At 35.9% G+C, this 490,531-nt stretch overlaps 2 protein-coding genes and 1 pseudogene across 4 annotated transcripts; all 3 read right to left on the bottom strand.

The window, feature by feature from the left end:
• Positions 1-18,325: 18,325 nt before the first annotated feature.
• Positions 18,326-487,027, bottom strand: LRRC7 (leucine rich repeat containing 7). 3 transcript variants are annotated; one of them, XM_030913316.1, is made up of 26 exons: positions 486,931-487,027; positions 404,640-404,842; positions 373,567-373,684; positions 330,560-330,638; positions 320,768-320,857; positions 317,308-317,364; positions 238,295-238,358; positions 172,447-172,521; positions 166,492-166,636; positions 158,173-158,245; positions 143,549-143,678; positions 142,375-142,490; positions 138,961-139,030; positions 136,665-136,764; positions 134,357-134,481; positions 131,769-132,017; positions 126,790-126,990; positions 118,941-119,052; positions 118,549-118,729; positions 115,752-117,432; positions 111,127-111,267; positions 102,037-102,156; positions 76,936-77,157; positions 63,218-63,310; positions 35,214-35,288; positions 18,326-20,029 (listed from the first exon to the last, which is right to left on the bottom strand). In XM_030913316.1, the coding sequence occupies exons 1-26, from the start codon at positions 487,025-487,027 to the stop codon at positions 19,922-19,924; spliced, it is 4,725 nt and encodes a 1,574-aa protein (XP_030769176.1). In that variant the 3' UTR covers positions 18,326-19,921. The 3 variants fall into 3 exon arrangements, with proteins under 3 accessions (XP_030769176.1, XP_030769177.1, XP_030769178.1); XM_030913317.1 differs by lacking the exon at positions 111,127-111,267 and having other exon boundaries at positions 19,790-20,029; XM_030913318.1 differs by lacking the exons at positions 18,326-20,029; positions 35,214-35,288; positions 63,218-63,310; ... (15 more) ...; positions 172,447-172,521; positions 238,295-238,358 and adding an exon at positions 282,812-284,807.
• Positions 243,821-244,299, bottom strand: LOC104682129 (annotated as a pseudogene).
• Positions 270,559-271,576, bottom strand: LOC104682130 (39S ribosomal protein L50, mitochondrial). Its single transcript, XM_030913319.1, has one exon. It carries the CDS (start codon positions 271,551-271,553, stop codon positions 271,077-271,079), a length of 477 nt encoding a protein of 158 aa, XP_030769179.1. The 5' UTR covers positions 271,554-271,576; the 3' UTR covers positions 270,559-271,076.
• Positions 487,028-490,531: the final 3,504 nt, after the last annotated feature.

Consider the following 490,531-nt stretch of genomic DNA (forward strand, 5'->3'; position numbering starts at 1 on the left):
ATTTTCAAGGATGAAAGTGTACTTGAGGATGTTCAAGAGAAATGCCCAAACATTATAAAGCCGAAGTATTAAACATTCATTGCATTCCACTGATGCTAGGTGTCATCAAAGCTAAAACCAAATTTTCTAGAGTAAAACTTAACATACAACAGTCCTTACTGACCTGAACCAGATGCCTTTTCCACATTCAAGACAAATAAAGAGCCCTCTGAGTGGAAAGACTATAAGTATTGAAAATAAAAATTATTTCAACAATATATTCTGAAAATCAATGACCTTTCTAGCAGATATGGGAGCTGGTTTATGTTGTCTGCCTGAGAGTTTCATCTTGCTTTTCCTATGGACTTTCCAAAAAATTACATAAGATTTCCTGACTAAATAAGACACATTCTTTAGTAGAGGGTTGGGGAAGGGTAAGAGGAATGGAGAGATATAAAGAAATACAATGTGATTTATTTTGTCCATTTGTCAAATGCTTTCCTTAAGCTATTAAAAAGGTCAATTGACCTGCATACCTGGGCTTTATTTAACCTCATTATTTTAGCTGTGCAAAACAAATGTGCAAAGAAAAACACCTCCTATGTATGTGTGCCTATACATAGACACAAAACCTGAGTCACAATAAAAGTTTTTAATATAAGAAAGCTTTTCTTAATATAGGAAAATAACCTTTAAAGAGCCAAAAATATCTTTGTATAATATAAGCCGCTAACTTTAAAACTTCCATGTACTTAAGTATCACATATTTTATAAGATCTAGCAAAAAAGGATCACTTATATTTGATAATTTTCTTAAGTATAGCTGAGATAACCACATTTTTATTTCTAACATGTATTTTCATTCCCCTGAATTCATTGATTTTTTTTTTAAAAGCACATTCAAATAAGTCCTGTTTAATTTCTGACAAACAGTTCCTGCTTGTTTCTAGATATTGAGGACATAGGAGATTTAGGATTGCTAGGCCTATAATTTAGTGCCAAGTCGCAATGGAATTCCAAAGTTCAAAACAAAATATGTCATTTTATTAAGAGAAACATTATTTGCAAAAATATTTGTAGACAGAGTTGGGCCAAAGTCTGCATGAAGCTTTTCTTCTCTCATTTGCAGGCTCCCTTTCTACTGACTGTTAACTCTCAAAAACCCTTTCTTTCTCCATGCGCCATTTCTTTATTTTTCCGTAGGCTTCATACCTTTTTCATACTTGAACCCTGAATGGTCCCAACTGAATGAAGCTCCCTTGCTCATATGCAGCTACCAGTTACAGTGTCCTCTTTTCTTACCTACATCTTTGTTATCTCTTCCTCTTTATGAGCTTAGAACTCTGGGATGACTCCTTGGCCTCTCCTCCTCTGCCACTTAACTACTCATTAGGGGAAAATCTGCTTGAATGTTCCATTGCCTTATTAGACACTGATTTAAGGCTCAATTCAGGACATACTTATTCCCTGGGCTACACCTTAGATGCTAACTGAGGAAAGTTAATAGAAAAATGACTGAAAGTTGCTTCCCGATGCTGCTCCCAGTGGTCCGTGTCATTAATTATGCATTTATGTCAGTTAAGTCGCTGATACTTAGGGAGAAGGGAAAGCCGTCTGAACCAAAATATTCAGTCTTTGCAGCTGTGATTGGATAGGAGGGCCTTTGAATACTTGGATCAGTAGTTAAAGAGATACTGGGCAGGGCCCTTGAATACTTTTTTTCTCAAGCCTAGTTTGGGAATAAGGTGGAAAATGCATGTGAGAGAGTAAAGGATTAGAGGCATTAGCCAAGGGAACTGTAGTCAATTCCTGACTTTTTATATGATACTTGCCTGAGGATCACCAGAAGGATTTTGTCCTGTGCAGAAGACTAGAAGCAGAGTCATACTTTCTCTGCCAACAGACTTGTTGCCATGGGAACCAGTGCAGAAAAATGAAAATATGACAAGAAGCCCAGGATTAAATGTAGAAAATTGATAGGGAGTTGATTTCTACATGGCAATTTAAGCATTGAGGATTTAAAGAAACAGGATGTTCCTTATGTGGCCAGATCAATGAAAATGGACAAAATGACTTACCAGTAGCTGGCCCTAGGAGGCTGAGGTGTGAAAAATGCAGGGAGAAGGTAGTAAGCATGCTGTAGTTTGGATAAGGGGAACTTTGTAAAATCTAACTCCACTCCTGATGAGGTTAAGCTTCCAGTCCAAATGTTAAAATTAACCGTAGGATCAAATATACCCTTTGGAAAGGCATGCCCATGCTTAGCTTGATAAAAGCAGCCTGATATAACAATTCTCTTTTCACCTTTCCAAAACCAGCACATACTACTCGACAAGATTATTGCATATCTAGTTTATTATTGCTTGACGCATCTTTTCAAATATTCAAAAACAAAAAAACCTACCATTTGCTAATCTATGCCTCCCTTCCCCCAATAAGGCAGCTATTGTAAGTAACCTAGAATTAAGTTTCTCATTAAGGAAATAATTATTTTACTTCACGTGATACAAGTCCTCCTTGTGTACTTTTCTCTGTCATTCAGTCAGTACTTAATAATAAACTGATCAGTTTATTACAGGATTCCAGGAAAACCTTTAACAAGGATTTGGAGTTTCAGCCTAATCTAAGAAGGACTTAACATGTTGTATTTTCAAAGGCTCTAGGACAATGTACCTGCTGTGTCCCCGAAGCTTTCCTGAAAACCTACAATTAATGTCTCATTCCTGTGACTTCAGCTTTGGCCTATTTTGAAATGCAGTTGCTCTAAGGAGATACAGGAAGGTCACCCTGTAAAGGATTTGATTTAACCCTTCCTGCAGAGCTAGTTTTCAAATAGTAATGGCACGCTTCACCTGATGTCCTCTTCTTCCCTCACCCACAAAGGAAAAACGAAAAACATAACGTCCACCTAGGCAATGGGTAGGGCTAGAGGCCAGGAAGTAGGAGACAAGCCTTTATAGCATAGTAGTCTTTGGGGTACATCTGAATGCAAATGGTCTGAATAAAATATGCTTTTTGCGCAGTGTTAAGTACACTGGACAGGTTTCACTAGACATGCTTGTTTTCTTTCTCACTTGGGACTTTCTGATCTATTTGTCAGAGTTCCTTATTGAAGCCTTTGACAATCTCAAGGGGTTATTGAAATGTCAAAAGCTCATTAATTTCCTTTATCCCAAGAGTACTTAATTCTGAATTTGAATTCTGAAATCCAATAAAACACCTGAATTTTCTATCACTTGCTGTTTGGAGGCCAATTTGATAATACATGCAGGACCCTAAACAGAGGTTTGAATACTGTGATATTGCTGACACTTACAGAATTCCTTATATCGATATTCTAGTGACTTTCAGGATTGGAGACTTATGTGCTTGGTTTTTGCAGCAGGAGGCATTAGAATAACCTGATGTAGGACTAATTGAAGCTACATAAAACATTGCTTTTTCCTAAAGACAGGTAGGCAGATCTCTTTCTTAGATCAGCAAATAAAGCATAATAGGGTCTTCACAAGCAGCTAGGCCTTTGAATTTAACATATGATAGAGACTGCTGCTTTTCATTTCCAACATGATCTCTTTAAAATCAGGTAGCTGATGTCTGGAGGAAGACTAGCTGGTCAGGATTAAACTAAGAATGATTAGCTTTTGTTGTGCCTTGGCACTGATCCTCTCACTGGTAGATCATACCTTGGACAAACGAGCTCCTCCCCACAGAAAGGCCACCAGATACTACTGTATTTAATGGTTTTACTATATCTATGCATTCTTCAGATAAAAATCTAAAATAGTTACAAAAAATCTCATAGGGTATTGAGAATTTAAATTTGGCTCCTTGAAAATTTTTAAACAATTTGATTAATCCTCTCAACTTTCTGTGAGGTTGTATAAGTGATTATTTGCTATATCATGTACCTTAAAGAGTTATAACTTACGTAGTTTCCCTTAGTTTATCATATAGCTCAGTCACAAAAGGACCAATATCCCTCATTTTAGAATATTTATTGCTTTCTACTACCACAAGTATTTGGAATTTAAAAAAAAGACTTTTAAGTAGAATAATGATGTCTGTGTAGTAGGCATTGTGCTTTACAGAACTGATATTTTTTAAAAGGTGGCTTCTCCATGTTGACAACTGAATATACAAAGATACAGAGCTTTTTTTTTCAATACCTTTTAACCTGGATCTCCAGTAATATGCCCAAACTGGTACTTGAAGGTCAGGAGTCCTTTGATTAAGTATTTAAAGGCACAATCTCCATTTTCAAATGTAAGCATGCTGCACAATCCATCGCATATTTTAAATAAATTCACATTTTCTAAGTTGATGCGCCATGACACTAAGTTTCTACAAGGAAAAACCAAACACTTCATCACAAAATGGCAGCTAATTTTCCAGACCATAACTGAACTCATACACTTTTTGAACTCAACTTTATTATACAGTTGCTGTTCTACATCTAGGCTAATCCTGAGTGAAAAATCTTTGACTTTAACCTCTAAGAGCAAGCAAAAAGTCTGGGATTTTGTTGGAAATAAAGCCATATGGGCTATTAATGTTCTCTTGCTGGTGTAATGTAATCTCTAAAGAGATTCTTCCCTTAGAATAAGTTGTAAGGATTTAGAGGCTACACTACTTAGTGCTTAGAGAGGCTGCTAGGGCAGCTGTAATTGTCAACATTGGAGAACTCTTAAGTGAAGGCTGTGGCTGCATAGGCCATGTCAGCATTTCAGGTGCCTGTCTAAATGACATGCATGAGACTTGATCTGTGTCTGCATAATTCCAGGCATTCTTTAGTTTTTTTACTTCCTAGAAAACTTTATCTTATGGGTTGTTCAAGTTGCATTTCTTACTGAACTCTAGTGGGTCCTATCAGGTACTTAAACACAAAGCAACCCCCAGTAGTGAAGTGTTTGCTAACAGTAAAGAGTGTAATGTTTTCCTTGTATGTGTTATGACAAGAGTTAAAGATATGCAAGTCACCAGATGTATGTACATTTTTCTTAGGTGTTTAAAACACAAACGCATTATTTTAAAGCTTTCAAGGGACACTAACGGTTAACTTCTCTTCTTTCCTCAGATTGACCCCTTTAGGTGGAACAGTAAGCCTTTGTTATCAAGTCTTAAGATGAAGTTCCTTCCTCCAGAAAGGAGGAGGTGCCCTTGATTCCTGCAAGCCCCCTCTGACTTTGACCCAAAAAGGCCACTCCTCAGAAAGACAGAGTCAAGGAAAGTGGAAAGCTCGAACTTAGCTAGTCTGTTACTATCTCTCCATGATATGATTTATTCAGGATGATATTGCAGTTATTTATGTCCCCACTGTCACCTGAGCCTTGTCCTTTTTGACAAGATAAATATATATACAAGGGACAAGAACTTTCCTTCCTGAGATAACAGAAAAACGTTCCTTAGGTCATATTATAAAAGCAATAGAGCCGAGGATGGTGGCTCATGCCTATCATCCCAGCACTTTGGGAGGCTGAGGTGGGAGGATCACTTGAGCTTAGGAGTCCGAGACCAGCCTGGGCAACATAGCAAGACTCTGTCTCTGCAAAAAATAAAAAACTAGCTAGGAGTGGTGGTGCATGCCTGTAGTCCCAGCTACTCAGGAGACTGAGGCTGGAGGATCACTTGAGCCCAGGTGGTCAATGCTGCAGTGGGCCATGATCATGCCACTGCACTCCAACCTGGGTGACAGAGCAAGACCCGGTCTCAGAAAAAAAAAAAAAAAAAAAAAAAAAAAAAAAAAAAGGCATTAAAAAGCAATAAAGCAGAAAGGAAGCATTTGCCATTTTACTAAACTGTGAGAGAAAGCGAGAATACAGTGTTCTCACCTCATATTTTGTACCTACACGATAGCATTTATTAGACTTTGTGTGTGTCTCCCCGCTAGACTGTTTCTTGAGGGGCAGGAACATGGCTTATTTATATTTGCATCTTCCATTGTTCTTATAATAGAATTTTGAACATAACCTTTTGTTCATTAACAATTGTTGATTAAATTGAATGCACAGTGAGAAAAAGACAAATTGTTTTAACAGTTTAATAATTTTTTTTAAAAAAGGATAAACATATAGATTGGCTAGAGGACAAACCTTAGAATGGTCCAGAGGCAGACTTACAAGAGAATTACTTAAACATCCCTGTATTCAAACCTACAGGTCTGGATGAATATTCAAAATATGAGTATATATTTTGGGGTATAGGTGAACCTGCTGGGCATATTTATGGCAAGACCAAGCAAAAGAAGAAAATATAGTCCCTTCACTTTGAGTAGTTTATGATGACCTAGGGCCCTAGGTGACAGGGATAGTAACTATCATTTTTTGGGAAATATGTGGAAATGCAAAAAAAAAAAAAAAAGTACTTGATGAGATATATAGACATACACATGTACACACACACACACACACAGACACACACACAGATATTAATTCCCAAGTTTGAATTTCTCTGGGAAACAGCCACAAATGCCTGAACTGTTTGCTGGCAACATTCATAGTTTTATAGCAGTGATGTTCTGCTGGAATATCCATCTTGATCATAATGAGACTGTGAGAGCCTATCAAGTGCAAGACACCTGTTGCTTAGTTGAATGATTCTACAAGTACGGCTGAAGATTTATGTCCCAAAACTGACTATCAAAGATGGCTGGTTGAAAACAATCAAGACAGACAGTGAACAAGTCCCATTCTCTAAAAGTGATTTTTTTCTCCAGGATATCATCATCCAAACTATTCTTGCCTTGTAATATTTGTCTATACTGTCTGTCTTGATTGTTTTAACAATCTAACAACTTTCTCTTTTACAGATTTCTAACAACTTTCTCTTTTTCTCTTTTACAGATTCTAGCTTAATGATCATCACTAAAAGCGAAGTCTTGAATATGACAGTTATTCACTTATTTGTCAGGGTGGTGACAGAATTGGACAAGCAGCATCCTTGGGTTGGGGGAGGGGAGGAGTGCATGAAATATTTCAAAAGGATCTCAGTGCATTTTAAGTGACAGCTTCTCCTGCTTTCTTCTCTTCACGCAGCTGCTGGGGGTCCTGCACCCCAACCCAGCCTAGATGATATTTCCATTTGTTATACCTAAAAGGAGAGCTTCTCAACCTCTTTACATCATGACAGAACTAAGAAATGATGTTTGTTCTACAGTATGGCACGGAGATGAGTAAAAAGTGAAAAGAAGAAGCCACAAGCCCCTGTGCTTTGAGGAGATAATCATAGCCTGCTCCTGGGGAACTATGCTAGTGGCTGGATAGCAAGCACTGAGCTAGAGGTTGCTCCTAGGAATAAAAAATTAAGATTATCTGTAGAAGACAAAGAAAAAAATACTTTGATAATAGTTGATATCAAAAATCTGAGGTAGTGCAAAAGAAAGGAACAAAGAAACAAAAAGCACAATTGGAATACATAGAAACTTTCAAGACATTTTCTCTTATACTCTTCAGTAAAATTCTAATTTTTATTCTAGTATTTAAATAGTTCTGGATTTTACAACTAAACCTATCATGAAAAGGTTATGGAAAATAGAAGGAATAAAAAAGATGAAATAGAAAACCAGGCAAATCAAAAACTCAAAAGCTCAATGATGGACACCTGCTGAGATTTGCTTTAAAATGGGTGACACTGTCGTGTACAATTTAAATTTGTTAAGGAGATATTTAACTTCTCTGAAAAGAGAGGAAGAACACTTGGTAAACAACCCTGAAATGGTGCATTAAAATTGGCAGGCTTGAGGTCAGAAAGAACTTATAAAATATGAACCCCCAAAGAAGGTTAAATGGAATTTGCTAAGGAAGAGTACTCTGTACTAGTATCTGGTGATCATGTGGCCAGAAGGAAATTGTTTTTTTTGGAGGAAAACAGCAGAGGATATAAATGGCTTCACATAAACTTTGGGAAAGAACACCTTGTCTTCCCTCTACCTTTGCTCCGGGGTTGGAAGAAAAAGATTAAATGCTCGGCAGGGGAGCACCTGAAACCCATAAATAAGTAGGGCTTTGATGGAATTAGCAAAGGAGAAGCCCAGACCAGGAGGCTGGCTAAGTTGTGAGGATGAGGATATAATTAGCTTAGAAGAAGTGAACAAAAACATTTGGCCTTTTAAGCAATGGTCCAGCCATCAGAGGCCCTGGAATTTCAAATGACTAAGAAGAATCAAAATAGTTTGAGGACACATGTCACCAAGGCTGCCAGGGTTCTCTGCTTTCAACACCCAGATATTCTTACTGAACGGAGAGAGGCTGGGGAGATTGCAAACTACTTTGGGAATCCAATGATCACTTTGTGAGAGACATTTTGAAATACATTTCTTATTCACTTCATAATAAAATCTGTCATATTATGCTGATAACAAAATGAAAAATTAGGAGTTTATTGTCGATGCCTAGTTATTGCCAGATGGAAATAAAGCTATACCCAGATACACACATATTCAGATTGGACTAGTTTTAGGATTACATAAGGAAGGCTAGGAAAATTAACCGCAGTTCCTGATGTTTAAGTTTTGGAAAGTCAACTTTAAAAATAAATTTTGATAACTCGAGGCAAATCTATACCCACATACTTGCAATGGGCATACCTGAAGGAAGTGTGGCTAAAATAATGGGAGATGGAGCAAAATATTTGGAAAACACAAGTTAGAGAAGAACTATTAAACTGGTGGGCATAATAATTAAACTGAACACTTAAAGAACATCAAAACTTTAAACACTCAAGACTTACTGAGAGAGTGGTTTCCGTCTCATTAGGTTTTGGGTGATTGGTACAACCTGAGAGGTTTAGTAAAAAAACATAAACTGCTTAGAATAAGCTCAAAGCTGTTTTTTCTTCTTCTTCTTAAATTGTGTAAATTTAGAGCACTGTTTCAAATTTTCTCAGAAGAGAAAAGTGGTGGTGGTAGCGTCGATAGTGCCCAGGAGTTCAAGACCAGCCTAGGCAACATGGAGAAAATCTGTCTTTACTAAAAATACAAAAATTAGCCGGGCATGGGGGTGCACGCCTGTAGTGGCAGCTACTCGGGAGGCTGAGGCAGGAGAATCGTTTGAACCCAGGAGGTGGAGATTGCAGTGAGCCGAGATCGCGCCACTGCGCTCCAGCCTCGGCGACAGAGAGACACTGTCTGAATATAAGCAAACAAAAAACGCCCACGACAACAAAAATCGGACTGTGTAGAGCCTGTGCTCACCCAAGCTAGAGAATTGCCAAGGCTGCGATTTAACATGTAGATATGAGGTCTCCATCTAGTGGTGGCTCTTCTGAACTGCAGACACATGTTTAAAATAAAAGTATGTGGATGTGTACAACTAAATATGAGGTATTTGTCAGACTTGAACGCAGTAATTTAAACTGCAGGATTTTATTGAGATGAAACACAATTTGTTGCTTTATAAGGGTAGGTTACAGAGGGAAGTGTTCACCCCTTCTCTGGAGGAATTTAAGAATAGCATGAATCCTTCCCTGTAGACAGATGAACCAGATCCTCTCAAGGTCCCTTTCTGTCTTTTGACAGGACACTACCTTTGCTCCTTTCTCCACAGAGCTTTTGCCTACAGCCACACTGTCTGACATTAGCCTTTATTTAAGTACTCTGGTAATTTTTTAAAATGAGATAACTTTTTTTCCTTGTTCTGAGAAGTTGTATGACTAAAGCATTACCTATGACATTAGAACAAATAGTTTCTAGAAATGAATAGCAATTAAACTAAATATATTTCTAGTATGCACCTTATTTTACACTGTAAATTCTTCTTTTGACACCTGGAAGAGCAGGAGGGAAGTTAGAAATCAAGACGGGCGGAACGATTACCCTTCTGGCCAAGAGAGCAGAGAGAGAGGAAGGGAATTCGGGGCTGGCATGGTCACCAGAACCAAGAGACTGGACGATATATGCCTGAATCTGATTTCTTTTATCCAGTTCCTCTCTCATTGTCTGTATCAGTCCTCTATCACCCTTCTTTTGTCTTTTTCATTCTTTCTTCCTTAATAACTTATTAATTTCCCTCTTTCCTAACCCTAGTCTGTTCTTGTTCCTACTCACTCATTATTCCAAAATGCTCTTAAAAATATTTCATTAAAGTGCTCTTACTATTCTAAAATATTCTTACTATCCTAAGATAATGTCACTCTCGCCGGGCGCGGTGGCTCAAGCCTGTAATCCCAGCACTTTGGGAGGCCGAGACGGGCGGATCACGAGGTCAGGAGATCGAGACCATCCTGGCTAACACGGTGAAACCCCGTCTCTACTAAAAAATACAAAAAACCAGCCGGGCGAGGTGGCGGGCGCCTGTAGTCCCAGCTACTCGGAGGCTGAGGCAGGAGAATGGCGTAAACCCGGGAGGCGGAGCTTGCAGTGAGCTGAGATCTGGCCACTGCACTCCAGCCTGGGCGACAGAGCGAGACTCCGTCTCAAAAAAAAAAAAAAAAAAAAAAAAAAAAAGATACCAAAGAGTAGCCCCCTGGGCAGCATGCTATCAAAGACAGCAATGGTGGCCATTGCCTTCAAGGCATACTCATGTCTTTATCTAAATCTTTCTAAATCACAAATTTTGTGAAAAGAAGACATAATTAACTTGATAGTTATCAAGTTCTCTTTATACAAAGAAATTAAAAAGCAGAGGTAGAATGGGGTAATTAATATTAATAGTATAAGTAAAATAGTCAATGACAAAACATTTGATGTTTGGGAATATTTCACTCAATTCTGGAGTCACTTTGCTATGAAACCCAAATAGAAAAACATGGGAAATATTTTTGCGGGAAAGCTAGGACAGAAATGTTTTTACTTGAAAGGAAATGAAGGTCCCATGAGGTAATAAAGGGATTGTGGTTAGGAGCTTACCAACCTGGGGCTCTTAGATATCATTGGATTCCCACTTAGATATCATTTTTCTTTCAAGGGACTGGATTCCATTTTTTGTCCCTTCAAGGGAAGGATCTAATGAAGCCAATGCTCATGGCAGTATAAATAGCATGCTCTCTTTCTACTTTGAGATCAACAGGCCAGATTCTATCTCTATAAAAGTTTGGGAGGGGGAATATGGTTTTGTCAAGGTAACCCTGATTTTTTTCTGTGCTCTATCTAAATAGTTAATCATATCAGTTATATAGCTTTGACAGTGGCTTGAGAATTGTGGCTGAACTATATGACATCTTCACTTTAGGGATATAGGGGGTGGGATCTATTAATGAAATGATGCCAAAATGCAGTGTGTAAACATTGTCATGCTCCACGGTGGCCAAAGGCCTGTGGACAGATGATTCAGATTATCTACTTACAGGACGGGCAGCATTTGGCAGCAGTTTAATTAAAATTTAGAGCTAAACTGGGGGGTGGAAACCCCTTTCTCCCAACTACACTTCCATAGCCCCGTCTCTCTCATGACATCTTTTATTCTTTCTTCCACCTCCAAATTGTAAAAATTGCTTAGGTAATGTAATCTACCAAGTCACAATGTGCTTGACTTCTTCTCAAAGAGAAATAAATCCCAAGCAAATCAAAAGGATAGATACAATGTGCTCCAATTAAATAAAAGCCACTTCTTAAACTTTTTGAATGGTGTGACTTTTTGGGTAGCGTTAAGGTCCTTAGAACACATAAAAGGAAAATTAAATGTAACTGCTGAAACACTGCAGAAAAGATGAAGAATGTCTTAGAAAAATGCTGAAGATAAGAGGAAAACTGATTTAAAAAGGAAAAAATTTTTTTAACTGGGAATTGTGAGTCAACTGAGAAGATGAAAGGTTGGTAGTTTACGGTTACACAAATTGAACATCAACTTGCTGTTTAGTTCAATATTTATAAAGTGCTCTATGCGCCAGGCCTGTCATCCACTTTATAATTACACAAATATTTATTGAGAACCTATACTGTGCTTCTGATACTATGACAGGCATTAAGGATATATGGTAAACAAAACATCTGGTCATTTTACCTCTCCTGAGGCTGTTCTGTCTAGAAGGCCTTTGTTAAGTATTGTCTGATCCTCTTTCTCAAAAAGCTTAAAGTTCATAGGAAAAACAAACCCCAAATAGCTATGATCTCAGGCAGAATGGGAAAGATACTAAAAAATATAAGAAAAAATTAATATGGTAGTGCTCAGTACAGAAAGTTTTTTCCGTGAAGATTAGGGAGGGTTTCGTGGTTCTAGTGCTATTTGAGCCGGGCTCTGAAGGCTGCATATGATTTTAATAATTTAGAAAGGGAATAGGGAGAGGAAGGCATTCCAGTAGCAGGATAGTGTGGGCAAAAGCTGAAATACAAAACACAGTGAATACTCAGAAAAGTAAGGATTTATATGTGTCTAAAACACTGAGCATGCATAGGGTGAAGAAAAGAAAACAATTCCCAGATTCAGAGGATCAGAATTCCTTAGAAGAGCAGATGTTGATGATATATGGATATGTGTGATCCAATCTCATGCAAACAGTATTTTCAGGGGATCACTTGAGCAGTGTGCAGTGAAAATGTTCTCCACCCAAAAAGTGGAGTAAAGAAACATGAAATGCAGCCAGCTGATTGCTCAACTCCTTGCATTTCTGAGTGGGTCACTCTAATATTGGACAGCAAGGACTCTCACACTCCCTGATGGTGGTCATAGGAGGGACTTTTTGGGGCTGCAGAATCTAGAAGACTCTTTTCAAGCAAACCCCCCATGCTTTTTAAAGTGTCGAATTCCATCTCCTTCTCCTATGTCAGGGGCATACAGAGGCGGTGCTGGACCAAGTTGAGGGACACCATTCTTCATTTCCTTTCCTCTTTAGAACAAACAAATTTGCAAAATTCTCACTCCTCTCTCAGAGATTCAAGAGATTTTGGTTGCTATTTATCTTGTCTAGTAAGGCATTCACACTTGCCACGTTTAGACTATCAAATGTTGCCCTAAATCCTGGCAAATATTCATCCAGCTCACACTTTTGGTGACACTTTTTTTTTTTTTTGAGATGGAGTCTCACTCTGTTACCCAGGCTGGAGAGCTGTGATGCGATCTCAGTTCACTGCAACCTCCGTCTCCTGAGTTCAAGCAATTCTCCTGCCTCAACCTTCTCAGTAACTAGAATTACAGGTGCGCGCCACCATGCCCGGCTAATTTTTTATATTTTTAGTGGAGATAGGGTTTCACCATGTTGGTCAGGATGGTCTCCAATTCCTGACCTCAAGTGATCCACCTTCCTCGGCCTCCCTAAGTGCTGGGATTACAGGCATAAGTCACCGTGCCCGGCCTCGTGACACTCTTTATGTTAGCTGTATGAAGGTCACAGGAACCAGTAGAAGACCTATCTGTAGCTCCAAATGGAACAAACCATGCTCAGACTGAAACAGATTTGACTAGATAAAGACTCTATTTCCTTTTGCAATAGGATGGTTGAGGGCAGGAACAAAGGGACTCACCACATTGCCTTGTACTCTCTTTGATCTGCAACATCTCTCGTCTTTCCTTTTGATTGTGAGATTCTGTGCTGAGGGGACCACATTATATCCCTTGTAGTACCTGATATGTAGCTGATGCCCAACACATATTTATTTTAATATTTATAATCATAATATTTAATGTTTTTGTTATATTCTTCAATGAAATGTCTCCAAATGTTTTGAGTTCATGAATAATATACTTTAGGCCTCGAAGATTCAGCTACAGTAAATGTTTTCCTGTGGAGGAAATACAAGAGTTTGCTATGAAAATAAAAGTCTCTGTACTAAGATATTTCACTCTGGATGTAAAGATACTTGGCTATTTGTTAGGCTGCTTATTTAACCTGTTATTTTAAAGAAGAAAAAATAAGCACAAACAATACACTTGTGCAACAGTGATATAAAAAAATACACTTTCAAAACTAGAGAAAGATTGGGTGATTCATTTAACTTTCTTTCGACACCAATTTCTACACCCAGTGAAATTTACGCTAGCTTAAAGAATGAAAAAAATGCTGGGCACAGTGGCTCATGCCTGTAATCCCAGCACTTCGGGAGGTCGAGGCAGGTGGATCATTTGAGGCCAGGTGTTCGAGACCAGCCTGGCCAACATGGTGAAACCCCGTCTCTACTAAAAATACAAAAATTAGCCCAGTGTGGCAGCTCGCACTTATAATCCCAGCTACTCAGGAGGCTGAGGCATGAGAATTGCCTGAACTCGGGAGGTGGAGGTTACAGTGAGCCAAAATAGCACCACTATACTCCAGCCTGGGTGACAGAGCAAGACTCTGTATTAAAAAAAAAAAAAAAAAAAAAGAAAAGAAAAAGCCACGAGAAAATTATGCTAGTTTTGCAAATCTCACCTGTGGAAATTTGACCCAGATCTTGTCTTTCGGCAGGACTATATAGTGATTCCAACTGTAGACTAACAAGAGTCATGGAATTTTTACATAAATGCTGCCTGAATTTCACAACCTTCCACTTTTTGAGGTGCTGCCATAACAAAATTAGGCACAAAAGGGGTGTTTTGCAGACAATTTGTGGAAGTATTGACAGAGCTGCAGAGGTATCCTTCTCATTTCTGCATGCCTTAATCCAGGCCCATTTCTTACATTGCTTAGTAGCAGTGTGTTGTTACAAAGAGCATGAGCTCAGAACCCAACTGGGAAGACTCTACCAGCTGAGGAAATGCCTCTGAAGTTAACCAGTAAATTTTCTCCTCTCTCAGGTGTTTTCTCCTTACTTCCCATAGAACTGTTCTTAGGGAAGGTTGACATAACCACATGGCTAAAATCCCAAGGGATTTAATATTTCTATACTTTAACTGTATGTTTTTTAAATAAAAACTTACAGTAGACTTTCCCCCTCAATTTTTCAAAAATCTCTGAATTCTCCAAAGTAGAAGCTGTGCAATTTATATCCTTACCAGAGAGTGTTCCCAAACCATTCTCTTTCAGGCAGTGTTGAAAGTAAGGAAGATTGGAACCTGTCCCAGTAAAAAGAAGCCGAGAAGCTTAGAGCAAGTCCCTCAATCCAACAAAATCCAGCATTTTAAAAACAGAAGTGGAAACAGTTTTATAAAGGCATTGCCACCCACACCATTGCACACAAGCTTTGTTTGTTGTTGTCAGTAACATTATAAGCACTCCATCTTTGGGCCTTGGTTAATGCTACTACTCCAGGTTCCAGGATCACCCAAGAAAGTTCCTCCCAAATTGGGAGCTGTAACCATCTGTTGATACTCAAGGCTCGCCGAACAGCTATCACTCTAAAGGGGCCTCTTATCTTTTTTTCAGCAGGATAGAAGCAGACATCCACTGCCTTTGGAAAAGCATGGGGAGGTGGAGGGATGGATCTACAGTAGCAACTGCAGCAATGAAGACAGGTCAGTTTTACACGCTAGAAACAGAAATGCCCCCAGAAGGTTCAGGATATGACTAGAAAACTTGACTGCATCTACCTTAGTTTGTACAAGTGGTGCGTCTTGGAAAATACATTTCCTGAATAGTTTAGATCAAAATGGAGCTGACACTCAGGATCTCCTGTAATAGTGACCCACATGCTTTCCATACATAGTGCACATCGATTTGTCCACAGCCCACATTCTGTTTTCTTGCTATAATGTATTCTTTGGATATGGTCATGGTGGGTGATAGGAAATATTCTGAGCCAAGGCAAGATGCTTTTCTTAACAGAAGGTGGTTGTACTGCTAAGGAAAAATGTTCATGCAAGTGATCACCAATCTGGAGATTCCCTCCAAGTCCCAGATTATCAGGTAGCTACAAGTGTGAAGAGAGGACACATTACCAACCCAGAGTTTGAACATTTAATTAAGCTCAGTAAGATTTAGCATTTCTGTGAAAGGAACTACAGTGGAACTTCAACCCTGTTTCTTTATATTAGATAAAGGACCCAACTTCTTAACCTATTGGATTTCATTATTTGCATAACATTTTACTGACCCAGTGTGCCAGTAAACTTGCTGTTTAGTCGGCATATCAGGAATTAGTCAAATGTGTTGTCTGATCGAATTTATCAAAGACTTTGAGTAGCAGTCCTACATCAGTATGGCTTTTGACCTGGTTATGTTGCATTCTTGCCTCTTGATAAGAATGTATTCATCAGACATATTTGATCGGTGTGCCAACGAGCGGTAGAAATTAGTTAAGGACAGCGTCAAGAGACAATGGAAAGACAAGGTGGCAAGTACACGATATTTTCCAAAGCTTTACATTGGAAAGCTTAAATATTAAGAGATATTAAATATATATTAAATAGATTTTATGATTAAAAATAAAGTGGTTTTTTTTGGTTTCTTTAATCTAATCATTTTGGCAAATTCAGATACTTTTCACTTAATATTTGAATATATAAATCAAATTTCTTCCATGTTTTCTCCCCTCTGAATTTTTTCTCTCTTTAGCTTACCAGTTGAAAGATATGTCAGTCCTATATTTAAATAAACAATTACATTAGTGATATGTGTGCAATCATTTTTAAGATTAAGAGCAAATTAACATTGGCTTGTCAGTCTCTCCTTAAAGCTGTTTTCCATCTCAAAGGTCATGATCTAAGGTAAGGTCCAGAAACAATTGAGATTGTTTTACATCTATGTATTAGGTTGGAACAAAAGTAATTGTGGTTTCTGCCCTTACTTTTAATGGTAAACACCGCAATTACTTTTTCAGCAACCTAATAATTACAATTCTAAGTAATGGAAATACATATCTTTTATAGGTTTCAATGGGCAATGCATTAGCATAATGTAAATATTTGTATTTCATACTGACTTTGAATATTCTTTGTCAAAAGTGCACTTATACTTTTAAGTTATTATGTGTGTTTACATTATTGTTTTGTCAGAAGGCTGGAGTTATCATAGCAGAGCTTTTATGGTAAAATATTATGAGCCTTGTAAATAGTTTTAAAAATTATCCACTAATGTCTATTTGTCTTGCAAAATTTGCACTTTTACTAGTAATTTTCATCACTTGCTCTTTCTACCTCTAATGTTTCTCAGTGTTCTCTATTACATCTTACTGACTCATCACATATAAACAGCTTCCTCAGAAAGAGTCCAATAAAAATTAAAGACCAAGAGGTAGAGTCTATTGGAGCCATCATGAATTCCAGTCTTTTATGTTGTTATCGATTTATCTTTTTTTTTTAAAGGCACACCCTTGACTTTTTTTATTGTTAAAATAACCAGATTCTAATTTCAGGCAGCAAAATCAATTACTGCAAAAAGTCAATAATCAAAAATCAATGTATAATTGGTTTTCATCACCTATAGAATTAGTTAGGTTTACACCCCTCAAGTGTTTAGTGATTCTATTCAGTCAACCTAAAAAAACTGCCTCTTTTCTACTTAAAAATATTATGTATTTATTTTTTTTGAGACAGAGTTTTGGTCTGTCGCCCAGGCCGGAGTGCAGTGGCACAATCTCAGCTCATTGCAACCTCTGCCTCCCGGGTCAAGCAATTGATTCTCATGCCTCAGCCTCCCAAATAGCTGGGATTATAGGTGTCCACCACCATGCTCAGCTAATTTTTGTATTTTTAGTAGAGATGGTGTTTCACCATGTTGGCCAGGTTGGTCTTGAACTGACCTCAAGTGATCCGCCCACCTTGGCCTCCCAAAGTGTGGGGATCACTAGTGTGAGTCACCATGCCTGGCCTGTCTGTTTTCATTATTACCTGCCTGTTCTCAGTATGCAACATGGAAGTACTATTGACAATGAGGTACTTTGGCATATCAGATCACTTTTCCATTTGGTCAAAGATCCCTTTTCTCTTTTCATCATTTCTGAACTGCAGAACAGGAAGTACTAAAGCAGTGGCTCAGGACAATGTTGTCACATCAGGAGTGGCAGAGGTGTTTATTAGGATTATGATCCTTTCAGCTGTGTGTCTCAGAAGGATCTTCTGAAGCCCTGGGTTTGATATAGAAACCATAAGAAAAAGACTTGGGGCAGTTCTATATCTGGCTCTTCTCCCACTTCTTCCATAAAAGATTAAGAAAAACTGATGGGATGATTTCAGATGTTTCATTGCCACCAAACTACAGCCATGAGTTTTTTTTTTCTTTAAGTGATCTTATGATGCCAGTAAAGGCCTCTATCTTGATTAACGATGATCATCCTATAATATCTGGACATGGTGGCTTGACATGAGTTTTCAACAAAGAAAATTAGTCTCTGAAAGACATTTCTCATCTGAAACTCTCAATATATTAAAATACACTTAAAAGTTACTTCTGGGAAACATACTAAATAGGCCAATCATTTAATCATTAGCTAATTGTCAAACCCTATAAAATCATGGTATAATGTCACCCTGACATAAAGCAACATCAAAATTAGTGCATCATCTATAAAGTGAAGTATTATTTGCTTCCAAGTGACAAATTCTATTGCCAAAAAATACCACTGTACTTCTAATAAGTGACACTCATTTTAATAGACCCTACAAAAATACAATATTTTCAATGTCCCCATAAAACAGTTAACTTACAAATATTATTCTCAGAGCTTTGGTGACATCAATCAGTGATACTACTGTGAAAATCCTCATACAATACTTGAAACACTAGCATGTAAATTCATTATATAACAAAAGAACTATGTAAAATTATGAAAGAGAATGCATGCAACCAACTCTGAGAAATTATCCTAGAATTTCAAATTAATATTGTAATTAAATTAATGACTAATATGAAAGACAAATATTTTGAAGGATTATAAAATAAATTTTGATCATTTATACAGGAAAATGGTTTCAATAGAAAAGTAAGTAATTCTACATTAACCATGCTTGTCTTTCTCTCCGGTGAGAAAGCATTCAGGATTGTACATACCTTGAAACTGTTTTTGGAAAAAAAAGCATTTTATCTATTTCTGCCTAGAAAATCAGCCATTGAAATTAATGATACAGGTAGACCACAGCTCTGAGAAATTATATTTGAAGTTTCATATTTAAATACCAAGGATTTAAAATCACCCACCATAACTTTCTAACAGCAGTCTTTCGTAATGATAAATTTTATCAATTTCCAAAACTCATTTTAAATAATTAAAAAAGTAGCAAATTAGATTAAGCAACACACAAATAAATTCCACATTTACAAGTAAAGAAATCACAGGGGCTACAGTTTATAATCAACAGGAACTTGAAAGAAATAAAGCAATACCTTTCCTGCCACCCATCATCCACTGCTTAAATTTGTGGTGAAAAAGACTTAACTACAATGACCGTTAGTCTGTTTCTAAACTCTGCATGTATTGTAATTAGCTAAAGGCATTCAACAAATTAGTTCATCCTATTTTTATTCGGGTCCCAGAAATAAATGGCTAATTTATGAAATATTTCACTCTGTGTCATGAGAATTTAGCAAATGAATATGGAACCAAATATAAACACTTTATACCATATGTACAGTTACTTTCATAAGGCATTATCATGTAATTTTTATTGAAAAAGATTCAATATAGTAAAGTCTTATTTTAAGATATATTTTTTCTCTATCCGAGACGTTTAGTTTATGAAAATATTGTTTTTCTCTATATTCTTTTTGTATATATGCCAACATATACCTTGTGCTAGAAATATTTTATGGGAATTACAATTCTTTATATTTGTAGTTTCTATATAAAGGCATAGACAACTTTGAGGCAGTGTTTCTGATGGAGAGCAGAATTCATAAAGAGCTTGTGTGTGCTTCCGTGCTCCGAAATTATATGAAATCCACTTTGAGAAGAAACTTATTTGATTAAAAACAAAAACAAAAACAGAAACAAAACTGCACCAATGCACAGCCAGAGGCTGACAATTAAAACTAATACATAACCACATGAACATCATATTTATAGAGTTAACATTTTTAAGGATGGTCAGTGCTAACATATAGTATTATACATTTGGCACTAATGTTTGCCATTGGTCCAGCAATTGGCAAAATTTGTTTCTATGTATAAATTTATTTTTGAACATTAGGTCTGGCTAGACGTATCTTCACTATTTATAAAAAATATTTAGACAGTAAGCTCACGTTGAATAACTAGGTCTACTGTGTTCTGGAAACTCTTCAGTAGTAATACAGCTTTTTCATGTTCCATATGTACAAAACTGTGTCCATTTGCCTGTAAATAAACAAATAAAACAGGGCAATCAATGCAAACTATTATCACTGTATCATTGTTTCTATTCATAAAATTCATGGGAGCACTGAGCAACAAAAAGTTATCAGTTTTTATAATTCACAATGGAATCGCAATTATGGAAGTAACTAATTTTATCCAGATTCAACCAAATTTATCAATTCAACAAATATTTATTAAGTACCCAGTATGTCTTTGCCACTGTGCTAATCATCAAGATGCCCTGGTAAATAACAGATAGATGTACTGGTGTCACAGTAGTTCAGTTCCATTGTTGTTGCCCTGATTTTTTTTTGCAGGGGCTGATTGGGGTGGTCGGGAAATGGGCATATGGCCATTACCTTAGTGTTATATAAATGCTAATATAAACTCATCAACAAGACCAAATATTTCAATCATGCCAAACATGACTGGATGCTTATAGTACATTTAAATCTTATTTTGACTCACTGGAAAGTTCTTGGTTTATACACTTTTATATTAGAGAAATATTTTTTATTTCCCTTATTGCTAAATGCAAGTATACTTATTTTCTATAGTAGTGGTTCTCAATCAATCCACTATACCTAAGGAATGTGTCCCTTGGGGATAAAACACACTGACATTAGTAACAGAGGACATGTCTGCTGTCTTCTGTTTAAGAATCATTGATATAAGCAATTGATATTCAGTTTAAACATAGCCTAAGGTTACAGTTTCAGAGTTCCCTCTGTCTATTATATGAATTTTATGTCACAAAATGTATATTGTTCTCTGTATTGAGTGCCATGGGTCTTCGATTTTCTCCACATTAAGTTGCAGATGGTCTTGATTGGAATGATTTTTATTATTAATACAGAAAGAAGTGTATCCCATAAGCCTTCACTGCCATAAAGGTAAAATTAAATACAACCTTATTGAAACTTGATAGAAATAAATCTTGGCAACTTAATGACTGATGGTTATGTAATTGTTTTCTTTGCGGTTTGAGACTCAGTTGATTCAGAAAAGAGTCGATCACGTTGACAGCTTGGCTGAGTAGAGGTAATAGAGCCAGTTCACTGGATGACTTTTTCAATTTTCAATGGACTGATACTTATTTTGGTTACACATTGCTTTTTTTATTTTACTTACTGTTTTTATGCTTTCTTAAAATATGATTAATATTTCAAATAACCAATCACTTAATAATTAGACTCTTTCATTGACTTTAGCTTTTTCAAATTTAAAGCAGCATTATATCTCTAGAAATATCATACAACCTTTAAAACTTAGATGAAAGTTATATGATACATTAGATCTCATCACTAGTTCATTAAAATTGACTGACTAATGATGTGGTAAAGAAGATTCCAAAATACTACATTTGTAAACCATAGTACATCTGCCAGTAAAAAAATACTAGGTAACAGAATATAAATTCTTGGAAATTCATGTAATTAGAAGTAAAAATTTGCTTTTAATTAAAGAAACCTTAAAGGCATTCCTTAACGATATTTAATAAATGAAAATGCCCATAGAAGTTGGCATTGGTCTCAAAAAAAAAAAAAAAAAAAAAGAAGTTGGCATTGGCTGTTTCAGTGTCAGGAAACAGTAGTTGAGTAGTTTGGGCATGTTACACAGCCCAAATTTCTTGCTCTGCGTTATACTAAAAATCAGACAATGAGGTTATATTTGGTGTCATTTCTGATCAGTTTTGATGGAGAGTAAGGAATACAGCATATGGTCCATTCTTTTTTCAGACATCAGGAACATAGTGAACTTGCATGAAATAAATATTTATTCCATTGTAGCTTTGAGGGATGTACTGACTACCTTAACGCCTTCAATTTGACCAAAATACTTTAATGCCTTCGATTTGACCAAAAGTTATAACTTAATTGTGAAATTAAAATTGAACTTTAATAATGGAGTTCTTGAATGTCAAACCGTAATAATGACTTTGTGAGTGCTCAGATTTCTCTATCTGCAGACTCAAACCTGGAATTGCAATGAATTAAAAATACACTGAGAATTTTCAGGGCATTGTTCAAAATGTAAATATCTCACAGTTACAGAAATAAAAAATTTTCTAGGATTTGGAGGCCATGAATGGTACGTTGTTCATCATCATACTTGACATAGTATCAATGTTAAAAATATCAGTGTTAAGGGCAAAAGTGGTATAAAACTTAGCAAATTAATCATAGCTGTTAATTTAGAGTGGTACTTTCAATATGAAGGATCTTCAAAGAAGGTTAGTCTGCTCTCAGTGTGATTACTTTAGCATTTTTTTCAAGCAAAGAATGTGTGTCTTGTACTTACTTCTGTAGGCGTTTTGCTAGGCACTGGGATGGGAAGAAAGAAAGAGATGAAACAAGAAGCCTCCAATGGAAGCAGCAGCCATTCAGGAGGGGAAATAAGTCATGCACGTAACTAAAAATAACATAAAATGCTGCATGTAGAATGAGCCCTCAGTACACATATGCTGAATTGAATTAATATCTGAAGAGGGAAATAAAGTGCTAGAGTAGCTCAGAGGAGGGCAAAGAAGAGAGGGACATCTTCTCTTTGCCGTTTCTCTGAGGCACAGAACGAGTGTGATTCCCAAAGGACTACAGTCCTTGTCTTGTCTCATTCCTAGAGTCTCCTCGAGCCCTCAGTATGTTAACAGTTGTTTTTTTTCAGGTAAATTCTGTAGCAGTGTGTGCAGAATAAAGCGTTCTAAAATGGTTCATGTGTGGAATCATTTTTCTAAGAAATAAAAAACAAAAAAAGCACCAAATCCAAAACCTGTGAATTTAGACCATAGGCTTTAAGCATGAGAAGCAACCATAAAAATAAACTTATGTAGAGCGGCTTTTTCTTTTTTTTTTTTTTAAACAAGGCATTAGTTCAAAAAACCTCTTCTTTAAAAGGAAGAGAGATAGCCCAATATGTAAAACATTTAAACAGATCTTTTTAGAGACAGAGAAAGGGAGAGAGGTGGAAGACAGATTGGACCCAGTGAACCAGCTTACTTGCCAATACCTTCCCACCCCTACAGGGCTCATGAAAGCCCAGTGTGAAAACTGTTAGTTTAGACTAATCCTGTCATTTTATAAATGAAAAGCCTTCATTTTAAGGAGACCAAACAAATTCTCTGAGGTCAAACAACGAGGGAAAGGGCTCAGGCTGAATCACCTGATACCGTAATAGTCCTTCTTCTTGTTTCTTTCATTACTTCACTGAAATAAGACCACAATCATGTCAAGTAATTTGAGCTGACATTTCACTGGCCATGATAAAATAATGAACATTTTTCCCTTAAAAAATTGTTGCTATATCACCTCCAAAGATAATTCTTTTTTTTTTTTTTTTTTTTTTTTTTTTTTTTTTTTTTTTGAGACGGAGTCCCGCTCTGTCGCCCAGGCTGGAGTGCAGTGGCCGGATCTCAGCTCACTGCAAGCTCCGCCTCCCGGGTTTACGCCATTCTCCTGCCTCAGCCTCCCCAGTAGCTGGGACCACAGGCGCCCGCCACCTCGCCCGGCTAGTTTTTTTTTTTGTATTTTTTTTAGTAGAGACGGGGTTTCACCGTGTTAGCCAGGATGGTCTCGATCTCCTGACCTCGCAATCCGCCCGTCTCGGCCTCCCAAAGTGCTGGGATTACAGGCTTGAGCCACCGGGCCCAGGCGGTAATTCTGTTCTTTACAGTGGTTGCCAAACTGTGATTCCCATTCAGATTTCTATCAGGTTTAATTTAACTTATTTAAAAAATACTGGTAGAAGTAACATTTAGTCCTAAATTAAATATCTACAGAAATGCTGAATCTCCAATTTTTTTTTGAGTAGAAGAAGATAATAATAAATCTCAGTTCCAGAGAAACTTCTTTCATTCTTAGGACAGAAGAGCAAAATGAATTGACATTGTATTTGTTAACATGAATGTGGTTATCAGGCTTACATCTTGGATAGTTCAGACAGGGAATCACACAAGTATGTTACTATATTTGTGTAGGGCTTCTCCAGTTAAAATAAAGACCAGAAGAATCACAATATTCCAACTAATGGAGTTTTGCATTTGTGTGTGTGTGTGTGTGTGTGCACAGAAGAAGAGGCTGAGGAAATAAAGGCTGGTACTATGCAATGTTCATTGCAGGGTATAAACCCAACGATGCTTTGAAAAAATAAATGCATATGATTTACATGTATATTATATTACATGTATTAATATAATATAATTTATTATATTAATAAATATATGCATACTATGAAAAAGATGATATGAAGAACAAATGCTAAATTAATAAAAAATTTAAACTATATTGCCACATTTGGCTGCCTATATGTTTTATATAGATACATTATCATAGATTTGAATAAAATGTGTACCATTTTGAGGAAATTGCAACCTAATGAAAAATGAGAAATCACTTATTAAGTTGAAATGAAGTTACCAAGAAAACAATCTAAAAAGGGAAAAGATATTCTGAAAATTTAATCCTTAAAAAATATGTAATTAATGGGTTTCTAGCTTTAGCTGATTTGAAAGTATGGAGAACATTTTAATATAATTGTTACATTTTTCCAGAAGACATCTCTTGTTATTTTAATTTTATTTGATATCTTCTGTGCCACAAAATATTTTTTAATTGTCCCTTTTCATGATTTAGACACGAAAAGACTGAAGGTTAATGAAAATAATATTTGCAATTCCAACAAAAAGTAGAGCTTTGCAAACAGAGCTCATCAATCTATTGTAAAACACACTTGGTTTCTGAATTTCCTCTCTTATTCTCTCCTGGATTTATGTTTGATTACCTTCTGGTAAATGTTTTGTTAAATGGATAAATTATGGATGTTCATATTGCAGAAACAGTCCAGATGATGTTGTAATTCTCCTAGAAATTCTGTTGCATTCTTACTATTCAAGGCTCTAAGCTTAAAAACTAGCCTCAGAGAAGGCCAGACCACAGGGTTGGTGGGATTATCCAACAGAGAGGACAGCACAGATCTTTTTAAACTCCAAAAAAAGAAATCAGTTTGGAGATATGGGCATGTGATTTCTGGTTGATTTAAATTCACCCTCCAAGGGATAAGCCTTTTTAAAGGGCCAGTACACATAAATTTTGTATGTTAGATAAATATTAATACATTGATATATTGCACTTTGAATGCCTACAGCTCTTAGAATGAGGGAAAATGAAATAATGCAGCAACCAAATTAGTGCCATAAGAGCAAGGCTTCATGGTGTTCAATTCTGATTGCCAGGTATTATGAGAAAGAGTAGGAATCTCAGATAATCCTCATTGTGCTTCACATTAACCAGAATTAATTCTCATTTCAAATTTTAATCTGGTAAGAGTACTCTCATTAAGTATTAGGATATATTTAGGGCTGAGTATACTCATAATCAATACTACATTGATTCTATGTCAAGCTATTTAAAAAACTTTCCTTTCTATCGAAAACCTGAATTACAGACTTTCAGTTCTTAGAGAGTTCATATGAAAAATTTACATTGCTTTTGTAAATGTGAGAAAGTTTGAAGTTTTAATGAGTTTTATTCTAGTATTTTAAAAAACCTTTGCAGAACAAAACATAAATAAGAATTTCTCTCTCTTTTTTTTTTGAGACGGAGTCTTGCTCTGTCGCCCAGGCTGGAGTGCAGTGGCGCTATCTCGGCTCACTGTAAGCTCCGCCTCCCAGGTTCACGCCATTCTCCTGCCTCGGCCTCCTGAGTAGCTGGGACTACAGGTGCCCACCACCACGACAGGCTAATTTTTTGTATTTTTAGTAGAGAGGGGGTTTCACCGTGTTAGCCAGGATGGTCTCAACCTCCTGACCTCATGATCCGCCCACTTTGGCCTCTCAAAGTGCTGGGATTACAGACGTGAGCCACCGCACCCGGCAAGAATTTCTCTTCTGTGTTAAGTACACACATGTACTGCAGCTTGAATTTCTCATGAATTAAGGCTCATAAAAGATATGGCAACGTAGAATATACTCAACTGAAGACTGAATTATTTGAATAGAAACTCAGGTGTGGAACTGATAATAAATAGTAAATCTGAATAAATTTATTTATCTGCTCTGATTTTTAAATGCTTGTTTTCTTTTTATCAAACATATCAAATGATCATCTCCAACAAATGAATTTTCTACCTTGATTTGCAAGCCAATTTCCCAACAAGTCACAATCCTTTTACTTTTCACAAAAAGAATAACTGCAAAATCAACCCCAAATTTTCGGGGGGCTCTTTGTAGCCAGGCTGCTTTCCACTTTGATGAAGAGCTTGCTCTTAAATGACAGGCTGGCGTTCATTTTATCAAATGTTTGATACTCAGCTCTTTTTGTCTCTCTTCCTGCTTTGTTTCCTGCTCTGTATAATTTGGGTATGTCTATTTCCAGGACTAGGTTGTGGAAGGCAGGAACTTGGTTACATTCATTTAACATTGTTTACATTTCTTGGCACAATACTTTGTACACAGTGGGCATTTGATGCACATTTTCCAAATAAATAAATAAATTAGAAAATGTAATAAATATGATACCATCAGCAAAATTTGCTCCATAGAATCAGTATTGTGTAATGGTGTGAAAGTTGTCAGAATCAAATGGAGTGACTAGTGTTAAACAAAACAAAACAAAACAAAAAACCTGGCAAATAGAGTGGGGAAGGCCATGAAGAGAGGGTTCTCATACTTATATACCTGATAACAAAAACTATCACAAAAGACTGCAAAAACACAACCTTACACAAAAGCCATTGCAACCTTACACAACAAATACTTCTGCAGGGACATTGCCCAGCAATTGGTTGTCCAATCTTGGACTGGCATCATCCTTGCTATTGATCTTTGTAGCCAAGGATAATTATTTAAAAGTAGTTACATAATCCTTATTTTTTCCTTTAAAAACTGCTGTCTTTCTTCAACGTCCTGAATACATGCATAGTTTACTATGGCATATGTATTCCCATTTCAATGCTCTATTCCCAAATAAACATCACTTTCTTTTAAAGAGTCTCTCTGTTTGTTATTTTGTTGACAATGGAAGAACTCAAATAAGTTATCGAACATCTGTCAACAATAGATGTCTTGCAGGGTTGTTGTATGATTTAAATGACACAATAGAGACACTTAATGGATGTTACTTTTCTACTAGCTAAACTACGAAGGATAGAGTCAACTTAAAAAACCTAATTTGTTTTATTGGTTTTCATGTTTTACTAAATACTCAAAATATGTTTTGATTTTCAAAAAGTATTTCCTCAATATTTTTATTGGTTTTCTGTGCAAGAATGTTGTATATTATGAAAAAAACTAAATGTATAATAATATGCAGTCAAAATCTGGCATATAAAAGCATACTTTAAAAGACAGTTTAACGATGGGTTCTCATTCTGTAACCTAGGCTGGAGTGCAGTGACTCTATCATAGCTCACTGCAGCCTCAACCTCCTGGGCTGGAAGGATCCTCCTACCTCAGCCTCTTTAGTAGCTGGAACTACATGTGCGTGCCATCACGCCTGGCTAATTTTTAATTTTTTTTGTAGAGATGGGATCTGCTATGTTGTCAAGGCTGGTCTTGAACTCCTGGCCTCAAGCAATCCTCCTGCCTCTGCCTCCCAAAGCATTGGGATTACAGGTGTGAGCCACTGTGCCTAAACAACACAGTTTTCAAACCTATTTCTGGTTCCTTTCTAATCTAATTGTATTAAACGAAATCTTACTCTTCAATGTATTATATCATTATAAGCAATTATTTACCTAAACATTAAAAGTTATGTGATTATTCCTCCATAGTCCCCCACCCCCAATGTCTCTGGTGCTTTTGATTTTCAACCACAAATAAGATAAACTATAGAAATGTGGAACTTACTTGGCCTTGTTGGGAAATGCTTTAGTACAATTTTCAAATACTTTATTTCTTCAAGGGTTCAACACTTCATTTTAACCATAAACAATTTCTCATTCTTTAGGGGTTTTATTTTTGGAGGTTTTTTTATTTTTGAGAAATTTTTAAAAACTCAGAAACTGAACATTAACCCTTTCTTCATGATTTATGGTAATAATTGTGAACATCAACACTCTCTTGGACACAGCCATGGCCCCGTTAGTTTGTTTCTATAACAAACATTTCCCCAAGTGTGTTGTGTGGAAGTGGTTAATTGACACTTTGGTAAAGAGGACTGTAGAGTTAAACATGTTGAAACATATATCTGTAAGATTTCTTAGAGTTCTTAGCCTATTTAGTACAGTGTAAAGTCCTGAAACAAGGGATAGAGTATGAAGTGATTACGAAACTTAGTTCACCATGAACTCTTTTTTTTTCAAAGATAGGTCAAAAAATGTCATTGAGAAAAACTGTTCCATACTGAAAGTACAAAACGTTCTTTTAAAAGCCAGAAACAAGATTTTAGAAGTACAATCTGCTATACTTCTAAAATCTTGTTTCTGGCTTTTAAAAGAAGTTGTTCTCTTCTATTTCTGGCTTTTAAAAGAAGTTTCTCTCTTACTGCAGAGTGAAGCTGTTGGCTATGACTTCTTGCTTCTGGCAATGAGCCTGGAGCCAAAGACTTTCACTTTGGTGGTCTGGACAACTAGATAAAAGACTCCCAGGTATGATATAAATCCTCTCTTATGAGTAAAAGGAACGAAATGTAGTGCATGGACTTTGTGACATTAATTATGGCTCCTCAGAAGCACTTTGTTTTCTAGCTTACGTTTTGGTTTCTTATAGCTCTGGCTGTTGAATAAGTGAGCTTTACCTAAGTAAGAAAATTCTCTCAGCAAGCTGATCACACCTACTGGTCATTAACAGAGCCATCGAATTTCCATTCAGACAAGGAAGCATTGATTCTGTGTTTGTATATATATCTGTGTACAACAGATCCACCCATACACAGACATTTCATTTAGACTTCTCTTTGGGGAGTCTGAACTTACCTCTCCCATTCTGAGCTTTGAATACCATATCTTGCTTGCTGTCTCTCCCTACCGCCATCCTGAGCCTCACTCCAACTCATCGCCATGCTTGAAATTCTCCCAGTCCATGAAAAACTTATTAAAATCCCAGGGTTTCCTTCCTTCATGACTCTAACACGAGTCTGGGGTCTTCTTCCCCAATATTCTCTCCTTTATACTCCATACTCACCCTTTCTAGCATAAAACTCTTACCCCTGCTCCTGAAAACTCATGTCAGTCTAGCCCACAGGTATTCCTCCTCCTCCTTCTTTTCTCTCTGTTAAGCCTGGAGGAACTTCTGCTCCACCAGGAATAAACTCCCTTCTTTCGACTCCCCCCACAACCAGAGATCTCCATGATCCCCAGTGCACCCAGCCACAAAGGTCTCCTCTCCTACTCCCTCACTGATTCACTGGAGGAGCTAAGAAGAGGAGGGTCTTACATCTTGTATTTTTGTCTGTGAGTGGCCATCCTCTCTGCATCCCAGGATACACACTTTTATATTAATTACTCCATTCCGTGAACACAGCTACAATATTTATTAGATACATCACAAAATCAAGTACTTTATTAGTTTCCTAATGAGTGCATACATTCACTTTGTCTCCCCAGCTATTAGTTCCCTTAGGACACATGAATTCCCTTCTACCTATTAAGGGGCTTCTAATGATATTTCCTTGTAAGACACTAATCAGGATGTGGAGTGGAGTTGTCAGTGGGTATAGAACAGAGCAATGATAATAGGTCTAACGAGCATCAAACCCCATGATTTTGGCCAAGATAAGATGCCCTGAGCCAAACAACTTACCATAAACTAACTTTAAAAAAGTAAAAAAAGCGCAATAATGACTTTGCTAATAGTCCAAGTATTTGTTGATAGACATTGTTGACAGTAGTTTCTTGAACTGTCTATATGAATTGTAGGGCCAAGGTTCTTTCAAAGATGAGAAAAAAGGAAAAATATCTAGCTTGTTTGAATTATTATCTCATTGATTATTCTCTTTTAGCATCTTGAAATAGAGCTGTAGACAAAGAGTTTGGATTGCAAATTTCAAAACCCTTAAAATGATGACAAGGTAAAAGAGACTATAAAATTATCTTCAATTAAGTACCTTATTTATATACCTCATATTAGAAAAATCTGTTTTGGTTATTGGCAAAATCTGGATGTCGTTAACTAATTCTCTATAAATTATTTCACTTCTCTTGCCAAAATTAGGCTTATGTATGGAGATGGGGGTGGGTAAATGAAGAGGAGAGGGTTTGACTTCCCTGATAGAACAGGACACACTTGCAAGTGAGTTTTAGGTTACAACTGTGAATCATGTTGTTAACTATCAGGTACAGTATATATATATTTTCCAGTCTATTCATCTTTTCAACAGAGTAACTATAATTACTAGATTTTCTGTATTCATATATATTTTGAATTATAAAATGTATAATGAATTAGAGTGAATTTTTTAGTTGAAAAGAACATTAGAAAAAAGAAACTATGATGATAAATTGACAAAACGGTCATTTCAAATATTGGCAAATTCAAAAGGCTCATTCTGACATATTTTTATATTCCATACGCTTTCAGTTTTTTCTCTTACTATTATATAATTGAACTTAGCAGAAGGTGAGTCTATGAAGGGTCAGTTGCTCTTTCCATACGCCACACTGTCTTAGGGTAATTACAATGTGTCTATTCTGGGAAAATGAATAGTACAACAGAAAAATGATGCGAATATGTTTTAATTAACATCATCCCTTATTGCACACATCTTCATGTAATTCAAATAACATCCTCATAATATCACAGCAGAATAAGAAAAGAGTGGACGGTATAAAGAGTTATAGAGAAAGAAAGAGATCTAATAAATTCTGGGTTTGGGAAGAGGGATTAGGAAAGGTGTATCTCTTATGCTCTCTCATATATCTTTTGCTATTTGCTATTGGGTTAGATTAAACCCCAAAAGTACTGACACTTAGGGAGGGCCATTCTTTTCTTTTTTCCTTTCTTTTACTTCGATTCTCTAGGTTGAACATTGCCATTAAGCTTTGTAAATAAATTCGCTCCATTGAAAACACATGATTCTGACCTTTTAAGTGACAGATAACCCAATGTTATGAAACAATTTTTCCCCAGCATTCTTTAAGCTAAGAGACAATAGTTTTATAAATAGATAAATATATAGCTTGCCTTCTTAGCATCTGATGTTGCAAACAATTTCATTTTAGAATTAGTCATTCTCGTTTCTTTCTTTCAGAAAGTACAATTGGCCATGTGTACTTTTTAACTAGTATGAATGAAACTGTAAATACATAATTTGATTAAAGCCCATGTACTTTTTTCTTTATTGAAAATGGGCTTTGATTTTATTGGTCTAGGTACAAGTGAGTTCTATGGCAAAAATAAAATGTCACATCCTTGATAGTCATTTGTGGAGAGAAGAGACATCTTGGGTGCAGCTTTTCTGCAGTATTCTTGGCTAAAAATTTCTTGCTACTTCTTGCATGAGGAATCCATTTCCTTGCATTTTGCTGTATTTTTACCTCTCCGGGATTAGAAATACTGAACCCTCATAACCCTCATGTCCCCACATATAATTCTAGAATTTCACAGCCAGAAAAGAGCATTCTAATACCTTGCAAGTAGACACTAATGTTTTTATTTTTATTTTTTATTTTTTTGAGACAGATTCTCACTCTGTCACTAAGCCTGGAGTACAGTGGCATAATCACAGCTCACTGCAGCCTCCAACTCCTGGGCTCAAGTACTTCTCCCACATCAGCCTCCCGAGTAGCTGGTATTACAGGTGCTTGCCACTGCACCTGTTTAATTTTTAATTTTCTGTAGAGACGAAGTCTCTCTGTGCTGCCAAGCCTGGTCTTAAACTTCTGGCTTCAAGCCATCCTACTGCCTCTGCCTCTCAAAGTGGTGGGGTTACAGTCATGAGCCATCATGTCTGGCCCGACACTAACCTATGTTTCCATCTGCAAGATATACTGTGTATAATTTTGTTATAATACTTACATATACATTTCTGAATTCTAGCAGAAAGGAAAAATCTTTATTTTGCTTCTGTCATGGAGGAAGGAACTCTGTAACACTGGCTCAAGCTATAGCATACTTCTCTACCCAGCCTCACATTCTAGTAGGTAAGAGATTCGAGATTAATTGGCTATATTTTTTTCCAGACTCTAAGATTTAAAAAAATTTCTTTGAAAATCAGTGGAGAAAAAAATTAGCCATTTCCTTTGCTAATGAGCAGCATTTACCAAATGTTAAGAGAGTTACATTGTTAGTTTAAGTTTATTCTCAGCTGTTTTTCACTGCAATTCATACAATTTTCAAAGAGTTGAATTTGTGAGCTAGGAGGGACTTCAGACATATAAACAGCAGTTCATTTTACACATAATGAATTTGAGGCCCATAGACATGATGTAAAATATCTAAGATCAAAGAAAAATATAGAACTTCCATAATAAAGTGGTAAAGGAAAATTTTAGATTATTATATGTGTGGTTGTTATTGTTTCTCAGCTCTAGCTCAAAAGACCAACTGCTGCTTGCATCTTCTGCCTGCATAGAATGGACTCAGGCCTGCTGGGTGGTATTTCTATTGTGACATTGGCACAGGTTGAAGTAGCTTAAACTCTTTTCAGAGAACTATCATTTTTGAAAACTTGAGTAGCTGATCGTGATCTTGTTAGTTTAAAACATTTCCGAGAGGCCAGGTGCAGTGGTTCATGCCTATAATCCCAGCACTTTGGGAGGCCAAGGTGGGCAGATCACCTGAGGTTGGGAGTTCGAGACCAGCCTGACCAACATGGAGAAACCCTGTCTCTACTAAAAATACAAAAATTAGCTGGGCGTGGTGGTGCGTGCCTGTAATCCCAGCTACTCGGGAGGCTGAGGCAGGAGAATCGCTTGAAACCGGGAAGCGGAGGTTGTGGTGAGCCAAGATCGTGCCATTGCACTCCAGCCTGGGCAATAAGAGTGAAATGCCATCTCAAAAAACAAACAACAATAACAAAACAAAACAAAAAACAACAACAAACAACAACAACAAAAATTTCTGAGAATGAAATGTTAAAGCAATCTTAGGATTTCTACTTTTCTAGGACTTTCTGAGAGAACGTAGTACATTGGAGTAGAAGATCTCCTTGGAGCTGACTTGAGGGGATCCTTGCATTCTTTAACTGTGTTTGTATGGTTGATCTAAGGTTTCTTTTTTACATATCTGTTGCGGGAAGTCAGGGACCCTGAATGGAGGGACCGGCTGAAGTCATGCCAGAAGAACATAAATTGTGAAGATTTCATGGACATTTATTAGTTCCCCAAATTAATACTTTTATAATTTCTTATGCCTGTCTTTACTGCAATCTCTGAACATAAACTGTGAAGGGTTCGTGGACACTTATCACTTCCCAAATCAATATCCTTGTGATTTCCTATGCCTGTCTTTACTTTAATCTCTTAATCCCGTCATTTTGGTAAGCTGAGGAGGATGTATGTCGCCTCAGGACCCTGTGATGATTGCGTTAACTGCACAAATTGTTTGTAGAGCATGTGTGTTTGAACAATATGAAATCTGGGCACCTTGAAAAAAGAACAGGATAAAGCAATCTTCAGGGAACAAGGGAGATAAGACTTGGAGTCTGACTGCTGGTGAGCCAGATGGAACAGAGCCATATTTCTCTTCTTTCAAAGGCAAATAGGAGAAATATCGCTGAATTCTTTTTCTCAGCAAGGAACATCCCTGAGAAAGAGAATGTGCCCCTGAGGGTAGGCCTATGAACGGCCCCCATGGGGGCAGAATCTTTTATCTTTTATGGTCGAAGCCAAAGGGATGAAATAAGCCCTGGTCTCCTGTAGCACTCCTAGGCTTATTAGGACGAGGAAATTCCCGCCTAATAAATTTTGGTCAGACAGGTTGTCTGCTCTCAAACCCTGTCTCCTGATAAGATGTTATCAAGGACAATGCATGCCCGAAACTTCATTAGCAATTTTAATTTCACCCCGTCTTGTGATCTCTGTGACCCACACCCTATGCGTTCACTCCCTCCCCTTTTGAAAATCGCTAATAAAAACTTGCTGGTTTTACGGCTCAGAGAGCATCACAGAACCTGCTGACATGTGATGTCTCCCCCAGACACCCAGCTTTAAAGTTTCTGTGTCTTGTACTCTTTTCCTTTATTTCTCAAACCAGTCGCGATGCTTAGGGAAATATAAAAGAACCCACATTAAATATCGGGGGTGGGGTTTGCTTCCAATATGTTGATGTGAGGTTCCTTTTTCACGTGTCAACTGTGTTTGTATAACTGATCTAAGGTTTCTTTTTCACATGTCCTGTCTTCTCAGTGAATCTAAATCTTCAGTATATTATGTTGAGACATTTCATAATTGTTGCACATGGTCAAATATCAGCAGTATCAAGTAGTTCCACCTATTTATATAATGGGAAATTTCTGGGGTTCTGAGTCAAAATACTGAATCTTAAATACGTCGATAATGCTTAAGAGCTTTTCCTTGGAATGTAGAAAATGATTATGTACCTCTTATATAGGAAGTGAATTAATGAGCTGCAAATCACTGATAAGAAACAAAGCAAAAAAATTAAAGACAATGAATTCAGAGACAAGGACAAAAAAAGCCAAATAAATGAGGTTATGTAAAGTATTTGCTTAACTGTTTATTGGGGTGAACCTTTTCTGATATGCAGAGCTTTAAGTGAGTGAAAGTCATTTTCCATCACACAATGCATTTTAAAAAGTCACCTTATATACAGCTAAACTTTTGTTTATCTAAGCAGGGGGAGTAGAATGATGTATTATGTATTTCATAGCATTCAAACAGTAATAAGCCTGTGGCTGAGAAGTTAAATATGGACCAGTTCCTTCTCCCTCATGAAAGTCACACACATACTGTGTTTGGGCATTTACTCTTACTTGATAACTATGCATAGATTCACATATATACATATATTATATATATATATTTCTTATATTATCAAGTAATTCCATTCAGTTCAACAAAAATATGCAAAACATCTGTCATGTGCCAAGTACTGTGTAAGGTGCTAGGGATATAGGATTTGTCAGACTGAATTGTTTTTGACTTGACTTTCAGCCCCAAAACAATAAAGGCAAATAAGCAATGTGAGAAGGACTTATTTTCAGTCATGTAATTCAAATCATTTAACGTGGTAACATGGTTACATATCTGTTTCAGTATTGGCATTTGCATGCATTTCTTTTATCTGCCTTACCTGAAGGATCTTATCACCAGGCTGCAGTAGGTTTGATGCTGGCCCATCAGGCTGAACCCTAGTAACAAAGATACCCTATAAGTCAGAAGTAACAGAGGTTAGGATTCTATTACCAAGAACCAGGCCTACTTAAACAAATCTTCATGTACATAGAAAACAGTGAAACAGATTCAGAAACAGTTTATGCGTGTAGGCTTCAAAGATTATTATAGTATTTTAAGCAAGGCAGCACTCTCCAAGCCAAGTTTAAGAAAAGCAACATTTTTGCTTGCAAAAAGAAGCTTATCTTGTTTTGAAAGTGCAATTATGATTTATAAATTGATCTCATGGCATATTCTTAATGACTTTTTTCTTAAATCATTTGAAATGTGATGCTGAACCATTTTTTGTATAAATTCTGAATTTGTCTTAAGTTATTCTTCTTAAATATGTTTCCATTAAAGGCAGTTGAAGGTATTTGAAAAAGTATCTTCTATTTGATAGTTCATTGTATACTTTAAAAGTTTTACCAGAATTATATATACATTCGGGTTTATTTTAATGCATATTGTTTCATATGTTACTGAGAATTTTAATATAAAATGCATATGAACAAATTAAATATAAGCAAACTGGAACATGCATTTTAAATAAAGTTTATGACTATATTGTTATAAAATCCCTAAATTGATTAATGCAGTTTATAAGAAAGTAAAATTAATTTTGTTGACGATGTATAGAAATAAAACATATATTGAATGTCTACCACATGCTAGGCCTGGATGGTTCATGATATAGACATAGACAGAATATAGTTTCTGACTTTAATGAGCTCACAGTCTAGTGGAGGAGAAGTCAATAAAACCAATAATTATAAACATTGTGACAAGTGTTATAATAGACGTATAACAGATTGTAAAAACATGTTGCACCTAGCTTATATTTGTGTGTTAGGTCTTCCAAGAGGAGAAGATACCTGATAGCTGAATGACAAAGAACATGCAAAAGTCATCCACACAGGTAAGGGGAAGAAGGATATTGCAGAGAGAAGGGACAGCACATAAGTGAGTGTGCCTGTTATATCTGGGAAATTGCAAGTGGTTCTGCTATGGCTGGAGTGCTGATGGAAGGGTGGTAGTGGATGGGGCTGGATGGGGCTGGGAGTGCAGCAGAGGATCAGGCCAAAAAGTAGGTTAGGGCAAGATTAAGATGGCTTTTCATAAACCTTCTTACCAATTTCAGGTGCTACTGAAAGATTTTAAACATGATGGTGATAAGATTTCAATTGACATCCAAAGAACGAACTGATGAATGGATAAACAAAATGTGGTATATATCTATATAATGAAATATTATTTGGCAATAAAATGGAATAAAGTATGGAAACGTGCTACAACATAGAAGAAAGCATTATGAAAACATTATGCTCAGTGAAAGAAACAAGTCACAAAAGGCCAACTATTATATAATTCCATTTATGCGAAATGTCAAGAATAGGCAAATGCATAGAAACAGAGAGCAGATTAGCATTTGCCAGTAGCTGGGGAGTAACTGTTAACATGTACAGAGTTTCTTTTTGTACATAACAAAAATGTTCTGAAATTAGATAATCATGATGGTTGCACAACTCTGAACACATAAAAATCACTTAATTGTACACTTTAAAAGGGTGAATTTTGTAGTATATCAATTATATTTCAATATAGCTGTTAATAGTTTTCTATTCCTAAGCATTATTAATAAAATAGAAGACAATATTTTGATATTCTTGCCTGTTATTTAGAAAAGCATGTTGTTTGCTGATCTGTAAACATAATGACTCACTTAAACGCATAACTTTGTGTGTGTGTGTATAAATGGTTTAACAGACAGACCCAAACTAAAATATTTCTACTTGTGTTTTCACTTGGTTTTTCAGAAGTTTGTGAAACCTATTAATGTAAGACTTTTGAATGATTTTTATCTTTCATATTTTAATCTGTTTTTCTTCTTATTTAGAGATGAAACTACAGATAGGCATCAAAATTTCTAGAACACTGTATAACTTTTAACCAAGTAATTAGCCTTCTAGGACTTAGAAGGATATAACTGGACAACTATGCAATATACATGTGCTAATATGTCCATAATAGTATTATTTGTGATAACAAAAATTACAAACCATACCTAACAGTCTAATAACAGGGTATTGATTAAAGAAATTATAGTAAATCCATACAGTAGAATGATATGTGGTCACTAAAAGTGGAGTCCTAAATGGCTGAGGTAGAAGTACACAAATGTTTAATGAAACAAGCAAGTTATAAAACATTGTGTGTGGTGGGATGCTATTTTTGCTGAAATGTGTTTATATATATATTTGTGTGGACAAATATCTGCAAGGATATCTTCTAAACATTAACAGTGGTAATAAAGGGTAATGGGACATCAGGGTTTTTTTTCTTTTTTCTTATTTGTGTTTTCCTATTTTTCTACAATGGTTACGCACTACTTATAAGATTAAGAAAATAAAACAAACTTAAAAAATTTGGGTTAATGGTGGCACTCTTAGGAGTGATGCTTTAACAGCGTTGGCCAACTCAGTTGTACAAATGGTCAATTCAAAAGAAAAAAGAAAACTATTTGTTTGAAAAAAAAGAGTTCAATAAGGCTCAATGATTCATCCACCAGGCCAGTGAATAGCACTAGTTGTGACAACAAATATAATACATGGTTCTTTCCACACTGGGCAAATAGCTCTCATGTTCCATCATTTGAAGAGACTATATATACACAATCAGTTCCCCTGGTATCCCCTCCTTTACTACTGGGGTCTCTGTACAATAGGCAGAATGACTCTGTTGCCCAAAATAAGCCACTACATCTCTGATTGCTGGAAGTGAAGTTGTTTTGACTATTATTTTATCTCAGCAGTCAAAATGTCTGCTACCCAGTTAATTTTGATTGCCTTTCTTTAGCTCATTGTACAGGAACAGTTTTAATAATGTTTGTATGAATCCAGTTCATAGAAGTTGAATTATGGCCATCATATCTGCAATGCTGGGAGGAACTAGCAACAGTCCACACCTGAACTACTGAAAGAATACAAATGTGGTGTCTGTGGCAGGTTTAATTTCACTGATCACATAGTTCTGGAGGATTCAACCTCTGTTCTGAAGACTTGCTTTGCTTACTCTTATGGTGGCCTGAGCCTTCCAAAGCATGTATTGCTTTTTTCCGAAAGCTTTATTACTTCCCTTTATTATGTCTTTTTAATCAATAAACTTTATCAACTAAGAAATTGGTCCTGCCCATTGGTATAGTTTCCTTTTTTCCATATGTATCCTATCAGCCAGCATACTGCCACATTAATCCAAACAGAAAGCAATGACTGCTCCATTTGATCATGGTTTTTGGCATTCACTATTTGTGGAGGTGGAATGTTTCCCAAGACTGCCTGCAAAGGTCAGTGCCTTAATTTTTAACTGCATTTAGGCATATAAACGTTGCTATATGAAAGAGACCAGATAAATCTAAACCCATTTTGTGGTCTCTTTTATGATGAATATTGATGAGAAATGTGAAAATGCTGACCCTGCTTTGAAAAAGCTCATTGTAGCAACGTGTCATCCTTTTAACAACTCATTTTATCTTGAGATTTTAAAGAATACTTTGGCACTGTTGACAGAGTTTGGTGGGAAATAATCAGTCTGTTTGTATTCTAAAAATTAGAAACAATAACTTCCTACTGTTTGGTGAAAAGCTATCTCCTAACTTCCAAACAATAAGAAGCCAACTTGTGTGTATCAAATATCCAAATAATGGCATCTTATAAATCTTTCAACTCTGCCAGCAAGATCTTAAATGCGTTGTTTCTTATAACATTTGGCAGAATGCTAAATGAAGGACAAATTATGATGCAATACATTTAAAACTAGCTATGTAATATACTAATGTAAGTCAAAATGAAAAATTATAATAGCTTATTATTGCATAGCTTTATCATAAAACTTTATCATAAAACTGCTGTTATATAATAACCCATAAAACCAGGAGCTAAAAGCAGCAGCAACTTTAATTTCAAGTTTAATTTACATACCATGAAGACTCTCTGCTTCTGTCAAGTCCCAGAGGAAGGGAATCAATAACCCTCTTTTTCAAAGAGGCAATATGTATTAGTTTTCTACTGTTGCTGTAACAAAGTACCATAAACCTAGTGACTTAAAACTTCACCAATTTATTATTTTACTGTTCTGTAGGTTAGAAGTTCAACATAGGTCTCACTGGGCTAAAATAAAAGTTTTGGTATGGCTGCATTCTTTTCTGGAAACTTCAGAGGGAGAATCTATTTCTCTGCCTTATGTAGCTTCTAGGAAATGTCCACATTCCTTGGTTCACGATCCCATTCTTCCATCTTCAAAGCCAGCAGTGGTAAATCTCTCTGACCATTTTTCTGCTGTCACATCTCCCTCTGACTGCAGCTAGGAAAGATTCTCCATTTTTAAGGCCTATGTGATTACACTGGGCCCATCTGAATAATTCAGGGTAATCTTCTCATTTTAAGGTCCTTAACTTCATCACATCTGCAAAGTCCTGTCGGCCGTGTAATGTAACATATTCACAGTTCTGATAATTAGAGAATTAGGATTTTTTTTTTTTTTTTTTTTTTTGAGACAGGGTTTCACTCTGTCACCCAAGTTGGAGTACAGTGGCATGATCGTGGCTCAATGCAGCCTTTGCCTCCTGGGTTCAGGTGATCCTCCCACCTCAGCCTCCTGAGTAGCTGCGACTACAGGCATGTGCCACCACACCTGGCTAATTTTTATATTTTTAGTAGAGACAGGGTTTTGCCATGTTGCCCAGGCTGGTCTTGAACTCCTAAACACCTTGGCCTCCCAAAGTCCTGGAATTACAGGCATGAGCCATTGTGTCCAGCCTAGAATGTTTTTGAGAAGCCATTTTTTCTATCTACCACACTGCAAGTAGTGGTCAAGAGCATAGCTCTTGAGTTTACCTGTCTGTGTTCACCATTTACAATTAGTGACCTTGGCCAAGTTAATATCTATGGACTTAACTTTTCCTCATCAGTACAATGGGTTAATAAATGGTACATACTTTACAGAATTGTTAGATGAAGTGACTGCGTACTTCAGATAAAATAGAACAATGGATGACACTCAGTATAGCATCAATAAATGTTACTTTAATTATCAAGTGTCTGAAACTCTGCCAGGCATGGTGGCTCACTCCCTTAGACCCAGCACTTTGGAAGGCTGTGGTAGGCATATTGCTTGAGCCCAGGAATTTGAGACCACCCTGGGCAAAATGGTGCGACCCCATCTCTATTATTACTTTTTTAAAAAAGTCTGAAACTCAATCTACAACTCAAAGTCTTTAATCCAGCAAAGCCCACATTGAGAGTTTCTGAGTCTCCAACTATACCAGATTTATTGGCAGAAAAAATTATTTTCCTCTCTGTTTAGAGTATATTGAAAGGCCAATATTTGCCATCTTTCCTTTGAATTCGTAACAAATAAGGGGACATTGGCATCTCTTATTTAGGGAAGGGGATGAGAAGGGGCTGGAAATTTCCTCCTGCCTCATCTATGGCTTCCTGGTTGTGACTCACAGTGATAATGGCTCCAGTTACTGTTCACTCCTAGTGGTGGACATGGGTCCCATCTGGAGGGCTTTCTAAACGATTTTTTATTAACTTTCAGGGACCACTTTCTTTAGTAGCTCCAAGTTAGGAGTCTCAACCCTTTATAGTAATGGCTAATAGAATCCACTATAGTTAGTGGCTTGTGGCATCTTTAAGTCGGTTTTTCTTATGTCTCTCACTTCAGGTTCTTTACTGACTTGAAAGCACAATGGCTTTCCCTCAGGACCACCTCTAGAGGGTAACTCACAACAGAGCAACATGGTAGGTACTGCAAGCTCCTTTCAAAAGAATGGAAATCTTTGCTTTTCTCAGACACCAGCATTCGGACGTGTTTGAGACAGGCACAGATCCTGTGGATTCACACATCACAGAGGGACTCCTCTAGGTTTGAACCAAAGTTAATCTAGAGAGAGCTAGCTGGATGTGCCACATAGGCATGATCTGTTGCCATTTCCTATTTCCACCTCATTTTAAAACTATCAATAGTCTTGCCGGGCGCGGTGGCTCAAGCCTGTAATCCCAGCACTTTGGGAGGCCGAGACGGGCGGATCACGAGGTCAGGAGATCGAGACCATCCTGGCTAACACGGTGAAACCCCTTCTCTACTAAAAAAAATACCAAAAACACCCCCACAAAAAACAAAAAACGAGCCGGCAAGGTGGCGGGCGCTTGTAGTCCCAGCTACTTGGGAGGCTGAGGCCGGAGAATGGCGTAAACCCAGGGGGCGGAGCTTGCAGTGAGCTGAGATCTGACCACTGCACTCCAGCCTGGGTGACAGAGCTAGACTCCATTTCAAAAAAAAAAAAAAAAAAAAAAAAAAAAACTATCAATAGTCTTTATACAAGTCATAATGACTATTCCAGAAGTACTCATAATGGGCTTATAAAACGTTTTGCTTTTCACAAGTAATTTTGGAAAAGGATAAGTTTGGGAGGCTTCTTGCATTGTTAAGATCTGACCTTGCCTTACTGGTTACCTAGCCTCTACATCTCTGGACATAAACCTTAAAGGACTTAGAAAGCTAGTTTACAAGGCCAACATTTAACATTCTAAGTTTAGAGGAGAAAGGAACTTTATACGGCTTTTTAATGATGAAGGTGAACGATTGTGACAGTCCAGCTATTGTAAACGTAGACACCAAAATAGAACTTGTCTTAAGGGACCTACGACTTCAACATATGAAATATGTTTTCCTTAAAATTCTGAAAAGTCTTGGCTCTAGCTGATGCTGAGAAATTGGTTTCTAGAAGACCATATCTCAAGTAAAAATTATATACAACTACAATTCAGAACATATTAGTTAAAAATAGCATATAGTATTTCATGCTTTCATATAACTATGGAAGTTCAAAGAGTGTTTCTAGAGGCAAAACTGACTCATGAAAACAGCAAACAGAGCCATAGATTCAATAGCCATAGATTCAATTTTTAGGGGGAAACTTTTTTTTTCTAAAAAAGTAGCAAATATTAATTTTCTTTCATAATGTGGGCAGTGTTAATATTGAAGCTATATTGTGGCTTGTAGAAGCAACATTAGATATACATCAGAGCCTATATTTACTTACTCCCTATGATTATTAGAACACTTGACATATCAAGGATAAAGGTATTATCAATAGTGCTCCTCTCCATGAATCAAAAGTGTGATGACAAAGTATTTTAAGGTTAATTGCTATGCATCAAGTTTTAGGCTTTGAATAATTTGCTACCTTAGCAACTGATAAATTCATATGCATCAAGAGATTTATCCTATGGCCATTAGAAGCTAAGAGAGAGGAGAAGTGAGGGAAGAAGACAGAAAGAGGGAGAGAGAAACAAAAGGAGACTGACAGCTAAATATGATGCTTCCATGAAGGGCTGCATTTAGCTCACAAAACAGTTAAGTGTAAAATCCATAAAAGATGAACAGAAAGGAGTACTGCTTTAGAAACAGAAAATTTGAGGCAGAGATACAAGTAAAAATTCTGCAACTGATTAAAGTCTTCTAAAAATTTAACAAAAATTTTATGCATAGAAAGGAATTTCAGTTTCATTAATTTGTAAAAAAGTAAATATTACAATGGAAATCACTTGGTTGCATTTGTAAAAAAATTTATTAATAATGCATTGGAGCAACAAAGAGACTAGTGCAACCCAAAGAAATGGACTATGGGATCACAAATCTCTTAGTGGCAAGATTATGAAATGTAATATTCTAGCAAAATAAATACACGTCGTTTGCTCTTTGGACTTGCATCATTCTTTTAGGTCATTCTAAAAGTTTGTTTAGTAGCATATATATATATACACATATATACACATATATACACATATATACACATAAATATATATGCTACTAAACAAAGAGCGTCAAGATGACACTCTTCAGACCTGTTAAAAGCAACCAGAAATAAGCAATTTATTCCTGTTTCTCTGAGATTGCTTTTAGAAATGATATATTAGTACTAGAATATTTTTTAATACTTTGATACTGATTGTGGGCTGTTCTTTTTTAGAGAATTTGAACGTAAGTGCTAAAATTGTGTTTGGTTTTGGTCACTTTACAATTATGTTTTAACTTTTATTAATTGCTTAGTATTTCTACTATTGTTTAACAATTAAACATATCGGGGATGTCTGTCTATTGTGACTGAAAGTGCATTTGCATCCTGTTTATTTCTTAGTGAAACTGTTAAATTTTCTTTTACTTGCTTGTCATATGTTCTTTTAAAAGTCAATAATCATATTCATTCACTTACAACCCTTCTGGATTTCTGGACTCTTAGGAAAAAATAAAAGAACTATTTACCATTTATTTTATTTTATAAATCCTTTACAGCCTGTATTTAATTTGGGACCCCAACTTGTGGTGAATATTTGAATTGCTAAGATTTGTACAGTTTACTGATCCAGTCAGAGCCCCTACTGGCTTTTCCTCTCAGCGTCACAAATAACATAAAATAGTAAAAATGATTAAAAACAGGAGTGGGAACTGTAAAAGGCTGTGAATTCTTCTTTTTAGCTATTCTTAAAATAGTATTGACAATCAGGTTTCTGACGATAATTTCTGAAGGCTCCCTCAAAGCCCCTCTGTTTGTATAATTTTTTGACACTATCTGCACTATTTTAAAATCATGAATTGAGGCCGGGCGCGGTGGGTCAAGCCTGTAATCCCAGCACTTTGGGAGGCCGAGACGGGCGGATCACGAGGTCAGGAGATCGAGACCATCCTGGCTAACATGGTGAAACCCCGTCTCTACTAAAAAAATACAAAAACTAGCCGGGCGAGGTGGTGGGTGCCTGTAGTCCCAGCTACTCGGGAGGCTGAGGCAGGAGAATGGCGTAAACCCGGGAGGCGGAGCTTGCAGCGAGCTGAGATCCGGCCACTGCACTCCAGCCTGGGCGACAGAGCGAGACTCCGTCTCAAAAAAAAAAAAAAAAAAAAAAAAAAAAAAAAAAAAAAAAAAAAAAAATTCATGAATTGAAAAGTGAATAATTCAGTGAAACTTTCTTTAACTAATTCTGCTAAAATAAGGTTTTTGAAGTGAAAAATTGTTTTGTTGTAAGCTATATTCAGTCAAACTGATTCTTACGGGTTTAATATGGTTTTATTCAATGGTTAATGCATCATTTTATGGTCAGAACATGCTAGAACATTTCTTAGAGATGGCTCAGGAAGTCAAAAAGGCTGGGGGCAAGTGCCAGAAGACACTACAGTTGTGAATTCTTGATATGATGACTAATAAAGTGGCTGTTAGGTCAAGGCCGTGCATAGGTGGTGTAGAGTAGAACGAAAGGGGTGGGGGAATCATATTTAGTCTCGATATTTATATAATTATTTAAAATTTTACAGTGCTGATATTTTCATTCATTACCTATGTATTTTTAAAAAGGTGTAGGTTAAAGAAAAAGGATACTGTAGTTGTACACATCTGAGACTAAGAGTGCATTTAAAGGAGGATAATTATGCCACACAGAGGAAAAGCATTGAGACTGCCTGTGGCTGATGGATGAAGCGGTAGCAGTTCACACTCAGCAGAACCAGTAAAGATTTAGAAGTAAAAGTCATTCTTGATTCTCTCTTTGTCTGTCTGGCCACTCTCATTTTATGGTCCAGAGATGAACACCTTCAGGGAACTGAAGCCACCTCAGTTAATGCCACCACCTCAGCTGAAGCTACTCCAGCTAGTGCAAGTTATACAAAACTTGAACATATCATGGGTCTTTTTCTTCAGTGTAGGAATAAGGAAAGTTTCCAAAGTTAGTCATTCTGAGTCAAGGTAGAAACATTCGTTGACAGAGAGGACAAAGGGAACATCTGATTTTTTTTTCCTCTTTCAACAGAGAACTCAGTATACCTCAATAAACAAAAAATGACAAATAAATACATATGACTTTTCTTTAATCATTTTAATGTTTAATTCTACCCTAGAGAGGTTGCTTGTTTTCTATTAATGAATGTCCTCAGGGGTTAAGTGATAGTCCCTTTTAATGGAAATGTGGTTTGTGCATGGCGATGGGTTTATTCAACACGATTTTTTAATATAGGAAGCAGTTTTCTTTTCCATTGTACTTAGAATCAGATACTTAGACTATGTATAACTATACTATTTATATTGTAAAGCTAATGAATAATTAAATAAATGCATAGTCCAAGTGCGGTGGCTCATGCCTGTAATCTCAGCACTTTGGAGGCCGAGGTGGGCGGATCGCCTGAGGTCAGGAGTTCGAGACCAGCCTGCCCAACATGGTGAAACGCTGTCTCTATTAAAATACAAAAATTAGCTGGTGTGGTGGCGGGCACCTGTAGTCCCAGCTACTCGGGAGGCTGAGGCGGGAGAATCGCTTGAACCCTGGAGGCAGAGGTTGCAGTGAGCTGAGATCATGTCACTGCACTCCAGCCCGGGCGACAAGAGCGAGACTCCATCTCAAAAAAAAAAAAGAAAAAAGAAAAAAAAAGCGTATATGTGTACTTTGGTACCTATTCAGTAATCCTAAACTACTATTACTTACTCTTTAACTCTGGATTTATTGGTTATTCTTTTTAGTAATTATGTAAGATCTTACTGATAAGCTAATTTTAAGTGCTTTCATATTTTGATTAAAAATGTTTAGGTTTCCAAAGTACACATACATGCATTTATTTAATTGTTCATTAGCTTTACATTGATACTTTTAAATGACCTTACTTTTTCACATTTATACCCCAGTGAACGTTTCCTGAAGAATTAATGATATTTATTTGCTTTCATAAGCTGAAATTCATGTCTCCTTTCTATTATAATGTCTAGATACTGACATTTTTCCAATTGGCTAAAACACGCTACCATGCCTTTTTAAAAAAGCTTGATATAAGTCGTCACACCTGTAGGAATACTATTTGTAGGAGATTGTGAAGACTACATTTCATTTCTATCAATGTTTCTGAATAGATCTTGGACTTTTTACTCCAACATTAAGACAATGAACTGAAAGGTGAAAATTCATTTTTTATTAAAGAAAGAATTCATCTCACTTTTAACGTCCTCAAACAACCTAGTGGCATTCTGAACCTTAAATTGCAATGTGACTAAGATGCAGCTGAAGTAATCAGTTATGTTTATAAAATAATTTATGCTTGAAATTTATTTTTAAAAATCATTTTATATATAAAATAAAATCGGTTTCAGCCCCTTCCTAAATTTAGTCTGAAGTACTAAAACAATTTGATCTCTGTCCCTTGCTCCTGAATTTTATTTTCATATAATGCATAAATTTTTTGAAATTACTTTGCCTTACATAATCACTTGAAGTAGAATTAAGGATGTGACACATATATAAATTATATTACCTACAAAATGAATTTAGAAACATATACAAAAAATTGTATTTGTCTAGTAGCTGCACAAAGTTAAGGAAATGTGCTAAAAGTAGTTTAATATTTATGTAGTAAATATACATCTTGCACTATATGGAGTTTTTTTTTTTTTTTTTTTTTTTTTTTTGAGACGGAGTCTCGCTCTGTTGCCCGGGCTGGAGTGCTGTGGCCGGATCTCAGCTTACTGCAAGCTCCGCCTCCCGGGTTTATGCCATTCTCCTGCCTCAGCCTCCCGAGTAGCTGGGACTACAGGCGCCCGCCACCTCGCCCGGCTAGTTTTTTGTATTTTTTAGTAGAGACGGGGTTTCACCGGGTTAGCCAGGATGGTCTCGATCTCCTGACCTCGTGATCCGCCCGTCTCGGCCTCCCAAAGTGCTGGGATTACAGGCTTGAGCCACCGCGCCCGGCCTATATGGAGTTTTAAACAAATATGTTTGCTATTCTCGTTTTTTATATCCATGGAGAAAACCTGACAGGAAATAGGCATATGGTATGTACCTTTTTTTATGAGTTAAAAACATATCTTTAGCAAGCTTTTGTTTATGGATGATCCAATGTCATGAAGTTGAGCAAAACTGGAACATCATTCTTGTCCATTTTCGAACTTGCCATTGCCCCACATGCCTCTGAGTATTGTTATCCTTGGGTAAAAGTATTAAATAAAAGCTTCAATTCTGCATGTCTGAGGGTCCTCCTTTTCTTAATATTAATCATGTAAAAACTTTTATTTGATGTAATATCCCTATCCACACAAAAAAGATGGAGTGAAAAGAGGAGGGGCTTAAGTCCTGTTGCAGGCTGTTTGGGCATCTGGAGGCAATAATTTAAATGTAATGTAAATAATTTATAGCAATTTAATCTGAAATTGTAGGACATTTACTTAGAGTTTATTGGTGATAATAGTTTACATTTTCTATGCTCCTAATATTCTTTTGATGTCTTGGAATTTGACCTGTACCATAAGCAAATTAAGGCATTTAAGAAAAAACATGAATTTGTTCTATTCCATCATTTCTATGGCTACATTTAGATGGCCCAACTTAGTGGAAATATGGATGAGCTCTCTGGCATCTGTTGAGCTTAGGCACTTATGACTATTCTCCACATAAACAGTGGACCGTGGAGGATAACTGATTCTCTGGCCCCAATGCCCCAGTATGTATATTTGCTGCTGTCAGGTCCTTTGAGGATGGGCTGAATCCAAAAAACAGCTTTCATTTTGATACTATGAGTAGATAATCGTTCATGCGACTGTTCAGTGCAACACCTTTACACCATATAGGGAAAGGGGCTATGAGTCTTTTTTAATGTCTTTAAGATCCAGGAGCTTAGTTCTTCCCGCAGATGGAGCAAGGAAGAATATGAATCCCTGAATGATGAGTTTTGTGAATGCATCATTAAAAATTATTTCATTTGCAGAGTTCTGGGTTGCCTTATAAAATACTACAACAGCATGGCATCAGTTATCTATTAATGCAGTTTCCTCTTTCTAACAACATCCTGTGGAAATTATACTGGTAAATTCCTTAAATTTTGCAATGCAAAATTATTATTTTATGAGTGCTTACATACAAGCAAAGAATATTGTGGCTTGCTCCATTGGCAGAATCACCACTGTAATGATACCTTAGTCCACAAGTTATATAATTGCTTAGCAATCTTCTCTGTACAATATGCTCCTAATTATCTAGGTTCAATAGAGAATACATGCTGACTCCCAAGGACTTGTTGAAGCAAATATCTAGACTATGACTAATTAGAGGGTTCTGTAATACTCTCAATATTAGAATATCATATTAGTCTCAACTCTACAGGGTATAAATTTGTCATGTGGCTCTTCTGCTAAGTGACATTTGCAGATAGAGGCATGTATTATAATGCTTATTAAGGAAAGCATTTGGAGTCAGCTCAATTTTGTTTCAAATCTTGTCTGCCACAGATCAGCTAAATCACCTTGGGCAAGTTAATTAACCCCTCTGGGCCTCAGTAAATGGGGAATAATAATACTACTCAATTAACAGAAACTGTTATGGAGATCACATAAATTCATCAATTCATATATATAAAGAGATTGGGGGCGGAGCAAGATGGCAAAATAGGAACAGCTCCAGTCTCCAGCTCCCAGTGCGAGCGACACAGAAGACAGGTGATTTCTGCATTTTCTTTTTTTTTTCTTTTTTTTTTTTTTTTTTTTTTTAATTATACTTTAAGTTCTAGGGTACATGGGCATAACGTGCAGGTTTGTTACATATGTATATTTGTGCCATGTTGGTGTGCTGCACCCATCAACTCGTCAGCACCCATCAAGTCATCCTTTATATCATGTATAACTCCCCAATGCAATCCCTCCCCCCTCCCCGCTCCCCATGATAGGCCCCGGTGTGTGATGTTCCCCTTCCCGAGTCCAAGTGATCTCATTGTTCAGTTCCCACCTATGAGTGAGAACATGCGGTGTTTGGTTTTCTCTTCTTGTGATACTTTGCTAAGAATGATGGTTTCCAGCTGCATCCATGTCCCTACAAAGGACGCAAACTCATCATTTTTTATGGCTGCATAGTATTCCATGGTGTATATGTGCCACATTTTCTTAATCCAGTCTGTCACAGATGGACATTTGGGTTGATTCCAAGTCTTTGCTGTTGTGAATAGTGCCGCAATAAACATACGTGTGCATGTGTCTTTGTAGTAGAATAATTTATAATCCTTTGGGTATATACCCAGTAGTGGGATGGCTGGGTCATATGGTACATCTAGTTCTAGATCCTTGAGGAATCGCCATACTGTTTTCCATAATGGTTGAACTAGTTTACAATCCCACCAACAGTGTAAAAGTGTTCCTATTTCTCCACATCCTCTCCAACAACTGTTGTTTCCTGATTTTTTAATGATTGCCATTCTAGCTGGTGTGAGATGGTATCTCATTGTGGTTTTGATTTGCATTTCTCTGATGGCGAGTGATGATGAGCATTTTTTCATGTGTCTGTTGGCTGTATGAATGTCTTCTTTTGAGAAATGTCTGTTCATATCCTTTGCCCACTTTTTGATGGGGTTGTTTTTTTCTTGTATATTTGTTTGAGTTCGTTGCAGACTCTGGATATTAGCCCTTTGTCATATGAGTAGATTGCAAAAATTTTCGCCCATTCTGTAGGTTGCCTGTTCACTCTGATGGTAGTTTCTTTTGCTGTGCAGAAGCTCTTTAGTTTAATTAGATCCCATTTGTCAATTTTGGCTTTTGCTGCCATTGCTTTTGGTGTTTTAGACATGAAGTTCTTGCCCGTGCCGATGTCCTGAATGGTACTACCTAGGTTTTCTTCTAGGGTTTTTATGGTATTAGGTCTAACATTTAAGTCTCTAATCCATCTTGAATTAATCTTCGTATAAGGAGTAAGGAAAGGATCCAGTTTCAGCTTTCTACTTATGGCTAGCCAATTTTCCCAGCACCATTTATTAAATAGGGAATCCTTTCCCCATTTCTTGTTTCTCTCAGGTTTGTCAAAGATCAGATGGCTGTAGATGTGTGGTATTATTTCTGAGGACTCTGTTCTGTTCCATTGGTCTATAGCTCTGTTTTGGTACCAGTACCATGCTGTTTTGGTTACTGTAGCCTTGTAGTATAGTTTGAAGTCAGGTAGCGTGACGCCTCCGGCTTTGTCCTTTTGACTTAGGATTGTCTGGGCAATGCAGGCTCTTTTTTGGTTCCATATGAACTTTAAAGCAGTTTTTTCCAATTCTGTGAAGAAACTCATTGGTAGCTTGATGGGGATGGCATTGAATCTATAAATTACCTTGGGCAGTATGGCCATTTTCACAATATTGATTCTTCCTATCCATGAGCATGGTATGTTCTTCCATTTGTTTGTGTCCTCTTTGATTTCACTGAGCAGTGGTTTGTAGTTCTCCTTGAAGAGGTCCTTTACATCCCTTGTAAGTTGGATTCCTAGGTATTTTATTCTCTTTGAAGCTATTGTGAATGGAAGTTCATTCCTGACTTGGCTCTCGGCTTGTCTGTTACTGGTGTATAAGAATGCTTGTGATTTTTGCACATTAATTTTGTATCCTGAGACTTTGCTGAAGTTGCTTATCAGCTTAAGGAGATTTTGGGCTGAGACGATGGGGTTTTCTAAATATACAATCATGTCATCTGCAAACAGGGACAATTTTACTTCTTCTTTTCCTAACTGAATACCCTTGATTTCTTTCTCTTGCCTGATTGCCCTAGCCAGAACTTCCAACACTATGTTGAATAGGACTGGTGAGAGAGGGCATCCCTGTCTTGTACCAGTTTTCAAAGGGAATTTTTCCAGTTTTTGCCCATTCAGTATGATATTAGCTGTGGGTTTGTCATAAATAGCTCTTATTATTTTGAGGTACGTTCCATCAATACCGAATTTATTGAGCGTTTTTAGCATGAAGGGCTGTTGAATTTTGTCAAAAGCCTTTTCTGCATCTATTGAGATAATCATGTGGTTCTTGACTTTGGTTCGGTTTATATGCTAGATTATGTTTATTGATTTGCGAATGTTGAACCAGCCTTGCATCCCAGGGATGAAGCCCACTTGATCATGGTGGATAAGCTTTTTGATGTGCTGCTGCATCCGGTTTGCCAGTATTTTATTGAGGATTTTTGCATCGATGTTCATCAGGGATATTGGTCTAAAATTCTCTTTTTTTGTTGTGTCTCTGCCAGGCTTTGGTATCAGGATGATGTTGGCCTCATAAAATGAGTTAGGGAGGATTCCTTCTTTTTCTATTGATTGGAATAGATTCAGAAGGAATGGTACCAGCTCCTCCTTGTACCTCTGGTAGAATTCAGCTGTGAATCCATCTGGTCCTGGACTTTTTTTGGTGGGTAGGCTATTAATTGTTGCCTCAATTTCAGAGCCTGCTATTGGTCTATTCAGGGATTCAACTTCTTCCTGGTTTAGTCTTGGGAGAGTGTAAGTGTCCAGGAAATTATCCATTTCTTCTAGATTTTCTAGTTGATTTGCGTAGAGGTGTTTATAGTATTCTCTGATGGTAGTTTGTATTTCTGTGGTGTCGGTGGTGATATCCCCGTTATTATTTTTTATTGCATCTATTTGATTCCTCTCTCTTTTCTTCTTTATTAGTCTTGCTAGCGGTCTGTCAATTTTGTTGATCTTTTCAAAAAACCAACTCCTGGATTCATTGACTTTTTGGAGGGTTTTTTGTGTCTCTATCTCCTTCAGTTCTGCTCTGATCTGAGTTATTTCTTGCCTTCTGCTAGCTTTTGAATGTGTTTGCTCTTGCCTCTCTAGTTCTTTTAATTGTGATGTTAGAGTGTCAATTTTAGATCTTTCCTGCTTTCTCTTGTGGGCATTTAGTGCTATAAATTTCCCTCTACACATGGCTTTAAATGTGTTCCAGAGATTCTGGTATGGTGTATCTTTGTTCTCATTGGTTTCAAAGAACATCTTTATTTCTGCCTTCATTTCATTATGTACCCAGTAGTCATTCAGGAGCAGGTTGTTCAGTTTCCATGTAGTTGAGCGGTTTTGATTGAGTTTCTTAGTCCTGAGTTCTAGTTTGATTGCACTGTGGTCTGAGAGACAGTTTGTTATAATTTCTGTTCTTTTACATTTGCTGAGGAGTGCTTTACTTCTAATTATGTGGTCAATTTTGGAATAAGTGCAATGTGGTGCTGAGAAGAATGTCTATTCTGTTGATTTGGGGTGGAGAGTTCTATAGATGTCTATTAGGTCCGCTTGGTGCAGAGATGAGTTCAATTCCTGGATATCCTTGCTAACTTTCTGTCTCGTAGATCTGTCTAATGTTGACAGTGGGGTGTTGAAGTCTCCCATTATTATTGTATGGGAGTCTAAGTCTCTTTGTAAGTCTCTAAGGACTTGCTTTATGAATCTGGGTGCTCCTGTATTGGGTGCATATATATTTAGGATAGTTAGCTCTTCCTGTTGAATTGATCCCTTTACCATTATGTAATGGCCTTCTTTGTCTCTTTTGATCTTTGATGGTTTAAAGTCTGTTTTATCAGAGACTAGGATTGCAACCCCTGCTTTTTTTTGTTCTCCATTTGCTTGGTAGATCTTCCTCCATCCCTTTATTTTGAGCCTATGTATGTCTCTGCATGTGAGATGGGTCTCCTGAATACAGCAGACTGATGGGTCTTGACTCTTTATCCAGTTTGCCAGTCTGTGTCTTTTAATTGGAGCATTTAGTCCATTTACATTTAAGGTTAATATTGTTATGTGTGAACTTGATCCTGCCATTATGATATTAACTGGTTATTTTGCTCGTTAGTTGATGCAGTTTCTTCCTAGCCTCGATGGTCTTTACATTTTGGCATGTTTTTGCAATGGCTGGTACCAGTTGTTCCTTTCCATGTTTAGGGCTTCCTTCAGGGTCTCTTGTAAGGCAGGCCTGGTGGTGACAAAATCTCTAAGCATTTGCTTATCTGTAAAAGCTTTTATTTCTCCTTCACTTATGAAACTTAGTTTGGCTGGATATGAAATTCTGGGTTGAAATTTCTTTTCTTTAAGAACGTTGAATATTGGCCCCCACTCTCTTCTGGCTTGTAGAGTTTCTGCCGAGAGATCTGCTGTTAGTCTGATGGGCTTCCCTTTGTGGGTAACCCGACCTTTCTCTCTGGCTGCCCTTAAGATTTTTTCCTTCATTTCAACTTTGGTGAATCTGGCAATTATGTGTCTTGGAGTTGCTCTTCTCGAGGAGTATCTTTGTGGCGTTCCCTGTATTTCCTAATTTGAATGTTGGCCTGCCCTACTAGGTCGGGGAAGTTCTCCTGGATGATATCCTGAAGAGTGTTTTCCAACTTGGTTCCATTTTCCCCCTCACTTTCAGGCACCCCAATCAGATGTAGATTTGGTCTTTTTACATAATCCCATACTTCTTGCAGGCTTTGTTCATTTCTTTTTCTTCTTTTTTCTTTTGGTTTCTCTTCTCGCTTCATTTCATTCATTTGATCCTCAATCGCTGATACTCTTTCTTCCAGTTGATCGAGTCGGTTACTGAAGCTTGTGCATTTGTCACATATTTCTCGTGTCATGGTTTTCATCTCTGTCATTTCGTTTATGACCTTCTCTGCATTAATTAGTCTGGCTGTCAATTCTTCCACTCTTTTTTCAAGATTTTTAGTTTCTTTGCGCTGGGTACGTAATTCCTCCTTCAGCTCTGAGAAGTTTGATGGACTGAAGCCTTCTTCTCTCATCTCGTCAAAGTCATTCTCTGACCAGCTTTGATCCGTTGCTGGCGATGGGCTGCACTCCTTTGCAGGGGGAGATGCGCTCTTATTTTTTGAATTTCCAGCTTTTCTGCCCTGCTTTTTCCCCATCTTTGTGGTTTTATCTGTCTCTGGTCTTTGATGATGGTGACGTACTGATGGGGTTTTGGTATAGGTGTCCTTCCTGTTTGATAGTTTTCCTTCTGACAGTCAGGACCCTCAGCTATAGGTCTGTTGGAGATTGCTTGAGGTCCCCTCCAGACCCTGTTTGCCTGGGTATCAGTAGCAGAGGTTGCAGAAGATAGAATATTGCTGAACAGCGAGTGTACCTGTCTGATTCTTACTTTGGAAGCTTCCTCTCAGGGGTGTACTCCACCCTGTGAGGTGTGGGGTGTCAGACTGCCCCTAGTGGGGGATGTCTCCCAGTGAGGCTACTCAGGGGTCAGTGACCCACTTGAGCAGGCAGTCTGTCCGTTCTCAGATCTCAACCTCCATGTTGGGAGATCCACTGCTCTCTTCAAAGCTGCCAGACAGAGTCGTTCGCATCTGCTCAGGCCTCTGCTGCTTCCCCTGTTGTTTTCTTAGCTGAGCCCTGCCCCCAGAGGTGGAGTCTGTAGAGACAGGCAGGTTTCCTTGAGCTGCTGTGAGCTCCACCCAGTTCGAGCTTCCCAGCAGCTTTGTTTACCTACGCCTCAGCAATGGCGGGCGCCCCTCCCCCAGCCTCGCTGCTGCCTTGCGGATAGATCGCCGCAGACTGCTGTGTTAACAATGAGGGAGGCTCCGTGGGCGTGAGATCCTCCCAGCCAGGTGAGGGATATATTCTTCTGGTGTGTCCGTTTGCTTAGAGCGCGGTATTGGGGTGGGAGTTACCCGATTTTCCAGGTGTTGTGTGTCTCAGTTCCCCTGGCTAGGAAAAGGGATACCCTTCCCCCTTGCGCTTCCCAGGTGAGGCGATGCCTCGCCCTGCTTCAGCTCTCGCTGGTCAGGCTAGAGCAGCTGACCAGCACCGATTGTCTGGCATTCCCTAGTGAGATGACCCCAGTACCTCAGTTGAAGATGCAGAAATCACCGGTCTTCTGTGTCGCTCGTGCTGGGAGTTGGAGACTGGAGCTGTTCCTATTCGGCCATCTTGCTCCGCCCCACCCGATTTCTGCATTTTCAACTGAGGTACTGGGTTTATCTCACTAGGGAGTGCCGGACAATCGGTGCTGGTCAGCTGTTGCAGCCCGACCAGCGAGAGCTGAAGCAAGGCGAGGCATCGCCTCATCTGGAAAGCGCAAGGGGGAAGGGAATCCCTTTTCCTAGCCAGGGGAACTGAAACACACAATACCTGGAAAATCCAGTAACTCCCACCCCAATACTGCGCTTTAAGCAAATGGGCACACCAGGAGATTATATCCCACACCTGGCCGGGAGTGTCCCACGCCCACGGAGCCTCCCTCATTGCTAACACAGCAGTCTGGGAAGCCCATCAGGCTAACAGCAGATCTCTCGGCAGAAACTCTACAAGCCAGAAGAGAGTGGGGGCCAATATTCAACATTCTTAAAGAAAGGAATTTTAATCCCAGAATTTCATATCCAGCCAAACTAAGTTTCATAAGTGAAGGAGAAATAAAAGCTTTTACAGATAAGCAAATGCTTAGAGATTTTGTCACCACCAGGCCTGCCTTACAAGAGACCCTGAAGGAAGCCCTAAACATGGAAAGGAACAACCGGTACCAGCCATTGCAAAAACATGCCAAAATGTAAAGACCATCGAGGCTAGGAAGAAACTGCATCAACTAATGAGCAAAATAACCAGTTAATATCATAATGGCAGGATCAAGTTCACACATAACAATATTAACCTTAAATGTAAATGGACTAAATGCTCCAATTAAAAGACACAGACTGGCAAACTGGATAAAGAGTCAAGACCCATCAGTCTGCTGTATTCAGGAGACCCATCTCACATGTAGAGACATACATAGGCTCAAAGTAAAGGGATGGAGGAAGATCTACCAAGCAAATGGAGAACAAAAAAAAGCAGGGGTTGCAATACTAAGTCTCTGAAAAAACAGACTTTAAACCATCAAAGATCAAAAGAGACAAAGAAGGCCATTACATAATGGTAAAGGGATCAATTCAACAGGAAGAGCTAACTATCCTAAATATATATGCACCCAATACAGGAGCACCCAGATTCATAAAGCAAGTCCTTAGAGACTTACAAAGGGACTTAGACTCCCATACAATAATAATGGGAGACTTCAACACCCCACTGTCAACATTAGACAGATCAACAAGACAGAATGTTAACAAGGATATCCAGGAATTGAACTCATCTCTGCAGCAAGTGGACCTAATAGACATCTATAGAACTCTCCACCCCAAATCAACAGAATAGACATTCTTCTCAGCACCACACTGCACTTTTTCCAAAATTGACCACATAATTGGAAGTAAAGCACTCCTCAGCAAATGTACAAAAACAGAAATTATAACAAACTGTCTCTCAGACCACAGTGCAATCAAACTAGAACTCAGGACTAAGAAACTCAATCAAAACCGCTCAACTACATGGAAACTGAACAACCTGCTCCTGAATGACTACTGGGTACATAATGAAATGAAGGCAGAAATAAAGATGTTCTTTGAAACCAATGAGAACAAAGATACACCATACCAGAATCTCTGGGACACATTTAAAGCAGTGTGTAGAGGAAAATTTATAGCACTAAATGCCCACAAGAGGAAGCAGGAAAGATCTAAAATTGATACTCTAACATCACATTTAAAAGAACTAGAGAAGCAAGAGCAAACACATTCAAAAGCTAGCAGAAGGGAAGAAATAACTAAGATCAGAGCAGAACTGAAGGAGATAGAGACACAAAAAACCCTCCAAAAAATCAATGAATCCAGGATTTGGGTTTTTGAAAAGATCAACAAAATTGATAGACCGCTAGCAAGACTAATAAAGAAGAAAAGTGAGAAGAATCAAACAGATGCAATAAAAAATGATAAAGGGGATATCACCACCGACCCCACAGAAATACAAACTACCATCAGAGAATACTATAAACACCTCTACGCAAATCAACTAGAAAATCTAGAAGAAATGGATAATTTCCTGGACACTTACACTCTCCCAAGACTAAACCAGGAAGAAGCTGAATCCCTGAATAGACCAATAGCAGGTTCTGAAATTGAGGCAACAATTAATAGCCTACCAACCAAAAAAGGTCCAGGACCAGATGGATTCACAGCTGAATTCTACCAGAGGTACAAGGAGGAGCTGGTACCATTCCTTCTGAAAATATTCCAATCAATAGAAAAAGAAGGAATCCTCCCTAACTCATTTTATGAGGCCAACATCATCTTGATACCAAAGCCTGGCAGAGACACAACAAAAAAAGAGAATTTTAGACCAATATCCCTGATGAACATCGATGCAAAAATCCTCAATAAAATACTGGCAAACCGGATGCAGCAGCACATCAAAAAGCTTATCCACCATGATCAAGTGGGCTTCATCCCTGGGATGCAAGGCTGGTTCAACATATGCAAATCAATAAACGTAATCCCGCATATAAACAGAACCAAAGACAAAAACCACATGATTATCTCAATAGATGCAGAAAAGGCCTTGAGAAAATTCAACAGCCCTTCATGCTAAAAACGCTCAATAAATTCAGTATTGATGGAACGTACCTCAAAATAATAAGAGCTATTTATGATAAACCCACAGCCAATATCATACTGAATGGGCAAAAACTGGAAAAATTCCCTTTGAAAACTGGCACAAGACAGGGACACCCTCTCTCACCAGTCCTATTCAACATAGTGTTGGAAGTTCTGGCTAGGGCAATCAGGCAAGAGAAAGAAATAAAGGGTATTCAATTAGGAAAAGAAGAAGTAAAATTGTCCCTGTTTGCAGATGACATGATTGTATATTTAGAAAACCCCATTGTCTCAGCCCAAAATCTCCTTAAGCTGATAAGAAACTTCAGCAAAGTCTCAGGATACAAAATTAATGTGCAAAAATCACAAGTATTCTTATACACCAGTAACAGACAAACAGAGGGCCAAATCAGGAATGAACTTTCATTCACAATTGCTTCAAAGAGAATAAAATACCTAGGAATCCAACTTACAAGGGATGTAAAGGACCTCTTCAAGGAGAACTACAAACCACTGCTCAGTGAAATCAAAGAGGACACAAACAAATGGAGGAACATACCATGCTCATGGATAGGAAGAATCAATATCATGAAAATGGCCATACTGTCCAAGGTAATTTATAGATTCAATGCCATCCCCATCAAGCTACCAATGAGTTTCTTCACAGAATTGGAAAAAACTGCTTTAAAGTTCACATGGAACCAAAAAAGAGCTCACATTTCCAAGACAATCCTACGTCAAAAGAACAAAGCTGGAGGCATCACGATACCTGACTTCAAACTATACTACAAGGCTACAGTAACCAAAACAGCATGGTACTGGTACCAAAACAGAGCTATAGACCAATGGAACAGAACAGAGTCCTCAGAAATAATACCACACATCTACAGCCATCTGATCTTTGACAAACCTGAGAAAAACAAGAAATGAGGAAAGGATTCCCTATTTAATAAATGGTGCTGGGAAAATTGGCTAGCCATAAGTAGAAAGCTGAAACTGGATCCTTTCCTTACTCCTTATACGAAAATTAATTCAAGATGGATTAGAGACTTAAATGTTAGACCTAATACCATAAAAACCCTAGAAGAAAACCTAGGTAGTACCATTCAGGACATAGGCATGGGCAAGGACTTCATGTCTGAAACACCAAAAGCAATGGCAGCAAAAGCCAAAATTGACAAATGGGATCTAATTAAACTAAAGAGCTTCTGCACAGCAAAAGAAGCTACCATCAGAGTGAACAGGCAACCTACAGAATGGGAGAAAATTTTTGCAATCTACTCACCTGACAAAGGGCTAATATCCAGAACATACAAAGAACTCAAACAAATTTACAAGAAAAAAACAAACAACCCCATCAAAAAGTGGGCAAAGGATATGAACAGACATTTCTCAAAAGAAGACATTCATACAGCCAACAGACACATGAAAAAATGCTCATCATCACTGGCCATCAGAGAAATGCAAATGGAGGTATCATCTCACACCAGTTAGAATGGCAATCATTAAAAAGTCAGGAAACAACAGGTTCTGGAGAGGATGTGGAGAAATAGGAACACTTTTACACTGTTGGTGGGATTGTAAACTAGTTCAACCATTATGGAAAACAGTATGGCGATTCCTCAAGGATCTAGAACTAGAAGTACCATATGACCCAGCCATCCCATTACTGGGTATATATCCAAAGGATTACAAATCATGCTGCTATAAAGACACATGCACATGTATGTTTATTGCGGCACTATTCACAACAGCAAAGACTTGGAATCAACCCAAATGTCCATCTGTGACAGACTGGATTAAGAAAATGTGGCACATATACACCATGGAATACTATGCAGCCATAAAAAAGGATGAGTTTGTGTCCTTTGTAGGGACATGGATGCAGCTGGAAACCATCATTCTCAGCAAACTATGGCAAGAAGAGAAAACCAAACACCGCATGTTCTCACTCATAGGTGGGAACTGAACAATGAGATCACTTGGACTCGGGAAGGGGAACACCACACACTGGGGCCTATCACGGGGGGGGAGGTAGGGATTGCATTGGGAGTTATACCTGATGTAAATGACGAGTTGATGGATGCTGACGAGTTGATGGGTGCAGCACACCAACATGGCACAAGTATACATATGTAACAAACCTGCACGTTATGCACATGTACCCTAGAACTTAAAGTATAATAATAAAAAAAAAGAGCCTAATACAGTGCCCAGCATGTTGTATATACTCAATAAAAGGCTATTATTTTTATTGCTTTACTATCAGATTTATTGGCTCAAAATCTTTCATCTTTCTGCACATCTTGACAATTTGACAGTGATGTTTCCTTATTGTAATAAAACAGATAATGGCTATCATACACTTCTTTGAGAGGACAGAGGCAACTAATTTCCATCCAGTGTTCTACTGCTTTCTCTTTCCAAGTATGTAAAAGCAGTTGCTGCTTGACAGTGAACACTGACATAATGAGTTCTATGGTGACTGGACTGGTGTTTTTAACTACTAAACATTGTTTTGACAATATCAACTGCAGGGCTAATTGTGCTCTACCCCTTTAACTGGAGGAGAAAATATTTGATCAAGACTACCTTGGATCTTGAAGGGCAGTTAAGTTTGCTAGATGAGATGCTGTTCTAAATGCTCAAAGTCTGGTAAAAATATTCCCTCATATTTGGCTTAATCCTGATTCCTCCATAAATCCCCAGTTAACTTTTGGGCTGCCTTAAGTGTTTTTCTGCAATAATCTCACACTACCCCAGAACTTAGATCAGAACATCTGCCAGACCGAACAATACAGTTCCCTTTTGCCTCAGCTGCGGCTCTCAGCTTTTTGAGATGACTGTTTCCGTCTTTCTCTGTCTGGCTATAATCATTTTGGATGCTGTCTCACATTGGTCCTTGACATTTCCCTGAAACTAATTTCCATCAACAATAATGAAGAGAACGGAACAAATGTATTAATTAACTTCAGTACAGAAAGTCCTCAGTACCTCTAAGACATTCAGACGTTCTTGGATACTTTTTTGAGCAGCAAAACATTCAAACATCCATGAGCAGTAAGGAAAGTAATATAGTGTATTTCTGAGAATATTCCTAATCAATGACTTATTTATTTGAAGAGAGTATGTATCATATTAAAGTTTAAACTTTTGCATGAGTAGACTCCTTACAAGTCTACCTCAGACTCAGGCAGTATTTATTGAATTTAAACATCTGTTTAACTTGGCTCCTCTTACTTCCAGCTGTAAATCAGCCATTTCATGAAAAACCAATTTGTTTCTCTACATTTTCATTTTCTTACTGTTTAATATTTTTGGGTAGGTTCAGGCACTAGGTTTTTTTAATGCAACACTTTCAGAATAGGGCACTAGGGCTTAAAAAACACACACACACACACACAACTGAATTTCCAACAGATTAATTCCTTTCCTTGTGAGTGGACTAAATTCTTACGTAAATTGTCAGTCAGTGTCTTTGGATCCTCTGAACAGTTAACCAAAGTGTACCCATATGTTTGGCATGCCACCAAAACTGGTCAATAAATGAAAGGCAGTACTGAGATTCTTCTGTAGATTTGGAACTCCTAGTTGCTCCCACCTATTTTATAATAATAGAGATTTACTTTTCAGATTATGAATGATTTTAGAGTGTAATCAGCCAAAGAAAAGTGCTTTTGAGGGGAAATCTTTCAATGGAAACATTATACAATTCAAGTGCTTTATCTGTTACATTTAACCAAAAGAGCAAATTATAAGATCATAGAAATAGTTCAGTCTCACTAGAGTCATCAGAATCTTACAAATGAGAAATTAAATGAATAGCTATGAAGTGTTCATATTCATCATAGTGGAAGAATTGCAGGCAATGATTTGAAAGCCTCAGATCTAGTCTCTTTCAGTTGCAAAGAGCAGAAATGCAACAGTATTCTGACATTTTGACTATTTAACAATCTATTCATCCTTAATTTAAAAATATTTTTTACCCTGTACCTTCCAAAAATATAGTGAAAAGATTTATATGCTGGTGAGAAAGAACAGAAAAATATGTCTTGAATTTCAACTATCTTAAGTATCATAAGGTTATTAACTTTTCATTGAAAGAATTTATGAAAGAGATGTAAAATGAAAGACAAAAATAGGAGTCAAGATAAATAAGACATAATGATTTGAGGTTTTAAAAAATGCTATCATGTTTCTGATAATTTTGAACTTTTATGCTTAAGATATATTAAAATTTATTAAAATTAAGCAGTTGGTCTAAGCCATGAATATTTTAATTGTAATAAATCAATGGTATCCTCAACATCATTTCAAAATGGAAACATAGTAGTTACTTAGGAACAGATGTTTCCAACTGGCATTCTCCTAATTATAAGATTGCCTCATATACATTCCTTTTATATGAGTAGCTGCTCCAGCCTGTTGACCAAAGGAGCTCTCATCCATGGTCACTGGAGATTTTCATCTGGTCTCTTCCTTCCTAATGTATATAATCGTGCGAACAATTCTTCCTTTTGGACCATCCTCTTCTCCTGACCTTCTCCAAAAACGAAAGAAGAAGGGTAGGAAGCGTGTAAGAAACAAGATCACTGGGAACAAGAGGAGGAAAATGTGGTGTTAAAGGCTCTGTTTCAGGCTACAGAAAGCTCCAGAGTAACAGCATCTTGGTTTTTCAGAAGTAGGTCTCATAATCAGAAATTAATCTGTAGGTTTTTATAATTGTGATGAGTTGACAGGGTGTGGACTAGCTTGTGACTCAAAGGTAAGTACAGAGCGTATGGAGGTTTTATTGATATTTAATTTTTGTCTCTTTTCATCATCCTAAAGTTTTATGGGGTCACTTAATGCAATTTGATGAGGGCAAAAGTAGATAGCTTCAATTATCATTGAATAATTACTAATTGATTCAAAGCTGAGAGTATTAAACACTGATGGTAGCAGGGCAGGTTCTATAGCTCCAGGTAAACATTTAAAAAATAAAAAAATCAGATGGCTCACATCAGTGTCAGGCAGGTCACATGTGAGCAAGGGCAACATCTTGAATGTCCAGGAAATGGCTGAGGTTAGAGTTGGCGTGCCTTAATTCCACAGTTTGACAAGCAGGGGTAAGTATGAGAGGAGGACCTAATTCTTCTGCTAATGCTAACTGATTTTCTCATAGAAAATTTGTTTTCTGTGGTTTCTCAATTCTACAGTTCTATTAGCAAAATTCTTTATATGCTTGATGAATTGAAGAGATGGCAGTCAGCTTGCCTTTGCATTGAATTACTATGTAATCATTCCGCTATTGTGAGAAAACAGTTTCCTAAGTAAGTGACTTACAAGTTAACCTTTGGAAACAACTTGTAAGAAACTGCCTATATACCTTTCTTTACAAATATAGACAACTGTGAAGCCAAAAATAAAAACAAAACACAAAGCCTTCCTACAAAAATACAAAAATACTCTGCCTTTTAAATAGAATGTTTAGAGACTTTTCCCTTTATTCTTAGTATGTGTCAAGTGCTACAGTAAATTCTTTTATCCCTGTGCTGAAAAAATTTCTAATTGGCTTCAGAGTTAGCTAGCTCATGAAAACACAGCAAAAACCCTTGAATTTTTTTCTAACCTTTGTTACTGTAGTAGATAGTATTTTTCCAATTAAAATTGTCAACAAGATACTCATTTCTTACCTTGTCAGAAGGTTTGAATGGATTTCCTTGTCCACTAATTCCACCACTGATACTAAATCCAAGGCCAGGATTCTTTTCTATTCTCACACAAAACTGTGTAAAAAAGATATAAAAAGGTAAGTAAATAGCTATCAAAACTAAATATTTTCAAAAACTGTATTTCAGTAGAAAATATTCACATTTCACTTGATTTCTTAGGGTTAGCCTATGTTGACTTGATACACAAAAGACAATATAAACTTTGACAAAAGATTTAATGCTTCTATATGCATCAGTTATGATGAAAACTAGCTTGAAATTACCTGGGCAAGAATATATTAGCAAGTACTTATTTGTTACCACGTACAGGACTAAATTTTGATTAGCCATTTTTAAAAATTAAAAGTCTTATAAACACTTAAAATACTATGCATTATCTTAGCTATAGACCAGAAATGCACATGTATTCAGGTTGATTAGAAAGGACTGTCTGAATAAGTGAAACAAAATTTTAAAATGTAGAGTGAGAGAAAATACTGCTATTTAAATAAATCGTGCCTGCTTTGTAGTGGAGTAGAACAATTCATCTCCTTGTTAGATAATTCTTCGTTTAGGAATATTAGATCTTTTAGTTTGAGAAAGTAGCTACAGCTTGTGTGAGGGTGAAAAAATGGAAAAATGAAATGCTCAGTGGAAAGCTTCAGGTCTAGCAGGAGCTCCTGAAGTAGGAGTTAGGAACCTTAGAAGAAAGAGGAGAACAGTGTGATGAGGTCTAGTTAAAGAAAGAAGTCAACAATTATGGAGACATTGCTAGGGAAAGAGAATGGCCAATATGCAACACAAGGGCAAACATTCTAATGTTCTGTGTTATATTCCCTCCCCAACATCACAAATCATCAATAAAAGTCTATTAAACATGAAAGTCTTTTGCTTTATAGTAGTATGGGGGAATGACGGCATTAGGAGTAGGGTCTGCCTTGGGATAAGGCTGTAGTAAAAATGATAGCAATAACAGAAGTTAATAAAAAGAGTGTAGATTAAGAACTCAGCAGAAATGACATCAGTGCCAGGGATGACCTAGAGAAACTCTAACAAACCTAAGAATTCCTGGAGACCCTGAGCAGGAGATGTGTGTGTGGGCTATGGTAAAAATGTTAGTTCTCCAGGTAAAGTGGGACAGAGTGATCCCAGATAATTGAAAGATTTTGGACCAAGAGGCAGTATACATTGGTTACATAAAGAAAAAACACTTTGTAACTTTATTATGTATTATTTCTTTATTTATTTTAGTGACAAGGTCTTACTCTGTCACCCAGGCTGTAGTGCAGTGTTGCAATCAGTTCACTGCAGCCTTGAACTCCTGGGCTCAAAGGATCCTCCTGCCTCAGCCTCCCAACTAGCTGAGACTTACAGGTGTATGCCACCATGCCTGAATAATTTTAGTTTGCTTCTTTTTCTAGAAATAGAGTCTTGCTGTGTTGCCCAGGCTAGTCTCGAACTCCTGTCCTCAAGTGATTCTCCCACCTTGGCCTCCCAAAGCACTGGGATCACAGGTGTGAGCCACTGTGCCCAGCTCTTTTGCAACTTTTAAGTACAGAGTAAGTATTAGGTGAACCAAGTGTTACCAAAGGTTAGCAGGCAAAAGATTAATAAAGAGTTAAGAAAAAAATAAGATGACATACTTTGGCATATATTTTGTATTTACGTAACTACATACTGGAAAAGTTCTTAAACATGATTGTAAACATTTGCTTCTTAAGTAGCACATTTTTACCCCCAGCATTCTTGCTTAGCCTATTAATTTGCTTATGGCAAATGTAAATGTCCAGAACACTCTTTACATTTTGATTGTGAAGCTATCTTCAATCCCTACCTCTTAGTTCAAGGCAAACTGAGTCCTATTTCTGACTTAATTAGCACATACTGTCACTGGAACCTGGATAAATTAGGTTTGTCTCTTTAATAATCCTATACTTAATTCATTGTCATATTTCATAATAGTAAATATAATGTTTAACTATTAGATAGTTCACTTGCAATACAAGATGAAAAACTTGGATGAAAACCTATGCACTAATGTGATCTTTATGTAGTCATTAATGAATAGTTTCTAAATTATGGGTAAAACTATAAGTACTGTCCCTTATTTTAAAGATGTTTAATTATAACTTTTCCTTCAATTCAGCTAGATTTGTTAAAACTAGTTATCATAGGTACTAGAATTTACAGTTTATAATACTTTGTATTTTTATGTTGATCATAGTTTATGAATAGTTTATGAATATAAACTTACAATAGCCTGATGTAGCTGAAATATTTTAGCTTTATTCAGTATGCTAGTTGATCTCTTTGTTATTATTTATTAATTAGAAAATGAGAAGAAAGCAACCAATATGATGAAATCATTTTTCTTTTGTGTTTTTCCATGTTTTCATGCATTTCCAATTACATTATTTAAAATTGAGGTTGTATCTTTCTAGTGTGAATATTTCATATTGCCACAACATAATATGTAGAAGGTAAATGCACTTCTGGCTTTCTCCAGGCCACTATAAAACTCAAAGGAAACAAATATAACAGGTTTAATTTACAAAGTAAATTGCTGAGAGTAGTTTCCAGTTGTTCTCTTTCAAGGTAGTGACTATATCTATTTTATATTATTGTAAATCTTGAAGGCACTAAAAATCTAAGAGAGACAAATTTTACATGTGCCAACTGTATGAAGAACTGCCTTAATATACTTTTTATTAATAGAAATAATAAAGATGACAGTGGAGTTTTATAAATGTGACAAACATAAATTCTGATCTGAAGCTAGACTGCTCTTGGGCATGGTAAGATATGCCTAATACGTTGTATTGTGACCAGTGGGTCTCATAAAGCATGTCAGAGAGAGTATTCCTCTCACATATAAGTAGTTGCACCTGCCTGCTAAGGCCCAAAGAAGCCATAAAATGTAAGAGGACAGAATACCTTACATCCAAGAAACAGTCTGAAAGTAAAGAGGATCAGCAAAGAGGAAATGCAGTGTTCTAGTAAAAGATTAGGTCTAGGAAGCTAATAAATAGCTTATTTAATGAGAACCAGTATTTTAATTTTCTTTTTATTTATTTTTTATTTTTTTGAGATAGGGTCTTGCTGTTTCTCAGGTTGGAATGTGGTGGCATAATTTTGGCTCACTGCAGCCTCTGCCTCCCACGTTCAAGTGATCCTCACATCTCAATCTTTGGAGCAGCTGGGACTACAGTTACGTGTCACCATGCTCGGCTAATTTTAAAATTTTCTTTGTAGAGATGAGGTCTTGAACTCCTGTGCTCAAGTAATTCTCCCACCTCAGCCTTCCAAAGAGCTTGGATTATAGTTGTGAGCCACCATGCCAGCCTCAGTTTTCTTTTAAGAGACTGGTTTTAAAGAATGAATGTTTTGGCTGAAAACACATGCAGTAGTAGTGCAATCAATGGTCTTTCAGAGTCTGCTTCCGTAATTCTACTTTACTTGATACTTCCAGTCTGTGTTAATCTTACTCTAATTACAATACTGGGTCTTATTTTGGAAGGGCTTTTTTGATAAAATGGATTGTTACAAAAATTAGCTTGGCATGGTGGTGCACACCTGTAGTCCTAGATACTCAGGAGGCTGAGGCAGGAGGATCACTTGAGACCAGGAGTTTGATGCTGCTGTGAGCTATGATTGTGCCACTGCATTCCAGCCTGGGTGAGCCCTCTCACTAAAATAAATAAGTAAATAAATAAATAAATAAATAAGTAAATAAATAAATAAAGAATAAAGGCTAAAATTCTCCCTGCTTTTCTCAATAAAAAGGATATGATGACTCCTTGTTAAAATACATAAAGAGTTTTAGAAAGAAAGAATGTCAGTTATTCAAAGAGTGCCTCAATTGTCAATGACTTTGAAATAAACTACTCTGGAAAACTGTCGTAGCTTTGACAATAAAAACTGTTGCAGAAATAATGATTTATGACTTTATTCCACAAATATTTATTGATTCCCTACTAAGTACCAGGCAGATAAAAACATCCTTGACCTCAAAGAACTTACATTCTAATGAGGAAGATAGGTAGCAAACATAAACAACAAATAAGTAATTTCAGATAGTGGGATGAGCTGTGGAAAACAGCAGGAAAGGTAGTAGAGAGTAAGTGAAACGGAGTCAGGAGTTGTTCTACTTGTTTATTTATTTTAAGCTTATTCTTGCCTCAGGAAAGAGCTATTTTCGATAGAGTAGGTAAAAAAGCCCTCTCTGAGTATGTCACATTTGAGCAGAAATGTGAATGATGTCAAAGATCAAACAATGAACAATAAGAAAAATGAAACACTATCCCAAGCAAAGGGGATAGCAATTGTAAATGCCCTGAAGATGGATTGGTCTTTACAAAGTCAAGAAACAACAAGATGACATAAGGATGAACATATAGATCAATTTAATAGAATAAGAGCCCAGAAATAAATCCTAACATTTATAGTCAGATGATTTTGACAAAGGGTTGAAGGTAATTCACTGGGAAAAAGAAAAGTCTTTCAACAAATGGTGCTGGGACAAGATACCCACGTGCAGAAGAATAAATCTGTACTCATATCTCACACCATACATAAAAGTTACGTAAAGTAGACCAGAGGCTGAAACATAAGACCTAGATTATAAAACTCTTTGATGAAAATACAAAAGGAGTAAAGTTCATCACCTTAGATTAGGCAATGATTCTTAAATATGAAACCAAAGATGATATAAGAGATTGATATGTTGGACTTCATAAAACCTAAAACCTTTTGTGCTTCAAAGAAGACAATCAAAAAGTGAAAAGAAAACCCACAGAATGAGAGAAAATATTTGCAAATGATTTATCTGATTAGGTTGTATATCCAGAATATATAGATAACTTTTACAATCCAATAATAAAAAGACATCCAAATGTAAAAATAGGCAAAATATTTTTTAAAGACATTTCTCCAAAGAAGATATATAAACATTCAAAAAGTATATGAAAATATACCCAATATCATTAGTGATTAGAGACAGGTAAATTAAAATGACAATGAGATACTAATGAACAGGATGGCTATAATACAAAAGACAAACAATAATAAGTATTGGTAAGGATGTGGAAAAAGTGGAACCCACATTCATTGCTGTTCAGAATTAATATGTTGTAACTACTTTTAGAAAAGAATTTGGCAGTTCCTCAAAATGCTAAATATAATTACCATATGACTCAGCAATTTCACCTCTATGTCTCTACCCAAGAAAAACGAAAACATGTATCTCCACACAAATTTGTACATTAATGTTCAGAGCAGCATTATTCTTAATAGCCAAAAAGTAGAAACAACCCAAATGTTCATCAACCATCAACTGATAAATGCATAAGCAAAATGTGGTATATCCATACAATGGAGTATCATTTAGCAATGACAAACAATGAAATACTGATACATGCTACATTCAGTTCCTTATGCTAAGTGAAAGGAGCAAATCACAAATCACAAAAATACATGTATTGTATGATCCCATTCATATTAATTGTACAGAATAGGCAAATATATAGAGACAGAAAGTAGATGAGTGGTTGTCTAGGGCTGGAGGGAGTATGGAAAGTGACTGCTCAAGGATGCAAAGTTTCTTTTTGAATGATGAAAATGTTGTAAAGTTAGATTATAGTGATAGTTACACAACTGTACAAATGTAATGATAACGATAAATTATACACTTTAAGCAGGTGAAATTTATTGTATATAAATTATATCAATAAAGCCGTTAAAAAACAAGGTCATCATGACAGAGCTAAGGGAAGAATAGAAGGAGAGGAAGGTGGGGCCAGATCTGCAGGGACACTATGCCATAGTAAGTATTTACAATTTATTCAGAAATTTTGAAAGCCACTAGAGTGTTTTAAGAGGAAGAATGGTGTAATATAATTTATGTTTTTTAAAAAGGATCACTTTAGTAGTGGATAATAGACAAAAGGGAGGTAAACTGGAAGAAGAGAAAGCAATATGGAGCCATTTGAAGTAGTCAGGAGTGAGGTTACGGCCAACTAAGATGGTAGCTGTGCGGGTGGTGAGAAGTGGTAGGTTCAAGGCATATCTTGATAAAATTGCTGTGGATTGAGTGTAGGCTGTGAGGAAGGGGAATCAAGGATGTTTGGTCATATCAAAAGGGTGATAGGCCATTAACTCAAATGGGGAAGTCTAGGAGGGAAGTAGGTTTGGTAGAGTTAGCAGCAGGAAGCGGTTTTTTAAAACCATGCTAAGTTTAAGAAACTCATCAGACATCCAGGATGAGATGTCAACAAGTAGCTAATTGCATATAAACATCTGGAGTAAAGGAGAGAGAACAAGGCTGGGGATACAAATTTTGGAGTCACTCAGCCCAGAACTGAATTCAGGGAAGAGTATGGATAGACAAGAGTCAAGTCCCAAGCACTGGATCACTCCAACATTTAGAGGTCAAGGACAGAAGAGGAATTGACAAAGAAACCAGGAAATAATGGCTGGTGTAGTAAGAGGAAAATCAATAGAATTACGGCAGCCAAGTGAAGAAAATGTTTCAAGAAAAAGGTCAAACCACATGGCTGAGAGGTCAAATGAGATGAGGATGGAGATTTGACTGTAAGACTTGACAGAAGCAGAAAGAATGCTTCATGGTATGTAAATTAAGCTTGAAATTAAAGTTACTGCTACTTTTAGCTCCTTGTTTTATGGGTTATTATATAACAGCAGTTTTATGATAAAGAGTGCTATGCAGTAATAAGCTATTATAACTTTTCATTTTGACTTACATTATGTGCATTACTTAGCCAAACAAAATACACATAAAACTTCTCTGCATTTTCCAAAATTTCTAATAAGCCCATGAAATAGGCTCAAAAAGGAAACAGTGATTATAAAAATGTATACATGTTAATATTCAAGGATAATTAATATTTTTTGAAATACAAATTCTTCTATTTTCAAATCTTTTTCTGTTGTGAATGAAAGATTCAAATCCAGCTGAAATTCCTAGTTAAATCTTTCAAAAAGATGTACTGGTCAGCTGCGTGCGATGGCTCACGCCGATAATCCCAGCAATTTGGGAGGCTGGCATGGGTGGATCACTTGAGCCCAGGAGTTCGAGACCAGCCTGGCCAACATGGCGAAACTCCATCTCTACTAAAAATACCAAAATTAGCTGGGTGTGGTGGAGCATGCTGTAATCCCAGCTACTCAGGAGGCTGAGGCAGGAGAATTGCTTGAATCCAGGAGGTGGAGGCTGTGGTGAGATTGCCTCACTGCACACCAGCCTGGGTGACAGAGGCACTGTCTCAAAAAAAAAAAAGAAGATGTACTGGTATCAAGATTGACTAATAAAATCCCCTGATGTAGCATTTTCTAGGTCTTTCAGAAAAAATTAGCTGATTCTGTATGTATCTAGGAAACAGAAACTCAAATGCAGTTTTAGTCTGGAAATAAATTTTAAAGATTAGTCATTTCATTTCCTTCATTTTGGACTTAAGGAAACCAATAAGATAATATGTATTTAGTGCAACATTGAAATAAATCTTTTTATTCCCACTGCAATGTTTACTGCATTCTACCATGTGACTGCACACAATTTATAAAGTCGATTGACAGACTTTCTGATGTTGAGTTACACATTCTCTGTTTCAAACTATGAATTACGAATTCAGAGCTGAAGCATTATTTTGATGACTGGAGAATAAAATTCTATGGGGGAAATATTCACAAATAGCAATTCTTTAACTGGCACAGGATAAGGTATAGGATGTCCCTGAAATAATTTGAGTAAATAACATAGATTAAAACCACATTAACACCTATTTTACAACACCTTTATTGAACTATTCCCTTTTAATTAAAAAATTTATAATTTAAATAAAACAAATCTCTCCAAATGTTTCTTCTTACATCACTCAGCAGAATGTAGTTTTCTTCATCTGCACACAATAAATGAAGTCCTCACCTGGAACTCTTGAGTGCTCTTTGGGCAGCTGACCACAGCATCTAATCTAAAGAAATGTCTGAAATCCTGTCTCTCAGCTGTTTTATGTATTCCACATAATATTAAGTATTAAAATGATTTCTTCCAGGATAGACTACAGCATCTCCTTGTGAGTACGTTTTGGAACTTTTTTCCCTTAAATATGATGGATGCATATCATTTTTTATAACTTTCTGAGGCTGATTCTAATGTGAGCTTACAAGTTCTCTTTCAGGCGCAAACTTTAGTTCACATGTATACTTGCAGGCACTGGCAGGAGACAGCCGTGGAGCTCCTGCTATCCTGATGTGTTAGGTTGGTTGGGCTCCTGCCATTTTGATATGTTAGGGAGGTCCTCTTGTCCAGGGCAGACATGGAATGAAGGGTGTATTTTTCCATCGTTTCACTCTTCCAATGTGAATTTACTCTTGACTTGTGTGCTTGGCTATAGTGCAGCAGGCTGCAGCATGTAATGTGGTAGACTCATGGGACTCGGTTCTCATCCCAGCCCAGCTTCTAAATTGTGTGACCACAGGCAAGACATTAACTTCTCTTAGTCTCAGTTTTGTAGTCTATAAAATGGAAACGACTCTACCTATATCACAGCATTATCAATTAAATCAGTGAATATATAAAAGGGTTTTGAAAGGTTTGAAGCATCATGCTGATGTTTGTCCTTCTTATTTCCGCTTTGGCATCTATATTATCTACTTATTTAAATATACTCTGTCTTGTATTACACGTTTGCAAAAGGGAAAAACAAAGCTGATGTTAGTTTCTTTTAAAAATATCCAACAGTTTATGGGCAACTTATGTATGCTTTTAAATAGTGATATTGTAATATATTATTCAGCTGATAAATTGTTGAGCTACAGAATATCTAAAGCAGTGCTCCTCAACCTTGGCTACACAATAGAATCACCTTGGGGAATTTTCAAAAGTCTCACTGCCCAGGTCACATGCAGACTACTAAAATCAGTGTATTTGGGGATGAGAGCAAGACATCAGGATTTTTTAAAGCCCCTCAACAGATTCTGCAGCTGTGGTTAAGAATAACTTATATAAAGCATTACCATACTGTGAAGGGGAGGATAAGGTGGATGGGATCTTTAAGCTTCTTCAGTTCCGCTGGGACATAAAGGAAAGATCTAATAGGATGAATATTCTGATGAAGAGTTTTCCATGTGGAATAGAAGTCAAACCTTCACTTTCTGGCTGTTTTATTCAGTTCACTACTTAATACAACTCTGACTCTTACCCTCTATTATGTTTGTAAGTAATCTAAATGGTTTATGCATTAAAATCTCCTTTTCAAGTAAAATCCCTTGAAAATGAACTTCAGGTGACATGCATATGGTTTTTGCTGCAGATATTATTTGAAGTCAGATTTATAGTTTACAGAAATTAACACATTGAATCTGGTAACATTTTATAGTTGAAATATAACTTCCATATATTTAATTTAAACCTAGAGTTGAGAACAGACTTGATACTTGTTATTTCTGAAAAATAAACATGAAAATAAGTGCATTAAACTAGAAGTTTAGGTTTCTAGAGTTCTTGAATATTTTGTCCGTTTTATTGTGATGGCTGGTTTGAAAGTTTAGATGGTTTTATCACTGAAGGGGAGCCTCAAAGCGTACTAAATGCTTTTTTATGGCTAAACAAAGTTCAATACTCCGCTTACATAACAAATGACACTCATTCTAATTCTTTCAATGTCGTCAGTTTTGGCATTGATTATATATGTTCATTTCCACATGGAACTTATTTTAATCAGGTTAAAAATACACTAGTTCTTTGGGTGACATTAAGGGATACAGAAGTACGTTTTCATTAATAATAAAATTTCCATTTGTTTAGTAGCTTTTTCTTTTCTAAGCAATTGGAATTATTCATGAGTTCACTTGAACACTCCATAAGGCAGTTCTCTAATTCTGAGTTATAGTTCAGGCAGCTTTAATTAATATCATTTGACAGAGAGGGCATTGAGATCATGTGGTGAATTTTACAGTAAGATTAGGACACAGGACTCAGATTTGGGTCAGAAAAAACCTGACTTAAAATTCCAGCTGGCCAATTACACTTTCCATAAATTATTTTCTCTCTGCCTTGGTTTCTTCACTTGTAAAAAGAAAATAAGATTATTATGAGGATTAAATAAAATAGTATATGTAAGCAGGCCCAGTTATATAATTAGTTGGACCTGATGCAAAATGAAAACGTGGGCTCCTTGATCAAAAATTATTAAGAATTACAAGATGGTGACAGCAGGGCATTAATCCAAACGTGGGGCCCTTTTAAGTGCAGGACCTTATGCAACTCTATAGGTCACAAGCCTCTGCTGCCATACCTGTGTGTGAGAAATAAGAGTGTAAAACACATAGCAGGTGCTTAATATATGGTAACTGCTGTCCCTTTCTTTGCTATTTTCATTCAGATTTCCTTTCCCTGAATCAAAAAATGTGTATTCACTGTAATCAGATTTTGTTTTACCTGTAGCATTTCAATAAGTGACTACTGTTTAACTAAAGTTTCCAAGGTTTACTTTAACAGAAATTATTGTGTTTTATTATACTGAGTAGACTTTCTTTGCACCACATTTATTGTGTCTTCTTGCTCTTAAAAATGTTGAATAATTTAGGTTTTTCCATATTGTACCTGGCCAAATTTACCACTGTTGTTAGATAATTTAAATTGAACTTTGCTTTTCTCTTTATGGCTCTTTTATAGCACCACTAGAAATGTCTTATTAAAATAGAATGTTTTGATTTATATGCCCCAAATGTACATTAGAAATTTTATGTTACATCACTGCTCTTTACACTTAAATCACCACTCTATAATTTTCATGTGAAGCTCCATAAAGTCTTTACATGTTTTAAATGTTTTTCTCCATTTTTTTCCTTGTTAAATTTGGAATAAAAGTCTTCTTTTAAAACACACAGCCACATATACTTACTAAAAAGGTCTGAATTTTCAAAAGAAATATAACTTAGGAAAGTAAAAAACACATGAAATAGTTTCATTATGAGAGTGAAATATATAATCTTTCAGCCTCTTTTAATGTTTTTTGGTTTGTCTTTCTATCTTTAGATGAAGGAGGTTGGGACTGATAATCATTAAGTTTCTTCAAATATTTGAATTCTTAAAATATTCTATTTCTTCTGTTTTCTGTTTCTATACCCTCAGTGCCAAGCTTACAGAGTGTGTGTGTGTGTGTGTGTGTGTGTGTGTGTGTAGAAGTTTATTATCTGACTCTCACAAATTCTTTTTGAATGTTGTTAGTGGGTAGCAATGCTCTCATTTTATCAGGAGAGAAACTGACTCTCAGGAAGAGTTAATAACTTGGCCAAGGACAAGTGGACAAGTGGTTAATAAACGTAAACATGAAATTAGAACTCCAAATTCTGAGACCTAGTCCTAGTATCTTGAACACTAAGCTAAATGAAGAAGTGGAGAGGTTAGAGAAAGAAAAAGATGAAAGAAATCAGGGTAGTAGTCAGTAGTGTGCTGGAAAATATTTAATAAACAACTGGTTGGGGTTGGGGGAGTGCCCTAATTCGCAGTGTTTGCTGATGTTCCTGGTATAATTTTTCCCACAACTTCAACCTATTAATATGATGTCACTGAAGGTGTGATTGGGAAGAGGAGCACATGGCAATGTGCCAATATGAGCTGGCCAACTGCGAAAACAGCTTTAAGAAACTGACTCAAGATTTATAACGGGATGAGAGGTAGCATAGTTTGGGGACCAGAACTGTTTGTTTAAATGCCTTTAGGCTTTCTTTCACTCCAAAATCTTTTTTATTGAAACATAATGATATTTGTATATATATTCATGGGGTGCATGTGATATTTTGTCACATGCACAGAATGTGTAATCAAGTCAAGGTGTTTAGGATATTCATCACCATGAGGACTTATCATTTCTCTATGTCAAGAACATTCCAAATCCTCACTTCTAGCTATTTTGAAATGTACAATACATTCAAAACCATTTCAGCCTGAAACCAAGGCAGAAAAAACTGGGACACCAAAAGGTGTTATATTTAAGTCCCTTCCTTAACATATAGGCAGTTCTACAATTCTGAGTTATAGTTCAGACAGGTTTAAGCATTCAATTGAATGTTTCAATTTTATCTCTCAGTTTGAAAGGCACTTGATGTTATCAAGCTGGGAATGAAAACATTTGAGAGCTACTATAAATACATTTTTCTGAAATAATCATAATGTTCTAAACTCAATACATGTGTAAACTTTAAAACTTAGTAATTCTCTTACTAGTCAAACTTTATATAATTTACATATTTTTCAGAAATAGTATTAAAATAGCCTTTAAATTTGGGGTGTTCAGAATAACTGCATGCTAACACTAAACCTACTTTTCAATGTAGGTGAGAACAGATAGCATTAATCTCAGTGGATTTTCAAATGCATTGATTCTGGGAGGAAAAAACCATGTAGCTTTTAATAAGAATAACTAAATCAGAGAACTGGCTTGAGTTATGATACTTGTGGGCAAGTAATATCTATGAACATTTTTTTTTAACCTCCTAAGATGCCTTTGGTAAAGCATAATTTAAAATTATATTAACTTTTAAGAGTATCTGGAGAATTAAAAACCCCATATCATTATCTGATTAAAGGCACCTGTCTGGTTTATAATAGCTTAAATTCAACACTTGACCTAGATTAAGGCAGGAGAGGGAGAAAATTATCTTTAAAAAGTACCTATGATTCTGAGAATGATTAGTACGTAATCTAGGCTTCAAGAAGGATATTAAGAAATAGAGGAGATGTTTAAAGCCCCTGGAATCCAAATGATAAATGGCTCTTAACAATATAAAGGTAAAATCTGGAGAATGAAGTTAATTTTGATATGTTTAGAAAGTCAGGTGAGGAGATACGTAAAACTTTGATAAGTAATAATAAAATGAAGCTTTTATAGACCATATTAAAAGTTAGAAAAGTCAGTAGGAATGTAGCCTATCTATCTGAATAATAAAATAAGAGAAAGTAATTTTAATAGTGTATAAAGATCTAAATGTTTTACTTTCTAAGATTAATATAGCTCAATAGATGCAATCCCATTCAGTTTTCCAGTCCTAAGGAACTAAAACAGATTCTACAATGGAAAAGCAAACCCTAATTTTAGGTAGGTTTGAAGAATGCAATTGTTTTCGCTACATGGCATTTATCAGTAACTTGAAGCATGTCAGAAACATTTCCCTTCTAACTGTTCTTTATAGTTATCTTCACATCTTCACAGCAAAGCTTTATCTCTGCACCATTCAACAATCCGAAGATAGGACTTTTAAAAGATATCTTCCGACAGATGGGGGAAATAAAACAGTTTACTTTCACACCGTAGGTTTCACCAGAGGACTTGGTAAATGTACCTAATCCATTGAAGTCCTTTATAACATTCAAAATCTGTACTGTAGAGCTAAATTGGAGTCAGGAGTGGGTAGGACAGGGTGTAGGATAGTACTGGAAAAATTATTCTGCCCCATCAATTTTTCCTTTTGTAAAACGGGTATTTTACCAACTATAAATCCCTATATGTTGTAGTACTTAACCACTGGAAAGAAGGATAAAAATCCCCACAAAGAGGACCCTACCCCATTCAACGTGGTGATGGCATTGTGTCCTGGACCACATTAATGAGGGAAGGCAAACCATGGATTGTTTGGACTTTTCTTTCCTGAAAATTCATCAGTAATAAAGAAACACTTCTCACCTGCTCTGGATATCCATCCATACTCCTTTGCCCTTTCGTTTGAATTAAGCACCGTCCAGGTTGAGGTCCCCGGGTGGCCTGTGAAGAGGGGATCTGAATAGGCAATGGTGACTGAAATTGCTGGATGGTCACTTTGTTTATATTTCCTTCATATGGCTGCTGCTCCCGGCTGCGATGCTGAAGGCTTTGGGACCCCATCAACGTCTGGATATGGCTGCCTGCCTGTGGAGAAGATAATCTGTCAGGCAAAGATTCATGGTGCTGAAAGGATGTGATTAAAGTAGAAAGCATGTACAGAATACTTCTCTGGTAAAGCGGCACCATTTGGGCTCTCAGTCATGGTCGGAAGGGATAATGAAGAAACAGTAAGGGTCTGCCTACTGTGGTTTGTGAAAATGTTAATATTGGAGCAAGATCACATTAAATACATTCATAGTCATCTGCTGGCTTGCCAGAGATAATTTTAACCCCACTTTACAGGAACAAAATTCAGTTTGAAAAATCTCAGGAAGAAAATTAAGTCACAACTTAAAGGGAAGCTGTATTTGGTATTTCATCTTGAAATATACCAGAGAGAGACAGAGAGATGTTAATATATGTAACACCAGGGGGGAAATGCTGGAAACAGTTTTCTGATTTGGAAGCAACTAAGTTTGTTCAGATGAGTATAACCAATATTTATCAATTATCACCATTCAAATACAGCCTTTGAAATCTCTAAGTTACATTAAAAATTAATCATGTGATAAATTCCTGTGGGGGCACTAGCTATGGAAACGTCTTCAAAATGAGCTCTCCCTGCAGAAGATCATCTGGTCATGAGCTTCCAGATGGATTAATCAGTACCCCTTATTTAAACGGATAATGATAATTTCTAAATTCTTAAAGGTGGAGGAGAGAGGGTATGCTTGCTGCGGTCTCTCATCTTTAAATGATATGATCATACCCCTACTTCTTTGTTGATTCCTGTTTTCTCACCTTCATTTTAGCACCAGCTCCTTGCGTCATTCTATCTGATGTCTTTTCTACCAACCAAGCAAGCAAGCAGTTTTGTGTGTGAGCTGGTAAGCCAGAATATGCCTTTCTAAACTGAGAATGGCTTAACATGGGAGTCTAACATGGAAAATGAATGCTGATCATGAATAATTTTAAACATGTATTTTAGTGCTGTGCTTAGTACTTCACCCATTACTATTGAAAGACATTGGGATTTATTTCCTAAATTCATTTTCTTTCCTATTGATCTTTTAAGGATAGGTGACATGAATTCAAAAGTGAATTTCGTCTTTGAATTCATTAGCTAAGAAAGCTTGTGAAATTTCCTGACTAACCAAGATTTTTGATTACTGTGAAAAAGTTAGGTTGGAGTAATAAAAAGATAATTATTAAATAAGTATTCATGGAAGAGATTAAATTTAATTATTTTAAAGTTTTTAAAGAAAAGCAACATAAAAAACACTACAGTGATAATGAAAAATCATTTGCAGAGGAAAAATATACTACTGGATTCCAAACAAGAGACAATTTCAAAAGAAAATATTCAAAATTATAATTTGGCAATATGTAAGGCAAAGTAAACAACCATTTGATTATATTTTAGATGTCCAATTGACTGTCTTGGTATCATTTACAATTGTTTACATTCAAAAACAGTAAAGATATCTCAGACATGAGAAACTGGAGGAAAAGATGCAAAAAAGAGCTTCAGACTATACCAGCACAATGTGAAATCAATTATCAATCCAAATCTGTCCAACACATATCCAGTGATTACAGATCTATAACCTCATAAATACAACTAAGATAACCTCATAAAGGGCAAATCTGTATTTCTTCATTATATCTATTCCCTTCTCAGAAATCTTAATGAAAGAAGATATTGCAGCCTTTTCAGTCATTCTAGAACATTGAACACCCTTGTGGTCAAGTTTTTCCTTATTGCAAATTCAATTCTTGCTTGCTGCCATGGAATATCTTTTCTTTTTTTTCCAGGGGGTGTAAGTTGCATTGTGTTTTTGTTTGGAGGAGAGGGCAGCCATGATAAGCTCAGTATCACATTTTGATCTGCTGTATTTTTTTTTTTCTTGGCAATGGAGTCTTTTTTCTGTTGCCCAGGCTGGAGTGCAGTGGCACGATCTTGGCGCACTGCATCCTCCGTCCCCCAGGTCCAAGTGATTCTTCTGCCTCAGCCTCCCAAGTAGCTGGGATTACAGGCCTGCATCACCATGTCCAGCTAATTGCATTTTTAGTAAAGACAGGGTTTTACCATGTTGGCCAGACTGGTCTCGAACTCCTGACCTTAAGTGATCCACCGGCCTCAGCCTCCCAAAGTGCTGGGATTAAAGGCTTGAGCCACAGTGCTTGGCCTGTGCTGCTGTATTCTGAATGAACTCACTGGCATGCCCAGTTACATAGCTAGAGAAAATGATTTCAGGAGTCAGAGGAGCTGGGGGTGGAACTATCTGACTGAGGGTGACTGGCCTGGCTACTGAGAAATCAACTGATTTTTAAGTTTATATCTGCTTCCACTGGCAGAATATTCATGGGTCTTCAGTCAGTGCTTGAACCAGTGCAAGTGACAACTGGCAGTTTAATTGAAAGTGATCATATAGATAAGCAAAGCATTTTTCCACCCAGACAAACTTAGAAGGATCCAGAACATAGCTTGGTTCCATGAAATATAATCTACATGAGAAAATGAATAACTGCTTATGGATTACTTTGTTGACTAGAGTATTATAGTACTAGTCTATTCAAGGGTGAAAAGTGAATGCTATATATTGGAGAACTATAATAGACTTTGTTATTTGAATTTAGTTTTAATTTTTATTTGTAGACACAGAGGCTTACTCTGTCGCCCGGGCTGGAGTACAGTGGTGTGATCATAGCTCACTGCAGCCTTGAACTCCCGGTGTAATAGCCTTCAGACTTACTTTTCGGGTGTATTTTTTCTTCTAATAGGACAGGATGTGAGCTCAAGATTATGCTGATTTTGAACTCTTTGAGAGCAAGCATCATATTCTACTTACAGTTTTTAATGACTGACACAATAACTGGCATTTAATAAATAATAGCTACCACCCAAACACTCAGTGCAAATGTGCTAAAACACCATATACATATTACCTCTTTAAACTTTACAATAGTGTTAAGAGGTAATTTTTATTATCCAATTTTACTGAGGACAAAACTAAGGGTGGAAGAGGTTAAGTAAATTTCCCAAGTAATACAACTGGTAACCTGACAGCACCATCATTTGAACCAAGTCTGTGTATCAAAGGTCGTCCTTTTAAACACTACATTATACTGCAACCCTTTCCCCGCAAATTGACACCCACCTCGATTAGTTGAACCATGAATTGAAAAGGAACCATGAAAAGGAACAAAAGGATCAAGTTGTTGAGAGAGAGCATATATTATTCAATTTCTTTAGCAGCTCTTTAATTTGCCAAAAGGCAATTTCCTACTTAGTGGATTAGGTCTATCATCTGTTTTAGATGTTGCACATGTGACTTTGAGCGTTATTAGTTAAGCAAATAGGATGTGCTTTTGTATTTAGTAATCTATTACTATGAAGTAATTAAGCTTATGCTCTTAGATGGCTTGGCAAAACAAACAATAGGCATGAAAGGAACATGCTGTAAAGTCATTCTGTTTGCAGCAGCAGCAGCAGCAGCAGTAGCAGCAGCAGTTTTTTTGTCTCTCTTGGGCTATAGGCTGTGATGAATGATGTTGGGGAATGAGAGCTGTAGAAAGCAAAGAATTAACAGAATTTTTTGTAAAGTTAAACAAACGTAAATGACAAGACATCTAGAGGGACAATAATGGTTCAGAAGGACTATAAAGAGGAAGTTGTTTTTTACTAACACAAAGGCTTGAGAAAAGTAATAAGGATGTTCATGATGAAGTTCAAAGAACTGATGAAAATGTAGAAAATGTAAGAGATTAGACTTATTCATGCAGAGGGTTAGCTGTGAGAACACTGACTCATACTGAAGGGAAATTTGAACATGAAGGTTTCTGTAAAGCTTGTGCTACACATTTTGAATAGTAAAAAGAAATAGAGAAGATTTGACATTTGTTTGGAACTTTCAAGGGGAGGTTGGTTGTAAAAAATAACATGTATTTGAGGAGAATAGTGATGGAATATGTTGTTTTGAAGTTGACCCCCTAAAAACTGTCAAAATTTACAGGGAAAACTCCAATATCTATAGGACCCAAGAAAATATTTATGTCAAAAACCACAGAAAAGAATTGTTGATTTGATAGCAAATGGCACTGTTCATGCAAAATTCATCCCACAGTGAATCAGGCTTATTATGTGAAAGTTGCAAGTATTTGGGAGGTATTGTACAATATAAAAGACATGGCTTTATCACTGTAAAAATGATTTGGTTTACGCTGTTCTTTTAAAAAAGAGTGTTAGACTAAGAAGTGTATTATGTTACCCAATTTGGTCATCTGTTTTATTACCCATCTTGGCTCTTGAACCACCTGGGCTTGCTTCCAAAAATCAAACACTGCCTTAAAAGATTACAATTTACGCCACTGAGAATGTTCAAAAGAACACAATTCATTCTCTGAAATTAAATCCAAAAGAGTTCTTATAATGTTTGGAAGCAGAATCATCTCCAAAGCATATTTTACTTACTGATTTCAAGGAATTAGCACTCGTATAAATAAGTCAATATCAGTAATTTTATAAAACAACAATAACAACAAAACCCAGGCCTATTACTTTCTATTCACATCACGTTTTCCGTGGCACCCCCACTTTTTTTTAAATGCAGGTTAGTTGTTAAAAATTAGGCCAGTAGGACATCTGCTTCCAGGTAGATGGGGTAGATGTACTTTGCCCTATTTCTTCCATTAAGTACAACTAAAAAACCTTGGACATTACACATAAATGTAAGAAGACTACAAATTAAATAAAGAGAAGGCAGACTAGCTAGGGACCTGGGGAACAAGTCACAGCATGGTGGTAAGTTCTCTGAGCTTATTTTTGTGTCACATATCACTGACTTGGAGCTGAAGAAGCAGACAATCTGAAAATGCCAATAGGTATAAACAATGCTCCAACAAAAGTCTACTCTCTCTAACCAATGAATAGGAAAGATGCAGTCTAACAAGACAGAATGCTTTTAGACAATAACTCCTCCACTGAACACCATAGAAAAAAACTATAGCCCCACCCCGAACAATGCCAGCAAAAGTCAAGTGTTGAACCTAGACTTCTACCCTTGTGAGGATGTCACAAGGCACACAAACACTTCTGCTAGAGTGGTGTTAGAAAAGGCAGGTAGGTGCACAGCATTCATTCCCATCAACTAGTAATAAGCCCCTCTTCTTCAGTGGTGTCAGTTGTGACCACACAAGGAGCTTGGACTTCCACTCTCACCCAGCAGTAATGAAGCACCCTTTACCTTACTAATGAGGTAGTGTCAGAGAAGGCCTAGTAGAGAGTCAAGACTTTCTCCATCATCCAGTGGTAATGATGCTACCCCTACTAAATGGAGACCATGTGAGGAGATGAAACTTCCATCCTCACTTACCAATGATGAGGAGCCTTTGACTCAACTGTCACTGGAAGCTGATTTGGAAAACTGGACTTCTACCTTCACCTGGCCATAACAAGGCAGCACCACACCCTTCCCCAACTGGAGTGGTATCAGAGAAAGGCAGCTAAAACAGAAGCTTTAAGTAAGATACAGAGTTTTATAACATAATATAAAAGTGCCCAGGTTTTAATTAAAAAATCACTCATCATACCAAGAATCAGGAAGATCTCAAACCAAATAAAAAAAGACAATCGATAGATGCTCATACTGAGAGGACAAAGATGTTAGAATTATCTTATTTTTAAGACAGCCACTTAAAAATGCTTCCATGATCAATTACACACACACACTTGAAACCAAAGGAAAACTAGAAACCTTCAGCAAAGAAATATAAAGTCTCAGCAAAGATCTCGGGCATTGTAGCTCAACCCTATAACCCCAGCACTTTGGAAAGCCGAGGCAGGTGTATCAGTTGAGGTCAGGAGTTCAAGATCAGCCTGGACAACATGGCGAAACCCTGTCTTTTAAGAAATACAAAAAATTAGCCAGGTGTGGTGATGTGTGCCAGCTACTCGGGAGGCTGAGGTGGGAGGATCACCTGAGCTCAGAAGGTCCAGGCTGCAATGAGCTCTGATCACATCACTGCACTCTAGCCTGGGAGACAGAGTAAGACCATGTCAGTAAAAAATATATAAAAATTAAAAAGAGTCTCAGCAAAGAAACAGAAGATATAAAGAAGAAACAAATGGAGATTTTAGAGCTGAAAATAAATAACAAATCAAAAACTCAGTCAGTGAATAGGTTTAACAGCAGATTGTAGAAAACAGAGGAGAGAAACAGTGAACTGGTAGACAGGACAATATAAATTATTCAATCTGAATAACAGAGATAGTGTTTTCTCTGTTTTAATATATAAATATATAAATATTTAAGACAATTATTCACAGAGGAGGATGAACATAATGGGTTTCTATACTTCACTTGAACTGGTAAACAATGACATCAGTAGACTCTTGTAAAATATGTATATATAATGTAATACCAGGAGCACCCACTAAAAGAAGCTATAGAAAGAGACATACTAAAAATGCTATAAATATAAAATACTCAAAACTAAATATATAACACTAAAAACAGTATAAATAAAAATGGAATTCTGAAAAATGTTCAGCTGGCCTGCAGGAAGGAATAAAAAGAAAACAGAAAAGCTAAAAAAAAAATAAGCACAAACAGAAAACAAAAGATTAAGTTGAGACTTAAATCTTAATATATCAATTCTTACTTTAAACATAAGAAATCTACATACACGAATTCAACTGATAGATTTTGGCATAGCAGATTAAAGAACATTACTTAACTATATGCAGATTATAAGAAATCACTTCAAATATAATGATTTGGGCAGGTAGAAAGTAGAAGAATCTAAAAAGATACATCATGCAAATATTAATGAAAGAAAAGGAAAATGGCTATATTAATACCAGATAAAGTAGACTTCAGTGCAAACAAACCTTTATGAGAGACAGAGAGGGATTTTATATAATGAAAAACGATTCAATTCACCAAGAAAACGTAGCAATCCTAAATGTGTACACATTAAACAACAGAGCTGCAAATATTTTAAGCAAAATTGATAGAACTGAAAGAGAAATAGAAAAATCTAAATGTTAGTCAAATTTAACACCCTTCTCTCAATAGCTGATGGAAAAACTAGGCTGAAAATTATAAAAAATGTAGAATTCAACAATACCATTAACTAATCATATCCAATTATCACTTATAGAATACAGATTCTCTTCAAGTTCCTATAGAATATTTATGAAGATAGATCATATCCCGAAACAGACAACAAAACTCAACAAATTTAAAATAATTGAAATAATATAGAATGTGTTCTTTATTGGAACACATTGGAACCTTAATGGAATCAAACTAAAAATTAGTAACATAAAAAACAAAAATCTTCAAACAGTTGAAAACTAAATACACACTTCTGAATAATCCACAGTTCAAAGAGGACATCTCAAGGGAAATAAATTAATATTTTAAACTCTAAGTAGGTGAAAGTACAATATATCAAAATTCATGGAATAGCTAGAGCAGTGCTGAAGAAAATTAATAGCAGTAAATTGCATGTATTAGAAAAAAAGATGTATCAAGTTAATCACTAAGCTCCCATGTCAAGAGCCTAGAAAAAAGAAAAGCAAAATAAACCCAAAGTAAATGAAAGGAAGGAAATTAATAAACAGAAGAGTAAAAATCAATGAAATTGAAAATGAATAACAACTGACAAATTAATGAAACAAAGAGTGGTTTCTTTGAAAAAATCAATAAAATCAACACACTTCTAGCAAGACTGAAAAGAAGAAAAGAAGGAAGATACAAATGAACCAAAATTAGGAATGAAGAGAGGATATCACTAAAGACCCTTTAGACATAATAAAAAAAAAGGTAATACTATAAACAACTCTACATACATACATTTGACAACTCTAATAAAATGGACTACTTCCTTGAAAAAAACAAACTACCACAGCTCACCCAATATAAAATATAGATAATTTGAACAGCCCTACAACTATCAAGAAATAAAATCTGTAATTTAAAACTCCCAGGAAAAAAATATCCAGACCCAGATGGTTTCACTGGACATTTCTACCAAATATTTAATTAAGAATTCTCCAGCTTGGGCAAAATAGTAAGACTCCATCTCTAAAATTTTTAAATAAAATATTAGCCAGTGTGGTGGTGCAGACCTGCCATCTTAGCTACTCGAGAGGTGGAAGTAGGAGGATCACTGAGCCTAGGAGTTCAAGGGTACAGTGAGCTATGATTGTACCACTGCAATCCAGCCTAGGCAACAGAATGAGACTGTTTCAAAAAAGAAAAAAGAAAAATTCATACCAATTCTACATAAACTATTTCAGAAAACAGAAGAGAGAACACTTCTTTATTTTATGAAACAAACATGACCCTGATACCAAAAACAAAAACAAAAACAAAAACAAAACCAAAACAAAGAAATAAAGGAAGAAACAAAGGAAGGAAGTAGGGAAGAAAAAACCACTATAAACCAGTCTCCATCTTGAATATAGATGCACAAATCCTTAATAAAATATTGGCAATGAAAATTTAGCAATATATAAAAAGAATTATATACCATGACCAAGAGATGTTTATTCTAGTGATACAAAACCTGTTCAATATTTGAAAATCAACCAGTGTAATGCACCATATTAATGGGCTACAGAAGAAAAATCATGATCATATCAATGGAAGCAGAAAAAGTATTTGACAAAATTTAACATCCATTCATGATGAAAGTGTTCAGAGAAATAGGAATAGAGGGGGATCTTCCTCTACTCAATAAAGAGCATCTACCAAAATGTATAGCTAATATACTTAATGGCAAAAAACCAAATGCTTTACCACTAAGATAGGGAGCAGGCATAAATGTACACTGTCACTACTCTTATTCAGCATAGTGCTGAAAGTTGTAGCTGGTGAAATAATGGAAGAAAAGGAAGTAAAACACATGAAGATTGAAAAGAAAGAAAGAAGCTGCTCTTATTTACAGATGACATTGTCTAGATAGAAAACTCAAAAGAATCAACAACCAAAAAATCTAAAACTAATGAGTGAGTTTAGCAAGGTCATGGGATACAAGATAAACATACACAAATCAAGTGTATTTATGTATGCTAGCAATGAACACATGGACACCAAAATTTAAAATGCAATACCATATACAATCATTCAAAAATGCAATACTTAGGTATAAATTAAGCAAAGCTTGTATAAAACTTAGAAGCTTAAAACTGCACTTACATGCTGATGAAGATATCCAAGGAGATTTAAATAAGTGGAGAGACAGACTATACTTATGGAATGAAAGACTTAAAAACTAAAGATTCTCTCCAAATTGATATACCAGTTTAATTCTTATCAAAATTCTAGCAAGATTTATATCTAAATACATATGATTATCCTAAAATTCAGAAAGGCATTGAATCTAGAATAGCTAAAAAAACTTTGAAAAAGAAGTATAGAGTGAGAGGAATCAGTCTATCTATTTTGAAGTTTATTAGAGTTGTAATCAAGAAAGATCATGTGTTACTGTATTTGCAGAGGAATAGACACATAGACTAATGAAATAGAGCAGAGAACGGATAAATAGATCAACAAAAAAATGTCCAAATGATTTGAGACAAAGATGCTAAAGCAATTTAATGTAGGAAAGAATCTTTGCAACAGATGATGCTGGCCCAGTTTGACAGCCACAAGCACAATAAATGAACTTTGACTTATGTCTTATATCTTATATCAAAATTAACCCAAAATAGATCACAGACTTAAATGTTAAATGCTAAGAGAATGAAAAAAAGTCAAGCTACAGAGTTGGAGAAAATATTTGTAAATCATGTATCTGATAAAGGATAGTACCTAGAATATATGAAGAACTCTCAAGCTCAACAGTAAAAAGCTAAACAATCCATTTAGAACATGGACAAAAGATACGAAGAGACATTTTACCAAACAGGATATTCAGATGGAGGCAAATAAGTACATAAAAAGATGTTCAACATTATTTGTCATTACGGAAATTCAAATTAAAACCCAATATTTGCATAATTCACCTCATAATCTGAGTGAATTTTCATTAAGTGTATATATCACTACATATCTAACAGAATGACTAAGACAAAACACAGTGCCAACACCAAATGCAGGAGATGATGAGGAAAAACTGAGTTACTCACATATTGCTGCTGGCAATGTCAAATGGTAGAGCCACTCTGGAAAAATGTTTGGTAGTTTCTTTACAAACTGAACATGCAAGTACCATATGATCCAGCAGTTGTATTCCTGGGCATTCATCCCAGAGACTTATGAAGACAGTTTCACACAAAAAGGTGCACACAGATGTTTATAGCAACTTTCTTCATAGTAGCCAAAGATGGAAAATAACCCAGATATCCTTCCATGGGTAAATGATAGACAAACTGTGATATATCCATACCATGGAATACTACTTGGCAATAAAAAGGAAAGAACTATTGACACATACAACAACCTGACTAAATCTCCAGAGAAGTATGCTGGAAAAGCCAATCCCAAAACGTTACATACATACAGACCCCATTTATACAGCATTCTTGAAATGGCAAAATTAAAGAAATGAAGGGGATTACAGAAATGCCAGGAGTTAATTAAAAACTAATTATACACACAGTACAGATAACATAGTCTTTGGAGTCAAATGAACCTGAGTTTTATTCCTTGCTTTATCACTTATTAGTTATGCAATCTTATGCAAGGTATCTAAGATTTCTGCTTATCAGATGAAAATGCAGATATAATAATTAGTGCTTAAGAGAATATTGTGAAGATTAAAGAAGATAATGTAATACACTGAGTGTATTGCTTGGGATATAGCACTCTAATGGCAATGAGAACAAAAAGTTCTTATCTGCAGTGCAAAGAGTGAAGGTCTAACTGTCTGGCTACAGCAATAAATAACCACTGGAAAAAACTGATTTTAAACCTGTTGTAATTAATCAATAACAACTTGCTTTAGAAACTGCACTTGGAAGTCAACCAGTCAGCAACAGTCTGACTCAAGTAACCACGCTTCTCCCAGTGAAAGTTTTGCCAACTATTCTTAAATATTCTAACTTCTGAAAATCCACCAATCACTGAACTCCTTGCTTCCTCAAATCCTATTTAGCTCAGAGAGGTTGTACCTTCCAAGTTATTTGTATGCAAGCAGTAAATTATGCATTTTGTTTCAGATGTTGAGACGTGGCCTCTTTTATGGATGGGGACAGAATATATAATAACTACCTAAATACATTCTGCCATAAGTCAAGATGATACTACTTACTCTGCACTATTAACATGACTAATATTTTAGGTTGCTGTGATTCATCTTTGTTTTTTCACCCCTAGATATCTCCATCCCCATCATTGTAGATGTTTTTAATACAACCATCTAGGTAAAGAGAGGAGTCGGTATTCATGGATAACTAATTCAAAGAGATGATAACTCATGACTTTGGTCTCATTAACAACGTATTGTTAGGAACAAAGCTAAATGAAAGTTAGCTTATCCATAATTCACATAGATTTATATCCAAAATAATAAATATTATAATAGCTACCATTAATTAAACACTTACATAACAGGCACTGTGGTAAGTATTTTACATCATAATCATGATAATTTTCAAAGCCACTTGATAAGATAAGCATCATTGTCTTTTCTTCTTAGATGGGAAAACTGAGAAGCAAAGTTTAATATGCTCAAGGGCCAATAAAGACAAAGTTAAGGTGAACATTTCTCCTGAACTTTTGCTTAAAAGAAAACAGAAGACAAGATCTTAGTAAGAACTAAGAAAAAAAGCTGAGTTTTTTTTTTTTTATTACAGTTTACTACATAGTTTAGTGTATCACCTATGCAAGGTATCCTGTATTAGTGTAATTATCATTTTGCTGGATGTGTCAATATTCAGTGCAGTTGTATCACTTTCACAGGTAGTTTTGGTGACAGGAGTCAGGTTATTTTGTGGAAAACGGTGACAGCATCAACCAAGAAGCATTGACAGAAATCACAGGGAATATACTCAAGAAGTCTGATGTACTATGTTATTGAGAAACAAAATTAACAAAATGAACTAAATTCAATATGAAGAAGAGGCCTCTAGTGCTTTTTAAAGTTTAAATTGTGCTTAGTCCTCCTGATTCTTTTTGTTCTGAGATTCACAAAGGTCAATAAAGAACTTGTAAATGTCTCAGATTAAAGAACATGAAGGTTTGGAAAACAGATGCATTTCAAAATCTCTAAATATTCTGATTTGCGTAGACCAATAAAAACAAATTGAAGATGACTCAAAAATTATTTTAAAAAATGTGACTAGCGCTTGAGTTTCTCTCTTTTGAAAATGTAACAACAAAAAAATACCAAGCTATGCCAAAAAGTACTAGTTACATATCAAATATATTCCTGGTGTTGAGGTTATTTAATATTTCAATGGGCTATGCTATAATGTTTTTAAATTTTTTTTTGTTGGGTGGGATGTGTGGGATAAAATATATGAGGGGAATAATTAGTGGGTAGAGTAGGCTGTATACCCAGACAACACTGGATTCCAATCCTTATCTCTCAGTTTCATACACCTAACTCCGCACCCCATAAAGTTGTGAAGATGATATGAGAGTGTTATGCATGTTAAGCATCTTAGTACAGTGCCTACTGTATGTACTGTAGATATTCTTTTTCTGATTATAACAACCTATTAAGATGAATCTTTTCATCCTGTTTTACTTGTATTTAGGCCAGCTCGATGCCAAAATCTATGTTCTTCCATGTCAGTGTCAGAAGACAAACTTGCACAAATATATGGAAGGAAGCTCTGCAGCTTAAAATAAAGGGGGCAGGAAGATGTTCCTTCTCCTGTCCTGGGGTTTTGGTGACATTTCATTCTGGTGGCACACTGCAGTAATTTTAGAGGGCATTCAAAATACTTGCTTATCTTGAATTTTTTTGGAGTCAGATACTGGTAATATAAGTGTCTCCAATGACAGATAAAAAATGAGGTGGTAGCACCTTTCACTTCAGTATAAGTGTCTTAGCATAGCAGCTGGCTGATATACAAAGGCTGTCATCTTTGGCATATTGAATCTCTATAAGTACATTCTCCTGTGATTAAATGTCAACCAACAAAACATAGCTATGGATTTAGGAAATTATTAACCAAAATTAAAAAACAATGGAGCAACCTTAGTAGCTGAATGATGAAACTGAGGATGAGTCTACACTTTTCAACCTATGGTTTGTTTTGCGATGATGCTGACGTATATTCCCAAAATGGAAGATGTTAACAATAAAGATAAAAGTTTGACAACAATTTATTTCACCCTTAAGATTTCTAAGAACCTACAGCTAGTAGAGTAAGTCAGATAAAGACCAAGTGGCAAGAAATGGAATCTTATAATTTTGACATCTCTGTCTGGCAACTATCCTTGATCTCTGCCAGTTGTCATGTTATGTAGAACTTCAAGTTCTACATAACATTCAACCAGGAACATTTTTATGGCACTGGATTAATTCCACATTTTTGCTTTTAGATTTCTCCCCAAAGACAGCTTAAATGCTATTGAGTTATCTCAATTTTCTGGAGAACAGTCATTTGTTTTAAGGAACATCTATGTTAAATATTGATGGAGGAAGTACTTTAATCTGCCAGTTTTTCTATTGCTTTAATCTGTGGCAAGTTTATCTTCTACCTCTGACTTAACAGCTTTTTGACAGACATTTTTGGGGTTTACACTTTTATTAAGGAAATAATTTAGAGTGAGACTGGGTGAGAACAATCCCCAATTTTGTGACGGTGATGTCCTTCAATACTGCAGACAGCTGTATTGTTGCACTGGTATTAGGAAATAAAGGTATGCTTTGTGAGTTAAAGAATAATGTTGTCTTGAGAAAAATCCAATACAAAAGTGACTGTAAATTAAACAATATTTTATTCAGCTGTCATTTTTGCTTTCAGTTAGAGATTTTTTTCCATTCACATTTTCACAACCTCCTATCCCCACTATTTCTGAGAACAAGTCTAATAACAATAGAAATAGAATGAGCTTTAAAAACACCCATCAATTAAATAATACTAAAATCAATCAATTAGAAATATATTATCCTAGCTCTTCAGATTAACAAAATAAATAATTGAAGTGGATCGTTAAATAAATTGTTTCACTAATTTCTTCAAATCCTTTTTCCTGATTCAACTGCTATTATTAAGTCATGGAGCTGCCTCTGAAAGGTCTCATTTTCATGGAATTTTTGATTTCCTCCAGGTCATGTACTTTGGTTTATTTGGCATTGGCTAATAATTATTAACAAGCAAGTCTACAAATGTATATACCATCTCTATCTTATATCAATAATTTGCAGTTGCGGGGACAGTGACTCTAATTGGACACGTTTAGTCTTATTTTCCCAAGTATAGCAAAAGGCATGGCTCTACTGATTTTCTGGAAAAAAATAACATGGTAATATATAAATTAAGATATGTTTTAAAAGAGTACCTGGAATTCATCTGAATGAGATTACTGGCAAAGTTATGTAAAAGGAGTGCAACTTGATTTGAGCCTGCAGATATTCATATAATTGTTCTTTGGATTGTTCTGCACAATGTAATTTTTACAACCTCAACAGTGCATTTTTATTTTGTTCCAGAGCAATAACTAATGTTACCGCCATAAAGACCATACTGAATTTAGTAGGGATGCAGGCATACATTTGATAGGCAGGGGAAGTAAAAGGGTGTCTTAATATATTACTAATATATCATTAATATAAGCATCAGAAATCTCAAAAGCCTCCTATTGGTGTTTGGTGGGTGCCTAACAATGCTGTCAATAACTGACCACTAATCAAAAGTTCTATAAGGTATAATTTTCATCTACCTACCTCTCCTTCTCCTAACCTGTCCTAACTTGGAGGATATTTGTGTGATAGTGGTTGACTGCCTCTCAGGTGACCGGTATGATTATAACTACTACTTAAAAGTTCCTTTTCAACCAGAGGTGAAATTAAAGAGTAGGTACTTATTAGCCACACAAATAATTCAGTTCTAGGTTATTTCTAGACACCAAAACTCCAAGGAAAGTAGGGTTGCATTTCTGTACATCTAAAGAGTCATTTTCAAAGCTTCACTGGAGATGAAGGCTCTTTTTATTTGGATACATTTGGTATCTTCCCACTTTTCCACTTTTTTATGTCCTGAAAAAAATGGCTTTTGGTCAGGAGAAAAACTGCATAATTTCTGTTTAAGAAATGTCTCTCCAGGGGCTACAGATTGTGCTAAACATTTTTTAAATTAAAAATTATAATTACATGATTTAATCAATCTGGCCTTTCACTGAACTCATTTCTTTTTCTGGGCAGAGCTTACCGATAGTGAATGCATTTGGCCGCTGTCTCTTGAAGCTACTTTTCCTCAGCACCCTCAGCAGAATATGTTGTTACCACAGGTACCAATGCAGTCTTTACACTGCTTGACACAAAGTTCTAAGTGACCTCACCAAAAGGAGGGTAGGGGAAGAAGATGAGGGAAAAGAGAATCTCCACCTACCTACTGACTCAAAAGATCCCTTTTCCTAGCATTTAGAAAGCTGTTTGGAATTGAGAATGACTCTCTGTAAGGAACTCCAATTTGTTTCTGAGTTTTAGTGACTGCCTAGTCTACCAGAAACAACATTTACTCTGATCAGTGAAAAATGTGTTACCGTCGGAGGAGAAAAATGAGGCTTGGGAAAGAGAACCAGGAAAGAGAAGTCTCGTGATTGAGACTGGTATTACTCCCAGTGATGGAGAAGATTGTTCTCATTTGCTTATGGACCAATGAAGTAAAGACATTACTCCTGGGGGTTCTTCACTGTTAACAACATGCATTTCTTTGGGAGGGAAAAAATACAAAGCCTAAGGCAAAAAACAATTCTATTTGACATATTTGCTTCTGTACAAAAGGAGAATTTAGTTACAGCATTGACAATCACTCAGGTTTTAGAATCATTTTTCAGTTTCAATTTTACTCTAAACCAGAACAGATATTCTTGACTTTGAGGTTAACGGAAATAAGAAACAATTCTATTTCCGCATCTCTTATATGTAATGTTTACCTGGGTGATTTTTGTATCTGCTTCTTCCACATCTTGACTTGCTTGCTTGCTTGCTTACAGCCTCATGATCTACTCTACTTTCTGCCATCTATTTTTTCCCCAATATTTAAATCCTCATCTCTCTCTCTCATCTATTTCAGACTTTTTTCTATTTCTATGTAAATAAGCTACATTCTCCCCAACTTTTGACGTAAGGGACCTCAACAGCACAATGCCTAGTCTCAGTTAAATTACAAAAGCCAAAAATTATAGTTACTTTTATTCCAGTTCTACATACACAGAGTACTGATAACAATATTTCTTTTCAGTGGAAAACAATTTCAATAAATTTACTTTTCAGTGACTGTAATTTAACAATTAGCTTTTTTTTGGGGGGAGGGAGGAATGCAGTTTTGCTCTTGTCACCCAGGCTGGAGTGCAGTGGTATGATCTCAGCTCACTGCAACCTCCCCTTTCTGGGTTCAAGTGATTCTCATGCCTCATCCTCCCCAGTAGCTGGGACTACAGATGTATACCACCATACCTGGCTAATTTTCTGACATTTTTAAAGTAGAGATGGAGTTTTGCCATGTTGGCCAGGCTGGTCTCAAACTCCTGGCCTCAAGTGATCCGCCTGCCTCGGCCTCCCAAAGTGCTAAGTGCTGGGAATACAGGTGTGAGCCACCAAAACTGGTCATGATTATCTATTTTAGATATTTATAAAATAATAAAATGCATTTCTTTAAATTTCTAGATATATAGGTTAAGGTGATTTTTCTTAAGTTGTACTTTTAAATATCTTTTAAATAAGTTGTACTTATTTTAAATTACATTGGTTTATTCTGGTCTTCTGAAAAGTTTTTATAATAGACTGACTTATATTACCAAGTAAAATCCCAGTAGAAATTTGATCCAGTTTGGGGAGAATCAATATTGTGAAAATTGCCATACTGCCCAAGGTAATTTATAGATTCAATGCCATCCCCATTAAGCTACCAATGAGTTTCTTCACAGAATTGGAAAAAACTGCTTTAAAGTTCATATGGAACCAAAAAGACCCCGCATTGCCAAGATAATCCTAAGCCAAAAGAACAAAGCTGGAGGCATCACGATACCTGACTTCAAACTATACTATAAGGCTACAGTAACCAAAACAGCATGGTACTGGTACCAAAATAGAGATATAGACCAATGGAACAGAACAGAGTCCTCAGAAATAATATCACACATCTACAGCCATCTAATCTTTGACAACCTGACAAAAACAAGAAATAGGGAAAGGATTCCCTATTTAATAAATGGTGCTGGGAAAATTGGCTAGCCGTAAGTAGAATGCTGAAACCGGATCCTTTCCTTACTCCTTATATAAAAATTAATTCAAGATGGATTAGAGACTTAAATGTTAGGCCTAAAACCATAAAAACCCTAGAAGAAAACTTAGGTAATACCATTCAGGACATAGGCATGGGCAAGGACTTCATGTCTAAAACACCAAAAGCAAAGGCAACAGAAGCCAAAATTGACCAATGGGATCTAATTAAACTAAAGAGCTTCTGCACAGCAAAAGAAACTACCATCAGAGTGAACAGGCAACCTACAGAATGGGAGAAAATTTTTGCAATCTACTCATCTGACAAAGGGCTAATATCCAGAACCTATAAAGAACTCAAACAAATTTACAAGAAAAAAAACAACCCCATCAAAAAGTGGGCAAAGGATATGAACAGACATTTCTCAAAACAAGACATGCATACAGCCAACAGACACATGAAAAAATGCTCATCATTACTGGCCATCAGAGAAATGCAAATCAAAACCACAATGAGATACCATCTCACACCAGTTGGAATGACAATCATTAAAAAGTCAGGAAACAACAGGTGCTGGAGAGGATTTGGAGAAATAGCAACAGTTTTACACTGTTGGTGAGATTGTAAACTAGTTCACCCATTGTGGAAAACAGTGTGGCGATTCCTCAAGGATATAGAACTAGAAATACCATTTGACCCAGCCATCCCATTACTGGGTATATACCCAAAGGATTATAAATCATGATGCTATAAAGACACATGCACACGTATGTTTACTGCGGCACTATTCACAACAGCAAAGACTTGGAATCAACCCAAATGTCCATCAGTGACAGACTGGATTAAGAAAATGTGGCACATATACACCATGGAATACTATGTAGCCATAAAAAAGGATGAGTTCGTGTCCTTTGTAGGGACATGGATGCAGCTGGATACCATCATTCTCAGCAAACTATCGCAAGAAGAGAAAACCAAACACCTCATGTTCTCACTCATAGGTGGGAATTGAACAATGAGATCACTTGGACTCTGGAAGGGGAACATCACACACCGGGGCCTATTGTTGGGAGAGGGGAGGGGGGAGGGATAGCATTAGGAGATATACCTAATGTAAATGTCGAGTTGATGGGTGCAGCACACCAACATGACACATGTATACATATGTAACAAACCTGCACGTTGTGCACATGTACCCTAGAACTTAAATAAAAAAAAAAAAAAGAAATTTGATCCAGTTATTTTAAAGCACAAATGATGATTTGGCCACATGGTTGACAGAAAAACAATTTATGATTTTCAAAAGGTATTTTAGATCTTACCTTTCTAAATTTTTATAGAAAGAAACATTGAAATGTATTACATTAAAAAACATGACAAATGACACAATTAAAATAAGAAATGAATATTCCTCCTGATAAGCCTAATTAAAAAATCTTAAAAAACGTATTTTAGAAAAAGCAAAAATTACAATTTGGGGGTAGGGTGGGGTAAAGGAAGAATAAGAAGAACATGAAAATGACCACACACACACACACACACACACACACACACACACACACACACACACTTCTAGTTTCTTCTTCTTCTGATAAATTCCTAGATATGTCTCAGAGATGACAATCCTGGCAATCCTGAAGTGCTTAATATCTGAATTGATGTTGTAGATGTGAGAAAATCACAGGCAAGTTCAGCATAAGAGGTAAGTTTGTGAGCCAAGACTAATCAGCAAATTTTTAAAGCCTTCCTCTTCCTCTGAGTCCACTCTGATATTGACCCTTGTTAGCCATCTTTATTTTTCCAACTGCCAAGTCATTATGCACTTAACCTAGAACACTCAGGGAGGGAACAGACACTCAGGGTGGAAAGAGTCACTGATGCTAAAGGAGACCTTTGAATGCCTAGTCTTTTGTTACTAAAGAATTTTCAGATTTTAAAATGCTAGGATTTTATAGTTTCTTGGTTATCCATTCTAGAAGCGAAGTGTTTGGTTTCAATGGTTTTAATATGTCACTGTAGCCTTTTAGCTGCAATGTTTTTCTGCTCCATCATTCTAACATACCCTTGCAGATATTATTCTTTAATTTTACATTTTACAGATATTCAACGTGTTTAAGACTCCTAATCCTTTTAAAAGCGTATCATTTTAGAATTAGGGCAAAACAGCCTTGTCATCCCTATAGAGGATTTGACCAAATCAGAGTGCAATATCTGAATTTAAAATAACGTGTTTTTGCATTTATCTTTTATAATATCACTTTCATATTATTTTCTGTTACATATTGGAGGGAAATATAAAATGATAAGTTACCCATGTGAGCTTGGCAAGTAACCTAATCTCTGAGTATGAGTTTCTTCTTTAACAAAATAAATAGTGCTTACTTCATATAGTTGCTGTGAAAGTTAGATAAAGAAATATGTTAAAGCATTTAACACACTGCCTTATGTAAAAATTTAACACATGGAACCAAATATTGTGACTATAGTGACTGTGGCATAATCTGATAGACTGTAGGAGTAACAGAAGTGATGTAATAGGACTCTGAAATACAAACTCTCCTTCTGAAACCATGGTTGTTTTCAGCAACTGCAAAATTTTTAAACAGCAGTTCTTAAAGTATTCATATAATACTGCCTGGAATTTTGGGTGGGGGATTTACATAGCTATAAAATGTTCTTCTAGCAGTGAATCCTAAACTTTTAATACTAACAGACATCAAAATTTGAGATTTTGGGCCAGACACGGTGGCTTTCGCCTGTAATCCCAGCACTTTGGGAAGCTAAGGTAGGCAGATCACTTGAGGTCAGGACTAGGCTGGCCAACATGGCAAAATTCTGTCTCTACTAAAAATACAAAAATTAGCCAGGCATGGTGGTGAATGCCTGCAATCTCAGCTACTTGGGAGGGTGAGGCATGATAATCACTTGAACCCAGGACGGGGAGGCTGCAGTGAGCTGAGATCATGCCACTGCACTCCAGCGTGGGCGACAGAGCGAGATTATGCAAAAAAAAAAAAAAAGAAAAAAAAATTGTGAGTCTGGGTCTGGGACTGCATAGCAAGAAAGGAATAACATCTACCACCTAATTTTACTCCATTAAAAAAAAAAAAGACAGCATTCAACACTCTTGGCATTTTTCCATCACTTTATAACTCTCAGGTGCATAGGACAGAAGCAAAATTCTGAGAAATAAACACTTTTTGTCCAATTACTTTATGTGTCTAAGTTTTGGATCCACAGCTTGGAAGATACCCATATTTGTTCTCTATAGTGCTTGAAGTGCTGGCTGGCATGGCCATGAGTAACCAAAAATCTATGATAGCCATAACAGAGAGCCACAAGTTCAGTCAAAGACTTTCCATAATTCCCCCCAAATCCCTACAGTATTACTGTGTTTTCTGATGGCTTAGTTGGAGAGACAAGATTAAAAAAAAAATCTACAGAGGCTTGGAGAAATAGACTCAAATCAGACACTGGCTAAGAATTCTTCACCACTTATTCTCCTTTGATTCCCCATTCAATTTATAGTTCATTTTCTATCTTTCCATTCCCATTATGTCTAGCCTAACTACTTATTCCATAACAACTGCAAAAATAATATTAACTTTTAAAAATGTCATTGTAGAGTCAAAAAGAAACCCAATAACTAATAGTACAATTATCACATCTATTTCAGCAAATTTTGCAGCCCAGGCTAATACTCCCATGACCATTTTTCTTTCCTTAGGTTGATTCTCACTGAATATTAACTTGACTATTCAACTAATATATAATATATAATATAAACTAAATTTGAATATTTAAGGTGGTCCTTATTCTCTCTACTCTGAGAGGTGATAGGTGGACATATCTATTTATAGGTTCAGGAATCTCAGATTTTAGGCAAAATTGCTATAATATGGGATAATCAGAACCTGCTTATCATAATAGTAGGAAGAAGACACATTACTTCTTTCTTGAGTTTTATAGGTACATTACTTCTTTCTTGAGTTTTATAGGTTTCTTTACTTACCCTTTAATGTAGATTCCTATGGATTCCACCCCATCATTTAAGCAAACTGCTTTTGCTGATATCACCAATGACCTCTTTGTTGCTAAATCCAAGGAGCCTTTAGTCATACTTATCTTGCTTGACTTTTTTGTGCATCATTTGACAGTTGACCACTCCCTCCTTAAAACATTTTTTCCCTCACTGTTTCCAAGGTGCCACTTTCCCTTGATTTTCCTTTTACATGTTTCTTAGAGGTCATTGAAATTGAGAGCCCTGTCTACTCTACTCCAACTGATCAGCCAAAGCCAATCATAAAACTCCATTTCTTTTTCTAGGATGGGAAGTCCTTAGCTATTTTGGGTCAGTGAGATGTAAGATGAGGCTTGTTGAAAGACTCAAGGAAGAAAGGTTTTGCACATAAGAGACAGCTACTGGAAGCTTGCTTCTCTCTCTGGATTTGAAAGAGGAAGCTCATATTACCAATCGTCATTGGTAGTAATCTTATAATTATGAGAGAAACCAATTTTAGGATAGAGCCAACAGTGTGGTGGCAGAGCGGAATGGGAAAATAAATCCCTAAGTATTTAATAAGGGAGAATAAAGTACTAAAGTTGAGGCATAGTGCAAATGTCAACTACTTCTCATGTTTAGTGAAGTGCTTCCTTGAAGTTCAACAATGTTTCCCTTGAATTTTCTACAGCTTGCAGTAAAATCACTGTATTGATCCAATCTTTGATTATTTCTTTTCTGCCTATTTTTCCTATGTACTGTACATCTCTTAAATGTTGGTGTTCCATGGAGTTCTGTGTCACCCTTCTGCCTCATTCATGGCTCAATAACACATATTCTGATGATTCCTAAATTTGTATCTCCAGCTAAGATTTCTCTAATGAACTTAGGATAAATATATCCAAACATCCACTGAACATTTCCACTTGGATGCCTTAAAACTACCTTAGATCAACATGTAAAAACCTAAACTCTTCTCTCTTCCTCCACTTCCACCTATTACTCTTTCTGTATTTCCCATCTTAGTGCATGGAACATCATCACTCGCCTGACCAAATTAGAAGCTTGGGTATCAACCTTGGAACTTTTATCTATCTCTATGCCCTATGTCCAATCACAAGATTGTTTTGACTCTAACATTTATCATGATATTGGATCTATGAATTTGTTATGGTTTGGCTCTGTGTCCCCACCCAAATGTCATGTCGAATTGTAATCCGCATGTGTTGAAGGAGGGACCTGATGGGAGGTGTTTGAATCATGGCAGTGGACTTTCCTCTTGCTCTTCTTGTGATGGAGTTCTTATGAGATCTGTTTGTTTAAAGGTATATAGCACTTCCCCCTTCTCACTTTCTGTCCTACAATCATATGAACACATGCTTGCTTCCCCTTTGCCTTCCACTATGATTGTGTTTCCTGAGGCCTTCCTAGCTATGCCTCCTATACAGCCTGAGGAACTGTGAGTCAATTAAATCTCTTTTCTGTATAAATTACCCAGTCTCAGGTAGTTCTTTATAGCAATGTGAGAATGGACTAGTAGAGCATTTCTTTCCATCACCCATTGTTTCCATTTACTTTCACCTGAATTACTATAGAATCTTAACTAGTTCTATTGCCTCCAGTCTTTCTCCTCGCTAATTCATTCTCTGAAAAGCTGTCAGAGGGCTCTTTAAATAAAAATTTGATCATGTCCTTTCTCTGTTTAAAACACTTTATATTCCTGTTCTCATTTCCCACAGGATAAATCCCAGCATCATCTGGCTTCTGCGTATCCCTCTAGCCTTATTTGACACCACTGCTCTTAGTTTCCTCACTAAACAGGTACCCTTTCCAGGTGCTGTCATAGCCCTGTATCTCATCTCCTTAGCATTAACCACATCATATTATATTTACCTATGGTGCTGAATATTACCCAATAGTCAAATTAATAACATGCATAAAATAAATGCCTGTAAATCAGTGGCATTACCAAATATTTTGGATAAAATAAAATTTGATATTTAATGCATTTTTTGAAAGCACTGAAGTAGTCATCAAGGGAAAAATCACTTAGGTTACAAAGAATGTAAGTACGTAATGCATATGTAGGTTACAAAGCACAATTATAAAATGAACACTCATGAGCTTAAAAAGTAGAGTGTAAAGAACCATAATTCAATTTCAGAATTAGAATAGTTCCAACGATAATACCCACTTTCTCCCTGATTCCATCCCCTACCTTACCTTTAGAGATAACTACAGTTCTAAATACTATATTTACCATTTACTTATAACAATAGGTTTCTTATGTACTTATGCCTAAATAATATATTTTGAGTTTTGCTTGTTTTGGGATTTGTAAATATGGTATTACATATTTATGCCATCTCCTGAAACATTTTTCCATTCAAATTATGTTTCTAAAGTTAACACACATTATTGTAATTATAGTTTACTAATTTTCATTGCTTTGAAATATTCCTTTGTGTGATTAACATAATTTATTTACATACTCTCCTGGTAGTAAACATTTGTTTTTTTCCAGTTTTCTGGTATTGGAAACATTTCATGTACCCTGAATGACATGTATGATAATTTTTCCACTTTAATACCTTAAGAGGAGAATTGATAGAATGTAGGGTATGTGCATATTCAGCTTTGCAGGAAAATTTGTAACCAAGGTGATGGTGTTTCATATTCCCATAAGAAGTGTAAAAGAGTTTCCACTGCTCTTATACCTACAAACAACTGTATTTTTCAGATTTTTAAATTTTTGCCAGTCTAGTAAATGTAAATGGCATCTCTTTTGCATTTTCCTGATTGATAAAAAGGTTCAGTTTTGTTTTAGTATTTATTTACCCACCTGATTCCCCTTGTATTTTGCCAGTTTAAAAAACTGTGTTGTATGTCTTCATTACTGATTTGTAAGAGCTTTAAAAAATATATTTTAAAATACAAATTCTCTCTTCTCTCATATATGTAGCAAGTATCTTATCCCAAGTTGTGGCTTTCTTTTCACTCCTGCTGTGGTAATCTGTTATGTAATATTATAATTACCTCCTTATCACTCAGCACACCTTACTAGATAAAAAGGCTCTTGAGGTAAGAAACTGTGTTTTTTTCATTTTTGTTTCCTCAATATCTAGCAAGTACTCCACACATAGCAATGTACATATAGTTGTTCACTAAACATTTGCTGAATCAATTGTCATAACTTTAGAAATAGTGAATCAAATTTTGTTTTAAGCAAACTGGTTACAACACACTGTTAAAGCCAAGAGAGTCAAAAGTATATCACATATCATTCTATATGTGCACTTCAAAGGTGAGTGGTAAGAGGTAAGAGTATCTGTAGAGAGGTTGCAGGACCTTGTTTATAAACTTTTCTTACCAACTTTGAACAGTTGGCAGTGTTCATTTTCCATTCTTTTCAGCTTACTTACAGTCAACCAAACTCCTGTAGTAGGATATTATTTACCTTAAAGTTATCACAAACTTAGAAATGATGATAAGACACGAAATATTGATTATATATTGCAGTAGATTGTGCAAGGTTCATGGTTTGTATCATTAATTAAAAATTGGTTACCTTTTTAGTAATGGTGTCTGGAGGTACATCCCGCCTCCCAAGTGGATAAGGATTCCATTGGCCACTAGGAGATACATCTTCTTGTCCATTGTCTAAAATGTTGCTTTGCTGGGACGGGGTCTATTGTAAAAATGGTATGGCATTCTTTAGTGATGTAGTAGAAGTTTACCATAGTTTTCTGAAAAGAGTCCCTAATGATCATGGTAAAATTAATTTTGTTTAATTGCAGAAAAACATACATCCTGAACTGGAAATATTATATACTATCTACTGGGTGAGAACTGTAAATGGAAAGCTTTTTGGAAGCAATTAAAAATGCAATTAAATAACCATCTTAGAGTTGTTCACTGAATTTTAAGGAAAAATTTAGATTATTTACAGTACCTGAATAAAAATAATCAGAATAAAATTAACCAATTGTTACAATTGTTAAAAACCACAGCACTTAAAACTTGCTTAATTTTAGTATAATCTCACCATTTAAAATAGAAATTGAAACCATATAATATATAGAATGTAAGTTCTAATATTCCTAGTCATAACCTAAAATAAATTTTATAAGGTTGTATTAATTCTGGGAGAATATGCCTTGCACTAAACCCAAATAGTGCTAACACTGGCATAGTGCAAGATTTATGGTACTATGGCCTTATCAACAAATAGCTTTGGGGAGGCATCAAAAATATGCTATTAAAAATGTGCTATTAGAATCGTAGTGTAAGTAAATCATGACTGTTTGGATTACCAAATTTATTTATTTACATAAATGATATATATTAAAGTTTAAACTCTTCATAAATATTTCATTTTGGCTGATTTCTTGCTTATTAACAAATACTAATACCTGCCCGTCTTTATTTTGGGTGATTTCATATTCTAACCTGAGTAACAGCAAGCAATCATATACCATCAGAAAGCCTCCAGTTGAGGGAGTATAATGGTATATTTACATATATTTTCATAAAGGTTCCTTCCTTCCCTAGTGTGTAGGATACACAAGTACTGCTTGGTTTCCTGAGAGAATTCTTCTGTGGTTGAGCTATGATACTCCAGTGTTTCCTATGCCATTTTCTGCACATGTTCTAAAGGATCCCTATTGATAAAGCTCAGCTAGAGAGTGTGCAGCTACACTTTGTGTAAGGAATTGTCCTCCTACCCTAGAAAGGGAGAACTGGGCTATTCTCATCATAACATGTTAAAAATGGGCTGTTTGCTAAGCTTCATCTGGTTACATTTAGTGGTCTTAGTTTGTTCTCTGGAAAACAATGACAGAACCTCCTTACCTGCATTCTGACCACAAGTATTTTTTTAAAAGCATTGCTTGGAAAAATTCTAAAATAGGATTTATTATGACATTAGATGAAGTCTTCCTAGTATCTAATAGATTTAATGAAAATTAACTCAGTTTTCTTCTTGTTCTTTGGTTATGTGAATTCTTTTTTCATAATCCTATCAAAAAGTATGAAAAAAAAAAAAAGAGAGAAAAAAGGGACTGAATTTGAGCTCCTGAGTTAGGAATGAATTGATGTGTGTTTATTTGAAAAATTCAATCTAGACAACACGTTTAAAGTATGTGTTACTTCAAAATAAGCAGGTGGCTATTCAATGACTATCTGTTTTCCAGCATTGCTTTTCTAGTTTTACCTTTTCCAGATTAATATGTTTGCATGTGCCCATACACATTTTTTTCTAGATATGAAAATATGGTAAATAAAAATTAAAATTAAGATTTAAAACATAATTATTCAGGTTAAGCATTACTGGCCAGTGTTTTCTTTTCGAATTTTTAGTATTTGTCTTTTCTGACATAGTTTGTTTGCTAGTGAAGTGGGATAATTAATATGTTCATTTGGCCAGGTCTGTGCAATGTAGATTTTTAAGAAGTGGCCAGAATTTAACATAGGTTTCCTTTTTCTCCATATCCTCTCCATCTCTATCTGTGTTTCCTCCACCACACTTGCTTTGACTGCCCAGACATGGCTCCTAGTCACTGTTACAGAGAAACAGAATTACAAAATTCTTTTTGGTGTTAAAAAATGTGAAATCCTTTTAGTCAAAATTCTAACATAATGGTGTAGGTGCTTCACTAGTTTATAAATTAATCTATTTCTTTTTAAAATTAGAATTAAAAATCACACCAAGTCTTTATTACAGGGGCCAAAAGGAACACAAACATGCAGACACATTAAAAAGAACTTTCACTACGTAATAAAATTAAAGGAACTTCCTGAAAGCAACTTCCTTTTAAGAATGCTCTGGCCTTTTTGTTTTTCTTATAGGAGACATTTTAGGGATGACTTAAGTCTGCAGAAATAGAAAGACCATTAAAAACAATTTATTGACATTTGGTGGTGGTGGTGGTGGTGATGGTGGTGCAGACCAAAAAGAGAATTATGTAGTATGTGCACATTCTTTCCCAAAGGAGTATAGCTATTGTATATAAATTGAGTAGCTTAGCAGTTAAAATTCTATTAAAGGTTAAAAAAGCTACTGAAAAAATGTTACAAAAATGAAGCTATCACTGTTGAAATTTATTATTCCAGAGAAAATAATTGAACTGAGGTTCAGCTATTAATTCAATTATTTTTTGTACCACATTCTTTATATTTTCTTTGGATATTTTAAGGAGTAAGAATGAGTTTTATTTTCCTTATCATCTATAACTAAAGATAATAACATGGAAAATCATCACAATGCACTATTTCCTTAGCTTCTAAATTCTGCATGTCTTTAAATATTTCAAAATAATACAGAAAATAGCTGGTGTGATTTTGTGAAAAACCAGAAATTGTATTTGATAAGACATGCAATAATGCTGAGTAGAAGTCTTGCTGAACAGATGCTATGCCCAGAGATGAGTGTAGGTATTTGTGGATTTAACATTTATAATTCTGACTGCTATGAATGATCACCAAGTGTCTACTTGATCAAGTAATTTCTAATTTTGCTGAGACATAAATGTGCATGCGTATGTATGCCTCTTTCTCTATATCTATATATGTCTGCACATTTGTATGAGTATGTGCATGCATGTGTGCTCCTATCTATATATATGTGTATAAACATATATGTGTGTGCAGTAGTCACATAACTGAGTTAAATAAGCTTACGTGGTACAGCAGCTTTGCTAACTGATGGGTGTACAGTATGCTTGTGAAATTATACTTATTATTACAATTACATGAGAGTCGTATTAGAACTTGGCAATTTTCAAAGGTCTCAGGGCATATCCCTTAAGAATACAAGGATTTCTTTTGCTAAGTAATTGGCACATGGTTCATTAAGGACACTACCACAGATTCAAAACATCTGCAGTAAAAATTGTTAAAAACAGTCATCCCCAAAGTTTTTCCAGTGAAATTATTGTTATATTATTCATTTTCATAATATCTTTTGGAAGAAATAGGTATTACGAAAGTAAAAATATGCCAAACTTGGATCTAAATGATAGTGATATCATGGGCTTCAATCTGAAGGTGGTAATATAATGCCCAAGTAATTTTTAAACCAGAATTCCATTATAACGAAATTCCACATAAGTACTAAATTATTATTTTGGTAAATTTAGTCACTGTCTGTAAGAATTTATTTGGATTTATAGGCTGAAAGCTTTTTTCATAATTAGAAAGGTAAGTGAATCTTTCCTGAGGGACAGGTAGCCAATAATAAATGCAGCAGAATCAATAGAAATTACAGGCATGAGCTGCCCTGAGGTGCAGCATAAATCTTGCTTTGCTTTCAGCAGAAAAAATGGCATTAAATAAGCCAATAAGCCTTGGCACTAGGGTGAATAAATGCATACCAAATGTTGGTACTATCTGATACTGAGTCATTTGCATATATACAGAAAGAAAGGACAGTAGACATTTAAAAATAGTTTAGGTGCAAATATTGCTATCTAAATTTCTCTAACTCAAAATCTAGTGAGGCAAGTATCAACTAAGTAATTTCAATCAACTTTAGTAAAACAGATAGTGAGGCTAATTTCTTCCAGGCAAAATTCTATGATAAGATAATTTATTACATGTATTTCTATTATTTTAGCCTTCCCTCACCTGAAATTATAATTGATTTATATTAATGTCTAATTCAATAAGCCAATACACAGTGGGTGCTATGGTATACTGTTATGGTGGTAGAAATTAAAAAATGAACAAGAGAAAATTATCAATGTCTCCATTATAGAAGAGACCACACTATTTATATTAGCAGCTGGCCACTTGTGGACATGGGAAGTACAAAAGGCCAATGATTTCCTCCCCAGCCCTGCTTGTGTCTAGGGCTGCAGTAGCCTGGATGATTAATAAGTTATTTTCTTGGGTCCATAACCTTTAGCTTTTCATTGCTACCAAAAATAATTCTTGGTGATACTGAGTGCTCAGGAAATGTAAGTGGATCTGAAAGAGCACAAGGTAATTACTAGCATTCATTAAGCTCAGTTAACTAAGAAAGCACTAACCTGTAGCACACAGGGTATGATTGGGGTCATGATATGTTTTGGATTAGTCAATATATTCTACTTGTGTATTCTTTTCTCCATCCTATAATATCTACTTCTCTAGTTTGTTTTGAAGGTGATGTGAGGTAATAATACATATGTAAGAGGTTTTTAATCTGTGAGTCATGTTCTATGAAAATGTTAGGTTTTACAAACATTTGAGAAGGCATCATCATAGAGTAGAAAGAGTATGTATGTAGGCACCAGGCAGAAGCAGATTTAAATTCTACCTACTACTTGCTAAGTGCAGGAGTTACAACAGTGAAACAGTGACAATACAGGTGAGTTATTTTGTGTGACACATGAGCCTCAATTTCCTCATCTACACAATTGAGACATGTCCTTTAAGTGTTTTATGGGTTGCAAGACAAAATATAGTTAAAGTACCTCATAGCACCAGGTACATAGTAGATTCTCAATAAATCTTTGTCTTTATTTTTCTCCCAGTGGAACTATGTATCCATTCTACCATTAATTTTAACGTTAAAAATGGTAGTTTGAACTGACATTTTACAATTTGTATTTCTCTATGATAACATAAAATTTCAAGGCAATAGCTAAGCTTAATTACAAATAAAATACATCCAAAGAAGCACATGGAACCATTAATAACATCATAGAAAGTTGCCTTATATGCTTTTTGGAAAGGCAGTAAATAAATGATAAATGAATAAATGAATGACTGAATGAATGAATAAAAAATAAATAGAATACTAATAATTCTGTAATTTAATAAAAGATTTATATGTTCTAAATGTTCTGGTTCCTAAGTATTACTAAATTTTCTGGGAAATTAGCATAAGCATCTAAACAAATGAATATATTAAGGACATTAAATTTATTAAACTAATTTTGTTATATTTGTTGGCATTGTCTTAATATCTTAAAGAGTTCTATAAAATTATAGAAGATGTAATTTACTCTTTATAGTATAGAAAGCCTATATGTAGCTTGTAATCCATAAAAAATGTACCATACTTGATCTGACATGTAATAAATATGAAAAAATGGAAAATATTTAAAATACATTGCAAAATCTTGAAGAGGGTTCCCTTTTTGTTCATATAAATATTCACAATGTAAATAGTTTATCAAGTGTAGAGTTCTTCAAGCTTCATTCATAAATAATTATATCCTTTAATTAGTTTATTACAAATTTGTTTAAAGATTGCCTTGGTGCAGAACAGGAAATATAAAAAAGTTTATTCTTTCTCCTAGTTGCAAGAGGCAAGCCTTGGCAAACAGACAGGGTGGGGATACATGTTTCCTTCAGAGAGCAGCACCTGCACAATGGATACTACAACTCCATTTCCAGTGCTTAACTTCCAACAGGTGAAAACATTAATTTAGATTCCTTAGGAAACTTCCTTCATTCTTTCTAGGACACCCCAGAGTCATTTGCCACAGCATCTAACTAGAGATAGCTAGTATTATCATTCAAGAATTTTATGAATAAAAGAGACAGCTCCAGAATTTCCACAGGAGAAGAAATAGTTATGTCAATTTTATTTAATGAAAATGTTTGTTTATAAATTGGTCTTACCCTACATTTTAGTGAAATTCTTATGGTTAATGAGTATTTAGGGGCTGCAAAGAAGTCTTAAGGATCTGAGACGGTAATTTTTATTATCTTAAGTAGAAAGACAAACACGTTATAACAGATTTTTATGCATTTCTAAATCAAAGTTAAGTAATTTTTGCCTATCTCCTCTCCTGGGGAGAAGGGTTCAGGGAGATTGAACCTCAATGATGGGACCTGTTAGCAATGGTCAGTGGAGCCCAGGAGGAATAATTGGAGAGACTGAATTTTAAAGAGAGGCTGATTCTACAGAGTGTGGCAGAAAAACCTAACAAATTTTCAAATGAAAGCTCTGTACAAGAGACGTATGAGGGTACAAAAGCGAAGTGACAGAGGCTTAGACTGGAATTCATGGGAGGAAGCAGAGCCCAGAGCTATTATTGCAGCCCATTAACTATCCAGTGCCTGATAAGGTTCCTGCATTGGTGACAGGTTGGGAAAGTTGTCCCATTCCTAAATGCTTGAAGTTTATAGGACTTAAAGTGGTAAGTTTTGGATCATAAAATCTTTTGGAGTAATGCATTACTCGCCCTGCCTATGTATCTTTTTCCTCCCTTGCCTTCTCTATTTTTCTTCTTTTTTTGGTGCAGATAATAAAATATTGATGATAATTTATTTTGAGGTGGAGACTTTTAATACTTGAGTGATTCTTGATTTGCAATTAATGTGGCTTCCAAAGAAAATTCATTTTGGTCACCTATGTGCTCAACTGAGGATTATTGAAAATCCCCAAATATAACTCTGCATTATTTCTTCTTAGATCTCGCATGAGTCCATTCTCTAGGATACCCCAAATGACATCAGAAAATTAATATGCTAACACAGTGATACCTAATTTATATCTGGAGAGTAATTTAGATGTTAGGAAACACTGTTTCAAGTGTATTGGCATTTTTCAGACACTGTATATATCTATATTGTCATACAGATTGATAAGTAAATATGGTCAAAAATTAAGCAAAACAGGGGCATCTTCATATGATATAACTTCAGGGGGGTTCAGGCAATAGCTTCCATCCTACCAAGATCTCTTTAATTTGTTTACTGAATTTTAAAATTCCATTTTTTTTAGTTTAAAGGTTTGATATGGTTTGGCTGTATTCCCACCCAACTATCACCTTGAATTGTAATAATCCATATGTGTCAAGGGTGGGGCCAGGTGGAGATAACTGAATCATGGGGGCAGTTTCCTCCATACTGTTCTTGTGGTAGTGAAGAAGTCTCATGAGATCTGATGGTTTTATAAATGGGAGTTCCCCTGCACAAGCTCTCTTGCCTGCTGCCATGTAAGATGTGACTTTGCTCCTCCTTTGCTTTCCACCATGATAGTGAGGCCTCCTAGCCATGTGGAACTGTAAGTCAATTAAACCTCTTTCCTTTGTAAATTACCCAGTCTTGGGTATGTCTTTATTAGCAGTGTGACAGCAGACTAATACAAGGTTTGATATCTATTTAATTGGCAAGCCCTATAAGAAAGGTGTGATATCTCATCGATTCCTTAATGCCATTAAGTTTCAAGGTCTTTTTGAAAACTGGTTTTGTTAGGGAAGAGGATGAGAGTCTTGGGCCTCTGAGAGGACATGAAAAATAGGTTCCATTAAAGTAGGAAATGAAGCAAAAATAGTCATGCTGATGGTGTATTGGAGCCAATTTGTACTGGCTCACGAGAGCCAACTGCATGTGAATCTTCCCAATTCTAAGTTCAGTGACATTAAGTTGGTACCTTGAAATTTGCCATAGAGACAGTATTTATATTGCTGACATTGGCAGATACCACAAATCAAGGCCTTGTCTTTGACTTGTTACCAGCTCTCCACTGGTCCAGCAGTATAGACCAGGCACAGCAAAAACAGCATTCAAAAGTTTTAAATTTAGTGGTTTTTTTTTTTTTTTTTTTTTTTTTTTTTTTTTTTTTTTAAGTTATGGTGAGTGATAAAAAAGCTGTGGCTATAAATGTCTTCTTGATTTTGTTATTCTACTCACAGTATGAACCAAACTATCCACAGTTTGGGAATGTTATTAAAAAACTAGATTAACAATAGAACAGGAATTTGAGGTCTTATGACCCTCATTTTGATGGGGTGAGTCATAATGTTCATTCATTTTATTAAGAGAGAAGTGTTTAGAAGTTACTATCACTCTGTTATCCCTACTTTGCATTGCTTTTTTCATAAAAACTTACTAAGCTAATGACTATATAAATATATAGGCATAATGACATACTGTGAAAATGACTCATTGGTTTCCACTAAAATGTAACTAAGACAGAAGGCATTAATTGATCTACATGTAAAATGTGCATTCTCAGTTTTGGCTGAATTAAACAAACAGAAATGTTCCTTTAACAATGGAAATGTTTCCTCTTTCAGTATATTCCCTTTCGGTGTTCCTACATTTTCATCTAATACCATGTAAACTTGCTACTTTTCCACTAACCTAGTTTCCTAAGCTACAAACTTGTTTCTCACATTTTTCTTCTGTGTTATATTTCCTGCAAAAGAAAATGGGCTGTAGAAGCACTTATAAGTACCAGCTACTTAATTCTCCTCCTAATTTAGGATTCTATGTCTTTTCCAAAAGAATCAATTGAAATCCAATAATAATTTTGAGCTCTGTTCTCAGAATGCATCACCAGGAGACGATAGGACTATCTCCAAAAAAGTAAAAAACATATATATATATATATATAAACACAAAATAAAGAAAAACAAAGGAGGAAAAAAGGAAATGAATAAGAAGAAAAATGAACCTTGAAGCAACACAAAAAGCCATGTACCTGCTCAATCCAAAAAGCAAAGCTCAATCCAAAAAGCGGGAACCTGATAATCAGTCCAGCTACAAATATTCATTTAGCAGCTAAGAGTTCAGGCTCTACATTATTTGCCCTTGTGCTTTTTGGACTCATAGGAGCCTATAGTAAGCAGGGTTGTATGTACAGCCTAAACACATTAAGTGAACAAACAACATTAATTGGCTTTGGTATGCTGACACATGTAGGGCAGTCCATACTTACTTTCTGAAGAGGTAGTTCTTGATGATCAAATTTAGACTTAGTCTGCAAGTTTAAAGTCATGCTTCTGCCTGCATGCATTGCTGAAATACCTCCATAGGGCAGCATGCCAAGGTTAACTGTATTGTGTTTGTAAGCAGCATTCTGAGTAGAGGAAATAATCATGTGACAGGGTGTGAACACATGCTCAACAAACTGATAAATTACATGAACAGGTTTCAATTTATAACATTTAACTTTAGGCAGGCAAACAGTAACTTTTTAAAAAAACATGCACTTGATCAGACAGAAGCATACGGTAAACAGTGTTAGTTATGCACATAATGAGTACCATCCAGAACTACAGAAAAGACAAAAAGCAAAGAAGATACATTCTGTTTTACATCTGCTGCTAACTCAGCGTCATAAATTCTGTCTCTTATACATCGTGATAGTAGTGACTTTGGACAAGTATTATTCATCTGTGGTAATCTATCCATTTAAAAATTCGAACAGTGAGATCTTAAATTTTACCAGCTGCAGATCTTTGTTCTCTTTCACATTGTGAGATCATCACTTGTGAAAGACAAATATTAGTTTCTAATTCTGTCTTAAGCTAATGCATTGCAATGTTAAAGCCAAAATCAGTCTCCTTTATTGCTCAGTCTGTAGGCATAATTACAGCAACTCAGAAAAAACAGCTGGTCAAAATGTCATTTGAGCTGACCATAGGCTTGATTGAACTTACTTATTAATTCAGTTAAATCAAATACATTTTATGTGGATCCAAATATTCTATTTTTTGTTTCTTAAAAATTATATTTTAAACTAAAGAAATTTCATAGTAATATTGAAGCAATTATAATTTATTGATTTATTAATGCTAATTATCTAATATATCCAAATACCTACAGAACACTCTGGTGGCATTTGCATTTAAGTGACTGATAGATAATTTTTTTCCTATAAAACTTTATTTAAAAATTAAATGTAAAATTTTAGATACCCTCTCATCAAATTGTTTCCACCTGTACAATCTCCTTCTTCAGTCTACAGTGGAAATGTAATCATTGACAGCATTTGGCCCCTTTAAGTAATTTTCTCATTTTGGTATAAAAAGATCACAGAAGTTAACTTAGCACACTTTTTCTAAGCCAAATATTACTGAACATTAACAGCAGGCAGCTATTCTATTCTGAGGGCAATATTATCAAAGTAATGAGTTTTAGCATCAAAGTTTCATTGCCTGAAGCTGAAAGATGATTATACTCCTGATGGTGTGCTTGTCTACCAATCATATTTGTTATGGATCCATTATTATTTCATGTAGAGATTTTCCATTGTCACCATGCCAAAACTGAAAAAGACACTAAACATCTCAATCTAGCACTTGGAAAATTCCCTAACGTTTAAAATTCCTCCAGTCTAGTGCTCTCTCAGCTTCTATAGAACAGAAGCAGTCTCAGATATATGGGTTCATGTTTTAAATTCCCTGTCATAGTGTGGCTCTGCAGTGAAAGCATGGGCCTTGTGGTTAAACTAAAAGAGGAAACAAGCATCTTTTATCTAGGGTAGTTCTTAGAGCTGCCTCTTCAAGGTCAACACTTAGATGTTTCACCAACATTATGTTGAACTGTTAAGCTTATCCAACGTCCAAGTCTCTAGGCAATTGTCTTTTATGTGGAATGGACAGAGATCTCATAATTTCTTGTGTAACTATTTGATTTTCAGGGTTCAAATGACTCAATTAAATTTCACTGGGAAAGAAGCACATTATTTCTCTGGTGCAGTCTGCCTTTGGACAGAATGTTAAGTAGCACAGCTATGTCGAAACTGGTTTCACATAATAAGTCTGTGCTTCAGTACCCCGAATTCACCTTGTTGGGTAGCTGGGAAGTTTTATGAAAGATATAGCCTGAATAGCTCAGTAACTCAGCTGAATGAAAGAAATGCGACTTGGAGAAAACAAAAGAAAGAGCTTCTAGGATCTGATGACTCAAAGCAATACTCTAAGGTAATTTAATTTCTTGGAATTAAATGAGAAGCTATTGAACGTACATTGAAATTGCTTTGAAAAATGAAAGACACCTAGGGAACTGTACACAAACAGAGGTTGTATGACGATCAACTAAGAAGCGAAGTGTCATAGCAATGAAAAATACACGAGTTCGCTTTTTGTTATCTGGGATAGGAAGGGCCTTCAAACATTTGCTGATTCAAATCTCTCTCCCCTAACCCTATATGCCTGCTTAAAATTCTTGCTTCATCTAGAGGAGTCGCCTACTTTCCAGAAGCTGGGGTCAAAGGAGAGGAACCATTGATCTGGGATACCAGTAACTAAGTGATGGAACCAAATGCTTAGAATTTTATCTTTTCCTTTTCATTAGTTGTTTCCACTCATTCCTCTGTTGCCTCAAATTACTAGTCATTGTACATATGCTCCAAAAAGCTTCTTATAACCTTTCTTGACTAGTTCATCTTACCCTGTTATGTATGGTCGTGTCTACACGAGGCCAGAGTTCCCAAACTGTACTGTATTATTTGGCCCCAAATATTTTCGCCCTCCAAGTTATCTGTCTACATGGAGGGTATACTTGAGGTAAGGCATGGTGACAACCGACCAGGTGTCTCCCACTGACAGCCAGTCATGAGGCTTTGATGAGGCTCCCTTCAATGGGACTGAGCAAACCTATTTGAAACAGACATTCTGATGAAATATTTTGCAAAGCAGAACCAATTTCCACATTGAGAAACTAACACCCACACCCACATTTATTAGTTCACTCTTTCCCTAAAAAAAATTGTTTTCTTTTTTTTTATTTTTATTTTTATTTTTTTTTGAGACAGAGTCTAGCTCTGTCGCCCAGGCTGGAGTGCAGTGGCGCGATCTCGGCTCACTGCAAGCTCCGCCTCCCGGGTTTACGCCATTCTCCTGCCTCAGCCTCCCGAGTAGCTGGGACTACAGGCGCCCGCCTCGTCGCCCGGCTAGTTTTTTGTATTTTTTAGTAGAGACGGGGTTTCACCGTGTAGACCAGGATGGTCTCGATCTCCTGACCTCGTGATCCACCCGTCTCGGCCTCCCAAAGTGCTGGGATTACAGGCTTGAGCCACCGTGCCCGGCCAAAAAAATTGTTTTCTTGTCATGTAGACACGACCTACAAGCAATATAATTATTTCGAAAGTGTAAACCTGTAAACATAAAATTCAGTATTAAAGAAATACATAATAAATGCAGTGACCTGTGCTTTTAGCAGAACACCAAATAAAATAATAAAAGTATTGAGTGAGACAATGCAATAGTATATTATTACCCAGATCCCCAATTTGCACTCAGCATTCAGCCCTAGAAAATGAGAACAAAAAGCCCCATTTTCACAAAAAGGATCTTTAAGATTCTAATGTCAATGCAGAGCACATCAAGCCCTCTACACTAAAAGCCACAAAGTACACTGAATGATGATGGTCAATTGAAAATAGTTCTAGAAAACGAGTACCAGGTTTCTCTTAGAGAGATTTGAACAGGCAACAAAATGTAATTCTAGGCATCATATGATTTTTTTTTCTTTCCACTGTCTCTGATCCCTGTATATGTGGACTCTTTTTTTTTTTTCCCAAGATGGAGTCTCACACTGTCGCTCAGGCTGGAGGGCAGTGGCGTGATCTTGGCTCACTGCGACCTCCACCTCCTGGGTTCAAACAATTCTCCTGTCTCAGCCTCCCGAGCAGCTGGGATTACAGGCGTGCACCACCATGCCTGGCCAATTTTTCTTTTTTTGTATTTTAAGTAGAGATGGGGTTTCACCATGTTTGGTCAGGCTGGTCTTGAACGCCTGACCTCGTGATCCACCTGCCTCGGCCTCCCAAAGTGCTGGGATTACAGGCGTGAACCACCATGCCTCACCTATTGTGACCCAATTTTTAACTGAACTAGAATTAATTTTCTTTTTTGCTGCAATATACATACTAATTTGTACGTTTGTTGTCTTCATAAAGACATCATCTATTTTTGTTGTCTGTACTATAATTTGAGTTTAAACATTTCTTTCCATATAAAAACCAACATTCTAAATGGCAGGATTTTTATTAAATAAAATAATGTGTAGGAGGGCTTTTAATTTCTGCTTATTTGTCTGTTTCTTGCTGGGAAAATTATTGCTCATTAGAAATAATAACTAGTAGTTCCATAGCATTAACTATCTGCAAATTTCATAAACAAATTACGCCTGACTTTAATATAAGTGAGTCCATTCAGAAACGGGGGAAATATCCACTTTTTATAGGTTCAATAAAAATCATACTCTTTAGGTCACTAGAGAACAGTTCTGTGTCCTAGGAGAGGCATTTTGCCTTAATGACTAGAAAACAGTTGAAGCACCATCCCCTCTAATGGAGTCAAATTCTTTCTTACTAACAATATTTGGGTTAGATTTGATGAATAATTCACCTGCAGGTTATGAACTCTCAGAGACCATTTAGCCACATCCATGAAAAACTATTATGATCCATTTCCCCCACAATATAAAGATAAATAAAATACTGATCATCTAATTCATTCACGTAGTTCATGCTTCACTACATGTGCTTAGAAATGCCAAAAAAGTAACACTAAAGGCAGGAGGGATATTCTTACAGAGAAATGCCAGACATACCCTGTCTAACCGTCTAGCTTCTATATGTCTAAGCAGCTGTTGTCTCCAGTCTGCAGGCATTTTACCACAGCTCTCCTCTCCCTTCACAGGAGTAGGCCTCGTCTTTAAATCACTGTTATCTGATGGCTTGTCACCATAGTTACCCAAGTTATAGTCAGATGGTATTTTTTCCAAAAGAGCTGCCATAGTAGGCCTAGCTGAAACTGGCCTGGTTTGGGAGGCACCATAACTCTCTGTACTGTAGCTTCTCGCAGACAATGGCCTCCTTTGGGTAAGGTTTTTAACCGGAAAACTTCCCGCCTGAGCTTTCACTTCTTGATATGAAGGGTGTTCATCTTCATACCTGCCATTCCTTTTCAGGAACTGGGACTCAGTCACTGTAACGCTGCTTTGGCGATCCAGCCCTCCCCTATATGGAGGTCTGCCATACCTATCAGTTGGGGGCAGCTCGTGAGGCTCATTGACCCTTCTAAACATGGCCATTTCTGTGGCGCTCACCAGGGAGTCGGCCCTTCTCAGGAAGCCTGCCCTGGCCCCTTGACTTGCGAACTGGGCATTCACCACAGCATCCTCATTCACAGATGGCTGAGAAAATGAAAACATTTGCTCCATTGGTGGGTATCCTCTGTAAGCTCTAGGACTAATCAAATCCTTGGCGATGTTTTTGCTGGCCTGTTGCATGTATTCGGGATTGTGTTGAAAAGGGGGTGGTATCCTCTTTTCGGCTTTCACTTCCACTGATCCTTGAGGATTGAAGCTTTGGTCAAACTGATAGACTTTTTTTGTCATAGAAGCTTTTTGTTGTTGTGGCCCTTTACTACTTCCGTAGGTGAGCATCTCGTCATCCAGCATCGGGACTGACTGGCTTCGAGACATACTGGACATACCATGCTCTGGTCCCAGCATCTTATCTGGTCGTTCGTGGCTTCCTAAGTGATCACTCCCAGAAGCATAGTTTTCTAATGGTATGTTATACACCTTATATGTACCAATGTCAATCTCATCGATACTCTGTGACTTTTTGAATTTATTAGACTTGATATCTTTCATTAGAGGGGAAAGCCTCTCTGTGCTTTTGCTAATTGAAATAACACCTTTAGAAGATTCTGGGCGGCAGTGGATTTGAGAAAAGACATTACTAAGACTCCTGTTGGGATTGGAATCATGATACTCCCATGGTACGCCTGGAGAAAAAGGACTAGGTATTTCAGTAGATTCCTTTATATGTTCTTTCCTTTCAGGCAATGGGCTGGTAGTAGGGGTTGTCTCTAATTTGGAAGGAAAAGCGGTCCTGTCTTCAAACGGACTAGGGGTTCTGGTCCAATTCTGCCAAGGATTGGAAGGAGGCACTTCTGTTTCTGGTGTGTGTCTGTGTGTAGACTGCTCGAGTTCCAGGGGAACACCAACAATCCTGTCTTGCCTGATCAAAGGCCTGCGTCCGTGCGAAGATGTGCTTCTAGATTTCGAACTTAAGAGAGGATTACTGTTGGCATTCTCGGCTGTGGTTTCCTCAGCAACAAACCCTGTGTTGTCATAATGTGAGCCATCAGTCCAGTTGTCAGTGAAAGTATCACTCATGGGCAGCCGGTCAGGACGCTGTGGTATACTGCCTGGGGGAACAGCCTCCCGCTGGCTGAGTAATGGCTTTGAATCAAGAGGCTGTGGGAAAGATGGTGCAATCCTGTGAACACAATGGGAAGAAGAAATTGAAAAGGATGAAGAGTTGGGTCTAATTAGAATCATGATTCCTGATATCCATTCCTGGAGATTCTGATTTGGTACATTTCAAACTATTGACTGAAAGTACCTTTCTTACAAATGCTTGGTGTATGTAATGAATCTAAATTGTCTTCTGATAACTTTTATTTGAAGGTCAGGTTTTGAAGACACTAAATGCTATTTTATAGGGAGCGTATTCAGGTATGTTTTTGTAGAATGTAAATTATATTATGACTTTAGATCACTGACATGTTTTTATCATTGACCATGTTATTTCTAGCAGATACTGAAATAATGTAGATAATGAATTTACAAACTGAAAGAGTTAAGATTTTTATTATGAGCATCAATGAATAGGAAAAGTTACTCAGGAATTACTAAAGAAGACATTGCCAATAGTGGCAATATTATCAGTAAAATATGAGTAAAAGTTATTGACTACCTATATCATATAACAATTTTAATTTGCTATTTGTAGTGTAAAACAGTAACAAGTTACAAAATGGAATTAGAACTGGAAAACACTGCCTTATTGAGTCACTTTATTGTGCTCTGTGTGTGGTTTTTTTCATCTGTAAAATTAGAGTAATATAGAGGAGGAGGCATTTTGGAAAGATTAAGTACTTTAAAATACATCCTAACTTTTCCAGGTGGTGATAAAATTATGATGATGATGATAGTAATGAAAATTTATTGAACACTTACTCTGGACCAGACACATTAAGTGTTTTACTGGCATTTTATTTTAATTCATTATGCCATTTTGTGTGGTAAAACATCCATGTCTCATCAATAAATATCAGTGGGCTAACACTTTTTTTTAATTTTTTAAATTTTTTGTTCTACCATCTCATCCTGTTAACTCCTACCATGTCTTCCTTAACCAATGGCCTCTCCCTGTAAGATGGATTCATCTGTTCTTGGCAGTCCCAGGCGAACAACATTTGCTTACCTGCCCCTTCTGTCTTCTGTGCCACTTGTGTGCCGAATACAATTCCAAAATTAAGAAGATTCCATTTTTTTTAAAAGTTGCTGAAAATAAACATTTGGGAACAAAAGGAGGGAATTCTAAACACACCTGTTACCCCACAAAGAATTATGTACTGCATCTTTAGCTGTTGTCTGCAAGGACCCCACTTTAACCCGGGTATTAGAGGATCCTGAGGAAGCCTGGGAAGGCGAGTAGTCTGAGTAAGTGCCTGAGGAAACACTGTTATTCAGACAGTGAGTTTTGTCAACTTCAGACTCATCAGTTGATTCTGAAATTTAAAGGGGAAAATGTTATAATGCTATGACACTGACAATTACACAGAAAAGCAAGTATGAAAAATGGAAACCATACCGATGAAGGTTAGAAATGCATATTTGTAAAACATTTGTATAGACTATGGTGTATCATAATTTACAACTGGCGATTCATCATGCACATGCATTTGTAGCATATTTTCCACATTGGGTTCACAATGTTACCTTTTTTGTCCTTCCCTAGCAGAACAAGTTTGGGTGGGTACAGAGGGGTCTCAGCTAATGAAGGGTGAAGTTCCCCAATCCTCATTTCATTAGCTGGATGAACAAAAGAATCCTGAGAGATATAATAATACAGGACAAGGAAAGTAAACATTTAAACAATGGTTAACCGAAGTGGCAGTATCTTTATTTGGCTCAGATTCAAAAATGTGACTCTAGAATTCAGTTCACTGTGGGGCACTGGGAGAAATAAACCATATGTATCTCTGAGTTAAGCATTACAAAATTTTTTTCTAACGTGAGTCCATTTATTCATCCTTTTTTTTGCATGTTGTTTATATGCCTGGCACTGTGCAATGAACTGTGGAGGTTTCAAAGAAAGACAAAATGTCGCTGGTACCCTCTGGGAGTTTATAATCTAGTTGGAGAGATGAGATATAACTCATTAGAACACCAGACTGAATTATGATAAGCCATTAATGAGCAGTATGATTCACACAAATATGACATATACGCATGTAACTGTTCTAAGTGGTGAACTCTCTAAGAGTTTTAAGAGGAAAGTATGTCACTGACCAATTAAGATTGTGTGTGTGTGTGTGTGTGTGTGTGTGTGTGTGTGTGTGCATCCCTAGCCACATTAATTCACTGTCGGGTCCTATAAATCCTGCTTTTCCCACCACTTTCCTCCTCACTTTCTACTGTATCTCAAGTGATCATCTCCTCAATTTCTCAAGTTCCATCATGTCTTCTTCCAAAGGTTCCTGGTTTTCTCACACCTAATCTAGCGTGCTAAATCTTCATTCTATACCCCTTCCAGTGTAACGAGCAACATCGATACACGACTATAACTTCATAATGACAAATAAACATGTAGAAAACCCAAGAATTTTAAACTTCCACAATTCAAATTACTGTTCTCAGCTGACCAGGGAGTGTGGAGAGCATTCGGGGGAAGGTAAAATACCAAATTCTCACTTTCTTCTAGATATAAAAATGCCTTATCTATGCCCATAAGTAGTGAGATATATTTATGCATAGCAGCTATTGTTATGTCTTCTTTTCCCTTAAGATTAATTTTAATTCAAATAAGAATTTTTCAGCTTTTTAATTCATTAGTATCTTGTGAGTTTGGAGCACTAATGTAAAATACTTAGAAATATTTTGTTAAATCAGAGAAAAAAATATACTTGAGGACAAAAATATTGTAAATTTAAAAAGTCCTGTCTTAAAACTAATCGGTTGGTATAATGAACAGGCAGAAACTCTTACTATAAATTTTATATATTGCCAAGGACCCCCATAGTGAGACATGCTCAGGTCTTTGGTTATTGCAGAGAAGCACGTCCATTTCTTTAACTTTTGGTTTAAGTTCTATCTTTTGGGATTCTTTTGGGTTAGGTTTGTATGGAAATATTTGCCTGAAAAACCTGGTTGTATCTGTTACTTGTTAATTTTTTAAATAGAATATTTCAATAAAAGAAAATGGCAAGATCTTTTAGTCCAACACTTTTGTTTTCTAGAGGCGGTTTCTGAGACTTGGCTTAGGCCTAGGGCACACAGATCCAGCACTGCAGCAGGATTCTCTTGGGCTCCATTCCAGTGATCTTTCCTTACCTTGTGCTACCTCCTGGTGAGCTCAGCTGTGAGCACACAAGGAATTTAAAATGAGGTATCAAATTGCAAAGAGGAACAGGAAAAGGAGTAGAATGGAAAATTCAGCAGTTGAAGAGGCTATATTTGCTATTCAAAGGTGTTCTATGTGATACTGTGTATGCCATATTGCCTATCCTAAGAAAAGTTCATTTTTCATATGGGCTTCACAGAACAAAGATAACTACCCAACAAAAGAAATTAATCACTGACTTTGTTTTTTATAAATTCTTTTATAGAGGCCATATTTTCTTTATTTTGATTGATTTTAAAAATTATTTCAGAGGGTACATATTCTTCATTTTGATTGATTTTGAAAGTTAGTTCAAAGATTTAGCATAAGAAATGTATGACAAAGTTTTAAGGTGACAGAATGGAGGATAAAAGTCTTTATATACCTTTGGAGAAATTTATAAGAAGATATGAGTTTGAGAAAGAGTACCATGAAAGGCATAAAATACGCTGACTTGCCAAAAAATTTGTTACAAGGTGTCATATTTTCATCCTATTTCTATTTTTGTATTTTGTTAGTCACCTTGGGCAAGTCAGTGTACTTCTCTGGGCATTATCATCATTAAAATAAAGGTAATCAGTAACAGGAATTAGTGCCAATTCCTGTCTAGTACTAACAATCTATGAATCTAAAGGTAAGTTATTTGTTGAAATAATAATCTAAAAATATTCCTATGATACCTAATTACAAGAATGGGAATTTTGTTTTATCCAAAAGAAAAACAAAAATAGAATAGAAACACAAACAAGCAAACCAAATAGTTGTACAAGTACAGAATGTTAAAATAACTATGGGTTTTGCTTTTTTTCCCCTTATGTTCTACACATTCAGTACTCAGGTCATCTTGTTTGTATTGATTAGACTTTCAAACTTGTATACCAAAATTATGACTGGAACTCTGCATGGTAGCTCTGGTTTGACTCAGGTTCAAGCTTCTGATCCTGTTCAAGAATTTCTATTGAGAATCAAAAACAGTCTTAGTGACCAGGAAGAGAGGATGATTATCAGCTAATTATGAACTTGTATTTCTTCTTAGAAGGACATTATTGAAACAAGAATGATGAATTTGCGGTGATCCAAGTAGATTCTCTTATCCTTATGAACAAAGTGATGATGATGATGATGACAATGATGATAATGGCCATAAATTACATGGCACTAATTACATCTGCTGTGGTGCTACTATGCTAAACCCTCTCTATTATCCTTGTTAATTATTTAAAAGACAACCTTATTTTTTTATCATTATGTGGCATTCGAATTATTTATCATCTTTTTTTTTTTTTTTTGTTCTGCAGATAAGGAAATGAAGGCTCAGTGAGGTAAAATCATAATTCTAAGTCACAAACCTAATAAGTGGCAGGGCCAGGATTTGAACTGGGATCTGTGCTACTCAAAGATCTATGTGATACTGTGTATGCAGTATTGTCTATCCTAAGAACAGCTCATTTCTCACATGGGTTTCACAAAGTAAAGTTAACTATCCAACAAAGGAAATAAATCACTAATTTTGTTTCTATAAATTCTTTTATAGAGGCTAGAGAAGTAGAGTTCCTTTTGAAAAAGTGGGCAAAGTTTTGGGGACTGCTTCTATGGGCAATGACAGAGGAAGTTTTTGGTAGAAAATAGAATTTAGTGGGGATTCCATTGCAAGTAGATTGAACCATATTTTCTTTCTGGTGAGGAGACAGAAGTGGGAGAGAAAGAAAAGGTAAAATGTCCTTTTTCACACAATTGCCCTTCCATTGTTCAAACTACATCTTGGCTGCTACTGTCATAAAGAAAAGAAGCCTCAGGAAGAAGTCAAAGGAAAGAAAGCAAGCTTATTTCTGAGCTTTTGAGAGTCTAGGCCTAGCATGAATAAAAGTAATTTAAGGAAAATTTTGAGGGTAATTGACAATTCTCTGTTACTGGAAGAAAGATGTTCCTCTATAGAAAAAAATTGGGCTGAGTCTCCCAACAAAGAGAAAAATGGAGAACATTTTTGGATGGTGAACAGGTATCTTGGTAGTTACTTGCAGAAGGATTAAAGGAGGATGAGGAAGGAATTGGCATATGATTCTCTTGAGAAAGAAGAGAGAATGATTTACTGTAGGCTTCTTCTGTGTCAATAACTGTGCTTGGAGCTGTACATAAACAGCTGTTATATTTTCTGTTTTGTGTTTTTTTTTAAGATAAAGAAACCAAGGATCGGAAAGGTTTTAGGGACTTGTTAAGGTCACAAGGTGGAGCCAAGATTTCAATTCATGTGTGCTAGATTTAAAAGCCCTACCCCTTGATTCTTAAACTGTACTCTGAGGCACCCATGGGTGTTGTTGCAATTAACAGGGACACTGTGAGTTATATTAAATGTTTGAGGGAAACAAAGCAATACTTGACATTAGACAGACACTGTGCAAATGGCTAGCTTGAGATAGCTCTCAGTTACAACATTAGATTGCACATTCTTTCTGATGAAAATCCTTGGCCAGGCATGCTGACTCATGCCTGTAATCCCATCACTTTGGGAGGCCAAGGTGGGTGGATTATGATGTTAGGAGATCGAGATCATCCTGGCCAACATGGTGAAACCCCATCTCTACTAAAAATACAAAAATTAGCTGGCTGTGCTGGCACGTGCCTGTAATCCCAGCTACTCAGGAGGCTGAGGCAGGAGAATCGTTAGAACCAGGGAGTCGGAGGTTGCAGTGAGCTGAGATCGCACCACTGCACTCCAGCCTGGCAACAGAGCGAGACTCTATCTCAAAAACAAAAACAAAAACAAAAACCCAAAATCCTTGTGAGGCTGGGTTTTTGGTGGTGGTTGTGATCAAAAACCAAGAGGCATTTGAAAATCAATGAGAAACAGAAATTAAAATTGTGGTGTCTACTATGATTCCTAGCTGTGAGAAGATAGGTGGTGTTTAACAGGTGCATGTATGCCATTAATATTTTGGCTTTGATTTGGTAAGACTAAGGTAAAAATTTTCTCTTTCAATTTAATTGCATTGATTTTTTCAAATGACCACAAAGTGGGGCATAAATATTTACTAAGCTGTTTGGGAATAACAACTTAAATGAAACTCCTAGGTATTTATTTTTGTCTAGGATCACTGAGACGCTATGGGCATTTATATACCAAGAGTGTATTGAACACACAGGTGATGAAGTGTGGATAGGTATCAATTAATTAAATTATTAATTCAAAAAAAAAAAACTCAGAACTTGTCCTTGATTTCAATGAATATCTAATTGAATGGAGAGACAGACATGTTACCAGAGTCATTATACTAGACTATATCAATCATTCATTTATTCAACAAATATTTATTTTGCTCCTGCTCTATCCTAGGCACTGTGCTAGACTCAGGCAATACAAGGATGGGCAAGAAAGAAAGCATCCCTGCCTTCATGAAACTCACAGTCTGAAGTCAATAAACAAAGTAATCATAACTGTTCATCATATTTAATGTGATAATGTGACGTGACAGAGAATATCAGAGGGTCCAACTGATCAGGGTGACCAGGGAAGGCCTTCCTGCTGAGGTGACCTTTAAGCTGAAACTTGAAGGATGAGGAAGTGCTAGCCATATAAAGAGATCTGGGGAAAAGGCAAATGCAAACTGTACAAGGCATTATAAAGGAAAATCTCCCTGTCCTCCTTCTTCTTATGGCTCTACCAACCCTGTTCTTTGTCTGGCATAATGTATGTTAAAACTATTGGCATATAGTTGGCAAAATGAAAGTGAGCAATAAATATTTACCTTTCCTTTTTCCCCTTAGTTGCATGTGTAATCTTTCTACCTTATTTATTTTTTCTGTTTTCCACTTCTGGTCTTGCCTACCTTTATTCTTTTTTGGGGGTTTTTCTATATTTAATCACATGAATAAATATATCATGCAGTATATAATACCCTCTTCCATATCCTTGGCAGTGTGAACTAATAACAATGACCCAAAAAATGTCATACAAGTGCAAAATATAAATGTTTAGTATGCATTGATCAGCTAAATGCTTGATTATCTCCATTTATTAAATCTGGACATTGAAAAATAAGAGTGTGAACCTTTACTTTGGCTGCAGTTATTTTGAGACAGGAGGATAATACAGAAAGCAACAGTTCCTCCTTGCTCTAGGATGGTTAAAACTTAGAGAGAGAAGATCTAGAATCTCAATTTTACATAAAGTATTGCAATTACCAGTGAAATTTCTGTTCAAGAGGAAAAGACTAGTAGAAGAAAGCTAAGAAAGGGGTGGTGCAAATCACACAGACAAATTTAAAGCCGAAAGTTGAGCTTTAATCTTAGCCTTGAGCAATAAGAAGTCACTGTAGTGTTTTTAAGGAGGGCAAGGAAATGATTAGAATTCTGTTTTAGAAAGACGATTGACAAGGCAATAAGGAGGCTGGTGACAAGGGAAGCCAAAAAACCCGGGTATTTTTTATAGTAATGCAGGACAGAGTGAGGGCCTGAAGAGGCAGAAATGATACACTTAGGTGAGAATGCACAGGCTTTGGTAATTATTTGGAAGACACAGGAAGTGGAGAGAAAGAAGGAAGAAGAAATAGGACATCTCTCAAATTTCTAGCTAGAGTGAAATGCAAGATAATGGTGCCAGTGAGATCAAGATCAGGAACACGAAAGCAAAAGCAAGTTTACAAAGGAAACATTAAATCTAATTTTGGATTTGTCATGCTTGACCTGACTGGGACAGTTTTAAGATGTATTATTAAATTAATGACCGAAGCCTCATCTATCCCATCCCTGCATGAAGACATTTTAGACTCTTATTTTATAGTAAAATTATCCAGTTTATAGATTTTCATGACCACCAGTTATTTTGATGTCAAACTGTGATTACAGGATATTTAAATATAAAATGTATATATATGTATTTAATGTGTATCTGCTAAATGTTGGTTTCCTTCCCCCTTTATATTGCAGCAATATCTTTGAGATAAAAGAACAGTCTGTTGCTTTACTATAATATGTGCATAATATTTTGGAAAGGAAAACGTATAGTGATACTGATTTTATAAGCAAAAAACAATGAAAATGAATGTTAATATTTTTTTCCCTTAGAAATCTAGGTGTATTCCCCTCCTCTAAGGTAGTTTGGTACCTCTGCTGGCAGATATGCACACTATGCTTATTTTTGCTCAAGCTCTTCCCTTTGCTTGGAATGCCCTCCTCCCTTTTCCTCTTTAACAGAATCACCCTACCTTTAATACACAGTCTAAACTAAACTTAGAGCATTATATTCGCCATCACTCAACTAACCATGTGATCATATTTTAAATAATATGCTCTTTAATTGTTTCATGTGTCTTAAGTGTATCTGGGTCAGCTTTAAATTACTGGGGGATTACAGACACATTTTATATTTCTTTTTTCTCTCTCACAGTGTTTGGCACAGTGTTACATATGCAGTTGGTGTTTAATAAATGCAACAAAATGATGCTCTGAAATGCAGATTTGTAAAAGAGTTTTGCCAATCTAGATTTTGGAGAAGTAGTTACGTGAACTTACAGATGTACTCAGATCGATTATGTTTCTAATGAAGATAAAAATATGATAACCAAATTAGCTGAAGAGGTGATGAAATAGTAGAGGTGGCGTTAGTGTAGTTGAATTCTTTTCAGACCACAAAATCAATAAGGATGGATTTCTAACTCATTCTAAAATATAGGAATTAAGCTTCACATGACTAGATTCCATAAATCTAAATTTCAAAGTTATATCCTTTTTTTTATTGTTAATCAGTGTTTCCTAGAAAAGTTGTGAGCCAAAGATAAAAACATTTTAAAAATTGTGCTCTAGATCTAATTAGGAATTTTATGAGATTTGCATAATAGAAAATCTTGGATTAGTCTTTCTTAATGATTAATACAATAAAAGTTTGGGGTAGCCAAAATAATGTCACTAATATGATATAATGCACTCACTGGCCAGGCCTTGCTGGGTGATGAACTTATTCATTCTGTGTGTATTGGAACTTTTGGAGCTATGTTAATGATTTTAGGCCATGAGGGTATCATTTTTCTATGATTGATTAAATGCAACCCTCATAGTTTGAAAAAGTAGAGAGATCATTTATATTTTAGGGGAAAAATGCACTTATCAAGGAAGATCTATTCAGTTAAAAAACATATTTAAAATTCCAAAAAATCCAAACCACACTGGCAATTACCAATAACCTTCAAGTACCTCCACTGTAATCTCCTTTGGGGCTACCGGCCACTTGTGTTCATATTTTTCTTTCACAGTTTGCTCCGTGTTAGCAGTTGGATTTGAATTCTCAACACGCACTCCATGGCTTGGCTTACCCACCAAATTTTGAACAGATTTTACCATATTCTTTAAATCCTCTGGGTAAGGAGTTGGATATCGTTTTAGGTTTATTTCAACCTAGAAGTTTACAAAAAGAAATTTAACATAAAAATAACTTCAGCAAGCATGTTCACAAAACTACCCCATTTTATATTCAGTAGTATAATCAAATGCAATACAGTGAGTGTTGAGCTGGCTGAGAAACTGTTATAGAGTAGGATGCATAGTGTTTTCATATTTAGCCCTATGGGACTTCCCACCCCTTCCCATTCTTCTAGATTATAAACTAATTTTGAATCATATTCTGTCTTTAGACCTACCCTATAGATGGCTGAAATAGCAGTAGGTCAAAACACTTAAGTGATTGGTAATTTGAAAAATTTAATCAAGTTATACCAGCTGCTTTCTTACTTTAGATACTGTTCTCTTCCTTATTTTAATATTTATAAGTAATTATGTTGATATTAAGAGTATCTTTTGAGTATCAATGCAGGTGATGGGAGGAGACCCAACAAGCTTTACAAGTAGAGTTGCATATTAAAAAATGGGGAGTTGACAATATCTGCTGCCCAAATATGCATTAGCCTTTGTTAGTTGGTGTGTTATATCAAAAGGTAGGATCGCTAATTCTCATTAATCCCTAAGGGAAAAAAATGCTTCAGGGTGGTTTTTATATTTACTTTTTACCCTAAGAAAGTGACATGCTTCTTGAGTAATATAATGAAGAGAAATTAAAAATTGGGACCACTTTCTAATATATTTTAGGTACATGTGTAAATTTTGGCTTTTATCGATCCAGCTACTTATTTCCATTCTTCAATTCATTTTAGGGTATCAATCTAACTTTTGGGAACACATGTTAATGACTATTCTTAGCATTAAATTTAGAGGGTGAAAATATGAGACATTCCATATAGAATATTTCATCATCAGGGTACTTGCTATAATATATTTAAAACAGAATAAGTACAAGTTGTACATGCTAATTTGCTAATTAAAAGAGACTGGGAATAAAAGAATTTACTTGGCCTGGCTTGTTCCAACAATCATGTTTTGCATCTGAGTAGAATCAACTTTACAAAATGAAATGATTTATGTGATTGTGGTAGGTATGTATCTGTGGAAAGTGTGTGTGGGGGTGAGAGGGTAAGAGAAGAGAAGGTGAAAGAGAAGCAGTGAAAGGAAGAGGAAGAGTGGAAAAGGGGGAGAAAAAAAGAGTGAGGGGCACATCCGCACCCACCCCCACACACCCATGTAATTCATGGGATGTAAGTAACTATGATGGTGATATAGATCTGAAAATTATGAATATGAATTCAAACACTTTTGCCCATCTGCAGTTTTAGCAAATCCACCAACTGTGTTATTCTTCTCAGTATTTTGTCTTCCTTGTGGCTCATTTTTCTCATCAAATACTGGAATTGGACTTCACTAGATGACTTCTAACATTCCTTTTAATATTAAAGATATAAAATTATTATTCCAGTAAATATTTGGAAAACAAATGAAAAACCAGATAATTTTGTTAATGTACGTGCTATTTAAATGTAGTTTAATCTCTTTAAACTCTCAAATAAATAAGGATGACATTGATAATATATAGAAATATAGCTACAAAAATATAACCCAAAACAAAGTTAGAATTGACAGAAAAAAAAATGTAAGTTGTTAGATTGTAATATAAATAAACCCCAGGGTACTTAATTTGTAATGTATTCTTAAATAAACATAAAAGGAATGATATGACTACTAGACAAAGTCCATTGGGATACATGCATTCTTAGATCTGTTGTTTAAATTGGTATTAGAAATGTTAATCACAAATTAAGTATAATTTTAAAATTATATCATTGAACTTGTTTAAAAGTACTTGACATCAAAGTGCTAGAAGTAAAAAAAAAATTACATTAAAAATATAAGTTGTAGAATGCTATGACTATCATGCCAATTAAGAACATTTTACTTTTTAATAACCAGCTGTATGTGAATAAAAAATAAGCTAAAGTAGGGCATTAAGTTAAAATTCTATGCAACTTAAAAAACCCCTAACACTAAAACTACACTTATAAATTGAATGGAAGGCAAAAGAAAAGTGAAGTGTTCTTCCTTAATTGAATTAAATACTTCACTGAATAATGTAATGTATTTTTTGTTAGATGCTATGTCCCATCTGACACAATTAGATCACTATTTGACATGGTACTAATATTTTCTGGTTATTTTATAAGCAAGTACATGTGATATTTTGGTCACATCACCAGAAGACGTTTGGATATTCCTGTGACAACAATTAAATCTAGAAATAGATTTACTATGCATTAATACAGCTTAAGCTACACACCTCTTCGAAAGTCTTGTGAGGGGCCCTATTATTTATAGAGTCATTTTATATTCTTTTCCTGAAAGAGGACCCCCCTTAAATTGAGGAAGTTCCAGGTCTTATAAAGCTTGGATTTGTTTCACCTAAAAAGTAAGCTCCTTGCTTCTCACTTACTAGCCTACTAGCAGAATTGACTGGCCTTGGAGTCAGAAGATTTAAATTTAAGTCATCGATTTATTCCCAACTAGCTATCATCCACTAATCTTTCTGTTGTTTCTACTCATGTAAAATGGAAATGATAATATATTTCCTACACATTTGAGTTAATCTGGAGCTAAAATGTGAAAAATGTGAAAGTTCTTGGAAAATCTGTAAGTTCTATGAAGAGATGAGATACTATTTCTAAGGTCACATTTTACCTAATGTATTTTAAAAATCTGGATTCCTTTTGGTGATTTTGACTCTACTCTGTATATGTCTAAACATAATATCTGTAACTGTCTGGATCTTTTTTTCAATTATACGTAGCAACAGTTATTTAATTCAGTATCTCCCATGTTCCAGTCACCATGATAAATGTTTTATAGGGATATTTAATTTATTATTAATTATTTACATAAACATTATTATAAATTCTACAGGTTTAAATATAAATTAATATTTATACACTAAATAATAAATGATTATTAAAAATTATATAATTAATCATTATATAAAATCTCACTTAAGTTTCACAACCCATTGCAGCAGCTGTTGCCACTTTACAGAAAAAAAGTGTAGCTCAGACCATGTAAGTAACTTGCCTAAGATTACATAGCTAGTAGATGCAATATGCAAACTTAGGTCTTTTGACTCCAATGCTTATGCTAGCTCAGAGTATGGGTGCAGCACATATTTGTATAATATTGTGGAAGAAATACTGTAAGTTTAAAATGTGAATTTCTCTGAGTTAAATGGCAAAATAATTTCTATTTTTTAAATAAAGCTAAGTAACACAATATTTTATAATTTTTAAAGATAAAACTATATTTTATCATTGTATTATGTTTGGAAGCTCTACGCAAGCATATTTTATGCCCATTTATAGATTGTTTTGCTTTATTTTTCAGTGGATATATGCAGTGCATCAGAAGTGAATATGATCATAAACCCAGTTATACTAAAAGTTAAGTAATACCCAAATACAAGAGCAATTTTTCTATATATCTAAATATATAGACTATAAATGTTTTCTTATTCCAATATGAAATAAAAGATATAAATTCATTTATTATACACATTGGTAGGAAAATCAATTATATTCTTGCAAAAGTGTGTTGTGTTAATCACTCACTATAAAGTATTTGCTCAGTTCACATATACATTTGATTAAAATGCGAGATTTTTACTAAAATATTACTTTAATTTTGAAAAACAGAAATGTTTCACAACATTCTTTGTATCTTAGATGTAAATAAAGTGCAGTAAATGCAAATAGCAGCTGCAAGATGTTGGAGACCCCCAAAAATTTAGCAATAAAGAATCACCTAAGGTTAATAGCTAGGGCATTTAGGGCATTTAGAAATGATATCTTGAATTCACACAGAACTGTTTTTTTATATATTATATTATGTAATATAATATATTATATTTCACATCATGATCAAATTCTAATTTGATTTGATTGCAAATTCCAGTAAGAGAAATATTAGTTAATACTTTGATCATTGATAGTTAAATATTATATTACTTTGAGAATTAGTTGGAATGATATACAAAGAAAAGAAACTTATAGCAGTTTTAGTTAGGAAAATGCATTCTCAGCTTGCCTTATATTATAGCAAAAATATAAGACAATGGATAAGTATCTAGTCCATTACATGTGGATAGTAAAGTTTACAAGACATGCAGTGTTCTTTCATATTCCAGTAAAGCATGTTTTTCCCCCCATTAACCTCTTAAAACACCCAACCACAAAGATAAGGAAGCCCTACTTGCCACAACTCCCAATTCAATCTTCTCTTATAGGAATTCATATGATCTGTGTCTTCAAATTAAAGGAAATTGATGCTTTTCAACAGATGTCTATCTTTGTGCTTAAAGGCCACTCTCAGCAAATCTCAATTTAATCTGATGCTATTTTAAGAATTAAGTTTTAGCTATTTAATCTCCCCAGAATTCACATTATAAAAAATGTGCATATATGTGGAGGGGATAATTTAGAATGTATCAATAGTGTCATCAACATTCTGCCCAACTATTGGTATTCCCACACTTTAAATTAAAGAAAAAAAAAGCACTCAACTCAAAAACCATGCCAGATATCCCACCAATAGGCACCTCACATTGATTTTCCCTCCCCTCTGGCTCAGTCCTCCCCACCCCATTGCCAATGTCAATAAACAAAATGTTAAATTGAGACAAAACACTGGCAATTTGAAGGTTTCTATGTGATCAACATTTCTTACCCCAAATCATGCAGAACATACCCCATAAACCACTGTTCCAAGGTTGCCTCTACATGGGTGATTCTCCTACCCCAGACACCTAGGCCTACCTGTCTGCCACTTAGAGAGGGAAGAGTGGTGGATTGTGCTGCAACTGGCAATGGAGTACACATGCTCCTGTCCTGCTGGAGGCCACTTATACAACCCCATGCCAGCTGTGGGTCATTCTGGGGGACGGGCATATCTTGGATCTGCTGATCACACCTGGCCCATGGTGTGCAGCAATCGCCAGACAGTCTGGCAGGTTGGAGAGTAATCCCACGCTGGCCCCTTTCCCAGGGGGCTTGGCAGGAGAGATCCTGTGGGAGAAGGAATCTCCATTTTCTGGGAGAAAGAGGAGCACTGTAGCAATACTTTCACTTTATCATTTTTCTACTCTCTTTTTCTTTCACTCTGAGTTATGCGTTTAAAACAATGATCATAAAATTAGTTTTAAATCCACATATAAAACAGTACTAATTTTATATGATGCTAAAGGGTCACAATTTCTTCACACAATGCAGCATTCATACTACACTATACAGACTACAAGTAGGGCATTATACTCTAGTCCATTTGAAAGTTGAAAGCATAGGTCAACGATTCCTTTTTAAATTTCACGTAAATTAAAGGTAAAATGGTGCTGAATTTAATGTACATGTAATGAACCAGAAAAGTGTGATTAATTCAGTGTAAGATTACAATATATTCTATTCATCATACTTCCATGATGATTTATTTAGAAGTTTGTTTGTGCTCTAATTTGTCCAATAGCCAATGGCATTGGAAATATTCAAATTAGTCAAAACTGAGTAGTTTGAGATTTTGAAACACACGCTGTTTCGTTAATACATAAATAAACCAAATGTAAATAAACACAGAGTAAAAACACTCTAAAGTATAATGAACCTACTCTGATTATAAACAAAGTTGAACACATAACACACAAACAGGGCTTCTAAATAACCGTAGGCATTTACTATATTTTATGTTTTCATTGACACATATACCAGGGTATATTAAATGCACTTTCTTCTTGCATTCTTTGAATATAGAATTTCAGGAAGAATCATGTAATTTTTGGTAATTCAATGAAATATAAAGATGAATCAGAAGTCTGGTATAGAATGCATCATCCATTGGTTCTGGATTTAACATAAGAAATCCGTAAAAAACTGAAATGTTCTGAAGGTTTGTTTTCAGTTTAGCATTATTTTTTCCAGGAATTCACAAGTTCAAAAATATGTCTCTTTGGCTGTTAGACAGCACTAATCAACTATCCAGAGACATTTTTTTATTTTTTTATTTTTATTTTATTTTATTTTATTTTTTTTTGAGGAGTCTCGCTCTGTCGCCCAGGCTGGAGTGCAGTGGCGTGATCTCGGCTCACTGCAAGCTCCGCCTCCCGGGTTCCCGCCATTCTCCCGCCTCAGCCTCCGAGTAGCTGGGACTACAGGCGCCCGCCACCTCGCCCGGCTAGTTTTTTGTATTTTTAGTAGGGACGGGGTTTCACCGTGTTAGCCAGGATGGTCTCGATCTCCTGACCTCGTGATCCACCCGCCTTGGCCTCCCAAAGTGCTGGGATTACAGGCTTGAGCCACCGCGCCCGGCCCCAGAGACATTTTTTTAAACCCAAATCTTTAACAAAATTGTTATTTTGGATTTGGGAATCCATTTTGGGTTCTCCATAACAATATTGGTAGGCTTGCCAGTAAGTGCTCATGTGCTGATTTAAGAAATAAAGTTTAGAAAATGTGGAAAGGAGAGGACGGAGACAAACATAACACACAATCTAGCTTTATTAATAGAACATATATGCAATTATAGAGGTAATTAGTCACTAAGAGTAAGAGCTGTTAGTAGTCATGATAGAAAAAGTACACATACAATGTTATAAAAAGTAAATGAGAGATTCAAGATGTTGCCATGACAATGTGAAAATGTGATGCTGATAAAATCTAAATCAATTCTGATGATAATTAAAATTTTAAGTAATGGAGAAATACAGATTTTAAAATTCAATCTTGTTACTTGACTTAGTAGTCCCTATAAAAGACCTTTTAAAATATACTTTGAGGTGAAAAAAAAATTGAAGTTATGTTCCCTAAGGAACATCACCTGCCATTAGGCACTAATCTTCCTTAAAATTTGTCCTCACATTTAAGGAAACTCATAAATTCTTCTTGAATACCCCAAGGACACAGAACCTTTCAGAGATTTTAATGTCAATGCAACATGTTAATCTGTTGGCCCTTCCAGTAATGTTTATTTTGGCCTCATTCAGTCTGCATGATGCTTTGCTCAGTGATTAAAAAAAAAAATCATTGTAGTGTGTGTAGCGTGTCAACAATGAAATAAGGTTCTTAGATGAAGTCTATCATACAGATTTTTTTTTCTACTTTCTCTCAGCTTGAATCTCTCTCATGCAGTTATTCTGTTGGATGAGGTGGCATTTCAAATTTGCTCACTCAGATTTGGGACATTAGTCTCATTCTGAAGCACACCAATGCTTCCAGAACTACCAGCATGCTGTAATGAAAGGTACCGCCATGAGACTTGAAGAGCTGTCTGACTTTGTCCCTAAATCTGTCTGAGTAAGAACAATGGGCAAACAAAAAGATAAGGAGAAGAAAGAGGAAACAAAAGCTAAAAGGTTCACCTTAACTTTCCCGGCATTTTCGTCATCTTCTTTTTTGTCTTCAAATTCAAAGGCAACAGTCATGCGTTGTTGTCTCTGCTCTTCCCACAGTGTAGGGTTAAAGCTGTCACTGTCTGACTGGAAATCTACAGTTAGATTCCAAAGTATTATTGCTTTTTTAAAAAACAATTTTATACAAAGTATTTAATACAGTATGCAAAAATGGTGATAGATACTACAAACAAATACAAAAATAAAGAAGAAAGAAAGAAAGAAAGACAAAGAAGGAAAGAGAAACAAAAGAATAAAATTCCCTTGATATTTATTACATGGCCTTTCGTAATCTTAACTCAAATTCAGTACTCCTAAAATACTCAGGATTGGGAAATTTTCTAGTGTAGGAAATGGGCTCCCCATAGGACAATATAATAATATAGAGAGTTGGCGCGAGCATTTTAAAGCGTTATCTTTTTCAATCCTCACAACAACACAATGGTAATACTAATCTCATCCTTATTTTACTAATGAGTTTTAAGACTTGCTCAAAGTGTTAGGAGACTTCTCAGTGGCTAGTGCAGGACTCTGTTCCTGTCTAAATAGAATCCTTATTTGTAACTGCTAAACTCTATAAAAATTTCTTTTATAAAAGTTACCACATAACATTATAACACTTACTTTGCAATAAGGTATCTAAGATTGCAACCTTTTCCTTTTATTGTGGGGTCAATGAGGGGGGTTTGTTTTTATGGTAGAGAATGTGGAAAATATAGTCTGTTTCAATTAGTTTAAATATGTCAAATTAACAGGGAAATGGCTTATAAATCTTTAATTTACATAAAATGTTGGTTAATGATAATATTTTCTTTGCAACATTATGGCAAAGATCACATGAAAATGCAATGAAAGTACTTAGTTAAGGCTAAATTCTTTTCCAAAGGAGGTCCTTTATCATACATGTTCTTCCTTTGTTACAGGGGATTCTGAAAACTCATTTATTACACTCCTGCCTGGAAAACCAAAGGATGACTTGCTTTAAATTCAAGGAAACTTTTCAATTACCAACCTTTCTTTTCTCAAAGAAAAAAACAGAAACAAAAGCAAACTCAGCTAGGCTAACTCTTTAACACTACACCTTACCTAACTGAATCTACGTTGGGACAAATTAGGGATTCAATCTGTGAGATCACATCTCAGAAATGACCAGTGAATATGAGATACTTTTCATTGTTTCCCCTATATTCTTTTGAAGTTAAATATTTTGATAATGTAGAGCTATTAAAATGAAAACATAAGTAAAACTGTATGAATATAACATAATCCTTACTTAAGATGTCTCTTATAAAATATGTAAACATGGTGGCTTTTCTTTTATCAATTCAAAAGATTAATTTTATTGACTTATAAAAATGCATATTAAAACAATCTTTTCCTACTTCTATAGATAAAATTTAAAGAAAAAATCCTAAAAAATTCCGAAATGATTAACTTACATTTGGAGGTCAAAGACCAAAGTAATTTATTATAATTATCCCTGGAAATAAGAAATACATAAACAAATGGTTTCTTTTACAAGTTGGCCTCATTCACATGGATTGGGTAGATTTAATCCATGGCTGGATTGAAATGAGTTTACTCTTCCAAGAATTATTTTTACTCTATAACTGTAGAAAATGTGCATATCAGCTTGTGTTGGCTTGGGCTAAGGAGCCTACGCTAAGTTTCAAATACCAAAGGACAAAGCTCTTGTAACCTTTTTAAATGAATAATGTGATCATAGAAGAGAAGATTTAATTATTGAAAAAGGATTTGGGGTTTGATCTGGGGTTTTGGTTAGGGAAACTCAACTTGAAAAATAAAGAATGGTCTTATTTGCAAGTATCTATTTATGGTTAACTTAGACCATGAAATAATTTGAGTCCAGAGATCATTGGACTAGTCATGCAATAAGTGAACACAGCAACTAAACCAGTTCATTGAAACTTCCTTAGGATCTGACTGCTCTTAGCTCATTTCAATTAACTGAGTACCAGATTTGCTTTACTAGTCATGTGTCTTGCAATCCATAAAGAGACATAGTTGCTCCTAAAAATCAACAATACTTTTATGTAAGATATAAAGATGAAGAGTTTTGTTTTGGAAGCTTACCTAAAATAGAGTAGAAAACAAGACTTATGCTTAAAGTATATCCCCAAATGATATTTGTGTGTCATGTAATTATCTTTATAGGCTTGTCCATGTGCCAATACTCCTGGCCAGAGATCTGAATAAAATTAGTCATTTCTATCCATAATCATTATATGTAGAGAAGAAATTTCTACTGACAATTTACCTTCATCACCACGAGGCTGCTGGGGAAACATGTAGTTAGTCAATACTCTTTGCTTTGTTTCTGGATGGGCTTCTGTTTGTAAAGGGATAAGGGCTTTGGACTAGAAGCAAAGAACATACAACTTAGATGAATACAATTGCAAATATATAACAGTCAATAGTCTGGTCTCACCCAGATAAACATTGGGGAAAAAAAAGTGAAAAAAAAAAGGAAATAAAATAAGAAATTACAACATGAAATAACACTATTACTGAGGAATATTTTCATATCCTAAGATTTTCATAATAAAGTTTTCTTCTTCTTTAGTATACCCTTTTACAAAACTTACCAAAACCTATTCAACTGAGCAATGTCAGATTTAATCCTGAAGAGTTCAAAATGTGTTAAATTGTTTCAACTAAGTAAGGTTTTGGTATGGTTCTATATGCCTATTCATTTTCATGGATTGTTGCCCTAGAAAGACAAATGGAATTTGCTATCAAATTTATGCTATGCAAGATTATCTATGAATTTAATTAGGTTAAAACAGCATTCATTTATTTGAGATATTTTTATAGCCAAAGACAGAGTCCACTTTATAGATAAGCAACTGTACTTGTACCTAATATATATCATAATATATTGACCTCTGTGCATATTTCATTCTGTTATTAATTTGATTTCAGAAATATTCATTTTGAAGGGGTATTCTAGAACTCTTACATTCCATGTCAGAAATATATCGGAAATGATATTATCTAATATACTAAAAATCTGCTTATTTAATGACATTAATAGGAGTGAAACACAAAGGGGATTTTTGATATCAGTTTGTCTTATGAAACTGAATCATAACCACATTACATTAATGTTCTAAATAAAAGTTAAATGATGCAGTCACTGCTCTGTTCATTCTCCCATAAGAATAATAAATCATATTGTTTTTTTCCCACAATGCAATATTGTGGAATACACTATTACATTACCATAGTTCACATTGATTCCAGAAATTATTTATGATGATATATTGATGCCTTGAAAAATCTATAGTTTATTGATAAGATTTGAATTTGAATTACTAATTTTTGACTCAGTAGATGGAAGCAAATGTTGTAATTACTGTAGGAACACAAGCAATATTCTTATATTTACATTTTATAATTTGTAAAGGTTATTTTAAATTTTCCACAAAAGTGTCCAATGACTGTAAGTATGAATAATTCACGTACCAGTAATGCTACTTTTATGGTCAGAAAATGATGAACTAAATCCAAGATGAATTGTTTTCATTTAGCCATTCATAGTTGAGGATAGGTGTATCAAAATTTAAGGATCACAAGAAAAAAGAGGACCAATAAACTGTATAAAAATTGTCTATCATTAGTTCTTCTGTAGGTAAATCAGATACCTTCAATGGCTTCTTGTTATTTTCCAGTAAATAAAATTATTTGCTAATGCAATATTACTGATTCAATTAAAATATATGTTTTCAAGAGGATAAAAAATAATATCAAAACAATTTTACAGAAAATACTAATAGCTGCCAAAAAGATATTGCAAATTCCTTTTTTTTTTTTCTGAGACAGAGTCTCACTCTGTCTCCCAGGCTGGAGTGCAGTGGTGTGATTTAGGCTCACTGCAACCTGTGCCCCCCGGGTTCAAGTGATTCTCCTGCCTCAGCCTCCCAAGTAGCTGAGATTACAGGCATGCACCACCGTGTCCGGCTAGTTTGGTATTTTTAGTAGAGACTGGGTTTCACCACGTTGGTCAGGCTGGTCTTGAACTCCTAACCTCAAGTGATCTGTGTGCCTCAGCCTCCCAAAGTGTTGAGATTACAGCATGAGCCACTGCGCCCAGTCTGATATTTCAAATTTCTTGAATGAAGTTTTTGAATTAAGTTAATTATAATTAAAAAGATAAGAAGAAAAAGGAACATAGAGGATAATAATTCCCTGTTATGGGGATTGTGGTAACAATTTCTTATACTTTACCTTCAGAGATATAATTAAAGTACATCCTCTAAGGACATACGTGTACCACCTAGAGGTTAAAAAGCTATAAAAATGATCATTTTGTGTATTAGATCTCAGAGAATGAAGTAGATGTTAAATAGAAGTATTTAAGGAGGGTGAGGCTTACAGTAGTGTTTTGACTTCAGCAATGTTTGAATTGCTATCTTTACAAAAATCTTTCAGGGGACAAAAACAACCTACATTTTGTAGTGGATGTCAAAGGTATCTATTGGGAATAAATTAGTAATTCAAACTTTCAATTATAGTTCATCTTAATAAACAAATCAGGCAATAAAACCTTTTACCTGATTGTCAGAAAGCCACAAAGCTGCAAGCTCTTTAAGTTTGGTAAATGAGAATGGTAAATTCTTCAATCTGCAAAAACACAAGAAGTCTAATAGCATGGGTAAAGGTGGATAAAAGTTCATTTCTAAGAATTATTTAACACACTCTAATTCGTTGGTTTCATTCTTTTCTCGAATCCGTTTTCCACTGAGCAGCCTGAACAATATTTTAAAAAATGAAAATATCCTATTTACAACCCTTCAAATACTTCCATTATATCTGAATAAAAATAAAAAATAGTTAACATGTATGGTTAGAGCTTAAAAGGTCTGGCCCCTAAAAACCCCTCCAGAAATTTATCTGCAACTCTTTTCCTGACTCAGTCCCATCAGGACAACTGGCTCTATCAGCCTGCTTTTTTCTCTGGAATACTCTCTCCCATACTTCACTTTACTGAACCCCACATATCCATTCATTCTTAGCTTAAATACCGGCTTCTCAAAGAGGCTTCTCTTGACTCATTTAAATTACTTCCCTCAGTCTGGTTTCAAAGCACCTTGTATTTTCCTTCATGGAACATATTGCAGTTTTAAATTACACATTTAGTTTTGTGATAATTTGCTTACTCTTTGCTATCCCTCCAAAACTGTAGGCTCCATGAGGGCAAAGGGCCATGCTTGTTTTACTACCAAAGGAACGTACAGCTCCTAATAGGATGTTGACCTTCAGCAAGAATGTTCTTTTGACCTTCAGGCAATGTGTAGTAGATATTCAAAGGGGGTAATCTTTAAAAAATTAGCACTTCTAAGATGTATAGTTTGATATTAGCCTTGGTATTCAATCAAAATTATATATTTAGCTTTGGCTTCAGCCTTTGGAGGGCCAAAATACTTCACACTATCTGATATCCTTCAAATTGTGCATGATCAACACATTGTGATCACATGGGTTACCATCAAAGCTAGCTAGCAAAGCAAGTAGTACAAACAAGGCATGCCAATGAGACTTATTACTAACTTCTGGATATTCACTTTTGAATACAGATAAACATTTTAGATACAATATAGAAGGACAATTTTCTTGTCTTTAATGTATTAGAATTCTGTCAGCCAATAGACAAATAAATTTATTTTGATAATGGAAGTGGGCAATCTTACAGTAATTAAAATTTAATTTTATAGTTAATTTTATGTGCAAAAGTCGTTAAACACTTCTTAAAAATCTAATAAATATGAAAGATTGAAAGGCAATATAAATATTAAAACTGTGCATTATATAACTTTAGAAAAAATATAATAACCTTTCTGAGCTAATATTTATAAAATATAAACATGAATGTGAAGAATAACTGATATTAAATTATATCACAAGTCTTTTTTATATAATTGTTACAGTAACATTTATAACTTTAAGTCAAATTACCCATAAAAGTTATTCCTAACTAAAAGTTATTTCAATTCACTCAAGCCAGAAATTGTGAAGTAAGATCTTATTGGGAGAGTTTCTTACATTGTATGGGGTATATTAAAAGCAGAATGTCAATTCTGCTCCATGGATATTACATGAGTTCAAAACTATCCAGAATCATGTAAACAATATCCATAATATCATCATCAACCCAGTCATAAATGTAGAATATGAAGGAACTGCTAGAAAAGGACAAGGCACCCTTGTTTTTCTTTCCTTTTCCGGTGATCTCTATTTCAAGTGAGCTCCTATTTGGTAACATAAATGTGCAGTACACTGACAACAGGAGCAATCTTGCAGCTGACAAGGCAGAGGAATCATTGTTCCTAACTACAATGTCAAACTTTAAAAATCTATTACATTTTAAATATGAAATTATAATAATCATTACTTTTGGATGACATTTCTTATTTAATCTTTTCTTCAAACAGTTCCTTCTCTGGTGGTAATATTTAACTTCGGCCTTAACTTTAGCTGAATATTGATTTTCACCTCTGCTTGATTTACTGATTGATTTATTAATTTAAAAATATTAATTTGGCTCCAGAGTATGTTCCAGCAACTGTACTAGGACATAACTTAAGCTTATATTTCTGTCCTGATGAAGTTATTTTAAAGTTCTGATATTGTGAGCTCCTCTACGTATTATTCATAAATTTTGCCCCAGCACCTAGCAGTGTGTCTGGCTCATTGTAGGTGAACTCAAGTCTGCTACAGTTGTTGAGTAAGTATCTTCAAAGTATTAATAGAACTTCTAATTATTGATCATTGATAATATTTGCTAAGTATATTTTGCATATTATGAATGAATTATTTTCATTCATAATACTAAGAATTTCCTAATCTTATTTATAAGAATATAATTAGAGATTCTTAAAAATGTCTTGCCAAAAGTCAGAAACAACTTTCAATGCATTTTCCTCATTTTTCCAGGATAGTAACACAGTCAGAAGAGGAGGCAAGGTTGGTATGACGTGACTTGCTCTTGATGCATAAAGCTTTGGTGCTTCCTTGTCCCCGATACTATAAATAAAATTCCAAACTTTTTAATAAAATGTTTTATTCTCTTATGTGGGAATATTATTAACTAGTAAGTGAAGCTTTGAAATTCACATTTTTCCTTAAACTAAGAAAAAAAATGAGAATTCCAATGCTTATCATGAAACTTCCAAAATCTGATTATTCTTGTGATTCCATAAAAGCTAATCTTTGATCATTTCATTGCAAGTTCTCTCAGTCCCTTGTATTATCAATTGTCTGGTTGAAACTTATTGAAAACATAGTGATCATTTTATTTTCTTAGCAATTATCTCTAGTCAATATTTGTTTTTATCCTTTCCTATTTGAGGATAATTATCTTTTAGAGAGGAGGTGGAAACAAAGACGAATTGAGGTTTGCACTTTTTCTTTTTACTCATCTATCAATATAATGCCATTATTAGAAGTAAAAGACCTATCCTTTCCTTGTTCATCCTGCTCTAAACATGACTAAATAGCCATTTCATTGTCAGTATTCTTACTAGCACTTTGATGGAACTGAAAATATACACATTGCCCAGTTAATTTGTTGGAAACCAAAATATAGACATGAAAACACATATGTGTGCATACATACATACATATGCACGTTTTTATTAATATATTTTATATATTTTTATTATAGTTATTTTCCATCTCTTCATATTATTATGCTTTCTGCATATGGGAAGGCTTTTGTGTATAAATTTGTGTGCTTCATATTTATATAATTTTAATACATTACATATGCTTTTGATATAATCAAATAACATAATTTAGAAACACCTGGTTTAAAAAATAATTTACCTTCTGCTATTTTAAAGAAAGTATAGTATTTGCATTCCGTATACTATGAAAGGCAGAAAATGTTATCAAAACTATAGGCAAAAAAACTATAATTTGCTTTCAGCAAATAACTAATATATGATTGTGAAATGTTGTAAAAATACCTGTTGTCACTCAAATTTAAGACTCTTAGTTTCTGCATCTGTCCAATCTCTTCAGGAAGAAATTCTAATTTGTTGGAGCGTAGGGACATGACTGTTACATTCTTACAACTTCCAATCTGTAGGTAACAAAAGAAAATAGATTTAAAAAATCAGAGCACAATACTATTTTTAATATTAAAATTTCTAATTTTTAAAACAATTTAAGTAATAGATTTTCTTATTTTTAACTTTCTTTTAATATGTGTATTGCTTTATTTTTATAATGTATCTCTTTAAAATATATGTATATTATATATATTCTTTTAGATATTAAGGCAATTTATATTAGATTTTCTTTTACATATTAAAAATAAAGAATTTTCTTTATAATTTTATGCTTAAAATACTTGCTAACATTAGTGTTTTCATATATCATATAATTTTGTCTGTCGAAGTGAGTACTAATATATCTTTGTTTACAACAGAAGATCATACACACTCAAAAAATACAATATTGTTGACATTTCCTAGGCAAACTTAGTTTTACTTCACATTACAGTGTTTTTTTGTCATTTTTAATAATATATTTTGGCTTTAAAATAATTATGTATTGTTTATTGTTGTATCATTATAAGAGTGTTTAATAGAAAATGCTCAATTGAAAATGTACTTCACATACAGCAAACTTGAGCACAAAGTAAATTAAAAAAAATACTTCATAGTTTTTTGATATTAGTAAGTTAAAATACCACTTAGATGAAAAAATTAACAGAATCTCTTGGTGGATTTGGAAGTTAAACTAATGTTATAATGCAACATGATACCTTAAAAAGCATATGTACATTTAAAAAGTTTGCTACAGAAATAAAAATGTAATTACTCCAAAATATTATTTATAAGTATTCTGAAAACCAAAAGATACAAATTAAGTGACTTTAAATGATATTTCTTAGCATGAATTGACTTATATTTTCTTACTTTTATTTGTATGTGAGATTTAAGTCAAACGCATTTTCTGGGTCAAATATAAGAACTTGTCATTTAAAATAGAATAATTAGCAAATATATATGTAGATAATTCCAATATTATTCACAGCTCAACTCATGAATCTACATTGCTATTCTACCCATTAAGATTTTATTACAAAACAGATTAATTAAAAGTTAATAAATAGAAAACAAGTATATTTCTCACTTCTCTGGGTAATTCTGGAAGGAAATTCTCATCAACTGCTAATGTCCGAAGACTATGAAGGTAGCCAATAGTAGAAGGTAGCGACTCCAGTTCATTACAGCTACAGTCAAATTCTTCTAATAAAGATAAACTGAAAAGTTAAATACATTAGTTAGACATTTTAAAAGTTTAGATGGCAAAACATTCTGAAAAAGCCACATATCCCAAATTCACCAAAATAAAAATTATTCATGTGGTGACAACATAATATTATATAAATTAATTTACCAGTTCAAATGATTTAATACCATCAAATAAGTGGTTTAACTTGGTAAAATAAATATAGTTTATTTTTTCCCTTTCTAAATTTACCTGTTATTTAATAGCCATTGCAAACAACAAAATAATTTTTCATTTGTTTACAACTTAGGTGTTCTTTGTAGCCAGATGTTCAGAATGTGTATCCTTGGAACAAGTGAATATAACTGTCATGGGGTAAGGAGAAGGGTGGAGAAGGCAGGACCAGGGGATGATTGAGTTGGGAGAAACAATAAAAAGGAAAACATTGATAAGATGTTAGGTATTTTATTAAGCATTTTAGAGAGTAAAGAAAAAAAAATTCTCTTCCTCATAAAAACTCTTTAAGATGTGTAATATTTTAAAGCCCATTCTACACATAAGAAAGCTGAAGCTTAAAGGGGCTAACTTCTTCAAGGTCACACAAAACAACAACCCTGGGAATTAAATGCAGACAGTAGAGATTCACTGTATTATCCTGCCTCTTAGCAGGTGCTATGGACAGGGCTCATTTCAGCCTGCAGATGTGCTTTGTTTGATTTATACAGTAGTATTTTAGAAAGTGTTAAATTATTTAAGTATTTAAAATTTTACATAATGACCCAGATTTTTGATGCCTCTTGAAAAAGAGAAAGATCTGTCAATACTGGGTCTGTATTCTTCCATGACAAGTAATGGAAGTGGATTAATAGTTGCTGCCTTCAAATGGGCACAGTTCTTCAGTTTGCCTCCAGTTTGTCACAATCCCGACCAGTCCATATGTAGCTGGCTTTACTCCAGATCTATAGAAAGGAATCGTATGGATATACATTGAAGTTATCACAAGGCAATAAGACACTTCAATGCCCGGTTTGAGATAGCTGGGAAAAAAGGGCCTGGCACAGAGTAAGCACCAGATACATTGCAGCTGGTGTTGGTGTTGTTGAAATTATTATTACACTGTTCTTACTTTTCCTATTATATTATTATAATAGGAAGGAACCCCCAGGGGTGAAGATTCTACCAATGTAAAGGGAAAATGAATTTGAGTTAGGTGGAGTAAGTTTGTAGAATTAGCATCCTTTTTTTTGGTTGTTGTTGAGAAAGATTCTTGTTGTTGTTGAGACAGATTCCAGATTCCAGGCTGGAATGCAGTGGCACAATCTCAGCTCACTGCAACCCTCACTTCCTGGGTTCAAGCGATGCTCCTGTCTCAGCCTCCCGAGTAACTGGGATTACAGGCTCCCACCACCACACCAGGCTAATTTATGTATTTTTAGTAGAGATGGGGTTTCACCATGTTAGCCAGGCTGGTCTCAAACTCCTGACCTCAAGTAATCCTCAGCCTCCCAAAGTGCTGGCATTACAGGCGTGAGCCACTGTACCTGGTCAGCATCCTTTTTTTATGTTAAAACTAGTTAGCTTGAATGCACTTTCCTTCTATTATTTATCTAACAGTTGAACACAGAAATTAAGCATATGGGTTGAAGTCAGTTAGAATGGATTCGTGTTCCAGCTTTGTAACTTACTAACTGTATTATCTTGGGTATCAATAAATTAAACACAGACCACCACAGCTCAAAAAACAAAGCAGATTTTATTTATCTGACAGGCAAGGGAATACATGAGGGAAGAAATTCACTGAGTAGCACGCTGAGGGGAAAATAATCAGTGACAAAAGGGGGGCTGGTGATAGTGGGTCATGATGATTATACTCACTAAGGGTTGAAAATTTGCATTATGGAGAAGGTGGGATGAGTGCACAAGTCTGTGTGCAGCTATGCAAATCAAGTACCATTGCCCATGGGTCAGGAAAAAATCTAATGCAATCAGGACCAGTCTGATTCTGACCAGGGTCATTCAAACTTCATCACCTTAACAGATTCAGCTGGTTAGAACCAGTTGTGGTGAAACACAGCATTCAATTTTGAGTAACAGCTCTTAGGAAAGTGTTGCTTAAGTAAAAATTTTTCCTTTTATATTGACAAATCATAGAAATTCTCTCTAAGCCAGTGATTCTTTATATTTACAGTGAGGATACTAATAATGCCTGCCTTGTGCAGTTGCTCTAAAATGAAATGTTAAGAACGTAGCACAGCACCTGTCATAAAATACATGTTCCGTACATTTTCCTCTTATTATCAGTAAACTGGTTAAATTTGTTTCAACATCCTTTGAGGCCCCTCGTATGCAGGAATGGTTATGTTGCTGGGATGCCAAGTGTACACAACTGTGTTACTCTGTGGATGTGTGTTTGTGGGGGCAGGAATCCATATATGTGAGAGATCTAGTAACAGAGTTTGTTTCTCAAAAAAAAAAAAAAAAAAAAAAAAAAAGAAATCTAGTATTGGGTCTTACATATATAATGCAGTCAATAAATTTTTTAGAATTGCATAAAAGTCTCTATCAATAGTTTGGGGTTGTGTACTCAGCAGGGAGTCATAAATACTAGGAATTTCTTAAAATAAAAATTACAGATTTATGTTCAGAGGCAGAAGTTAGAGAAGGTATTTAATGAAAACTATATAATTAAGGTTTCTCTCTCTCTCTCTCTCTTTTTTTTTTTTTTATAAAAACATGTATTGAAGTTAGTCTTGGTCATAGTAAGGTGGTTGTCACCTTGCACAATTCCAATGTGTGCACATTTCAGTTGTCATGTTTTATTAAACAACATTAGTCTCCCAACAACCTGGCTCAAATTTCAGTTACCTTAACTGAGTAACTGCATCTCAGTTTCTTCAGTCCACATATCACAATGTGAATAATGGATGCACATTGTGATCAGTGACTGGTCACATCACTTCCTTCAAAGTCTGTCAAGGATTGGTCATTGCCCATCTGTTATCTGGCAACACAGACAGCAAAATATGTGTTGCCTTCCTGTCTCTCAGCAGTAGACAGATACTATACATCAAATAATTTAACCATTAAAGCACTACAACTATTGGATAATGCTCTTGGTCACCCTAATTCTCTTGGAGATTGAAATGAAAATGTGAAAATTTGTTTTATATAACCAAGGACAATGTCATTAATCCAGCCTATAGACCAAGGAGTTATTTCAACTTTTAAAGTGTATTATCTTACACAGACTTTTGAATAGGCTATTTATGCTACAACTGGTGATCATGCAGTTTCTTTACCTGTGTTCTAGATGAAATATGACATGAAATATACAGTTTAAAACATTCAAGCATCATGGCAGAAAGTAACAATAGGTAATATGCATACAGCATAGAATAAACTTTTAGTACTGTGATGGTTAATACTGAATGTGAACTTGATTGGACTGAGGGATACAAAGTATAAATCCTGGGTGTGTCTGTGTGGGTGTTGCCAAAAGAAATTAACATTTGAGTCAGTGGGCTGGGGAAGGCAGACCCACCCTTAATCTGGTGGGAAAAATCTGATCAGCTTCCAGCGAATGTAAAGCAGGCAGAAAAATGTGAAAAGGTGAGATGGGCCTAGCCTCCCAGCCTACATCTTTCTCCAGTGCTGGATGCTTCCTGCCCTCAAACATCAAACTCCAAGTTCTTCAGTTTGGGGACTAGGACTGGCTTCTTTGCTCCTCAGCTTGCTGACAGCCTATTGTGGGACCTTGTGATCGTGTTAATACTTAATAAGCTTATATATATATATGTATATACACACACACATATATATATATATCTCCTATTAGTTCTGTTCCCCTATGAGAACCCTGACTAATACAAGCACATTGTACAAAATAAATTTGAATCTAATGTAAATGGAATAATAGAAAAAATAGCTGCCCATGGGAATGCTGACACTGCTACTACTAGAAAGACTCTAGATAAGCTTCCAGAGGACTTAGTGAAGGCAAAATTATATACATAAATGAGGAAAGTGTGATGAAAAGAACGAAGATGTCCCAGAGGAAGTTGCTGGCAATAAACATCACGTTAAAGGAACTTTCAGAGATATCTCATGACACTGAAAGCACAAAAGATAAAATTTGGAAGTGGATCTAAACTTAAAAGGAAAATGACAATTCACTAATGCACAGAAAAGATGTTCACACTGTTTAACAACATATCATGAAAAGAAGGCAAGCATTGTTCAACCTAACCTTGATATGTTTTTTTAAATTAAAATAAGCCTTAATTCTCAATGTTTCTAATGTTTAATATTACCATATACAAAAATAACTATTAGTTTTACCAGTGTTTTCATTTTCCTATACATTTGTAACCTACATTAACAGTATTTAATGCTTGGACAAAAGGTTTAAAAGACCTTTTGTAAGAACAATCATAATGTTTCCCATTGATTATTAAGACTGTTTTGCACAGTTTCAGATTGCATGGTAATTTTTACTATCCCTGTGAAATATTGTGATTTATAATAAGAAATACATATTTGACCTTCATCTAGTTCTTGGCACAGAACTCCTAAAACCCTTGGAATTGCCAAAGTGATAAGCGTCTTTCTGTATATTAATGAAATGACTTATGGCTAAGGGCTCTGGGATAGCCTGAGAATGGGGGCTGGTTACCAAGGGAACCACTTTGTGATTAGAGGGTTGGAACTTTCAGTCTCACCCCCTGACCTCTGGGGAGGGGAGAGAGGCTGAAGGTTGAGTAGATCAGCAATGGACAATGATGTGATCCATCAGCCCAATATAATGAAGACTCCATAAAAACCCAAAAGATCAAGGCTGGAAAGCTTTCATGTTGCCAAACACATGGAAGTGCTGGGCAGGTGGCACACCCAGCAAGGACATGGAAACATCCCTTCTCACACACCTTTCCTTTTGTACCTGTTCATGTGGCTGCTCATTTGTATCCTTTGTAATATCCTTTATAATGAACTGGTTAATGTGTTTTCCTGATTTCTGTGAGCCATTCTAGCAAGTGATTGAGCCTCAAGAGGGAGTGATAGGAAGCCCCAATTTGTAGGTGGTCAGTCAGAAGTACAGGAGGCCTGGACTTGTGGTTGGCATCTGAAGAGGGGGGATAGTTTTGTAGGACTGAGCCCTGAACCTGTGGGATCTGATTCTAACTTCAGGTAGATGTGTCAAAATTGAGCTAAATTGTAGGGCACCCAGCTAGTGTCCACAGAGAACTGGAGAATTGCTTGGTGTGGGAAATGCCATACACATCAGTGATCAAAACTAGTCTGTGTTGAGTGTTGATAATTCAGTAGGAAAAATACAGATTCCTTCCTTCCCTTCCTGCCTTCCCTCCCTTCGTCTTTCTCTCTCTCTCTTTCTTCTTCTTTTTTTTTTTTTTTTTTTTTTTGACTAAGTCTTGCTCTGTGCCCAGGTTGGAGTGCAGTGTCATGATCTCGGCTCACTGCAACCTCCGCCTCCTGGGTTCAAGTGATTCTCCTTCCTCAGCCTTCCAAGTAGCTGAGATTACAGGTGCCCAAAAATTATTTGGTGATTTCTATACAGTCCCACACTACTCTGCAGAGCAAAGAATTTCCATATTAAAAAGACATTTTGACTGCACCATGGACAATAAGGAATGAATAATTTAGAGCCTGAAAGTATTTTACATCTTTGTGTTGCAACGAAGAGGTTTCAGGTGCAAAACACATATTCCTCAATGATCTCTGAAATTCCAAAGATTCAAACTCATAACCTACAATTCCACCTGACTTTATTGGTGACTATTTTGTTAAAAATCATTTAAGATGTTTTAATACAAAATCCTGTATTAAAACAGTTATCACACTTAATCAGATTACCACTGACATTTCATAATGAAGTCAAAAAATAGACCAAAGGTTACCATTATTTTTTTAAATGTTTTATTTTTATAATTGTGGAAATTAAAAATAAGTTGCAAAGAATGTATGAAGTACTTTAAAGCAGTGTTTCCCCAACTTCAGTGTGCATGCCAGTCACAAGGAGAACTTAATAAAATGCAGATTATGATTCTGTGGTTTGGGGTGAGGCCCAGGTCCTGCATTCATAACCAGCTCCTAGATAATGAGATGCTGCCAGTGCAGGGGCCACACAATAAGTTGCAAGGATTTAAATAAAACCTTTCCAAATCTATCAAGAGTATCATTTAAGCACATAAAATAGACATGTCAATAAATACTAAATGCCATACAAATATTACAATAGTTGTTTAGGTTACATATGCTTCAGAATGAATGATGCTACTGGGAATAATAATGTTTGAAATCAACAGCATTGACTTGAGTTTCTAAAAATATTCTGTACAGTTTTCTCTAGTTTCATGTTCATGAGTTGCTCTTGGATGGGAAAAATATTACTGCATCATTAACCCTCAATTACCTAGCTAATACGGAAGAAAGATTGTGAATATACTACATAGATAACTTATAATTTCACTTTAACATCAGTGGTGACCATTAGATATAATTAATCTATGATCAATGTAGATGATAATAAATATAAAAATAATTGGCTTTGGGCTTCACCTTCTTAATTCACTTTTAATTCTTAACAGAAGTAATGTAATTCAGTGGAAAATATTCAGACAGGCATGAGTTCCAATTCTAGTGTAGATACTTAATAGTTGAGTGACCTTTATCTACTATTAACCCCTGTTTTCTCACCTATAAAATTGGTTGATAACATCTAACATATAGAGCTTCCATGAAGATTAAATATATGCTAAACCCCTGAATGCTAAATGGAATAGATATCACATTCCATTAAAGTGGCCTGTTACGAGGTAGAGTACCCTGAAAAACAAAAACACATCTTGAACAATCTATTTCTGAAACATGTAAAAGTTGTCCTGTGATATTCCCTTGTTAAAATCAGTTGTTTCATAAAATAAAACTGCCTTCTATTCAACAGAATGTAAAATTGTTTAGTAAGATGTGGGGGAGGTAAATTTCAGATGACTCTGAAGAACTGTTATTGTATTAAAGATTTAGTAGAGAAGTAGAGAGTAATATAGAAGAGAGAAGGAGGGTGGTAGAGGCAGGGAGGAAGGGAAGGAGGAAGAGAGAGAGAGAGAGAGAGAGAGAGAGAGAGACTGACTTGTTTGGCAAAGATGAGCTGCTTAAATATTCACTGCCTAAAATGCCAGTATAGCCCAAAGTAGACACCCAGCTGCAGCCAGGCAGCTGGGATTGGAGTCTAGACCCTAATAATTACTAGTTACTTAATCACTGTGTACCTCAGTTTCATTACTGAGCAAAAGCGGGTGACAGCAGTACTTAATCATGTGTCATAATGCCTAAATACACATAAAAGAATTAATACATGTAAAACACTTAGAATGGGCACACAGTAAATATTAAGTAACTTTTGCTTTTATACTCATTTTCAGAGATTCTACAATCAATTTCATTTAATTTAGGCTAGGAATCAAGTTTTAGGTTCCATTCTTAATTTTCTTTTTAACATTAGGTAAGTTGCTTGGGCTGCTTCTAAATAATGGTAGGAAATTTGCAAACTTTAGTCAGACTAATTCTTTTCTATACTGTTTTCCAAATAAAACACACCCCGTTTTAGTACTAAATCTCACAGCCTATGCTGAATCCAGTAGAAGTATGACAAAAACAGCATTCATTAGAAATGTAAAATCTAGATTTTACCTCTGAGTGATTTTAAGCAGCTATCATTATCATACAGATAATAAACTTTTCATTTGAACCAAATTTTCCTATCTATCTAAAATAACTAGAAACCTTTGCTTTCCTTTTCACTATTTAGAAAGTTGATTAGATGCTTGAAAATAAAATTTGCAAAAAAATTACATTAGATTATTGGAGAAAAATATCACCCAAATGTGAAATATTGTTTAAAGTATTTTTTAGTCAACAGATCTGCAACCCATGAGTAGAGAATAGCTTCATTCATTAGCAAAGACTATTTTTTAAAAAAGATACTATACGTTCCACATTGGGAGACTGATAAGATTTCTTAACTAATGAAAAATATGGAAACATTTCATGCACGCAGGAGTAAGTACTGCAGTTAATATTTGTTCACAGCACATAAACAGTCACAATTCTGAAATGCTGTGGAAGGAAGTAGAGGAGGAAGTAGGCAGTGAAGGAGGATGGCTCTTAAATTGATATCATTAGTGGTTTTGTGCTTTAACTGAAATCTTATACGATCATCAATGAAATTCCATTTGATCATTTCTTTGTACTTTTCTCAATAACTTTGTGTGTGCAGATGTGAAGATGCCTTTATTACTCTGGCAAATGCATTACTTGTTTTTCTTTTCTTTTTTAAACTACTCTAAGTTATTTGACTTGAAAACCAACTACTATGATTCAAAACAGTTTATTCTTCAGGACTCTGTCACAAAGCACGGAAACAATTTCAAACACCTCATTTCCTAAGAATAGGTGTTGTAAGTTTAAAAGATATATGTTATGGACTGAACACTTCCCTCCAAAATTCATATGTTGAAGTGTTAACCTCCAATGTGATGGTATTTGGAGATGGGGCCTTAGGGAGATAATTTAGAGTTGGATAAAGTTATAATGGTGGGGCCCTCATGATGGGATTAATGCCTTTGCAAGAAGAGAAACTGGGGCCTGTTCTTCCCTCTGACAACCAACCCATGCAAAGAGGAGGTCATGTAAACTCACAGCGACATGGTGGCCACCTACAAGCCAAGAGAAGAGGGCTCAGAATAGAACCTACCTTGCTGGTGCCTTGGACTTGGACTCCCCAGCTTCCACAACTGTGAGAAGTAAACATCTATTGTTTAAGCCACCCCATCCATGATATTTTGTTATGTTAGCCCGAGCAAACAAAGACATTGTACTATTACTACATTTGCAAATACTTATAAAATAGTTTTCTTTTTTAGAACCAGATATTTCATTCATATAATATAACTAAACCTCATATAGATGAACATAAGCAATGATCAATAAATAAATATCTTTTTGGATTTTACTATTAATAAAATAATGACTGTAATAATTTATTGAAGGCTATCTAGTTCTAAGTGCCACAACAATTTCTGACAATTATTATTTCCATTTTACAGATGAGAAAAATGTGGCTCAGAGACATGAAATGACTTGCTTCATGGTCAGTTAGCGAATGGGTGGAGGAGCCAGGATCAAAACCGAAGTCTAGTTCCAAGGCTTGCAAACAATCCACCGTGCCATACTGTCTTGGCACAATGAAGGAGATGACCAATGTTCAAGGCACGATCCAGCCCTCAAGGAGCCTATATTCTAGTTCAGAAAACATGGCAAAATAAGCAAAAAGTTAAATGATGATACAAAAGATAAACATGAGACTGATATTACATCTGGAAAAAGAAATGATAAGTTAGTAGTGCTTCTTTAACTTGTATACAGAGTCCCCCAAAATTATTTGTCCATGAAGCTTGCTTTTATGTCATAGCTATTAATGACCCTTGGCAAGTCACCTCACATCTCAAAGCCACATGTTACCCTTCAGGCCTCTGAAGCCCATAGGGAGGAAGGGATTTATTTAGCTTTGCATAGACACTTAGATTTCTTGATTCCTAGTCCAGCAATCTTTCTGTTTGACCATACTCTATGAAGGAATAGCTTTTAAAAATACCCATTCAGATTTCTAAGTTTTCATTGCTTTTATACAAGACACAAAGCTAAGAAGATAAGGCTCAGTGTGCGGTAGTACCTCCTTTGCAGTGTACCTCCTTTGCAGGTAGACTTATGGGACCCATTGAATGACCAAATATGAAGTTATTTACAAAATGGGTGACTCAACTATCATATATATAAAGAGGCATCACATATAGTTCAGTTAACAGCTTGGCATTGAAGTCTGGTGACTTCTCTCTGCCTCTGTTTCTGTATCTGTTGATAGTGACATAATACATATCATATAGTGCTAATGAGGCCTTTAAGTAAATAAGATAATACCTGTAAAGAAAGCACCAAACATGAGATCTGGAACACTGTGAGTACAAAAAAAGTCATTCATTATCATTTTTATTTGATATCCAACTCTTAGAGCTGCTGAAACTCCTAGGCACGTAGTAAAGTTCAGCAACAACAAAATAACTAATTTTACAAGCCATTTGGCACAAAAGTCATGGAATCCATTTTAACTGTGAAAAATGAATTCTTCCAGGAGTTTTTAAGATAAGTCTGAAATATTGAAATATTCCGTGTGCAGAATGAGAATATTTTTGGTCACTGTGTCTGGTCTTCACATTTCTAGGCTTTCATTGCCCCAAGTTACAGGTAGAATGTTTCATTAAAAACATAAATCATTTGGCCATTTATGAAACTTTTATTTTTGATAAAACTTTTCAATACTTTTAAGATAATTATCCATTAAAAACTAAAATGAAAATAAAATGAATTATGTGAATAACCTAGCATCCATATTCACTTGCATAATTTCTCTATTTCTTATTTTGCATTTTAACTCTGAATCAAGGCATTCAGTAGGAAAGTAGGTGCATGACAGTTCTAAATATGAAGCCATACTCATTACAAACATCATTAATGTTTGATATTTTCATCCTCTTACATTGATTTCGATTTCTATATAGTTGTTCTGATTACTATACAACAACTATAATGGAATCAAAAACGAAAGTAGGTTAGGATCTGGTGTTAATAATTTTCAGAAACTATAGCATTCTGGAGCTGGGAAACAAAAAACAATCTTAATTGAGGTGAGATATATACATTATGAGACAGAATAAAATAATGAGATGACATAAAATAAAATTATAAGTTGTGAAAAGTAGCATGAAAGAAACAGCAGGAACAGGGACAGGAAATTTGCTGGTGATTATATTGGTGGAAGGTCATTTAGGGACGGCCTCACTGTGGAAGAGATATTTAAATCTAGATCTATAGTCTTGTTATTCACAATGTTTCCCATGAATCTGCAGCATTTTTTTACATCACCTGGGAGCTTGTGACAAGGGCAGAACCCAGGCCCTTCAGGTCCCAGACCTACTAGATCAGAACCTGCCTTTTAAACAAAATTCTCACATAATTTGAATGCTTACTGAAGTTTAAGAGTACGGACCTAGAAGATGTGAAGTAGTCAGCCTCATGAAGAGTGGGGAAAGAATATTTCAGGTAGAGGTAACAACAAATCAGAAAGCCCTGAGACAGGGAAAAGCCCGGCTTACTGGAGGCACAGGAGAAGGGCCAGTGTGGCTGAAGCCTAGTGAACAAGAAGAGTGGTACGATTATTGAATGGTAGATGTGACTACAGTCATGTGTCACTTAATGACTGGGATGAATTCTGATAAATATATCATTAGGTGATTTCATCACTGTGTGACCATTATAGATGTACGTACACAAACCTAGATGGTGTAATCTATTACACACCTACATTATATGATATAGCCTATTGTTTCTAGTCTACAAAACTATACAACATGTGATTGTACTGAATACAGTAAGCAATTGTAACACAATGGTATCTACTTGTGTGTCTAAACATATAAAAGGTACAGTAAAAATACAGTATTATAATCTTATGGGAGCACAGTCGTATATGATCCACTATTGGCATAACCATACTATCACTATCATCAGGCCCGTATAGGCTGTTTATACATTTTATAATAAAATTTCCTAACTTTGTAGCATGAATGTTTTGTTATATTCTGGCAATGTTTCCCCAGTAATTAGTAGGAAAGCCCTATAGCAAAGACCCCTAGACATCTGTGTCCTCGAAGGCAAGTAGGGTGGGAATTGAAAGTACTCCCCTACTCTGAGGCCATCATTGAGGAAAGAGTCCAGAACTAGAGTGGGTGGCAGCAGCAGCTTTCTGGGCTCCTGGTGCCTACAGTGAGGAAGAGCACAGTGTGCCAATAAGTCTGGAAGTGGAACGGGAGCTGTACAGAAGAAGAGCTGGGCCTATGGTCCCACACTTTTGGATACTCTATTTCTCAAGTAGTTACATCCCTACTTCAGATGGTTTCAAAAAAAAATTTCTGGAAGATGTACATCCCAAATTTCTTCTACTTTTTTCCTATAAATCACAGTTCCACATCTCTCATGCTGGTTGCCCTCTTGTCAATTGATATAGATGAAGTCCAGAACTGACAGAATCAGAAGTGTCAGAGAACACCTGAACTATTAGTACCTGTTACTTTTGAGTGGATAACTCTGTCTACCCAGCTAATGCTTCAGTGGTTTTCTGGACAGTTCCATTATTATATTGGCTATACTGATTATGGCCAATCAAAGCACTGATTTCTCCCTACTTCTCCAAGAATCTCTATTAAGTTCTATTGGGTCTTTCAACAAAGCACTCACTCTGTTCAGCTCTTTCGAAATATTGCTTCTGTCATTGAACGTAAGTATTTTTTCTGGCTTAGTGGCATCTGAAAATTTAATAAGAATGAGAAGCTTTCAATAAGAAGCTTCACTATTCTGCCTTCTCAGTGTTCATAGATGCTCTAATTCTCAGTCACTCACCCTGCTTTTTCTGGAATAAGCCTTTTGTCCAAGCAAGTGAAAGCTGCTGACAGCCAACTGATGTTTCCATATCTGTTCCTTTTGAATATAGTAGTTTAAAAGCTTATACCAAGTTACTATTTAAACAGTTCAGTTTTCTCCACATTTATAATTCAACTACCAGGAAGATTTCAAAGGACATGACTAAATTCTGGTGGTAGCATAAAAACTAAGACTGACTGTAGTTTAGGCTGTGTGTACAGAGCCAGGCTGCAAGCCCCGCTTGGCTGCTGGGGAGGAGACAGAGTTAGAGCTTCAGGTTGCCTGTTCCTGAGGCAAAGTCTGGCTTGAGGTACTGCTGGTGAATGTCAGAGGCAGGAACTCGCTTTGGGGTGTGATGGGAGCTCAAGGCACACATGTATCCAGTGTTGGTCATGGGCTGAAACCAGACTCCAGAAAAAGCTGGGAGGTCCTCACCTGGGAGGTCAAGAGGCCAAAATTCTGGCTAAAAATTACCAACAAATCTAGTTTTCAAGATGACCAAAATCAGGGTTCTACTTTCTACTGAAAAAGCTACCTTTCTTTGTCTATTTTTAGGCTATTGACGCTTTTTAATTTGTCTTCAAAGAGCCAGGGTAGTTTTATAAGAAATATGAACATAAGTGGCAAATACCAATCATGATGTAAGCAGGCATAAAAGAAGTTGAATTCAGTTTCCCCTGAGTATTGACCCAAAGAAGAAAGATTAGTGCCTATCTTAGTGCCTGCTTTTAAAAAACACCAGGGTGATAAAGATAATTAGTTTTGTGTATCCTTAAAGTTAAGTTCTCTCTGCTCTATACTGGAGAAAATGCAAGTAACTGTAGAGAGAAACACATTGTAGAGTGAGGGCATTAAAATAAAATAAAATAAATGGTTGAGAATTTTACTACTCTTCAAAGTCTGAACATCTGAGTTTGAATTGTAGCAAGTTGTTCCACTCTATAAAAGTGAAACTTTCTAGGTCAGGGGCTATATGCTGACTTGGCGGGTGATGAGGGAGTGATGGGGAGGAGGATTGGGGGAGAGGTGACAGACATTTTCGCTGTCTTCATTGCGGTGGTGATAGTTTTAAGGCTTCTTAGCAATGTCAAAGCTTATCAAATTGTAGACTTTAAATGTGCAGTTTTGTGTATGTCAATTATGCTTAATAAAAAGCTATTTAAAAAATAAGGCTTTCCCTTCTTGAGAATACCAAATTTGTTAAATTAAGAATTTATATGATTCTTCACATTAAGATGTAGGGCAAGATCTCAATAAAATGCCCTTACATAATTTCAGAATGAAGACAGCCTCTATTGATTTCTCACTTTACACAGATTGTAAACAATAGCACTTCAGTGGAACACTGATAATATATATAGTTCTTAAAGAATTGTAAATGAAATGTTAATGACAATATAAAATTAGAAATAAATTATTATCAAATAAATGGAGTACATTTTATCTTTAAAAGGCAATGTTGGACTTTCATCTTGAAATTTTAAAAAATGCTAGTTAAGCAGATGCTTTTCTCTTTAGCTTCTAAAAATACATTAAGAGTCTATGAATATCAAATGTTACTAACAGTGTAATGGTAACATATACATATTGCAGAGTCTTATAAAAATTGGTTTAATTTTGCAAGAAATAGTAAAGTGAATTCAGAGCTGCTACACAGTCAAAAACATCAAACAAATAATATCTGAAAAATACCAGCAAGAGTATAATTGAAGGTCTGGGTAATCATTTTGCTTGTGAAAGTTTCATGGGTAAACATTTCTCATGATATTATAAAGTTGGATGGCAAATGCAATGTTTAGATATAAAATTAAATTAAGATACATACAAACACATACAAATAAAATATAGTTTAAAATAAGCTGACAGATGAACAGGATTATTGGTATCTTTAGTAGAAAACGTTTTGAAGTAGAAAACTCAATATATCCTTTAGTTTCTGGCTTTAGAGAGGCTGACTGGTATGAAAAGTTGGCACTTACTTTCCGATTGTATTGGGTAGCATTGTAAGTTGATTGTCATCTACTTTTAGAGTAGTTAGTTTTTTCAAAAGTCCTAAAACAGAGAAGAAGGTTGATTAATACATAAAAGCAGATTTATGACAGAAAATGTTATATAAAAGAAATCAAATGAATCACTTGTGTTGAATGCTTGGCATGCTAATTGGCCACACTCTGCTAATACACACTCATAAAACTGACATTGTGTAGTATAATTTTGACCTTCTAGTTGCAAAAAAATGCATACATCAATGACAGTTCAAGAATAAAAATGCAGAGAAATAAAACATACAGCTCCGCATACACCCCAGTTGACACTAATACTACTACATTTCCCTTTTGTATTCTACAGCAAATGGACCAGTTGAAATTTTTCAAGCCAGCTGTGATTTAATATTTAATTAACTCCTAAGCAGTAATAACTAACATCCCTGTTGTGATACAAATTGAAAACAAATCTGAATTAAGCCCAGTGATCAACAAAAATGAATACTGAAGTATTGCAATGCAGTGGTTATAATTATGTTCTTGGAAATTTACAACGTATGACCTCATATTCTTTTTGGCACCATAAATCCTGCCTTGGATCAGCAATAAGCACAAAAACTTAGAAGTGGCCAAGAATTTACGTTACAACTCTTTATCTTTCACTATCTGATTTACGGCCTCCATACCCTTAACGGCTTGCTCTGTTCCCAGGGTTTTAATGAGCAATAGCCACACAGTAATTGAAGAACAGTTGCATTTGGCATAATCAACTTCCTTATCCAACCATAAAATGACCTACAATATTGATATGGCTTAAATAGTCCAAATCCAAGGGCAAAGCATTAACACTTAACAAATTTCGTTTTACATTGGAACTACATACGTACACTATAGAATGCTCCATTCTGCAAAAAAAAAAAAAAATTGTTCTAATTGACATAGTAAGTTTCATGGTCAAATATGTTTTGAGAGACGCCAAATTAAACAAAATAAACAAAAAAAAAACCCAAAATTTAATTTTGTTTAATTTAATCCTAGTTTTTCTAGGAGCTTTTAATATACTAATGTGACTCTCCAGAGTTATTATGGAATTCGTGTGTGTGTGTGTGTGTGTGTGTGTGTGTGTGTGTGTGGTGCACAATATGTTGTCAAGCTAGTTTTTGGGAACATGTTTTGAGAAACTGGCTATAAATCATGCCCATATTTCTCAAGTGTTTTGAGGGTTCCTCAAAGGCATAGAGTAAGTCACAAAAAGTCTGAAATAAAGCTGTGGCTGCACTTCACATTTCAGTATGTTCTATTACGTATTCTTCAGAAGCACTCAGAATCTCTACTGCACTAGAGAGAAATGTTATCACTATCAGACTGTTGTAAGTAAATACCTGGGAGCTGAATACATCAGCTTGAAAACAGCATCACCTGGGAAAGGAACAATTCACACAGTGGCAATTTATCATTGAAGTCTGAACATCCACTGCCATATCCATCTATGTTCAAAAGGTGATTGAATCATTTTAGCTTCTCTAGAGCGTATATTAAAATATCAGCCTTGGAAGTATAAAAGAACACCTGAGCTTGTTTTTCAGTTATGGAAAGAAAACAGGAAAGTATGAATTATAGCTAAGTTTTTTGTGATTTGGTAGCCTGGATCAGACAAGCGCCCTGCCTGCCAGTGGAGCTGGAGGTGGGTTGATGGTCTCAACATCACTCAATTGGGTCACAAGAAGCTTGGGAGTGGGTTACAGATGGCTGAGCAAACATCACAAAGTCAGGGTGCAAAGTACTTTCAGAGGATCATGGTCTCAAGGTCAGAAGTAATGCAGAGAAAACCTTGAGGCAGGTTAGGGCCTAAGGCTAAATGCTGATATGACAGATTTTCCTGAAGATTGGAGTAGTGGCTCTCACAAGAAGCTTCTGTTAAGTGCATCTTTTTCAATATTTTTAAAGGTTGAAGCAATTTAGTTCCTGCTCAGCTCCAAGTCTGTCGGTTTAAAGGAATTTCACTTGTCTGTGGTGTGGCTATTTTGCCAACACTCATATTCCATCAAAGAGGATACTCTTTGGACAGAGTCTGGAGCTTCTGTAGAATCATGACTGCTCCTGAGATGAAATTAGGCTGCAAGCCTCACCCTTGTTGCTCATGTCTTCCTCTGGCAGATAATATATTTATTGCATTTCTATATCATATGTGCTTGGACTCTTTTCTCTAGAGTAATCAAAGGTATTTTATCCTATTCCTTCTCTCTCCTTGTGCCCTTCTCCAAGTCTCCATCTCTTCATCCTATACTCTCAACTAAGAAATACTAGAGATAGAAAAAGAAGGCCTTTTCCTATAATTTTTACTATACACACATATATATGATCAGCATCAATATATTAAACATTAATTTACTAATATTTACATTTACGGATATACAATAGAACTTTGAAAGCAAATAGTTGTGCACTCATCAAATCTAAGATTATAATAAATATTACATTATTACAATAGTTGTTTACTATATGTCAGATACTGTTACTACTATCACTTAATAGATGATAAAACTGAGGCAAGAAAAGCCAGAATCAGATCTCTAAGTAACCTAACTATAAAGCCCATGCCCTTAACCTGTAAAGGAGTAAGATAAATTATTAAACAAATTTTTTTCTTTATTTTTATTTGTCTTTATTGAGTTTCTCTGCTATCCAAAGAAGCTGATTATTAAAACTCTCCATCTAGAAGAGGAAAATGGTCCCTTTCATTTGCCCTGGAACCAGTACAGGAAAAGTGACTCAGCATACAGGGCTTGTTGAGGATATCACTCCATTCAAATACCCTATAGCTGCAGAGGAACTAAAAAAGGCATGAAGAAAGTAAAGATTTTATTTTAGTTGCTATATCCCTCTGTTAATACTATGAAGATTCTTATCTTTTATTCTTTTAAATGTTGGTAGTCCAATAGATAATCCATGCTCCAAATAAGGAGTACACAATGCAATTCGCCATGCAATTATCACCAATGAACCATTCTAGGGCCTCAGAACAGAGTTCTCAGTTTCCTATTCCAGATATTTATTTTGACCAAGAAAGGGAATTCTCTGAGGAGAGTCAGTTACTCTACATCTATAATCAGGGACTGTGGCAACTCTGCAGATGTAAAAACACAAATTTCCCTGACAGGTCAATAAGGTCCAAAGATAGTTCAAGGAGTAAGCTACTACAAGTTACTTTGAGAAGCATTCAGGTCATAAATGAAGGTGTAAAATATATAATACCACCTACCTATCCTAGTGTGTCATATGCCAATCCAGTGTCTAGCTTGATATTCTGTTACCCATTACATGCTGACTTCTTCAGACCAGAAGGCTAATTTCCTAGTTTGCTTTCTTAAAGGAAACTATTTTATACAAACAATGATATCATGTTAAAAATAATGCTTCATTTTCTACCAGCTTTTTTTTTTTTTTTTTTTTTTTTTTTTGAGACAAGGTCCCATTCTGTCACCCAGTTTGGAGTGCAATGGTGCTATTATAGCTCTCTGCAACCTCTGAACTCCTGGGCTCAAGCAATCCTACTGCGTCAGCTTCCCTAGTAGTTACGACTGCAAGTGTGTGCCACTGTGCCTGGTTAATTTTTAATTTTTTTTGTAGAATTGGGGACTTGCTATGTTGCCCAGTCTGGTAACGAACTCTATTGCCTTTGTAAAAGCAAACTTTCTGTGTTCTGTTTTAGATGTGTCTCATAACTATAATATAGCTGAAGTTGAAATTCTGAATCTTTTAACAGAATAAGTTTAATCCATTAAATCTATTACATTTGTTGTGACTTACGACAATTTGAATTTATTTTTACCATCTTATTTTATAACTTCTATTTTATCATTTTTTTACATTTTATTTTTCTTTCTTCCACCATATGAATATTTTCTTCAGAACTCTTCCCCTCCTCTCCTGGTTTGGAAGTATCAGTTTCATTTCTATTAAGTAGAAACATTTACATTTTTAACATGTCTATTTAACTGAATATTTCATGCAAAGTTATGCAGTATTTCTAGCCTTTGCTTGAATAAGATAAGGTCCTTCACATTCCTTAATCCTGTCTAATATTGCTCTACCCTGTTCTTTATTTCAACATTTTAAATATAAAAGATTCATCTTTTACAGGCACTAATTATTTAGATATAACAATGTCATTTACCAAATTGAGTAATTTAATTAATTTAATTAACCAACTTAAAGTTAGTAAATTTGGTAAAGCTTGCCATTGCTTTATGCATTCACTTCCTTCCTTCTGAGTTTTTTTGTTTTCTGAGTAAAGTACATCTTTTAAGAGCAGATTCTCTTATTCTTGGTATATGTTCAAATATATTTGTTGTGTGCTCACTCTTGAATGAATGTTTAGTTGGGTATAGAAATCCAGTCTACCTGTAATTAACCTTCAGTACTCTGGAGATATTACACCACTGTCCAGAAGATATTGTCACTGATGACAATGATGACTTCTCTAATTATTATTTTGTAGATAAGCTCTTTTTGTTCTATGGCAGCTTTAAACAATATTTTTCTTTGTCCTTGCAGTTTCAGAACAATGAGCCAGTGCAAATTTATTATATTTATCTCTTTTAGCACTATGCATTTAGTATATTAGTTGTGTATTTAATGCTGAAAAATAGTATCAACTGTTTTCTCTTTGAATAGTTCCTCTTTTCCATTTATTCTGTTCTGTATTTCTGGAATTCTGTATTTATTCCCGGAGAATGTAATTTTTTTTTGCTTTTTTTCATTTTTAGAATGCAATTTCTATTCTATTCCCTGTGTCTCTTAAGTCATCTTTAATATTTCCTATTAACAAATTTCTATGTGCCTGTTCTGTTCCTCAGCACTGTCTTCCAACTTACAAATTTTTTATCTGACTATACATATTTTCTTCATTATAGCTGTTGTATTTTAAAATTTCCCTATGTGGTATTTCATACCTAATGTGGTATTTTAATTTCCAGGATTTATTTTTCAAAATTTATGTTTGAAAACTTTTTGGCAAATTAAAATTGTAAATAATTATCAGGTACATAGTAATGCAGTGGTATCACTTTAGAATGATTGAATCAAGCTAATTAACATATCTGTACATTTAATCATTTATTCCTCTTGTCTAACTGCAACTTGGTACCCTTTGACCAATATCTTCCTTTTCATTTTCAGGATTTTTTTTTTTTTTTTTTTTTTTTTTTGAGGCGGAGTCTCGCTCTGTTGCCCGGACTGGAGTGCAGTGGCCAGATCTCAGCTCACTGCAAGCTCCGCCTCCCGGGTTTACGCCATTCTCCTGCCTCAGCCTCCCGAGTAGCTGGGACTACAGGTGCCCGCCACCTCGCCCGGCTAGTTTTTGTATTTTTAGTAGAGATGGGGTTTCACCGTGTTAGCCAGGATGGTCTCGATCCCCTGACCTTGTGATCCGCCCGTCTCGGCCTCCCAAAGTGCTGGGATTACAGGCTTGAGCCACCGCGCCCGGCCGCAGGATTTTTAATTGATTCTTTTTCTTAACCATCTATTTTTAGTCATAGCTCATATTTTTGTTTGATAAGTCATATTATTTGTATTCAAGCATTTTATATAAAAGAATCCTTTTTTACTGGCACTAATTATTTGGATATAACAACTAATTGTTATTCTTTTATCTATTTGAGGTTCTATACATACTTAAAATAATTTTTATATTGGTTGATAACTTTTATTTCCCTTAGGGTAAATTCTCCTATTTGGTTGAATTTTTGGTTGTCAAAGCAACATTAGTTTCCTTCAACATTTTTGTTTGCAAGCTCATTTGTGAGGGTGAATGTTTCCCCCTTCACTATGCTCACTTCTCCCTGTTTGGCAGTTTTCTGGTTACCTCCACCTGACCCCCAGGTTTCTGGAGTTCAGAACCAGTCTTATATTAGCAATGTTGGTGGTCTTATCCTTTGTGGATGCTGCAGATTCAGTCCAAGCCAGTTTGTGACTTGCCATAGTTTTCCGCAGTGAATTTTCTGTTGTTTCCCTTTTCTCTAGCTCCACATACTAGTTGTAAATTTTTTCAGTCCCTTTTCACAGAAAAGAAGTCCCACCTCAATCTTCTGTAAGTTCTGATTCCTCTGTTGTGCTTAAGGTCCTTCTATTTCTTATTTCACTGTAAGAACCGAACTTACAGCTGCTGTTTGTGGTTTGTAGCCCATCAGGCCTGGGGATATTGCTGGCTTTCCATTCTATCACAGGTTCAGGTTGATGTTCATTCTTCTTAAGCAGAGATAATTTTTTTTTTTTTTTTAAATCAGAATTTTTTTTTTCGGAGATGGAGTCTTGCTATGTTGCCTAGGGTGGACTTGAACTCCTGGGCTCAAGCAATCCTCTTGTCTCAACCTTTTGAGTAACTGGGACTGTTGGCACATGCCATCATGCCTGGGTGAGTGTGGTTAAATTATTTTATTTACTAAATGTTCAAACAGCACACAGAATATGCCAGGCACAGTTTTGGCACTGAGGAGTCAGTAATGAAGAAAAATATGTTCTTTGAATACATATAGTTTTCATATTTTCATGATATATTTAAAATGGTATAGGATGGTGGTTGAGTAGGGGTATAAGGTTATGCATTAAGTTGCTCTGTAATCTTGACCAGTGGATGTTCTCTATAATCATACTTCCTTACCTGTTACAACATAAACCAGTATTTCCTAAATTTGTCTGATCACAAGTCTCATCTATGATGTTTAATAAAAATACAGATCAGGGAGCTTGTCTCATTTACTGAATCAGAATCTTAAGAGACAAAGCCTAGAAATGTGGAAGTGTTTAATAAAACTCTGATTTTTATGACTGAGCAAGTTAGAGAAATACCATTATAAAATATGTGATTTTGTAAATAAAAAGTCAACAATTCTAGAAAGAAAGAAAAGATAGACCATAATTTTGCTAAAACTAATGTTCTTTATCAGCCTCAAAGAATGGCTAAATAGAAGTAATAATACATTGAAGAAAAATGTGGGAAATTGCCTCATCTTCAACTGGATTATCTAGGATATGGCTTAATTTTTAAAAGTTACATGTTCTGGAACTTAATAATGATTAAAAATTTACAACTAGTATGTGGAGCTAGGGAAAAGGGGAACAGAAAATTCACTGTGGAAAACTATGGCAAGTCACAAGCTGGCTTGGACTGGATCTGCAGCATCCACAAAGGATAAGAGCACCACATTGCTAATATAAGACTGATTCTGAACTTCAGTCAGTCTTAATAATGATTAAGTTCCAGAACATATAACACATCTGTTTCAAAGAGGCTAAAATCTATGTTACAAAGTTAAGTAATTTAATGATTACTCTTTTCGTAGAGTTCTCTTATAAATACTAACAGCAAGATACCTATACAAAAAAGCTTACTCCTTATTTAAATTAGTCTGTCACGATTTTACTCATATAAATTTTTTTGTTTGTTTGTTTTCGAGATGGAGTCTCCCTCTATTGCCCAGGCTGGAGTGCAGTGCTGTAATCTTGGCTCGCTGCAACCACTGCCTCCTGGGTTAAAGTGATTCTCCTGCCTCAGCCTCCCTCCTGAATAGCTGGGACTACAGGCATGTACCACCATGCTAGGCTACTTTTTGTATTTTTAGTGGAGACAGGGTTTCACCATATTGGCCAGGCTGGTCTGAAACTCCTGACCTTGTGACCCACCAGCCTCGGCCTCCCATAGTGCTGGGATGACAGGCATGAGCCACTGTGCCCGGGCCATATAAACATTCTTAAACGAAAATGTATGAGTGCTTTTTATATACTAACAGGCAAATTATCTGATCTAATGAATCTTAACATGTTAAGGACATGTGACTTTTTAAAAATAATAGAACTAAGAAGACATTTTATGTTTATACTTTTTATATGTTACTCATATTATACCAATGTTACAACAATATTACAAATAGAATATAGCAACATCTTGTGGATGGAAGCTATTGTAATTCTATCATAATATAAGGATACATACATGATTATTAAATTACTCTAAAGAAAACACACATATTCCTTATAATAACATTTTGCAACTTAGGAGATATAACAATTTGTAAACAAGATCAATTTGGTAGGATCATTTTAACAGGAGAGCCTTCTTGAATTTGGTGACTAGAGCTAATATTTCACTTAAGATATTTGTTAGATACTATTTTATGATTTCCATAGCACATTTTAAAATTTATTAACATTAGGCTAACAGTATATTACCTATATCTACAGACAAACTATACTTCCAAAAAAGAAAATGGTATATTTGACATAAATATTTGTGACAAAATATTGTATCCTCACCTATAGAGTCAGGCAATTGTTGCAACATATTGGATGACAATAAGAGGTCCTCAAGGGCTTCACATCCAGAAATGTCCATGTCAACTGTTTCTATTCTGTTTTTTGACATATCCAGGTATACCAACATCTTTAACTTCCCTATAGACTTGATGACATTGCATAAACTCAGGGTTAGTTGAGAAACTTTCACAAGACATTTTAAAGTTGTAAGAACCACTACACCGTAAAGTTTATTTTAAAAGCAACCACAACAATAACAAGTGTTGGCAAGAATGAGGAATTGTCAACTTCAAACATTGCTAGTAGGAATGTAAAATGGTATAGCCACTTTGCAAAACTGTTTGGCAGTTTCTCAAAATGACTCAACAATAAATAGGCTTATACCAGTATAGGTACACACCACTGATAATAAAAACATATGTACATAAAAAAACTTACACAAATGGTCACAGATGCATTATTCACAATGCCAAAAATTGGTGACAACCCTAATGTCCATCAGTTGATGAACACATAAATCAAATGTGGCATATACATATAATGAAGCATTATGTGGTAATATAAAGGAATAAAGTATGGATACATGTTACACAATGTATGAACCTTGAAAATACATTCAGAGTAACAGATGCTAGTCACAAAAGATCACATATTGTATGATTCCATTTATATGATATGTCCAGAATATGCCAATCCATAGAGATAGAAAGTTGAGTAGGGTTGCTGGGAGCTGGGTGGATGGGGAGTATGGGAGTTACGGCTAATAGGTTCAGGGTTTCTTTTAGGGGTCATGAAAATGTTCTAAAATTAGATTGTGGTGATGGTTGCAAAACTATGTGAGTAGTCCAAAAACCAAGGAACTGCATATGGTATGTGAATTACATCTCAGTGCAGCAGTTAGAAAACACACAATAACCTTGAAGTTGGCACTGAATAAAATAAACAACTCCCAACTAAATAAGCTGCCATTGAAACAATGACATTGGCATGTTGATCCTTAAAACTTCAAATGCATAAGAAAGGTTTTAAATTACAATTTTGGAGATGACCCTATTAATCATAGTCAATGTTTTGCTCATTCAATGGCCCTTTTTGAAGGATCTACTATGTATCAGGATCTGTGTTATGTATTGAAGAACAATCAAGAATAAGACAGCTAAGTATGGGGACAGACTTGCCACGATGAAGACAAAGTTTTTATTATCAATAAGGAGTTCTCAGTAATGAAGGAAACTTTTAAGTAAGAAATAATTATAATACCCTGTGACAAGTGCAATAAAAAAGCATGTAGTGAATGCCATAAAACAGGGAAGGACCGCAAATGGCCTGGAAGATGCTGCTTGTCAAAAGAAGAGAACCTGTACCTGGAAGGGAGAACAGCATGTACATTTATAAAGTGTGACAAAGCATGCTATGTTTGAGGAAGAGTGGGACATTCAAGGTGGCTGAGTAGAGTGATGAAGTAGAGATTACAGGGAGAAGCCAGCTGCTGAAAGGGTGTCTAAGTCATGTGAAGAAATGCGAACTCTATTTTATAGGCAAGGAAAGCAAAAGGATTGTACGATGGGGAATGACACGAACAGACTTATGCTTAGAAGAAATAACTTCAGGGAACTTTCAAAAGCTGGAGTCAAGGAGATCTGTTAGAAGGATATAGAAGTATTTTAGCTGTTAAGGCAGCAGAAGTGAGGACTCCAGAGTAAGTTAGAAGTGGAACGACTCGATTAGTAACTGATTTCTGAGGAGAAACCCGTATCTTGGGCAAGGAGTGAACATGTGGGTGGGACATGATTAGAGGAGTTAGGGCAGGGCAAAGGTCTTCATTTTCCTTTTCCTTTAGGGCATGTTTTATAAATAAATGTTCCACACATTTCAGTTATTCAATGAATGGTTCTTCTGTTTATCTGGTCTACCTGTGCATACTTTACCATCTCTAATTACTTGACAGAGTATAAATAAACAAATACACAATAAGCACATACATTTATTACATACACACAAGCTTGCACTTGGCACTATGCTATATATATATTATTTGATTCAATATTTTATATTTTTGCTACCCAAAATGTGTTCGGCAGACCAGTACATTGACACCATCTGGGAGCTTGCTAGAAATGTATAATCTCTGCCAGGCACAGTGGCTCACACCTGTAATCCCAGCACTTTGGGAGGCTGAGGTGGGCAGATCATGAGATCAGGAGTTTGAGACCAGCCTGACCAAAAAGGTGAAACCCTGTCTCTACTAAAAATACAAAAATTGGCTGACTATGGTGGTCGGTGCCTGTAATCCCAGCTACTCAGGAGGCTGAGGCAGGAGAATCCATTGAACCCAGCAGGCGGAGGTTGTAGTGAGCTGAGATCACACCACTGAACTCCAGCCTGGGCAACAGAGTGAGACTCTACCAAAAAAAAAAAAAAAAAACAAACAAACAAACAAAAAAGAAGTATAATGTCAGACTCACCCCAGACCTGCTGAATCAGAATCTGCATTTTAACACATATTAAAGATTGGAGATTAAGTTATGTCACATGTTGGATTGCTTGGGAAGCAGAGGCAAAGACAGAAGTTTTTGAGAGTGTTTAGGATCAACGCCAGTAGAAAGGAAGAGACAGGAAAGAAAGGGAGCAGGATTAGGTAGACAAAGAAGTTGGGCTGTGATGAAGTCTTAAGAAAGTCCTTGGCTGGCACTTCCAAGATCACTGAACTTGGGATTGCCCTGAAGTTGTTCTGAGTAGAGGATGAAGGGCTGAGCCTTTATATACTTGCATTGATTGATCACTGGATGGAGGTCTCTGGGAATGGGGTTATGACCGTGGGTGAAGATATTCTCTTTAGGTGAGACAATTTCTGAAGAAGGCTGGAGAGCTGCAAGCAGCATTTCCAGAAGCTGGGGGAATAGAGTAAATTCTTCAGCCCTGAAGAAGGATGCATGAGAGCATCTACCACAAGTAACACTCCAAAGTTATCCCATTAATATGGGGTGGAGCTGATTTCAAACTCAATTTTATCAGACTACAGGCTACAAAGCCCATTTGGAGGGCACCCAAATGGTTGATTAACCCCGTGCAAATCTCTAGCTCTGCTCCCTCAGCTTCCCATGTGGGTGCAGAGTGTGAGCACAGGCTTGGAGTGACTGAATATTTGCTAGCTAGAATGAGAGTACTTTGGATGAGACAGAGTTTCTCCTCATGCTTGGAAATGTGTCACTTGGAAAAATATTGAACTTTACTCATAGCTTTCCATCCCAAGGAACTATCATGTTACCTAAGTTCACTCTTCTTTTCCATTGAGCAATAAAAGAATGATGTGTGTGTGTTTCTTTTTTGTTCCTTGATCATGAGATATCATGAGAAAACTTATTTTCTCCTTGAAGCTTCCTTCATTGCTATCTTCAGCATAATTTAATATTGTGGTGTGCAGTTCCTAAACATTCTTTTTGGAATAACATTTTGATGTTGAAAACACTATATCAAGGCAATCATAGCCTGAGGACTGTAAAGGCATAAATTCTTACAGTCCTTGAGGATACTGAATGTTGATCCCACATCCTCTGGGCATAGAAGCGTCTACAGGTGAGCAGTGGACAGCAGATGAAAAGAGTAGAAACCACAAGTAAAAGAAGATACTGGAGTTTGTTTAAAATAAATGTGAATTCAATACATGGTTTAGTCATATTTTGGTTGATTAACCTTAGATTGATGGTCACAAGATAGAACTATGTAAAAGACTAAATATTTGATCATTATCTATTTGCTTCTCTGATTTGTGAAAAACACAGTGGAAAATAATAGCCCAGACTATTCAAAAGTATTCACAAAGTATATTAACTTTATTATGACACATGAACTAAGAAAAAAGTGAATGTGTTTCTTTTCCCCGTGGCTAATGATATTAAATGTTTTAATTATTCTGTGAAACTGACAGACATAGGCTGGAGACCGCACTCAAGATGAACCATTCAAAGTCAAGTATTTTAGCGTAACTGAAAAGCAATTCTTTGCCAGCACCAACATCCAGAAAGCCATGGCTATTTCAGGCAGGGAGGTGTAGAGTATTCCCACACAGCGTATAACAAAATACCAAGTGCAAGTACACAAAATAAAGTAGGGTATCTATATAAAGCTAGCAGTACATATGAAAAATCTACTCTCGAGACAGACAAATTAGGCAGCATTATATGCTTTATGGAAGATTTCATCCTTGCCTTTTCACTTAAATAACAAACTTATTGAGAAATTTGGCATGTGAGTTGATTTGCACAGTGGATTTTGGGAATGTAAACATTGTGAAAAGTAAAATTCTCATTTGTACCTTCTATTGGTTCCATAGAGAGCCTTTGGGAGCTTTACAGTCAACAGCAGCCTCTGGCGCTGGTTTGAATTTACAGCTCCACCATTTACTGGCTGTGTTATCTTGGGTCAGTTACTTTTTTGTGTTTTAGTTTCCTCATCTATAAAATGGGGATGGTAGTAGAACTTACTTCATAGGGTTGTTGTAGGGATTCAATGAATCAATAGTTGTAAAACAGAGAGAGAATGCCTAACCCGTGGTAAATGCTATGTAATTTTTAACAAATAAATATATTGAAGAAGAGGTATAAACTTTCAGGTAGGCATACATTCTGATTCTTCAATCTTTGCACAGGGATTGGTAAGTGTCTTACCTGTGTTGCCTCAGGATTTGTACATACCTTGACTATAGCACAAATCAGGCTCTGCTATGAGTAGTGAAATCCAGATCAGTTTATCCTGCCATGCGTGAGCTTCTCAAACAAATATATTCAAGGTCATTGAATATATTATCTTTGTAACCCTGACATTAGCATAGTTTCTGTTTCATAGAGCTTTATTGGTACATGATTTTTAAATAAATCAGTGAATAATAGATGTGCATATTTTTCTGTTTTGTGTCTGTGATGGTATAAATGTATCTTTTCATAAGAGCATTAATTATTTTTCCATAATCTTTGTTTCAGATTTTCTCCTTTATGTGGTCTTATGCTTGTTCAAAGATAGAATAAATGTCTTGTTCTTGTTGGTTTTGCTGTCATTTTAAGTAATTTTTAATGTCAATTCAAAAAAGAAAGAAAACTGGTTTTGAGAATACACATCTAAACCTCTGTGTTGGCTGAAGATTTGTTACATATTCACCTGCTATGCCTACTTAGACCAATGCCAGGAGTTTGGAGTTGTACAAAACAATAGGGAGACTTGTGTTTGCGCTCTCTCTCTCTCTCTCTCTCTCTCTCTCTCTCTCTCTCTCTCTCTCTCTCAGTGTGTGTGTGTATGCAAGTGGCAAGGGACAGTGTTTTATGAGAACATTCTTTTGTTAGATGGAAAAAGTAGGAATAATCACACTCAATGAGTTGACTGGTAAACCTATACTCAGGAGATACTACTGGGCTGGCCTTTAGTCGGGGAAAAAATTTGTCTTTGGTTTAACTTTCTGTTTTTAATACTGTATGATCCTTGCCATTTTCAAAAATTCACATGGGTTCTATTGAAAATCACCTGAACTGAGAGAGATTTTTGTTTTGTAAAAGAGCTCTAATAAAATGAATAAAAATCATTGTCTAGTTACCTGTAAGAATAAAGTTGATTTTGTAAAAATAAAACTTGGTATTATATATAGTATTTTGCTTTTTAAAAATATAACTATAAATTATTTCGGCTTTTAAAGAACAGTAAATGTGGGAACAGATGACAAATATACTCCAAAGGGAATAAGAAAAATCTTTCTTATATTTCGTACACCTATAACACTCACAAAAAGATACATAAAATACTAAAAAAAAAAAAAAAGATGAAAATACTGGGTGACTGAACACTCCTAATGAGTGTTATTTTAGTTTGAAATACAAACACTGACATTTAAGAGTTGAGATTATGATCAAATACAACAAATGTATAACATAAATATTAGACAACATGGTAGAATAAAAACTTACATACCCCAGGTAACACTTGTAATGCATTATTATCCATCCATAACTCCCTCAAATTTTGTATTTGATCCAGAACTTCAGGCTGGGAGAGAGGCAGGAGGAAGGAGAGAGGAAAAGAAAATTAAATTAGTTTTTACTTATCACAAATATAAGATGTAATTTCTTGGATCTTGAGCTTTTACTTGAGAATCTAGTGTTAATCATCTAAGAAATTCCACCTTTAATTGACCTCTAGCCAAACTGGTATTCCCTGACATAGCCAATTCGGAATTGATCTGGAATCGGTTAGAACAATAATAATAAAATTGAAGATCTATTACTCACATACATTCTGCCTGAATACCTTATAATTATTCTTTGGAGCATTGATTATACTCTATTTGATAAGCATCTGTCTTTGTCACTAGAGTATAAACTTTTGAAGACCTGGGGAATGTTTGTTTTGTAATCACTATATCCTCATATCCTGTTGCTTACCATGGGCACATAGTAGCTTCTTACTGTGTGTCTATTAGTACCTCACATACAAACATCCATGCACACACAGGAGTTACAGAACTGTGATGAGATAATATTGGGCTGGTGCAAATGTAATTGCAGTTTTGCCATTACTTTCAATGACAAAAAAACTGCAATTATGTTTGCACCAACCTAATACTATGAGTAAGATGAGTAAGACCCAGCGACTTTTAAAAAAGCGGTCCCCAAGCTACCACCTGAAGACCCATGGACTTTTAATCCTTTCATTTTGTCAATGAATAATTATTTGTTGAATAGTCGGGGATACCTACTACATGTAATGCACAATGCAGAATGCACGGTCATATAAACCCCAGTACTTGCCTTGAAATAGCTGATGATTTAGATCTAGATCTAGGGGAGAGAAATATTTATAAATAACTAAAACACAAGGCAGCATATAGGAAAATACTTTAGAATATGTTTTTTAAAAAGTTCAGAGAAGGGACAGAGAGAATATGATCAAAGTGTAACATGTAGTATATAAAGAAACACTTTTTTTTTCTCTAACTAGATGCTGTCTCTAAATTCTAACTCCAGGCAGCAGACTGTATAGAAAGAATAGAGGTTGCTATTGCTGCCAACATCATAACCTTCCTTCTGGTAGCCTAATTTCTCTCCAGAAATTATTCCCTTCCCTATTCTTAGGCCTTGTGCTTCCTTTGAAGCCCATTCCTTTTTTGTTTGTTTGTTTGTTTACCACTTCGGGAGATGATTAAGGCCTCAGCTAACTACTGCATTGTATCTACCTGGCCACAAAGATTGGTCCAGGGATGGGAACATGGCCCATTCAGAACACAAACAAAGCAATGAATCTTTGTGACTTCTGGGGAAAACACTTTTGCTTTTCTCTGCTGGATATGAAACTGAAAGGGTGCGGCTCTGTGAACTTCACGCATGACAAAAAGAGAGCCTGTATGAGGATGGAGCATTTCTACAGAAAGTAGAGCTAAAGGATAGATCCTGGTAAGATTATATAAGCCTGGAAGGCAGATTTTCTGTTTTTTTGTTTTTTTTTTTCTAACTGAAAGAATTATTACTGAAACAACAAAATATAAATCTGTTCAATGAAATTTGGAACCTAATTAGGTTCCAAATACAAAAGCAGTGCATTTTGTAGAATACTTGTAGAAAAGAATGGAATTATATCAAAGTTACCATGAGAATATTAGTAATTGTAGGTCAGTGGAGGTTACCTATACATCCTTAACAAATTAGGAGGGCTTAAGACTTCCAGATCTACTTTGGAGATAGCTCTGATTCCTTTAGCCTGTGCTTGCAATAGAACATGGTACGATTCTTGGGAGAAGTTTCCTTAATAACAAGGTTTGAAATTTAGAGACATGGCATTCTGCTGCGAAATCAAAGGCATCCATGAGGTAGTACGGAGGATGTGTGTGTGTGTGAGCATGTAGAAAAATACTTCTACTCTCACTTAGATCACAGGGAATAGGCAATGAACTGCTCTGCCTATATGTCAGGCTGGGGAAGGATGGAAAATATAAGTCATGTGCAGGGAGCACACTCTGATATTCAGAGGTTTTGAGGCAGAGGGCTGGCTAGCAACAGGCAGGTGAGTTGGAAAATATCAGTTATGTGTGGCTCCCCTCCCCTCCCCTCTCTTCCCCTTTTTTTCCCTCCCCTCCCCTTCCTTCCCCTCCTCTCCTCTCTAATACAGTCTCACTCTGTCACCCAGGCTGAACTGCAATGGTGTGATCTCAGCTCACTGCAACCTCCACCTCCTGGGTTCAAGTGATTCTCCTGCCTCAGCCTCCCGAGTAGCTGGGACTACAGGCACAGGCCACCACGCCTGGCTAATTTTTGTATTTTTAGTAGAGACAGGGTTTTACCATGTTGGCCAGGCTGTTCTCAAACTCTTGACTTCAGGTGATCCACCTGCCTCAGCCTCCCAGTTTTTTTTTTTTTTTTTTTTTTTACCTGTGCATTATACACATGTAAGGAGAAGAAAAAGAGCTGCCCACTGGGCAAGGTTCAATAAAAGCTCATATGTATACAGTAAGACAGAGACTGATGTATAAACTTGTAACAGTAAACATTATTATTATTCAGGATGGATTAGATTATGCTGTTTTAACAAATTAACACTGAAATCTCAGTGATTTAACACAAAAGGCTTACTTTCCACTATCCCTACTACTGTATGTTCAGCATGCCTTTCTGCCCCATGATGTTGTGACACCATCTCAAGATTGTCAGGAGAGCCAAAGAAAGGGAATAGAGAGTGTGGAAAAATCACCACTGCTCTTAAAGATATTGGGCTGCAAGTGACATGCAGCCTTTAGGCTTATAGCTCATTGTCTAGAACTACTTATGTGGCCTCACCCTAAGTGCAAGGTAGGCTGGGAAATATAGAGGGAGGATGTGGATTATTTGGCAAATAGTATTGTCCCTGCCACACAGTGACACTGTATGAAAAAAAGAATAAGAAGAATGGATACACAGCACTTCTATAATTTACTCATCCCTTCATTAAGTAAGATCTAATTAAATATTTTCTAAGTGCTAGGCATTACACTAGTCACAGTACATGGTATAGTCTCTGCCCTCAAGAAACTCAAAGCTTGTTTTTTTTTTTTAAAGGAGATAGACTTTGTTGCATAAGTGAAGGAGCATAATTAAAATATTTTTAATGGAAAGTGATTTTGGCAGATTGGTGTTCTGTATATATACTCTATCCTTTTTGAAAAAAGAAAAACAAAAACAGGAAACTTAACAGGGCTGGTAATGAAAGAAGTAATGAGGAATAAAAAGCAGCTGCTTCAGGAAACATTTAAAAGATAAAAATGGTAGGACTTGGTGACAGGATATGGGGGCGAGGGAGTGAGTCATGCACAAACATGTCTTCCAGTTTCCCAGCATGTGGTGATGTCACCAATGGAGATGCAGAGTATTGGGGTGGAAACAGATAAATGGGAGAGACTGAAATCAGTTTTGATCATAATTAACTTCAGGTTCCTGGAGGACATAGGTGGAGATTACCAGGAATCAGCTGGCTATCAAAAACTGAAGCTTAGAGAATAGGTTTCAGCTGGAGATACAACTTAGCAGTATCACGGAAGTAGAGACTCACGTGAATGAGCTCTCCATGGGGAATGTGAGAGGAACTAGAGTGCAGTTGACTGAGGACAGTACCTTAAGGGACACTAACACTTGAGGGCTGAAAACAGAGCAACAAGAAGGAATGGTGTCCAGAAGTGTAAGGGTGACTAGAGTCCAATGAATAGAGTTGTGTTAGGAAAAAGGAAGTGAACAAGAGCATCCTACTCAGGAAAGGTGTCCAGTGAAATAAGAGATCGAGGATATCCACTCCATTTTAAAAACAGTAGGTCACTAGTAACCTCGGTGATAGACATTGTGATGGTTAATAGTGTGAACTTGACTGTATTAAAAGATGCAAAGTGTTGATGTTGGAGGTGTCTGTGAGGGTGTTGCCAAAGGAGATTAATATTTGAGTCAGTGGGCTGGAGAGGGCAGACCCACCCTTAATCTGGGTGGGCACCATCTAATTAGCTGCCAGCGAATATAAAGCTGGCAGAAAAACATGAAAAGGGTAGACTGGCTTAGCCTCCCAGCCTACATCTTTTTCCCACGCTGGATGCTTCCTGCCCTTGAACATTGGACTCCAAGTTCTTCAGCTTTGAGACTTGAACTGGCTTCCTTGTGCCTCAGCTTGCAGAGAGCCTATTTTGGGGCCTTGTGATTGTGTGAGTTAATACTACTTAATAAACTCCCCTTTATATATCTATCTATCCTACTAATTCTGTCCCTCTAGAGAACCCTGACTAATATAGACATTTCAGGTGATAACTATCTTACAGTGGGTGGAAGATAAATAAGAAGAAAATAGATACAATACAGGTAGAAATTCTTTATAAAGCCTGAACGAAAGGAGAGGAGAAAAGTTAAGGGGCTATGAAAAAACTGAGGGGTCAAGGGAAAGGAAAGCTGACATGAAGACACTGGCAAAGAGGAGCAGGTTAAAGATAGATAAGATGGTACCAAAAAAAAAAAAAAAAAAAAAAATGGAGTAAATTCCAAGAGGGGCCAATGAAGAGAGATTGACAGCACAAGGGGAGGGGCTGACACTGAATCAAAGTGAGGCACCTCATTCGTTCAGACTGGAGGGAAGACTGCAGGGATGGTATGGGTGTAAGTTGGCATGGTGGAAGGAGGGCTGGTAGTTGAGGGAGGCATTTCCGAAAATCTCAAATTTTCTTGATGAAGTAGGAAATGAGGTAATCTGTTAACATAAGGGAACAAGAATTTTGTATACATCAGCAGTTGGGGAGAATGGTCCATACTGAAGAAGTTTGAGAGGAATCACTGAGAGCAATCAAAAGATTGTATCAAATCAATGATAACAATTATAACTTTTTTTCTGGGCCAGGAAGGGAATTGACAGTCTAGGAGAAAATAGAAGAAACAAAAGACTTCAGGTTTCCATAGGTCAGAGAGGAGCGTAGCAGGAGTGAGGGGACAGACCAAAGTGGAAGAAGGAAAAATTAGAATTTATGGTAGAATTTAGGGATTTGAGATTTCTAAAGTCGTTCTGGAAAATGGCAAAATTCAAACTTTAACTCTGGGGAGAGTTGGCTAAGGTACAAAGTATAAAATCTTGGTGCGTAGGTTGGGGAGGACGCTGCGGGAACATAAGGCCTTTCATGATTTCCAAGGATTTGGGCAACCTGTGATGCGCTGCATAAATTACTCTCTTGGCTGTGTCAGGCAAGGTGGCAGAGAAAGATGATCAATCATACCTCTGAAATTTCTCGAATTCTGGGTTCTACTGGGGAATTTAGTCATCTATGGCTACTTGGAAAGAGATCACTGATTCTAATCTATATTTCTACTTTATTTTAAAGGATCTCATTTAATCTATTTAAGAACATAATAAGGTGATAATAATTCCACTTTATGGATATAGAATCTGATAACAATTTCCTGGGGAAAATGAGAATAATTTGATGAAGGTTGCATAACTGCAGATGATATAGTTGCTCAGGTCTTCTGGCTACAAAGATGACATCATCTTAGAGCTTAAAATTGAAATTCCAAAATAATGAAGAGAGTTGGTGATCACAAATACCCAATAAAGAAAGTAAAGCATATGCTGGATTTCTAAAAAAAGATATTTTTATTACTGGATGTTATAATAAAATGTACTACAGAGGAAACTTCAATAACCTCCTAATAGCACAGATAAAGCATAGCAGATCCATATGTAGCCTTTCTGGAAAGAAGAAAAAATCACAACATAAAATGATACAATAGCATTTCATAATCAATAGATGATTTTAAAGTGGATCTTGGAACTTAACTAAATGGCTTACATCCAACCAACACATTGATCACATTTTTCTATGCTACTTAATTTAATCACAAAGTCAATTGTTTCCATTAAAAATGAGCGAATTAACTCCAGAATAACTTGGAATATTCAATGCTGGTATAAGATGAGCACTCTCATAAATGGGTTTTGAGATTATAAACTGTAGTTTTTCTGGAAAAATTTTCAAATATGAATCTCACACCTCAAAAACTTTAATATCTACTTGTAAGCAACTATCCTACCTAAATAATCTAAAATATAGAAAAATCAATATAAAAATATTAATTACAGAATAATTAATATTAAAAATTTGGTCACAACCTGAATAAACAACAGTATAAGGTAAATTATGAAGAAGTAATATGTTGGTAAAATGAACAGCAATGAAAATGAATTATCTATATTTTTATGTATGAAATATGATGAATAGATCTTGCAAACAACATTGTGTGAGTAAGCAAGTACAGAAAATTTATACAGCACAAATCAATTTACACAAGTCAAAAAAACTGCTATATACTGAAGAATACACATACACACATTTTAAAATAGAAATATGGAATATATGTACGCCAAATTCAAAGAAGTAATTTCCTTGGTGAAGGAGGGCTTGGAATAGGACTCGGAGGGGGAACATAGAAGATGTCTGCTTTACAACTGCAGTGTTTTTTCTCTTTAAAACAGAGAACAAAATCAAACACAAAATGGCTGGGCACGGAGGTTCATGCCTGTAATCCAAACACTTTGGGAGGCCGAGGCAGGTGGATCACCTGAGGTCAGAAGTTTGAGAGCAACCTGGCCAACATGGCGAAACCCTGTCTCTGCTAAAAATATAAAAATTAGCCAGGTGTGGTGTTACATGCCTGTAATCTCAGCTACTGGGGAGGCTGAGGCAGCAGGATCGCTTGAACCCATGAGGCAGTGAGCCAAGATGGTGCCACTGCACTCCAGCCTGGGCGACAGAGTATATCCTTTTCAAGGTGATTTTACCATGATTGATCAAAATGAGCTACGAAAATGGTTACACCAATATTAACAAAAGAAAATAAATATTTTGTATGACTGCAACAAATTCCAATAACTCCTGCCATGTATATGCAATTTTAGGCTGTTCCATTACTTTGCTTTTTATTTTATTTTTTTATTAAAAATTTTTATTTCCATAGGTTATTGGGGAACAGGTAGTGTTTGGTTACATGAGTAAGTTCTTTAGTGGTGATCTGTGAGGTTTTGGTGCACCCATCACCCAAGCAGTATACACTGCACCTAATTTGTGGTCTTTTATCTCTCACCCATTTCCTACCCTTTCCCTGAGTCCCCAAAGTCCATTGTGTTATTCTTATGCCTTTGCATTGTCATAGCTTAGCTCCCACATATGGGTGACAACATATGATGTTTGGTTTTTCCATTCCTGAGTTACTTCGTTTAGAATAATAGTATCCAGTCTCATCCAGGTTGCTGTGAATGCCATTAATTCATTCCTTTTTATGGCTGAGTAGTATTCACAGTTTCCCTATCTACTCATTGATGGGCATGCAGATTGGTTCCACGTTTTTGCAATTGCAAATTGTGCTGCTATAAACATGCATGTGCAAGTATCTTTTTCATATGACTTCTTTTCTTCTGGGTAGATACCCAGTAGTGGGATTGCTGGATCAAATGGCAGTTCTACTTTTAGCTCTAAGGAATCACCACACTGTTTTCCATAGTGGTTGTACTAGTTTACATTCCTACCAGCGGTGTAAAAGTGTTTCCCTTCACTGTATCCAGGCCAACATCTAATAGTTTTTGATTTTTTGATTACGGACATTCTTGCAGGAGTAAGGTGGTATCACATTCTGGTTTTGATTTACATTTCCCTGATCATTAGTGATGTTGAGCATTTTTTTCATGTTTGTTGGCCATTTGTATATCTTCTTTTACAATTGTCTATTCATTTGGAAAAAACTGCTTTAAAGTTCATATGGAACCAAAAAAGACCCCGCATTGCCAAGACAATCCTAAACCAAAAGAACAAAGCTGGAGGCATCATGCTACCTGACTTCAAACTATAATACAAGGCTACAGTAACCAAAACAGCATGGTACTGGTACCAAAACAGAGACATAGACCAATGGAACAGAACAGAGCCCTCAGAAATAATACCACACATCTACAGCCATCTGATCTTTGACAAACCTGACAAAAACAAGAAATGGGGAAAGGATTCCCTATTTAATAAATGGTGCTGGGGGCACCCAAGATGGCCGAATAGGAACAGCCCCAGCCTCCAGCTCCCAGCATGAGCGACACAGAAGACGGATGATTTCTGCATTTTCACTGAGGTACCGGGTTCATCTCACTGGGGCATGTCAGACAGTTGGCGCTGGTCTGCGGGTGCAACCCAACCAGCAAGAGCTGAAGCTGGGCGAGGCATCCCCTCACCTGGGAAACACAAGGGGGAAGGGAATTCCTTTTCCTAGCCAAAGGAAATTGAGACACATAACACCTGGAAAATTGGGTAACTCCCACCCTAATACTGCACTTTACCAAGAGTCTTAGCAAATGGCACACCAGGAGATTATATCCCACACCTGGCCCAGAAGGTCCCATGCCCACCGAGCCTCCCTCATTGCTAGCACAACAGTCTGAGATCTAACTGCAAGGCGGCAACGAGGCTGGGGAGGGGCGCCTGCCATTACTGAGGCTTAAGTAGGTAAACAAAGCCGCCAGGAACCTCGAATTGGGTGGAGCCCACCACAGCTCAAGGAGGCCGGCCTGCCTCTGTAGACTCCTCCTGTGGGGACAGGGCATAGCTAAACAAAAAGCAGCAGAAACCTCGGCAGAGGTAAATGCCCCTGTCTGACAGCTTTGAAGAGAGCAGTGGATCTCCCAGCACAGAGGCTGAGATCTGAGAATGGACAGACTGCCTGCTCAGGTGGGTCCGTGACCCCTGAGTAGCCTAACTGGGAGACATCCCCCACTAGGTGCAGACCGACACCTCACACCTCACACAGTGGGGTATACCCCTGAGGCAAAGCTTCCAGAGCAAGAATCAGATACCAACACTCGCTGTTCAGCAATATTTTATCTTCTGCAGCCTCTGCTGCTGATACCCAGGCAAACAGGGTATGGAGTGGACCTCAAGCAAACTCCAACAGACCTACACTGAGGGTCCTGACTGTTAGAAGGAAAACTAACAAACAGAAAGGACACCCACACCAAAACCCCATCAGTACGTCACCATCATCAAAGACCAAAGGCAGATAAAACCACAAAGATGGGGAAAAAGCAGTGCAGAAATACTGGAAATTCAAAAAATCAGAGCACATCTCCCCCTCCAAAGGAATGCAGCTCATTGCCAGCAACAGAACAAAGCTGGATGGAGAATGACTTTGACGAGTTGAGAGAAGAAGCCTTCAGTCGATCAAACTTCTCAGAGCTAAAGGAGGAACTATGTAACCAGTGCAAAGGAACTAAAAACCTTGAAAAAAGAATGGATGTGAAGGAGAAATAAAATCCTTTACAGACAAGCAAATGCTTAGAGATTTTGTCACCACCAGGCCTGCCCTACAAGAGATCCTGAAGGAAGCACTAAACATGACAAGGAACAACAGGTACCAGCCATTGCCAAAACATGTCAAAATGTAAAGTCCATCGATGATAGGAAGAAACTGCATCAACTAGTTAGCAAAATAACCAGCTAATATCATAATGGCAGGATCAAGTTCACACATAACAATATGAACCTTAAATGTCAATGGACTAAATGGTCCAATTAAAAGACACAGACTGGCAAATTTGATAGAGTCAAAACCCATCAGTTTGCTGTATTCAGGAGACCCATCTTACATGCAGAGACACACATAGGCTCAAAATAAAGGGATGGAGGAAGATCTACCAAGCAAATGGAAAACAATAAAAAGCAGGGGTTGCAATCCTAGTCTCTGACAAAACAGACTATAAACCATCAAAAATCAAAAGAGACAAAGAAGGCCTTTACATAATGATAAAGGTGTCAATTCATCAGGAAGAGTTAACTATACTAAATATATATGCACCCAATACAGGAGCACCCAGATTCAAAAAGCAAGTCCTTAGAGACTTACAAAGAGACTTAGACTCCCATACAATAATAATGGGAGACTTTAACACCCCACTGTCAACATTAGACAGATCAACGACACAGAAAGTTAACAAGGATATCCAGAAATTGAACTCAACTCTGCACCAAGCGGACCTAATAGACATCTACAGAACTCTCCACCCCAAATCAACAGAATAGACATTCTTCTCAGCACCACATCGCACTTATTCCAAAATTGACCACATAGTTGGAAGTAAAGCACTCTTCAGCAAATGTAAAAGAACAGAAATTATAACAAACTGTCTCTCAGACCACAGAGCAATCAAACTAGAACTCAGGACTAAGAAACTCTATCAAAACTGCTCAACTACATGGAAACTGAACAACCTGCTCCTGAATGACTTGGGTACATAATGAAATGAAAGCAGAAATAAAGATGCTCTTTGAAACCAATGAGAACAACGATACAACATACCAGAATCTCTGGGACACATTTAAAGCAGTGTGTAGAGGGAAATTTATAGCACTAAATGCCCACAAGAGAAAGCTGGAAAGATCTAAAATTGACACCCTAACATCACAAATAAAAGAACTAGAGAAGCAAGAGCAAACACATTGAAAAGCTAGCAGAAGGCAAGAAATAACTAAGATCAGAGCAGAACTGAAGGAGATGGAGACACAAAAAACCCTCCAAAAAAATCAATGAATCCAGGAGCTGGATTTTTAAAAAGATCAACAAAATTGATACACCGCTAGCAAGACTAATAAGGAAGAAAAGAGAGAAGAATCAAATAGACGCAATAAAAAATGATAAAGGGGATATCACCACCGACCCCACAGAAATACAAACTACCATCAGAGAATACTATGAACACCTCTACACAAATAAACTAGAAAACCTAGAAGAAATGGATAATTTCCTGGACACTTACACTCTCTCAAGACTAAACCAGGAAGAAGTTGAACCCCTGAATAGACCAATAGCTGGCTCTGAAATTGAGGCAATAATTAATAGCCTACCAAACAAAAAAAGTCCGGGACCAGACAGATTCATAGCCGAATTCTACCAGAGGTACAAGGAGGAGTTGGTACCATTCCTTCTGAAACTATTCAAATCAATAGAAAAAGAGAGAATCCTCCCTAACTCATTTTACGAGGCCAACATCATGCTGATACCAAAGCCTGACAGAGATACAACAACAAAGAGAATTTTAGACCAATATCCCTGATGAACATCGATGCAAATACTGGCAAACTGAATCCAGCAGCACATCAAAACGCTTATCCACCATGATCAAGTGGGCTTCATCCCTGGGATGCAAGGCTGGTTCAACATACGCAAATCAATAAATGTAATCCAGGATATAAACAGAACCAAAGACAAAAAACACATGATTATCTGAATAGATGCAGAAAAGGCCTGTGACAAAATTCAACAGCCCTTCATGCTAAAAACGCTCAATAAATTCGGTATTGATGGAATGTATCTCAAAATAATAAGAGCTATTTATGACAAACCCACAGCCAATATCATACTGAATGGACAAAAACTGGAAAAATTCCCTTTGAAAACTGGCACAAGACAGGGATGCCCTCTCTCACCACTCCTATTCAACATAGTGTTGGAAGTTCTCACTAGGGCAATCAGGCAAGAGAAAGAAATCAAGGGTATCCAGTTAGGAAAAGAAGAAGTCAAATTGTCCCTGTTTGCAGATGACATGATTGTATATTTAGAAAACCCCATCGTCTCAGCCCAAAATCTCCTTAGGCTGATAAGCAACTTCAGTAAAATCTCAGGATACAAAATCAATGTGCAAAAATCACAAGCATTCTTCTACACCAGTAACAGACAAACAGAGAGCCAAATCATGAATGAACTTCCATTCACAATTGCTTCGAAGAGAATAAAATACCTAGGAATCCAACTTACAAGGGATGTAAAGGACCTCTTCAAGGAGAACTACAAACCACTGCTCAGTGAAATCAAAGAGGACACAAACAAATGGAAGAACATACCATGCTCATGGATAGGAAGAATCAATATTGTGAAAATGGCCATACTGCCCAAGGTAATTTATAGATTCAATGCCATCCCCATTAAGCTACCAATGACTTTCTTCACAGAATTGGAAAAAACGGCTTTAAAGTTCATATGGAACCAAAAAAGAGCCCGCATTGCCAAGACAATCCTAACTAAAAGAACAAAGCTGGAGGCATCATGCTACCTGACTTCAAACTATAATTCAAGGCTACAGTAACCAAAACAGCACGTTACTGGTACTAAAACAGAGGTATAGACCAATGGAACAGAACAGAGCCCTCAGAAATAATACCACACATCTACAGCCATCTGATCTTTGATAAACCTGACAAAAACAAGAAATGGGGAAAGGATTCCCTATTTAATAAATGGTGCTGGGAAAATTGGCTAGCCATAAGTAGAAAGCTGAAACTGGGTCCTTTCCTTACTCCTTATATGAAAATTAATTCACGATGGATTAGAGACTTAAATGTGAGACCTAAAAACCATAAAAACCCTAGAAGAAAAGCTAGGTAATACCATTCAGAAGATAGGCATGGGCAAGGACTTCATGTCTAAAACACCAAAAGCAACGGCAACAAAAGCCAAAATTGACAAATGGGATCTTATTAAACTAAAGAGCTTCTGCACAGGAAAAGAAACTACCATCAGAGTGAACAGGCAACCTACAGAATGGAAGAACATTTTTGCAATCTACTCATCTGACAAAGGGCTAATATCCAGAACCTATAAAGAACTCAAACAAATTTACAAGAAAAAAACAAACAACCCCATCAAAAAGTGGGCAAAGGATATGAACAGACACTTCTCAAAAGAAGACATGCATACAGCCAACAGGCACATGAAAAAATGCTCATCATCACTGCCCATCAGAGAAATGCAAATCAAAACCACAATGAGATACCATCTCACACGAGTTAGAATGACAATCATTACAAAGTCAGGAAACAACAGGTGCTGGAGAGGATGTGGAGAAATAGGAACACTTTTACACTGTTGGTGGGATTGTAAACTGGTTCAACCATTGTGGAAAACAGTACGGCAATTCCTCAAGGATCTAGAACTAGAAATACCATATGACCCAGCCATCCCATTACTGGGTATATACCCAAAGGATTATAAATCATGATGCTATAAAGACACATGCACACGTATGTTTATTGCAGCACTATTCACAATAGCAAAGACTTGGAATCAACCCAAATGTCCATCAGTGACAGACTGGATTAAGAAAATGTGGCACATATACACCATGAAATACTATGCAGCCATAAAAAAGGATGCGTTTGTGTCCTTTGTAGGGACATGGATGCAGCTGGAAACCATCATTCTCAGCAAACTATCACAAGAACAGAAAACCAAACACTGCATGTTCTCACTCATAGGTGGGAATTGAACAATGAGATCACTTGGACTCTGGAAGGGGAACATCACACACTGGGGCCTATTATGGGGAGGGGGGAGCAGGGAGGGAAGGCATTGGGAGTTATACCTGATGTAAATGACGAGTTGATGGGTGCAGCACACCAACATGGCAAAAGTATACATATGTAACAAATCTGCACATTTTGCACATGTACCCTAGAACTTAAAGTATAATTAAAAAAAAAAAAAAAAAGGATGAGTTCGTGTCCTTTGTAGGGACACGGATGCAGCTGGAAACCATCATTCTCAGCAAAGTATCACAAGAACAGAAAACCAAATACGGCATGTTCTCACTCATAGGTGGGAATTGAACAATGAGATCACTTGGACACAGGAAGGGGATCATCACACACCGGGTCCTATTGTGGGAAGGGAGGGGAGAGGGATAGCATTAGGAGATATACCTAATGTAAATGACCAGTTAATGGGTGCAGCACACCAATAAGGCACATGTATGCATATGTAACAAACGTGCACATTGTGCACATGTACCCTAGAACTTAAAATAATAAAAAAAAAAATTGTCTATTCATGTCCTTAGCCCACTTTTTTGATGGGATTGTTTGTGTTCTTACTAATTAGTTTGAGTTAATTGTAGATTTGGCATATTAGTCCTCTTTCAGATGTACAGACTGTGAAGATCTTCTCCCACTTCGTGGGTTGTCTGTTTACTCTGCTGTTTCTTTTGCTGTGCAAAAGCTCTTTAAGTTTAATTTAGTCCCAGCTATTTATCTTTGTTTTTATTGCATTTGCTTTTGGGTTCTTGGTTACGAAATAATTGCCTAAGCCAATATCTAGAAGGGTTTTTCCAACATTGTCTTCTAGAATTCCTAGTTTCAGGTCTTAGATTTAAGTCCTTGATCCCTCTTGAGTTGATTTTTGTATAAGGTGAGAGATGAGGATCCAGTTTCATTCTCCTACATGTGGCTTGCCAATTATCCCAGCACTATTTTTTGAATAAAGTGTCCTTTCTCCACTTTATCTTTTTGTTTGCTTGGTCAAAGATCAGTTGGCTGTAAGTATCAGGGTTTATTTCTGAGTTCTCTATTCTGTTCCATCGGTCTATGTGCCTATTTTTATGCCAGTACCATTCTGTTTTGGTGACTATGGCCTTATACTATAGTTTGAAATCAGGTAATATGATGGCTCCAGATTTATTCTTTCTGCTTAGTCTTGCTTTGGCTACGTGAGCTCTTTCTTGTTGCCATATGAATTTAGGATTTTTTTTCTAATTCTGTGAAGAATGATAGTGATATTTTGATGGGAATTACTTTAAATTTGTAGATTGCTCTTGGCAGTACGGTCATTTTCACAATATGATTCTACCCATCAATGAGCATGGAATGTGTTTCCATTAGTTGGTATCGTCTATGATTTCTTTCAGCAGTGTTTTGTAGTTTTCCTTTTAGAGGTCTTTCACCTCCTTGGTTAGGTATATTCCTAAGTATTCTATTTGTTTGCAGCTATTGTAAAAGGGGTTAAGTTCTTGATGTGATTCTCCATGTGGTCTCTGTGGGTGTATAGAAGAGCTACTGATTTGTGTACATTAATTTTGTATCTGGAAACTTTGCTGAATTCTTTTATCAGTTCTAGGAGCTTTCTGGAGGAGTCTTTAGGGTTTTCTAGGTAAACACTCATATCATCAGCAAGCAGCAACAGTTGACTTCCTCTTTTTTTTTTTTTTAATTTATTTATTTATTTTTTTTATTATACTTTAAGTTCTAGGGTACATGTGCATAACGTGCAGGTTTGTTACATATGTATACTTATGCCATGTTGGTGTGCTGCACCCATCAACTCGTCAGCACCCATCAATTCATCATTTATATCTTGTATAACTCCCCAATGCAAGCCCTCCCTCCTCCCCCCTCCCCCCTCCCCATGATAGGCCCCAGTGCGTGATGTTCCCCTTCCCGAGTCCAAGTGATCTCATTGTTCAGTTCCCACCTATGAGTGAGAACATGTGGTGTTTGGTTTTCTGTTCTTGTGATAGTTTGCTAAGAATGATGGTTTCCAGCTGCATCCATGTCCCTACAAAGGACGCAAACTCATCCTTTTTTATGGCTGCATAGTATTCCATGGTGTATATGTGCCACATTTTCTTAATCCAGTCTGTCACAGATGGACATTTGGGTTGATTCCAAGTCTTTGCTATTGTGAATAGTGCCGCAATAAACATACGTGTACATGTGTCTTTGTAGTAGAATAATTTATAATCCTTTGGGTATATACCCAGTAGTGGGATGGCTGGGTCATATGGTACATCTAGTTCTAGATCCTTGAGGAATTGCCATACTGTTTTCCATAATGGTTGAACTAGTTTACAATCCCACCAACAGTGTAAAAGTGTTCCTATTTCTCCACATCCTCTCCAACACCTGTTGTTTCCTGACTTCTTAATGATTGCCATTCTAAATGGTGTGAGATGGTATCTCATTGTGCTTTTGATTTGCATTTCTCTGATGGCGAGTGATGATGAGCATTTTTTCATGTGTCTGTTGGCTGTATGAATATCTTCTTTTGAGAAATGTCTGTTCATATCCTTTCCCCACTTTTTGATGGGGTTGTTTGTTTTTTTCTCGTATATTTGTTTGAGTTCTTTGTAGATTCTGGATATTAGCCCTTTGTCAGATGAGTAGGTTGCAAAAATTTTCTCCCATTCTGTAGGTTGCCTGTTCACTCTGATGGTAGTTTCTTTTGCTGTGCAAAAGCTCTTTAGTTTAATTAGATCCCATTTGTCAATTTTTGCTTTTGCTGCCGTTGCTTTTGGTGTTTTAGACATGAAGTCCTTGCCCATGCCTATGTCCTGAATGGTACTACCTAGATTTTCTTCTAGGGTTTTTATGGTATTAGGTCTAACATTTAAGTCTCTAATCCATCTTGAATTAATCTTCGTATAAGGGGTAAGGAAAGGATCCAGTTTCAGCTTTCTACTTATGGCTAGCCAATTTTCCCAGCACCATTTATTAAATAGGGAATCCTTTCCCCATTTCTTGTTTCTCTCAGGTTTGTCAAAGATCAGATGGCTGTAGATGTGTGGTATTATTTCTGAGGACTCTGTTCTGTTCCATTGATCTATATCTCTGTTTTGGTACCAGTACCATGCTGTTTTGGTGACTGTAGCCTTGTAGTATAGTTTGAAGTCAGGTACCGTGATGCCTCCAGCGTTGTTCTTTTGACTTAGGATTGTCTTGGCGATGCAGGCTCTTTTTTGGTTCCATATGAACTTTAAAGCAGTTTTTCCCAATTCTGTGAAGAAACTCATTGGTAGCTTGATGAGGATGGCATTGAATCTATAAATAACCTTGGGGAGTATGGCCATTTTCACGATATTGATTCTTCCTATCCATGAGCATGGTATGTTCTTCCATTTGTTTGTGTCCTCTTTTATTTCACTGAGCAGTGGTTTGTAGTTCTCCTTGAAGAGGTCCTTTACATCCCTTGTAAGCTGGATTCCTAGATATTTTATTCTCTTTGAAGCAATTGTGAATGGAAGTTCATTCCTGATTTGGCTCTCTGCTTGTCTGTTACTGGTGTATAAGAATGCTTGTGATTTTTGCACATTAATTTTGTATCCTGAGACTTTGCTGAAGTTGCTTATCAGCTTAAGGAGATTTTGGGCTGAGACGATGGGGTTTTCTAAATATACAATCATGTCATCTGCAAACAGGGACAATTTGACTTCTTCTTTTCCTAACTGGATACCCTTGATTTCTTTCTCTTGCCTGATTGCCCTAGCCAGAACTTCCAACACTACGTTGAATAGGACTGGTGAGAGAGGGCATCCCTGTCTTGTGCCAGTTTTCAAAGGGAATTTTTCCAGTTTTTGCCCATTCAGTATGATATTAGCTGTGGGTTTGTCATAAATAGCTCTTATTATTTTGAGGTACGTTCCATCAATACCGAATTTATTGAGTGTTTTTAGCATGAAGGGCTGTTGAATTTTGTCAAAAGCCTTTTCTGCATCTATTGAGATGATCATGTGGTTCTTGTCTTTGGTTCTGTTTATATGCTGGATTACGTTTATTGATTTGCGAATGTTGAACCAGCCTTGCATCCCAGGGATGAAGCCCACTTGATCATGGTGGATAAGCTTTTTGATGTGCTGCTGAATCCGGTTTGCCAGTATTTTATTGAGAATTTTTGCATCAATGTTCATCAGGGATATTGGTCTAAAATTCTCTTTTTTTGATGTGTCTCTGCCAGGCTTTGGTATCAGGATGATGTTGGCCTCATAAAATGAGTTAGGGAGGATTCCCTCTTTTTCTATTGATTGGAATAGTTTCAGAAGGAATGGTACCAGCTCCTCCTTGTACCTCTGGTAGAATTCAGCTGTGAATCCATCTGGTCCTGGACTTTTTTTGTTTGGTAGGCTATTAATTGTTGCCTCAATTTCAGAGCCTGCTATTGGTCTATTCAGGGATTCAACTTCTTCCTGGTTTAGTCTTGGGAGAGTGTAAGTGTCCAGGAATTTATCCATTTCTTCTAGATTTTCTAGTTGATTTGCGTAGAGGCGTTTATAGTATTCTCTGATGGTAGTTTGTATTTCTGTGGGGTCAGTGGTGATATCCCCTTTATCATTTTTTATTGCATCTATTTGATTCCTCTCTCTTTTCTTCTTTATTAGCCTTGCTAGCGGTCTGTCAATTTTGTTGATCTTTTCAAAAAACCAACTCCTGGATTCATTGATTTTTTGGAGGGTTTTTTGTGTCTCTATCTCCTTCAGTTCTGCTCTGATCTTAGTTATTTCTTGCCTTCTGCTAGCTTTTGAATGTGTTTGCTCTTGCCTCTCTAGTTCTTTTAATTGTGATGTTAGAGTGTCAATTTTAGATCTTTCCAGCTTTCTCTTGTGGGCATTTAGTGCTATAAATTTCCCTCTACACACTGCTTTAAATGTGTCCCAGAGATTCTGGTATGTTGTATCTTTGTTCTCATTGGTTTCAAAGAACATCTTTATTTCCGCTTTCATTTCGTTATGTACCCAGTAGTCATTCAGGAGCAGGTTGTTCAGTTTCCATGTAGTTGAGCGGTTTTGATTGAGTTTCTTAGTCCTGAGTTCTAGTTTGATTGCACTGTGGTCTGAGAGACAGTTTGTTATAATTTCTGTTCTTTTACATTTGCTGAGGAGTGCTTTACTTCCAATTATGTGGTCAATTTTGGAATAAGTGCGATGTGGTGCTGAGAAGAATGTATATTCTGTTGATTTGGGGTGGAGGGTTCTATAGATGTCTATTAGGTCCGCTTGGTGCAGAGATGAGTTCAATTCCTGGATATCCTTGTTAACTTTCTGTCTCGTTGATCTGTCTAATGTTGACAGTGGAGTGTTGAAGTCTCCCATTATTATTGTATGGGAGTCTAAGTCTCTTTGTAAGTCTCTAAGGACTTGCTTTATGAATCTGGGTGCTCCTGTATTGGGTGCATATATATTAGGAGAGTTAGCTCTTCCTGTTGAATTGATCCCTTTACCATTATGTAATGGCCTTCTTTGTCTCTTTTGATCTTTGATGGTTTAAAGTCTGTTTTATCAGAGACTAGGATTGCAACCCCTGCTTTTTTTTGTTCTCCATTTGCTTGGTAGATCTTCCTCCATCCCTTTATTTTGAGCCTATGTATGTCTCTGCATGTGAGATGGGTCTCCTGAATACAGCAGACTGATGGGTCTTGACTCTTTATCCAGTTTGCCAGTCTGTGTCTTTTAATTGGAGCATTTAGTCCATTGACATTTAAGGTTAATATTGTTATGTGTGAACTTGATCCTGCCATTATGATATTAACTGGTTATTTTGCTCGTTATTTGATGCAGTTTCTTCCTAGCCTCGATGGTCTTTACATTTTGGCATGTTTTTGTGATGGCTGGTACCGGTTGTTCCTTTCCATGTTTAGGGCTTCCTTCAGGGTCTCTTGTAAGGCAGGCCTGGTGGTGACAAAATCTCTAAGCATTTGCTTATCTGTAAAGGATTTTATTTCTCCTTCACTTATGAAACTTAGTTTGGCTGGATATGAAATTCTGGGTTTAAAATTCTTTTCTTTAAGAACGTTGAATATTGGCCCCCACTCTCTTCTGGCTTGTAGAGTTTCTGCCGAGAGATCTGCTGTTAGTCTGATGGGCTTCCCTTTGTGGGTAACCCGACCTTTCTCTCTGGCTGCCCTTAAGATTTTTTCCTTCATTTCAACTTTGGTGAATCTGGCAATGATGTGTCTTGGAGTTGCTCTTCTCGAGGAGTATCTTTGTGGCGTTCTCTGTATTTCCTGAATTTGAATGTTGTCCTGCCCTACTAGGTTGGGGAAGTTCTCCTGGATGATATCCTGAAGAGTGTTTTCCAACTTGGTTCCATTTTCCCCCTCACTTTCAGGCACCCCAATCAGACGTAGATTTGGTCTTTTTACGTAATCCCATACTTCTTGCAGGCTTTGCTCATTTCTTTTTCTTCTTTTTTCTTTTGGTTTCTCTTCTCACTTCATTTCATTCATTTGATCTTCAATCGCTGATACTCTTTCTTCCAGTTGATCGAGTCGGTTACTGAAGCTTGTGCATTTGTCACGTATTTCTCGTGTCATGGTTTTCATCTCTGTCATTTCGTTTATGATCTTCTCTGCATTAATTAGTCTAGCTGTCAATTCTTCCACTCTTTTTTCAAGATTTTTAGTTTCTTTGCGCTGGGTACGTAATTCCTCCTTTAGCTCTGATAAGTTTGATGGACTGAAGCCTTCTTCTCTCCTCTCGTCCAAGTCATTCTCTGACCAGCTTTGATCCGTTGCTGGCGATGGGCTGCGCTCCTTCGCAGGGGGAGATGCGCTCTTATTTTTTGAATTTCCAGCTTTTCTGCCCTGCTTCTTCCCCATCTTTGTGGTTTTATCTGTCTCTGGTCTTTGATGGTGGTGACGTACTGATGGGGTTTTGGTATAGGTGTCCTTCCTGTTTGATAGTTTTCCTTCTGACAGTCAGAAGGACTGTCTGTTGGTCTGTTGGAGATTGCTTGAGGTCCACTCCAGACCCTGTTTGCCTGGGTATCAGCAGCAGAGGTTGCCGAAGATAGAATATTGCTGAACAGCGAGTGTACCTGTCTGATTCTTCCTTTGGAAGTTTCCTCTCAGGGGTGTCCTCCACCCTGTGAGGTGTGGGGTGTCAGACTGCCCCTAGTGGGGGATTTCTCCCAGCTAGGCTACTCAGGGGTCAGAGACACACCTGAGCAGGCAGTCTGTCCGTTCTCAGATCTCAACCTCCGCGTTGGGAGATCCACGGCTCTCCCCAAAGCTGTCAGACAGAGTCGTTCGCGTCTGCACCGGCTCCCGCTACTTCCCCTGTTGGTCTTCAGCTGTGCGCTGTCCCCAGAGGTGGAGACTACAGAGACAGGCAGGCTTCCTTGAGCTGCTATGAGCTCCACCCAATTCGAGCTTCCCAGCGGCTTTGTTTACCTACTTAAGCCTCAGCAATGGCGGGCGCCCCTCCCCCAGCCTCGCTGCTGCCTTGCGGATAGATCGCGGCAGACTGCTGTGTTAGCAGTGAGGGAGGCTTCGTGGGCGTGGGACCCTCCCGGCCAGGATTGGGATATATTCTCCTGGTGTGCCTGTATGCTTACAGCGCAGTATTGGGGTGGGAGTTACCCGATTTTCCAGGTGTTGTGTGTCTCAGTTCCCCTGGCTAGGAAAACGGATCCCCTTCCCCCTTGCGCTTCCAGGTGAGGCGATGCCTCGCCCTGCTTCAGCTCTCGCTGGTCAGGCTGCAGCAGCTGACCAGCATCGATTGTCCGGCACTCCCTAGTGAGATGACCCCAGTACCTCAGTTGAAAATGCAGAAATCACCGGTCTTCTGTGTCGCTCGCGCTGGGAGTTGGAGACTGGAGCTGTTCCTATTCGGCCATCTTGCTCCGCCCTCCTCGACTTCCTCTTTACCAATCTGGATGCCGTTTATTTCTTTCTCTTGTTTGATTGTTCTGGCTAAGTCTTCCAATACTATGTTGAAGAGGAATGGTGAGAGTGGGCATCCTTGTCTTGTTTCAGTTGTCAGAAGGAATGCTTTCAACTTTTCCCCATTCAGTGTTATGCTAGCTATGGGTTTGTCACAGATGGTTTTTATTACATTGAGGTATGTCCTTGTATGCCAATTTTGCTGAGAGTTTTAATCATAAAGGGATGCTAGATTTTGTCGAATGCTTTTTCAACATCTGTTAAGATGATATGTGATTTTTGTTTTTTATTGTGTTTATGTGTTGTATCACATTTGTTGACTTGCGTATGTTAAACCATTCCTCCATCCCTGGTATAAAACCCCCTTGATGATGGTGGATTTTCTTTTTGATATGTTGTTGGATTCAATTAGCTAGTATTATGTTAAGGATTTTAGCATCTATGTTCATCAGGGATATTGATTTGTAGTTTTCCTTTTTGGTTATGTCCTTTCCTGGTTTTGGTATTAGGGTGATTCTGGCTTCATACAATGGTTTAGGGAGGGTTCCCTCTTTCTCTATCTAGTGGAATAGTGTCAAAAGGACTGATACCAATTCTTCTTTGAATGTCTGGTAGAATTCTGCTGTGAGTCTGTCTGGTCCTGGACTTTTTTTTTTTGTGGATAATTCTTTTATTATCATTTCAATCTTACTGCTTGTTATTGGCCTGTTCAGAGTATGTAATTCTTCCTGATTTAAGCTAGGAAGGTTGTATCTTCCCAAGATTTTATCCATCTCCTCTAGGTGTTCTAGTTTATGTACATAAAGGTGTTCATAGTAGCCTTGAATGATCTTTTGTATTTTTGTGATGTCAGTTGTAATATCTCTCGTTTCATATCTAATTGAGCTTATTTGGATTTTCTCTCTCCTTTTCTTGGTTAATCTTGCCAATGGTCTATCAATTTTATTTATCTTTTCAAAGAACCAGCTTTTTGTTATATTTGTGTTTTGTATTTTTTTGGTTTCAATTTTATTTAGTTCTGCTCTGATCTTGGGTATTTCCTTTCTTCTTCTGGGTTTGGGTTTGGTTTGTTCTTGTTTCTCTAGTTCCTTGAGATGTTACCTTAGATTGTCTGTTTGTGCTCTTTCAGACTTTTTGATGAAAGTGTTTAGGGCTATGAATTTTCCTCTTAGCACCAACTTTGCTGGATACTAGAGGTTTTGATAGGTTGTGTCACTACTGTTGTTCAGTTTGAAGAATTTTTAAATTTCCATCTTGATTTTATTTTTGACCCAATGATCATTCAGGAGCAAGTTATTTAATTTCCATGTATTTGCATGGTTTTGAAGGTTCCTTTTACAGTTGATTTCCAGTTTAATTCCACTGTGGTCTGAGAGAGTGCTTGATATAATTTAAATTTTCTTGAATTTACTGAGGCTCATTTTGTGGCCTATCATGTGGTCTCTCCTGGAGAAAGTTCCATGTGCTGTTGAATAGAATATATATTCTGTGGTTGTTGGGTAGAATGTCATGTAAGTATCTGTTAAGTCTATTTGTTCTGGGGTATAGTTTAAATCCATTGTTTCTTTGTTGACTTTCTGTCTTGATGACCTGTCTGTTGCTGTGAGTGGAATATCAAAATCCCCCACTATTATTGTGTTGCTGTCTATCTCATTTCTTAGATCTAGTAGTAGTTGTTTTATAAGTTTGGGAGCTCCAGTGTTAGGTGCGTATATATTTAGGATTGTGATATTTTCGTGTTGGACAAGGCCTTTTACCATTATATAATGACCCTCTTTGTCTTTTTTAACACTGTTGCTTTAAATTTTGTTTTGTCTGATATAAGAATAGCTACTGCTGCTCGCATTTGGTGTCCATTTGCATGGAGTGTCTTTTGCCATCCCTTTACCTTAAGTTTATGTGAGTCCTTATGTGTTAGGTGTATCTCTTGAAGGCAGCAAACAGTTGGTTGGTGAATTCTTATCCATTCTACAATTATGTATCTTTTAAGTGGAACATTGAGACCATTTGCATTTAATGTTAGTATTGAGATGTGAGGTACCATTCCATTAATCATGCTATTTATTGCCTGTATACCTTGGTTTCGTGTTTTAAATTGTATTTTTGTTTTATAAGTCCTGTGTGATTTATGCTTTGAAGAGGTTCTGTTTTGATGTGTTTCCAGGATTTGTTTCAAGATTTAGAGCTCCTTTTAGCAGCTGTTTTATTGCTGGCTTGATAGTGGCAAATTCTCTCAGCATTTGCTTGTCTGGAAAAGACTGTATCTTTGCTTCATTTATGAAGCTTAGTTTTGCTGGGTACGAAACTCTTGGCTGATAATTGTGTTGTGTGAGGAGGCTGAAGATAGGGCCCCAGTCCCTTTTAGCTTGTAGGGTTTCTGCTGAGAAACCTGCTGTTAATCTGATGAATTTTCCTTTATAGGTTACCTGGTATTTTTGCCTCACAGCTCTTAAGATTCTTTCCGGCCGGGCGTGGTGGCTCAAGCCTGTAATCCCAGCACTTTGGGAGGCTGAGACGGCCAGATCACGAGGTCAGGAGATCGAGACCATCCTGGCGAACACAGTGAAACCTCGTCTCTACTAAAAAAATACAAAAACTAGCCGGGTGAGGTGGCGGGTGCCTGTAGTCCCAGCTACTCTGGAGGCTGAGGCAGGAAAATGGCATAAGTCGGGAGGTGGAGCTTGCAGTGAGCTGAGATCCGGCCACTGCACTCCAGCCTGGTTGACAGAGTGAGACTCCGTCTCAAAAAAAAAAAAAAAAAAAAAAAAAGAAAAGAAAAGAAAAGAAAAGAAAAGAAAAGATTTTTTCCTTTGTCTTAACTTTAGATAATCTGATGACAATGTGCCTGGTTGATGATCTTTTTGCAATGACTTTCCCTGATGTTCTTTGAGCTTCTTGTATTCAGATGTCTAGTTCTCTAGCAAGGCTGGGGAAGTTTTCCTCAATTATTCCCCAAAATATATTTTCCAAACTTAGATTTCTCTTCTTCCTCAGGAACACTGATTATTCTTAGGTTTGGTCATTTAACATAATCCCAGACTTCTTGTAGTCTTTGTTCATATTTTCTTATTCTTTTTCCTTTGTCTTTGTTGGATTGGGTTAACTTGGAAACCTTGTCTTTGAACTCTGAAGTTCTTTCTTCTGCTTGTTCAATTCTATTGCTGAGACTTCCCAGAGCATTTTGCATTTCTATAAGTGCATCCATTGTTTCCTGAAGTTTTGATTATTTTTTATTTATGCTATCTATTTCATTGAATATGTCTCCCCTCACTTCTTGTATCATATTTTTGATTTCCTTACATCGGGCTTCATATTTCTCTGGTGACTCCCTGATTAGCTTAATAACTAACCTTCTGAATTATTTTTCAGGTAAGTCAGGGATTTCATCTTGGTTTGGATCCATTGTTGGTGAGCTACTGAGATTTTTTTGGAGTGTTAAAAAACCTTGTTTGTCATATTACCAGAGTTGGTTTCCTGGTTCCTTTTCATTTGGGTAGGCTCTGTTGAAGGGAAAAGTCTAAGGCTCAAGGCTGTTGTTCAGTTCCTTCTGACCCATGGGTGTTTCCTTTATGCAGTACTCTCCTCCTTTCTCTAGGGATGTGGCTTCCTGAGAGCTGAGCTGTAGGATTGTTATCTCTCTTCTGCTTTTAGCCACCCAGCAAGTCTACCAGGCTCTGGGCTGGGACTGGGGGTTATCTGTACAGAGTCCTATGATGTGAACCATCTGTGAGTCTCTCAGCTGTGGATACTGGCACCTGCTCCAGTGCAGGTGGGGTGGGGGGTGTGAAATGGACTCTGTGAGGGTCCTTAGCTTTGGTGGTTAATTAGTGCACTATTTTTGTGCTATCTGGCATCCTGCTGAGAGGTGGCGCTTTCAAGAAAGTATCAGCTGTGGCAGTATGGGCAGAAACAGGTGGTGGGTGGGGCCCTAGAACTCCCAAGAGTATATTGCCCTTTGTCTTCAGTTACCAGAGTGTGTAGGGAAGGAGCATTGGGTGGGAGCAGGGCTAGGCATGTCTGAGCTCAGACTTTACTTTGGCAGGTCTTGCTGTGGCTGCTGTGGAGGATGTGGGTGAGGGTCCCAGGTCCCATGGAGTTACGTTCCCAGGAGCATTATGGCTGTCTATGGTGTGTCATGCAGGTTGTCAGGGAAGTAGGGGAAGGTGGCAGTCAGAGGCCTCACCCACCTCCCATGCAATTCAAAGCGCTAGTCTCACTCCCACTGTGCCCCTTCCAACAGCACAGAGTCTGTTTCTAGGCAGTGGGCAAGCAGGGCTGAGAACTTGCCCCAGGCTACCTGCCTCCCAGCTGTGAAAGTAGGGCTTTCTTTCTTCCCCAACTTGTGGAGTCTGCACACCATATTCACACCCTCCCCTGAGTACTGGCCAGGAGACTTCTTGGATCAGTTCAAATTGTTATAAAGTTCAACTGGAGGTTTCCTTCTCCCTGTGGCCTTTGCCCAGTGCCTCTGGCAGCCCTGCTCAAGGACTCCTGTGAGGCCAGGCAGAAATGGCTTAGGGATTTTCCCACTGTTTCCTCTACCTCTGTATTTTGCTCGGCTCTCCAAATTGACTCAGCTCCAGGTAAAGTCAGAATTTTCTTCTGTAATCTAGACCTTCAAGTTCCCTGGTGGGTGTACGTGCTCATGGGTGGATGATCTCCCTTTCCCATTTCACGGTTTGGGCACTCACAGTATTTGGGGTGTCTCCCAGGTCCTGCAGGAACAATTCACTTCCTTCAAAGGGTCTGTGGGTTCTCCTGGCTTTCCTAATGTATTCCTGCCCATTTATTTGACTATATGAATTACTATTATTCTACTAATTTGGATGATAGAGTTTGATTGTATTTATTTTTATACCTATGGGGTTAAGATGAAATGAGGTTAAGAGAAATGTTACTAATGAAAAACATAATCTGCCATTTATCTAATTTTGTCAAAGTAAAACTAGTAAAATACAACAGAACTTTAAATTTTAAAATTGTATGAGATTACATGGTAGATACTGCAATTAAAAAAACTGGTTATTCCCAGAAGCAATATACAACTGGAAGGCAACAGAATGAAACCTGTTTTAAAATTAAAATTTTAATCTGAATTAATGACGGTGAAGGTGTTTACTCAAATTAATAAATGCAAATTGGCCAATAAAATTTTTAAAGCTATATTCTCTAACCAAAGTGACCTAATTATGATATTTCATTGAGATATTCCAGTTATTACATTTTTTTCTAAATTTTGAGATAATCAATATTTCAGAGTATAACTTTTTATTTCTTTTTAATTTTACTATTTTTGTTTAATAACATTTAGATTTTGAAATCCATCAAGGAAGCATGACTTCATTTTAAGAAACTTTCTTCCATTTTTATTTAAATCTTTTATTTAACAATATACTTGGTTTATTACTAGCTCTTTAGTTCTCACAAGTGGGAAATCTTTTATTCATGAATTTCATAGTACCTGGTTGAAATTCTTTCTGATACGCAAAATTAGATGACTAAAATTGTTCGCCTTTTGATAACAACCCTACTTGTACCTTCTCCCAAAAGTAATGTATTACATGCCTTGAGACTGTTTAGCTTCTTCAGTTAATTTCTTTGGTGATGACAAGGTTAGCACCATAAGGTCTGACCCTATTTTCAGTTTACATTAAATTCATGTTTTTCAAATTTATTTCAGAAGCCCATCACACTAAAATGTTCACAAATTTTTGAAATTAAAAAAAATTAATTACTCAAATTTGGGTGATATTTTGGAAAAAATGTTTAAATTTCTATAATTATTGAATGAATAAATAAGTAGATATTCTTAATGACAATTCATGATAAAATGTACTGCTAAGAAGATGTGATTGATTTATAATTAATTAAAACACTTTAGGCCATAAGCCCTTATGAATATTTTAATAGAATATGAGCATAATATATTCCATTTAAATACTCAGAGGATTGTATTAATGGCCCAGAGGAGAAAGCTACAGATGACATGATGTTTGGAGGGAATGACAATACATGAAATGACAAAATTAGTATCCAAGATGATCTGAAATGTTGGAAGACTGGATAGCTCAAACAAAATGAAGTTTAATAGGGACTAATATGATGTCCTACCATATGTTTCCCAAACCAATCACAGAAGTACAGCACCAGAAGCAGAAGCACATGTGAACAAGAATGTGGATTTAAGTCAAGAGTAAGCTCAGGGTTCAGTAACACATTTGTTTATAAGTGAATTCATTCAGTCAAGAATTACTACCTACTCCATGCAAGGAAGGCACCATAACTGTCTCTGAGAATATAATTCAGACTGACAGGATTATCCTCAAATCTTTTCTCTTAATGTCCTGTTTTATATACAGCAATTACTCCACACATGAGCTATAATATTTTGTTCTCATCTAGATGCCCAGGTATAAGGGTGTCTGCATCAAACCAGAATATCTGGAAACCATGCCATAAGAGAACTAGCAAGTGATTCAAACTGTTTAAACTAAAGAATGGACTATGTAGGTGTCAAAAACATTCTTCTTTGAATATCTGAGGGCTGTTGTAAGAAAGTGGGGCTAGGCTTGTCTCTCTTTATCCCCAGTTCAGAACTAGAAACGATGAGGAAAGTCACAGGAAGTTAAGTGTAAGTGAGCAATAAACAATAACATTTTCCCAATTAGATCTGTCTAAAATGAAATAATCTAATTTCCTTTGAGAAATAGTGACTCATCTATCAATGAACATGTAAGATCCTAGAAACTATAAATAGAATAAAACAATAACGACAAAAAAATCTAACTTCTATTGGGTACTTACTACAGTAAGGCACTTTTCTAAGTGTTTTTATGTAGATTGTTCTCACTGAATCTTCACGACTGTCCAGCGAGGGGGACAGCATCCCTGGACAGACAGTATGCATAATAGTTAAGAGCATGGTCTCAAGCTGGACTGAGTTCAGGTCCAGGCTTTGTGACTTACTTGCTGTGTGACTTATCTTGGTAATAGGTGAATGACAGTAGTATAGCCCACATAGGAGGATACTGAGGATTAACTGTGTTAAGGCATTTAAAGTTCTTAGGACAGTGACTGGTTCTAAGTGTTAGTGCTCAGTGCTCAATGGGCATTAGCTACTATCTCTATTTTACAGAGATTTAGGCATAAAAAACCAAATGAATGTGCCCAAAGTCATACAGCTAATATATAGTGAGGGCAAGAGCCTGGTCTTGGTTTTGTAAAATATGATGAGTAAGGTTCAAAAGTAGAGGAGTCGTTCACACCTAGCATGATGTTACTTAGGCAGGAGGCCTTAGAATGAAGGTAGCATAGGAGATCAGATACTAAAGACAGACTTTAATTCCTTCAATGATTTTATTCAGTTAATCTTTATTAAGGGCCTATCATGTACCGAGTAGTGGAGAAACAGCGAACAAAATAGACAAACCCTCATGGATGTTACATTCGGTATTTTATGTTTCCTGGGCTGGGTTCTACAAAATGTTAACAACTGGACAAAAGAAGTAATTCAGGTTTCATGATCTGCACTTTAATGCATTACCCTCCACCTATACCACAAGCTTTGGTGACTTCGTTTGAATCTAAATTTAAGAGTAAAGACGGTGTAACACATGTACTCTCATCTTATAATTCAAACTTGTCTTATTTTTTTCTCCAAAAAAAAAAAAAAAAAAAAAAAACCAAACACTGTGGCTACTACCTTCCTCCATCTTGTATCTACACTGCAGCCTGTGGGCCATTTCAGTATAATTACTCCTGCCTGAAACAGTCTTCCCGTTATCCAAAGAATACAAAGCCCCCACTAGGCCTTTGCCATATCATACAAAAAGTCTCTTATTTGACCCCTGTTTACTTCTTGGGCTCTCCTTTCACTATACTCTCTAGTCTTAAGGAAAACTCAACTGTCTGCAGTTCATAAAGGCATCATGCTTGATCTTGCAATCTGGTCTTTGCAAATGTATTCTTTTTCTTTCTTTTCTTTTCTTTTTTTTTTTTTTTTTTTTTTTTTTTTTTTGAGATGGAGTCTCACTCTGTCACCCAGGCTGGAGTACAGTGGCCAGATCTCAGCTCACTGCAACTTCTGCCTCCTGGGTTCAGGCGATTCTGCTGAGTCAGCCTCCTGAGTAGCTGGGATTACAGGCATGTACCACCATGCCCGGCTAATTTTTTGTATTTTTAGTAGAGATGGGCTTTCACCAGGCTGGCCAGGCTGGTCTCCAACTCCTGACCTGGTGATCCACCTGCCTCAGCCTCCCAAAGTGCTGGGATTACGGGCATGAGCCACCGCGCCCGGCCCTTCTTCTTCTTCTTCTTTAACTTTTAAGTTCAGGGGTATGTGTGCAGGATGTGCAGGATTGTTACATAGGTAAATATGAGCATTTGTTGTACAGATTATTTCATTCCCCAGGTATTAAGCCTAGTATCCATTAGTCATTTTTCCTGATCCTCTCCGACGTCCCACCCTCTGTCCTCTAGTAGGCCCCAGTGTGTGTTGTTTCCCTCTATCTGTCCATGTGTTCTCATCATTTAGCTACCACTTATAAGTGAGAATATGTGGTATTTGGTTTTCTGTTCCTGTGTTAGTTTGCTAATGATAATGGCCTCCAGCTCCATCCATGTTCCTGCAGAGATGATCTTGTTCTTTTTTCTTTTTTATGGCTGCATAGTATTCCTTGGTGTATATGTACTACATTTTCTTTATCTAATCTGTCATTGATGGGCATATAGGTGGATACCATGTCTTTGATATTGTGAACAGTGCTGCAATGAACATACGTGTGTATCCATCTTTATAACAGAACAATTTACATTCCTTTGGGTATATACCTAGTAACAGGATTGCTGGGTCAAGTTGTAGTTCTTTCTTTAGGTCTTTGAGGAATTGTCACACTATCTTCCACAATGGTTGAACTAATTTACACTTCCACCCACAGTGTATAAGTGATCCTTTTTCTCCACAATCTCACCAGAATCTGTTGTTTTTTGACTTTTAAATAATAACCATTCTGACTGGTGTGAAGTGGTCTTGCATTGTGGTTTTGATTTGCATTTCTTTAATGATCAGTGATGTTGTGTTGTTTATTCATGTAATTGTTGGATGCATGTATGTCTTCTTTTGAGAAGTGTCTGTTCATGTCCTTTGCCCACCTTTTAGTGTTTTTTTGTTTTTGTTTTTTTGTAAATTTTAGTTCCTTATAGATGCTAGATATTAGACTTTTGACAGATGCATAATTTGCAAAATTTTTCTCCCATTCTGTAGGTTGTCTGTTTACTCTGTTGATAGTTTCTTTTGCTGTGCAGAAGCTCTTTAGTTTAATTAGATCCCATTTGTTAATTTTTGCTTTTTTTTTGCAGTTGGTTTTCATATCTTAGTCATGAAATCTTTGCTCATGCCTATGTCCTGAATGGTACTGTAGCCTACGTTTTCTTCTAGGGTTTTAATGGTTTTGGGTTTTACATTTAAGTCTTTAATCCATCTGGAGTTGATTTTTGTATACGGTATAAGGAAGGGCTCTGGTTTCAACTTTCTGCATATGGCTAGCCAGTTATCCCAGCATCATTTATTAAACAGGGAATCCCTTTCCTATTGCTTGTTTTTGTCAGGTTTGTTGAAGATTGGATAATTGTAGGTGTGTAGTCTTATTTCTGAGTTTTCTATTCTGTTCCATTGGTCTATGTGTCTGCTCTTGTACTAGTACCATGCTGTTTTGGTTACTGTAGCAGCCCTGTAGTATAGTTTATGGTCATGTAGCATGATGCCTCCAGGTTTGTTCTTTCTGCCTAGGGTGGCCTTGGCTATTTGGGCTCTTTTTCAGTTCCATATGAATTTAAAATAGTTTTTTCTAGTTCTGCGAAGAATGTCAATGGCAATTTAATGCGAAGAGCATTGAATCTATACGTTGCTTCGGGCAGTGTGGCCATTTTAGTGATATTGACTCTTCTTATCCATGAGCATGGAATGTTTTTCAATTTGTTTGTTTCATGTCTGATTTCTTTGAGCAGTGGTTTGTAGTTCTCCTTGTAGAGATCATTCACTTCTCTTGTTAGCTGTATTCCTAGGTATTTTATTCTTTTTTATGTCAGTTGTGAATGGGACCTCATTTGTAATTTGATTCTCAACTTGACTATTGCTGGTGTATAGAAGAGTTAGTGAGTTTTGCACATTGATTTTATATCCTGAGACTTTGCTGAAGTTGCTTATCAGCTTAAGAAGTTTTTGGGCTGAGATAATGGAGTTTTCTAGATATAGGATCATGTCATCTGAAAACAGGGATAGTTTGACTTCCTATTTAAATGCCCTTTATTTCTTTCTCTTGCCTGATTGACCCGGCCAGAACTTCCAACACTATGTTGAATAGTAGTGGTAAGAGAGGATATTCTTGTCTTGTGCCAGTTTTCAAGGGGAATGCTTCCAGTTTTTGCCCATTCAGTATGATATTGGCTGTGGTTTTGTCATATATGGCTCTTATTATTTTAAGGTATGTTCCTTGAATACCTAGTTTATTGAGAGTTTTTTTTTTAACATAAAGAGATGCTGAATTTTATTGAAGGCCTTTTCTGCATTGATCGAGATAACCATATGGTTTTTGTCTTTAGCTCTGTTTATGTGACGAATCACATTTATTGATTTGCATACCAGAAACTCTGGGACACAGCCAAAGCAGTGTTAAAAGGGTAATTTATAGCACTGAATGCTCACATAAAGAAAAACTACAAAGATTTCAATTTAACAATCCAACATCAGAACTAAAAGAACTAGATAACCAAGAGCAAACAAACCCCAAAGCTAGCAGAAGAAATAATGAAAATCAGAGTCAAGCTGAAGGAAATAAAGAAAGGACAAACCATTAGAAAGATCAACAAATCCAGGAGCTGGCTTTTTGAAAAACTTAATAAAACAGATAGCTCTCTCGCTACACTAATAAAGAAGAAAAGAGAGAAGAATCAAATAGACACAATAAAAAATGATACGGGGGTATTACCACTGGCCCCACAGAAATACAAACAATCATCATAAATTATAAACACCTCTAAGCACATAACCTAAAAATCTAGAAGAAATGGATAACTTCTTGGACTCACACACCCTCCCCTAAGACTGAACCAGGAAGAAATTGAATTCCTGAACAGACCAATAATGAGTTCTGAAATTGAGACAATAATAAATAGCCTCCAACCCCCAAAACCCAGGACCAGACGGATTAGCAGCTGAATTCTACCAGATGTACGAAGAAGAGCTGGCATCATTTCTACTAAAACTATTCCAAACAATCAAAAAGGAGAGACTCCTCCTTAACTCATTCTATGAGGCCAGCATTTTCCTGATACCAAAACCTGGCAATGAACAACAACAACAAAAGCTTCAGGCCAATATCCTTGATGAATATCAATGCAAAAATCCTCAACAAAATACTGACAAACTGAATCCAGCAGCACATCCAGCAGTGTACTTGTCCACTACAGTCAAGTAGCCTTCATCCTCAGGATGCAAGGTTGGTTCAACATACACAAATGTTGTTTTCTAAGCCCATTCACCTGATCCCTGATTGGGTTAGGTTTCCTTCCTTCTGTGTTAGTATCCCTACAGTAGCAATTTGCATATATATGCTGAGCTCCTTGAAGCAGGGGACTGAATCTTGTTCATCTCTGTGTCTCCAATTCCTTCCAAGATAACTCGTGCATGCTACTACTCCAAGAATTCCATCTAAATTGAAAAAAATAAACAATCTATGTTCATAACCAATCTATTCTTCTTCTCCACCTCAGTAACCTATTCCAAAGATAACACTTAGATTTACCATCACAATGATCTATATTACCTTTGAAATCTCAATTACAAATATACCACTGGCTGATCATCACCTCCTATACTTTCAGTTCACTTATTACAGTATCCTAGAATTCCTCTGCCACAGTTATTGATATATCACTGATATGCTAAATTTACCTTCTCTCTATTTACCTATCTTTCCTTCCTTCCTAAGCTGAGATTCTTTAACAGTCCATTGTTATGAACAATTTCTTGCAAATATCACTTAGCAACCTGTTTCTTTTGTTACATTTCCCTAGTTGAACTTAACATTGGTTGAATCCAGCATTCTGTCTTTTCTGCAAATGCATGAAGACTTGTTGGAGAAAATCACGGTTTGGTTGACTGCTTTAACTTTAAATTCCCAACAAATACCTGAAACGGGGATTGAATAATGCTTGCAACTTTGCTACTTTTTCCCAACTTGCTTTTCAACTCTCTGAGACTATTTCATAATTCTTCAGTCTTGTCAAAAGTATCCTCTTTTTACCACAGCTCATCACTTACCTTATTATTTACTGAAACAAACACAAACAATAATAGGTAGATTTACTCCAAAGGTAATAAAGCTTGAGCTTCAGGCTCCTCACATGCATAGTTAGAGAATTTGCAAAGGAATATATTTTAAGACAATTGGTTAAGACTGCTGTATTCTGCTACATTCACTTTCTCTTCATCATACTTCCTCTGGCATAATGTGGCATATTTAGGATCTGGCTTAGTTGAAGTTGAATTGGGGATACAATTAGTCTGAATTTAGTGCAATACATTTATGTGTTTTGCAGTCACTTCAGTAGTGTTCTCTCACTAACTACCTCTGGCTCTCCCAAATTTGCGTTTCCTTCCTGTCCATCTGAGATCTAAATCTCTTCTTGTCTTTACAGGAACTCTAGATCTGGACTTACTTCCTACACACTTTCAACCTCTGCCTCTACCAGGTCACCTTCAGCAGCACACAAAACATGCTTTAGTTACTTCCATGATTAAAAAAATACTGTTTTTATAGATGCTACAGCTCCTTCCATCTACTTCCCTATTTGTTTGCTGTTTTTCACAGGATCATTGTAGAAATAATGTGTCCAACTCTTTGCCTTTGCTTCCTTATCTCCCATTCACACTTCAACCCACTCTGATAGGGCACTGAAAAACTGCTCTTGTGGAAGTCTTTACGATCTCCATTTTGGAGCTAGGATCCATAAAATACAGCTACATAAGTCAGACTAAATATTTAGCTAGTGAAGTCAGCCAATAAAGGGCATATAGCAAATTAGAGAAGAAAACACAATTTTAAATGTCTAAATGCAAAACTTACATTAAAGTCCAGTTGATTAAAGGAAGTTTTATGGCTGTAAATATTTTTAAGATATAGAGAAAATTTGAAGTTGCCAATGCAATATTTCATTTTAGAATCATTAGATGACATATAGGTGTTCACTAACATAAATTATAATTATAGTAAATTATATAGTTTCTACAGTATATCATTTTCTCTCTTATTAATATTTGGAATATTGGAAATACATATATATATATATATATATATTTTACATGCATCACATTCTATCATTATGCATTCCTATGAGCTAACCTCTGAAAATATCCAAAAATGTTTCATTTCTTCTGGAGTAAATATTTTTTCCAATTTAGATAGCTCACAGAATGGAAAACAAATAAGGTCATTATTTTTTATTGGCAAACCAGTAACCTGAAATTTCTTTTTACTGATAATTCTAGAACTACTGTGAGCTTTTAAAGTAGAACTTGCATCTCTGAATCTCTGGTACTCAGCAGTGTGCTTGTTGCAAAAAATGTTGGCAATAACATTTGAGGGTCATAAAGATGTACTGCAAAACTGAAACACCTTCTGAAGCAGAAAAGACTACCTCTGTTCAGTATGATTTCAATCTATTTCAAAATTTGAATTATTTGAAAGTTGGTAATCAATATCCAGTATAGGATCATTCATTCTCTACTAAACTACATAATACTCAATTACCTGAACAGAAAATAAGAAAAAAATTGTATCACCAATCTGTTAAACAGTCAGCATTTTATCAAATGAGAAGTTAAGCTGTCAAGTGTGCATGCATTATCTTTTCTGCCTGAAAGTCAGCAAATGATAAGGTAGATAGTCTGCTTTTTATGTCACTACCTTACGTTTGTTCAATGGAAGTGAGAATCTATATGAAAAAAATATAAGCCTTTCCAGGTAAAGACCATTTGGTTGTGTGCTTGGTAAAAAAAATACCTCATTAGAGGCAGGCAAGAACCGAGTCATAACAAAAACCCATTCATATATCAGTTCCAAAGTTATCCTGCTTTCAATTTGTGGTAGATAGAAAATGCTAAACTGAGTCATCACCTAGCTTCTACCTAGTGGATACCCAGTGAATGCTTCATAAATTTATGTTAAATGAAAAAAGAAGATTAGTGTCATCAGCAGAAACCTTTAATTTTGCTGTGCTTTAATTTACCCATTAGAGAAGCAGGAATGCTTATACTTATCTTACTTGACTTCACTGCATAGTAATGTTATGTAGAGCAATAAAATCTCGTGTGTTACATATCATGGGCTTTTAAACTGAATTTTGAAAAAAATGCAATTTTTTAAAACACTATTAGAGTTAGATGGATTATTTTAAGTGGAAAGCGAGTTATTCATTTTTCATATTTGTTTTATTTTATTATTCCTAAATATATTATAGTTAGTTTTATTACCCTGAATGTGTTATATCCTATTTTTATAATACATTCTAATTTTTATTCTTCAGTTTTATACTTTTTCAATTAGGTATCAGGTTAGAATAGAAATGATGTAACTATTGCTGGATATTTATTATATTTATTTTCCATATCCTACATAAATAATATAAACTGGTAAGAGACAATTTATAACATTCTTCAACAACTATTCCCAAACCTGACTACTCAAATATTAATAACATTAATAAACTAAACTTAGTCAGAACTTAAAATACTTCTCATTATTACTGTTAAAACATGTAATATTTATCCATAAGTATTCTAATTGTCCACTCCTGAAAATTTAACAAGTACTTACCAAGCACCAATCCCATATCCAGCTCTGTGTCATGGGATATATGAGTGTGGGCATGGAGAAGAGGGAAACTCAATATTACTATAATATTATCTCAGACAAAATGTTGATATAGATTAATGGACAGAGATATGTAATCCAGAGTTAAATACTGTGGTAAAAATTATACTAGGAAACAGCCAAAAGGAAAAACTAAAGAAATTGTATAAAATAATATTAGCCTATCTGACCAAATACTTTATAATAACTAGTGAGAGAGTAAAGTCAGCTACTTCTTTGGTCATATTTTAATGTCATTGTTTCCACATTCCACAACTGCTCTTTAAGAGTCTCAGCTTTACTTTTCTCTGCATAAATTCTATCATGTGAACTACATCAATAAATTAGGTATTTCTTATTAGTCTTACACAAAAGTTGAATGAACTGTTTGTCAGGGTATATTAATTTGTCAATGTAGTTCTACATCAGTACACCTAAATTATTTTTTATGATACTGTGTTGATTTTGTTATTAACCCTCATTTGAGGGCTAATTGCTGCTGTGTAATTTAGTAAATTATAATATTTATTGGCTCAATGTACAAGGTCCAAGGTTATGTAATTTGGAATTAGATGCTCAATTGTTTTGCTTGTCACTGAAAAAAAAATTGCTTAGTTTCATCAGACAAAATTTTCATTTATATTACAGATGAGCAATGAGTTTTAAGGTTTTAATTTTAACCAAATGTCTTTTGTAAACACACCAATTTCATCAAACTGATTTGGATTTTACCAACTTTAAACAATATATTTCCTTATCTATATAATCTTCCCTAATATTTATAAACTTGGAAGTCCCAAAGAGTTGTCTTTTCACACTTTCACCCTAGCCACCTGCCCTTCCATTCCCATTTTTGTGACTCCCTCTCAATCTGCATGGCAGCCACAGTGGACTCATCATGCTCTTTCCTGCTTCCTCTTCTGCCTAAAGCACTCTTCCTCCTTCTCTTAGCCTGGTTAATTTCCACTTGTTCTCTAGATTTCATTGCAAAATCATTTCTTCAGAAGTCTTTGTATGTTAGGCCAAATCTGATAGAGGCTCCTCAACACTTGGCATAGCTGAAATTTTACATTCCTGAATACACATAATTAATATTTGTCTTCCTCACTAGACTATGAACTCACTAAGGGCAGGGACATCTCTGGTTTTACTTTACTCTTGTAAATTGAGAACCTGAAAAAGTGATCAATACAAGTATTCATCCAACAAATGTTTATTGAGTACTTATTATATATCAAGTGCTACGCTCAGTGTGTGGCATATAACAGAGAACAAAGCAAAGTCCTGGGCTGTATTCATTCATCTAAGAGTTGTTGAATGAATGAAGAAATGAATAATAATTTGATCTTAATTATTCTAATCAATCTTTCTTCTCTCTTCCATGTAAGAATGATCTTCAATTTGTATCATGCACATAGTGCTTTGCCATGAACATCTTGTGTACAGCTTTGCAAGTAGTAGATTGCCAATAACTATTTATCAGATCAGTGAATGAGTAAATGTCCAAGTGAATTAATTATAAATGTATAGGTTGGTGCTGGCAATGTCATAAGACAGAAGGAATATATTTTAACTATAAATTTACTGTCTTTTTTGTAACAAGTTAATATTTTTTTCATATGTGAACAGAATGCTTTTCTTAAAAAAAGGTTTCTTTATAATTATTGTGGTTATCTTATATTTGAATTCACATTACCCAGTCAGTAAGAGATTTTGCTAAAAATGTCAATTCCTATCAACATGATATGAAAAAGAAGTTGTTGAGACTTTAGCTTATAACATATGCTTTGGTCTATTTTTTCTTTTTCATATGGATTTGTGAACATGCTTGGGCAAGTTAATTCTATACTAAATCTTGTGTTTCTACATGTGCCATGAAGGTGGATACTTGCCAAATCAGCACCGTGGACCCCTTGTCTGTCATTAATCACATCAAAACCACTTATTTTTGCTTTTATTAAATTAAAACAAAAATGAGAGCTCTGCTAACAAATGTTTGTTTTATACAGTGGGGAGGCAGCCTCATCTTTCATTCCTCTGCCACAATAATCTCTTGCTCTTGTTAAACTAATTTAATCATCAGTCCACAGAATGCTTGTGTTTCCTAAACTCCTTTCCTTTGATTATGTCAATCTCCTGATCAAGATGCTCTCTCCCCTCCCCACCTATCCAAATCCAACTCATTTTTCAAGGCTCAGAAAATTCTGTGCCTTAGGGAAAGCTTTACTTAATTATCCATTCATAACCCCATTAACACAGACCAATTCCACAGTGTTTGAGAAACTACTATGTTCAAATGGCTGGGCCAGGTACTTAGTGGAAATACATGTCCTTCCTTTAAGATGCTTATAGTTTAAGAGAGAGAGAGAGAGAGAAAAGTAAGCATGCATTCAACAAATTCTATACTTATTAACTGGTGACCATTTTCAAATTTATCAGATAAGAGTCATCTAGAAAATTCGATAAAATGCAGGTTCCTGAACTCTGCGCAAAACTCACTGAAACTTTTCCTGAAGGTATGGGCAGGCTTCACATTTCTTTATAAGCCCTTCAGAATGTAGTGCAATGCCTGGCAAATAGTAGGAGTTCAAAAAATTTCTGTTGACTGATTAATGAAGGTCTTGTTCTCGAAAGGAGGGCTCCCACAGCATGTAGGAGGACCATGCACCACTAGGGTTTTCTCTACTTTGTTGGCACTAGACTAGAAGATTGTCACTGTTCACAGTCTTCTAATCATTGTGTGAAGACACTGGAGGTGTTTGAACATGAAGAATGCAGTTCTAGTTCACTGGGAAGCTTACTATAGATGTATGTTTCTTTTTCATTTTCTCCACATTAACTGTAAATATTTTCTTAAATTTGTACTTCTGTCTTATGAACATAAGACAAAAATGTGTACTTGGAATGGAAAAAATAATAATTACCCTGCAAAGTCAACTGTTTGAAAATTTAGAGTCAGAGCTGAAGATGGCCAAATAGGAACAGCTCCAGTCTCCAACTCCCAGCACGAGCGACACAGAAGACCGGTGATTTCTGCATTTTCAACTGAGGTACAGGGGTCATCTCACTAGGGAGTGCCGGACAATCGGTGCTGGTCAGCTGCTGCAGCCTGACCAGCGAGAGCTGAAGCAGGGCGAGGCATCACCTCACCTGGGAAGCACAAGGGGGAAGGGAATCCCTTTTCCTAGCCAGGGGAACTGAGACACACAACACCTGGAAAATCGGGTAACTCCCACCCCAATACTGCGCTGTAAGCATACAGGCACACCAGGAGAATATATCCCACACCTGGCCGGGAGGGTCCCATGCCCACAGAGCCTCCCTCATTGTTAACACAGCAGTCTGCAGCGATCTATCCGCAAGGCAGCAGCGAGGCTGGGGGAGGGGCGCCCGCCATTGCTGAGGCTTAAGTAGGTAAACAAAGCCACTGGGAAGCTCGAACTGGGTGGAGCTCATAGCAGCTCAAGGAAACCTGCCTGTCTCTGTAGACTCCACCTCTGGGGACAGGGCACAGCTAAAAAAACAATAGGGGAAGCAGCAGAGGCCTGTGCAGACGCGAACGACTCTGTCTGACAGCTTTGAAGAGAGCAGTGGATCTCCCAACACGGAGGTTGAGATCTGAGAACGGACAGACTGCCAGCTCAAGTGGGTCCCTGACCCCTGAGTAGCCTAACTGGGAGACATCCCCCACTAGGGGCAGTCTGACACCCCACACCTCACAGGGTGGAGTACACCCCGAGAGGAAGCTTCCAAAGTAAGAATCAGACAGGTACACTCGCTGTTCAGCAATATTCTATCTTCTGCAACCTCTACTGCTGATACCCAGGCAAACAGGGTATGGAGGGGACCTCAAGCAATCTCCAACAGACCTATAGCTGAGGGTCCTGTCAGAAGGAAAACTATCAAACAGGAAGGACACCTATACCAAAACCCCATCAGTATGTCACCATCATCAAAGATCAGAGACAGATAAAACCACAAAGATGGGGAAAAAGCAGGGCAGAAAAGCTGGACATTCAAAAAATAAGAGCGCATCTCCCCCTGCAAAGGAGCGCAGCCCATCGCCAGCAACGGATCAAAGCTGGTCAGAGAATGACTTTGATGAGATGAGAGAAGAAGGCTTCAGTCCATCAACCTTCTCAGAGCTAAAGGAGGAATTACGTACCCAGCGCAAAGAAATTAAAAATCTTGAAAAAAGAGTGGAAGAATTGACAGCCAGACTAATTAATGCAGAGAAGGTCATAAACGAAATGACAGAGATGAAAACCATGACACGAGAAATACGTGACAAATGCACAAGCTTCAGTAACCGACTCGATCAACTGGAAGAAAGAGTATCAGCGATTGAGGATCAAATGAATGAAATGAAGCGAGAAGAGAAACCAAAAGAAAAAAGAAGAAAAAGGAATGAACAAAGCCTGCAAGAAGTATGGGATTATGTAAAAAGACCAAATCTACGTCTGATTGGGGTGCCTGAAAGTGAGGGGGAAAATGGAACCAAGTTGGAAAACACTCTTCAGGATATCATCCAGGAGAACTTCCCCAACCTAGTAGGGCAGGCCAACATACAAATTCAGGAAATACAGAGAACGCCACAAAGATACTCCTCGAGAAGAGCAACTCCAAGACACATAATTGCCAGATTCACCAAAGTTGAAATGAAGGAAAAAATCTTAAGGGCAGCCAGAGAGAAAGGTCAGGTTACCCACAAAGGGAAGCCCAGCAGATCTCTCGGCAGAAACTCTACAAGCCAGAAGAGAGTGGGGGCCAATATTCAACGTTCTTAAAGAAAAGAAATTTCAACCCAGAATTTCATATCCAGGCAAACTAAGTTTCATAAGTGAAGGAGAAATAAAATCCTTTACAGATAAGCAAATGCTTAGAGATTTTGTCACCACCAGGCCTGCCTTACAAGAGACCCTGAAGGAAGCCCTAAACATGGAAAGGAACAACCGGTACCAGCCATTGCAAAAACATGCCAAAATGTAAAGACCATTGAGGCTAGGAAGAAACTGCATCAACTAACGAGCAAAATAACCAGTTAATATCATAATGGCAGGCTCAAGTTCACACATAACAATATTAACCTTAAATGTCAATGGACTAAATGCTCCAATTAAAAGACACAGACTGGCAAACTGGATAAAGAGTCAAGACCCATCAGTCTGCTGTATTCAGGAGACCCATCTCACATGCAGAGACATACATAGGCTCAAAATAAAGGGATGGAGGAAGATCTACCAAGCAAATGGAGAACAAAAAAAAGCAGGGGTTGCAATCCTAGTCTCTGATAAAACAGACTTTAAACCATCAAAGATCAAAAGAGACAAAGAAGGCCATTACATAATGGTAAAGGGATCAATTCAACAGGAAGAGCTAACTATCCTAAATATATATGCACCCAATACAGGAGCACCCAGATTCATAAAGCAAGTCCTTAGAGACTTACAAAGAGACTTAGACTCCCATACAATAATAATGGGAGACTTCAACACTCCACTGTCAACATTAGACAGATCAACGAGACAGAAAGTTAACAAGGATATCCAGGAATTGAACTCATCTCTGCACCAAGCGGACCTAATAGACATCTATAGAACTCTCCACCCCAAATCAACAGAATATACATTCTTCTCAGCACCACATCGCACTTATTCCAAAATTGACCACATAATTGGAAGTAAAGCACTCTTCAGCAAATGTAAAAGAACAGAAATTATAACAAACTGTTTCTCAGACCACAGTACAATCAAACTAGAACTCAGGACTAAGAAACTCAATCAAAACCGCTCAACTACATGGAAACTGAACAACCTGCTCCTGAATGACTACTGGGTACATAACGAAATGAAAGCAGAAATAAAGATGTTCTTTGAAACCAATGAGAACAAAGATACAACATACCAGAATCTCTGGGACACATTTAAAGCAGTGTGTAGAGGCAAATTTATAGCACTAAATGCCCACAAGAGAAAGCAGGAAAGATCTAAAATTGACACTCTAACATCACAATTAAAAGAACTAGAGAGGCAAGAGCAAACACATTCAAAAGCTAGCAGAAGGCAAGAAATAACTAAGATCAGAGCAGAACTGAAGGAGATAGAGACACAAAAAACCCTCCAAAAAGTCAATGAATCCAGGAGCTGGTTTTTTGAAAAGATCAACAAAATTGACTGACCGCTAGCAAGACTAATAAAGAAGAAAAGAGAGAGGAATCAAATAGACGCAATAAAAAATGACGAAGGGGATATCACCACCGACCCCACAGAAATACAAACTACCATCAGAGAATACTATAAACACCTCTATGCAAATCAACTAGAAAATCTAGAAGAAATGGATAATTTCCTGGACACTTACACTCTCCCAAGACTAAACCAGGAAGAAGTTGAATTCCTGAATAGGCCAATAGCAGGCTCTGAAATTGAGGCAATAATTAATAGCCTACCCACCAAAAAAAGTCCAGGACCAGATGGATTCACAGCTGAATTCTACCACAGGTACAAGGAGGAGCTGGTACCATTCCTTCTGAAACTATTCCAATCAATTGAAAAAGAGGGAATCCTCCCTAACTCTTTTTATGAGGCCAACATCATCCTGATACTAAAGCCTGGCAGAGACACAACAAAAAAAGAGAATTTTAGACCAATATCCCTGATGAACATTGATGCAAAAATTCTCAATAAAATACTGGCAAACCGGATTCAGCAGCACATCAAAAAGCTTATCCACCATGATCAAGTGGGCTTCATCCCTGGGATGCAAGGCTGGTTCAACATTCGCAAATCAATAAATGTAATCCAGCATATAAACAGAACCAAAGACAAGAACCACATGATTATCTCAATAGATGCAGAAAAGGCTTTTGACAAAATTCAACAGCCCTTCATGCTAAAAACGCTCAATAAATTCGGTATTGATGGAACGTACCTCAAAATAATAAGAGCTATTTATGACAAACCCACAGCTAATATCATACTGAATGGGCAAAAACTGGAAAAATTCCCTTTGAAAACTGGCACAAGACAGGGATGCCCTCTCTCACCAGTCCTATTCAACATAGTGTTGGAAGTTCTGGCTAGGGCAATCAGGCAAGAGAAAGAAATCAAGGGTATCCAGTTAGGAAAAGAAGAAGTCAAATTGTCCCTGTTTGCAGATGACATGATTGTATATTTAGAAAACCCCATCGTCTCAGCCCAAAATCTCCTTAAGCTGATAAGCAACTTCAGCAAAGTCTCAGGATACAAAATTAATGTGCAAAAATCACAAGCATTCTTATACACCAGTAACAGACAAGCAGAGAGCCAAATCAGGAATGAACTTCCATTCACAATAGCTTCAAAGAGAATAAAATACCTAGGAATCCAACTTACAAGGGATGTAAAGGACCTCTTCAAGGAGAACTACAAACCACTGCTCAGTGAAATCAAAGAGGACACAAACAAATGGAAGAACATACCATGCTCATGGATAGGAAGAATCAATATCGTGAAAATGGCCATACTGCCCAAGGTTATTTATAGATTCAATGCCATCCCCATCAAGCTACCAATAAGTTTCTTCACAGAATTGGAAAAAACGGCTTTAAAGTTCATATGGAACCAAAAAAGAGCCCGCATTGCCAAGACAATCCTAAGTCAAAAGGACAAAGCTGGAGGCGTCACGCTACCTGACTTCAAACTATACTACAAGGCTACAGTAACCAAAACAGCATGGTACTGGTACCAAAATAGAGCTATAGACCAATGGAACAGAACAGAGTCCTCAGAAATAATACCACACATCTACAGCCATCTGATCTTTGACAAACCTGAGAAAAACAAGAAATGGGGAAAGGATTCCCTATTTAATAAATGGTGCTGGGAAAATTGGCTAGCCATAAGTAGAAAGCTGAAACTGGATCCTTTCCTTACTCCTTATACGAAGATTAATTCAAGATGGATTAGAGACTTAAATGTTAGACCTAATACCATAAAAACCCTAGAAGAAAATCTAGGTAGTACCATTCAGGACATAGGCACGGGCAAGGACTTCATGTCTAAAACACCAAAAGCAACGGCAGCAAAAGCCAAAATTGACAAATGGGATCTAATTAAACTAAAGAGCTTCTGCACAGCAAAAGAAACTACCATCAGAGTGAACAGGCAACCTACAGAATGGGAGAAAATTTTTGCAACCTACTTATCTGACAAAGGGCTAATATCCAGAATCTACAAAGAACTCAAACAAATATACAAGAAAAATACAAACAACCCCATCAAAAAGTGGGGAAAGGATATGAACAGACATTTCTCAAAAGAAGACATTCATACAGCCAACAGACACATGAAAAAAAATGCTCATCATCACTCGCCATCAGAGAAATGCAAATCAAAACCACAATGAGATACCATCTCACACCTGTTAGAATGGCAATCATTAAAAAATCAGGAAACAACAGTTGTTGGAGAGGATGTGGAGAAATAGGGACACTTTTACACTATTGGTGGGATTGTAAACTAGTTCAACCATTATGGAAAACAGGATGGCAATTCCTCAAGGATCTAGAACTAGATGTACCATATGACCCAGCCATCCCACTACTGGGTATATACCCAAAGGATTATAAATTATTCTACTACAAAGACACATGCACACGTATGTTTATTGCGGCACTATTCACAATAGCAAAGACTTGGAATCAACCCAAATGTCCATCTGTGACAGACTGGATTAAGAAAATGTGGCACACATACACCATGGAATACTATGCAGCCATAAAAAAGGATGAGTTTGTGTCCTTTGTAGGGACATGGATGCAGCTGGAAACCATCATTCTTAGCAAACTATCACAAGAAGAGAAAACCAAACACCGCATGTTCTCACTCATAGGTGGGAACTGAACAATGAGGAAACTTGGACTCGGGAATGGGAACATCACACACTGGGGCCTATCATGGGGAGGGGGGAGTGGGGAGGGATTGCATTGGGGAGTTATACATGATATAAATGATGACTTGATGGGTGCTGACGAGTTGATGGGTGCAGCACACCAACATGGCACAAGTATACATATGTAACAAACCTGCACGTTATGCACATGTACCCTAGAACTTAAAGTATAATAAAAGAATAAAATAAAATAAATAAATAAAAAAAGAAAATTTAAGAAGTAACGACTGATTTCTGTAGTTTTAATTGGGCTATAAATTTAAGGAAGACTTTTTTTCAGATTTAATGATCTGGCTTTACAAATTCAACAGTGTGGCTGTGGAATAGAATTGTTAGAGCTCTCATGGAGAATGTCATGACTCCTAATCCACCCGTATAATAAATACATATGTCTAAGGCATTCAACAAATGCATTTGAACAAGGAATAAATATTTACTAAAAACATCACATATTTGACAATATTCTATAAGTTCTGGAATATACTGGTGAACCAGGGAGATAAACTGATTGATTTTGTGGAACTTAAATTAGATCTAGTAGTTTGGTTCAATTGTTCAGAAACAGCAATGATAATTAGTTATAGTATATAACATCTTAAAATTTGTAAAACTTTTATGTATTTGTTATGTTATTTTCCAGAACCCCTTTTTCTTCTGATTCTGTATATTTTATTTTCTGTTTTTATCCATTTTCATAGGGTCAGTTTCATCAGTGATTCTCAAATATTTATCTAGCTCAGACACATTTAATAAGTTTCAAATAGATATTTCTAATTATCTTTTATTATTATTAATTTATGTTTTATTTTAGATTAGGGGGTACACTTGAAGGTAAATTCATGTCATGGGGGTTTGTTGCACAGATTATTTCATCACCAAGGTATTAGGCCTAGTACCCAATAGTTATCTTTTCTGTTCTCCCTTCTCCCACCCTCTTTCCTCAAGTAGACTCCAGTGTTTGTTGTTTCCTTCTTTGTGTTCATAAGTTCTCAGTATTTAGCTCCCACTTTTAAGTGAGAAAATGCAGTATTTGGTTTCCTGTTCCTGCATTAGTTTTCTAAGGATAATAGCCTCCAGCTCCATCCATGTTCCTGCAAAATACATGATCTTATTCTTTTTTATGGATGCATAGTTTTCCATGGTCTATATATACTACATTTTATTTATCCAGTCTGTCATGGATGGGCATTTAGGTTGATTCCATGACTTTGCTATTGTGAATAGTGCTGCAATGAACATTTTCATGCATGTGACTTCATGGTAGAATGATTCATATTCCTCTGGGTATATACCCAGTAGTGGGATTGCTGGATTGAATGGTAGTTCTGCTTTTAGCTCTTTGAGGACTTGTGATACTGCTTTCTACAGTGGTTGAACTAATTTACACTTTCACCAACAGTGTATAAGTGTTCTTTTTTTCTGCAACTTTGCCAGTATCTTGTTATTTTTTGACTTTTTAATAATAGCCATTCTGATTGATGTGAGATGGTATCTCATTGTGGTTCTGATTTGCATTTCTCTAGTGATCAGTGATATTGTGGGTTTTTTTCATATCTTTGTTGGCCGCATGTATGTCTTCTTTTGAAAAGTATGTTCATGTCCTTTATACTCTTTTTAATTTTTTTTTTGTAAATTTGTTTAAGTTCCTTATAGATGCTGGATATTAGACCTTTGTCAGATGCATAGTTTGAAAATATTTTCTCCCATTCTCTATGTTGTTTGTTTACTTTCTATCTTTTAGACATTTCCACCTGTGTGTTCCAAAGGCAGTGTGTTCAGAACTGTTTCATCTTTTTCTAATTTCTTTGTCCTCCTATATTTCAATTCTAACATTATGCCCAAAGCATCCCGATTACAACTAAAAGCAACATAGCAGATTATTTCTCTCTTTTATCCATCTCCCCTGTGTTCTTTCAGTTCTTTATTTTTTGATTCTATCATTTTCCTCCTCTGTTTCCACCTCAGTTCTGGCTATATCATATTTCCAAAACTATTATAATAATTTTCAATTATCATTGGTTTCCGTCTGTTTCTATTAAAATTTTAGCACTTACCACAATTTCTGACACTTAGTTTACAATAAAAATGCTGATTGATTAACTCATCTTTCACGTCAGAGCAAATTTTAAAATGTAGACCCTAACATATTATTTACCTGCTTCTAATTTTTGAGACTATTTGTCATTCATAGGATAAATACCAAATTCTTAGCATGGCATTCAAAGACTCTGGTAGTCTTACTTCAGTTTAATTTTCTAATCTTTTCTCCCTTTATTCTACAAAATGATCTGTAACTCCAGCCTATCTAATTTTGTCAAGCTTTCCAAGCCTGGTCTTCTGTTGTCACTCCTAATGTCTATGAGTTGTTCTCTCTTCCCTATTTACCTTTCATTTATTTCTTTACCCTGGACCTCTCCGCCTTTCCCCTCAAAAGTCACTATTCAGTTCTCCTATATTATCAACCATCCATCCATCCATCCATCCATCCATCCATCCATCCATCCATCCATGTGTCTATCTGTCTATTAATTGTGGTACGTTCATTTTCATTACTATTATTAGGCTTGGATTTCTGAACGGCAAAATTTGTGTTTTATTAAGTTTTGTATTCTCAATTCTTGAGAATAGCTACATAAACATGTGGTGAATGGACAAACAGCAAGTTGATTCAGATTTTCTTCCACTGAAAACAAGTGAAAGAAAAAAAAATGCTGCTGCTAGTGGACAGAAAAGAAAAAAACTAAAGAGGCCATAAACACATAGAATTTTGTAGAAGAAACTAAGTAGATTCAATTAGATTAAAAAAATATCAGGGTCAATTGCCTGTGATAACACAAACCAAAACGAGTCCCTCTGGGATGTCAGAACTGCTTGGCTTTTTAAATGAGTTCCAACAGTTTATATAAATTAGTAATGCTTTTGGAAGGAAAAATTTACTATCTATTAAAGTAAAATATGCACACCCAATGATCCAGTAGTTCTACCTGTAAGAATCCATTCTTTGAAAGTATATGCGTATATACATAAAAAAGTTGTTTATGGCATTGTTAAAATACCAAAATATCGGAAACAACAAAGATGCCCATCAATAGGTTATAGATTAAATAAAAGAATACAACTAATAAAAGATGTACAATATTTAAATTCTCTCCCTCTCTTTTATTTTTCTTTGGGACTGGGTCTTGCTCTATCACCCAGACTGGAGTGCAGCCACACAATCACCGCTCACTGCAACCTCTGCCTCCCGGGGTCAAGTGATCCTCCCACCTCAGCCCCTGGAGTAGCTGGGACCACAGCTGGCTAACTTTTTGTATTTTTAGTCGAGACAGGATTTCGTCATGTTGGTCAGGCTGGTCTCAAACTCCTGAGCTTGAGTGATCTGCCTGTCTAGGCCTCCCAAAGTGTTGGGATTACCCGTGTGAGCCACTGTGCCCAGCCTAATATATTTTTTAAGTGAAAAAGATGCACATACATGTAAATGTAAATGTATAGAGAAAGAAGTGGCATGGTAGACATTAAACTGTGCCTACCTCTGGGGAGTGGGACTGGGAGACTGGTGAAGGGACCATTCTTTTTCCTTTTTTTTTTCTGTATTACAACTACTTTTGTAACTAAAGAGCAACATAATCAGCTTAACAATTTAAACAAAATCTCCAGACTTGAAACAGCAGGGGCTGAGAGCAAAACAGGCCATAGTTAGTCCATAAGGAGAGACTGAAAGATTTCTAGACAGCTATGGCTTAGTACTTAGAGTTATCTCACTAGCTGAGAATTCTCATTAAATGTCTGCTCCCACTGACTTCTAATATGAGTAATAAGAGTCAGATATAGAAGGAGGCAGTGTTCTACCTAACTTCAGGTCAGCACAATCAAAACAACACTGAAAGTCTATAATGTGCTTGTCCCCATCAGTAATTCTTCATCCATGTCTTGCTGTCAAGTAAAGCTTTAGGCCTTAAGAATCCTGTATCAATGGCTGGAGGAGATGGTGGGTTGGGGAGCTCTCTTCATTTGGAACTCAGCTAGAGTGCCTCGTAAAAGTAGCTGGCACATCAATCACAACATTGATTACTTAGTCATGCAGAGGAGGCTATGAATTGGGAATTGGTCACATAAAGAAGGGCCTTCTACTGCCATCCACATTTCTTGAAGGACCCAAATGATATGTGCTTGTTTGTAAATCTGCTTGCTCACTCACCATAGACAATATCTAGCACCTGCTTGAGTACCTAGGAAAAGTAGGGTAGGGGAAAATCCACCAGATTTAGAAAATCCACCGGAAATAGAACTGTGTAAAACGTAATTACTTTACAGTTGGAGTGGTTCAGCTAAGGGAGTTTACCACTAGACTTGCCTTACAAGAAATGCTACAGAGAGTCCTTCAAGTTGAAACAAAAGGACACTAAACAGTGACACAAAAGCATATGAAAGTATAAAGCCTACTGTTAAAGGTAAACATACTAACAAATACATAGTATGTATTTCTGTAAAAATCTCCTGCTTATCCACAGTTTCATTTTCCATAGTTTTAGTTACCAGTGTTCAACCATAATCTGAAAATATTAAATGGAAAATTCAAGAAACAAACTACTTATAAGTTTTAAATTGTGCACTGTTCTGAGTAGCATGATGAAATCTCACACTGTCCTGCTCTGTCTCTCCTGGGATGTGAGTCATCCCTTCGTCCAATGTATTCATGCTGTACACACTACCCACCTGATTAGTCACCTAGTAACCTTCTCAGTTATCAGGTTGACAGATCACAAGAAGAGTTAGTATGCCACAATAAGGTATTTTGAGAGAGAGAAATAGGGAGAGGGAGGGAGGGAGGGAGAGAGGGAGAGAGGGAGAGAGGGGGAGGGTGGGGGGGGAGAGAGAGAGAGAGAGAGAGAGAGAGAGAGAGAGAGAGAGAGAGAGAGAGGATATTTGCATAACTTTTTTTTACAGTGTATTGTTTTAATTGTTCTATTTTATTAATGGTTATTGCTGTTAGTCTTTTACTGTGCCTAATTTATAAAGTAAACTTTATCATAGGTATGTATATAAAAAAATAGTATATATAGGTTTGGTACTATCCACAGTTTCAGGCATCTGTTGTGGGTTTTGAAGCATATCCTCTGCAGATAAAAGGGGGAATATTATAGTAGTGCATAAACCATTGTTAAGTCTGGTACAGAAATGAAAAGGTAACAGTATATAAATATTTATTTACTGTTGCCTGGCCTATTCACTTTAGATTTAAAGACAAACATAGGATAAAAGTGAATGGGTGAAAAAAGATATTCCATGCAAATGGTAATGAGAAGACAGCAAGACTGCTAATATTTATATCAGACAAATTAGACTTTAAAAACTGTCAAAATAGATAAAGAACATTATATAATGATAAAGGGGTCCATTCACCAAGAAGCTATAACAATTATAAATACATGCAAACTCGATATCAGAACATCTAAATATATGATGCAAATGTTGACAGAATTGATGGGGGAAATAGAAAGCAACACAATATGAGTAAGGGACATCAATATTCTACTTTCGACAATGGCTAGAACATTCCAGATCAATAAAAAAAAAACCCAAAAACAGGACTTGAAAAAACCTGTATACCAATGGACTTAACAGATATGTACAGAATATTCCACCCAAAAATTTTTTCTCAAGGGCACACAGAACATTTGTAAGTGGGATTTATCTCTGGAATAAAGGGATGGTTCAACATGTACAAATCAATATTTGAAATGCACCACATTAACAGAATGAAGGATAAAAATAATATGATCATCTTATTAGATGCAGAAAAAGTATTTGACAAAATTCAACATCTTTTCATGATTAAAAACTCTTAACAAATTAAGTATAGAAAAAATGTACCTCAACATGCTAAAGGTCATATATGACAAGCCCATAGCTAACATCATGCTTGACACTGAAAGACGATAATCTTTTCTTATAACATCAGGAACAAGGCAAGAATGCACACTATTACCACTTTTGTTCAACAGAGTACTGGAAATCTTAGCCAGAGAAATTAGGCAAGAAAAAGAAATAGTAAGGCATGCAAATAGAAAAGAGATGTAAAATGTCTCTGCTTATGGATGACATGCTCTTACATATGGAAAGCCCCAAAGGTTCCACCAAAATTAGAACTAATAAACAAATTCAGTAAAGTTGCAGGATACGAAATCAACATAAAATTCATAGAGTTTTTATACAGAAAAATGAACTGTCCAAAAATAAATCAGGAAAATACCATTTATGATAGCATAAAAAATACTTAGAAATAAATTTAACCAAAGAAGTGAAAAATGTGTACATTGAAACTATAAAATGTTGATGAAATAAATTGAAGAAGATAGAAATAAGTGGAAAGATATCCTGTATTCATGGATTGGAAGAATTAATATTGTTATAATGCCCATACTACCCAAAGTGATCTGCATATTTAATGCAATCCCCATACAAATTCTGACATTTTCCACAGAATTAGAAAAAACAATTCTAAAACAAGCATGAAATCACAAAAGTTCACAAATAGACAAAGCAATCTTGAGCAAAAAGAACAAAGCTAGAGGCATCATACTACCTGATCTCAAAATCTACTAAAAAGTTATGGTAATTGAAACAGCATGGTACAGGCACAGAGAACAGACATACAGACCAATGAAACAAAACAGAAAGCCCAGAAATAAAACCACATTTATACTAATGAACTGCTCTTCACAACAATGGGGAAAGGATAGTCTCTGATAAATAATGTTGGGAAAGTTCAACATGCTAAAGTATGAAATTGGACCCTTATTCCACCCCATATACAAATATCAACTCAAAATGGGTTGAAGACTTAAGTAATGTATGTACTGAAACTGTAAAACTTCTAGAAGAAAATACAGAGAAAAGTTTCTTGGTATTGTTCTTGGCAAAGACTCTTTGGCTACAACCCAAAAGCAGAGACAAAAGAAGTAAAAATAGACAAGTGGGATTACAGCAAACTAAATCTTCTGCAAGTCAAAGGAAACAATCAACAGAGTGAACAGACAACATATGGAAGGGGATAAAGTATTTGCAAACTACCTATCTGATAATGGATCAATATCTAAAATATGTGAGGAATTAAAAAGACTCAATAATAGTAAAACAACCTGGTTAAAAAACAGGAAAGAACCTAGAGTCATTTCTTAGAAAAAGACATACAAATAACAAACAGGTATATGAAAAAATGCACGTCAGTAATAATCAGGAAAATGCAAATCAAAAACACAATGAGAAATCACCTCACACCTGTTAGAACGAACACTATCGAGAAAAAAATAATAAGTTTGGCAAGGATGTGGGGAAATTGGAACTCTTATATACTGTTGGTGGGAATGTAAAATGGTTTTGCCATTATGGAAAACAATATGAAGTTTCTTCAAAAAATTAAAAATAAAACTACTATATGATCCAGCAATCATGCTTTTGGATTCTTATCCAAAAGAACTGAAATAGAGACTTCAAAGAAGTTTGTCCTTATGTATTCATTGGAGCATTATTAACAAGAGCTGGGATGTGTAAGTGACCCAAATGTCCATTGATGGATGAATAAATAAATGTCCTACATGTCCACTGATGAATGAGTGGATCAACTGATGAGTAACATATATATGTAATGAAATATGATTTGGCCTCAAGAAAGAAGAAATTCCTATCATGTAGAAACATGGATGAACCTTGGAGATATTTTGGAAAGTGAAATAAGCCAGTCACAGAAAGGTAAATACTGCATGATTCTGGTGAAACGACGTATCTGAAAAAGTCAAACCCACAGAAGCAGAAAGCAGAATGGTGGTTCCAGGGGCTGGGGAGAGGAAAACGGCGAGTTGCAGTTCAATGGGCAAAAGTTTCATTTATGCAAGATAGAAAAGTTCTAGAGATCTGCTGCACAACATTGTGCTTATTAGTTCACAATAATGTAATGGCTATTGAAAAATTTGAGAAGAGGGTAAATCTCACATTGTGTGTGTGTGTGTGTGTGTGTGTGTATGTATGTGTTTACTATGATAAAAAAAAAGAATTGAAAAAAACCCTTCATTTTTTATTGTTTGCTACTTGGAATTAGAAATTTCATTTTTTAAGCTGCTTAGGTCTCAAATCTTGAAGTTACACTTAACTACTCTCCCTCTTATTCCTGATATGTGATCTGTCAAGAAATCCTGTTGCTTCTACCTAGAGGCAGGTTTACCTTGAAGTTAACAAAACTTAAGCTTTAAAGCCCTTATTTGCATGAATTCCTTTCTAGATCCTGGGAGGCAGCCTGGAAAAGTGTTCACTTGGCCGTATGTTTTTGGAATATTTGCAAAAGTAAGATTGTTTTATTTTTTAAGATTTAAAACATTGAAATATAATTCATATATCATAAAATTCACCCTTTTAGAGCATAAAATTAAGTGGTTTTTAGCATATTCACAGAGTTGTGAACCATCACCACTATCTAATTCCAGTATATTTTCATCATTTCCCAAAAAACCCATACTCATTCTCCCCATTCTCCTCTCCCTCTGGACCCCGGAAAGCACCAATCTACTGTTTGTCATTGTGGATTTGTCTACTCTGGACATTTCATATAAGTAAAATCATATAATACATGCCTTTTGTTTCTGGCTTCTTTTAGTTGGCATAATGTTTTCAAGGTTTAACCAAGTTGTAGCACATATCGAACCTTTAATCATTTTTTTTTGTTGCTGAATACTATTTCATTTTATGGATATACCACATTATGCTCATCCATTCAACAGGTGATGGACATTTCTATTGTTTCAACTTCTTGCCTATTATCAATAATGCTGGTTTGCATATTCATGTATGAGTTTTGTGTGAACACAGCGTTTTCAATTTTCTTGGGTATTGTACTACACTAGGGCTGTCCAATCTTCTGGCTTCCCTGGGCCACACTGGAAGAAAAACAATTGTCTTGGGCCACATATAAAATATAGTAACACTAATGATAGCTGATAAGCTAAAAAAAAAAATCACACAAAAATCTCATAACGCTTTAAGATAGTTTACAAATTTGTGTTGGTCTGCATTCAAAGCTGTCCTGGGCCACATGTGGTTCACAGGCCAAGGGTTGGACAAGCTTGGAGCAGACTGAATAATGACACCCCAAAGATGTTCACATCCTAATTCCAAGAGCCTATAAATATGCTACCTTACATAGTAAAAGAAATTACATATGTGATTAATTTAAGCATCTTGAGATGGAGAGATTATCCTGGATTATCTGAAAGGGCCCATTGTAATTATAAATGTCCTTATAAGAGAGAGGCAAGGGGGTCAGAGAGGGTAGAGAAAATGTGATGATAGAGGCAGAGACCAAGGCGATGTGAGGAAGGGGCCATGTAAGGAATGCAAGTGGCCTCTAGAAGCTGGGAAAAGAGAAGAAATGGATTCTCCTCTAGCACCTTTAGAAGGAGTGCAGCCCTGATGAGACCTCGATTTTAGGACTTCTGACCTCCAGAACTGTAAGATAATAATTTTGTATTGCCTTTATACACTGAATTTGTGGTAATTTGTTACCATTCAGAAATAGAAAAGTAACACAGGTATATATGTAGGCCTGGAATTCTGGATAAAAGTAAGATATTTTAACTAGAATTTCTGTTTTGCTTCCCCTCTGTTGCAATTTCTCTCATGTCCTGTGGTGACTGAATGGCCCCAGGCACTTTGAAAAGCTTGCTAAAAGAAAGTTGTATAGGGATACCCTTAATACAGGTTTTGTGGAATATGTTTATATGATTTGCAATAATTTCTGTGTATACTTAACTTGTGCGAGCAAGCCAGCCATTTTATTTAGAAATGGCTTCTAGAAATCCTCCTACTGCCCATTGTGCCCACTCACCTGACCATCAAGACATGAAGGTGCAGGGCCAGGGGATGTATTGAGACATAAACCTGTTCTTTGGTTCCTGGCACCATAAGTACATAGGTGGTGGAGGAAAAAGAAGGTTTGAAACATATGGAGGCATATGTTTTCCCAAATTTGACAACAATCCTAAAATTTTGCAAGGCATATCAATGAAATTTATCAATGAAAATTATAAGCATTTCCAAACTATCAATATTAAAAATCATGTTAGAGGAAAGACTGGATTGTTTTTCTATTATCTCCAAAGAAAATACTACATGATGTTTCTCATGTGGAAAGGCTGTCAAAGAGCATGAAACCAAAATGTAAGGGGGTGGGAAGCATTATAGATGTGTGCTATTATGTTATTTTCCTGGATTTTATGATGTCAGCATTTTGTCACCTTTCAAAATTATATTTTATGATTTTTATTTGTAATTTAAAATGTGTAGTCTCTTTTTTTCAAATTCTGAATAACATTCCCTTTTGTATCTAATTATGTATTTCTAATTTTGTATTAATTTTTGATAGAAGGTGTTCCTAATTTACAAAATTCAGATCCTACCATATCTTCTTCTAGCTACACTTTAAAAATGTACCCAGAAATCAGTTTCTTACCACCTCCATTGCTAGTACCCTAATCCAGCATACTAATATTTCCTGCCTAGATTACTGCAATGACTTCCTAACTGGTTTCCCTGACTCTACCTTGACACTGCCTCCTCCATCTATTCTCAACATAGTAAAGTTGTCCTGATAATGTAATTAATTAACATGACCTAATGTAATATAAAGTAACATAATCTGATGTGAGTCAGATCGAGGTTCTACTTGCTCAACCCCCTTCCACAGAGCTTCCCATTTTACTCAGAATAAAATCCTAAATCCTTAAAATGTCTTACAGGGTTCTCTCCCACTCCACAAATTAACTTATCTCTCACTACTTTTCTCACTTGGTCTACTGCATCCTTCTGGGCTTCTTGCTGTCCACAGCAAGAAGTCTTGGTCTCATATCAGGTGTTGGTACTTGTTCCCTCTGCATAGAACTATCTTCCAGCCAGATATTCGCATGGGCTCACTCCCTCACCTCCTTTCAGTTTTTACTAAAATGCTACCTTCTGAGAATGAAGCTTACCCAGCCAGACTAACCAATGACATCTCCCCACCTCATGTCATCTTTTCCTTTCTTTATATTTCTCCTCAGTGTTTTTACTTTTAGTTTTGGTTTGTTGTGAAACTTGAAATCAAATAATGTTTGTTTTCTATTAATTCAATTTTAGGCAATACATCAAGATATTTCAATTTCAGCAAATAAATGAAGATTTTAGTTTGAATTACTTTAAATATAATTTTTCTTAGTTTTTTTTGGGGTGATTTACAACTCCTATTCACAACTCAAGGATGTTTTTGAGTTGTGAATAGGAGTCATATATATGGTTTATTCCTTGGTTACAGAATACTTTTATTTTCTTTGTAAAGTCTGACTTTTTTTTTTATTTTTGCAGGGGGCAATTCTTTGTAAAGTCTTGATTATACATTTGAACTCCTATTTAATATGCTTTACTCTGGTTCCATTGGGGAGCTTTTAATTAATTTACATATTATTCCCCCTTCACTTTCTCTGGTAGAAACTGTTGACAGAATCACCAGGGTATTTGACTACATGGAGATACATGCCGTTCTCAGAAAAATCCATTTATGGAAACGCAAACTGAGCTAATTAACTTCATTCATAGTGCCCAGTCATGATATTTTGGTAATGAGAAATGGCAATGAGGGAAAATCTGCTTCCTTAGAAAACAGAAGCAAAGATGATTTATTTTACTGCTAGCAAAGGGAAAATTCAAGAGCAAGAAAAGGAGTTTCTTTACTTCTATGTATGACAGTGGAGTCTGCTTATTAAAGCCATAGGTCAAGAGATGTTGCATTGATAAAAGTGGAGACCCCAATTTGATCCTCCTCTGAAAGAAGTATCTCTGTAATTAGTTTCAGTCAGAAAGTTCATTTTAATTGAATGATTCTTCAAAAATTCCTTTCAAATTTCAGTTAGTGGGACTGCAGATTTATTTATTTATGTACACATATGCATATTTGCATATGTGTATGTATTTATTGGTCACAATTTCAAATTTTGTACTTTAAAGTTTCATCAAGAAACTCATTTGGAATTATGTCTCAAAGTAAATTGGGATTGATACTTCAAAAGACAGCTAATTATGGAATGACTGCTTTTCAGATAAATGAAAGCATTTTCTCTATCTCTACTATTGTTTAGAGTTAAAAATCTGTATTTATATAGGCACGATTCTGATGATGAGAATTGACTAATCTGTTTGTTTTTAAAATCAAATGATTTGTCTATAAATCTCAAGTACCAGTTGAGAGTTGGGTACTCGGCTAGGTGCAAGGAAAACTTTCTGGAGAAAATGATGTCAAAATTGAGTCACAAAAATCAACACTTCTCTTGTCTATTGTTTTCAGGACACAGTACTGACTTGCTGTTTATTAAACAGTGGCTTTTCAGCTGTGAGCTAACTCTTCTAATTTCTACTTCGTAATTCTGGGGTTAGCCACACTGCCGTTTTGACAAGGTGGCTCCATGTTAGGCTCTAACAATTGAGTGTCCTGGGGAGAAGCTGCAGGAGGAAGAGGGACTTGCTGTTTTTATTTATGTTCGGCTTCTCTTTGCACTTCCTCAGCAAGACTTCACTGTGGTGACACTAGAATTCAGTAACAGCAAGTGTTTCCAGTGTGCATGTAGTTTTCTACGTAACTAGAATCAGCCTCTTCATGTCAGAGACACCAGCACTAGCCTGTGGGTGCCCCTCCTTAGAGATCGAAGACCCAACCTTCTCATAATTCCTTTTTCAGTGTCTCCACTTTGCTCCTTCAGTTCTCTCATACACGATAAACCATCTTATGTTAAATTTTCTTTGTTAAATAATCAGTATAGTTTTCACCTGCTGACTGGACTCTCATTGATACAGAAATTGACATGCCCCCAATAACTTCAAAAATAAGTTTCATTTTTCAAGTTTCTTTTGATGTATTAATAACTTCTGGCAATGTCTGTGATATATCTATATAATCTATGGCCTTAGTGGCTTTACAAATGCAGAAAAATGGAGGAGTAAATTAGCATGTTTCAAGTGTTTTCCTTAAAATTGGGTGACCAGTTATATGATGACAAATGGTATTTTATTATTTGGCTCTTTTTTAAAAGTGAGTACAACTTGAAGAATAAATCACACAATTTGATTAGTAGGTGTGGCAAACCTATGCTGTAATTGCTTATAAGGAAATTACTGGCTATGTAAATACAGTGCTTGCCTCAGGTATATATGCATTTTAGGTAATTAAAAATGAGCACAGCTTGGGTGAACTAGGGAGGTGAGACTATTGGCTGCCATGCTTTTAGTAAAATGAGTTTAATTTAATTCCAGTCAATTTTAGTTATAATGAAAACATTACCATAAGTATTCAACTGTCTCAAATTTCTATGAAAACACATTCATATCACTTATTTAGCCCAAAGCATCTATTTCTTGTCAACTGTATCATTCAGAATATCTTTATTCTAGGAATTTTTATTTAATTCATTTCTTTGAAATTTTTGTTTGACTCTTTGAAACAAAGTGAGTAAAGCCAACAGAAACAAATTCCATTTAAACAATGAGATGAACAATTCTCACTTACTATAATCTGTAGCCTTACTAAGCATTTAAAATGGTGATTTGTAGGGTGCAGAATATTTTTTTTAAAGCTTTTCTACAAAGAAATTTTATAGAATACAAGTCTTCTAATATAGTCCGTGGATGATTGAATTTATGAAATGGTTTTATAAAGACTGCCTGATTTACTGTTTCAAATGTTAGTTAAATTGATACTACTTATTTCCTGCTCAATTTTTGAACTTTTAAATTCAGTCCAACTTTACATTGTGTTTAAAAAATTAAATATTGGGCCAGGTGTGGTGGCTTATGCCTGTAATCCCAGCACTTTGGGAGGCCGAGGCGGGCGGATCACGAGGTCAGGAGATCGAGACCATCCTGGCTAACATGGTGAAACTCCGTCTCTACTAAAAAAAATGCAAAAAACTAGCTGGGCGTGGTGGCGGGTGCCTGTAGGAGGCTGAGGCAGCAGAATGGCATGAACCTGGGAGGCAGAGCTTGTAGTGAGCCGAGATTGCACCACTGCGCTCCAGCCTGGGCGGCAGAGCAAGACTCCATCTCAACAAACAAACAAACAAACAAATAAATAAATAAATAAATAAATAAATAAATAAATAAATATTGTTTTCTTTTTCACATAGAGTAACTTATCTTGCTCTTCAAATGTTTTTGCTGCTATCATTTAGATGTTGTGTTTTTAAAATCATATTTCCTTCTTTAATCCAGAAATTGAGTAGCCTATAGTTTAGAAATATCTTTGTGAGTAACGAGTATATTAAGTAGTTAAAAAACATTAAAAACACTCTCAAAATAACCTCATCATCAAGTCTCCAAATTCTGGGGGGATTAACACTGTATAATTTTATGTAAAAAGATAAAAAAGCCTCTCTTTAAGGATATGAAAGAAATATTTTAAAATTTCCCCTTCTCTGATTGATTCCTTTTTCAGGAAAAAATAAATAAAATAATTAATAAAATTAGCTAGTGATTCCTAAGCACTTATGGTTTTATATTCATATTTAATCCAAATTCCAGCAGGAGAGACAGAGCAAATAAGTAAAAGGAAACATTTAAAGGGACAGGGCTGATAATTTTCCAAAATGGATGAGTAATATGAACCTACAGATAAAGTATGCAAGAATAATGTATACAAATCTCATAATGAGTACAGATTTTTACAAATTCCGAGCAGGAATGAACCAAATAGTTTATATGGAAGGTCATGATCATGATTAGATCATGATCATGTATGTATTTCAGAAATGCAAAAGTGGTTTTACACTAGAAATTTTGTATTAACAGAACAAAAGAGAAAATATGGAATATCAATAAATACAGACAAAGCATTCCACAGAGTTTAGTACTTGTTCATGCTAAATTCTCTTAGTAATCTAGAAGCAAGAAGGGATGTTATGAAGCCGATATAGAATATCTATACAAAGCTAATGGTAAAGAGATTATTAATGACAAAACATTATAGGTGTTCCCATTAAAATCAGGAATCAGACAATGATAGTTGCTTCACTTCAACATAGTACTAGTCACATATAAAGCAAGAAAAAGAAATCATGTTTAAAATTTGAGGTTCAAGAAAACAAACTGTGATTATTTATAGACTATTTGATTAGTTACATAGAAATCCCCAAATAACTTATAAACAAATTATTCATTTTATTAAGAGGGTTTAGCAGATAGCCAGATATAAGTGAAAAAAACCTGCAATAACTTTTCATGATAGCCAAGCTCGATGCCTATCAGTGGTGGCCTTGATAAAGAAAACATGGTATATATTCACCATGGAATACTATGCAGTGTTAAAAAAGAATGAAATCATTTCCTTTGCAACAACATGGATGCAGCTGGAGGCCATTAACTTAAGCAAATTAATGCAGGAACAGAAAACCAAAATACCACATGTTCTCACTTATAAGAGGGGTCTAAACATTGAGCACACATGGACACAAAGAGGTAAATACTGGGACCCTACCTGAAGATGGAGGGTAGGAGGAGGGTGAAGATTGAAAAACTACCTGTCAGGTACTACACTCACTACCTGGGTGATGAAATCATTTGTACACCAAACCCCAGTGACATGCAATTTATCCATGTAACAAACCTGCACGTGTACCACCTGAACCTAAAATAAATTTGGAAGAAAAAATAAAAACCTGCAACAAGCAACTGGAAACTATAATTTTTGAAGAAACACATTTATAACTACAATTTTAAAATAACGTACTTAGGAATAAATTAATTAAAAATGTGTGAAATCTTTTTCTGAAGAAAATTATAAAACTTACACATTAAAATAGAAAATAAATGAAGATTATGTCATGTTGATGCCTAAAAAAATTTGATATGATAGAAATGTCAACTCTTTATTATCATTCCAATAAATAATTGAGTTATAGGATCAATGCCATTGTAATCAAGTCCTAACATTTTTTCTTTTTGAGAAACTTGATAAACTAATTCTAAATTTATACAAAAAGTAAATGTCCAGATGCCTAAGTTTGAGATACTTTCCCTATCCACTGTCAAAACTTATTGTTTGTGCTAATTACAATCATGTAGTTTTTGTACCTAGAAAATGAGGAAAGTAACTCATGAATGTATAGAAATCATATTTTGTTAAGAGGTGATACTCATGTCCACATGGAAAGGAAGTGCTACTTAATAAATGGTGCTTGGAAAGCTGAGTCTCTGGAAAAAAATACACAGTACACAGTATAAATAATGAAGCCCCCCACAGAAACCAATTAGGTTATGAAAAAATTAAACTTTCAAATGTTTAGAAGAAAACGTATGAAAAAATGTTTTGGCTTTGAGGAAGGAAGGACTTCCTAAGCAAAACAAAATGTGCTATACACCAAAAAGTATACATTTTCTTATTTTACAAATAAGACCTTCTATCCATCAAAATATACCACGTAGAAAATAAAAAGACTCTCCAGAGACTGTAAAGAAATAACTGTAGTACCTACAGCCAACAAAGGATTAGTATGTGAAATATATCAAAGATCTCCATAAATCAACAAGAACGTGACTACCAATAGAAAAATGGGCAAAAACACATAAACTGGCATTTTACAAAAGAGGAAATGCAAATTGCCACAAATATATGAAAAAATCATCAATCTCATTAGAAATCAGGAATAGACAGTTTAGTGTTTATTTTGTATCCATTACTTGGCAATCTTTCTAGTTTAGCTACAAAGAAAGGTTATATATTACAACACCTGTAATGAATCTAGATTTTGAATTTGATAACCATGATTTAAAATAAAATAGAATGCACACTATAATTCCAATTTGGTAGGTAGAAATATCTGTGCAGACACGTATAACCAGTATGTATTATGCCACACTTATAGTAAAATTTTAAATCTATTCAAGCACTCACTGCTTGAATAGCTCAGGATAAGGAAATTGGGTCCTTCTTGAAATAGTCCTGCCCAGTTATTCTTTTTAGGAGTCCTTTGTGGGGCTTTGGTGGGGGCAAAGGGGAGATGCTGCTCCAATAACCATTGTACTCCCTGCCTTCCTTCCCTGCTACCCATTGCCACTCTGTGGTCAGTGGGTCCCTGGGTCCCTGCCCATGCTGCTTTCTTTGAATTCCCAAACTCTAAACCACATATAGACTACTTCTCACTTAGTTTGTTAGTCTCCTCTGGGCTGGGCTCTTCTTTCTTTCTGGCTTACAAAAAAGCACATTTTGCTTCTTATCACTGACTCTTCTTGATGAAGGCTCCCATGGAAGAGTTGTTGGGGCCTTCAGTGACACTCTCCTTTATAGAACAGCCCTCTTCTTTCCAGCACAGGGAGGGTAGGAGAGTGGCAGTGAAGTGAAGGAGGCTTGCAGCTGTAAGCTGGGTCTAGATTAGGGGGAGGGTTGGCCATGGTCAGCAAAGAGGATGATCCTAAGGGTTGATGTTATCTGGTTCCATGCATCAGCCTAATAGTATTCCATCTCTGACCTGACCCCAAATAATACTTGTTTGACTTCATTAAAGAAAATGAGAGTAAAGGGAAGAATATACCAAAAAATATTCATAATGGTTATATATAGGATGAGATCATGAATTATCCTTACTCTCATTTTTTCACTTTTTAACTTTCTATTTTTTAAAATCGAACATTTATTCATTTTATGTTGAGCAAAACAATTCATGAAAGAAACAACAAAAAACTCCCCCAAAATATCTATTATGTTCTCAGAACTTTGCCCAATATCTTCTGGGGATAATTGCTGTTAAAAATATAAAATAATTCCTTTTGTTTAGAATTTTTCATTATTACAAATGCTTCCATAAGTAGATATTTCTACTCTGAATCTTATTTGGGACATTTACACTGCTTCTCAAGCAAGCCAACTTCTGTTCTCATTAGGCCTTCACGTTTTATTTTTAAAATTATAGTCATCTACTCTCCACATTGTCTCTTTACCATGTCATGCAAAAATAAATCATCTAATGATAATCTCGTATGGTGTCAATATCTAGCTACAGAATAGAATTCGATCTCCTCTCCTTCACATGACATTGTTTCTAGAGGTCACTTATCAGAGCAAAGTCTCTTATTTTCTCATTAAAAATTGTTACTGTTACAACAGCAGCCAGTTCCATGCATATGACTAGTAAGATAAAACTATGATTAAAAGTGAGTAACATCAGAAACGTAAAGTTTCACAGTTATACTCTTCAAATACCTAAGCACTATCAAATAAAACCTCCTAGAACAAAGGCAAAAGTAAGAAAAAAATAGAAAACAAAATAGAAAAAGAGACTTATTTTGTGCCTAGCATGAAATACTGGCATATCACAAAATAAAAGTTTTCTGCTCATAGGATTTCTTAGATACCATAAATCATACATTACTGAAATAATTTAAAATTTACTTTTAGTACATCTAGTTTTGAAAAATAAACCCACTTTTTTCATCATTGTTGACCCAAATCTTTACAGTAAAATACTGATTCACACATATTCATATGAAACACTTGCAGAATAATATACCCGACAGAATTGAAACTCATTTAACATACTGAATGTTTGTTGTAGATTATCTAGCATGAAATTCTCTCACAAAGCCTTTAAGATAGAGGAGATTGGTGCCCTTACTATATTGATAAGGAAGTTGGAGAGTGAGCTATAGACCCAAAGGTACCCAGTTAGCTAGTGATGAAGTTGAAACAAACCTCAGTTTGTCTGAATCCACTGTCCATGTTTTTCAATTATTAGACTGACCTACATGTCTTAATAAAAGTGTGAGCAGATCTTAGGTCCTTAACAACTTACATAAAACTACTAGTTTTGCCACTATCTGTTATTTACCACCCTCACCAATCTCTCTACCTACATTAATAAATATCTCCTTTAAAAATTCCTGAGGTACATTAGGCTATATATTTACGAGGTACTTTTGCCTCAATATCTGTGTGAGGCCACCCTGCAAACTGCTTTGTAACAACACTGGGTGCATACAAAGCAGAGCAAACTTGACAGTGTAATCTGATAGGCAAAGAAGTCTCTGGAGTTCAGCTTTACTTGGCGTCTCTCAGTTTGTATGTTATGTGGACTCTCAGAGCCAGTAGACAGGCCATGGGGCCACTACTGGGGTCATGGCTGGTGAGGGCCCTTCACAACACAAACTGGGGATGGACTGCTTATCCTGTGCTGGAGGGAGGACAGGGCACAGTCTCATTCATTTATAGCAGTGAGAGCTGAGTATAGCAAGGCCCAAAGAGTAAGATAGCCAATGCTCCTAGAGAGTTCTGTCTGAGCCCGAAGACCTGACTGCAGATTCAGAACAGAAGATTTAACACAGGAGGCAGTATCAGCTGCAGACAGCAGCCCAGAGACCAGCATGTGCTGCCAGCCTACTTCTGAAAACTAGCTTGAGGCCAGAGAGTCCTTACTACCCAGGTCACGAAGAAATTTAGCCTCCTCTGCACATACCCAAATTCCATCTTAGGGAGGAAAGCAGGGGATGGAGAGAGGAACATGAGAGACTAGGAACTTTTATGCAAGAAAAATGAAAACAACCTTAAAGGACTATCTAACTTCTTAAATCAGATTAAACGTAATCACAGAAGAATAAAACTCAGTTTTTATCGTTAATAAACAACTGACGGAGGCTGGGGTAATGATCATATTAGCTATGGTTGAAGTAAAACAAATTAATTTTCTTTGTGCATTCAAAATACAGTGTGAGTTAAACCCTTTCACCCTTGCACACTGGCATTTATTAGAATAACTTTTGCCAGGTCCTGTACCTACATTATCTCATTTAATTCTCACACAAGCCCTGTGTGAGGGAGAACATTATAATCCCCATTTTATACATGAAGAAAATAAGGCTAAAAGAGGTTATGCAACTTGCACAAAGTCACATAGCTAGTAACAGACCTGGGACAGGGAATGGATTGCTTACTTAAATGTTTTAAGTTTAAAATAGTTAAAATACACTTTAGATGAATTGAATTTTTTGAAATTTGAAGATATTCAAGTGGAAGACTTCTGGATAGAGAAAGCTAAGTCATCTTGTAAAGAAGTATATGCTTTCTGATCTGCATTTGAGATTCTGGTCTTCAGGCAAATTTTAAATAAAATGGATGCTTAAAAGGAGGAGGCAGAATTCTGCCAGTCTTGCCAGCAGTAAGGTAGTTCACTGGAAAGACGCTTTAAGTACAGTAAGAACCAGCACGCCACTGGTGAGACTTACTTCTCTCATGCGATGGCACCAAGAAGCCTCCAAAGCAGGTTTTCAAGGTATGGTCTTTGCAGTTAATCAAGTCTGGGTTTAATCCCTGTTCAGCCACATAATAGCTATGTATGACGGTGACCATTTTAAGCTCATTTCCATAAGGTTAAAATGGCAACATGTCTAATCAGGATTAGAAGAGATAACATAGGTAACATACTAAGCATGGGACCTGCCACATAGTTGGTGCTCAAAACTATCAATCTGTTTCTGGCTCGATTCCATTTTCTTTTCCAAAAAGTGAAAGCTAATAGTAACTTCCACTTTTTTATTTTTACATTTAGCAAATACAAATGTGCAATCGAGTTAATACCTTGGTTTACAAAGACAGAGCAAAAGAAATAATCTCCTGGAGTGTAATTATCAAGTTTAGAAAATGCATTTGCTTACCAGCTCACCGAATTCATTATTGCCTAGGTCAAGTCTTTCCAACTGGGCCAGTTTGTGCATTGACCTACAACAGACGGAGGAAAACACTATTGTGAGGCAGCGTATGATACATTGCTCTAAAAGACATTCCAACCACTTTCCTGTCAGATTTACCTGATTGTGCAGTGCACAAAACTGGGGGTACTCTTCAGCAAGAAGTAAATCTCAAATACACAAAACCTATGCAAACTGCCATCTGAAAAGCTTTAGTAATTTACATAATCTACAGCATCTGTTCACAAATGCCAATATGGTTGGCATGCAGGGCTGGCTGCTTAACAAAAATCCAAGAAGCTTATTAAATATCTACACCAGTGGGAGGTGTAGGGTGGGGCCCCACTTCAATATTTTTAAGAGTCACTACAGGTTTGGGAATCAATGGTTGAAACCAATTCTCAGCAAACCATTCTAAAACCTTATAATATGGCACCATTTCATCATCAGTCTTATTATTTTCTACTTCCTTAAATAAACTTCTGTTATAGACAAATTGTAGTAATTGTCTCCCAAATATATTGACTTGAAAGCTGCTATAGCTATTAATAGTTGTTAAACTGACATGGTTTTGGTCTGTGTCCTGACCCAAGTCTCATCTTGAATTTATAATCTTCATAATCCCTATATTGAGAAAGGGACCTGGTGGGAGGGTGGGAGGTGATTGGATCATGGAGGCGGTTTCTCCCATGTTGTTCTCTTGAAAGTGAGTGAGTTCTCATAAGATCCAAAGGTTTTTTAAGTGTTTGACAGTTCCTCCTTCACATGCTCTCTCTCGCCTGCCGCCATGTAAGATGTATCTGCTTCCCCTTCCGCCATGATTTTAAGTTTCCTGAAGCCTGCCCAGCCATCTGGAACTGTGAGTCAATTAAACCTCTTTTCTTTATAAAGTATCCAGTCTGGAGCAGTTCTTTATAACAGTGTGAAAACAGACTAATACAGAAACCCTGGGCAAGAGTTGGTATCAAAGGTTCAGGGAATCCAAGTACACTCCACATGCAGTCAGCATTTCTCAAAGCACTCTCAAGTAAACGTATACTATGAGAAAATATAAAATTTCTGAAAGTTTTTTTTTAATGTCCCCACTAATCAGAATTCTGTCCTTAAGTCCTGCCTATACAGGAATTCTTGAGACACCATTGACTGAAATCTTATAAATTTTAGTTTTATTACATTTAAAATGGATGTAGAAATTACTTTACAGGGCTTTTATGAATCTTAAATGAAATATTACTGCAATCTGGACACTATCAGATACTCAGAAATGCAAAAAAAAAAAAAGTGTATACTCCTTCTTCACTCAGCAACTATTATTGAGAGTATCATGTGCTGATCTGGGGTATGGCAGAGAACAAAACAGATAAAAATTCCTCCTTCAAAGAACTTTACATCCAGTGGGGAAGAATGAGAGCAAACAAAATAATAAAATAAAATAAAATAATGTATTAAAAGGTTACAAGTGCTACAGAGAAAGTTAAGCAGAGGAGGTAGATAGGGATAATTCATATAAGGATTTAATTTTTAGTAGGGTGATCAGGTAAGGCCTCAACGAGAATACGAAATTGGAGCCAAGGCTGAAAGGAAAAGAAAAGGCATGCTAATATGGAGATTCTAAAGCAGGGACATTTTACTTGCTTGAAGACATCCTAGGAGGCCAGTATGGCTAAAGAAGAGAGAGGGAGAAGTAATGAGATGATGTAATGGGGAGATGCATAATATGGGATCTTACAGCACAACGTAGAGACTTTGGCTTTGATTCTGAGTAGGATGGGGGGTCACTGAAAGGTTTTTATGAAAGATGTTTCTGAATTGAGTATCTGTGATTGCAGCTTATAAACAGACTGAGGGGAACAACAGTAGAAGCAGGAAGATCAAATAGGAGCCTAATGTAATAAATCAAATAAGAGGTGATGGTGGCTTGGACCAAATCCATTTTTTTCTTATTTCTTATAATAAGAAATTGATGGCCAGAGTAGTGGCCATCAATAAAGCAATGGCAAAAGTGTTGAGATGTGGTTGGGTTCTGGATATAGTTAAGATGAGAAATAAATGTCTTGATGAGTCAGCTGTGGGGAATGAGAGTTGAATGTGACTAAAGGTGTGTTTTGGTCTGAACAACTAGAAGGATGGAGTTGCAAGTGACTGATGAGGAAGACCAGGTGGAGCAGGGTTTTGGGTAGACTGGAAGTTCAGTTTTAGGTATTCAGTTGGAGATTTCTACTCTAGAGTCAACTAGAGATGTTAATCATGCAGTTGCATAAACAAGCCTAGACATCAAGAAAAAAAGTCTAGGAAAGACATAATTTGAGCATGGTAGCATAGAGTTGGCTTACCAGCTCACTAAATTCATTATTGCCTAGGTCAAGTCTTTCCAACTGGGCCAGTTTGCGCATTTACCTATAACAGTTGAAGAAAAAATACTATTGTGAGGTCTTGAGAATATGAGATCATCAAGGGCATAAATGTAGATGAAAAGAGAACAAGTCTCAATGGATATGAAGAATAAATAAATAAAACTGAAAAGTGACTAGGGACATAGGAGAAAAAATAAGAAGAGTGTAAAGTCCTGGAAGCCAAGTAAGAATAGCATTTCAAGGTGGATGCTATGACCAATTGTGACAAAAACTGCTGATAGATCTGAGAACTGACCACTTAATTTGACAACATGGAGATGAGTGGTAATTTTGAGATGATTAGTTTTAGAAGTTTTAATCTTTTGCTAATGCTCTTTCTTCTGTTCAATATGCTTTTACCCATTTATCACTCAAAATCATTTATTCAATAACAAAAATATATTGATTTTCTATTTTCTTTCAAGTTTCAGAGTTTTAAAGATGAAAGGTGTTGTCCCCAATATTAAGTAATTCATAATCAAGATAAATTATAAATGGAATGAATAATTTCTACCTAATATGGTATTTGCCATAAAAATCATACATGTAGGTTGCTAAAGAACAAAAAGGAGAGGTACTTTTTCAGTAGGGAGGTAGGAATAGAAAATGGAAGGCTTTACTGAAGCTTTACTTTGGAGGAGCTGATGAGGTTACAGAGTCAGGGGAGATGGTCATTTCAGGAGAAAACGTCAAAGAGGTGAGATGGAAGAGATCACGGTCCATTCAAGGAATTGCAGGTTAGTAGGAATAGTAAGAAATAATGTGCCGGGTGTGTTGGCTCACACCCGTAATCCCAGCACTTTGGAAAGCTGAGGCAGGCGGATCACCTGAGGTTAGCAGTTCAAGAGCAGCCTGGCCAACATGATGAAACCCTGTCTCTACTAAAAATACAAAAATTAGCCGGGCCTGGTGGCAGGTGCCTGTAATCCCAGCTACTCGGGAGTCTGAGGCAGGAGAATTGCTTGAACCTGGGAGGCGAAGGTTGCAGTGAGTCGTGATAGCACCATCGCACTCCAGCCTGGGGGACAAGAGCAAGACTTCGTCTCAAAAAAAAAAAAAAGAAAGAAAGAATGTAAAAATTGGTAAGAAATAAGAAAAATGATAGGAAGTAAGAAATAATATGTAATTAAGCGCTAGATCATGAGGTTATCTCCTGTGTCAAGCCAAGGAATTTGAGTTTTAGCTTGAAGGCAATGGAAGGCTTTAAGGTTCAGGTAGGAAAAATATACCAGGTTTTTATTTTAGAAAGCTCAATCAGCAGCTTGGAATGACGTGGGGAATGTGGAGAGGATATGCTAGCCATAAGGTCAAATAACAGACTCTCTTGAAATTCATGTGGGATATAATTGGGGTCAGAAATAAAGCAATGGCAATATGAATAATGTGGTGGCTGATAGGAGAGATGCTTTGGAAAAAGACATGACTTGATTAATGCTGATGACTGATTGGATGTCAGATGTAAAGGAGAGGAAAAAATTAAAGATAGGCTCTCAGTTGAATAGGAGTGAGAGAATATTAGAATGGAATAAATCTAAGGTGGAGATAGGTTGAATGTAATGGATTGTATTTTAAATACTATATTGGCTTTGAGGTGAATGCAAGACACTTATATTAGGAAAAAGTGTGTGTGTGTGCGTGTGTGTGTGTGTGTCTCTGGAGCTCAGGCAAAAAGTCTTCACTGGAAATAAAGACTCCAGGAATAAAATCTTATCTACTCTACCTGAAAACGAACCCTCCTTTTTAATCCACATTCCATTTCCTTCCTTTTGCATCATTTACTTGGAGTTTACCACACACTTTCTTGAATTGTTAGTTTTTTCAAATCTATCAGTCTCCTTTCTCCCCCCAGATCTTAAAATATGTTTCAAGATGCCCAGAACGTCCTGTGTGGGACCACCAGCAGTCCAAAGATAGTTGTGAAACCTTGGCCAATGTTGTAAGAACATCTGCTACACCTCTCACTAAATCTATACCACTGAATAGGTGCTTCTAGGGAAAGAGGGTTGGGTAATAGTTAGGGCCCAGGAGGAGAGAATTAGATCGTCTTCTGAGCCTGGGAATATGGAGTGGCAAACAAACAATAAGCACCAAAGTATTGCAGGCCCAGGGGAAGGACCAAGTAGCCAAGTGTGGCAAGTGAATAAGAAATGCTCATAGGAAGAGTAGGTCACCTGCTTTTGACTTGACTGTATAGTTCTAGGCAACATGTATTCTAGTGAGAACCATAATGAGCTAAAGACCAGAGGTCCTTTGGCAATTTCCGGGATTCTATGAATTCTGTAGTTCTCACTGATGTCCGAGGAGGGTATGATATAAAGCTGAGAGTAGATTTTTTGCCAGTCCAGTGGTTGAGGCCCAAGACAAAACTAATTTCATTAAAAGAAGAAATGAGTTATATCTTATGCTTCAGTGTCTTAAGGAATATTTTATTAGTAATAGGACTTATCTTTTTATAGGTTAAATATTAATGATCTCTTAAATCCCTTGTATAATAGTGTTTCCAGACTCCTAAACACACCGATTATTCAATTTAGATCTACTAAAATTTGCCAGTGTTTACTTTCCAAAACAGAGCAGGCCCAAATCTATCTGGCACTCTTGGTGTTTTTTTTAGTGATTCCGGATTTAATTGGGGGTGAAAGGGTGCTGCACAGTGGCTCAGAGGGCCCACAGCTGGGCCCACAAGTGTTTCCTTTTGCTACTGAACAGAGAAGCGTGGCTTAACTAGAAACAACTCTGGGCCCTTGCATCTGCCTCCAGGACCTGGTGGGACATGGGGCGGCTCTGCTGACCACATCTTCTCTTTGGAACACCCCTCCCACCACACTGCCCTGGGTCTGCGAGCCTCCCACCCATGCTGAAGTCAACTCCTTAAGGGAGACTCTGGCGGTCGCAGCCCCAACTGGGGATGGACAGGGAGTGGGGAACCCCAGGGGCCCCAATCTAGAAGTCTCCCTCCCAGCCATTTTGGGAACAATAAATACTGTGTGACGGTGGCAGGGAGTGGAGGGTTTGGCCACTGGCCAGCAAGCAGCGGGGAAGCCGGCGGCGGGCCCAGCCGCCCTGCCCCGCCCCGAGGCCAGGCCTTGGGCCCCAACCCTCACTCTGTGTGGACAATGACGTGGGTGCCAGAATCCGTGAACACTCCCGCTCATCTCCCCCGTCCACCGCGCAAACCAGGCGTCTTCAAATGGCTTCTGCATCTGACCTTTGCTGAAGGCACCCAGGTCTCCCCCGACCTTGGACGAGCTGCAGTCGCTGAACTGTGAGTCTAGAGACTCAAAGTCCTCCTCTCCTGCCTTGATCTTCTGAATGTAGCCGCTGATCAGCTCCAGGGCCGCCTCCTTGGTCTGGGTGATCTCCTGCCGCCAGGTCGAGGGACGCCTTGACTGGCTTTGCCAGCAGGTTCGATCAACGGACGCTGGCGGGCTCCCACCGCCAGATTTTGCCGCCACTGCTGCTGTTCCCGCTGGGCTGCTCCCACTGGCTGGCGTTAGTGATACGGTTGAAGTAGTACATTCAGCTGAGGGGGCGGCTCATGCGCTTCTCCCAGCCAGGCAGCAGCTTCTCGTCCGCCATCTTCCCTCCTCATGCTCTTGTTTTTGTAAATAAAGTTTTATTGGAACACAGTCATATTTATTTTCTAACGTGTCTAGCAGATACATTTGGCTGCTTGTGTACTACAACCACAGAACTGAATAGTTGAGACTGACACGCTATACAGAGCCTGAAACATTTCCTATCTCTGAGGGCCGGGTGGCACTTAAGACAATGTATAAAAAAAATTATTTCTTACTTTTATGTTAGTGTAGTTTAAATTTGATCGATTCTTATTCCACCTCTAAGTCTTTTTCTATTGCTTTTGAAACTTTTGGTTCATAACTTCATGCCCAGGAAACTATATTTTAAAATTTATAATGTAGCTTTCTACTATTCCTTTGACATTCTTTTGAATGGGCAACAATTCTTTTCTTTTGCTTGTTCTGGGGGAAAGAAAAGCTGTCCCATAGGGTTTTATGACCCATTTCCTGAAGCTTATTTATTTTATTTAAAATACCATTTCTTCCATTTTAATTTTATCTCATTTTATTTATATGACCCTAGTTTCCATCAGTTTTTAATTATTATCACTATAGTTTCATTCTGTCATTACATTTTCTACTTTTGAAGTTGTGTTTCCGCTGTTTCCCTACATTTTGTACCTTTAAAAATTTATATTCTTATTTATGTTTTTAGAAATGGCATTCAGTATTATTTGCTATATTTCACTCTTCTAAGTTTGACTGTCTTCACTTACCCACAAGATTTTAGACAGTCCATAACACAGTCTATTACTTTTCTTGTTCATGTGCCAGTTGCTAAACTATAATCATTCTGTCGAATTGTCCAAAAAAAGTTCCTTTAGATGAACATATGTAATATGGTTTTAATTTAATGAGCATACAAACAAGTAAGATTTTCTCAAAAAAATAAAATAGAACTCATGGTGATTTTATGTTAGTAGTGTTCTTTGTGAGCAATCATTCATTCATTCATTCCTGTAATGTGCTTCTTTGTGGCAGGTGCCCTGTGGGTACTGGAGTTACAAAGATTCCAGAGACGCAGGGTTTCTCCACCTCAGCACTACTGACATTTTGGACAGGTTAATTCTTTGACATAGGGGACTATCGTGTGCATTGTGCATCCTACACAGCCTCTACTCTGAAGGGCTTATTTTCTAAATGGGAATAACCTTTAAATGAATAATTACTTCATAGAATGATAAGTGCCATGATAAAAGTGTGTATAGATTGCTATAGGAAGAGAGAAGAAGGAATAACGAACAGTTCAGTAATTAGGAATAATTTTAAGAAGTGACATTTGAGCTGGTTTTTAGAGAAACTTGTTATAAAAATCACATGTACTTGCAAATGTAAAGAGAAATAATGAAAATACTGAAAGAGTAATTGTAAAGTTGAGATATAATCAACAGATTTTTTTGAGATTGTAGCTCGAGATAGTGTTAGGCACATAATCTTATATATGTAATACATCCTCAAAGGATGTAAAAGATTTTGGTCTAAAGTGAAGAAGCTCTAAAAATTCCCATTAGAGTATGTTGCAGGAAAGTCTATTGTCCTACTCTCATGAATGGAAAAGGAAATTTCTGGGATGTAGTGTTTCTCAACCTTGGCATGACTGACATTTTGTATGGGATGATTGTTTGTTGTGGGGGATTATCTTGCACACTGTAAGATGTTTAGCAGCATACAAAGTACCCACTAGATATAAGCAGCACTCTTTACAGTTGTTACCATCAGAATGTCTCCAGACATTGTCAAATGTCTCCTCTCTTTACTGATTGTCAGAAAAGTAAGCATCTTACCTCCATTTGTTACCTTCTTATGCTACTAGGTGGGTTCCCACGTGGCTTTCCCTTAGCTATTCAAATTAGCTTACTTGAGGAATGCCCTCATTGGCTCTACTCCTTCTTCGTGAAAGTAAGCACGGGTGGGTCTGGGGCCTACCTCCCTTTCCCCACATGGAAGTCCATGGGTGTGATTTCCCTATACAAATAGCTGAACTTGGAGATATGATCACTACTGTAGGTCAGGGAGCAAATATTAGGACTTGATCACAAGTTTGGCACACATTCTCCATCAGTAATGCTAACTATTTGAACTTCATACCTCTGAACCAAATATCTTGCTGATTATTTAGACTCATTTGCATATTAACTCAGTTATCTTAAGGAGAAAAGCTCTAATAAAAATGGTTGTATTAAATATTTACCAATCTGTAGTCACATTATACATGTAAAATGGTTGAAATGTGTAAAATTTCTAAATCATTACTTTTATTATTGCTGTTGCTCCTGCCTCTATGTTCTTCCTGTAAATCTTCTCATAGCCAGTCCCTTTTCCTCATCTCAGCTCATATATTAGTCCATTTTTCACCAACCAAAATAAACTATCCTTTCTGCCTTCATTTTATATATTACCCTATTTTATTTTCTTATTAACGACCACTGAAAATATCTTAGTTTTTATTTGTTTACTTGTTGTTTTCCCCCCTCCGTTAGATTTAAAGTCCATTAGAGCAGGAACTTGCCAATGTTATTCACAACATAAATAGCTTCTCAACCAATGACAGTTAAATGAAGACATTTACACAGGCATGAATGAATGATTCTTTACCAGTAAGAAGCTGGAATTCTAGAATATTTACAAAGAGAAACCACTCAATTTCTATCAAGCATCTATAATTAATTGATAGTTGCCAAGGGGGCAGCTACAATTAATTAACAGTGGTCAATGAGAAATCCTGATAGGCCTATTTTAATGAATAGTATAATGAGGATACATTAGTTCACTTATCATGGAATATGCATGGAGCTAAAGGCAGATAAAGCCAAAGTGCCCAATCTCTGTATGTTCAAATCTTGTGTTAACTTCCTGACATTTCCAATAATAGGTTTTTAAAAAATTCAAATAATAAAAGAAATACTAGGTGAGATGTTTAGGTAGTTTTTACTTCTCTGAATATCTGAAGTGCAACAACAAAACTATATATATATAGTAGCTAAGACAACGGACCCTGGACTCAAACTACCTGGGTCTGAATCCTGGTTCCACCACTCACTAGCTGTTTGACTTTGAACAAGCTAAATAAAATCTTTGAACCTCAGTTTTGTCATCTATAAGAATGATAATAAGAATCCCTATGTTATAGGGTTATTGTTATGATTAAAATAGTTAATATAGGTAAACCATGTAAATAGTGCTTGACACATGATAAATACTCTCTGTGTTAGACATTAAAATACTTAGTGAAAGTTTTCAGAGTTTGAAAAAGCTTTAGAGATTGTCTAAGAAAGTGTTGTCTACAGTTTTTCCAAGGATTTATAGGTGTTGCATGATTTTTAAAAAATTTCAGATGGCCAGTACATTTTGGCAAAGCTTGTTGAAAAAAATGTTAAGCTTCTTATTGGCAGGACTTCTCAGACAAAATATACAAATGTTCGTTGTGAATTTCTAACAGATGGAAATCGTTTAGACTATTTCCTGTTTATTAACCAAGGAATTTTTTCTTTTTTTCTTTCCTGCAGGACATTTCTTAGACCAGAAGCACACTTTGCCAGAAGTTTTGTACCACAACTTCATTTCACAGAAGATGAAACTGTTCTTATGTATCTCAGTCTGTGAAATCATTTACATACTTAATTTATGAAAACACAGGCCTGGGTATATTTAAGTAGGTTATTATGAGTATTTAAATTAGATTGGATCATCCTCATTTGTCTGCTTGAAACTCTGACCTGTTAGGCTCTACACCTGCGCTCCCAATATTCACTTCAGGCTCTCCTTGCATTTATGATTATTTTGGACATAGTTCTCTGGCTTAGTGTCACATTCCCCTTAAAGACGATGTGGTTTTGCCATTTGGCCTTATGCACTGTAACCTCAGCAAAGGGAGACACTCCCTTCTCACTAGAGGAGAATTGGTGACTTGCTCCATATCACACAGAAAATTAGTGACAGTGCTGACACAGGATCTTCATCTCTTTTTCCAGCGCCGGCCAGTCATCTGAATCTGGCCTGTTTGTCTGGCTTGACCATTGTTTAAATATGAATGTTTTTATGAAAAATATGTGCTCTACAGTTCACTATATTCTATGCCAGGAGTCAGCAAACATTCTCTGTAAAGGGCCACATTGCAAATGTTTCAGGCTCTGCAGTCCATATGGTCTCTGGCTCTACTCAATTCTACCATTGTTATGTTACATGATATGTTAACAAATAGACATGGTTTTGTTCCAACAAATCTTTTTTTTTTTTTTTTTTTTTTTTTTTTTTTTTTTTGAGACGGAGTCTTGCTCTGCCGCCCAGGCTGGAGTGCTGTGGCCGGCTCTCAGCTCACTGCAAGCTCCGCCTCCCGGGTTCACGCCATTCTCCTGTCTCAGCCTCCCGAGTAGCTGGGACTACAGGTGCCCGCCTCGTCGCCCGGCTAGTTTTTTTGTATTTTTTAGTAGAGACGGGGTTTCAGCGTATTAGCCAGGATGGTCTCGATCTCCTGACCTCGTGATCCGCCAGTCTCGGCCTCCCAAAGTGCTGGGATTACAGGCTTGAGCCACCGCGCCCGGCTCCAACAAATCTTTATTTACAAAAGCTGACTTGCCAGATTTGGATAAGACATAGTCTATCAACCCTATTCTATGCCTGTTCTTAAAGTCTAATATTTAAGTTCCAGACCTTGAATAAAGATATAACAGATAAATTAAGGATTGAGAATATTTATTATTATAAAATTGCCACTAGATAACTATTTATATGTGTGTATTATTTGAAATCCTTAACAATTTATATGTATGTATTATTTCAAATAATGAGGAATACTGCTGGAATCTAGAGACATTTGCTCTCAATATTGTCGTTTTGGTTGCATTTATTAAAATTAAGTCCTTCCTATTATGCTATCACTTTACAGCATTTATCCAATTGCAAAGTTGGAAAATACTCCAGTTGAAGCAGTGATGGAATTTATGCAATATTTTGGTACATCTGTCACTTTGATAAAATTGTACAATCCATAATTTTCTTTCTATCAGATTCAGAGATTTTATCCATTTAAATGTATGATTACCTCTGAAGCCACATAAATTTGGCTGGAATGTTGTTTTCCCATAAATTTCCAGTGCAGTAACTTGGATTTGCTGACTCAGGATTCTGCAAATTTTTGGCATGGACTTAAGCATTCCAGTTTTTAGCTTGTTTTTCAAATGTGCTCACTCTTTCCAATTACTGGCTATTCATGGCACAAGGACAGGAAAACTTCTCCCAGTTATTGCTGTCTGATGTCTCTCTCTTAATGAAACTTAAAAAAAGAATTTTTTCACTTTGCTTAGTCTGTGTCCTATGTTTAATGGACATTTAGATTTTATGATTTAGACCTGTCAATTTTATCACATAATCATGTTCTTCTCTTGTTATTAATCTCTTTGAATAAACTGCACATTATAAAATTTTAGAAATAAATTGCTCTTTACAGCACGGTTACTGAAGACTGCAAGGCCCAGGATTTTATATTCTTCAAAAATGCAAACTCAGGACGGGCACAGTGGCACACACTGGTAATCCCAGCGCTTTGGGAGGCCAAGGTGGGTGGATCACCTGAGGTTAAGAGTTCGAGACCAGCCTGGCCAACATGATAAAGCCTCGTTTCTACTAAAAATACAAAATATTAGCCGGGCGTGGTGGTGGGTGCCTGTAATCCCAGCTACTTGGCAGGCTAAGGCAGGAGAATTGCTTGAACCCGGTAGGTGGAGGTTGCAGTGAGCTGAGATCATACCATTGCACTCCAGCTTAGGCAACAAGAGTGAAACTGCCGTCTCACACACACACACAAATAAATAAATAAATCAATAAATAAAGGAAACTTGTGGAACACTTCATTATGAGAAAATGTAATTTATTGTTGTTATAAACCAGGAAACATTAAATACCTAATGTCTGATGGCAGATAAAACATGATTTCTATGATCAAATGTTTCTTTTAGTTAATACTATATCTTAAACCAATGTCACAGCTGTGATTGCTATGTGCTTTTCAGCATTTCAACTCAGCTTCCCTCAAGAACAACAAAAAGCCAAACTGGCTTCTGGCATCTTCCAAAAGGATATGTGACCAAATTAAACATTTATTATTTTGTAAAAGAATATTGGGAAGACCTAATTTTTAAAACCACTTTGTTAATATTTATCAGTTAAGGTATTCCTCCTTGCAGTATTTAAATTATTAGGATAAACATTGAAAATATATAATTCGCATTAAGCTGTCATGTATTTTGAGGATTTCCTTAGGAAATATTTTTTCCTTTTAGATATTCAACAGTGAACAGTTTATGTTAATATTGTGATGTCTTATTGAAAAAAATTTCTTCCCTCTGATTGTCTCTAGTTTAATGCACAATACAAAAAAAGGATTCTGTACAAAGAAATAACTTCATTAGTAACCTTTTAAGAATACATCTTATTTATACAGTAAGGAATATTTGTTAATAAAACAGAAAGATTAAATTGTAAAATTGTACCTTAACAGCAACTGGCTATAGGACAAATACTGCACTACTGCTTTTAATGAAGGATTTAATTAGACTGAGGAGAAGTCTGAATTTCATTACTTTCTATATAGTCTTCTTGAATTTATAACCAGAACCAATTATTCATTCATGCTGTACATGAATTTTACACTGACAGAAAATTATTGTGCAATCCTAACTCATGATTACATAGCAAAGATATAATCATGCTTGATAGACCTTTTGAGCTCTTTGTGGGGGAAAAGGTGCCCTATAAGCAAGAACAATGACATTATTTCTGGGGGCAGGGGGCTACTCTGTCAGAGCTGAAGGTCCTAGAATGCATGTAGTAGCAGTTCAATCAAAAGGTTATGAGAAACATAATCAGTTACTAATATGCCCATTTTCATCACAACATATTGCAACCTACATTATATGCTCATGAAGAGATGTTGAATGCTACTGAAAAAATAGTTAAGCCAAGTTAAGCTGTTTTAAAACTCTTATAGATAACTGGGCAAGGACCATCACCACCATCACAAAGTTTCTTTTCTAAAAGACCCTTTTAACACATACATATGTATGTGTGCATACACAAGGACACACAGACAATGTGTCAGGCTCATTGTTTTCTGGCTAAATTTCATTGAAAAAGTTATTACTTGTTATATTGGGCTTTCTGAGTGTTAATATTTGTGTATAATCATTGCTCAGTATCCTTGGGGGAATTGGTTCCATGACCTTCATGGATATAAAAAAATCCACTGATACTCTAATTTCTGCAAAATAGCATAGTAGTTGCACCTAACATACACACATCCTCCTGTATGCTTTAAATACCTAATACAATGTAAATACATAATACAATGTAAATGCTTTGTAAAGAGTTGTTATACTGTATTGTTTTCTTACTTGTATTTTTTTTCTTACTTGTATTTTTACAATTGTTGTAATGATCATTATTTTTCAAATATTTTCCATCTGCAGAGGTCTAACTGTGCTTTTACATAGTTTGGTCTTAGATTGTTGATATCCTGATGGGTGTATTATACAGGCATAACTCCGTGACGAAGCTGTCAGAGAATTTGAACTTTAGAGGCTAAGGACCTTTACAAGTAATCTGCCAAAGTAGCCGTGGCTATTTCCCATGCAACTACCTTTTTTACTTGTCAGCAGAACCTGCCCTGCATCAGACGAGAAATGTCATATAGTCACTCTCCAAATTTCTTTTGCAACTAGGACATGAACTTATGACCCAGTTCTGGCCACTGGAATAGGAAGAGGACTCTGTTGGAGGAGATTCTAAGAAAGATTTTCCTCCATGATTTAAGAGGGAGAGAAGCATGCAAATCAAAACAATAATAAGATACCATCTCACACCAGTCAGAATGGCTATTATGACAAGTCAAAAAATCACAGATGTTGATGAGGTTGTGGAGAAAAGGGAACACTTAAACACTGTTGATGGGGAGGTAACTTAGTTTAGTCATTGTGGAAAGCAGTTTGGCAACTTCTCAAAGAACTTACAACAAAATGATGATTTGATCCAACAATCCCATTATTGGATATATACCCAAAGGAATATAAATCATTCTATCATAAAGGCATATGCATATGTATTTTCATCACAGCACTATTCACAAAAGCAAAGACTTGGAATCAGACATGGAATCGACCTAAATGCCCATCAATGGTAGACAGAATAAAGTCTACCATTGAGGACATAACTGAGTTCTTTTTTATGACTGTGTAGTATTCTATGATCTAAATGTAGAATATTACATATGTAATTATACATAATGGAGGGCATTATCTTAAGTGAATTAATGCAGGCACAGAAAACCAAATACCGCATATTCTCACTTATAAGTGGGAGCTAAATATTGAGTATATATGGATGAAAAAAAAGGAAACAGACACCAGGGCCTACTCAAGCGTTGTGGGTGGGAGGAGGGTGAGGATAGAAAAACCGCTTATTGAGTATGATGCTCATTACCTGGGTGACAAAATAATCTGCACCTCAAACCCCTGTGACATGCCATTTACTTATATAACAAACCTGCATATGTACCCCTGAACCTAAAATAAAATTTTAAAGATGTAAAAAAAAAAAAAAGATCAGGAGAAAGTGCATTTAAGTAAGTTTAAAAGAAATAGAAAAAAATATAGCAATATATTTGCATAATTTTTATGTTACTCAAAAGACTAGCAAAAGAAATTTTTATAAATCATTTAAGATTTGGAGTATCCTTTATGGTTTTTCCTTCCCACATTTAACTTTCCAATATCCTAGGTTTCCATTTTCATGGTTTTGCATCAATTATTCTGTGGATATCAGAGTGATTTCCAATGTTTATAATTTCTGCTTTTTCAGAAACCATGTCTATGATTCTATATGCATTGTTTCTTTTACTTTTAATTACTTCAGAATTAAATATGTTAACATTTTTCAAATTAGTATTCCTCTTTTTTAATATTTACTATATCTTCCAGAAATTACTCAAAAATTCTTTTTCTGTAAGTTGTTTCTTCTTAAAATAATATAGCATCAGACTCAACTTGTTTCTGACTCAACACAGTTATTCCTTCTATGTAAGATATTCCTAGAGATTCTTCTCTTACCACTTGAATGCTAAAACCTGTACTGCTGGTGTATTTGTGAATAGTGTCTACAAATACGGAAGGAATACTACCAGTTCCTCTTTATACCTCTGGTAGAATTCGGCTGTGAATCTGTCTAGTCCTGAACTTTTTTTGGTTGGTAGGCGATTAATTGCTGCCTCAATTTCAGAGCTTGTTAGTGGTTTATTCAGGGATTTGACTTCTTCCTGGTTTAGTCTTGGGAGGACGTATGTATCTAGGAATTTATCCATTTCTTCTAGATTTTCTAGTTTATTGGTGTAGAGGTGTTTATAGTATTATCTGATGGTAGTTTGTATTTCTGTGGGATCAGTGGTGATCTCCCCTTTATCACTTTTTATTGTTTCATTTGATTCTTCTCTCTTTTCTTCTTTATTAGTCTGGCTAGAGATCTATTTTGTTAATCTTCAAAAAACCAGCTCCTGGATTCACTGATTTTTTGAAGGGTTTTTTGTGTCCCTATCTCCTTCAGTTCTGCTCTTAATTATTTCTTGTCTTTTGCTAGCTTTTAAATCTGTTTGCTCTTGCTTCTCTAGTTCTTTTAATTGTGATGTTAGGGTGTCAATTTTAGATTTGTCTTGTGGCCATTTAGTGCTATAAATTTTCCTCTAAACACTGCCTTAGCTGTGTTTCAGAGGTTCTGGCATGTTATGTCTTTGTTTTCATTGGTTTCAAATAACTCATTTATTTCTGCTTTAATTTCATTATTTACCCAGTAGTCATTCAGGAGCAGGCTGTTCAGTTTCCATGTAGCTGTGCAGTTTTGAGTGAGCTTCTTTTTTTTTTTTTTTTTTTTTTTTTTTTTGAGACGGAGTCTCCCTCTTTCACCCAGGCTGGAGTGTAGTGGCGTGATCTCAGCTTGAGTGAGCTTCTTAATCCTGAGTTCTAATTTGATTGCACTGTGATCTGAGAGAGTGTTTGTTATGATTTCCATTCTGTTTCATTTGCTGAGTGTTTTGCTTCCAATTATATTGTCGATTTTAGAATAAGTGCTATGTGGTGCTGAGAAGAATGTATATTCTTTTGATTTGGGGTGGAGAGTTCTATAGATGTCTATTAGGTCTGCTTGGTCCAGAGCTGAGTTCAAGTTCTGATTATCCTTGTTAATTCTCTGTATTGTTGATCTGTCTAATGTTGACAGTGGGGTGTTAAAAGTCTCCCGCTATTATTTGTGTGGGAGTCTAAGTCTCTTTGTAGGCCTCTAAGAACTTGCTTTATGAATCTGGGCGCTCCTGTATTGGATGCATATATATTTAGGATAGTTAGCTCTTCTTGTTACATCTATCCCTTTACCATTATGTAATGCATTTCCTTGTCTCTTTTGATCTTTGTTGGTTTAAAGTCTGTTTTATCACAGACTAGGACTGCAACCCCCGTTTTATTCTGCTTTCCGTTTGCTTGGTAAATCTTCCTCTTTTCCTTTATTTTGAGCCTATGTGTCTTTGCATGTGAGATGGGTCTCCTGAATACAGCACATCGATGTGTTTTAACTCTTTATCCAGTTTGCCAGTCTGTGCCTTTTAATTGAGGCATTTAGCCCATTTATGTTCAAGGTTAATATTGTTATGTGTGAATTTGATCCTGTCATTATGATGCTAGCTGGCTATTTTGCCCATTAGTCGATGCAGTTTCCTCATAGTATCAATGATCTTTACATTTTGGTTTGTTTTTGCAGTGGCTGGTACTGGTTTTTCCTTTCCATATTTAGTGCTTCCTTTAGGAGCTCTTGTAAGACAGGCCTGGTGGTGACAAAATCCCTCAGCATTTGCTTGTCTGTAAAGAATTTTCTCCTTCACTTATGAAGCTTAGTTTGGCTGGATATGAAATTCTGGGTTGAAAATTCTTTTATTTAAGAACGTTGAATATTGGCCCCCACTCTCTTCTGGCTTGTACAGTTTCTGCAGAGAGATCTGCTGTATGTCTGATGGGCTTCCCTTTGTGGGTAACCCGACCTTTCTCTCTGGCTGCCCTTAACATTTTTTCCTTCTTTTCAACTTTGGTGAATCTGATGATTATGTGTCTTGGGTTGCTCTTCTCAAGGAGTACCTTTGTGGTGTTCTCTGTATTTCCTGAATTTGAATGTTGGCCTGTCTTGCTAGGTTGGAGAAGTTCTCCTGGATAATATCCTGAAGCATGTTTTCCAACTTGGTTCCAATCTCCCTGTAACTTTCAGGTATACCAATCAAATGTAGGTTTGGTCTTTTCACATAGTCCCATATTTCTTGGAGGCTTTGTTCATTTCTTTTCATTCTTTTTTCTCTAATCTTGTCTTCATGCTTTATTTTATTAATTTGATCTTCAATCTCTGATATCCTTTCTCTTGATTAAATTGGCTATTGAAGATTGTGTATACTTCACGAAGTTATTGTACTGTGTTTTTCAGCTCCAACAGGTCATTTATGTTCTTCTCTAACCTGGGTTATTCTATTTAGCAATTCCATAAACCTTTTATCAAGGTTCTTAGCTTCCTTGCATTGGGTTAGAACATGCTCCTTTAGCCCAGAGGAGTTTATTATTACCCACCTTCTGAAGCCTACTTCTGTCAGTTCATCAAACTCATTCTCCATGCAGTTTTGTTCCCTTGCTGACAAAGGGTTGGGATACTTTGGAGAGAAGACACATTCTGTTTTTTGGAATTTTTAGCCTTTTTGCACTGTTTTTTTCTCATCTTCGTGGATTTATCTACCTTTGGTCTTTACTGTTGGTGGCCTTCAGATGGAGTTTATGGAGTTTTTGCATGGTCATCCTTTTTGTTGATGTGATGCTATTGCTTTCTGTTTGTTAATTTTCCTTCTAACAGTCAGGCCCCTCTTCTGCAGGTCTACTGGAGTTTGCTGGGGTAAACTCCAGACCCTGTTTGCCTGGGTATCACCAGCGGAGGCTGTAGAAGAGTAAAGATTGCTGCCTGCTCCTTCCTCTGGAATTTTCATCCCAGAGGGGCATATGCCAGAAGCCAGCCAGAGCTCTCCTGTATGGGGTGTCTGTTGACCCCTTCTGGGAGGTGTCTCTCAGTCAGGAGGCACAGGGGTCAGGGACCCACTTGAGAAGGCAGTCTGTCCCTTAGCAGAGCTTGTGTACTCTGCTGGGAGATCCACTGCTCTCTTCAGAACTGGCAGGCAGGAATGTTTAAGACTGCTGAAGCTGCACCCACAGCCACCCCTTCCCCCAGGTGCTCTGTCCCAGGGAGATGAGAGTTTTATCTATAAGCCCCTGACAAGGCTGCTGCCTTTATTTCAGAGATGCCTTGCCCAGAGGGAAGGAATCTAGAGAGGCAGTCTGGCTACAGTGGCTTTGCAGCACTGAGGTGGGCTCCACAAAGTCTGAACTTCCAGGTGGCTTTGTTTACACTGTGAGGGGAAAACTGCCTACTCAAACCTCAGTAATGGCAGACACCCCTCCCCACATCAAGCTCAAGCATCCTAGGTCGACTTCAGACTGCTGTTCTGGCAGTGAGAATTTCAAGCCAGTGGATCTTAGCTTCCTGGGCTCTGTGGGACTGGGATCTGCTGAGCTAGACCACTTGGCTCCCTGGCTTCAGCCCCCTTTCCAGGGGAGAGAATGGTTGTGTCTCGCTGGTGTTCCAGGTGCCACTGGGGTATGAAAAAAACTACAACTAGCTCAGTGTCTGCCCAAACGGCTGTGCAGTTTGTGCTTGAAACCCAGGGCCCATGTGGTATAGGCACCTGATGGAATCTACTGGTCTGTGGGTTATGAAGACCATGGGAAAAGTGTAGTATCTGGGCCATAGTACACCGTCCCTCATGGCACAGTCCCACATGGCTTCCCCTGGCTAGGGGAGGGAGTCCGCTGACCCCCTCCGCTTCCCAGGTGAGGCGGTGCCCCACCCTGCTTCCGCTCACCCTCTGTGGGCTGCAACAACTGTCTAACCAGTCCCAGTGAGATGAACCGGGTACCTCAGTTGGGAATGCAGAAATCACCCACCTTCTGTGTTGGTCTCGCTGGGAGCTGCAGACTGGAGCTGTTCCTATTCAACCACCTTGCCCAGCTCTCTGGTGCAATAGCAACTTAAGAACAAATTTCACTTAGGATAACTTTCTGATTGGCCCTGACCAAGAATAATTTTTTCCCACGGATATAATTTATCATAAAGATTATAATGCCAAAAAAATGACTATTATCAATCAGCACTTGGAAGTTGTGAAATAAAATATAATAGGACAGCTATCAGAAATAATGGACTATACAATAAAAATAACAATGGGTGAGAAATCTACTCTAAACGAAACCATTGTGAAATGTGTCTCATAATGAAAACTCACTTCAATCACAGAACTGTAAAAGACATGAAGTCTAATTGCATTATTTCTTATCGGTAATTATAGTTACATAAAGCAAATCTTGCATCAACCATTGCTTTTCAACATACTGTCATAAAACATTATGTTTCTGAACTTGAGTTTTATTGAAGAAAGATTAATTTTTTTTGTCAATGTGATAACACTTGGCTGATTGCTCAAAGAGCAAGAAAAATCTGATTCTTCAAATTATTTTTATCATGTGGACAAAACAAGTTGATTATGCAGTCTCTTTACTTTTATACTATACTGATACTTCACTTTATAACGTCTCTGAAAATTAAAGCTTTTTTTCATTTGTTTTGTTTTGAAACTGGCTCTGTTGCCCAGGCTGGAGTACAATGGCGATCTTAGCTCACTGCAATCTCTGCCTCCTGGGTTCAAGCAATTCCTGTGCCTCAGTCTCTCGAGTAGCTGGGGCTACAGATACATGCCACCATACCTGGCTAATTTTTGTGTTTTTGTTGCAGAGACAAGGTTTCACCATGTTGCCCAGGCTGGTCTCAAACTCCTGGAATCAAGTGATCTGCCCACCTCAGCCTCCCAAAGTGCTGGGATTATAGGTGTGAGCCATCACACCTGGTCCCAATTAAAGCTTTTTAATTTCATCAACTAGATAACTAATTTTTAAAATCAATTTGGCAAACATCTTTTGAGTGTGTATTAGATTCTAGGCACTGGGCTAAGGATGAGGATTAACACATGGCTGTCACCTTCAGGTCCTTGCAACCTAATGGAGTAGTTATAAAAGCTTCCAATTAGTAATAATAATGGCTACTATGAAGTCTTATTATGTGTGTCATAGCAATTCAAGGATTAACAAAGCAGACGCAGTTCCTGCCCTGATGGAACATACATTCTATCATACAATTTAGATGTTAAATTATTATGAAATTAATATATTAATTTATTATAGCTGGGATTCATGATACGCAGAAGTCAGAGTACTATGAGAGCTTGTAATCAGAGCTTGACCTACAGATGGCTTTATATAAGATAACACTGGAATTAGGACTTAAGAGATAATGAGTTCACCAGATGGAGAAGGTAGAATGGGAATCCCAAGCAAAGTAAATGACACTACCATCAGCATTCAGTTAGGTGTAAAAGCATTTTGCATGCTCTAGAAGTAGTAATGTGTTTTTTTCAATAAAGTTCTCTGAAACATGAAGGAGATCAAAGATGATTTTGTTTTCTTAACATTAACGGCCAAGGAAGAGATAGACAGTTATTTCTCAAGAGCAATTCACTCTTGGAGAAGGCTGGTTCAGAAAATTATTTCCCTGTCAGGCGACAGTAGGTCATGTTGCCAGGGTAAAACTGTACTGACACTTTACTCTGTGAGCAGGGCTTCATTCTTAGGAATGGAGAACAACCATTAGCACCAAAACTAGATGAGGAAGCCCACTTCCCCCGTAAGAAAAGGAATGAGTTCAAATGAAACAAGGAGAAATAACTTGCCTCTTGTCTATTTGCTATTTTAATGAGTATTACTACTATGCTCCCAGTAGCCTTAAATAATAGAAACATGGAAGCTGTTCTAAACTTTTTTCTCTATCATTCTCCAATTAGTTACAAATACCTGTGTATTCTATCTCCATTATTATCTCTTGAATGTATACTCTCTTTTTATCCCCTCTGCCACTTAGTTTTGCCCTTCTTACTTCTTGGATGATAGCAACCCAGGCATTTGTACCAGCCTCTTCACTAGTCTTCCTGCCTCCACTTTCAGCTGCTTCCAGTCTATACATTATCACCAGAGTAAACCCTAAAATAATTTGATCATATAATTTCTGGGCTCAGAAATACAATTATTTAAACAAAAGGTCTAAATTCCTTAATATTGCATTCAAGGAACCTTATAATTTGACACCAGCTTACACCTTTCTGGTTTTATTGCCTGCAAAACCACTGTATACGTTGTAATTTACAGGCATACTGAACTATTTATAGTGGCTAAATGAATTCGGCTCTCTCATGGGAGTCATTCTCTGGTAGATTTACTTTTGGAGGTCATGAAACTAAAGCTAGCCATTTTAAATACATCTCAGAGGACTCCTCAGATGAAAAACACACAATTGAGAATACAGGTTGAATATCCCTAGTGCGAAAATCCAAAACCTACGATGCTTTAAAATCTGAAATATTTTGCGTGCCAACATGATGCTCAAAGGAAGTGCTCATTGGAGCATTTCAGAATTTGGATTTTGAATTTTCATATTAGTGATGCTCAACCAGTAATTGCTTTTTAAGGTAGAATCATTGGGGAGAATATTTATTATGATTTGGCACCTTAGAAGAATATTGTATGCTACAATAAAACTCATAATTTTTATAGATCAAAAACAAGAAAGCAATATCAACATTCTTGATTTGTATGCAACCAACTGAGAGCTCTCCTCTAAAGCTGACCAATAAATAATACTTTTTAAAGACGTATGGGAAGAAGTTTATCCTCGAATGCAATGAAGAAAAATAAAGTGTTAGATAGTTTATCACTATTTCTTAATTTGAAAGCTATTAAAATAGATGTAGATTCTGAGTTTTCTGATAAGGACCAAAACTAAATGGAACCTCTATTATAGTGACTTCTTTTCCAAATCCACACGATGTGTTCTTGTGATCCCATAAAAACTATTGACTCTCTTTCCATATCTGTCTCACAGGCAACAGACTCCTATCAGTAATATTGTTTATTAGTTGAAGCAAGGGTTTGCAGCTGATAGCCTGCAGGCCAAATCTGGTCCACTGTTCTTTTTATACAGCCTACAAATTTGGAATGGTTTTTACATTTTAAACAGTTGGAAAAAATGAAAAAAATAATATTTTATTATATATGAAAAGGATATACATTTCAAATTTCAGTGTTCATAAAATAAATTTTATTACAGCAAAGCTATTTAGTCTGTTTGTGCTACTATAACAGAATACCATGGACTGGGTCATTTATAAAGAACAGAAGTTTATTTTCTCACAGTTCTGGAGGTTGGGGAGTCCAAGATCAAGGCACTGTCATCTGGTGAGGGACTTCTTGTTGCACACTCCAAGAAGGGAGGAAGGCTAAGTCCTCATATGGCCAAAGAGCTGCACGAAGCCTCTTTTAAAACAGCCTTAATCCTATTAAGGAGGGAGCAGTCCTTACAGCCTAATCACATCTTAAAGGCCCCACCTGTTAAAACTACCACATTGGCAACACCTGAATTTTGGAGGGGCCACTTTGAAACCATAGCAATAGTTTTATTGGAACACAGCCATGATCATTTGTTTACATATTGTCTATGGCTGCATTTGGGCTTACAGTGGCAGAACTGAATAGTTACAGTGGATACCTGATGGCTCACAAAGGGGAAAATATTTACTATCTGACCCAGTTTGCTGACTCCTGAGTTAAAATGATAGCGAATAGTTGGAAATTGTAGGCTTTAGTAATTTTTCTTTTTATTGACTCCCTGGCATCTAGCATTTTGGCAATTCTCTACTTCAGGAGACTTTGTAGGAGGCAAAGTTTCCTCTCAAGAAAGGTAAAAGCATCCCTGACAGCAAACAGCTAGTGGCTGGTCTGGTTACTAGCACCTATGCTATGGTATTTCCCTGCTGATCATAAACAATCCCATGAAACATCATCGATTGATGATTCTTTGTGACCACAATGATACAAAATAAAAACAAGACAACTTCATAATGATGCCTGAACAGAGATAAAAACAAAGACTTTGTGCTTCTGCTAATATGAGAGACTACTGTTGCTTCTCCAATAACTCTTAACTCCTTTCCATTCCTTCTGCTCACAGATAAAAAAATACGAAAATCTCCAATAGCCAAATGTCCCATTTTCAGAGAATGCCCAATCCCAAAGTAATAGTCCCCATTTTTTGAACCCTTTCAAAATAATCTATAGGTCCCTTCTAACTCCCTCTTACTGAGATGCTGCATGGTTCTTCATCATATATGATCTCTGTTGCAGCAGCAATGAATAAACCTAATGTTGTTAACTAAGTATATTTGGTGGTATCTTCTTGGTGGGTCTCAACTTTTAACCCTCTTAGAAACCAGATATTTGGATTTTAAGCCTTTCTGGTATCAGTAAATTGGGCACTCAGGCTATACAAGTCAGACACATGCTCCTTACCCTCCACAGATACTGTCTACAGAAGTTCCTGACCACTTAGAATTGATTATCATTTGAGCAGCAGCAGCAGCAGCAGCAGCAGCAGCAACAGTGATGATAGCAACAGAAACTGCGAGCTGATAATGCAGTAGCAGTGGCCAGTGCTCAGCGCTGGCAGAGTACCAGTGCAAACTGTGGCATTCAGTGTTCAGTGCTGGTGCAATGGAATTACACTGTAGTGTTCTTTTAAACTTGCTTTTGCTTAGTTTCTAAGTTTGACCTGTCTTGCCATCAATTATTTCATTTATTCAAGGTCCTCCCAGTAAAGTCTTTTTCAGTTACAATCACAGAGTTGGTTATTGTGTGATACATATGAATCCAATGGAATAATATTCTTCCTAATCTCCCAATGCAACTTGGGGCATTTGATGACTTTGAAATATAGCTCTCCAGCCACAGGTGCTAAGTTCCAGGTCTAAATTTCTGATTGTCTACTGACTGGTTCCACTTGAATATACTACATGCATTTCCAATTTATTATGTTGAAGACAAAATTCATCATCTTCCCAGACCTTCCTTATTTTCTGTCTATGTAGTTGATAGTCCCTAAAACAGAAACCTGGGAGGTATTCCTTACCCCATGATGAATTATTCACCAAGCCCTACGAATTCTACTCTCTCTGAAATCCATCCTTTCTCATCTACATAGCTGCTTTATAGTTCTAGTTCAAGGCTTCAGTTAATTCTCTCATGGATTAACTCTACGACTTCGTTAACTGCTTACCATGTCTTCCATTGTGCCCACTATAATCCACTCTGCACGGAGCAGCCATAGAAATCTTTCCAAAATGCAAGTGACAAAATGCAGTAATATAAAAACTCTCTTTCAGTTCCCCTTTGCCAGAAGAAAGTTTCCCCAGAATAAAAACTCACTTGACAGTGTATCTTCAAAGAATCTTAAAAAATGGCCTTGCGTTAAGATTGACAGGGCATGTTCAATTGTGCTACATGGAATTTGTATTGGTATCCATGTTTCTGTCTAATAAAGATCCATTTTGGTTTATAAGCAGAAAATGATTCTGCTAGAAGATTTTTTTTACAAACCTTTGCTGTCCCTTTGTACTTAGCACCACGATGCCATAGCATAGATTGATTCTATGAACCGTTCATGCATTCATTCAACAAATATTTATTAAACACCTATTATGTCCCAGGCCTTATTCTATGAGATAGGAATAAAGTCAAAAGCAAAACAGATTAAGTCTCTGCTCTCATGGAAATACCGTTCTTGTGGGGAGAAATGTACAAGAAGAAAATAGAATTAAATATACAACATATAGAGTGGCGGTAGTGCTGTGAAAAAAAAAAAGCAGGGTAAGAATTATAGACAGTATTGTAAGGGATGCTGTTTCATGTAAAGTGCCCAAAGAAAGCCACTCTGAAAAGCTAACATTTTATTGAAGTTCTGAAGGAAGTGAGGAAACATAATGATATAATATAGCATATATGCACATAAAAGACTAAACTGAATAAAAGCGTGAGTTCTGAAGCCAGATTGTCTGGAATCAAATTTGAGTTCTGTCACTTACTAACAATGTGATATGACATTCTACTTCTTTGTACCTCAGTTTTCCTGTTTATAAAATGGGAATATTGTTGGGTTGTGCATCTTCAAAGAGTTAGCAGATGTAAAGTGCTTAAACAGAGTACGTGGTAAGTACTCAATAACACAAATTATTATCATTGGAAAAATGATGCTAAAACAAAGCATTTCATTTGGAAGAAAATCTCTCAATATCACACAACCTAGTCAATAATTTGTAGACAGGACAGGAGGAAAACTGAAGGTTCTAGAAGAAGTCAAATAATGAAGACTCAGGGGCTAACCTTTGAGCATAAGCATAAGCAAACAACAAAGAAGGCTTTATAGTATTCATCTAAGGGTCCACTGAATATCTGCTCTGTACCAAGCACCATGCTGCAGAATAAAAACAAAGGTGAAAAGTTAGACATTATCTTTTTTTGTTATTGCAGAAAATTTATAGTGTAACAAGAAAGACCTAAACTAAAATAAATAATTACAGTACAGGCTATAAAGGCAATGGTATAGGAAGAACAGAGAGGATACTGGGAGTTTATGAGTGGAATAGTAATAGGCTATGAAATAAGAAACAGACATACCAGTCAGGCAATGTATACAGAACCATCTAGATCTAACCACAACCATTTCAGCAGCCTCACTTTTAATCCAAGTATAAGATACCTATAAAATAATAAATATCTAAAATATGCTCACTGAATTTTCATATACTGACTGATTATGTAATCAACATCAAGATGAAGAAACAGGTTGATTAATGGGTACAAATATATAGTTTGACAGAAGAAATAAGATATAGTGTTTGATAGATCAGGAGGGTGAGTATAATTTATAATCATCTATTGCATATTTCAAATAACTACAAAAGAATAATTTGAATGTTTCCAGTGTAGATAAAATAAAAATATTTATGGTTATAAATATCCCAATTATACTGATCTGATCTTTACAAATTATATGAATATATGAAATTATCACATGTACCCTGAAAATATGTATATCTATTATGCATCTATATAAAATAAAATTTTAAAAAAAGAAGCACACTACTACCAGAGTCCAAAAGCAACCCCCTTCAGGCACCCTTTTAGTCACTATCATACTCCCCAGAGGATAACTACTATTGTAATATCTAATACCATAGAATATAATTTTGCCTCATTTTCTATTCTATATAAATGAAGACATATATTTTCGTTGTGGCTTCCTTTCCTCAACATTCATACAAAGACTTGTACATAAATATCATAAATATTCATAGCAGCCTATTTGTAATAATCCGAATCTGAAAGGAAGCAACACAAATATTCATCACTAGGTGAAAGAATAAACAGCCATGGACTATTTCTACAATGGAATATTATTCATCAATAAAAACTGATAAACATTACAGCATGGATCAATCCCAAAATAATTATGCTCAGTGAAAGAATCCAGACAGAAAAAGAGAATACACTGTATAATTACACTTACATAAAACTCCAGAAAAGTCAGTCTCATCGATAGTGATAGAAAGCAGAACAATGTTTGTCTGGGTGGGGAGTGAGGTGAACAGTGCCTTGGGGACACCATTGGGGCTGACAAATTTTGTTCATTATCTCAATTACAGTGATGCTTTCACTGGTGTGTATGTATTTCAAAACTTGTAAAATTCTACACATTTTTTCTGTTTTATTTAGAGTTTATTAGTATACAAAAATTTCATATTATTAATATACACAGTTTGGTGAGTTTGTATATGTTATAAATTCAAGTTACTATCGCCACCAACCAGATAGGAGGTTTACATCACCTCCAAAAGTTTGCTTGTGTACCTTTGCTTTTTTGTTTTCTGGGGTTTTTGTGTGTGTTCATTTTTTATTTTTATTTTTTTATTTTTTGAGACAGAGTCTTGCTCTGTCACCCAAGCTAGAGTGCAGTGGCGCGATCTCGGCTCACTGCAAGCTCCGCCTCCAGGATTCATGCCATTCTCCTGCCTCAGCCTCCCCATAGCTGGGACTTCAGGAGCCCGCCACCAAGCCGGGCTAATTTTTTGTATTTTTAGTAGAGGCGGGATTTCACCGTGCTATCCGGGATGGTCTCGATCTCCTGACCTTGTGATCTGCCCGCCTTGGCCTCCCAAAGTGCTGGGATTAAAGGTGTGAGCCACCGCTCTCGGCGGCTCATTTATTTTTGTAGTAAGAACACTTATCATGAGATTACCTTCTTAATACTTTTTTTTTTTTTTTTTTTTTTTTTTTTTTTTTTTAAGATGGAGTTTTGCTCTTATTGCCCAGGCTGGAGTGCAATGGCACGATCTTGGCTCAGCGCAACCTCTGCCGCCCGGGTTCAAGCGATTCTCCTGCCTCAGCCTCCCGAGTAGCTGGGATTACAGGCAAGCACCACCACGCCCAGCTAATTTTGTATTTTTAGTAGAGACGTTGTATTTTAGCAGAGATGTTGGTCAGGCTGCTCTTGAGCTCCTGACCTCAGGTGATCTGCCGGCCTCCGCCTCCCAAAGTGCTGGGATTACAGGCGTGAGCCACCACACCCGGCCTAAATTTTTATGTACACAATACCTTATTGTTGATTATGACCACTGTTTGTTGTGCGGCAGATCTCTGGAACTTACTCATATTGTGTACCTGTAACTTTATACCCCTGACATCTTCTGGTAACCATCATTCTACTATTTACTTCTATACCATTGATTATTTTAAGTGACTTATATAAGAGATATCATGCAGCATTTGTCCTACAACTGACTGATTTTAGTTAACAAAATGTCTTCCAGGTCCATCCATGTTTTTAAAATGGTAGCATTTTTATCTTTTTAAAGGCTGATTAATATTTCATTGTGTGTAATGTGTACAAAGGCCACACATTTTTTATTCATCTGTCCATAGACATTTATGTTGCTTTTCTTTCTTGAATATTGTGAATTTGTACATGTTAAGTGTGTCAGTTTATTAGATGGTGACTGTACTTCAATAAAACTTTTCAAAACCAAAAAGGAGGCTAGTATATTTTACTAACAAATGTGAGGAAATGAATTCAATATGTATTCAAACCTCTAACAAACTCATCACATATCCTCATATCCTCAATTTGGTTTGGGTGATCTCTATTCAGCTGTGCCACAGTAATGAAGAACAAGGTGAGAGTCATGCTGCCAGGGTTCAAATCCTTCCCCCACACCTTACCAGCTTCCTGACCTTGGGAAAGTTATTTTTTTGTGTTTTAGTTTCCTTATTTGTAAAATGGGGATAATAATAATACCTACTTCAAGGTACTATGAGGACTACGTGAATTCATACATGTAAAGAATTTAGAACTCAATAAATATTAGGAACTATATCACCTATTAGATTCTGGTCCCTAGATTAGGTAAAATAAAATGATCAATATTTCTTGAAAAAATCAATGCAATGAGGTTTATTTCTCTTTGTTGATCTAACCATTATACTGGAATATAAAATCACTCTTGAATAGGCTCTGTTCTATTGCTCAAACCTCATGTCTTGACATTCAGTAGCCAATGCCTCCCACACCAATGAATCTCCTGGTATTTTGCACAGTTCATCAGTTTCTCATTCATCTCCCTGCTTTTGCACATGACTTTCTTTGGCCTAGAATATCTCTTCCACAAAACCAAGAGCTCATTGAGAGGACTAAAAAAAAGTTTGGTTTTCAAGTATGAGAAATTTTATATTAAAAATTAAATTTAAAAATCTCTTAAAATAGCAAATGCCTTGACATTATTAGAAGCTACATGGTTCCCATATCTACTTATGTCAAGGAATACTGAAAGTACTCAGTGGTTACATATAGAAACATTCTGAGCTATTTACCCATATTTATGGTAATTACTGTAGGAAATAATTCACATTTCAAAGTTTTACCAGTTTGTATAAAATCCTTCTACAAAGCTTCTACTTATAATAAAAATTACAATTCCAAACATTTTTTTCAAGAAAAAAATAGAATGTATTTCAATACATAGCATAAGCTGAAACAAAAAAGTAGTGTATTATCCTTACCAAATAACATTAAAGTTCTTATTAGCTGAATTGGAAATACTTTTTATGCTCCTCTTACCAGGTTAATGTGTAGATCAAAAAACACATTCTTGAAAGTACTGTTTCATGTGCTTTCAAAAGTTTAATACATATTAGCTGTCTGATATTTTGTTACATTTTCAATCTTGAATCTTAGGAAATGCAAAAGAAACCACTTTGATTTTAAAAGGTTGGAAAAATAAAATTGATAGCTAAAGACATTGAGTCGTAAATTAAGGACAGTATTACATTATTGCAAAGAAACTGACACTCTTTTAACTGTATGAAACCCATTGATTATCTCTTCAATCTCGCATTATGAGAACTGAATGGTTAATCTGCGATTCAAGAACTCAAAATGTACCAGGATGTATTTTTAAAAATGAAAAACACCTCAAGAGAATAATCAATTCTTGTAACGTGTAATGAATATCTATCATCCACAAGAAGCATTAACATAATTTGATTCTTAATCAAGTGCTTGGAGGTAAATCAAATAAGCGACACCAACATAAATAATTTGGTTTCTTAAACAGAATTTAAGCAAAACTATAATCTGTAGGCAAAACAATCAAGTTGATACAAGATCGAGTACTGGAGAGAAGTGGGTTTGAATCCAGTTTCTGCCACTTCCTATCAAAGCGATCTTGAGTAAATTGTTTAATTTCTCTGAGACTCAATTTTCTCATGTGTAACAGAGTGACAACACATACCTCACTCAGTTGTTACAAGGGTCAGTGAAATAATGCATGTAGGTAAAGAGCTTGGCATGTCCAGTAAATAAATATTATTTACCCCTCATTATTGTGGCCAAGGGATCACTTAGGGGCTAAATCAGTTTTGTCTAGCTTATTGTTTTGTTAGAGGGATGACAGTTTGAGTCGTAATTCATACGACTTCATATATCTTCAGGTCAATTAGAGTACCAGAAGGAATTTTAAAAATGTGTATTGTATTGTATCATATTTAAATACATCATTGGCTTTATCTGCGTGATGTTGCTCCAACATTTTTTTTCTCATTTGAGGTTTTAACTCATGCCTTGAGTACCAACTGTGTCCTTGCTACTCACATAGGTAATCTTTAAGAGTTACCACTTAGTGAGGTCCAAACTCCTCACCCTACCTTTCCACTTTTATTTTCTACGACTGTTTTAACTTACTTCCCTGATCAGAAACCCAGGTCAGTCCTCATTCCATAAATATATATTAGACTTTCCTACATCCACTATTTTCTCTGCCTGATATGCCACTGCTATCCTTCCAATAGTTGAAATATAACTTTTCCCCTTTTACAATATTTTGAAATTTTAAATTTATTCAGTTTTATTGAGTTATAATTGACATATAAAGTAGTATATATTCAGTATACAGAGTGATGTTTCAATATATGTATACATTGTGAAATTATTACCACAATCAAGTGAATTATGATACCTATCACTTCACATGTTTATTTATTTTTTCTTTTTTGTGATTAGAATACAGGCACCTGTCATTTTATTGCACTTCACTTTACTTTATTGTGCTTCACAGATAGTGCATGTTTTACACATTAAAGGTTTGTGGCAACCCTGTGTTGAGCAAGTCTATTGGCACCATTCTTTCAACAGCATATGCTCACTCATGTCTTTGTGTCACTTTTGGTAATATTTCAGACTCTTCCTTTATTGTTGTAACTATTATGTTTATTTATAATCAGTGGGGTTTTTTTCTTTTTTGAGACAGAGTCTTACTCTGTTGCCCAGGCTGTAGTACAGTGGCACGATCTCGGCTCACTGCAACCTCCACCTCCTGGGTTCAAGTGATTCTGCTGCCTCAGTCTCATGAGTAGCTGGGACTACAGATGTACACCAGCACACCTGGCTAAGTTTTGTATTTAGTAGAGGTGGGGTTTCACCATGTTGGCCAGGCTGGTCTTGAACTCTTGGCCTCCCAACGTGCTTGGATTACAGGTGTGATCCACCATGCTCAGCCAATGATCAATGATATTCGATGTTACTACTATTGTAATTGTTTTGGGGAGCCATTAACCATGCCCATATAAGATGGAAAAGTTAATTTGATAAATATTGTGTATATTCTGCCTGTTCCTCCAAAAGACCATTCCCCTCTCTCCCCCTCCTTGGGATCTCTATTCCCTGAGGCACAACAATATTGAAATTATGCCAGTTAATAAGCCTACAATGGTCTCTAAGTGTTCAAGTGAAAGAAAGATTTGTGGGTCTTCCACTTTAAATCGAAAGCTAGAAATGGTTAAGCTTAGTGAGGAAGGCATGTCAGAAGCTGGAGTCACCAAAAGCTATGCCTCTTATACCAGTTAGCCAAGTTATAAATTCAAAGGAACATTTCTTGAAGGAAATAAAAAATGCCACTTCAGTGAATACATGAATGATAAGAAAGTGAAACAGCCTTACTGCTGATATGGAGAAAGTGGTAGTGGTCTGGACAGAAGATCAAACCAGTCACAACACTCTCTTAAGCCAGAGACTAATCCAGAGCAAGACGCTAACTCTCTTCAATCCTATGAAGACTGAGAAAAGTAAGGAGGCTGCAGAAGAAAAGTTTGAAGCTAGCAGAGGTTGGTTTATGAAGTTTAAGGAAATAAGTCATCTCTATGACATAAAAGTGCAAGGTGAAGTGACAAGTGCTGATGTAGAAGCTGCAGTGAGTTATCCAGAAGATCTAGCTAAGATAATTAATGAAGGTGGCTACATTAAAAAACAGGTTCTTGGCCGGGCCCAGTGACTTACGCCTGTAATCCCAGCACTTTGGGAGGCCGAGGTGGGAGGATCACGAGGTCAGGAGATCAAGACCATCCTGGCTAACACGGTGAAACCCTGTCTCTACTACACACACACACACACACACACACACACACACACACACACACACAAACAAATTAGCCAGTCGTGGTGGTGGGCGCCTGTAGTCCCAGTTACTCGGAAAGCTGAGGCAGGAGAATGGCATGAACCCGGCAGGTGGAGCCGAGATCGTGCCACTGCACTCCAGCCTGGGCGACAGAATGAGAATCCATCTCAAAAAAAAAAAAAAAAAAAACCAAACAAAAAACCGATTTTCTTTTTTTTTTTTCACTTTAACAAATCTACTTTAATTCTAAAAGAAATTAATCTAGAACTGTCAGTAATACATAACATACTTTTATGTTTCTTTTATAGGTATCTCTCTAATAAAAGTTTATTTGTATGTGTGCAATGCATAACTCTATCTTAAATATGAATCCTAACAGGATGAAAATATTTTCTTGCAACTACTTTATGCCTATGAAGGGTGTGAACTTGCAATGTCCTCCTGTCTTAAACCCAAGTTAATGACAGTGCCCTCTCAAAACTTTTCATAAAATAATAATTACCTAATTTCATTTAAAAAATGGTTTCAGCAAATATGAAAATAGAAAGTCCGTTATTTGTCCATTCATAATATAAGAAAAAAAGAGATGATACATTCCTCTACAGAAAAAGTGGGTTTAGAGGACAGTTCTGGTAGTATTTCACATGGTAAAGTATCAAAAGGTCTAATGAGCAGCCCCCTTGCTCAGGGAAAAACAATGATTTTGATGTGTTTCTCTTCCAAATTGCTTAGTAACTCCAAGTGATTTTCAAATTTGGAGGCAGATTACTGGCAATGAGTTCATCAAATTTAGATCTATCTTGAATAGGGACATTATAGAAATCAAGAACATCTCTAACCCTGCACATCTGGTGGAGTCTGGAGTTAGGGACTACATGACCCAAGTCATCAGCTAAATGTGCCAAAAGATTGAACTTTAGACGACTATCTTCCAGGGAGATGTCTTGCCAATTACTAGGAAGAGATGAACCAAAAACTTCTTTAACGTAAGATTCCAAACGACTCTGGAGATCTTCAGGTGGTGTGTATGCTTGGCTTCGTAAGGGTGGACACACTAGGATAGGTTCCTTTTTCTCTTCTACTGTCTCAGCAACCACTGGCTCTTTCTCTTTTCTGAATCGAGACCAAAATTCTCTACGTGGTGTCTCTGGGACTGTCCACATGAAGACTCGCCTGGTAATACCGGACAGATACCGTGCCGCCATCTTCGATGAGATCCACGAGGCTGAGCGCCCAAAAAACCGATTTTCAATGTAGATGAAATAGCCTTCTATTGGAAGAAAATGCCATCTGGGACATTCAAAGCTAAAGAGGAAAAGTCAATGCCTGGCATCAAAGCTTCAAAGGACAGTCTGACTCTTTTATTAGGGGCTAATGCAGTTGGTAAATTAAAGTTAAAGCCAATGCTCATTTACCATTCTGAAAATCTTAGGAGCCTTAAGAATTATGGTAAATCTATTCTGCCTGTGCTTTAGAAATGGAGCAACAAAGTCTGGATGACACTTCCTCTGTTTACGACATGATTTACTGAATATTTTAAGACTACTGTTGAGGCCTACTGCTCAGAAACAAAGATTCCTTTCAAAATATTATTGTTCATTGACAATGCACCTAGTCACTCAAAAGCTCCCATGGAGATGTACAAGATTAGTGTTGTCTTTATGCCTGTGAATACAATATCCATTCTGCTGTTAATGGGTCAAGGAGTAATTTTGACTTCCAAGCCTTATCATTTAAGAAATACATTTTGTATATAGCCAGATAGTGATTCCTCACATGGACCTGGGCAAAGTAAATTGAAAACATTCTGGAGAGGATTCACCATTCTAGATGCCATTAACAGCAATCATAATTTATGAGAGGAGATCATACTATCAACATTAACAGAAGTTTGGAAGAAATTGATTCCAGCCCTCATGGATTACTTTGAGGGGTTTAACACTTCAGTGTAGAAAGTAATTTCAGTGTGGTAGAAAGAGATCTAAAATTAGAAGTGGAGCCTGGAGATGTGACTGAATTGTTGCAATCTCATACAACTTTAACAGACAAGAAATTGCTTCTTATTGATGATCTAAGAAACTGATTTCCTTCTCCTCCTTCTCCTTCTTTTTCCCCTCCTCCTCCTCCTCCTCCTCCTCCTCCTGTTCTTCTTCTTCTTCTTCTTCTTCTTCTTCTTCTTCTTCTTCTTCTTCTTCTTCTTCTTCTTCTTCTTCTTCTTCTTCTTCTTCTTCTTCTTCCTCTTCCTCCTCCTCCTCCCCCTCCTCCTCCTCCTCCTCCTCTCCTTATTCTTCTCCATATCCTTACTCTTCTTTTGGACAGGGTCTCATTCTGTCATCCAGGCTGGAGTGAGTGGCACAGTCTTGGCTCACTGAAGCCTCAACCACCCAGGCTCAAGTGATCCTCCCACCTCAGCCTCCTGAGTAGCTGGGACTACAGGTGCATGCCACCACACCCAGCTAATTTTGTATATTTTTGTAGAGACAGAACTTTGGCGTGTTGCCCAGGTTGATAGCAAACTTCTGGGCTGAAGTAATCCAACTGCTTTAGCCTCCCAAAGTGCTGGGATTACAGGAGTGAGTCACTGCACCTGGCGAAAGTGGTTTCTTGAGATAGTAAAGATGCCATGAACATTGTTGAAATGACAAGAAATAATTCAGAATATTACATAAACTTATTAATAAAGTAACCACAAATGTTTGAGAGGATCGACTCAAATTTTGAAAGAAGTTCCACTGTAGGTAAAATGCTATCAAATAGCATCACATGCTACAGAGAAATCAACATTTAAAGAGAAAGATGTTCTAGAGAAATCTTTCATGAAAGGAAGAGTCAATTGATGCAGCAAACTTCATTGTTGTTTTATTTTAAGAAATTGCCAGAGCCACCATAACCTTAATCAACCACCACCCTGATCAGTCAGCAGTCATTAACATCAAGGAAAGACCCTCTACCAAAATAAAGATTACTACTTGTTGAAGCATCAGAAGATTGTTAGAATTTTTAGCAACAAAGTATTTTTTCATTAGGATATGTATATTGTTTTTAAAGACATAATGCTATTGCTCACTTAATAGACTACAGTATGTTGTAAACGTAATGCTTATATTCAGTGGAAAACAATAGTTTTTTCGTAATATTTGCTTTATTGTGGTGGTGTGAAACTGGGCCTGCAATATCTCTGAGGTATGATTGTACTTAAGATCCACTCTCTTGGCATATTTCAAGTACTCAATATATTCTTATGCTGTATATTAGGTCTCCAACAAGTATCCATTTTACAACTGCAAGTTTGTATCCTTTGGGCTACATCTCCCCATCTTCCCTACCCCCAGCCAGCTGGTAACTGCTGTTCTACTCTCAGCTTCTGTCTGTGTTTTTTTAGATTCCACCTGTAAATGATATCATGTAGTATTTTTCTTTCTGTGTTTTGCTTATTTCACTCAGAAAAGTGTCCTCTAGACACAAACAAATGGAAGAACATACCATGCTCATGGATAGGAAGAATCAATATCATGAAAATAGCCATACTGCCCAAGGTAATTTATAGATTCAATGCCATCCCCATCAAGCTACCAATGAGTTTCTTCACAGAATTGGAAAAAACTGCTTTAAAGTTCACATGGAACCAAAAAGGAGCCCGCATCGCCAAGACAATCCTAAGTCAAAAGAACAAAGCTGGAGGCATCACGCTACCTGACTTCAAACTATACTACAAGGCTACAGTAACCAAAACAGCATGGTACTGGTACCAAAACAGAGATATAGACCAATGGAACAGAACAGAGTCCTCAGAAATAATACCACACATCTACAGCCATCTGATCTTTGACAAACCTGACAAGTGGGTTTGGGGAAAGGATTCCCTATTTAATAAATGGTGCTGGGAAAATTGGCTAGCCATAAGCAGAAAGCTGAAACTGGATCCTTTCCTTACTTCTTATACGAAAATTAATTCAAGATGGATTAGAGACTTAAATGTTAGACCTAATACCATAAAAACCCTACAAGAAAAGCTAGGTAATACCATTCAGGACATAGGCATGAGCAAGGACTTCATGTCTAAAACACCAAAAGCAATGGCAACAAAAGCCAAAATTGACAAATGGGATCTAATTAAACTAAAGAGCTTCTGCACAGCAAAAGAAACTACCATCAGAGTGAACAGGCAACCTACAGAATGGGAGAAAAATTTTGCAATCTACTGATCTGACAAAGGGCTAATATCCAGAAACTACAAAGAACTCAAACAAATTTATAAGAAAAAAACAAACAACCCCATCAAAAAGTGGGCAAAGGATATGAACAGACATTTCTCAAAAGAAGACATGCATACAGCCAACAGACACATGAAAAAATGCTCGCCATCACTGGCCATCAGAGAAATGCAAATCAAAACTACAATGAGATACCATCTCACACCAGTTAGAATGACAATCATTAAAAAGTCAGGAAACAACAGGTGCTGGAGAGGATGTGGAGAAACAGGAACACTTTTACACTATTGGTGGGATTGTAAACTAGTTCAACCATTATGGAAAACAGTATGGTGATTCCTCAAGGATCTAGAACTAGAAGTACCATATGATCCAGCCATCCCATTACTGGGTATATACCCAAAGGATTATAAATCATGCTGCTATAAAGACACATGCACATGTATGTTCATTGTGGCACTATTCACAATAGCAAAGACTTGGAATCAACCCAAATGTCCATCAGTGACAGACTGGATTAAGAAAATGTGGCACATATATACCATGGAATACTATGCAGCCATAAAAAAAGGCGAGTTTGTGTCCTCTGTAGGAACATGGATGCAGCTGGAATCCATCATTCTCAGCAAACTATCACAAGAACAGAAAACCAAACACCGCATGTTCTCACTCATAGGTGGGAATTGAACAATGAGATCACTTGGACTCGGGAAGGGGAACATCACACACCAGGGCCTATTATGGGGAGGGGGTAGGGGGGAGGGATTGCATTGGGAGTTATACCTTATGTAAATGATGAGTTGATGGGTGCTGACGAGTTGATGGGTGCAGCACACCAACATGGCACAAGTATACATACGTAACAAACCTGCACGTTATGCACGTGTACCCTAGAACTTAAAGTATAATAAAAATAAATAAATAAATAAATACATACATACATACATACATACATAAAAGTGTCCTCTAGTTTCATCCTTGTTGTTACAAATGACAGGATCTCTGTTTTTAAGGTTAAATGATATTTATATAGTGTTTATATTTGTGTGCATGTAGGTATGTACATATATGATGCAATTTATCCATTCAGCAGTCAATGGACATTTAAATTATTTCCATATTTTGGCTACTGTGAATAATCCTGCAATGAACATGGGACTGCAAATCTCCCTTTGAGGTACATGTTTTATTTCCTTTGGGTATAATATATACAGAAGTGGAATTGCTGGGTCATATGGTAGTTTTAACTTTTTAAGGAAACTTTGTACTGTTTTCCGTAATGGCTGTACCAATTTACATTCTCAGCAATTTACCTTTTCTCTACTCCCTTTCCAATACTTTTTATCTCTAGTCTTCTTGATAATACCCATCCTAACTGATATACAGTGATAACTCATGGCTTCGATTTGCATTTTCCTGATGATCAGTGATGTTGAACACCTTTTCATATACTTGTTGTCATTCATAATTCTTCTTCGGAAAAATGTTTATTTACATACTTTATCAATTCTATTTTGTAAACTGGGTTATTGTTTGCTTTTTTTTGTTATTCAGTTGTATGAGCTTTTAAAATATATTTTAGATATTAACTTCTTATTAGATATATAGTTTGCAAATATTTTCTCACCATCTATAGGGTGCCTTGTATTTGTTCTTTTTTTTTTTTTTCAATCTGGAGACAGGGTCTCACTCTGTTACCCAGGCTGGAGTGCAGTGGTGTGATCATGGCTCACTGCAGTCTTGACCTCCTTGGTTTCAGTGATCCTCTCACCTCAGCCTCCCAAGTAGTTGGGACCACAAGCATGCACTACCACTCCTGGTTAATTTTATTTTATTTTTTTTGTAGAGATAGGGGTCTTACTATGTTGCCCACACTAGTCTTGAACTCTGGCCTCAAGTGATCCTCCTGCCTTGGTCTCCTAAAGTTCTGAGATTATAGGTGTGAGCCACCAGGCACAGCCTGCTTTTTTATTTTGTTGACTATTTCCTTTGCTGTGTAAAAACCTTTCAGTTTGAGTTAGTCTCATTTGTTTTTCTTTTTTTGCCTGAGCTTTTGGTGTCATAATAATCCAAATGGAAGTGACAGCTGTACACATATTAGTTGCATGATGCTAATAATTTCAAACTCAACAATGTTCTAGTAGCACGATTAGAACTAATAGCACATACAAGTACTGGTTTCATTGGAAATTTTAATAGGAATAATATTGGAAATAGTTTCATATTTTTATGATGATAGATACAGGGACTGATTTTAGACATTTTAATTTTGTTGTTATTGCATATAATAGTACTTCTGACACTCAGCAGAAGATTGCATTTCCTCTGATTGCCACATCTCTTCTATTCATTTAACAAATCTAACTTTGGACAAAGCACTTTTCTATCCAGTGGAGATATAATGATGAATAAGACATAGACCTGCTTTCAAAGAGCTCAAGAAAGCAGACTTTCAAACAACTAATTAAAATATGATGTGATAACATTTTAGAAATTTTATATCCAAAGTCCCATGTGCACATATTTGGGGATCCAGGGAAATCTTCAAAGAGGCACTGACATTTGGACTGGATCTTAGTCAACCTAACAAAGGCAAGTAGATTTATAAGTCAATATAAAACAGTTATAAATGCAAGATGCATTATTCTGGTTTTGCGATTTGTTGTTAGTTGCTTTGAACATGGCTGTGTCTTCTTTCTTCTGGAAAATCCTTTTCAAATTAAATCATAAAGCCACACAGTAAAGCCCTGATTTAAGGAACAATCTAGAAGCAGTTTTTGTCAAACTTTTTCCTTTTTTCCTTATATGTGACAAGAATAAGCTACACTCTGATGAGAGTCCTTTGAATTTGACTTCCAAAAATGTCTCCCAATTCTGTTTACTTTTTCTTCCCTATTATTATACTCTCCTTCTTTTGTCATGATTACAGCAACTGGTCTCCCTGTCCTTCATATTCACTCCTATGATACTTTCATAAAGGCTACTTAGAGAAACATAGACCCCAAATGGCAATTTCTGTCCTGAGGTTATTGTCAACATTTGAGGGGATCTAAGAACTTGACTCACAGCACTTCTTACTGATATTTTCTATCCTACTGCATAGCACACCAAAACTCCTAGGAAAACCTTACCATCCTACCCAAAGAACTCTCTTTCCTGACGTCACGTTTACCCCATCTTTTGCCCTGATCATCCCCTTGCTCAGTGCTAAAGTCCTACAGAGTGAGCTCCTGATGTCCCCTCACCTCCAGCTCCCACACAGAGTCCACGAGGGAGAATAATTCTCCTTTGGCTTTTATTTGAGAGCATCTTGCAGTGACTGTTGTCTTTTCTTCTTTCAGGAAGTGGAGACAGAGAACAAAGCTAAGTGGGCAAGGAGGAAGGGAAAATACAAAAGTCTCCATTTTGTCCCATCCCATTTTAATTTGCCTTTTTTTCTGCCCTACCCAGAGTATGCAAACATTTCTCCAGTGTCTCGGAGCATTTCCTGGACAAATATCAACTTCTTGTAATTAAAACACATTCCTATTAGTAGTTAACTTCCTCTCTTTTAAAGAGTAGAGTCTTAGTTTTACGGGTGGTAAAATAGCTCCTTGTTACTTTAACAGCAGCAAACAAGACCAACCTTCAGAGTTCCGGGTTTGTCCTGTTCACCCTGAACAAGGCAAGGGACCCTGACTCCGTGGCTTAGGAAATGAATCTGCAGTCCTTAACCTGGGATTGCTCCTGAGAATTTCTGTTCAGCATGGGAATTTTGACCTGCTCCGTTTTTGACCTGAGCTGGTTCACCCCTCCTTAGAAAACCTAGTGGGCCCCTGCTCCAGGAAGGTCACCATATTGATGCCCAACTTACTGTTACCACCCGATCAGCATAACACACTACATCCTAGAACTCCTGGGCTCAAGAAATCCTCCTACCTCAGTCTCCTGAGTAGCTGGGACTACAGGCGTGTGCCACCCCGCCTGCAGTGCTGCAGTATTTCTAATCAGTGTTGAGAGATCTCTCATCCCTACTGAGGCCACAGCAGACCACTTAGCGCCTCTAGGAACCGTGCTTGGCAGGACCACTTCCCACTCCTAGGGGTCTGGAGATGTGGTTTCTGGAGAGATGGTCCTTTCAGTAGCCTCTCAGAAACCATCTTTGGTGCTGTCTTCTGAGGCTCCAATTTCATTCATCAGAGTTCTTGGCCTGAGGTCAGTTGTAACATTCGGCCGGGAGATTTTTGTCAGATTTCCTACTTAGTGGGTTCTTTGTTTTTGAGTTTGTCCCTTCCTGGTAACAACTAAGTGGCAGGCATATTCTGGCCAGTGCGCAGTCTTTTTTTTTTCTTTCTTTCTTTCTTTTCTTTCTTTCTTTCTTTTTTTTTTTTTTTAACAGTTTTAGGTTTACAGCAAAATTGAGATGAAAACACAGAGATTTCTCATATGCTCCCCACCTCAACACATGCATAGCTTTCCCTAATATTCACATCCCCAGCCTGAGTGATACATTGTTTCAACTGATAAACTACATCTACACATCATAGTCACCCAAAGTCCAGAGTTTACATTAGGGTTCACTCTTGGTGTACATTTGATGGGTTTGGACAAATGTATCCATCCTGGATAATACATGTCATTATACACTGGTCCAAACCCATCAAATGTACACCAAATATATAAATATATGCATATATACATTTTATAATATATATTTATATATAAATATTATACATAGCAGAGTAAATATATATCACACACAGCATGTTCTTTTATATATATACATTTATTTATATATATAGTATTATTATTCATCATGCAGAGTGTCTTCACTGCCCTAAAATCAGTGTCTGTTTATCTCACTAGCTGTGCTATAAACCTGTGATTTTTCTAGTTAACAGTGGATCACACAAAAAACTCCAAAATTTGCTTTATCTTCAGGCCTACGGTAACAGTCAAATCAGCAAGGCAGCCATTCTCAGATAGTGGGGTGGATCTTGAATAGAGACTCAGAAAATCTGCCAGTAGCCTTGTCTTCTCCTGCAGAAAGAATTTTTTAATTTTTCTGATTTGAGTGGCCTCATGATGCCACCTAAGTCTGTTTCTTCATCTGAACAAGCATTCTTGAATCAATCGTGCATTCTCTAAAAACACTGTAACTCCAATCTCAGTGTGACTATCAAAATGTCCCATTGGCTCCACAGTGGTTTTTCAAAGATAACACAGCTTGTTCTAGATGCACTTTTGCCCCATTATGTTTTAACTGCAGATGTCAGTCTGTCACTATTTAAATGCATTCTTGTTTTTTTGCCTAAGGTAAGCATTCTTTGGAGATGTGACTTTACTTCTCCAAGAAACTAACGAAGTTTTTGATACCTCTAGTATCTAGAATCTAGTAGTAATGACAATCAGGAAGTCCAATCTTTACAAATACTTATTTTAAATCTTTAAGGTAGGGAGGCAATACAGTTCAAATCTTTAGTCTTCAGCAAATCATATTAAAATATCTTGACATGTTTTCTTCTACCTTCACATAACTGTGCACTTCTGATTGTTCTACTACAACTGATTCTTTTTTCCTGCCATCCTGCCCTCACTATCTTGGTCCCTCAATCTCTTGTCTCCTCTACACCTTTGAGAGTCTCACACCACATCTTTCTCACACGTCTTGTTTTCCCAGTGTTCATAGTCTCTTTAGGAGTAAAATATGTTTATTCTGTTTGTCTAATAATAATCTGGCAGAAACCTCAAAAGCATTATGCTAAGTGAAAGGAACCAGACACAAAAGATGTCTACTTGAATAATTCTACTTACATGAAATGCTCAGAAAAGGAAAATTTATAAAGACAGAAAGCAGTTTAGTAGTTACCTGGGGCTAGGGTAGGAAAGGAGATTAGAATGGGGATTAATTGTGAATAAGCAGGAGGGACTTGGGCATTGAGTAACAGAAATGGCCCAAATTAAATTGTGGTGATAATTGCACTTCTCTATAAATTTACTAAAAATATTGAGTTGTACACTTAAAATGAGTTAGTTTTATATTATGTATTTCACACACCTCAATAAAGCTGGTTTTAAAAAAAGAATTGTCTAAGTAGCTTTAGAGACAGGGTCTTGTTCTGTTGCCCAGGCTGGAGTGTAGTGGTGTGATCATAGCTCATTGTAGCCTCAAACTCTTGACCTCAAGTGATCCTCCTGCCTTGACCTCTCAAAGCACTGGGATTATAGGTGTACACCACTACACTTGACCCAGAGTGGCTTTTGTTCTTTGCTTGCTTAGCAAGGAGAGTGTGAATTCTTACTTAGCCAGTTTTATCTCATCACTCACAAATCTAACTTGCCATTCCGCTGCTTAAAACCATTTCATCAAAACCTCTCTATTGCCCAGAAAATAAAGACCATCTATGGTGTAAGAGCCCCTTCACAGTTTCTCCTCTGTCTACCTCATGGTTACTCCTTCCTCATGCTTTCTCTTTTACATATTCAACCCCTTGTGACATGGAGTTTACTCTATGAGCAACACTCATTCTCCTTTTGCCCATTTTTAAATTCCAATTTATGGTGTGAAAGACTCCTCAGGCTTCACCTGGACTTTACGGATAGGACTAAGAAATAGAACTTTTCTTTACTATTTCTGGGCCTTCATCATATCTCCATAATCCTGTGTACTATGCTGTACTGCATATAAGGCTTCACTTGTCTCTATTCCTTATCAGACCTTAAGCTTCTGAACAGCAGGGGCTCTTTGTACATGGTGTCTCTAGTGTTAATCCTTGTGGTTGACACAAAGTCAGTCCTCAACAAATGATTATTGAATTGGATTTAATTAAAGGTTTGTATTTCTCTAAAATTTGCCCAAGCACCAGAGGCGATGAAGAGTTTGGATTTCCGATGTTTATCTATATGTTAAATACAGCTGAAATCAAAGCAAGTTGTACCTGTGTGAGGGTTGGAAGAATTACTGGTTTGATACAAGATGTCTACCTCATTGAGATTTTAGCAAGATGTAGTTTCCACATTCTCATGCTGTTCTAAACCCATCTGTTCTGAAATTATTATTTTTACTCTACTAGACCTCCAGATGCTGTATTTTTGCCCTGGTAATAGTGTTTTTTATGCCAATGAATAAATACAGACTATCCGTCTTTATTCAACTTACATTGATTGGTAGTGGCAGAAACAAGTGACACAAAATAAAACTGACTACGCCTAACACGCCTTCCTTTTAAAATTTGACAAAATAATCATAATTTTTGGTGATAAAATTTAGATCTGCCAGTTTTGGCTCAAGAAGAGTTGATTTGATTAAAAAGATAAGACAAAACAGGAGGAACCTTAACTGGCAAAGTTTGATATAGACAAAAAATATGGCTGGTAGAGTACATTTATGAAATTCCTGAAGTTCCAGAAAACTGTAACTTCTGAGAAACATATTGGAATACGTATTCTGTTCTCTGAGGCACTCCTAAAAGGCATAACAACTGGCTTCTCTTCATGAGATGCCAATAAAATGATGAAAGGCAATACAGTGTACACCACTACACTTGGCCCAGAGTGGCTTTTGTTCTTTGCTTGCTTAGCAAGGAGAGTGTGAATTCTTACTTAGCCAGTTTTATCTCATCACTCACAAATCTAACTTGTCATTCTGCTGCTTAAAACCATTTCATCAAAACCTCTCTATTGCCCAGAAAATAAAGCCCAACTATGGCATAAGAGCCCCTTCACAGTTGTTGTTCACAGCATGCCTGAGAGTAGTCTAATATTATGAAGAGGGAAAGGGCTGTATGGTATTTGTATCTTGGAGAATGGGTAACCACATACTGTACTGCCTTTTTCTTAAGGGGTCGTCTTTGTTGTTGTTTTTCTTTATTGAATATGTTTAGCCAAATTCTGGCATAATATGCATATCCTACTACTCTTGAATGTAAAATCAATAGCATATATTTATAAAAGAGTTCAATACAATTATTTCAATAAGAATAAATGCATATAAAAACATCTCATCTTATTACCATTTTATCTGTTTTTTAAAAAAGTATATATTGAGGCTGAAATTATATGAAACTTCACAGATAAACACAGTTAGTATTTTGTTAAGCTGATATGCATGATTCCTCTTGGAATAAAAGATTAGAGTCACACAAATATTGTGAATGAATTTACAATCACTTATGATCGCTGGAACACTAACCAGAACATATAACATGGACGGTGGGCAAAATAAATCATGTATTATATTCAATTGTATTTATTTTAACCTTTTACTTTTATAATCACTTCTGCTGATTAAGTTTTAAAGAACTTTAGCTTTGATAACAGTTATTCAATTTACTTGTTAATTTCTTTTCATTAAGAAAAATTTCCTTTATGCTACACATACAAGTTTTCAATTGTTATATATTGTCAAGACCAGAAAGACAACATGGTATACTGCAGTAAAGTTAATTATTCAACAGTCTGCACACTGATGTGGACTTTCATTGCCGCTGCATAAAATTTTTAAGCTTTAATAATGAAAGGTCCAGTTTCTTACTTAGACCATCATAAAGTCAAAACAGCAATGTTTCTTTAATCTTTAAAGCTACTTTCACACAGAATGTTTTAAGTAATCTCTCTTTAAGTAATCTCTAAAATAAATTTCGGAAAGCTAAATAAATTGATGGCATTTGAAGGGCACTGAGAATTCATAAGAACACATTATAAAACTACACTAAGATAGTGCAACTTATTCTAAAGCAGTGTCAGGAATTTACAATTTTGTTTTTAGAATAGCAATATACCTTTTAATTTTTCAGTGATATATGCAATATATGTGACAATGACAGAAGTCAATTAGCATATACACAGCTAAAAACAGATGGTACAAACACAGTAGACTCAAAATTTTTACATATAGATCTTCATAAGTACTCATGGAAAAATCAGCATTTACACAATTTTAACAAAAAATCAAAATCTACTTTCAGATATATGTTTTATACACAGAGTGGTGCATTCTAAGACAATTTTATATTTATATATTTCACATAATTGAAATTCATAAAACAGAATAGAAATATTCAAGAAAGTACATTTCAGCTCCTTAGCATAGGTTTTGCAAAAAAAGTGTTTCTTTCCTAGGCAGTAAAATGAAATAGAAACTAAACAATAGAAAAAGCCCGTAAGCTCAGTGTGTCCTGCTCATACCTGTTTTATAAAAAGAACCTTTGAATTGTATTCAATCAAGCAATAGCTCCAACACAATCATTGTAAATTATTTGTATTTGCCTTGTTCCAAAAAGGAGTTAATATAGGATGAAGAGTGAATTTGCTGTACTGCATTAGGCATCAGCAAGATGGTGACCCTTGCATGTTGAATTTCAAGCTTTTCGAAATTTCAATATGAAATACATCCTACTTCTAAATTATATGTATAAAATGTTAAAAGCAAATGAACCCATTATGTCGATTGTTATTTATTTAGAAAAAGTACCATTACAGAGACTCATTTTGTATGCAAATTGAAATGCTATAAGTCATTGAACTGCACGAAAAGCCAATATGGTTAATTAACAAATGTATTTTAGAGCTAGAAAATAACTGTTTCACATTAAATTACTTAAGATGAAAGGATACATAAAATCAATCAATCACCAGCATTTCATATTTTGACTTATGCCATCTGGGAACTTTGCAAAATAAGTCCACAATGGAACATCATCAGGGAGTATGACAGAAAAACGAGGCAACTATATTCAGTCTCTGAAGAATTTAACAAACTAGAGAAATTATCTTATTTACTGCATTAGGATGACTTTTAAAAGATGGCTTAGTTTGATCCATATAAAAAATATACAAATTATACACAACAGCACCTTAACATAACAAATAGTGAAATCAATTAGATTAAAATATAGGTATTAATGTTTTTTTGAGATTGATAAAATTTCATATTCATTGAAAATTATGGCAACTGAACACACTTGGAAAAAAATCAGGTCTCTCTATATTAGTCAGAAATGTCATTGTTAAACTTTAACAAAGACCAAACATTTTGTAGATACTAGGCAGTAAGAAGGCAGCCCCCATCAGCAGGTAGCGCACCAAAAATGTTTGGTTTCGTAATATAGTTTGGGAGAACTACCTCTACAAAGTCTATTCGTGCTGATGCTCCTGATGCTGCCATTTCTGGTGCCCGAAAAGCTGCTCCCTCCACATCCTCTGTTGTAGGTGTCACTGTATAGTCTCAGGCGATTGGGCAAGGGGCACACTCTGGATCTTCAGATGCTAAGATGAAAAAAATCAATTTCAATGCCCAAAAGATGGAACTCCTAATGCAGAAGGTGACTAAAATAATTACCAATTGGTTTACAGTACAGGGTGGTAGAAAGTTTACTTGTTTTAATGTAATTCCATAGAAATAGGTTTTAAGTAATATTTTTGTAAAGAGGCACAGTTCTAGGATTAGGAAAAATGTTAGATAAAATAAAAACAGAAAATTAAACTCAGAGTGGAATTGGACCAGATGACGAAAAACATGCATACCCCCTGAAAGGAGCAAGCAAAACTTTCATATGATGATCATCAGGTGATAAGCCATTGTCATGAAAATAACTTGCTTACTCTATCACTTCCAAGCTTCTACTCATTTCCAATAACTCTCTGCGACAACAAGCATGATTAATGCATACTGTTTAAGGCATAATAGAAATGGACACATTGATATTTTACTATGAATTTTAATGTCCCCTACACTCTCTGAAAATGACAGAATTTATGAATTTCCCTTCTATGAAATTTTCTTCTCCAGTATAGTGGTTCAAATCATATTAAGATAATTCAGTTTAATCTCCATAGTGTTTGAAAAAGATCTCATATGAGAAAACATCACTGAAAGACACCAATGAGAGAAGTATATGTAAATGAATATACTGTAGAAGAACACATTTTATTATATTAAAATAATTTTGATTGAAATAATGTTTTGGGTTGTAAACAAATAATTATTTTTCCAATATATTTTTCTGTTAAATATTTAAATGCAACTTTTGCCAGGCATCTCCATGTTTTAATAAAAATATGTGTAATTTGGACCTTGAGAGGAAATTTTAAAAACCATTGACTTGAATGCAGAATGATAAATGTATATATGAGAACAAAATCATTTATAAAAATATTTAACATCTCTAGATACAGCAATAGCTCAAATTAATAAAGTATGGCTATTTGGAATTAAATCATTTAAGTAACCACCTTTTCAATTCAAGAAATTGGCATTTTTATAACAGTCGCTTTTACAGCTTGTGCACCTGACTCCATTATATTTGATATACTGTAGAGTAACAAATGATCAAAAGTCATGACAGATTCTTATTGAACATAATTTTTCAGTAGGAACCATCCTGAATCAATTAATCATGCTATTACTCTACTTTAATTTTCTCCCCATTTCTTCCAGAAAATCCACCAATCACATTTCAATTAATGACTCACACATATTTTGTTTACAATTTTTTGTGTACTACATTTTATTCAAACTAATTAAATGCTACAATTTTACCAACTTGTACTAATTTAAACGTTGGATATGCTCAGACAAATGCAATTATGACTACACAGAATATTAAACGATGATTGAATACATTAGCTGCATTAGAAATTTCTTTTTGCTCCATCTAAAGAGACTTTTATATTTTACATTAAAAAATGAAAATATAATGTTTCATTACAGTATGTTTGCAAACAACTGAAATTAGTGCACATGAATCTTAAAATATTTTCACAATAGAATGTAAGAAGTATAGTTCTCAAATCCATATAATTTTTACTTACATTAGAAAAATTTGGCAAATACTCTAAAGGTTGAACAATTTCATGTATATAATAGGTACACTGGGAATATACACAGATTATTTGAACAAAAATTACTTATCTTCATGTTTAATTGACAGGCAATACATAAACAGATTCTTTGTGAGAATATTTTGTCTCATGGATTTTGCTATACGTTGGGTTTTATATTTATTTTTGGATGGAATATTAAATAGTCATTTAAAAGAGGTGTTTACAGATTGATATAGCCATTTCACATGATTATCTTAACTCTCTCGATGTATGTTTATAAAGTTCACATTCTTATTTTGCTGATATAAGGAAAATAGCAGCATGTGTAAAATGTTACAAAGAATATTATATTTTTATATTTTAAATACTCGACTATATTTTATAAATTACACATGGATCATGCTACATAGCTCGAATTCAAACTCAAATTGAATATAATTATGCATTCTGTGCATTTTTGAATCATTCTGAAATGTGAAACTTGATCCTGCTGAACTTAAAACAATTAAATATTAGTATTTTGTCTCAGATCTCTCTGCCATATCATTTGATCTTCTCATAGTGCATACAGATTGTTCAAAAATAAAATTGTCTACCAGAACAGTAATATAGCAATCAATATTCTCAGCCCACTATCGAACCAGCCAAAATTTAACACCAGCTGAAAACTTAAGGTATTACAGCGTGCAATTTGGTTTTGAAGATAGGGCATAAGTATATATCATTTTCTTTAAACATCAAGGTGATCAATACATACATCTTTATAATGGCAAGTAACATTTTATTCTTTAAATACATTGTATAAATTTTCCCAATTTATGCATCATTTGTGGTATAACATTATTAAAAGTCAATGAATTAAGAGTATATTTTTATTACAAAATGTAGTCATCTGCTAGAGTAGTGTTTAGCTAACCATTAAGAAAATTTACATCATTTAATTTTTGGCATATAAAAGTTTGAGCTAAATACATGCAATTGTGTTCAAGTTAAGTCATGCTTGCTTTAAGATATACCTTATAACATTTTCAAATATTTTGTTGATATGTTAAAGTGTTTCAAAAAACGTAACAAAAAATGAAAGCATAATATGGATTCCAAGACTCTGCAGAGGAGGGAGTGAGTGCTGTAAGAGGTGGAAAAGGGAGGGAGTGATAAAATCTGTTTGGAGAATTCAAGAAATAATTTTGAGAGCTAACTTATAATTTGGGTCTTTATTTCTCCATAAGCATTTACTATACAAAAAAAAAAAAAAAAAAAAAAAAAAGAGAGCGAGAGAGAGAAGTAGTTCTAGGCATTGGGAATTGCATGTATACATTTATTAAAACTTTAAAGCAAATAACTTATTAGGGATGGTGAAATTTTTTTCATAAAGGAGTTAATATGGAGGGGATTGTTGGGAGATGAAACAATTTGCCTTTTGTCCCTTTAAACCTATTTCTATACCTCACTCTTTTGTGTTCAATCTCAAAGAAAGAGTTCATCTACGCGGGTAAAATTCTTACTTGTATACTTGATACCAGGCTCAATCAACCTCTTCTACAAAGGACCTGGCTTGCTAAATGTTCCCCTTTCTTCTTTGGCGTTATTCTCTTTACTGGCTCCCTAATCTTGGGCTGTGTGTACTCGACGCCTCTGATACCTCCTGTTCCACACCTAACATGTAAACCTGATAACTAGCACAAGTTGACAGTTATTTCTTCTTCACTGAACTAAAATTTATTGAATATCCACTGTGTGAAGGCAATGTACTAAACCTTCTCCCCTGCTGAAAAGGGCAGTCTATCTTACTTCCTCACCAACCATTCATTCATTGCCCCACTGCTCTCTGAATTTTGAGCCCCTCCACTTATCATATCTGCTTTGGTAACGTAAGATGGAAGCTAGAACTGACTCCCACATCTGCTGTTCTCAGACTGAACTTAGGCAAGGTATTTGACTGTCTTGAGCTATAATCTTTGCAATCTGTACAATGGACATAATGACACTTTCCTCAATCTATTATAATGAATCTCAAAATGAAATATCATACACATGCCATGCTTTATCCATTGTCTAGCACATGAAAGCCTAAGGAATTGTTATTAGGCATAAATGTCCAAAAATCCTTCCGATTTCAAATCCAGCTAACATTTATCAATTTTTACCTTTGGGATCTCTTTGCTGTCTTTCACTATTGATTATTCCCTATATCAAAGCTCTCTACTCTCTTGGAGTCTATGACAGGTGCCTTTCCTGCTTCACATCGCACTTTACTGTCTCTTTCAGGGCTTGTTCTTTGCCTGTCCCATAAATATTGGTTTTCTTTTTTTTTTAAGTGTATTGTTCTTATCATTCAGTATGTGAGGATGTACTCCCATAGTTTCATATAACATATGAGAATAATAAAGACAAAATATAGACTTCCAGCCCAATTATCTGTCTTTGTGCTTCAGAGTCTTCCATCTAACTGTATTTCAGGTAACTCTAATTGGGTTACTCAAACTGAATTCATCATTTCCTCTCTGAACAAGCTTCTTACTTTGGATTTTTTTTAACCTTCATTGCTGATGTCACAATCTACTGGGTCATTCAAATCAGAAATCCAGAGACCTAGATTAAGCTTCTCCCTCTCATTTCTAACATCCAAGTAAACTTAATCCTGTGCCAATTTTGTTTCCTAAATATTTCAGTAATTTGTCCCTTTCCCTCCATCTCTCTTAACAAAGTTCTATAGAATAATCTGAGTTTTGCCTTGATTATTACAATAACCTGTTAATTTATCTCTTCTTCCTCAAAACTCCACATGATTACCAAATGAAATTTAACCACGTCATTCCCTGTTGTGGACTGAGTTGTGTTCCCTCAAAATTCATATGTTTAAATTTCAATTCCCAGTCCCTCAGAATAAGACTACATTGAAGATAAGGTATTTAAAGCAGTGTTTAAGTTAAAATGAGGTCACTAGGGTGGACCATAATCCAATGAGTGATATCTTTATAAAAACAGGAGATATACACACAGAAGATATACACACACACACACACACACACACACACACACACACACACACACATACAGAGAAAAAACCATGTAAAGACATAGGGAGAAGATGGCCATTCACAAGCCGAGGAGAGCACCTTCAGAAGAAACTAACCTTGCTGACACCTTGATATTGGACTTCTGGCCTCCAGAACTATAAGAAGATAAATTTCTATTGTTTAGGCCAACAAGTCTGTGGCACTTTGTTATGGCAGTACAAATGAATACATGCCTCTACGTATATTTCTTCAAGAGTTTCCCAGAGCACATAGGATATAATTTTAATGTAGCAAACTTCCACAGTGTGACCATATCTCCCTATTCAGCTTCCTCTTTGATGACTCTCTGCCATCATGCTGTACTTCACCAACTCTTAACTGCTTACAGTTTCAAGTACACACTATGTTCCTCACCTTTGTACCTCTGCTAACACCAACCTCTTCATCTGGCTCAACTCTATCAGTTCTTTAGACTCAGTTTAATCAATATCTTTCCAGGAGCATATCCTTACCCTCAAATGACTTTTAAGAAATGCACATAGAAAACTTGTAAAATATTGATACATAGGAAAAAAAAGAAAAATTACCGTAAACTCTTAGCCCTAATGTGAGCATTATAACTGTTTAATGATTTTTGTTCCAGCTTTTAAAGGCCTATTTTATTTAAACAATAGAGATTTTATTGTATAAAAGTTTGCATTCTGTTTTATATTTGATTTGATATTTTCTTTTGAGCATTGTCCCATCATTAAAAAACAATTTTAATGGCTTCATAATATATTCCACCATGTTGGCTGACTTCAATAAATCTAATTATTCTTCTATAACCAGAAATTCAGAAGATGTTTTTGATTGTTCTGGGGTAAAATAATAAATGGTATGGTATGTTTTTCATATCTCTAACTCTAGACTTCTCTCTGGTCTCTGGATCTGTGTATCTCTTGGACCTCTTCACCAGGTAATTTCACAAAAACTTCATATATTCAAAATGAAACTCATTATTTTCATCTAGTACCTTCCCCATCCTCTAATTTTCTTCAAACTTTTTGTATTTTATAGCATAATAATTCACCCAAGCACCAAGCACCAAGTCTTTGAAGTTAACAACCAGTGAGTTATCCTTGACTTCTCTTTTCCTGCCACCTTTCCCGATTCAAACTCAGTCATTTACTAAAGTGTTTTGGCTCTATCTCCTAAGCATACCTTGTATCTTTCCCTTCTATTCCACATTCCACTGCCATTGATTTAAATTGGTTCTCATAATTTTCAGGCTATTGAAATGGTCTCTAAACTCATCCTTTTGTCTTTATACTCCTCAATTCCACCTTCCTCAGATATTCTTCATAACTGTTTGTTACCCTTGAAAAATACAAACCTGATCATGGCACTCCTAGCTTAATGTTCTTCAGTGGATCATTGGATCCTTCAAAACCGAGTTCCAATCCTTTGGTATGATTCTGTACTAGCTACCTGATATATAATGTCATTCAGTCTTTCTCACAGACATCTGAGGGAATCAGCCTGAGTTTTCTATTTTACATCAGTGCTTCTCAGAAAACGATATTGTGATTATTACTTATGAGTCTGTGCACCTGATTCCATCCCAAGATAGGAAATTTGAAAGAAGAATCTATAAAAACTAAAAATATATAACATGTCTAAATATCTATGTTGTCAATATCCTCACTATAGGTTCAAGGTAGGAAGAATATTAAAAGAGAGGAGACTACAGAATAAAGAACTTGTAATAAAATCATAATCAGAATGAAAATAAAACTATTTTTCCCATTTCTAAATTCCTTTGACATTGAGGTGTATGATAATTTTATAAATTTCTCTATGTAATAGAGACTTTGCTAGTTTATTTATTCCAGTGTCTCACAGAGTCTGAAAAATAAATGACATTTTACTCCTGCTGTGAGCTTAATATATATAAACTTTTCAAGGGTTAGTTGATTAAGAAATGTTGGAAAAACAATAGATACATTGCTAAAAATATTATTATTCTAAAAATAACTCATAAAATCACAATCAGTGATAAATAGAGGTACACATTCATCATTTCTAACTGGAAATTTAATGGAGCCTTGGCAGTGAGTAATCATTACCAAAGGAGCACTAATGCAGAATTGACATTCAGTGCTAATGAATTAATTTTGAGTCTAATTGAGAGGAAACTTTGCTTTGAATGACATAACTACGAGGCATGCTTATTGCTATGATTTTTTGCTATTACGATGCTTAAGAATGTTCTGATGCTTTCATTTTATAAGATGTAAAGATCCTTTTATTTAGGGCACAATTATAGCAAGAAGATTTAGGAATAGAAAATGATAAATAACCCTTGGAATCAGGAGGTCCATGCTTGCAAACTCTGAATGTCATCAGAGTCTAACTTCCAAAATTTATTTAAGTTCACTTTGGGAGGGTAAAAGTATGTACCCTTTCATCACCAAGCCTGCTGCTTAGTTAACACTTTGCTGGTTCTCCACTTTCCCTCCAGTTTGATGCTCCATTTGCAGACCCTACGCCTCTTCCACCTCTGACACAACAACTCTGTCTCCTTTCAAAGCCCAAGCTCCCATAAGGAGCTCTTAGCCTTAGTGGAGATAAAGTAAGTAGAAGATTCCACTTTCTCTCACTTTCACTATCTAGTATTGTTTTCTTTTCAGGTGTAGTGATTTTAAAATAGACAAACACAACAAACCTTTGTCATTAGAAGACTCACCCTCCCGGGCTCTTCCTTTCCAAAATTTGAGTGTTAGAAATAATAATATACGAAAGCAAGAGCATTGTGTTGAATTTATCTTGGGCTTCATTCTTTTGCCATTTGAGACTGTGTCATCTTGCCAAATGGTAACTGATCCACTACTGAAAGTTACGGGTACCTTCAGACATAGTTAACTATTTCTTTCCAAACTTTCTATCTGCCACAAAATGTTATTTTCCATTTGGCAGAGGCACCTAGGGAGCTTTGTTTTCACACATTACTGCTGGTGAATCTGAGGTAATCCTGGCCACAGGCTGGTTGCCAGGTCACTCCTGAGGTGACTGGTATTTGTTCGATAGCACTATTTCTCTTTATCACTTATGTAAAAGGAACTGTCTTCAGTGGCTTGCTTATTCTGATGCTCTCAAGGTCCTTAATTCCTTAGCTGTAGGAATCTGGTGCCTATTAGTGTTGGCACTTCAAAAGTTCACCATAGTTGTATTCTCATTGGTTACCCTTAGCTCTTTTTTTCTGATAGTTAGGCATCATGCAACCAAGTGCTTGAAACAAAGTACATTTTAAACAAATACCGACTGCATGTTGTGCAGATGTTGTATTGACCATCTGGTCAACTGAAGCCTCTATTGCAACCATCGCTGATATATAAGCACCTTCCCTGGTGCTTAAGTTACCCTTTTAAAACAAGGAAAGTTGTTTTCTCTAGGTTCATTGGGGGTAGGGTGGAAGTAGCTCCCCTCTACTGGGATGTTCTCAGGTGAAATAATCAGAGTCACCTTATTTTTATGCTTTTGTTATATACTCATTCTGTCCCTAATGGCTAATGGCAACAGACAACTTTCTGATGGCAAACAGATGCTGAGACTTTTTCAAGGACCAGCAATCTTTGTGCCCTCATGCACCTCTTCCCTAGAAATAATTTTCATTGTTTTCCTAGGACAGCAATGGTTGTCATATATTCCCAGTTGCCACAGTAAGTCCTACCCAGCATTATACTTTATTTATTGGCCTAAATATTCAGCATTCCTTAACACATGACAGGGTATTGCCTCTATGTGTTAGAAATTCCTTATAACCAGTGACAAATAAATTGTAGCCATGTATTTTCTTCTTCAGTTACAAAGTTCCTCATGGAAGACTAGAGAATGTGGATACTCTTTGTTTTAATCAGTGTGCCATCACTAGTAGAAATATGGCAAATTGTCTTTTAGTCTGCTGATGTAATTGCCATGTTGCCCTATCTTCTGACACTTCAAACACAGGGCTATAGATAGTTGATGTTCTCTTCCTAACATTAAAAAACATGAAATAAATTTAGTGATCAAATTACTGAGTGCTGACTGTCACAGTATTTGAAACATCCAAATGGGCTTCACTAGCCTTCTGTTCTGGCCAATATGCTTTTTCACACACATTTTAATGATACATGTTTGAAGCTGTGTTGCTGAATATCATTATAGACTTTTGTTTTTAGTTTTATCAAGCAAATTCCTCCATCCATCTATTCATCCAACTATTCTTCCAACTATTTTATTCTACATACTTGCTACTGCTCTAGGCAATGGAGATAGAAATATAAAAGACATTCATATTTCTATCTATGAGTCCCCATAAGGGAACTCATAGACCTGCAAGGGAAAAAAGCAACTAAACAAACAATTCTAGCACAATGAAATTATTATTTTTTTATTTTTTATTTTTTTGCTAAGAGAGCACATAGGAGGGATGGCAGAACCAGTGTGAGTGGGTCCGGAAAAGGCTTTCTGAAAGAGCTTTTCTTCATTGAGCCATAAAGGATAAGTAAGCTAATCAAAGAGTAGAAAAAGATGTATCAGGCAGAGGGAACGATATATACAAAGGCCCCAAGATAAGAGTGTAATTTAGGGTGACTGAAGCATGCAGCATGAGGAGAGAAAGGAGAGACAGATGATAGGCAGGTCATGAAGGGCCATTATCTTAAGGAGTGTAGAAACATTTTCTTGACTGTCATTGAAGTTATTATGGTTTTTAAGGTGGAAAGTAACATTGAATTTGCATTTTAGCTTTGGAAAAACAGAGAGGAGTATGGCAGAGTGGAGGCAGAGAAATAGTTGATTTTAATAGTTGAGGCAGGAGATAATGATAATCTGAACGAATGCAATGGTAATAGAGATTAAGAGAAAAGAGTAATTACTCATAGTTGTAACTTTACTCTTATTTATGTAGTTATTCTGTTAATGTCTGTTTCTCTGATTAAATGTAAGCTACATGAGGACAAAGATAGGGTTTACTTTTGTCCATTACCATATTTCCTATGCCTAACACAATGCGGGACATAGAAGTGCCTAATAAGTGCATTTGTTGAATGATTGCTCTAATGAATGAATTTAAAAAGTGCAACCTATTAACGCATATCATGCACTGGGCAGAATACTAGGCAATGAGGATACAGAAATAAACAAGCTAGGCAAGATTTCTGTTCTCAAGGACAAGTTTTTAAAAGGGGAGAGACAAGTAAAAAAATAAGAGAATTTATAATATTAACCAGTGTTATGCAGAAATTAAAATAGTTTTTGGAAGGTGTCTGGGGTCGGAATGGCTGCTTTAGATTGGAGGGTCATCAAGGACCTTTTGCAGCAAGTGACATTTGATTTGAGATTTAAATGATAAAAAAGGAGTCAGCCTCTAGGGGCACAGAGTTCCAGACAGAAGGAAATGAATAAGCGAAATAGATTTGACAGAACTTGTTGACTGATCAGATGTGGGGGTAAGAAATAGACCTAAGATGATTCATAGGATCTAAAAAATGTTATTTCTATTAACTGAGCTTGGAGATACTGGAAAAAAGTACAGATAGTGATGTAAATGATGAATTCAATACTGAAACTTTTAACTTTAAGGTACCTGTGATGCATTGAAATACATGGATGATAATTTACCTCTAAAATATACTTTCTTTCATTCTCACACATAAGTGGGAGTTGAACAATGAGAACACATGGACACATGGAGGGGAACATGATACACAGGGGCCTGTTTAGGGGTGGGGGGCTAAGGGAGGCATAGTAGGTGACGGGTTGATGGGTGCAACAAACCACTATGGCATGAGTATAACTATGTAACAAAACTGCACATTCTGCAAATGTACCACAGAACTTAAAATACAATAAAAAAGATATGAACCATGACTCTAAAAAATTATTACAATTATGTTCTCTAGGTGAAACTCCTTAACTGGCAATATCTTTAGTTAACTACATTTGCTGAAAATTTTCCAAATACTTGCAGCTATTCAGGGCAAATAGACTCTGTTCTGATGATTCAGAATTTTCTGTTAAAGTGGACATTCAAAGGTAACATGACTATTAGTTCTTGGTAGGCTTTGTCCAGGACTAATTATTTCCAGGCAGAAATCTGAATATCTGGGTTCTTTTACTGTACTCCTCCCTATAATGATCAGTGAAAATACTCAGTTTTAATTTTTGATTTTATTATAAAAAGTTTCATTTCTGTTGAAAGGAGCCTGATTCTTTTAAGATCCCACTTGCTATTTTTGCCCATCATAATAATCTATATGCCATCTATAAGAACACACTACCAGTTTTCCATGTTCAACCTAGACTTGAGGGTCTGGTTGAGACTTGTGTAGTTTACTGCAAATATTTTTCAATATTATCTTGGGCCATAGATGGTTTCCTTTATGTTATAAATGAGAAGGGTGATGATTAGACTTCTTCACCAAGGATACTTTTGTGGTTAATTTTGAAGGGTGGTATGCTAATGATCATCCAAGCTAGACAGTGCTCTTTGTGTACAGACACACCAGAGACTGCCCTGCTACCCTGACACACAGCTACCGTGGATCTGAAGAATTATCGCAACAGAGAAGGCACAACTGTAAGTAATTTGACCTCATAAACTTACCCTGTTTTTCAGATAACTTTTAAAAAGTACCAGAAAGCTACACTGTAGCAACTGATTTTATGAAGTGTGGGTAGGGAGGCACTTGTCTCTGAACTGTAAGAACACCTGCGATTTCCAGCTCCGCCACACACAGACACTGCGGGGTACAAGGCATAAAGCAAAGAGCCTCTGGTTTAGAATTAAGATTCTCCATTAGCCTTTTCTGTTATGGCTATTCTAGTTGGATACCTCTATGGACAGCGGGGTCCTGCCTTCTGTTTCACTTCTATGGCCCAGCTTAACACTTTATTCCCTAGCAGATATCCTTGAACTTGATTTCTATCTCCTTGGATGAACTCAACTTTTATCAGATCCGTTTGCGAGGTTACTCCTTTTTGGTCTGATTTCTGCTCTCATGTCTCTGTAGGCTGGACTTGTTAAATTGCTTGTCATGTTCAGCAGGACTCAAAATGTAGATTGAATCTGTTACTCTTTAGGAGTCAAAATCCATTAAAAAGTATTTGAGATTCTTTAGTCACCACTGCAAGATTTTTCACTAACATTTTCATTTTTCTAAATCAATATGTTGATACAAGGTCATATTAAGTTGTGTCTGCTGAATTGTTTGAACATACCATTTGCTGAATTTATCTAAAGAACATTATCTGTGAACATTTTCTAGAAAAATACGAACTTTATTAAAGATGTGGCAGATAAGAATGCAAAAATTTGTAAATTGCCAATCGCAATTGAAGTAATTAAATGGCAGTCCTTTTCTACTTTTCTATTTAAAAATGCTTTGTATATAAATAAAATTAAAATATAACTTTCATAAATTTATAACTAATTATTTCATATATGCTTTTTCATTGTAGTTTTAATTTTTACAATTGTACTTATGTGAGTGTTTTCCTCTTCTTTCTCACACTCTTACTTACTTCTCTCCTTGACCGCAGCCTCAAGTACCCAAACATATAACCTATAATTTATTTTTTCTCATATAAATTCTAAGAGTATTTCATTTAATTAAAAGCCTCTGGAATTCTAAGGAAAGTTGGTTAGACAAATATTTAACTTCATTAATGAACAATTTGGGAAGAGATAACACTTTTATGATATTAAATCTTTCCACATAAGAAGTGATATATGCCTTTTCATTTATTCAAATCTTCTTTTATGCCCTTCAATAAGAATTTATGGTTTTATTTCCGAAGCATATGCCTTTCTTGTAAAACTTATTCCTAAATACTACATAGGTTTTTTTGCTCTAGTGAATGGAATATTTATTTCAGTTTCTTTCATCTATGCTTTTTTTCCTAGAATGAAAAAAACCTATTGATATTAATCTACTCATTTGATTTCCAATCATCTTATAAAATATTCTTATTCATTTCAGTATATATTAAGCCTCAGATTTGCTAAGTGTACATAGTATGGCCATATGGTTAGCAAAGAATATAACTGTCACCCATCGTTATTTCTACTCAGATTTATAAGTGAGACAGATCTGTCTTTGAATCCTTAATCTACCTTTCAGGGTTGTGCAATATTGGTCACATTGCTCAGTCTCCTTAAGTCTTTTCTTCCTCATCTATAAAATGGGAACTGATAATGATATCTATATTATAATGATACTATGTGAATTTGAAGTATTAATACATATAAAGTACTTTGGTCTAGTATCTGGCAGGTATAAAGCACTGAGAAATGATGAGGTGAAGAGATTCTCCAAGCAACATGGAAAAAAAATGGTCCAGATAAAAAATACAATGCCAGCTGACTCTTTAGGAAAATAGAATTCAACAAAGAATGTATTTCAGGTAGTAGTAAACTTTTTAAAGTTTAAAAAACAACAAATAAAAACAAAAACCCTGATGAGAGTATTGATGTGTGCATAAACAAGGAAAAATACAATAGGAATAGAAGGTGAATTAAATTTTGTGAATTTTGGAAACCACTGGAAAAAAAAGAGAATTGAGCTCATAAGTTGGCTGTAGTAGAAATAGAGATATTCAGTGTAAATCATATCACTTAGTTCAATTTAACTTACTGATACTAAAAGATTAATATAATTTCTCCAAATATTAATACATATTATTAAAACCTAAATTAATCAATTTGAGTAGGTTCTCTAGGAAAATTTTCTTGTTGGTTTTAAAATGGATCAAAATTAACATATCATACTGTCATTTAAAGAAACTTTTTTCCCTGTTTTGAATTCCTTATTTCTTTCTCAACTTTGTTAGCTCAAAACAAAAGCATTACTTTTACAGAAAAGTTAACGTTTAAATTTATACAATATAGCTAAGAAAACCTTCCCCAAAAGTGATTAATTTACACTTGTCAAAAGAAATGGACTTAAATATATATCAGAATCCATTAACGCTAAATGCCATCAAAGCAAAATAAAAGGGAATAAAATCTCTTGGATCAACTAATAATAAAAACCTTCACTACCTGACAAAGGAAGACAGAATATTCAAATTAGCTATCTGTCAATGGCATATTGGATTTTGGGATCGTAAATGAATGTGGTAAAGTTTCGATACCACCTATATATAAGCCTACTACTATATAGGTGTGTGATGCCAAAATAATGGGTTAGAAAAGTTGTTGAATAAACTTCAGGAATCATGATGCATGTACTTACTGTCTGCAAACTGAGGTGTATTAAAATTAGTCTTCATTCTACTTGCTGAAAAATATCAAGACTCAATTCTAATGCATTTCTTCACATAATTCTCATATACACAGATGATACATAGCTTGTCACACTCAGCAAACTCTTGCAACATTATAAGTTGTATATGAAGCAGTAGATTCGGGTTCAGGATCCATGCAAAATTTTTTGGGCAGAGGAGCAGGGGAATTTATTTCTGTTTTTCAATAGTGACATTCATTTCCAGATCAGTTACCTGGGGTTAAGAGTGAAATTTATTGTATTGTTGTCAGTTGCTCCTTTCAGATCTGTCAATATTTGCTTTATGCACTTAGATGTTCTGCTGTTGAGTTCATATATATTTGCAATGGTTACATCTTCCTGTTGAATTGACCCTTTTATATTATGTAACAATCTTCTTTGTCTCTACAGACAAGATTCTAGGCATTGAGGAGGTTACCAAGATAAATAAAAGGACTCAAAAGACCATTCCTTGAGAACTAGAGGTCAGATAACTCAGGAAATGCAAAATGAGCACTAGCACCATGGGCATTTTAGAGCGAATATCTTATGACTCATAATTTAGTGGATAGGAAGAGTTGATTCTGATATAAATATTTTGACTTCCTGAGCAGTTGTCATCTGGATCCTGCTTTGTAACTGCCACTGTGAAGTAAATCAGGCAAAGCAAGTTCAGAAATAGTAAACGTTGAATCCAGAGGTCCTGCCACAACTCCCAACTCAAAGGATGAAAGGAAAAAGAGGAAGAGACCTTCTAGTGTGCTAATATTGGTGTAGCCTGGATGGCCCTCTTCTCTCTGAATTTATTTTTATCTTAAGCAAGGGCTACTACACTACTGAGAACCTCTAGGAAGCTTCTCTTGGCTTCATTTTTGCTCCTTCCCTCTGCAAACTTAACCACCACTTTCATTTATCATGCATCAAACATGTAAAGACACTATTGGGTATAAAACATATATTGTATTACATATAATGCCTAAATAGAAAGGCATATCAGAAAAGCTAAATGCCCTGCTATAAGGTATGAAGGTACTAAGAGTCGAAAAAGATTTGCCATACTCTAAAGCCCAGGTGCCCTCCACTTGGCCATCATGTTTCTGCTAAAGGCAGGGAACCAAAGGCTAAGTTAAGGAAAATGAATCCAGATTTTATTTTGTAAACTTAAAAAAATCACCAATAGAACTGTTGATTTTTAAAAATGCAGGCATATTTTTTAAATTTGTATTTGATTTTAATATTTTTAATTTTGCTATTAAACTGTTGGAACAGCTCTTTAACAGCTATTTTTCCTCCAAAGGAATACTCATTTTTACTATATAATTTTCAAGCAATAACTTCATTCTATATGAGAGTGTAAAGATATCTGGATATCTGGATTCCCATCGGATCAAGTTACCCTAAGTAAGTTGGTTTAAAAATAGATAGTTTATGATTTCCAAAAAATTCATATTCCTGCTTCTCTCTGTCTCTCTCTCTCTCTTTAAATTTAGAGACAGGGTCTTGCTCTGTTGCCCAGGCTGGAGTGCAATGGTATAGTCTTGGCTTATTATAGCCTTGATCTCTTGGGCTGAAGAAATCCTCCTGCCTCCGCCTCCCAAGTAGCTAGGACCATAGGCACACATCACAAGGCTTGGCTAATTTTTAAATTTATTTTTTTGTATTGATGGGATCTTACTATGTTGTCCAGGCTAGTCTCAAACTCCTGACCTCAAGTGATCTTCCCACTTCAGTCTCCCAAAGTGCTGGGAATACAGACCAGCCACTGTGCCTGGTTCCATGTTCCTGTTTCATCTTATTTGTTCAGTAATACAAGGGTGAAGAATCAGTGTACATTTCTGTTTAAAACTACAGATGGAAAATATGATGGAAAACAATAAAAGAAATTTTAGAGAAGTTAATTATACTTGTTTCAAATATATCCAAGGATCTCAACTAAAAAACAGACCATAATTAGAACTATGCTGACTTACTTATTTAATGCTTATTCTGTGGATAAACTGGGACTAACAAACACAATCATAATTTAATGAGACTCTGTATCAACTATTCAAAACTTTATCAGTGAATTATCTGCCAGGCTTTACAAGGTAGTACATTTTACTTATGAACCAATATTGAATGCTAATCATTATACTTAATATAAACACTACAAAATATTTATATACGTGACTGAATTACAACTGAAGCAAGGATTTCAGATTTCTCATTGTTATTGTAAAAGGAAAAAGCTATCTGCTTCCCTAAATCAGCTGAGTTCATATTTCTCATCCATTTTCTCCTACAATTTGCTGAGTTTAGCTCTGCCTTCATCTTGGATTAGACTCTTTCACATGTTTCTTTCTGCAACCATCTAAAACTTATTTCAAATGCAAAATTTTCTATCAGAAATTATTTAAAATTATTTAAGAGGAACAAATGGGCAGGGCACGGTGGCTCACACCCTAATCCCAGCACTTTGGGAGGCAGAGATAGGTGGATCACAAAGTCAGGAGTTTGAGACCAGCCTGGTCAACATGGTGAAACCCCATCTCTACTAAAAATATACAAATTAGCCGGGTGTGGTGGCACGTGCTTGTAGTCCCACCTATTCGGGAGGCTGAAGCAGGAGAATCACTTGAATCCTGGAGGCAGAGGTTGCAGTGAGCCGAGACCATGCCATTGCACTCCAGCCTGGGTGACAGAGTGAGACTCTGTCTCAAAAAAAAAAAAAAAAAAGAAAAAAAGAAAAAAAAAGAAAGAAAGAGAAAAAAGAGAAACAAATGGAAGGTGCTAATTTCTGATTAAGAAATCAAGTAGAACAGAATTCCAGTAAAATATGGCTTATTTTATAATTTTAGATAGATCACAAATCAAATAATCATTTGAACATAGCATTTATCATTCATTAGTTTTTTTTTTTTTTCTCTCTCACAGTATCAGCCTTATGAGGAGGCTCTACAGTAGCTGCATTTGGGCATCAGGAATGACTTAAAGATTTTGTAAAATTTTGAGGCAGGATGCATTTAGTGAGCTACAGAAGCTTTGGTAAAAGCTACCTATAGCAATTATAATTGCATTATGGACATTCTGATACAAAGTGTTTTACACAGTTTGCTCACCAAGCAACAACATTTGGCAATGTAGAAAAGGCCATGTTGCCTTGCAATACACTGTAACTTCTTCGTCATTTCTTTCTTTAGAACACATTTTCATTTTACATAATGTTATGGAAATTCATTCCGTCTAAAATGTACTGTAACAAATTATCCTATAAGGAAACATCACCTAAGAATATGTCCAAAGTTGATATTTACTTTTTCAATTAAAATCAATTATATGTTCAATTAACTAACTTTAGAAAGCAAATAAAGTCCACGTGTAACCGAAAAGTGTCAGTTTAAGCCATGTTATTATATTGCCAACATTTTTAAAAAAGCAAAAGATACTAACACAATTTGACATCTGTAGTGAACTCTCGCCAAGGCTAGTGATGGATGTAATGGCTATAGGTATGCAAGTGAAATGAGAAGAAAGATAAACAATGAACATTATACTTGAGTTATTAAGTTTCCAATAATCAAGAGCCAGCTGTTGTATAAGAAAATATCACAGAGCTTAACTTCCTATTCATTTATGTTCCTTCCAATCAATCAAGTACTCACAGGATTCCATCAAGTGCTTGGCATGAGTCTAGGCACTAAAGCACTTCCTTCCATACTACATTGTAAAAGTTCTTTGCAAGCCTTCTTTATGCCCCGCATTGTTGCTAAAATCAAGACGAATGAATAAGATATATGTAGTTCTTCCCTTTACAAGTTATAGTCTTCTTGGGGATATACTCGTAGACAACAAATTCAACATAATGTGATAAATGGCAGTGTAACGAAGAGAAAAGAATAATTGTTTGCCTGAGGTGTCATGAGACACTTTGTAGCGAGGGTAGCATTTGGATTGCACTTTAAAGACTTACGGTACATCAAAAAGGAGAATAAGACAAATAAAACATTTCTTCCTGACCTTTTCATATCTTCACATCTGTCTCCCATCTTGAATTTTGTAGTTCTAGATCCCAGTTACTGTCCCATAAACAAACTATGTTTCCTTGTCCCCTCTTCCTCCATCTGGCTAACTTGGCAAACTCCAGCTATCTGGCTGTCTCCTTCTATGCCTGCAAAGTATCTGACTTTCTGAAGAAGACTACCTAACTTTTCTGACTGGATTTTCTTCAGATATGTAACCTTAAATCACAAATTGGTGGTCAACACTGCCAGAAGATTCTAGGACACCACCCTTGTCCATTAACTTTCCCACTCTGTCTCAGAGTGCTTCATGCTTTCTCTTGTCTCCTCACATCTCTAATATTTTCTCCTTGTGCTCAGGTGATGACTGTTCATGCTTTATAGAGAACATCAAAGAAATTAGTTGAGAACATGTTTTATCTTTCCACTCCCGGGCCACCAGTGTTTCCATGTTAGAAGAGTCCCTGGTTCTATGGACATCTCCTCCATTTGTGCTCTACATCCCATTCCCTCACCTCTTCAAGCATTTCTTCTGGTAATTATTTCCCTTCTCTTCGGCATCATTAATTCCTTTCTTTCTACTGGGTCATTTTCATCAGCTTGCAAGTATGCTCCACTAAAATCTGTCTTTAAAAAGTCCTTTTCATGACATGATGTCCCTGTCCAGTTACTGATATCTTTGCACTGCTGCATCTTGCAGTTAAAAATGGAAGAAATTGTGCTTGTTGTCTCTTTTTGCTAATCCTTATTTGCTCCTCAACTACTCTAATAAGGCTGCACATAATGCACTACTAAAATAGTTCTTATCAAACTCCTCTCAATGACTATATCTTGCTAATGCCAATGCTTAGTTTTCTTTTTCCTTCTTAATTGACTTCTCAGTAACATTTGGTACAATTGACCCCTCCCTCCCACATTTTTTTAGACTTCAGTGGCACCACCTGCAGTTAGTTTTCTTCTTAACTCTCTGGCTACTCACTCTCACAATCTTTTATAGGCTCCTTTTCCATACTCGAACTGTAAATGTTTCAAGCTCAATTCTGGCTCCTCATCTCTTCTCCATTTGTGTTCTCTCCTTTGATAACTTCAAAGAGTTTCATAATTTTAAATATAATCTATACAGTGATGACTCTTAAATTCACCTCTCTATCTCCCTGAGCAGATGATTTTTGTATCTAACTACCAACAATTGATTGTTTAATAGACATCTCAAACTTTCCATTGCCAATATCAAATTCCCAATTCCCCTCATCTACTGCTCTTTGAAGTTTCTTTATATCAGGAAATTGTGTCACCATATCCAATTAGTTAAACCCAGACTTTGGAAATGTGCCTTGATTCCTACTTTTTCATTTCACCATGTATTCTGTCTGTCAGCAAGGACCTACCTCCAAAATGGATCACAAATCTTCCCACTCATTGTCTCCATAACTACAAGCTTAGACAAAGTCACCAACATTACTCATCTTCACTATTGCAGTCATCTCCTGATTGGTGTCCCTTTTTCAATGTTGTCTCCCTAAAATCCCCTCTCTTTAGAGAAGTCACACTGTTCTTTGTGAAGCTTAGATCAAATCACATGTCTCCTTTGCTCAAAGTCTCTATGGCTTCCCATTATGATCAGAATACAATCCTAATTTCTCAACATGGCTCACAAGGCACTTCATAATTTTACCCCACTGGCCTTTTATATTCCTTCACCTTGCACTGGGCATGTTCAACTGCTCTGGCCTTGTGCTTCTTAGACATCTCAAGTTTGCTGCCATCACAAGTTTTGTACACCTGGTTTTCTTCTATTTTTCTTTTGTTGTTATTTTTGCTCTTTCTCTTTCTTTACAACTTCATTATTCCTACCATTCAAATCTAGATGCAAACTGGACCTGTTCATAAAGGTCTTCCTGGACCAACCTAGAAAAAACAACAACAAAAAATCCAACCCCCACCCCAAATCATCCAACTTTTCCATGAACCCTCAAAAACCCAACTATCTCTATAACATCATCCTGTGTTCTTTATAGCAGTTACCAATCTTACCCACTTATTTGTTTATATTTTATTATCTGTCTCCCTCCACCACACTTGAAAGTCATTGAACAGTGGAAAATTATTAGGTCCCCTGGCACCGAGAATAGTGTCTGACACATATTAGGTACATGATCAATTAAAGTTATTTTTAACTGACTTGTTCATTATACAAAGTGAGAACTTATCAGTATATCTTCAGAGGCACAAACTTGCGAGTCATATTCAGGGAATTAAGTAGGGAGTGGTAGGAGGAAAGGTAGGAGTCAGACTGTGAAGAGCCTGGATTGCCATGTTTTGGGGTTTAGATATTATTGTATGAACAATAGGAAGCCAAAGATTTTTCATTTTATATTCTCTCTTAAGTAAACCTTTTAGGTATTAGGTCTTCCTTCTATAAAACTAAAGTATATATTTTAAAATGTATATATTTTAAAATGTGTTTTATATTTTACAATATATACCCATTTAGATGGAAGTAATAATTTAAAAGATGCTCTTTAAGATTACATTTAGTACAAGAAATGCTGTTCCATTTTCTTTTGAAAATTCTGTGAAACATTTAAGCAAAATGAAGCTTTTGCTTTTAGAAATACATTTATTTTTATTTATTTATCTTTTTTTGGAGGAGATTTTCTTTTTTTTTTTTTTTTATACTTTAAGTTCTAGGGTACATGTGCATAACGTGCAGGTTTCTTACATATGTATATTTGTGCCATGTTGGTGTGCTGCACCCATCAACTCGTCAGCACCCATCAAGTCATCATTTATATCATGTATAACTCCCCGATGCAATCCCTCCCCCCTCCCCCCTCCCCATGATAGGCCCCAGTGTGTGATGTTCCCCTTCCCGAGTCCAAGTGATCTCATTGTTCAGTTCCCACCTATGAATGAGAACATGCGGTGTTTGGTTTTCTCTTCTTGTGATAGTTTGCTAAGAATGATGGTTTCCAGCTGCATCCATGTCCCTACAAAGGACACAAACTCATCCTTTTTTATGGCTGCATAGTATTCCATGGTGTATATGTGCCACATTTTCTTAATCCAGTCTGTCACGGATGGACATTTGGGTTGATTCCAGGTCTTTGCTATTGTGAATAGTGCTGCAATAAACATACGTGTGCATGTGTCCTTGTAGTAGAATAATTTATAATCCTTTGGGTATATACCCAGTAGTGGGATGGCTGGGTCATATGGTACATCTAGTTCTAGATCCTTGAGGAATTGCCATACTGTTTTCCATAATGGTTGAACTAGTTTACAATCCCACCAACAGTGTAAAAGTGTTCCTAAGAAATACATTTAATTTAGATGTATTTCAGTATAATTCAGAGCCAATAGATAGCCTTAATAACATTTTACTGTAATTAAAATACAAAATAATTCATTTATCTACAGTGCCACTGAATATTTCCTAAATAATGTTCTTACTTTTTAACCAACTCATATGGCGTAAGTTATTCTATCCCATCATTTTAGAATGCACATAAATGTAAACAGCTAATGCTTGATAAGAGTCATAGCTTTGTAATCTAATTAATTTTATTTCTAATCTTGCTCATAAAATTGTAGTGCATTTAGTTTACAACTAGAAAAGATTGCTGTTAAGTAGTAAATGTGAACGGGAGTCCTATTAAAGTTATGGGAAAAGGTTAAAATTAAAGTAAAAAGAATAGAAATGCAAAGTAGTTAGGTAAAGGTTTGGGGTATATGCAATATAAACAATATAAAATTAAACACAATGGAAAAATTAGTTTGGTAAGAAAATGATATATATTTTTAAATCCATGAAAGGACAAGCTATAACCTTATATTACCAGAAGAAAAGATAAAATATGCATCTAAAGAAATTAATATCATGAAGTTAATTTCTTATGTGAATTTTTATTTTTAATATTGCTCAGCCACTTATCTTAAATGTCACAGAAACTGTGGCAAACTATAGCAATTTAGAAATATTCCCCCTTGCATCTGTTAGACAGAAAAGCGAGCTTTTTAAAGATGTATTTTGCATATTGAAAGACCTGAAATAACCCTGACTTGAGTAGAGAGGAGAGAGGAGACCTGAAGAAAGCAGAAAATCTATGGAGAGTTAGATACATTTCAGCGGTTTTAGTGTGTCTTATTGAACCAACTATCAATAATGGGGTAGTTTGTTGTTTACTCATGAAGAGTCCTTTTTAAAAGTAAAAATCAAAGCACAGGTGGCAGGGAAATCATTTAAGATGCTATAATAAAATATATCTGATGAAATTCAGGGTTGTTTTTAATTTTTTTTTTTTTGCACCTACCAAAATATCATAGAAGAGAGCCTGGCAAAAATCAATTCCTCAATACCTGTTATGTGTCCACTGTTGCTGAGACTGTGCCGTTCCAAAATCTGCAGTTGGGTAGGGAAAGCACACTGCTCAGCAGTTGCTTAGTTGACAGTTGAACTATGGAGTTAAAGCTTCAGATAATATATTCAAGATAACAAAAAAACCCTCACAGAATTAAGCTTATTATATTTCTGAGTAAAACTATAATTAGATCTGAATTCCCATGGAAACTTTGCCTTGCAAAAACTCAAGAAGAATTTCTAAGCTACCACTCTGAATGCAAAATCTATGGCTAATTTCATGATTAAAGTGGTGGGAAAGTTAAGGGATAGTTTGAAGTTTTTCAGACAGAAAAAGGGAATATCTCAAGGAAGATGCTTAGAGATATAAAGGTGCATTGTATATTGGATGTAGCAGAAGCCTCGTGAGACCGTGATAGTGTTGGGAGGCAATGAAGCCAGAAATGTTGGCTCCAAGCTATGACAGTTCTTGACATTTTGTCTTCTGAAAGCTGTGAGCAGTCAATCTGCACTTTCAAATTGACATGTGCCTCGGTATGTTTTAATAAGAAAGCTCGGACAGCAATAAGGAAGATGTATTCCAATGGTAGAGATGAGAAGGAGGAGAAATTGTTCACGGCACAGGCGAGAGTTATTAAGAAACTCAAGTAGGGCAACAACATGGGAAGGGAAGAGCGCTCAGATGTGACATAAGTTGATGGCTAGTGATTTGGGGCTAGTAGGACAGGAAAATGAGATGGCTAGTTCTACTTTCTGTGATTCTGTGCATAGTAGTGCTGTCATTAGGCAGTGTATAATAAGAAACAGGATTTCTGTTTGATTTGGTTTAACCAAGTTTGGTTTTGTTATGGGGTGGTGGGTGGAAAAGAGCAATGAGGATGATTTCCATTTTAGCATGTGCTGAATATTCCATATGAGGTTGGCTATGGGAATATGGAATTGGAATTCAGGTAAAAAGTTCAGGTTGGAAATAAATGTTTGCAGCTCATTGGCACAGAGGTAATACCTGAGACCGCAGGAATATATCTGTTTCTAGGTTGTTCGTGTATTTTCTGGCCTGAGACGCTGAGACAAAAGTCAATATTAGTATAATGTTTCAGAATGTTCATTTAGGAAAGATACTACATTTATTTAGAGACCATAAAGGATATAACAAAAATCCACAATAATGAATTTATAAAATACATGAAGATACAAACCATGGATGTATGCCTTTCCTAATCCTTGTTGAGTATTCATTTCTAGCATGTGTTTTAGTTGCTAAGTTCAATATTTGACTAAAGAAGTTACCAATTTTAAAAGCAAAAAGTCATTAAGAATTAATAACTAGACCATTTAGTTAAACATTTTCTATATTTTTTTTATTGAGAATGACAGAAAATGAGTCGTGTAAGTTTTCCTTAGAGTACTGCTGGTGAAGTAAGAAAGGCACGTTAGCATCACACATTATTTTTAAGAATTTATTATAAGAAACTAAAAATAACATTATTTCATTTATGATAAAGATATTTTTCTGAGATAAAATGAAAAATGCCTAGAACTCATGCCAATCTTTTCTTGCACACACCCAGATTTTCTAAGTGTCAGTGTATACTAAATTTATTTAAAATTTTTCCTGGGTCTAAATGATAATAAGCCTTATTTTCATCAACTCTTACCCAAAATATATTTCCCAGCTTGAAAGAGGTAATGATATCTAGCACTCTTTACAAATAAGGACATTGAGATTCAGAGAAGGTAAATAACTCATAAACAAGCAACAAGGGCCTTTTGACTGCAAAGTACATTCCCACTCAAGTACTTTACAGCTCTTCTCAGCGAAACAGAAGTAAGAGTGTGGGCTAATTGTTCCACTAGAGACTAAGCCTCTGCGATCTTATAAAACTGAAGCCCAGCGTTTTCAGCCTCACTGTTACTGCAGGCAGTTTTTATCTTTGGTAAACTAATCATCAGGGATCAGAGCAGCTATTGTTTGAAGTAACTCTCAAAAGAGCAATTTGAATACCATGTTGTTACTTGGCTTTTGTGACCTCTTCCAAGCTCCTCCCATTCCCGACACATCCTTAGCTAACCATAATATTATCATTCTTAATTTTGTGTGGGGAGTATAAGTTTAAAAAGAAATACAATTAGTTCACAAGGCAGAACTCAGTCTTTCCTTTGTGAGTCTATGGAAAGCACATATTTGATATTTTAGAAGTGACTCTAGTAATCACTTTGTTATAACGCATTATAATTTATAGAATACTTTTAAATATAGAATGTCATGATTGTCCGCTTATTTCATTTGAATTGAAAATATAGCACAAAGTGATAAGAAGTAAAGAAAATATATGTTTCTATGTACAATTCTCTAAAAGCGGAGGGCACTAATGTGGTTTCCCTTGGTTAGTTAGCTTGTCAAACTGGGGATTTTGATAAAGACAGCCCTGAAGAGGATGGTACCATGGGTTCAGCAAAAACACTGTACCTTGTAAATTGATATAAATTAGTAAAAGCATAAGGTAATATGATTACATAATCACACAGTATCCAATTATGTATTACAGTTACAAAACAGAATTACAAATACGGAGTTAATAGAAACATCAAAAAGCCATTCTGTAAGCTGTGCCTGACAATGGAATTTTCATTTACAATGGCACTAAGGAACTTACTGATGTATTTCATTAAAATAGCTAGTAGGGTAGCATAAGGCCAAGTGAGGTAAATTCATTAATAGGACCCTGAAATGAGAATGGAAACATGACTTAGTCACACCTGTCCAGTTTAGAATATATATTAATCTATGAGCTTTCTTCATTATTTTGATAATAACTGGTAGTAAACTAGATAACAAAGGAAGGATTTTAAGAGAAGAAAACATAGCAAATTTATATTTAGATAAGCCTGTCTATGGAGTAATCTTATTAAAAAAGAATAAATGAACTTATATGAAAAATAAAAACATAGCACTTGGAAATGAATAGTTTAGAAATTTGAGTGATAATTATAAATATGGAGCACTTATTGCCATTCAGGTTAGGAAAAAAAATACACAGTGCATATATTACTCATATACATAGAACCTTTACTTCTAAAATGCTGATTTTTATAAATATTTAAGCTTTTTATTTATTTATTTGAGAGAGGGTCTCATTTTGTTGCCCAGGCTGGAGTGCAGTGGCATGATCAGAACTCACTGCAATTTCAACCTCCTTTCCTCAAGTGATCCTCCCACTTCAGCCTCCCTTGTAGCTGGGAATACAGGCACACACCACCAATCCCAGCTAATTTTTAGAAATTTTTGTAGAGACAGGGCCTCGCTATGTTGCCTAGGCTGGTCTCAAACTCCTGGGCTCAAGTGATTCTCCTACCTTGGCCTCCCAAAATGCTGGAATTATAGGCCTGATGGCCTTAGCATTTTAGTATGGAAGTGCAAATTCTTCCCTTAACCTGTATATTGACAAATATTTCATACAGTTAATAATTTTATCTGTGTTGAAAGTGTTTTATCTTTATCTTTGAAAATACATTTCTAAAACACATTTTTATGTTCCCTTTGTTATATTGGAAAATGGTACAGCTCCTATGGAAAACAGTATGGTAAAATATAGTGAATAGTTTCCTAAAAAAATTTAAAATAGAACTACCATATGATCCAGCAATCTCACTTCTAAATGTATATCCAAAAGAACTGACACTGGGATCTTGAAGAGATGTCTGCACTCCCGTGTTCATTGCATCATTATTCACAGTAGCCAAGATATGGAATCAACCTAAATGTCCAACAACAGATGAACGAATAAAGAAAATGTGGTATGTATGTATATAGCGGAATATTATTCCACCTTAAAAAAGAAGGAAATCCTGCCATATGTGACAACATGGGTGAATCTGCTAAGTGACATAGGCTAGTCAAAGAAGGACAAATACTGCAACGTTCCACATACACAAGGTATCTAAAATGGTCAGACTCACAGAAACAGCATCAAATGATGGCTGCCAGGGGCTGAGGGCAGGAGGGAATGGGGAGTTGTTCAATTGGTATAAACTTTCAGTTATATAAGATGAACAAGTTGCAGACATCTGCTGTTCAACATTGTGTGTATGGCTAACAATACTGTATTGTATGCTTAAAAGTTTGTTAGGAGGGTAGATCTCACGTTAAGTAGTCTTACCACAATGAAAAAACTAAAAAGGAAATCGAATAACACAATAAAAAATCAAGTGACTTTTTTGTTGAAACAGTCATAAAATTATAAAAATGTTTAAAAACTAAAAATCATGTTTTTCTGAATTACTTGAGAGTAAACTGCCAATCTGGTGTCCCATTACTCCCAAATACTTCAGTATTTCCTACACACAAATATTCTACACAACCAAAATACAACCATCCAAATCAGGAAATTAATAGCATCTAATCTTCAAACCCAAATTTTGTCAGTGTCTCAAAAATGTCCTCTATAGCTAAAGAACCAGTTCAGAAGGACATTTCTTTTGGTCTCTTTAGTCTTCTTGAATCCGTAATAGTTCCTTAGTCTTTTTCGACTTTCATGATCTAATATCTTTCCTTAACAGTGTGCAGCTGTCAGTGTAGCTCTGGTTTTAATTTACATCCATAATGTAAAGTGAATCTTTTTGAAAGAGTATGTCTAGTTAAGGTATAATGTATTGGCATCTTCTGTGAGTATATTTGTGTTGTGTACGTGTCCTTAGGTATCACAAAGGTGGTACTACAGAGTTCCTGAACCTCTGTTTTCGGGGCAAAATCACTTAATAAAAGCAATGATGCTTGAGGGATGAAATCATATAAATAATAGATATACCATTTATGAGATATCTAGCATACACAGCTTAGTAGTTTAAAAGTATCATTTATGCTCGTACTTGGGAAAATTTTCCCTTAAATAATTCCTTAATAATTTCTACTATGGGAAATTAAAAACCTTCACAGATGATAATGAAATCTAATCCTATTAACAACCCAAAATAAAATTTACTCAATAAAATATTATCTTCTTAAAAACATCTTCGTCAATCAACATACTAGAAACGGTTATATGACTAAAATTATCCATTTGACAAATTTGAACCCTAAAATCGGGAGGGCCCTCTTTTTGGTGCTCTATACTAGGTTTTTTTTTGTTTTCTGTTTTTTTTTTTTTTTTTTTTTTGAGATGGAGTTTCACTCTGTTGCCCAGGCTGGAGTTCAGTGGCATGATCTCTGCAACCTCCGCCTCCCAGGTTCAAGTGATTCAGTTGCCTCAGCCTCCCGAGTAGCTGGGGTTACAGGTGCACGCCACCATGCCTGGCTACTTTTTGTATTTTCAGTAGAGACAGGATTTCACCATGTTGGCCAGGCTGGTCTCAAACTCTTGACCTCAAGTGATCCACCTGCCTTGGTCTCCCAAAATGCTGGGATTACAGATGTGAGCCACTGCTCCTAGCCAATACTAGGTATTTTGATGTGGCTTATTTTACATAAAAGGCAAAATATTCTACTTCTAGGTGAAATAAGAACATGTATATTCACAATAGACTATTCATATACTGAAAATAGATACAACTTGAATTTTAGAATTAATACTTTTCTATATTCCATAGCTTTTTTCAGATTCTCTGACAGGTCAATGACCCAAAAGATATTGTCACTACTTTAGATTTATGTTTTCACTTAGAACTTCTTCCAACAACTCTTAGCATTCTTCATCTACCAAATCTATCCACTTTCCCAATTTTGAATATGTTCATCAGGTTTTACTGTATTTACTGATATTACCCCATTAATTCTGTTGGAATATATTTCAACATTCCTCTCTTAGTCAGTGTTTATGGCAGCAAAGTGAGGTATCATGCTTCATGCCTTGTGCATCAGGAGACATGAATATTCATGTTACCTTAATTTATGTTTCCTTTTCTTCATATTACTTCATAGTTTCATAATTAACACATGCATTTACATAATATATTTAAACCCTAGTTGAAACAAAATTAGTCATGGCCTTGATAAATTATTAATGAATGAGGCCTTATTTTAACTTTAGGGTATTAGAAAAATTCTTCTCACACATATTGGACAGTTTTATTTAAAGTTAAAACCCATGATTATTACCAATCATTTATATGATGTTATGTTACTTCTGTGGAAAAAATTTCTAAATTTCATTTAAAAAAATTGTTTTTATCCTTTCATTTTTATCTTGACATATATTTTGTTTCTTGATGAAATGTGACACATTTTAATAAAAAGCAAATGTTATACCATTTTTGTATTTTATTTAGTTGTTACAAATATTAATTTACTTAATATGACATTATTTTTCTCCCTGTCATGTCTTAACTATTGTGCCTAACTTGAAACCATTTAGAGAGAGAGAAAATGTGTGTAGGTTTATAAAATCCAAGTCTGGGCTATCAGCTATTGAGAAAGCCCAATCATTTGTCCTTATCTGACTTCATGCTGCTCTTCAAGATTAATCTGATTATAATGTTTGACTTCCCATATAATTTTCTGTGGAGAAAAATAATCAAGCGACGCAAAATGTCAATGTCACATGAGAGATACTTGTTATTGTGAATCCGTAGCTCAGCATTCTCGTTTGGAATGTCTACCATGTTTAAGGCATTGGAGAGTCCACAGTGACCAAGTGGAAATAACCTCTCATTAATGGAACTTATACTCCTTGGGGAGATATCTCCAAGTACACAAAGAGTCAAAATCATACAGAGAGCAGTAAGTGCTATGATGAAAATCAAATAGAATAATGAAATGGTGTAAAGAAGAAGGGAGACAATTTTATATGACGTAATTGGGGAAGGCCCCCGAGGAGGCAGTTATCTGAAAAGAGACATAAATCATAAGACCTAACGATGCAAAGATGTAGAAAGAAAATTCTCAACAGTGTAAAACCTCCAAAATGGGAACACGCTCGTTTTGTTCAAGAGGAACACCAGTATAGCTGGAGTTCTGGAAAACAGAGTGTCCTGTGCTAAGATAAAATCCCCCGTGCATTTGATGATATGTGTGTCAGCCTCCTGTGTCTGATGCATCTAGAATATGTTGGCATTGAGTTTCTAGACCAGCAATGCTGAGAACCAGACCTGTGGTAGGAACCTCTACAATGGACTCCATTAATCCCTGTCTCCTGGTATTTATAGTCTTAATGTTGTTTTCTTCCATACTTTGGAAGAAATGGTCCAGATTTGGTCTCTGTGATCAATAGCATATGGTAGACATCATAGTTTATCACTTCTGAGATTAGACAAAGACCAAGGCTTCTGTCTTAGATGTACACTCTTTCTCTCAAATCACTTGCTCAGAAGGAAGCAAGCAGCCACACTGAGAGTAGCCCTATAGAGAAGCACACATGAGCTTTTATAGGAAAAGAATGGAAAGCTTCCAGCCTATCATCAGTGAGAAACCCATTTGCCAACCACTACTTGAGTGAGATTTGAGGCAAACCCTAGCCCATTTAAGCCTCACGAGACACCCTGAGACAGCATCACTGAGAATCCAGCCTCTCTTTGATTCCTGACCCTGAGATGCTCTTACACAAACAAATGAAGGAAGGAGTAAATAAGCAAACAAATAAGGAAACAAAGGCTTGGTTTTCCCTTGACATCTAACATTCATTTGAATTCTCTCTACCATCTCCACATTTTCTGACTATCCCTCAAAAAACACAATGAAGAAGATAATTCTTCTATAAAGAAAAACTGTATCATAGAATCTAAAAATTTTTCCTTTTGGCATTCTAGTTATTTTCAGATGTTTACTATCTTCTGTTATTACAAATAATCAAGACTTGACTGTTTCAATGAGTTTTAGGCAAATGCATTTCCAAAGGACTTAATTTTATTACTCCTTCTTTATGTATGTAGAGTAATGATCATAAACATTATAAGGAAACTTATAATACTAATTTTTTAACAGAAAAAAATTATCCTAGAATTTGCATATATCTAAGTGTATCTATCAGTTTGCTTAAAGGATGTACATTTTAATGTATGTTGTATTATAATTCTTACACACATTCACATTTTGCACAGATTGCTAAGCATATAGACTTAAAAGATGAAAAGAAGAGAAAATAACCAAAAATCCAACATCTTGTTTGTTTCCCTAAGTAAATCATGAGTTATCTCTTCTCAGAATAGTTATTGTTAAACTAAAATTGTTTTTCCTAAAACTATGTTTTTACCTTTATTTTTATTGGGAGTGCAAAATAAAGGATACTATACTGCTGTCACGTGGCTTTAAGTTACAGGTATAGACTGGTGATCAAAAGGTATAATACATAGTGAAAACAAAGTTTATTTTTATTCAAAGAATAATTTCTTTCTGCGATTCTCATTCTATAGACCCAAAACTAAAGTTATCTATATTTTATGCCTGAATTTTGTTCTTTAGATTTTCGTCTGTAGGTTATAAAATGAACATACTAGATTGCAAGTAACTTTGAAAATGTGTCTTAAAATGTAACAGCTGTAACAGCTATATAAGTTATATGTATATGAGTCTATCAAAGAGACCCAACATCAGTTCTAATATATCTTTACAACATTTTTCTATGTCCAAACTGGTTTATGCATATTATTCTACTTATTATAATTCTGTTTAATACTGAACCACAATCTGAAAGCCTGCACAATACCCCAGCACCAATTATTGTTGTTATTATTGTTCCTCATTACTCTGATTTATTCACACAGCTACCTCATATAAAGTCCATATTATCAATCTATATCAGGTTTTAATTTATATTTAAGATTCGCATTTAAAGATATATATTTAAAAACCTAACAACCTATGTCAGGTTTATTTTCTACTTCAAAGGAAAGCCATTATTTGAGAACAGAGGGAAAAGGATTCTCCTCTGCATACTCAATATTTTCTCCTTGACCTAAATGTATATATTTAGGTGAAATGGACACCTGCTTTTCTATCTTGGTTTAGCTTCCAGTTAGCCATGTTTCTCACTTACTTTAAATGTGGCAGACAAGAGCATGAGGGATGGACTCCGTGGCACTAGCTGCATTTGCAGGAGATTTCCACTTGAACAATTAACACCCTCAACCATATTTCCACCTGTTTATGCCCCCAACCTGGGAGGGGTCCCCTGGGTTAGGCCCATACCCAGTGCTTAAGCTTAGAGAAAGGCATAATTCAGAAGTGCTGAATGGTGAAATATGCAGACATTTCCTCATTACTATGCTCTCTCCTTGTCTCCTCTTATGGAGGATTAAGTAGGTATTTTATCTTTATGTATATATTCAAATTAAATCCATATCATCATTGAAAGTTATTTTCATAATTGTGTTATTATATCACAATGACAATTTTAATACACAAGATCATACATAAAATGTACTTGAAGGTATGTTGTTGAAATATTAGTCAATCCAGTTTGCTTTGGAAAAAGATTTAATAAGTAAAAAATAAGGTTACATTTTGGTTCAGCAGATGTATCTAAGTCCTACTGAAATGTTTAAAAAATTAGTCACTGTACTCAATAGTTTTCTATAATACTGCAGAAGGGTGATAATAGCAACATAGTACTTTAAATATTTTCATCTTAACGTATACAAGTGTAATGATTTGAGTAAAAAAACCCATTTTGATTTTCAAAAATAACTCTGTAAAACACAAAATTCTATTGTTACACATGAATAAGGCAAAGCTGGGTGAAACAAAGCATTTTATTATGGTAAACATTGCATAAAATTTTAAGGATTAGTTTTTACTTTAAAATACCTTATAGCTTTATATATGCCAAATTTTAAATAGACTAGTAAAAATGAACAATTTGAAAGAATATATAACTTTTAGCTAAACCACTTTGTGATCTCTTGAAACACTTTAATCTTTTTTCCTAAACATTTCTGGCATATTCTTGATTTAAAAACTGAAAGGTATACTACAATCCATAAATTAACTTGAAGAATTAAGCATCCTTTCAGGTTGAACCTTGTGACACTATTGTTTTTAGCTATAAGAATGACAATTTCTTATGTTTTAGTGCAATAATTTTCTGGCATGTATCTTCAGCCATGCGAAGAAACTTAAGTGAACTCTTTCCACCATTACCTGTAATTACAGTTTTATAAAACAGAATACATTCTTACGCAATATGAATCTTTTACAGTATACCATACTTTTTGGCCATTAGGAAAAATGTGTAGATAAATTAACTCAATTAAAGTACCAAACCACAGACAAAATAAAAGTAGTTATTTTTCTTACTAGTGAAAAATTATCACAGTTCAAAATTCAGAAAATATACAGTCACTTACTTTGGTAGAGTTTTCAAGTGATTTTCTCTTAACTCCAAGATCCGCAATTTGACAAGTCTACAGAAATGAATTTTTAAAATTTGCTCTTAGTATTTCTGTCTAAAAAATTATTGAGTAAGGTCTAGTGTTTGGTAGTACTATAGGGTTATTATAGTTAATGATAATGTATATTTAAAAATAACTAAAAAAGTAGAATTGGAATATTTCTAACACAAAGAAATGATAAAAACTTGAAGTGATGGATACCCCAATTACTCTGATTTGATCATTACACATTGTATGTCTGTACTAAAATATCACACATACCTCATAAATATATACAACTATATGTACCCATAATAATTACAAATTAAAATAAAAATAAATTTTACTATAGCAAACTATCATTATCACTATTCAAACAGCCATGTTCAAATATTTTTTTAACTATGGTTATAGATTTTAAAGAAATTTACATATTGATTATGAGCAGGGTTACATTAGTATTGGGCAATGACAAATACCATTTTCCTAAAATTAACTGAGATATTTTAAAGATATCTTTGGATTCCAGCCTTCTAAATTTCATACGTTTTATAAAAGTATATTTGTTGTTCAATTTTTGCATTGATATTTGAATGTATACCAAATACCAGATGCTGTGTTCACTAGAATATGGCAATAATTTCTCTCAAGAGACTATAAATAAACTAAAAAGCAATAATTTCTCTCAAGAGACTATAAATAAACTAAAAAGCAAGTACTATAGCATAGAGTTAAAAAAATGGGATTTTGTAGGAAGACAAACCTGGATGAAATCCAAACTCTTTCATATTCTGCCTCTCTGACACCGGGCAAATTAATTAACCTCTCTTAATTCAATTTCATCATCCATAAGTGTGTGACAGCAGTATCACATTTGTAGGGTTTGGAACATTAAATAATGTAATACATGTAAAGCATAATTTCTGGTATATCACAAGTTTTAATAAGAATTGGCTATTATTATTTTCATTATTTACACAATGGGAGAAGTGCTGCAATATACCATATTTCATTGACTCTAAGGCGCATATTTTAACATTTATGAAAAGGTTATGCATTTAAAAATCTGTCGCATCATCTGTCCCGTGACAATGCTGGGGTTGGGGAAATCATGTGAGAAGAATGAGAGGTGTTCGTAGTTTCTGTTGCTTGAGTAACATTTGTGATTAGGAATGCATTTCACACTTAATTACTTGTTAAGTTTTGTAGTCTAGGACGCACTATTGTTATTCACGTCCATATTGAATGTTAAAATGTACCCAGATGAAGCTACTTTAGAACAGATATTAACTGGATTATCTGAATTCTTAATGTTTTGGGAAATATTTTACTATTCGAAGTTTTTCATCTACCATCTCCCATATTTACTGTACTTTTAGGTTTTCATGTAGGTCTCTCTCCCTTTCTTTCTTTTTCTTTTTTTTTTTTTTTTGCCTCCTATCAAGCTTTTTATTTAATTTTAATCTTATAATGATTAATCTGTATATGAAATAAAGTGATTCAGTTCTTCACAGCATGGGTATATTCTATTAAAGGAGATTTCTTAAGCATTTGCATGTCTCAAATCTTGTCAACAATTCTACTAGTATGATATTTTGTACTGATTTTGGCTTTTAGGAGCACAAAATCTCAGGTGTTAAAAGGAATTTTAAGTGTCCGCTTGTTAAACTATCCAGTTGAAGGTTAAAGACCTTTTTAGATGATAATAATAAAATAGAGCATATTTTTTGTAGACAATTTATGCAAAATTAAATTCTATTTTCAAGTGGTTTTGGTATTGGTATTATGTTTTTCACTTGCCCAAATCTTTTCCTCACATTAGGACTAAAGAGAACTGACAAAAGTTCAAGAAAAAAATGTATCTTAAGATAATAATTAAATATTTTCTGATTTGATAAATCCAAAGTATATTGTAATGCCGTGGTCAGTGCCAGAAAGGCAAGGCTAGTTTCTATGGATGAATGATGAAATGCCAATTCATTTAGAAGCCAGGCAATGCTCTTTGGATGCTCTGTGAAGTTTAAAACTGCCCAAGTATATGCTGTTCATAAGTGTTGTGATGGTGTGATGTGCAAAAGTAAGGGAATCTGGGAAATGTTGATGTGCTCTCAGTATGTAAATGGAGGTTGTCACATGTTAAGTGACTTCATTATTCAACTGAGTTTTTAATGTCCTGTGCCAGCTTCGGTCAACAGATTGGTGTCAAGCTACACTTAGTCTATTATTTGAACAATTTCAAAGATATTCATTTACATAAATGCAGTTGACAATAAATTTAAAAATGTCCTAGCTGTTGAGATATATATTTTGCACAAAAAAGTTCATTGTAGAACACCTGAAAAATATTGAAAAACATGTCAAGATGACAATAAAAATTATTCATAATTTTACTTTTAAGATACCAGTCTTTCATTTCATACAGATTCATATTAATATTGGAAATATCTTAAGAATTTAAAAAAAAACTTTCCTAAGATAGTATTATTAATTATTATACAGTATTATCATATAGATGAACCATAATATATTTAACCAATATCCTAGACAGATATGTGATTTCACTTTTTTCACTTTGTAAATAACAATAAACTTGTCCATAAATCCCAATGGGATACTGACAATGGTAATAGACATTTCTAGAAATGATTCACAGAGGCAACGGTTGTAAATATTTTCAAAGGTTTTAAAAGCATACTGCCCTGCTTGAAGGTCATAACATTCTACAGTCCTATCAGAGAGCATGAGATCATCTCTGTTTTTATACTCTAAAAAAAAGTTTTTGCAATATGTTGGAACATAAAGGTTTTTTATTGTTTTAACTTGTATTATATTTATTATTTGTGAAGACAGACATGTTTTATGTGTTCCCCAGCCATTCATATGTGTTATTATGAATTGCTTTTTTCTTGTAATTCGACCATTTTCCCCTAAAATTTTTGTTTGCATATTTATATGTAAGAATTCTTTCTATGTTAAACATATAAATAATTTTTTTCATATATAATGAAACTATTTTTCAGTTTATTGTTTTACCTTAAATCTTTGATTTTCTGATACTTTATGTTAAAAGTATTTAGGTCACCATATCTATCCATTTATGGTATTCTTCTTTGCGTCTATGCCTGTAAAGGTATTTCTCAACAAAAGAGCCATAAATATTCATCTCCTTTTTTTCCCTCAGATCATTTCTGGCTTTATTTTTTTATATTCAACTCTTTAATTCATCTAGAATTTATTTGACTATTAATGTCATGTAAAGGCCTAATTTTACTTTATTTTTTGTAAAAGTTTCATTAATTAACAGTTCCATTTATTGAATAATAATGAGGCTTATCTTTAATCACAGCTGGCACTTTTGAAGTCTCATCAACTGACACTAGTAAAGCACTTACCTAAGGTGAAATATAATTGCATAATTTAAATTTCTTATTCTTACCTTCCAAAATTGGCTGGAAGAAATTCAAGAAAGGCGTCATTCAGGTAGAGCTGGGTCAGGTTTAGGAGCTGTGTGAAGCCATCAGGGAGTCTAAAAAGGAGTTAAAGTTTTAGTCACTGCATTAATGTTGCTATAGAAACAGAACAAAAATATATATCTCTGAGGAGAAAAAATATAAATGTAATACATTTTTCAACTCTCCTTTGGTATTACAGTAATGAAAGAATTTATTGAGCATGTTGTTACAGTTTGAAAATTTTGCCTGTTATTAAAGTAAATAGCATTTATCCACTTCCATGCTACTCTCTTACACTAAGATTTATGTCACTGCTAAAATTAGCAACATCATCTCTTATTGCTGGCCTAACCTTATGCACACCAGCCAGGACATTTTTTATGGAAATCTCAAATTGTTTGGCTTGTTTGTAATTTTAAAACTAATGTTCCTTTTTCAACAGAATATTCACATACATAGTCAGGCAAGAGTATCCAGTTACTATTTCACTTAATCATCAAAATTTGTCTACAATTTGTTACAGTGATGACTAAATTTGCCCAGTATGAAAAGTGAAGGAGCATGTTGTCCCCTTGACTAATAATTTCTTTAATGCCTGCTCAATATGTATGTAAATCATGATTCAAATTGGTCTAATTAATATCTATTAAAAATGACAAAGAACATTGAAAAGATAATTAGACAATCATAAAGGCTATAAACTGCATCAAAAAATTAAGAAAATAACCTTTACGAGTTATAGAAATTAGATTAAATCATTATTTTAAATGTAAAAAGATTTAATTCAAGGATTTCTCAGGAGACTTGTTTTTAGAGGAATATTAATTTTTTTATTAGTAAATTTCTATTTAAACATTTGTAATACTTTTATGTATAGTCTAGTCCAGATTTTGTTATTTTATAAAATACTCCTAAATAGCCTTCTAATTTGCCTTCTCCTCAAATTACAGCCTGTCTTCCTCCTTGCATTTACTGCTAAAATTATTTAAAAAGCTGCCTATACTCATTGCTTCTTATTACTACTCAAGCCATTGTTTTCTGGCATCTACCTCAACTCTGTTACTGAAAATGCACTCACCAAGGCCTCCACTGACCTCCTAAGTTCCAATCCCATTAGCCTCATTTTATTTCAGATCCTACACTGCCTAGCAACAGTTGCCATCACTGCTTGTTCTCCCCTTCTTTGCTTCTACTACAGTTTTCCTGCTTCTTCTCCTTCTCCTGGGACATTATATGAGTTTTATTCCATGGTTTCTCTTCCCATGTCCAATACTTTGTTATATGTATATATAAAACACTTACATATATATATATATATATATAAAATATATATAAAATGTTTGTATTTGGGTATGTATGTGTGTACATACATATATGTATAAAAGAATATATGTGTACCCACAATAGAATCAAGAAATAGAATCAGTATCTTTGAAACCCTCTGGGTGTCCCTCCCTGTCTACATCTTCCTATTTGCCACACAAATTCCTGAATCATGTTTACTATTCTGTTTTGAAACAGCTTTACCACAAATATTTAACTCCCTAAAACAAAACAGGTTGCATGGTTTTGCATGGTTTTGAATATTATGTAAATCAAATCATACTGTGAACATTGTCCAAAGGCTTTAAAAATTAGTATTAGATTTAAAAAATCCATCCATTTTGATGTGACTGATTGGCCATCATAGCATAGTATTCCATTGCATGAATATACAATTTGCCGTTTTCCTTCTAATGAACATTACAGTTGTTTCTTCTTCTTCTTCTTCTTCTTTTTTTTTTTTTTTTTTTTGAAATAGAGTTTCACACTTGTCTCCCAGGCTAGAGTGCGATGGTGCAAACTCGGCTCACTGCCACCTCCGCCTCCCAGGTTCAAGTGATTCTCCTGCCTCAGCCTCCCGAGTAGCTGGGATTACAGGCACCAGCACCACGCCCAACTAATTTTTGTATTTTTAGTTGAGATGGGGTTTCACCATGTTGGCCAGACTTGTCTCGAAGTCCTGACCTCAGGGGTTCCACCCGCCTTGGCCTCTCAAATTGCTGGGATTACAGGCATGAGCCACCGCGCCCGGCCCACAGTTGTTTCTAGTTTTTCATTTTGCTATTACAAATATTGGCTTCTGTGAATATTTTTGAACATATAGTATACATTTACAAAAGATTACCTAAGTTATATCCTTAGAAGTGACATCATTGGTCATAGCGAAAGCAAGTCTATATTTACTAGATGTAGCCAAATTTCATTCAAAATAGTTCCACCTTTTTTCCATGTCCTTCCTAACCCTTGGTTTTGTTAGCTTTTTTCGTTTTTGCCAATTTGGTAAATATAAAATAGCAATAATAATCATTTTGCTGATTAGTTAGGAATAAAAGTTTATTAGCAATATTTGTTTCCTTTTGTGTGAAATACATGTTTACATATTTTACCTATTTTTTCTATTGGTGCCCCAACCAGAACTCCCTGCCTTTATCATTTTGTTGTACACTGGAACAAATCATGATTGCCTGCCCCTTTCCTTCCTGTTTGAAGGCTTTCTTCAGCTGCTAAAGCCTGGTCTGTTAATGCACCTGGTAGCCCAAGTTCCATGGAATTAATGTCCCTCTCAGAGACAGTACTCACCTAATGACAGGTAGGAATATAAATACTTCTGCTCCCTCTCCCATTGTGTTTGACAACTCTAGTGTGTGTTCTACACTGTTACCCAGAGCTCCTCAGAAAGTTAAAGTCCAATGGCCAAATACTGTAAAGAGCTTGAAAAAACACCCTCAACAAGTATTTCCTGGGCTCATCTCTTAAATATACTGCTTATATTCTTTTCTAAACATCTGCTTCTGGGGAATCGAAAACAAACACATTTATATTTTTATGCTGATTTATGGCAATTCTTTACACATTGTTAGTAATAACTTCTCAATGTCATTGATAGGTTCTTGGAAACTGCAAGTTTAAGTGCAACTATGTATAACAAAACAATTTTTTTAAATCTTCTCTACAACATTATAATGAAATAATGTTGAAGGAAACAACGTTATTTGAAGACCTGCTGGTCTGTCCTGTAACTTAAAGTTGGAGTTTCCGACAACCTATCAATGACATTAAGTGAAGACTTACTGTATATTAATCTGATATTGGTTATTTTTGCTGTAAATACATTTTTCTAGTTTGTATTTTGGAGCTGAATTGTGCGGATATGATTTCATAGAGGATGTTGCCATAAATTTTCTTTTAAGAGACATAGGATTTATGAAAGTAGAAAAGAAAAAGAAGGGAGGCAAGTGAAAAACGAGGGTGTTTATGATGTAGAGGTAAGAAGACACTTGAGATGTATAACGAAGAGAAGATGAGTTCCGGAGCAAATACTTTATGTATTAGAGTATCAGGAGTTAATATTTAAGAATATCAGGAGAGGGCAGGGTTTACAGTCCTTGAATGCTCAACTCAAAGGTTTGAACTTAATCTTATAGAAATGAAAGGCTATGGTAGGTCATTACTTTTCTCTGTGTTTTACTTTGTTGTAATCCATTAGAGCTCCTGTCCTGATAGTATGACAGTTGTTATAATGTTAAATACATTTGTTTACACAGATGTTAAATACATTTCCATTGGAATTTAAGTATTATCTTTGATGTCTTGTAATTCAAAACAAGTAGTTACATATGACTTTTCAAAAAGATGATCAGTAAGATACATGTAAAATTAGACGAATGTTAAAACCATTAATCTAATAATTTACTTTAACAGTGTCACTACTCAGTAGAAAATGGCTTTTAAAATACAAATTTCCTATTTGTAGGGACCAATATTTTTCCTATATATCAAAACTATCCAGGTTCTCTCAGTCTACTATTCTCCATATATATGTAATAAATGATATTGTACTACTTCTTTGATCAAAATATACTTATTTTTTGCTTCTTTTTTGGTAATGCTTATGCCCTAGAAGAATCTGGCTTATTACATAGAACATTTTGTTCAGAGTTTAAGAATTGACCACATTTTGCAGATTCCAATGACAAAATTGAACCACCAAAAATAGGTTATGTCAAAAACCAGCATGCAAAGTAAGCCAGTTTTTATCAGCCTGGTTATAAAAAAAAGATGTATTGACATTTTTCTATTGAACTTTTCTTCTTAAAAATGTAGAGTTAAGAATATGATCACATAGTATGTCATTTAATGACATCTATGTTTTATTTCAATTCACTTCAACGCGAATTTATTGAATGGTTACTCTGCACTTAGATTCAAAATTAATGTCTTCTTTACTTGTCTCATATGATTCTGTTCATAGATTTAGATGAATGTTTATACAATTATACTTTGCACTAGTATTGGAAATTTTCTAGTCCTGGGAAAAATTATAAATTATTTGGGGATAAGGAATTTTTAAAATCTCTTAAACTGTCCATTATTGTACTTTGAAAATAACATACAACGAAAAATGGATTTGATGTTATTTGAAAAATCATATATATACTGTCAGTAAGTCTGCCAAAAAAAGATATTTAACTTTATCATTAATTTTATGGTACATTTTGTAGCTTCTAATAGAGACAAGGGCCTGACTTGTCAATATAATCACTTCCAGAAAAACGTATGAGGAACTGTAAGGAAGAAAGTATTCCATAGCAAGCAGGATACACTTGGTGAAGATGACAATCTTAAGTTGCCTTTACTTTCCTCTAAAGTATTCAATGAAATTCAATATCTGACATTAAGGAAGGAGCTCTCAATAATGAAATGATTTTACTATCCTAAAATAACTTGGTGGCATTTCACATGTGACAGATTTATTTAAAAATTCAAAGAATATATATGTTTTATAAATTGGCAAATAATTCATTCTACTAAGTAAATGCTTTCCTTTTATTAATTGCTTAAATGAAAAGTGGTATGTACAAATACACAGTTACATAGAACAAATGAGATATGGTGTTTGATGGATCAGTAGAGTTACTCTAGGTAACATTAATTACATTTACATTTCAAAATAGCCAGAAGAGAATTAGAATGTTCCTAGTGTAAAGAAAAGATAAATATTTAAAATGATGGATATCCCAATTACCCTGATTTGATTATATGAATGTATCAAATGATCACATGTGCCCATCCAAAATGTACATCTATATATATCAATTAAAAAACTACAACAAAGATAGGATAACAATAGACCCAGACACCCACATAGTTTAGCAGTTGGGCACATAATATCAGCTATGTGGAAGATACATTCTAAATGCCCCACCATGATCCTCACCTCCTGATGTTTATGCCCTTGTATAATCTCCTTCCTTTGAGTGTTGGTAGGACCTGTGACTTGCTACTGATCAATAGAATGTGGCAAATATGACGGAATGTCTCTCCCACAACTAAATTACATTATATAACTCCATCTGGCTAAGAGACTCAAAACTGCCTTGGGGGAGAATTATATGGCAGGGAACTGCACACAGTCTCCAGGTCCCATGAGTGGTTGCCAGCTGACAGCCAGCAAAGAGTGCAGCCTGATGAAACTCTGAAGCAGGGGACCCAGATAAGCCATTCTCAAATTCCTGACCCACAGACATTGAGAAATAAATAATATGTGTTGTTTTAAGCTGATACATTTGTGGCAATTTGTTTCAGAGCATTAGAAAATTAATAAAGCTTTTTGATGATTGGAATTGGGGTTCTGCTGTAACTGATTTCAAAAATGTGCAGTGGCTTTGAAAGCACTCAGTGGTCACAGACTGGAGAACGTTAAAAAAACAGGATAAAGCATACATTTTCTTAAAAAGATGTTTAGAAGAAATCTAAACTTTGATGGCCCTGCTAGTGAGGGCTCAAAAGGAAGTGAATGTCAGGTTACTGGAAATTTTCTCAATCTAATAAATGGCATATGTTTAAAAAACAAGCAACAGTCACACATAATGGTGAAACTCTAAATGATTTCTCTCTAAGATTGGGAACAAGATAATGATGCCTGCTTTCACCTCTGACGTTCAACATGTAAAGGAGGTGTTAGCCAAGACCAAAAGGTAAGAAAAACAAACAAATAAATGGCATGGAGATAAAAAATGATAAAATGAGACCGTCTCATTCACAGGTAACATGATATTCTACAAAGAAAATTTCACAAAAATCTACACATGCAATTTAATGGAATTAGTGAGTTTAGTAAGATTGAAGAAGATCAGATAAATATTAAAAATCAATTGTGTTTGTACATGCTGGCAGTAAACAATTGGAATAATAAAAAATCATTCGCAATAGCACAAAAATCATAAAACACATAGAATAAAATGAACAAAATTTGTATGCTGAAATCTATAAAACATTGATAAAATTTTAAATACTGAAATAAGTATGGAGCTAAACTATACTCAGGGATGAGAATATTCAATGTTTTTGAGATGTTAAGTTCTACCCAAATTGATCTACAGATTTAATGTAATCCCTATCAAAATTCCAACATGCTTGTACATTTCTGTATAAATTAGCAAGCTAATTATAAAATTCACATAGAATAGCAAAGAGCATACTAGCCCAAATGATTCTGATGAAGAACAAAGTTGAAGGACTCATATTTTCTGATTTCATGACTTACTATTATGTAAAGCTACAGTAATTAAGACAGTAGGGAACTGGTGTAAGGACAAACATATAGATTAACAAAAATTGAAAATCCAGAAATAAACTCAAATATATGTGATCAATTGTTTAACAACAATGTATACAAAATCAACTTTAAATGGATCATAGACCTAACTGTAAAGCCTAAACTATAAGAGTTTCAGAAGAAGGCATAGGGGAAAATCACTATGGCTATAAATTTAGTAAAGATATCCTAGATAAAAAAGAACAGCAGAAAGCATAAAAAATGATTAAATAGAAATTCATCAAATTTAAAACCCTCTCTTTGAAAGGTACTACTTAGAAAATAAACAGAGCAGCCATAGAATAAGAGAAAATCTTCACTTCCAAATATCTTCTAAAGGTCCAGAATACATACATAATTCTTATAATTCAACAATAAAAAGGCAAGCCAATAAAAATGAACAACAAATTTGAATCTTTAGCAAAGAAGCAATATAGATTATAAATAAATATATGGAAAGGTGCTAATGAGACATTAGAAATACATATTAAAACCATAATGAAATACCATTTCTACTACACTGGTTAAAATGGAAAAAAATAAAAAACTAATAGAACCAAATTCTGGCAAAGATGAGGAACAACTGAACTCTGAACAACTGAAATGATGTAATGCACAATTGAATACCTTTGGGAAAGCAGTTTGGAAGCTTCTTATCAGGTTAAACATACACATACCATACTACTCAGAAAACTAGTCCTAGGACTTCACCCAATAGAAATGAAAATATATGCTCACATAAACACTTGTGCATAGTTTGTACCAGCTTTATTCATAATAGCCAAAAACTGGAAACAACCCAAATGCCTATCAACTGAAATATAGATACATAAATAATGCTATATCCACACAATGGAATGCTACCTGGCAATAAAGGGGAATAAAGTACTGATTATTGAAAAATTAAAAATAAATTTCAAAATCATTATGTTAAGTAAAAGAAGTCAGACACAAAAGTATGATATCATTTATTTTTCATTTCGAAAAAGACAAAGCAATGGGGATAATAATCATCAGTGGATGACTGGGCTAAGGGAATTTTTTGAGATGATGCAATAGTCTATATCTTGACTATGGAGATGGTCACATGACTGTATACATTTGTTAAAATTCATTGAACCATACACCTAAATATAATTAATTTTATTTTATTGTGAGAGGGTCACATTCTCATGCCCAGTTTGGAGTGCAGGGGCATGATCATGGTTCACTGCAGCCTTGTCCTCCCAGGCTAAAGTGATTCTCCCACCTTAGTCTCTCAAGTAGCTGGGACTACAGGCATCCACCACCACACCAGGCTAATTTTTTATATATTTTGTAGAGATAGAGTTTCATCATGTTGCCAGGGCCAGTTTTGAACTTATGCGATCCTCCTGCCTTGACCTTCCAAAGTGTTGGGATCACAGGTGTGAGCAACCATGCCTGGCCAGAGTGAATTTTATTGTATAGAAAAAACATATTTAAAAACCTGACTTTAAAATTTGATAAACAATTTATAATGACTTTTCATAATTTTTGTGAATTCCAAAACTGTTTAATGTTTATAGTGTTATGCATTTTGCTGAAATAGGTCATATTTATTTATCTTTTAAAAAGTTAAACATATGAAGGGAATTAGACATATCCAATAAACCCATAGACTTGAAATTTCTCGGAGATGTAATTTATCATCTGGCTTCCACTCCCAAAGACCTACTATGATTCCTAAATAAGATGAGCAATTAGAATTAAATAATTAGGGGAAAAAAAGCAATTTATTGTCAATACTGAATTGTTTTGACTTAATTCAGGGACATGGTTGTAGTCCTGGTGGGAGAAATTAATAACATCTATTTCATTGAGATGTTGAAAAAATTGCTTTTTTGGTCTAAGAGTTTTGGGAAAAGCTTTTTAGGGTTTTGTTTTCTCCTTTTTTCCCTCCCTATCTACTTCTCGGGAAGAAAAACTGTAATTTTTAACACAAAGGCCTCAGATTATTTCACAAACCATTCACTATAAAGATCTCCACCTAAACTTTGATCTCATTCTTTTACATTCTATTCCACTCCTCACCTTGTCTAGAGCCTCTTTCCATCATCCATAGAGAACCACTTTCACTATTCCCTCTCCTCAACTCTACTGGTATACAATTTCCCATCAACTTCCCTTTGACAAATTTATTTATGTCTTCTTCTAAAAACACTCCATCCATTAAATGTCTTTCCAATGGGCTTCAGTTTCCCCCAGTCTCCTACACTTCATCAGACAAAATATTGAGGAATTTTTTTCAAATCCTACTGTCAGCTTTGTATAACTAAAATGCCAGTCTTACTCTGAAGCTCATTTTTTGCAGCCCAATACCACTGACTTGTTTCAACCTCTTCTAAATATTACAACTGTCAGTAACCTCTCTAGATTTTATTTCTACTTCCATTATTAAGTGACTTTAACATTCAGGTTCATGACTCCTCCAATCAATTTGTTTTATTGCTTCCTGACCTACTTCATTCCACAGACTTCTGTCACTACACCATATGCTCAGTTCACCAACATGGTCACTTTCTGGGTATCATTTTTCTACGGCATTTCTTAATTAACAGATCTTGGTCTATAAATACCCATTTTCTGATCACAGCATCTCTATCATCCAGGCCTTCCATTTTCCTGTCCTCCTAGGGTAATCTCTTTACTCTTGCTGCAATCTCTGGTATACAAGTACTTTCTATTTCTGGTCATACTTAATTCCCTTGGACTACATGACAGGTTATTTTTATGCACTTATCCTTACCTTAAACTCTGCACTATCTTGAACTTCTGCCAGGCCCTTTATGCTAGTTTTCCACCATGACCATTACTAATAACCGTTTTATTAGTTTCAACTCGTATCTATGGAATGCTACCTGAGAGCTGTGGAAAATGGTGAAAAAGTTTGCTTCAAAGTAATACCATCTTTTGCCAATTGGGTCTCCCTTGCTACTCAGCAATGTTTTTAATCATCTTTTGTCAAACTATTCTGATTAATTTTTCCCATCATTCTATTAAATGTTATGTCAATGTTACATTTCAGTTTAAGTTATGATGTGCATTTCATCTATCTTGGTACATTATTATACAATGGAAACATAAAAATAAATAAAATGTAATCACTCATACTCACTTAGAAATGGGATTGACACTGGCTTCAATAATTGTTAAACACTTACAGCACTTTATGTTTTCTGGAAATTCTTGTACACCTAAAATGTGAAAAAAACAAAGTACATGAAAATGTTCCAACAAATATTCTTTAAACTATAGTTCTAATATTTAGATAATTATTAAACTATGAGTCAGTATATGGTATAAACACCATTTAGAATAACCATTTAAGTAGAAATAAAAACTTAATAACATATCAATATTATTAATCATATATACATTATTTTTAATAAAAGTTGAATGTTAAATAATATTTTATAATAAAAGTTTAAAAGTGATTAAAGATTGAGGACAATTGTGTATTTGACCTAAGATAAAACTTTGATCTTTAGTAACCTAAAGAAATAAAAATAGCTTAAGTTATTAAGTTATAGTGCCACTACTGAGAGAAGGGAAAACAAGTAGATGTAAAGAAAACAGAAGATAAAATCTTTACTTCCAATCATCATTTTATAAGGCTAGGAAGGTTGAACATATACATGTGAAAAATACTTAAGAACACACCCAAAACTGATAGATATTCCCAAACTAATATTGGGCTCTGCTAAATTTTATACAATTCTTTTTTTGGTGGCCATACAGAGTGTAGCTCTGCATCTGCCTGAAAGTGTGAAGAGACAAGCAGCTTTCCTTGGGTCCTCCCTGGAGTCTCTGAGGTAGCCAGCCTGGCTGATTGCCCTTGGAGATTTGCTCATCTGCTGTCACAGCTGTGCTACTGGCTGTGTGACAGAAAAACACAGATTTTTCTATGAAACTGAAAATGCAAAAGCTGCAAACCTAATCCATAAATGTGAGGGTTAGAGGAATAGAAGATGTGGGGGACATTTCAATCAATTGACAGAAAAGGATCAATGTAGCAGGCCCCGCGAAAGTTACAAGGGAAGAAGCTATATGAAGCTGTTATGATATGATATGCCTGCAGTACCACTTTCTCTCAATTTTTGAAATTATTATTAAGGATGTAAAAATTTTCAAACTGACCTTTCCCAGTACTTCATATCTGATGGAAGGATAAGGAATAGTTTCTGGCAGGATGTAATGGAACTTTTTGATGATGGATGCTCAAGAAACAAAAGATTCCACCTTTCTAGATTCCATTCATCTAGACTACCATGTCTGCAGGACTTCAAAGCCCTTGAAGCAGCAGGAGGGTAGTCAAATCCAGAACAGGTCACTTATCCACTGCCAAATAGGGGTACAAAGGGGTACAAAGTGGGGAATTTGTGATATTTCTCACCCCATTTCTCTCCATTTAAAATTTCATGAAATCATGTGGTCCTAAAATTATTACTGAACTGTTCTGACTTCTAAATAAGAGCCTCCAAAAGTTTGGGAGCTCCATTATGTATGAATTTAATGAAAAAGCCTGTTTCTCTTGTTTTTGGAAGGCCAGAACACCTAGAACTTCTTCCATTAAATAGTCACTAAAAAAAGGGCAGCCAGGTCAATAATATAAGTTGTGAATCATTCTTAACATTTTCCTTTAAAAGTCTTTACTTTAAATATCTTCAACCAACAGGAGTATAAATTTCTCCTTTTCTCTGTTTAGCTTTTTCTGTTCACTCTCCAATCTGGGCTCATTGCATGCTGGTATGCATGATGCCTTATCTCCACAGGTCCCTGCCTTAAAATGGTATATCCTTAAATTATGTGTAAACCAGGACATGGAAGCAGAAGTAAATTAAAATATGATTTTAAGAAAAAGATGATGTCTCTTTATCTTCTACTGAAAATGGAATTGCCTACTGTGGTGAAAATGGTGCTATATTATTTATTTAAAATTTTGTATTATATTGTTTACAGTTTAAATTAAAAATAATTCAGAGCAGAGTCTGTTGGCTTAAGATGGAATCCTAGCTATATACCTTCTGGCTGGGTAGCCCTAGGCAAGTCCTTTAAACTCCCAATTCCTTAGTTTCCTACTCTGAAAAATAGTGATTATATGAATGGTTTTATAATAGAGTTGTAGTGAAGATTAAAAGAGATTATACAGAAAAGCAATTGGCACAAAGTGTTGTAATAATGTTATCTATAATTATTAGAAATAAAAAGGAATCGGAGGATGTAAGTCAAAAAAAGAACCAAAAACATACCAAAATGATCTGGCTTCAAGTATAAATATGTAAAATTTATCTACCTTAGAGAACAGAGGAAAAAGAATTAGTGTGCTGAAAGAATATAATATAATATATATACTGTGAATATACACATTATTAATGTGTGTGGATATGTGTGTACACACACACACTTTTTTTTCACACACACACACTTTTAAAACTGATGTTCTTTGAGGACTTAAAAGTGCCAGACATTGTGCCAAGGTTACAGACATAAAAAATGGGATGAAAATGACTTCATGACATTTTTCTTAAATTGATGTTCTAACTCAGAAGAATGATTGAAAGAAAAACTATAGAAGAATCAAAAGATAAATGTGAAGAAGTCTTCTAGAAAATGTGGTAATATTAGACAAAAAGACAGTAAAGATGAATTTTTAATAGTTGAGACATTTTAGTATCCGAGTAATGAAGTTCTAAGAAAAGTAAACTGAGAACACAAAGGACAGAAAATACTAAAGGAACAATTCAAGAATATTTCAGTAATTTCAAACAATGAACGAGTTTATTTCAGATTGGAAAAGCTCACTCATTCAAGGAGTATTGAGGATTAAGAGGGGAGAGAAAAATCAGGTTTCACACAAAGGATCAAGATCTAGATGACATTTGACTTCTCAAAAATATTTGGAATGAGAAAATTATACAGAAATATATCCAACTTCTGAAAGAAAATGATTTTCAACTAAAATCCTATACACCACCAAACTAATATTCCCAAACTATGAAAATGAGTGTGGAATAAAGATATTTTCAGTGATATAAGCAAGATGGCAGAATAGGAGTTTTCTAACATGACACAGTTTACTGATTTTGGCAACCACCTGCAGATAAGAATATTTTTGTGGGAGCTTGGAAGTCCAGTGGAGAAATTCCACCATATCATTGGAGCAAAGCTGATGAGAATAGACTCATTGAAGAGAGTAAGGAGAATAGTTTCATTTTACCCATTTTGCCCCTCCCTCAAGGTGGCACAGCTCAAGGCCAGGAGAAACTCCTTCAACTCACAATTGTCCTCACAGGGGAAAGTAAAAATGTAATGAGTGAGTATTCCCCAACTGTGCGGGATATTGTCCTAGAGGCCTACTTCTTTCTTGCCCCACTTAGAATACTGAGGGCATCAACAAGGCGGAGTGGCTGGGAGAGGTTAGGAGCTGGGAGGAGAGGTAGGGACTCTCAGCAACCAAGGTTCAAAACTAAACAAAGAGCTGTATATTCTATTATTCTCCAACAGAAAGTTTGCCCATGACCTGTTCGGTATGCCTCACCTGTGGACCACCATAACTGACCCGTAGGTCCTTCCAACAGATTGTGTTTTTCAGCCTCCCCTCTATAACTGTAGCTAGCTCCTTTCATGTGCCTGACAGATAGTCAGTGTGAGCACTTGCAGTTGTCTGGCCAGGATACACAGCCAGCCACCTTGACTTTGTGGGAGTGGGAGAAGGAACATAAACTTGAGCATTTCAGAGCATTGCCTAAAAAAACAAGTGACAGACTCCCAGCACACAGCCTGGCTTTGTGGGACTGAGAAAGGGCGAACAATCTTAAGAAATTCTGCCCAAGAGGAAACAAAATAGGTGGAGCAGGCACATCCATAGCAAAAGTCTGAGAGAGACTCAGAATCCCTGATCTGGCTGACTGGTGAAGGTGTTTCTCTCCTGAAGCAAGTCAGTAAAGACTGAAGGAGGAGACAGCTTCTTCAAACACAAAGACAACAATACAAGACTTCCGGGAATACAAACAAAACAAAACAAGTGAATATGACACCACCAAAATAACACAATTTTTTTTTGACAGAGTCTCACTCTGTTACCAAGGATGGAGTACACTGGAAAAATCTCAGCTCACTACAACCTCCACCTCCTAGGTTCAAGTGATTCTCCTGCCTCAACCTCCTGAGTAGCCGGGATTACAGATGCCTGCCACCACACCTGGCTTTTTTTTTGTATTTTTAGTAGAGATGGGGTTTCACCATGTTGGCCAGGCTGATCTTGAACTCCTGACCTCAAGTGATTCACCCGTCTCAACCTCCCGAAGTGTTGAGATTACAGGCGTGAGCCACTATGGGAACACACTTTTCTAGTAACCAGACTGAAAGAAATGAAGCTCCATTAATTGCCTAACAAAAACATCAAAATTAATATTTTAAGGAAGCTGAGTAAGTAACTAGAGGGCACAGATGGACAAATCAATAAAATCAGGAAACCAATGAACAAAACAAGAAGTTAAATGAAGAGACAGAAATCACTAAAAAAATCCCAGAAATTCTGGAGCTGAAGAATACAATAAATGAAATGGAAAATGCAATATAGAACTCCACAGCAGACTTGATCAAGCAGGAAAAACGAATGTAAATCAGAGACAGCTCATTCAAAATTATTCAGTCAGAGTAGAAAATGAAGATAGAATGAAAAGGAATGAAGAAAGCTTATGGGATTTATGGGACACCATCAAAAGAAATAAAATACGGATTACAGAAAACCCAGAATAAGAAGAGAAAGTACATAAAACTTATTTAAAGCAATACATTTATGCAGCCAACAAATTTATGAAAAAATGCTCATCATCACTGGTCACTAGAGAAATGCAAATCAAAACCACAATGAGATACTGTCTCATGCCAGTTAGAATGGTGATCACTAAAAAGTCAGGAAACAACAAATGCTGGAGAGGAGAAATAGGAATGCTTTTACACTGTTGGTGGGAGTATAAATTAGTTCAACCATTGTGGAAGACAGTGTGGCAATTCCTTAAGGATCTAGAACTATAAATACCATTTGACCCAGCAATCTCATTACTGGGTATATACCCAAAGGATTATAAATCATTTTAATATAAAGATACATGCACATGTATGTTTATTGCAACACTGTTTACAATAGCAAAGTCTTGGAACCAACCCAAATGTCCATCAATGATAGACTGGATAAAGAAAATGTGGCACATATACACCATGGAATACTATGCATCCATAAAAAAGGATGAGTTTGTGTCCTTTGCAGGGACATGGATGAAGCTGGAAACCATCATTCTCAGCAAACTAACACAAGAATAGAAAACCAAACACTGCATATTCTCACTCATAAGTAGGAGTTGAACAGTAAGAACACATGGACACATGGAAGGGAACATCACACACTGGAGCCTGCTGGGGGGATAGGGAAGGGATAGCATTAGGAGAAACACCTAATGTAGATGACGGGCTGATGGGTGCAGCAAACCACCATGGCACCTGTATACCTATGTAAAAACCTCCATGTTCTACATGTATACCTCAGAAATTAAAGTGTAATCATAATAATAAATAACTATAACATCAAATACTTAAAATGTGTGTGTGCATGAGGTAAGTGTGTGGATCTTTTGTAAGTGGTCAAAGTTACTATCAGCTTAAAATAGTGTTATAACTATAAGATGTTGTAACAGCCTATGTTATAATATAGCCACATGGAAACCACAAAGACCTATAGTAGATACACAGAAGATAAAAAGAAATAATTTAAAACATACACTGTATAAAATTAAATCACAAAGGAAGAGAGCAAAAAGAAAGAACAAAGAAACTATAAAAAAATCAGAAAAAATCAAGAAAATGGCAATGATAAGTCCTTATCAATAATTATTTTAAATGTAAATAGGCTAAGTCATCCAATGTAAAGACATAGAGTTGCTGAATAGATAAAAAAAAATGACCCAACTACACGTGCTTGAAACAAACTTTCAGGACTTATGTAGGCTGAAACAAAAGGATAGAAATAATATTTCATGCAAATATAAACCAAAAAAGAGCAGGAGTAGCTGTATTTATTTCAGACAAAATAGGCTTTAAGTCAAAAATCTGTCACAAGTGACAAAGAGGGTAATTATATAACAATAAAAGTGTCAATTCAGCAAGAGGATATAATAAAAATATAGATGCAGCCAATATCAGATAACCTAAATATATTCAGCAAGCATTGACAGACCAAAAGGAGAACTAGAATAAAATATAATAAAACAGTAGGGACGAAAACTAAATCGATGGTCCCAGAGCAAGACGGCTGAAGAGGAGCAGCTCCAGCCTACAGCTCCCAGTGCAAGTGACACAGAAGACAGATGATTTCTGCATTTTCAACTGAGGTACTGGGTTCATCTCACTGGGGAGTGCTGGACAATTGGTGCTGGTCAGCTGGTGCAGCCCGACCAGCCAGAGCTGAAGCAGGGTGAGCCATTGCCTCACTTGGGAAGCGCAAGGGGGAAGGGAATCCCTTTTCCTAGCCAAGGGAAACTGAGACACACAACACCTGGAAAATCGGGTAACTCCCACCCTAATTCTGTGCTTTACCAAGGGTCTTAGCAAACAGCACACCAGGAGATTATATCCCACACCTGGACGGGAGGGTCCCATGCCCACAGAGCCTCCCTCATTGCTAGCACAGCAGTCTGAGATCTGACTGTAAGGCAGCAGCGAGGCTGGGGGAGGGGCGCCTGCAATTGCTGAGGCTTAAGTAGGTAAACAAAGCCTCCAGGAAGCTCGAACTGGGTGGACCTCACTGCAGCTCATGGGGGCCTGCCTGTCTCTGTAGACTCCACCTCTGGGGACAGGGCATAGCTAAACAAAAAGCAGCAGAAACCTCTGCAGATGTAAATGACCCTGTCTGACAGCTTTGAAGAGAGCAGTGGATCTCCCAGCACAGAAGTTGAGATCTGAAAACGGACAGACTGCCTGCTCAAGTGGCTCCCTGACCCCTGAGTAGCCTAACTGGGAGACATGCCCCACTAGGTGCAGACCGATACCTCACACCTCACACGGCAGGGTACACCCCTGAGATGAAGCTTCCAGAACAAGAATCAGATAGCAACACTCGCTGTTCAGCAATATTCTATCTTCTGCAGCCTCCGCTGCTGATACCCAGGCAAACAGGGTCTGGAGTGGACCTCAGCCAATCTCCAACAGACCTACAGCTGAGGGTCCTGACTGTTAGAAGGAAAATTAACAAACAGAAAGGACACCCACACCAAAACCCCATCAGTACGTCACCATCATCAAAGACCAAAGGCAGATAAAACCACGAAGATGGGAAAAAAGCAGTGCAGAAAAGCTGGAAATTCAAAAAATAAGAGTGCATCTTCCCCTCCAAAGGAACACAGCTCATTGCCAGCAATGGATCAAAGCAGCTGGATGGACAATGACTTTGACAAGTTGAGAGAAGAAGGCTTCAGTTGATCAAATTTCTCAGAGCTAAAGGAGGAACTATGTAACCAGTGCAAAGAAACTAAAAATCTTGAAAAGAGAATGAAAGAATGGATAACTAGAATAATCAATGCAGAGAAGGCCATAAACGAATTGAGAGAGATAAAAACCATGACACGAGAAATACGTGACAAATGCACAAGCTTCAGTAACCAACTCGATGAACTGGAAGAAAGAGTATCAATGATTGAAGATCAAATGAATGAAATGAAGTGAGAAGAGAAGTGTAGAGAAAAAAGAGGAAAAAGAAGTGAACAAAGCCTGCAAGAAATATGGGATTATGTAAAAAGACCAAATCTACATCTGATTGGTGTGCCTGAAAGTGAGGGGGAAAATGGAATGTAGTTGGAAAACACTCTTCAGGATATCATCCAGGAGAACTTCCCCAACCTAGTAAGTCAGGCCAACATTCAAATTCAGGAAATACAGAGAATGCCACAAAGATACTCCTCGAGAAGAGCAATTCCAAGACACATAATTGTCAGTTTCACCAAAGTTGAAAAGAAGGAAAAAATGTTAAGGGCAGCCAGAGAGAAAGGTTGGGTTACCGACAAAGGGAAGCCCATCAGACTAACAGCAGCTCTCTTGGCTTGTAGATACTCTACAAGCCAGAAGAGAGTGGGGCCAATATTCAATATTCTTAAAGAAAAGAATTTTCAACCCAGAATTTCATATCCAGTCAAATTAAGTTTCATAAGTGAAGGAGAAATAAAATCCTTTACAGACAGGCAAATGCTTAGAGATTTTGTCACCACCAGACCTGGCCTACAAGAGAACCTGAAGGAAGGACTAAACATGGAAAGGAACAACCGGTACCAGTCATTGCAAAAGCATGTCAAAATATAAAGACCATTGATGCTAGGAAAAAACTGCATCAACAAATGAGCAAAATAAACAGCTCATGTCACAATGACAGGATCAAGTTCACACATAACAATATGAACCTTAAATGTCAATGGACTAAATGCTCCAATTAAAAGACACAGACTGGCAAACTGGATAAAGAGTCAAGACCCATCAGTCTGCTGTATTCAGGAGACCCATCTCACATGCAGAGACATACATAGGCTCAAAATAAAGGGATGGAGGAAGATCTACCAAGCAAATGGAGAAAAAAAAAAAAAAAAAAAAAAAGCAGGGATTGCAATCCTAGTCTCTGATAAAACAGACTTTAAACCATCAAAGATCAAAAGAGACAAAGAAGGCCATTACATAATGGTAAAGGGATCAATTCAACAGGAAGAGCTAACTTTCCTAAATACATATGCACACAATACAGGAGCACCCAGATTCATAAAGCAAGTCCTTAGAGACTTACAAAGAGACTTAGACTCCCACACAATAATAATGGGAGACTTCAACACCCCACTGTCAACATTAGACAGATCAATGAGACAGAAAGTTAACAAGGATATCCAGGAATTGAACTCAACTCTGCACCAAACGGACCTAATAGACATCTACAGAACTCTCCACCCCAAATCAACAGAATATACATTCTTCTCAGCATCACATCACACTTACATGAAAACTGACCACATAGTTGGAAGTAAAGCACTCTTCAGCAAATGTACAAGAACAGAAATTATAACAAACTGTCTCTCAGACCACAGTGCAATCAAACTAGAACTCAGGACTAAGAAACTCAATCAAAACCGCTCAACTACATGGAAACTGAACAACCTGCTCCTGAATGACTACTGGGTACATAACGAAATGAAGGCACAAATAAAGATGTTCTTTGAAACCAATGAGAACAAAGGTACAACATACAGAATCTCTGGGACACATTTAAAGCAGTATGTAGAGGGAAATTTAGAGCACTGAATGCCCACAAGAGAAAGCTGGAAAGATCTAAAACTGACACTCTAACATCACAATTAAAAGAACTAGAGAGGCAAGAGCAAACACATTCAAAAGCTAGCAGAAGGCAAGAAATAACTAAGATCAGAGCAGAACTGAAGGAGATGGAGACACAAAAAACCCTCCAAAAAGTCAATGAATCCAGGAGCTGGTTTTTTGAAAAGATCAACAAAATTGATAGACTGCTAGCAAGACTAATAAAGAAGAAAAGAGAGAAGAACCAAATAGATGCCATAAAAAATGATAAAGGGGATATCACCACCGACCCCACAGAAATACACACTACCATCTGAGAATACCATAAACACCTCTATGCAAATAAACTAGAAAACCTAGAAGAAATGGATAATTTCCTGGACACTTACACTCTTCCAAGACTAAACCAGGAAGAAGTTGAATTCCAGAATAGACCAATAGCAGGCTCTGAAATTGAGGCAATAATTAATAGCCTACCAACCAAAAAAAGTCCAGGACCAGACGGACTCACAGCCGAATTCTACCAGAGGTACAAGAAGGAGCTGGTACTTTCCTCGTGAAACTATTCCAATCAATAGAAAAAGAGGGAATCCTCCCTAACTCATTTTATGAGGCCAACATCATCCTGATACCAAAGCCTGGCAGAGACACAACCAAAAAAGAGAATTTTAGACCAATATTCCTGATGAACATCAATGCAAAAATCCTCAATAAAATACTGACAAACCAGATCCAGCAGCACATCAAAAAGCTTATCCACCATGATCAAGTGGGCTTCATCCCTGGGATGCAAGGCTGGTTCAACATATGCAAATCAATAAACGTAATCCAGCATATAAACAGAACCAAAGACAAAACCACATGATTATCTCAATAGATGCAGAAAAGGCCTTTGACAAAATTCAACAGCCCTTCATGCTAAAAACTCTCAATAAATTCGGTATTGATGGAACATATCTCAAAATAATAAGAGCTATTTATGACAAACCCACAGCCAATATCATACTGAATGGGCAAAAACTGGAAGCATTCCCTTTGAAAACTGGCATAAGACAGGGATGCCCTCTCTCACCACTCCTATTCAACGTAGTGTTGGAAGTTCTGGCTACGGCAGTCAGGCAAGAGAAAGAAATCAAGGGTATTCAGTTAGGAAAAGAAGAAGTCTAATTGTCCCTGTTTGCAGATGACATGATTGTATATTTAGAAAACCCCATCATCTCAGCCCAAAATCTCCTTAAGCTGACAAGCAACTTAAGCAAATTCTCAGGATACAAAATCAATGTGCAAAAATCACAAGCATTCTTATATACCAGTAACAGACAAACAAAGGGTCAAATCATGAATGAATTTCCATTCACAATTGCTTCAAAGAGAATAAAATACCTAGGAATTCAACTTACAAGAGATGTAAAGGACCTCTTCAAGGAGAACTACAAACCACTGCTCAGTGAAATAAAAGAGGACACAAACAAATGGAAGAACATACCATGCTCATGGATAGGAAGAATCTATATCGTGAAAATGGCCATATTGCCCAAGGTAATTTATAGATTCAATGCCATCCCCATCAAGCTACCAATGAGTTTCTTCACAGAATTGGAAAAACTGCTTTAAAGTTCATATGGAACCAAAAAAGAGCCTGCATCGCCAAGACAATCCTAAGTCAAAAGAACAAAGCTGGAGGCATCACGCTACCTGACTTCAAACTATACTACAAGGCTCCAGCAACCAAAACAGCATGGTACTGGTACCAAAACAGAGATATAGACCAGTGGAACAGAACAGAGTCCTCAGAAATAAGACCACACATCTACAGCCATCTGATATTTGACAAACCTGAGAAAAACAAGAAATGGGGAAAGGATTCACTATTTAATAAACGGTGCTGGGAAAATTGGCTAGCCATAAGTAGAAAGCTGAAACTGGATCCTTTCCTTACTCCTTATATGAAAATTAATTCAAGATGGATTAGAGACTTAAATGTTAGACCTAATACCATAAAAACCCTAGAAGAAAACCTAGGTAATACCATTCAGGACACAGGCATGGGTAAGGACTTCATGTCTAAAACACCAAAAGTAATGGCAACAAATGCCAAAATTGACAAATGGGATCTAATTAACCTAAAGAGCTTCTGCACAGCAAAAGAAACTACCATCAGAGTGAACAGGCAACCTACAGAATGGGAGAACATTTTTGCAATCTACTCATCTGACAAAGGGCTAGTATCCAGAACCTACAAAGAACTCAAACAAATTTACAAGAAAAAAACAAACAACCCCATCAAAAAGTGGGCAAAGGATATGAACAGACATTTCTCAAAAGGAGACATTCATACAGCCAACAGACACATGAAAAAATGCTTGTCATCAGTGGCCATCAGAGAAATGCAAATCAAAACCACAATAAAGATACCATCTCACACCAGTTAGAATGGCAATCATTAAAAAGTCAGGAAACAACAGGTGCTGGAGAGGATGTGGAGAAATAGGAACACTTTTACACTGTTGGTGGGACTGTAAACTAGTTCAACCATTGTGGAAATCAGTATGGTGATTCCTCAAGGATCTAGAACTAGAAATACCATATGACCCAGCCATCGCATTACTGGGTATATACCCAAAGGATTATAAATCATGCTGCTATAAAGACACATGCACACGTATGTTTATTGCGGCACTATTCACAATAGCAAAGACTTGGAATTAACCCAAATTTCCATCAGTGACAGACTGGATTAAGAAAATGTGGCACATATACACCATGGAATACTATGCAGCCATAAAAAAGGATGCGTTCATATCCTTTGTAGGGACATGGATGCAGCTGGACTCCATCATTCTCAGCAAACTATCGCAAGAACAGAAAACCAAACACCGCATGTTCTCACTCATAGGTGGGAATTGAATAATGAGATCACTTGGACATGGGAAGGGGAACATCACACACCAGGGCCTATTATGGGGAGGGGAGAGGGGGGAGGGATGGCACTGGGAGTTATACCTGATGTAAATGACGAGTTGATGGGTGCAGCACACCAACATGGCATAAGTATACATATGTAACAAACCTGCACGTTTTGCACATGTACCCTAGAACTTAAAGTATAATAAAAAAAAAAATAAAAATAAAAATAAAACAGTAGGGACTTTGATACCCTGCTTGCAACAATGGATAGGTTATGCAGACGAAATAATCAACAAAGAAACATTGGACTTCACAGACTTAATACGCGCACACACACACACACACACACACGCACACACACAGAGAGCATTCCATTCAACAGCAGCGGAATACACAATAGCCTCAAGCACACATGAAATATTCTGCAGGAAGATTATATGCAAGGCCACAAAATAAATCTTAAAAAATTTGTAAACACTGAAGTAATATCAAGTATCTTTTCCAACAGCAATGATATGTATAAAACTAGAAATTAATAATAAGAGGAAAACTGGAAAATTCACAAATATGTGGAAACCAAATAGTACCATCTTGAGCAACCATTAGGTCAAATAAGAAATCAAAAGGAAAATTAAAAGAAAATCTTGATACAAAAAAAATAGAAATACAACATACCAAAACTTATAGTTTGCAGCAAAAGCAGTTTTAAGAGGGAAGTTTATAGCAATAAATGACAAATTAAGAACAAAGAAAGATCTCAAATAAACAAGGTAATTTTACACTTCATGTAATTAGAAAAATAAGAACAAACCCAACAAATATCAGAGCAGAGTAAATGAAGCAGTGACAAGAAAAAAATCAGAAAAGATAATGAAACTAGAATTTGTTTTTTTGAAAAGATAAAATTGACAAGGCTTTAGCTAGACTAAGAATAAAAGGGAACCGACTTAAATAGAATCAGAAATGAATGAGAAGACATTACAACTGATACTACAGATATACACATCATGATAAGATACCACAACAAGAAATTATATGCCAACCAACAACCAAATAATCTAGAAGAAATAAATTATTGTTGATATAGAGCCTGCTTAGACTGAATCATGAATAAAACATTTGAACAGGCATAACTGATAAGGAGATTGAATGAGTAAACAGAAATTTCCCAACAATGAAAAGCCCAGTACCCTATAACTTCACTGTGAATTCTACCAAATGTTGAAAGGAGAATTAATATCAATCCTTCTCAGACAATTGAAGAGAAGGGAACACTTTCAAACCCAATTTCCAAGGCCAGCATTACCTTGACAACAAACCGAGACAAGAAACTACAAAAAAATAAAATTACAGGCCAATATCCTTGATGAACATACATGCAAAGATCCTCAACAAAGTACTAGAAACCCCAATACAACAGCACACTAAAAGGATCATATACCATAGTAAAATGGGATTTCCCTCTGGGATGCAAAGATGGTTTATCATCCACAAATCAATAAATGTGATATATCACATCAAAAGAATGAAGGATAAAAATCATATGATCATTTTAGTAGATGCAGAAAAAAAATTTAACAAAATGCAACATCCTTTCATAATGAAACTCTCAACAAATTAGGTAGAAGAAATGTATTTTAACACAATAAAAGACACATATGACAAACCTACAGCTAACATCATACTCAACAGTGAAAAGTTGAAAACTTTTCATCTAAGATCAGGAACATGACAAAGATGATCACTCTTCTCACTTCTATTTAACAAAGTACTGAAAGTCCTAACCAGAGGGCTAGGCAAGAAAAAGAAAAAAAGTCAACTAAGTCAGAAAGAAAAGTTGAAAAGTCCCTGTTTGTGAATGCCAGGATCTTATATATAGAAAACCCTAAACAATCCACCAAAAAGTATTAGAACTATCAAGCAAATTTAGTAGAGCACAAGCTACAAAATTAACATTTAAAAGTCCATTTTGTTTCCATACACTCACAACAAACTATGTGAAAAGGAAATAAAACAATGCTTACAATAGTGTGGGAAAGAATACCACACTTAGAAATAAATTTAACTGAGGTGAAAAATCTGTATCATTGAAAACTTCAAAATATTGATTAAAAGTTGAAGACAAAAATAAGCAGGAAGATATCATGTATTCATGGAGTGAAATAATTAATGTTGTTTAAAGTTCCATACTATCCAAAGTAATTCACAGATTAAATACAATTCCTATCAAAATCCCAATGACTTCTTTTTACAGAAAGAGAAACAATAATCCTAAAATTTATATGAAATCTCAAAGATTCTGAGTAGCTAAAGTAATTTTGAGCAAGAAGAACAAGCTGGAAGCCTCACCTTTCTTCATTTCAAATTATATTACTAAGCTATTACAATCAAAACAGGCTGATATTGGCACAAACACAGACTTATAGATTATTGGAATACATTAGAGATCCCAGAAAAAAAGCCACACATATACCAATCAACTGACTGCTAACAAATGTACCAAAAACACATTGGGAATAGTCTCTTCAACAAATGGTGCTGAGAAAACTAGAAACCCACAGGTAGAAGAATGAAATTGGATCCTTATCTTAGATAATACACAAAAATCAACCCAAAATGGATTAAAGACTTATATATAGACCTGAAACTTTAAAAACTTACATATATATATGACCTGAAACTTTAAAACTTCTGGAATAAAAAGTAAGGGCAAACCTCTTTGACATTGGACTTGGCAATGATTTTTTTGAATGTGACACCAAAAGCACAAACAACAAAAACAAATGTAAGAAGTAGGACTACATAAAATAAAAAAGTTTTTGCACAGCAAAATCTAGACAAATATAATATATCTTATCTATACATGTAATATATGCACATAGTATATATGTACACAATGAAATATTATTTGGCCTTAAAACATAAGCAAATCCTCTTATTTGGAACATCATGGATGGGCCTGGAAGACATGCTAAGTGAAATAAGCTAGATATAGAAAGACAAATATGGCATCATATCACTTATATGGGAACCTAAAAAAGTATAATTATTAGAAACAGAGTAGAATAGTTGTTACCAGGTGCTGGGGAGTGGGGGAAATGAAGAGATGTTGGCCAAAGGGCATGAGCTTTCAGTTATAAGATGAACAAGTTCTGGAGATCTAATGTATACTATGTGGGCTATAGTTAGTCATTATATGGGCTCTATACTTGAAAAAATAGTTTTTTTAATTATATAGAAAATGTAAGTTAAATATTTGTGTTCTACCTTTCAGTTAAACATAGTCAAATGCCAACTGTGAAACAAGGACACCGTCAACAATGTTTTAACACCTTTTTCACTGGGACACTTCAGGCCTTCCACTAAAATATAAAGATAAGAAGTGCCCATAAAACCATGCTATTGCTAAAACAACTTTTGGAGAAGAAATATTGGCTATAGATTTGTCAGAACATGCCTGCCATGGTTTGAATATCTATATCCTCCCAAGTTCATGTGTTGAAATCCTACAGAATGGGAGAAAATTTTTGCAATCTACTCATCTGACAAAGGGCTAATATCCAGAACCTACAAAGAACTCAAACAAATTTACAAGAAAAAAAACAACCCCATCAAAAAGTGGGCAAAGGATATGAATAGACATTTCTCAAAAGAAGACATTCATACAGCCAATAGGCACATGAAAAAATGCTCATCATCACTGGCCATCAGAGAAATGCAAATCAAAACCACAATGAGATACCATCTCACACCAGTTAGAATGGCAATCATTAAAAAGTCAGGAAACAACAAGTGCTGGAGAGGATGTGAAGAAATAGGAACACTTTCACACTGTTGGTGGGATTGCAAACTGGTTCAATCATTGTGGACAACAGTATGGCGATTCTTCAAGGATCTAGAACTAGAAATACCATGTGACCCAGCCATCCCATTACTGGGTATATACCCAAAGGATTATAAATCATGCTGCTATAAAGACACATGCACACGTATGTTTATTGTGGCACTATTCACAATAGCAAAGACTTGGAATCAACCCAAATGTCCATCAGTGACAGACTGGATTAAGAAAATGTGGCACATATACACCATGGAATACTATGCAGCCATAAAAAAGGATGAGTTTGTGTCCTTTGTAGGGACATGGATGCAGCTGGAAGCCATCATTCTCAGCAAACTATCGCAAGAACAGAAAACCAAACACCGCATTTTCTCACTCATAGGTGGGAATTGAACAATGAGATCACTTGGACATGGGAAGGGGAACATCACACACCGGGGCCTATTATGGGGAGGGGAGAGGGGGGAGGGATGGCACTGGGAGTTATACCTGATGTAAATGACGAGTTGATGGGTGCTAACGAGTTGATGGGTGCAGCACACCAACATGGCACAAGTATACATATGTAACAAACCTTCATGTTGTGCACATGTACCCTAGAACTTAAAGTATAATGAAAAATAAAAAGAAAAAAGAAAAAAAAAACAAAAAAAGAGAAATCCTAACACCCAAGGTGATACGTTTTTAAGAGGTGAGGCATTTTGGAGATAATTAGGTCATGATAACGCAGCCTTCATGAACCTTCATGAATAGGATTAGTGCCCTTATTGAAAAGGTCCCCAAGGCTTGGCGCAGTGGCTCATGCCTTTAATCCCAGAACTTTAGGAGGCTGAGGCGGGCAGATCGCTTGAGGTCAGGAGTTCAAGACTAGCCTGGCCAACATGGTGAAAACCCATCTGTACTAAAAATACAAAAATTAGCTGGGTGTGGGGGTGGGCACCTGTAATCCCAGCTACTCGGGAGGCTGAGGCAGGAGAATTGCTTGAACCCAGGAGGCAGGGGTTGCAGTGAGCCGAGATCATGCCACTCTGCACCCTAGCCTGGGTGACAGAGCAAGACTAGGTCTCAAAAAAAAAAAAAAAAAAAAAGGTTATAGAGAGCTGTCTTGCTCCTTCCACCAGGTGAAGACATAGTGAGAAGGGGCAAGACTGCTCCCAGTGGCCTTTTTAATAAGGACACTTCGGACCTTGTGCCAACTGAGGTGCTGCCTATGAGGAGCAGGTCCTCATGAGAGAGATTTGCCAGTGCCTTGATCTTGCATTTCCCAGCCCCCAGAACTGTGAGAAATAAATGTTTGTTGTTTATAAGTCACCCAGTTTGCAGTATTTTGTTATAGCACCCTGAATAGACTGAGAAAGAGCTTCTTGGAGTATATATATATATTTTAAAACTATATTCTCTAAGTTGCGAATAATTTTGATAAATGAGTGGCTGTCATTGAAAGAGCTTCCTTGTGTCAAGCCTAGCTGTTTTGGGGACTGTGAAGGGGGATCAAGCTGTGCTGCACATTGGGATCCCTGCCAGATAAATGGCATTCCCTTAGAACACAGAATTTTTTAAAGCTGCCTTGTCCTTACTAAACAGGTAAAAGGGTATTTAAAAAAAAAAAAGACACAGCCAACCTTCTGAGGATACTAAAGAGAAAAGCTAACAAATTTTTAAACTTAACTGAGCTGAAAATAAGCTGTCTGATTGGAAGTAATAACCTCCTAGATTTTTTAAAAAGATATTTTCAGACGTTCAAGTTCCCCCAATTTTTATTTTGCACACCCCATTTTCCAAAGATCTGTAGGATGTTTGTCACCAAAATGATGTATTAAAGGAGAAACGTGGTAACCAGGAACCAGATGGTCCAACACAAGAGAGGCAAAGGGAATCCCCAGAATGATGGTGAAGGTTTTACAAGGCAAAGCCTCACAGCAGGCCTGGAGAGCAAGCAGTCTAGATTGCATCAGGTCAAAAAGCTCCTAGAGAATTTTTGACCAATAAGTTGTAAGTGATAGAACAATTAATGTGTTTGAACATATTGACAGGAAATTTACACAGCTTAGGGAGAGTTCTGGGTTGGACTGATGAAAGACACAAAAAATTAAGCAATAAAATCAACAAAACAAACATTAAATTCAGGAAAAACAAAATGTGGCAAGAAAGTAAGAGTCTGCTGTTGTTTCAGCTATTGAGTCAATGGAGTTTACGCTCAGCAACATTTTTGCTGAGGCTTTCATGGTTATCTTAATTTGCTTAATTTCTTGGAACACATTTAGAAAAGTAGGTTACCAGTGGCTCTTCACCATGTATATTAATATATGAGTTCTAGAGTTTAGGGAAAGTTCTTTGAGCATATCTTCACCTAGGAGTTCAACCCAGACACAGAGAAATAGTAGTAGTTAAAAGTATAGTGGTTAAAAGCACAGATTGGAAAGGCAAGCAAGTACCAGTTTTGTCTCTTAACTGAGCATTTAATCTTAGACAAGCATTATAATATTTGAATCAATTTGTCATTTCTTGTTTAATTCAAAGGGTTGTTCCGAGCATCTGATGGTATGAATGTAAAACACTGAGTATCATGTCTGGCCCTTAATAAGTACTTGATAAATTCTAGGCAAAATTATTGTATGAATAAGAATTTTAATTAATAAGTATAAGGTAACTTACACTTCACTTTGTCACTGTGAAAAAATTATTTAATTCTTTCAATAATTCTGAAGCTGTATGAGGCAATATGATTTTCATTTTTCAAATGAAGAACCACACATTTACAAAGAGTAGGTTTATTTAAATATCTAATGGGTGTTTATAGATGAGAATAGATATATATGGGATTTAATAAAATTTTTAAAACACTGTATCTTTTTTAAATCCATTATGCCACCACCTGTTAAAACTGTTAGATTTGTCATTCGACAAGTAGAGCCCATACTTTTATTAATCAGCCTTTGTAATCTGTCTGGTACCCAGAAACAACTTTTTTCAATTTATAAAGAAGTTTTTATGTACATATATATTTAATTATATATGTTATATATATTTGTTACATATATACATATACATATTTTTGAAGATATAACTTTGTTTTGATTTTTACATTTATTCATTCAGACATGGAATACATAGCCTTACTTTAGCAATATATCTTATATCAAACATTCTGACTTGTGATTAAACAGGGTCAAGAATTTGTAGACCACATAATCCAAGCTCTGGTCTCTAGTTTTCAGCTGAGATAGCCTACAAATTTCTGTCACAGGTCCACAGTGAGCTCTCTTCTAGGAGAACCCACAAGTTCACTTCTTTTGATTTCCCTGGAGACCCAAGCTTATTATATTTAGGTTATATTCAAACCTAGGCTGAACAACCAATTACAGTAAGAACTGTACTCTCAAGTAATTATATGGGAAGCATTATGTTTTATAGGCAAAATGGTATGTTTAATTTACAAAATGGAAAATTGCCCTATTCACAAATAGCAAATGAGACGTGTTTCTTCTCTGAAGCGAGCTTCAGTTTTTCAGAGGAGTAGGATTAGTAGCCATGAAGATGGGAGAGGAGGTATGGATGGTTTAAAGCCAGAGGAGAAGATATGAAATTGTCACCAGGACAGAGGGAGAGTCAACGGACTAGGGAAGTATGAAATGATCACTGGTAAGCCTCAAGACTGAATTTCAGATTTGCAACCATGAATTCAATCAGCTGGTATGGTTGAGTCTTTTTTCCAGTTCCTTTCAGCACTACATAGAAAGTTGAATTCAGCCAGGGTTGTAGTTTTGCTGAGCAAGCACAGTCATATGAGAGAGAAGAAGGGGTGTTAAGGGGATCCACAAGGGAGTAATTTGATAATTGACTATAGAATTTGAACCACGTAAAGAGGGCAGAGAAAACATCGATGTTGTGGAGAAGTGCATGAGAAATGCCAATATAATGGATTGGTGGTACTGATGGGGTCAAAGATGGTTGAAGATAGAGAGGGTTCTGGAAATGGAAGAATGGGGTCAGATATTTGGGGTCAGGGATTTATCAATTGACACCAAATTTCCTGATATTCCTGACAGTACCTAAGTTAACGCTAGGAAAACAATGGAAACTCAGCCATTGCTTGTTAAATTGCATCTAGTTACAGTTTCACATTAATAACTTGAGGTGATGATCTAAAACACTTTACAAACATGAGATGAAACAATGGATTTTAGTACAGAGACTATGGATTCTAATTCCCTGTTTGAAAATAAAAAAGTAACTATCACCAGACATAACATACTTCTTTACAAGTACCAAGTTTTGAATGATTTAGTGTTCTCTCAAGTGCATAAAAATTGTTTCTTATACATTTTGTATAAATCAATACACATATAATAGGAATACTGCCTATTGAATGCTTATGTTTTCTGAATTTTACACATATCATCAACCCAAATGGTTTACTCTGTGATATAAATGTTATATGCTAATAAAGACAAAAATTCTAATGATATATCTCATATGAAATAAAGACAGAAAACATGTTTAGAAGAGTTCAATATCTACATCTGATATTTTAATTGCGATAAAATTTTTATAATTTTATTTTTCAATTTTGAGAAGGCAAGTCAGATATTAGTATATCTAACAAATTGGATTAAACTTAAAGAATAGACAGAACAGAAGGTATTAAGAAAATGTAATAAGCACTTTATTCCATCTGCACAATAATTTTGTAAAGTGATTTATTATTCCCATTTAACTAATGAAGAAACTGAGGTTCAGAGGCTACCCAGTATTTGAAACTAGGCCAAGCTTATTTCAAATGCTATCATATTAACCTGTGTTAAACTACTTCCATCAAATCAAGGATTTAAACTACGTTGGGATATAAGTTTTAGCTACACAAGACTGGCGATGCAGCATTTATAACATTTGTTCCATACTTACTCTTCAGGTCAAATACAAACAACCTTAACTTTCTGAAACTCTGAGTTTAAAGCACAACCAAGGTTGACTATATAGCATCTTTAAAGCATCATTGTAAGCTCAATTTGTTCTATAATTTTCTTAGGCCAAATTTCAGATAGTATAAACTTTCTGGCTTTTTTGAGTGTTATCTTCTATTTCTGAATCATTTACTAATGCGAGGCCCTGGAAGCTTAGTTCATAGTCTTTGTACTCTTAAAACTTTCTGGCTTTTTTGAGTGTTATCTTCTATTTCTGAATCATTTATTAATGCAAGGCCCTGGAAGCTTAGTTCATAGTCTTTGTACTTTTTTTTTTTTAAATTATACTTTAAGTTCTGGGATACATGCGCAGAATGTGCAGGTTTGTTACGCAGGTATACATGTGCCATGGTGGTTTGCTGCACCCATCAACCTGTCATCTGCGTTAGGTATTTCTCCTAATGCTATCCCTTCCCTAGCCTCCCAATCCCCGACAGGACCCCATGTGTGATGTTCCCCTCCCTGTGTCCATGTGTTCTCATTGTTCAACTCCCACTTATGAGTGACATTATGTGGTGTTTGATTTTCTGTTCCAGTGTTAGTTTGCTGAGAATGATGGTTTCCAGCTTCATCCATGTCCCTTTTTTATGGATGCATAGTATTCTATGGTGTATATGGGCCATATTTTCTTTATCCAGCCTATCATTGATGGGCATTTGGGTTTTTTTTCTTTGCTATTGTGAACAGTGCCGTAATAAACATACATGTCCATGTGTCTTTACAGTAGAATGATTTATAATCATTTGGGTATATACCCAGTAACAGGATTGCTATGTCAAATGGTATTTCTGGTTCTAGATCCTTGAGGAATCACCACACTGTCTTCCACAATGGTTGCACTAATTTACACTCCCACCAACAGTGTAAGAGCATTTCTGTTCCTCCACATCCTTTCTAGCATCTGTTATTTCTTGACTTTTTAATGATCGCCATTATAACTGGTGTGAGATGGTATTCATTATGGTTTTGATTTGCATTTCTCTAATGAGCAGTGATGATGAGCTTTTTTTCATATGTTTGTTGGCTACATAAATGTCCTCTTTTGAGAAGTGGCTGTTCACATCCTTCACCCATGTTTTGATGGGGTTGTTTTTTCTCTTGTAAACTTGTTTAAGTTCCTTGTAGATTCTGAATATCAGCCCTTTGTCAAATGGATAGATTGCAAAAATGTTCTCCCATTCTGTATGTTGCCTCTTCACTCTGATGATAGTTTCTTTTGCTGTGCAGAAGCTCTTTGGTTTAATTAGATCCCAGTTGTCAATTTTGGCTTTTGTTGCCCTTGCTTTTGGTGTTTTAGTCATGAAGTCTTTGCACATGACTATGTCCTAGGTTTTCTTCTAGGGTTTTTATGGTTTTAGATTTTATGTTTAAGTTTTTAATCCATCTTGAGTTAATTTTTGTGTAAGGTGCGAGAAAGGAATCCAATTTCAGTTTTCTGCATATGGCTAGCCAGTTTTCCCAACACTATTTACTAAATAGGGAATTCTTTTCCTATTGCTTGTTTTTTGTCAGGTTTGTCAAAGATCAGATGGTTGTAGATGTGTGGTGTTATTTCTGATGCCCGTATTCTGTTCCATTGGTCTATATATCTGTTTTGGTACCAGTACCATGCTGTTTTGGTTACTGTAGCCTTGTAGTATAAAGTTAAGTAGCATGATGCCTCCAGCTTTGTTCTTTTTGCTTAGGATTGTCTTGGTTATGCAGGCTCTTTTTTGTTTCCATATGAAATTTAAAGTATTTTTTTCTAATTCTGTGAAGATAGTCAATGGTAACTTGATGGGCAGAGAATTGAATCTATAAATTACTTTGGGCAGTATGGCCATTTTCACAATACTGATTCTTCCTATCCATGAGCATGGAATGTTTTTCCATTTGTTTTTGTCCTCTCTTACTGCCCTGAGCAGTGGTTTGTAGTTCTCCTTGAAGAGGTCCTTCACATTCCTTGTAAGTTGTATTCCTAGGTATTTTATTCTCTTTGTAGCAATTGTGAATGGGAGTTCACTTATAATTTGGTTCTCTGTTTTTCTGTTATTGGTGTATAGGAATGCTTGTGATTTTTCCACATTGATTTTGCATCCTGAGACTTTGCTGAAGTTGCTTATCAGCTTAAGGAGATTTTCGGCTGAGACGATTTTTTAAAATATACAATCATGTCATCTACAAAAAGAGATAATTTTACTTCCTCTTTTCCTATTTGAATACCATTTATTTCTTTCCCTTGCCTGATTGCCCTGGTCAGAACTTCCAATACTATATTGAATAGGAGTGGCAAGAGAGGGCATTCTTATCTTGTGCCAGTTTACAAAGGGAATGTTTCCAGTTTTTGCCCATTCAGTATAATATTGGCTGTGGGTTTGTCATAAATAGCTCTTATTATATTGAGATACATTCAATCAATAGAATAGCTAGCTTATTGAGAGTTGTTAGCATGAAGAGCTGTTGAATTTTGTCAAAGGCCTTTTTTGTATCTATTGAGATAATCATGTGGTTTTTGTCATTGGTTCTGTTTATGCGATGGATTACATTTATTGATTTGCATATGTTGAACCAGCCTTGCCTCTCAGGGATGAAGCCAACTTGATCATGTGGATAAGCTTTTTAATGTGCTGCTAGATTCGGTTTGCCAGCATTTTATTGAGAATTTTCGCATTGATGTTCACCAGGGATATTGGCCTGAAATTTTCCTTTTTTTTGTTGTTGTGTCTCTGCCAGGTTTTGGTATCAGGATGATGCTGGCTTTATAAAATGAGTTAGGGAGGAGTCCCTCTTTTTTTATTGTTTGGAATAGTTTCAGAAGGAATGGTACCAGCTACTCTTTGTACCTCTGATAGAGTTTGGCTGTGAATCCGCGAGTCCTGGACTTTTTTCAGTTGATAGGCTATCAATTATTGCCTCAATTTCAGAACTTGTTATTTGTCTATTCAGGGATTCAACTTCTTCTTACTTTAGACTTGGGAGGGTGTATGTGTTCAGGAATTTATCCATTTCTTCTAGATTTTCTAGCTCATTTGCATAGAGCTGTTTATAGTATTCTCTGATGGCAGTTTGTATTTTCGTTGGATCAGTGGTGATACCCCCTTTATCATTTTTATTGTGTCTATTTGATTCTTCTCTCTTTCTTCTTTATTAGTCTAGCTAGCAGTCTGTTTTGCTGATCTTTTCAAAAAACCACCTCCTGGATTCATTGATTTTTTGAAGGGTTTTTGATGTTTCTATCTACTTCAGGTCTGCTCTTATCTTAGTTATTTCTTGTCTTCTGCTAGCTTTTGAATTTGTTGGCTCTTACTTCTCTAATTCTCTTAATTGTGATGTTAGGGTATCGATTTCAGATCTTTCCCACTTTCTCCTGTGGGCACTTAGTGCTATAAATTTCCCTCTAAACACTGCTTTAGCCGTGTGCCAGAGATTCTGGTACATTGTGTCTTCGTTCTTATTGGTTTCAAATAACTTATTTATTTCTGCCTTAATTTCATTATTTACCCAGTAGTCATTCAGGAGCAGGTTGTTCAGTTTCCATGTAGTTGTGCAATTTTGAGTGAATTTCTTAATTCTAAGTTCTAATTTGATTGCACTGTAGTCTGAGAGACTGTTTGTTATGATTTCCATTTTTTTGCATTTGCTGAGAAGTGTTTTACTTCCAATTACGTGGTCAATTTTAGAATAAGTGCAATGTGGTGCTGAGAAGAATGTATATTCTGTTGATTTGGGGTGGAGAGTTCTGCAGATGTCTGTTAGGTCCACTTGGTCCAGAGCAGCGTTCAAGTCCTGAATATCCTTGTTAATTTTTTGTCATGTTGATCTGTCTAATATTGACAGTGGGGTATTAAAGGCTCCCACTATTGTTGTGTGGGTATCTATGTCTCTGTGTAGGTCTCTAATAACTTGTTTTTTGAATCTGGGTTTTAACCCAATGAAAGGAAGCGAAGAACTTTGAAAAAAGATTAGATGAATTTCTAACTAGAATAACCAGTTTAGAGAAGAACATAAATGACCTGATGGAGCTGAAAAACAGCACGAGAACTTCGTGAAGCATGTACAAGTATCAATAGCTGAACTGATCAAGCAGAAGAAAGGATATCAGAGATTGAAGATCAACTTAGTGAAGTAAAGCATGAAGAAAAGTTTAGAGAAAAAAGAATGAAAAGGAATAAACAAAGTCTCCAAGAAATATGGGACTATGTGAAAAGACCAAACCTTCATTTGATTGGTGAATGTGAAAGTTACAGGGAGAATGGAACCAAGTTGGAAAACATGCTTCAGGATATTATCCAGGAGAACTTCCCCAGCCTAGCAAGACAGGCCAAAATTCAAATTCAGGAAATACAGAGAATACCACAAAGATACTCCTTGAGAAGAGCAACCCCAAGACACATAATTGTCAGATTTACCAAGGTTGAAATGGAAAACATGTTAAGGGCAGCCAGAGAGAACAGTTAGGTTACCCACGAAGGGAAGTCCATCAGACTAACAGTGGATCCCTCGGCAGAAACCATACAAGCCAGAAGAGAATGGGGGGGCAATATTCAACAAGAGAAGAATTTTCAACCCAGAATTTCATATCCAGCTAAACTAAGCTTCATAAGCAAAGGAGAAATAAAATCCTTTACAAACAAGCAAATGCTGAGGGATTTTTGTCACCACCAGGCCTGTCTTACAAGAGCTCCTGAAGGAAGCACTAAACATGGAAAGGAACAACTGGTACCAGCAACTGCAAAATCATACCAAATTGTAGAGATCATCAACACTATGAAGAAACATCATCAACTAACAGGCAAATAACTAGCTAGCATTATAATGACAGGATCAAATTCACATATAACAATATTAACCTTGAATGTAAACTGGCTAAATGTCCCAATTACAAGGCACAGACTGGCAAATTGGATAAAGAGTCAAGACCCATTGGTGTGCTGTATTCAGGAGACCCATCTCACATGCAAAGATACACATAGGCTCAAAATAAAGAGATGGAAGAATATTTACCAAGCAAATGGAAAGCAAAAAAAAAAAAAAAAACAGGGGTTGCAATCCTAGTCTCTGATAAAACAGACTTTAAACCAACAGAGATCAAAAGAGACAAAGAAGGGCATTACAGAATGGAAAAGGGATCAATGCAACAAGAAGAGCTAACTATCCTAAATATATATGTACCCAATGCAGGTGTAACTCTTTATATACAATTCAACCAATAGCTATTGGAGATAGTAAGAAGAGATGCCTCCTTAATTGTCAGGGTGTCAGCCTGAAGAAATTATAGCTGATGGTATCCTTTATAGAGAAGATGATAGAAAAAATGACAAAGCGGACACCAGAAATCTTCATGTCTACCATTCTTATTTTTTGTAGAGGCAAACAGCCACAAATGCTAAAAAGAAGGTTCAATACCAAACCCATGATGAACTCAAGTCAACATAGATAAGTTAAATTTCATTGATTACACTCATTTAACCATGGTAATGCAATAAGAAACATTGTTATGATAATTTATTACCACAGTGATTAAAACAATATTAAAAATTTGATATATAAAAGGATAAACTTTAATTTTATTTTGAAAATTAGTTTGTGAGTATAACTGTCCAACTTAAGGATGTTTGGCAAATGGGGCAATATTCTATTGAGTAGGAAGTCCAGATTATAAGGAGCTTTCAGGAGGACAACATATTGTATAATAGAAGAAAAATGCACACAGCTCTCAGGTTAGTAAATTTGGGAGAAATTGTATAAGCCAGTCAGATCTCATGGACAGAAAGAGAGAGAGAAAAAAAAAAAAATAGCAAAAGAGCTAACAGACTAGAATGGTTTGCTTTACTTCTAACCACTCCAGTAAAGGGAGCTAGGAACTCACTAGGAATCTCAGCAAGAAGAGTTAAAAGATCTCCTGCAAGACTCTGCCTATCTTAGTAGCATTGTAAGGTGAAAAGCCACATGCTGGTAATCAATAGAGACAGTCATACAACTGATTCTGCCTTACAAACATATTTGGGGAAAATTTTGAGGAGTGCTTATGACCGTGGCCAACAATGAGTTCACATAGGAATGAATTTGGCTTAGTCTAAATGAGTTAATTTAAGTGACATTTCAATTCCTCTTGTTCTCTCTCTCTTTCTCTCTCTCAGCTTCGACAACAAACACATTGAGTCATTTTATGTGAAATGAACTGTTTAATTACCTTGCTTCATATTTGACAAATGAATTTTTCCTTCCTTATCAATCTACCACTTTACTGAGCACTCACTATTCCTGGACATTGATAGGGCCTACTGTGGATCTAGAAACAATGTAAGGTTCATTCTTGTTTTCAAGGAGTTTATACTGAAGCTGCAAGGGAGCATGGCATTGTGGAGGAAGGACTCGCAATGCTTCATTGCCCATTTAAGCTTCTTCTTTTAATTTTTTTTTTTTTTAAGGATCTGCTGAGACATGGAAGACAAGTTCATCACTTAGCTCTGCTGCAACTCTAGGAAAATTGATCAGTTTATGTAACAGAACCCAATACAGACTTAAAACGTGTTAGGAAGTGTTCTTCCTTGTATTTAGTACATAACCAGATTGTAAGTTTTATCTCCCATGGAGTAAGTGCTAGTGACACACATAAGGCATTATTTATTTTATCTCCTAATGAAAATATTAGAAAGAGTTAAAAGTTCCAGCATCAAGCCAAAAAGGTGGCAGGAGGAAATAACAATTAAAAATACCCTGGGTTTTGTTACCATCATGTTCTTTAATGGAAACAGAAGGAGTCAATCCTCAGTTTATTTTAACACCATAACCAAGGGGAGAAGTCGATTCTGTAGAAAGGAAAGGTAGTCTTAAAGTGAGAGAAGTGGGCCGGGCACAGTGTCTCAAGCCTGTAATCCCAGCACTTTGGGAGGCCGAGACGGGCGGATCACGAGGTCAGGAGATCGAGACCATACTGGCTAACACGGTGAAACCCCATCTCTACTAAAAAAATACAAAAAACTAGCCGGGCGAGGTGGCGGGCGCCGCCTGTGGTCCCAGCTGCTCCGGAGCCTGAGGCAGGAGAATGGCAGGAACCCGGGAGGTGGAGCTTGCAGTGAGCTGAGATCCGACCACTGCACTCCAGCCTGGGCGACAGAGCGAGACTCCGTCTCAAAAAAAAAAAAAAAAAAAAAAGTGAGAGATGTGCTGATCACACTTCAGATAAATAACTCATTAACAGTGTTGAAAGTGAGGTATTTAATAGAATAAAATAATGAACTTTACTCTAAATAAATGGTGTAATGATTTGCCAAACACCAGAGAACACACTTATTGCTTATTGATAACGATTGCATGGTTCCATTTTTCTCCCCGACACAAGGTGTCATAGAGTAGACTCCTTTATGAATTTATAATATATACACTACCAGAGCCTCAAGAGTAAGGTGCTCAAATGTTTAAAGATTTCTATCGTTTAACTGATTACTCATATATGCTTTTTCTAGTGTATTTGAGAGAAAAAAAAGTCGTCCTCCTATCCTTCAAGTAGAGGATATGATTTGTCTTCAGTGTTTTGCATGTATTTGAGGGAAGGGGTGGAATAGTTGGCAAATTGGTAAAACAATAATAATGCCTTCAATTCTGATTGCCTTTCATTATAACTAACAATAATGATTTTTTTCCCACTATGGTGCTGTGCAAATCCATTCTTGTATAGAAAAAAATTTTTAGTGGATGAGAGAAAAATCACTTAATTGCTGCAGAATTAGGAAGCGCTTTCAAATTAATTCATTTTCATTAAAGTCCTTATAGTGTCATAGTCTCTATAAAGCAATGAAAAATCAGCAATCAGACTTGAAATAGAATCACTGCCTAATTAAATCTTATAATTTGTTATCTTGCTTTATCATACAAAACAAAACAATTTACTTCATTATGACCAGGTATCATCTCCACAAACATGCATGGACTATTTATTTAGAAATCATAATATCACGAAATGTATTCATCTCTGATGCACATAGTAGTTTCATTTTACTGTTGAATTAAGATGAGAAGAATTATGGATAAAAATTCATTGGCATAGAAAGCTGATGCATTTACTCATGGATTGCTGCATATAATTAGGGAATAAAAAGAATTTAGAGAGGAAGAATAATTTACATGCAATGCAGATATTTATGTATTTCCTCTAGATAGCTGGCTAGCTAACCAGGTTTTACTAAAATTAACCAAAATTTCTTTAGAAAGGTCAATGTTAATACACTTATTTTTTTCAAAGAAAGAATATGTTTTACTGAACATAAGAGATTAAAACCTCACTTTCCAGTTCATTTATTTCCAGCTCATTAGGTGTTTTTAATGTTCTAAGTAGGTAAATATTTCAAGTATTGGGTCCTCTCAATGTTCCAAGTATGTAAAAATCATACAATGGAGAATAAAGTGTACTATTAATAGATCTCTAGCCTATACCTAATAATAAAAGAATATGTATTTTTATTACAAGCAAGAAGAAACATTTAAGAAATTAACAATATACTTGGCCACAACGTGAAAGGCAGTAACTAATAAGAACTCAGTATCATCAAAACTGTGTAGTCTGCAATGTATTTCAATAAAAACAACGATGAGTCAAAAGGTCCTAAATGTATCAGAGCACTAGAAAACAATTTAGTAAACAATAAGAAAGTAAAAGAAGGGATATAATAATGATAACTGCAGTAGAAAGTAGAAATTAATGAGTTGGAAAACAAACAAACAAATCAAATAATAGATGGGTGCAGCACACCAACATGACACAAGTATACATATGTAACAAACCTGCACGTTGTGCACATGTACCCTAGAACTTAAAAGTATAATAAAAAAAAAAAAAAAGAAAAGACCAACAAACCAAAACAGCATTATTTGAAAGATTAATAAAGTAGAAAAACCTCTGGAAAGGTTGCTAAAAAGACTAAAAGATAAATGGTGTGAAACAATGTTAGGAATATAAAGGAGAAAACAGTCACAGATAGAGATTTATGAAAGAGAAGACTGTGGATAATATGTGAAAACAAATTAAAAAACCAGTATGATGAAATAGATTATTTCCTAATTAGATTGTAGTTTATGAAAAAGTGACTCAAGAAGAATAAAGGTATCGGATTAGAAAGAAATGATATTGTCACGGGTAGATTAAATGATTTTATAATAAAGGTTCAAAAGAATCTGCTGGTTACGTATTAGAATTTATATCCAGCTCTGTAGCTCAAAGTACAATCAAAACATCAAAATTAGTAATGTTTTTACATAGAATCAACCAAAATTAGAAAACGTATTTCTTAAAAAGTGATACAATTTGCAAAACTAACAACTTAAAGTACTTAAACATAACTATAACAAAATGTGTACATATTCTTGATGAAAATCACAAAGTTTTATTGAACAACACATAGTAAGACCTAAATAAAGGGAAATACCATGCTCATGAATTACATCTCTTACTATGCCAAAGATGTCAACTCTTCCCAAATTAACCTTTCAATTAAAGCCAATTTTTAAAATTCCAATAGATTATGTATCTCAACAAGTTGAACCTAATATTCCTATGGAAGAATTCAGTATCAAGAATGGCAAAACACTTTTGAAAATGAAAACCCCCCCAAAAAAAGTGGACTTGTATTTTCAGATGTTAAGACTGAATATTAGATTATAGTGATTAGAACAATGTTGTAACAGCACAGGAATAGGCAAATAAGGCAATGGAGCAGGATGAATAGTTTGGGAAAAAGCTTTTTGTATATAAAAAAGGGAGAATTACAAATCAGTGGGGGAAAAAAGGGACCACACAATGTTGTTGGAACAACGAATCGTCTATTCACATGGAAAAAGATATATTTTGGTCATATAGAGCATTGAAATAAATTGCAAATGAATTAGATATCCAAATGTGAAAAGAAAAACAAGCAGTTTTAGAAGAAAATATAGAAAAATATCTTTGTGATATTAGAGCAGGGAAGACTTTCTTAAATAATTTGTAAAATTACATAATAAAGAGTAATACATTTTGCTACATTGAGAGAAACAAAGAACCCACAAAACAGCTAGATAACAACATTACAACAGGAAAAAAAGCCTCACAAATCATTATTAATTTTGGATGTAAATAAATAAAATGTTCCTTTAAAAGATATAGATTAGTAGAATGGATTAAGCAACATGAATTAACTATATGCTTCTTATAAGAAATTCACCTTACTGGTAAGCAAAGACACTTACAAACTGAAGGTAAAGGGATGAATAAAGATATTCTACACAAATGGAAACTAAAAGAGAGTACGAGTAGCTATACTTATGTCAGATAAAACAGACTTTAATCAAAAACTGTGAAAACAAAAGAGAAAGATGTCATTATATAATAAAGGAATCAATTATAGAAGAAGATGTAATAATTCTAAAAATATATGCACTCACCACTGGAGCTCCCAGATTTATTAAACAAACATTACAAGGCCTAAAAAAGACATAGATGCAATACAATAATAGTGGGGGACTTCAACATCTCACTCACAACACTTAGATTATTGAAAATAGAAAATCAACAAAGAAACAGTGGACTTAAATTCGGCTTTAGAGCAAATGGGCCTAATAGACATACAGAACATTCTATTTAACAACTGCAGAATATATATTCCTCTCATCAGCACTTGGAGCATTCTCCAGGATAGACCATATGACAGGCCATAAAACAAGTCTCAATAAATTTTTAAAAAGTGAAATAATATTAAGTATATTCTCAGACAACAGTGTAATAAAACTAGAAATGAAGACCAAGGAAAACTCTCAAAACTACACATAAGTGGAAATTAAACAATATACCCCTGAACAATATTTGGTAAATAATGAAATTAAGACAAAATTAGAAAAAAAACTTTCGAAATGAATGCAAATGGAGACACAACCTACCAAAACTTATGGAATACAGTAAAAGTAGTATTAAGAGAGAAGTTTATAGTATTAAATGCTTACATTAAAAAAATAGAAAGGTCACAAACTAGCTTCCAGGCCCATCCCAAGGAACTAGAAAACAAGGGCAAACCAAATACGTAGCACAAGAAAAGAAATAACAAAAATCAGAGCAGAACTAAATGATACTGAGAACAACAACAAAAACAATACAAACAATCAATGAAATTAAAAGTTGGTACTTGAAAAGATAAACAAAATAACAGACCACAAGCTAGACTAATCAAGAAAAGGAGAGAGAAGATCCAAATAAACACAATCAGAAATAAAAAACGAGACAATGATAACTGATGCCTTGGGAATAGAAAAGATAATCAGAGACTACCATGAATAACTCTATGCTCACAGGCTAAAAATTCCAGAGAAAATGAATAAATTCCTAGAAACATACAGCCTCCCAATATTGAACCAGGAATTCACAGAAATCCTGAACAGATCAATGATGAGTGGTGAGATAGAATCAGTAATAAAACATTTCCTCAAAAATAAAATTCCAGGATCCGATGGATTCAGAGTCAAATTCTTCCAAACCTATGAAGAAGAACTGGTACCAATCCTCATGAAACGGTTCCAAAAAATTGAGGAGGAGGGAATTCTCCATAATTCGTTCTAGAAAGCAAGTATTATCCTGATACCAAAGCCAGACAAGGACACAACAATAAAAGAAAACTATGGACCAATATCCCTGTGAACATAGATGCAAAAATTCTCAACAAAATACTAGTAAACCAAATCCAACAGCACATCAAAAAGATCAAGTTGGTTTTATTCAAAGTGTGTGAAGATAGTTCAAAATAGTCAAATCAATAAATGTAATTTATTACATAAGCGAAAATAAAAACAAAAACCATATGATCATCTCAATAGACAGAGAAAAAGTATTTGACAAAATTCAGCATCCCTTCATGATAGAAACCTTCAACAAACTAGGCATAGAAAGAGCATACCTGAAAAAAATAAAGATCATATATGACAAAGGCACAGCCAACATCACAATGAATTGGGAGTAGCTGAAAGCAATCCCTATAAAAACTGAAAGACAAGAATGCCAATTTCACTACTCTGTTCAATATAGTATTAGAAGTCCTAGCCAGAGTATTCAACCAAGAGAAAGAAATAAAAGGCATTCAATCTGGAAAAGAGAAAGTGAAATGATCTCTGTTTATTATTGATATGATCTTATACCTAGAAAACCCTAAAGACTCCTTTAGGAATCCAACTTACAAGGGATGTAAAGGACCTCTTCAAGGAGAACTACAAACCACTGCTCAGTGAAATAAAAGAGGGCACAAACAAATGGAAGAACATACCATGCTCATGGATAGGAAGAATCAATATCATGAAAATGGCCATACTGCCCAAGGTAATTTATAGATTCAATGCCATCCTCATCAAGCTATCAATGAGTTTCTTCACAGAATTGGGAAAAACTGCTTTAAAGTTCATATGGAACCAAAAAAGAGCCTGCATCGCCAAGACAATCCTAAGTCAAAAGAACAACGCTGGAGGCATCACGGTACCTGACTTCAAACTATACTACAAGCCTACAGTAACCAAAACAACATGGTACTGGTACCAAAACAGAGACATAGACCAATGGAACAGAACAGAGTCCTCAGAAATAATATCACACATCTACAGCCATTTGATCTTTGATAAACCCGAGAAAAACAAGAAATGGGGAAAGGATTCCCTATTCAATAAATGGTGCTGGGAAAATTGGCTAGCCATAAGTAGAAAGCTGAAACTGGATCCTTTCCTTACTCCTTATATGAAAATTAATTCAAGATGGATTAGAGACTTAAATGTTAGACCTAATACCATAAAAACCCTAGAAGAAAACCTAGGTAATACCATTCAGGACACAGGCATGGGCAAGGACTTCATGTCTAAAACACCAAAAGCAACGGCAACAAAAGCCAAAATTGACAAATGGGATCTAATTAAACTAAAGAGCTTCTGCACAGCAAAAGAAACTACCATCAGAGTGAACAGGCAACCTACAGAATGGGAGACCATTTTTGCAATCTACTCATCTGACAAAGGGCTAATATCCAGAATCTACAAAGAACTCAAACAAATTTACAAGAAAAAAACAAACAACCCCATCAAAAAGTGGGCAAAGGATATGAACAGACATTTCTCAAAAAGAAGACATGCATACAGCCAACAGACACATGAAAAAATGCTTGTCATCAGTGGCCATCAGAGAAATGCAAATCAAAACCACAATGAGATACCATCTCACACCAGTTAGAATGGCAATCATTAAAAAGTCAGGAAACAACAGGTGCTGGAGAGGATGTGGAGAAATAGGAACACTTTTACACTGTTGGTGGGACTGTAAACTAGTTCAACCATTATGGAAAACAGTATGGCGATTCCTCAAGGATCTAGAACTAGAAGTACCATACGACCCAGCCATCCCATTACTGGGTATATACCCAAAGGATTATAAATCATGCTGCTATAAAGACACATGCACACGTATGTTTATTGCGGCACTATTCACAATAGCAAAGACTTGGAATCAACCCAAATGTCCATCTGTGACAGACTGGATTAAGAAAATGTGGCACATATACACCATGGAATACTATGCAGCCATAAAAAAGGATGAGTTTGTGCCCTTTGTAGGGACATGGATGGAGCTGGAAACCATCATTCTTAGCAAACTATCACAAGAACAGAAAACCAAACACCGCATGTTCTCACTCATAGGTGGGAACTGAACAATGAGATCACTTGGACTCGGGAAGGGGAACATCACACACCGAGGCCTATCATGGGGAGAGGGGAGTGGGGAGGGATTGCATTGGTAGTTATACCTGATGTAAATGACGAGTTGATGGGTGCTGACGAGTTGATGGGTGCAGCACACCAACATGGCACAAGTATACATATGTAACAAACCTGCACGTTATGCACATGTACCCTGGAACTTAAATTATATATATATATAAAAAGTATAATAAAAATAAATAAATAAATAAATGACAAAAACAAAAATAAACATGCTTAGATTTGAAAAAGGAATTCAGCAAAATTTCAGGATACAAAATTAATGTGCAAAAATCAGTAGCATTTCTATACACCAATAACAAGCTGAGAAATAAATCAAGAATGCAATCCCATTTACAATAGCTGCAAATGAATAAACGCCTAGGAATCTATTTAACCATGGAGTTGGAACATCTGTACAAAGAAAACTACAATACACTGGTGAAACAAATTGTAGATGACCCAAAGAAATGGGAAAACATTCCACTCTCATGGATTGGAAGAATTAATATCGTTGAAATGACCATACTGCGCAAAACAATCTATGGACTCAATGCAATCCATATAAAAATATGCGTGCCATTTTTCACAGAATTGGGAAAACCAATCCTAAAATTCACGTGGAACTAAAAGAGAGCCTAAATATTCAAAACATTTCTGAGCAAAAAGAACAAAGCTGGAAACATCAAATTACCTGACTCCCAAATTATACTACAAGGCTATAGTTACAAAAACAACATGGTACTTGTATAAAAATCAACACAGAATTCAATGGAATAGAGTCGAAAAGTCAGAGATAATGTGACATATCTTTGCCAATGGATCTTTGACAAAGTTGACAAAAGCGTAATATGGGGAAAGGACACCCTCTTCAATAAATGCTGCTGGGAAAACTGGATTGCCATGTGCAGAAGAATGAAACTCACCCTATCTCCCACCATATATGGAAATCAACTCAAAATATATTAAAGACTTAAATGTAAGCATGAAACTATAAAAGTACTAGAAGACATCTAGAGAAAACACGTCTGGACATTGAACTAGGCAAATAATTCATGACTTCAGACCTTCTGAGCTTTTGTGTTCTAAAGCACAATTAACAAAACCAAAAAGAGACATTGAGGCAATTAAACTAAAAAGCCTGTGCACAAATAAATAATCAACAGAATGAACAGAAAGTCGGCAGAATGTGAGAAATTATTTGCAAACTATAGCAAAGATTAGAAATCAACCTAGGTGTCTATCAATAAATGAATGGATAAAGAAAATGTAGCACATAAATACAATGGAATATTAGCTTGTAATTCAAAAAAGAATGTAATCATGTCTTTTGCTGCAACATGGATGTAAGTGAAGGCCATTATCTTAAGTAAATCAACTCAGAGACAGAAAGTAAAATATTGCATTCTTTCACTTATAAACAGAAGTTAAATTGTGTGTACACATGGACATAAAGTGTGGATTAATAGACATAGAAGACTCAGAAAGGTGGTAAGGTGGGATGTGGGGAGAAGGATGAGAAATTACTTAACGAGTACAATGTACACTATTTTGATGATGGTTATACTAAAAGCCCAGAATTTACCACTATACAATGTGTGCATCTAACTAAACGGTTGTATCCCTTAAAGATATACAAATAAAATTTAAAAATAAATTGGCAACTTCTTCATGACAAATGGCATCCCAAAGTGAAGACAAGTCACAAATTGGGAGACAATATATGTAGCCCACATAACCAAAACCAAAACAACAACAACAACAACAACAACAACAACAACAACAACAACAACATAGTATTCAGAGTATATAAATCTTTCAAGTCACCAAAAAGCTAAAAGACAAACATTCAAAACTAAAATGAACCCAAAGAGACAATGTAAAGAAAGAGACTCTAAACTGGCCAATAAAAACAAAAAAGAAAAAAATGCCAACTTCACTAGTGATTAGGGAAATATAAAGTATCAAGCTACTCTTATATAGCCATCTGATTGGCCAACAATTAATATATTTAATAACCTTATGTGTGGCAAAGATATGGCACATTGGGGACATTGGTAATTTTCTGGTATAAGTAATAACCAAGGACAAATCTTAGAAAATATAGAATGAAAACTTGAAGAATAATATATACAGTGTGGTAGCAGTTCACTGAAATTTTAAAGACATTAAGTCTGAGAGGGAGGAAGTGGGAAGGGATTGAGATGAGCATTTACAAGTTTCTCTAACCTTTTATTTACCAATAAAACCCCTAAAGTATGAAATCTATAATAAATATTAACACTTTAATTTCCATGATGGGCACATTGGTGTCTCATGTTATTTTCTTCATGCTTAAAACGTTAAAATAGTTTAAAAATTAAAGGTGCACAAATATTTTAATGTCACTATCAAGCATTTTTAATACAATATTAAGTGTTAGGATAGACAATATACAGGGTGTATTAGTACAGAGGGGAGACCCTTGACTTAATTTAGTCAGGTCAGAGGCCATGTGGAAACAATAACAACTGAATTGAGTTTTGAATAGTAAGTATGATTGAACCAGGTAAAAAGAGGTATAAAAAACGATTTAGTCAGAAGGAAGAGGAAATAATGTAAATAGAGTCACAAAGATTCACTATTTGAGGAATCTCTTCAGTATCTAGGCCATAAAGTTAAAAAATGCAAATCAGCCAGGCGCAGTGGCTCACGCCTGTAATCCCAGCACTTTGGGAGGCTGAGGTGGGCAGATCACAAGGTCAGGGTTCGAGACCAGCCTGACCAACATGGTGAAACCCCAACTCTACTAAAAACACAAAAATTAGCCGGGTGTGTTGGCAGGCGCCTGTAATCCCAGCTACTCAGGAGGCTGAGGCAAGAGAATTGCTTGAACCTGGGAGGCAGAGGCTGCAAGTCAGCCAAGATCATGCCATTACACTCCAGCCTGGGTGACAGAGCGAGACTCCATTTCAACATCAACAAAAAAAAAGAAAGTGCAAATCATGCGTGGTGGGATTGGCAGATGGAATGTAGGAGTTAATAGAGGTCAATTACAGGTACTTTTAATTTGTGTTAGGAACTCTACATTCTACCCCAGTTCAAATGATGTATCTTATGTTGGAGAGTAATGCAGTCATATTAGAAATTATGAAAGAGCGCTGAAGCTATTTTGTAGAGAATGGGTTTGGTAATTGTGGTGGCAATAATGGAGATGAGACCAATTAGGAGGCTATCAAGTAATCTAGGACAGAGATATGGGACTAGTTTATGAATATAACAGTGGGAACAGTAAGAAGGAAAAAGACCTGCCATATATTTAGGAGGTAAATTTGGCAGGAGTTGAAGACTGAATGGATATGGAAGTTGAAGAAGAGAATGAATTTTTGTCTTGAAAACCTGAGTAGATCACAGTAACATTAACAGAGAACTGGACAATGGAGGAAAAGCAGGTTGGAGAGAATGATGAATTTGGTTTTCTTTATATTGGGAGTGTTTGTGGAATAAATTGTAGTGATGCCCAACATTAAGTCGGTTATTCTAGTCTGAAGCTCAGGGGAAAGGCCAAAGCTTGACATGAGGTAGTCATTATTCTAAGGAACAAAAACATTGAATTTATTATTATATGGTAGGTTAGAGCTGACTTTAGTGGCTACTCATTACTTATCGCAGCGTCATTTCTATCTTTTCCAACACTCACTTAAAACATTTGGATGGGGACCTTATCCTATGTTGGGTCCCTAATGTCATTAAATACGCATTATATATTTTTAAAAGAATGTCTCTATATAATTCTTATTTACCTGCCAAACATTTGATGAATGCCTACCATGCATACTGGGTATCACACTAGTAGTTCCAAACAGAGAAATAAATAAAATAGCCCCTAATCTCAAGGGTCTCACTATCTAGTCAAATATATAGAAATTAAATTAAAAAGTGAAATAAGTTCAAAACAAATACACATGCAATGTAAAAAAGTATCACCGAGGGAGAAAGAATTCATTCTCCTTATTATACAGTGTCAGGGAAGTTTCCTAGACTAAATGACATCTGAAATGTCTGTTTCTTTTTCTTTCTTTTTTTTTTTTTTTGAGAGGGAGTTTCACTCTTGTTGCCTGGACTGGAGTGCAATGACACGGTCTTGGCTCACTGCAACCTCCGCCTCCTGAGTTCAGTCTCCTGAGTAGCTGGGATTATAGGTGTGCGCCACCACGCCCGGCTAATTTTTCTTCTTTTTGTATTTTTAGTAGAGACAGTGCTTCTCCATGTTGGTCAGGCTGGTCTTGAACTCCTGACCTCAGGTGATCTGCCCGCCTCGGCCTCCCAAAGTGCTGGGATTACAGGCGTGAGCCACCGTACCAGGAGCCACCGCACCAGGCTGAAATGTCTTTTGAAAGGTGAAGAGGACTCTGTCTGGTTGATGGGGTACGAGAGTAGGGAGGAAGGGGTATTTTGGGTAGAGAAGATAATATGATTCCTTGTGTCACAAGCAACCAGCTTGATGCATTTGGAAATTATGATCTGGTACTACCTGAGCATGAAACGGAAGAACGATGACCAGTGACCAGTTGGAGTTGTGGTTAGAGAGGGAGATAACATCTGTTTACTCAAATTGTGCAGGTATATTTCTGTACACAATAGTTCACTTATCTAAAGGTTTTAATATAAAATAGTATTTTTGAATTATGGAGAGGAAAAATGGTGGATCAGGATTACAGGCAGAAGAACTGGACATGAAAAGTAAAAGCACGAGGCCACATCAACAATCAAGATCATATTGAACCTCAACCTTAGAGTGAATTAATTTCATTAAGGGCTCACTCATCTAATTTAAGCACATTTTAGGTAATTTTAACCTAGATTGACTAATATTTGAATGAATCTCTGTCTCAAAATAGTCTACTATGTCCTGTCCCTAAATATCCATACTGCTTGTATTCTCTCAGGTCTTGCCTCTTTCTCAGCAGGGCTATTCCAAATTGTCAACTGTGGCTCTGACACTACACTTATTTTTTGCTATCTACTCTTTCTTCACTTGACAGATTCCCAAAGAAAGTATTATGTTCCTTAAGTAACTGTCTAGTTTTCTGTCACAGAATCAGTGACAGCTTTCTTTCTTTCTTTTTTTTTTTCCGAGACAGTGTCTTGCTCTGTCGTCCAGGCTGGAGTGCAGTGGTGTGATCTCAGCTCACTGCAACCTCCGCTTCCCAGGTTCAAGCAATTCTCCTGCCTCAGCCTCCTGAGTAGCTGGGATTACAGGTGTGTGCCACCACATCCAGCTAATTTTTATATTTTTAGTCAAGACGGGATTTCACCAAGTTAGCCAGGCTGGTCTCAAACTCCTGGACTTGTGATCCCCTTGCCTGGGCCTCCCAAAGTGCTGGGATTACAGGCATGAGCCACGGAGCCAGCCAGCGACAGCTTTCTTAGGTATGGCTTTCTGAAATGCCTGATGTGATGAAATCTTTTACTGTTTGTGTAAGTTCTAGCAATGGTTGCTATCACTACACTCTTCAAGCCTATAGTACTGTACTAGTATTGCAGAGTGGTTCACCATCTTTTGCATGACTTTTTGCATAAATATTTCTAGAATATACAGAATCATAAGCATAACTAAAAGCCCCTAATAGTTGTAAAAACTTCTAAGGATGCTTATAGATACTTCTGAGTTGAAAAAATATAACCTGTGGTTCACTTTCTAAGAGCAAACATTTCTTGATGTAAGAGGGCCACCAGAAACTATTACATGCTCACAATAATGTCAAATCACTTAGGAGTTTCATGTTTATATTGGCTGATAAACTATTTTCAAATCTTCGTCAAAAATAAGGTAGATTTTTCTTTACTTGGACTATCCAGCTAATCCTGCCTGAAAATCAAGGAATGTGATAATTGTCCATATACTAGTTCTCAGAAATTATAACAAAAATAAAATTTGAAGTGTGAATGTATATAAATAAAGAGGTAGTAGTTATTGTTTTATTGCACAGAAATACAAATCTATACAAGTAGGTAAATCTGTTCTCAAAGTATGGTAGCCCTAAGGTCATTTTTCCATGGGTCAAAACTTAGTTGTTCTTCTCTTTACACATCTGCATATGTTACTTTTAGACTTGTCTTCCTGAAAACCCTCTAAGTGGCAAGTCAAGTTGGTGTAGAAAGAGGTCTGTGTCCCCTGTTTATGTTCTAATTGTCTCTTTCGGATGAAATACTCTCTTTATTCAGATGCTACTGTGTTTCATGGAAATCTTCAGGCAACTACTTGAACTCTTCCTGAAAACCTTCTAAGTGGCAAGTCGAGTTGGTGTAGAAAGAGGTCTGTGTCCCCTATTTATGTTCTGATTGTCTCCTTCAGCTGAAATACTCTCTTTATTCAGATGCTACAGTGTTTCATGAAAATCTTCAGGCCACATCTTTTACTTGAACTCTTCCCTAATAATACAGCAGTCTTAATTAATCTTCCATTGTCTAAGAATTTATAATTGTAACATGTGCTTTATAATTAGATACTTCATTGTATAGTATTTTATAATTTTCACTGATTATTTGAGAGTGTCAGTCTTATCCACAGTGATTCTATTAACTTCTCAATTACTCTCAAAGACTTGAATTGAAGAAAATCACTAGCACTTCACACTGGTAAATTTCAACAAGTTTTCCATGTTTCAGAACAATCATTCATTCATGAATTCATTGAATAAATATTTATTGGGCTCCTAAAATGTGACATACACTGTTTCAGGCAATGGAGATACAGCAGTAAACAAAACAACAACAAAAAATTTAGGCCATCACTGAATTTTAATTCTAGTAAGGAGATTCCAGACAATAGATAAATAATTTAAATACACACTGGGTCAGTTTTTCATATGAGAAAAAGAAAGAAAGAGTAGAATGTGATTCTATTGAATAATAACAGCAGTATCTTATTTTTAAATAGGGTGGTCTGGGAGGGCTTTGTTGACAGTACATTTAAGAAAAGGCCTGAAGGTGATAAGCAAATGAGCATTGCAGATATTTGGGGAGGAGAGTTCTGGTCAAACGAACAGAGACAAGGCTACTGAGATATTGTCATGGAGCTCTAAAGGCACCAAATTTCTTAGGAAAGTTATATTTACATGTGACCAAGGTATTTGTCTGGTGGCCTTTCACAAAACAGATCCTTATTTCCTAGGATGTCAAGTCAATCTTACCTAGCTTCTTTTGGTCCTATCTGGTTATCACTTCTTAGGAAAACCTTCCCTAACTACAAAGATAGCATTGCATCCTTCTCTAGGCATGCCCTTCATGTTGAATGTACCTTCACACAAAAGTGCTTATTTAACCATCTACAATTACTTGTTTAATGGGCAACCCACTTGAATGTAAACTTCATGAGGGCAGGATCTGTTTTGTTCATGCCTGTATTCCTGTCTCCTTGGCACTAAATATAACCAAATAAATTACCAAATTACTACTTGTGCAGATATGGTGCACACACAGGAAGTTTAACGGACTTCCTTAATGATGAAGGGGTCATATTTTGTATCCCCATTGTACTAGACATAACCCTTTTTGATTGATCCTTGCTAACAAAAGGGAGAGCTGAGTTCATTTGGAAGGAAATGAAGATTTAATGAATGAACAAGGTGCAAGAGACTTTCTGAAGCTCTAAGTCACTCCCATAAATACTCAAGAGAAAATATAATCAACCTGAATATCAACATCAGCATTATCATCAACAAAAGCACCAGATATACAAGTCTGTCCAGGAATATAACAAAAACTACTAAATTCCTATTATTTATTAGGCATTGCTCTAGATGTTTCGGACACATTAGTGACCAAAACAAAGAAAAATTCTTCCTGTTATGAAATGGAGTTTACATTCTCAGTTAGGAGAAAATATACCATAACCATAGGAAATAAGTAAATTATACAATATTGTGAGGATGGTTAGTGCTAGGGGAAAAAACCGAAACCCAGTAAGGGAAATTAAGAGTATATTTTCAAATAGGGTGAAAGGGTAGGCTTTGTTTTGCAGGTGATATTTGACACATGTTGAGAAAAAATTTTACTCTGAGAATGACAGAAGTCAACTTTGTGAGGGCAGTAAATTTTTTAGGAAAGATTAGATCACATATCTGAATGCAGAGGGAAACAAGGCTTGAATGAGTCAAGCACATTAGTAAGAGGAGGAGAGAGAGGACGTCTGTCTTGGACTTAAAATTTAGGATTTAACTTTACAAGAGCATTAAACTACAGTTGTAACAAAATCAAAGAAAAAAATATTTTAGATTGTTTGCTAAGAGAAGATATTAAAACACATTTTCAGTAAAAAATTCCAGGTATTGTATGATGAGAGAAAAGTCTTACCATTTTTACTGATGTCGAGTTCTTTAAGATTAACTAAACTAGCAATAGTGGTTGGCAGATTTGAAAGGTCATTATCAGGAATACTTAGTTTTCGTAGAGCTTGACAGTTGAACAATTGCTGTAATAGAAAATAATCATTAATTAGATCTCAATTTGATTAAATTCATTCATAAACTCAGTAAAAAAATTAAAGTCACGATGTTTATATATGCAGTAGTAAAAGAACCAGTTATAAAAGCCTCACTTTCCTCCATACTCATCTTCTCAATTGTTTCTGAATGGCTTCACATTCTATTCCCATATTAGCACTTCTATTTTCTGCTACCCAGACTCTTGCCCCTACTTTTACCACTCACATTCAATTTGCCACTGAATCCCCACTGACTGCTTTTGCTTTTAAGTAACTTCTGGAGTTGTCCTTTCTTTTCTATTCTGACAGCTACCAGGATTACCTCAGTTCTGTTTTTCTGTGACCACATTAGATTTCATGAGGTATTATTTTAACTGAACCACATTAAACAGTTGTTTATTTAATATGCAAAAACTGCAATACACTGGAATACCTGAGCTCACATTTCTTTTGTACTCCCTCCCCCAACTGTTTCATAAATATTTGGTGCATGAGACATTTAACCTCTGATATTTGGTGAAAAAACATCACTTGTAATTGCTTCATTTCTGCCATCAGTCCAAAGGATTAGGTGGGAAAGAGCCAAGTGTTAAAGTAATAGCTGTGAAATCCAGCATGCTTATATTCACTGGTTGAGGCAGATGCTTCTTTAAAATGTGAATTCTTGAGCTTTACCCAAATAGGTCCTGGAAGGGGGTCAACAGTCTGCATTTTTAACAAGCACACCAGTGATCTGGAAGCTTTGACATAGGTGTTTGCAGTATCATATTTTGAGAAACAATAAATTAGATGGTTTAGCTCTGTCCAATTCATCTTGACTCCTGCCAGATATGAACATCTGGCCAGAATTTTTGATTCATTTCTGGAAGAATTATCTTAATGAGATCTTTTCTGTTTGACATTTCTAATTCTGTTTTGCTAAATTTCCACAGATGAAGTCTGGTATCCATGACTATGAAATTGGCCTACAGTACATTTAACTACCATTTGTTCTTACATGTAATTTGTTATTTATAGGCAAAAACAATGTAGCACATGGTTGTTATGTCTTAACTCATTAGCCTTTAAAAAATAAATTGGGCTGGTTGTTATTTAATATGAAATAATGCAGTTTCTTACTTTGGGTCATGTTTGGTGCCTTACAAAGATTATTTGTAACACTTCATGTAGTGTAGAATTAATTGTCAATATCTCAGACATAAATGTTGCTATTTCTTTTTATGAAATCCCAAAAAGAGAACTTGGATGCATACTTTGATGGATAGTTTCCACTATTAATTTTCCTTCTAAATAAATAGGAAAACAGATGCCTACACTCCTGGTAAAAGTTAATTTATACTTATTCCAGTCTCTATAATTCTGTTACAACTATTACATCTATATCTGCATGCAGTGTGGTCAGTTGTAGATTTGTAGATTTAAAAAAAATCAATTGTCTTATGACTGATTTTGGTAAGATTTACTAACAACTCTCTAGTCCGATCACTATCATACAACCATTTCAAGCCACGTTCAGGATAATGATTTTCAAAACACAATTTGTTTGTTTTATAAATTTGTCTCATCATCCCAACTAAATTCTGAAGTGAGCTCAAGAATTAATAGTCCCACTATTAATAGTCCCAGTATTCTCTTTCAACTTTAAATGAAGTCACATCAGAAAGAAAAGACACAGAAACTTCTGAACAGCCTGTAACAAAAAGAATCCAAGATCTCCTTGGTGTAGAAGCCGAGAATATGGTATGTGGAATCAGACTGACGTGTGTTCAGTCTCCACCCATCTATTTACTAGCTGTGCAATCTTGGGCAAGTTACATAATATCTTTGAACTCATCAGTATCCTTGCCTCTAAAATGAGAACAGTACATTACCTAACTTGAAGAGTTGTTGAGAGAATTATGAGTTAATAGATTCATCAGTTCTAAGTCACACATATTTTCCCATATTAACAGCTTTGATATTTGGAATGCACCCTGCAGTCAGGAGTAAGTTATGATTTTTAAGGAGTAGTTTTTCTTCCTTAATGGTACCATAATATTGATGTGTCTTATAATCAATGGCCTTGAATTTGATGAAATAAGGTGCTTGTGAAAATGTAAGACTGTGTTCGTCACAGAGTAAAGCTTGATAACTGTAAACTATTATTAATATTTATGTACCAGATATAGAGGCACACCTATATAATAATCTATTTTTTACTTTTCTAGATGATGGAGGCAGGAGTCATGCCTGATCTATCTTGGTATCAACCCATTTCTTCCTTCTATACACCAAAGTGGCTGGTACAGTGTCCTGTACATAGTATATACTGAGGAAATATTTTTGAAATTCTGCATAGATAATTAAAAGGGAAATAAAGAGAATGCTAAATTTCAGATGAGAGTGGTAGTTCACTGGATTGGGAACTTCAGATATGTAAACAGTCTCAGTGGAATCCAAGTTTCAAATATAAAACAGTGAACTTCTTAATATAACTATGACGAATACAAATTGGCAAATAAATTAAAAAGGCATTTTAACGGCTCTTTCAAGATTCAAAAGCTTTGAATTAAAATGAGGAATGATTACAAAATACCTGTAATTCTTCAGTACAGTAGAATATGGCAAATATAATTGATAGCTATTATAATTAGAGTAAAACTGTTAGTAGTCATGGTAAACTTCTCAGTGATTCTCAATGATTCTCAAAGACTTGAATTGAATTGAAGGCATGGTTATCCTGTCTTCATTTGCTAATGGTATTTTACATTTCAAAAACAATAAAATTGTTTCAAGTCTTAAAATATTTGTGTACTAAAGTGTTCTTTTTTTCTTGGGCTAAAGGAAGCAATTTAACTCTGAAGAAATTGGTTTGAGAAGAGTATACGATATAAATTAGTGACACCAAAGCAAACATTTAGAACTGAAACACAGCAGCTAGATGTCTTCTCTGAGAGTTAACAAAAAGAAAAAGCCTCAAAGGTTGAAAATAAAAATACATTTGGAGCTAAAAATGTATATTCCAAGATATTTCATTCATTCACTCATTCGTTCATTCATGAAAAACCATTTATTGATACTTGCCACAAGGTAGACACTATGCTAAGTGCAGGGGAAACAACTATACTTGAGCCCTGATTCTTCATATTTTAATATTCAGACATTAATATATTTTCATATTTGGGCACTAATATACTTTAATATTCAGAAGTTTATTTAAGTTTAAATTAATTTAATTGAAATGTATGTTGGGGGCAAATATCAGTTGTAATGAAAATGCACAGGTAGGATATCTGTACCAGATTTTATTGTTGATGGTGACGGAGTTGATTTATGAAAGTATCTTTAGAAAAGGTGTGAAAAAGTGGACCATGAGAGAGCCATCAGAAGTTAGCTAGATGGAGGCTAAAGAGGCAATAATGTCACACTTTTGATGAAACATCTAAAGATAATCCCAACTCAAAGAATATGTAGCTCAAACTAGTTTCAGATATTTGCATGATAACATAAGGAGACTTGAATCTTGGAGTGAGTGGTATGAGCCTACAACATCTATATGCATCTAAAATATATTTATTGAATATCTATTATATCTATGATTTGTCTTCAACACTAAAGATAAAGGCATGAAAAGATATCAACTTCTGTTTCAGAAGTATGGTAAACTAAATATTTAAAGAGTAATCTTTTGGTACAGCAAAACCAAACACCCTCACACTTACCCACTGCTTTATTGTATAAAATGAGCTCTGACTGTAATTTGAGACAATTATTTGAATTCCAGAATAACAGGAAAAATAACACATAGACTTACATGAGTCTGGATTTAGCTTTTGCTCTGGTGGTGTCTGTTGGTCCCTGATGGGTTAAGCCTGAGTTAAAGATATTGCAAGTGGAAGGATAGAAGACTGCTTGGAGTCTGAACAGAGTGAGAGATTGGCTTAGAGACCACCCCCAGTGAGTGAACTAGGAAAAAACTGGGTCTGCAAAGGGATTTAGCAGGGGATACATGTATTTCTCAGCCTTGGCTTTCAGTGAAGCGTGAAAAAGGAAGAAAAGAAGGAAGGGAGGCAGGAAGGAGGAAAAAAGGAAGGAAGGAAGGCAGGAGGGATGGAGGGAGGGGGAAGAAGGAATAAAGAAAAGAAAAAGAATGAAGAAAGGAAGGGACATAGTTTGGCTGTGTCCTCACCCAAATCTCATCCTGTAGCTCCTATAATTCTCACATGTTGTGGGAGGGACCTGGTGGGAGGTAATTGAATCATGGGGGCAAGTCTTTCAAGCTGTCTGCAGAAATTTGCATAAATAATGAGGAGCTGAAAGTTAATCACCAAGGCAATGGGTAAAACGTCTTCAGGGCATGTTGGAGACCTTTGTGGCAGCCTCTCCCATCACAGACCCAGGGCCCTGTACTGTGTGCAGAAAGGGGCCAACATAGAGGTTGGGCCATGGCTTCAGTGGGTGCAAGCCCCAAGCCTTGGCAGCTTCCACTTGGCATTGAGCCTGCAAGTACACAGAAGTCCAAAATTGGGGTTTGTGAACCTCTGAGTAGATTTCAGAAGAAGTATGGAAGTGCCTGGGTACCCAGGCAGAAGTTTGCTGCAGGGGCGGGGCCCTCATGGAGAATCTCTGTGAGGGCAGTGCAGAAGGGAAATGTGAGGTTGGAGCTCCCACACAGAGTTCCTCCTTGGGTATCCCCTAGTGGAGCTGTAAGAAGAGGGCCACCTTCCCCTAGAACCCAGAATGGCAGATCCACTGACAGCTTGCACATTGTGCCTGGAAAAGCTGCAGACACTCAATGACAGCCCGTGAAAGCAGCCGGGAGGGGAGCTGTACCCCACGAGGCCACAAGTACAGAGCTGCCCAAGGCTGTGGGAGCCCACCTCTCGAATCATTATGACCTGGATGTGAGACATGGAGTCAAAGGAGATCATTTTGGAGCTTTAAGATTTTGGACTTGCATGGGGCTTGTGGCCCCTTTGTTTTGGCCAATTTCTTCTATTTGGAATGGCTGTCTTTACCCAATGCCTGTACTCCCATTGTATCTAGGAAGTAACTAACTTGCTTTTGATTTTACAGGCCCATAGGTGGAAGGGACTGTCTTGTCTCAGATGAGACTTTGTACTGTGGACTTTTGAGTTAATGCCGAAACGAGTTAAGACTTTGAGGGACTGTTGGGGAAGCATGATTAGTTTTGAAATGTGAGTACATAAGGTATGGGAGAGTACAGGGGCAGAATGATATGGTTTGGCTGTGTCCCCACCCAAATCTCATCTTGTAGCTCCCATAATTCCCATGTGTTGTTAGAGGGCCCCGGTGGGAGGTAATTAAATCATAGTCTTTCCTGTGTTGTTTTTGTGATTGAATAAATCTCAAAAGATCTGATGGTTTTAAAAAGGGGAGTTTCCCTGCACAAGCTCTTCTCTTGTCTGCCAGCATGTGAGATGTGCCTTTTACCTTCCACCATGATTGTGAGGACTCCTCAGTCATGTGGAAACATAAGTCCAGTAAACATTTTCTTTTGTAAATTATCCAGTCTTGTGTATGTCTTTATCAGCAGCATGAAAATAGACTAATACAGGCAGGAAGGGAAAGAAGAAAAAATAAGAGGGACGAAAAAGAAGAAAAAAAGGAAAGGAAGGGAAAGAATGAAGGACAGATAGGAATAGCAAAGGAATGAAGGGAGAGAGGGAAGGAAAGGAAGAAGGAGGAAAAAATAATAAAAAGAAAGAGAGAGAGAAAAAAAGTCTTCTAGGAATTGCCAACCACAAGCCTGACCTCTCTTGTGTTAGAGACTGGAATTCACAGTATCTGTGGGGCTTCTTTAAACCCACTTGAGAGTCACAAGTGGTCCTGTGTTAGTATTGCCCCAAGTGCCAGGTAGAAGCATACACAAGTCTCCTCTAAGGAATTCAACTTTAAATTCAGGCCTTTGTCTCACAGATAACATTGCAAAAAACATAACATAATTTAACAAAATCACTAAATATATAGTAAAATTGACTCGAGTGAGATGTTACAGAAAAACAAAGAATCAAGCCTGCAAATGGTGGATATAATAGAATTATGAAACACAAAATGTAAAATAAATGCATTTAATATGTTTAAAGAAAGAAAAGTAGGATTTAAAAGACTGCCTAAATGACGTGGAGGACAGGGTAAGAAGGTCTTTTTGGAATTTTGGGAAACCATAGAAAATAAAATGAGTGAGTTAGTGGAGGAATTTCAGAATTGTTGGAAGGCACTCATATTCAGATTGAGCAAGCCCAATAAATTCTAAGCAAGATAAATAAAAAAGGAATCTATATCTGGACTTACATGAAGTTGCAGAGGATCAAAGGTAATAGATCTTAAAGTTTGTCAAGGAAAGATTATTTTCAAAAGCTCAAAAATTAGGGCTGTCTTCTCAACAACAAGTAAAGCAGCAATTCATTAGATGTCATCTCTGAAGTATTGAGAGTAAATAATCTTATATTTACAGTTATCTTTTTTAATAAAGGAAAAATAAGTTTTTCAGACAAAAACAGACTTTACTATGGAGAAACTACTGAAGCCGCTGTGAAAGAATATGTTTTAGTAAGGAAAAAAAATATGACCAAGAAGAGAGGTCAGAGCAGCAAGAAAGAATATTAATTAAAAACAAGAACAAAAAATACGTGGTTACATCTAAACATTGACTACATAAAACAGTAACAAAATGGATAATTGTTGGATTAAAAAATAAATGTAGAACTAAAGTTCTGAACAACAAAAGCATGTATAGCAAGAGAAAAATATTTGGATTACAAACATTTTCAGATTTTTTCATTGGGAGGAAGGCAAAGATACTGATTAACTTTAGATCAAAGTTAAATACTCGTGTTAAGTTAAAGTGATATGTTTACATTTCTAGAATAACAAATTAAAAAATAGAATTAAAGTGCATGATTTCTAGTTGATAGAGACAAAATAAATGGAATGAGATAAAGAAGCAGAAAAGACTTTAATAAATATAATGAACAAAGACTCAGAAGTAGCAACACAGATAAAAATAAAGAATAGAGTGAAATACATTAATACAAATGCATCCGTAATTGCCTTCAGTCAATATGGATTAATTTCTCCAATTAAGAAACAGACTGTCAGAGTGAATTAAAATTAAAAACAAGCAATTTCTATGATGTTTAACAGTGGTGCACCCAAAACTTGATGTAAAGTTGTAAAACTGTCAAAATTAACTGAAAGTTTACACAGCAATACCAATTTAAAGGCAAAATACATTACTAGAGAGAGAGTGACCACAAAGTGATAATCAGTTCACCAGTAATGTATAACAATTACAAATTTATCTAGTATAGTAGCATTAATATATTTAAAGGAAAATGTGACGGATCTTCAAGGAGATACTGTAAAACTGTTATCATAGTAGGGTAGTTTAACACATTTTTCAATAATTGACTCAAAAACAGACAAAAAATGCAAAAAAGCTATAGAAGAACTAATGGCTACAATTAATGAGCTTGTTCTACAGGACACATATAGAACACTGAGCTCAACTACTATACAATATTTTTAAAAAATGCATATAAAAATTCACAATTAATCGTGTGCTAGACATAAAAGAAGTCTCAACAAACACCAAAGAATTCATAACCAAAAGACCATATCCTTGGTCAATAATAAATTAAATTAAAAATGTGTAACTAAAAATAACTTTAAAAACATTTATATTGTGTTCTATATTTACAAGATAAAATTTAATAATTCATGCACCAAAAAATAAATGATAACGGAGATTACAAAACAAATAATAAAATGTTACATAACAGAAATGCCACGATATAGCTAGAATAATAGGTGGTAAATGTGTAGCCTTAAATGCTTACATTAGAGAAGACAAAAGGCTGAAAATGAGTGAGTTAAGCATGCAACTTAGGAAAATTTACAACAAAAGGCAACAGAATAAACCCAAAGGATGTAGAAGGGAGACAGTAGTTGAGAAAGGAGCCCTTCACAACAATCTATGGAACAAGGAGGACACAGGAACTGAAGCAAGCAGCAAACTGTGAGCATCTCAAGGAGAGGAACCATGTCTTTTGTGGGTCATTGTATTTCTTTTATTATTGTTTGTGTCTTTTAAAATGTCTTATTGTGAACTACACATACCCAAGAACATATGTAATATGTGTTTTTTAAAATTATAATAAAACTACGACCCATATTTCTCAATCCAGTTGAAGAAAGTTCACCTATGCTCCTCTCTATCATATCCCTTTGTCTTCTACCCACCACCACGGAGAGGCAACCAATTTCTTGTATTTTATTTTACCAATTCCCTTGCTTCTGTCTATTTTTTTTACAACAGGTTTTACAACAGGTTTAATAAGCCTAAATTTTTACAACAGGTTTAATAATCCTAAAATTATATATTGTTTGGATTTGTGTGTTTATCTTTATATGGATGGAGTAATATTGGATGTTTCCACCTGCAACTTTCCTTTTACATTTGATATTATGTTATTAATAGTATTCAATGTTGATGTAGAAAATGTATTAATTCACTTTCACTGCTTTATGTTTCATATAACACAACTTTCTTATACATTCTATTATTCATGGCTTTTGGGATCTTTCTAATTTTTTCTAACATGAGAAATGCTGCTACAAATATTCTAATATACATCTGCTAGTGCACATACACAAAAGTTGGATAATAAAATTATTTATTTTTCTTCTAAATGTTTTAATGTTTTGATTTGAACCATCTGAAATTTATTTTTGAGAATGATGTGAAGTAAGGATTTATTCTTTTCCCCCTTGTAGATGACCAGTTATTCCAGTATCTTTTTTCTTTTTTCATTTTTGAGGTGGGAGTCTAGCTCTGTCGCCCAGACTGGAGTGCAGTGACATGATCTTGACTCACTGCAACCTCCTCCTCCCGGGTTCTAGCAATTCTCCAGCCTCAGCCTCCCAGGTAGCTGGGATTACTGGTGCTCGCCACCGCACCTGGCTAATTTTTTGTATTTTTAGTTGAGACAGAGTTTCGCCATGTTGCTGTTCTTGAACTCTTGACCTCAGGTGATCTGCCTGCCTCGGCCTCCCAAAGTGCTGGGATTACAGTTGTGAGCCACTGCGACTGTCCTCCAGTATCATTTTTAAAAAACTTCATTATTTCTCCACTGGTTTGCAAGACAACCTTTTTGAATATCTGATTTCCACTTAAGTGTCGGTTAGTTTCTGGACTTTCTATTTCTAGCCTACTGGTCTATTTGTCTATCCCTCTCTCACTCTAGCTGGGTCACCAGAATTCTATGGCTTCGATTTGTGCTTTTCTTAAAAAATGGGAAAGAAATGTGAGAGAATGCCTGGAGAAGGAAGAAACATTTCAACCATGTTTAGAGAGAGGGGGAGTTTTCTGAGTGGAAGGTGGCGATGGGGAGGTAGGGAAGATTGGAAAGTGCAGAGACGCCCAAGAGGCTGTACATGAAAGAAAGGCTCAGAAGCATATTCGGAATGGCAACAATAACAAAAAGCAAGTGACTGTATTCTAAGCTGTCTGGAGAGGAGAGAAAAATGAGGGTTTTAGTCAGAATGTAAGGGTCTGAGCTTTATCCTGTAGGAAGTGTTTGGACGGTCATCGTTCACAATTTTGAGTTAACCTTTTAGTTGCTATCTCCAGAAAAATGTTTATGAGACCACGCATACGAGCACGTGCACGCATCCACTCACACAAATACACACATTTGCAACCAATTTCAGGGAACTTGCAAACCACCTGAAGCCCAGGCGTGGATCTGTGGGCTAGGTTAATGGCCACTGAGAAGGAAGGAAGTGGTGGAATGTTGCTTCTAAAAAAGCAAATGTGATTAGTTCCATCTCCTCCTCATAATTTTTCAGTAGTTGTCTGCTCTCTTCAGGACAGTCCAAATTCCTTAATGTGGCTTCCAAGGCTCTTCGCCTCTCCAATTTCTCATCTTGCCATTTCTCTTTTTCCCTGTCCCTTCTCCATCCATAGCTCTCCTCTGCTGTCCTGCGTTACCACATCTCCAGCCACACTCAGCAGCTGTGTTTCTGCACCTGCTGTACTCTGCCTTGACTTTACAAATGCCAGTCTCCAACTGGAGTTCTTTTCCACTCTACCCTATCCTACCTCCCTTCTACTCTCTTGTTCAAGTTCCAGGTCACAGATTAAGACCTGTTTGCATGCTCCACCTGCATACTTTTTAACGTTCTGTACGTTTATACCTATTGAAACATGGATGTCTGAGTTTTGTGATAACAAGATTGAAGTGTAGTTTCTCCGGTTGCTGTAGTATGGAAAGTGTGGAACACAATGCTTGGCACATTGTACCTTCTCAGTAAATGGTTATTCTTTCATGAATATTCTATGTAGGAGAGTGGCATAATAGCAAGATAGTCACTATTTTTTTGTATGTCTATTACACAGGTGCAAGTGACTAAACTACACTTGGATGTATATGGTCTCTACTTACAATAATGTTGTAAAGAAGGTATTGTTATCCTTATTTTGTAGATGAGAAAACTCAGGAGGTAACTTTTACAAGGTCACATTGCTAGCAAGTGCCAGAGCTAAGATTCAAAATCAGTTCTGTGTGGGTACAAAGCCATTTCTTTCTTTCTTTTCTTTTTTTCTTTCTTTCTTTCTTTTTTTTTTATTTTTGAGACAGAGTCTCACTCTGTCTCCCAAGCTGGAGTGCAGTGGCATGATCTCAGCTCACTGCAACTTCCATCTCCCAGGTTCAAGCGATTCTCCTGCCTCAGCCTGCCAAGTAGCTGGGATTACAGTTGTGCACCACCACACCCGGCTAATTTTTTTACATTTTTGGTACAGACAGGATATCGCCATGTTGGCCAGGCTGGTCTCGAACTCCTGACCTCAAGTGATCCACCTGCCTTCACCTCCCAAAGTGCTGGGATTACAGGTGTGAGCCACCGTGCCAGGCCACAAAGCCATTTCTATACTAGCACACTATTGCCTCTGAATGATCAGATCTGAGCTTTGGAAAGATAATCGTGAGAATTGACAACAGTCTCTCCCAGGCTTCCTGGGAGGGAAGAGTGGGTAAGACAAGGAACCAGTGAGCCCTCACAAAGGCCACAGGCCCCAGGAGAATTATGAAAGACTCAGACTTGACAACTATCTACTGACAGAGAGGAGCATAGCATAAACATGAGTATATGTTATAGCACTTTGGGGTTAGCAAAGTGCCATATAAATGAAAAAATCATAACTTGGATTAGTATTTTATTAATATCTTTATACTCATGCATGCAAAATTGAGAACATTATAAAAATGGCATAAATGTAGATGACTATATCTCAAACATAGCTTAGTTTCTTAGAAAAAATAAAATAAGCTGTATAGTTTTCACCACAAATACAAAAGTTTTAGTTGTATGCAAATTTTCAAAAGATAAATCCTTTTCCTGAAAAGCTTTATATTAAATCATAAATATTCAGTGAGAGGTTTATTGATGCTATATGTAGGCACATGTAGACTTCACCAGGGAAAAGAAATGATTGTCTAATGAGTTGGCCTCACTCAATGGCTGGTTTCTTAGAAGTTCTTCCTTTGAATCCCTTTAAAGATGTTCAGTTCATTTGAAAGTTGTTTCAAAGAAATAATTATATTGTGCATATTATAATGCAATGTTTTAAAATTCTTTCATTTAAAACAAGTGTTAATAATTTTTTTTTGTTAGAAAAGAGCCAACTCTAAGTAATAAGAGAGGAAAAATGGTTTTATATATATACTTGGTGAAATTGTAAACTTCCAATTGTGACATCATTCACCCTTCCTTTCCCTCCTTCTTTTCTCCTTCCCTTTATCTCTCCTTTTCCCTTTCTTCCTCCCTTCTATCCTTTCCCTTCCTCCTAGACTGCTTGTGTTCAGTGAGCACCTCTTGAACATCTACTCAGTGACAGGAACAGTGCCAGGATTCAAAGATTAATAACAAAGAATCCCCTTCCTCATGCATACAGCTAACTAATGGTTATAAATAAAATTAAAGGTAATAACTACTATAACAGAGAAATGGCTTTGCAAAGAACATTTTATTCCCAAAGAAATATCCCTAGACTTTTTTCTTGATGTAGAGAATTTAAATATGTGGAATTGTGTGCTTTTAAAAACTCTTCTATGCTACTCTCCCACACTAACATCCACTCCTTAAATATTCATACACAGTGAATATTACGGAAGTGACTTACTCAGATTTTTGTTTTTGAGAAACAACTGGCACCTACGAACAGACAGGAAAGTGGGAGATTAGAAAACATCCAGATGAAAAATAATGAGTCTTCACTAAAGCACCGTTAGTTGAAGTGAGCAGAGTGACACAGCTAAGAGGAGAAATCATTAAGAGCTGGTGCCAGCAGTGCATGGGCAAAGAAGAGATTTTGTACTCAAACAAGACTTTAGGGTCTCTAGTAGTAGTGATGGTGTAGGATTGGTGGGGCAGGTATAGCGCTGGACAAGCGCTGGCAGTATCAAGTAAGATTGGAGCTATAGGAAAAGGGAACAATTATAGTCCTTTCTAGTACATTTTAGCAATGTTGAATGTACTGCAGAGAAGAGCTCTTTTTATTTCCTGCAGAAAGATGGTGACCACAGTAGATACCCAGGCATTTTATCCTAGAAAACAATAAATATCACTGCTGTTGTTCTTTGTTTTTTTTTTTTTTTTTTTTTTTTTTTTTTTTTTTTTTTGAGACGGAGTCTCACTCTGTCGCCCAGACTGGAGTACAGTGGCGCGATCTCGGCTCACTGCAAGCTCCGCCTCCCGGGTTTACGCCATTCTCCTGCCTCAGCCTCCCGAGTAACTGGGACTACAGGCGCCCGCCACATCGCCTGGCTAGTTTTTTTTTTTTTTGTATTTTTTTTTAGTAGAGACGGGGTTTCACCGTGTTAGCCAGGATGGTCTCCATCTGCTGACCTCGTGATCCGCCCGTCTCGGCCTCCCAAAGTGCTGGGATTACAGGCTTGAGCCACCGCGCCCGGCCCTGTTGTTCTTAAAATACAGATCTTTTAAACAACAATTTGTACAAAGATGTTGAATCATTTTTCCCTTTGGAAGACCAAGGTTATTTTAACATTTGTTATTATCTTAGAAGGAAGGGAATATATCTGTTTTATTGGAATAACGGCTGTTGCTTTGAATGTGCAAGACATAGCACATTGCCATACCTACTCTATTCAATAAAAATTTGCATTAAAATATTTAAATGAAAGTGTTATTTAACTTGCATATCCTTGATTACTTTACGTGATGGTAGCAAGCTAATAATACCCAGAATGAAATAGAAAAATGTGAAAGCTGAACTTAAAAGCATAGCTTTAAGTGTTCTCAATTTCAACCCAGTTTCATCGTTTCTGTGTATTTGGGGTAAATTCCTGATATCTCTATTAAGCTAAAGACAAAGGATATGTGTGTATGAGTATGCTTGTTCATAGGTGTGCCTTTGAAGAGGGGTTCCTTTTGTTGCTTTTTTAGTAATTATTGGTTGGTAAAAGTTTCGTTAGTTGACATGTAAAAAATACTGGCTTTGTCTATAGAGGGTAATCAATGTGGTATGTGAAAAATTAGGCTGAATGGTATCAATCTAGAGTTCCACACTAGTGTTAGCTGGTTTGTGTATGTATCTGTACATATATACACACACACACATATGTACAGATACATATATATACACATACATACACACATATATATGTGTATATATGTATATATTGTTTTGCCCTTCTATGCCCTGATCAGTTGTGAGTGACAAAAGGCTAACTTTGCTGACTAGCTCTACTGAGGTCAGTGAGCCAGAGAGAAGATGGCTCATGGTATAACTGGAGTTTTTTCTCCACTGGTAGTGATAATAAGTAGATTATAAACTTTGGAATCAGATAGACCAGGATTTGAATTCTGACTCCATTCATACTTAGCCACATTATTGAGCTAGTTCCATGTTCCCTAAGGTTCCATTTCTAATCTGAAAACCCAACTAGATTGTGCTCTAGTCTTGTCTTCAGCAATGCACTTCTGCCAGGTGGACCTCCCTGACTTCCAAACAAAGCAGGATTGGTTGTTTCTCTACTGTGTTTTCATGTACTTTTGCATATATATTTCTATAACCCACTGTTACAAAATTGTAAGTACTTATGCAATAAATACTTAGTGAGAAGCTAGCTTTGGACAAAACATTGCAATAGTTCCCATGGAAACAAAGATTAAATAGACATAGCTCAGTATTCTGGTAGGGGAGGCAGACACACATTAGTGTCTTTCTTCTTCACCCTTGTTTCCCTGGAACAGAGTAAGCATTCAGTAAATATATATATATATATATATATATATATATATATATATATATAGAATGAATAATTGCCATAGGTTTGGCAAGCACAACTATGGAACATGGTAATACGGAGGCACAGAGGAGAGTGGAACAAATGTGCCAGAGAGTGAATAATGAAGGCTGTAGGAGGAAGTGACAGTTGAGATGAATCAAAGTAGCGTGCCAGGCAGAGGAAACAGCATGAACCTACAGGCAAGAAAAAGCTTTGTGTTTCAGGAACACTTCCTAAGAGAGCAGAAGAAGGAAGATATTGCAGAAATAGGCTGTAGCCAGACTATAGAGGCCTCAGGTCAGCATTCCATGCTAAGCTGTGTGGTTTTTTCCCCTGAAGTTAGAGAAGAGACAGGTAACTTCCTTAACTTAGGTTACAGTCTGGTCATATTTATATTTGGAATGGGTCACTATTGGCTGTGTGAGAAATAGAATGGGGGAAAAGGCTGGTTTAAGACAACACTAAGGAGATGATTCCATTAGTCAGCTGTGAGATGTAGGTCTGACAAAGGCTCCAGTCATAGGGTGGAGAGGTGAGATAGATTTAAGAGATATTTAGGTAACAAAATCTTAGCTGTTGATTTGATGTGGAAGCTGAACAAATAGAAAGAGTAAATGATGACTGTCTTGGTAACCAAACTGAATGGACAGTCACCAACTGAAACAAGGAATACAGGACAGAAGACAGGTTTCAAGGTGGGGAATTATACTTGTTGAGTGTGAATATTCAAGTAAGTCCAGCAAGCATGTACCAGTTTGAAGACTGAGAGACTGGGATGAGCTGGCATTGTAGATTTGTGAGTCTTCACTCACAACTATGAGAACAGATGAAGGTGATAACCCAGAGAGAACAGCAAGATCAAGGAGCTTTCGCCTCTGCTCCCCTGAAGCTGGCATTGTAAAAGATACAAATGACACTTTATTGCCTTGTCTAATGGATTATACAGTTCTTGCCTTTCTTGGCCTCCCTATTCCGTTTAACGATGTCATCCCTCCCTTCTGAGAACACTCCACTCTGATATCCCTGACTTCATTCTTCTAAAAAGAGCTCCTCCTGCTGTGGGCAACCCGCATACCCTGCCTCTGTGGGCCCTGGCTCTGCCCCATTCCTCTCAAGTGTTAGGGTTCCTCTGTAGGCTGGTGGCAGTGTTCCATTGGTGATGACAGAACCAAATGTCATTAATGTTAATGAATAAACTTATACTCAACCTTTTATCAGTTAGCTCTTAATTATTTAGGGCTCTTGGTAGAAAGCAAAATTCAATCCTATTTAAGGTCACTCACACACAGGACAGACTCCATCGAGGGCCATGGGAAATGCACCGTAAAGAATCTCGAAAAATAGGAAACAAACCTTTAATTCACCCACTTAAAATTTAAAGAAAACAGAAAACTTAACTGTCTGAGCAATAAATATCAAACCCACACACCCACACAGACCCACACCAAAATGAAAAATCAATAGCAAGGTAGTGAGGTTGCATTGTTACCAGGAAAGCAAGAAGCAGTAAATATCACATGCAGGCACACACACACCCCACTCACACATCCCCACACACACCCCCACACACCCCAAAATGAAAAATCAATAGCAAGGCAGTGAGGTTGCATTATTACCAGGAAACAGAGAAGCAGTAAAATGGTTCTAAAGAAAGAGGTAGAATGTTGATGTTTCCTTTAATCTCTGACTGGTTGAGACTTAACTCACTTAGTGCTGTTTCAGGTTCGTTATGGAAACAACAAATTGCCTCTATGCATAGAAGGGATACATATCTCTAGGATTTTATTAAAAATTTATTTCCACATACATTTTGGAAGAAAAAGTATCTGCAAAAGATTTGTTTCATTTCATATCACTGTTAATTTGGAATAGAAGATAACTTCCTTTCTGAAAAGTGCAACTATCATTTCTCATTTTATAGGGAGAGGCCAGCTTTTTTGTATTCTTTACTGTATTGCAGCTCATAGCAATTACTGCCATTTGTTGAAAGATTATGTTTTGCAGACACCATACTCACATTTCACATATATTATGTTATATAATATATAACAGTGAAGAAGAATTACCACAAGGTCAGTAGATGATAAAAATAAGATATGAGTAAGACAGTCTTTCAAGGTAGATGCTATTTTCTCCAGTTTACATAGGAGAGAAACTGAGGCTAAGAACCTTCCCCAAGCTGGGATTCAAAGTTAAGTCTGCCCAACTCTAAGACTTTAGTGGTTTTCCCTACCCCAGACATTTCACTTTGGGCTGCCCTTTGTCTCCGTAATGAGAGGCTCTATTGGGATTTTGGAGCTGACCTTTGAAATTAAATAATACTAGCTAGGAGGCAATAAGGGTGAGCTTACATTATTCATATCCTTTGCTTCTTTTCTTTCCCATCATTTCTCACAATCTGGGGAACTGTTCATTATCTCTGAAGTCTAGTCCAAGGTCTCTTAAACTTTTCTGCCACAGTATCTCTAACAACAGAATACAGTAAATATGATTTCTCTTCACAATTCAGATGAATTTTGCATTTGATTCTGTAACATATTTATGGTTTTCTCTTAGAAATCATTTAATTAATTGTCATTATAGAAAGATGCAGTACGTATTTGCTATAGTAGATCCTGACTCCTGGCCTTATATAGCTCTCCTAATTTTTGAGAGCAAATGTCCATATATGAATTTTACACTTGACTAGACGTCAGTTCTATGCAAGGTCAGCTTCATAATCTCTGTGAAGTAATCCTACATTTCTGTAACAAGTTAAGAGTGACCTGGCTTTCTAAGAGTGCCTGGTCAAGAACTGGATCTCAAAGTGGTTCTAAATCAGAGAGGGCATTCTATTAATGTGGCAGTTTGGACTCACTTCTAGAATGAAATCTGCCTTTTGGAGTTGATAGGGGATTAATTCTCTAGAGTATAACAAACCATCAAGTCACATACTAAGAATTAAGCTGGAAATGAATAATATTAAAACATGCAATAACCAAGTAACAACTATTAAAAGAAGTAGTGAAAACAATAGATAGCAGAAATTGACACACCTGAAATTACATTTTTACTCTTTACCTCATTTAATTTGCACAAATCATGTTTCATAATATACTGAAGTTCTGGACATATATTTTTATTAGTGTGGCTTTTATAAGACACATTGATAAATCATTTTCAGAAGGAAGTGCTATTATATTGTCAGATTTGGTCAGCTCTACCGAACGACTACTCCCTGTGTTTTTCTCTTCTAGCTCAATTCTCTTTTCCTCTTAAAATATTTTAAAATAAAAATATCGCAGTTCTTTTTCCCCTTCTTCACATCCCACAGTCTCTCTTGTAGGGATAGTTGCTTTCAACTCTTTTAGCTATTACTTCTTGCATTTTCTTCTACATTTCTAAAGATGTGCATGTATTTCTTTGTCTTTTTCTATCAATTGTAGAGATTGTGTATTTATTTCATATTATGGCATTTGAAAAATCATATCATCTCTCACCACCAAAGCCACCATCAGTCTTTTTGCCAATCTTCCCAGCATACTTACATCCAAATCTTTGGTTAAATCCGTGGTAAATACTGACATTAATACGTGGATTTGTACCCTGTGTTTACTTTACTCATAAAAGTTTTTTAAAACATAAATGTAATATGTATACTTAAAGTATGTAACATGATATTACAGAATACACATAGATAGCAAAAAGGCTACTGTAGTGAAGAAAATTAACATATAAATCACCTCACTTTTCCTTGTTTCTGTGGCAAGAGTAGCTAAAATCTACTCATTAAGCATGAATTTCATATACAGTACAATTTTATTACCTATAGTCTTCATGCTGTACATTAGATTTATCGATTTGTTCATCCTATGTATATGCTACTCATAAAAATTTTTTTTTGTTCCAGAAGTTGCTTCATTTTTTAGCTTGTTTTTTTCTATACATTTATCCTTAATTTTCTCCAAATGCTCCAAAAGCTCTGTCAAATGCCAAGCAATTATATTTCTAAACATAAAGCACATCAGATAAATTGCTAGGTCTACATTTTATTCTAGAGCAATTCACTCCTGTGCCCTGTATAGCTGGCTGCAGCATGGGAAGATTGTTCTCTCAAGGTAATGTACAGCTGGTTTTGTAAGATATTCCTTTACTGCTCTTCTGAACTGGGCTTTGGTCCCTGGATTCTATGCCTTCCATCTTTTTGCTTACCCAGATATCCCGTAGCAGAAACCTAGGAGTCACCTGTGATTCCTTCCTCCAATATCAAGATGATCCTTCCCCCAATATCAAGATGGCCAATCCAGTAAAGTTTGCCTTCTAAAAGCCTCTCCAAACTCTGTCCTTCAAATCCATCCTCAGGATCACCATCCTGGGCCAGGCCATTTTTTTTAAGGGATCAGGTGTCACTCTGTCTCTCAGGCTGCAGAGATGTGGTCATAGCTTACTACAGTCTTGAACTCTTGGGCTTAAGCGATCCTCCTGCCTCAGCCTCCCTAGCAGCAGGGATAACAAGTGTAAGCCACCATGCCTAGCTCTATTTTCTAGCTGTATAACCTTTAGTACATTCTTTAACCTCACTGTGCTTTAAGATCCTTAAATTTAGTGAAGACAACAAAACCTATTGGGCAGGGTTGTTCTGAGGACAGAAAAGCTATTGCATATGAAGTGCTTAGCACAGAGCAGATGATCAACAAACTTTTGTTGCATTTCCTGCCTTCTTAGCTGTTCATCTGTCTTCTCAGTTTTTTCTGGCCCAGGCATATAAGACAATATATAAGACTTCAGGAGAACTTGCCTTTGATATCTGTTTCTCAACTAACCACCACTTTAAGAGGAAACTTTACAAAATACAGTTAAGTTATACATTTAAGGCCCTCAATTCATTTTATAAGTAATATTCCTCTTTAATCCCAAATTTCATGTACCCCACTCTCTCACCTTCTTAGCACATTGTAAGATTGTCACTTCTCATCCTTTCAGCTCACAGCATTTCTTTCACACATTGGAACCTCTACGGTTTGAACCAAACTTCAGTGTCATTATGTCCCTCAAGTCCTGCCAACCATCATCATCTACACTCATATTTTCTTCTTTCTCTTTCATTACAATGAATGAAGTATGTCTATTCCTCCCCTTCACACATTCTGAGGATCTCCTATACTTTTGCCTTCAGGACTTTGCTCCTATAATTATTCCATCAATTTTCTGCAGCTAGTTTCTCCCCCTTTCTTCTTATTTAATTCTAGTCATGAACAAACGTGCCTTCATGTCACTGATCTTAAAACAAAACAAAATGCATTTTGACTTCATACACTTCTCTAGCTGGTCCCATTGTTCTGCTTTCCCTAACAACAAAACATTTTAAATAGAGATGTTTATATTCATCATTGTCTTTTTAATCTACTTCAATCAGGTTTTCACTGTACTACCCTTATTAAGGTCACCAACGACTTCCATACTAGCAAATACAATGGTCTCTCCTCTATCCTCTTAGCCAATCTCTCAGTTTATACTCCCTCTTTTAAAACACTTTCTGTTCTTTTCCTGGCTTTCATGACAACATAAGTTTTCTTTCTATATCCTCAAAAACTCTTCTTTCCTTGTTTTCCTCCTCTATCAATAGCAACTCTTTCTAAATTTCCTTTCTGGTCCTAATCTACCTCCCAAATTCATTTCATTATCAAATTTTGTTAACTTTGCCTACAAAACATAGTGTGAAATTCTTCTCCTTTTCTTCACTATCATCAGTCTACTTGAAGCCACCAACCTCTCACCTGTACAACTGCAATAGCCTCTAATCTCTTTTTCTCTGCTCTTGACTTGCTACAATGTATTTTCACTGCAACCAGAGTGGTATTTTTTAAAATATAAGTAATTTCATGTCACTGTTTCTCTTAGAATTCTTCAGTGTCCCTTCACGTCACTTAGAATAAAATCTTAAGACCATTGCTAGCTTATCTGAACTTGTATGATTTAGCCCCACTCCTTCTCCTGCAACCTCCCCCACCTACCTCTCTTGTGGCGCCTTGTAGCACTCTTCCCCTCATTCTTTACACACCCTCCTTTTTCCTGTCCTGTAAATATGCCACACTCCTTACTTTAGAGTGTCCCTTTTGCCTAGAATATTCTTTCTCTGATCTTGCATGATCTTGCCTGGTTGACCCCGCCCTGTCATTCAGAACTCAACACAAAAGATCATTTTTTAGGCATTTACTGCACTTTCCACCTCAAATACCCTCTCAACAATTCCCCTACTTTATTTTATTATTTATTTATTTATTTATTTAGAGATAGAGTTTCTCTCCTGTTGCCCAGGCTGGAATGCAGTGGTGTGATTTCAGCTCACTGCAACCTCCACCTCCCGTTCAAGTGATTCTTCTGCCTCAGCCTCCTGAGTAGCTGGCATTACAGGCACCGCCATCATGCCTGGCTAATTTTTTGTATTTTTAGTAGAGACGGGGTTTCATCATGTTGGCCAGGCTGGTCTTGAACTCCTGACCTCAGGTGATCTGCCATCCTTGGCCTCCCAAAGTGCCGGGATTGCAGGCGTGAGCCACCGCGCCCAGTCCCCTGCTTTATTTTCATAATGGCGTTTTCCATCACCTAACACTTTTATTTTAAATTGTTTGTTGATTTACATGCTCCTTTTGCAGCAAGGTAGATTTTGTGAGAATAGAAACTTGTTGATCTTCCTCAATAATATATCTCTGACACTTAGAACAATGCTTGCACATAATTGGTAACCAAGAAATGTTTGCTGAGTGAATGAACAAATCAATTGATATATTTTACCTAAAATCTTGAGATTTTTTGGTATAATTTCTCAAAAGTTGGCAGGAAAAATCAGCAAATTTGTTGTTGAATCAGATTTTAATGAGATTTGATATTTGGGTAAAGGTTAGAAATAAATGATGGCATGTGTAAGCCATCTTACTCATTGTAAACTTGTAGAAGATTGTCAGTTTCTCATTGACTCACATAATTAAGAATTGCTGACACTACACATTTTTAAATAATAAAAGATTTTAAGTAAAACCAACAATCTGAGTAAGCAAAAATTATTTACTATTTTCCACATTCAAACTACGTTTTTGCTAATCTGTCCTTCATCTCACTCTTCCTTAGGGCTTTAGAGAGTTAATCTACATTATTTATTTACTGAAATTGAAAAATAATTGCAATTAAAGAACATATATAAAAAAAGATGCTTTAGGAAAGAGATTAAACAGAGTCAAATTTTGATCATTTATGTATCACATATGCATATATATGAGATACTTTTGTCCTGGATGTAGTTTTATATATTCAGAAAAATTGTATACATTTGGCGTTGGGGGACAAAATCATGCAACCTTGTTAGTTATAGGTTCTCATATTTCTGGAAACATTAATCAAAGAGTGGATACAAGACTTAGGTCAGGTGAATCTAAGTTTTCTACTGGAGGATAGAATCATGCACAAAATCAGTGGTGAGAAAGTGAGGCATTTTAAAAGGTCGTTTTTAAAACCTTTTTTCAAACCCAGGATCTAAGGAGAGCCCTCCATAGATATATGTGGGGCTACTCATGCCAAGGCTACAGAAAACTCCTTATTTATGAAAGATAAACCCTTAAGGGAATTAGTGTTAACATGAAATTTTAAAATAGGGCAACTGTATTAAACAAATGGCAATTTTTTGTTCAACATTTGCAATCTTAGGCTGTGTTAAATCTCAAGCAACGCATTTCATATTCTCAATCATGACCATTGTTTAAGCAGCAATTATAGTGATACAAGTATTTTTTTCATTTCACAAGATTCCTTTTTAAGTAGGAGGAAAAAATAAAATAATCAATGTTCATTCAAGTTTTGATAAACTACAATCACAACTATGAAATAGCATTTCAAAATTTGTCACCCTAAGATCTTTCTTCCATGGCTCCTTTGATCTCATTAGACCTCTCACAAAATAAATAAGTGTCCTTGTTTTCAAATAATTTTACTTAAAGTTTTAAGAAAAACATGGCCTTGAACTAATACATCTTAAGTTGCAAATATCAGTGAATGACAAGAAGCATCAATAAAATTGAAAGCATATGATATGTAAAATATTAGAGAATGCTTTATTTTTGCTTATTTTGCTTATCAGACATCCATTCCCCTTATTCCATTAGAACCTTCATCTTCCTTTTAATGACATCCCTCATTGTACATTGTGGAGGCAGCAGGAATTTGAATCTTGAGCAACTGTCACGGTTACATGGGGGTCTTTGTAAATTGACATCCTCAGAAGATCAGCATTGTGTGGCCCAGACCATCACTGCTGTGTAAATTCTGAGCAGCAGTCTAGAACTTTCTTGGCTCCTGTCCCTTTTCCATGTAAAGTTCTTTAGGCTCCTATTAATTCTAAGAGCCTGGATATATTTCCAGTAAATGTTCATCTTTACCTAAAATGGCCAGTTGGTTTTTCTGGCCTACAATAAAAAAGTAACTGATGCAGCTGTAAATCCATATTAAATAGTAATCTATAGCCACTGGTTAAGCAACTAAAAGAGCTTTCTGTTATTTTAGTGTTAGATTCATCTTTATTTTAAATATGCAAAGCCACTTCATTAAACGACTCTTATTTCTTATTAAAATAAGCCATTTCTCTTAACTCAACAGTTATACATGTTAAATATCCCTTATACTTGGAACCAGAGTGTTTTGGATTTCATTTTTTTTTTTTTTTCAGATTTTGGAATACTTGCGTATACATAATGAGATATCTTGGGGATGGAACCAGAGTCTAAACACAAAATTCATTTGTGCTTCATATACACTTTATACACATAACCTGAATGTAATTTTATACAATATTTTAAAATAACTTTTGTACATGAAACTACATTTTGACTATGATTTGATGGTGACCTGTCATATGAGATCAGGTGTGAAATTTTCTAATTGTAATATTATGTATGTGCTCAAAAAGTTTCAGATTTTGGAGCATTTCAGATTTCAGATTTTCAGATTAGGGATGCTCAATCTGTAGATTACTTTGCTGTTTTTAAATTACTTTCACATATTTGTATTATTTGATCATCACCACAATTGTAGGAGATGAGGAAGAACAAACCTAGATGAGCAACTACTGCAAATGAAGATGCTAAGGCTCAAAGAAGTTAAACGATGTCTGAAGTCACATGACTAACTAGTGGCAGAACTTGTGTTAAACTGAGGTCCTCTCTCACCAGAATTGTTTACATTGTACTATAGTACATCTGTGATAATAACTGGTAACTATAGTTACTATGCTCTTTGTCAGAATGCTTCCTTCTATTGTTGGTTATTTTTTTCTATTTAAAAAGAAGCTTATACTAGTTGAATCACAAAATATTGTTTGGAAAGAATTTTACAAAACCTATTCCACCCCACATCCCCAAACATAAAAGCAAGTTCCATGACATCTGACCTTTGACTGCTCTTAGACTCAAACAGCACATTCCTTTATTTGAGCAAACATTATGTGATAGCTCTAATTTATACGGATACAAGTACTCAGAGTTTGAGAGGAAGGAAAAATGCAAAGAGTGTGTTGTATTAGGTCCTGCCTTATGGAGGAATCACATAAATTTTCCCATGTCACCCCAACTCTCAGGATCAGCATCAAAAATGTAAAAACTGCCACATGAGAGTTTTATTTTCTGTGTTTTACACATATGCAGATATACTCCAACTTTCCCCTTCCTTCCTCACTTATGGCCACTGTCAAAGCTCTTATTCCTTGTAAAATAATAGACAGCATATCAGAGGGAGACATTTACAGAGATGTTTTATGGCAATGAGAAAGTAGTTAGACAGTGTCTTAATACTGGTTAACACAATCAAGTTGTATGAGACATCTCTTAGAGACACAATGAGGCTTAAAATTTTGTCCAGGCTGAATAAGTGGTGGTGATAGTGGGTGTTATTTTGTATAAGTTAATGGGGAAACGCTTCTCCAATGATGTTTGAGCAGATATCTGAAGGAAACAAAGGAGCGAGCCATGGTTCAGAGCAAGCCTGGCAGTGGAAAGACCAAGGGTAAAGTCTCCCAGGAGAAAGCCTGCTTGGCATTTATGTGCCCAAACTCCTCGAGCATAATTGTCAGAGCCCATTTGCCATTCATGAACATGGAGCTCTAGCTTGGCATGTCTCAGATGCATTTTTGTTGTTCATTTATTTTCTAAAGAGTTGGGGAGGATTTCTGCTATTTTTGAGTGTGAAAGCATTTACAATTAAATAATCAAAGTCATATATGAGTGTTTTAAAAATGTTTACTTAGCAAAAGAAAGAGAATGTCAGTTCCCACAGTTTGCTGGATTTTCTGTCCAGAAGCCTGGGATCAACTGATCTGCGTCATGCTGAGGTAAAAGCAGCATCGAATGAAGACACCATCAATGTGCCTCCAGGAAATGAGTAAGTTTTAAGAATACATATCTTGGTTTTCCTGCTAATTTGTTTAAAATATCTGTATAACTTTTCTACATCTCACCAATGTTTTATCTGCTCTGAGTGTTTTATGGCACTCTGATAGGAAGCAAGAACTTCACCCTTCAGACACAAAAGAGTTCATGTGTGATCTCTATAAGTGAAATGAGCAAGACCTCAAATCTCACATGTCTTAGAGGATTGAAAATATCTAGAATTAGCTTTGAAAGTGCTACACAGTAAATTGCTCTCTTTGTCTCCTGTTCATTAGAGCAAATAGGTTTTATAAGTTACAGAAACCTAGATCAAAATCACTTGCAATGTTAACATTCCTCTCACCCATGGAGAGATATTTTGGCTTCATGAGCATAATAAAATTTCCCAATTTTGCCTCTGTATGCAAAGTTGTCATGACTGGTGGGGGAAACACAAATAATTTCTAGGCAAGTTCCAGTAGTGAGTTTACACTATCATTTCACTATTTAAGGTTTAATATTTTTTCTCTGCAATTGTCTTTTTCCTTTCTAAGGAATTATTTTTGTCTGTTGATTTTAACTCACTTCTTGGAAGGATGACTTTTAAATATCTGTCTCCAACTATGACTCCTCTCCTGAGTTTGATTACATTTTATATATTGCTTTTTGGCGTTCTTTCACTTGGATAAATATTTTTATTCGATAAAGCAATATCTAAAACCAAGCTAATAACTGCAATCTGTGCAGAAGAAACTAACTATGATGGTTAGGAGTCTAGATAGCATGTCTTTGAAAAATAGTCAAGAGAAGTTGGAAACTTGTCTTAGAACCATTAAGCAAAGTACATGAATTTTTAAAAATATTTGAAGGATCAAGGCAGTGACGATGGATGCAGAGTTTCTTGTTGAGTGAAGGCATGCCTTAACAATCTTTGTATCACCCTGAACTCCTAGCCAAGTGTTGAATGGACAGATAGATGGATGGAAATAGGGAAACATCATTAGCATATTACAGAGTTTTCTAAAAATTAGAACTTTCCAGTAATATAATGGTCTATCCTTTAAATTATTGATTTTTTTCCATTACTAAAAATGTTCATGAAGAGCTTGGGTGGCCATTGCAAGAGAAACAATAAGCATATGATTCTGCATTGGGTGGAAAGTTGAACGACTTGTTAGGATGGACTCGTGAAGAGCAGTGGTCCCTGCCAGCACTAATGGACAGAAAGCAAAATTTCTGTTCAGTTATCCACTGAGATTCTGATCTGTTTCTACTGCAGCATAACTTCTCCTTTCCTAATACATAGTCTTTGGTAATAATTTTGGATAGGACTCAAACATGCCATGTGGCCTAAGGAAAGTCAATTAAATTTTCCTTTTGGATTTACTTATTAGTAAAAATTGAGGACTAAATTAAATAATCTCCAGGGTTGCTTCTAATAAAAATAATGTAATATTGTTATTGTGTGAGTCAAGAAAATTATCTCGGGAAGTAGTGGTATTATCATAAATGTGTTGATGTAATTGTGTAGGTCAAAACCCTATCACGTTTTATGGACCAGAGAATGTTTTCCTAGAAGATGTCTTTGAAGATTTCAGATAAAGAGAAAGTCATGCCACAATATTTTTTGTCGACTAGTCAACACCTAGAACTATCCTGAGATGTTACATAATCTTACTTTTGTTTGATTTAGGGTAACTTAACATGGAAATCTTATTTCAACTGTGATAGAATAATAAATATCAATTATTGAATATTTTTCTATTCCGGGTATGCCAATGACATCATCTTGCCTAGTTATCTATCTATCTATCTATCTATCTATCTATCTATCTATCTATCTATCTACCTATCTATCTACCTATCTATCTACCTATCTATCTATCTACCTATCTATCTACCTATCTACCTATCTACCTATATATCTGTCCACCTACCCACCCACAGGAGACAGTGTCGTTACTTCCCCAGTTTTACTAATGAAGAAACAGGTTTCCAGGAAAAATACTTTTCTAACCAAATACCAATGCTAGGATATAATTCCAGATTTGTCTGGGTCAAGAGCTCTAGTTCTTATCTCTAAAGTATTTTTGGAGTGGGTTGTAAACTTTTAAGCCAAGAAAATGTTGAAAGTATGGTGCTTAAAATTTAGTCCCATTTCTTTTACATGTGGTTACATTGATTTTGTCTACCAAATTCACCCTCCAGGTCTTTCAATTTAGTCATATGTTGACTTTTCCAAAATTAATTATAATCTCTTTTTTAAAGTTCTTCAATTTCAAGAAGTTTTTTTGGCAGTTTTTCTCTTTATTGCTTTTTTCAAATTTGCCATCCCACTCTACTTCATGTATAATATGCACCTGTTATGGTCTATTACTCTGTCTATAATTTTAAGTTCCTAATTCAAAATAACAAGCAAAACAGTACTAAATTTTAAGCTGCGTGGGTTTCTATCACTGTGTGAAAGGCATGTCATTTTGTATTTTTACCTTTCATTACAGAAAATTAAGACACACAGATTGAACTATTCCTAATCAAAATACTTCCTGTTCTTTCATATCTATTCTTGTATCTTTTCTGACACATTCTTGATATATCTTCCCTAATGCCTTTACCTTGACTTTTTGTTCTCTACCCATTGTGTTATATAACATCTTATAGTAGAGATTCATGACCAATTATAATATTCTCTGTGTACAATATCAGAAAGCAAAGAATAAACACATATATAAAAGGTAATTCTTACTATTATGTAATATCAAGAATAAAAATGGCTATCTTATTACTCAACAGATCTGAATAACAACTCAAAGAAAGCCATAAAATAAAATGGCAGACAAAAATAATTTATTTAATCTAACTTTAAAGATTTAAATCCTTAAAGAGCTCAATGCTCTGTATAGGTCATTAAGAACTTTATTTATTTATTTTTTATTTTGAGCCATTTCTCCTCCTGAAATAATTATTTTATAGCAGTTTCTTTATAGTGCACATTAAGGTTATCTCTGCAACAGCTGTTTTACCCTTTCCACCCCTTCCCCTTGTACTGCTACCAGCAGCCACAGCTCTACAGAGGTGACCCATTATTATTTAGCCCAATTACAGTAATCCCAGTTTTCTTATATAGCTTATTCTGTGCTCAAGTAGCAAAGGAATTACATCAGCAGGAAACGTGTGACACAATTAATGCCAATGAGATCTGCAGACAAATTAGTTGAAGAATTTTAGGGGAGACAGTTTTTGTCCTTTTCAGAAAGAGTTTTAAGGAGTCAGATATTTCTGTTTTTGGATGCTGTGGAGGTGAACTCTAGAACTCCTGCAGCCGTTCTGCTACCATGAGAAAAGTCAGCCTCAGAATAAATTTATTCCTGCCAAGGTGAATAGGAACACACTAGTTCTGATTACTGTCCTGAGATGGGCCTTCCACTTACGAGAGCCAATCAAACCTATTTCTTTGTGAAGTCAGTTTGCATTGGGTTTTCTGTTACTTGAAATACATATAATGAACTCTGATACATTATTCCTTTCATTTTTGTATTTCTTATTTTTTTTCCAATGATGCACAAATACATCTGTATTGATTTCCTCAATATCAGATCATTTAGATAATATTTTAATATATCAAATACTTTAAGGGAAACTAGCTTACAAGGCTGTTTTATGAAAGTAAAAAAAATTCAACCTTGAAACTCACAGAAACCTTAAAAGATTGTGTAAAACTTCTTTGAAATATATAAGGCAGGTCAATGATAAGAATAATAAATTCTCCTTAACTATAATACACTGGTAAAAGATATTAACTCTTTGGTGTACTTATATTATTTTTAATTATCATTAGTCAATTATTTTAACTAACAAAACAGACAAAATATCTTAAAACTTCTCTTCCAAGCCTACTTAGGATCCTAGTGAGTTCCTTGATGTATAAGACTTTTCAGTGGAATTATCTTATCAATGTGTTAATTCGAAAAATACTATGTGACTTTCAAGAACTTTCATAACCGGAGTCCTCCCCAACTCTCCCTACATATTGCCCGCATCTACATCCATGCACCTGCAGCTCCAGACTCTTCACAACTCTGCTCCCTTTAACTCTTGATGCATCTTAAATTTTGCATCTGTGCTTTTTGGTCAAGTTCTTCCCTTACTTCTCCAAAAATGGGGCTCGTCTCTATACATAAGCTCTACAATGGTACTTGGCTCTTTGGCTCTGGTTGTACATCACTGAGCACTTGCCTCTAATGCTTCAGTTTTTCTCTGTAATTAGGTTGTCAGATCCGGAAGGGCAGAGATTGAGATTTATTTCTCTTGTAACCCCCCTAAAGCTTCAAGTACTGTGTAGTAGAACAGATATTAAATGAATACTTGCTTGATAAATTAATCATGTTTTTACTACTTATCTTACACAATTTGTTGCATAGAAATGGAAAAAGATTTAAATGACCAGATTGGCCTAGAGTTGCTAGATTTAGCAAATAAAAGTACAGGATGACAAGATAAATTTGAATATCATGTAAATACACACACACACACACACACACACACACATATATATGCTAGTGTAAATGTATCCCATGCAAAACTTGGGACATAATTTTACAAAAATGTTGTCTGTTTCTGAATATAAAAGTAAAATATAACTGAGTGTCCTCTATTTTTTTCTGGCAATCCTAGATTAGCCTTACCTAGAAACCCCCCACCCCCCATGCCTGTTTTCCTAAATTAGAGTGGGTTACCACGTTTCTAACTTATTCAATCTTATATACTTTTGCTAATCAAGTCCTATGGCATATGAAGTTTTCTGCATTGTCCTATCATCAGAGACAACATAGACTTAGTATCTAGTATGTGAAATTCATCATGACTGCCCATCTACCGGGAAACAGAGATGAATACGGTGCCATCTTTGCCCTCAAGTAGTTCCTCATCTGGTAGAACAGACAGTCCGTTTCAGTACAGGCTTTACTTCATGTGCAATCCTAGTGTGAATACATGTAGTCAATGATATTTTTATAGGCCTGACCTACCCCTAAAAAATATACTATACCTGTTTATAGTGTCATCTAAGGAAATATCCCAGACAGACGACACCATACACAGCTTGTCAAAAATGAAGTATATTGGTTTTGAAGTACATGTCAAATAGATCTTAACTTTGAAGTATTATGTAAACAGCATAATTTTTAATTCTACACTTGATCTTAGCCAAAAGGCCAATAAGAGACAATTTATACTTCTAAGTAAAAATAATTGTTCATAATTTATTTTGATCAGCATATTGAAATATCAGATTCTGATAATTAATTTCAAGTTTTTATTGCGGAAGATTCTTTTCTTGATTACTGGATATTTAATATACATTTTTACTTTTTATCATAAGCAACAGAAATTGAGTGCATGACGTTTGTTTCCCTTCTCAGCCATATAAACCCTTCATAGGCAAATACCATGCTCACTACTTAATCTGGGTTACTTACTTAGGTGACTATTAGGAACCCTGGATTTAGATTTTGAACCTCTCTGCTGTGTGGCCTTGGTCTGCTTTAGCTAATCTCTTATCATCCAGTCTTTTTTGCGATAAGGAATAAGGTCACAGGAGACCTGGTTTTCTTTGCATGGCCCAATGCCATAATGGCAGTGTGTGTGCACAGGCGTGCACGTGTGTGTGTGTGTATGTGCACAAAGTTTGATAGTTTCAAATTCCTAGTAAACTTTTTACTAGTTATATGCCACATACATCCAGTGCTACTTATAATAATCAAATATTTTAGATACAGGTACAAAAACATGTTTTTCATAATAGTATTAATGTGTGTAAAAGCATTTCTTAGACTTAGAGCATACAATTCAAGGTTGTAATACAATGTCACCTTAATAAACAACATACAAATTTTCAGTTCTGGAGTAGTGTCATATTATTCCTTTGTTTCTAAACATAAACTATTGATCTCAACCCTCTACTCTATATTTTTACAGAGGTCATTTTAAATGAAGATAATGAGGCATAATCCATCAAATGGTGATTTCTATAGATTTCAATTTGTTATTAACAGAGGCCTGTGAAATCATAAATGGAGTAATATTAAAAGGTGATGAGAATATTGGGCGAAGTTATATCAATTTCAATGGCTTGTCAGTTACCTAGATAGGAGCCCGTAGTTAACATTATCATCATAATAAAGTCTTTGAAAGTTATGAAATACTCATTTACATTGTATATTTTAGGTTGTCAAAAGTTACCTTGGGTAGTTCTTCAATTTGATTGGCATCTAGGTAAAGCTCCTCTAATGTTCGTTCGAAGTTAAAGACCTCCTTTGGCACCTGCTGAAGACTGCAGTGGGAGTAATCTAAAACTGAGATGATTTCTTCTTCACCTCGGAAACATCGGCACGGCACCAGACGGCCGATGATTTTCCGTTTGGTGGTCATCTCCAGGCACTGCACTAGAGAAACGCAGAAACAAAACAAAACAGCTTATCCACTGCCCTTGGAAGGCATTCTTGTAATATTTAAAGCTTAGAAATTTAATTTTGGTATATGGTCTAGAATACTTTAAAGTAGGACACACATGCGCATTTTATCATTAAATCCTTAAACAGTCTTGCGAGGTATGAAATAGGCTTTATTCTCATCTAGCAAATTCGAAAATGGCTCAAAAAGTATAAGAGATTTCCCATCATCACACAGTTTTGAAATGGCAGTTTTGGAATTAGAATACAATCCTGTCTCAGTTCAATGCTACTATCATGCTTACCTCCTCACTTGAAACATGGAACTATATATATTTTCTATTTTTACACAAATTACAGTGTAGAACAGAAACTTCCAGAATTTGTTGGAAGAAACATTTCTCCCATTTCTGTAAAAATATTCATGTTTCAGTCCAAAAGTTTTTGAGGTACTCTTTTTAGCCCACAAATTTCATCAGTGAATGGATATTTACTGAATAACAGCTGTTTTAGGCACTGCTCTAGTGGAGATAGTGATGCATTGAACAGAGACCCTGTTTTCATGGCGTTTTTATTCTGTTGAAACTACAGATTATAATTGGATTGGTTATTCACTTTGAAATGGGGATCTATCTTTATGAACCTTGTAATATGGAATAAAACAACTTGTAATTATGATAGAAATTACTGTGACACTGCTGACACATCTTTCTCCTATTCCTCTAGGTTAAACTGACCAAATGCCGTGAAATTTTGCAAAGACTTGTATCACGGCACCTTCAGCATTTTATTCAATCTACTGTTTTTCATGTGATTTTTCTCCTAGACAGTAAGGCCTGTCAGGGCAGTGATTATTTTGTTCATTCTTGTATTTATCTTGGTACTTGATATATAGTATGTATTCAACAATAATTGTAGAATAAACAAATGAAAGTGTGAATGAATAAATGAATATATTTGGTACTCTCCTCCTAATCGCCATCAGCTACTGATAATTGCTTGAAAAACTTATTTTAACGAAAAGGTCACTATCTCGGTGAATGTCTTCCCAGGAAAGATGAGTAACGTCTTCCTCTGAGTTCCCAGACCATTAATCATATTGTTTTCCGAATTATTTGTGCTGTTTCCCCATGTATCAGGCAAGTTCTCTGAGGAGATCTTGTTTCACTTATCCTTAAAATTACAGTACACAGTAGTTTGCCAGCTACAGAATTAAAACTTAATAAACATGAATTTGAAACTCGCATTTAACTTGCTAATGTATTTTTACTTAGTAACACAAATTTATTGCTTACACAGAAATTAGTAACATTTATAAAAACAATGTAGCATTTTGTTTTTAAAATTGCTCATGTTAAGTCAAATTTGGAAACAATCATTATCTAGCAAATTAATGCAGGAAGAGAAAACCAAATACTGCATGTTCTCACTTATAAGTGGAAGCTAAACACTGCAAACATGGCCACTAAGAAGGGAACAATAGACGCTGGGGCCTACTTGAGGGTGGAGGGTGGAAGGAGGGTGAGGATTCAAAAAACTACCTGTTGGGTACTATGCTCATTATCTGGGTGATGAAATAATCTGTATATCAAAATCCCGCGACATACAATTTACCCATGTAACCAAAGTTGCACATGTGCCCCATGAACCTAAATAAAAGGTAGAAGAAAAAAATATTTGGAGGCAATCAAGTAAAATATGCTTTAAGAGGTGTTAGATGTTCAGACTAAAATGATCCTTTTTCATTCTTCAACTTCTGAAATTAATAAAAGGATGTTCTAGGGACAGGTTCATGAATAAATACTTATATATGATTGTTTGCACAAGGTAATCTGTAGAAGGCTGAATAAAAACATTTAAAAAGACGACCTTTCTTTTCCATTACTTTCTATCTTTCAAACTCCTGTTCTTTTCATTTCTGGGAACCAGAATTGCAAGATTTTATAACTATTGCTTTACATAACCTTACTTGAAATTCTTGATTGCAGGATTGATGCTTTTCATGTCATTACCTGGCATCTAGCACATAGTAGGCACCCAGTAAATGCACCCTCATAAGTATCTAACATATTATATATAATAGGTACTTAGTAAATGTTTGTTGTGATTATTGTGGTTGTAAAGGGAAGTGGTGATAGCATAGACTATGGTAGTGGCAGCAAGGATAAAGAGAAGTGATGGATTGGGAAGATATTTAAGAAGCTGAATCTAAAAGTTGATGACAGATTAAATGAGAGGTGGAAGAGAGGCTGTGAGAGAGGGCAGGGTCTTGAAAGATTTCCAGGTTTTTTATTTGGGTGACTAGTAGTCACTTTAACCCACCCACAATGATGCGGTAGAGCTGACCCAAGGCACACACCCATTTGCTTCTGTATCCACAGAGGAGTAATAAATCAATTCATGCTTCTTGTTGCCCAATGTCTCTCACTCACCGTGGCTATTTCTTGATGTCTGTGTTGCTGTCATTGCACATCTTAAATTATGAATCAAGAGGAAAAACAGAATATCCAGGCCTGAACCTAAACCATTTGGCAAGTTCCACTGTCTACAGGCTGAGCTACTTCCCTGACCCAGCTTCTCCTCTCTCCTCTGCTGCATGTGAATTCTTCAATTGTGTCTATACCGTGATAAACATCTTTACTGAGGCTCAGTCTCTCTTCACTGAATGCTCTTCCCTCCCATCCTCATAGACCCAATTAAAACTTGGTTCTCCCCTAAGGTCATTAGTTACCTTATAGCCTTTAAAAGTGGAGCAAGCTGATTTTCTCACATCACATGCTGATTAGCCAATTTCTGGGTTGGAAGGTGGGATTACTGTACCCCTTGCACCCTAAAAACTATGACTCTTCTCTCATCTTGTAAAATCTCTGTTCATTTGATGGTCTCATGCTCTATTCATTAGACAGTATTAAGTAGAAAGTATTAATATCTTTCTACCTCTCCTCATACCTTTCGTTTACCAATCTCTTGCACATTCCCATTCTTTCATTGATGACTCTGGTATCTAGTTTATTGACTTTCAATCACAATTCCTTCTATTCCTGATTTATGCTCCCTACACGTAATAACTTTCAACTTTGTAGAGGTTTTTTCCCCCTGAATTTCTAAACAATCTGATTGTAGTGCTACTCCTTGACTCCCCTTAACCCCCACTCTGTAGTAACCTTTTAGGAATAAAATATCTTTTTGATTTAGTCTGGAGTGGTTGCTTTTCCAGCTGTCATCCTAGAATTTCTCTTCACTATCATCCTGTGAATTTTTCATTTCTTTCCTGTGTTATATTTCCAATTTTCTTGATCCCATGTCATTTTCTTTCTTGATTTATTCCTTTGGTTTTGTGGAACGTAATGTCTGTTCACTTGCTGAAAAAGGATTTATGGTAGGTATATTTTTTGAGGACCTGCATGTCAGAAGTACCTTTTCTTTATAAATAAAAAAGTTTTTATTTATCATATTTTCTAGTTTCAATTCTTATTCAAAATCCTATTTCACACCCACATTCTTTCTCCACCAGAAAATTTTAGAATTCTGTTTTTCCTCACTCTTGAAAATTCATGACAAAGTGCTTTGATGTGTTTTTAAAATCTATCTATTATACAAGGTACTTGATGAGTCCTTTCACTCTAGAAGCAGTTATCCTGCATTCTGTTAAATTTTATTATTATTTAATTGATAAGTGCTTCATTTCTTTTTAAAAAATCATTTTTCTGTGATTTCTATTAACTGGATGGAGGACCTATCTCTTGGACTTATCCTGTAATTCAAGTATTTTTTCTTTTGAAATTTCCATGATTTTTTCTTTTTCGTCTATTTTCTGTGAGATTTTCACAACTTTATCTCCTAAATCCAGGTCCTGACTTACCCTTTATCTAACAGCATATTTTTACTTACAAGAGTTGTATGTTGTTTCCTGAATGATCTTTTTTCATAGTATCCTATTTGTGTCTCAAGGTGCCATATCATTTTTGTTTTCTTGGAAGATATTAACTGCAGACTTTCTTTTTTCCCTTGCTTCCTGTGTTATTTGAGTTCTACTTTCTGCTTGTTTCTTTTGATCTTTATCTTTCATGGTAAAGGTTGTCCACAAATATCTGTTGATTCCTGACTGTCCTCCTATATTGAAGCATGAAACCCTCAAAAACGAATTGGAAGTTTTGCAGGCTTGATAGGTTTTACTGCAGGGTAATCTGGCAGTAAGCCAAAAGATATTCCAGAAAAATATTCTGGAGAAGAATATTCTGGTCTTCTGCCCGGAGTGTAGCCATGTTACTACGTGTATAGAGACTTTCAGTCAGTTTCCCTATTTTCAATACTAAGTCTCTTCAATTTCTTGCCTGGTACCCAGTATTTCCAAGATTCTAAGAAGGTCTGTGGTATATAACCTATTTTCATATCCCTTTGTGGGTACTTTATTATAATGTTGCCAGTAATGTGCTTTGTAATTTGTACTATATATATACACATATACACACACATACACACACACACACATATATCCAATGTAGATATACATTGCATTTATATAAATATATATGACATCCTCTTTCTTGTATTCTAAAAATTTCTGAAGTTCCTTATCTGCTGATGTCTCCTTTTATATTTTCTCTATCCTTGCTATATACATACATATATATATACACACACACACACACACACTTTTGCACATACATAATATATATATATTTGCAAGGATAGAGAATATATATATATGTGTGTGTATATATATATTCCTTTTAGTTTAGTGGAGTCTTCATTATAAGAATAGATACATTAGGAAAGTGAGAGATTAATTTCAATGTTAGTGGAGTCTTTGTTATAAGAATAGATATATTAGGAAAGCAAGAGGTTAATTTCAATGTTTAAAGGAAGTTTTGATCTTAGTTCCTTTTATCCTTTTAATCCTTCCTTAGTTGACATATTAGCAAGTAGTTTTGGGCACAGAACTAAATCTTCCTTTTAAAAACCCTCTTCCTTTGGCTCCCCTGACATCAACTCTTCTGACACTTATCCTTCCACTTTCGTTCTTCCCTTTCAGTTTTTCCAGGTGTCACTTTCTCTACCCAGACACTGAGAGATACCATGTTAGAATTTGTCCTCTAGCCTGTTACCCTTCTAATTGTACCCTCTTTTTCTTTACAATATCATTCAGCTTTCCCAACTCTCACTTCATTTATCATAAGTTAAATGGTAAGTGGATGACTGCACATTTTTTTAAATGTTTAACGCATTTACTTTCCTTGTCATTTCTACTTTATGTTTCATGGGCATCTAACAATTTACAAAGATGCACATTTCTCAGAAGTTGTATGTCACACACACATAATTGGCATGGTGCTCTTGAGAGGTCTGTAGCACATTACCATTGTCAGGAGCTTGGACTCTGGAGCAAACTGCCTGGCTCTGTGACCCAGAGCACCTTATTTTACCTCTATCAGTTTCCTCATCTGTAAAATACTAGAATACATACAAAACACTGAAAACTATATCTTCAAGTTGTAAGCATTTATTTAGTGTTAGCAATTACTGTTCTACCCAAACCTCCTCCTCCAGTATTACCAATCTCAGCAAACAGCAGTACCACTGACCTTGTTTCTCAAGACAGAAACCTTGGCATCAGTTTTGATTCCTCCAATTCTCTCACTTTCCACATTTAACAGTCACCATATCCTAAACATTAAATACCCTAAACGTTTCCTGAACCAGCCTGTTTTTCTTCATGTCAACTGCCTATTGACCTAGTTGAAACCATTATCATCTCTTGCATCTATTCCTGTGTTTCTCTTTCTATTGTTCTCACTCCACAGTGTAGCTAGATGACCTTTTGAAAACACAAATATGATTGTCACTCTTTTGCTGCAAATACTTCAATGACTCCTCTCTGTCCTCAAGACAAAGTCCAAAATTTTTCCTATGACCTACCAAGTATGATATGGTCTCATTGTCTGACTCTTGCCTTCCAGATTCACACCCAGCCCCGCTGCACAACCTGGTCAGGTACCACTCTTCTTACTGCTTTCTGTGCTCTTTACACTTATGGCTTCCTTTGTATTTTTAAGACTATATGACCTCTCCTATAGTAGAGCCTTCAGATCTATGGCTGCCTCTGCATAAGGCACAAAGGTACATTTCCCTTGCTTTAAAAAATTTAAATTAAAAAGGGAGAATGGCTTCTTTCTGTTTATCAAGGTAGGTTATGATTCTTGGGACTATATTACCATATGCTGTAATTCACTTTGATCATATTTTAATTACTCACTCAATACCAATCTTTACTAGATTAAAAGTTTTATGAGGATAAAGAGCATGCCTAGATTGTTCAAAAATATGTATTTCTGGTAACTTGCCAAGTCAATGATTTAAAGTAGATATATTAAAATATTACCTGTATAAGCAAATGAATATGGGTGTAAAAGATGACTAATTACTTTTATTTGTGCAATACTTGCAAAAATTCAAACCAATTTACAATCTATCACCTTGTCGTTTTCATGAGAAATAGATCATATATTATTTTCCACATTTTGATGATAAACTAATTTAGGTTTAGTGAGTCTGTGATGTGCATAGGGTAACACATAGAATAATTAGTAGACCTAGGCTTGGATCTCACTATCTTTGCCCTAAAGCCAATGATTTTCCTGTTAGCAGACTCTGCATTACCTTGATAGCAATATTTATAGATCAGCATATAAGAATTTACAGACATGAATTTACCAGAGGTAGTGCTAACACACACACACACACACACACACACACACACACACACACGACAATGATTTATGTAAAGAATACTTTATAGGTACAAAACAGAATGAGGAAGTAGCAGGAAAGGAAACAATTTGCTTATCCAGATCTTTTAACGTCAAAAGGATGAGCACACCATATGGTAGAATGGAGAAAGTGTTTCAGAAACTGAGTTGAGCATAATACACAAGAACTCACAAATATGTTACATCTATAATATATGGAATTACATATCTGCATTTTCCTGAAACATGGCCACTGTCTAGTATACATTAGAGACACATTGCTTTATACCCAGTATTTGGACTTCAGTCAGTAACAATCCGGTTTCCTCTGTTACCACATGTCTGCACACAGCCAAAAGAGGAATTCTTAGATTCTCAGTTTTTCAAAGGCATTAAAAAAGGCAAGAAGAAAACAGTTATTCATCTCTTTCTGTTAAGGCCCTTCTAGTAAATTTCTTAAAATCAAAGTTAAGGACATCCTTTTCTGGTTTATCCACAATGCTGCATGGATTCCCTTCTATCTTGAATGATATTGTTTTCAATTTAAATTGAATATCTAGTGGGGATTTTTCTTTTTCTACAACTGCAGTGTGCAGTCAATAGCTTCCTTTTCAATACTCTCCCACAGAGTCAAATGCATTTGAACAGCAGTGCTTGCTAGCATGGCCTAACCTAGGTGAATAACAGAGAGACTCATCTTGCTACCTTCTTCAAATCCTTCCCTATTGACAATTTAAACCAACGATAATTTCAACCACTTGAGAAGTATGCCTGTAGCAGATAGAAATAACAACAATATATGTATTAAGAACATTCAACTTTCAATACTTATGCATTCTTTAGAATTTTAGATCAATGCTCATTTATGTTATCCTTGCCTAATATTCCGTACCTGGAAAGAGAAAGAGACAAAGGATAGTTCAATCTTTCCAAGATTTCTTGTGACAAATATCCTGGCTGACCTCATTAGTTGGCACAGTCTTGCATTTTTCAAATGACAAATGTATCTGATTTATTCAATGAGAAACCTTTTTCCTCATTAAGTGTGCCACAGGGATATGGAAATCTGCCAGCCTCGCTCCATGTCCTACTTCAAGAACATCTTTAAAATCATTACCTACCCTCAAGTACATCTCTGAAACCCTTTTATCACGAGAATATACATGGTGATTCTGGTACTCCAAAATGGGGCATCTGAGGCTTATTTGATATTTTGACTCTTGAAATGATCACATTTGGAAACTACTCAGATTTCATGGGTTTGTTTTCATCTTATCACAATATCTGAAAGTCTATAATCCTTGTACATGGTTTGATTTGCTATCAATACAGGGAAACCAGTTTTTCTTCACCAAGATCAATGGACTGTTCTTGGGACAAATCTCCTTATGGTCTTTAATGCTGATGTATCATATCAGCAATTAAAACATGAAATCAAGAAGAAAAGCATAGTGACTGTTATCAACGAGCTTATTACATATTTCTACGTTCTACTTAAGGCAAATTAGTTCCTTTAAGAGCCATGCTTCTGTTCTTTCTCTACATGGTCTTCCCAGGAATTTTCATCCCCTGACTTCAAAGAGCTTCTTTCTATGAATGATTCTTACTATAGACCATCATCCCTGATTTTGCCTCTAACTGCTTAATGAGATGCCAAATTTAAATAAAACTCCACTTGTCAAAAGCAGAACTTGGACATATTTACTAAGCTCCTACTCCTCCTTACTAGACATTGTGCTTTCCTTCATAATTTCTTGTTTTGATTAGTTATACTTTAATTATCTTAATTCTGTACTTTGCAGTCCTCTTTTGCTTTTCCTTCTTTCCTTTTTTCCTTCTATATTAAATATTTTGTCTTTCTTTTCCTTTCTTTACCATTCTGTCAATCTAATTCAGACCCTTGCCATCTTCTAGTAGTAATGCCAATGAAAATACTGTACAAAAGTACACTATTTCTAGACATTTAATAAATGCTTATTAATTGTCTACTATATGTTAGGTACTGGTTTATATGTTGAATAATACCAGTGAGTTAAAAAGCTATGGTGCCTGCTTTATTGAATTTATTGGATAGTAAGAGAGATGAACATCAAATAAGAAGTTATTTAAATAAATCCATAATTGCATATTATAATTGCTATAAAAGCAAATATTAGAGTTTTATCCTTTTTACATATTGACACATACATTTAAGATATTAATTAATCTCTTAAAATGCACATCCATTCCCCAGTTTAAAAGCTTCACTGAATCTACATTTTCAACAATAGTGTTTCTCAGACCATGCTCCTGGGTTACATCTTCCTCTTAGACATAAGCTGAGAGGAGATCATAATCCCATATGCATTAGCATATTAAGGACTCATGGAAATTGCTATGGTTTGACTGTGTCTCCTTCAAAATGAATGCTAAAACTTAACCCCCATGTGGTGATATCAAGAGGTGGGGCCTTCTGAGAAGGGACTAAGTCATGAAGACCCCGCCCTCATGAATGGATTAATGCCTTACCAAAGGGCTAAAGGAAACCATTTTAGGCTCTGTTGCTCTTCTGTTCCTTTGCCATGTGAAGACACAGCAACAATTCCATCCAGTGGATGCAGCAATAAGACATCATCTTGGAAGGGGAGACTGGGCCCTCAGCAGACTATGAACTTGCTGGCACCTTGATCTTGGACTCCTAATCTCCAGAACTGTGAGAAATACATTTCCACTGCTTATTACTCAGTATTGTGTTATAGCAGCACAAATGAACTAAGGCAGAGGTCTTGTGATAAATTTAAAAACTGCATTTATCTTTGTTCAAACCAGTGCTTTCTAGACACCTTTTTAATTAAAAGTTTAATGATGCATGTGGTTGTACATATTTATGGGGTACATGCAATATTGTAACACAAGTGTACAATGTGTAACAATCAAATTAGAGTAATTGGGATATGTATAACCTCAAACATTTATCAATTCTTTGTGTGAGTAATATTCTGAATCTTCTAAATATTTTGAAATATACAATACATTCTTGCTAAATAAGAGTTTCCCTGCTGTGCTACTGAACACTAGAACTTGCTCCTTTGCTCTAACTGTATTTTTTTACCCATTAACCAACCTTTCCTCATTAGTATTCTGAATTACCCGTTTTATGAAAGGCTGCTCTACAAGATTCTTTAGCTTGACATTCAAGTTCTCTTTAACCTAACTTTTCAGTCATTATTTATTATTATTATCATTTTTTGAGACAGAGTCTTGCTCTGTCACCAGGCTGGAGTGCAGTGGCATGATCTCAGCTCACCTCCCAGGTTCAAGCTCAACCTCTACCTCCCAAGTTCAAGTGACTCCCCTGCCTCAACCTCCCTAGTAGGTGGGACTACAGGCACATGCCACCACGCCCGGCTAATTTTTGTATTTTAATAGAGAAGGGGTTTCACTATGCTGGCCAAGATGGTCTCGATCTCCTGACTTCGTGATCCGCCTGCCTCAGCCTCCCAAAGTGCTGGGATTACAGGCATGAACTTTTCAGTTTTTGTGCCTTCTACTTCCGTGAAGACACTTTCCCTATTCTATGCTCTAGCTTACACTACTCCCAAAACTGAATATCTTTCATCCATTTTCTTCATCTATGTCAACCCTACCAATCTATTGTAAAACTGATATTTTAAAAAATAATGTTGAATGATTTTTGTTTGTAATTATAATTTGTAAATCTTAAAACATCACAGTAGATGATGTTGCAGAAACTTGTGAATTGGAACTTTTTGGTTGATAGAATACTCTGTTTCACTCTTTAATTTATTTAGGTCATTATCTTCTAGTCATAGTGTGCATTGTTAAACAAAATCCACAGAATTTGAGTTTGGAGCACTTATTGAAGCTTAAATTTGTCTTCTTTTTAAAATCTTCTGTTCCATACTTGTACATAACACTGCTTTCCTGGTCTGTCTTCTACTCTTCACCATTATTATGGTCATTGTAACACTAAAGAACATCAACTTGTGGATTATAGGATCAAGCTAGAAGCAATTCCTTGAGAGAAGGTTTGTACTAAGTAGTGGCATGTACAAACTCACTCAAAATCTGTCCTCATCATATCACCTGGATGAAAAACTACACCATAGTACTTTTGTTTTTCTCTTTCTACACATTCTCTCTTGAAATTTTTGTCTACTAACTTATTCAAATATGCAAATACACATGTAAGGACAGTTGAAAGAAAATGACCGCATCAGGTTAAAATTAGCCAAAGTTCAGAGACAAGTTCTAAGTCAGTCATAAACTATTCCACCTATGTTTCTTGAAGAGTTTGGCTTCCAGGCAAGTTGTAAACCTGACCCAAGAGCCACATGAAGAAACACATTTCTAAACATTAGGATACTCTCAAAGATCTCACTTTCATAAGGTCATAACCTAAAGTGATTAGTTTCTGGAATAATATCTGAAAGCCTGACCCAGAATGAAAGAATAAAAAGACACAGAATAAAAGAGTGGAGCAGAAGCAGTCAGATAGAGGCTATTTTATTCACAGACTCTCAAGTTTGGAAGGACCCTCAGTCTAATAACTTACCTGATTCTTGAATATATTACTCAGATGATGTTCTTACACCTTAAGATCTCCTGAGAAATTTTCATACTGTAGTACAAGATTTATGTTCTTAGTGATGAGTCAGTTATCAAGACAAAGATCAATGATTTGGCATGGTCTACTAAGCGGCCAGAGGTGTGTATAATACTTCTCAATGTGTTTTAATCAAATACTTTATTTAATAAAACTTTGGGTATACTGATGGTCAAAATTTATTTTGTTAAAATGTCCACTTTATGTGAAGCATTTTACTCCCTACCCTCTTCTAGAGATTTGAGTAGGAGCTTTAGTAAGCGCTAGTAGGAAATCATTTTCTATGTAGTCTCATCCCAGAGACTCCTTGCCTTTTGTGATAAGACACAATGTTAATTTGGTGCCCTTCACAACACCTGATAAGAGACCCATCTTTTCTGTCTGATATAAACAATGTAGAGAAAGCATTTTAAAACGATATTTCATGTTGTTTTATACTCATTCTTCAATCATAATTATAGATAACTTCTGATGTCTTCTAAGTTTATTAGTGTTTTAATTAATACTGATGATGGTTGTACTTGTGCCTTCGGGATACTCAGAACAAATGCTACAATTTTGAGACTCAACTAAATAACCAGGGTTTTGTTGTGATAATCTTTTAATAAACTAAGTTGCTTTGGGTATAAATTTAGGCAGTTACTTTAAAATTAGAAAGATTTTTAAGAGATTCATGAAATATACAAGCCTGCTTAATGTCACCCTCAGGCTGAAAGAAGAGTTAAAATAAAAGAATTAATTTAAGAATCCTTCTGCAAGGAAGTTAAAGGCATGTGTGAATGCATTCACAGATTTAACAATTGTTAAATGAAAGGTTCATGAATGCTTGAAATGGAAGAATCAGAAGCTCATTTAAAAACGGAATGATTTTGTTCCATTTTGAATTTTTTTTACTGTTAGTCTATGATATGGGATCAAAGTACAATTTCAAAAAACAGTTTACAATATCCTGAATCTTTAAATACTTATCCTGATTCATGTTGTAATAAGTGCCATAAAAGAAATTTATTCATTTCTTCCTGAAATCAAGTGTAATTGTTACTGAATTAAATTATTTAGAAGATGATGAAAGGCAACAGGAGTTGAATGAATTAAGAGAATAGAATGAAAAAAGCATGCTCAGATAATGGGGTCCTGTCGGTGGACAGAATTTAATCAAAAGAAACCACAGTGCTACCAGCGTAATTGTTTCTAAAATTCCACTCTGAATATGTATACAATTCTTCACTGGATCTCTGCTACCCTACCTTCACTATCAATCACATACTGCTGAGCTGGACTTACAAGCCTCTGGCATGACATCGTTCTCCTCTGGGACCACACCCATACAGGCACCTTACTTCCCATGCCTTTGCACATTCGTATTTTCCTATTTCTTCTCCTGAACTGTCTGCCTGCTCATCTTTCCTGAATTACTTTCCTTATCATTTTGAACTAAACTCAAGGATTAACTTCATAGAAAAATTTCCCTCCAATCCCTGTTATAGGTTGAGTGGAGTTCCTCCCAACATTCATTTGTTGAGTCCTAACCCTCAGTACCTCAGAGTGTGACCTTATTTGAAAAGGGGTTGTTGCAGATATAGTTAAGATGAAGTCGTACTGGAGTATGCTCCAATGTGATTGATGTCCTTCTAAAAAGAAGGTCTTGTGAAAAGACAGAGGTCCACAGAAGGAAGGTGATGGGAATAGGCACAAGGAGAAGATGGCTATCTATAAGCCGAGGAAAGAGTCCCAGAACCATACTTTTCTCACAGCCCTCAAAAGGAGCCAACAGTGATTCACCTTGATTTGGGGCCTCTAGGCTCCAGAACTGTGAGATAATGAATTTCTGTTGTTTAAGCTATCCAGTTTGTGATATTTGTTATGGCAGCTCTAGAAAATTAATGTGACACCTGTCTTCAGCTTCTTCTCTGACATCTATAGAACCTGGGGCCCAACTCTGGCATAGACTTATTGCCATTGTTTTCTTGTCAGTCTCTAGAGGTAGCATGAGCTGTTTATTAGACCACAGACTGTTTTTTATTTGTACTCCTAATAGATGGCAGACATTGCATGGCAAACATACAATACATTCTCGATAAAATTCTGTTTTGTACAGATAAATGAATAAATAAATAAAGCAAATGTATAAATTTTGTTTGGAATTAGATTCACCAATCTTTTGGAGAGGATTTAAAACTATATTTTCAGATACAGGTAAAAGAATGTTCAACAAGATTACAAAATTAGATACTCTAAAAAACATGTATGATTCGGGAACAAAACCAATAAGGTGGCCACTCATTTTCAGAAATAAACATCCAGAAGAAGAAATAACTCCCAGTGTTTCTGAGCCATGCACACAGTCATTATAATAACCTACTGGGGCCTAAAAACTTGACCCAAAGGATCAAGTAAAGGTTTCAAAAATGGCTTGAAAAATTGATATGATGGACATCCTATGAAAATGAATGGGTATATCTCATTCAGAGGAAGCAGAATGAGATATAGTGGAAAAGAGAGAGCACTTTATGTTAATATGGATATCCTAAATTCATCATGGATGTAAATTGAAGAGCTTTTGAGAGAGGATAAAAATAGAAGTTATATTACCCTAGAAAATACGCTATTAGCCACTAGATCATGTGAAATAAATTTGGGTGATACTTTACTAATAAATATTAGCACACTGGCACAGAGACAAAAATAAGAGTATTGAGAGAACTATTTAGATATTTTGGACACATAATTCTACTCAATCAAAATTCTGTTATTTAAATTACTATTTATTTTCTTCAGAATATAACAATTATATATGTTTATTAAGAATTTTAAAATTATAGAAAAGTATAACAAAATAAAATTCACAATATTACAATAATCTGGAAATAAAGCACTATTAATGCAGTAGACTATTTCCTGTCCTTCATTTAAGGTTGCACTACTAATAAATACATACACAAACACATACACACACACCAACACACAAATATATTATTAAGAATTAATACATTGTTTTGTGTCATGCTTTTTAATTTAGCATTATACTGTGAATATTTTTCAATATCATTAAATATTCCTTGAAACATATTTTTTGAAGACTGAAATGTTCTGTTGTGATATGTCTACTAATTTATTTGACCAATCTTTTTCCTGTACTAGGAAATCATATTATTATTTTTCTAAATTATAATTAATACCTTAACAAACAACCTAAAATATAAACTTGTGTACATTTACTAGGTTGAAAGGATTTGAACACTTTTCCTGATTAAGCATTGCAAAATTGCTCAATTATTTTTATCAATGGATACTCCCCAGAGTATTATATATGAATGTCAATTTTCTTGCACCAGTGCCAACAGATGTTAGGTTTATTTTCAATCTTTGTCAGTTTAGTGAAGGAAAGTGTAATTTAAACTGTTTTAAGTCTATATCTTTATTTGTTATGCCTTTGATTTATGCTTATAATGTTAGTTTGTGGATTTAACTCAAGGGACTACAAATAGGAAACTAATTTTTCACCATTCACTGCCTTTAAACATCATTTCTGAGAATTCCCTTCTCATCTCTTGAACAGGATCATCTGCCAATGCCATAGCTTTGCAATTTTAGTTATAGGAATGGTCTCATTTTGATAATTAGGCTAATTCTCAAGTACAGTTCCAGCACAGTGTATAAATTATCCAGATATTTTTGGAAGTTTACTGCTGTCCATAGTTTTTGAGCAGGTGGATCCATTATAAGAGAACCATGTACATGATTAAATAAAGGGTACATCTTTACATGTTGAAGACTAATGGAATTTACAGCATTTTACTATATTATCTTTTATTTGTGTGTTTTCAGGGAAGTGTATTTATAATAGTATGATAAATGGGAAAAATATTTATTTTTGTTTTCCATTAGTGACAATGGAAAAAAAAATCTCTTCAAATGGAAGTAGCACTTTTGTTGAGTGGGCTTGAAATTTTGCACTAAGTCTTAGATCAAGAATATTTATATTTTTACTGACATAGAATGCCACAGAGCAAATAATTCCTTAGCAATTTAAATTCAATGCTTCACATTCTTTCTCGAACCCATTTAGAACTCAATCCACCTCTGGCAATTATAGTGAGATTAACATATGAATGCATTCAGGACAAATCCTTTTTTTATTTCACATTTTCCAGATATATGGAGAACAAAACAAGGTACAGAAATGAACATTGATGGAGACAAAATGCGCCTGATTTCTCATTAAGTAGTGACAACTATTTTCCTAGACTGTCTCTGAACCAAGAGCCAAATCTAACCCGAAGCAGAAAAGTAACATAATTTCATCATTCACCTGCACCACCTACTCAGTGTTTAAGGATAGTAGAAAAGCAATCATTAAATGAGTTTATATATATTGTTTATATATATATATATATGAGTTTATATATATTGTTTATATATATGAGTTTATATATATTGTACTTGTGTGTGTATATACGTGTGTGTTGCAGTTGAGAGCATATGGTATTGAAGCAGGGGAAAAGATGGGCACTTGAAAATAAGTAAATATATTAGATAATGTATAGTAGTTATTTAACCTTCTTAGGTTAAGCATTTTATTTATATTTTAAAAACATATTTTTCCCAACCATAGTAAAGGAAACATATTTAGTATAATAAATATTTTTTTCTGCTTGCCTCTGAGTTATCATGAGTATTGATGGGCTGTTTGGTAAAAATTACAATAGACAGAACTGGGTAGAGGACAGTAAGTAGTTATAGGGAATCTTAGCATTTTAAAGAAATTTTCCACTTTTAAAAAGAAGTATAATGAATACATACAATCATACAATCTCAATATCAGAGTATCAGACAAAAGGTTTTTTTTCTTGTTACAAGTTTATATTTCAAGTAAGTCTCATAAAACTGTTTTCCTCAGTAAGTTTTTCCCTCTGTACAGACTCTTAGCAACTGTTGTTTTCACTGTCCTTTAAACTTATAACAATGTTGGCCGGGCGCGGTGGCTCAAGCCTGTAATCCCAGCACTTTGGGAGGCCGAGGCGGGCGGATCACGAGGTCAGGAAATCGAGACCATCCTGGCTAACACAGTGAAACCCCATCTCTACTAAAAAATACAAAAAACTAGCCGGGCGAGGTGGCGGGCGCCTGTAGTCCCAGCTACTCGGGAGGCTGAGGCAGGAGAATGGCGTAAACCCGGGAGGCGGAGCTTGCAGTGAGCTGAGATCCCGCCACTGCGCCCCAGCCTGGGTGACAGAGTGAGACTCTGTCTCAAAAAAAAAAAAAAAAAAAAAAAAAAAAACTTATAACAATGTTTAACATATGTTGTCATTATTTTTTTCCCCCAAAACTGACCTTAAGGTACTTCTACCTTCCAGCTAATGAATCAATTTTCCATCTCCTACACTTAACCTTTGGAAGCATCATCCACTCTATATTTTCTATCATTTCCCACTTTCAATGTCACAAATAAGTCTGATTTTTAAATGTGGCTCCTCCTTTTTTAACAATGCTGGAATGTTGGACGTTGTCTTCTTTTCTTGCTTTGACATGTTAAATCGCTTTCTACTTGGTTTCCTCATGGCCTACCCTATATATATGGTCAACTTCTTCCTGCCCAACACACATCCATGAGGCCTTTGCATTCTTTTCCTCTGCTGGAATAATCTTCACTCTTGGAGAAATCAATCATCATCTTTAAGACAGTTCAAATGTCACTCCTTCTGCATTTCTTTCCCAACTTCCTCAGGGTGTAAGTTACTCTTTTCTTTTGCTCTTGGAGCACTTTCTAACATTTATTGTGGTAAGCTGTCAAGCTGTATCTGAGGATTTATCTTGACCCTAACCTGCTCATTCCTGACTAAGGCAATTCTAGAATTCTTTCCTTTGAAAATAGCCATTCCTAGCCAACTGATAATTCTAACTTATTTTAAAAGTTTTTTCAGAAAGAAAAGTCCAAGCATATTCATACTTTACTAGACATTACATATGGGTGTCTTCTAAATGACAAATCATCTTTCTAACAAAATACCTGCTGTGGTGACACTAATGTTCTAAATAATAAAGTGGTAGGTTATAATAAACATGACCAGACACCAATTCTGCTTCCTTTAACAATATAATATCTTGTTATTCTTAGTAAATCTATGGCTCAGAAATACTTTTCTGTTCTGCGTACAAAAGGAATATATAACATTAAAAAATTCTTTGTTATTTATACATTACAATTATGCTCTATAAACAATAAGGTCAGGTTTAATAGAGCTAAAGACACTAATATAATTACATTTTCATTCACAAAGATTTAAAATAACTAAGGTGTATGGTATATCTCTGTGAAATAATAATTACCTTATTTTTCTGCTTTAATCTCAGAATGGTTGATCATGCTACTGCAAAATTTAGTAAACATTATTAAACAAATGTCTCACATCCCAAAGTATTCAAAGCTGGTTGCTGAGATATCTCACAGTATTTAGACACATGACTGTGTGCACGCACACACAACCAGACACACACATACACACATATAAATATCTTCTAATGAACATCTAATCTAAAGATGCTAAATACACCCAACATAAAATACATGATTACATAAAATTATTTTACTCCTAAAAATGTGTGCCACTGAAACTACTGGTTTGGAAATCTTTTCACTGAATATTCTATGTTACTTAGTTACATATAAGTTGTATAAAGCAGGATGATTTTAACTATATTAAGATGTCAAGAAACCCTCATTCTAACCCTAATTCTGATGCAAACCAATAAGTGTCCTAAACTATTTGATATTTAGTTTTTCAACATAAAATAATAATTTTTGACTGGGATTGTTCATATCTTCTCCAAAAATAATACTTACAATTCCAATAATTTCATGTACTCACTGTACTTTATTTAATTTATAACCTTAAGGATTTTAGGCTGTTTTTCTTCTGAGTTTTTATGTCACATAACTCACATAAAAACACACCTACACATGTATAGTTTTAGATTTCTGTTCTTGCTCTTTTAAAATTATGTTGCAGTCTCCATTCACTGTGTAAATCTCAGTGCCACTTCCTGAATAATTTATGTGGGCTTACACACACGATGGAAGTTCACTTTGAAATGTGGTGAGGCTTCTAAGTGGGAGAAAGGTCTGATCAGATTTGCATTCGTATCTTGCTGCTCTGTGGAGAATAGTTTGAAGAAGGTTGGGAAACTAATCAGGAGGCTCCTGAAGAAGCTGTGGCCAGAAAGGAGGTGCAGAAGAAAGGAGTGAACACAGTAAAAAAAATCCAGTGAATAAATGACTAAATTAGAGTCGTAATCAGCAAGACTCAGTGACTGGCTAGTCATGTTTGGTAAGTCTTCTTTAGCTTGTCCCTATTGTGAATACTTTTGGAGGCTAGTAGGATTTGGTTGTTAATTCTTCCCTCTCTTCCTCATGCCTGTCTCTGCTCTCTCTTTCTACACTAATCACTGTCAAATTTCTGCTTCTCATCTACACTGCATTTGGTGGTCTGACCTCTACCTCCACTTCTAGTCTCTAGTATCTCTCTTTTGTCCATGATTCTTTTCTTTTCTTTTCTTCTTCTTTTCCTGCTCTTACTCTCTCACGTCTTAGATTACATGTCACCTCCTGGATTATAGAGTTGCCAGTTTAGTGAAGAAACAAAAACAATCAAACAAACAACAAAAAACCCAGGATACCCAGTTATATGTACATTTCAGATAAACAATGGATAGTATAGGAATGCTCCATGCCATATTTTGAACATATCTATATTAACAAAAAACTGTTTTTTTAAAAAATTTAAGCATAACTTGGCATCGTATATTTTATCTGCCAGTACTAGATTAGGAGCCCCTGCTAAATGCTCTTGCAAAGCTCAGTGAGCTCAGCACTTTCTACATCATGTAGTAAAATTGTTGACATGACTCCCTTACCCACTAGCCTGTAGAACGACATGCAGGTTCGCCTTTGGTCACTGCAGTTCCTCCAGTACCTAGTACATATAATAGATACTTAATAAATATTCATTATTTATCCAATAAATATTGTATATATTTATGAATGAACACTTCCACTAGTCTGCTCTGTTAAGGGCATTGGCTGTTGTTATGGACTGAGTTATGTTTTCCCCAAATTCATATGTTGAAGCCTAACTCCCACTGTGACTGTATTTGGAGACAGGGTTGTTAAATCAGTTTAGTCTAAGGCTGCCTCCTTACATATTTAAGTTCGGCCTAAAGGTTTTCTGTACACCGTGAACTGTAACAAGTGGAGATGTAAACTGAACGTAGTCCACAGCTGTGCCAATTGCTGAGTTTTGGCCAATCACACGTAGCCAACTGCTGGAAGCCTGTTCGAATAAGGCAAATGCAGAACTGTAATCAACCCAGTTGTTTCCGTACCTCACCTCTGTTTTCTGTAACTCACTTTCCTTTTGCTGTCCATAAATCTTCTACTACGTGGCTGTGCTGGAATCTCCTGAATCTGCTGTGATTCTGGGAGGTGCCAGATTTGCTAATCGTTCATTGCTCAATTAAACTCCTTTAAATTTAATTCGGCTGAAGTTTTTATTTTAACAGAGCCTTTAGAGAGGTCACAAAATTGGGGTCCCAATATGAAAGGGTGGGTGCCCTTATAAGTAGAGGAAGAAGGAACACTAGGGATGTGTACACACAGAGAAAAGTCTCCATGAGGACACAGCAAGAAAGGAGCCATCTGCAAACCATGGAGAGAGGCTTCAGGATAAATTAATCCTGCTAGCACATTGTTCTTGGACTTTCAGCCTCTACAACTATGAGGAAATTAATTTCTGTTGTTTAAGCCACCCAATTTGTGTTTTGTTATGGCAGCCCTGGAAGACTTATCCAGCCATCCATGGTCTGTAGAGCCAACGTAAATCATTGTACTTCTTTCCTTCTATTTAGAAAACTGACCAATCATATAGCAGAATGTCTAACCTCTCATTGCCTATTTCCTCCATTTGGTCGCTCTCTTTAGTAGCATTCTGTTGCGATGCTGCTCATATCTGTAAAACCAGGTTCTAAGTAACAGAAGACCTTTTTTTTTTTTTTTTTTTTTTTTTTTTTTTTTTTTTTTTTTTTTTTTTACTGTAAACTTGTTGAGCGCATTGAGTTTGCTTAATGATAATTCTTTATTTAATAGCATAGATCAGCAGCCAGTTTCTTTTCTGGTGATTGACATCTTGAAAATTCAGATTTGTAGCTATCATTGTACACAAATTAAACTTGTTTTTGGCAAAATATGACTTTGTATCTTCAGTAACTAGCTCCTCATTAAATTAAATGAGATGTAAATTACCTAGCACAATTAACCAGTAAATTGTCCAGTTAACCAGTAAACACCTCACTTTTACTTTGATAATAAAAATGTAAATCCTATTCAGAGCAATTGAAAAAAATGAACATAAAGGCCTACAGTCAAATCAATTAACTTTGTCAAAGTGTGCTCCCAATCTTATTACGATCTTTTGCTCTTTGATGTTGTATTCATTCTTAGGCTACACAGTTTAAATCATCCTACAGCTGCTAAGCAGGCTTGGCAGTAGCAGAAGGATGACCTCAAGCTGTTCTGATCTTTGGTGGGTAGGAAGCATTTCTTCTACATTCCTGGGCTTACAGGGGACCAGCTGGAAGCTATGGCTGCCCCCTCTGTGACTAATATGTTTAATTATTGTGCTTACCCTTAGCTTGGCCTGCCTTCTGCTAGCCCCCAGCAAGGCCAGGAAAAACTATATGGTTTATATTATATTTACTATCTAGTACCTATCCCCCCTCTATCTCTCCTGTTCTAAGTCAGAGAAGAATATATGGAAAAAGCAACTTGATTTTCTTTCTCTATGTCCTTTACACATAAGCTCAACCTAATCTTAACAGTGTTCTTTCCCATCAGCATTGTTTTACCTCTGGTTACCATAGTGACCAGCTACTGCTATCTTGCTTTTACTCAAGCCTCTCAAACCATTTTTATTGTTCAATACAGGAATTTTGTATTATACCCAGTAACCTAAAAGCTGATATTTTTGGCATAATGATAGTCCAATTTTCCTCTTTAAGGGCTTTCTTACTTGGCCATCTTTTTCTAGGTCCTGTTTGTTTCCAAGCTGTAAAGAGTCTTCAGTAACTTGCTCCTGCCTATCTACTTTTTTCTGTCTCCAGGGTCCACTTAGGTATTTTTCTTCTCCATCTGCCAAGACTCAAATTTGTAATTCCTGATAGTTTATTAAATAGAGCAGTTTAGCTCTTTCTGTGTCTTATTTCTCTCATATAAACTCTCCCTGGGGGGCCTTGCCTTTACAAGGAACTGAACCCCCAGTATGTTGTTTTTGAATAAAAATAGTCTTTCTTTTTCTCTCTCAAAGGGGTACTATTCAGTCTCCCTAAGCAACGGGCTCATACAGCAGCCTACTGATAAACTAACACTTTCTGTGATAAGAAAAACACACAAAGGCAATTTTTCTAAAAGTAGGATTTTTATTTTAAAGAGTTTCAACTTTCAATTTTATAAGATACTTGATGAATTGACAATAGAAAAACAAGGCAAGGAGTAAAAAGATGAAGAAAAAATATTTAAAAACTAGGTTTGTATCATTTTCAAAGGTCCTGTGAAATACTTAGTTGTAGATCAGTACCAGCTCTGGTGCAGGTAAGCAGGATGATAAGAGGGCAAGACGATGACTTATGAGATGACAGGGACAGGGTGCAAATCCCAGCTCTTCCAATTACCAGCTCTATCATTCTAGTTACCTTCCTAATAAAAGAGAAATGTTCCCTCTAAATAAAACTGAGTGAAGTAATCAATGCAATATTACTTATTAGAACTCGGTACATGGCCCTTTTTGGTGGTCTCAGTGAGACATATATGGTCCTCCTTAAGTGATTCAGCCTTAATTTGACACTTAAAACTGATCTCAGTAAGCCCAGACAAGATGTGTCATCCTCTGGAATAAGATTAAGCCATTTCTGCCAAATAGTCAGATTCCCTATTTGACAAGCGCAATAGAGCCCACAGATTCCCTGGGATGAGGTTGTGAAATAAATGTAGACCAAAGCCCATCCTTCCCTTTGCCTCCTGTCGTACAAAGCAAAAGAGGAGAGTCCAGCCCTAATATTTATTAAAAGACTCTCAGCTTCTTAGTCTTTGATCCAAAACTCTGGTATGAGACTGTGGTGAGTTCAAGGATTTTGGGGCTAAGCAAGGAAAAGACACAACGACAAGATGGCAATATTGCACAACAGTCTTTATTATGCGGCACTTGGACAGGTTTGCAAGAGTTCTGGGAAGTGTCTAACACTGGAAGACCTTCCAGATACAGTAGCATGGGACCACTACATAGAAGTAAACTAGGGCAAGGAAATTCTGGGAAAGCAGAGAATTGGACAGGGGGCTTATATGTCTAGCTGATGTCACTCAGCAGCCATGTGGGGGAGTCTCTGGGTCAAAGCTACAAAGGGTAGCATCAAATAGTTACAGGGTGTATTAGTCCAGTTTTCACAGGACTATGAAGAAATACCTCAGACTGGGTAATTTATAAAGAAAAAGAGATTTAATGGACTCGCATTCTACATGGCTAGGAGGCCTCACAATCATGGCAGAAGGTGAGGGATCTTTAGAGTAAAGGCACGTCTTACATGGTGGCAGGCAAGAGAGCCTGTGCAGGGGAACTGCCCTTTAAAAAAAACCATCAGATCTCGTAAGACTTACTCACTATCACTAGAACAGCATGGGAAAAACCCGTCCTCATGATTCAATTACCTCCCACCAGGTTCCTCTCACAACACGTGGGGTTTATGGGAGCTAAAATTCAAGATGAAATTTGGGTGGGGACACAGCTAAACCATATCACAGTTTGTCTAGTTTCTGGCTAGGGGATGTTAAGTGAAGTTTTGTAAAGAATGCAAAGCAGGCAGGCTCTAAGAGCTTAAAATATAATAATTTGGGCTATATGTAAACCAATCGGAGGTGTACGAATTTGAGTTTTGCACTGGCAGGCTTGGAGCTAGCTATGAAGAAGCAAACAATATAAAGACCAATACACAAAGGTCATCTTTATCTCCTTTCTATAAAAAAGACTCATACTTTCAGAACCTTTGTTTACAACTTATTATCTCAAATTAATCCAAAGGCTGATAATATCAAAGGCAGTGTAATGATAATGATGGTGATGATAATAATTACAATGGCTACACTAAATAGGCAAGGGCCTCCTGTGAGTCTCAACAGGGAGAAAGAACCTGCAGCCTGGACCCCTTTCTACAGATAAGGCAACAAAGTCTCAAAGCCATGATTGAGTGAATTCCTATTCAAATAGGTGATGGCTTTACTATGAAACTGTATTTATTCACCATGCACACACATTTGTATTAAAATTAACCCAAATTTTCTGTAACTTTCCCTGTAAAATTTTTTATCTCTCACAAGGTATTTTGTTCGTTGGAAAGAGAATCATTACCTAACTTATTCCCAAACACTGATAAATTATTTTTGAAAACCTGCTTTTGATGATAAAAATGTCTCATTGTCATTCAAATACTACTGGATTCTGTTAAAGTCTGAAGAAAACATTAAGTAATTTTATTTGTATAAAATGCTAAAAATAGAAAAGCAGTAATTATAAATAATATTCCTTGTTTTCTAAGAGATGAAGTACAGCCAAATGACTTAGCAAATGTTAAAATTTTAAACCTACTTGGTTGACTGAATAAATCAATAATTTTCTATTGTTAGTGAATTGGTCAGAAAAAGTAGTCAAATCTTATGAGGATCAAAAAGCATATTATATAATAATTTTTTTGTAGTGTTTAATCTCCTAAATTTCAAATGTTATTTTTGGAAAGAGAAATTGTGAAGTAATTGATTTCAACATGTTATTGGTTGACTTGTAGGAAAGCATCAAAATTATTATTAAGAAATAGAACAATGCTAATGTTACTAAATGTATCCATTTTTCTCAGCACCATAATTTTGAGAATTTAACCACCCAAAGTGGGCTAGACTTACAATTAAATTTCTATTGTTTGATTGAATTTTAAAAATCATGTAATTAAAAATAAATTCATGAGTCCATAGTGATGAGGTATGGTGTGGTGGTGGGGGTAGGGAGACAGAGAGAGGTAGAGAGAGATAGAAAAGGAAGCTTTGCAAGGAAGGGAGTGAGACAGATTGGGAAGGGAAGGGAGTGGGAGAGGGAAAGAGAGAGAGGCGGGGAATAAAAAGGAAGCTTCTTGAAAGAATGCTAATACCATGTAGAAAAATGGTAGGATATGTCTAACTTGCAGTCCCAAATGAGAATTCAGTCAAGAACCATCAATGGAAGTTGTAACTATTGGGTAAAAAAGTTGTTAGAGTCAGGGTATTCACACACTTTCAAAACCCACATGTTATTTACTAATTACAAAGGGGGAAATGTACTATGGAAGAATTTACCATCACCTCGACTAAGTGGTCAAATTTAGTATCATCAGTTGTGGGACAAATTCATATAATATGCCTTCTGATGTGATAGAATAAGCAGTGTACAGCACCAACAATCCAGTAGTCTTGCCTAAATGGATAATCTAAATACAATAATGAATAAATAATTAACAAATCCAGTGTATGGGACCTTTTAAAAGATGACTGGAGAAGACTTTTTAAAAAGTCAGTGTCATGAAAAACAAACATATTGAAGAAATGCAGAGAAACTACTGTAGCGTGAACACTGATTGGATTAAAAATAAATAGTCATAAAACACATTTGTGGGACCACTGGGGAAATTTAAATATGAACTACATATTAGATATTATTATGGAATTACTGCAAATTTTCTTAAGCCTGATAATGTTGTTATAGAAAACCACCTGATAATGGTGGTTATCGAAAAGACTGTCCTTAATTTAGGAGAGGTAACATGAACTATGTAAAGAGGAAGTATCATGATATCTGTAACTTACATAAAGCTAATATGGCTCAATGTTGGAAATTAATGAATCTAGGTAAAGATTATATAGGTGCTTTTTTCCCTATTGTTAACAGTTTCTTATAGATATAGTAGTTTCTGAAAAATCTAGAAACATTTTATTGTTCTCGTGATGTTTATTGTATGTTGCCATTGAATAAACATGCTATTTATCTATATAACTTTAAAAAAGTATTTATCAATCATTTTGTCTATAGTACACTAAAATTGGAGTAAAAAATATCCGAAGCATAAAGCCAAATTAAATTTCTATTGCTAATTGCTTCCTATTTCCTATAGAAATAGGACGTAAAGAAATAGGAAGTAAGGAATTCAAAACTATTATTCAGAAATGTTACTTGAAGAATAATTCTACCCTTAAAAATCTATCCAGAATTAAATATGTATAAAGTCATGCATAATAATTTACAAAAGCAAAGAAAATTGAGAAGAACTTAAAATGCAGCCATAGAGAACTGGGTAAACAAATATAGAATGCACTTAGAATGAAATACTATATAGCCATTAAAATGATATTATAAATAATGATGATAAAATTTTCGTATTGTTTATATTAGTTCACTGGTTCATATACGTCTTATTCACTCAGAAATAATGGTCATGCAAAACTCATGTACTGTATCATAATTTTTTAATTAAAATGATTATATTTATTTAAAAAATCTTTGCTATATATTTCTAAGAGTAAGAGAAGCTCAACAAACTGCATATTCTAAATTATTCCTTCTCATGGGTCAGTGGTATGTGTATATGTGTGTGAAAGAGTGTTCAGGTAGAGGTAACTGAGGTTTAATAGGGGTAATCTATGATGGCACATGGAAGCTTTAAATTTTCTTTATTTTGATTTTGTGTATTTTTAAATTTTTCTATAATGTCTGTGTTTTGCTTTAGTAATAAGATAAAAAACTAATATAAAACAAAAACAATTATACGGGAGCTTGGACTGCTGATAAATATATGCGACACTCCCAAACTTAATCTTTCGCTATTTATGTCATTTCAAGTGCAGCTCCAACTTTTGATGTTTCTTATTACAAACAAAAGAACCACCGCATCAACTCAAACTCCTGTTTATAATAACCTAAAAACGACAGCAGGGTTATTTAGGAGACATTAACACTAGCTGATTGGTTGGTGGGCAATCAGTACAATTAACAATAAAAAGAAAGTATGATGGCATGATTTCTGAGATGGAGAACTTCTGCTATTACAGATGCGTAACCTGATACAGAGAGCCAAATGCCTTTGAACAAAATGACATTTTTAGCAAAGGCATTGTTTTTCTGCACAAAACAGGTGCAGTATTGAGAAATAAGTGGAAGAGGTTTTTAGTGTTAGCAAAGAATGGTTTGATAGTTTAAAGAAGAGCAATGTTGGGCATGACATATAGTACCAAAATTCAGGGGAAATTTGAAGTTACAACAGGAGAGGCTCCAATTTACAACCATTTTATTTTAGCATTCTTCAGAACTAAAATAAAAAATAAATTGAGAGTCACTTGTAGCTAACAAAGATGAATCAGATACTCAGTTAATGCAAATAAGGAAACATGAGTTGAAAATAACAAATAATCAAATCATGCCATTTTTCCTTCTTTCCTGGAGGACTAAAATAAAATTACTTCACTGACTTAATTTTACACTCTCTTCTCTGTCCCTGGGTGAATAATGTGCCATTTCATATAATCTGAAGAAAGTCATGTTCACAGAGAAGTGGAACAAGGACCAATTATAAGCTTAATTGCATGTCTAACAGGGAACATCAAGTATCATCAGGAATCTTGCCAGAATTCCATTAAAGAGCTTTGAATTAAGAGTCAAGAGAAGTGAATTCTAGTCTAATTCTGCCATTAAGTAGCCACACCATCTGAGTCAAAGCATCTTTTTTCACATGTCCTCATTTATAAATAGAGTACATTGATCATTTTTGTGATTCTCTATCTCTGAATGTCTTAAATAGGTAAGAAAATACATGTTCTATGTATTTTTTCTTAAATTGTCTCTTCTGCAGAAACACATCTAGATTTCTTCTTACACTGAATCTCTTCTAGAAATTAGATATCCCTATCACATTTGCCTGACACAGAGCCTCCGGATCAATTCCTGAGCCATTGATTAATTCTCACTTTCTCAGGAGTGTATGGAATCCCTATTAACCATAAATATGCTGCATACCTAAGGTGTTACAGTGGTTTACTCTATTGAAGTATCTTCAAAACATGTGTCAGTTGCAGCCCCGTCTTCATTCATATTTAATTTTTAGTTCAAGGAAACTAAAATATTTTCGTATATAAAAAGAAGACAGATAAGCTCTTCATTTTGTCAAAATTCGGAATCAAAATATTGCAAGTATATATTAAGCCCAATTGAGGATTGAAGAATTCTGTTTTCTTCAATATGGACTTTATTATTATATTTACTTAAATCTAATCTTTCTAGATTATTGTCCCTGTTTGTCAACATGAAACTTAAAAAAAAAAATTCCCTTGCAACAGAATGTTAACATACTGGCCTTTAAACAATTGCTCTTTTAAAGTTCTGTGAATTTGGGGAAAAATTGGGTCCTTTATTTCTACGTTTTCAGGGACTTTTTTTTTAACCTGACCAGAGCTTTTGGAATTTCTCACTGACTGCATATTTTAGTCATAACGGTATTCATCTTTCTCTGATCAATTAGCTGTATGTATTTTTTTCCTATTTTTCATTAGATTGTATAAATCTATCCAACTTTAAAAAATTCTAAACAACCTTTAAAAAGCCTTTTTTGTCCTAGTATTAAATGTTTCCTTTATTTAAAAAAATACTTAGCTTTTTCTTCAAGTTAACTTCCAGACAGTTTTTTAAAAAGGCAGTATTTTAAACACTAGCTAATTATTATTACTACTAAATTAGAATTACATCTGTAATATGTAATACTTCTTTAAATTGAGAGACTGTTTTCCTTTTTTATTTTATTTTCAAGGCACTAAATGGCTCAAATAATCATTCCACTGGTATAAAAGAAATCAAGCAAAATGCTTTGTCTAGTGTTTTTAATATATTAACTAGTTAGCAATAAACATGTTATTTTTGTTCTATAAGGAGAAAACCTAGGGACAGTAGAAAGGACATTTTTCACATTTTACTTGGAAATACCCAAATAACTTCTCACTAATAATAAGCAAGATCTTGTAATAGTGTAGCTCCTATTTCATAAGTGCTTATAAACTGCCCAGAACGTCTAATGATATTCTCCTGCTTTCAAAATTCATCAATAGAGAATCCTTGTATAGATTTGCTAACATTCATAGATGGAGACCCCTATTAATACGTTGGACATTGAACATTTTGTCCAAGATAATGTTTTTTAAATTGGTCCTGCAATAGCAAAGTGAACACCTTTCAAATGTACAATGCAAACAAAAAGCTACCTTTGAAAAGGATGTCTAAATACATTTATCATTCTCTTTTTCAGCTTTTTCAGAGGGCTAAGTTAGGAACAGTTTGTTTCCTGTTAGCATCCTCCAAATAAGCACATTTTCTTGTATTTCTTCCACATTTTGGCAAAACAATAGTAAGTTTATACTTGATATGGTGTGGCTGTATCTCCACCCAAATCTTATCTTGAATTGTAGTTCCCATAATCCCCACGTGTTGTGGGAGGAAGCTGGTGGGAGGTAATTGAATCATGGGGGCAGTTACCCACATTCTGCTGTTCTTGTAATAGTGAGTGAGTTCTTATGAGATCTCGTGGTTTTTATTTTTTTGCGCGTGGGGGACGGAGTCTTGCTGAAGTGGAGTGGCCCGATCTCGGCTCACTGCAAGCTCCGCCTCCTGGGTTCACGCCATTCTCCTGCCTCAGCCTCTAGTGTAGCTGGGACTACAGGCGCCCGCCTTCATACCCGGCTAATTTTTTTGTATTTTTAGTAGAGAAAGGGTTTCACTGTGTTAGCCAGGATGGTCTCGATCTCCTGACCTCGTGATCTGCCCGTCTTGGCCTCCCAAAGTGCTGGGATTACAGGCTTGAGCCATCGCCCCTGGCCAAGATCTCATGGTTTTATAAGGAGCTTTTTCTCCTTTTGCTCAGCACTTCTTGCTGCTGCCATGTGAAGATAGATATGTTTGATTCCCCTTCTGCCATGGTTGTAAGTTTTCTGAGGCCTCCTAAGCCCCGAATTGTGAGTCAATTAAAGCTCTTTCCTTTATGAATTACCCAGTCTCAGGTATGTCTTTGTTAGTAGTATGAGAACAGACTAATACATTACATTGGCATCAGGTAGTGGGGTGCTGCTCTAAAGATAGCTGAAAATGTGGAAGCTACTTTGGAACTGGTAACAGGCAGAGGTTAGAACAGTTTGAAGGGTTCAGAAGAAGACAGGAAAATGTGGAAAAGTTTGGAACTTCCTAGAGACTTGGAGGGCTCAGAAGACAGGAAGATGTGGGAAAGTTTGGTGCTTCCCAGAAACTTGAATGGCTTTGACCAAAATGTTGATAGTGATATGGACAATAAAGTTCAGGCTGAGGTGGTCTTAGGTGGAGATGAGGAACTTGGGAACTGGAGTAAAAGTCACTCTTGCTAAGCAAAGAGACTGGTGGCATTTTGCCCCTGCCATTGGTATCTGTGGAACTTTGAACTTGAGAGGGATGATTTAGGGTATCTGGTGGAAGAAATTTCTATGCAGCAAAGCATTCAAGAGGAAGCAGGGAATAAAAATTTAAAAAATTTGCAGCCTGACAATGCAGTAAAAAAGAAAAACCTATTTTCTGGAAAGACATTCAAGCCCACTGCAGAAATTTACATAAGTAACCAGATGCCAAAAACTAATCACCAAGAGAATGGGGAAAATATCTCCAGGAGATGTCAGAGACCCTCCTGGCAACCCTTCCCATCACAGGCCTGGAGGCCTACGAGGGAAAAATGGTTTCTCGGGCCAGGTCAAGGGCCCCCTGCTGTGTGCAGCCTCAGGACTTGGTGCCCTGCGCCCCAGCTGTTCTAGCCTTGGCTAAAAGGGGCCAAGGTACAGCTTGGGCTGTTGCTTCAGAGGGTGCAAGCTTCAAGACTTGGTAGCTTTCATGTGGTATTGGGCCTGCAGGTGCCTAGAATTCAAGAATTGAGATGTGGGAACCTCCACATAGATTTCAGAGGATGTCTGAAAAGGCCTGGATGTCAAGGAAGAATTGTGCTACAGGGGCAGAGCCCTCATGGAGAACCTCTGCTAGGGCAGTACAGAAGGGAAATGAGGGGTTGGAGCCCACACACAGAGTCCCTGCTGGGGCATTGCTTAGAGGACCTGCGATAAGTGGGCCACTGTCTTCCAGACCCCAGAATGGTAGATCCACTGATAGCTTGCACCATGTGCCTGAAAAAGCCACAGACACCGAATGACAGCCCATAAAAGCAGCCTGGATGGGGGCTGTACTTACAAAGCCACAGGGGCAGAGCTGCCAAAGACTATGGGAGCCTATCTCTTGCATCATCAACCTGACCTAGATGTGGGACATAGAGTCAAAGGAGATAAATTTGGAGCTTGAGATTTGACATCCCTGCTTGATTTTGTACTTGCATGGGGCCTGTGGCTCCTTTGTCTTGGCCTACTTCTCCCATTTGTAATGGGTATATTTACACAATACTTGTACCCCCATTGTATCTAGGAGATAACTAACTTGCTTTTGATTTTACAGACTCACAGATGTAAGCGATTTGCCTTGTCTCAGATTAGACTTTGCACTTGGACTTCTGAGTTAATGCTGGAATGAGTGAAGACCTTGGGAGACTGTTGGAAAGGCATGACTGTGTTTTGAATTGTGAGGACATGAGATTTGGAAGAGTCCAGGGGTAGAATGATATGGTTTGGCTATGTCCCCACCCAAATCTCATCTTGAATTTTAGTTCCCATAATCCCCACATTTTGGAAGGGACCTAGTAGGAGGTAATGGAATCATAGGTGTGGTTACCCCCTTGTACTGCTCTTGCATTATCCAGCTTATGTGCACACTCTTCAGCAATTTATTCCCTTTCCTTTAGGCTCAGCTCTAAACCTTTAAGTTCACTTCTTCCAATTGCTAAATGGGTAATAGTATGAATGAAGTTGAAGCTTCCCTTATTGCAAATAAGTTCTATTCTCTATTAGGAAAAGTTGATCCAATTTCATAAAATGAAAGAAAATGTAATCAATTTTCACATTTCCTTGGCTCATGATCATGGAAAGAGCTGGGATTTTGAGTCCACTTTTCTTTTTCCAATTCTCTTACTCTCCACAATAGCAGATATTTTGATGTAGCAATAACTATCTAATCTGTCTTGTTCACAAGGAGTACACTGCACAGTAGGTGAAGCCAATGAACTGCAGGATAGCTTTATCCTTCCTTCCCTTGCTGCATATTTTATGGCCTTTAATGTAGCTTCAATCCTTGTTAAATGCATTCTCCAGGCAATTTGACAGATGGGACTGACTTTTTTTTGGTGTTTATACGGTATTTTCAAAGCAAGAACAAATCTGCCCATTTCAGTTTCTAGTTAGATCTAAGTAAAGATGTTACATGATTCTCATCTTTTTAAATGGGGAGGGTGTGAGTGGGGGTTGTTTTTGGTTAAATCAAATTTAATAGATTAGAAGTTTATACTTTCCAAAAAAATCTGTCACTAATACATCTTAAATATTAAACTATTCTATCAATACATTAAAAAGAGAAATAAATATATGGTACTATATATTATGAAAAAAGTAATAAAACTGCCAGTAAATACACATCTCAGGTGACTGCCAGAGACAGCTGGATATTGTATTAAGCACCTGAAGGGAATGGAAAGATACAGGGTGATAAAAATGGTTGACATGATGATATAAGTTCATGTTGATTCAAATCCCTCCTGGGAACTATTTTTACACCATCCTTATACTCAGAGCTTCCATAAATTAATAATTGCCAAAATGACTAACAGCTTTCATTTAATCTTTTTCTATATTTATGAACATAAGATTATGGTAAGATTTCACAGTTATAACTGTAGCCTATTTATTTACTGTCTTCTTCTAAGGAAGTGTAAAGTCCCACAGAAAATATGTAAAACCAGACTCTTCAATACAGTCAGAGCCTTCAAATAATACATCAAATCGTGGTTTATAGTTTCTAAATTCCTTAACTTGGAGCTCACATAGAAAGCCTCATTTCTAATGAAAATTGATCTAGAAAAAAGCAATTCTGTAAAGTATGGCAATTTTGCACAAAAGTGTTAATGGGAGTGGCTATAGGAATCCACTCAGACTTGCATTGTCCCCTGTGGGACTAGGAACAACTCAGTGACACAGTGACAGAAAAGACAGCTACTTAATTGCAGGACATATAAGTAAAAGAAGTAGCTATCTAAGAAGAAAATCTGTCAGTAAAGGAGTCAGATTGGCAAAAAGATGATGGCGGGGAAAATTTGAAGAGAGAATTAGTGGCTACAACTATAAAAACCCTTACAGCAAAGCATTCTTCACATTTATTTTCTGCACTCTCTCCTGGGAAGCTGTGAGGTGCTAACCATCCCAGATCCCTTGCGGGATGGAATCATTCATTCTCCCAGTTGCCAGAAGGTTGGCCACTAATGACTCACCGGTGCATCCCTCTCTGGGCCCTGCCCTTGACTGAGGGGAATTACCTCATCCAGGATACATCCCTCCTATGACTGAGGCTGGTTTGAAAGCCCAGCTGCCTTGCCCCACTTTGGCACAATACTGAAGGGCTTTCCCAGCTCCAGTGCTACCCTTAGGCTCCATTGAGGCCTGTGTTGCAACGTCACTGCAGTTCAAATTCTCTCTCTACCCAGAACCACCCAATAATTCTCCTGCACACAAATTTTTACCTTGGAGTCTGTTTCCAAGGAATCCAACCTAAGACACACTCAATAGCTTAACCTACGTGGTTATAAAGTTCTCCTGCAGCTCCCCAAATATCTTAACCACCAGATTCTATGAACTCAGACGTTATTTTCTTTGGAGTTTTTTATTTAATTCTGTTATTTTTTCCTTGGTATTCTTTTTTTTTCTTCTCCGGACACAATTGACTCTGGCCCTCTTACATCTTCAAATTTTAAAGAAATGTAAAGGCAAGTTATGCTCTTTATTCTCCTCTTAGCTTGCTTTCGCTTTTCTTGGTCAACCTCATTTATACCCTTGATTTTAGTTCTGATCGTCATGGTAAAATCTCCTGAATCCACATCTTTAGCCCAGATCTCTGCCTTCATTTCAGAAACCCACTTACCCACTTAGTATTGCTACCTGGATAGCCTATGACTGTTCCTGGTAGGCATTCTCTCTACCTTCTGCCATAATCTCCCTTTACACTATGACCAGAAGTGCCATATTTAATGACAACAATACAATTATTGTCATTGTTCCATTGTTGTTGTTTTAAGGAATCTTTACATTTCTATCTAATAAGCCTATAACTCTATAGAGGTTTATTATGGTGATAAAATTTTATGATAGCTTCTTCATCCAATTTCTCTCAAGGAAACTCTTTCCTCCTGGCAATACAGTAGATATAGAATGCCCCTTCAAGTCCTACAGAAAAAGGTTTTCCCTTTAGTAACCAGAGTAACTGTTAAAAAGTCACTTATGTAACTTCTCTGCATCTCAGTTTCTCATATTTCTTATAGAGATAATATGAAGGCTAAGTAAGAAAATGTGTATGAATGCATTTTGACTACATAGAAATGACTCGATAAATGTGAATTGTACTCTCTTTTGCTGTTCCATCTTTCTCTAGGTTAATGGTCACAGCTTTAGTTTAAAGAGCTAAACTCAGTTAGTCAATTCCAGCTAGAGAGTGCTCTCTAGGCTACAGGTAGGGTCCAGGCCCGGTGTTCAGCACAGATAATTTAGAAATACAGTCAAACAGACATGGCAGCATCAAAACTTGTTTTCCTGGTATTGGAACACTCAGGGCACAGAAACCAAGCTGCTGGGTCATGCAGGGCTCCCCAGAGCAGCACAGGTCTGGAAAGGAGCCTGGGGTGTGAAGCTGGTTGTAGTCTCTCTCTGGCCATCATGGTCTTGAGAGACAAGCACAGTTTGACAAGTTGCCTTCTTGCCTCCAATCTCTCTTTCCTTTGTTGACTATTTCTGGCTCACCCCAGAGTTCCAATAACTTCCTCTAATTATATTAAAAACATTTAGGCACCTTGAGTGTATGTTGGCATTTCATACCTATACAGAATCTGAAGAATCTTGTCATCAATTTCATTCTTTAGATTTTCAATTTCTGCCCATATAAATGCCACCTCTAACCTGTAACAATTGGTTTTCAATTTTCGGTTATTCTTCACAGACAATATTATACTATATTACTTAAAATTTCTCTTTGGTTTCCTAACAGAATGACTGATATACTTTCAGTAGGATATGCACTTGGAAGTCGTTTGGAGTTAGTACAGTTGATCCTTGAACAACACAGGTTTGAATTGTATGGGCCCGCTTAAACGTGGATTTTCTTCCACCTTTGCCACCCCCGAGATGGAAAGACCAACCTCTTCTCTTCCTCCTCCTCCTCCTACTCAATGTGAAGACAAGGATGAAGACCTTTATGATGATCCACTTTGACTTAATGAGCAGTATATATATTTTCTCTTCTTTATGATTTTTAAAATAACATTGTCTTTTTTTCTGGCCATATTGTAAGAATGCAGCACCTCATACACTCTCAAATATACATGTATATATAAAATACATATTAATTGATTATGTTATAGCTAAGGTGTCCAGTAAACAGAGGATATTAGTAGTTAAGCTTTTGTGGAGTCAAAAGTTATATTTGGTTTTGTCATTGTTTGGGAGGATTGGTGTCCCAAACCCTTACATTGTTCAAGGGTAACTGTATTTATATTAGTATAAACTTATCACACTTTAAGAAAACTAAATATATGAATCAAATAAATGTCTAGTTATTTATAGTAATAGTTGAAAAGGATTTATGCTAAAATAGCAAGTTCCTGTGGCACAGTGAAATGATTTTATTAAAAAAATTCAATAACCACACAATTGTATAATTTTCTGGAGTTTCTCTACCACCCAAAAGTATAAGTCTCTATTACTTCTCATCTCATTTACTGCTAGATTTCTGGCACCTAGAATAGTACTCAGCAGGTAACAGATGCCCAATAAACATTAGTTGCATAAATAAATCCTAGTGTTAAAAAAGCATAAATTTGTCAGTTTTTTGTATAATTTTATCATATTTTATTCTTCTTTACAAATTGTGAGCAAGAACTTCTTTTCAAAAATAAATTTGTCTAATTTGATTTATATTTCTCGATTCTCAAATAATTATCATAAACAATGTTTATTGCATGTTATGTGCTATGTGTCCTATTGCTTGCTATACTAATTCATCTCTCGAACTGCTCTCACATTTGTATTTCATATGAATCGCACCAAATCACGTATTCATGAAGGCACAAGTATTCATGTGTTTTTTGAGATGGAGTCTCGCTCTGTTGCCCAGACTGGAGTGCAGTGGTGTGATCTTGGCTCACTGCAACCTCCACCTGCTGGGTTCAAGCGATTCTCCTGAATGGCACAAGTTTTTATCAGTTTTGTTTGCTGCTTTATTCCCAACAGTTAGACAATGTTAAGAGATGAGTACAATCATATCCTCCCCCCCCTTTTTTTTACAGATGAGAAAAAGAAGTAATGAAAAATGAAGGAATGTGCTCAATTTTAAACAGTCACAGAAGGTAGTGCTAGATTTTAAACTAGACAATTCATCTCTAGAACATATGGTTTTAAGTACTGCTTCCTTGACTTCTATGTCTTTGCTAGCCTTGAGTCCTACTTGCAATGAATGGAATCTTTTCATCCCCAAAATTTATATGTTGAAATTTTAACCTCCAAAGTAAAGTATTAGGAGAAGGGGCCTTTGGGAGGTATTGAATTCATGAGAGAAGAACTCTCATAAATGGGATTAATGTCCTTATAAAAACGACCCCAGAGACTGCTCCTTCTACCATGTGAAGTTACAGTGAGAGCACAACTGCCAATGAAGAAGGGGACCTCATTAGACACTGAATCTGCTGGCACTTTGATCTTGAACTTCTCAGCCTCCAGAACTGTAAGAAATAAACGTTGATTCTTTATAAGTCACTGCCATAAATCTATGGCATTTTTTTTTATAACAACCCAAAAGGACTAACATAGTTTTTCTACCACTGTAACTTGTAAAGAATAGAAGGGTCTCTAAATATCATATGAAATGAATAGTCATGAAAATGAAAGTTTTAATTTCCAAATTCTCTTACTAATAATTTGTGACAACTGTCCAGTAAACACAAAGGAAAATAAGAAAGAACTCAGAAGGACTTCTGACAACTTATTTACTGTCAGAATGAAAAAAAAAATCAGCTGTATGCCTTTCCCATGTTTGGTATTTTGAGATAATTTTTTTCTCTTAATATGTTAAGTCTCAAATGAAGTTGTACTGCTTTCCGTTTATTGACATCTCTTACCTAGGAGATGACTTTTTCAGGATAGCTGTATAAAAAATGTATGAATTCATTTATGCATTTCCCAGCAGATGTTAAATGTTCCCTAAATGTAAAAGTGAACTTTTTCACAATCACAGGTGAGTCAAAATAAAAATAATTAAATATTTTAGGAAGCTGGACAGTCCCTGTCGTTAACAGCTATAATAATTACCTAACTGCTTCAAGAGAATTAAATACCAATATAAATTATATATAGAAGAACCACATATAATAGAATAGTTAATTCCATTACAAAAACAAAAGATGTCTTTTACCTCATACACCTTTAAAAAATGGTAAAAACTAAATAAAAATGGCAAAAAACTAACATAAAAATTAAATTTTAAGCTGGAGAAAATATTTGCAATGTATTTGAAAGAAAATTACATACAAAGAATATATGTATATGTATATATCACATACAAACAGTATGGTGTATATTATACATGGCATAGATTGCATATAAAGGGTAGTTACAAACTGATAAGAAAAAGTCAACCCTAAAAATTAGTCAAAGAATATCAATATACGATTTATAGAAAAGAATATGACTAATACACATATGAAACAATGCTGAATCTCTCTAACAGAAAAAATGCAACTTGAAGTAATTCAGACATTACTTTATGCCTGGCAGAATGAGAAAAATGAGAAAAGTGATCACATCCAACTTCTGGATAGCAATATGGGCAAAGGATATTGAATATATAATCCTGTGGAAATGTAAACCATCACAGCTTTTGAGTGCATTATCCGTCTATTAAATTTAGAAAGTCTTATTCACTACATTATGGATAATGGCAAAAACTTGGAAGAAGCTCTATGGAAGGCAATATTATAAAATCTATCAAAATTACAAAAAGGCGTGCCATTGTATATAGGAATTTTATTTCTTCAAGATATGCTTTCATAGATGCAAAACAGTCTTGTACATGCTCATTTAGAGCAGCTATGTTCATGATAGCAAAAGACTGGTTGCAAAATAAATCAATAAAATGTACGTCACTAAGGAGCTGTCAGAAAATAAAATTAGAAAGTTTTTTGTGAGCACATATGAAATTATCTTTAATATTTTCTATTAGGTAAAAAAGGCATTGAATAGTGTCTCAATATGCTACAATTTCAATAGAAAAGGAGAACATAGATATATATATATATGTGTAAGTAGGCTTACATATAGGAAAAATATTTCTGGAAATTTATATAAGAAGCTGATAATGCCAGTTAATTCTCTCTAGAGAGGGAAATTGGATAGGGATAGAGTTTGGAGAGACTATTTCCAGTTTATCGTTTAGAAGCTTTTGATTTTTGAATCACATGAGCTGTTACCCATTGATATTAAAGATGATTTTTTTTGCATGACAGTGTGAATGTGCTTAATGCCACTGAAATATACACTTAAAATGGTTAAATGGCAAATTGAATTTTACGTATATGTTCACACAATAAAATACTTTTAAAAATAATAATTTTCTTAAAGTGCCTTTTTCTCAACAAATCTGTACCTAAGGATGTATATATCCTTTGAGAAATGTAAGTATATAAGGATAGATTCAATTTGGCTCATATACCATTATTTTACATGGCAAAAAATAATAATAAATTATCTCTAATTAAGGGATTTTTAAATAAAAATTATCCAGATATAAAATCGAAAGCCGCCATTAAAGAGAATACTTTATGAATAAATAAATTGTGATATATTATATAATGGCATATAATTCAGTGATAAAGAGAAATGAGCTATCAGTCGATGAGAGGATGTGAAGAAAACCTAAATGCATATTACTAAGTGAAAAAGATCAATCTGAAAAAACTATACACTGTCTGATTTCAATTATATGACATTCTGGAGATGACAAAATTATGGAGACAGTAAAAAAATCAGTGGTTGGCAGAGATTAGGGAGGATGGAGCACAGAGGAGTTTTAGGACAGTGAAACTATTCTGTATTATACTATAATTGTGGATATAAGTCATTATACATTTGTCCAAACCCATAGAATATACACCAGGAGTAAAACCTACAGTAAACTACAGACTTTGAACAATAACTATACGGTAATGCAGGTTAATCGATTATAACAAATATAATACTCTTGTGTGGGATGTCGATAGTGAGGGAGCCTATAAATGTGTGGGGATAGATGGCGAATGGGAATTCTCTGTACTTTCTGCTCAAGTTTTACAATTAATCTAACACTGCTGTAAAAATAAAGTCTATGTTTTTTCAAATGCAAAGAATTCTCAGTAAAAGGAAAGAAAGGATACATTAGTCTGTACTAGTTGACATGTAAAGGTTTCCATGATTATTTTGAAGAGTTCTGGAGATGGATGGTGGTGATGGTTTCAAAACAATCTGAATGTAGTTAATGTCACTGAACCGTACACTTAAAAGTGGTTAGATGGTAACTTTTATACTATGAGTATTTTATCATAAGTAAAAACATTAAAAAATATTTAAACATTATTTAAGCAATAAAACCAATAAGTATCAAAAGAGCAACAATAAGATTAATGACTGTTCCTAACAGAAAGAATGAAAGCTAGAAGACAATGGAATGAAATCTTTGGTGCTGAAAGAAATTCTATAACCAGCAAAAATAAGGTTTAGAAACATAGATACAATAAAGAATTTCCAGAGAAATAAAAACAGAAAATGTATTTCCAGGACACCAGCACTAAAAGAAATTCTATAATGACTCCTTCAGACACAAGGAGAATATTTTCAGATGGAAACACAGATATGCAAAAGAAATGAATGACAATGGAAAAATAAATGTGAAGGTAAATATAAATGGATATTGACTATACAAACAAGAATGTAACTGTTCTAAGTAATCCTTAAATAAACTGTGAAAAATGTCTTAATAATGGCACAAGATGGAGTTAAAATTTTCTAAGATTCTAACAGTATCAGGGAATTGCTAGTAGTAATTATTCGTGTTAGACTATAAAAGTTGAGGACGAATGTGAAATCTCTAGAGTAACCACTATAAGAACAGTATAAGAATATATATCTAATAAATTAATAAATTAAAAATGGAATAACAAGAAGTATCTGTTTATTTCCAGAATCCAAAAATAAGTTAATAAAGGAGAGAAAAAAATAAGTAGATGAGTTAAATAGAAAATAAATAGTAACATGATAGATAGAAAAACAAGTTTGTTTTAATAAATATAAATGTAAATGGACTACATAACCCAATAAATATCAATACAATCAGATTAGGATTTTTAAATAAAGGCTACTATAAGATGCTTACAAGAGATCATAAATATAAGAACCAGAAGGCTGAATGAAGAGTGCACAAAGAAAAGCAATGCAAATATTAACCAAATGTAAGTTGGTAGTGTTTGTGCTAAAAACAGAAAGAGTAGATTTTAAAGCAAAAGGCATTATTAGAGATAAAAAGTAACATTTTATAATGATAAAGTGATCAACGTATGCATAATGCAAATGTTAATTGTGGTTATCTTTTGAGTGGTTTTTAAAGTGATTTTCACATTCTTTATCATACTTTTTTGTATTGTTTGAGGTTTTCACAATAAGCATGAATTATTTATATCACCTGAAATAAAACAATAAAGTCATTTTTTACTGTAGACAGAAAAAGAAATAATGCAATACAAAGATTTAAGGATAATCTTTCTAAATAAAAAAAGTTTAAAAGATTTAGTGGTTATTATGCTCTGATTACAATTATGAAAATTAAGTCTATAATGCCAGGTCAAGAAAAATGAAAATAGAACTAATGAGAATCAGGTGGAAAATTTCACAAAAAAAGTGTTACGTAATCTCATTTTCTTCTTAATCCTATTTGTTTATATAAGGAGTAGAAGATAATTAGATAATTCTGAGTGTGTTTTCTGCAAGCAGATGATACAGAAGCACTAAAAAACAAAAAGAATGTGGGAATGATCCAAAGAGAGGAAAGAACTGATCCATTCATTCACTCATTCATTCATTTATTCATTCAATAATTACTTATGAGTACCTACTCTGTGCCAAGTACTGACTGAAATTGTTATTTCTGAGGCAAACAGAATATTTGTCAGTCTAATGTGGAAAATTACTTTTGAGATTATTAGATGGAATAAGTCATGCATATTTGATGGGATTACCCAAGAATAACAATTCCTTAACTAATATACATTAAATTGAATTTGCTATTCAAATTATGGGAAGACAACGTGTTTATAACAATGATATTCTGAGAATGAGTAAATCTGACTTACAAAAATAAAACTACCCATAGATGAATCTGAAAAACATAAATGAATCATTGGGATTGATATAGGAAGGAGATAAAGAATAAAGATGCTGTTGAAGAGGATTCAAAAACCATCTGGCGTCCAAAGTTGGATTAGCTCTGTTGGGGTTCCCAATTACTAATTGCAATATCCAAAAGCTTTTTCTCCCTCAATCATTCTAGAATTTTCAAGAGCATTTAACATTGTTGCCCTCTTTGAATCTCCTGGCTTCTTTGGTTTCTGTTAACAAACAAAGACAGTAGAAGTCAGTTTTTCTCTTATTTCTAACTATCAGTTTCTGTGGTTAATTCCTCTTTCTTCGAACAGAATTTGGATGACTGAACATTGATGATCCTAAAAGTTCTACCTGTGGCAATGTTTCCCTTTCACTCAGTACATGTTTTTTGCCTGATAAAATTCTGGCAGCTTCTATCAGTATCTCTATTCAAATAGATCAACCCACGCTTTATCCAATCCCAGAGCTCCAGTTCTGTTTTCACTATCCCTGGGATCATCCCCCATTTTGCTCTGCAGGAGGCATACGAATGTCACGTTCTATGCTAAAGTTACAGTTTTAATATCTTCTATTGAAGTTAACTGTTATTCTTTTAGTGTTCCAGGTCTCAAATAATGAGATTACAAACCAAGTTCCTGTGGACCCTGATAAAGAAGATATTTCTTTCAAATCAAGTTCTTCTTCTCTATCTTTACTGCAACCACATTCCTGAGCCTGGCTTACAACAAGCCATTGATTTCCTTGTTTCCCAGCATCAAACTCCCTGCAGTCTAGTCTCATACTGCTACCAAATGTTTTCCTTCCTTCCCTCCCTCCCTCCCTCCCTCCCTCCCTTCCTTTTCCTTCCTTCCTTCCTTCCTTCCTTCCTTCCTTCCTTCCTTCCTTCCTTCCTTCCTTCCTTCCTTCCTTCCTTCTTTCCTCCCTCCCTCCCTTCCTTCCTTTCTTTCCTTCCTTCCTTCATTCCTTCCTTCCTTCCTTTTTCTTTCTTTCATTCTTTTTCTTCTCTTTCTTTTCTCTTCTTCTTTCTTCATTTCTCTTTCTCCTTTATTTCCTCTTTCTCTTTCTTCTTTTTCTTTCTACTTTCTCTTCGTTTCTCTCTTTTTCTTTCTTTCTCTCCCTCCTTCCCTCCCTGTTTCTTTTCTTTTCTTCTTACTTTCCTCCCTCCTTCCTTCCTTTCTTCCTTCCTTCCTTCCTTCCTTCCTTCCTTCCTTCCTTCCTTCCTTCCTTCCTTCCTTCCTTCCTTCCTTCCTTCCTTCCTTCCTTCACTCTTACTCTTTCTTTCCCTCCTTCCTTCCCTCCCTCCTCTCTTTCTTTCTTCTTTCTCTCTCTCTTTCTTTCAATTCTCCAATATCTTTTAAATTATGGCCTTCTAGAGTTCCTTCTGAGCTAAAACTGATATTGACTATTACCAAGGTATCTATAAACACAGTTTTACAATTTTCCCTCCTTCAATATGAAGTTGGCCCAACTGAACTTTGAATTTTGAAGGTGCTTTCCTTTCCACCCCCTCATAGGATAAGCATGTGCCACTTTATGGCAATCTAAGATGAAGAGTCTAATTTTATAAATCAAATACACTAAGGACTAATAACTTTCATTATAAAAATGTTTTTCATCTCTGTTGAGTTATTGCTTAGTATTCATCTTATCGAAATGTGTGGTTCCAATTGTATATATATAGATAGAGTTTATCTGTGAAGTATTTATCATTCATGACCTGTCATTCACAAAGCCGTCAAAGAAAACTGAAAAGGAAGAAACTTCTGTTGGTTTATATAATGTTTTTTTGAATCTGTACTGCTAAGTAATTGAAACACAATTTTACACATTTTCTGTGTTTATAGAAATATCTACTACTATACAATTTTAAATATAAAACATTTATGCACAAAATTTTGATTATGGATACTGTCATCATTTCGTATACATTTTTCTTTGCATGTATATTTTAATTATCATTACTATTGAATAACTCCTATTAAATTAAGAACTAGCTGTATTAAGTTCTATCTTGAAAAAATATATGTATATATGTAGATATACATGTAAGATAAGTTTTTAATTGCAAACTTAGTTCCCTTCTCCATACCAATGAAATATTTATGCAAATACTTTCTAAAATCCTTTTAGATTTAATATTTTCTGATTCTATTACAATCTTTAAGATACATTTGTGGATAAAGAATCAACTCTGACCACTTTAACATGGAGCAATGAGATTTTCAAAGATTCTTCTTGCTATTCAAATAATCTTATTTACTCTTCCCACATTCTTAAATTCATTTTTTATCCATTTATCTAAATATTCCATGCTTTTATCATCGAACCTCCAATTTCATTTCTTGAAAATGTCAGGAAATACTGATAAATGCAAAGCTCCTGCTTTGTGCCTGGATTTCATTTGAAATCACCTTGAATTTTTGAAATGTAACCTTCAAAAAGGAATATAATTTCATTTTATTTCTTAGAAGCATTATTATAAAATAATATTTATTAACGGCTTATGAGAGGAACCAATGCATTTACATAGTAGATAAATATGTCACAAGACATAGGGAGATTCATTTACTCTTTTTATGAAGGAATAAGTATTGAATAAGGGCTTTAAAAATAAGACCTGAGAAAGGATACAATATTTAAATTCATGTTTCTTATGAAAGTAATTTCATTATTACTGACAGAAAATGAGTTTCCTGAGATCCATGTTTCTTCCTAATTATTTTTGTGATGTGATATATGTCAACATGAAAACTGCTAAGTATAAATTTAAAATTACAAGACTATTTGGTAATTATAGAGTAAAATTCCCATAACACTACTGAATTCTATATACTTAAGCATAGTAAAATAACATAGTATCTACTTGCTAGTTATTCCTGTCTCTGCAGACTTCTAGGTTGTGACCACTTTGACTTGCATTTTTTTTCATGTAGCGGGCTCCTTTAAAAAAAAAGAAAATTTAAAAAATTTCAATTAACTGCAATTATAAATTGACAAATGCATCTAAATGAACATAATAAGCAAGAATGGAATGTGAAGAGCTTAATTAGATGTGTCCCTAATTGTCAGGTTACATATCCTATAAGAATAATTCCACAAACACTACCACTAAACATTAGAGCTGTGGGTATATAAATCCACGGTGGAATAAAAGGATGATACTGTTGTCCAACATTCTTCCTAAAAGCAACACTTCGATATTTATAAGCAAAATTGCTTTGTGTAGTGCTTTTCCTTCTTGCCCATTTTATTTCTAATAACTAAATAATAAATGTAAAATGTATTTTTTCTTATCTTGAATTTATAAAAAATTAAAAAAATTTAATTTAGATTCATACAGGTTAGAGTTGCCTTCTCCTCTAATTATTCTGAATCAATAAAATTTTATATTCTTGCTATTATACCTTAAACACTGATTTGATGATTCACAGTGATCTTTAAAACAAAACTAAATGCTTTGATATTGGTAGTTATTATATGTGCATATAGTCATAGCTTAATGTATTCAGTATATTATAACTAAAATAACTGAGCCCAAAATCCCCAAATGCATTTGTAATTAAGCATATTTTAGAAAAGTGACTTGCATGAGACTGACGGAGATATACACATTAACTTGCTATTGCAGTTTGCACTCTATACATTTATTATCCCATGGTTGATATGGGAAATAAAAAAGAAAATGTACTTTAAATTTATGAATTTGAATACTCAATTTAAAGCCTTTATATCTATGTCTATAAAACCCAAGACTCTCTCTATAATCATTAAATGTATAAGTCAGGACTATAGGGACTTTCCATTTATCAGTGGGACAGAGAAGTATCTAGTTCATATCCAGAGTCAGGCAGGGCCTGGTATGTCTTAAGAGTCATAAAGGGAGAATTCATTATCATTATTACTCAGTGCAACGGTTCTATTAAAAATTTAAAAAAGGAAATCAAAAGGCCAAAAACTTCAAGATCTACTTAAGCCAATTTTACACAGTATGACTTAGATACTAAAATCTTTTCTTGGATTTGGAACTTTAAAGGGTATTTTGGAAAATAAAAACTACAGTGACAATATATAAATAGCAGATAAAATGCTGAAGATTATGTTTAATTGATACAATTCTTTATTTGCAGAAAATACATATTCTTAGAATCAATAAAGCTTAGCAAATGGTGTGTTTAGGCAGAAGTAATTTCCTGATAATAAATCCATTGTTAAAGTGAGATAGAAATTATGGTTTTAACGTGATAAAAATGCTCCTTCTCGTCTTGCCACTGTTCACAGAATAAAAAAAAAATCAGATTCCTAACCTTGGTATTCAAGTTAAAAAGTGATTCTCTGCCCTTGACTTTAACCACGACAGTTTTTCAACACATACTTTATGGACCAGGAAGACTGAAACACCTGGTAGAATCTTCCCCACGCTGGCCCCCACTACATCTTTGTTCATGTTGCTTCTCCGGCTAGGATTGCCCTTCTACTGATTTCTGCCTGTGGTTTCACCACTCCCATCAAAGTCCAGATAACGAGCTTCCTCTTCCAGGAAGCCTTTCCTGATTTCTTTCAGTTGTATGTAATCTTTCACCGTCCTCTAAATTGCCACTTCTCATTTCCTTTCATAACACTTTTCAATAGATTCTAATTATTTATGTTTCATCACATCAAATGACTAAACTGTAACTTTTTCATAAGCTGCTTTCCTCCATGATTGATCTTTGCATTTCAACAAATTTTAGGATGGTACATTGTAGAGTATAAGCACTTCCTACTTTTAAAAAAATTGATAAATATTGTTTATGTATTAAACTGGACAAATTTTTGTTGGTAAGAAATTTCCTCCTAGAGGGAGACTAGATATTGCTGGAAAAATTCCTTAGTATGTCCTCTTGGTGTAGAAGAAGAAACACAGGGGAATTGAGTGTGTCTGGGAGTGGCAGAAGGAGAATCTCATTCTAGGAAGAGGGAAGGCCTGGAGAGCAAGGTGAATTGGTGTAAGGCTGTGGCCACTTCATATAACATACCTCTCTGCATATGATTCTTTTTGCAAATTGTACAAAATATTTGTTATGAAGGTGCTGGATGAGTTTAGCATTGGGATTAATAAGAGACAGAAAAAGAAGAGAGAGAAGAAGAGAGTCCCAGTAATTAGCAAGATTACTGGGTAGATTTTCTAAGCAAAGCTCTTAGGTGTCTGATACACAATAAGCATTCAGCTATTGTGATTAACATTTTGTGACTGGAAATTCTTATTTGGGGCAAAAGGCTGTATTAATGTTAAACAATTCTCTCTATTCCCCAGAATTCAAACCCTTTGATCAGTTTCATACCAGATGCCATGCAGATTCCAACTCTGTGTAATTCAAGTAACTAAGGTTTAGCTGAAATGATCATAAATGTAGCTGGAAATTAAGGAAACAGCCATTCAACAGTCTGATTAAATACCATTTGATATAGCATAGGCCTACAACTTAGAAAACAGGAATCAGATAATTTAATTTCTTTTTCTGTAAAATGGCAGTAATCATCAAACTTAACATCTCATAGTTGTTTTTTATTTATTTTTAAAATTTTTTTTAAGTAAAATAAGCTCTTTTTGTTTGTTTCTGAGACAGGGTCTCACTTTGTCATCCAGGCTGGGGTTCAGTGGCACAATCACAGCTCACTAGTGGCCTGGACCTCCCAGGCTCAAGTGATCCTCCAACCTCAGCCTCCAGAGTAGATGAGGTTACAGGTGAAGGCCACCACACCTGTTTAAATTTTTTTTTTGTGTGTATATATATATATATATATATATAAATTTTTTTTTTTTTTGAGAGACCAAGTCTTACTATGTTTCCCAGACTGATCTGGAACTCTTAGGCTCAAGTGAGCCTCCTGCTTTGGCCTCCCAAAGTGCTGGGATTACAGGCATGAACCACCATGCCTGGCCTAAAATAAGTTCTTCTTAAGAGCAAAGACTCTCCTTAGAAGAAGGGTATTTGTTATTAGTACTTTTTTATTATAATAGGTAAAATTATATGTGCCTAAAATATATTATTACAGTATCCATGAAGGTGATATCTTATAAATAAACTATTACATTCTTGTTGTCTGTAATCTTGTCATTTTGCTGAAAACAAAAAGTGCCCCTTCATGTTCAGGGAGATTCACCATTCAATACCTTGAAGGGAATATGTGTCTGAATTTAGAACAACAGACCTTTGTGTTACATAGGCAGCAGTTATTATTTTAAGTACACATAAACTTGCTTTTTTCTCTTGCAGATAGTTGAAATTGGGCCTTTCCATGGCTAGTGCAATATGAACATCATCACTCCACTTCTTCATACAAGAGAAATAAAGCCAGCAAGGCACACATACTTTTAAATGCAGTATTTTATTATTGTTTTATAAGAGACCAAATGCACTTAGTCACTAGTGGTATTACATTTTTAATGCTGAAAGAAAAAAATAAAAAGAACTTTTGGTTATAATAGAGACCAGAATACCAGCTCTAATGGTTCTTTTGTTTGTTTGTTTGTTTGGTGAGATGGAGTCTCGCTCTGTCGCCCAGGCTGGAGTGCAGTGGTGCAATCTTGGCTCACTGCAACCTCTGCCTCCCCAGCAATTCTCCCTGCCTCAGCCTCCTGAATAGCTTGGATTACAGGCACCCGCCACCAAGCCTGACTAATTTTTATATTTTTAGTAGAGACAGGGTCTTGCCAAGTTGGCCAGGCTAGTCTCAAACTCCTGACCTCCAGTGATCTGCCCGACTCAGCCTCCCAAAGTGCTGGGATTACAGGCGTGAGCCACTACAACTGGTCTGTTCTTTTTTTTCTAAATAAAATACTTAAAAAGTTAAATTTTAAAGTGTGTGCGTGTGTGTGTGTTCTTTTTCTCAGTGCTACCATTATCCTCATTGGTTGGGGATACACTTGGCTAAGTGACTGAGCCTCCAGGTTAAAGTCTATTTTAAATTACTTTATGAGATAACTTATATATGAAAGCATTGTTTGAAAGCCTTTTGAAAGGCTCCTTGCTTTGGGCCATAACTCTTTTTAGTGGCATTTCTGATTTCTAGATTTTTAGTCAAAATTTTGGAAATACAATCTTCTCATGCAGTGCTTTGATTACATGTAAATGATGACACAAGATCCCCACTCATTGTGCATATTAGGTACATGCTAATTCTTACCAGCATATACTTCCTGAACTTTCTACATCTTTCTGTGATCCAAACTGCATTTGACTCCAGTTTGACCTGCCTCCAACATGCTACTCAAAAGTGGAAAGTACGTGCTAAAAGTCCTTAGGGTATAAGCTCCTACTTAAAATATGGTTTCCCAGGGGCAAAGACCTTGTTCAGTTATGCTTATAATCAGTGTTTATGACTCTAGACACTGTAATATTTATCAAGTGTTGCTACAGCACTTGAGCCGTTACGACACGGTAAATAGGCCAGATTTGAATGCCAAGCACTACAACTACCCAGCTTCACATTTCAATTAAATTTAAAGGAAATTGCCTAATGCAAGTGTTTAAAAGTTCATTAAAATTAACCTTTTGAATCGAGAGAGTGCAGTGGGCACTCGGGATAATACCACAGTTTTAGATTTAGGTTTTCAATTACTGAATAAATGAAAAATTCAGGGGATTTGAAATGTCAAGGATGCTTTGAAACAGATACTGAATTGGCTGAGAACTTTAACTCAGTCTCATGGTCAATGTTCTCTAGTGTTTTGTGACATGATTACTAATAGTCATTGATTATTTAGTGCCAACAATGTGCCAGGAGCTGTTGAAGTACAGACACTGCATATCAAAGAAAAGTGATAAGCATTACTTCAGGCAAGAAAAATGATAGAGAACATATTTAGATTGAATTACAGGTTTGACAGAAATTTTAAACAGCCACACTCAGTTTATCATTTTAGGAAAAATTGCACCACAGCCATCCTCAGTAAGGGAGAATTTACTATATTTTGAAGGTCACCAATATCTTCCAAAGATTCATTACGATTTGTTGTTACATCTTACAGGTGCTCAACCTATAAGAATTAGAGTTGGAGGGCTTTCCGGAAAGCATGCGGTCATACACTCAATACTGGACTTGGGAGATCTGGGTGGAGCAAAGAACGTTTTTGAGGCAAGCGCTATGAGTCACTTGAATTTAAAAGCAGGTCTTTAAAGTCTATGTATAAATATCTTCAGAAACTAAAAGGGAAAAAAGAATTCCAAATTGAGACCAAGTTCTGGTTATCTAGTCAGTGTGGGCTCTGGGATGCAATATGAATAAGCCCTGCAGAAGAGCTTATCTTTGAGGGGTAGGGATCTAAAACAGATTTAGATATAACCTGAGAAGTGCTATTTTGGATGTGTATATATTGTATCATAGGAATCTGGAAGAGGGGCACTCAGTACAATCTACGGGTTCATAAGGGGCTTCTGATGGGGCACTGCCTTAGATGTTCCAAGCATTTCATATACTTTACTATATTTTAATTAAATTTCAGGAAACGAAACCAAGATTCTTCAAGTTTCTTTCATGCACATGGTTTTGCCTTTAGCTCGGTAAGAAAAAGACAGAAAATAAAAACAACAGAGACTGTAGATATCTATAAAGCTTTCATTGTTACCTTTAAACATGCACCTATCTCCAAATCTGTAAACCCTACAGGGAGGAATAGACAGTACAAAACTGCTTTGCTGGTTGCTGCTGGCAAGAGAAGGAAGCCCTGAATCTGTAGTGAAGACTCTGAGCTAAACTGGGCCACTGTTTCTGCCTTTCTCTGCTCTGGGTCTCCTGTCTTGACTTACTTTCTTTCCTTCCTTCTTTCTTTCTTTCCTTCTTTCTTTCTTTCTTTCTTTCTTTCTTTCTTTCTTTCTTTCTTTCTTTCTTTCTTTCTTTCTTTCTTTCTTTCTTTCTTTCTTTCTTTCTTTCTTTCTTTCTCTCTTTCTCTCTCTCTCTCTCTCTCTCTCTTTCTTTCTTTCTTTTCTTTTCTTTTCTTTTCTTTTTTGAGATGGAGTCTCGCTCTGTCACCCAGGCTGGAGAGCAGTGGCGCAATCTTGGCTCACTGCAACTTCCTCCTTCCAGCCCCCCAAATAGCTGGGACTATAGGCTCCCACCACCACACCCGGCTAATTTTTTTGTATTTTTAGTAAAGACGAGGTTTCATCGTGTGAGCCAGGATGGTCTTGATCTCCTGACCTCATGATCCACCTGTCTCCCAAAGTGTTAGGATTACAGGCATAAGACACCGTGCCTGGCTGACTTTTTTTCTAGATCATCCTTACCATTATCATAAGAAATGAAACTTAAAAAGTCTTGCTTCATATATCCATACACATAGTTGCATAAATCAATAATTTTTCCTCCCCTACCATTATCATAAGAAATGAACCTTTAAAAGTCTTGCTTCATATATCCACACATATAGTTGCATAAATCAATAATTTTTCATTATTATTACAAACTATAACTCATACTCAATATTTCTTATGCATTTTTGAAACAGAAGTGAAGTCATAAACTAAAAGAGGCCCCAGAGAGTCCATCTTTCCTATAACACAACTCCTTGACATACAGAGTATTTCTTTAATCTAGTTAAGGATTCTGTTTGTTAGGCATGGATCTTTTTATTCTCTTTTCATAGATGTAAAACCTGACCTTGGAGTCAGATAGCATTCATTCATTCATTGAACAAATTGAGAGCTTCGTTTGCTAGGCACTGTGGGGCTAGAGAAGACTCTTGTCATCAAAAACCCCATAGTCCTGACAAAAACAAAGCTGTGTTCACCATACCAATTTTTCTCCCCTAGTAAATAAGAAGATTGGGTTTTTCTGCCCGTACCTCCCACTACAGCTAGACTGGGGCCATGTGACTGAAAGTTTGGTCAATGATGGGTGAACATAATAAAAAATATTTCTAGGCCTAGCCCTGGAAAAATATAATCTTGTGATCTTTTTATCCTCTCTTTCCCTGGTAAGCTGTAAATACCCAGTTGGCATAGCTACAAATGAGAGCCTCTCAATCTGCATTGAACTGTGACATGAAGGAGAAATAAACTTTACTATGTTATTTTGGAGTTTAATTTTGGAGTTTAATAATAACCACTGCATAGTCTATTTTTTCCTGTCTAATACAAAGTTTCATGGGCAAGATAGACACTAACTAAATAGTTACAGAAAATACAATTGCTTTGAAGGGAACAATCTGAGGGCTCTGAACTGAAGTAACAGGGGAGACTTACTGTAGTAGATCGGATAACATTTCAGAAGTATTTAATCACCCCCCCCCCCCTTATTTCTATAAAAGGAATATACCAGTGATGTTGGCTGGGTTTGGTTTTGTGACTTGCTTTAGTCAATAAAATAGGTGGAAGTAATGGTGGACCAGTTCTCAATCTATCCCCTAAAGGGTCTTGTGTGTTTCTGCTCACATTGTTCCATTTCTGCCACATATAAAAGAAACCTGTGCAGGTTAGCCCACTGGTCCTAGGAGGAATATGAGTGACATATGGAGTAGAGTTGTACCAACAGAGACTCCTTAGATCAGCTGACCTCCAGACATGAACATGTCCATATGAGATCAGCGCAACCACTGAGTGAAGTCCATCCTGACCATCTGGCCCCCAACCAATGCTCACACATTTGGCTTAAATAGATGTTCAGTGTTGTACACCACAGAAATTTTGTTATTGATATATATACTATTACAGTAAAAACTAACTAACATATCTTCTCAGATAAAGACCTCAATGAGGTGGTAACATTTCAGTGAACACCGAAAGGGAGAAAATTCTAAGAGAAGAAACAACATTCAAGAAGGCACTAAGGTATGTGGCATATTTTGAGAAACTTAATGATGATCAGTATGCCTAAGCCTAATGAGCATAATGGAGGGGAGTTCAGTAATAGATGGGGGAGATCAGACCTTGTAGACTCTGGTAGGAAATTAATTTTTAAGTTTTACAACAGCCAATAGGGACTGCTGAAGGATAGCTTAAGGGTGGGAAATAAATTGGAAGAGAAGGCAGAAATACTTGACTTGAAAATCCACTTATATATATAGCAAACACATTGTTTTCACTTAGGTTTTATGCATCATATGTATATATTGTAGCTTTAAGGGTGCTAATGGACATCAGAGGCCCTTCTACATTTCCACTTGGTACTTCTAAGAATGCCAGATAAGAGCAGGAGGACTAAGGAAGCTCTGATCAATTTTACTGAGACTGATCTCTCAGCCTACTTTTGTTAGCCTAATAGTGTGTATAAAAGATACCCAAGGGTTTCTTTGCAAAACGAGCACTCTCTTATACCACCCTTTAGAACTATGTGGTCCAGCAGAGTATATAATGTGCAGTGAAGGATACAGAGGAGTCATAAAATGACCATTATAACTAAATGAAACCTGCATCTCACCTTGGTCTGTCTGGGTCTTTATTGCACTTCATTAGTTCTAAAGCAAGAGTCTGCTTCCTCACGAGTCTCTATGACTCTAACTTTACCTACCTCCAAGACTATAATCCAGTCTAGAGATGACTTTCTAAAACATTTCCATTATGCATATTTGACTTGGGGGCAAGGGAACAAGAATGAGGAAAAGGAAAATTAACATTTACTGAATGCATATTTTATTCTAGATATTATTCTAGGTGATTAGAGATTATATTTTTCTCAGGTTGGTTTCCCCTGCCTCAGACTCTGCCTGAGACAGAGTTGATAATAAATAATTTGTTTGGGAGTGAACACCAGGAAACACCAATAAAAGAGTAAAGAAATAAAACAGGGAAAGTAAGGAAGCCAGAAATGGGCACATAATAAAGCAGATTACCAATCTGGGTAACTGAGGCTGTATTCTGCGGGCAGATGCTGACAGACACCGTGGAATATGCCTCAGGGTGACTCAGCAGAGGGATGAAGAGGGTTGGCTATTTATTCTTCTACTCCCATCTGTCAATGATGGAAGGCTGCATCCGAGGGCATTCTCTCCTCTGTACTTACAGGCTGCAAGACTGAACACAAGCTGAAAGACTGTTCTCAGGCAGATATGACAGTGCCTGCACTTAGATGCCATAGCATGACTGGAATAACAAGGATCAAATGGACATGGGAGGATCCTCAACAGCTACAGAAACTTTTGCTTATTTATTCCTCATTAATCATCATCATTTTAGACCCTTAATTCCCTTATTGCTCAACTTAAAGACACATCCTACCACACTCTATTACTTGTTTCTTATCACAATTGTATTTTCTATATTATCTGATCCCTTATCACAATTGTATTTTCTATATTTGTCATTAGACTGTGAGCATAATAAGGCCCAGAATTGAGTTTATTTTGTTCATCAACATCGAATACAAAGTAGGAACCACTTGAGATTTGTTGAACCAATGAATAAAAACATCTCTATGACATAGGTAGTGTGTTCTTCGTTAATGGGTGGGAAGCTATAGCCATATTGGTGGTGACAGGATTCCAATACAGGAAAGTCTGACATAAATCCCATACTCTACCACATTGTGATAATGACACCATACTGTGTTCCTGCTTCCTGCCTCAGAAACTCAATTATTTTCTATTTCCTACATCATTAAATCTTAACTTCTCTGCCTGACTTTCAAATCCTTCTATAATCAGGCTAGTTAGATTAGTCTTGTAGCTTTAATAAAAACAGCATACAAATACCTTATAGGATGAATGAAATATTTCTTTTTTTTTTTTTTTTTTTTGAGATGGAGTTTCACTCTGTCGCCCAGGCTGGAGTGCAGTGGCCGGATCTCAGCTCACTGCAAGCTCCGCCTCCCGGGTTTACGCCATTCTCCTGCCTCAGTCTCCCGAGGAGCTGGGACTGCAGGCGCCCGCCACCTCGCCCAGCTAGTTTTCTGTATTTTTCAGTAGAGACGGGGTTTCACCGTGTTAGCCAGGATGGTCTCGATCTCCTGACCTTGTGATCCGCCCGTCTTGGCCTCCCAAAGTGCTGGGATTACAGGCTTGAGCCACCGCACCCGGCCTGAATGAAATATTTCTTAAGGCCATGTGTGAAAATGAGTTGCAGGTCGCTTATTGTCAACAATTAGTGTACTATGAGAAAACAGTGTGATCTAGTCTTTAAAAAGTCCGATGTGAAAATGTCGCATGAATGAGATATGATTTCTAGAGCTGTCGAAGGTTGGGTGTAAGTGATGGTGAATGCTAGACTCTGTTTCTGAGGTCGAAATGACTGGAACACTCAAGAGTAACTGAGGACAGGACAGCAAAATTCCTTTTATCCATGCACAGGTGAGTGATTTTGCTCAAGATAGTTGGACCTGAACAAGAACCACAGGAATATGTAAGCAAAATGGAATCAGTAAGGTTGAAGCTGGAAACAAAAGAACAAGAAATAATACATATCTACTTATATTTGCTAAGGGTGTGCAGATGCTTTCATTTACATTATTTGATTTAAGCCTCAAGACAAGGTGATTAGGTTGAATATAGAGCCAGATAAATACATGAAAATAATTCAGCATTCAGTCCAGCAGCAAATAAATTACCAAAAGAAGAGAGTTGCACCCTGTGTGCTAGGTTACAAACTCATATAAGAGATAATCAGGTAATGATATGACCTTTTTTTTTTTTTTTTTTTTTTTTTGGAGGGAAGATGTGGTAGAATGCATTAATTGATCAAAAATATTTGAAGCGTTTCTTTGTACTATCAGGCTCATCTATATGGATGTTCCTTCCTCTGGGAGTGTTAAAAATTAACCATACAAATTATGTAATTCTGGTCATGTCCAAAATCAGAGTCTAGGGGCCTGGGGTATAAAACACTTGGGGCATCGCACCATCTTCAAGAACTGAATTTTTCTCAAGCCCAGCTGCTGAAACGGCCCGCTGTAACCCAAATACCAGTTTTATGTAGTAGTTGCTGAAACAACCTGCCATGACTCTAGAGCTAGTTTTACCTACCACCCTCACTTACCAGTCTTCTCTAATGTCAAAATTTCTTCCAAAACACTTCTCTTTCTAATAAAACTCTAAACCTTTTCTTTGTTCTTCAGACATACTGAAGATAACCCTAGTCTGTGTGTATGCCCTGGATTGCAAGTCTGTGACTCCCAAAGAAAATGTTTAATTTAGAGGCCTATCTCTATGTTTTATTTTGACTTCGACAGAAGGATTACACTTCCTGTCCCAACGATGTTAGCTAGGCAACGCAACTCACTTTGGCTAATGGAATACAAGCCAAGGAGAAGCTTTACGAGCTCTCCTGTGCTTCTACCAGTGTTCTCTTCCCTCTGTGGCCAATCACAGCTATGGGCTTCATTTTCTTTCTAGATTCTGAAACAAAGAGAAGGTGAACAGAGCCCTAGCTCTGTAATTGTAGTGAAAAATAAACCTTTTTGTTGTAAACACTAAGGTATGGGGGTTACTTATTATTACAATGGTAAAGGTTGTGTAAGAAGAAGTGGGTAACAGCGTCTTTCTAATTTTGGGAAAGTTTACAAATTAGAAAGTGAGATAATAAAGAAAACATTTTACAGAAATAATTTTGGGTTTAATGTAGAAAAAAATCTATAAATGGTGTTCTAAAGTGTTCATAATATGTAAAGGAATTTGGTCTTAGGGTATAAGGACACGTGATTACAAATGAAATGAGAAATAAATTATTGAATTTTGATTTGTAGTCGTAACATGTAGGAGAATTTTATTTCATTGGCTAACAATAGTATTGTAATGCTTAAGATAATTTGAAATTTACTACATTTGTACATATAATTGATTAGATTTATAAGAGTGGTTTTAGTCCTTGGGGATATTTTGCTTGTTGTATCTGGGCTTGAAGTGATTAATAAATGGATACAATGTATTAGATTTATGAAGAAAATAAAAAAATTTAACAAAGTCTGGAAAAAATAAAGTTATAAAGTGATTATTAAAACTGATCATATTTATAAACAGAATAATAATTTAGTATGTTCCCTGTAAACACACTAAAATACTAGATTTCAGTTAAAATTGTTAACTTTCATGAAGTAAAAATTAAAAATTGTGAATAGCTACAAATAGTCTATGCACAAAAACCATTCTAGAACATTAAAAACTTACAACAGAAGTCACTAGGAAGTAGAAACATATTTCCCATTTTATTGATGAGGAAATGGAAGCTGGATGGATTATTCCTTAAGATCGGAAGAGATTTAGTCTACATAAAGCACCTAATTAAAAACTGCAAATATCATGGGGTCAGTAACTGCCTACTGAACTAATGAATAAGGTGTACACACAAACAGAGATTTCATTTTGTTAAAATTGTATTTCTCTTTATCTCCTTCAAAAAAATTGAAGAGACATAAAAAAAGATAGCCAAAAACTAGTTTTAAGTTAGAAAAAGGTCTTTTATAACTAGTTTTAAGTTAAAAAAAAAGAAAAAGATACCTTATCATAAAACTTATACATCTATTGTGACTTAGCACCCAGTGTATATTTGTGGTTCCTGGAAGAGAGGCAATGAAGGAAAAGTACAGGTTATACATTTTCTTTATCTGTTACAAAGAAGCACATTAATTTTGTTATAAAATTCGGAAAGGTATTTAGTCTGTTGATATACGTATCTTGGAACCTAGAATACCTATAAATAAGAACTCTGACCAAATCTTTTATCAGGTTTCTGAAAGAAATGGTAAACCTTTGGATAAAATAAAGAACAGTGATAAAATTGACTACATTATTATCTGCACTATCTTTGCATACTTTTTTGTTGATACTCTTTAACTAGGAAGGATTGTTAATTAAAAGGCAAACCTCAAAATGAAGCAAATACATATTAATAAAAACATCATATACATGCTATAAGTACACACACTGGCGAACATAGTTCAATAACTTATGAGTTTGAAGCAACAATTATGTAATCTGTTGAAGATTTCTTAATTTCTGATCTATGGATAAGAAATTAAAATTTGTTCTTAGAATAGATATATTGATATGTAACTAATACAAATTATAAATAGCTCTAAAGTAATACTGTCCTTTGATAAACTAGCCAGCAAGTACAGTATAAGTGCAACATAATCTTCTTTCTCAATTCTCATGGTTCCATTACTCTGAATAAAAATATGACATGAAATAAAATTTTGCTAAGTCTTAGAGTAAATGAGTTCTAGGAAATACAAAAATTTATCTAAAATACTTAGATCTGTCATTGAAATGTAAAACTATAGTATTACTTTTATGAAATGAAGTAAAACTAGATTTATTTATTTTTATCTTGAAATACTGAACAATTGTAGAAAGTAAATAATCTGTTTAATTTTACTATCTATAATTTAAGAAAATGATCCCAGGAGAGACTCAGTCCTGTGAGATTTTTCAAGATAAAATAAGTCAGGACAAGGTAAAAGTGAAATGTGTTTTCACTTTTTGATGTAAAAGTAAAATGTATTTTGAGGTAAAATTCATATGAAATTTTACTGTTTTCTTTTCAGACTGTTCTAGGGTCTCATAAGAACTAAAAACATTAAGTAATTAAAGGCTGGACTCTGCAGACAGATCAGTGAGCCAGAGAACAAGTCACCTTGTCACCTCCTGAACTTTGCTTAATGATGGTGTTGATAATACATAACACCAGAAACAGGAATTACATCCATGTAATAAACAGTGCAATTGATCCTAGGAGAGGAAAACACATCTGAATAATGGTTTGTCATAAAACTGCTCACCCTTTCCTGACTGCTATTGATTAAAGAAAAAACACATAAAAGTACTTATGACTACTAAGTAATATTATTTTGTGCCTAGGATACTATCTATATTTCACATCTCAACAAAAATATTCATCTTAATAATGAACTCCCCAAGTGCTAGAATTGTATATTCAATCAAAAATCATTTTTTCCATCATTTATATTTGTCTTTTAGTTCCACGTCTCTACCACACTTATTCTTGATTGGATACTTCCACACACATTGTGGCTCTTGAAAGTTGATGAATAGCCTCCACGTCAAAAATTAAAAAGTTAGTCCTTAATGGTCTCTTTCCCATTTTTTCCCCTTCCCAGTTAATTTTATAACAAAGTTAGTTAAGAGTTTGGACAAAGAGAGAAAAAAATCTGAAAAGAAAAAGCCTCAGAAAAGGCTTAAAAATCATTTTGTGGTCAATGATGCAGGGACGATTGTCCCACCACGGATTATCCCTGGAAATACTGTCTAGCCAAAGTGTTATTAATAACAAGATGCCAGCAAAAATGTTGCTGATCACAAAAGCTGTCATGTTTACTGTCATCTGCAGTGCTGCGCTCCAGAAGAGAGCAGTAAGAACTTATTATGCACTTGATGATGTGTTCTATCTTACTTGACAGTAAACTGATAGGCATGTGACATGTCAAATACTACAGGTGAAAGTATGTTCTTGATTAAATACGGTGCGTGATGGCCCATGAGCAGATAGGTCACATCATTCATCCTCTGGGCATGTAGCCAAGTGGCACAAATGTCACATATATTTTTGCTTTTAAAATTAAAAAGGAAGTATTTGGTTTTGCTTTTGGCTAGAAGGTGTTCAAACTTGCAGAAAATGAAACACAATGCCTTGTTTTTGGATATTGTTATAAAATTGTAAATAAAAACAGAATTTAAAAATTATTAATGCAAAGACTTTCTGAACATTATACTGCACGGACACATCATCAACTCAAGCATTTTAAATACGCAAAATGGAATCTTTCTTTTAGCTTGGATAACACTAGTGATACGATTTTTAAATTGTTAAGTAGGAATATCCTCTGTGCACTAATTCAAAAGTAAATTAAGTCAACTGTTTCTAAAATAGCATGCTCTGATTAAATAGTTAAGTTTTCTTTAATGAAACCAGAGAATCTTCCAAAGAGGCTGGAATGCATTCCTTGTTATCAGGACTTTTATTTTATAGGAATACTTACATATTCCACCTATAAAAACAGCCTTATGTGAAACAGAGTTTTAGTCATTAATGGGTTCATCAGTAAATGTTAAGGAACATGAATTCATAAATATATCTGACTTTAAAATGCTATCATTATAATGACTTTCATTTTCATTTAATATGGGGGATGAGAACAAAAATGGAAGTGTATGTTTTTTTTAAATGCAGATGTCTTCCGCCCTATTCATTAATTCAGTCATGCAATGAACAAGTATGTCTCAAGCATCTCCATGTGCCAGGCACTGGGCTCAGTGTGTGTGATACAGATGGGTGCAACAGATCACAGTATGTTTCCACTGACCTAAGAGTCTGGTGAAGAAAAATAAACAGCACAACATTCTGTTAATAGTATTTCTGCTTGGGGTGGGGTAGGAATTTTTATACTCATTTACTTCATTGAGCCTGAAACATCTGAAATGTGTTGGTATTCTAACTGATATGTTCTTCTAGGGTAGTTTTCAGTACCTTATATGCAACAACTGATTTGACAATTTAGAGAGGAGTCTATTGAGGTTTGGTCTGTACCTTTCATCCATAATTTTAAGGCCACAAGTACAGTTCCATTTAGTAGAATTTAAAAATATATTGAATCTAGTGCAATCACTTGTGGTTTTATAGCTAGGGCTGGTGCAGGTTTGAAAGTAAGGATGTGTAAAGTTAACAACAGCGAGGGAGTCACAAGGGGGCGCAGGACAGTCATGGGCTCAGAGCTACAGTGGACCCCTGAAGGGTTGTCTGACATGCAAGGATTTCTTCTTTCTGGAATGGCCTTGATATACAGCACAATATGACCCTGGTCTTGGGCTGATCAAATTATTTCTCTGCTGAGAAATAAAATGGGGACATAGTAATTTCAAACTTTGGAACTGAGTCATATTAACGGTGGCAACTGAGAGAGAATAAACACAAACTCCTACAACCAAGTTCCCTGTAATTTTCTAGATCCCTGTTCCTTTCTTCCTCTCTTGGTCCTCTCTTCCCCCGTGGCTTGAGTGAGCTCGCTGGGTGTGTTTCTAAGCTCCTACGTCATTTTCTTTTGGGGGTAGCATTGCTATTCTATAAAATAGTGAAGCCAGCCTCAAAGTAGATGGAAATCTTTCACATTCCTGTCCTATGCTGTGAGGAAGGAGACATGAAGGTTAATGTGGGTTTCTGCTAGGCCAGTAGAAGAACAGGATACCCACAAGTATTACAGGGTGTTAAAATACAGATTTCAGTAAAAGGAGCAAGAAAGCCAGATCAATATATGAATAATTTACAAAGGAATAATAATAGCACATAGTTACATAGTGCTTACTATATGCCAGCAATTGTTCCAAATGCTTTACATACGTTAACTCAATCCTTACTGTTGTTTTCAAAGAGGAAACTGAGGCACAGGAAGATTGAGTGACTTGCCTGAGTTACACAGCTAGTAAGTACTAAAGCTATCATACAAACACAGACAGTTTGGCTCCAGGATCCACATCCTAAACCACTCCTGACTGTTTTGTGCTAGCTAAGTTCAGGTTCCGCACCTTTTGCATCCCTGGATCTGCACCTTTTGGATCCCTAGATCAGTGATTTAAAAGGGATCAGAATGTTGAAAAAGAAGGTGAATTTGTGAAGGAATGTCTCCCCAAAAGCTATTACCATAACATGAGTACCTTTTCCACCCAGGGGTGAAGTCAATGACGCTACCCTCTACTACTTCAGTTTAGTGAGAAAGGCTTCCATAGAACCCCTCAGCGAGCTGGAAATAAATTCCCTGCAGTTGAAAACATAGAAGACTGGTACTTGGCTTACACTTAGAGAAGTAATTCAGCTATCAGCGGGTTATGGGAGGCTACCTGCCTGCATCAGGATTTATCTCCATGCTGAAAGTAAAAAATGTGCCAGTTTTCCTGACCATCAGAAGTAGACCACACAGAGGAGACAACTCGTGTGGGGCCATCTTTGGCCCTGTTCGATAAAGCTGCCTGGAGAGACAGATGAACCCCACAGGCAAAAACTTGGAGACACGTGTTGAATTTCTAGATGCTACTGGAGGAGTTGCAAGGACATTCAAAACAGAGTTGTATCTGCAGAGGTCAGGAAAGAAGTTTTGCCACTGAAGGGACCCTTTTTTTTTGAGATGGTCTTACTCTGTCACCAGGCTGGAGTGCAGTGGCACGATCTTGGCTCACTGCAAACTCTGCCTCCCGGTTTCAAGTGATTCTCCTGCCTCAGCCTCCTGAGAAGCTGGGATTACAGGCGCGTGCCACCATGCCCAGCTAATTTTTGTACTTTTAGTAGAGACGGGTTTCACCATGTTGGCCAGGATGGTCTTGATCTATTGACCTCATAATCCACCCGCCTTGGACTCCCAAAGTGCTGGGATTACAGGGGTGAGCCACCACTCTGGGCTGGGATTCTCTTAAGAAAAGCCATGAACATAGTTCACAGTACTTTGAACTTTCTCTCAGAGATGACTCTAGCCAGGTAAGTGCTTCCGTTTCTCCACAAAGTGTCTCCAGCTCCTTTTTCAAATCTCAAGGAGCTCTGAAATGGTAGCAAAGAAGTCAGGAAGAAGGCGAAAGGGATAGGAGTAACTTTGACCATACCTTCTAGCCTAAAGTCAGACAAGCAGAGAGTTACAGATGGGATGGTAAGTGAGGTAGAAAAAGTCTAAAATTTGAATGAAGACTAAAGCATTGACCAATAATTTGGACTGAGATAGTCTAATAACAACATTGAGACCATGTTTTGTGAATTAAAGCAATCACAAGGCTGTTTATTACCCAACGATGGGTTGATGATATCAAGGCAGGGTGAGATGAATCCCCTTTCAATGCACAGAAGGTAATGAAAATACAGCTACATCTTAATTGTGCCATGAAATGTGTTTGTTCAAACTCTCAATTATACATACTGGGATGTCTAGAATAGAAGGAGAATGCCATGAGCCTGGTTGCAGGGGTGAGGAAGGGTACTAGAAATTTTGTTCAGTTTTCTGGATATTCCTAGGAAGCAGAAATAATAAAAAGAGATCTAGATGGGTTTCTCTATAAGATTATGGGAAGCTTCTTGTTCATTTAGTTAATTGTAGCTTTGGCGAGAACCATTGCTTTCTGGGGCATGATTTGGAAGACATTCTGGATTACATGTTTTGGCAAACCATCATTTTTGTCAAATATCAGATAGACTGACATCAGTATAAGAAAGTACTGGGGGTTGAAAACTAAATTAAGCTAAAATAGGGCAATCTTCATGAAATTAAGTGCCTTGAATATATGCAAGTTTATCAAGAGAGGCTCTCTCGATGGGACTTTAATCCAGAGTAGGTGTCCTAGATATTGATGTGTAGTCACATCATGGCAGACTGAGTCCACAAAAACTTCTGTCGGAGCTTGTGGGTAGTTATAAATGCCACTGGAGTGTTGTTGGAGAGGACAGACTTGTTGCTCACTTCTCAAGTTTCAAGAGGAGGCATTTTCCCTAAACTTCCTGAACTCTTGCCCCATTTTCTCTTTCTTACAGATGTTTAAGGAATGGTCTGATTGGCAAGTTCTGAAGAGGATGTGAGCACAGATGCAAAGCTCAGACACTTCCTCTGTCTTTCTCGTGGAGTCTACCTGAGGATATTTGGTTTTGCCTCCAAGGCCTCAGTTGTACAGCAGTAAGCCCCATGGGATGAGGCTAGATGCGCTAAGTCTTAGGAAGATCCTTGTAGCCATGCACTTAAACCACCTCCTCCAGTATCAGTGTTATCACTAATGAACATAAATAGACACAAAGCAGATTTTGGTGACTCAAATAACACCTGGAGACATTTTTGATGAAACTAGGGCATGGGGCTATGGGCTGTCAGCTTTAGCTATGCAAGATTTTGACTGTGGGGTTTATTGTAGGGCATAGCAGTTTTATTCCTAAGCAAATAGTGGTTTTTGGGCAAATGGGACAGTTTTATCATTAATGTACTGGCCCTGGTGGCCTGAGTAGATACTGGCTGAGCTACTGCAGTTTTGATCTTGATCTTTGAATTGTATTACCACATAAGCACTGTCCACGGCCTTATCACTCAGAGAAAGCTTATTATGGTTTTGCCCACAGTGGGGTAGTGAATCTGATTAATAAACATGAAAAGTAGTTTCAAGTGCTTACTATACAGAGAATCTACTCTCTCTTCAGTGGAACTGAAAAAGTTAACGAATAAGTTATTAAAATTATTGCACATTTAAAGGCTATGAAGAGAAAGAATAAAGGCTGTGTTTGGAGCACCTGGATTTTAAGAATTGAGTTTGTGTAATATCTCCAGGAGGAATTGCAGTTGTGTGAAAGAGGTATGTTTTCATTTTTGTATTAGAACAGAAGCAGTGGAAAAGAAAATTAAAAAAATAGAAAAACTGGTTGATTACTCTGGAGGAAAAGAGAGATTTCCTTAGAAGAAATATGGAGATTTTATGAGACAAATTATATAGCCATGAAGTTGAGAATGGTATCTTGGTGCTTGAAAGAAACAGATATTAAAAGCAGAAGGATAGACCCAGATATGATTGATCTTAAAAAGGAAGGTAGAAAAGCAGATGTTTCAGCTATTATCAGATGCGTTAGTCCATTTGCATTCTTATAAAGGAATACCTGAAGCTGGGTAATTTATAAAGAAAAGAGGTTTATTTTGGCTCATGGTTCTGTGGGCTGTACAAGAAGTGTGGTGCCAGCATCTGCATCTGGTTAGGTCTTAAGGAAGCTTATGATCATGGCAGAAGGCAACAGGGGAGCTAGCATATCACATGACAAGTGGAAGCAAGAGAAAGTGATTTTAAACAATCATGCCTCACATGAACTCAGAGCAGGAACTCATGCATTATCACGAGGACAGCACCAAGCCTCATGAGGAATCTGCCCCATGACCTAAACGCCTCTCACTAGGCCCATGTTAAACACTGGAGGTCACATTTTAACATGAGATTTGGAGGGGGAGAAAACATCTAAGCCATATCATTCCACTCCTGTCCCTCCACATATCTTGTTCTTCTCACATTGCAAAATACAGTCATCACTTCCTGATCATCCTTAAAATTCTTAACGAATTCCAGCATCATTCAAAAGTCCCAAGTCCAAAGTTCGAAGTCCCATCTGAGACTCCTATGAGCCTGTAAATTAAAAAAAAAAACAAGTTATTTACTTCCAAGATACAATGGTGGTATAGGCATTGGGTAAACGTTTCCATTCCAAAAAGGAGAAATCAGCCAAAAGAAAGAAGCAGTAGGTTCCACACAAGTCTGAAACCCAGCAGGGCAGACTTAAAACTTTAAAGCTCCAAAACAATCTTTGACTCCATGTCCCACAACCTGGGAACACTCCAGGTTGTGCCGGGCAGGCTCTCAAGGCAACTCCTTGGGCAACTGCACCTCTGTGGCTTTGTATGATGTAGCTCCTGTGGATGCCCTCACAGGTTGGAGTTGAGTGCCTGTATCTTGTCCAGGTCAAGGATACAAGCTGCCAGTTGCTCTAACATTCAGGGGTCTGGAGGACAGTGGCCCAATTCCCACAGCTCCACTAGGCAGTGCTCCAGTGCTGACTCTGATTCCATAGTTTTCCTTGGGACTGCCCTAGTAGGGACTCTCTGCAGGTCCTCTGTCTCTGCAGCAGGTTTCTGCTTGGGCACCGTGGATATCCCACGCATCCTCTGAAATCTAGGTGGAAGCTGCCAAACTTCCTTTATTCTCGGATTCTGTGCAGCTGCAGACTTTACACCACATGGAAGCCACCAAAGCTTATGGTTGGTGCCTTCTGAAGTGACAGTCTAAGCTGTACTCGAGACCCTTTAATCTAAGGCTGGAGCCAGAGCAACTGGCAAGTGGGGGGCTGTGTCCTGAGGTGGCACAGGGCATCAAGGGCCTGGGTCTCTTCCCTGAAGCCATTCTTTTCCACTAGGCCTCTGGGCCTGTGATGGGAGGTTTTGCCTCAAATATTTCTGACAGGGCTTTCAGGCCTTTTCCCATTTTCTTGGCAATTAGTGCTTGGCTCCATTTTAGTCATGCAAAGCTCTCTAGCAGGTGGTGGCTTTGAATTTTATTTCAATTTGCCTCCTAAAAATAGCCTTTCCTTCTCTATCACATGGCCAGGCTGTGAATTTTCTAAACTTTAATGCTGTGCTTCACTTTTAATTATAATTTCCAAATTTAAGTTATTTCTTTGCTCCTGTATCTGATGACAGGCTGTTAGAAGAAGCCATGCCACATTTCGAATGTTTTTCTGCTTATGGATTTCTTCTGCCAGATACTCTAAGTCATCACTCATAAGTTCAAACTTCCACAGATTTCTAGGGCATGGACACAATGCAGTCAAGTTCTTTGCTATGACATAACATAGGTGACCTTTATACCAGTTCCCAATAATTTCCTCACATCCATCTGAGACCTCATCAGCTTGGATGTCACTCTCTATATTTCTATCAGCATTTTGGTCACAAATACTTAACAAGCCACTTAAAAGTTTCAATTTTTCCCTTATCTTACTGTCTTTCAAGGTCTCCAAATTCTTCCAACCTCTGCCTATTATCCAGTTCCAAATGTATATTTATAGCAATTCCCCACTCCTCAGTACCAGTTTTCTGTTGTAGTCCATTTGCATTGCTATAAAGGAATACCTGAGGCTGAGTAATTTATAAAGAAAAAAAGTTTATTTTGGCTTATGGTTCTGTAGACTGTGCAAGAAGCATGGCACCAGCATCTGCTTCTAGTGAGGGCCTGAAGAAGCTTATGATCATGGTGGAAGTCAAAGGGTGAACTGGCATATCACATGATGAGAAGGAGGAAGAGGGAGTGGGGGTTGGGGGGTACCACACTCTTTTAAACAACCAGATCTCATGTGAACTCAGAGCAAGAACTCACTTGATATCATGAGGACAACACCAAGCCATTCATGAGGGAGCTACCCATTAGGCCCACTTCTAACTTTGGAGGTCAGATTTCCACATGAAATTTGGAGGGGAGAAAATATCCAAACTATATCACCAGGTCAAAAAATTGTGACTGAAGTCTAAAGATACCTCACTGAAGCTGAGAGACAGAAATTCAGAGAGCAGTGTGGAATGTCTGGAATGAACCTCCAAGAGGAGAAAGAAAATCAGGGAAAATCACCCTTTTAAAGCTATGGATAACAAGTCCAGAGTGAGAGCAATTAGAGAATTATAGCATGAAGAATGATGACACTATACCAAATGTCCAGGAAATTTGAGCAGCTATAAGAAGGCAAAAGATTAAAAAAAAAATTTAAAGCATTATGAGATAAGTTTCAAAGTGATAAAATTATTATAAGTGAGGGTAAATGTAATTGCCTTGCCCTAAGGGAACACTCTAGAAATCTCAGGAATTAGGGGAAATGCAGCAGGATGAGGCAAGTTACAAGAGGCCTTGGAAAAGGCAGGCAGAGCAATAAGAGATAAAGTCCAGGCTTGGGTTTGATAGTGACTTCATGGGAAAATTTTTCCTGGATGGGATTATCGAACCCAGGAAGGAGAGAATGGACATGATCTGCTTGAACAGTGAAGGCTTCTGGAAGACTCAGAACTTATTGATTTTGTATCTCTCATATGTGAAACCTCGTGAGACAGTTAAAAAAATAAGTTCAAAAAATATGTTTGCTTCTGAAAGCAATAGACAACTAAAACACAAAGTACTGGTAAATAGTGCCAGTTTTACATTGTTAAAGAAAGAAAGAGAGTGACTATGGGAGCAATTTAAACTCTCAGCAACTCAGTTCAGACCCCTGAAATAGAGTTGTCAGATTTAGGAAATAAAAATAAAAGACACTTGTGATGCTAATTTTATGTGTCAACTTGGCTGGGCTACGGTGCCCATATAGTTGGTCAAACCTTATTTTGGATGTTTCTGTGAGGGTGCTTTTGGATGAGATTAACATTTAAATTGGTGGATTTAGAGTAAAATAGATTGTCGTGCATAATGTCACTGGGCCTCATCCACTCAGTTGAAGGCATTAACAGAAAAAGACCAACCTTTCTATAGAAAGTATTTCTGCTAGTACACAGATTTTAGACTTGAATGGCAATGTCAACTCTTCGCTAGGTCTCCAGCCTATCAGCCTATCCTGCGGATTTTGGACTTGCCTGTCTCCAAAATCACGGGAGCCAATTTCTTAAAATAAATATCTCTGTATACATACACACAAACATTCTATTTGTTCTGTTTCTCCTGAGAAGACTGACTAACACAGACACTCGGTCAAATTTGAGTTTCAGATAGGCAAAGAGCCCAAATATTGTATGGGATATACAGATGTCTATATCTATATCATCTATATCTATATCTAATCAATCGATTTATATAGGGAAGGGTCAATGAGATTTATTGTAAGGAATTGGTTCATGCAATTATGGAGGTTCATAAGCTGGAGACCCAGGAAAGTTCCATAATCTGCTGTTCATAAGCTGGAGACCCAGGAAAGCCAGTGATGTAGTTTGAAGGCATGTGAGACACGGACCCAACAGTGTAGACTCCTGTCCATGTCTGCAAGCCTGAAAACCAGGAGCACCAAAGGCAGGAGAAGATTGATGTCCCAGTTCCAGCAGTGAGCAGAGTCACATTTTTGTTCTATTCACGTCCTCATGGATTGGATGGTCCCCACCAACATTAGGGAGGGCTGCCTGCTTTAGGGAGAGCCCACATTAGGGAGGGCCACCAACTTATATACTGCTTTTTTTCTGAGAACATTCTCATAGACACACCTGGAAATAATGTTTAACCAGATCTGTGCATACTGTGGCCCAGTCAAGTTTACACATAAAATTATCCAACATGCTGTGTATTACAAGCACACAAGAGGGAGAGCCATACAGTTGACATTAAGTCAATATTTGTTGAATAAATTAGTGTAATTTGATCATCATATTTTGGAAGCTTCGAGAACAATGTAAGACACAATTTGAGATGACAGTAGAATATAAAGTGTCAAGGCCTTGGTTTAGAATGGTCTTGGAGTTAAATCCACATTGCTGCTCCTCTCTGCTGCCAGTAATCTCAGAAGGACCTATGAAAAAGTATGGATTGATATCTGGGTAAAGGCTGCCCTAATAAATGCCCCTCTAGCTGTCTAAAGGCTTAATATTTAAGCCCAATGGCTTAAGAGATAAAGATTTTAGGGAACATTAGAAGTGAGATGCTTATCATGCACTCATCTATTTCTGTGTGGAGGGATTTCCCCAATACTCTTGACATCTTATATCATTTCTAACCTAGGTTAGAAAGTGAGGTGATTTACCCAGTTAATAAATTTTGGAGGAAAACTGGACATGAGTAGCCCAGTGCCTTGTTCCATCTTTCTTTGAGATGGAGCTGCTTCAGGTAAGATACACTACATGAATCTGCTCCTCACTGCTGTAAGTTTTGTAGGAGGAGTTCCCCAAAAAAGAAGCCCTGTGGTTTTTTGTACTGCTGTGTTTAGGTGGATAGATATGCCCATTTCTAGAGTATATTATGAAAAAACTCCATGGTTGCCAAAATCCCAACTGTGTTCTTCAATCTAGCCTTTATAAATAATAAAGATCAACCATTACCAGGATCGTTATCATTTAAAAATAATGCATGATATCTTGTTATATTTTAATTGGTTTCAAAATTGTTTTACAATATGAAAATTATCTATCGGATGCCTTTAAACTCCAACTGTACTTTCAACTACAACTACGGTGACTTAAATCAAGTTGTTTCTTTTCTTTTTTTTCTTTCTTTCTTTCTTTTCTTTTTTTCTTTTTTTTTGAGACAGAGTCTCCCTCTGTTGCCCAGGCTGGAGTGCAGCAGGGTAATCACAGCTCACTGCAGCCTCGACCTCCCAGGCTCAGGCAATCCACCCACCTCAGCCTCCTGAGTAGCTGGGACTACAGGCATGTGCCACCACTCCTGGCTAATTTTTGTTCTTTTTGTAAAGACAGAGTTTCGCTATGTTGCTCAGGCTGATCTCAAGCTCCTGAGCTTAAGCGATCCACCTGGCTCAGCCTCCCAAAGCATTGGGATTACAGGGGTCAGCCACTGTGCCTGGCCAAGTTGTATCTTTTATAATTCATTCCTTTTTATGTTTCAAACTTTATTAGAGTGATGACTGCATACCAAATACTGTGCTTAATGTTAGTGATAGATAGGATGTGTCTGTTTGCCCTTAAGCAATTTACAACTTACTGGGGAAGAAATAGACATGCAGACAATGAGATAAAATACAATTAGATGAGTGCTACAATAATAATCTTTTTGTAATGCTTCAGGAACAGATAGAAGGGAGGTCCTGAAACCATCTCTACAAACTTCATAAAATTATTCAGGTAAGAAGGGAGGGGAGAAACAAGAAACAAAAATAAACCAAACTTTCAGCCCATTCAATGTTAAACACGAGGCCAGCTTGCCCTTTGACCTGCTTCCTCGTGGTTGTTTGGGGCCTATTACCTTAGAATCACCCAGACCCTGTTACAAGATTATTTCCCCTTAGCTGTTCTATAGATAACTTCCTGAACATTATGAAACATTGTTTTCCCTTTGAGATATTCTTTCAGGTCCTGCATACTAGTAAAACTGCTGGTATCAGCTGCTCTGAAGGACCCCGCTAACACAAGCTGGTCTGAAAGACCCCACAACAAGCTGACTCACCAAAGAATGGGCTTCCATGTATTGATGATTTCATTCTCTTTACCTCAGCCAACCAACAACCCCAATTTTCCAGCCCCTTATCCTCTATGATTCCCTTAAAAAGCCCAGCCCAGAACTTCAGGATGGGGAAATGGATTTGAGGGTCTCCTTCATCTCCGCACTTGGTCCTCTGCTGTGCGATTGTTTAACTCTTTCTCTGGGCAAATCCAGCTGCCTCAGTTAACTGGTGTGTTATTGCATAGTGGGCGTATGAAACCTGTTGGTCCTTTAACAGTCCTGACCTCTACCAAGAAGAGGAGGAGAGGCGTCAGGGAAGCTTTCATAAGGAGGGAATGGATAACAAGACAGTCACTACTAATATGAGAAGAACGGTGTAAAAAGGGCTGACATTTTTTCAAAAAACTCCTTCATCAGATAACGAAACTAACCTTTGTCAAAAATATGTAGTTAAATATTTTTAACTTAAATATTTTTCAGACTTTTTTCTTACTTCTTTCCAAATATCCAAAGATCTCTTGCTGTCTGATTCCTTCTAGTTATTGAGGCCATTGACCTGAAAACACTTTCACCGTTGAAGAGGTTTATGACTTGACTACAGTTACTCCTCACAGACATTTGCATTTTTTAAAAAGCCCAGTGGGAGCTCAAGTGCTAACACAAATGACTGATTCGCTAAGCCATAGGTGCTAGGAAAATAAGTGGCAATGGATCTTTTAAAAAATTATATCCTATGTACCATCTCAGGAAGGGTTTGGCTGCAAAAATAACTATGGAGGCTGGAGCAAAGCTATGGACCTTCCATAGAAGAGCTTATGACGTACTTTTGGTAAGTTATTTGCCTGAAGTTTGAATGAAAAAACCATCTAAATATACCTAAAATACTTCAACTTGGTACCAAATTTGCATTAACTTGATTTCAGTTTTCTGAAGGTCTAAGAATATTCAGGCTGTGAATCTAATTTGATATAATCCTTTAATCTTATTTTTATATTATGCTAAAATAGTCAACTGTATTAATTTTGGATGTGCAGATAAAATTCAACTGAGTACAACTTCACTTTTTAAAATTATTGTTATGACACTGTTTAACTGCAACCCAAGATATTAATAGAAGCGTAATATGTAATAGGATTTTTCTAGCTTACTATTAGAGATAATGAGAAATCACTAACCTCTTGTTTCTCTTGAGCCCCCTTGTACTAAAATCATATATGGCATTCTTTCAGCTTTGTTGTAAAACTTAGTAATAGTCACCTTAATGATGAACCTAAACAGTGAGGAGTGGGGAAGACTGGAATGAATGCACCTGACTAGAGATAAACAGAGCTGGGTAGGAATGTTAGTTTAGTGTCTCTGATATTGCAGCATGAATATTTATTTATAATTTGGTGAAAGTATACATACACGTTATATGCATTTCTTTGTAGGTATGATATTTTGCATTTTAAAAATTTAGGGGTTTAAGCAGAAGATGAATTCCAGAGAGGGAAAATGAGGATATAGCATGGTATAGGCAGATAGCATAAAACAGTAGGACTAAGACAGTTTTTAGAGTAAAACTTAGGTTTATATCTCAGCTTCAGCACTTACTAGCTATGTGACATTGCATAAATTACTGAACCTTTCTGAGCTCCTGCAGTACTTTCTGTAAAATCTGACTAACATTTGCTTAAAGTTGAAAGGAAGAAGGGCTGGCCATAGAGTGTGAGAGACATAGGGGAAGTGAGTCTGGTTTTAAAATGGAAAGACATTGGATTAAGGAATTTAAAGGAGAAACTGAAGATGATGGAAATGTAAACTGCTCACAAACTACAGGGCTCAAATAGAAAAGAGGGAACTGAATGATATATAGGTGCCTGGAAGTCACCGTGACGTTAGTGCCCTGATTCCTGACATCCCAAGTACCACCTCCTCTATCCTTTGCTCCCATTCGAAACCATAAAATATTTTGGGATAGTTGAGTATGTATAGACAAATATGTAGTATATGCAAAATAAGGGATATAGTGTTGAGTAATCTTACCTGCTCCATTACTTATGCTAAGCCAAATAGCCAATATAAAATCTGAGATTGCTTCTAATATTAAACCAGCTCTTGAAAGTGATTGGTTCAGTACAATAGGGTGAGGCCAATGAGTACATAGCATTCTCCTGGTGTACAGTAATGCTCATGAATGGGGATGTAACCCCATTTAGGCCAATAAAATGATAAATAGTGAGTATTTTCCTAAGGCTTTTACGAGGGTTTTTTTTTTTTTTTTTTTTTTTTTTTTTTTTTTTTTTTTGAAACAGAAAAAGAGTCCAAGAAAGAGACAGCATTTCTTCCTTTGCAAATGTTCATGCACATGCATGAGGTTTATAACTGCAGCACATCACTGCCAGCCCAAGAATAAAGCTAACACCCAGAGAATGGTGAAGTTCTGAAGCCTGTCTTATTTCTAAACTTCCAGTTATGCAAACCATCAAATTTCTTTAGTAGATATGAGATTTCCCCCACCCCCTGTTGCATAAGCTCCTAACCACAGTAGCACCAGGTCATTAACATCATAGTTGGGGTCCCTGGGACATGGCTTACAAAAAAGGAACTGATAAAGAACACCAGTATCTGGGGACCCAGCACAGACTTGAGGTGAAGTCAACTGGAAAAGGGGTGGCTCCAGGATCTACTCAACAAATGAACTCTACTCCTTACATTGTACTAATGTTCCTTCTTTTTCCCAATTTACCATAAAGCATCTGAAGCTTGAATTAATTCTCAGTCCCCGATTCATTGACACATGTTTAATATACAATTCTTAACAAGAATGGTTTGTCAGACTTCTCAGTTCTGCAGGAGGAAACTAAAATGGAAAACAGAATGTCAAAAGAAGAGGAAGTTAAAAAGCAAGAACAGTCACAGTAAAAGTGACAGCTGACAACTTGATATGTAGGGAAGCAAACAGACAGAATTCCATTATCACACTTTATAATAATGGCAGATTATAAAACCATCCTTGAGTTACTAGGAAAAGCCTAAATCATATTCAATGGCTTCTACTACGAAGGTAGGAATGTCACGAATCATAATGATTTTTACAAGCTGGTTAATATTATAATATTTTCACATCTGAAAGGGTAACATTCAGTTATATAAACACAAAATAATTTGAAGTGTTATCTCTTGCTAATATTAAAGAAATCCTGTTAGAAGGGTAAAATAAAGGACCAAAACCCTTCAATGAATTTCTGTTATTATTCAAAAACTCAATAGACAGGCATCATGTATTTTTAGTGTACATAATATTGACTCAGGTTGATTTTGGAAAAAAAATTACACCGTCATAAATATTTCTCTATAAAATAATAATTTCTCTTTTTTTCTTTTCTTTCTTTTTTTTTTTTTTTTTGAGATGGAGTCTTGCTTTGTAGACTAGGTTGGAGTGCAGTGGTTGTGATCTCGGCTCACTGCAACCTCCGCCTTCCAGGCTCAAGCAATTCTCCTGCCTCAGCCTCCTGAGTTGCTGGGACTACAGGCATGTGCCACCATGCCCAGCTAATTTTTTGTATTTTTGTAGATATTGGGTTTCACCATCTTGGCCAGACTGGTGTCGAATTCCCGACCTCTGGTGGTTCACTCTCCTCAGCCTGCCGAAGTGCTGGGATTACAGGTGGGAGCCAACAGGCCCTGGCCTAAAATAAGTTTCTGTTTTTAAAGCAGACAGCAATCACAACTTTGCTAACAAGAATTTATTTGCTATTGACAACTAAGTTGGACTAAGTAAAAAATAAATAATAAAAAGATACAGCAAAGCTAATGAAACAAAGTTTAAGAAAATACAAATTTTGTAAAATTAATTTGAATATATACAATTCCTGATTGTTAAGTCCTCTTGATGAACTAACCTTCTTTATCCCTTGTAATGTTTTGCTCTGAAGTTACTTTTATCCTGATATTAATATAGTCACTCTAGCTTTCATTTAAATAATTTATGATGGTATTTCTTTTTCCATCCCTTTATATTTAACCTTTTTGTATTTTTGCATCTAAAGGACATTTTTATAAGCAACATATAGTTGGTCTTTCTTTTTTATCCAATCAGACAAGCTTTGTCTTTTAACCACAGTGTTTACACCATTTACAATTAATGTAATTATTGATGTATTAGGACTTAAGTGTAATACATCTAATTTTATTATTTGTTTTCTGCTCTGTTCTCTTGGTTTCTTGTTTCTACGTTTCTTTTTCCTTCACATCCTCTAGGTTACATGAATATATTTAGTTCACTTTTGATTTACCTAAAATGTTTTTGAGTCTATTATTTGTAGTCTTCTTAGTGGTTGCTCTAGATATTACAATATACATATGTAACTTATCACAGTCTTCTGGTATCAGTGTGATACAATTTCAAGTGAAGTAGAGAAACCTTATATCAATTTAGGTCCCTTTACCCTTTCCACTTTTTAAATATTAATTGACTTAATTATTTCATCTACATACATGCGCACCATATCAGATGGTATTATAGTTTTTACTTCAACCATGAAACATAAGGTAAAGAAAATTCTATTATTCATACTTCTATTTTTATTCATTCTACTCTTCTTTACTTCCTGAAGGTACAAGTCTTCTTTTGTTAAACTTTTACTTTGCGTTTGGAGAATTCTGTGTAGCCATTGTTTTGGGGAAGGTTTGTTAGCAACAAATTCTCTCAGTTTTCCTTCTTCTGAGACTGGTTTTATTTCTCCTTGATTGCTGAAGGATGGTTTAATTGGATATAGGATTCAGAGTTGACAATTCTTATAATACTTGAAAATCTTGTGTGTCATTTCCTTCTGGCCTCTGTGGTTTCAGATGAAAATATACTGTCATTTTAATTGATGTTCCTTTATATGTAATGTGTTATTTCTGCTCCTTTATATGTAATGTATTATTGCACTCTGGTTGTTTTTAAGATTTTTCTTTATCTTTGGTTCTCACAAATTTAATTATGAAATGTCCTGTTGTGGATTTTTTTTTTTTTTGGTTTATCTTCTTTGGAGTTGACCCAGCTTCTTGAATATCTAGATTTATGTCTTTTGTCAACTTTTAGAAGTTTGCAACCATTACTTCTTAAATACTTTTTCTGTCCCATACTCCTTTCCTCTCCTGGGATTCTGATTATACAAATATTATATATTTTGTTATTTTTTCCACAAATCCCTGAGGTTCTGTCCATTTTGTTAGTATATATTCTCTTTGTTGTTCAGATTGAGTAAATTCCACTAATCTACACATTCGTTTAATCTATTTTCTGTAATTTTTCACCCTACTATTGAGTCCATTAAGTGATATTTTTATTTTGGTAATTTTGATTTTCAGTTTACATAATTTCCATTTGGTTCTTTTTTATAAGTTCTTTTTTTCCCTGAGATTTTCTGTTTTTCCTTGACTTGTTTCAAGAGATTATGTAATTGTCTCCTGAAGCATTCTTATGATGGATGCTTCAATTTCCTTCTCAGAAATTCCATTATCTAATTTGTCTTAGTATTGGGGTCAGTGGAATGTCTTTCCTCAGATTGTGGTTTTTCTGGTTCATGGTATGATGAGTTACATTCAATTGCAATTTTGAATATTTTGATTATTATGTTAGGAGACTTTTAATCCTATTGAATCTTTTATTTTAGCAGGGTATGTATCCTGTTTAGGTTTAGCTTATAGGGTTTGGACTAATTTTGTGGCTTTAGTTCCAATGGCAGTTAGTGTTCTGATTTTTTATAATGCTATTGCTGATCTGGTCTGCTTCATTCTTCCGGCACTGTTGGGACTTCTAAAACTCTGCTGGTGTCATCTACTAGAGTTAATAGTGCTGCTCTGGGTTCCCTAATATTCCTAGGTAAATCTCTGGGAAGGCACGAAGCCACTGGGCCTGTGTCTCTTTATGACATTGGGTGAAAGATAGGAAGACACAGGGCTTTACTGCTGCCACCATTACTACCAGATATATCTGCCCACCAGGGATAGCAGAGCAGGGATGGCCTGCGGCCTTACTGTTCTGTTTCTGCAGGTGAATTGAACTGCCTGCCGATCAGGACTATAGAATAAGATATTGGTGTCTCTCTTCCAAACTTCTGTTGTTTTTCTCTCTCTTGGTCCTCTGGACTGAGAGAGTAGGATTCGCTTTTTTTTTTCCTTCTACTCTTCATGCCTGTCGACAGTACCAGATTGCAAGCCTCTCTGGTATGCAGTCCAGGGATATATAGGAGATAAAAAGAAAATGCAAGAAGCATACCATGATGTCTTTCTTTAAGTCCTGATGTCCCAGTCAGTTTGCCTTCTTCTTTGAAGCTTTCAGAATCCTTTTAAAAATGGTCTGTTGAAGAATGTTTCCAGAGTGTTTAGTTTCATTTAGAATTGAGGATCAGGAAAGGTGAATCTAGACCATCTGTTACAGAATCAAAGCTTGGCCTTCCCTCCCTTTCTTTCATCTTCCTTCCAACTCTCTTTTTCTCCCTTTCTCTTTTTCTTTCTTCATGCCTTTCTTTCCTTCCTTTTACTCCTTCTTTTCTTTTTATCTCTCCTACCCATCTCTTTATTTCTGGCAGATTCTTGTGAATTTTCATTTTTGAAGTTAAGTAATTCATTCCTTCACTCATTCTCGTTCATTCTATAATATCTGGTTGAACACCTACTAACTGCCAGACAATATGTCATGTGTTAGTAATACAGTGAATAAGAGGGAGTTCTTGGCTGCTCAGAGAGTTGATAGTATAATTCTACAATATCTGTATGTATCTGGGTATAGATCTTATATAACTGATTTTTATACAGGACATCAGAAAACATTTTATATGCAATCAGATATTTTAATAACTTCAGAAAGTACATTACATTAAATCTTTTATCATTTTTGTTTGAATTGTTCTGATTCCTTTAAGACAATTTATACTTCTTAGGTTGGATGTTTGTTCTCCATTTTTCTACATGTAATTGTTTCCCATCATTATTTATTATTTCATCATCTTTCCTATGTATTCATGGAGTACTTCCAGTTCCAATTGTTCCAATTTCTGATATTTTTACATGTAAATTCTTCTGTTGACTCCAGTAAAGATTTTAATTGTGATCTTCCATGTTTAGGTTTTTTTTGTTTTGTTTTGTTTTGTTTTTTTCATATAATTCCCTGCTCAATAATGTTCATTTTTCTTTTCTCTAAAAAAAGTTTTTTCCACATTGTTTATTTTGCAGGTATTTCTTAGAGTATTTCTTGTGACTATTGAAAATTTAATCTCTTTAATTTTTCTTCTAGTTTCTTCATTTATTATTTTTTGAAGGAAAACTCTTCCTTTCCAGGTTAACTTCTTCCCTCTCGATCTATATTATTTCAAAATATATTTTTTTCTCTTATCACTGAGTATGATCAATAATTATAAGAAAGTCAGTTTGGTTGAAGCACAAAGAGCACAGGATAGAGTATGAGATGAGGCTGATTGGGTGGGGGTGGGGGCTAGATTCTGCAAAATCTTCAAATCCACAGTATGGCTATTGTCTTTCTTGAATGAGCAATGGAAAAACCATAGGGTTATTTAAGATAAAGAGGGTTTTCTAACAGTATGTAGGAAAGCCACTTAGGGAAGCATTTGGTAGAATCTTACATAGAATATTTGCAAAGGTGATTTGTGAACAGATTCAAAACATACGTAGGAAGTCAAGTTGAGAGGCCTTGAAATTAGAGTGAACATAGGAGAGAAAAGGGAAGAAATGTATGGAAGACGACTCCTAGGTTTATTAATTTTGAACCTAGATAGTTAATAGCATCACACATTCAGACAGAAAACACTGGGAGAAGCTCGGGCTTTGAAAGATCATAGATTTGGTTTTGGATTTGTTGAGTGCGTTGCATTGTTGAAACATTCAAGAATGTGTCAAGTGCACTCTGGGATGAACAGAGAGAGGTTTGGTCTGGATACATCATCTGTGAGTCATCTGACTATAGGAATAACTAACACTGTATGTAATGACATTGTTTGTGGAGGAAGTGTATTTGGGACAAAAAAGAAGACTTCAAACTATCTTCCAAAATTCTAATATATAAGGGCTGTAAAGAGAAAGTTTAGCATGCAAAAGAGTAACCACAGAGACTATAGAAAAATCAGGAAAGTATTCTATTATGGTAGCCAAAGCATTAGATGATCTCTGTCTCAGCCTATTCATGCTGCCATAATGAAATTCCATGAACTAGGTAGCTTATTAACAACAAAAATTTATTTCTCACAGTTCTGGAAGCTGGGAAATCCAAGATCAAGATGTTGGCAGATTTGGTACATGGTAAGTCCCACTTTCTGATTTATAGATGGTGCCTTGTCATAGATTACCTTCAAAAAGTCTATCTCATGATATAACATCAATTGGGTTTTAACATATACAGTTTGGAGGGATAGTAATATTCAGAGCATTGCATTTTTCAAGAGAACAAAATGGTCAACAGTATTGATCCCTGCTAAAAGTCAAGTAAGATGAGCATTGAAAACAATGCTTGATGGATTAGCAAATAATAGCTTAACTTCTAAGATGGCCCCATGATCATCAACATACTCCTTGATGCTTGAACCCTGTATAATCCCCTCTCCTTGGATATAAGCTGGACCTATCACTTTCTTCTGGACAATAAAATATGGCAAAGGCAATGGTGTAATTATGATCCCACATTTTGAGTTAATCAAAACTGAAATTATCTTAGGTGTGCCTGACTTAATCAGGTGAAAGTACTTAAAAGAGAGACAGGTAATTCTCCCTGAGAATAGGGAGTAAATGGCTAATTTAGAATGTCCATGCAGCAAGGAGCTTCTGGAGGCCTCTAGAACCTAAAAGTGACTTCAGCTGGCAGCCAACAAAAAACTGGGACTGTCATACCACCACAAGGAAACAAATTCTGCCAACAGCCTAAATGAGTTCAGAAGTGAATTATTTCCCCAATTGACTTTTGATAAGACTTCAACCTGGTGATACCTGAAGCAGCGAACTCTGGACTCCTGACCTTCAGAAAAGGTGAGATGATAAATGATGTTGTTTTAAGACACAGGTCTGTGCTTATTTGTTACATAGCAATAGAAAACTATTAGAGCAACATAAAACATTTACTGATGCTCTCTGAACAAAAGCTGTTTCAGTAGAGTGACTGGACAGGAACCAGACTGGACTGGTTTGCAGGAGTGAGTGGGAGGCAAGTAAATGGAGCGAGTATAGATAACTCTTAGATAAATCAAGAGATTTTCCTGAGCAGGAAACAAGAGTGTAGGGCTGTAGCTGAAAGGGGCTGTGGCTTGAGAACAAAGTTTTTATTTTGTATTTTAATGGGAATAACTTAAACATGTTTAAAAATCTGTCTTCCACAATAATCTATTAATAATAATAATCAGATGCAGCATAGGTAGGTATAATTCACATTAAATAACTAAGATCTACATCTGGTGACCTTACGTTGATTTTAACATTGCAAATATTGTAAAGTGGGATAGAGAATTATAAAAGAAAATAATACAAAGTATGCTATTTAGCAAACCTTCCTGTATACAATATCTCCAAATGAAAGAGTGATTTCCTTACTCTGGAGGATCCTATGGTCTGAACCACGTTTCCTTATTCCTTTCAATTCTTAGTGCAGAAAAGCTTTGATTGACTTTCTACGATGGTTTTCAAAGGTGGAAACTTTGTGTGGGATTTGACCAACAAATCTTGGTGTCGATCTATACTGAATCTGTAGAATCACAGAAAAACAACTAGGCCATTGTGTTAAACTAATATCAAACATGAATTACCATCGAACGTTGCTGCAAGAATTTCAGCTTTATTATATTTACTTAGAACCTCTTCTTCTCCATGCATGATTGTTTCTAAAAACAGTGGTAGTAATATCTGTGCATTTGCATTCCTGATCTCAAAAAACTGCCTTATTATCCTCAAACAAATGTTTAGTTTGAAATAAGAGAATAATAATAACAATTAAAGAAAGAAAGAGACAGAAAAAGAGAAGAGAGAAAAGAAAACTCGCTACATCCCAGGTTCTGTACCAACTACTTAATATAAATATCTCCCTTCATTCTTAAAATAATTACATTAAGTAGGCTCTAGCATATCCTCATTTTCTTCAGATAAATAAACTGAATTTTATATTTAAAATAACTATCTATTCATGGTCCTGCATCTGGTCAAATTAAGTGTCATATTAGAGAATAAATCCTTTTGTGTGTCTCTAACATTAATAGTTTTCACTACCATGATATGTTGCTTCCATTACAAAAAAAATTGTGGCTTTTATTTTTCTCATGGAATTCACACTAGTCTGTCACAAAGCAAGAAGAACTGCTCACTGTACTAACAAAGGAAAATAAAGACCTCTATGGAAAAGAAAACAATTGTATAGATTTTGCATTTTTCAGTACATCTTTCCATGTTCAATAACATACTCCAGCTGAATTTCCTTGGTGACACTTCAAAGACTTCCCTGACTGTCACGATCCAATTGGTAAGAACTTACAACACAAGTGTCGGTTATATCATGTACCTTGCTAAGCACATATTAGGTAGCTTAACATAGCACTTTACATTAGAGAACAATAAAACTTGATTATGAACTATACCAATGATTATTCCTCTTTTGTATAGATAATGATTTAGTATCATCTGATGTCAATTATTTTACCTAGGCTAGTAGTTTTCAAGCTTGAGCTTGCATCAGAATCTCCTGCAGAGCTTCTTAAAATACAGGTCACCAGGCCCCACTCTAAGAGTTTCTGATTCAGTAGGTGTGGCTTGCAGCACTAGAATTTGCATTTTTAACAAGTTCCCAGATGCTTCTACTGCTGCTCATAGCCTGGAGATCACAATTTGAGAACCACTGGCCCAGACCAGGGTTCAAAAAGATTTTCCATAAAGACCCAGGTAAATAATTTTTTGGTTTTGGGGGCCATACGGTCTCTTGTCACAACTACTCAGCTATTCCTTTGTAGTGCAAAATCAGTTGTGCATAATACACAATGAATAAATGATGGCTGTGTTTCAATAAAATTGTACTTACAAAAAAGGTGTCAGGCTGAGTTTCATCAACAAACCATATTGGCCAACCCCTGGCTTAGACCAACTCAGTATAAGAGCCCTGAAATATCACTTTGCTTATGTTAAATGGCAACTCTGTGATAATCGTTTGCAAACATATCTACAAATATCCCTTTTAAGTTTTATTTAAGTATCTACAGAACTGTACCAGAGACTAAACTGATGGTCTCCTTGAAGGATAGAGAAGAAACCTCAAAGTTTTTCTATAAACCCAACAGAAATACGTAATACTTTTATGCAAGAGTCTGCATGTTATAAATGCCCATGAACTCTATCTTTACTTTCAAGTTTTAGTTTTAGTTAAATATTGTTCGTGGTGTTATAAGCCATAAATCTACCAGGTTAAAGAAGGCCAAAACACTATTGAATGACATATATGTCAGCTCAGTAAGGTTATCTATTAACTTGATAATAAACAAAACAAGAACACTTTATTTGCCATGAGTGTGCCCTGCTTTAATGTAGTTGGTCTTTACCCAGAGCAGTATACTTCAAACTAATTTGAAAATGCCACTATAATCTTAAAATTCTACTCAACTGTATACTTCAGTGAACCCACTACATTAGCTTTATCCTTGTAAAATATAAGTTCCTGTAAAAGGGCAAAATTCTGATAAATTTTTATCATAATGAAATGTGATTTAGTTCCCTGAAAATAATTATATGCAAATACCATGAGGAAACATAGTATTATGAATCATTTTATAAACTCAGAATGTGAATATTATGTCAAGAGTCTCCAACAATCTACTACAGGCTATAGAAAATAAATAAATAAAATCCCTACAGCCAATGGCATATTCTAATATTTAATAATTTGAGGATGAACTAACGTGACTTTATACTGGGATTCATGGTATCTATCTTTCAGAACATTTTACTAAATTCAATTAAATCAAATGTTTCCATTTGGCAAACAGGTTTACATTAATCAGTAGATATCTATTATTTTGTCTAAAGAAGTGGTTTTAAAAAGTTCTCAGTTAAAAAAAAAAATAAAAGTTAAAAGAGCCCTGTGGCTAAATAGAAACTGGAAAGTGTTGATTTTAGATACATTTCAAAAGTTTCTTTACTTCAGGACGTCTCAGAACCATTACCATGCCTGGTATAAATATCTATGGAAGATTTGTCAGACTGTACAACCTTTTCCCATCTCATCTGAACAGGGAACTTGATTATCAGTAGAACATCTTGAAGTACCAGAGAAATATCCTTAAGAAAGCAATGTTCTAAGTAAGCACTCACATTCAGGTAACATATGGTAAGTTATTTTAAAAGACCAACTCAACTCAACAAATATTCTATTACTTGACTAACCATTTAAAGGTCACTCATTTCATTTTACTATCCTACTCACCAAAATCTATCTAGAACACAGCTAATCCTATTAAACATACTTACACTCCTCTTCAGGCCTTTTCCGAAGTGCTGCACGAACCTCTTTACAAGGACTTCTCTGGTATTGTGGGGGGTTCCTTCCCCTTATTAGGTTCTCCATCCTATAAGAGAGAATCAAAGGAGTATTTTAATACTAAAAGTTTGATAAATGTTTACAAGTTAAATGGTCTAAAATTCAAATACCCACAGAACTTTGCTAGACGACACCATGAAGATGATCTGGCAAGGAGCAAGCTGGCAAGGTGCATTGGGGACCATAGTAAATTGGAGAGTGCTTGACTTTTCAAGCATGCCAATTTAGAAAATTTAAAACACCATGTGTATGAAACTTATGCACATTCTTTAACTAGAGATTGCTGTGGACTGAATATGTCCCCACAAAATTCAAATATTGAAGCACCAGCCCCCAGCGTGATTTGAAGGTACAGCCTGTGGGAGGTAATTAGGTTTAGAGGAGGTTATGAGTGGAACATCCATGATGGGATTAGTGTCTTTACAGGGAGAAAGAGAGATAAAAAGGGAAAAAGAGTAGACTTCTCTTCTCTCTACCATGTGGGGACACAGGGAGGAAGCTGTCTTCAAGCCACGGTGAAGGCCTCCACAAGGAACCAAATTTATCAGCACCTTGACCTCGAACTTCCTAGCCTCCAGAACTCAGAGCAATAGTCTGTTGTTTAAGGAACTGAGTCTATGGTATTTTGTTATAGCAGCCCAAGCTGTATAAAATAAAGACCTATCGACTAAGAGTAATTACTTGCAAAGTAAATAAATTTAAAAATAGGACATCATTCAGAAAGAAAAATCATATCTTTTACCAACATTTCAAGTATCAGTTTTTCACAATGAGATACCACCTTACCCCAGCCAGAAAGGTCATTATTAAAAAGTCAAAAAACAATAGATGTTGGCATGGATGTGAAAAAGAAACACATACTCTGCTGCTGGGAATGTAAACTAGTACAGTCTCCATGAAAAACAGTATGACGATTTCTCAAAGAACTAAAAGTAAATCTACCATTTGATTCAGTAATCCCACAACTGATTACCCAAAGGAAAAGAAGACGCTATTTCATAAAAACACCTGCACTCATATGTATATTACACCACAATTCACAATTGTAAAGATATGAAATCAGCCTAACTGCCCATCACCCTATAAGTGGATAAAGAAAATGTGGGATATATATGATATATTGATGTATAATAAATAACATATATATGACATACATGATATGTATGATATATACTATATATAAATGTGGGGTATATATATGTGGAATATATACACACACATATCTACACACAAAATGTATATATGTGTGTAGGATATATATACTACTGGAATATACTACTCAGCCACAAAAATAATGAAATAATGTTCAGTAACTTGGATGGAAGTGGAGACCATTACTCTAAGTGAAGTAACTCAGGAACAAAAACCAAATACCATATGTCTTACTTATAAGTGTAAGAACTAAGGTATGAGTATGCAAAGGCACACAGAGTGGTATAATGGACACTGGAGACTCAGACGGGAAAGGGTGGGAGAAGGGTGATCAATAAAAAACTACCTATTGAGTACAATGTTCACTATCTGGGTGACATGTGCACTGAAATCCTAGACTTCACCAATATACAATTCATCTGTGTAACAAAAACCCACTTGTACCCCTAAAGCTATTGAAGTAAGAAAAATGTTCAAAAAGTACCAGTTTTCAGGAATGGAACTGCTGATTTCATTCAATACTAATGACTGAATCAGACTGTTTTTAAATTCGAATAATTGTGATATTTTGAAAAGAGTGGTTAATATAAATTGCACCTTTCTGTTACCAGTTACTTGGCGATGCTGACAACCAGAAAATAATAAATTAATCAAACACGACTTGGGTGAGCATCTGTAGCAGCATATAATTTGTGGTATTTTCTGTTTTCAGTAAAGTTTACAGTTTTGCACATCTGTGTACACTCTACTAACTTCTATAACACTAAAAAAATTGAATGCTCAGAATTTGAAAAAGTAAACCATAGTATTTATCATTTTGAAAATATAAACGTTATTTCTTAACATCTATATGATTATCCTCAACCAGGGATATCATTGGTTTTGATAGCTTTCCTAGTTGATAGCATGCATACCATTGAAAACAGTGTGATTATTATGGGTATACCGGCAGAGGGTTTTCTAGGATTAGTAGTATATACAGAGGATTATGTTCCTTGTGTCTGGAGGGGAAATTGAGAAAGGATGATTCCATAAAAGCAGTGTGTTAAGTGGTGGAAAATATGAGATAAAAAGGCTTTTGGGGTGGAATAGTAACATAATACTACTCCTATGGGAATTTAACATTGGGGCTTAAAAAAAGTCTTCCAAATATACTTTCTGAAATTAGTCCATTCATATGTAGAGGCTGCTTTATGTGCTTGTGTGTGTGTGTGTGTGTGTGTGTGTGTGTGCATGCACTCATATGCCTATGCCTATGTTTGTAAAGTATAAGAAATTGTTTTTTAATGTGCAGTGATAACTTGAATCTTAGTTTCACTCAAAATTCATTTCAAGTGAAAAAGTTATTTCTCTCAAGATAATGATAATACTATGACAGGAAACCAAGTGGAAACTTGCAGAATTGAAGACATAAACTGCTTCAACATTATATGTGTGCATGGGGGGCGGGGGGGTGAAGAGTAAGCTTCTAGGTCTGTCCCTGCAATTTCACCATGAAGATTAGCTATGCGAACTAAATGATATCAAATTTTCTAGTTTCTGACTCTTGAATTAATTCAACGCACAATTTTGATTATGTGTTTCAGCAAATGCAGAAATCTCCATGATGATCTGATAACAATTTAAGTGAGCTTATAATTATTCACTAGTATTTACAAGCTTAAGATAGTAAATTATAGCAAACAGAACCTGCACATGCAAATGTCTACATAAAATTGTAGTGTAATTTTAAAAAATACTTTTACTCATTGTGATTACACTCTGATGGGGAATGACAAGTTATGTTGGTTGGGGAATACATGAAAACTACTCTCTTGAATAGGCTATTATTTTTCCTTTTTATCTCTGACTATCAAATATGTGAAAACAAAAGTGGTCTACTTGATTTCCATGTAATTATGGTTGAGGGTATGTCAGAAAAACTCAAAAACATATTAGAAAGTACTTTCAAAGGCTTTAGGAGGACTTCTATGGTTACTATTGGTATCCAAGACCCTCAGGTTAGCCTCCCAGGAATCATGGTGTTCAGAGGTTGTATTTTGGGAATACTCATGAGCAGATATGCAAGAGATTGTACAATGCTAGCAATGTAGCATGGCTTAAATGTAATGTTCCTCAACTCTGGAATCAGAATGCCTGGGTTTAACCTCTCTTTTCTTTCTTAAAGGATGATTTTAGGTAAAGTTACTCACATACTTTGCGCCTTACTTACATGCTTACATACACAACAGGATTGTTGTGAGGATTAAATATGGTAACACATGTAAAATGCTTTGCATTGTGTCTGTCACAGTGGAGAGCTCAGTAAATGAAGCTATTATTAATAATGATTATCACAAATAGAAATGTGATCATATACTAATATTTTAAATGTTCCAT

Source organism: Rhinopithecus roxellana, chromosome 12 (assembly GCF_007565055.1).
Source record: "Rhinopithecus roxellana isolate Shanxi Qingling chromosome 12, ASM756505v1, whole genome shotgun sequence".
Lineage (NCBI taxonomy): Eukaryota > Metazoa > Chordata > Mammalia > Primates > Cercopithecidae > Rhinopithecus > Rhinopithecus roxellana.

Excerpts from the sequence above, each read along its gene's own strand:
- LOC104682130 (XM_030913319.1), bottom strand. The coding sequence starts at position 271,553 with ATGGCGGCACGGTATCTGTCCGGTATTACCAGGCGAGTCTTCATGTGG.
- LRRC7 (XM_030913316.1), bottom strand. The coding sequence starts at position 487,027 with ATGGAGAACCTAATAAGGGGAAGGAACCCCCCACAATACCAGAGAAGT. Across the intron at positions 238,359-317,307 it reads CACTTGAAAACTCTACCAAA|GTCAATGCACAAACTGGCCC; the intron begins GTAAGTGACTGT and ends CGTCTGTTGTAG. Across the intron at positions 134,482-136,664 it reads GCAGCCTCGTGGTGATGAAG|ATTTCCAGTCAGACAGTGAC; the intron begins GTAAATTGTCAG and ends ATCTAACTGTAG.